At 44.1% G+C, this 508,511-nt stretch overlaps 2 protein-coding genes and 1 long non-coding RNA gene across 12 annotated transcripts; 1 reads left to right on the forward strand and 2 right to left on the reverse strand.

Annotated features, from left to right (window-relative positions):
- Positions 1 to 76,790: 76,790 nt before the first annotated feature.
- POC1B (POC1 centriolar protein B) lies at positions 76,791 to 469,772 on the reverse strand. Of its 10 annotated transcripts, none has more exons than XR_009461639.1 (13): positions 469,528 to 469,763; positions 469,286 to 469,370; positions 455,972 to 456,143; positions 455,024 to 455,203; positions 451,569 to 451,676; positions 446,725 to 446,840; positions 442,347 to 442,480; positions 440,272 to 440,340; positions 434,925 to 435,077; positions 422,482 to 422,568; positions 383,103 to 383,327; positions 373,857 to 373,981; positions 368,811 to 369,970 (listed from the first exon to the last, which is right to left on the reverse strand). XR_009461639.1 is itself a non-coding variant. In XM_059726154.1 (12 exons), the coding sequence occupies exons 1-12, from the start codon at positions 469,540 to 469,542 to the stop codon at positions 381,941 to 381,943; spliced, it is 1,449 nt and encodes a 482-aa protein (XP_059582137.1). In that variant the 5' UTR covers positions 469,543 to 469,755; the 3' UTR covers positions 379,987 to 381,940. The 10 variants fall into 10 exon arrangements, 6 of the variants coding, with proteins under 6 accessions (XP_059582140.1, XP_059582138.1, XP_059582137.1 ...); XR_009461637.1 differs by having other exon boundaries at positions 368,811 to 370,164; XR_009461638.1 differs by having other exon boundaries at positions 368,811 to 371,486.
- Positions 226,875 to 230,761, forward strand: LOC109281516 (uncharacterized). Its single transcript, XR_002088177.2, has 3 exons — positions 226,875 to 227,122; positions 228,473 to 228,839; positions 230,024 to 230,761. It is a non-coding gene; the product is annotated as an uncharacterized LOC109281516 (long non-coding RNA).
- Positions 314,347 to 319,555, reverse strand: DUSP6 (dual specificity phosphatase 6). Its single transcript, XM_006268625.4, has 3 exons — positions 318,875 to 319,555; positions 317,436 to 317,873; positions 314,347 to 315,911 (listed from the first exon to the last, which is right to left on the reverse strand). The coding sequence occupies exons 1-3, from the start codon at positions 319,275 to 319,277 to the stop codon at positions 315,604 to 315,606; spliced, it is 1,149 nt and encodes a 382-aa protein (XP_006268687.1). The 5' UTR covers positions 319,278 to 319,555; the 3' UTR covers positions 314,347 to 315,603.
- Positions 469,773 to 508,511: the final 38,739 nt, after the last annotated feature.

Raw genomic sequence — 508,511 nt, forward strand, 5'->3', positions numbered from 1 at the left:
CCCCACCCACAGCTCTCCACTCCTGCTGGTGCCCCTCACCCACAGTTCCCCCACCCTTTCTGGTGCCCCTCACTCCTCACCCACAGCCTTCTACCTCCAGCCCTGCCAAAGCGGGCATCCAGTTGCCAGAGCTACAGGGCCAAAGACCTGGGTCCACAGCTCACTCCCCCCACAGCAGCACCAGAGCCCTAGCTGCCACCCATGGGAGGCAGTGGCTACTGCAACGTAGCAGACCATGGAGCCCAACTCCCCACCCCCCACAGGTGGCATGACTGGAGTGGAGCCTGTAGGGGGTGGGGGTTTGGGTGCAGGTTGCCCTCTGCAGGCTTGGGCTCCCTGCCCTGCAGCCCTCCCCCTGGGCCCTGTATAGCTCAGCAAATGAGACCTGGCGCAGCAGGGCAGAACAGGGGGGGAAGCTTGCTGCCACTGCCATGATCAAAGCACTGCCATGGTGAGGAAATCCCTAATCACCCGGCAGCAGCAGGGTGGTGACATGGACTTATGCCTCCCACTGCTGCTGGGTGGGAAAGGGACACTTTGCCATGGCAGCACTTGGCTTGCAGTGGCAACATTGAGTTTCTCCACCTGGCACCTCTCTGTCCTGCCACGCCAGGTCCCACTTGCTGAGTTGCAGAGGCCCCTGGGGGAAAGCAGCCTGAGCCCGCAGTGGGTAGCCCTCACCCACGCCTGCTCTGCACACAAATCTAGTGGGTATATGACCCACATATCCTTCCAGGTGTGTGCACGGTGGCGGGGATCCAGCTCCTCCTCCCCACCACAACACCCATGGCTCCATCCCACTCCCTGTCTGGGCCCTGCAGCCACACATTGCAGCCCCAGGCCCCAAGCATTGCCTGAGCTGGGCAGCTGCCCCAGACCCAGCCCTGCCAACTCTCTCCCTCCCTCCAGCCCTTACTATGGGGGCCTCAATTCCCCCCCTCACTTACCCATAGGAGCTGCTCTCCAGGCTGACTGGCGGCCATGCACATGTGTGCGTGTGTGCATGCATGTGGCACCCCCTGCCTGACCACCCTCCTCCTGCTCCCCCTAGCCCCTCTGCCAGCAGTTTACTGAATTTTTCCATAGCAAATGGAAAACCCAGATCCCTGCTGATTATACTGGAGGTTACCATTGGGTACAAAATCTTATTGCTACCCGTGTGGCTTAGGGGTGTGCTGAGAAGGTCTACTAAATTGGGCTCAGAGGAAAGATAACTGGGGAAAGTCTAGTTTAAGAATCAAATCAGAATTTAAGCTCTAAGCCAGGGGTCTATGCACCTTAGTGACAGGTGCCTAAACAGAGGCCAGTTCTACAAATGTACTAGGTGGCTACATGTTGCCTAACTGCCTGTGTAGGTGCCAGAGTCCAAAATGTTGATCGTTAACTTCCACCCACTCACTTCTAACCTTGATAGACATCTTTAGATACCTGAAGTCTTTACCCTAAAGTCTTTAGGAGCTTTTATCAGGACATTTTCCTGGCACCTGAAGTCGGCTTATAAGTAGGCTCTGAACTCCCTTAGCCTTGACCATGTGGAGCAGCCTAGTGGCTGCATCTTATTTTAATCAACAAACAAGATGCTCCTCAGCCTCCTTCACCTTTACCTTCAGGGCCCATCTGAAGGGCAGAACTTGACCATACAATGGGCAATTTTAAAAAGAATAACCATGGGGAGTTTGTTGTTTGTCACATAAATTAAAACTTACCAAAAATAGAAAACCACTGGGGACAGAAATAGTTCAAACCTGTGTTATATAACCATGCAAAATAAGCTTTATAGCATGCATGGACTTTATAGAACTTAGAACCAAATCCAAGAGTTCATGCTTTATGATGCTCCTCAGCTGACTGCACAGAAAAAAAAATTGAAGGCAAAATAAATGGTATCCTTGAGAGGTTTGAGGAGATACTGAGCCCTGACGCAATACACTATACTTAGATAAAATCTGCCTGGAGGATGAGAAATTCAGGTGTGAAATGGGGTGGCAACAATTGCAAATGAACTAAGACATTTTTTTTTTCCTTTGGTGTGTTGTATTAACATGCAGGCTGTGGCTGCAGGCAAATGAGAGACTGAATATAAATGAGACTAGTCACATATTGGCAGCAGGCAGCAAGATACAGTAATGTAAATATTTATTAACAATGCAAACACCCTTTTCTGTGATTTTTTTTATTTGAAGTTTCTGGAAAAGTAGGAAATATTTATTTTGTTTTTATATTGTTTTGCATACAGCCTTCATCACTAGCCTCTCAGCACCTTCCATTAGTGCATTAAGTTCTGTAACTAATGTCCCATCATACCTAGTTTGTTTTCTTTTATCTTCCCTCCAAGACATGTGGCCTATACAGTATTTTGTTCAATCTGAGATTTGTTAAAATGCACAGACTGCATGTATGTGAAAGAAGGAAAAGTTGAAAAAGTCTTGTGCTTGAACCAGACAATCATGTTTTTGCAGTTGCTGTGGGATTTTCTCTCTCAGTTTTGGACTAATTATGGGAATTCACCATCTCCTGCACAAATTAATAGACTACCTTATGGCAGAAATTGTGCTGTGTCTGTGCAATGGGGTTGTCAACCATAGTTGTTATCAAAGAGCTCTAGGGAATCTTTTAGATATACTAGCCCTGGGTCAGTGAGGGCCTTGAAGATAGGGAATAAGAGCTAGATCCAAAAAGAAACTTAGGGCCAGATCCAGAAAAAGGATTTATCCACTAGTTAGGTAGATATACATGTGAACTGTGCAGAAGTTCAGGACTGTTAGATCAGTCTATAAATGGCCATCTCGATCTAAATTAAGTGGATCTCTGAGGTAGTCTAACTTAGCTGGTGTCCAGCCAGACGGATCTAACTGAACCTCTGTATAGTCCCAGCATAGGCCCAGGGCTGGGAAAGCTCAGTCACTAACCCCATCCCTGGGACTGCACTTTTCCTACCCTCTCCCTGGCACTGGGCTATTTTTTGCCCTCCTCCAACCACCCTTCTCCCCAACCCCAAGATGGACACCCCCATCTTATGTGCAATTATGGTGCCTAATTCCAATATTAGCACATAAATATAATTCAGATACTGCCTAACCCTAGAGGCCCTTTAAATTTTTACCTTTAAGGCTGCATCTACTCATGCATATTAATGCAATGCAATAAACTCCGGTGCTTATTGCACCGGAGTTTATTGCTCCCAGGCACTGCATTTACATGTGCACCTGGGATCACAGCACTGGTCTGGAGCAGCCCCAGATGGCAGAGGGTCCCAGGGGTCAGCCTGCCAGCCCAGGGTTGCTCTGACCCAGCTCAGTGTGCTGCAGAGGGGCTCACTGGGAAATGAGGGTGCTTCAGTATGGAGCTAGTAAGCAGACAGCCCCCTAACTGAAGCACCCTTGTGTCCCAGCCAGACGGGTCAGTACCTACATGTGTGCTGCTGTGGAATAACAAACTCAGAAGCAGGATAGTATTTGTATTTACAAGTACTACCCTGCTGCAGAGTTTAATAATTTACTCCAAACTAATAGCCCTGCACATGTAGATGCCAAGACATTTACGGTGGAACTAATTAGTCTACTCCACTGTAAACCTCTCGTGGAGATATGTCTACAGTTTTCCAGGTACATACTATTCTACCTGGGTGTCATATAAAAAATAATAGGCAGCAAGCCCAGTGCCACATTTTGATGGGGTACAGAGAAAAGAAATGTTTAAAAAGAGCTGGGAGAACGGATATGGTTTATTATGGAGTTTTATATTTGAATTAATCATACTTTTCCCTTTACAAGGCTATATAACTGTGTTGTGACAGGGCAGCAGTCATGCCCTGCCACAATTGGCCAGAAGACAGAGGAACAGCAGGAACAAGAACGTTTTACCTACATAGGGAAGGAGTCAATAAAGTGAGTGATGAGAAAACATGGCTTTATTGATTCTCGCTGGGGCTGGTGGGAAGAGCTGGCTGACGGAGATGACCAGATGGGCTCCAGAAGCTGACCTAGAAGTAGAAAAGCCCAGGGTCGGGTGGGTTGCTTTCCCAGAGATGGGAGGCTGGCAGGACCAGGAGCTTTTGCAGGTGTGTGGAGGTGCAGCAACTTCCTGACCCCAGCTGGGGGTCAATGGGTCTTGCAAAGGAGAATCAGAAAGCTGCGAGACTTACCTGAGGTGAGATCTGGCATAAGAGCATTGAACAGGAGGCTAGCCACTAATCTGACCAGTGAGGCATTTTGTGTCTGTAACCTAAAAAGGAAAAAGAAGAGAAGGGCTGACTAAGGATATCTGTCCTGAGGAAGCAAGGTTCTTCCCTGCCACAGAGGCAGAACATGGAGCTAAGCCAGGGGACTGAGTTAGACTCGCTATGGTTCCCAATAGTTACCCTGTGAATTAAGACAAAACAGGACTGAAATTTCAGTGCTTAATTGAACACTGGCTGGGAAAAATAATTACAAGTGTGTTCAGAGAAGGCATTCACCTGAGATCCCAAAGGCAAGTAAGTCTAAGGATGGACTTAAAGGGATAGCTGTAAGGGTGTAAGCCCAAGCTCTGAGAACGGTTCATGATACAGGCATCATACAATTTGTACGAACTCATAAGGCTGCGTTGGTGCATTGAGCACAGACTGTAATTAAGGCATCATACCTTGGAATGTCTGCTGTGGTAAGGGCAGGGTGCGAGGATAGAGGCGCCCTATGAAGAGGCCAGATGGCCAGATCTGTTGCAGTGAGAAACAATAGTTTACTTCCCAATATTTACTCTGTAGTTTTGGATTTTCTTTAACATCAAAGGTGTGGCAGGTGAGTATCCAAGAGGATTAGCATGTCCTGGGCAGATGGACTGCAACATATCTTTTTACAAGAGCCTCAAACTTCTACTTGCGTGATATTTACAGTTGCCCACACATTCTTGCTTCCTTCCATATTGTTAGTTATCAAACTCACTTGTTTTTTCTTATCTTTTAATTAGACCTGGATTCAGCAAAAATGCTGAAGAATGTGAGCAATACTATGGAAGGCAATGGCACTAATCATAATTAGACTTAAAGTTTGATTGATTCTTAAGGATTTTAGACTAAACTAAGGTTTTAGATTATAGGATCTTCAAGGGAAGAATGTTCTCCTCCTACATATTTATGCAATATCAAGCATGATAGTACCCTAGCTTCTGTAGACAGGCATCCAGTTGCTATTATAATATTAATAATAAAAATCATAATTATAACAAAATGGATTTGGGGCAGGATCTAAGACTGTCTACCTTGCTGCGCTGTGTGGGTGTAGTGCTTTGCTCATTGAGCCTTTGGTTCTAATAGGGGTCTTTGGACAACTCTGTCCACCAGTGGTAAAGGTAATAAAAAGATCAGTAAGAATAGTAGTAGTAGAAGAGGAAGAAGAAGAAGGACTTAGCACTGCATAGTAATGAGTTTGTCAGTAAGGATAAAGATAGGGCGTGGGAAGAGATCTGAGTTATTATAAAAGGCGGTTCTCCACAAAGGCTCCAGGAGTCGGAGCCAACTTGTAGTAATATCTCTCCTGTTGCTCCATGGAGGTATTAGCCACAAAGGAATGTAATTCCTCTATGTCCACAGAAGCCATAAAGCCTGGAGGGCTAGTGAAGGAGTACATTTATCTTCTAACACCTGCTGCACTTGTTCAACAAGGAGAGACTGAGCTGCCACAGGGCTGCTTTGCTACAGATTGGGGAGTGCCAAGGCACTGAGGAACAGCAACTGGATGCACTGGTTAGTTTCCTTCCCTGGAGTTACCCACTCCTATACAGCCAAATTATGGTGCCCCTGCTATGGAGAGGAAGAGTTTGACTTTTCACTCTTCCTTTTCATTCCCCAAAATTGGCTCTTTTCTTTTCTGGAGAGAAATCCTTTTTTATATCCATAACAATTGGCAATGCTTTCATTCTCACAGCAGACTCCTTCAGAGAGAGAGAAACCTAGAGAGAAACCTTCAGATTTCCAAACATACTAGAGTTGGCTGTTCTGGGAAATGCAGATGTTGGCGCCTTGGTGACTGGGACACTTTCCAATAAATACATCACATAGATTATATTGTGTGATTTTTCAATAAGTATATGGGTCAATGTTCCTCTGCATAAGAGAGAATGAAGGCAGATAATTTTAGAGGCACTGAAACATGGAATGTACCCTTAAATATTCTTTGGTAAATTCTTAAAACTTATAATGACTTTTCTTCCAATATTTAGCTAGATGTTATACCCAACATTCCTTGCTCTCTGTATCCCAGAGAATCCTGTGAATCTCTTCTCATTATATCTCTCACTCCCTATATCCAGGAGTGAAGCTGTCCTTCATGGTGTTTCCATGCTGTTTCATCTGTGTTTTTCAAGTGAAGATCCCAGGAGGAATCCAGAGGTTTTGACTTACTGCCACCCTTCTTGTTTGCCACCAGAGGTAGAGCATGAACACTGCATGGCAAAAAACTCCCAAACCCTCATTTGATTGCCTTTGGCACCCCGTCCAAACATTACAGGGTCACTGGGCAGACCTATTACTGCTACTCATTAGACACCCTGGTGTTATCATCTTGTGTGCCTGTTTCTTCATCCCCATTCTAAATTTAAATGAATGTATGAGGAATTTGGACTAATTTAATGCTCAAAATTTGGGTATTTTCTAAGGGTTGATGCGTGGGGGGGGGTTTCTGGCTGAATGAATCAGTCTGAAAGAGGTAATTAGCCATGTTAGTCTGAAGTTAAGCAGAAAGCAGCGTAGATATGCACCTTATAGAGTAACCAAATCAGAGGCATATAGCATAGGCTTTGGTGAACCCAAACTCACCTCATCATCTGTGGTTTATGATGTTTATCTCTGATTTAGTTATTCTACAAGGTCCATATCTACCCTAACTTTTTCTTGATTCAACTGTGCCATTTTCCTTCTGTCCACATTTTATCTTACTTTTGCCTAACTTAAATTACTCTACTCTTTTTTTTATCTCTTAGACCACATGAGCTCAGCTGACTTCCCTGAACTGAGCAGTTTGCAATCCTTTTCCAATCCTATCCTTTGAAACTGCTGCGGTGGGTGTGGGTTCTGGTGGGATGTGCTAAGAACAATTTACTTTAGGTAAATCTCTCTGAATCCCCTATGTCTGTTAAACGGGAGGAGAAGAGATAATTGAGCATCCATCCTTTTTATTATTAATTGCTATTAAGTGAAAAAATTTCATGCTACAGTTACTTGTAAATACTAATGCTCCCTGGCAATGTAATGTAAAATAGTGTAAAATGCTGCTTACCTTTTCTGCTGATTGTTTGAGAATGTTAAGCTTATATTTCCTCCAGTTCTTTTTAAAGCACTCCAGTAACTAAATTACTAACTTTGAAATCTAGGACTGGACCTTCAATTTAGCTGCAGTTTAATGCTGGAAGCCTAAATGTTTAGTGTAATGGTAGTAAATTAAATATCCACAAAAGAGTTGTACATCTTTGATAGTGAATGTCTGCATCTGATGGAGACAAAAACAATCTTTATAGAAAGGTAGTTTATCCAAATAAAACGTTTCAATGACAACCATAAGTAATAATTAGATGGCAGAGGGGGAAGAAAAATGGTTTCCTTTTGTTACACCACTTTTATTTATGTTACATTAAGTTTGAATTGGAACCTAATTTGGGCAAATAATTTGTCTCATTAAGTAGGAGAAGAGACCCTAAAACAGCTCTATGGCTTGCTAGAGGTTTTTATTTAATTGAAAAGCTCTATTGAGTGATCTGAGTTTACACTATTAAGCAGAGAAGGCATTTCAGAGCCTCTGCTATAAATGGCCCTTTATTACAAACAGACAACCCTGAAGATTCAGAAGACAGAGGAGACTTGCCTTGATCATTGACATCCTCCTTGAATCCAACTTTGGCAAATGTCATGCAAGATGAGTTAACTGTTGACTTTGTATATACAATCACCAACATATTAGTTACTGGTTTCTATATGAGTCAGATATTTTGAAGAAATTAAGGCAGAATTCATGGCAAGATAGAAGGACAAATCCCCTTACCTGGATTATATGCACCCTAGACCTCCCATATTCTGATATGTGAAGTCCAAAGAAAGGTGGGTGCATGAGATATATGACACTCACTGCTTTTCCACGCAGTTGCTGCATCTGTTCCTTGCTGTGTGGTAGTTTTCAAATGTACTATGCAAAAAGTCACTTGCCAAAGGGAAAATGCCAAGAAATGAAATATTTCTGTCTTCTTGAGCAATCCCAAGAATGAGACTTAGGCTGTGCTCCTTCAATGAACTTTGTGTGGGTAGCAAATAAGTGTGGCCTTGGTGACCACAGAAGTTGTGTTTCATCTACTGGTCTTACTTTTATGTCACTTCATTTCTCCATTCTTTTTCTTGCTTGTCTAGTACCCTAAGTTTTTTGACAATGACCCATGTGAACATCAGCTCTTTTTCTCTGTTTCCCAATTCCACATTTCCATCTGTCCCTTTTACCCCCACATTCTGTTTTAACTTTTCTAGTCTTCAATATCAATGTTATGTCCAATATTTTATCATTACTTTTATAAGATTCATTTAGTGGCATTCAAATTGAGGTTCATGCCAGATGTGAAGGATTTCACTGCACACTTCATAATCAATGAGGATATGAATGAGAGTTAAAGTATGTAATTTGTGCATTAATTGTGCATTTTAAAACCATAAGTAGTATAGTAGCCACGTATGATTTATTCAAAAGATAATTAATAAAAAACAAGTAACATCTTTCTCTTTATTTCCTTCAGAGATTATTTCTGCCTATCTGTATGATAAAATACATTAACACAAAAACAGAATGACTGCATTGCAAGTATAATGATATCTTATTTGATAACAGGCTTACTGGAGGTTTACTGGCACTTTGACAATCTTCTGCCATGGTTACTACTCCCTGCTGATAGAACTGCTGTTGCCACAAATTGGCCTTGACAAAAACAAGTTCATCTATTATTCTTGGTTTCAAACTTGACCTTGGTGGGTTTATTATAGTATCCACTGTACTAAGCACAAAATATGTAACACAAAGGTCAAATATTGAAAAAAGTCTCATCGCTTAAACTTTTGCTATCTTCTAAGTCGCTTATTTTCTTTTTTTGTATGGTTATTCTAAAATGACTTGTGGTGTGGCTAGAATCCAGATTCAACAATATTTCAGGAAAGCACATGAAACAAAATCCAACTTTGTCCATTCGAAATACTTACACAAGATTAGAATTTCTTCCCTTTCCAATCTGTGGCTGAAATAGCCTTGTGCCTATCTATTTGGGACTGGCTAATAGTGTGGGTTCGCTGGTATTGCTTTTCAAGGCAAGAGTCAAATGGGAATGGGAAAGGCAGGGTAAAAAGGTAAGAGCTAAGATCTGGCCATACACTAAGCTGTACCAAAATGAGATACCTTCCACTATAGACTAAATAGGCATTTGATACAAGACTGTGCTTGTCCCTTGGCTCCACTGGGTTACTTGACTGCAGCCTGCTCTTCCTGAGACTTTGATATACTTGTGGATTACTCTTCTGTCCTTGACTGGGTGGGAGTGGAGGGTTAGGGGAAACAACTGCTAGTATTGGAGCACATCAAGTTGTGCAGAATAAAGAGTGAACTAGTTAACACTGATATCAATTAGTCATCACTAGGCATCTGAATTAACACATCACTGAAATGAATGGAATAGTTTGTACCTTACTGTTGTACCCATGCTCTGAGAAGTCACCAGACATTTCTTTATGGATTCCACTCAGAATTGTTCAGAATGTCTTCATCACTGTAGCAGCAAGGCCTATTGTAGAACAGGGGACACTGCTTCTTCCTCCTTTAAAAAAGTAGAAGACACCACTTCATTTCCCTCCCATCCCCAGTTCCACTCCAATGAAATAAACCCCTTCTGTTAGCTCCCACTCAGGTACAATTTGATAGAAGCTTAGGAGGAGCCCCATCTGTCTTGGAGAGGACCTGAAGGCACTAATCAGTGCCACTCTCAAGGTCTCCTAAGACAGAGAGAGCCTGAAAAATGGCTCAGAGACCTGCACCAAGGGCTGTGAGCTGTCTGCTGTGCCTAACTGCTAGTTTCTGGGGTGCCCAAGTGGGAATGAATGCACAGGTCTTATTTTTTCAGTGACAGACTCGGGATCCAGAGGGAAGCTATGTAGAAGTGCCTTTGGAGACCTAGGTCTATCTCCATCAAAATGGGTATTGCCATTCCTAACTTTAAGTGCCTGGCTGCTGGAGCAGAATCTAAAACACAGTGTTAGGTGCCTGTGCAATGCATAGGGAGAGTCAGGTGCCTCAGAAGACGATCCATAACAGTTGCTATGTTGAGTGGGGATCTACCTAGAGTTAGAATATGGCAAACACTAAGGATAGCAGTGAGAGTCTAGGTAAGAGAGTCATGTTCCCTCTTCTGCTGAAGTGAAAAATATGTTTTCTTTTCTGTACAGCAAATCATCTTCAACTGGAGTGCTGCAGAGTATCCCCTACCATCTAACTCCAGTGCAGCTCATAACCTGGAGGCTTAGACATCCTCCAGTCAGAAGAAGAAAATGAACTCAAGTTTTTCTTCATCCTGCCAGATGCTCCAACTCCTAGAATGTTGTACAACAGGAGGCACCATTTCTGCTTCCTCCAGCATCTTAAAAGAGTAGAATCAACCACTGCATTTTGTGGAGGGCTGAATGAATAAGCATGCTCTATGAACTTCTATCAGACTGAGAGATCTAGGAATCCCTAATTTTGGGTCCTAATTGGGCTTAGGCATGAGCTAAGCACTGAGCTGCAGTGTCAAGGTAGAGAACACTCAGGGCATCTGGAGAAGCATATATTTAGACATCTGGGAACTTTAAGCTCAGAAACAGAGGTACCTACAAAGTTTAGGCTCCTGCAGTTTAAGGCAGCAGTTCAGTAAGGATTTTCAGTATTGCAGTATCAGTCTTAGGTGACTAATTTCTAGCCAAAGCACAATTTAAAGCACCAAAGTCCTTTTCTGGATGTGACCTTCTTGTCTATATTCTTTTTGATGAAAGTTGAAATTTTGGAGAACAAGATAGCAATTTCTGAGAGATGCTGGTATGCTATACCCACTGGCTCAATCCAAGCCCCAGTCCTATGGTTTCACTTTTGGGTCTGTCTGGGATCTTGTCTTCACATCGTCAAGGACTAGTGCAGGAAAGCAATGAGGAAGTGATCATGAAGGAGACTTCAGTTTCATATCTTCAACCTCTTAGAGTCATCAGGGGAGAAGCCAGGAGAAGGAAGAGGTAGAAATTACCACCAAGAATACCAAATAGGATAGTGCTTATTAAGGCTCTTGTAATAGGAAGGGGAGGGAAGTAGAGTGAAGTTTACAGCTGAAGACAGGAAGAAATTGGGGTTCACAGGGAGGGAATTGATGGGTATTCATATGAAGACATAGGAACCTGACCAACCTGACTGCCTTCCATGATGAGGTGACCAGCTCTGTGGCTGTGGGGAGACCAGTGATTGTGGTATACCTTGATTTTAGCAAGGTTTTTGATATGGCCTCCCACAACATTCTCTCAGGCAAGTCAAGGAAGTATGGGCTGGATGAATGGACTGTAAGGTGAATAGAAAAGTGGCTGCAGCATTGGGCTCAGAGAGTAGTAATCAATGGCTTGATGTCTAGTTGGCAGCTGGTATCAAGTGGAGTGCCCCAGGGTCAATCCCGGGACTGGTTTTGTTCAATGTCTTCATCAACAACCTGGAATATGGCTTAAAGTGCACCCTCAGCTAGTTTGCAGATGACACCAAGCTAGGGGGAATAGTAGATACACTGCAGGGTCGGGCTAAGGTTCAGAGTGACCTAGACAAATTGGAGGATTGGGCCAAAAGGAATCTTATGAGGTTCAACAAGGACAAATGCAAAGTATTGCCCTTAGGATGGAACAATCCCATGCACCAGTACAGGCTGGGGGCTGAACGGCTGGGCAGCAGCTCTGCAGAAAAGGACCTGGGGGTTACAGTGGACAGTAAGATAAATATGAGCCAATAGTGTGTCCTTGTTGCCAAGAAGGCTAATGGCATACTGGGGTTATTTAGTCTAGAAAAGAGAAGATTGAGAGGGAATTTAATAGCAGCCTTCAACTACCTGAAGAGGGATTTAGAAAAAGAATGGAGCTAGACTATTCTCAGTGGTGGCAGATGTCAGAACAAGGAGCAACAGTCCCAAGTTGCAGCAAGGGAAGTTTAGGTTAAATATTAGGAAGAATTTTCTTACAAGAAGTGTAGTAAAACACTGGAACAGGTTACCCAGAGAGGTGGTGGAAGCTTCATCCTTGGAGGTTTTTTAGACCCAGCTAAACAAAGCTTTGGCTGGAATGATCTAGTTGGGGCTGCTCCTGCTTTGAGCAGAGGGTTGGACTAGATGACCTCCTGAGGTCCTTTCCAATCCTAATTTGCTATGATTCTATGAAGGAAAAATTGTGGGTGTAGCTGGGAAGATATGGGAGGGATTGTTGCATAGGGATTAGAAAGAGGGAACAAAGAAAAAAATTGAGAGGGCCTAGAGATGTCAGTGGGGATATAACATCATTAGTAGAAGAGACTGAAGTTTTCAGGGAAGCTGGGAGAAAAACAGCATCCTGAGAGAGAGGAAGGAAACTAGAAATTGCAAAGGAAGGCACCCCTTCTGCACCCTCCAGGATATGGAAAGCAAAGTCTGTTCTCGTCTGCTATGCACTTTGCCTGCACTCCGAGAAGCATTCTGGAGGAGGCACCAACAACATAAGCTCCATTCTACCTAAGATGCCTCAGGTTTGGGGCAAACTTCCTATTATTTTAATTAGTTCTACTTTATCAATTTTTAGGGAATACTGCCAGGTGCATCTATTTTCAGGGTCTGCAGATAAGAGTAGGCTGCAAAGAAATGAGGGCTGAGTTGATTGTCTTTAGAGTTGTGGGGGCTGGAGAACAGCTGTCCACCATTTAATTTTTTTTTTGTTTGAACAATAAATGGCTGGGTGCCTAGAACCCCTGGAGTGGCTTGATTGTTGTCTGTTCCAATGCAAGTTTAAAAAAATCCCATAATTTAGTGTGATATTTAGTGTTGCTAAATGGACAGGAAGCAAGAATAGAGGTCCTTGATGGCAAAGCTGTTCGAGCTGAGGCTGAAGTCAGTGGGGTTAGTGCAGGGGTGGGCAATTATTTTGGGTGGAGGGCCGCTTCCTGAGTTTTGGCAAGCCATCAAGAGCTGCATGACAGGTAGCCATGGGCAGATAAATATAAATTTTCTAAATTTTTTTTAGGGGCCCCAAAGGCCGAACAGAATGACCTGGCAGGCTGCATCTGACCCATGGGCCGCATTTTGCCCACCCCTGGGTTCATGTGTAACTAATGGCTACATTGAGCCTAGTGTCTGTAGCTGACAGTCCCTTGCATCACTGTGGTGTATCATGAACCTAAGCTGTGAGTAAACCATCAAAAGGTGCATTTGCTGTTTTGGCTCCATCCATAAAAAGAATGACATAAGAAACAGCCTTAAATAACCTGTTTCAGTCAGGTACTATTACTGGAACAGATCAGAGCCTCTGGCTTAAATGTGCTTAGGCTTCCCGTTTAAACAATGCCTTGCTGTCACAGGACAAATGGTTTGATCATTTGCTATGGGAAAGTTAAAAATAACAGTTTCCTGTGACTCACTCAGAAAAGGGCTTTCTTCTGGTAGCCATCCTGAAGGTGTCTCTCCCTCTCTTTCAGTCCTCACACCAGCTGAAATTAGGAGCTGTTTGTTTGTTTTTTTTTACAGAGACAGCTAGTAAATAGATTTGTTGAAATTTAATAAATAAAAATCCCCTCTCCATACTTCTTACTTTCCGATATAAATCAATGAGACAATGATATTAACATATTTGTATTAGTGTGGGCAATGTTATTCACTTACCACATCAGTGCTTGAGCAAATGAGCATCTCATTCCATTAAAGATCCATTCAGTTGCCACAAAGAATGTGCCATTGTTCTTCCTTTAAATTGATTCCTTATTGAGGAACCAGTCAAGTGGTTGATCCATCTGAATCAGGTGGCTTTATGACAGAATGCTTTTCAGATGCTAAGTGACAGCCTAAACATTTTGTCTGCCTAAGGACAAGTCCTGCAAGTGCCTGAAATGAGATTCAACAATTCTCAGTGAAATCAACATCCATTCAACACTTTTGTAGGTGGGATTGGGCCTCAGGCCCTGCCTTGCTGATCCTGCAGCCTCCTTCATGTTTCTAATCTTTTCTTGTGCAGGTAGGATTCATTGAGGTTCACATTACTGCCATGCAAAAGTGTTGTTGCATGGGTCCTCTGTGTTTTTCTTTCTTTTCTTAGTATTGGTGCAAAACTCCCTTTGACCCACACTTTGGATCACTATTTCTTGAAATAATAGTCTTTGCATGTGGAATGTGGCACCTCATGTGGTATATGGCACCTTCCAATGCAGCATTTCAAATACTAATGAATAATACCTTTGAGCAGAGCTTCTCAAACTGTGCTCCATGGACCACCACTGGTCCGCGAGCTCCATTCAGCTGCAGAAAGGTTGCAGAAGAATAGAGAATATCTTTATTTGGCCCTGCACTTGATTTATTTTTTCTGACAATGGAGATTAAGTGGTCCACTGAGACCCTCAGCAATTTTCAAGTGGTCCACAAAAGAAAAGCTTGAGAACCACTGCCGTAGAGAAACAAAGGCAATGACAAATTATGTAAGATGATCAGGTTCACAGACAGCAATGATTATTGATGCAGTCACCAGATCATTTGCTTAGCCACTGGCTCGACCATCCATTCTCATATAATTCAGGTCTCAATTACATATTCTGTATAAAGAACTTTCTTTTGTCCTCATGTGCATTCCTCACAAGCAATATAAAACATATCTGGTGCTGATAAGAGGGGAGAACTTTGCCTTCAGTGGCAATTTCCCATTTATTTACACACCAAGAATTGGTTCTTGCAGATAATATGAAAACAATGGTCCTCAGGTGATGTATATTTTCTGATGCCAGGTACTTTTGAAGCACTGTCTCTTTAAGGAAAAATCACTGTAGCTATTGTACCCATTAAAATTCATTCAAATATTATCAGCTGAGAATTAGTAATCAGATGTGTTCATTGCTCATGAAAATATTGCAAAGAAAAATTTTCATGAGTCTTACTCTTTTCATCAGGTTGATCTTATATGTTATTCTTTAGATGTGTGATATTTTAAAAGCATTGCCTAATGAAGTGGATAATGAATGATCGCAAGGGCAGTTTGCTTATGTAGTTTTATTTGTGGGAGATAAATTATTTAGTTGGGAACTGGTTGCAGTAGTGGCTGTTTCCATCAAGGCTGAAAAGAGCCAGACTTGTTTTGCTTCCCTTTTATCATTAACTTTGTAGCGGTGTTTAACAACCTAACTCATATGAAATGCTCTCACATGGTTATGTTTGTTGAGTTGAATGGACTTTAAAGAAATACTTTGATTTTGTAAGACCTTCCCTATATTCTTGGGTGCCTATTCAGTTTGAAAAGGTTTTATCCGTTCTACTAAAATGTGTGAGCCAAAGGAAAGGGTGGGACTGCATTCAACATGCATGTTGTAAACAATCACATCCCCAAAACATTCTTTTAAACAATTCTTATCAACCCAAAATAAAATTGGTGACAAGATTTAAAAGAACAAGACTTTCTTTGGAACAGTCCACAAAGGAAATAGGAATTATAACAAATTCTAGACTTATTGCCACCCTATTGTATTTATTTATACATGTATTCAGCATGTATTTATTTACCCTGCATCTGATCATAAAATAGAATGCCATAACATTATAGCACATGGCAGGGATGTCACAAACTCTGACACAGTTCATTAATGCTTCCAATAGAAAATGAAAAGGCTCAGTATCAAGTGAAACATGAGCATCATTGAAAAGGAATTTTGAACTCATATTGTGCCTCTTTTTCAAGCAGGTTTTACATCATCCTTGTGGATTAACTTTTTTATTTAATAGTTGAGTAAAATAAAGCACAATACAAAGTCCCTGATTTTACATTCTTCAGTTTTGAGGCATCTAACTTCAGATATTTATTGGATACTTAAAAACAGAGACGCCCCTAATCAATGTATCCTTTTGAATATGTTAATGTTATTTTCCACATATCAATGGCAGAAGTAGTGATAGAGAATGGTGCCCCTTCCTTCTGCAGTGTGCTTTAACTTCAAGCTCGTAAGATGTTTGAGTGAGAAAGAGTGTGTTTGATAGAAAATTTAAAAAGCAGTGGAAGGAAAGTGATGATAAAAACAGTGAAACTTGTGAAAGGGCCGAAGAGGCCTACCAAGCTGCCAGTGTAGACAGAAGTTAATTTTGGCTAGATTTGGCCCTAATAGAGTTAAACAATGGATAAAAGTCTTAGCATGTCACATTTGCAACAAATTTTAAAAGTATTAACATTTGAGAACATTTGGGTAAGTCAGCCTCTTCAGCTGCAAATTCAAAGATTCATAGATGTTAGGGTCGGAAGGGACCTCAATAGATCATTGAGTCCGACCCCCTGCATGGGCAGGAAAGAGTGCTGGGTCTAGATGACCCCAGCTAGATGCATATCCAACCTCCTCTTAAAGACCCCCAGGGTAGGGGAGAGCACCACCTCCCTTGGGAGCCTGTTCCAGACCTTGGCCACTCTAACCACGAAGAAGTTCTTCCTAATGTCCAGTCTAAATCTGCTCTCTGCTAGCTTGTGGCCATTATTTCTTGTAACCCCTGGGGGCGCCTTGGTGAATAAAACCTCACCAATTCCCTTCTGTGCCCCCATGATGAACTTATAGGCAGCCACAAGGTTGCCTCTCAACCTTCTCTTGCATAGGCTGAAAAGGTACAGGTTCTCTAGTCTATCCTCGTAGGGCTTGGTCTGCAAGCCCTTAATCATACGAGTGGCCCTTCTCTGGACCCTCTCCAGGTTATCCGCATCCCTCTTGAAGTGCAGTGCCCAGAATTGCACGCAGTACTCCAACTGCGGTCTGACTAGCGCCCGATAGAGGGGAAGTATCACCTCTTTGGATCTATTCGTCATGCATCTGCTGATGCACGATAAAGTGCCATTAGCTTTTCTGATGGCTTCGTCACACTGCCGACTCATGTTCATTTCATAAGCTTTCAAACAATATAAAGGTGTTTCTTTCACACAACTGCCATATTAGCTATTTAATTTATTTTGTGCTGTGCTGCTTTGCATATCTACACTAGGACGAGATATGGTTTTCCAGCAAGGAGACAACAGATATGGCAAAGAAACAAAAGTTATCTGAGATTTATTTGCCAGTATAAAAGGTTATTAACATTACTCAAAGGCTAATCTATTGAAGCCTAAGCTATTTAAACATGTAGCACTGTTTTAAAATGCAGTAAAGTATAATAAAATAGGTGAGGTCCAGTCTTGCCGACCTCGCTTTATATTTAATGTCTGTGGTTTGGAGTTCCCTAAATGATATGGGGAAATTACTCTCATTCTCCTCCTCCTGCCTCCCTGAATTCTTGCTTTACTTGGGCATTGAAGTCATGGGAATTTTACCTGCATGGGACTCGCAAGATTTGGTTTCTGTTGAATATTTTTGTAGCAATTCTTTCAGCTTCTTCTGAGAGTGGTGTGGATTTCTTCATTAGCTTTAAAAAGAATTAACTGTACTTATTAAAACCCCTCACACACAAATAGCCAAGGAAAAACATGGAACAATTTGTAAAGCAGTATCTGAATTGCTTGTCACTATACATGCATCATTCTCAATTAGTTCCTTGGGGAGAAAAAGAATGATGAAGCATTAATCCCTGCCCAATTAGCCACCTCATTTAATTAGTTTCTGGTTTACATATGTGACTGTCATTAAATAAATTCCAGACTGAAGCTTTGTGCTGTCCCACAAAGGTATTCAAGGAATACCATCCAACGAAATGTATGGCATGACCTTATGAAACATGCCTACTGAAGATGATTAGCAATGTGGGAGGCTGACATCTGAAAAAAGGTTAGTCTGCCACTGCAATCATAAACTAACAATTAAAAGATGCACAATGGGAAGAAAGAATTATGGGGGAAGACATGTATATTAGAAATGTCACTTTTATATAACCTTTAAAATAAAGCATTAGCAACACAAAAGGAAAATTATATGAGCTAATTCAAAGAATTCAGTTCAGTCTACATTTTTGACATAATCAGTTGCAAAACACTCTAAAGGAAAAGCTAACTACTTTGTTAGAGCAGCTTCTTCTGTGTAAGACGGCCTTCTAGTGGTCATAGGAAGGTACTGTTCCTTTACTCCTTTACTTTTAAGAGTGTGTTGTTTATCAAAACTGTGTGTGACCCACAGATGGAATTTAGGTGCATGTAGGCTGAAATCTTGTCCACCTGTAAAGAAGGCCTATTTTGAGGACTTGTGTAGGAGTTAAGTGATTCACGGGGTGACTTTCATACTTTGAAAAGATTCTCATTGATTAAATGCCAAATGAATTCAGATTTTAATATGAAGAAAAATTCTGTAGTGAAAAAGATATTTTGATTCCAGTCAGGAAAACTCTGGATTTTATAATAATAAGAAAAAAAAAATCACTCAATAATACATAAAATATGTTAACACCAAAACTAAACTTAAAAAAAATAGTGAAAACCTGGACCAGTCACATTTCTCAGTTTTAACAGGGGGTTTTCCCCTTTATAGATTCACAGACCTGTTAGCTGTTTCCATTAAAATCAGACTGCAAAAATATCAGCGACTTTTCATGCCAGATGTATTCACTGATGTTGGATCAAATTATTATTGAAGCACTAAATTAAAACTCAGAACATCACATCAGATGCTATTATGGCAACACATCATTTCTCAACATTTTAATAGCCTGATTTTTCCCAGCACAGCATCCTTTCAAACTAATAATACGCATCAGATGCATATTGTTAAATTAATGCTAATGTTTTCAAAATTTAAAGAACACCAAATTTATATTTTTACCTGAATGTAGTTATGGATTTGTTAGTTTGGTTTTTTTACGTATGAAGTTGGAGCAATTAATTTATATACTAGATTTACTTTGTAATTTTTGAGCTATACAAATCAAACTATTCTTGAACAAATCATTTAGGAATAATATGGCTCCTTCTTAAAATGTATTTAATCACTTTGTTCTGATCTGAGGTTTCATCAATAGCAATTATTCAGTGCTCAAAAAAAAATCAAGGACAAACTTCTAAAAATACAGATAAAAGAAGAGAATGTTCTACTGAGGTGGCCTAAGTAACACTACCTGGGTGCATCTACATGAGACTCAACTGTGCAGTAGCACAGTTTAATGCACAGTAAACATGTGCTCATGTAGACGCACATGCTTACTGTGCAGTAAACAGCACTAATTGCAAGTAAATATGCTGCCTACAAATGCAATTAACTTTTGATTAGTAATGGCACAGTAGTGCTTGTATAGATGCATGACAAGGAGCAAATCTGCTCTAGATCATCTGTCCACCATGGGCAGGAGATTCTCTGCTGCCAGGGCAGGCTCTGCTCCCCTGTCCTGGCAGCAGGGAGCTCCCCACTCCGAGATCACAATCGGGAAGCAGGTCAAGTAGGTCAGCCATTCTGGCTGAGAAGAGCTTCTTCCCTTTCAGGGTGATGTGGAGGTCATCCCTTCCCAACTAGCCACTGCCTGTCTCTCTGAAGTGTGGACCACGGTCGAAGAAGCTGAACCTCTCATGATGGCAACACCGCTGGAGCCTTCTGTTAACCTCTTCGATGCACCTTTCCCACCAATGCCCATGACCCATGACCAGGAGGATAGAGGAAAAAACTACCTGTACCCCCAGACCCTACAGCCCAGCCCCCAGAGCCCTGTAGTCACTCATGACCTTGCTGGGATTGTTCTGAGCCATGCCATTCATGCCCACATGGATGAGTAGCATAGGATGGTGGTTGGAGGGCCAGATGAGTTTGGGGATCTTCTCAGTCACATACCAGAAACAAGCCCCCGGGAGGCAGCAGACCTCATGGGCTAAGGGATCAGGGCAACAGATTGCTCCTATTGTCCCCCTCAAGAGGGAGTCACCCACCACAATTACTCTGCGCGTTCTCCTGGCTGTGGTTGGTTGTTGCCTTCCATCCTTACATGCTGGAGCCAACAGCTTAGCTGGTTCTGCTGGTGTAAGGGGTTTGAAATGGCTGCACAGCTCCAGAAGAGCAGTAACCTTGGTACAGTGCTTCCTTGGGCTGGAGGCTGTCTTTGTCCAGGCAACCCCTGGCTGGACTTCATGGTGGCTCTTCATTTCTACCCTGGCATCACCAGCCATAGTTACTCTTTCCACTTCATTCTTTTGGCATCCAGTTCCTGTTCTATGTCCCTAATGGTGTGCAGCTTCTGCACCGCTGCCTGGAGCTCCCCAGTCTGGCACTCCAGGGCTTCCACCACTGAGCATACCCGACAAGGGGAGGTGTCAGTGCTCCTAAACCCAGCTGTCTGCATCTGTGCTAGGCAGCCATGGGCTCCATCTGGGTGGAGGCTGGGGCCATGGGTTCCACCCAGATGTGGGCAGGGACCGCAGGCTCTGTTTGGGTACACTGCCTAGAGCCTTGTGCCCCTCCTCCTCACCCTCCTGCATGAACTCCCATACTAACTTGCATGCCAGGCCAAGAGTGCACCTGTTTTAATCTGTTCATGCTCTCAGGTGCTTAACTTCCATTTAAGTTCTATTTAGGTACCCAGTTTTACAGCCTAGAACTGGCCCTTAAGGCCTAGCAAAGGACAAGTTTTAAAAGCCCTCTCTTTTCTCAGTGACTATTATTGGCTACGATAGGCAGCTGCCTACATGCTGGCTGCTACAGATCTCTAAGTTAAACATACAACTCTCCCTATATGCTGTACAGGGCATTTGGGCAAGTAGCTCATGGGTATGGAACCAAAAATGGTGAGCACTGTAGCACCCAAGAACCTATTCCACCTACTTATTTCCTAACTAGACTTAGGTGAGTGTGTCCTTGCCCTTCTCAGTGTTTTTTGTAACTTATTCCTAAGGTTAATATGCATTACAAATGTAGATAGGCTGGCATTTTTCAAGGGACTGAAGCAGGATCACACTTAGGTGCTTAGTAGGTAGAATAGGATCTGGCCTTTGTCTTTTGGATCTCTGGGCAATACAAGGAGAGTAGTGCCTATGAACACATGCACAAAAATCAGCAAGCTGAGCATGGACCTGTCAAGCTGGTCAGCAGGAAATCTGAGTCAAAGAAAGAGAGAGTGTAAGACTGACTGTCTAACCTAGGGGTTAAGACACTTGCTTGGGAGAGGAGGGAAGTAAATATCCACATTGTAGTCCCTCTTCAAATACATATTTAAAGTGAAACAACTTCATTAGAAGGGATGGAGGGAGGGAGCCCTAACAAAATACTCAATACCTTGATGCTCAGATTATTCTCCTAGAACAAGGGTGGGCAATTATTTTGGGTGGAGGGCTGCTTACTGAGTTTTGGCAAGCTATCGAGGGCTGCATGATAGGCAGCCAGGGGCAGATAAATACTAATTTTCTAAAATTTGTAGGGGCCCCGCAGGCCAGATAGAATGGCCTGGTGGGCCGCAGCTGGCCCCCAGGCCACATTTTGCCCACCCCTGTCCTAGAAGATGTATCCCCTCAAATCAGGTGGATTTGAACTCAGGTCTGACACTTCCTAGATGAGTATTCTAACTCACTGAAGATGGTTTCCTCTTCCTCTAAATCAGTTTTGTGCAAGGCCAGATCCAGAAGAACATTCTAATATTCTGAGAACTACCTATCTCACTCTTGGGGAGGCAGAGGGCAACTGAGTAGGCAAACACTTGTTGCAGATCCTAATTGGGATCTAAATTTTGGACTTGCTCAGCAAAGGCATTTTTACATGCATTTCAGGATATGGTGCTGGGCATGTTCATTAGTGAGCTGTGTTAATTAAAAACACCCGCACGTCATGTGTATCAGTATCCCCATGTTAAACAAATGGCAGCAGGGTGCTTTGAACTAAATCTCATTGAATGTGTTTTATTTCAAAGTGTGCCACCGCCTTTTTTTCAGTGAAGAAATGTACACATGGGATGCATACACAGGTGACATGGAAGGCTGCTGGAGCACATCAGTTTCAATTAATTAATTGAGTCTTCTCTGACATGCTGGATTTCCAGCATATCAGAGCAGGCTCCCTGCACATCTGTAGGAGCCCCTGAAGTGCCTAAATCTATTTGCAGATATTGTTATTCACATTTCTTGCAGAGACAGACAAATCAAGTAGATACATAAGACAAATAACAAATGTATTTTCTCTGCTGAATATTATCCATGTTCCTTGGATGTTCCTCTTTCATGCTGTAAGTATACTTACTAACTGCAACCAGAGTTTCAGACCCCACAAGTAGTGACTACTGTAAGCAAGATAGTCTTCTCAAAACTTATTAGGATGTAGAAAACCTTGATGATTGTGAAGTGTTTCTTGCATAGGATTTGAAATGCCACCTTCCTCTAACAGATGGTAAAATACACAGAACCAGTTCCTACACTATTTTTCTAGTCAGACAAGGCAGGGTAGGATGTCACCTTCTACACCAACTGATTCAGCAACGCATAATATAAGTGCCTGTAGAAGCTTATGACTCTTTGAACCAGTTTGCCCCTAAGGTGTCACTGCCAGTCCTTCTGCCTGATTTCAGACTAACATAGCTAACTACCTCTTTCTAGTTTACAAGCCATGCCACTGTGCTTTATGTGAGATGCTGCTTCTAAGCAGCATGACTGTCAACTTCCGGTGCTGTTTAATATTCAGTGAGCATGTATGATTATAATGCAAGGCACCTTTCTATGCTCACCTAGGCAGCATGACTGCATATTCATCTGCTAGTTGAAAAAAAAAAATGATTTAATTTCAGATTAAGGTGTTTAGATTCATTCAAATCCATTCAATTATAATTCTGTCCTAGGTCACTGCTTATGCCACAGTACAACTGGGATTCTAGTTATAACCCACTTAATTTCCTGAGGGTGCATGCAATGAAACCAGTGATCAGAGGGCAGCCACTGTTTCCACCCACCTTTCACAAAGTGCTAATCATCTACAGTGATGAATTCAAAGGATAGTTCAGGAAAATTCTCTCATGACAATACAGAAATAAACTTCAGAGCCAGATTACAAGAGCATTTTATTTTCAGCAGACACATCCCTGAACAAAAGTGACCATGATAAATCTGTACCCTGGCCGGAATAATATTTGGGGTGTTCTGGGTAGACAGGGACAGAGCAGGATATAAGCATTATTCAAAAAATCTAGGCTGATTTTTGAGAGTTCTGACTCCTGTATGCCTGTGTCTTCACCTATTTGTTAATGCCATAGTTCCAGTGGGACACTGCTATGAGAGGCCATGGTGTGGGAGGCCATGGCTGTGGTGGGAGGAGTCATCTCTTACCTAACTCAAGTTAATTTCATGCACGCCTTTGCATATAAAAGCATAGGTGTAGCAAGGTGGCCTCCTTGTCCAGTTTCCACCAGCCGCTCTGCTCCTGGGGTGCCTGCTTCACTTTCTAGCCACACCTTGATGGAAAAATATGAGAGTTGTTACTAAGCTGGGAGGTTACCCAATACTCACCCTGCTGACAAGGGCCTAATACCTGCTCCAACATCCCCTCTATGGGCCCCATGCCTTGCAGATGTTACTCTGGTGTTACTTCTCTGGCCTATTGCCAAAGCAAACTGAGAACACAGTTGTAGCTCTTCTCTACTGCCCTGAAGGACCACTCACATACCATCCCTCTCTCACCGGGGTCCCATTTACTCCACTGGCTCTCACCCAGCCTCTTTCATACTGCCCTCTCTCAGGGCCATGCTCATCCTGCCCGGCCTCACCCAGCTTCAGGTTTAGCTCTCATCACCTTGGTCAGCCCCAGCGCAGTCTGTTGGGTGTCTCCTACTATACTCACCCAAGCGTTTACTAAGCAGTTCTACAACTATAGGCCTATTTTATTCCTGGCCCCTTGCCAGGACACTATGCCTCCACTGGGTCTCCTCACTCGCCCACACTCATGAGCCGCTCTGCTCGTCGCCCCTCTCTCAGGGTCTCTCTTGCACCCCCATGCTTTCCCCTACCACCTGGGTGCAGCCCCAGGTCCCTCCTCCAGCCTGAGCTCTGCCTCAGGGACCCTTAATGAACCTGGACTCCCCCTGCTCATTAGAATACCACCAGGGATGTGGGGCTGGGGTTATAAGGCACCCCAACCTACCTCTCACCAGGAAGGTAACTGGCCTGGTATTTCCTGGGGGCTACCACATCCCTAGGAGCCCCACCAGACCAGCCTTCCCCAGCAGGGTACAGTTTTACATCTTACCCAGGACAAGTGGTCACCTCCACTTCATAGCACCTACCCTTACCTCCTGATATTCCCAGAGCAGCCTCTCAGCCTAATGTTACCTCTTTCCTTCCTGCAGCAAACTGCAGCCCAGCTTATATCACTGGACCAAAATGGCTGCCCTAATCAGGCACCTGGCTGTTACCGGTTTTCTGCCCATAAAGTGGCAGGCACCAAAAGTGCACTGCCATAATAGGCCATGGAAATTTAACTAACTACTTAATGGAAGCAGGGCTAAATATAACTAGACAGAGAGGTGGCCAGATTTTGTACTGGTGACATTTTTTTAAAGTGAAGAATCATTTTTGAGACATGTGTTGTAATAGTTAAACCTAGAAGTTATACATGAGTGGATCTCCCGATCTAGTCCTAGGGTTGTTTTAATGAGATACAGTCTATCATCTGACTGCAGATGGAAATGTTAGTTTTTCACACATCTGGGTCTTTTGGCAGCTGGTAGCAATAAGAAGTCTAATAAGATCTGTGGAATAATGTTTGTGTGGATAATGCCATCAGCAGCAGAGGATGTTATAAGGACGTCCAGTTATTTTAAGTGCTTCACACTAATCCTACAAGGTGTACCTCCTATTTTGTCTTGCTTCAGCTTCACCAAAGGCTGATCTCAGCTAAACAACAAGGAACCTGGCATCGCTTTCTGTCTGATATGAGGATGATGTAGATTGGATTTTGTGCACATATGTTTGGCATATGAGCCAATTTTGTGTCACTAGCCTCTCAGTTACTTAACATAGAAGATAAGTAAGATCTGGCAGGGAATAGGCCTAAGACCTATGATTAGGGACCTACTTAATTTGCAGTTTCATAGATTTCCTAGAAAGCACAAAATCTGAGATTGTCCATGAAATCTGTGAAATCAACAAAAAAACCCCAACAATAAAAATAAAATGCTGGCTCCTCTGTAGTCCACACTTCTGGGAAAGGAAGGCGCTGGCTGGAGGGGTGGCACGAAAGGCAGCAGACAAAATGGTGGCTTCCCCCTCAGCCCTCTGCCCCCCTGCTGAGGCCTTTCTACCAAGGGGTGGGACTTCATGAAGGGCAGCCAGCAATCAAGATGGCAGCTGCCCTCTCATCCCTCCTTCCCCCTGGCACCTCTATGCTAATCATCAGCAAGGGGCAGGATCACCGCAAAATGGCTGCAGAATTAGAACTACACTGCAATTGACCTGTGAAAATTGGTAAATTCTCCCATGATTTAGGTAGACCACTACCTATGACACTCCACAAACCAGAGATATGGCAGAGCCCCTTAGGTTTGATTTAAGAGTCAGAACCAGAGTGCTTCTGCTGCCTTTTTAGATTCAGTGGTATCCGACAATGTAGACATCCAACAGGATGAACAAAGCTGTACTTCCTAATTAATGATCTGGTCAGCAGGTGGTGACTTCATACCATGCCCTTGCCTGAATGGAGGGATTCAGTACACTAGCAGACGGATCTAGAATACTGGCAACAGACATTTTAGGTTTTTTGACTAGTTTCTTTATTAATCTGTTCAATAAAGGAAGAAACTGGCAAAATCGTCATCACTGAATGATGGTTTCTTTAGTTCTGATTGAGCTAAACATTAAGTTATGTTTCTCCTGTCCTCAAAGGTGGTATTTAAAGTATTTCTTAACAGGGCTTCCTTACCAGACAGAAATGGAGGCAGGCAGGCAATGGCCTTAACTGCTGTGACTGGTTTTGTGACTGCATCATGTTTGAAAGAGAAGGACTCCTGGCAGCACTCTGGGTGCATCTACACGTTCATTAATAACAAGTACTAACTTAATGAGCTGTAATTGGCGCTACTGTACAATAGTGCCGGTGCATGCTTTTTTGTAATCCTAATGCACAGTAGACTAATTCTGCTGTGCATTTGCATGGTTTTTGCCTGCTGCACTAATGCACAGTATAATTAGTCTAGTGCAAATTCAGGATCTCATGTAGATGCACCCTTTGAGTTGTATTTTCTCTCACGCACTTGCCTTGCTGTTCCTGCTGCCCCATCATATGCCAAGCAGAAGAGAGCTTCTCTGAGAGTGTCTCTACTCTCTGCCAAAATTAGAGGGACTAGCATTTTACAATCTTATTTAATTAAATAATTTTGGCCAAGATAATCAAAGTCACAAAAAAAAGAAAGATCCTTAACAGATTTTGAAAATACTTAAAAGTATGGCCTTCTCTGATGGCCACCTATAAGTTTATCAGGGGTGACCACCAGTATCTGGGGGAACGATTGTTCACCAGAGCGCCCCAAGGGATGACAAGGTCGAACAGTTATAAACTCCAGTAAGACCATTTCAAGCTGAACATAAGGAAGAATTTCTTTACTGTCCAAGCCCCCAAGGTCTGAAATAGCCTGCCATCAGAGGTGGTTCAAGCACCTACATTGAACACCTTCAAGAGTAAATTGGATGCTTATCTCGCTGGGATCCTATGACCCCAGCTGACTTCCTGCCCTTTGGGCAGGGGGCTGGACTCGATGATCTTCTGAGGTCCCTTCCAGCCCTAATGTCTGTGAAATCTATGAAATCTCTACATGCACAGATAATGGCGTGATTGGATCTAATGTGTTATCCACACAATTGCTCCTTTTGCTAGGCCACATGTATGGCAGGAGGCATGACTGTAGAATCAAACACTAGATCCGATCGTGCCTTATTGCCGATATAAGGGAAGTCCAATTCTAGCCTTCCTTTGCACTGACAAGAAGCAGGCTTCCGCAGCTGGGAGCCCCCAGGGGCTCTGAGGGGGCTCCCTGCCACAGGATCCACATGCAGCCAGGATGAAGAGCTTCTGCAACTAATAGGGTTCTCAGCCCCAGCAGTGCCTTATGTGAGCTGAGCCAATTGTGGCATCTCTTGGTCCCCATCAGGTGCAGGTCTCTCAGTCCAAGATGCATGTGTGGTGCAGCTAGGACTGAAAGCCCCATGTGGGCTGGGGGCTTCAGGCACCCCTAAGCCTTGGGGATCATGTCAGCTGGCATCCCCAGGTCTCAGGGGTTTCATGCTGGGCACAGCTTATCCCTATGGCTGGGAGCCCTGTGAGCTCAGGGCTCCCAGCTGCAGCAGAAATCCTGCTACACATGCAAATTAAAGCTCAGTAGCAGCCAGCTATTAAGTTAGTACACTTTTTTGGAGATCTAACGTTATAGCAGGCTGGAGCTTTCTATGGCAGGATAGTTACTTTGCACATGTAGCTGGTCTTAAAGTAATTGCACAATTAACCAGATAATTATATAATACCTGTAAGGTGTAGAGGGGGGCCTATAGCATTAGCTTAAATTGGTATTTTTGTTAGTTCAAATATTCTTCCAGATCCAGTTTTTTGTCACTAGGAAGCTTTTTAGAATAAGGTTACGACAAACTTAACCAACATGGCCCCATATCTAACCTTATAAATAAGTTGCCAGTCAGTTGAAGACACTAGGTGTTTCTACACATTCATTAATGTGCCATAGTTACTGCACATTAAATTTAGACTTGGATAACCAAGTAGTAAATGCATAGTAACTCATGCTACTGCACAGTAGTACCGGGGCATGGGTTTTTTTCAGATGCTAACTGCATACTAGCTTAATACTACTGTGCAGTAGCGTATTAGCACAAGTTTTGCCTGGCACGCTACTATGCACTGTTATTAGGCTACTGCACAGTTAACGTCTCGTATAGACACACTCAGTGTTTAGGTAAGAGCAGAATGTAACCTCATGTGTTTTGTTTTATTGAGCAAGGTTTGGAAAAATCAGAGTCAAATTACATATGTTCTTTTAACGTTATCCTCAATACTATTTTAAAGTCTAAATGCAACCAACAGATGGCAGTCTGGAATTAATTACAAGCAATTTCTCTATACCTATATAGAGAGTTTTTAGAAAGAGTTTAAATTGAAGAGGAACATAATAAGCATGGAAATGATATATTTTGCATCCAACTTTTCCAGTACATCCTGCAAAAGAGAAAACAAAATTACCTCAGAAAAGAAAATTAAATTACAGCTTTCACTCTTCCTTTAATTGATCTCTGTATCTTCTGTGCATTAAGGAACCACTTTTAGTTTATGTTTAAAGTTCCAGAAGCCATTGACTAAATCTTCAGGTCCAGCTGATCTTCATTTGGGATGAAAAAGGACAGCTCAGAAAAAATGACTGAGGAAGAAGTCTCCTAAATTCCATTAGGAGAAAGACTTTTGGCATTTGGACCAAGGTTTGGAACTTAACTAGAATATAATCAAGTATGTTATGGAGAAAACATAATTAAAATAATACATGTACTTGCAATAGCATGCGACTGTCAAGAGAGAATTGACTGTATGCACAAAGCAACTTGCTCTCATTCCCCCTCTGCCATTCAAGGAAGGCTATGAGTTTAGACCTCTTTGACCATGTCTTCATTGCCAATGGACTGTGCTAGAGAGTACTGGAGGAGATGTGCTGCACTTCAGGTGTACTACGCCCTGAAACAAATATAATGTAGGGGTCAGTACTGGGTACATGCTGATTAAGAAACACAAAATATAAAGCTTACTGTGGTGCACTCTGCATCACTCTGAGGCAGTCATATCACAACTATTCTGGGATATAGCCAGAGGCATAACTTGGCATGTGAGCAGCCTGTACAGGGCAACGTCAGTGGCCACATTGCTGGTGATGCAGCAGTGGCTGGGCTGACAGCACAACTGCTACTATTTTTGTACTCCCTATCCTCCCCAACCCAGGTGGGCACTTAGGGCTGGTGCCATGGTCATCCCCTTTTGTTTCACTACTGGGTGTAGCATGTGTGCTGTAAACTTCATTGCAACACTCCCTTCCACAGTCCAGAGGCAGTGTCCTTCCTAGCTAACTAGTTCTGCCTCCTAGTTCTACACATCAGGGGCAGGTTTCCAAAATGTGAGACATCTGGATTATCCTTGTGGGGCAATGGTATGCCTTTGGGATGTGGATATTTTGAATTTGATGCTCTAGCCATTAGATTGGTATATACCCATTCCAAGTTTGAGGAGTCTGAGTCTTGATGAGCCATCCACTCAGCCCTACCCAGGCATCTGACCTACTAAGAATGCATTTGGAAATGGAAAAAAGCCCCTTGAATATGTAGGGAATTGCCAGAATAAAACAAACAAAAAGAGTGGAGACAAAATGTATAGCTTTATATAAAAGATTAGCACAGAGATCCGTCAGTGATTGTTCTCCAGTCTGTAATTTTAATGGCCACTCTCCCCATTATTACTGCTTCGAAAGCCTTTGTACTTCCACATAAATAGCTCTTCACCCAGCCAGATTGGTTGCAACCCATTTTATATTTTCTGGAAGAATATTTAAATGCCTCAAATGGTTATGTTGGATGATGCAAGAATATGGCTAATTATAAACATTATTCATGCAAAATTCTCACAAGTGTTTATGATTAAAACACGTTTCCACTTTATTCTCTGAAAAATACATCTCTTAATAGATTGTAGTCAGTCAGTTTTCAGAACTTGGCAATTCTTCAGTGTGAATATGAAGGCAGGGCAGGGTGGCACCTTATAGACTAATTAATTTCAAGATGCATAAGCTTCGTAGGCAACTGATTCATGCTCAAATTCCCACCATCTTTGATGACTTCTTGTCCAGGTTCTCCATTAATTTTACTGTAATAGAAGCTGCATAGTGCTTTCCTCCCTTTGTAAAATTAAATTTTTGAAGGGTCTCACCGAGATCACCCCACCTTTGGAACCTTGAAGCGATTCTCTAAGGTGTTATAGGACCCATTAATGACTTCTTGGATACCTATCCTATATTTCATTTCCTATGAAAATATCCTTCTTGGTAACAATTGCATCATCCCAGAGTGCTGGTAAAATCCTGACAGGGCATCAAGAAAACCGCATTTCAGATTTTCCTGGTTGCACTAATGCCTGTTATGACACAGCTAATTTATCTCCTCCATCTCAAAGTATGACTTACTCAACTAGAGCTCAGACAGCTTCTATGCTTCTTTGTGAAAAATTTCCATTTGAAACATGTAAAGTACTTACCTGGGTGTTGTCCTATACTTTACAAAAACACTATAAGTAAATCTAATTTCCCCCAGTAGGTGAATAAAACTGCCCGCCACCCTCTGGCTTATGTGACCTAGATCCAGGGCTGATCCTATCTGACCTGGTTATCACATAGTACCCCAATCTAGAAATATGGCAGAATGTCTACATCTCCTATCTTACCCAAGCCTCTCCCATAATAGATAATAGGCAATTTGTGCATTTTTACCAAGTCTGTATGACTCTGGTCATACAGGATACAGGCAGCCCTTAGACACTGGCATCATCTTATGAAACATACTCTCACAGGAGCCCTGCACACTGCCGAGCAAGACAAGAAATGGGCTGCCTTGTGAGCGGGTCACAGAACATGCAGAGAGCTGCTGCTACAAATTGCACAAGGTCATCTGTGCCCTGGGTTGGCATGCAGTGAAAGGACATGTGGGCTCCCCCCCACCATCCCATCTGGGGAGACCACAGCATTCTTTCTGCAGCAGACAAAGGCAACTGCACAGTTCAGGGCACCAGGCACTGGCCACACTCACACAGCACACACAACCTGTTGTGCCAATTGCCTGGGCTGATAGCAGCCCCATATGACTGTTCATATAGCAGCCAAGGCAAAAGTGAGACACTGACAGGAAAGGGCGAGGGGTCCAGTTGGCATCATACAGCTTTTCCTCTCCCTTCCCCACAGGTGCTCTGAAACCAAAAATGCTACCTGCTGTGACTTTGGAGGAGATCCTGCTCAATCTTATCCCAAGGCCACATCAAAGATGACCTCTTCCTGATGGCTATTAGGGAACAGTGGTGCTGTGCTCTAGTGTGCTTCATAAGACTCATGGGGACCCTTCTCTTTGGGGAGTAGAAAGGCAGGGTCCCCTTTCACCAGGGGAAAAAACAAGGCTTCACTCACCTCCATGTTGGTCTTACTCTTACTGCTGAAGTGCTACCTCATCCTGCCAAAAGAAATTGAATTTTATTAGTAGATGTTTAGGATTGTGAATCCAAAAAAGATGACAAAAGCCAGTAGGGAAATACAAATTGCCCGAGCGAGGGACTAACATTAGAGGGATGGGGGTGATGAGGGGAACGCAACTCAGTTACAGAAAATACTAGAGATATATCTTAGCGGAGATCAGCAGATGGCTGTGCTGGGATACAGACCCCTTCTGCCAGGTGCAACAGACCTTTGCAGAGAGAGAGAGAGAGAGACTTTTGGCACCCCTCACCAGTTTCCCCCCAACCCCATTCCCATGCTGGCATCCTCCCAACACCCTAACGCTAAGCTTTGGAAATGAGAGCAGTACCTGGGCTATCCAGCCATTCCTACCAGAATTGTGTCTCGTCCTACAGGACATTCTAATAAAAGCTCCAGAAAGAGAGGGAGGCATTTGTGAGATGCTGCAAGTATGCTTGATGAGAGACAAGGATAAGGAACCCCTTGTACTGCAGCCACTCAGGCATGAACTTGCTGTGGTAGGACTGTCTGAGGATCAGTGGGGACCACATGGAGGAGCTGAGGCTGGACCTGAAGCACTTGGCCATGACAGCAATGATCTTGAGGACAGATTTGCTGACCATCATGTTCAAGGTGTATGTGTGACACTTATTCATAAACATGCAAGAATCCTGTGTGGGTTTCCTGATATTGCTATGGATGGCACCTATGTCATCCAGGACTTTGAGGAAGTTTATAACCTGGTGAAAGTCTAGCATCATCAGTCTCTGGCTGCTGGGGCCCATAGGGACTACATGGAAATACATGGGGTCCACTATGTAACCTGAGGTATGCAGGACGATGACTTATAGGAACTGGCTCAGGATCCTAGAGACTGTGGACGGCCCATGCCTGTAGTTTAGTAGTAACTCCCTGGAAAGACCTCAAGGCCAGGATGGCTAGAGGACTAGTGACCTGCTGATGCCTCCAGGCTACCCTATAGCATGTTGCAGATGTAGTTCATCGCCTCTGGCATGAGGCTGTATGCAGAAACTGATCTCTCAGCTCCTTGTAGGAGCAGTCACTGGAGCACAAGGACATTCAGGGTGCACGTGCAGTTCAGTGAACATGTCCTGCTAAGGACTCTATCTGTGAGTGCATGGGTGTGTGCCTACAAAGTGTGGAATACACACCTGGACAATACAACTTGAAGAATTTGATTATAATTATGTATATGGGTAAAGATACTGTCATTGACCCAAGATGTTCTTATTAGTGAAATCTAGAAACATTTGATTATGCCAATATTCCTTTAAAAATTATTATAGCCTGCAACCAGACCACCTGAGGTTTTGATTCTATTAAATCAAACTAATTAAATAGCACTGGACTATTTCTGCACTTGGATAGAAGACATATGAGAAAAACGAGGAAGCAAATATTAACGTTAATCCTTGACAAAATTTTACATGTACTCAAGAGGACTTCCCCATGAAAAAATGGTAGTACTCTGTAAGTGAAGTACCTGTCTTCCATGGCCTTCACTAGCCACCTATATTAATCTTCTGTACATATTGCAAAATCTTTATGTCCTTATGGTCTGCTGTATAGTTATGTACTAATACAAAGATAATTCTTTCCCCATCAAGATGGTAATGTTATCCTTAAATCTCTCCCTTCTCTGCTATGGCACAACCCTCACTGTTATTCTGCAAGGTAAGTAAGGCTATGACAAGTTGCCCTCTGCTGAACTATTTTGTTGAGCCTGGAGGGTTTTCTTGCTTTGCACTCTTGTTCTAAATTTAAATGGGTAAAAACTCTCCTCATGCTGTCACAAAAGCTATTTTTAAAGTTAATACAGCTCAGAGCCTCTAATACAGGTTTAGAGCCATATATAGTAGGATAGTGTGCATCCCATCTCTTCAGCAAGAGGTTCTCCCTGAATGACAGCAATGAAGCACTCATGACACCTGCACATTTCTTCTTAACTGTTGTTGACACTTGCATGTTACTGTATAGCTGGACAGTCAGAGGAGATATGAATTCTTGGCAGATGCTTCTGGCAGCCTACGTGTTCTATGCATCAGGGAAACCATGTGAACAAAGGGAGAATTAGATTTATTGTTTACTAATTATTATTATTGTGATATCCATATTTCACAAATCTGAAGGTGTTTTACAGAACTACATTCTAGCTGTGAATATGTGGGTGGAGTCTGCTTTTGAAGACTTCCTATACACACACACACACACGCTTGAACAGAGGCAGCAAGAATCTGCTTACCTGCTTTCCCCATGTGTGAGGGACTTGTAGCCCTACACAGCGTGAGACATCACAAAAAGCAGCATAGCTAGAGAAAGCATTACTTGGCCCCATTATTTCTGCATGCTGCTACAGTATAGCTGTTGCCACCCTCATATGAGCTTCTGCAATTCCCCAAGAAGCTTTCCACCTACCTTATCTTCAGCTGTGCTTGTCCCACTGCATCCCTTTCCAACCCCCTAAAAAAGCCACCATTCAATACCTGATTGATCCAATACACTTGATTCACTAATGAGAAGGGGTTGCCTATAGTTTGGGACATGGCAGCCACACTGAGTCCCTGGGCTACAACATAATATAAGTGGGTCAGGGTATACTCTGTCCCTTTAAAACATCAAACTCTGCCCAGCACTATGTACTTATAGGCCAGGGTCTCTGGTGAGCTCCTAGAGCCCCTTAATCCTACATGGGGTAGAACAAACAGCCAAGCCTCTCTGGTGAACTTCTTCTCTGAGAGCTCCTTCCCCCTAGGCTGCTGACAAGAGAACTAAACCTCTACTCCCAGCCCTGGGGTTTATATTTGCTCAGGGCACTGCCTCTTCCGGTCAGCTGACAAGGTGCAGGTGCAAGCTAATTTTCTCGTTAGCCTGTTGCCATAGTAAGCTGCACCTGTGGGCTTCTGTCTAGCTCTTAGGGCCCTCTCCCTAGGCAGTTTCTGCTCTTATAGGAGCAGGCACCTTAGTGCCCTGCAACACCTGGCCATACATTAATGCAATTAATGGTGTGATAAAGTAAGGAATAAGCCACAAAGTTATTACACCAAAAATATGTAATAACATTGTTGCTGTCTCCTATCATGCCATTAATTGAATTCAGCTGATGGGGCTCCCAGCTGTGGGAGTTTCCTACTTGCCAGTCCAGGAGGAACCCAGGATTGTGATCCCGGGCTTTTCCTGCAATGGCAGTAAGATGTGACAGGATGTGAGACTGGATCCCACAATCACACACATGTGGCATAGCAGGAAGAGTGATTGCAGGGATCCCACAGCAGATCCCATTGTGCCTTCACTTTGCACATCTGCTATGGGCACAAGGATCACAGTAGCCCTTTTGGCCACTACACTGCATTGCAACCTCATGCTTAACTAATTATCTACCATGACCCCCAACTTTTTTTAGACTTAATACTTCCAAAGACAAAATCCCCCAACCTAAAAACATGGCTAAGTGTGAAAATATGATCTTACATTTGGATGTATTTAAACACATAAGATTCAGCCCTATTTTACCTTTACACACGTAAGCAGCACTTATGTAGCTTCAGAAATTAAATTTATGAAACTTGTGGAGACTTTAAGTTATTTCTGCTTTTGACAGAATAGAATTATTCAGGTACATGTGAAAGTTCTGGGAGAGGAAAAGGAGCATTCCTATTTTTTGACTCAATAGCCTAGTAGTAGTCAGGGCACCTGCCCAGAATGTGGAAGACCTTGGGTCTAGGCCCACTTAGCCAGAAGGGATTTGAATGAGCCTCTCAGCTTTCCTAACAAAGTGCTTGAACTAAGTATTGCTGAGTAGTCTCCAACTTTCTTCTTGAAGTTGGCCCACTGGGCAGCCAAGAAAGAAAGAACAAGATGTGGGGCCAGGAGGGCATAAGCCAGAGAGTTTCACTGTCATAGACAGTAACCTGAAACCTTTCCATAATGGGGTAAGAACTATTCCATTTATCTTTACCCGATAAATATTACATGCAAGGTAAAGAAAAGCCACAAAGATTTCAACCTGGTTACAATTCAGGGCCCCTTCGCTTCTAGGGTAACATCCATCTCAATGATTCACAGTCTGTCTGGATTGTGGTCCTGTTGGTCCCCTCTTGGCTTCCTTTCTACCTGACCCCATATGTCTTTCCCTTTTGGCTGCTCAAAAAGTCAGTTTTAAGAAAAGGGCTGGAGGATTTTTTAAGTAATGGCCAGCCTGTGGCCCAGTAGTTATACCACTGTTCTGGGAAATAGAAGATACAGACTTAAACCTAGGTCTTTCACTCCCAAAGCAATGTACTAACCATTAGATTAGTGAGTTAAAAAGGCGTGGAGGGCCTTCCTCTTCTACCTATCCAGCAATTACATGCATATGCAGTTGATCCTATCTGCCATAGGTGGAAGTGGAACATAAAATCTGCTTAATTGTATGTAAGTAGCAGTTAGGCAGGAAAAGGCAAAAAAGAATTTGTACTATCTAGCTGTCCTCTTTAGTATTTACTATTCCGGTAATCTTCAAGTAACTGCAAACTTTATCAGTAATGATTTTATGCTTTCTCCCAGATAATTGATAAAATAGTAAATAATTAAATAATGTTGGGACATAATAATGTCTGACAGGCCCTACCAGAAACCCACCTACTCTGTGATGACTCCCTGTTTATAATTACATTTGGAGACCTGTCTGCAAGATAGTTTTTAATCCATTTAATGTGAGCTATTTTTTCATTGCGCTAGTTAACTAATTAGCTGTCATGCCATGACTTATGATGCCTTTCAGAATTCTATTACATCAACACTGGCACCTGTATCAACCAAACAACAGGTGATAAAATCCAGTGCCCATAGGTACTGTTTATGTGGGTGACAAAATTCTCCTGCCAGCTCTCCAACACAGAAACAGTTAAACAAGCCAGATTTGGCCCTGAAAGCACTCATGACAACAAGGATTGTACATATAATTACTTTGTAGGAGTGTGAAAAGATATAATCAATTTTAAACTGGTTTGCATCCATTGTTTTATTCATAGCCTTATTTTTCAACAAAAAGCCTTTACTACCCATCCGTTTTCTGTTCTTTCTCCCTTGCGACCAAATCCCTTTCTGTAGCTAGTCCTGAATATGAGTTACTCTTATCAGGGAAGATAAATGATACCATTTGCCTTTTATGACAAATCACAACTACTACTACAGTTCATCTCCAGTGAGGTACACCACACAGAATGAACCTAAACTGGATTTATGGGGTAGCGTGTCATTATTGTTTTCATATGACTTGCAGTATTCAAGGTTTCCTAACTCAACTAAATTTGATAAACTATATCTGTAAGTCTATGAATATGAACCAGATTCCCATGTTACACAGCCCTGCATGGCACCAACATGGATTGCTCAGTCTGCATGGATTGCAGAAGTTTTTCTTTGCTCTACCAACATCATATATGGTTCATCACCTGCTTACAATGCTATCAAATATGATTTGAACATTCAGACAGATGATGAGCTAGATCAGGATTTCATAGCTACTATGACATCCATGGTTAACGTAATTAGAGGTTCAACTGATACAGCTGGTTAAGTCCTGGATATCTTACTTGGATTGGCACTGGGGAATTGATGAACTGGAAATTATAGCACTGACATGGAAAAATATCATTTTCTAAGTTTAACACATGGTTGTCCAGTTAAAACAAGAAACCTGTTTAGATGATATACTCTCAGTGACTAAAGAGAAGAAGACTAAAGGGAAGTTTCAATAGGTTCTGGTGGAGATGATTCTTAATCTATTTTTTTCTATCCCACTAAAGCATTGGAATCTGAAAAGCTATCCCATGATCTAAGCATTGGCATCTGATTGACTATATCATCATCCGTGCCCAGGATTGCAAATATGGCCACATCGCCCAAGCTATGCTAGAAGCTGATGATTGCTGGACTGATCACTGATACATCCACTCAGTTATGTCACTCAGACTGTCTCTCAAATGATGGATACAGCAGAAGCAATGCCGATGGAAGATCAGTGTTGAAGGACTCAAGGACCCAAACAAGTGAGACCTCTTCCACCAGTGTCTCAACAAAAAATTGATGAATTCCAATCAACAACAGTGGGAGAATATCAGCAGCATGTGGGGTGCTCTCAAGACCACATCATTAGTGGTCTAATGATGAAGAAGAAAGGCTTGGATTTTGTACCAGGAAACATTGAGGCTGGTTTGATGATAATGACTGGGAGATCATCAAACAAGAGTTGATCAATTACAAGTGCAAGGTCTTTTGTACTTGGCAACATGACACCAACAGCAACCAAAATAAATTGAATCTCCAACAAGACAAGGCACAGGTCCAAAGATAGACACGTGATATGAGTCACAAATGGTGAGAAGACAAGCCTAAGGAGATTCAAAATCTCACTGACATCCCACAGTATGTGCAGTTTTTTCAGTGCCACCAAAGCCATCTATGGTCTGAGCACTCAGAGACCAACCCTGTTACGTCTCAGCTCTGTGTTCTTGGGCAACCCTGGCACAGGATGCAGTCTGTCTGACTCACAAAGGACTCACCCCCCCCTCCCCTCCTCTACCTAAATGAAACTGATTAAGATGCAGTGAGAGACACACCTAAAACTCTCCAGATAAGGGTGACAAGAGTGAACAACTGCCCTAGGTCTCATTTACATCTGAGATGAAACCAGATGACCATTCAGTTACATGAGAGATGGAGAACAGAAAGCCTGAAGCAGAGACTGCAGTGAATTCTGGGACCAGAGAAGCAGGGGAGCACTGCATGATGGGGAATCTGTGCTTCAAATGTTAATCAACCCATGTTCACACACACCCAGCTCAGCATTTATCAGATCAGTTCTAATCTGGATTTACTAAGGACTTTCCCCCCCCCAGACACACACACACAGCTCTAAGTTTAATAGGCATCTTGGGCCATACATTCCCTAGTCCCACTATGGGAGGCCTATTTAAACTTGATTGACTAAAACTCGGTTGCCGGGTTAGGGAATGCTGAGGCAAGAGACCGAGTCAGAGGGGGTATGGGCAACATTTGAACAATGGTTAAGGGTTCATCACAGCATCCAGCCTGCTGGAGCCCTAATCCCAGGTGTTGTCATATCTTTCCCGAGACGACTGGTGGGAGTCCTCTCCACAAAAGGTTATGAACACCCCAATAATTGTCTTAAGTCTGTTAAAAGACTATAGTAAGATCTGGAAAAGTCATGCTAAGCTGAGGCTTGTGCACAACAAGTAAAAATCCAAAATCCTGATGCTGCAAGGTATCTATTGTTCCTGAAGAAACCATGAGATATCCCATCAGTATATCTGCCATCCATAGGAATTTCAAGCTGGCTCCCAAGTATTTGGGTTACTCCCTAATCTTAAGTGTTTCCTGATTATCAATCAGTTTCCTGAGATGGTCCAAACCAGATAACCCCTTGTCAATAGAAAAGACAATGATTTACACTACTGAGGGTGCTTCGAAGCAGCTGAACTGAGGGTATAAAAATCTGTAAGTGTGTGTGCTGCAAAAAGAAGAAGAAGCAGGAGGAAAGAAGGAGAAAAGGAAAGAAGAAGAAAACTCCTGTGCTGACACCATCCCCTGTCGTTCTTGGGACGCTGGAAGAGCAGATCGTCTCTCTCTTCAAGGATTGTGCTACGGACCGTGCCTGTCAGCTTTGCAGCCTGAGTACCGTGGACTAGGTGAGATCCCAGCGCTCGCTCTCTCTCTCTTCTCTCTAGGCATAAACTTCTGACCCTGAACTGTATCAGTTAAGCTTGAGCTAAGTTTCCCCAAATACTTAGTGAAACCAGGGTAGTATTGTCATTGTTTGTGTTTGTTTTTCTTTTGCATGTCTATTACTACTAGTACTATTATATATTTCATATGCTTAGCAGTAAATAACTTTTATAGTCAAACTGGTAGTAATTGGGTATATTTTTCCTTCTCTGCTTCTTTTTCCTCCCGTGCTCTGCAGCAATGCTTCTTTTACCTAAGCTAAAGATCCCTGTGAAGCCCAAATTATTGTGGGGTCTGCTCATCAAGAGGCCAAAGATTGGGACGTGCTGAGTTTGAAACACATAAGGGGATCAGCTTGTACAGGCTGATTGACCCAGTTTGACTCAGACGTGCCCTTATGAACTGAATGCTGGCCCATGAGGGTGTCAGCTGGACACCCAGCCGGATTCAGAGGGATTCTGTTTACCTGTGTGCTTGTGTCTGACTGCATTTTATTGTTGCTCTTATGAACTGATTCTTGGCATTTGAGGGTGTCAGCCTGTCCATGCTGATCAGCCCGGCCAGGTCAGGCGTGTCACATTAATTTGTGTGTGTTTGTGTGTATGACTGATTTGGTGACTGGAGGAACCCAGTCCCATTGAGATTGAGTCCTGCAAGATAGCTCCACTGGGGGTGAGGGCTTGCAGAAGGGAGAAATACAGCTCCGTATAGTAACACAAGCAGCACATTGACAGAATCACCAAGACCCTAAAAACTATCCCTAATAAATGAGCACACCCCAAAGTAATGGGCAAATTTGGTAACAACCCACTGAGACCTAAGGATAGAGGAGACCTGATCAAGGAAAAGAGAGCCATCAGTGCCCACTGGAATTGCATTCTGAAGCCTTCTCTATAGAGACTACATTGTTGATGAGAGTGTTCACAACTCTATCCTACACCGCCCAGTCAGAGATGATCTTGGAATTCCTCCAGTCCTTGACGTGTGGAAAAAAGCCATCAAGCAGATGAAGAATAACAAGGCATCTGGAGCATATGGAATCCCCATGAAAATCTTCCAGCAGAGGAGAGAGGAGCTCACATAGCAGCTTCATGCCCTCATCTTAAGGATCTGGGATGATGAGGAAATCCCAGATGACCTCAGGAATGCCATGATTGTAACAACCTTCAGAAAAGAAGATAAGTTCAAATGTGGAAGCTACAGAGGGATAACCTTGCTGCCCACCAAAGGGAAGATCATTGTGAGAACCCTCCTGAATTGTCTCCTTCCACTTCCTGAAGAGCTCCTCCTAGAATCCCAATGTGGGTTTAGGGCATCAAGAAGCACAACTAACATGATCTTCACAGTTTGCCAGCTGCCTAAGAAATTTTGAGAACAACATACGCCTCGCTATATGGCCTTCTTTGACCTCAGGAAAGTTTTTGACTGTCAGCAGAGAAGTATTGTGGAGGATTCTTCTGAAGTACAGATGCCTGCTGAAATTTGTCACCATTCTCTGCCTGCTCCATGATCGTATGCATGAGGTGGCTCTCAATAATGGACGTATAACAGATCCCTTTGAGGTAAAAATGGGAGTTAAACAAGGCTGCATCATCACTCCAACACTCTTCTCAATATTCCTTGCAGCAATGCTATATCTGATCACCAACAAGTTCCCAGCTGGAGTGGAGCTAAACTACTGAATGGAGGGTAAACTGTTTAACCTCAGCTGACTCCAAACCAAAACCAAGACCACCTCAACCTCAGTCATCAAGCTCCAGTACACTAACAATGCTGTAGTGTGTGCTCACCTGGAAGCAGACTTTCAGGCAATCATTAACATCTTTACCAAGGCATACAAGAAAATGGAACTGATCCTTAACATTCAAAAGACTAAGGTCCTCCACCAACAAGCTCCTAATTAACAGCCCTCAGCTCCAGTAATCCAGATTCTGAAGAATGCTGGGTATTTCCCATACCTCAAAAGTCATCTCTCACAGAAGATTGACATCAATGAAGAAATCCAACATCACCTCAAATGTTGGCACAGCCTTTGGACACCTGAAGAAATGGGTGTTTGAAGATTGCAACATCAGATCCAAAACCAAGTTTATGGCTTAACAAGTAGTCATTACCCCACGTTGCTGTATGGAGCCAAGATATAGACAATATACAGGAAACTTCTAAAGTTATTAGAGAAGTAACATCAATGCTGCCTGCAGAAGATTCTCCAAATCCAATGGGAAGACAGATGCACCAATGTTAGCATTCTCCTGCAAGCGAACACCATGAGTACTGAGGCACTGATCATCCAACCTCAACTTAATTGGGCCAGCCGTGTCACCTGGATGTCCAACTCCAGACTCCTGAAGCAAGTTTTATTCTTCCAGATCAACCAAGGCACATGCTCAAGAAGACGGCAGAGAAAGCATTTCAGGGATGTCCTCAAGGCCATCTTAAAAAAATGCAACCTTGAGGTAAACTCCTGCATAGGGACCTACCAAATTCATGGCAGAAGTGGGGTTTGTTGCAGTTCCTTTAATTTTGCAGGTTCCCCCATGCACTCCCTTCACTGCTGATTGGTGGAGAAGCCTAGATTGCAGCTCACTCCTGATCAGCAGGGAGGTGAAAACTGTGGTTTTAAATATGGTGCCATATTTGACTCTTGCTACTGATTGGCTGAGGGGCCCCGGCAGCCCTGCTGCTTGCTGCTGATGGGGAAATAAAAACCAGACCATGTTTAAAACTGTTTTTTGCTTCCCTGCTGATCAGGAGGAAGTGATGGGGTCCCTCTGCCAATCAACGGTGGGAGGAGGGGCACACACATGAACACAAAAGATTAAAAGAGCCACCATGCACCCCACTTCTGCCACAAATTTGATAGGTTCTTACTCATGGAAGACTATTGCCCAGGACTGCCCCAAATGGAGGAAGAGTCTGCTGTAGGGATCTCAGTACTTTAAAATGTCATGACAACAACAGAAGATAGAAAAGCAAGAACAGCAGAAACAGCATGTTGCAGACCGAATCAAGAATCCTGTGCCATTGATGCAGTAGGACAGGACTAGATTGTTCTTCCTGGAGCCCAAAGGCAACTTAGGCAAAATGTTGGTGTTCCAGAACACGTCTACATGTGCTTGTGATAAATTTCCTTAACTTAATCAAATCAAATTTCCTTAATTTAAACTCTGGGGGGGTGTCTACACAAGTTGTTATGTCATTGTAGTGATGAGCTACGGTAATGTAGCATCAGCAGGCACAAACCATGATGCTAACACTACTGCATGGTAGAAACAAGCACCTGCTTAGTCTTTTACAAACCATGTAAACTACTATCTCATTTATTCTTGACTGTACAGTAGCTTGTTGCCACTGCACATGGGACTAAACAGTAACAGCAGTTACTATGCAGTCATTTAGTACTTGCTTTAGTACTTGCTTTTGTAAGTACTAAATGATTGTGCAGTAACCGCTGCTACTGTACAGTAGTATCAACATCATGGTTCATGCCTGCTGATGCTATGTTGCTGTAGCGATGAGCTACATCACCATAGCTTGTAGCTATGGTGACATAGTGTCTCATATAGACACTCCTCCAAATTATGTCTCTATTGCTTCCCCAGTGCTTTTGAGACTGTTTGAGAGATGTAGCCCTACCCAACTGTTCCCAGTCCACACACAACAAACCCAGAAATGGGGCAGCCAGGCTGCTCTAGGGATGCTTCTATCTCTCCTTGAGATCTTTGTCTCTGAAAAACTTGAGAGCAGCAATAGGAGGAAATCCAGGTGCAGCTTCACAGCTTCATTTCTAGGTTTGGGCCACACATAGCAAGAATAGGAGGGCAGTACATATTCCTTGGCAATGGTCTCAAGGGTACCATGGTAGAGTACAAACATCCCCTGATTTAGTGAAAGCAATCTAAATTGACCCTGCTCGGGAGCTGTAAAACCACTTTGACATCTAGATTCACATAGAAGTATGTACCTATACACAAGTATCAGTCAAAGACTAAGTGAGATAGTCTTTTACAAACCATGTAAACTACTAAGCAGGTAAAAGAAATGTTTAGTGATAGAAGGGTAAGTTAAGGAAGTTTCCCAAGGGATATAAAATACTTGTTACTTGGGACAATTATAGCTAAACTAACAAACTAAGGAGTATATCGTAATGACAATCATGTGTAGATGGAAGAATGGACTGAAGAACATAATAGGAATTTTCCTTCTCTATTTTTTTATTATTTTATGGTTCTTTTAATATTCCAAGTATGGCAGGCTTAGAGTATTTTTAAGCAATTTCCACTTTTTCCATTTTTAAGAAAGATATAATTTAAACATATTTAACTAAACAATCTAAATAGTCCTACTGAGGACTATGGCACTGCTCACTCCATGTATGGTTATGCATGTATCTAAACCCTTAAAGGATTATGGCCTACAACCATCAATTCAGTCTCACACAAACTGTGTTCAGACAGAGGGCAACCATTTCTACTCCCTGCTATGCTTGATTGCATTCAAACACAAAGCCCAAAGAAGAAAGTCTATGAATCTAATTATAAACAGGGGAGACTAGCTGGGGAGAGGGTAGCTGAAGCTGTGCTGAGCAGGGCTGCTACCAGGACAATTGCTTCTGAGAGGATAACTGGCAGAAGAATTGTTGCTGAGAGGACTCCACTGAATGGTGGCTCCCAGCCTATAGATGGAGTGGAAGTAGACTGAGACCTATTGGCACCCCAGGACCCCAAAAATGTAGACATGGCTGCAGGTAGCACCACCACCAGGATTAGAAGAATTGATAAAAATGTATTACTATCATTTAAAATAGCGAGTAAATTGATAAATTGTCCAAGAGACAGATGCATCAGATAAGAAATGGTGGATGTCCAGGAATGAAAATGCAGTTTGTTGGCCACCAAAGTAAACAGGACATAAACAAAACTGTAAGCAATTATGAGTAACTATAAATAATTATAAAGGTAACAATAAGTAATTATAATTGTAACAGTAAGATCATTTCAGCCACGGCTCAACAAAGCCCTGGCTAGAATGATCTCGTTGGGAATGGTCTTGCTTTGAGCAGGGGGTTGGACCAGATGGGGATGGCCCTGGAGTAGTTGGGGATGGTCCTACTTTAAGGAGGGGGTTGGACTAGAGCAATATACATCAACCCTCATCAAGACAGAATCCGAGGTTGAGGAAGTAGAAGGATTGTGGGTTAGGCTACATGGGGGGCAAGGAGAAAGGGATTTGGTGGTAGGGGTCTGCTACAGACCCCCACACCAAGGGGAAGAAATAGATGCAGGGCTCCTGAGGCAACTCTCGGAGACCATAAAAGCTAAAGAGGCGGTAGTCATGGGGGACCTAAACTACCCGGACATCTGCTGGGAGACGCAGACAGCAAGGTCCCATCGCTCACGCAGGTTTCTAACCTGTATACAGGACCTCCACCTGACACAGGAGGTGCATGGTCCCACTAGGGGGAATGCCATACTGGATCTGGTATTGGCAACAGGAGATGACATGATAGGGGACCTCCAGATTGGTAGCCATTTGGGAGACAGTGATCACCTTATAATAGAATTCAACATAAGACGGTGAGTGGGTAAGGTAACTAGTAGGGTGAAAGTGCTAGACTTTAGGAAAGCTGATCTCAATGCACTCAGGTGATTAGTCAAGGAAGCACTGCAGAGTAGGAGTTTTGAAGGGATGGGAGCCCAAGAAGGGTGGCTGTGCCTAAAGGAAACGATCCTTCGGGCACAAAGCAAGATGATCCCCGAGCGAGGCAAAAAAGGGAAAGGGGCCAGAAGGCTTCCATGGCTGACCAGAGAAATCCAGGGCAGCCTAAGGGCCAAAAGGGGAGCACATAAAAAGTGGAAACAGGGTGAGATCACTAAAGATGAATATACCTCCTCTGCTCATGCTTGTAGGGAGGCAGTTAGGCGGGCCAAAGCTACCATGGAGCTGAGGATGGCAACCCAAGTAAAAGACAACAAGCAATTGTTTTTTAGATATATTGGGAGTAAAAGGAAGGCCCAGGGAGGAATAGGACCCCTGCTAAATGGGCAGAAACAATTGGTGACGGACAGGGGGGACAAGGCTGAACTCCTCAACGAGTTCTTTGCCTCAGTGTTCCTAAGTGAGGGGCACGACAAGTCTCTCACTGGGGTTGTAGAGAGGCAGCAGCAAGGCGCCGGACTTCCATACGTAGATCCTGAGGTGGTGCAGAGTCATTTGGAAGAACTGGATGCCTTTAAATCGGCAGGCCCGGATGGGCTCCATCTGAGGGTGCTGAAGGCACTGGCCGACATCATTGCAGAGCCACTGGTGGGAATATTTGAACGATCGTGGCGCATGGGCCAAGTCCCGGAGGACTGGAAAAGGGCTAACGTGGTCCCCATTTTCAAAAAGGGGTGGAAGGAGGATCCGGGCAACTATAGGCCAGTCAGTCTCACCTCCATCCTTGGTAAAGTCTTTGAAAAAATTATCAAGGCTCACATTTGTGAGAGCCCGGCAGGGCAGATTATGCTGAGGGGAAACCAGCACGGGTTTGTGGCGGGCAGATCGTGCCTGACCAACCCAGTCTCTTTCTATGACCAGGTTACGAAATGCCTGGACACAGGAGGAGGGGTGGATGTCGTATACTTAGACTTCAGGAAGGCCTTCGATACGGTATCCCACCCCATACTGGTGAACAAGTTAAGAGGCTGTGACATGGATGACTGCACAGTCCGGTGGGTGGTGAATTGGCTGGAGGGTCGCACCCAGAGAGTCGTGGTAGATGGGTCGGTCTCAACCTGGAAGGGTGTGGGCAGTGGGGTCCCGCAGGGCTCGGTCCTTGGACTGATACTCTTTAATGTCTTCATCAGCGACTTGGACAAGGGAGTGAAATGTACTCTGTCCATGTTTGCAGATGACACAAAGCTATGGGGAGAAGTGGACACGCCGGAGGGCAGGGAACAGCTGCAGGCAGACCTGGATAGGTTGGACAAGTGGGCAGAAAACAACAGAATGCAGTTCAACAAGGAGAAATGCAAAGTGCTGCACCTAGGGAGGAAAAATGTCCAGCACACCTACAGCCTAGGGAATGACCTGCTGGGTGGCACAGAGGTGGAAAGGGATCTTGGAGTCCTGGTGGACTCCAAGATGAACATGAGCCGGCAGTGTGACGAAGCCATCAGAAAAGCCAATGGCACTTTATCATGCATCAGCAGATGCATGACGAATAGGTCCAAGGAGGTGATACTTCCCCTCTATAGGGCGCTGGTCAGACCGCAGTTGGAGTACTGCGTGCAATTCTGGGCGCCACACTTCAAGAAGGATGCGGATAACCTGGAGAGGGTCCAGAGAAGGGCAACTCGTATGGTCAAGGGCTTGCAGACCAAGCCCTACGAGGAGAGACTAGAGAAACTGGACCTTTTCAGCCTCCGCAGGAGAAGGTTGAGAGGCGACCTTGTGGCTACCTATAAGTTCATCACGGGGGCACAGAAGGGAATTGGTGAGTATTTATTCACCAAGGCGCCCCCGGGGGTTACAAGAAACAATGGCCAGAAGGTAGCAGACAGCAGATTTAGATTGGACATTAGGAAGAACTTCTTCACAGTTCGAGTGGCCAAGGTCTGGAACAGGCTCCCAAGGGAGGTGGTGCTCTCCCCTACCCTGGGGGTCTTCAAGAGGAGGTTAGATGAGTATATAGCTGGGGTCATCTAGACCCAGCACTCTTTCCTGCTTATGCGGGGGGTCGGACTCAATGATCTATTGAGGTCCCTTCCAACTAGAATTTTCTATGATCCTGTGTAAAGACATGGGGCTCATGTAAGAATGATTAAGGGCTGGAATATCTGGGGAGGTTGTGGAATCCTCATCCCAGGGGGGCTTTTGTAGCAGGTTAGACAACTGTCAGGAATAACTTAGATATAGCTGATCTTGCCTTGGGGTAGAGGGAAGGACTAGATGACCTCTCAAGGTCCCTAATTTTTGTGTCTCTATTGTTCTCTGATTATATGTTCTCTTCTATGCCTTCCATGGCCAGGTGATTTTATGTCTCATTCAAGCTTTTGAAATGGATCCATAATTGTTTCTTCCTATTTGATTTAAAAAAAGAATTTCACTTGAAAAATCTAAGTGGTAAACATGGTATACTTTCAGAACACAGCATCACAGGACCTTGTGTTACCATGGGCATGATTCTCTGCACCATTTTGCTGGCTGAACTCTGGTAAAACTCCAGTGATGTAATACAGTAGAGAATCAGGCTTCATCTGTGCTAAAAAACCTATCCTGTTTTAGAGGATTAGATTCACTTCCTGTCTACTGGTGTGAATCTTAAACATCTTACTTTGTCTGACCACAGCTTATGACAGTTTTTAATGAATGAACAAATGGCAAACAGAAAAGGTTTCCACCCAGTTAAGAGTCAGCTTCATTCATGATATTTGTATGAAGGGATTGAAAATTACTTAGCAACCACTTGCATAAAGGAGGGGGGAAACACAACAGGGAAGCCTCATAATTGTAATGAAGCCAATGTTATTAAAACTTTTCTCCTTGATCACACTTTTTGGTTCTCTGTGTTGTCTGAATAAACAGTACACACATTACATTAACAATGCATTCTCAAAACCCACTGACTTTCTCTTGCTTTGAGTAATGAGTTGGCAGACACCTCTGACTCCACTGGAGAATATTTCAACAGCAGTTATTTATTTGTTTTTCTAGTGAACGATAAAAATATCCATATAAATAAAACTGTAGGGATGGCTTAGAACTTAATGATAAAAAGTGGTAAGTTACAGGGACCAAATCTTTAGCAAATGCAAATCTATTTAGCTCTATTGAAATCAGTGACATGAGACCATTTAATATAAGCACAAGATCTGTCCCTCAGCATTTTTGCTTCTAATACAAATGAGTTGCCTTTTAAGAATTTGAAAAAAAGGTTAACAAGATATAACCAAGATGTTCTTCTGAATATTTAAAATATTTTTCACTCACTGTTTTTCACAAAAGCTTCAAACTGGCATCATCAGAACATTAATAAGACTACTTGCATACCAGTATACATACTCACTGGGTTTGCTTTTGTAGGGTTGTTCAAGAAGGCTGAACTTCTGGAAGCTTCATTGTCTTCACCAGTAAGATAAGAAAAGTATTTGCTAAGAAAAAACAAAGCACATTAAGGATATTTGTGAAAAGGTAACTTCCCACTGGGGCAGAAGCTCTCTGTATTAGTTGCACTTCAAACACTTTTTTTTCAATATTTTTCCCTTCCATCCACAGCTCCAGCTAACTGCAGAGTAAGGGAAGCCACAGTCCCCATGATAATTTTTTCACCTCTGATGTGCATGCCACCCTCCTCCCTCTCCCACCAAAGAGGAGGGATAGAATCCTAGCTCTTGGCCACACCCCTGCTTGCCAGTCCCCCTAGTAGCAAGTATGTTTGTGCAGGACTGAGATGGCATTAAGCCAGGCATTAAACTGGGCAAAATACAGCCCACAGGCCAAATCTGGCCTGCCAGGCCATTCTATCCAGCCCACAGGGCCCCTAAAAAATTTAGAAAATTAATATTTATCTGCCTCTGGCTGCTTGTCAAAAATGACAGGGAAATGGGGGCAGTAGGACCCAGAGGAAGCTTATGGCAGGACCCAGCAGCCACAGCAACAAGGCCCACTCAGCCCCACCCCACCTCCAGCCAGAAGCCTCTGCTAGGCAGGGCTTTATGGAGCTGGGCTTTATGGAGCTGGGCTTCCCTCCCTGCCCCCGCTGGCGCAGCCCAACCCGGTTCCATAGAGTCCCTGCCAGCCTGCGCCCTGCATTTCTGCCACCCTGCCTTGGGCCCCCACTGGCACCAGTGCACCAGCACGGGCCCTGCACTTTTACCTCACTGTCTCTGTGCTCACATGCACCCACTCACTGCCACACACCCCTGCCTGTCACCACCATTTCTCCACTTTCCTGCCCACTGCTGTTTCTCTCCACCCTCCCGCCACCTGCCACTCTGGCTCTGCATGGTTCCCAGCTGCAGGGCAGGGCTGCAGGACTCAGCAGGAGCTGGCCTGCCCTCTGCAATTCTCAGCTAGCTCCATGCAGTGCCAGCCAGGTCAGTCCAGCTCCTTCTGCGTCGTGCAATCACAGCCGTGCGGCTGGGACATGGTGCCGGAGTGGCAAGTGGTGGGGAATGGGGAAGAGGCAGGAAAGGGCAGCTATGGCAGACAGGGGGGAAGTGGCAGCAAGCAGGAGCACAGGGCTTGTGCTGGTGGCCTAGGGCTAGGAGTGGCAGAAGTGTGGAGCCCAAGCTTGGAGGAGCACTGGTAGGGGCTCTGCTGGCTGTAGCGGGGCTGCAGGCAAACCCTCACCCTCCACACATGCTACAACTCTCCCCTGCTACCCTTCCCTACCCAGCCCCCAAAAACCTCATACCCACCCACACCCCAAACATCCACACACACACACCTACATGTTCCCCCATCCCACACACGCACATACCCTCCCCCACACCCAATATACACGCATACCCACACCCCATGCCAATTAACGACCCCACAAACCCTCCACACACACACCCTCTCCCACACCCCTTATACACACCCCCGCACCTATCTACCCCCCACAAATCTCACACACATACCCACACCCTCCCACATAACACATATACCACACGCCTAGACCCCCCTACACCTATCCACCCCCCACAGACTCCCCCATCCCCAGACTCCCACACACACCCAACATGCTCCCCACCCAACATACACACGCACCCACAGCTATCCACCCCCTCAAAACCCCCATACATACACCCATACCCTCCTCCACATACCCACACACTCACAGCCCCTAACAAACCTATACCCATCCACCCATACCTCCCACATACCCCCACAATATACAAAAGTACAATTTCATTTTAAGCTATTATAAAATCACCTCTATGTAAACTACACAAATGCATCTAAATCAGGAAAAAAACATTTTTAAAATGAAATTAATGAATGTTGTAGTAGATGTTTGATTTTTAGAATATATTTTCATATTTTTCTGGTTCCCACATGGCAGACCCCCTTGCCAAAAGGAGTACTTCCGGTGGGCAAGGGGAGGGACTTCTGGTGGCAAAGGTCAGGGGTTAGGGGGTGGTACTTCCAGACATAAGATGGTAACTGGGGGCAAGGCACCTGCCAAGCAGCAGGGCTACCCATGCAATCCTCAACAACTTGTCAAAACTCAGTAAGCAGAGCTCCACTTGAAATAAATGCCCACCTCTGATATATAGATATAGATATAGATAATAAATCTCCTCTGAATTGAATCAGCTACAAAAGCTTCTCACAGCCCTACCGGAAAGATAACTGGGGGTCAGATGACCCCAGGAAAGTGACTGTCTAGTCTTCTCTTGAACATTTTTCAGGGTAGGTGATTGCATCACCTCTGGAGGGAGCTTATTCCACAATCTGGACACCCTGTGAAGAAGTTTTTCCTACTATTGAGTCTGAATTGATGTTCCAGGAGTTTGTGGCCATTACTCCTGGTTTTCTGCTCAGGTGCCCTGATGAACAGTTGCTCACTGAGCCCTTGATCTACTCCTCTAGTATAGTGGTAAGCTGCTACCATGTCTCCTCTTAGCCTCATTTTCCTCAGGCTGAAGAGTCCCAGATCCCTCAGCCTTTCCCTTGTATGGCTTGCCTTTTAAGACTCTGATCATTCAGGTGGCTCTCCTTTGGACTTTTTAAAGCTTGTCCACATCCTTGTTAAAGTGTGGTGCCCAGAACTGGATGCAGTACTTCAGCTACAGTCTCCCCAGTGCTAAGTAGAGTGGAAGAATCACCTCCTTGGCTTTTCTGGAGATGCATCGATTTATGTATGCCAGAGTATTATTTGCCCTACTGGCTACAGCATTGCACTTCTGGCTCATATTCATACTGTGGTCAGTTATTACCCCCAGGTCTCTTTCATTCATTGTGCTAGTCAGTTTGGTGCTACTAAGCCTGTTGTGCTGGAGGTTGCTCATCCCGAGGTGGAGCACTTTACATTTCTTGATGTTAAACTTCATCAGATTCAAATCTGCCCAACTTGCTAGCTTGTCTAGGGGTCCACCTGTAACTGTAGCCTACCTTCAAGCATGACCACGCTTCCCCATAAGTGAACTTGGCCAGTGAGCTCTTCACCCCCACATCCAAATCATTAATAAAGATGTTGAAAAGTACTGGACTGAACACTGACCCTTGCAGGACACTACTGCCCACTTCTCACCAGGATGACACAGATCTGTTCATTACAACTCTCTGGGTTCTATCCTGCAGCCAATTTCTCACCCACTTGACTGCCTTGGAGTTAAGCCCACAATCCTCCAATTTTTTCACGAGGGTATTGTGGGATACTAAATCAAAGGCCTTTTGGAAGTCTAGGTATACAATGTCAACCTGCTCTCTCATGTCCAGGTGGTAAGCTACCTGATCATAGAAGGAGATGAGCTTGGTAAGGCAAAACCTGCCCCTGACAAAGCCATGCTGGCTGTCATGCAGAATCTCACCTTCTGCAAGCTTATCGCAGATAGACTACTTGATGAACTTTTCTAGGATTTTCCCTAGGATGGAAGTTAGGCTGATTGTCCTATAGTTACCCAGGTCCTCCCTCCTACCTTCTTGGAAGAGTTTTGCCAGGGTTTCCACAATGACTTCAGTCAGCTACTTCAGCACTCTCAGATGAAGATCATCTAGTCCCGCTGACTTGTATACATCTAATTTTATTAATTCGTCATACACCAATTCTATGGCAGTAGTAGGAGGGTGATTATTCCTACTGTGCTCAACCTCTACTCTACCTGGTATTCCCTCAGCTCCCACAAAAGTGTCTCTCCCAGTGTCCCTATCTACAGGGCTTACTTGTATGTTGGTCCCTGGACATGTTTAAATTTGTGTATCCCCATACCCCAGCAATCTTAGTTTAAAGTCCTGTCCAGAAGATCAGCCATTCTAGCCATGAACAGGGACTTACCTTTCCTCATGAGGTGGATGCTATCCCTTCCCAGGAGTCCTTTCTCCCTGAAGTGCATGCCATGGTCAAGGAATCTGAAACCTTCTTGGTGGCACCAGCATTGGAGTTGCCGGTTCACTTCCTCGATGCATCCTTCCCTTGTGGCACCACAGCCTGAAACAGGGAGCACAGAAGAAAAGACTATCCAGGCCCCCAAACTCTTGATCTCAACTCCCCAGAGTCCAGTAGTCACTCATGACCTGATCTGGATTACTCCTGGCTGTGTCTTTAGTTCCCATATGGATGAGAAGCATGAGGTAGTAGTCAGAGGGCCGAACAAGCCTGGGGATCCTCTCTACTACATCTTGGATGCAAGCCCCTGGGAGGCAGCAGACCTCACAGGCTAGGGGATCCAGATGGCAGATGGGTCCCTCAGTGCCCCACAGAAGGGAGTCCCCCACCACCACCACCTTGCGCCTCCTCTTGGGGGTGGCAGCAAGCTGCTTACCTTCCTCCTCTCCCAGTGTCATCATCAAAGCCTCCTCATATGTGGGGAAGGGAGCATACCTGTTGTTCAGGGGCAGGGGAGGAGCAGCCCAAGCCTGCATTTCCTGGAGCATGAGGCAAACTATTTCTTCTCCACTGTCCCTTTGCTCCTTGTCCTCACTTCCAACAAACTAGCTTATATGTTATGAAAGGGGCAGGTGAGGTGGAGTTTGCCATGAGAAAAGAGAGCAGAGGTAGATTTGGGTGTGACAAAGGGTTTGGTTTTTTTTCTGGTAAAGAGCAGGATGTTTTGATGACCTTGCAGCCTGCAAACAAAGTGGTTAGCAAAAGGGATTACCACATCTTCTGCAAAGCAGAGTGGAGGATGGCTATCCATTTGTTGCCATGAATATCTGAAGTGGACATGAATGAAATGTGAATGAATGCTGCTGACCTTTCAGATGCATCCACCCAAAGTGGCCAAACGGGTCTAGGCCTGTCATTTATACATGAATTGCACTGGGGTAACATGGGGTTGGGGTAAGTTGTTACCCCATATGGAAAAACACATCCGTGCCTGGGGTAACATGTTTCCCTGGGCAGCTTTTCATCCACAGAGAGCAAATCGTTCATGTAAGATGGCTGTTCTTTGGGAATATTGTGCACTGTGGTGCCAGTGACAATGTCCTATTAAGAAAAAAAAATTAGAATTAATTAACTTTAAGATACTGAATAAAATATTCATCTGGGGTAGGAAATTACCCCATGGGAACATATGAAAGTAAACATCATTTTTTGGAATATGTATATAAATGTTCATATATTAGTATTATATGTTCGCATTTGTGTTAGCTGTAAGGATATTAGAATAAACATGTACATTGCATTAACACACTATTTCTATTCTTTTCAATAAATCGGAGTATTTTAAATTTGAATGTTTTGTCATGTATGTTGCCTCTATTTGGTGCAGTAAAAAAATATAAATTAACAAAGGTTTTGGGTATGTGAGACTAACATAACATGTTTCTCTTTCTGTACATCATTTTATTCTGTGGTGTAAAATGCCTGTGCTGTAGAAGTCCAGCTATTAATTAGTCTATTGAAGCAGCATATCTGCATCTGGGTAAAGGGACTATCAAAGGGATTCTTTGCTTTTAACTAGAGACAACTGGCACTAATTACTAAGCTGAGAAGTACATGGAAACAGTTAAATGAGACACCCTCAATGAGCACACAGGAAAATTTTTTGTAACACGTTAAAAAAATTGTCACTTTGTATAATATCCATGATACAGTTAGGAAGACAGTCCAGACCTCTTCCATTAACAATTCAGTAGGTACACACAGAGGGTGTTCTCCCAGGGAGTGCAGAACTTTGATCATATGCCCATAGGAAAGAAGGGCTAGAAAGGATCTCATGAAGGCCATCCTGTCCAGCCCCTTGAGCCGGGTAGGATCATCCCTGACTAAACCATCCCAGTTTACTGTCTGACCTATTTTTCAGCACTTCCAAGGTTGGAAATTCCACAACTTATCTAGGTAGCCTCTTCCAGTGCTTAACCACCCTCATAATCAGAAAGTTCCACCAAAACCAGAACAGCCCTCTGGGGAGTCCTGCTTGATATGTCTTCCCAACTAGATATTGAGTCATTAATGGTTACTCCTTGGGCACGTCTACACGAGATGTTTACTGTACAGATGACTAATTAACCACACAGTAAATGTCTCAATGTCTACATATGTGCCCCTATTAGGGTGCACAAAACTAATAAACTCCTGCTGTAGAGTTTTTTTGTGTGCAGCAGGACATGTGTAGACACTGCCCCAGGTGGCTGACTGGGGCACAGGGTGCTTCAGTGTGTGGCTAACCAGCAGGCAGCCCCTCAGCTAAAGCACCTTTGTGCCTCAGCCAGTCACTCCACAGCACATGGAGCAGCCCAGGCTGGCAGGGGACCCCAGGGATCACCCTGCCAGCCCAGGACTGCTCCGAGCAGGCTCCACTTGCTGTGCATAAATAAACTCTGGAGCAATAAGCTCCAGATTTTATTTGTGTGCATTAATTGCAGATGTAGATGCATCCATTGAGTATGATGACCCAGGTATGGAGAGGGGAATTGTGTGGGGGATGGAATTTTCCCTCTCCCTCCCTGCTTACTGCTGCCCAGGGGAGACCCCGGGGGCCTTGGGAGATTCCTTCTTGGCAGAGTCATCTAGTTATTTCAGGGTTCTGTTGACCAGTGAGAGCTCTCCAAGCTGGTCAGCAGCAGCAGTGCAAAGTGTTATTCCTTTTTTCCTCCTCCTGACAGCCTGCACTATGGCCCTATGGCACAATGTCTTCAGTGAGGAAGAAAAACTATGCTGCAATTGGAATAATGGCTAGGTTCGTGCAATTACAGTCTCCACTGATTTAACTCTACGCCTTCTGGCAGGGAGCAATGCTAACTTGAACAGGGAAGCTCATGCTTACACAATATTGATATAGGACAGAATAAGCATTTTTCCAGTGTGCCACAACAGAGGCCTTTCAGTCAACCATTTGTCTATTAAAGAGGTAGCTTGCTTCCATAAAGCCCCATATGAAGTCTTATGTACCAAACTTCAGGGAGGTCTTCTGGAAAGGGATGGTATCCACCTCACACCGAAGGGGAAGGCTTTTTTCTTGGGCAGAATGGTAGACCTCCTTGACAGTGCTTTTAACTAAGATTGCCAGGGGACGGGGGGGCAATGAGCAGAGCAAGCCCATGGGCCAGCAAACAAACAACCATTACAACAGGAAACAACAGGAAGGACACTACAGCGTTAGCTGAGGGAATGGAGCTCCCTCAACATGACATTGTGGTAGCTCTTGCTAAGGCCACAAAATCTGCCAATTTTCAAGAAGATTGGTGCAGGGGTTGGGGTGGGAACTGCACCCCAAGCTGCTGACAGGCAAAACTCATGACACAAATGACCGTGTATGTGTTAAGGCGCAGCAGGCTGAAAACTGCAGGGGTGGTAGCTCTTGCTGAGGCCACAAAGCCTGCCAGCTGTGTGTGTCCTAGAGCAGGCCTGAGTGAGTGCTGGGCCCTGCCAGGCCACAAAGCCTGCCTGCCAGCTGTGTGTCTCGCTGGGGAAGTCTGTCGTTTGGGGCCCTGCACCCCAAGCTGCTGACAGGTAAAACGCGTGATGTGGGTGGGTGACACTGTGTGTGTGTTAAGGTGCGCCCTTCCTGGTGCTGGGGCCTCTGCACAACACAGCAGTGTGCCCCACTGAGGTCTCCTCCTCCCCTACAGCCTCACACCTGGTCCTCTGCTTTATGTGACAATAGGTACAATAACTTAGCTGGTTCAACACCTGTAGCATCAGCAGCAGCATCAAAGGTACCCACACGGAACTGTCACAGCACCTTTCTTTGTATAAAGGAATTGACAGCAAGAAGTAAGGATGTGTTGTGTTGGACATATGATGTTACTCATGGTGTGTGATGGCTTATCTTGTGTTTTTATGTCTATGTGTGTATTATGAAAAAAAAAGAAGTAGTTTAAAAAAATGTATCTTTGGAAGCTTTAGGGTTGAAAACCCCTTTGTCAGGCTGAGGAAGTACCTGCAGTTGGTCCTGGATGGAAGGAATAGTAAAGAAGCCATAGGATGGCCTGGCTGACAATGCAGGCAAGAAAGCCAGTCAGCGAAAATGGAAATGGAGGCATCAGGGGGTGAGGGACAGGCTGGGGTGGGGGGCAGGGGGGAAAGGGGGATGTAGCAGAGCAGGTAAAAGTGCAGAGGTGCCTGAGGTGTCAGATGTCCAGCCCGTCGCAGTGTGCCAGAACTCCACTGTGTATATTGAGTCCATGAGTTTCTGTAGCTACTACCTAGGAGGCTGATGAAGTGCAGTTCATAGGCCCAAATCTGAAAAGTGGTTTGTACATTCAAACAAGTGCCTAACCTCATCACCAGAACTGAAGCCAACTTCCTACAGCTCAAAACACGAAACCTGCCAACTACCTCCAGTACCCCCCAAAACTGCACACCAGAATCTATCAAAGACAACAAAACCCAACTACTTGTGGGGGCACATTCCTCACCAAAAAACTCTCTGCCTCCAGTCTCTCAGGCCTGATCCTGAGAAGGAACAAATTACAACTCAAACTGCTTTTCAGTGGGGAGGCTTGCAGCTGCTTACAGAGAACAAGCTGCAAAAGGCACAGAAGGACTGGAAATAGGGGCTTTTTTACTATTTTTAGTCCCACCCCACAGATGCTGCCATTGGAAAAGTAGCCAGAGAGAAATCCTTCTCACTAGCTACCTACAGACGTCAGTCTTCCCCACCACCCCGCTCCCCCTTCCTCCCCCGCTCCCCTTCCCTCTTCTAATTCCCTCAAAATGGCTGAAGCAGCTCTAAAGCATCCGAAGCTGGTCTGAAGCACTTCAGATGCCCCCCGACCCACTCAGGACACCATTACTAGTATCCCACTTCAACCTGGAAGTGCCACTTTGGACACCGAAGCATCCGAAGCGGGTCTGGATCTGAAGCAGGATCCAAAGACTCACACAGCCCTACTACAGAGGTTTACACTCTGCATAGGAGGGATTTCATAGGGAAAAAGTGTGGGGGTGTAGCACTATATGTAAAAGAGCAGTACACCTCCTTGAAAACTGAAATTGGTACTAAGGAAGGGTGACTTGAGATCCTCTGGGGCCAGATATGGGGGGGAGGTGGCGAAAGGGACTTAATTATAAGAATTACAGACCTCCAAATCAAGATGAGGAGCTAGATCTGGAATTCTCCAGAAAATGAGAGAGGCTGTGAGAGCATGGGATATGGTCATCATGGGCAACTTTAACTACCCAGACATCTCCTGGGAAGAACACTAGGCCAGATCTGACCGGCCACATAGATTCCTGACTTGTATTGACAAGTTCTACCCATCTCAGAAAGTATATGGACCAACCAGAGGAAATGCCCTCCTAGATTTAGTCTTGGCCAAGGGGGATGACCTGGTGAGTCATTTGAAGATAGAGGGTAACCTAGGCGACAGTGACCATGACGCTATCACTTTCAATGTCCATCGTAGGGCTGGGAAATCTGTCAGTAAGGTACAAATTCTTGACTTTAAAAAAGCTGACTTCAATAAGCTAGGGGCTTTAGTGAGTAATGCCGTATGGGATAACGGACCACAGGGAAAGAGTGTTCATGAGCGGTGGTCTTTCCTCAAGGATACAATCCTCGGTGCACAGAAGTTGTCCATACCTGTACACAAAAAAAGGTGCCTCAGGGGCCAGGAGGCCATCTTGGCTCAGCAGGGAAGTCACAGATCTTCCGAAAAAGAAAAGGGAGGTTTATCAATGTTGGAAACTAGAAATAGGCCCCAAAGAGAACTACATAAGATTGGCCCACACCTGTAGGGGGCAGATTAGAAAAGCAAAGGTAGTGACCAAGTTCAGGTTAACAACTAAAATCCAGGACAATAAGAAGTCCTTTTATAGGTACATTGGTAACAGGAGGAAGACCAGTGGAAACATGGGATCACTGCTCAGTGCATCTGGACATCTGATCACCAACACTAAGGAGAAAACTGAACTCCTGAACGGGTACTTCACATCTGTATTTCACCAGTTTAAGAGTGATAGCCTGCTGAATGCAAATAAGATGCAGAATAGTCACAATAGGAATAATCACCTACCAACAGTCAATGTAGAGCTGGTGAAAGAACAGCTAGAGAGGCTGGATATTTAGAAGTCAGCAGGACTGGATGAACTCCATCCAAGAGCGCTGAAAGAACTAGCCAAAGTCATTGCAGGATTGCTGGTGAACCTCTTTGAAAATTTGCGGTGCTTAGGAGAGTTCCCAGAAGACTGGAAGAGGGCCAATGTTCAAGAAGGGGAGGAGAGAGGACCCAGGGAACTATAGGCCAATCAGCCTGACCTCAATCCCAGGACAAATTTATTGCACTAAATCTCTACCAGAACAGCAATGAGTATACATAGCCAGGCTTTATATTGGTGTATAGTATCTATGGTGGTTCAATGTATATATAACGTTAAGCTGAAAGCAAGAGCTCAGTACTTAGCTACTGGGGTAAATTTAACTCTGCAGGTTGATAATATTTCCTCTGAGCACAAGACACCCAAATGACATCACTGGGAATTATGCATCTGCAAATGATGAATCTGTTATTAAAACTGTAATTCAAATGATTCAATAGGGAACACACACATTCTGACTGACTTCAGTCCTGCTGGTGAGATTTTCAAGAGTACACATCAGAAATGAGCCCCCTCCACATTCTGACTTCCAATTATTTAATTTCAAAATTAGTGAAGTAATTTCTAATGGGGTTTGTTCTCCTTTTGAAAAACTTATTGGCAATTGAAGTAGAACTGATTCTTCAAGCATTATTCTTGTCTCCATTACACCACTTTTAAGTTGAGACTGACTGATGTTAGTGGAGTCAGCCCAATGTAAAAATCAGTGTAATGGAAAAGAGAATTGGGCCCTTCTATATGTTTAAAGTAGAACTATTTTAAGAAGACAGATTGTATCATTCAGTGGTAAAAGTTACAAAGTTTAGAGTAAAGATTACCACAACAACCTATCCATTATGATGAAAGTACTAGAAAGCAGTACATTTCCTTGGGGCATAGGAAATAAATGATAAATAAAATATATTAAATGGCCAACTGTGAACATGTACTGTTGATGTCTTTATTTTTGTAAATAATATTTAACCTTTATCCTTTATCCTTTGAAATTTTTTACTCAGCAAGATCTCAGCTTTACTGTTTGCTTTAGGCATCTGTCTGTGCTGAAACAAAATGCGTTTTAGATTTATTCATGCTGTTTTGTCAGCAACATTAACAAAGTTAATTGAGTACTGTGAAATGTACTGGGTTAACAATCTTGTTGACTAAAGTCCTCTATCTATAGGATGGATACAGCATTAATACCAGTAGAAGTTTCTGCCCATAAATGTGTATCAGTTCAGATTTAGGGGAACAAGCTTTTAGGATGAGAAAATATGCATCTTTGTTGGCCATCCAAATAGCATACCAGTTTGTTACCAGTTTCTTTTGACATTAACTCCTATCTCTTGAGGACTGTATCAAGATTAAACAGCTCTCAGATGGTATTAACTTTCAGGCATTACTGACCTGAATTGAATTGCAACCAGTGATTTCATGACATAAACTTTTATAGCCCAGTACCAGTACTCTGAGCCCAATAGTTTTTTTCTTTATATTTATGCCTGCTTTGTTGCGGGGTTTTGTATATAACATTGACAACTGACTATGCTGAAAACAATATTAAAATCAAATGCTTTTAGATCGTGCTTGGTTGACCCATCTCCAAGCTGTGTTGTAAGCATTAATTAGCTAAAGTTGGTACAGCATTGATATAAATGCTAAGTATTACTGTTGACAGAAAAAGTCCTCTGGGCAAAGACTGAGAGTATAAACTTGTCTTATTTATATCACTTCTAATTAGAAAACAATGCCTTTTAGGAGTAAAAAGGTAAATCAGGCCCTTTCAGCATATGTACAAATAAATTACAAGCAAAAGGACAACTTCTCCCTAGTATTTGTTCATGTGCCTGCCAGGATAGCCAACCCATGAATTTTTTTTTTACAGACAATCTGCAAACTTTTTACTAACAACCAAAATTTTTTATTGATGTATGTTTTACATAATGTAAATGTAACCCTTTTGCCAAGCCCAGGATGGCAGTAAAAAGGGTCATGTTCAAATATGGGGGTTTAACATGAACTTTCTAAGGTTTGTCTGGCACAGACCCTCACCTACTTCAACTTCCCAGCCCTTCCTTCCACTCCATCCCAGCTGCACCATTCCCACTCCCTGTCCTGCCTGGTGCCTTAGACATCTGGGGCCATTTAACCCTGCCTGCTTGAGGCAAGCAGCTGTTACAAGCAGGCAACAGTCTCCACAATCATGGCAGTGGCAGTCCCTCCATATGACAATGACAGCCTTCTAGTCAATAGGGAAATCACCAGTGAATTTGTGATGAATGGGGCCTATCCAAGATCAGCATGTTTGAATGCAGATGAGGCAAATAGTTCTGGAAGGAAGCAGTATATCCTAGTGATGTTGGTGATGTTGGGTGCCTTTGTTTCTTTCTTCTATCTGCCTCTACAGCAAGGTAGATTTGCTCAAAATGATTGATGCCTTGTCCTATATCATGAGGCCATAGGGAAAAAAATCAATTAAGTCTCCCAGGTACTGATGTTACCATTGCATTTCTTCAGATTTGTCTTCAAAGTGTCCTTGAACCCCTGCTTTTCCCTACCTCTAGAATTGTGAAGCAGTGAAATTGGTAGTGTCTTGGTTTTTGTGAAATTGACAGTGGGTGTGTCTATATGAGATGCTTTACCGCACAATAGACTAATCTACTGCACAGTAAAGTGTGACCAAGTAACCATGATAATAAGATACTTCCCAGTAAATTAGTATACTGCAAAATTACCTAGTACCTGTAAATACAAGTACTAAACTAACTAATGTAAAGGATGACCAGGAGCAAATTTGCTCCCGGTCAACAACATCAGCAGGGGGCCTGGTCCTGGCATTGCTCAGCTCCTGGCTAACCCCAGCTGGGAGCTGATTACCATGGGGACTGGGTCCCTCTCTGCCCTTGCCCCCATCCCAGCACTGTGGGGGTCCCAGATCCCCACAGAAGTGGGAAGCTGAGCAGCTGAGGACTAGGGAGCTCTTCCCTCCCTGCTTAACAAGGGGCAGGCTGGGAGCTGCCCCACCGGTGGGGCAGCTAGCAGAGAGCCCCCAGCTAAAAGCACAAAGCCCTGATGGAGAGCTGCCTGCTGAGTGCCAAGCTGCACTCCCATTTGGACACAAGGTGGCACTGCTCTGCTCTGCCTGCCCACCAACATTTTCATCCAATCTCATTTCAACAATGGATCTTCAATCAAGGTAAAGGTTTTTTAATTTTTCACAGATAGCTCAATTTGTACAGCCCTTACAGAGAAGTTTTTAACTCTTTGAACTCTTTTTAACCCTCTTACATAAATTTATGGATGGTTGCCAACCCTGGTGCTTGTTCTTATTCTGCAGTCAGGGAAAGCTAAACTGAGTCATGCTGTGTTTAAATGAAATATGCCTATGCTGCTCTGGTTTAGTTTTTCATTTTCTGAGAGGTAACAGCAGGCATATGGACAGATACTGTGAAGTAGCTGATGTGTGGTAAGTTCCTGCCCATGTTTAATTCATTGTAATTTGGTTGTTTGTACACACTTTCACTCTTTGATTCTTGATGAAATGACTAAAGAAAATGTGCCAGTTATGTTGGTGGATTTAGTAATCTGTATAGACACCTGTTCATAAGAATTATGATGAAGCTACCATTTCTTTTCTTTTCAGGGTGAAAATCTACCATATGTTAATGAATTTCAGTTACTACTGATATGTATTTTGGTGACCTACATGTTAGAAGCTCCAAATCCCTTTTCTCCATCTTCCTGAAGCTCACTGAGCTCTTTCTAAAAGAACTGAGCAACTCATTTAAGATTAAATGCTGAAAAGCTGTGCAAGGTAGTCACACTCAAACATATAAAGTATATCTACACCACAAAAGTAGTAAGTTCCAATGGAGAAGTTACTGCATAACATCCACAAACGCATCCACTGCTGCTCTTATGTTCCAACCCAGAAATATGCTAATGAAGCTTCTCCAGGCATCCCTCTGTGGCTGCTTTTGAGATTTTGATTTGTTTGACAGCATCTACTTGTAATGATCCTGAAGTGGCTTCATTGACATGTTTTCATGTTTGTAATATGAGGGTAAGTGTTGGTAGGTGAGGCCTGGTCAGTAGCATCCCAGGTGGGAGACACTGCTGTTTCAATGTAAACATAGCCCTAGATCCAACCTCTGAAAAAATCCAACACCAAATAAAAAACCAAAGGCTCACATGTTGATGTTGCAAATGGAAGTGTGATGTGCTAAATCTTAAGCAGGAGACTCTATTGATCATCCCCACTTTGCATAGGTAGTTTCTGGTGTTTTGAGAGCAGTGTTTTGATGGCACAGAATGTGTTGTGCCAGAATGGTTTCTAATCACTAAACATGATGGGTGGATTTGAAAAATAAAGAGATTAAAACCCATTATTATTTCAGCCAAAAACATTCAGCTGCTTGTGTACTATGGGCAGCCTTTCTGATATACAGAAGATGCCAAAACTTAATCATTTGAAAACTTTCTAATATGTAGTTAGGAAAAACTAGGGGACTGATTGATGATTGCATGGAATGCAAACTTGGCAAGTTGCTGTTCTCCCTTACTACAGGCATATCTTTTCAGCAGTCCTAATTTCATATTCCCCTTGCCCTGCTTTTGCCCTTTAACTAAGGGATAGAATTTGTAAACTGTATGACATATGCCACCACCTAATACCTAAACAATAACAGAATTTCCCTTTTCCAAAAGGGAGAGCTGCTTGGAAAAACTGCACAATAAAAACTCTAGTAAATTGGCGTGTCTGCACCTATATTTATGATGGCTTAAATTTCCTGCAGAGTAATTTACTGCACAGTAAGTGGGAATAGGCCAGTGTCTACATGTGCAGGAATTAAAGTGCATTAGTACTGTGCGTAGACTGACTTGGGACTAAAGTTAGTCCCAAGGCAGTCCATACGTGCAGTGTTACTGTGCAGTAAGGCATCTACACATGTGCTACTGCACAGTAGCTAATCGGGGGTAAATTTGATACCTGCATGATATCAAATTTATACTCAAGTCAGTGTAAATCATCATATTTACTGTCATGCACATGTAGACCTATGCTCATACTACGCAGTAAATTAGGTTACTACGCAATAATTGTGCACATGTAGATGCACCCAATGTTGCTATTTTGCTGATTGTATAATAATATCCTATTGTTGCTATTTCCTTTCCCAGGCCATAAATGAACATAAAACTTACCTACCAACCAAGTTAAAAGGAAAAGTGGTAAGTCAAAAAGTTAATTCCACTCGCTGAAGCCAAACCACATTTTGTAGGATGAACCCTCCATTAGGTTTACTCTCTTTTAGACTGCACAGGCAGGAGAACATAGCCAAGCACATCAAGCACAAGTGTTCAGAAAAATGCATAACATAAACTTTTGTGTAAAATTCACCAGGTCCCAGAATACTCAAACTAGGGGGTACCCACTGAAATTAATAGAAGAATGGTTTAAAACTAACAAGAGAAAGTACTTTTTCATGCAGCTTATAGTTATCTTATAGAACGTGTTGCCACAAGAGGCTGTAGAGACAAATAGCATAGCCAGGTTCAAAAAAGGGATGAGACAAATTCATGGATCGTCAGTCCATTAATAGCTATTAAACTGAAAGGTCATAGGTGTATCCTCTGGAATCCTTAAACTGATGATTGTCGATGCCAGAGATGGATCACTCTAGATATATCCTGTTCATATTCACTCCCTCTAAATCAGAGGTGCTCAACCTCTGGCCCACAGGCTAGATCCAGCCCCTGGTGTGATGTTGTCCAGCCTGCAGGGCTCCCTATAGATCTGTGGGAAGCCCTGTGGGCCATGGTTCTGTATGCTAAATTAGTCAAGCAGGGAAGTTAAGGGTCTGATTCTGGCACATGGTGGCTGGCTGGGGGTGGCAGGCACCCCAAGGCATGATCCCAGCATGCAGGGGTAGCACAGGGCCCAATCTGGCCTGTGGACTGACCCTGTGCCATTCATCTAACCCAGTGATTTTCAACCTGTGGTCTGCAGACCCCTAGGGGTATGCAGACTGTGTCTAAGAGGTCCATGAAAGATTACTATGATAAATCAAAACACCCACACTTACAACTCAAAGGGGTCTGCACCTCCACTGCACCTCCACATGAATGTAAAAAGGTTGAAAACCACTGATCTAATCCCTGGGGCCAAAACTGTGAACATCACTGCTCTAAAGTATCTAGATGCTTACTGCCCCTGTGGGAGACAAGATACTGAACAAGGTGGAACACTGGTCTGAACTAGTATGGCACCTTCTTATGTTCTTATGTTAGTATTGATTGCAATTGATTTCACTAAGGGATTTCATTTGCTTGGGTAAAGTATATCTTCAAGAAAGACTTCTAGTCTTGATTTGAAGACATCAAGAAATAGAGAATCCACCACTTTTTCAGTATTTTTTCAATGTTTGATCACTTTCACTCTTAAAAATTTGTGCTTTATTTCCTATTTGAATTTCTCTGGCTTCAGTTTCCAGCCATTGGTTCTTTATACTGTTCTCTTCTATATTATTAAAGAACCATACAGTGATTAATCTCCTTTATAGTCAATATGACCTTTCAATCTTCTTTTTGATACGATCGCTTGATGGTTTTCATGGGAAAGCATTTTCTCCACCATCTGAATCATACTTGTGGCTGTTTTCTGTGCCTTCTCCAATTTGTCAAGATGTGTCAAAGTGCTCACCAGAACTATATTTAGTACTCTCTGGACACATCTACACAAGATGTTTTACTGTGCACTAGATGAATTGACTGTGCAGTAAAGCATCACCGTCTACACGTGCAGATGCTTACTGTGCAATAAATTAATCTACTCCACAGTTAATTTGCTGCCTTCAAATGCAGGTAGCAAATTAACTGCAAAGTAGTTACTGCGCAGTAGCACATGTGTAGACACCAAGTGGGAACAAATTTGCTCCCAGTCAGCCCCATCACCAGGGTGCCATCTGTAGGCTAGCCCCAAGGCCATGGGGCTTGGAGCTTCTCCAGCCCCAGGGCTGTGGCAGGCTCTTTGCCTACCCCAGCCCCTGGCCCTTAAAATGCTGTGGTTACTCCAAGGCCATGGGCCACCTACAGCCAGCCTCTGACCACTGGGTACCATAACAGTGGCCCCTAGCCAGCTGCAGCAGCCTGCCCTGACCCCAGCACTGGCCCCTGTCATAGTCCCACCACCTGCCAGCCTTTCTCATGCTGTGCCCATGTACTGGGCACTGCAGGCACCTGCCCAGGCCTGGCAACACCCAGACTGTTGCATGTAGGTCCTCTGTACCATTGAGGGAGCCACCCTGGCCATGTCCCCAATGCCAAATACCATCTCCTGGGGTCAGAACTAGTCCCAGAAGGAGACCACAGACCTCATGGCACTATAAGGTGAAGCTTAGGTCTTGAGCAAGTTGGGCTGCATGTGGGAGCATGGGCATGACCAGCTGGTGTGCCAGTGCCAGATAAAGGTCAAGGCCTTGAGGGAACAGTGGGTCACCATCACTGACCACAATTACTGGTCAGGGACTGCCTGCAAGTCCATGCCCTTTATGCAGCAGATGGACCACATCTTCATGCCCCAGGACCCTGGCTAGAGCCATGGTGTGTGCTCCAGCATGGGTGGGCTGCCTGAGCCTCTGCTGTGACCTGGAAGCAGCAATGAGACATCAGTTGGAGGGGGAGGGGAGGTCAGGGTGTGAGGAGCCTGTCCCACTGTGGTCCCTGCCCTGGCAACATCCAGCACCTCCAGCAGCCTGGGCCAGCACCTGCCCTGCCCTCACCCAGGGCCCTCTGTATACTCCAGGTCCAGCAGTGGTGGATATCCAGGGGTCAAAAAACCCAAGCAAAAAAAAAGTGCAGGAGCACATGCAGGGGCAGCACGTGCCACTCAAAACTGGAGCCTGGATGGCCGGAGCCATGCTCTGGCTGCCAGCCAGGTTCTGAGCAGCAGGATTACTGTTACTGAAGCCTCAGGAGGCCCCGAAGATAGGCTGCTGGGGCCAGCACAGTGTTCACCCCAGCCTCCCCTACCCCACCTGGGGTAACCTGCTGAAATTCCAGAGGGCATGTGACACAGGCATTCCTTAGGGACTCGTAGCAGCAGCTTAAGGTGCCCCACTGCTAGTTATCCATGGGGAAACAAACATCGACACTCATGTAGATGTGGCCACAGAGATCAGGAGCAAGTGGGTGGGACTGTTGCCTTAGTAGCAGTCCAAAACACAGTGGGTAAACAGTAAATACAAGGCTTGTGAGCTTATTTTAGGTGGTTCCCTGATCAATGTCCTGTTTTTTTTAGATTCCATTCTCAGATACCTAACTCTGACCATGTTGTGAATAGGGAACTTATGCACCTAGGATTCTGGATATCCAACAACCAGGTACCTAAATGCTACAATGGCAAGATTTTCAACACATCAGTCCATTTTTACCCTCAAGTGACTTGTCCAGACAGAACCTAGGGCCCCATTATCCATGCTGTCTCTTTTATACCACCCAGTTAATTTCAGTTGAATTGCCTGGGTATAGCTGATAGTCATCCATTGTTTTTATTAGTAATAGTACAATTGCCAAACCTCTCCTTTGATGTACTGCCTTCTTATCTTTCCTTATCTGGGCACAGTCTTACAACTCCAGATCTATTCCTTCACTCATCTGGTACCTGCTTCCACTTAGTCCCCTCCTCCAGCTGCACCATCCTCTATAATTCTTCTTGTTTCTCCATTTCATAGATTCCTTGGGGCTTTTCAGATTCTTAACACAGATCTTTCCTCCCCTGCTTAGGGCCCTTAATTTATTTCTTTCTTATCTGCCTTGTGATTAGCTTTAATTTATTCAATGCAAAACCTGTCTATTCCATTGTTTCCTGTAATTTATGTGATCCATTGTGCACTCTTTTATTAATTTAATTTTATGAGTTATTTTAGGATAAAGTTGGTGGGAAGTTGCTATACAAAATAAAAGTTTCACCACATAGTGCAATGCAGCTGTTGCCCACTAGCTTTTACTCTGAGATGAGAAGAATTGTGTAGGCCCTTAGTGACACGTTGGCAGGAATATAAGGAGGGGATGCAGGGAAAATTTTTGAAGGTTAGCTGAGGTATACAATTTGTGGAATACTTTTGTGTCATTCACAGTTGGCAGTGTGTAGGCTGCTGCCAAAGGCTGGCTATTGTCTTCCTTCCTGAAGTATTACTGTTTTAACACTGCAGCACAATGCTATTTAAAGCTTCTTGACGAGATGATTATAATGTAAAGTCATGCTGCGTGACCAACATGCCAGGTGTTCGCTGTTCTAACTCCACTTTTATTACTTTTGGACTAAGAGAATTAAATGGGGAGGAATCAGAATGAGTGAGGAGAATTTCCAATAGCAGGTTATATTGGATTTGTTTTTCTTTTTCATGGGATAGGTGGTATAGGTAGTGTTTATTATCTATTCTGGCAATTTTATATGAGTAAAGTTAATTAATAGCATAATACAATCTGTCTGAGATTTTCAAAGTGGGGTTAGTGCTTGTAAAAGGTGCAAGCTGACAGTGCTGGACAGCACTGGACAGTCTACAGAAAAGGAAATAAATGGGTTATGGCAAAGTGAGGTCCCTACACTGCCTTCCCAACACTATATCATAGCATAGAAGGAAAGTGTAAATCAATTTCCATTCAGCCCTCTGCATTCCTGCCAAAAGTTTCAGAAGAATAAGAAACAATGATATTCAGTGCAATTCTGTTTGTGATGTGCTTCCTTTCCAAGAGAAATGAGACTTGTACTTGTGGCAGATAAACTTATACAAAATCCAAAAAGGGCAACTATAGGCCAGTCAGTCTCACCTCCATCCTTGGCAAAATTTTTGAAAAAACTATCAAGGTTCACATTTGCGAGAGCCTGGCAGGACAAATTATGCTGAGGGGAAACCAGCACGGGTTCATGGCAGGCAGATCGTGCCTGACCAACCTAGTCTCTTTCTATGACCAGGTTACAAAACGCCTGGACACAGGAGGAGGGGTGGATGTCGTATACTTAGACTTCAGGAAGGCCTTCGATACGGTATCCCACCCCATACTGGTGAACAAGTTAAGAGGCTGTGACTTGGATGACTACACAGTCCGGTGGGTGGCGAATTGGTTGGAGGGTCGCACCCAGAGAGTCGTGGTAGATAGGTCGGTTTCGACCTGGAAGGGTGTGGGCAGTGGGGTCCCGCAGGGCTCGGTCCTTGGACCGATACTCTTTAATGTCTTCATCAGTGACTTGGACGAGGGAGTGAAATGTACTCTGTCCAAGTTTGCAGATGACACAAAGCTATGGGGAGAAGTGGACACGCCAGAGGGCAGGGAACAGCTGCAGGCAGACATGGATAGGTTGGACAAGTGGGCAGAAAATAACAGAATGCAGTTCAACAAGGAGAAATGCAAAGTGCTGCACCTAGGGAGGAAAAATAACCAGCATACCTACTGCCTAGGGAATGACCTGCTCGGTGGAATGGAAGCAGAAAGGGATCTTGGAGTCCTGGTGGACTCCAAGATGAACATGAGTCGGCAGTGTAACAAAGCCATCAAAAAAGCCAATGGCACTTTATCATGCATCAGCAGATGCATGACAAATAGGTCCAAGGAGGTGATACTTCCCCTCTATCGGGCGCTGGTCAGACCGCAGTTGGAGTACTGCGTGCAATTCTGGGCGCCACGCTTCAAGAAGGATGCGGATAACCTGGAGAGAGTCTAGAGAAGGGCCACTCATATGGTTAAGGGCCTGAAGACCAAGCCCTACGAGGAGAGACTAGAGAAACTGGACCTTTTCAGCCTCCGCAAGAGAAGGTTGAGAGGCAACCTTGTGGCTGCCTATAAGTTCATCACGGGGGCACAGAAGGGAATTGGTGAGTATTTATTCACCAAGGCGCCCCCGAGGGTTACAAGAAACAATGGCCAGAAGCTAGCAGAGAGCAGATTTAGACTGGACATTAGGAAGAACTTCTTCACAGTTCGAGTGGCCAAGGTCTGGAACAGGCTCCCAAGGGAGGTGGTGCTCTCCCCTACCCTGGGGGTCTTCAAGAGGAGGTTAGATGAGTATCTAGCTGGGGTCATCTAGACCCAGCACTCTTTCCTGCTTATGCAGGGGGTCGGACTCAATGATCTATTGAAGTCCCTTCCGACCCTAACATCTATGAATCTATGAATCTATGAATGTGATATCATGCAGACATTTCAATTAGGAACTAACACAGATTATTTCTAAATGTAGGGTCCATATAACATGGGCAACTGGTGCCTCTTGTGTCTGTGGGGGCACCCATAGAAGCCACCTGTGGCACTGGTAGTGGGGATGGAGCTGGTGAGCATCTGCAGATGCCAGCAGTGGTGGCAGGGGCACAGCTGGTGAGCTCCTACAGATGCTGCCACCAGCATTGGCAGTGGGGACGGTCCTGTCAGAGGGGCACGTCGAGCTCCTGCAGATGCCACCAGCAGCAGAGATGGCCCTGGAGCATGTGCCCCCCCTACCAGTTGCCTATGCTATATACTACACCCAAGATTAGTGCATATTGAGAACAATATGTGAAAAGAACAGTATGACACCAAGACAATACCTGCTGTTTTATTTGCAAGAGGGGACAAATAATTAAAGCAAATGTTTTAAAATTATGCCAACCTATATCCTTTCTGATTCAGTGTCCTGATAATATCTTCTTTAGAAAGTTTTAATCATCCAGTCAGGGAACAGCAGCCACACCCTATGAGTTACCTGTCCATCACACATCAAAGAAATCAAAAGCTAACATTCCAAAGGGTTTTCACTACAGACAGCTCATGAATGACTCCTAGTTTCAAACATATTTCCTAAATTAATGATTTATAAAGCTGAAAATTACTACTTACATTATGTAGTCTGACCTCCTGTATAACACCTCTGTTCAACTCAATAGCTTGTGGTTAAACCAGGGAATATTTCTACAAACACTAAAAAATAATTAACACTTGTAGAAAGAATCCATTTAGCAAATAATAAACATTTTAAATAATTTATCAGGCTTGCCCCAAATATTTTGCATATCCTCAAGAATAGTTTCTAGGAAAGTGATCCTGTTATTTGGCAACACCGAAGTAGAAAATGTACATGGAAAAAATCTTGCACGTGTGGGGAAGTGGGATAGTGAATATAAGTCTGCATCGCCTCTAAAAACATATACAGTAAAAGCTCCAGTAACCGTCACCTTACAAGCCGGCATGCTCTGTCAACCAGCATGCCAGCTTGTAAGACAAAATGAAACCGGAAGTGCCCACCGTGGCACTTCCAGTTTCTCTGAGCCCCCATGGCTCGGGGCAAAGCAGCCCGCGCTGTTGAGCCCCCATGGCCTGGGGTCATAACAGGCTGCGCAGGGCTCCCCTCCCTGGCCCGCGGGAGGGGCGGCGACACCACCAACACGGCAGGAGAAGCAGCAGCCCAAACAGGCAAGGACGCCTATTCGGGCTGCTCAATTAACTAGAATATTTTGTTATCCAGCATCCCCCATTCCCATGGGAGATGCTGGATAACAGAGCTTTTACTGTAGTTCTAAAATATATAGCCCAAGATCAACAGCAGCATATGCCTCATCTTCATCTATATGATATGAAAGAGGTAGGACGTACCTGGTAGGCTAAAAATACTTTGTTTTCAAAAGGAATTACATGAACAAAATTACAGTCAAAAGGACTATTTCAGAGAGCAAAGCAGCTTATTAATTTGGTACATCTATATCCCACCTCAAATCCAACACCCTCTGCATACACAATATTCTTATCTTAACAAACAGAGCAATAAAACTCAGAGATGGTTTTCCAAGGGACTGTGAGAACCAAGCAGAAATTCACACAAGACCTGATGGAATTTGGACTGTTCTCCTAAGCAGCCCTGAATCCACCATCTATGGATCAGACCCATGCCACAACTGGTTAGTGAATATAAGAGAAGAACATCTGACTGACATTATCAATCCGTCCTTTCACAGAAGGCTCCCCGTCACCCATCATATGCATGCGATAAACCTGTCAATCTTGCAAAAGTCTGCATTTGCAGCAAGTGACCTATCAAGTAACTCCTCATTTTCAAAATATGGTTTCCCCTTCTAGCCTGAACACTAAACCAGCATTTGGGGCATTGCCACATTACTCCCACTGAGAGGGGGAAAAAATGTTGATATGAACCAGGTGCTTCTTTGATGCAACCCAGCTTATTTACAAGGAATGTACACAAAGTCTGAATACTTTGTATTCAGTGTATTTCCCTGAATACACTGGGAACAAACAAAATGAAGCAAGTTTCCTTTTTCAGGAATTCAACTCTGCCTTTTCAGTCAGTGCTCCATCCTAAAGAAGCTTAGCCTCTTGGCTTCCGCTCAGGACCACCCATACCGCCTGCCTCTCTCCATGTTTGTTTTCTCTTTTCTCTCTGGTTACTGGTACATACACATACAGCACAAGTCAAGCAGTGCTTCAGCCCCTGGATTTGTAATCATTTCTAAAGAAGAACGCTCTTATTCTCACCAGGTTATTTCTTGCTCAGGCCTGCTCATGTTGCTCAACACCATGAGTGGTGCCTTCTGTTGTTTCAGCCTGTTTATTCCATAAACCAGCTTAGTTGCTTGTTCTACTTAGCATGAATGAAGTTTGCCTAACACGGTGATCAGATGGGATTTCCAGCAGATGAAAGACAGGGTTGATGGCAATCATTATCATCTTCTGGCATAATACCATTCCTTAGTAAAGTCAAGGAGAATGTAATAACATGTGAACTGAAATAACACCTAATCTCCAATTTCTCCTGATGACTGTATTTTCTTCAGGGTAACCCACAAACTAAAAATTAGGAAATACACATGTAGACATGCCAATTTACTAGTGGCGGGGGAGGGGGTTGTGCATTTTCTCCAAGCAGCTCTCCCTTTTGGAAAAGGGAAACTCAGTTACTGCTTAGGTATTAGGTGGTGGCATGTATCACACAGTTTACAAAACAAGGAGCAAGAAGAATACAATGTCAGCTAAAAGAGAGGAGTAAAATCATAGAATTATATAAATATATGTATAATTCCATATCTTCATCTATATATATGTATACACAGGACTGTGCGAAATGTTTGCGTTTCATTTTGGTTTTGGATTCAGTTTCAGAAGGACAGTGTTTCATTTTGGTGTTTCACAGGGCTGTCCAAAACATCTGTGTTTCATTTCATTTCGGATTCGGTGTTTTGGAGAGACAATGATTCATTTCAGTGTTTTGAATCACTGTCCTGTCATTTTGGCCAAAACTGTTTCAGAGCTGTTTTGAAATGTCAATGGTGTTTTGGTGTTTGGGCCATAGGCTATAATGGGGAATCACAAAAATGCCTATAACTTTGTCATTTTGTGGCTGATTCAGATGAAACTTGCAGGGTTGCTAGTCCCTTCTGAGGCCATGAAGCCTGCCAAGCCTCAAGGAGAGAGGTGCAGGGGTTTCTGGCAAACTGCACCTCAAACTTTTCAAAGCAAAACTGATGATGTGTGTGAGTGTTAAGGCAGAGAAGGATAAAAACTGCAGGGACGGTAGCCCCTGATGAGGCCATGAAGCCTGCCAGGTTTTGAGGAGATAGGTTTAGGGGTTTCTGGGAAACTCCACCTCAAACTGTTCAAAGCAAAACTAGCATCTCTTGCTGGCAGTGGTAGCATGCTGTCATCCTGCACACAGATCTGGGGGCCTGCTCCACAGCCATCCCAGTGGGCACGGGCCCACAGATCTGCATGTGGGATGACAGCAGTCTTCTGCTTACAGCTGAGGCCAGCGCCAACACTGGGTTCTTCCCGGCGCTTGGTGAGGGCTGTGCCAGGCAGACTCAGGTGCTGGCTCTGGTCTCAGCCAGCAGCAGCAGCATGCCGTCATCCACATGCTCCACAGGCAGCTCTGGCAGCGACGACTGGGGCCTCTGAGGGCTCGTGGCAGAGCCCCCCCAGCACAAGGCAGCAGGGACCGCCCCCTCCCCTGGCACCCACATCGTTGCGTGGTTGCACCACAGCTCAACAGGGTGCTATACACTGCCTGGGAGCTGGGGTGGATCCTCCTATCATCCCAAGCTTCCGGTTCGATTCCCCGGCTCTCTGATCATTCCCCCAGCTCTTTCTGGGGGGTGCGGCCCCCAGATCTGTACACAGGATTTCAGCAGGCTGCTGCTGCCAGCTGGGGAAATAGCCCAGAGTCACTGCCATCACCAGCTGGCTGGCTGGCAGCAGCAGCCTGCTGTCATCCTGCATCATCTGGGGGCCCGTGCCCCCTAGGAAGGGCTAGCAGAAGCAATCAGAGAACTGGTGGAAAGATTGGGGAGCTGGGGAATTGAAACAAGAACTGAAGGAATGTACAGGGACCAACCTGAACAAACATTCCCGCAGCCCCCGGCTCGATCCCCCAGCACTGGGATTGGAAGGGACATCAGAAACGTTTTAAAAACATCCAAATTGTTTCTTAAAGTTTCTGAAACATTTTAGATGGCCTGTTTCATTTCAGAGCTGTTTCAGAGCCCTGCTTTTCATTTTGGGTTCCGTGGTTCAACCCTCGAACCATCTGGATCCAAACTAAATGAAACAGTCGCCGAAATTTTGCACAGCCCTAATAGAGATATGCAAAAGTTTTCCACTCACTAGGAAAGAGAGAGCAATAACAAAATTATAGATTTTTGAGTACATATTCTGCACTGTTTGATTTTTTAAACAATGACTAGTTTTCACAAGAAGAGACATTGTAGAAGTATCTCAGACAGACAGTTATGTCCCTTCCAAAACTATGAATAGAACATTACCCAAGGGAAAGAAATTAATTAATTATCTGCCATTTCTACTATTTCTGAGAGTCCAAAAGATGAGTAAAGAGAAATACAAACATATTTAAGAAGAAATTTGTGCTGTTTTAAAGGTGTACAATGGATTTCCACATGGAATAGAGAGCATTTTTCTTTAGACAGAACGCCCTTGTGCTCTGAGCCATGTTTTCCATGTCATTCAAACCAAAGGACTGTTGCTACAGTCTTGGGAGTATGAGTTGTCTGGTGCTGAGTTTCATAAGTATTGTCTTTTAGAAGCAGTACCATGAGGAATGACATCATATTACAGCATCAAAGCAGCAGCAGCATACTCACAAAACAGCATAGAGGTATTTTAAGGTATTTGTAGATAGATGTAAGCTGTCCCAGAAAGAGTACTTCTAGGAAGGACAACATTAGAAAGCCTAAACTGCTGTCCAGGGGTATTATTTCAATAAGTACTACCTCCCCAAAATGGACCTCACCAAAAGAGATGACAGCAGATTGGATCACCATAACCATAAATGAACTGGTAATCTGCCATTTCACATAAGTAGCAGTTATTTGAGTAATTGTGCCTTGCAGTTAAATAGTGAGCATCATAATTAGAGAGATATAGACACACACTCATTCTATTTGAAACAGCTTCACACAGCTTGTGTGTGCACATGCATGTAACATGCAAAAAAAGACTATGTTAAAAGAAAACAAAGGTTCCAAACACAGATGTTCAAGTTATGAAAAGTCAGAAGTAAGGTTGCCTGTGAAACCTCAGTTCACCTCTTTTGTCTGTGTGCAGTATGATACAGGTTTAATTACATGATCATACACCATTCTTTACTTGAGGAGCCTGGTTCCAGTCAATGCACAGGATGGATGATGCTTAATTAATAAACAGCTATTCAGTATTTTATTTTCTCTTCAAAGTTCAAAGTCAGCATTCATGTCAGAGGCCTGACTGAGCTGACCATTGTGGTTAGAAACAAGGCTGATGAACTGAATTCAACCCATGGATTCCATATGCTTGTAAGCCTGCTGATTTTGAGCAGGGTCCAGACATTGCCTTTCTGGGCTTTCCAAAGTACTACCAGGTACAGATTTCAACATGAGCATATTATAACAATTAAAGAAATGAACAAAAGGCTTCACAAGAGCATTTTCACTTTAGACCCTCAGTCTGTTGAGTCTCCAAAGTCAGCATCATTCAGGCAGTCCAAAATCTCTCAGGATCCCTGCTCCTCTTTTTCACTCTTTTCCTCAGGTTCTGGTCCGTGTTTTGTAGGAAGTGTTTTTTAATGGTTGATTCCACTTTGGTTTTCTCTGTCCTTCTTATGGGATTTTTCTATTTTCTAACCTCTAGGGCTGTAATCTCCAACACTTCTGTGGGGTTCTTCTTCAGCAAATAAATTAATATGTTTTCAAAATCTGTGTTTGAGATGAGCATTAGGGGGTTCATTTTTTCTGCCACACCTGAGGTCCAATTTCTTCATTTAAATGAAGAAGCTTCCTTCTCCACATTCCCTAGGAACTACCACTAGGCGCATGGCAAATACAAAAGAGTTTTCTGCCCTCAGTTTCTGGGTCTTGTACAAAAGCAGCCAGTGGCATCCCTGATCACCATCTGCAGCATGAAGCATGACGCGTGCTTTCTTGGAACTGGAACTCCTGGAGTTGGATTTGGGCAGGGGGGTAGCTGCCAAACTCTACTTAAGGTTTTTCAAAGGCTTTAGAATTTGGCAGATTTGGACACTATTCCCTGTGGACAGCAAAAGAGGAAAACCTCTGCTAAATGTCAACTCTCTGCTCCAAAGCCCAGTGGTCTGGCTTTCTCAACAAAATAACTATAATAATTTTAATGTGAACAAAACAATATATCACCCTTGGAGACAGCTGAAAAGCTTTGCCAAAGCTTTCCAAAGCTATTCAACTGCTTGTCTGATTCAGACAACCAACATGAATAATTTCATCCTGGGCAGTTAAATTTTTAAAAAGTTATAAAAACAAAGGTTTTCTGGTGCAAAATGTTGGGCAACATGAATTCCTAGTAATATTAAGCTCTGGATATAATAAATATCACAACGTGTGTGCATGGGCTTAGGAACTCATTAGATAGTTTTCACAAGTTTGTACAATGAGCACTGACTGAAAGTGGGACTAGCAACTGTACTAGGAAACATTATATGAATTATTCTACATAAGCAATCAAGTTTAAAGTTAAAGTCTTTTAGGAAATAGCAGCTTCAATAAATAGATATCTAGAGAGAATAAGCAAACAAGTGAGCACAAAATGGACACCTATCTAGTATCAGTGAAAACTTTGCAAGACTAATAAATACTTACAGCAAAGTACTGCTTGAAAACAAACAGAAGTCATGCTTAGACAACCACTGATTCTCGGATGAATGAAGTGCAGACCCATAACTAGACCTACCTTTTAAACTGTCTTTTAAGTGGGAATGACTCAAGACTAATGGTTCCTCTCAAATATACAGAGTCAACATTATACACGCTTCAGTACAAGTTGGATTCATCTAAAAGATAAGGGTAAAACAACTAAAGGGAATTTTAAACACAACAGCTAATAGGAGGGAGTGATAATATACTTTTGGAACATATTTTTGAACAGTGTGATATTACTTTTTGCATGCCAGTTGCATAAACTATTTTTCAACTATATTACATTACAAAATACTTCGTATTTGTGGATGCTACAAATATATGAACCTGGATGAAATAATCAAAACAAACATTTTATTAATAACATCATTACATCAAGTGCGGTTTTAAATTTTCCCTCTTTTCAGACTGTCAAATTTATCGTCATCAGCATTCCCTCACTGTCAAGGATGATCACTCCCATGGGTCAAGTAAAGGTTTGTAGGTGGGTCCATCAATGGCTAAGAAGGCCAATCCTAGAACCACAGACTCCCTGGCAGATGACACAGGTGGTGGTTAAAGGGAGGGCTGAACCATGGATTTCTCAGTCTTGTTTCCTTTCCTTCTGTTTCTGTCATTTTTCTGCCTCCAGGGCAAAACAGTTTTCCTTGAAAATGTACCTTTTCTCACGAGGTGTCACCAAGTAGCTCTGTCTTGGACTAGTTTTTCCCAATTTGTGGTGTCAATGCCACATTTCTTAATGTTTGTCTTGAGAGTGTTCTTGAAGCATTTCCTCTGGCCCCTGTGTGTCCTTTGTCCTTGGCTGAGTTGGGAGTAAAGCTGCTGTTTCGGTAAATGTACATCAGGTATGCGCACACAATGCTCTGTCCACCACAGCAGATGTTGAATAATCAATGTTTCCATAATCAACATTTCTACCAAAAGTGTTAACATTGGTGAGGACACCGGCATTTGTGCAACAATCCTCCCACTTTATGCCAAGGATTTTCCAGAGGTATTGATAGTGAAGGTGTTCCAGGTATTTCACGTGGTCCCTGAAATGTATATTTATAGTTATATTATTTTTTATATATTAAAATGTATATTTGATAAGATATATTCAATCATATATTAAGAAAATAATAAGTAAAATAATGACCAATAAATAAAAGGATAATCATAACTATAATAGAAATAATAAATGATAAAATAATAATACACGTAAAATGTTTTCAAATTTATATTCATGATGGGAACACTTCAAAGTATCAGCCTAAATTCTCTCAAGAAATGACTGAACTACTTCAGATTCAAATCAGAAACTATCCAAAGCTTTGCTACTTACAGCAAACTTTCCTTGTAACAAGTATAAAAGCAACTATTTTCTCATCAACTATTTCACATTTTTCTGCTTCCAGCAGAGATCTGAAGTAGTGTTGGTTGTAATTTTTCAAATGGGTTTTTACATTGAAAAATCATATTTTGGAACTGGAGTGCTATGATAAAAACTTAACTTATTAAAATATGTTCTATATTCACAATTCTCTTATGACATTTTTGATCAGACTTTTTTCAAAACTCTCTCAAAGCTATCATCAACCCACATTAAGAATTTTCAATAATGATTAGAAGAAAATTGCAATAAAATGTCATTAAAATTATGTTATATATAGGATACTGCATATTTTAAGCATAACATCAAGAATTAAACATAACAAAATGGGCCCAATTTGGATTTTCATAAATGGAAACACCTTTGCAGTTTTTTAAAATGTCAGCATTTACTGGCTCTAATGTGATGTGAGCTGTTTTAGTGGTATATCTAATCAATCCAGAAGCAAGCTTGAAAGAAAATTTTCTTATAAGATATACTGTTCTTGTAAGATCTCCAGTCTACTCTGAGACTCAGGAAGACTGAGACTGTAAAAAGTATGAAAAAGATTTGAGACTTTTCATTGCTGGTATATGAAAATCGTTTGAAGATTACACAGTAATGTGTAATCAGAGTGCAGGCTCAATGGTCTGGCAATACATTTGATTGCAGTTAGGATAGTATATAAGATATGGCCACAAAGATGACAGAGATGCATAATTTAGGAGGGAGTAATTGGTTGACTAACTAAATTAGCTTGGATTCATTCACAGATCAGTAATTGGTCAGTAATGACAATTTTATGGTCTTAACAACTGAGAGTTAGTCAGTGGCGGAAAGAATAATGCAGTCATGCTGGGAAGCAGGAAAAGCAGGAGACAACAAACCCCAGACCTGCTGTCTGAAGCAATAACACAGCAAGATCTATGCCTCTGGGCTTGTTCATGGGAGTATATCAACATTAGATAAGACTGAACCTTTTCAAGCAGGCACATAGTGCTTAGTTGGAGGGACAGCTGAGGACAAGGACTGGAGAGGCAACTAGGAGGAAAAGAAGGTACATAGTGAACAATTGGTGTTCTTTGGCAACCAAACTAAAAATCAGAAGAAATAAATTGGTTTGAATGGAAATTGAGTAATATTTTTATTTTTTCTTGCTAAAACAAATACCTAGCAAATGTTTCATGTTGACCATTGAGTATTTGACCCAAAAATAATGATTTCATTTTCAACAATATTCTGAGAGAAAGGCAAATGAAATGAAGTCTTCATCCAGGGAGGAACTGATGCTGCATTTTAGTTACCAAGTGGCTAGTGAATTCAGATTCCTTTCCCGCCACAGGGGATTTGAACCTTCCTTTACCATCTCCAAAGGTACTGTCTTAATCACTAAATTATAGGGTACTTGGGGTGGGAGATCATTTTCTCAATCTCTTCTAGTGAGGCTGTTCCACCTTGCCAGATTTTTTTAATATAGGCATTGAGCAATAAAGTAAGTGAGATTATGCAGTATATCTCTGAGGTGGGATATTTGGGTTCCAGTCAAATTTATGCAAAGGGAAACAGAATCAAAAGGAAAGACTCAGAACACCCTGCCATAGCACACACCAGACATCACTGGCTAGAGGGCTCTTGTGAAACATGTGGATCCAAACTGTCTCAGGTAGAATCATAGAATCAGAGGGCTGTAAGGGACCCCAAAGGATCATTGGGTCCAGCCCCCTGCATGAGCAGGTAAGACATCTGGGGTCAGGTGACCCCAGCCAGGTGACCATCCAGTCTTCTCTTGGAAGACATCTAGGGTAGATGAAGTGGGAGTTGAACCCACATCTCTCATATCCTGGATGTGTGGTCAACCACTGGACTATCAAACACAAGCAAAAGTTTCTTCTATAGTATTTTTGTACTTCTAGCTACCCCCCGCCCACGCCCCCCCCCCCCGCCCGACAGCACCTAAGCCCTGGCTTCCACCCATGGAGGCATCAGCTGCTGCAGCCAGAGCAGAATATGGAGACTGGCTCCCTGCCTTGCCCCTCCCCCCATGAGTAGCACAGACAGAGAGGAGCCCATGTTGGGGGTGGGGGCTTGGGTCTCCCCACCCAGCTGCCCTCCCCTGCAGGGCCTCAGCAGCCCAGCTGGTGGAACCTGGCATAGGAGGGTGGAGAGGCTCAGTGCTACCACTGAGACCACCACCAGGAGCCCAGGAGTAACATGCACCATAGTAGAGATGCCCCCTGCCCACCCTGGTAGAAGCAGTGGCAGTGGCGCACAATTGTGACCCCTGTTGCTGCTGCATGGGCAGGCAGGCAAAGACTCTCAGGTAACTGGCATATTTGGTTATCCGGCACCATTCCGCATGGGTGCTGGATAACAGAGCTTTTGCTGTATGTAGACTTGCTAACTAGTAACAAAGACTTTGAACTAGGTTTACTAGGGGATAGAGAAAAAAGCCCAGATGTAAATAAAGAAATAGAAAACTTGAATAAAAACCTAGTAAAGGCAGAGGATAGTACAGAATCATAAAAAATAAGAAATCAAGAGGTACTCTAGTCCAATCCCCTGCTCAAAGCAGGACCACTCCCAACTAGATCATCCCAGCCAAAGCTTTGTCCATTCGGGTCTTAAAAACCTCCAAGAATGGAAATTCCACCACCTCTCTAAGCCAGTTTTAACTACCTGGGCCAGTGGTTTACTACCCTCCTGGTGAGACAGTTTTTCCTAATATCTAACCTAAACTTCCCTTGCTGCAACTTGAGCCCATTGCTCTTTGTTCTGTCATCTGCCACCACTGAGAATAGTCTTGCTCCATCCTATTTGGAATTAATTATCTGACATTTCTGCTATTTCTGAGAGTTAAAAAGATGAGTAAAGAGAAATACAAACATATTTAAGAAGAAATATGTGCTGTTTCAGAGGTGTACAATGGATTTCAGGTAGCTGACGGCTGCTATTAAATCCCCTCTCAGACTAAATAAGCACAGTTCCCTCAGTCTCTCCTCAGAAGTCATGTCCTCCAGTCCCCTCACCATTTTCATTGCCCTCTGCTGGACTTTCTCCAACTTTTCCACATCCTTTCTGTAGTGGGGGACTCAAAACTGGACACGGTACTCCAGATATGGCCTCATCAGTGCTAGATAGAGGGGAATAATAATTTCCCTTGATCTGCTGGCGACACCCTTATCATTGCAGCTTAGTATGCCATTAGCCTTCTTGGCAACAAGGGCACACTGTTGGTACATATTAAGCTTATTGTCCACTGTAGCCCTTTTCTGCAGAGCTGCTTCCTAGCCACTCAGTCCCCAACCTGTACTGGTGCATGGGATTGTTCCACCCTAAGGGCCAGACATTGCACTTGTTCTTTTTGAACTTCATGAACTTTCTTTTGATCTCATCCTCCAATTTCTCTAGGTCTCTCTGAATCCTAACCCTATCTTCCACCAACCTACTATCCACCCCACCCCCCAACCTCAGCTTGGTGTCATTTGCATACTTGCTGAGGATGCACTCTATGCCATCTTCCATGTTATTGATGAAGATATTGAACAAAACTGGCCCCAGAACCAACTCTTGGGCCACTGCACTTGATATTAGCTGCCAACTAGACATCAAGCCATTGACTACTACCCTCTGAGCCCGATGATCCAGCTAGTTTTCTATCCACCTTACAGACCATTTATCCAATCCATACTTCCTTAGCTTGCCTGCAAGAATGTTGTGGGAGACCATATCAAAAGCCTTGCTTAGGTCAAGGTATACCACATCCATTGGTCTTGCCACATCCACAGAGCCAGTTAAGTCACCACAGGAGGCAATCAGGTTGGTCAGGCATGACTTGCCATTGGTGAATCCATACTGACTGCTCCTAATGATCTTCTTCTCCTCCAACCATGGGTGACTGGTGTCTCTTGAGTCTGGGGGGCACCAGATTGCTGATGGGGGTGGGGGTCTCCCAACAGCTGATCACTGAGCAAGGGAAGTGGGTCCCCCTGCGGCCAATCACTGAGCCAGCAATGAAACCAGAAGTGCACTTCAGGTAGCACTACCGGTTTCACAGCTGGCGCTTCCAGGGGTTGCACATGCACCCACATGCAGCCCCTATGCATCACCAATGCCTCCAACTACTTTGAAATGGATTCCTTGAGGATCTTCTCCATGATTTTTCCAGGGACTGAGGTCAGGCTGACTGGTCTGTAGTCCCCTGGATCCTCCTTTTTCCTTTTCTTAAATATGGGCACTATATTTGCCCTCCAATCATCCAGGACCTCTCCTGATCACCATGAGTTTTCAGAGATGATGGCCAGTGGCTCTGCAGTCACATCAGCCAACTCCCTCAGCACCCTTTGGTGCATCCCATCTGGCCCCATGGCCCCAGCTTTTCTAAATAGTCCCTAACTTTCTCTTTTGCCATAGTTGGCTTCTCACATCCTCCCCAAACTATGCTGCCAGGTGCAGAAGTCTGGGAGCTGACCTTGCTTGTGAAGACTGAGGTGAAAAAGGCATTGAGTACTTTAGCCTTTTCTGCATCCTCTGTCATTGGTTGCCTCCCCCATTCAGTAGGGGACCTACACTTTCCCTGATCCTCCTTTTGTTACTCACATACCTGTAGAAATCAGATGGTGCCACACCGAACAGTCAGCAGCTTGCTCCTCCTATCCATTGGTGCCAATGCCTCCATGCTTGAGGGCGACCTTGAGTGTCTTTGTAGTGTTTCCTTTGGCTGCCCTTTGAGCATGGGCCAACAGAGAGCTGAGGGAAGAGAATCTGGTGAGGGAAACGGCTCTTGGACATTTGGACATAGTGGCCCACCCTTCAGAGTTGATTCCTCAAGAGAAGGCTTCGATGCTCATGGATGCAGTTTCACAGAGGATGCTCACACTGGTCCAGTGGTCCTCCCATTCAATCCCCAGGATTTGACACAAGCACCACTGATGAAAGCTCTCAAGGGTCTTAATGTGGCATCAGTAGATGGTCCAGGTTTCACTGTAGTAGAGGAGGGTAGTCAGCATGACAGCCTTGTAAACCAGGACCTTTGCCAACTTCCAAAGGTCTCTATTTTTGAAGACACGCTGTCACAGCCTGAAGAAGGTGGCACTGGCGCGGCTGACCCAGTGGTGGACTTCTTCATCAATGGTAGCCCATTGAGAGAGGTGGCTGTTGAGATACTGAAAGTGCTCCACATACTCCAGAGCCTCCCTGTCTAACTAGATAGCATGAGGGATGTTTGACTGGCCTGGGGAGGGTTGGTGGAGAACTTTCATCTTGGTAATGTTCAAGGACAGGCCAAGTCTCTTATACAAAGCATTGAAGAGATATAAGGTTGCTTGCACATCCTGTGCAGAGTGAGCCATCATGCATCAGTTGTCCTCAAACTGAAGGTTGTGGATGTCCTTGGTGGTGAGTTTCACTTTTGCCCAGAAGCACCCAAGATTGAAAAGCTTCCTGTTCAGTCGACACAGGATACTGACGCTGGATGGTAGATCATCTCGGATGAGATGGATGATGATGGTCAGGTAGATGGTGGGAGCAATCATTGTCAGTTTCAGATCTTCCACTCAGGAGAGTGGTGGACATATTGTCATGCGCCTGGTCCACCAAGGTGCGCACCACTTCGAGGCCCAACAACTCGATACTGAGGTGGAACGGCAGTGGTGGAGGAACGAGGAGACCAACCCAGGGCTGCAAATCCCACTCCCCCATACAACAACATGCCCCCATTGCTGAAGAACGTGTGTATCCAGAATTGGGCTTCTCAGTCACCTAAGGACCCATCAAGCCTGACGGACATCATCCTCAACTCCGAGGGTCTGCCAACAACAACTTGTAGAAACCCTTCTTGTTACCCTTCTCATCCCTTGCTGTCTGCAACTCTAATTGTGCTTTGGCCTTTTAGACTTCATCCCTGCATGCCCGAGCAATAATCTTATACTCCTCCCTAGTTTTATCCAAGTTTTCAGTACTTATAAGCTTCCTTTTTGTGATTCAGCTTACTGAAGAGTCACCTGTTAAACCAAGCTGGTTTTCTGCCATACTGGCTAGTCTTTCTGCACTTTGGGATGGCTCATTACTCTCAGTGAGGTTTCTGTATAGCCAGTTCTCCTGGACTCCTCTCCCCCTCAGACTGGCTTCCCAGGAGATCCTGTCCATGAGTTCCCTGAGCAAGTCAACATCTGATTTTCTAAAGTCCAGGGTCCTAACTCTGCTGCTCTCCTTCCTTCCTTTCCTCAGGATCCTGAACTCAATCATCTTGTGGTCTCTGCTGCCCAAGTTGCCATCCACTACTACATTACCCACCAATTCTTCCCTCTTTGTGTGCAGCAGGTCAAGAAGAGCATGGCCCATAGGTGGCCACTCCAGCAATTTCACCAGGAAGTGTACCCAATATTCCTGTCCTCCCAGCAGATGTCAGGGTGATTTAAGTCCCCATTGAGCCTGTGAAACTTCTGCTAGCTGTTTCAATAAAGCCTCATCCATCACATCCTCCTGGTTTGGTGGTCTATAGCAGATACCCACCACGACATCACCCTTGTTGCTCTCCCCTCTGGCCCTAGCCCAGAGACTTTCAAGAGGCCTATCTCCAGTTTCACACTGGAGCTCTGAGGAATCATTTGGCTCTTTTACATAAAGTGCAACTCTTCCTCCTCTTCTCCCCTGCCTGCCCTTCCTGAACAGTTTATACCCATCCATGACAGTGCTCCAATCATGTGAGCTATCCCAACAAGTTTCTGTTATTTCAATCATAGTTCCATGACTATTTAAGGACTTCCAATTCTTCCTGTTTGTTTCTCAGGCTCTGTATATTTGTGTACAGGCACCTAAGGTAGTTACCAAGCTGATTGCCTTGATTTATCAGGAAGAATGAGAATGCTTCCCCTGTTGCCCATTCTTGCTTGTGCTTTCTCCAGGTCACTCACTTCCCTATTTACCTCAGGGCTTTGATTTTCATCCCCCAGGGACCCTAATTTAGAACCCTCCTTACAAGGTTAGTGAGCCTGTCTATGAAGATGCTCTTCCCACTCTTCCTCAGGTGGATCCCATCTCTTCCTAGCAATTCTTTTTCTTAGAACATCATCCTGTGGTCAAAGAATCCAAAGGCCCACTGACAACACCACCTGTGTGACCATGCATTGATCTGCAGGATGTGCCACCTCCTGTCTAGGCCCTTTACCTTGACCAGAAGGATTAAGGAGAACACCACCTGAGCTCCCATCCCCTTCACCCTTGCACCCAGAGCCCTGTAGTCACTTTTGATTTGCTCAGGGCCTCCACCTGCTGGTATCATTGGTGTCCACATGGATGAGCAGCATATGCTAGTAGTCAGAGGACCAGATGAGTTTTGGTAATCCCTCCATGACATCTTGGCAGTAGCAGCCCTCCTAGACAACAGCTGAGGCTGGCAGATGGATGCCTCTGTCCCTTGCAGAAAGGAGTCTCCAACCACCACTACCTGTTGCTGCTTCTTGGTGGTGGTGATGGTCTTGATCCTTCCTACCTTGGGCAGGCCTGTCCTGTTCTCCTCCCCCTCTGTTTCTAGGTCTCCATATCTGTTCTCCAGGTGAACTGCTGCAAGTACAGATGAAAATTTCTGCTTGCTGCCAGAGTAGTACCCTTAGCAGTGTTCTCAGAGAGAAAATACATCAAAATGCTTATATACTACTGTGAGAAGCATGGGGAGTAAACAGAAAGAATTGGAGGTCCTAATATAGTTCCAGAATTATATGTAATGACCATTATGGAGATATGGAAGATTGTTCCCATGACTGGAGCTGACCTTGCCTGTGAAGAGTGAAGTGGAAAACACATTGAGTCTTGAAAGTGTATAACTTGTTTAGGAAGGCATGGTATGAAGTGGCTAACAGATCTGTTGAAAGCCTCTGTACAAAGATCAGAGAGGACAGTAGCAGAGGAGCATCTCCTATAGACCACCATGCCAGGAGGAAGAGGTGGATTAATTTAAATAACTAGCAGAAGTTATCTTTAAACAACCAGCAGATGGTTCCAAATCACAGGATCTGGTTCTCATGGGGATTTTAATTTCCATGACATCTGCTAGGAGGAAAACACAGCAATGCATGGTCAGTCCAGCAAATGACTGAAGTTTGTTCGGGTTACCTTGTTGGTGGAGAGGTCAACCAGGGAGTAAGTTCTTCTCAGATTGCTACTCACAAAAAGTGATGACTGGGTTGAGAATCTAGAGGTGGAAGGTAATTTGGGGGGCAATGACCATGAAATGATGGAGTTCAAGATCCTAAGGGAAGGAAGGGAAGACATCAGCAGACACTGAGATGCAAACAATTAGCTTTTAACAAATGGAAGGAACTGATGAGCAGAATCCACTGGAAGGCAAAACTGAGGGGAAAAAGGAGTCCAGGAGAGCTGGATGTACTTTAAAGAATCCATATTAAAGACTTAGAAGTAAGCTATTCCAATGCAGCAGAAGAATGGGAAGTACAACAGGAAACTGGCCTGGCTAGACAGCAATCTCTTCAATGAGCTGAAACTCAAAAAAATGAATCCTATAAGAAGTGTAGACTTGATCATATTACTAGGCAAGAGGATAAAAGTATTGTACAGGAATACAGGGACAAAATCCAGAAGCACAGGCAGAATTTAATATGCAACCAGCAAAGGGTGTAAAAGGCAATAAATAAGGATTCTATAAGTATGATCAAAGACCAAAGAAAATGCAAGTCCCTTACTAAATGCAAGAGGCAACCTAGGCTGAAGGAATTTTTACTTCAGTCTTCATGAATCAAGTCAGCTACCAGATGATAAATGCAGTTGGCAACAAATATAGGGAAGGAGACAAACAGCCTAGAGTAGTAGAAGAAGAAGTTAGAAAATAAGGAAGGTAGATGCTGTCAAGTCAGCAGAGCTGGGTTGGATACACCCTAGGCTACAGAAGGAAATACCTGAGATAATTTGAAAGCCATTGGTTATCCTCTTTGAGAAATTATGGAGGTCAGGTGAATTCCCAGATAATTGAAAATGGGCAAATATAGTGCCCATCTATAAGAAAGGGATGAAGGAGAATCTGGGGAGTTACAAACCGGTCAGCCTGACCTTGATACCTGGAAAGATCATGGAGCAGGGTCTTCAAAGAACTTATTGTGAAGCACCTAGGGGAAAACAAGGTGATTGGGAATAACCAGCATGGATTCACCAACAGCAAGTCATGCCTGATCTGCTTGATTCCTTCTATGATAGGATGAAAGACTCTGTAGATTGGGAGAAAGGGAGCAGTGGATATACTTTGACACTGTCTCTCATGACATTTTTATTAATAAGCCAAGGAAGTATATCAAATGAAAAAACTGGGAGGTGGATACATAACTGGTTGGATCATCATGATCAATGAATAGTTATCAGTGGCTCAAATGGTTAGTTGGGAGGAGATATTCTTAGGGGTCTGCTTTTGATCCAGTATTGTTTAACATCTTCGTTAATGATTTGGACAATGGGATTGAGTGCACGTTTAGCAAATTTGTGGATAACAGCAAGTTGGGTGGAATCACAGACACAGGGCTAGGATCCATGATGAGCTGGATAGACTGAAGAAATGGTTCACAATTATTAAGTTGAGATTCTACATGTATAAATGGAAAGTCCTGCACTTGGATGGAATAATTGTATGCACAAACACAGAATGTTTGGTTAGACTAGAGTACTGAAGAGAGGGACCTGGGGGTTACAGTGGACCATAAGCTGAATATCAACTGACTCAAATATCAGTCTGCTCTTGTTGCAAAAATAGCCGAGAGCATAATGAGTTGTATTAAAAGGAGTCTTTCTTGAAAAATCAATGGAAGCGATTCTTCTGCTCTATTTCACACTGGTGAGGCCTACCTATACTACTGCATCCAGTTTTGGGCACACACTTCAGGAAAGATGTAGACATATTGGAAAAATAAATAGATGTAGACATATTGGAAAAATAAATAGAGGCCTGGAAAAGCCAAGACTTATAAGGAAAGCCTGAAAGTACTAGGATTATTTAGTCAGACAAGCAAAGACTAAGGGGATATGGAGATAGCCTTTTATCCATGTCAGCAGAAGACAAAAGTAGGAGCAATAGCCTCAAACAGCATCAGGGGAAATTTAGGCTGAAGATTAGGAAGAACTTTCTGTCTGTGATGGTGGTTAAACATTGGAACAGGTGACCTAGGGACACTGGAATCTCCATCCATGGACACTTTCAAGAACAGGTTACACAGATATTTGACTGGAATGGTTTTGTCAGAGACGATCCTGCCTTGAGCAGGGGGACTGGACTCAATGCTCTTATGAGGTTCCTTCCAGCCCTACTTTCCTCTGATTTAGGAATACCCCAATAAATTATAGAGGGTCAGATTCAGTCTCTATAGCTGACAAAGAGGCACAGAATCTAGCCCATATTCTTCATATATATGGATATTTTGTCAAATGAATTTAAACGTACGTTGCTACACAAGTGGAATGTAATAAAAGGAAAGGGATACTTTCCCATTCAGTTAATATGCTTTGGCAAACCGAATATTTAAACATGTATACTCTATTTTTACAGAGTTCATATAGAAGAAACACATAATTTTGCTTCAGGTGGGCAGAGCCGTAAAAGGAATCCTGGCAAGCAAACCTGTAACGATTGAAGCTGTAATCCTTTCATATTTCTACCATCCAATTTTATGCAAATCAGTGCTTATGCAGACATAAGGAGAGATTTTGAAAATTCTAATTAAAGGAAAAGGGAGTGAAGGAAAAGGGATGGTCTGTGAGGAGCAGCTGCTAGTAAAACTATTCAACCTGCTTAAGCTGAATATTGATTTTCTAAAACAACATTTGAACAAGATCTGCAGTTGGAATTGAACATGATATTTGTCTTCATTTTCTGCTCCAATATGTTTTACAGAGTTGTTTTTACCAGAAGGATAAAGTCTTACCACTTTTCTGTAGCAATAATTGTTTTAACTCTTCAGATACCAATCACTCTCAGGATTCAGTGTCATGTAATTCGTCACAAAGAGAGCAAAAGCAGGAAGACGATTATGGATTGTACTCTATTTCAAATAAATAGAGAGACATGTTTGATCAACAAGGAGGAAAATTAATGAATGTACAAGCATGCATCAGAGAAACCCGTGGAGTTTTTGCATCCAATGCTTGATCCCAGGCTATTATCTCGCTAGACTTCTAGAAATTTTTCAGACAGGGATAAAATTTTCAAGTGTGCCTAGTGACTTAGCAACCTAAGTCTCATTTTTCAAAAGAGATTTAAACAATTAAGGTCAGATCCACAAAAGAATGTAGACATCTAAAGTAAAACTTTGGAACCAAACTCCAAATTTTAGATGGTCAAATCCCCAATCCCTAAGGTTTTAACTTTCAATTTTCCCAACTGACAAAACTTCTGCTTCTGAGCAGTCTCAAAAGTGCATCACTCTGGGCAATTCTGAGCAGCTTGGAACCTGTCTCACATCTAAGCCCCAGTGGGATCCACAGACTGGATGTTCTTCCCCTATCTCTTCCGAGTCTGAAAGGCTTTCTCAGAGCACTCCTAATGAATCAGGTTTAGCACAAAACACAGCAGAAGCAGTCAATGCTTTCTTTCACTGGAGGAGGTGGTGCTGCCTTTCCCTAACAGTTCAATGATTTAAGCACTCATCCAGAAAGTGTGAGTCTTGAGTTCCCTTCTCTTATGCCTGGCATGGCTTGAACCTACAATCCTATCTCTAAGGAAAGTGCTCCGATTACAAGAAAATAGGCTATTCTGATACAGGGCTCCCTTTTAGTCTCTCACTGGAGCTGTTCTACATTGCACTATTTCAGGAACAAAGTGAGCAAGAGAGCATGACTCTTTTGATGATGGGTTAGGGCATTTGGAAAGGGGTACTTGTAGATCCCTGCACTAAGTACTGTCTGTATATTTTACATTAGTCATTGAATAAAAAATATATGTAGTCTTCGGTGCAAGGGCTGAAATCCTCCCTGGTGAATACTCAGGTGAAGGTAGAGAATCAAGTTTATTCCAGCTCTCTGTGGTCTTATGACTCTTTAAACATTCCACAAAAAATTGAAGCATTTCAATAGGAGGGACTGAGATCACCACCCCAGGATACTACATAGGTTTGTGACTAGGGCATTCTTGTGTTCATGTGTTCAATTTGCCTCAGGTGAAGAGGGAATTAAACCTAGGTCTGCAAAATTCATAAACAGTTTAACCTCTGAGCTTTTGGAGGAGGTGAAATATGATGGCAGCACCATCTCTTGCTGTGTTTTTCACAATGCCTGGTGTGCTTTGAGAATGCCCACCAGATTGGGCTCCACAGGCGAGATAGGTGAAGGAAGTCCTCGCTTGTGAATCCCCATACAGTTCAGCACTATCAAGACTTAGGCCCTTGGCACATGTTACATTTGTGCCATGATTATTCTGTTGCTTGTGGCATAAATGGCAAGGGTGCTACATGTACACCCAATTTAAAGTGCCATAAAATGGCAAACCAACCATAAAAATGTTCCACATATATTGTAGAACATTTGTATAGCTGTTTTTATGATGCATTAAATTGAATGTGTTCTCTGTCCACAAACCAGGGATGTCCAGGGTGGATGCCTGACAATATTTTTGGCAATGGCCTGGGGCAGCCTCAGTTTCCAAGTGGCTGATGATTAATAGACAATCAACCCTTTGTCTCCCCACACCTGCAGCCTCTGATCCCCCATGACCAGCAGCCCCACCAAAGCTACTGGGCATGGGGTTTAAACTCCTGGAGAGAGAAAAACCCTCAAATCTGCCAGGGTTGCTAGTCAGCTGACTCTCATTCTGTATAGCCCCAGGACTATCTGGGGTTAGGGCTGACAATCAGCTGATTGTGAGACCCACAGGCAAGCTGCAGGAATCTGGCTTTCAATTTGCTGGTGCAGGGGGAGCCTAGGATCATGATCCCCAGCTTCCCCTGCACTGGCAAGTAAAAAGGGCATGATCTGGATTTGATCACTGATCCCAAAATTGCATCTCCTGCCATGTAACTATTAACTGTTAAATTGTGCCACTGAATGAATCTCTGCCAGAGGCCTTAGGCAGTTCTGGACACCTAGATACTAAGGAACATCACTGGCAAAACATATATATAGGGGAGTAGGAGTTTTACAGATTTAATTTTGTATTTAATCACCTCCTTTGGTAGGTAGGTAGCACATAGGCACCTATGTCTCTTTATGGATCTAGCCCCAGGCACTGAAATAACTTACGAGAATAAAAACTGGGATCTTACATCTCTTAGACACTTCTAAAAATGGTGTGATGCCTCCTAGCACCCTTATCTTCTGAGGCACAATCAGAAAACACAATAATCTGAGCCACTATTTTAAAGGAAGGTACATGGTGAAAAAACCTCAGTCAGATACTAAACCAGTGATTATCAACCAATGCGCCATGGGACCCTAGGTTGCCTTGATATCCTTTCAAGGGTGCCATGGGGTGCCATGCAATGTTAGCACTGTTAGTTGTGTTAAGATGATTCACAAGATAAACCCAGAGATTTCATAGTGTTAAAACTATTCTGCCCTGTCTTTCTGAGTTCTTTGCAACAGAAGAATAGCTCTATAATTTTTCTAAGTTGAAAAAGGAATGAAAACTACTTGGTACATGTCTAAATGAAACTATCAAATGGTTTATGATTCTTTGTAACTTACCAGCTCTGATTAGGGTTTCATGAAAGCTGCTTGAGGGCAACGACTGTATCTTCTATTGTAGGGCAGTGAGCAGATAGTTGGCACTTAGTAACTATTAACCAAAAATAATGATAGGCAATTAAGTCTTAAACCAGGCACACCTGTTAGTCAATAAACTCTGAACTACCAGATAGTTGACAGCTGGCATAATATGAAGTTAAAATCCTTGTTTTCTATATTCATTGGTTGGTTTTTATCCTTTGTTTGTTGGTTAGTGTCACAGCAGAACTGGCTCTTTTGCAAGTAACCAGATTCCATCAGGCAGAAAGCAGGCTTTCCATTTGTATCATGGGGACATGAATATAGCCAGCAGGAAATGAGTGACTCAAGAGACGTTGTTTCAGTTGAAATCAATACCAGTGTGAGGCAAAAAATGCCTGGAATGAGAAAGTTATCCTTTGACAGAATATTTTCACATGTCCTGCCAGTTTTCAAGCTATTGCAACAGAGTAAACCACTGCTTTTAATTGATGACTCATAAAGCTTCCGTGGGAGAGGGAAGGTTACAACTTCTGACACGATCTTTCAAACAGTCTGAAATTTCGTAACAACGGAATGGAAAAATCAATTTAAACGTTTTTTGTAATACTTCAGAAACATTAGATGGATCTTTACCATAGGCTAAAACAGATGCAGCTCGTTGGGGAGAAGATATATGCCTGGCAGTGAGTTCTAGTATAAAGTAGGTATATTGTTAGTACAAAACTGTGACGTACTAAAACTTTTATCAGTATAAAATGAAAAAAAAATTAATAGCAAATGAATATGGGCCACTATTCATTGATTATTTACATCACAATAGTACCTGGTTCCAAAAGGGATGAAGGCCATCATAGTGCTAGATGCAGTGCTAACACACAATGTGAAACAATCCCTACCCCAAGGAGACTTAAATGAGCCAGATAGATGATAGAAAGAAAAAAGTTACAGAGGAGAGAGGTTATATCAAAAGGTCAAAGATGTCACATCATATCCATAACACCAGATCATATTCAGTATTCAGAAATTCATCAAAATGTCCAGCCCCTGCACCAGCTGTCACAGAAAGCAGGATTTGCCCTAGAATGTGTGTCTATATTGCTGCAAGATAATTAGGGCTTTAAATACAGCACACACTGACCATCCATCTCAAAGTCTCTCAAACTTTTTTTTAGACTTAGTGCACCCCTTGTTAGAGTTAATGCACCCTTTGGAAAATGCCAACTTTTCACTAATTTTTTTACTACAGAAATATAAAGCAATTCTTCTGTTGCAAAGAGCTCAGAAAGACCACAACAGGGCGAAATGGTTCTCATGCAATAATTCCTGTTTGAAATCTGTGGGTTCATCTTCTGAATCAACTTTGCACACCTAAAAATGCTAACATTGTGTGTTACCCTGCACTACCCTTGACAGCATCTCAAGGTGCACTGTGGTGCGTTCAGCTTGAGAATCACTGATCTCTCTAATGATAAATAAATCCAAAAAAGACAGACAGCAGCAGAAGCATATTGGCACCAGGGGCAGAGATAGGTGTTTGGGGAGGAATTATGCTGACCAGAGGAGAGTCCAGTTCTCACTCCTGCAAAATCTGCTATGTCAGTAGCTGCTGATGCAGGAGCATGGGCTTGGATGCTGACATTGGGGTACAAACAGCAGCATGGGCTCCCCAAGGGAGTGACCCATTCACTCTCCTCTGCCCCCAGCACAGGACTGTGCCTTTCATGGGAAAGCCTCCTGGAAGGCTTCCCTCTCCCCCAGATACACTACATGGGGCTGTGCCTCCCCAGCTCCTATGGCAAGTAGCACAGGTAAAAACTCCTGGAGGAGAGGAGGCCATACTGTTGCATGTGGACTTAATTAGCTCCTTATTAGTTAGGATCATTTAATGGTCAGCTTCCCCCTACAGTTGGATAGCAAATGAGGAGGTGGTCTTTGACCCCTGAGTTAGTTAACAGATGGACCAGGGCGTATCTATCACCACCCAATCCACCTGGTGATTAGTTATGATTTGATTAATTAGGACTCACACCAAGATATTAACATGAATCAATGGTTTATTAACTAATGAACAACAGATAAGTAACAGTAACAAATAACAAGTACACCACTTAAATCTCTGCACACTATCTAATACCAATGTCCTTAAGGGACTAATTACTATCCTAGATCCTATAGCCATCCTAAACATTAATAAACACACTATTACTAATAACCCAACAAGGACAGGTGGGTGGAACTTTATAAAGGGAAGAACTGGGAGTAATTTATTGTACTCTGGCCACTGTTGTTGGTCCTCAAGTGGCCACCTGCCTTCAAGCCACTCCGGCACTGATGACAGGGGAGAAAAGTAGGGGTGCGGGGCAGGTAGGATTGGGTAATCCTTATGCAAAGGAAGGCAAAAGGTGTCAGAGACACACACCTGGAGGGAAAGGTTCTGAGGAGACAACCCTGTTTGTCTTCGCTATGAAGTCTTGCTGAAAGGGGAGCAAACGCTGGAGACCCTCGAGTCACTGGCGTGTCCCAGGCAGCACACCTCCACGGAGCACTGCACACTCCAATCCGCTATTGCTCTTTCTCTCTCTCTCCGCCAGTGTCTGAGCCCATGCCCTCACACCTTCTCACTAGCTCTCTTTCTCAACCCTTCATCCAGCCACCACATGCTCTCAATCCACTCACACACCCAACGCACCCCAGACGTGCACACAGCTCCACCCACACACCCCCTTTATACTAGGTGTGGGCACGGCTCTCACCCATGCTCTGAACACATCTCAAAATCTGTATCTGACACCCTCCTCAGATGCCTTACATCATCCTTAACAGGGTAAGGTCATCTGGAGTTCACATAGTGACCTACTTAGCACTGGACCAGATGACATGACCTCACTGACACAGACCCGAATTTTTGCTGCAACAATATAGGCACCCAGTGGCAATGCATAGGGGGCACATGGGGGTGCACATGCACCCCAAGAGTGCTGGTGCATCCCCTGACTGGCTGCACTCCCCGCTTAGGTGATGGGTGGAGGGGGCAGCAGGAGTGCTGGTACCCCCCTGCGAGCACCAGCCAGGAAGTGGGAGCACCGCAACCACTTCTGGGAGCCAGTGAGTGAGATCAGCCACTGGGGGCCCCCCCATTTGGCAATATTGGCCAGGGGGGGATCCTCCCATCACTGACTCGTCACTGGGAGGGCATATGCCCCCCCTGAGTAAGGTGACACCAGTCATCCATGCTGGCACCCTCTCTATAAGTCTGCACCCAAGGCTAGTGCTCAGCTCACACCCATCCTCCAGCTGTGCTACTGGATAACTGTCTTTAACCAGTGGATACTTCAACTTATGAGCTACTAAAATTATAGCATTTTTACTTATGCTAAACATATGTGCTCTCACTTACCTCAGGGTAAAACCCCATTAACATCATTGAAATCACTATTGTTACACTGCTGTAAAATCACTGTGTGGGAGAACAGAACTCCTTTTTTAATGAATATTTTTACTGGGTTCTACACATAAGGAGAAGTACAGTAAAGCATGGCAAATAATTTCAGAGAAGTCCAGAAACAATATCACTTAATTTGTTTTAGGAGAAACAACACACACTGGAATGAGGTTACATAGGCAGAGATAAAGAATGTAGCATGATCTCAATCTACTCTTCATCATATTTTTCTCTTCTCTGTACATTTGAAAACAATAGAAAACCAGAGTGGGAAAACACTCAGGATATGGGCAGAATACTTTTTTTACATTTATTTTTAAAGAAAATCCACTTTGTGACACACTTCTGCCAAAATATTTGGTCAAGGAATGCCTCGGAGGCATTTGAACATCCGAAGCTTCTCAGTAACAAAATCACATCATTTTAAAATGACATTCATTCCAGAGGTTCCTAGCATGCATTACTGGGTCTGTTTGGTACGTCTGTTATGTGAAGCACTGTCCAGAAGAAAAGACTTCCAAGGAATTCTAATCTCTAAATCTAAACTGGGATTTCCTCACTGAGTCAACCAAGCTTAATCCATTAAAATAGCCCTTTTGCAGTCTTTTCAGTCATGATGCAACCAGCAGATGGTGGCATTTTCACTACATTCTAAATTGGCGTGTAATTAATATGCTTCACACAACCAATATAGGAGGTGGTAAATTTTTCACAATAAAAGGTAGTGGTGCTTTAAAAGGATCTATGAATTTAAAAAAAATACCTTTGTAAAATGGAACAAAAATGTTGCCTTTTTTTTTTTTTTTTTTTTACAGCAGCTTGCAATTTAACTAGAACATCAGTTACTAACTGAGCAGGATTCTTTTAGTTCCTGGAATTGCAAATTAAAGAACTGGCTTAGAGATAGAAAGTAGAATATTTTGCTTCTGGGTCACTGGTTCACATCTGGTTCAAGTCCGTGGTAACAATGGCTCATCTTTTCCACTTGCTTAAGTGGAAAGTATCTGGCTCATAAAGGACTCCCCTGTGGGAGCCATGAAAAAAACCCAGAGTGCAGAAGTGAGGTTGGGAAAGAATTCAGTGTCTGGGGTATCATTTTCCCTCTGACACACCCTGGGAGCCCCTCCGTGTAATGTAGCAGAGAACTGGGCTCCATGTAATTTTGGAGAACAGAGTCATCAAGCTGGAAACTAGTTGCTCTCTAACTCCAAGCAAGTCTGCACAGATTTCCCATTAGAAGTTAATTCCTCAGGCAGCGTTCACTCAGGCTGAGTCCCTACCACAGCAGTTACAGCACAGTTACGCAGAGGTATAGCATGGAAAAAATGAGCCCTGGGCAGCCCCTTCCTCCTGCTTTCTCCATGTACAGGAACAGAGCAGAGTGTCAGCTGTTCTGGGAACCACATTTCTCTAGACTGGCTATGAGTTTGCTGCTGCTGGAGGCAGAATTTTCACTCCATTTTTTCCCCAATGAAGCCCATGTCCAGAGGACAAAAAAAAAAAGGCTGAATTCCATGGGAAAAAAATTGGGGTCAGTTCTCCTGCATCAACAGCTACTCCATTGCTGCTCTGCTGTTCCCAGAGTACTTGTGCCAGGTTGCTGCTTCTTGGAGCTGGAAAGTGTCAGCAGAGCAAAACTAAGTGGCAGGCAGACAGCAGAAAGGTAGGCTGCAGTGAGTAGCCCTTGGATGCAACTTACAAGCTCAGGTCACCCACCCCATGTTATGCTACTACAGTTACATTAACCCTGACAGCAGTAGTATAGCTCAAGCCAGGACAGGCACAGTAATAATGTAGAAAGTCATTCATCCAAACAGACACTTCCTGCACTGGTAACACATATATCCCTTTACTGCTGAACTCCAGGGAATGGTGCCCTCTTGTCTACTCCTCTAACCTGGAAACTCTTGTGAATTCCATAAGGCTTACTGAGAGCACAGCATATCCATCTTCATCTTAAAACTAGTGTTTCCCCCCACTCCTATTCAAAAGTTGTCCTGGAACCTGCTTTAGTGACTAAAAAAACTCTTCTAACATCCAGTCTAAATTTCTTCATAGCTAATTTATTCAAGCTAACATTTGGCTTCCCCTCCTCTCCCACTCTTCCACTTTCTTTTTGCCAGACTGTCCACTTTTCAAAGGAGTTTTTGTTACACTACTTTCAGACCACTTCCAAAAAAAAAAAAAAAATTTTCCCCCTGAGGCCCTATTTGGAAAATTTGGGAATTTGGAGAATTTTATGGTAATGTTACATCTCTAGTCTTGACAGAACGGAGCACAACTCCAGACTTCCCCCTCTAATTTCAATTGCAAAAAAGGGGAAGTTCCTAAAATAAGATTTTATAAAACCAGGGCTTAGTTATACCAGTACCAAAATCTTCCACAGTCTTTCTATGGAGATTATTTATTGTCTGTAATATTAAAGTTCTGCAAAATTTATCTGCAGAATTAAGAAAGAACCAGTATTGCACTTACAGACTTGTTCTTTGGGGAAGCTTGGAAATTTGATTTCTTTTTGTTTCTGCATCTTCCGTGAATTTCCTGTGGATGCATTGAGGGCATATGCTCCATTGGGACTGTCCAGCTGTCAGCAAATTGTTTTCGGCAGATGAAAGTCTTCCATTTGGGGTCACCCATAAGGGCACATATTTTTAGAATGTCATGATCTATAGTGAGATCAGTATTGCATGTTCACATGGGAGTGCAATAGACTCAGGAGAGTACAAAAAGATCATTCCAGATATGCTACATTCCAGTCCAACAACCACAGAGAAAGATAACATATTTTGACTGGCACCTTTCAGTTCTTGTTCTCTGGAAATTTGGATACTATAATGTTCCAAAATAATATGAGTGGAAAGCATGGCTCCATTGAAGCCAATAATAAAACTTGCATGGATTTGTTGGGGCTAGGATTTCTTTGAACAGCTTGTACGGTATCACTGTAGGGTTTTAGACCATTAGCATAGAGCAGGGGTCAGCAATGTTTTCTGGCCAAGGGCTGAAACAACCCAGCTGGAGTCTGAGACAGGCAGGCACTAGGACCCAGCTGCTTCTGCTGCTTCAATTTCAGTAGTGTGGGCAGAACCCACCTCTGCCAGACCCTGCATGCCTGACTGCAGCATGGCACAAGGAAAGCTTCGCCTTCCTTAAAGCCCTTGGCGCCCAAAGGCGATGTGCTGTGGACAAAGCCCCTGATGCTGAATGTCACCTAAGTTACGGCTCCTGAGACCAGATCCAAAGGTTCCATATGCTGAGTCCAGCCCACTGGCCTTACATCGCCAACATAGAGTCCTATAACAACAATGCGGACCTTAAGACTGAATTTCAGATATATTCCAAACCTTCACTCAGACTTTTGTCACAAATCCACAATATACTTTCTGTTTCCCAAATGGCAGTGTCTTATCAAGTCCTACATAACATATTCACAGAATTATAGAAAATAGGGCTGAAAGGGACCTTAGGAGATCATCTTATGAAACCTCTTTTTCATCAGTGTCTAAACAATGCTTACCTAATCTGCACTTAAAAACTTCAGTGATGGAGATAATACAGCCTATCTGGGCAAGCTGTTTAGTGCTTAGTCAGCTGTGTAGTTTGAAAGTTCTTCCTAGTTTCCCTTGTTGCAATATAAGACAAGTTTGTGTGTTGTCCCTTGTAGACACAGGAATAATTGTTTGCTACCCTCCTTAGAACTACCTTTTAATTTTTGAAGTCTATTATTAAATCATCTTTCAAACTTCTCCAGACCAAATAATCCTGTCCAGCTGCACACTAAATAATTCTAATTCCCCCAATCTTTGCTAATATCATGTATTCTGGATATTCAGTTTTTATTTGTTAATGGTTTTCTCCTTTGGACTCTATTTTGTTCATGTCCATGTCCGTCTTCAAACTAGACAAATCTAAAACTAGACAAATTACTCCAGTCACAAGTGTTGAATACAACAAAAGAATCACTTCTTGTAACTCACATCTGACAAATTCCAGTACACTTTTGGCTTTTTTTTGTAACAGTATCACTCTTTTGCCCCAGATTCAGATTCCTATTCATGAAGTCCTGGTCCTTTTCTGTCATGCAGTATCTTAGCCAGCCATTCCCATTTTGTATTTGTGAACTTAATTTGTTCCTTTCTTAGTATAGTGTTTTGCATTTATCTTCATTGAATGTAATCTATTTCAGATCATTTTTTAAATTTATCAAAATAATTTTGTATCCTAAATCTGTCCTCTACAGCAGGAGTGGGCAATTATTTTGGATGGTGGGCCACTTAACAAGTTTTGATGAGCTTATGCACATATGTATTCAAGTTTAAAAACAAATCATTTACTAAAAAAAAAATCAAACATCTACTATAACACATTTTACTTCTTTTTCAAAATATAATTTTTGTCCTGATTTGTTATTTTTAGTAGTGCATATAGAGTGCATATTTTATGGTGACTGCATAATACCTCAAAATGAAGTCTTACAATTCTATATTGCATGTGTGGTGGTGGGTGAGATGTGTGTGTTGGGGGGGCATGTGTGTGTGGGGGGCTGCCAATGTGCTAGGTCCTGGGAGTTGGCTGGGGATGGGAAGAGGGAGGATGGTGCTGGGGGTGGATGCAGCAGAATTTTCCTGGGACATATGGTACAAATGCAAGGTGCAGGTACAATCTTTCCACTCCCTGGACTGTGGCTGCCCCCGTGGCACCCCACGTGGGGCCAATTCCCACCTGCTCCTGCCCAAGGCAACCCACACTATATTCCTGACAGCACCTGCCCTGCACCCACTGATGGCATTGTCACACTTGGCCCCCGCCACTGCACACAGCTTCCCAGTGGAACTGCCTTCCACCCACTCAGCTGCTTACAGGGGGCTGCTCATTGCACTGGGCAGCTGAGTGAGTAGAGGGAAGCTGCGAGCTCAAACTGGAGCTAAAGCCCCATGTGCTGGGAGAGAAGCTGCTCAGCTGCAGCTTCCCCTCTGCTTGGCTGGGTATGTAGAGCCTGGCACATGACCACATGGCTGCTGCCACTTGCCTGAACTACCTGGTGCCAAGAGCAAGGACAGGAGGAGGGGCCACTGGAGGCAGGGAGAGGTGAGCAGTACCTGAGTGACAGCAGCAGCAGTGGAAACAGCCCCACTAGGAAGCTGCATGTGCTGGCCAGGGTGGGAGCCAGAGCTGGAGCAAGGGTGTTGGCAGGAGCATGGCACAGGCTGCCCCAAGTGGAAACAGGTGGGGCTTGGCCCCATAAAGAGTACTGCGGGGGCAACCATAGGCCAGATACGGTGAATTAGCATGCCAGATTTGGCCTGTGAGCCATGTTTTGCTCACCCCTGCTCTATAGTGTCTGCCTAGCAAATTCACTGGTGTATACTCAATTTCCTCCTTCCTATCATTAAGAAAATATTGAACCAGACTACATTTTGATGTTGAGTCGACATTTGACCATTATTCAACCAGTTACACACCTACCTAGCTTCATCTAGACCATATTTACTTCTGGTTTCTTATGGGAATGCAATGGGGGCCTTGCTGGAGTCAATGTATATCACATCCATTTCTCTCTCTCCATCCACAAAGCCAGTCCCTTGTTATTGAAGGAAATTGGGTTGGTTAGCCATGACTTACTCTTACCATGATCTAAACGATCGATGGATGGTTGCCTACTACTCTTGACGAATCTATATTAGCAGTTACCTGGTTTATTAGCTTGCCACCTGGTTATCCTCCAGGTCTTCACATAAGCAAAGCTACTCGCCCCAGATTTTTATTTTGCCATACTATATAGCATACCAAAGCACATGGGAGAGAATGGCCCATTTTACACTGTTTATTTCATTCAAATACTGGCAATGAGCAATGATACTGGGGCTGGAGTAGCCACCCTCTCTCAGATAATTCCTCTTAGATAATTCCTATAATTAACTAACTATACATACAATATTTGCAGAGCATATAACTTAACTTGTAAAGGGGAGCTAGCAAAGGGAGGAAAACAGCTTGTATATCATGATGAATAAATAGTATCTGTTCTCAGAACTGGAAAAAGACTGTGCCAAAAACAAATGGCATGAAGTATGAATTCTAGTAAATGTCTTTTTTTTATAACGAACGTGAAGAGTTGAAAATCCTTTCAGTTTCTGAAATAAATATTGGTTTCAATGATTTTTCTCTTCTAATCCTGTAACTGAATTTCAATCAACTTGTACATGTCATGCCCTGGACAGACTTATTTTGCCTTATCTCACGTATATAATCTCTTAATCACAGAAATACTTTTTTTAAATGTATTTGGTGTTAAAATCAAGTCTCTGCTTTGTTTGCAGAGACTTGAACTTGTGTGGGATGAAAACCTGGCACCATTCAAGTCAATGGGAACTTTGCCACTCTTCAAGAACCAGGTTTTCATCCATGATATTTAATTCCTTAAAAGGTTTGCCTTGGACATGTATCTTAGACCTCTCAACTTAAAAATAAAGTTAAAAATGAGAATTACAGTAATTCCTACTGGCTAAACAAATTACAGTAAGAATAGTCTCATGATATTTTGAGAATCCCATTTATGGTCTAAGCAAGAACAAGAAAATGTAATTGTATGTGAAAATGCTAATGACTAATTAAGTACTCATGAGCCAGGCATGAACAATTTGATTTCAATTTGTTGAAGTTCTAAATGAAAGTTCAGATTAGCTTTTACTCTGTCATTTTCAGCTGATTAATCCCTACAGAACTCTTAGTTATTATGTCTAAACATATAGACAATCCAGAGGATAAAGAAAATTACCTCAAAGGAAGTGTAAGTCCAGGTTTAATTAAGATTTCCACTATTATGACACAGTCAACCTGTCTGCATACCATTCATGACATACAGCTGAAGTTATGAAGTCATTATCTTGAATTATTTAATTATAAAGTGGCAGTATATGTGGAATCCACTGCCAACAAAGGCACTGTCAAACCAGGGAAAGTAGGTTGTCAGACCATAATGATCACACTTTCAGGTGAAAACACTCAGAAAAAATGGGCTGAAGTAGGAGAAGCTAGTTCTTCCCCCTTCTCTGCAGAGAGGAGAAAATTCCTAGAAGTGAATAAGGAAAGCAAGACAAGAAGGTGAGGAAGACTCATAGGATACCTTGGGAATTTTGGGGACAGGAGACAGGAAGAAAGAACAATGCTGGAGCTGGGAGACAAGGTTCTATTTAAATGTGGGAACAGCCAAGGTTGAAGCAGGCTAATGTGGACAAGAACATGAAGGAGTCCATAATTTTAAAGAAAGATTGCAAGCTTCAGAGGAAGAATCATGGACACCCCCAGAAGTTCCTGAGCAAAACCCAAAGAATACTTCAGAGTGATGAGAAGAGTAAGGGAGGGAAATGTTTGTAAGGTTTATTAGTTCTCTTTCTGTGTGCGTCTCCCAGAGGATCAATATAAAAAGTATATTTTTTAATCGTATGTAAACTCTGGGTGTGTTACAGACGATACCAATCAAGTTAAACTGTAGACCAAGAGCATCCCGATAGGTGGGGTTCTGGTAAAGGGTATGTTTAAGCCACCAGTAGTCAGTATTAGTCCTAGGAGTTCTGCAGCAGCTGGACCATGAGGTGTCTTTTGTATGAAGTCCCTTTGCTAAACAAGCCAAGGTAAGCGAGAGTACTGTAGCTTACTTCTATGAATCGATGCTTATGAACACAGCAGTTTGATGAATGGTGGAGATGATGAGGACAGGCGGAGGGGCTGTGCTAAGGCTAGATCCTCAGTTGATATAATTCAGCATTGTCCCATTTACTTAAATGGAGCTATACTAATGCACGCCAGCTGAGGATGGGGCCCATTTTCTTCCTATATCTATTGTTCTTACATATGGACTGCATGAAATGTATCTTAATTATACTGCTCAGTATTCAGGCATGTAGGATGATACACAGTCTCCTATATTCTGTATTCTTTCTCTTTTAACACTGTGTTTTTAATTGCTCCCAAATAAGCATGTAATACAGAGCCTGCAATCATGTCTCTCCATTACCACCTATGTGCATTGTCCTCTTATTCTGCCCCTAAAATAGCACAGTAAGGCAGTAAGTAAAATCTATTTTACTTGAATGAACTGAAGTTATAATTCAAAAAAAGGGAAGAATAAAAAAAAAGCAGGGAGCTTGCATTAACACAGCAGTGAGTCACCCTATCAATTGTACCCTGCATAAATGTGAGCTGCATCTGTTGAAATGGAATGTGTGCTCTCTTAGTGGCCTAGATACCTCCAAGGACAGCCTGATGGGAAGAAGCAATCCCGCTCTTCAGACTACCACGCTCTTGTCCTCCAATACAATTGGGTGAGCAGCTGAAACAAAGTGTCTGCTCACACAGAAACAGAGGCATGTGCACATTGAAAAAAACAGACATGAAACAACAGATTCTAATACTAGTTGTTAACACAAAGGCCTGCATCCTGTCTGGTCTGATACACGGAAAGCTACTAAAATCACTCCCAATACAGATTAATGTATTAACCCTCCTGTCACTGGTTTTATTAATTTGTTGCAATAATGTCCATCATCCCTGATCAGGATTAAGTACAGTATTACTATACAGGAAGAGCCCCCCTGTGCCCTAAAGCAACAATTTCCAACCAGGGGCCACAAAAGGTGCAGTGGGTAGATTACAAAGGTAGATGCCCTCTCAGAACTCCACCCTCACTCAGAAACTCCCACTGCTAAGCTGCTCAAAGCATGCTATCTCCTGAACAGGAAGCAGAGCAGCTTCATCACCGCACTGGGCTAATTAACTTAGGCACATCCAAAGATGGCCATGCAGCTTCCATTAAGATACAGAACATGGAGAGCTATCTTCTATGTTTTTTAGGCATGCATTGCAAGAGGACCAAAAGCAAGATTGGTTGTGTATGGAATTGAGGGTAGGACGGCTGCATGGCAGCAGGTGGAGTTAAGAAGGTGAGAAAGACAGGAGGCTGTCCTAGCACGTACAAGCTACAGACTATAAAGAGAAGAAGAGGAGAAAGAATACAAGATACAAGCAAAGGGCCAGATCCTCCTAGCCTTGCTCACCTTACTCTTTGAATATTGATCCTGCAAGTATTTGAGGTGCACAGTATCACTCAGTGTGACTAAGGGATTAGAATGTGTTTCAAAGGACTCACTGGAATAAGAGCAAGGTGGTACAACAATGATCTGTATTGGCTGCCCCAGTTACCTGCCTGTGATCAAGGTTACAAAGGTGAATCAGTGGCATAAGTGCAAGAGGCAGTAGTAGCAACCTCCCCAGGAACGACTTGGGGTGGGGCAAAAAAAAAAAAAAAAAAAAGCAGCAGCTGTGCATTTGCAATCACTATCTGGGCAACAACCAGAAGTTGCTGCTTCTGCTTTGACCCGGGCACCCAGCCATGTCCCTACACAGCTGAATACACAAGTAATGTGACTTCCTCAGCTCAAATGGCTGTTATTTCATCATCTTTTCTTGGAAGTCAAATGCAAATTTATCACACGATCAAAGGGTAATGTCTAGGGTGGAGGTCCGAGCAGATGGTCAAAGCAAGGTGAAAATTAAAAACTTATTTTTAATTTCAATAGGCATCTGTCTCAATAAAAATTCTGTCCTTGAACCTCAATAGTCCCCTTATCACACAGCTGCTACTCGGACAATCACCACTGGTTACTCCCATCAGCATATAATGACTGTCAGTAGTGTTCTAGGTGTTTTTAAGACATAGATAGTTGGTGTCATCCTTGGTTTTATTTGGCTAGGGACAGACATTCAAAAAGCCTGAGCTTGAATTGATTCAGTCTTTGCAGATTAGTCTAACCTGCATAGATTGAACCAATTTGCAAGTGAATACACATTCACTTTTGATTGCAGAAATACATGCACATGCCTACAGTGGCTCAGGCTAGAAGCCTGGGAGGTGCTAAAGTGAGTCTTCCCTTCCACTCTGCAGCAGCCGTAAGCCTGAAGGGAAGCTGACCTGGGAGGGCATGGCCAGCCCTCCTGCCCCCAGGCTGCTAAGTATGATTGGAAAAGGGTTTAAACCCTGACCCTGGCCTGCAAGGACCCCAGCCAGGGTTTGGCTGGAGGCAAGGGAGCAGCCCTTGCCAGGCTTGTCCCTAGGGGGAGAGGGGGGCGGAGAAGGCAGCCGTGGCCAGGTACCAGCCTGGGCAGCACCTCAGGTGAAGAGGGAAAGGGATAGAAATTAAACTCTCCTGTCTCCCCTCTCAGGCACAGGCACAGGGACAGCAGCTGGGGTCTGCCTGGCTTTCCCCACTGCTCATGCATTGGGGATCCTGGCCAGAGCTGGCCTGCATGGCCCCACCACCTGCCCAGGGCTGAGGCTGGGGCTGAAACAGGCTGGCCCACAAGTGATGCTAAGGGCAGATACAGAGAGGCCCACCTGGGCTGGGCTGCAGGCCTCAGGCCCTTCACAGTCAACTGTGGCTTGGGCTGAGGCCACAGGAGCCATGTGCCTGGATTGCTCCCAGCTACCCGTACCCAGGCCATGCGGGGCCATCATAGAGCCACAGCCAGATGGGAAGGGCCCAGTGGGGCCCAGGTGGGCAGTGAGGGCAGGGCCCTTCCGAGCCAGTTGCAGCTCTATGACAGCCCAGCTCAGCAACACAGGTGGTGACTAGCCAGCCAGCAGTGCAAAGTTGACACCATTACAGCTGCAGGTGGGCACATTAGCAGCTGGATTGGCCATGTGAAATGTGTTAATCATGCCCATGGCTGCCCAGGCTGGCTCAGAGATGCTGGTGGGTCCAAAGCCTAGCAGCCACCCACCACGGGGGCTCAGGTGCCCACAGCCACCACTGCACCCCCTGTCCATCACTGTGCAGCACCTGGCAAGCTGCAGCTGCACCAGAAGCTGCACACTGGCCAGGAGGGGCCAGTGTGGCTATTCTGCCACCCTCACCTCCAGCTGCCACTGCTGCTGCCACCCCTGCTTCTGCCATGCCACTATGGGTAGGTGAGCAGGAAGTTTCACACATGGAGCTCTGGCTCTAGCTCCCAGGTGTCTTCCATTTGCTTTGCCTGCCCAGCACAATGAGCAGCCTCTGTGGGCAGGCAGAGCGGTGGAAGGCAGCTTGGAGCTAGAGCCAGATCTCCATGCGCTGGGCAGAAGCCACTGGGTTGAAGCTCCCTCCCCCACCGCTGCCTGGAATGGTGCAGCAGAGGCAGGAGTGGGAGGAGAAGGGGGTGCTGGAGACAAAGGGAGCACAGCAGTACCCAGCTGGCTGCAGCTGCATTGGGAATGGTCCCACCAAAGCTGCATGCTGGCTGGGGCTGGTAGGGCTGTTCTGTTTCCCCACCACCTCCAGCTGTGGCTCCTGGTTCTGCCATGCCGCACCACTCCAGGTGGTAGAAGCTTCAGCTCAGTGGCTTCTGCCCAGCGCATGGAGATCCATCTCCATCTCCCAGCTACCTTCCCCTAGCTCTGCCTACCCATCCACCTCCATCCAGTTCATTGCACTGGGTGGGCAGAGTGGATAGAAGGTGGCCAGAGGCTGGAGCCAGAGCTCTATGCACTGGGCAGAAGCTGCTGGGCTGAAGCTTCCCACCTGCCCACCCAGAGCAGTGTGGATATGGGCAGGGGTGGCGGCATTAGCAGCAGTCACACCTGGAGGCAAGGGAGGCAGAAGATCCCCACCAGCTCCAGCCAGTGCGCAGCTTCTGGTGTGGCTGCAGATGGCTGGGTGATGTACAATGACAAACAAGGGGCATGGTGGCAGCGGCTGCAGGGACCTGAGCCCCTGAAGTGGGCAGTTGCTGGGATCTGGGCCCACTGGCACCTTCGAGCTGGTCTGGGCAGCCACAGGCACAATTAACATGTCCTGCACAACCAGTCCAGCTGCCAAGGTGCCCACCCACAGCTGCAGAGGCATTGCCTCCACGTCACTGCCCAGCCAGCCACTGCTGGGCTGGGCTGTCATGGCACCACAGCTGTCTGGGAAGGGCCCTGCCCCCACAGCCCTCCCCAGCTAGCTGCAGCTCCATGATAGCCCCACCTGGCCTGGGCAAGAGAAGCCTGGAGCAATCCAGGCACACAGCTCTCGTGGCCCCAGACCGAGCCACAGCTGGCTGGGAAGGGCCATACCCCCATGGCCCATCTTGGGCTGGCCCCTCAGCACCCATCCACCCTTCCACGGACCAGCCCAGGTCAGCCCCACAGCCACAGCCGCAGGTGAGGCAGGCAGATGGCGGGGCTATGCTGGTTGGCTCTGGCCACACCTCTGTCCCTGCCACTATAGTTGCAGGGGTTGGGGGGGGCAGAGTTTACTCTGACAGGCACTGCTTCACCTGGCCAGGCAGACCCCAGCTGTGGTCCCCAGGGGGAGAGGGGATGGAGGGAAGAATAAATACTCCCTTCCTGCCCCCTTAGTCTTAGCAGGCCATGCTGGGCCAGTGTCTGGCCATACCCCCACCCCTGCTCCAGCTAGAGAGCAGGGGGCGGGGCCAGCTCTGCTGTCTGGAGCAGACAGCTGAGCTTAGCCCAGGGCTGAAAAGCATGCTGGGATGCTGGGGGCCTCTGGTTTAACTTAAACCAGGAAGGGGTCTGAGACAGAAGTTCCATAAACTGGTTTGACTCAAATCAGTTAAGTCTGATACTACATTCAACCAGGTATATCTTAATCCAGTTTTGGCCATTTTGAAACTGGTTTATCTATGTGCACTGAACTTATGTTCAGTTACAGGTTTAAACCAGTTTCTGATCACTTAAACTGGTTTATGTGTATTTTCTTTCCCTAACCTTTGTGTGTCCCCACTTTGAGACTAAACCTCAGGGTTGAGGTGGGTTGTGTATGTGATCTTGGCATAGGTTAACTAGATGCTGTTACCTTAGTAGGTTGCCAATAACTTTGTTTAAAATCCAACTTTCTCTTTTACCTGTACTCAGAGCATGCTTATCATAGTAATTTCCATTGCTCTAGTTTATTTTGTAAGTAATCCCTGATTAAATTGTTTTAGTAAGAGATTGTTAGATTCTGGCACTTAAGTTTTTGTCCATTTTCCATGAGCCTCTATAAACTTAATACTGTGGGACTAGAGAGGTTCTGCTGGTCTTAACTATGGACTCTTTGAATTTGCCAAGTATTTTTTAATGACGTTCTATGATGGTTTTACTGAATTTTGTATTAATGCATTTGACTATCCCTAGTAAGGACTTGAACTGAAAAAATTGCCAAAATTACAGTTATGGTTCATTATTTATTAAATCCTTTGGAATTTAATGGCTAGTAAAATGCAATTTACAATTTATTATTATATTACTACTTGATGCATTCCACACAATATCCCAGTTTAAAACAAAGATGCTCAATAGTCATAAGATGCACACTTTCACTTGATTTGACTGCATCTGTGCTAACCTTAGAATATGGAATCTCTAATCTCTGGAATATCTGGACTCTCATGTGCTTTTAGTGATTCCTTTGCATGGTTTTTTATGTAATATCTTGTAGGTGTTGTGTTTAGATCCTGCTATCAGTGGCTGCAGTTCAATGGTCTGGCTAAAGCAGGAAGTCTCCAGCTTTTTCTTTATTCTTACATTTCACAAGATCTGGATGGGCACTGTGAATTATGCTTAATATTCCGATCTCATCCTCTCTGATGTATTAAAAGTGACCTGCCCACACAAAGAATCTTTTCGACAATCATTTCATCACTGTAGTCCCAATAACTATTGGAAATTCCTGTGATGTTTTTATTGGCCATCTACTTAAATTACTAATTCAAGAACTTGTACAGTTGTTTAAGTTTCTCAAATGAGCTTGCCCAATTTTGTTGTGAAAATGCATAAAACCTGTCAGACTTACTCCCTTACATATCCAGAAGCTCCTTATTTTTACTATTTGTATGCATGCTTGTAAGTATATCTACTGTAAGAAGCACGGCTAGTCACTAGGTGATCTATCTGGTTCTTGACAGTCTGCACAAGTTAGGCACCTAGGAATTTGCTCTAATTTATTCCAGGAGACTACTATGGCAAGCAGCTGTCTGTTCTTTATTTATATTAAGGTAGTTTAAAGTCACCGTGCATCACGCCTTGTGAGTCTAGCCCTACAGTTCCTCTGGAAGAGACATTCCCTGTAGTATTGAATTGTTCCCAACTGTATTTTATCTGGTTCGTTCTGCAGTCTATAGTTATAAATAACTTGAACAATGAGTCTTCTACTATTTCCTGTGGGAAATTAGCCTACCATCTAATAAGGTACCAGTGTTAAAGAACTTTCTTTTATAATTTTTCCTTTGCTCAATTTTATCCTAAGCAGTTTCTAATTATGAGCCTTTGGGTGTCCCCAAACAATTTCTCTCTCTCTTTGCAAGCCTTCAGTTACTACATGCATCTTAGGTATTCTAAAGCATCCATCAACACAGCATCTGAACACTGAAGCTTCCTATATGTATAAATAGTTGTCATTCCCCTATGCAGACACGTATATGGGTACATCAAGGCCCATATGTGCACAATTTGAATACCTCAGGTTTATGAACAGTCAACTGGATATACCTCAGATTTGATTTTCAGAATTGCTATGCACCAAATCACCGAGTAAAGCCATGACTACATATCACTTTCAAAAGTCAGATACTTTCTCAAGTTAGACAGTTATAAACTGAGACACCCAAACTCTACAGAGACATTTAAACATTAAAGATGGTGTCAGATGTTTAACTTCACACTTATTAAGTGCACTTAGAACACAAGCAGATGCACATAGAAACAGTTTAGCACGTGTTAAGTAACTTCACGGCATTACAAAGTTGTTTCCTTTTAGGAGAAGGCCACCTCCTAACAGGTACTAACTTTAATAGTGATTTGCAAATGTTGCAATGGAACTGTGTGACAAGCCTTAATTCTGTTGCTCCCTTGCCATAGGTCATTTTGTTACTCTCCTGTGAATTCCCCCTAATCTTCTAAGGGTCTGTGGTACAAATGGCTCAGATCTGAGTGAAACAATTAATTGACATTGACAAATAAATTGTAATTGTTTTAAGCTAAATCTTGCCCTTGGGTGTACACATACAAGCCCTCTGAAACGGGGAAGCTGAAAGTCAATATTCTGAGTAGCTGACAGAAGGAAATGGATATATCCAGCTTCTTAATGCAATTTACTAAGGATGATTATATTCATCTTTTGTGCCCTAAGGATTAAACAGTATCTTCTTCCATTTCAAAATTACTCTTTATACTGTCTACTAATCATATATCCCATCACAATCCAAATTGCATCAATGAACTATAGTAAAAGAATTGGAAAATTTGGGCTCTCCATTTTGAGTTCCAGCTCAAAAACTCACTTAACATATTTATTAGTGACATTTCACAGCACCTTACCTCATTTGTGACTGCAAGCCAAGACATGATGTGAATAGCTGAAAAGGGAAATCATGCATAATGAGATAGAGCTGTGTAAGTATAAGTACCCAACTCATTTTGAAGAGAAAAAAAAGGCAGGGGGAGGGAGGAGATTCTCTGTAATAGAAATTTTTAGACAGATTCATGAAAAAGCCATTTTTGGAATCATTTTGATTACTTGGTTTAGTCACTCAGAGCTTCAAGTATATCATTACAAGCTGCTTCCATCTGTCAAACCAGTTATGGGTTTTTCTAAATGTTACAGAGATTTATGCAAGAGGAAGATACAGGCTGTAGATTTTCCTTAAGAAGCTAGAAAGACAAAGTTGATTTTCTTTAAAATAAAAAGGGGGGGGGTGTTATTTTTTTTGGTCAGCTACAGACATTGGAGTTAACTCTTTGTATAGACAGACAAAGGGAAGAGAAGTGGTTCGGGCAGGGCTCTGTTTTGCACATACAGCATGTAAGCCACCTGTAAGTCACCTCTTCTCTCTCTATCATCCTGTCCATCTCCCTCACTTGAGCTGACAAACAAGGTATCTTTATGGTGGTCATTAGAAAGTAAACAACTATTAAAATGATGGAAAACAGAAAAAAAAGAGGTGACCTTAGGTCACCCCGCATTATGGAAAATCGATTTCTTTTTAAGTCTGAGTATGTGCTTCCTGTGTCTTGCAGTGTAATTTTTTTAAAGGATCAATAGAATAGAAATATTTTTCTAAGCAGTATTGAATTTTCTTTTAATATCTGCTTTCAGGCTCTCTGCTCTGCATTGATTTCTGCACAGTATGTAAAAATGGAAGACAATAAAGGAAAAAAAGAATTCTGGAGACTCTCTAAAAGCCCCCATTCTCCTCCTTCCTGTTTATGCCACTAATGTTTTGAACATATTTGCAGGCTTCTGTTATGTCCTTTTTGAAGCATGGGACCAGAATACAATGTGCACCAAAAACCTGCAGTAAGCTGGGCCATTGCTAATGAGCATCTTTGAATTTCATGAATCACCAATAATATTCGGATGTCCTCTAAAAATAACAGGGTGAGGTCATGCTACAAAGGTATTTAACTTGAATCTGAAAATGTGAAACATCTTATACCAACTACAGACGCTCCTTTCTTACCATTCAACAAATGTGGGGCTATAACATTCAAATCCCACTGGGGGGGCCGAGAAAAGAAACTGCTTATGTTTCTTTCCTTTCTTTCTTTGAAGCTACTCAAGCATCTCAAAAAGCTGCATTGCCTTGTCTCTAAAATAACTGCAAGAAGTCAAAGCAGCCATTCTTAATACTTTCAAGAATCCTATAGCAGCCCCTCAATTGCATAAAAGCATCTCAGCATACACTAAATGGTATTGATCTGTCAGAGGCTCCACTTGCTCACACAAAATACTTTTGAAAATCAGCATGTCTAGTGCAGATGATCTTTCACAAGTAAAGCAGCCTCCTTATTCAATTCCACCAGAAAACTGACAGCGTCAGAAATAGCATTCAGCCCCACATTGCAGCACTGTGTGTGCTAAAGTTAGCATTTAGCCTTAGGTAGAAAATAGCAAGGAGTCGGAGAACGACGGAGAAGGATGGATTCAGGGAAGGCATTAGGGGTTGTCCCTCTCTGGGGCTGGAATGTGTTTCCCCATGGGTCTGCAATGCAACATCATACATCTGCCACAGTCTCAAACCTTTCTCATACAGACCAAATCATGGGTGGGAATCTCTGCTCAGTGTATTGTCTGTACCTGAAATGTATAAAAGCTTTCAGCATTCTGTTCTACCAAACACTGGAACTCTATCCCATGTTTATGAGCTAAGAATTTATTGTCATGAAAATATAGTGAAAATACAAATTTATTAGCATGATTAGCAGCATCAACAGGGAGCAAAAGATACGCCTTTTTTGTAAGGGAAAAAAAAAATCCCTTCTATCAGGGTCTATCCTGAAAGCTGATGAGTGCCTCAGCTCCCACAGATGGCTGATACCCAGCAAATCATAAAAGACTCTAAACTACTAACAGCTTGGTAGTGAACAAAACACATGGTGAAAGATAATGAAGACCATGAAGGCCAGTGGATAAAAGAGAAAGTTTCCTTTACCTTAAAGTCTCCCTCATACATGAAGACTTGTGATTTGCCCACTTGCAGTTTATGTTAACCTTTATGTGCAGAGTTGGTACAGTTTTCATGTCTCCCACTGAATAGTTCTGAAACTGCTATTATTCCTTGTGTGCATTTCAACCATTTGTGATACCCACATCTATCACTCCAAGCATTTGTAACAGACCTTTGTGAAATACCAATACACAGCTCATAGGGCTCACATTTTCCTTAGGAGAAATTAGAAATATATAGACCAAATTAATCCCTAGCGTAATTATAGTGCAACCAGCTGTGTTACACCAGCAGTGAATTTGATTCACTGCTGTATATTTAGTCTGAAAAGCTGCTTGCAGTGGCATTGCATATGACTATAACCTGATATATATTTGCAGAAAAACACAGCTCAAAAAGTAGCAGTTGGCACAATGCAGATGCTAATAATTCTGTTGCTTTGTGTCCTATCATTATGTATGCATTGCACAGTGGTTCAGATTAAAAGGGTTAAGGAAAGGGCCTCCTCCTTCTCCCCCTCCCCTTTGCAGAAAGATAATTCAAAACCATCTGATATTCAGACAGTTGGACAGCAGCTGAGGTTTCATTAAGAATCCCACGTATGGCCAGAAGCAGCATACACCTCAGCGTTTCCGGGAGCTGCAGGCAGCCAGAACAGATGGTAGAAATCATCATCCACAGACAGTCATCAGGGGAACCTCAGGCCACATGCTTGAATTTTCTCAATGAACCGCATACAAGCAAGGCATTCGATCCATGTGACTGCAGCTGCTCAGTCCTCGGGGAAGGAGGCGGCCTCTGATTGGAGGAACTCTTTCACAGGTTATTAACAGGTCATGCTGTGACATTAACAGTCCGGAAACATCCCATCTCCCAGGGGGCTAAAACAAAAGAAGAGAGAGGTTCCTCATAATTCAAACACAGTTCAGTGTTTACAGATTATGGCAGATAATCTGCTTGGCAACAGCACAGCTCACAGAGACATTCTGCTATCTGATTTCTTTCATTCTTTCTGTTTCCATTAGAAATGCCTGGAGGAATCCTTTCTACAGCGAACGGCCTATGCGTATCTCAGAGGAAAAAACAATGTGGCTTACCTACAATTTCCAAAAATCAAATCCAGATGCAAAAATTATTCTGGCTGCTGCGCTGCCTCATTCAAGTGTTCTTAACCTCCTTGTTCCATTCATAATATGTTATATTCCATTTTGCTCATTGATTGCTGCAGCCAGCATGAATTGCCAAACCAGTTCTGGCAGCAATGGCACTTATGCCATTCCTGTCTCTCTTTTTAGGCAGAAATTTTAGTTGGTAAAGTAGTGGAAACATGGGATTGTAGCAGTGTCACAATCTAGACTATCATGTTTGGTGCTTATAAAAAAATATTATAAAAAATTCCAAGTGACCTAGAACTTTGTTGTTGTCAACACACTTCAGAACATAGCCACTGACAAATTTATAGCATAGGCTCCTTCCATCTGAACTAAATAATGCTGTCCATTAGTCATTGGCTCTGCAGAGACATATACAGCCAACAGAGGCATAATGATACAGTCAAGCACTTGGGGCAGCCATCACACATATGGGCAGCAGCGACTTCTGGTTGCGATTGTGCCACCAGCATGATCGCACTGCTGCAGCGACAGATGTATTTTTCTACCTTCCCCCACTAAAGTCAGTGACTGGAGCAACTGCCTCAGTCACCCCTCCCTAGTTATACCACTAACAGCCAAGCAGTTCTCAAGTCCATTCAGTAGAAACCAATATTGTCTATGTACATACACATAAACACCAGTACAAAACTGAGACTTCAATGAGAGGTCTTTGAGGTATCTGAATGTTATAGACCAGTATGGATTAATTTATAGATTTAAATGATGCACAATACAGTCATTTCAACACGTGCCATATATAGAGGCCAATCATTTCTTTTGTTTCTATATACTGTCAATATTATGGAAAAATAACAAGGAATTGAAATTGGCACTTTCCAATCGAGGTAGCTTTATAATGTTTCTTATGTTAGGTGACTTTTTCACAATCCACCCATCCATGGAGGGAAGAATTGTTTTCCTTTCTTTTAGCCCTCATCTGTGTCATTTTAGTTCCCTCTTTTTTACTGCATTACTCTCTCATCACATTAAGAGTCTCCTTCCCTTCCACTGTTGCAGGCCTTTGTACTTCTCTGCTCTGTTACTAACAGACTCAATGTCTTTTCACAGCCAAGTCCCAGATCCTGCCAGACCAACTTGATTGCCTTCTATGATCAGGTCACAAAAGTATTGGATGCATGTGTCGTGGTGGATGTAGTCGTTATGGACTTCAGCAAGGCCTTTGACACTGTCTCCTACCCCATCCTCATTAAAAACTAGGCGACTGTGGCATTGATGCCTACACAGTCAGATGGATTGCAAATTGGCTGAAGGGTTGTACTCAGAGGGTAGTGGTGGATGAGTCTTTTTTGACCTGGAGGGAAGTGGGCAGCAGAGTCCCCCAGGGCTTGGTCTTTGGGCTCACACTGTTCAATTTCTTTATTAGTGATTGGACAATGGGGTAAAAAGCAGCCTGTTTAAATTTGCTGATGATACCAAGATTTGGGGTGAGGTGGGCACGCTAGTAGGGAAGGACAGATTACAGCAGGACCTGGACAGGTTACAGGGGTGGGCTAACGAAAATAGGATGGGTTTCAGTACTGACAAGTGCAGGTTGCTGCACTTGGGCAGTAGGAACCAGCAGCACACTTATAAGATGGGAAACTCCCCAGAAAGAGATCTTGGATCATTATTGACTCCAAGATGAACATGGGTCAACAATGCAAGGTCACGGTCAGTAGGGCCAACCGTAACTTGTGCATCCACAGATGCATCTCAAGTAGGTCCAAGGAGGTGATCCTCCCCCTCTACGTGACACTGGTCAGGCTGCAGCTGGAGTACTGTGTACAGTTCTGGGCACTGCACTTCAGGAGGGATGTGGACATCATTGAGAGGGTCCAGAGGAGGGCCCCCCACATGATCCGGGGACAGTAGGGCAGACCCTACGAAGAGAGGCTACGGGACTTTAACCTGTTCAGCCTTCACAAGAGAAGACTGAGGGGGGACCTGGTGGCCATCTATAAAAACACCAGGGGGGACCAGCAGGGTTTGGGAGAGACCCTGTTCCCCCTAGTGCCCCCCGGGGTAACAAGGAATAACAGCCACAAATTATTAGAGAGTTGGTTTAGACTAGACATCTGAAGGCACTACTTCACAGTCAGGGTGGCTAGGATCTGGAACCGACTTCCAAGGGAAGTGGTGATGGCTCCTACCCTGGGGGTCTTTAAGAGGAGGCTTGATGTCTACCTGGCTGTGGTCATTTGAGCCCGGTTTTCTCTCCTGCCCAGGCAGGGGGTCGGACTTGATGATCTACAAGGTCCCTTCTGACCCTACTTCTATGAATCTATGAATCTTTATCCCAATTGCTCTTCCTCTACCAGATTGTCCAGGCCTCACCAGCACAATTCACTGCTTGCAAGACTAAAGTTTGCATGTTCATAGCTCACCATACCTCTATAACATTTCTCACCATACCTCTATGTTTTGTGTGGTATTACCTCCAGCCTGACACGCAATACTACTACGTTCATCAAACAAGAGATAAGCAGACTAGCAATAGCCAAAATACCCTGGCACAGAACAAACATTTTAGTACACAAAAAAGTAAGGTCTTTTACTTTGTCATAGTAGGGTACAAATTTTAAGCCACCCATGCATCTGTACTAGGCTGATTTTGGAAATGCTTATTTTGATGTTCAGATTTCTCTCCCTGGCCCCTTCAGGGCATTTACATTTGATTTTAAATAGTAGAATTGGATGGCAAGTTCTGGGTGTTCTACTAATGTGCTGATACAATTAGTGGAAGATTCCTTCCAAAGATCATATAGAGCCACATTACAGAGCAGTCAGCCTCACCACAGATCCTGGAGAGCAGGTCCTCAAGGAATCAATTTCTAAGCACTTGGAGGAAAAGAAGGTGATTTGGAACAGTCAACATGGATTCACCAAGGGCAAGTCATGCCTGACCAACCTGATTGCTTTATATGATAAGATGACTGGCTTTGTGTATACAGGGAAAGCAGTGGATGTGAACACCTCCATGTTAAGGCTTTTGATACAGTATCCCACATCATTCTTTAAAGCAAGCTAAGGAAGTATGGGTTGGATGAATGGACTGTAAGGTGGACAGAAAACTGGATGGATCATTGGGTTCAGTGGGTAGTGATCAATGGCTACTTGGCAGCTGGTATCAAGTGGAGTGCCCCAGGGGTCAGTGCTGGGCTTGGTTTTGTTCAGTATCTTCACCAATGATCTAGACGATGGGATGGACTGCATCCTCACCCAAGCTGGGTGGAGTAATAGATATAACTGCAGGGTAGGGGTAGGGTCCAGAAAGATCTAAACAAATTGGAGGATTGGACCAAAAGAAATCTCAGACGTTCAATAAGGACAAGTGCAAAGGCCTGCATTTGGGAAAGAACAATCCCATACATCAGTACAGACTGGGGACTAACAGGCTAAGTAGCTCTGCAGAAAAGGACCTGGGGGTTACAATGGACAATAAGTTGAATATGAGCCAACAGTGTGTCCTTGTTGCCAAAAAGGCTAACAGCATACTGGGCTGCATTGTTAGGAGTGTTACCAGCAGACTGAACAGTAAGTATTCTTGTCAGTATAGCAGATTAATAGAATGCAAAATGAGGTATATTTGTATCTGAAGATGCAAAAAGTAGCATGTAAAATTCAACCATCCCAACATATGACTAAATTAATCATCCCATTTTAACAGAGAGTCCTATTAAAATATTTCTTCTTTAAAATGGAAATCTCTTTTATCCTAAGAGCTGTAAGTCTAGACATTTTCTGATTTATGACAAAGAATACTTTTCACATGATTTGTTGTCAAGAAAAGCCTTTGTGTTCTAGCAAATGGCAAGTGCTAAATACAGTGCAAAGAATAGGATTATTTTTGGAAAAAAAGTATTAATGATTTTGTGTGAAGTTACGACTTGTGAAAGATGCTAGGCTGACAAGCCTACCAACTGAAGCCCCTATTTATCCCAAAAGAAAACAAAGACAGCAGCTTCCCTACGCTCTCCCGCCAACACAGGAATTACTATGGTGAAACAGATCAAAGGAGAATCAAGTCCAATATCCTTTCTCTTCATACCAAATGCTTTAGAGGAAAAGCTAAACTTAGCAGTGGGCATAAACATTATAACATGCTCATTTGCCTGCCTATGCAAATTTTGCATATGCAACAGGAATTAACTGTTAGTTTATATTTGGAAACATGCTGATAATGTCCCCCATAACTTTTTATCCTAGATCAGGGGTCGGCAACATAGAGCCCATGGGCCAAATTTGGCCCACAAAGCTACTACATCCAGCCCGTGGAGTTGAAGGGCTTTGCTTGTGCCCACACCACAGATGCTTATCCCAGCCCCTCTCCTCTCCCTGGCTGTGTGCAAACTCAGCTTCCAGCTAGTGAAGAGCTGTGCTGCAGCTGGGGAGCTGCAAACTGCATCCATGCTGCCTCTGGCTCTTCATACTCCCTCTCTCCCACCCCCCACCTTCCAGCTGCAACAGGGGCACAGCTGGAAGCTGTCCAGCCCCAGCACAGCTCCCCAGGGGCTGGAAGTGCTGCAGCCAAGAGAAGGGGGAGAGCCAGGGCCAAGCAGAGAGGAGCTGTGTTGGAGACATCCATCTTCCAGCTGTGCCCACACTGCAGCTGGGAGGCAGAGGGGAGGGAAAGTGGGAAGTGGAGAGAAGCAGTCATAATTCGGATGATGTTTGCAGCTAGAAGGCGAGCTGGCAAAACAGCCAGGATGGGGGAGGAGAGGCAGGAGTGAGGGCTGGCAAAAGTGGCCACAGGCACAGCTTCCAATTGTTTGGGCTCTGCATGAGTGCAAGGAAAGCCCCCAGTCACTGGTGTGTCAACAAAACTACATGGTCAACATCCAAGTGGAGGCAGGTTGCTCCATCTTCTTAAGGCTAGGCTCCTTGCTAAGCAGGCATTCCCTGTTCCCCTCTGCCTTCATGAGAGGTGTCTTTGTATTAGCCAACCACATGCTGGCTAAGATCCATGCTGAGTCAACAGGTAGAATCAACAGGCAGAATCAACAAGTAGCTGGTAATGTCCCTCTGTTGTTTTCTTAATGGGGTAATAAACACTGAGTTAGTGGGGATAAACACTTTGTTATCTCAATTCCCTGCTGAGCTAATCAGAGTGTCCTGCTGGGGCCTGGCCATGCCCCCCTCAGCTCAATACTGTTGAAGTGAAGGGAGAGGAGGGCTGCCCTAGTGCTCCCCGGCTTCTAGCCTGAGCTACTGCAGGCATGCGCCTGCATTTCTGGGATGTCTGTTCAGTTACAGATTTAGCCTAGCCAGGTTAGACTAACCTGCAAGGATTGAATCAATTCAGGCTCAGGCTTTTTAAATGTCTATCGCTAGCCTAAAGGCTGCCAGCCACTATCCCAGATAGTTTAACTCAGAATATGCCCATTATAGTTCATAATTAGTTATACTAATCAGGAGTGCAGGGACAGAGCCAGGTGCCTGCAACACAAGGGCAGTAGTGACTTCTCATTACTGCCACAATCACAATTGTGATTACATGGCTGCCAAAAGCAGCTGAGTTTTTTATGCCCCCCTCACCAAGTCAACACCCAGGGCAGTTGCCCCATTTGCCCTACCCTAGTTATGCTACTGATATTAATCCTTTTTAAAATCCAACTAAATTATACTAAACGATATGCGGGGAAGAGTCCCAGAAGTTAACTTCTTCTTGTATCCTCAAATCAATTTTAAATGTGTGACCTTTAGATTTAATTAAGCAACACCTTGCTCTTGCATTCTGGTCAGATATGAACAGGAATGCGCGGCTGACCTCATCTTCACTTATTTGAGATCATTCAATTCCTGTCACCTTGCATTTGCCGCCTTTCTAAATTACACCTTGTCATATTTGGAAGCATTTTTATATCTCTAATCTAGTGGTTCTTAACCCATTTTAGACTCAAGGCATCCCTCAAAAATGTTAGTTCTTAGTTTTCATTCATTGTTTTTACAGAAAAAAAGCAATTCTTCTGTTGCAAAGAACTCAAACCATAACAGATAGGAATGTTTTTGACACTGTGGATCCCTATTTGAAATCTCTGGGTTTATATTGTGACTCATGTGTAAGAGTTGGCACAACAACCAGTGCTAATATTGAGCAGCAGCCCCTGACTCCTTTAAAAGGATCTCAAGGCACCTCTGGATGTCACAGCTGTCCTGACTGAGAATGACTGTTTTAATCATTTCTGTTGCCTCACTCCTAACACTGACTAGATCAATTTTAAGATAGGGTGATTAAGAAATGAGCACATTTTCCTAGGGGAGGCTGCATCACTGATTTGTGCAATTTGAGGTTGCACAATTTTATAGTATTTTCAGCTTAATTTTCCAGTGGCAAGATGATAATACAGTCACATAACCATCTCTTTCAAGGCTTCTCTATTGAGACTACCAACAAAATTCCCTGTGGTTGCTGTAGTTTTGGTGACAATTGGATCAATTGGAACTGCACTCAGACTAGCAACTCTTTTCACTGGTCATCACTTCACATCCCATGTTCACCCTCAGCCAGGAAGCTCCCTCCAATAATACAGTACATCGTCATCCTCTCCACACCAGTCTGAGCAGGATACCCATAGGCAGCCTATTCTCTAAACTGAAAAAGGTTATCGTGCAAACCAAGACATGGATGAACACAAGTTTAACATAATGTTGAAATATATTCTTCTGCTTTGCTATGAGGTTACAAAGCATTTCAGGAGAGCAAGACAAGGCTGAAACATTGTGAAGAACAACATGAGGGGACATTTTAAAAGATTCTGAAATATTGTGGAGCCAGTGGTGATACGTAGGTGGTTTACGGGGGTGCACATGCACCCCCTGAGAGTGTTGGCGCACCTCTTGACTGGCCGCACTCCCTGCTTAGGCAATGGGGGTCGGCAAGCAGGAGCACCAGTGCCCCCCGTGCAAGGGCCGGCCAGGGAGTGGGTGCGCTGGATGTAGTGCCACGGCCAATTCTGGAAGCGCCACGACCACTTCCAGGAGCGCTATGGCCGCTTCCCAGTTGGTGAGTTTTGCTGCAGGGAGACCCCCCGCCCTGGTTGGCAAGATAGGCCACAGGGGGACCGCCCCCCCCGGTGGTTGATTGCTCACTGTAGGGGCATGTGCCCCCCCGACTAAGGTGGCACCAGTCGCTCATGTGTGGAGCCATTGCCTTTTCTGTGACGGATCAGCACATTCACTTTTACCAATTAAACTGAACAAAAAATAATGAGGATTCAGCAAAACATATTTGCTGTTTTGCAGACAAAGTTGGGAGTATATTACAGCTACTGGCAAGACAATGAAGTATGCAAAACCATGGGAGAGAATACAGTAGATCAAATAATGAAGGAGGCACTCTGGACAACATTATCTTTTATTCTCTTATGTTTCTTAGTAGTTCAGCAAATGCTGGAATCATCATAAACAAGCAGGCTGAGCAAGGTGAAGGAAGGATACCAGCAATGTAGCACTGATTCAGTCTGAGTGATCAGTGACTCAGTGCTCAGTCACCAGAGTTACTGATTGCCAGACACAACCCTGTGCCTTCTGAGAACAGGACCACACAGAAATGTTTTAGAAAAATGAGAGTAAATTTAAAAGCATGTGTAAGAAAGACAAATACATAGAGAACAGGAAGGGCAGAGAATGGCAAACACAGAAAAAGAAGCAAGAGAAATACAAGTAAATATGTACAAATAGAATAATGGACATAGAGAAAGGTGAATACATAAAAAGCAGAGACTAGAAAAAAGTGTATATAACAAATCTTGCAGGAGCTTTTTAAATCCATAAAGGTGGTACATGGGCATTGGGATATTTTTGCAACATAAAGCCCGAGATTAAAAATGACTGCTTTAATAAATACTTATAAAAATACAGTATCTAGGAAGTAATTACAGTTTTCATTGCAAAATGTTTCTGTCCTTTGTAGTTGCAGAGAAAAGCTTGAAAATGTTAACCATGAAAGGGCAAAATCTATAATTACTTTTTTAAAGAAAACTCTATTATTTTTACCCCATCCACATGATTGTTTGAACACAACATTATTTCAAAATCCTTGAGGTCAGGGTGGATCCCGAGGGACTGTGGTGTTGTTGTCACACTCCACTTTCCACAGTGTAGCTTGGTAGCTGCAGGTCCCTGCAGACAGAGATGCCTGGATCCCCCGTGCAGTCTGGACCACACAGCAGGAGCACCCCCCCTAGGGACTTTTTTTTAAGTCTTCAAAGCAAGTAAGACTCTCCCACCACCCCTCCTCTCCGCATCTCCTCCTCTCCTCTCCATGCCCAGTAGGACCTCCCCTCCCATTCTTCCCTTCACCCTCTCTGCTTATGCACAAGAAGGGGAGACCCACTTGCTATCACCACAGTCCCCAGCAGACCAGGGGCCAGGGCCAGAGCTGTTCCTGCCCCACTCCAGCTGGTGTAGTTGTATGAGGAACTGGGCTCAGCCAGGGATAGCAGTAACAGCAGTTGCAGGTGGCTTTCCCCCTCCCTGCTGAGTCCTACCAGGTGTGCTCTGCTAACCCAGGAGTAGGGGCTGGAAAAGGAAACCCACCCATTGTCCCTGGCTGAGCTTGGATCCATAGAGCCACCCCCTGCAGTCCAAGTGGAGAAGGAGTGGCTGGGACAGTGCTGGTGGTAAGTGGCTCTCCCCTTCTTGTGTGCAGAGGTGTGGGTAGAGAGGAGAGTGGAGAAAGGAGAGGAAGTGTCTCCAAGCACAGAGGAGAGGGTGATAAGAGCTGGGGGTGGGGATTCTTCACTGCTTCAAGGACTTAAAAAAAAAAAAAAAAGTCCCCAGCTGCTGCTTCTGTGGTGTGGTCGGCCCTCTCCAGGGGTGCAGACAATGCAGCCATCCTCAAATCATCAACTTCTGCTCCCACACCCCACTTTTCAAAATCCTGAATCCACCTATGCTTGAGGTTGGCAATTCTGAAAATGTCACCATTGTGTTTTGTTGCAGTTTACACCCACATGGTAAACTGCTACATAAAGTGCAAGTGGGTTGGCAAAGCAAGTGTTCATGTTCACATAAGGAGAAGAGGAACGTTTTCATTTTTTTTTTTTTTGGAAATGCTGTTGCATCCCAGCAGCACGGTTTTTTTAAAGGAGGTTAGAACCTTGCCTGCTCAATTTCTGAAGCAGATGTCATCAAGAGGTGCAATCTCTGGAATAAATATCAGCAAGAGAAGATTTCGCATCAGACTGGAAAACAGTTTTTGTATGTATCCCAAACACACTGCTAACCTGTTACATTTACATTTTTTGAAAGTAAAATGATATAGTGAGTTGCTTGAAAAATGAAGCTATTTTCTATCACCCTGAAGTATCTTAAAGTAACAGCCAAAGTCGTACCAGCAAATTGATGTTGGTACCAAAATAATCAGCTGAAAAAGTGTTCCAGCTCTCTTGTTGGTCCTCTCAAAATTATGAACATCTGCCAGTGGCCAGCTGTCCAAGCAGTCTAGGTTGGCTCTGGAATCAGTGATAGCGGTCTCATTTAGGGGGTCTCATCCAAAGTCCCTAAGAACCTTTCTGCTGAGTAAAGGTAGCTTTGATGAGGACCTTGGTGCCCTGCACCCTGACTTTGTGATCCACTAAAGGCTGGGGGAAGAAAACAACAATCCGCTGTTGCTGCCATGTTATATAACCTGTTTCATGAACTCTTGTAAGGACAAAGGTAGGAGGGATTTCTACTGAAATAGATCGTTTATACTGAAGCATGTGGTAGTTTAAAAATACAAAACTATATAAATACCCGCATGCAAAGTAGTGTGGATTTCCTCAGCTCTTATGAAATCAGAAAGGTGCCTATTGCCCTATACATTTTTCTAGGAACTAGGCTAAGACATGCTATGCTACCAAAAAATGATGCAATTAAAATTGCTCAATAGGTAGAACTAAATAAATCCCCTATTCTCTCCTCAAGGTTAAAGCCAAAGCCTTGGAGATAGCAAATTAAAATATAATCCAGCATACGTATTACATTGTAGTGTTTGATAGATATAAGTTTCAGGTACATCCTACTAAGCAGTGCCCACCACAAATCCAATTGGCTCACCCTGTAGGAGATGTCTGTTTATCACACCTGGCAGACCAACTGCCTACAAAATACAGTACGGTAATCATAACTGGTTTGGTAACAACAGACAGGTTCCAGCAAGAATGGGGTTTTACTAAGTGAACCTGGAGCAACGGAAGGAACTTGGAACATTTCAAGCTATTGCAGAAGCAAAATAGTGCTATTAATTGGAATCCAAATGCTCAGCACCTGCCAATATTTGTAATAGTCCTTCTTTAGCCTGAACAATACAGAACAAGGTAAGGGGGGCCAGACTATATAATTTTGGCCCTCTATCAGTGAAACAAGTAAAATCCAATAGTAGCTGATCTTTTGTTTTAGCAAATGAGAAACACATCACTCTAAGCAACTGAAAGCAAAATTCCTTTTCTTTGGGGTCTGCCACAGGCCACCAGATATTGGAACAATTTCCAACTTTTCCTAACAGGCATACAGGAAATTTTTCATTGAGAAATCCCAATTAGCATGTTTTACAGCAGGTGTTCAAGTGAAATCATACACATCTGAGTAAAGGCTTAAAGGCCCGGGATTATCTTTTAACACCAAAACAGGATTTAATTTAATCAGGTCCGCACATGCTGGGCAAATCTACATGTGCCCCTGCTGCGGTACAGAGTACAGGCCTTGGGGCCCACAGCCTTGCCCAACGAGTAGTTATTTATACCAATGCACTGAATTAGTAGCATTTTATACCCAGTTATCACAGATACAAATTATATAAACAGGGACTCTTGAGAAGCAGGGCCTAGATCAGGGCTGGGCAAAATGGTGGATCCAGCTGGCGGTCAGACTCCATTTCCCAGCAGCCCCTGCCCACATCGCTGTGGCAGGGCTGTGACAGCATGGGGCCAAGGTTTCCAAGGGAGACCAACCCCAGCTGGTCTCCCTTGGGCAGTGAGTTGCTTCAAGTCCAAGGCCGGGATCTTGCAGCAGCGACAGTGTGATCTGGAGCCAGGGCAGGACTGCAATCCTCTGCCCACACGTCCTGGGTGCTGCTGGGGCTGCTCTCCATGGAAAACTTGGGCCTGAGTTGTCATGGCCCCACCACTGCTGGGGTATTCATGGAAACTGGCCTCAGTGATGCAGGCAGAGGCTGCTGGGAAATAGAGTCCACTGCAGGCCTGATCCATCCCGTGGGCCAGATTTTTCCCACCCCTGCCCTAGATGTTTCAATCTGGTTTCTCTATTTGTACACACTGTAATACCCTTAGAGTTTGTGAAAGCCTGCCTCTGCCTAATCTTGTGTCTGTGTTTAAGGGACACCAATAAAAGGGGTAGAAAGCACAGTACCACCACTGGCCAGTTATTCAAGCCATACCAGCATCCCAAGAGAGGAAGGTCAAGATGCATCAACCATCATGGCTCTTCTACAAACATCCCCTGCAAGAGTAGCGGAGATTCTTTTAGAGCACTCATTTGACCACTCTTCCCAAAAGTGGTGGGAACTCCCTAAATCCATCGAAGTTATTTGAAAGTTTGGGTTGCAGTCTGGCACTTCCTCAAGATAAACTTCCTCAGATAACAGCTGAAAACTGCAACCTGATTCTTAAATACTTAGGGTTGAGATTGATCCTCACTGACACCTGTGAAATTTGTTGAATTTAATATCTGAGGGCTAAATACCACTTTAAATTTCTCCTATTGAAACATAATTTTGTTCTTATCTGTGCATCCCAGCTGGTCTTGGATTTATTTCTCAACCTTTTTATTTCTTTCCAGTTGTACAACAAATATAAAAACAGAATATAAGCAATGTCTAAAGAATGAGACTGCTGAGAGGGGAAGAAATAAAGACCAGGAGATTCTGAACTAAAGACACCATTCTATCCTGAATTGAAGCCACCTGAATCAGAGATTAGATAGATGCACTATTAAATATAAATTGGGTGCATCTACATGAGATGTCACGGTACGGTAGCAATGAGCTACTGCACTGTAGCTCATTGCTACGACACAGTAGTGTTGCTGGGCACTAACCATGTAGCAGTAATACTGCACAATAGTAATGAGCTATAGTGCAGTAGCTCATTGCTACAGTGCAGTAGCATCTGGCAAAAACCATGTAGCAACGGTACTGCTCAGTAACGCCAGTTACTGCACAGTCATTTAGTACTTGCATATTCATTCTGCTTGTTGGTTGATAGTGGTCTTTTGGCAGGGAAGAGAGAAATAAACCTTATAGGAAGCCAATTAATTTTACACGATATCCAAACACAGCTAGCTGATAAACACTTGCCTTATGGTGTTTCTATTTGTACAGTTTTAAAATGTATTGGTGAATTTATTACATTGATTTTCTATATGTATCATATGCATTATATAATCAATTACGTGGCCCACAATAGGGTTGTCAAGTTATCAGAGTCTGTGCATAAGTATGAATTTATAGCAAGCTTTTTGCTCAGTTTTCCTCTTTATTACACCTTTTATCCCACTTTTCTTTGCTTCAAGTAAACGAAGTTGTACCAGCATTAAATTTGTTTAATGGATTGAAGTAACAAGCTCCCTAGAACAGGGATGCTCAAATCCCAGCCCACAGACCTAGTGAGTCCTAAAATTTGGCAGCAGGGGAGCAGTACCAGCATCAATTTCTGCTCCCCTGCTACAAAATTTCCAGACCTGTGAAAAGGCCAATAGCTTGACCCTGGATGCTAAATTGGGTGCACAGAACTGAGGTATGCAATGCCACCTCAAGCCCAAGGTGGCATTGGATGTCAATCAGGTAATGTGGGGCCCAGGAGGAACAGGGGCTGATCCTGGTCTGTAGGGCTGGATCCAGCTTTTGGAGCAGCCCCATCTGGCCCATGGGACCAAAACATTATGCCTCTACCCTAACATATTTGTAATAGTTCTTCTTTATAGAAGAACTATATAATTTTGGCACTCTGAGTGAAACGGAAGTGAAAAGGCTGTATCCAATAGCGGCATACATTATGGGCCATTGCTGTCTTGTGTAATCCCTTCTACCACATGGAGTGCCACTTCATTCAAGTGGAAAGAAAAGCACAGAATGCAGGAATGATGAATCAGTCCCACTGTTGTGAAATCATCATTACTCTAAAAAGCCCTACCCTAAGATGCATGTTCTCCACTCCTTGATTTATTGCCATTTGGGATTTATGGTCTAATTCCAAACCTTTGCTTAGGCAAAACTTCCTTTGCTTGAGTACAGACTGCAGAATTGTTCTCTCAAGTTACAGATTATTGACCTGGCAGATCATATTAGGTGCTTATAACTAGAAATATTAATCCAACCTCCAATAAATCAATTTGTGGTATATTCATGCATTGACCAGTCATAACCCTTAAGTGAAATAACTTAATTTGTCTTTTAGCGAAAATACCCACTGGTAGAAGTTACGTTGGACAGTAACGGCCCACAAACTTCCTGATTAAAAAACACTCTTTAGCACAGGGGTATGATAAAAAAGAGCACCAAAATAACACTACGGGGCTTGGGTCTTTTGAAAGCTATTTTTGCACTGAGAATTTGGCCCCCTAAAGAAAACATTCAGCTGTAGGCCACTGAAAGTGATTTCACTTTGGAATGAATTTATGACCCAGTTATAAATGCCTGAAGAAAACAGAGATTTCAAAAGGGAAGGCCTGGCAATGCAAATGGTTGCATGTTTGAGTCTTATAATAGTGTCGTGGCCCTGACGTTAAAAGAAGAAAAAAAAAAAGAGTATGTCAGCAACTCACTGGAGGCAATGGTAGTTATCAATCAGTAATGTGCAGTAGGTTTAAGCAGCTTAATAGAGGGCAAAATTCACATTGATTAATGACTAGGGAAGTATTCACTGAATGGGAGGTTTCAAGGAATTACAATCCGATTAAAATTCCATTTTAGAAATGAAGGGATATAGGATGCTAATCAGTCTAAACCAGAGATTATTAGTGCTGAGTATTTGTAACAGCTGGGGCTATTGTGACAAAAAACAAAACTTGACTCATTTTATGTATGTATGTATTTATTAATTTCAGGAACTAAAAGATGACAATCCTTGTCATTCAGTGGCTGGCATTTATACCAAGGATAACCAGAGACCATATGGTCAGTTCTCATGGCAAACGGCAAATGATGAGATTGCAGGGTTGTCTGCAATAAAATAAACGATGTGTGGCACAAGTACCTCAGGAAAATCCCTGCGTCCTCTAAAGCCTTTAAAACTTGAGTGATTCATAAAGAGGATTTTGAGCAACTCAAGTTAGGGAAGACTGGCAAGCAGGCGGGAAGGTTCTGTGTAGACAAGTTACCATAAACCAGACTCGAATTCATCATGGGATCTTTTTAGAAATTTTCAGAGAGTTTTGCCAAAAAATGCAGACTTGTTGAGCCCAAAACATTTTTTGAAAACATCACTGGATCAAAAAACTGAATTGCTCCAACTGGAAACATGCAGGGATCCAGTGTCTGTGACAAGTCCACCCATGTTAAGACTTCAGGGGCGTGCAAGCCTGCTGCTGGGGAGCCAAGAACCTGCAAGCCCCCGTTCTAACTGAAGCTCAGATCCAGGCTCTGCAGCCAAGAGTGTCACCTTGTGTTAGGCTTCCCAGGCCTCCCAGGCTCGTGTTTAGTCCCGCACCACTCTCAGGGTTCCCTGGTGCTACCTTTTCACTGTAACTGCCTGTTCCTGTGAAATCAATAGCCATCACGAAGTCCCTAGTGGACTCCATGGATACTCTGGCACGTCTCCTTTTTCAGGGTCAAAGCTCTGCTTGGAGCAGGGACTCAGTTTACAAACTCAGGGAAACGTTTCAATAGGAGAAGGGTGAAATATGCGTCGCTGCACATAAATCTCTGTGAAGTGGCAGGCTCAGGGGCTTGTTTGTAAGAGAAGATTTAAGGCAGTCCTTCTCATCAGCTTTAAATTTAAATTAAATCGGCCATCTCTGAGCTTCAGTATTTATATCAAGACATTAACGGTCTCTAGTCTGAGCCATCCCAATCAACATTTGTACAGTTTCCCTGTGCTTCCTTTCAGCTTCATTATCTACAGTATTGTTTGGCTCTGGTACAACTGCTAAATACAAGAACAAAGATCCGGCCATTTCAGACAGAGCTGTGCAAAGCAACAGTTAAGATTTAAATCCTTTAATTGGAGCGAACATCTGTTATCGATTGAAGTAGTGAGCACTGATCCAAACTTGGAGTCATTCTGGCAAATTAAACCTTTTCTAACGATTTCTCAAGATAACCACTAGCTAAGGAAATCTGATGGATGCAATCTGGGTATAACTCATTATCTGCATGTTTGATTTCATATCCATCCCCCTATTTTCCAGAAGGAACATCCTTATAAAAACATGTGCTTGATCCTGGGCAAGGACAACATTAAATATGTCTGGATATATACCGACAGCATTACAAAAAGTATTTATTTTATTTGTACTTTAAGTATAATGATTTAAGACACACTTATCCCATACGCGTCTAATGCTTAATGGCTACAAGTTATTTTTCTTTGTGATTTCTGTACATGTAGAAAACTTAAAAATAATTCCAATCTACAATTGACTAGACCACTTCATCATATGAGGTCCTCTGCATTGTCCAAAAGCATAAAAAACGGCCGAGGAAAACGAAGCAAATGGTAGATGTCAGCAGGCCTCACAAAAATGTGACAATGAATGTGAAACAAAGGGCTAGACCTGACTTCCCTACAACTAATGAGAGAGAGAAAATCTACAAGACTTTTCACTGTTACTATCCTTGCAATTCACAATTATGGCTACTGTTTCTTTTATCCAAGGAGCATCTCACATTTACTTTTGCCCATTTGATAGCTCAGAAACACAATGGAGTGCACTCCAGACATGTATTTTTTTGTCAGTCAGCCTTGATAAGTAACTGCTGGCAGAGCTGGCCTTAAGAAAATAGTGCCCTGGGCAAACTTGTATTTTGGTGCCCCCCGCCAGCATGTCCCCGCATGCCTCTGCAGATAGAGGTGGGCAGGCAGGGGCACAAGTCTAGAGCAGGCACCACCCCACCCACACTGCCAAGCCTGGCTCCTCTTGAGCGGTGGCTTCAGGGACAGCAGCTGTAAAGCCATGGGCAGATGGCAGTGTCCCTGCCTCGTGTTCCTCCCAGTGGACTGTCAGAGCAGGCCATGCCCAGGGGGCTGCCATGGCATGGCAGGGCCATGTCCTGATTCCTCCTGAGCCTGATGCAGGGCTGGAGCTACCCAGGTGGGGAGTGGCATGGTGGGGGGGGGGGGGAGAGCATAGTGGGGCACTTACCCACTCCATGCTCTGGAGGGCACAGGGCAGGCTAGGGCTGGCCAGGACAGGTGCACCAATTGGAGTGGAGCCAGCAGCCAGGGAGAGTTAGTGTGAGGGAGAAATGGAAAGTTTGGAGTCAACCAGGAGGCAGCAGGGCTAGCATCTGGCCTCCTACATCATTCCCTGCTTCCCTCTGCCTGCCCCCTCCCTGGACCAGGATCGTGGGGCAGTGGGAGGGTGGGGGCAGTGCCCTGCACAGGTGAGCCAGGGGTTTATGGGGGCAGGTGGTGGCAGCTGGGTTCAGCTGGCCCCTACTGGGCAGAGCTGGGCACCGCTCCTCCTGCCTGGGGTGAGGAATCAGGCAGGGTGGGGCAGGGCAGCTGGGTGCTTGGCACCCCCAACCATGGCACCCTGGGCGGTCATCCACATCACCCAACCGTAAGGCTGGCTCTGATGGCTGTTTGACAGAGAAATCCGTGGTAGCAGAGAAAGGGTGAAAGCCTGGTTTAGCGAACATGACTCATTGTCACTGGGTGGCAGAAGGGTTGTGTCTTGGGCTAGTAAAAAATATACTCTTTTGGTGGGCTAAAATTATTTTATTGGTGATATTATAATTTCATATGTTATATACCTAACATGGTTTAGATTTTAATCTGCATCTATTTAAGAGATTGCAACTTTAAGCATAAATGAATGAAACTACATTTCCTATACTATTCTCAGGGTGCAAGAAGGGTAGGAAAGTGGAATTGAAAGGACTGCCCAGCAGCCATTTAAGTGCATGAGCTGAATCTCTCCTTCTTCTCCAAAGTTGGCTATAAAACATTTGGAAGCTTGAGGCTAGGAGAAACTGCAAAATACAGGAAATGGACATTAATATGAGAAAGCACAGGAAGCAGCAGAACCATTTTAAAGGCTGGGGACTGGACCTGAGCTTCACTGTGCTGTTTTGATGTAGGGAAAATATCATCTATTGTTTTCCTGAGACCTGAGACTGTAATTATTGGCACTGTTCAGTGTCAGCCAGCAGAGTTTATGAGACATGTGCATAATCCAATGCACTTCAAAGCAAAGTGGAACCTCCATGTGGAACTAAAAAGGTTTATGAAAAGCAAATTACAAAAAAGTTACCTGTGTATTTGTGAAACCCATTTGTAGCATGGTCACCTCACAGCTGTCAAGATACTGCTTTTCAATCCAAAATAACTGCAGGGCAAAGTGTGCAGCCACTCCTTCTCCTGACTCCAGCATAAACCTTCCCAGCTGTACCCACTCTCCCAGCATAACCCAATTATCATGGGGGTTATAGAGGAGATCAGTGAAGGGTTGCCTTCACTAGGGCATAAGCCCCAGTTGTCCTGAGGGTATTTTTGAGGGGCTGTTCCCACTCCTTCCTGCTTCCTGAGTAGCACACTATTTGTTAGGAGTGACTAACTCCTTACATAACATTGTTTAATGTTCCACTTACTGTAACTGCAAATTCAGTTGCTTGCATAAGAGTCACATTACAATTAACCCTCACATCATTTCCCGAAATTCCTATATACTTTTTAAACTGATCACTTGCTCTATAGGACATACAAATATACATGTTAAATATAATAATATTTCACTCAAAAACAACGTTTTCCATCCAAACATCTTGAAGTGATTTACAAACAGGGGTATGTGTTGTGTCCATATTCCTGTTACACAGATAAAGAAACCAAGGAGAGGTTAAGGTTCAGCAGGAGAACAAGGAAGAGAAATCTAGAAGTATGCCTGACTTTCAGGTCATTGTCCTACCCAATAGGCCACGCTACCCAGTCATTGCTTTGCAAGTTGCACCCAAAATTGGGCCTATGGCTTTTAAAATGTATTCCTTAGAGTTACAAGACAGAAAAAGGAATCTCTACAGGGATATGCTATCTGAACTTCTACCTCATTGTCTTAAGTTGGGCCAGTTGCAAATGATCAAGCAAGCTGGATGAATAGATATTCATTCACTTCAACCCAGTTCAGCAAGGTACACATCCATTTTGTGTTCCCTTCCCACCAGCAGTCAAGTGATACTACTGTATTTTAATGACACAAATGTTTGCAGAACACTTATGTCAACAACGTATGTGTATGTGTATGTGTAAGTCATTATGAAAACAGTATATTATAGGCAAGATAGTGATGTGTCCTTAAAATGCTACATACTAGGACAAGAATAGCAGGACCCTTCCATAAAGAGCCACCAAGTAAGTACATGGGGGCCTGAGGGCTCTGGCCTCCCCCAGAGAAAGGGCTGCCTTCTGAAATGCATAAAACTTTTCACATGTTCATCATCTTAGGCCTCTTCCCCCAACAAAAATAGAAGTCAGCACCTATGCTGCCCTATTACACTGTGCACCTGTATCAGGTGTGGCCAGCCTGTGGAATGAGTCCCACAACTGACATGGGCAGCCTTTGTGTGTGGCGTGTGGTAGATCAGGAAGGGGACAAGCAGCACAGCAGTAAACAGGGCCAGGACCAGAAAGCAGAGCAAGAGATCAGATAGGGAGCACAAAGCAGGAAGAAGAAAGCAAAGCAGCAAATCTGGCAGAGGAGTAGCCCTCAAGGAGAGCGTGAGGCTAATGTCCGCCAAAAAGATTGGCCCCCCACTGATCTAAAGCACAGGTCACTGCAACTGGGGAAAGCAGCTTCTAGAGGACTGATGCCCTCCTTTCTTCTGCAGAGAGGTGGGATCAGGTTCCCTACCCTTTTTGCACACCAACAATGCTCTCTGGGAGTTAAGGTTGGAGGATGCACTTTGCTACCAGTATGGACCACAGAGTGCATCAGCTTATCCCATAAAGCCCACAAAAGTACTGAAAGGGTTAATTACCAAATTCAGAAAGAGCTTCAGGATTCTCGGGTGAAAGTTGCTATGGAAGCATGAATAAATATTTTTAGATTTCTTTACATCACTTATTCTCCTACACAGTAGCTCCCGTTGCCTCAAATTACTTGCAAGGAAGAAATGAACATTCCTCCCCTCCCCCCCACCTTCCACCATTTCATTATGCATTTTACATGCTTTCTGAGACATCTGAGATGTTTGTGCGCCCACCATTAACAGGGTAAAGACTTACCCTGTCTCATCTGCTCTGTGGTACCTATCTGCCTCCAACCCAATTTGCTGCACTTAAAGGGGGAGTTCACCACTGTTCTAGCCTCCTGGTCTAGTCCAAGCCAGTCAGCACTTCCTGCTGCTGCTATGGATTTAATGCTTGTGGGAACCTGAAGTCTTGCAGGACCATAGGGGTATGTAGGTATAGGCAGCAGAGCTGAATTAGATGAAACTTTCTTAGCAGAGCAAACTGGCTATTTGCAGTGGTGTACTAATGTGATTACCCTACTTCTCCCAGCAGCTAGATTATTTCCAGTTCTGGAGAGCCATAATGGGCCTTGGATCTCTGGAGCCTCCTAGATTTTGGATCCCCAAAGCTGTTCACTTTACTGCAACCTTGCTTTGGGGTTGTACTATATTCTCATGAGAACTGAAAGGGTTAATGAGACACATCAGGACATGTGACCGCTCTGTATGTACAAGGGGTAAAAGTTGTCAGGAAGTCTAAGTCAATGTGTGACTTCCATGGATCCATGTAAAGGTCTCTGCTTAGCTGCTTTCTACTGACATTTCTGGAAGTACTGTCACAATAACATTATCTTAGAATGACATAAAAATTTTTTGAGAAGGAAATAATATGCTGGTTACATTATATGCATTATGCAGAAGATGTAACATTGTGCAAAAAAGATACATGTTTATGCATAAGCACATAATTCTCTAGGGAGTAATTAGTGTTTTGGCAGAGATTCTTACAAATACTATTTCTGCTTTTCTGCCAGAGAATTTTGATAAGGGGGTTTCTGTTTTGGTTACAGAAAATCTGTTTAGTATAGAAATTATTTTGAATGCAGCACACACTTTGGGATAGATAAGACGGGCAAAAACAGTCTTTGAATTTTGTCTATCCACAGCATGTGTCTTAGGGTCTCCACAATCCCGTTTCAGATCAGAATATAGGTAGCAGCAGCCAGAATGGCTTTTATGGATACACTATTACCACAGTAGACAAGGGGTAAATGTCAGTTGTCATTCTACTATAGTGGTCCATAATATTTAGCCAATATTTCATAGATTTATATATTCATATTTCATAGATTTCATAGACATTAGGGCTGGAAGGGATCTCACGAGATCATTGGGTCCAGCCCCCTGCCCAGGGGGCAGGAAGTCAGCTGTGGTCAAATGATCCCAGCAAGATAAGCATCCAAGTGTTTCTTGAAAGTGTCCAGAGTAGGTGCTTGCATCACCTCTGGGGGGAGTCTATTTCAGGCCCTGGGGACTCAGACAGTAAAAACATTTTTCCTTACATCCAGCCTCAAATGGTCTTCCAGGAGTTTGTGACCATTGGACTTTGTCTTCCCTTGGGGTGCCCTGGTGAATAGACGTTCTCCCAGGTCCTGATGTACTTATAGGCTGCCACCAAGTCACACTTGAACTTATGCTTTTCCAGGCTGAAGAGCCCCATGGATCTCAGCCTCTGCTCATAAGACTTGTTCTCTTGTCCTCTATCATGCATGTGGATCTCCTTTGGACTCTTTCAAGCTTCTCCACATCCTTTCTGAATTTCAGAGCCCAGAATTGGATACAGTATTCCAGCTGTGGCCTCACCAAGGTCGAGTAAAGTGGGAGGATAGCTTCCTGGGTCTTGCTTAAGATGCCTCGGTAGATGCAAGCCAGAGTTTTGCTAGCTTTACCTGCTGCAGCATCATATTGGTGGCTCATGTTCATCTTGTGGTCAATCATCACCCCCAAGTCTCTTTTGGTCATAATGCTAGTAAATGTAGCACTGCTAAACCCATAAGTATGATGCAGGTCCCCCCCAGGTGGAGCACCTTGCATTTCCGTGAGTTGAATGCCATCAGGTTTTGATCCACCCACCTTGTAAGCCTGTCCAGGTCAGCCTGAATCACCAGCCTATCCTCTAGCATGACCACAGTTCCCCACAGTTTGGGGTCGTCAGCAAACTTAGCCAATCAGCTTCTGACACCAGAGTCAAAATCATTTATAAATACATTAAAGAGTACAGATCCAAGAACGGAGCCCTGGGGGATGCCAATGGGCAGTGTGTGCCACGTTGATTCGGTTCTATCGACTATCACTCTCTGGGTCCGACCACAGAGCCAGTTCCCAGCCATCAGACTATAAGGTGGCCAAAGCCACAGTTCCCCAATTTTACCTTAAGGACATCATGGGACACCAGGGCAAAGGCTTTTTTGAAGTCCAAATATATGATATCAACCTCTTTTCCTTTGTCTAGGTGATGTTTCACCTGGTCATAGAAGGAAATGAGATTGGTCAGGCAAGACCTACCTGCAATGAAGCCATGTTGGCTCTCTCTCAGAATATTGCCTTCTGTTAGCCTGTTGTTAATGGTTTCTTTGATGATTTTTTTCCAAGATCTTTCCAGGGATTGAGGTCAAACTGGTTGGCCTGTAGTTCCCTGGATCTTCCTTTCTTGAAGATAGGCACCACATTAGCCCTCTTCTGATCTTCAGGTACCTCGCCCAAGTGCCACGAGTTCTCAAATATCTTCCATTGGCCATGCTATGATGTCAACTGGTTCCTTTAGCACTCTTGGGTGCATTCTATCTGGACCAGCTGATTTGTGGATGTCCAGCCTCTCAGGGTGTTCCCTCACAAGATCTATGCCAGTGATGGGCATATGTTCACCCTCACCCTGGTAATCCTACATCTTGTCAGGCAGGGTGATCCCCTTGGGCTGGTGGAAGACTGAAGCAAAGTAATCGTTAAGGAGATTGGCTTTTTCCTGGGTGTCAGTTATCAGCTGCCCCATTTGGTTTAGCAAGGGCCCAGTGTTGCCCTTGTTTTTTTTCTGACTTTCCATGTATCTGAAGAAGGACTTCTAATTGTCCTTGATTCCTGTAGCCAGTTGTTTGTTTGGTTTCAGCCTTGACTTTCCTAGTTCACTCCCTACAGGAGTGAACCAGTGCTGAATACTCCTCCTTAGTGGTGTTACCCGACTTCCATCCTTTATAATCTTATCTATTTAGGTACAGGAGGTCCATGAGATCCCTATTGAGCCAAAGAGGGCACCCAGTCCTTTTGCTACCTTTCCTATGGGCTGGAATGGACTTCCTTTGTGTTTCAAGGATTGCATCCTTAAAGAGCCACCACTCATCGTGGACTCCCCTGCCTGTTATATCATGTCCTCTCAGGGTCTCAACAACTAGCCTCCTGTGCTTGTGAAAGTACACTTTCCTAAAGGCAAGGATTTCTGCATTCCTGACTGATTTGCCAGCTTTGCAATGGGTAGAGAAAGTGATCGATCAACTCATGGTCACCGTCTCCCAGCTTCCCTTCGATTCTCAGGTTGCTCACTAGATCATCCCCTTTGGCCAGTACCAGGTCCAGCAGCACCTTGCCTCTTGTCAGCTCATAGACTTCTTGAAACAAGTACAGCTCATCAAAGCATGTGAGAAAGCTTTGCAACTGATCAGATTTGGCTGAGCACTCTTCCGATGAGATGTCAGGCTAGCTGAAGTCGCCCATGAAAACCATACACTGAGAGCTTGCAGCCTCTGCCCTTTCCCTAGTGAATTTATGGTCAAGCTCTTCCACCTGATTAGGTCTGTTGTAGACTCTGACTTTTATATCCCCTTCACCACATTCCCCCAGTATTCTAACACAGAGGGTCTCAAGTCACCCTCCTTGGGTGCCAATCTCCACTTGTAGGGAAGTGTACTGCTCCTTCACATAGAGAGCTACACCCCCACCATTTCTTGCAACACTATCCCTCCTGTACAAGGTATAGCCATCTATACCTGTGTTCCAGTCATAGGTAGAATCCCACCAGGTCTCCATTATCCCTATGAAATCATAGTCATTTCTGTTTAGCAGAAGGGCCAGTTCTTCCATTTATTCCCCAGGCTCCTGGCATTTGTGTACAGGCAAGTAAGCCTGCCACCAGAAGCCCTAGGCTTCCCTGCACTCCTAGCAAAGTCCTGTCCCTGGGCTGGGGTAGGAGTGAGTTCCCTTGTGCAGCCTGACATGGTGATTTTGTGGTTGATGCTTAGTGAGCTTGCATCCATGGTTGTCTGTCCATCCCCTGGAGAACTTAGTTTAAAGCCCAGAGAAGCAGGTCAGTCATTCTGGCTGAGAAGAGCTTCTTCCCCATTGGAGTCAGGTGGAGGCTGTCCCTTCCCAACAAACAGCTGCCTCTGAAGTGCGGACTATGGTCAAAGAAGCCAAAGCCTTTACAATGGCACCAGCGCTGCAGTCTTTTGTTTACTTCTTCAATTCATCTCTCCCTCCTATGCCCGTGACCCGTAACCAGAAGGATTGAAGAAAAAAACTACCTGTGCCTCCAACCCTCTGAGTCCCATGCTCCCAGAGCCTTGTGGTCATTCATAACCCAGCTGGGATTGCTGCAAGCCATGCCATTCATTCCCACATGGATAAGGATCATGGGGTAGTGGTCAGAGGGCTGCATAAGTTTTGGGATCCTCTCAGGTACATCCCGGATATGGGCCCCTGGGAGGCAGCAGACTACATGGGCTAAGGGGTCAGGGTGGTAGATTGCTTCCTCTATCCCCCTCAAGAGGGAGTCTTCCATGACAGCCACTCTGCATTTCTTCTTAGGGATGGCTGTTGGTTGCCTTTCTCTCTCAGGTGCAGGAGCTGGTGGCTCTGCTGGCTCCACTGGTACTGGGAGGAGTTCATACTTGTTGTGAAGATCCAGAGGGGTGGTGACCCTGATGCAGTGTGCCTTGGGGCTGGAGTCAACCTTCATTCAAGCGACCCCTGGCCGGACATTATGGGAGCTCCTCTTGTTCACCCTTGTCCTGCCAGACAACCTTGCTCTTCCCTCTTCTTTCTTCAGGCAAAACGCCTGGCACTAAGAGTCTATCTCCTCTTTGCCATCCTTGATGGCATGCAACCTGGAACTCCCCTATCCAGCACTCCAGAGACTCTAATGAAGAGCAAACCTCACAAGTGGGAGGTGTCATTACTCCTGATCCCATGTGCCTGCAGCCATGCAAGGCAGCTCCCACAGCTGAGAGCCAGGGACCCCATCTGAGTGAAAGCAGGAACCATGGGTTCTTTCTGGGTAGAGGCCTCAGAGGTACCTGGGGAGGGGGGAGCCCAGTCATGGAAGGGATCTTCAGGGTGCAGCATGCCCCCACCATGGTGCAGGTAGTAGTCTGGACTATTGCTGTCACAACCCTTCTTTTCAGGCTTGCCACCTAGAGCTTTGTGCCCCTCCTACTTGCTCTCCTGCACAAACTCCCATGCTAACTCATGTGCCAGGCACAGAGCATGCCTGTTTGCACACACTGTTCATGCAGCTCCAGTGTGTTGCTCCCTGGGGACCTGGGCTAAGTAGGAGGCAGGTGGGGGCCTGACCCTCCTCAGCTCCTCTCAGCTGCCTTCCACAGCTGTCTAGCACCCACCCACCATGGGCTCCACCTACCTCCCGGCTGTACTGGGGATCAAGGTTGGGGTTCGCTGAGTGTCCACCAGGGGTCCTGGGCTTATCAGGGTGCAACAGGCTTCCGCCCATGTCTCACACTGGAGCTGGACCCAAACTGCGGTTTCTGCCATTGGTGGGCCCTTTTAAAACCTGCACATGCACAATGGGCTGGTGCCATGCCAAGCCATTTTTGGGGGGCTGGGGATCCCTGTCCCACCAACGAAGGGGGCAGGTAAGTGCCCCACCCCTTCCCTTAGTCCCCACACACTACCTCACGCACTAGGCGGCACTGGCTGCGTGGCTCCCTGAGGGGCTGAGCTAAGTAGGAGTCGGGGGTGGGGGGCAGATATTTGGCTATCTCACTTAGAGGAGACCTATTAGAATGGTTTGAATGCTTCCTCCGTAGCTCCATCCAGAAGGTAGTGCTGTTGGTTTTTTGCTATGAAATTCCTCATCTGTAGAATCTCACAAGAATCCATTCCATCTCACATCACATTTGCATGAAGCCACCAGAAGCAATGAGAAAGCTTTACAACTGCCAGCCACATGCAGATAATACTCACCTCAATCTTTCCTTCACAATCTATCATGTCACTATGGACACACAATTGCACAAGGCCTGTCAGAAATATGTGCATCAATAAAGTTAAAATAAAACATAGCAAAGTAAAAAGATTACACTGTTTGGCCATGGAAGACCTCTCAACTAGCTTACCACTACAGTGCAGTGAGGGATGACCACCCACATATAATCAAAACACTATCTCATTTTGAGACTGCCAAGGGTGGCCTTACATCAAGTGGCAAAGTGTTTGCCTCAAATGTGACATTTTGTGGCAGTACACATGCTTCTTGGACAAGTTCAACTGATGGAGAGCGTCTCTGTACAAAACTCTGGGAATTGATTCCCTACAATTCATAATACAGAAGAGGGGAGGTTGCCTAGAAAACTGATGAGATGAAGAAGGATGATATACTGGGAGGATTTCAGAGAAGGAATGATGCAAGAAAGATGAAAGACTTCCAGGAGAAAGAATGAAGGAAACACACTTCACTGACTAAAAGTGAAGGCAGCAAAAAAACAAAACCAAAAAAATCCCCAACCCACTCTCCATTTAATATGGTGGTAAATGTGGGCCTGGTTCTGGAGACTAGGAATGAAATTCTAGCTTCACTAAAGATAACAGTAATTGTCCCTTTCTTTTCCCTTCATCCCTCATTGCCTCCCTCCAACCTTAGTGGAGACAGAATTTGAACCAGGCATGCTGGATTCAACTAGTGTACCCCTTTTTCTGTAGCCTTGAAGAGAATATTTACAGTCTTTACTCAAACCTGGATAAATATTATGCTGGACCTCCTTTCTTTACCTCATTCTGGAGCTATGTAATGTAGACACTATACTGAATCAGTAGCCATTTTGCTCTTGATTTCTTATCTTATAAGGACAATCTGTATCTCATGAAGTCTTGATAATGATACAAAACTAAATAGTAATAAGCTTGGTAGAAGAATGTCCCTGTTGATTTCTGTGGCACCATTCATATGTAAGGATCCAAAGATTCCCACTTTTTGCATTAAGATCACTCACTTTAAATTATAAACTGCTCTATGCATGCCCTTTTAACAGAATCTGATGAAGCAAGCTCAAGTTCATGAAACTCTTCCTATAAACATCTTATTCAGTTATGATCCCCACCTTGCTGTACAGAGCCGACACGAACAATGTACACGAGACATCTAAAGCTGTTGGAGAAGTACCATCAATGCCGCCTGTGAAAGATCCTCCAAATCCAAGGAAGACAGGAAGACAGACAAACCAATGTTAGTGTTCTCCTGCAAGCAAATACTATAACTATTGAGGCAATGATAATCCAACATCAACTTTGTTGGACTGGCCATGTCATCCAGATGTCCAATTCCAGACTCCCAAAGTAAGTTTTATTTTCCTAACTCAGCCAAGGAGGGAAGAAGAAGTGCTTCAGGGATGTCCTCAAGGTCAACTTAAAAAAAAAATGCAACATCAATATCAACCAGTGGGAGACTATCACCCAAGACCACCCCAAATGGAGGAAGAGCCTGCTGCAGATATCTCAGTACTTTGAAACCTCATAAAAATAACAGGAGATGGAAAAGCAGGAGTGGCAGAAACAGTGTCACGGATCCAGCACCACACACCCCACATGGAAACACAAGTCCAAGCTGCAGTAGAGTCTGTTGATCTTGGATAGGACTCATTAGCCATCTTTGGACACAGCAAAACTTTCCAAACTTGCATGCTCTAACAACAACCTTGCAATTCACAGCAATGTCTTCAGTCTATCCAACCAGACTCTAAGCCTGACTGAGGTATCTGTACTATCCTATGGTCTTTTCTTTCTGTCACACAACACAACTCAATCTGAGACAGTTGTATGGAGACGGTGAAAATTTTTTTCCCCACAGCCTAAGAATAAGGGAACATTTCCATGAAAAGGACCCATGGACCAGACCTGTACACAGTCTCCTGGACTGTGAAGCTCCTGGACTTCATCTGAGGGCACAGCCCAAGTCTGCATCTCTATATAAACTAGAGCTGTGAAAAATGTCACCAGGTGTTTCATTCCAAAGCTGTTTGAACATATTTTGAGCTTGAAATGATGAAAGTGAGATGAAACAAAAGGATTTGAAACAGCTTTGAAATGAAACAAGGGCATTTGAAACATTTTGAAAGTTTCAAAATATTTTGAGTTTTGAAGCTGGACTTACTTGGCTTCAGCGCCGGTCCCAGGTGGCAGTGGCAGTGGCAGCCTCCTCTCATCCAGTGTGCAAATCCAGGGGCTCGCACTCCCGGGAGAAGTCCAATACAGCCCAGAAACCCTCCTGGAGGTGCGAGCCCCCCGGATCTGCACCCCAGATGAGAGGAGGCTGCCCTGTCACCTGGGACCAGTGCTGGGCACTGGCTGTGCCCACCACCAAGAGAAGTCCAGCAGAACCCAGCAGCCTTCTCGGGGTGCGAGCCCCCAGATCTGCACCCCAGATGAGAGGAGGCTGCCTGGGACTGGCATTGGGCGTGGGCTGCTCCCAGCACTGGAGATATTTGCTCCTGCTGCCTGTCCCAGGCAGCATCTGCAGCCTCCCCTCATCAAGAGCGCAGGTCCAGGGGCTCACAACCCCAGGAGGAGTCTGGCACAGCCTGGCAGCCCTCCCAGGGATGTGAGCTCCTGGATCTGCACCCTGGATGACATGAGGCTGCCCTGTTGCCTGGGACTGGTGCTGGATGTAGGCTGCGCCCAGCACGAGAGATAATTGCTCCTGCAACCTGTCCCAGGCAGCAGTGGCAGCCTCCTCTCGTCTGGGATGCAAATCCGAGGACTCACACCCCCAGGAGGGCTTCTGGGCTGTGCTGGACTCCTCCCAGGGGTGCGAGCCCCTGGATCTGCATGCCAGATGAGGGGAGGCTGCAGCTGCTGCCTGGGACAGGCAGCAGGAGCAAATATCTCCAGTGTTGGGAGCAGCTCGCGCCCAGCACCAGTCCCAGGCAGACTCCTCTCATCTGGGGGCTCCCTGCCTAACAGGTTGCAACCCCTGGGGTGGCCATAATGCCTCTCTGTGAAACTACAACCATTTGGCTTGAACTCTATGGCCCCTCCCTCTAGTTCATTCGTCCGCCATGCCTTGATTCTGTTACTGAAGAGAGCTTAGGGGAGGCTACCAACAGGCCTCAGAGTGAGCCTCAATCCTACTAGTTTTTTTCCTGGGTCTTGTTTCAGTTCTCCATCCTAATAGGTCACTCCCAGCTTGACTAGGCTCCTGTAGGACACCTGTAGCCTTAGGGACAAATTGCATGGCTCCTTTTCCTTCCCTACACTATGCCCCAAGCCTCAAGGGTGTTACAGTAATGTTGTTCCCCTACTGAGGTCTTGGCTTCCTCAGCCTCCACCCCTTTCAATCTCACTAGGCTGGTTTGCTTAGGCCCACTACATCAGGCCTGGTTTTGAGTCACTAGCTTCACCCTAATCACCTTCAATCTCCAAGGCCCTGGCTTCTGTCCATCAGGCCCTTGACCCTGTAGGGTTGCACTCTTCTGGCACCAGGCTCTTGGCCCCTATCTCATGCCCCTCCCAGGCACTGGGCTCCTGGCCCTTGTCTCAGTATGTCCCTCTCAGGCAGTGGGCCCCTGGCCTCCTGCTTCTGTTCAGTAGCCTTATACCACTCCTCACTGGGATCAATAATAGCTCCGTCCTTGAGCCCCTTCCCCCAGCAGCTGTCAGGGAGGAAGTCCTCTGCCAGCCCCAGACTTTAGCATATATGCTCCCCAGGTCCCCTTCACTTTCCCACTCCAGCCCATGTTCCTTGTGCAGTGAAAAGTCAGACCAAGCAGCCCTGCACTGCAAATCCTGGCTGCAGCAGTCAAGAGGCTGGGGAGGAGGAAGGGAGCCCCCATGCCATAAAGACCTGGCCTTCCCTTCAGAGACTCCAGCCAGCAAGCTATGGGGGGGACCCTCATGATGTGAGCATGGGGCTTGGTGGGAACCAGGTCTGTGCAGAAGAGTAGTTCCATGCCCCTGCCCGGCTGCACAAGTCAGAGACAGAGCCTTTTCTCTCTTCTCTCTGTAATACCCTGGGGACAGGGCTGGGCCACTGCTTGCCTGGAGCAAATGAGCACTGGCCAAGGCTAGCAAGCCACTCAGCAAGAGGTCCCTGGGATGACAGAAGAATGTGACCTACAATGAAGTGTGATGGATGTGGTACAGATGATCAATAAAGCACTCTAACCTAAAGTGTTTTAGTCTAATACCACATCCATTGAGGGTTAACTTACAGTGGGATCCACCATTTTTTAATTATTTTAAAGACTGTGACCATTTGTTCTGTTACGGCTTTAAAGTGCTTTCTGTGCACTTAACTCAAATTAAGTGTAATGTCTCTATCTAGCCTTGACAAACAGGCAACACCTCCATTTCATGGGCTCAAAAGGAATCACCCTTTTGCAAGGACACTGAGAAAGTTACGTCTGTCAGGAAGAACGAATGAACTTCAAATTTTTGTAAGGAACAAAATGACCCTGTAATCATCAAATGTTACACAAAAAAGAACCATCCAGCTTGCTGGTCAAGTGCTGATTTGTCCTTTCTAAATCCACTTTACTGTGTATGTCTCACTCCTGCGATGCACCCTGACCTTACCAACCTGTTTCTGCATTTCATACCTTTTAAAAATAAAGTGTTTCACCTCACATATAAACAGTAAGGTCACAGCACCAAGTCTCGAATTGCACTACAGATTTAACAACTGCAACAACATGCAGAAGCACCATCTGCACAGCTCTAGGACTGGCTCTGGACAGTAGCACAATTGAGGAGGGTTGCCTGGTGCAATGGCCACAGGTGCTGCCTTTAGGGAGTCTTTGAGAGTGGGGGAAGATGCTGGAAGGCAAAATTAGCTGCTGGTGGTAGCACAGCAACCAGCACAGCCCTGTGCACTGCCAATGCCCAGCAAATGGAGCTGCCCTATTACTCCTCTGGTGCTCTACAGCAAATACTCTCCCATCCAACATATATCACCAGCTTCCTTGCTACCTTGAGGTAGAGAGAATCATGTAAAAAAAATAGAAGTTATACTGTTATACTGTATACAGCACGGGTTCGTAGCAGGTAGATCATGCCTGACTAATCTAGTCTTTTTTTATGACCAGGTTACGAAACGCCTGGACACAGGAGGAGGGGTGGATGTCGTATACTTAGACTTCAGGAAGGCCTTCGATACGGTATCCCACACCATACTGGTGAACAAGTTAAGAGGCTGTAACTTGGATGACTACATGGTCCGGTGGGTGGCGAATTGGCTAGAGGGTTGCACCCAGAGAGTCGTAGTGGATGGGTCGGTATCGACCTGGAAGGGTGTGGGCAGTGGGGTCCCGCAGGGCTCGGTCCTTGGACTGATACTCTTCAATACCTTCATCAGCGACTTGGGCGAGGGAGTGAAGTGTACTCTGTCCAAGTTTGCGGATGACACAAAACTGTGGGGAGAAGTGGACACGCCGGAGGGCAGGGAACAACTACAAGCAGACATGGACAGGTTGGACATATGAGCAGAAAACAACAGAATGCAATTCAACAAGGAGAAATGCAAAGTGCTGCACCTAGGGAGGAAAAATAACCAGCATACCTACTGCCTAGGAAATGACCTGCTCAGTGGAATGGAAGCGGAAAGGGATCTTGGAGTCCTGGTGGACTCCAAGATGAACATGAGTCGGCAGTGTGACGAAGCCATCAGAAAAGCTAATGGCACTTTATCGTGCATCAGCAGATGCATGATGAACAGATCCAAGGAGGTGATACTTCCCCTCTATCGGGCGCTGGTCAGACCGCAGTTGGACTACTGTGTGCAATTTTGGGCGCCACACTTCAAGAGGGATGTGGATAACCTGGAGAGGGTCCAGAAAAGGGCCACTCATATGGTTAAGGGCTTGCAGGCCAAGCCCTATGAGGAGAGACTGGGGCACCTGGACCTCTTCAGCCTCCGCAAGAGAAGGTTGAGAGGCGACCTTGTGGCTGCCTATAAGTTCATCACGGGGGCACAGAAGGGAATTGGTGAGGTTTTATTCACCAAGGCGCCCCCGGGGGTTACAAGAAATAATGGCCACAAGCTAGCAGAGAGCAGATTTAGACTAGACATTAGGAAGAACTTCACAGTTAGAGTGGCCAAGGTCTGGAACGGGCTCCCAAGGGAGATGATGCTCTCCCCTACCCTGGGGGTCTTCAAGAGGAGGTTGGATATGCATCTAGCTGGGGTCATCTGAACCCAGCACTCTTTCCTGCCTATGCAGGGGGTCGGACTCGATGATCTATTGAGGTCCCTTCCGACCCTAGCATCTATGAATCTATGTTATAAAAACAGCTTTCTAGTTTGGGAATCACTGAAAGCTACAAAAAATGCATCTCCTGAGAAAAAGCAGACCAGAAGACAAAAAAAGGCGATCAGGAGACTAATTCTCAAGTTACCAAATCTGTGTGTGTGTGTGTGTGTGTGTGTGTGTGTGTATGTGTGTGTGTGTGTGGACCCCCCCCCCCCACACACACAAACACAGATAGATATATACTCTGAGAAAGACAGAGAGAGACAGCATGAAAGAAACAGACAGAGATACATCTGCAAATACTGCTTAATCTATACAGGCAGATTCCTAAATCAGCAAAATCAGTTCCTTCACCAACAAAAATGAACAAGCCCCCCCATCCTTCTACCATCAAATTGGTTCACTATAAACTTGTGATGACAAGGTGATTTATTATAAACTTTTTCTTTACTATGGCAGAATACATATTTTATCGTCTTCATCCATATACTTAGGAGGACTTAATTACCTCCAGGGATTCAATTTCTCAAACTTAATTTTCATAGTCTGCTGCATCACCAATGCCTTGATAGAATTTTTTCTTTGAATGAAAGCCACTGCAATGCCTCAATTATTCTACTGAATATATAGAGAGAGACTGAGTGAAGGAAGATAGGTTTTGCCAGATCAAGTCATCTGCCTGGTCTTCTGCCAGCATCCACAATAACACTTTGGTTCAGCTTGCACCTGAAAGCATTACACTTGCCAAATTTTAAATATAAAAATACAAGCAGTATTAATAGCTACTAGCATTTCCGGTGTCACACTTGACTGCTGGAAGGGGATCCCCTGCCACATTCCAGAACTGACGTCTGCTGGGAACAGCCATCACTGCAAGTGCCAACTGAGTTCCTGCAGGGAAGAGCCCTCATCCCATCTATCAACATACAGGCATGCAGAATTAGCACTAGGGACACAGAATAGAAGTTAAAAAATCCAGAAACTGGGCTGACATTCTATTGATGAAAAAGAAAGAGACAAACAAACCCCTCAGGTTTATAATACTCTTTTCTCAATTTTGCTGAATGGTAATTTAGTATGTGATTATGTTACAGTTTATAAAATATCCAGAGAGCCTGCCAATTACAAACTTAAAAAAAAAGTCCTTTTAATATATTTTAGGCATCTTCTGATCTTGCTACCCTTCTTTTATATATGCTTAGTTAATTATTCTATCTTTCCATGTCTTGCACATCTGTTTCATTTTTACACACAGAACCTCTGTTTATGGTTAGAGTATTCTACCAAGCTATTAAGAGAATTAATATTATCTCTACTAGGAACACCTGCCAAATAAATTCTGAATTGTCCACCGATCATGTAGAATTCTGCAGACATAGCAATTTCTTTCTTACTGAACATGACCCCATGTAAAAGTTCAAAGAAGACAATTTCTCTTCCTCATCTGTCCCTATCCAAACCCCACATTTGCTTCCAGGCCTACAATTCAAAGACGTAACCATCTCATGACATCCTGTGACTTACCTAACACAAGTTGATAAATTCATTCCTGTTCCTCCTGGACATTTAACCTTCTAACAAAAGCTACTACTACAGTGAGCACATTACTAGCATTCGTAGCCAACAGGGCACTTCAACTGGCCATGAAGAATAAGCAGGCTTCTTGCTCCTACACAGAACTGAGCCACATGAAGACTGTAATGTGAATCAAACTAACACAGCAAATTGTAATGCCATAACTGTAGGCAAGGTACACCGAGGACTTAAATTATATCATTCTAGCACTTCTCATAAGCATTAAACTCACATACAATAAAGAAGGAAAAGTTTCTCCAATCTTTAACTTTGGGAAGAGTTTCTATGACAAAATACATTCCAATAAGTAGATATTCTGGTCTGGATCCTAAACTAGAGTTGGTCAGTGTGGTTGCACTGAAAGCAACAACTTATGCCAAAGGAGATTCAATTTTTTGTTGTTTGAAGTACATCAGACAAAAGCTTTCATATTTCAAAATGATCTGAAATTTCAAAAATGTTCATGTTCCACATCAGAATCAACCTGTGACCTTTTGAAGTTTCTTGAGGGGAAAAAAAAACATGGAAAGGCCTCTCTATAGAGCCAATTTGTTAGGAGATTCTCTTGGGATATGGACGACCTATGTAATTACTACTCTTCTTGGTTCAGACGAGGAACTTGAATGTGGGTATCCGACATCCCATTTGTGCATGTACCATAATTACTGAGCTACTAACTATTCTATATTGGGTGTCTCTCTGACGCTCATTAGAAATTCCAACCTGGACCTGAAAAAGTCCTCTCCAATTAGTTTCATCATCAAGTATATTTCCACAAAATGTTTCAACGTTGATGAATCTATAGTTTCACTGAACAATTGTTTCATTGGCACATTCCCAACCGGCTCTAGCTTTAAGCAACATGCTTGAACAGTTGAATTTATACTCCAAACCAAACTCCTAATGATTTTAAGGCCACATCCACATGAGCGTGGACCTCCAGTATGTGACATCACAGATCCATCTGTGGCGCCACACACTGCACATGTAAGTGTTCCCTGTGCTGCTACTTTGCAACGCATGGAATTTTCTTGACCCTGGGAAATCCTGGGGTCATAAAAGCCCATGCCAAAAAAAAAAGAGGGTGGTGCATGTGGTGGCAGCGCGTGCCACCAAAACCCAGAGCCTGGCCGGCTGGAGCCACACACTGGCTGCTGGCCAGGCTCCCTACTGCAGGATCACTGTGGCTGCAGCTCCCTGAAGACCCCAGATAAGGCTGTTGGGGCCAACACAGTTACTGGCCTCAGCCTCCACTACCCCACCTGGGGTAACCTGCTTTGCACCAGATCACAGGTGGCACAGGCATTCCCCCGAGACACGTTGCAGGGGCACAAGGTGAGCTGCTGCTACTTGTCTCCAGGGAAGCACACATTCCCACTCATGGGGACATGGCCTATGTATTCAGATACAGTGCTCCAGGATATTTCCAGGATTTCCACATTCCTGACAACTGAGCTGTAAATTCACAGAATACAAAATGGAGGACACAAGCACTTTCTCCTCTTCTCTTTAATCTTTTAATCCCTTTCAGTCCTTTTGTTTCTTATTGTAGTCCACCTGTTTTCATCATCCACCTTTTCCAAATAAAATGTTGAAAAAGCCACATTTTATCAGATGTTTGAAAATATTTTATAGATGGATGTTCAAGTTCCCCCCCCCTTGAATGCCATCTGAATTTGTTCAGTACCCGGTAGCATTAGGCCCCTTGTTTCTAAATGAAAATGTTTATGGCCTCATTTTCAAATAACATTCAGAAGACTGCAAAATCTTTGTAGAAATCTCCATATTGGTGCATACTCACAGGTACTTTTTCAAGAAAATTAAAAAGTGGATTCATAAAGACATACTGTACTTACATGTGCAAATAAACATAAGCAAAAATCTACATTAATAAAGCCTTACATTTGTGATTTACAAGTAAGTGCATAGGCAGATAAATGTGCAGAGATTCTGGTTTGGTATTCAAATACACAAATGAGTTTACTGGAAGAAATAGTTTCTTAGAATATTGTTTGTATTCAGTACATATGCTGTATGCAATTAAGTGAAGCATCTTTTTGAGGCACTATAAACAAATAATGTTAAACTTATGCTGCATCGTTTCAAAAATTATATTCTTTTCTTGCAGTTAATACAGAAATCTAGATTTATTTATTTATTTATTTGTACAGAAATAAACTGAACAGTTGCATTACACACGAGGGGAAGGATCAAAAGGATACACTATTTAGCTTTCCTGGAGCATTTCCTATATTTCAGGAGTAGTTGGCACTGTTAGTTGCATGTAAGTGAAGCAAAGATTTGTTTCTGTAGATGACCAAGATGCTTGCTTCTAGGAATAGTCCAGGTGAATGCATGTGATGTACCACTTACACAAATACTTGTGATTTTAATAGCATAATCCCATCATCATCCCTTTCCCAAAAAATCAGCTTCCTGTACAAGCCTAAATCCTACTGTACAACAGGGATGTTTGGTATTTGATCACAGAACAGAGCATATTCAGTAGAACAAGATTATTATGCATCCTAAGCAGGGAAAAACCAATATATTTTAAGCCTTCCCATCAGCTTTCAGCAAAACAGGTTAAATAAATTACTGATTTTGAAATTTAGATCTTTATTTTAAATTCAGTTTCATGACAGAAAAAAATTATAATTTGGGTGTAGTGTATTGCATATCAAGGCAAATACTTGCACACAAGTCATCACACAAAGGGCAATTAAACAACTTGTACACAAAAGTGTTTGCAAGACTGGAGCTGGTGTGAGTGTCCCCATGTGTGCATCCTGACTTCCTAGTAGAGGGGGCAATGAGAAGCATATACATACCCCATCGCATTCTGGCATGCTTGATCCTGCCTTATGATAAATAATTAATAACACTTAAGTTACTGTTCATATATATCTGAACACGGTGGCTAATTCTACCATCTGTGTAGATTATAGCAAGGTCCGGCTGTCTGCGCATCACAGAAGGAATGAGGCAAGGCATAATGGATCAGTTGAAAAGGTGAAATTTCTCAGCATGTGCTTGATGCATTTAGGTAGGTAATATAATTCCACATACATAATGAAGTCAATAGAACTATACCCACGATGAATTAGTCCTCATAACTTTAGTGATTCATTTCCTACAATTCCCTCAAGTATTCTGTTGCTTCCTGCTAATTATTTTTGAATTATTTTATTGAAGGCTGGTATGTGCCATGTGGGACTTTTGTAAAAAAAAAAAAATTTAATCATTATCACTCAAAGTAATTTAAGTTTCCAAATGAGTTTATACTGTCATAAAGGAGTTGCTAAACAGGACAGCTATGGCATTATGGGTATTACAGCAATACTTTTAGCATTTTCTTTATGACATTTATGCCAGTACTTCCAGTATTGGCATAGTACTTTTTAATAATCTGTTCTAACAAGTACTCCATGTTGAGTTTTGTCAGAAACATGTCAAGAGAAGAGTGCATTACCCCACTTTCAAATTATTTAAAGAAGCTGGAATATAATATTACAAGAAAAAAATAGAGCAAGTTTCCTGTGCTTATCTTGATCCATGTTTTAAAATCTAAAACGTTTATTTTTAAAAGTGAAATTTTGGTATGTCTGAAAAAAATTAGAAGTGAACAAATAGATATTCCTTAAAAAGAAAATCAAGGGAAAAATGTTTATTTGGGAAAAAACATAGTGCTCCTTAACAGATCATAAAATGAACATTATGTGTTTCCACATTCCCCACATAAACAGTATTTTAGGTATGAAATTACTTATAGTCTAGTAGCATCAAGATAAAAAAAATTCTATCTATTCTATACAATATGACCCCATGGAAGTATTATGGCTTATCAGATCAGTTTCTGCACTTTCTATAAATACTTCCCCTCCATGTTGTTTTCCATTTCTACTAATGAACAGTGTTTTGAAAGGCCACTAAGAAAGGTGAAGAGAGTTCACATGCAAAATAAAAATAAGGAACTCGGGCTTTAACGTATTTCTTTTTTTCTGCCACTTGCTCAGCTGTCTAACCCTAACTTGTAGTGATCTTCTAATATACTGCACATGGACCTTGCATTTGAATTAAGAAAACAAGCTGGTTTTTAACATCACAGAAGGCAGAACAAACTGATAGGTACAGCCTGCAGCTACCAGTTCTCCCCTTCAGACACATCTACAGCCTCCTACAAGGACAGTGACCTTGATGAACTCTGTTGGGAAGCCTCTTCCTTAAGAATAATAGCAGATGCTCCACACACCTAGCTTCCAGGATCTCATCAGTATAAAATAGACTGAAGAACGGTTTTGGAAACAGAGAGCATAATTCATTTTATTGATTAACCAGAAATCTTGTGTGTATTATCACTAGCAGATCTAGGAGGACAGACTGTCTAAGGTCAGACTTTAAATTTAAAGCTCCTTTTGTCCATTTCTTTCATTGTAAAAACACTTGTTAGCTAGAGGTCTGCACCTGGATCTGAAGTGCCAAACCCTTGTACATGTGTGTGGGGGGGGAGGTGTCTGCGTTCCCTATACAACTGCTGCCTGGTGCAACTTCTAAGGCACACTGCAGCCTAAAGGAATCCATAAAATCTTAGTACTCCAATTGCTGCTAAAAATACTCTTCCACCTTTGTATGCATCTTCTCCAAAACACTGGGTAATAACTTTTACAAAAATGTTAAAAACTCACCTAACAATTGCTCTGCCGAAGGATCCTCATCCCTGTGTTCTTAAAAATGAAAATCCTCAAATAAATGATGGATACAACGTCTTTCCAACATATAAACCTTAAGATTTTAACTATACACAAAATGGGAGAGAATAAAGTGACCAAACAGAAGGTCTGTTCCCTCTCTTTCCTTTCTTTTACCTCATTAGTGTCATCATTCATTAAATGAAAGATGTATGAACTCAATGGGACTACTCATTTACTTAAAAGTTAATTGTGTGTTTAAGTGCTTAACTACATTGAGGCCTAATATATTTATATAGGGCGGTTTTTGGAAGATGACCAAGGCAACCTCCCCATCCCTAAAACAGATTCTTGTTATATCCATTTCCAGCTATGAGATCACAGTCATTAAAAGTAATGCATTTACAGAAGGTATTTCTCCATCAGCTTAGCTGTATTCTGAATAATAATCCTCTGACCTTCTAGTTTCTTTCCAAGGGGCTACATTACCCTGCATATGAAGCTAAATAACATTCTACATTTGATCTTTACATTTAATTTAAATGATTACATACAGCTCACATGATTATTTCTCCATCTGTCACTTATTCTATTCAACCATTCTAAACTATCCCCTACTGGGCACATCTACATGTGCAATTAATGTGCAGAAAGCTTACTGCGCAGTAAAATTTGCTCCAAACCAGAACACTTCAGGGCAGGGATGCTCCTGTCCTTCTCTACTACCATATGGCAGCCAGGGGGAGCTCTAGGCTCCTGCAGGGTGACCCCTGGGCTGGCAGGGGGTCCTGGGCTCTGGAGGGGCAGCTGTCCCTCCTCCCCCTGCCTGCTGCCCAGCCCCCTACTCTGATCTTGGGGGGGGGGGGGGTGAGGCTGGGCAATGTCCCCTGCCCCTGCAACAAGCTGCTCCAAGCCAGTCTTGGAGATAGCCCCCAGCAGCTGCCTGGGGCAGGGGGCAATGTCCCAGCCTTGGCTCCAATCTCAGAGCTGGGGCTGGGAGCTGCTTGCTGTGGGGGCAGGGGATATTGTTCCTGCCCCAGCCAGCCCTGGCAGCAGGCAGTTGTGCTGACTAGGAGAAGTTAACTCCCCATCAGCTATATAATAATGCACTACTGGCACAGTAGCTACTGCATGATAAATCTACTACCTGAAAACCATGTAGTAGACTAATTTAGTGTGCAGTAGCTCCTGCACACAATTACATACTGACACTTTACTGTGCAGTAGATTAATCTACTGCACAGTAAAGCAACTTGTGTAGACACATCCAGTGTTACCTAACATAAGGGCAAGAGTTGGTAACACATACCCTATGTTACATTCATGCAGCTGAGATAAATAACTCACTTAACCAAAATGAATTTGTTTTTTGGGGTTTGCTGTGTTAGTAGATGTTTGGAGGAAGCTGACACTATTTCCTTTTTACTGATGCTTCTTATATTTTTCTGTTCTTGACACTGAGCAGCTTTAAAGGATGTTGCTGGTGTGTACTGTTATCTCATCTGATCACTCCTCCTCTTCCTTCCTCCCTTTATTAACTAGATGTTACCATCCTGACTTTTCTGTGGTACACTGTGAAATGACATTGACAACCCTGAAACTTTAATTGCCAAGTATGTACAAAACATTTTGATCTCCAATAGGGACATTAAAATATTCGAAGGCAAAATGAACACCCACATGTTTCCTAAGTTATCGCTGTACAGCTAGTCCACATCTGTACTTCAAAATTGCTTTTTTATTAATTCCAGCCTTGATGTTTGAATTTTCAACATGACTTCAGGAAAAAATAGGCAAAAGGCATTTGACATTACCATATTGCTATATTTATTTATTTATGTTTTATTGATTGGGCATCCGGTATTTTATTTTATCTTTGTATTTACTCTGCACAACCCTCCAATTCACATTTTGCCCCGCTGCATCTCCCTCTGGTGCCAACAAACAAAAGGTGGGGAATTATAGAATGATATGAAAATGGATTTGAACTACTTCCTTCACTCTTGAAATTGGGGTTCTAGGGCAAGGGCTCTGCTAGATCTGTGGCACCAAATGTTGAGTTTTTGTGATTTTACAGCAACGCCTCAAAAAAAACATGCCACAATGTCATGCTGTTATGTTGCTATTTCTGATGGAGCCTGTTAGTATTTAGATTCAATTTAGCAGGTCTGAACATGGCTAGCTCAAAAGAGCTCTCCCTTGGTAACAATTGAACACTGCTGCAGCAGTTTCTTTTTTCAGTCCAGGTACAGCAGCTATATTTAAGGGCAAACAATTACTGCTCCAACTGAGACCTCAATAGGAAGGAAAAAACTTCAGGTTCAATGAGTCCCTTTGTAGGTAGAGATAGAGTTGGTAGACTGGTACAATAAATTCCTATCATACCAGCAGGCTGCATGACACTGGGATTTTAGTAGATTTCAAAAGCAAGAGTTCAATCACCAAAAGATTTTTAAAAAATTATGTAGGATTCAAAACTCCATTTCTAGCAAGTGTCACTAAGCATTAGTCTGGAGATTAAAGACTTTTGGTGTCATGGCAAGGGTTTTAATATATATGTGGAACAAAGAAAACACCTGTTGCAGTTTTCTCCCTCAACACTGGAGAAAAATTGTTACAAAAAGTATTTTTAGAAGAAAAAAAAATTATTAAGAAGGGGGGAGGGGGAGAGAGAGAGAGAGGAGAGAAGTGCTGCTTGTAGACACCTTTATTTTCCTTATGGCTTTTTAAGTATGTTCTGTTTCACAGCTCAGGATCTACAGATGCCACACACACTTATGCACATAGGCTATTGTTATTTCCTCAGTTTCTCTGTGCAAGACTCAGAAAGATTCTATTCATGATTCATAAAGAAAAATATGGTTGTTACTATCCAGTATATGGAGGTTGCATGTAGAGTTCATATAAGGAAATAAGGATTTTCCATCTTTTCCATCATAGCACAGCTATGGAGAACATGTGCAACAATCACAAATGTAACCATTCTGCTTCCACCTCATTAATTATCTCTCCCACTTGCAAAAGATACAAGCAGATGTGTGGATGCCAAAACCGCAAAGTATCAGGATGTTCCATTAATGTTCTTAAATTATGACAGAGGCCAGTTTACAAGGTCATTGAGATATGGAGCTTTTGGCCTCTTTCCTATACATAGTGCTAAACTTTGGTTGTAGGTTTTGTGATATGGGCATTCATTTAATTCTTGTGTTAGAGACTGCAATAATTATTTCACACTGGACATGTCCACATATGCACCGTTACTGCGCAGTAACCAAAAAGTACTATTCAGTATAGGCACGCATCTACATGTGTGTGCGCCTGTCAGAGGCGACCCAAGTAGGGTGCGGGGCCTGGGGCAAAAAAGGCCATGTGGGGCCCCGCCCCTGCTCCGATTGCGGACCCGAAGACAATGACAGCATTCGCAGCAGTGAGCAGCTGGACGCAGAGTCGCCATTCCGCCCAACTCTGCGGAGCCCCCCAAAGCACGGGGCCTGGAGCAGTTGCCCCGATTCAACCCCCCGTAGGGACAGCCCTGGTGCCTGTACTGCACACCAACTATGGTGACTCACACTGACTTGGGCCTTGTTACTGCACAGTAAAGCACATGTAGACGATTTACTGCACAGTAACCCCGTTTGCATGGATTGACTTGGGACTAACTTTAGTCCCAAGTCAGTCCGCACACAGCGTTACTGCATTGTAACGCCTGCACATGTTGATACCAGTGTAGAGCTGCTTACTGCACAGTTACTTACTGCAAAGTAAATACCCAAGTAGACACGCCCACTGAGCACCAAACAGAAACCAGACAGTAACAACCTTTATTAACAACTGTCGTGGACTAGATTTGACCCAGTAATAAAAGACCTGAAGAGTATTCAAACGTTATTAGCCAAATAGCCAACTGTCCATCAAGAATGACGGGGGGGTGGGGGGTGGTGGGGGCTGGGATGGAGTGCCACCACCTAATCCCCCATGCTGCTGCTGTTCTGCCTCTTACAGGGAGCGGGGTGGGGAAGCTAACTTAAGCTTTTATAATATTAGAATACTCTAGAATCTTTTTGTCCAATCAGTTAAAATATGCAGAAGGGGCTTGTCCCCCACATTTGCAGACAACTATTTATCCAGAGTGCTAAAAAAATGTCCGCTCAGTCCTTCATTTTGGACAATAAAACGTGTTCATAAAACAAAATCAAAGATACTTTATAACATGCAGAAGGCGAGGTAATTTGCACCTTGGGGCTTTGTTACACAGGACACTTAATACATGTTAAATCTCTGTGGTATTAAAGTTAGAACCTGCTATGAGCAGTTGCACAGTAATATTTACTACAATTTCTTGAGGCCCTTGATAGACATTACACTTAAGACATGATTAACTGGTTAATCATGTCCTAGGCAGTGACCTGGCCACACATTCAATCAATTAATGGTATGATAACAAACAGGAATAAGCTAGAAAATTATTATACAAAATGAATGTAGTATCTTTGTGGCTTGCTCTGATCATGCCTTTAATTGAACAGGTGGCCAATGCTACGCCTCTGGAGTACACAGGACCCTTTCAGGATTCCCATGTGCCCCAGAGGCTGGAAGGCCCTGTCAGCTGACTGGGGCTCCCAGCCAGAGAGCATACCATGCAATCCCACAGCTGGGAGCCCTGGTCAACTGATCAGAGCTCCCAGCTAGGGAAATGTGCCATGTGCTCCTGAGGCTGAAAACTTAGATCATCTGACCAGGGCTTCCAGATAAGTGAATGCATGGTACACTCCCCTGGCTGGAAGTCAAGCTTGCTTCTTACCAGTGAAGGCATTGCAGGAAGCGTGATTGTCATCAGATCCCATCACACCTTTAATGTCTGTTAGGGGCCTAACATGTGCCATTCAATGATTGTCTGTCACTGGATGGGAGTTTTGAATTGGCCTGGGGCAATGGTGGGACTAGGACTGACAATCAGATGAGTGTCAGTCCCAGTCCCAGAACCCTCCAGGGGTGTGGGCACCTGGCTTTCTACTTGAATCTGGAGGAACATAGCAAATAAAAGGATATTTCCTCCTGATATGTGGCTTTCCTCAACCCACCTGCAGGCTGAGTACAGCAGAGGAGTCCCTGCCTGATGTCATGGCTGTGAGGACAACAAATTGCTTTTATCATCTTCATGTAGCAGTCCAAAAATAGCTGAACATGTGTTATTTACCATGATCTGCAGATACACCTTGCATGAGAAGCCATAATTTTGCTACAATATGAGCGTGCTAAGTTTGTGTTCTGCTTGAACACTTGGTTGCTTGCATTTTAAATATGTTTAACACATGCTAAATGTAACATGCCACATGGTCCTTATTAACCAACTAAATGTATAGATTGATTGCAGTCCATTTCATTCAGCTGGACTTGGTGCCATTCATGATCAGAGAAGTAGTTAGCTGTGTTAGTCTGAAGTTAGGCAGAAAGTAGGGTAGACAGTCTCAACAGGCTAGCTATGAAATAGATTGCAATCAATTTACACATTTATTTGGTCTATATGCTGCAAATCTACCCTGACTTCTGCCTGACTTCAGGATAATACAGCTAACTACCTCTCAAATTTTACCATGCCACAGATAGAAAACAGGGCAAACAAAGATTATACCAATGCCCTACCACTGCAATGGAATGGAAGTTATTAGGTTAACACAGGCTTAAATGTTCCAAAGAAGAGGGCCACACCCCGTATTAGAGGAAAACAAACCTGACAGTCCTTGGCAGTCTAACTTGGAAGAAAAATCTAGATGATCAATTCAGCTCTGGGCAGAAATCCAAGTCTCTGAGAGGTTCCCTGGTACCAACAGGAACACCAGAACACCCCAGTTAAAAACTCTAGCTGTGGCCAATGTCTAGTGCTTCATGGAAGGAAAATAAAATCCCAAATTCCAATAAAGTATGAGAAAAATAAAATGCTTCCTGGCTTCTATAAAAGCGAAAGGCAAAAGCCCTGAAAGCACACTTCTTACACAAATACCTTTTAACATTAACATGGGGAGAAAAATACCATCTAATAATAAAAGCATTTCTACCAGCCCTGTCATCAAAGATTTCAGTGATAGAGATGTTTCTCTCTAACAGCACTGGCCATATTGACATTGCAATCTATTTAGACAACTGGTGACTTTCACTCCACTTCATTATGAGCCAAATATAATCAATGAGCTTTGTAGGAGCTAAACATTTGAAGGCTTTATTTTGTAAAGGGGTTTCACTCTGAATTCTCTATTCCCTTTGGCATCAATTGTTCCTCACTGTGAAGAATCAGCATAAAAACCAACTATCAGCTACCATGATGACCACCTACCAGCTCTGTATGTATATAAAAGGAACCTAACACATCCACAATTGAACATGCAATATACAAAACACAAAAAGAAGAAACTGCTCTGAGGAAGGAAATGTTCACATTTTTATTGTTGATCTTTCAGGATAATGATTGTTTATCCTCCGGCCTTGGGAAGATAAATTAACTCTTACCCTCTCCAGGATTAAAACCTGTCATTCACTCTGCTTGACCTAACATTTCATATTCTTCATGGCCTGCCAGGAGTCTCCAGTGGAGCAAAATTTCAAGACAACTCTATGAACTGAACTCCAAGCCCTTAGTCTAGATCAGAAGTGGCGAAATGGTGGATCCGACTGCCATCCAGTCTCCATTTCCCAGTAGCCCCTAACAGTGTGGCTTCAGCTGGTCTTCATGGAGAACCTGAGAGTGACAGGGCCATGACAGCATGGAGCAGTGGTAGCATGGGGCCGCAGAACCAGGGCTTTGCCACTCCCCAAGGCCTCCATGAAAACCTGTTGGGAGCCATGTGGGCAGGGTGTGTGGCTGGGCAGGGATCTTGGGGTGGTGACAGTGTGGGGCCACAGCAGAGCCATGATCACCTCCCTGCATGACCTTGCCTTCATAGTTTCATAGTTGGTAGGGTCGGAAGGGACCTGAGCAGATCATCAAGTCCGACCCTCTGCCATGGCAGGAAAGAGTACTGAGGTCAAACGTCCCCAACAAGATGTACATCTAACCTCCTCTTAAAGACCCCCACAGTAGGAGCCAGCATCACTTCACTTGGAAGTTGGTTCCAGATCCTAGCCGCCCTGACAGTGAAGTAGCACCTCCTGATGTCTAGTCTGAATCTACCCTCTGTCAGCTTGTGACCATTATTTCTAGTCACTCCTGGTAGTGCTCGGGGGAATAGGGACTCTCCCAATGCCTGCTGGTCCCCTCTGACTTGTTTGTAACAGGCCACCAGATTCCCCCCTCAGCCTTCTCTTGTGGAGGCTGAACAGGTCCAGGTCCCTTAGCCTCTACTCGTAGAGCCTGCACTGCTGCCCCCTGATCATGCGAGTGGCCCTCCTCTGGACCCTCTCCATGTTGTCTACACCCCTTCTGAAGTGCAGCACCCAGAACTGGACGCAGTACTCCAACTGTGGCCTGACCAGTGCCGCATAGAGGGGGAGGATCACATCCTTGGACCTGATTGAGATGTATCCATAGATGCATGACAAGGTGTGGTTGGCCTTCCTGACCGCATCCCCACACTGTCAGCCCATGTTCATTTTGGCATCAATAATGACTCCAAGATCCTTTTCTGCCTCTGCACTGATGAGAAGGGAGTTCCCCAGCCTGTAGGTATGCTGCTGGTTCTTCCTCCCCGGGTGCAGCACCTTGCACTTGTCAGTGTTGAAACCCATCCTGTTCTCATCTGCCCACCCCTGTAACCTGTTTAGGTCTAATTGCAGTCTATTCCTCCCTTCTAGCATGCTCGCATCCCCCACATCTTAGTGTCATCAGCAAATTTGAATAGGGTGCTTTTTACCCCCTTGTCCAAGTCACTGATGAAGATGTTGAACAGTGCAGGCCTGAGGACCAAGCCCTGGGGGACACCACTGCCCACATCCCTCCAGGTCGAAAATGACCCATCCACCACCACTCTCTGGGTGCAGCCCTCCAGCCAGTTAGCGATTCATTTGACTGTGTAGGTGTCGACGCCACAGTCCCCTACTTTTTAATGAGAATGGGGTGAGAGACAGTGTCAAAGGCCTTCCTGAAGTCCAGAAAGACTACATCCACTGCTACCCCTGTGTCTAAGGATTTTGTGACCTGGTCATAGAAGGCCACCAGGTTGGTCGGATAGGACTTGCCCCTAATGAAGCCATGTTGGTTGCCCCTAAGCATAACCTCCCCTTCTGGCCCCTTGTGGACATGCGCCAGGATAATTCTCTCAAAAAGTTTACCCAGGATCGAGGTAAGACTAACTGGCCTGTAGTTTCCTGCATCCTCCTTTTTTTGAAAATGGGAACCACATTGGCCCTTTTCCAGTGCTCTGGCACTACACCAGAACACCACGAGTGCTCGTAAAGCTGTGCCAGGGGTCCCACAATGACCTCTGCTAATTCCCTCAGCACTCATGATCATTGTAGGGGCATGCAGGCAGATCGTGGCTCTGTCCCAGCCCTGTGATGTCACTGCCCCAAGATCCCAGGGTCTCCCTGGCCCTGCCCACCTATCTTGCTCCTGGCTGCGGTCCCATCCCAGCAACCCAGCTGTGCACCTTCCTACAAGGGTACCACCCCCTGCAGTGGGTGCGAGGCGGATGGGCCAGGCTGCCCAGGCAGCAAGAATGGCCCAACAGTGGCAGCTGGGAAATGGAGTCCACCATGGGCTGGGTTACTTTGCCCACCCCTAGCCTAGATGATAACCCTTAATACCTCCAACACCATGCTCAGGAGAAATACTGTACTGCAAGCACTTCTTAAAATCCCTCCAGTCCTATGCAACTAGGCAATCCTTTAAGAATGCTCCAAGTACACTTTGGGAAGACACCTTGTAGCATACTCATGGTCTATGAAACATAGAAAAATAAGCCCATTCTGTATGTGTTATTAGTGCTTCAAGGCATTCATAGGCAGACAAGGTTTTTTGGGTGAAAAAAAATCTAATATCTTTTATTAGATCAACTTAAATAGTTGGAAAACAATTATTAAGCAAGCTTTTGGGTTCAAAATCCCTTCGTCAGGCTAAGGAAGTTTCAGCAGTGGGTATGTGCTCTTTCTGGATAGAATGAAAAGTAAAGAAGCCAGAGGCTGGTCTGGTATGCATATAAGACAGGTAGTCAGTGAAAATGTAGACTGAGAAGTCAATGGGTGAGAGACAGGCTGCGGGGGGGGGGGGGGAAGAAGGGGAGTAAATAGTGGAGAGATACCTGGGGAGACAGGTGTCAGGCAGGTTATAATGTGTCATAAATCTGATGTCTATATTTAGTCCATGATTTTTAGTATCCAGGAGGCTGATGAAGTAGAGTTCATAGGTTCATCCTTGAGAAGTGTTTTGTAAGTTTCCTTTGAGGATTAGGACTGAGAGATTGGCAAGAGAGTGGTTTTCTTGTGAGAAATGCCCTCCCCCCCCCCCACAGGTTATTGGGTATTCCTGTCTTTAATAGATTTCCAGTGTGCATTCAATTCAATCTATCAAAGATTCTCGATCCAAAACTGAATCAAACAACCCAGTTGGCCTGTGATAAAATTGATACACTCACAGTGCCCAGCTGGCCTGTAACACCAGGAGAAAGGTGAATTCCTGAATAACTACTTCGCCTCGGTCTTTCACAGGACCAAGGGGAAAACCACACCAGGTAGAGTAGAGGATGAGTATGGTAGGAATAATTGGCTCCCTATATTGCCATAGAATTGGTGCATGATTAGTTAATAAAATTAGTTGTATACAAGTCAGCAGGACCAAATGATCTTCATCCAAGAGTGCTGAAGGAGCTGGCCAAAGTCATTACGGAACCCCTGGCAAAACTCTTCCACAACTCGTGGCACTCTGGAGAAGCTCTTGAGGGGAAGAGGGCCAATGTTGTGCCCATCCACAAGAAGGGCAGGAGGGAGGGCCCAGATAACTATAAGTCAATCAGCCTCACTTCCATCCTAGGGAAAATCCTAGAAAAGTTCATCAAGGAGTCTATCTGCAGAAGGGAAGATTCTGAATGACAGCCAGCATGGCTTTATTGTGGGCAGGTCTTGCCTTACCAACTTCATCTCCTTCTATGACCAGATAACTCACCACCTGGACATGAGAGAACAGGTTGACATTGTATACCTAGACTTCCAAAAGGCCTTTGCTCTAGTATCCCATGATGTCCTTGCAAGAAAATTGGAGGATTGTGGGCTTAACTCCAAAACAGTCAGGTAGGTGAGAAACTGACTGCACGATAGGACCCTGAGAGTCATAGTGAACAGATCTGTGTCATCCTGGCAAGAAGTCGGCAGCGATGTCCCACAGGGCTCAGTGCTCCATCTAGTACTTTTCAACATCTTTATTAACAATTTGGATGTGGGGGTGAATTGCTCACTGGCCAGGTTCACAGATGACACCAAGTTATTGGGAAGTGTGGTCACGCTTGAAGATAGGCTACAGTTACAGGCAGACGTAGACAGGCTAGCAGGTTGAGAAGAATGGAACCTGATGAAGTTCAACATCGAGAAATGTAAAATGCTCCACCTCAGGATGAGCAGCCCCCAAAACACCTACAGGCTCAGCGGCACCAAACTGACTAGCAACATGAATGAAAGGGACCTGGGAGTAATTAGAGACCACAGTATGAATATGAGCCAGCAGTGCGATGGTGTAGCCAGTAGGGTAAATAATACTCTGGTGTGCATCAATTGATGCATCTCCAGCAAAACCAAGGAGGTGATTCTCTCATTCTATTCAGCACTGGTGAGACCACAGCTGGAGTACTGCATCCAGTTCTGAGCACTACACTTTAACAAGGACATAGACAAGCTTGAGAGAGTCCAAAAAAGAGCCACCCGTATGATCAGAATCATAAAAGGCAAGCCATACAAGGAAAGGCTGAGGGATCTGGGACTCTTCAGCCTGAGGAAAAGAAGGCTGAGGGGGGACCTGGTAGCAGCTTACCGCTATGCCAGGGGAGTACATCAAGGGTTTGGTGAGCAACTGTTCACCAGGGCACCCAAGGGGAAAACTAGGAGTAATGAGCACAAACACCTGGAAGACCAATTCAGGCTCAACATTAAGAAAAACTTCTTCACAGTCAGGGTGTCCAGACTGTGGAATAAGCTCCCTCCAGAGGTGGTGTGATCACCTACCCTGGAAATCTTCAAGAGGAGACTAGACAGTCACCTTGCTGGGGTTACCTGACCCCTAGTCATCTTTCCTGCCTGGTGCAGGGGGCTGGACCCGATGATCTTCTGAGGTCCCTTGTGGCTTTACAATCTATTAATCTATGAACCCTCCCCAGCCACCCTCCCCCACAAAACCCATATGCACACAGAGCCCACACACCCACACCTATCCACCCCCCACAAATCACACACACATATGCATCACTATACCCACCCTCCCACAATATACAAGAGTAAAACTTCATTTTAAGCTATTATACTAGCACCTCTATGTACACTACACAAACACATGTAAAGCAGGACAAAAAAAATTTTTTTGAAATGAAATTAATGAACGTGTACTACATTTTTTATTTTTTTAGAATATAATTTGGTATTTTTCTGGTTCAGAGATGGCAAAACCCCTTGCTGAAGGTAGTCATTTGGGGCAGGGGGCAAGGGAAGGGACTTCTGGTGGCAAAGGTCAGGGTTAGGTGGTTGGACTTCCAGTCCCAAGAGGGCAACCAGGAGGCGGGGCACCTGTCAAGGGGTGGGGCTACCCACGCGGCCCTTGATGGTTTGCCAAAACCCAGTAAGCGGCCCTCTGCTTGAAATAATTGCCCGCCCCTGCCTTAGATGCTGTAACAACCCTCCTCCACTCTGCCCTGTGTTTGGCTACCTTGTGCACTCTTGTCAGTTGAAGCCCCGTCCAGTCCTTAATGTTGGTCCCTCAGCTCTTCTTGGGTCTACCTCTTTTTCTCTTTCCCTCCACTGTACCCTGCATTAGGGTGTTGGCAAGGGTGTCCAGCCTTCTTGTGATGTGTCCAAACCACTGCAGCTTCCTTCATCACTCAACCTCCAACAATAGTTTGCAGGTTCCAATTTCTTGACTGATTTGCTGTTTGACAGACTCATTGGTCTGGTGCTCAGTGTACGAGACACAGCAGACTCCTAAAGCAGTGCATTTCAAATGCCTCCATTCTGTTCTCTTAATTTCTTATTAAACATTCATGCCTGACAGGAGCATTTTAGGCCCCCCAAAATATAGTAAACTTTTTAATTAAGTCACATGAACAAACTGGAAGAAGGTAAAGCCAGGCTCAGCCAGACACCTAATGCAACAGTGGCAAGGTCACAACTCCATTAATCACACCTCAAATGCAGCATGCAAGACAAAAACCAAAATGAAACACATGAAAAAAGTTATCTACCCAAGAAGAACATTTGCTGTGGGATTCAGCTCTTAAGTAAGAGACACTTCTCTCTCTACTATTTCTGGAGCCTCAGGTTCATAATCCTTTATTTCTGATATAAATTATTTTTAATAATAAAAGTGAGCACTGAGCAGACACTGTGTGTAAGGAACTCGGGTAAGTTTGGGAATAAAATAAGTGCCACTCCTTGAAATGACAGAAGTTGTGTTCTCCTGCTTCTAGTCCTCATACCAGAGTAGAAGGAATATGCCACGAGAGCAAATCAACTTAAAAACCCTTGTTCAAACAGTCCTGTTACCCAGCCATAAATGCTAAAGGAAGGATAAATAGAAATGTCAAGGTTTGAGCAAGTCATCAATGGCAGAAATTCCTTCTTACCCTCTTCCTGCACCAAGCTTGACCCAATGGTAATGGTAGGTTAGGGCCTTGAGAAAAAGGATTGTTGCCTACACAACATCAACTCCTGGGCCCAGTAGTAATAGTAGTAGTAATAATAATAATAATAATAATAATAATAGTATTATGTTTGCACTCAAAAGGATCAGCACTGTACTTTGAATACCTCAGTATTCTGCTAACCATGGAGGTGGCATTTCAAGAGCCTGGTCAGCCTTTATTGTCATGTACTGAAGTCTCACAAAAGCCCTGGGCCTGCTTTAAACTGCTTGTGCAACATTATCAAACCCCTCCGTTGTTACATAAGAAAGTCATTTTCAGTTCCCTTTGGCAGGCATTTTACAGCATGAAAGTCCAAATGTAAAGCAGATTCCTTCTGGGTTCCTCTAATTCTTTTCATATACCTTTTCCCTAGAGTTCCATCCCCTCCCCACATCTAAATTTCCTTTCCTCTTTTGCCAGTGTTAATGTTATCCATTAAAATATTTGGCACAGCTATAATAGATATTTCCTTCCTCTTAATTTCAGCATGCTTTTTGTTTCTAAATGAAAGCAGATCTCACAGCACCAGCAGTCTATCGTTGGTCGCCGTATGCTGCACCTGCCTTTGCCCGATTCAAAAACCTAAGATTTGTGAACAAAACGTTTCTAAACACTCAAGCTCATGAGTTCAAGTTGCCCTCTAGCACATGGAAGTTTCGTGATAAAGTACAAAAGTGAGGCACTGGTAGGGGGCACCCTCCAGTTACTTAAGTTTTTCTGTACCTATGTACAGGCATAAACACATGCCTTGCAGATGAACATCATGCAAATCTACTGGGAGAAAAAGTTAATATGGTTAATATTGTGAAATCTGATCCACACTGGAAAACTCCTGCTGACAGCAAAGAACTTCGGCAACAGACCAGATACTTGCTCAAACTGCAATAGCAGGACTTATTAGATACATTGCATCAGGCAACAACATGGTGAAAATGGAGAGCAGGGCTATAAAGATGGGCTTTTTGTGCTTCATGGTAAATTATCAACAGCAGTTCCGTGGGAAAGAGTTAACGCTAATTGGTTTCACAGGAAAAATATTCTGAGGGAGGGATTTTTAAGAGGAGAAAATTATTAATTTTCCTCCCAGATTCTATTGCAGTTGTTAGCAGATGAGCAGAGCAGCTGTGTAAGAGACAAATCAGTTTTCAAAATGTTTGTAAGTTAATAAGAATTCCTTGGGTGTGCTTGAACTTCCCTGTTAGTGTCTGGATGTTTGCACTGGATATATACAAATCTTGCAGATCTACAGCCAAAAATTATCTGTATGAAATCTTTGTCTCAGTACTACATCCTTCCTTACAACATCATTCACATGTAGTTGTTTTGTTGCCAAAGACTTCAAAATGCTAAGTAACATCCCTTTCACTGACTCCCAGCCAAGGCAAATACATGAATGCATGTAGTGTTTCTTGAATTTGGGTCATAAGCTGCTGCACAGTGCTACTGATTGCATTTACTTCAGTTCATCTACTTCCCCTTACCTCCCAAACCTTCTGGTCAAACATCCCCTGTTTCCCACCTCAGGGGAGAAGTGAAAAACACTGGAGAACTTTGTTCAGCCTGTATTAGGCAAATACAAATCCACCTGTTTTTACCAACTCTATATCAATTGATCCCTAATGGGAAGAAACAGTTATTGACAAGAACAGTTCATATGAGACTGATTTAAAAAACAGGAGGAAGAGGATAAAAGTGACAAATTCCAATAGCATGGGAGGTGAAGAGAGACAAAAGGCCACTAAAGTCGATAGGGGGTTCTTCATTGACTTGACTAACCACTGGACCATAAGGGAGAGAGAGAGAAACATGAAGACAGACAGAAAGATAGAACTGAACTCCTTTTGAAAAAAGAGGTAATGAAGGGGTGATTTAATGCGAACAGCAAGCTAGGAAGTGCTTTGCAGTGCTAAAGATAAAATAACATTCTGGCTTCTCTGGTATTATTTACTGCACAGTTATTGGAGAGGCCACTGTACTTCCCTGGGTAGATGAAGTTTGTGCCACTGTGTCTTTTCTGCCTTGTTGCCAGATCTATGAGATAAATCTAAGTCAGGTAAACCTACCGGTACCAGTACTACTACAACCACGTCTCCCACCGCTGTGTAGACATATGTCGCCAAAACCTTTCTGATTCATTATATTTTTGAAGAAAAAGTTTCAAACACTGCACAGAGCAAATAACATGATTCACCATTTTGAGACCAATTATAAGAAAGCTTAGTTTAAAAAAAAAAATGGTCCGTTCGAGGGAGCATCAGTGAGATGGCTCTTATTAAAGATACTGCTAACCACCTGAAACAGCAACCTGAAGCAGCTCACAGAATTAGGTGAGAAAGGAATGAATATGTAAACAATTTATGCAGAATTGTTTTACAGAAAGGAATAGAAGTCAAGATCCCAGTTTCTAAGATGGGCAGTTTCTGTCTTTTTAGGCAAATGTTCCCAATATTACCATTCACTCAGGGGTAGGGGGAAATCCAGCTCAACTTTAAATTGGAGAAAGTAGTTCAGCACATGCAGCACTGTTTTCTCTCCTTAAGTACCCTTATTTAAATCAATGTTGGCACAACAAGCTGGCAATGGCAAAAATAGAAGCAAGTCAAGTGAATTTGTTCAAGACAAAACTGAATACATTTTTAGAAGCCGAACTGCCCAAGGGTGTATCAGACAGAAACTAGATTTCTGGGTTAGATAGATTGTGCTATTGCATGATTTGTATATTTTGGGACTCTAAATACAATGAACCTCATACTCTTCATAAGTTCCTAATTTTCTATTTGCTTGTTTCCTACCTTTTATGCAAAATAATCAAGACAGAGGCTATAATCTTTTATTTGTAGAGCATAACTGTACAGTATAATGCAAAAGGGGTCTGATCTTCCTCCACTTGGCCCCTGTAAATGTCTAAACAAGGGGCAAAGGGTGTGTTAATCTAAACAAGTAAGGTAATGGAGAATTCTGGTCAGACAACATTTCAAACTCGCTTTGAATTGATTTGAACAACTACATACAAATGAAAGGTGGAACACCCGTCAATATAATGCAAGGTAAGCTTAGACAGTGCATTTGCATATTGAATGCATGGTCCACTGCGTGAGTTGGCAACATTTTTTATTAAATATGACCCAAGTTCTAAGCTTTGCATAAGCCCATTAGAAAAACAATCTTGAGATGCACTGATAAAAGTAGTGTGCAGGTTTTGTGTTATTCTCTTGACAAAGTACATTTTCCACTGAAAGCTTTGAGTTCAGGAATGCCTAACTCAAACTTTGCTGAAATTAATTTTAACTCAAACTTATCCAGATTCATTTGGCTCTGAAAACTTACAGTGTCTGAACTGAATCTCAGGTCCTGACAACATTTTGCTCTTCAGACTCTAAACCAAGTTTAGGAGGAACGTCTCTTCATTTTGCTCACTTCTGCACAAAATGAAAGAGCTGGCAAATCACTGGATTTATCACAAATAATTCATTAATTACTTGAGCACTTCTTTTTTCTAGGTTGTAAGTCATTTGTCATAAGATCTTGATTTTATAACTGTAAATATTCACTGACAGATTGACATCAACAAATTTTACTTCGTGCATTGTCTGCAAGCAGTTCATCTCTTATTGTTCATTTATTACTAGTAAGTGCCTTATTAGTGGTTAGTGACTTGTAATTTAAAATTACATGGAATTGTTTACATGTGTCTAATTAAATTACTGAAAAAAATTACCATTAAAGTAATAAGTTGTGAACACACTTCTGAAATTTCAGATGAAAAAGTATTCATACCAACACCCATAACACTTTTGTGAGTCGCCAACATTTTTCGTGAATAACCTGTGGTCATCTGAACAATTCACATAAGGAACAGTAGAATAAACTTGATAGTCATGAAAACAGATTCAAATTGTTGTTATTTTTTTGAACCAACCCAAGAATCTACAGATTAGTCTTGGGATTCAAAGCCTTAACAGAGTCTATATCAATGTTCTGGTACTAATTTAGGATTTCAAAAGTCCTAATATCAGCATTTCTTTCATTTTGTCTATGGCAGATTATTGTACAAAATGTTCAAAACAGTCTAATTTTTTCTCCTTGTTATTGCATTAGGGAGGTTTGTTCTGCATGCAGAACTCAGATATGGTTATTCCTGGGGCTAAGGATAGATGTAATTAGGCTTGACACAATTTGATTTTTCATTTTTATATATTTTTGACAGATAATATCAATGTTTATTTTTAAGCATTTATTTTCTTTTTTATTTATCTAAAGTTTTAGGACTGCATGAAATTAAAAGGTGTGGGGCAGACAATTTCACAGTGACAAATGTAGGACTGTTGCCAGCTGAGCGGCTCTGCTCACCCACAGCAAAGGAGGGGGGGGGGGGGGGGTTTGGCAATGACCTGCACAAGATGGTGGCAGCCAAATCTCAGGGGGTGCCTGTGCCACCCTGTGTCTTCCCCCTACATGTCACCTATGGGCAGTCCAAACTACAGTCAGCACAGTTCTCCATCAGCCATCATTTTTATTACATCCCCTTTCTATACTTTTTGATCATGATGGAAATATTTGTCTCTGTCCAAACATATTTCTAACAATGGACTTCTGCAGTTTTGGGTCCACTATTTATTATGAGTCACTAAAATAAACTTACTGGAGTACAACAAATAATTGACAAGAAAGAAAAAAGAAGCCTCTTTCTTTTTGTGTAGTATCCATGATCAAATTGTGACTTGCTCACAATTACTCTTTATTCTAAATGTCTCAATTTATTTTCTGATTTTCTTAAGCTATAGATTAAGTGCAGCAGAGCCTCTAAAGCAATTTGTGGCCCAAGGTGTTATATAACCACAAGTCATTCATTACAAAGTGAATGAACTTTTGTTCAAGTGTATTTCAGCATACATATCATATGACAGGATTTAAAGAGCACTTGTTTATTCAACAAACCAAAGTAGTATCCATCTTAATAAAGCAATAACATTGTCCACTTATCTTTTGAGCTCCAACCTGATCTGTCTGACAGTTAAGATTTAGGGCCAGATTTTTCAACCCTTGCTCATCTCATTGAGCATTTATTCATGCAAGCAGTCTCACTGATCATTATACAATCAGGGCTATGGTTCTGCAGCAGAAGACATGCACAAGATGGAAAAGTCACTGAGGACACCGAGATAGAAAAACAACAAGAGATTATTATAAAAACAAAACTGAAATCATTAATCCAAACCTTGATGATTAGTATACCACAAGGCAAAAGGATGATGGTAGAACCACAAAGCAAAGGAAACTTGGATTGATTATTCTAATTTATGAGAAGAGTTAAGAAAGTTTAGTTTCTTGCTGATATAAAAAGAGGATTATGAAGGTGACTTAATAAAGGTTTTCATAAGAGTGGGTAAAATAAGACATTTTTACACTGTTGAGAGAGAGATTTAGGAGCTTTCTAAATATTTAAAAAGTGTGAAATTAAGAATTTAAAGTTGTTGAGTGAGCTGAGTGATATGTTGTATGCAAGTGGAAGACATCGGAATGGGTTATAACCTGTTTATTGCTTGATGATATAAATAGATGCTAGCAAATGAAATGGATCAGCTGTGCCAGAACATGTCCCAACACAACTGATCAGCTTCATTGGGTATAACACATCGCCCACCATCCCACCCATTGATCATGCAGGAACTGGATGATCTGTTCCCCACTTAGGGATGCACCCTCAGGAATTTCCAGGGCATGTCTCTGTAAGCAGGTAAAGCCAGGGCTTGAGGGGCCTGATCCTGCATGGGAATTCCTGGGACATGCAGGACAGGGCCCCTCAAGCCTCAGGAGTCCCTGCCTGGGCTGCCTGGAGAATGCACACAGCTCTGGGCTTCCTGCACTATCCCACCATAAAGCAAATAAATGTCTGCTGCAAAAAAAAAGACACAAATTATTCCCATCTTTTCTTGTGGCATTTGTGGCATGCCAATGGGCACAGATGACTATTTGCTTTCACTTTGTGCCATCGTGAAAGTTACGACAACGCAAAGGTAACATCTGTTTCCAGTTTAAGTGTAATCATTTCTCCCTTGTGCAAGAGAAGACTGGAAAGTTATCTTAACATTTTACAAATTTGTCTCTAATCAAATACCTCTGGAGTACTGATGGTCAATGGCACACCTACATGAGAAAAAAAACAAAACCTTCCGTTTATTGTAGCACTGGAATGTTATTGTAGGTGCGATGGTCCAAGCAAGGCTTTTTTGGTGATAACTTTTATTGGACCAACTGTCCAGTTGAGAGAGATGTTAGACAAACTTTCAGGAAAAAAGAGCCCTACTTCAACCTTGTTTGCATTTATTGAGCATTTTATATGACCTGCCAATAAATTGTTGAATAGTGCAGGAAGTTATTCCTGGAATATTGCAGTCATCCAAAACCAGAAACATGTCAAATTTATTCAGCAAATATTGACTGTTCTAATGTTTTCACAGGGCAAGATGATGACCACAGAGGCAATAAATGATTTTTCTCAAAGATACGGCTTGCCACAATTGATTACCACAGTGAAAAGGGGTTGTTTTTCTACCTTTCTCTGAATGATCAGCAATTAACCAGTGCTAGAGGCAGCACACGGAACTAGACAGGCCAGTGAACTGATCCCCTATGGCAGATCCAGTACTCTCTACTGCTGCAGTGTTTTCTCTGTATGCAAACTGCCAACGGGAGTGAAATGAAAACCCTCCTCCTCCTACTCAGTTTGTATTATTTAGATTTCATGAAAGCCTACATTGTACCAGGTGCTTCCCAGTCCTGAGGATGAAATCTAATAAAACCAACAAAAACTCATATGTATGGAGAGAAAAAAAAAAACATAAAAGCAAAACTGAGAACAGAAATGAGAATTCATATCACAAGTAGCACAGTGCTTTTTTGTTGTACATTCCCAGCTTCTGCCCTACCTTCACAATCCTCTACTCTCTCTTGGACACAAATTAGAAGATTTTCAACAAATATTTTATATCCTTCTTTCCATGTACAGTCTGAGTGGATCATTTATTAGAAAAAAATGATCTGTGCTTACCTAGGAATTTCATTAATTGATTGACTTAGTGCTTAGATGTATTACAACATTTACTGTAGCCTGCTTACAGCTGGGGGGAGAAATAACCTTGTCAGCCACTAACAGTAAAAAAAATGCCCAGCTTCCTGAAATTCTCCCCAATTGAGAATATTGGAAATATTCTTTTAAGTTACAGATTGCTTTCTCTGTACCTTTCTCCCTTCAAAGTCTAATAAGTTCTCCTATAGCAGAGCATCGTAAACTGCAACAAGTGGTAAACCTAAGTCCTTAGGGTATACGCAGACAAAACGCGGGTTTACTTCACCCTAAATTGAACCAGTGGCTTTTTAAAACACCGCTTCAATTTAGGGTGAAGTAAACCCCTGTGTTGTGTACACCAGTGTCTTACCTGCCTCTCCAGTGGCAGGGAGGGGAGGGCAAGCTGCCAGCAGGTGGAACGGTCCCTGGGCTGCAGGAATGTGGGGGGGAGGGCTAGTGCTTCCCTCCACAGCAGTGGTAGCACCCCCCAGGCTGCACCCGCCCACAGGCACCTGGCTCGGGTGGTCCCGGGAGGGGGCCCACAGCCACAAAGGGAAGGACTGAGTCCCCATGCAGCTCATGCAGGCAGGCTGGCTCCAGGGAAAGAAAAAAAAAAAAAAAAATCAGGCTCGCCACTTTTTTTTTTTTTTTTTTTCCTCCATTTGATGGAGCCTGCCTTCCCAGGCTGCTGCCGGGCTGGCTGCACAGTCCCTGAGCTGCTCGGAGCCCAGTGCTTCACTCTGTGGCTGTAGGGCAAAAAACTAAAGCCCCTTGGAGGTGTTTTAGTTTGCTGCGCCCCAAAGTCATTTAAGACACATTACGCTGCCGAATGTGCTGCAATGGCTGGAATTAATACGCAATACGCCGCCAACATGTGCAAACACCAATGCCATTAAAGTGGTGCAAAAGCATTTAACTCGCTTTAAAGTGTCATGCACACATGCCCCTCGTTTTATCTATACATGCCCCTAGATGTGAAATTCCATCTGTTCAAGATGATCCATTTGTCTATAAGTTGGGATGTGTCTGTTACTAACAGAAAAATCCTATTCTTCTTCATAAAAAAGATTTTTACAGAAGTGTGCATCCAAACTAGCAATCTGGATCTCCCTTCAAGACTGGATCACCAATAAGCACAGTTTGTTGAATTTCTATATTGCAGGCAGGTGGCAATCAATAGAAAAAACATGGCTACTCTGCCCAGAGATTGTCATAACTCTTGAGGACTGAGCTATGATGCTTAACTAAAGAAAGAATATTTCTTTAGTTTATTTAGGTAATGATTGCTATGGCAATTGAGAGGACTGTCTGAATTCAAAATACAATATTGGGTCTCACTATAGAAAGCTTCTAAACTCAGATAGAACCACTAATCTCTTTTGAGAGTGTAGCCATCAAGCGGCCTTTTCTGACGTATGGGAAAGTTGCAGTCAGGGTAGTACAGTGAGGTGCCAAAGTTATTTTGGAATAAGGCTAATACCTGATGGCAGCATTTAATGTTGCGATTTGGATAAAACTTCATTTTCTTGAAAATTCTGAAAAGATGATACTACTTATTTATACATGGTCTTTGTTCTTGGATACTAACGCACTATGACAGGGGTGCTCAACCTCCAGCTCATGGGACCATCACAACTAGCCCACAGGGCTTCCCATGGTGCAGGAAATTTGGTGGCAGGGTAGTGGTGGCCATTAATATGATCCCTGCCCCTGCCCAATTCCCAAACCCCAAGTCCTGCACTGCCAGATGCCACGCCTCCTCCTCTGCACCTGGATTGGAAATGGGTTGCACCCCCTTCCCCCTTTCTCCACAGTGTGGCCATCTCACACTGCCTTTTCCCCACAAGGCCAGACTGGAGCTGAGCCATGCCCTTGCCTCCTCCCATAGGGCTAAGCCATACCCCCATGCCCCCCATAGGGAGGTTGCAGCTGGGATGCCCTGCAACCCCCTCCAGGTGGCCAGATGATACTGACCATGCTGGCCCCAGTGCCAGATCAGGACCACCGGCAGGATCCAGCCCACTGACAGTTGCATACTGCTTACCTGGCCTGGCATCATGACTTTTCCATTTGCTGTTGACACTAAGAACAGGACGAAGCTGTTATTTTAATTCTTACACACCTCCTTATCCAGTGTCCAACAGTATTGGTCAACTTTTGCATCCAAAATAAAACAAACAAATAAAAAACCAAAAATCAATCAATCAATCAATCAATCAAAGCTTCTGTCACCAGTTGGGGATCTAGCTCCAGGATTATGCAGGGAACTGATCTTTTTGATCCCAACAATCTAATCCTTTTATAAAACAATTTTTTTAATCCAGAACCTTTCATTAAACAGATTTGAATCCTACCTTACCAAGCTTCCCCTAGGGAGAAGACTTTAGGCTGTACCATTTTTTCACTGAAAGGGATTATATATACAGTACTGTTAGTATTTCCTGGGAAAGCGCGTGGGGCACATAGAGTATAAAAGGACAGCTCAAATTTGCTCGCTATTTTTGTTTGCCAGATACCATCTGTGGAAGCGCCTAAGGTGAGGGGGTATGTTGGGTGCTGTACTTTTGTCCAGTGCAGGGCCCCACCCCTCAACTCGCCTGCCATGACTTGGTGTTATTGAATTAAAGGAGGGGTTCATTGGAGATCCTCTTCCTGGGGGACCCCAGGGACGGTAGTACTCACTGTCTTGACATGATGTTCCACAGGGCTCCGCCTCCCCTACACCCCGTTCACATGCCAACCGATGATGTAGCCTGTGCTGTTTGGCCATGCCCTGGAGCCACACGCCACCAGGCAGCAGCACCATGAGTGCCCTGATGGCCCCAGTTTGCTGCTGCTGCAGCCAGCGGCAGGGCTGTGCTCCATAGGGAGTAGTGTGTGGGGGGTCCCCACACCCCCTCCACCCTCTCCAACACCCACACCCTGCCCCCTGAGCGCTGCACTCCCACCACCTCCCTGGACATGGGCTCTGCACTCCCACCAAACCTAGCCCCATGCTTCCTGCTGCCACCCACCTGCAACTCCTCCTCTTGCCCCCACAGCAGCTCCCCCTACCCCCACCGCTTCCCTACCTGCTGCCCGGAGTGAGCACTACAGCAGGGAAACAAGGAGGCAGGAAAAACCTAGGATGTTGCTCAACTGGACTTGACTGCCTGTGAAGGCCCTATATAGTATTGAGACTACTCCTGAAGGTAAAAACCTTTCCTAGTGTAGCAGGATGGGGTCCCTAGGGGTAGTCGTATTACCCCTATATACCCTAACCATGCCAGTCTTGCCCTACAGGCACCCTCTATCTTGCCCGCCATGTCTTGTTGGAATAATTGATATAGGGAGGCTGCCCTTGATCTTTAGGTTTAGACACAGTCTGGCTAGATCTTACAGAACCCTATGGTTCATAGACCCCTTGGCATCCCATGCTATGGTGGATGGTTCCTGAGTCTCCCAGCCTTATGGGCTATATGCATGGCTCCAACCACCCCTTTACCATGCCCCAAGCCTCACAGATGGTACTGGCATTGTCTTGCCTAGGCCTCATTATAATTCAGCCCCTTGTCCTCACTGGGCTCTCCGCAGACCTGTCTCTGTGCCCCTTGGCACTGGGCTGTCCACAGCCCTTGTCACTGTGCACCTCCACGCTGGGGACTGTGCACCCCAAATGCCGTGCCCTCTCTGGCACCAGGGTCCCCATGCTGTAGTGGGCCCCCCAAAGAGGCCTCCTCCTTCCCCAAATAGCCTCACCCAAACCACTGGTGTTATCAGACAGCAAACAAACAGCAATCAAACCTGTGCCCTGGGGCTATAACATAACACAAAGTTCGAGGCATTTTCTCTGCCCTTTTAAAAGAATAAAACCTCTTCTCTAATACTGGGTGCCTGTAGGTGAGGGTACCTTATGGGCTCCTGGTGCCCCATTAGCCCTAAGGGTGGCATATCTGATGGTTATAGCACCTCTGAGCCCTTCCTTCCTGAAAGCTCCTTCCCCTCTGGCTGCTGGCAGGGAACTGAACTGCCTGGTCCCAGCCCTAGGGTTTATATGGGCCCAGGGCCCTGCCTCTTCCGGTCAGCTAACCAGGTGCAGGTGCGGCCAATTCCCTCATTAGCCAGTTGTCATGGCAACCTGCACCTAGGCTCTTATCTGGCCCTTTGTGTTCCCTCCCCGGGCAATCTCTGCTCTAAGAGGAGAAGGCACCTTAGTGCCCTGCGACATCGTCATAAATGCCAAGTCTCTAATTAAGGATGGAAGCAGCCATTTGGGCAGGGAAACACGTTATCACCACCACCCTCTAATATATAAAAAAGGTATGATCTTTGCAACCCTCTCAGCATGGGATGAATTTGTTTTTCCTGTACCAACTTTTTAGATAAGCTAATGACCTGACTACAATAGAAGAGAGAGAAAAATATGGCATAAAAGAGACTTGAAGGAAACAACAAGAAAGATGAGACTTAAGTCCCATAAAAATACAACTTCACATATGGTTGAAAGCGGATGAGACATTCTTGGACAAACTTACCTAGTAGTCCACAGCCATAGGCATCTGTAAGTTAAACAGCTTTTAAATATAAGAAAATTAATTCTTAACAATAATTTTATGGGGTGGGAAATAAAGGCAAATATGCTTTTCTCTGAAGAGAAATTTTCAGTTTCAAACAGCTACTGAGAAAAACCAAACTTCAGGAAATTAGATTATTATATGTTGTTGCGGATTAATGTGAAACCTGGACACTTACTAAGAAGACAACAAACTAAATAGATTACAATAGAGACTAAATATGGAGGGAGTAAGGAATAATTAAACAGAGAAAAGAAAATCTAAGAAGTTATTGTATGAGACCAATGAGGAGTTAAATAATGCACTCAAATTCCAGTGATTTTTATGGGCAAAGTATATACCTAGACTGATGGAAGACAGACTAACTAAGCCTTTCTGAATGCCACCCTCATGGGATACCACCAAAGAAAAGATGGAGGAGCAAGACTGAACAAAAAATAAGGACCTCTAAATGTGAATTGCCAACAATACAAGAAAAAAATATCCTTAACAGAAGGAGGCAGAGGTAAAATTGCGAGAGTGCCAAGAACCACTTACGTGATAAAAGTGGGGAAGAATAATATCAGGCTCAATTTTTGCTGGTACACATTAAAGAATTTATAAAATGGAGGCTCAGAGAATGGAAGAATAGTAAGAAATAACTGGTGGACCAAGGACTCCTTGCTGCCCATTGTTGTCTCTTTCGTCACTTCAAAACCATGCACCGGGGAAAGAAGGTGGAAGCAAGTCACACAAACCCATCATGTGGATATAGTAGGTTATAGTTATAGTATTAGGTCGTAGTAATCTACGCAGCAGCTGGGAATGTCAGCTTTATAGTTAGGACATAACAATCCACAGCCGCATCTGTGGACATAAGCCTTTACTTTCTCCACCTTTTTAAGATGCAGCAGGAAATGCTTGTCCCACTATAACACTTTCCTGTGGTGCATTACTATGTGACACTAACTGTGATCTGGACTGTTAGTTTCTCTTTCTCTTCTAAGAACAATGAATTCCTTTGTGCTCATCTAGAAGAATCAGAAAGATATACTTTCTGCAGAGGCAGATCCAGGAGGATGCAGTGAGCCAGAGAGAGTGCTGAGCATATTACTCATTTACTTCCTTTTAACTGGAATGTGTACCCCAATCTTGTTTCAAAAGTGGGAGCAAAATTAGGCTCAAAGGTTGCTTGGGAAAAATTTCAGGGGCTAGTTTCATAGTTTGTAGGGTCAGACAGGACCTGAGCAGATCATCAAGTCCGACCCCCTGCCATGGCAGGAAAGAGTACTGGGTTCAAACGTCCCCAGCAAGGTGTTCATCTAGCCTCCTCTTAAAGACCCCCAGGGTAGGAGCCAGCACCACTTCTCTTGCAAGTTGGTTCCAGATCCTACCCACCCTGACTGTGAAGTAGTGCCTTCGGATGTCTAGTCTGAATCTACCCTCTGCCAGCTTGTGACTGTTATTTCATGTCATGCCTGGGAGTGCTTGGAGGAATAGAGACACACCCAATGCCTGCTGGTCTCCTCTGACTAGTTTGTAAATGGCCACTAGATCCCCCCTCAGCCTTCTCTTGTGGAGGCTGAACAGGTTCAGGTCCCTTAGCCTCTCCTCATAGGGCCTACCCTGCTGCCCCCTGATCATGCAAGTGGCCCTCCTCTGGACCCTCTCCATGTTGTCCACATCCCTCCTGAAGTGCAGCACCCAGAACTGGACGCAGTACTCCAACTGCGGCCTGACCAGTGTTGCATAGAGTGGGAGGATCACCTCCTTGGACCTGACTGAGATGCATCCGTGGATGCATGACAAGGTACGGTTGGCCTTGCTGACTGCGTCCCCACACTGTCAGCCCATGTTCATTTTGGCATCAATAATGACTCCAAGATCCTTTTCTGCCTCTGCACTGATGAGAAGGGAGTTCCCCAGCCTGTAGGTATGCTGCTGGTTCTTCCTCCCCAGGTGCAGCACCTTGCACTTGTCAGTGTTGAAACCCATCCCGTTCTCATCTGCCCACCCCTGTAACCTGTCTAGGTCCAATTGCAGCCTATTCCTCCCTTCTAGTGTTCCCACTTCCCTCCAGATCTTAGTGTCGTCTGTGAATTTGAACAGGGTGCTTTTTACCCCCTCATCCAAGTTGCTGATGAAAATGAGTGTGGGCCTGAGGACTGAGCCCTGCGGAACCCCACTGCCCACATCCCTCCAGGTAAAAAATGACCCGTGTTTGACTGTATAGTCAAAGAGATGGTGTTTGTTTGTCTCACTTCCCCAACATGATCTCTTGCTGGGTGTCTTAAGGAAGGGACTGGAGTGAGATTCAATATCAGTTCCCAAGAAACTCTCTTCCCCGTCTACCAGATGGTACTCACTTGAACTAAACAGTCTCACTTGGAAGTCTCAGCTTGAAATTTTAGATAGGACTTCCCAAGTTGAGAAGAAGGAGAAAGAACAGTTACAGAGGTAGGAGCAATGAAAGGGACCTGAATCTAAAGAACTTTGTCTGCCAGTTGAATCTAAAGGCATTTATTGCAGTCTGCTTTTGGCAGAGTCCATGCTCTGTCTAGTATCCTCCATCTATACTTTGTGGGGAACTGGAGCAGGAACAGGCAGCTGAGCTCTACAGTCCCCCATTAGAATGGATCTGAGGAATACAAAAGATTAAATACATCTGATGATTTAGCTAGTTTCTTATACCCCCAGATGCTTAAAGGTTGGTTAGTCCTTGTCTAAATGATCTTCATTCCTATAGAAATGTTCTGTCAAGGCAACATACTGTCTCAGCTTCCCTAATGAAATAAAGTATTCTGGCAGGAGGTACTTACTAAACAGTTAGTACTATGTTAATTAATTTTAAATCTGAATAATTTATAATGCTCTTGCCACTTGTTCCTTAAAAAGAAGCTGCATGCTGCTCTAACCTACTGTTGAGTGTACATTTTCAGGTCTCCAACTGTGCCAAAACCAGAGTTTTACAGTGCCCAACATAACAGCATTGTTGAAACCTGGTCTCATGACAACTCCTAGAAAAGAATGGGGCACTGAAGATATGGCTTAAGTAGTTAAAAGATCAGGAGACAAATAATTTTGGGGCACAGTACACAATATTGTGCTGACCTGAACTCTGGAATTAGGGCACTCAAGCTGCCCATTCAGACAACCTTCACACCTAGCAGATCGAACATTACAGACCAGCAGCAAGGAAATGGCTACTCAAGTGCTTTCGCAGAAGTTCTGTGATGTTTAAAGTGCCCAAGCTCTGATGGCAAGTGCATGCTATGGCAACCCCAAAGCCAGAGCCAAAGAGCTTCAGGTCCATATCACTCTATCATCTTCACAAACTATGTGTGCACCTCGTTTGAAGTGATCATTGTGTTCAGTGAAGACAGTCAGACATGAATGAGAAGAATTAAACAAGTTTTAATGTGGAGCCATAGGCAAACTTCTGAGGTCTTTTAGTTCAACTACTCTGAGGGACCATCTCCCAATTCCCAACTTCTAAATAAGGGGGTCTCTCTAAATTATATCTTCTATCAGTGCGTGATTCAAAAGTTCCTACCACCATTCATGGAAAGGCACCTAATCCCAAAACAAGCTGTATGCTATCTAGGTAAATTGCATTGCCTGAATCTCATTCAGCCTAGCAAAGATGGCATTGAAACGTGCCTGGTAATATGTACCAGGTTTATTGACCTGTCAGCAGCATACAATCAAGTAAAAGAAGTTCATCACCAAAATATACATGACAGATCACCACCATGTAGAACTGATAAATCTCTAGTGGATAACTGAAAATTTTACATTGAACTGTGTGAGGAACAGACCTGATGGCGGTGACTGAGAAACAGCCAACTGCAAGGGAGGGTATTTGAGCCAATAATCTTCAAATGTCTATGTACAGTCCATCCAGGCACAAGTTTAATCTATATCAATGATTTATGCATTGCTGCCAGAATGAGATTTTGCCCAGATTAAAACTACAGTAACACCAATACTGCCTGGGCTCTCTGTCTATAACCATAAAAATCAATGAAAAGCCAGCCCAGCTAAAACACAAGAAAGTCTCTTCTGTACTCAGAAATATGAAGCCAGACAAGTTAGTATTGTTTGAAATACACTAAGAACCACTGCACTAACATCTTGCTATTCTGTAGCCAAATATGCATGTCCTATGTGGGAAAGATCACCTCACACAACGAAACTGGACCCTGTGGTGGATGACAGCTGCTGTTGCTCTTTAGGATGTCTAAAACCAATGTGAACAGTCTATATGTGCTTTCTGGAATTGTTCCACCCAACAAAAAGAGAATGGTTGCAAGAAAAAAATGACACCACACATCAAAGACATGAGACATCTGCTATAAGGCCTCATTGCAACTATTGGTTGCCTGAAATTACAGGAAAGCTTCCTAGCCACAGCAGAACCTCTTGGGGGGGACCCCACCAATGGACAGATACAAGCAAATGTAGCACACATGGCCCAGAATGCTTAAAGAGAACAAAAGAAGCAATGCTCAATGCCTCCCCAGAGATGCAGAGTACTCAACCTGAGAATGCTTAAGATGCCTTTAAACAAAAGTTAGCTGATCAAATGAAAATGTGCAGAGGTGGAGTTAGTGTAAACATCCCAGATGCATGCAACTGCAGTGAAACAAAAAGCGTGAAACATCTAGTTGGTGACTCCTGGAGAAACCATGCACCATTGAAGACCTTGCCATGAATACAGACTGGCAGGGAAGGTCCGCAATTTTTTGGACCCCCACTGCAAGGCATAGCTGTGGGGCCCCCTGATGCAAAGAAAGCATCGGCAGTGGCGGGGGGGGGGGGTGAATGCAGAGGCGGATTAAGGTGTACTGGGGCCCTGGGCAGCTACAAAATTGGAGGCCCCCGCCCCGCATGGGAGTTGGGCTTTGGGGAGGGGGAAGGGTCCCCTTCCCCTCCTAGTGCTGGCAGGGGAGGCTGGGTGGACCCTGCCAAGCTGGGGGGGCACATGCCCAACACTTCTCCCTGCTCCCCACCCACATTACCGCCAAATGTACACATGCATATAACAGACAAGGCTCTTTAGGCAAATCTAATATATTTTATTAGACCAACTAAATTGTTGGAAACATTTTTCTAGCAAGCTTTTGGGTTTAAATACCCTTGATCATACTGAGGAAGCATCTGCAATTGGTTTGTGCGCTTCCTGTATGGAATGAACCATAAAAAAGCCAGAGGCTGGTCTGCATGCAAGCCAGTCAGTGAAAATGTAAATTGAGGAGTCAGTGGGCTTTGTGGAATCAATACTTAAACCACTTGTTACTGAAAGAGCGAGTTTTGTCCAAAACACTACAGACTTTCTATGAAAACTTAAAAACATAGACCACCTTCCCAGCAACACCCTCCTAGCCACCATGGATGTTACCAGCTTATATACCAACCTCCCACACCAGGATGGCATCCAAGACTTCCTACAAGAGCAAGATGACAACTCTGAGTACAGACCCAAATATATTACTGAAATTATATGCTTCATCCTCACACATAACAATTTCACTTTTAATAACCAACACTTCCTTCAGACCATGGGCACAGCTATGGACACCAAAATGGCCCCACAGTATGCCAACCTTTTTAAGAGCCACCTGGAAGAAGAATTCCTCAAAGACTACACCATCAAACCCTTGCTATACTTAAGATATATCAATGAATCTTCATGATTTGCACTGAAAACCTGCAATCGCATCCAAAATTCAGCAATCAGCACCCATCCATCCGACTATCTCTTGAGTACTCCAACACCAACATCTCCTTTTTAGACATGATGAGCATCCAGAATGATAAAATACAGATCATGTTGTACAAGAACCCCACAGACCAACATACATATCTGCACAGAACCAGAAATCAACCTAAACACACCAAGAAACCTGTTTTACACAGCCAAGCCCTTAGTCCCACCAAATTTGCACTAAGGAGAACACCAGGGATTGCCACCTCACAAATCTTAAAAAGGCTTTCATATAACAAGGACATTACTCCAGAGAGAGAGATTCACATTTGAAAGAGCCATCTGGATACCACGTGAAGAATTACTGCAGTGCAGAAGGAAAACCTTTATGAATTTCACGCTGCTGGTTATGACGTATCATCCCTCCCTTGAACCTATATGGAAAATCCTCAAACAATTGCAACCCATACCAGAAGGAGACCTAATTCTTTAAGAAATCTTTCCAGATCCACCCATCCTAGCCTTCAAACAAGCACTGAACCTTGCTAACCTCATCACCAGAAGCAAACTATCTACAGCGCAAAACACACTGAATGGATCCAGGCCATGCCATGAAAGCAAAGTAAAACCTGCCAACACATCTCCACCACCCCCACAACTACTACACCCCACAACAGACCCATCACCATTCCTGGATCTTACACCTGCACCTCCAGGAACATCTCATCCAGTGCACCAAATGACCTCATGGAAAATACGTAGGAGAGACCAAACAACAACAACCGTGCATCAGAATTAACACACACCGGAAATGTATTAAAAATTAGAATCCCTAATTACTGGTAGGGATTCTCTACATTTCTCACAAAAAAAAAACACTCTCTCTCCAGTCTCTTAGTATTAATCCTCAAAGGGAATTCACAAAACACTTTTCACAGACGAGCCTATGAACTTCACTTCATCAGCCTCCTGGATACAAAAAATCATGGACTAAACATAGAAGACATACAAAAATCTAGAACTCTTGGTTCCAAAATGACACCTTTTATTAGACCAACTGAGAAATAACAAGAAAAATGTCTTTTTTTGCAAGCTTTCAGGCTCAAAGGCCCTTGATCAGGTTCTGAGAAAAATATAGGTGCTAAAAAGTCCCCATAGGTAGGAAGTAAACTTCATTTTTGCACACAGAGAGCTGGAGATGGAAAACTGTCCCTCTGGGTCCAGCTTTTTCTTGTGATTTCCCAATTGGTCTAATAAAAGGTATCATTTTGGAAGCAAGAGTTCTACATTTTTTTATTTCTTCTCGTCTCAGACCAACACGGCTACCAAGTACATCCCTGAAATATGGAAGATGCCGAATTTTAGCCAATTTTGGATTTTAAACTTCATTTCAGAACACCAAGAAAGATTTTTTACCTCCCCACCTGTCACCTGCCACCTCCAGGGAAGGAATTTTACCTAATCTACATACCAAAAATCAACTCAGCACAACTCTCAAGATACAGCTACTAAGTATATCCCTGGACTAAACATAGACATTGGATTTATGACCCACTATCTGCTGCCTACCACATGACTCCTCAGGTACCTCTTAACTTTTCCCTGCTACAGTCATCCCCCACTCACAGCCTACCTCTCACCCACTGACTCCTCAATTTACATCTTCACTGACTGCCCTTCTTGCATGCATACCAGCCTCTGACCTCTTTACTATTCATTCCATCCAGGAAGAGCTCACACCAACTGCAGATGCTTCCTTAGCCTGACCAAGTGCTCTTAAGCCCAAAAGCTTGCTAGAAAAATGTTTCTAACTATTTAGTTGGTCTACTAATAAAAGACACCACACACACACACAGACCCTCCCTGCCACAGACAGCCCTCTCCCTCCTCACCCCCACCCCTACCACACCTCCCGCAGCTGCCCGCGGCTCAGTCTCACTCCCCCCAGCACCCGTTATACTCACATGCAGGGAGTTGCTGTCCCAAGCAGATGCAGAGGGGAGGGCTGGGCTGGGCTGGCCCCAGCAGGAAGCAGGTAAGGCAGGGCTCTCCCAGCCCAGCTCAGCCACCTCCCTCGCAAGTGTGGCAGGGCTGTTCAGGCAAGACCCCAGCCCTGCCCCACCTCCCCCAGCCCCATCAGTTGGGGAGGGGGTTGTGCATCCAGCTGCCAGGGAAGCAAATGTGAAAGCTGCAGTTTTAAACTTGGCACCGAAAATGGGTGTGGAATTTAAAACTGCGGCTTTTTCTTTCCTTCTGGGGAAGATGTCACCCACACAGGCCCCTTGGCTCCAGGGCCCCCTGTGGCCACAGGTTTTGCAGGCATGGACAGGCTGGCCCTGCAGACTGGGAATTATTTTGTGCTTAATATTGGAAATATTTGTCATTGTGTCAGGATAAAGTGCAAAACTACTGACTTGATTCTCTCTTCCCCCTCCCTTCTCTGCTTTACCTTTCATCTTTCTTATTTCTACCTATTTACATTCTCACTGACATCCTGCCACACTTTTAGCTTCTCTCATTTCTTGGAGTCTAAAAACACCAGAGACTCCCTTATGCCTGAAGAAGGGTGACTGCACCTGAAAGCTTGCTAAGAACTTTTTTCCAACTATTCAGTTGGTCTAATAAAAGATAATCACATCTACTCAAAGAACCTTGCCTATCTATGTCCTTAAACCAACACAGCTACAGCCAAAAACCCAGCAACTACCAACCTTTCATTCTTTAGTTCAGGTTATGAGGAACTCATGTTGTTGGCTTTGGAAGTCCCCGTATACTAGCCACCCCTGGGTGATTCTCACTTTACTGTAGAATCACAAGAAAGTTATGGCCCTGTAGTTCTGAGTCTGAATTCTCTGAGTAATTCTCTGAGTAGGACAGTTTTCCTGACTGTTGCATTTTTAACGTCTGAACAAATCAAGATTATTCAAATTGCTTCAATGGTTTAAGATATTTATGCCACTATGGAAGTCTTAAGGTCATAAAGGAATTGCTACTAATAAAAGCAATGTACTACAGCAATCAGCATTCATGATTCTTTAACTCTTGGCTGCTGCATGAGTCACCCTGCTCAGTTATGTAGCTCTGGATAGTTTATAGAACAGAATTCCTTGTTAAAAGGATCCCTTTCTTAATCCTAACACACACATTATATATAGGGGAAAAAGATGATTTTTTTTCCAAACACCGCCAAGAGATTGAGAGAATTAGAGAAAAGCCCCCTAAACAATTGATTCCTTTGTTGTTTTTAGGTTCCCAGTATCTTGTTATATGATCTGACAGGAAGCAGTGAGAAGAAAATGAAAAACCCTTTACGTTACAAAAAGTATGGCCATGATGTGATCTGGCAATTAGTTTTCAGGTTTGGTCACATTTCTACCCTTGGGGAATAAGTAAAATGGGACTCTGTACAGAAGAATACCGTCAGTTCACCCCAGTGTTATCCATTTAAATGGAACAGAAGTAGCAATCTGAATCTTATCCCAGATTAAATGTTTTAGGGGCCCTCTAGTTTTAAAACGGGATCAAACTAAAACCTCACATGTCAATAAATAAGAATTTTTTTAAGAACATAAGAACATAAGAATTTTGAGAAGAGAAACGCAGTTAGCCATGTCAGTCTGAAGTCAGGTAGAAAGCAGGGCAGAGTAGTACATTAAAGACTAACTGCCTCAGAGAAACATAAGCTTTCATAGGCAACAGCCTACTTTGTCAGAAGCAGTACCCCTGCTTCTGCAAATCCATTCATAGCATATGATGAAGAAGGCTGTCGCCTATCAAAGCTTATCTTCTGTGTACAACTTAGTCTTCAAAAATACTGAGGTGCTAAAATCCAGATCTGGATGTGAAATTTGCAATTCCTAATCCCAGGAGAGAATGAAAGACTGAGCCTTGACTTAGAACTTAAATAATAATACTATAAAAATTATAAACTTGCTGGCTCATTCCTAGGCACCCCACTTCCCCCATCCCCAGCTCAGCTAAAGGAAGGATCTAGCCAGTGGAGGGCACTATTAACTAGTCCACCATGCAGGAACTAGAAGGTGCTAATGCCAACCAGATAGGAAAAGGAAATACATCCTGAAGTCAGATGACAACACACAGCAGAGATCTACACCCTGTGAGAAGGAGAAAGAAGTCAGAGGCAACAACCTGGGAGCCTATGGTGTAGAGAGAAGGCTGGGCAGCAGGCAGTCATCAGGACCAGATACTAGAGAGCTGAGAAATTGCCAAGGAAGCAGAGTGAGACCTGAAGAAAATCAGGAAGTCAGCTCTAGTCTACCAGCACAAACAATGCCATGCTTCAGTGAACAGAGTTTACCCCACTAATAGATTTATGTTTGTACCTTCGTTCTAGTCCACTGCTTCCTCTTGCCCCTCTCCCTTCTTCCCTCCTGCCGCCCCAGTCCAAATGAGTAGATATTTCATTCATACAGTTCAATTCAGGTCAAACTGTTTTTGGCAGCTCTAGGAAAGGCATTCCATGTCCCATGAAATATAAGAGGGTTATGGGAAGCTACCAAGGTGCCTAGAGTACTTACAGAGCTTGCCTCTAAGCTTGTACTATCCAGAGAACACCAAGGAACATCTAAAAGGGAGCGGTGTCCACATGATGCACAGTGACCCTCTACAGCAGGAGTAGTTAACAGAAGAGAACAGCTGTCAGAAGCTATGACCATTCTGTAACATCAACCCAACATGATTTAGAAAGGCACGCTTCTGCCAGCACAATCATGCAGTGCAATGTCCTGGAAAAACCCAGTCCCAATTACTGATGAGGATCATGGCTGCTACTCAACATCCATCCTGGGCTGTCTACTGGGCCCACTGTGTGCTAGGAGCAGTCTTTGTTGTTAGGTTAGTTAGTACTATGATAGCGCCAATTCTAAGTATAGGGAAAGTAGCAGTAATGATAAAGGCAAATACCTACTGTGGTATATATACCTAAAGGCAAATAACTAAGCATCTGAACCTGACATCTAATCAGGGTAACCAATGACTAATCATCCTAGCATTTAAGTATATTACCTGCCAGAAGAAACAAGTGACCAATAAAGAGAACAATTTCACCAATAGCCACCATAAAAGCTGCAATGTTAAGATCAAGGGTGGATTAATAGTTAGAGAGAGAGGTTCCTTTGCTATGAGAACTCTGCTAGTAATTTCAGAAATGGGTTTTCCAGCAGCAGCAGCGGTTTCCTGCCAAGTATCTGACAATACTGTCACCATCTCCATGTGCCCTTGATCATCAGCTGTGGGTAATACCACTAATCTCATTCCTAACCAGTGCTGTCCTGCTCAGATGGCAGATGCAGATTCAAACAATTCTGTGCTAGATATGCACAGCTGCATATGAGCCACTGCCGATCCATCCGCAAAACACTTCAGGTGACAGTTTTATTTAGGGTAGGCTGGAAATCTACAGAGCAGAATTAATCATCAAACAGCATGTTTCATTGCTGTCCTATTTTTCTTTCTTCTTAACTTAAATCTCTCCCTTCTCCCCTCCCCGACCCTATACACACTTTGTGGCCACCTGCAGAAGCTGTCTTCAAACACATTCTTGAAATCTCATGCTAGATGGATCATTTCTTTCACATTAATCTCTCTTTATGATTGAACTCATCACCATCTTTACATCATTTGTTTCCTGCACTTTGTACCATATGCTCTCTATTGCCTTATAACATAATACTTCAGAATTTGTTGGGGTTATTTTGCCTGAGACAAGCTTTGTGTGATACAGCTAAATCTAAGTCTGCCTCATCTTGAGTGTGTAAAGACTTTCAACATTTATTTATTTAAGAATAAGATCACATACTCAGAAGATTTCACACATTTATGTTGTCTCTTCTTTCTGAAGTAACACACAGTAGCTCAGAAATAGTTTTCTAGACACAACAAGTCTGAACTCAGAACCAAGGACTTTAAAGAAGTGGGCATTTGGACCTAGTCTGGGACTTTCCTAAGCTGTGAGTCTTTACTTCAGCTCCATCTCAATTCCCAGATAGCTAGAACTATGCATTTTGAATCTCTTGATCCACCCCCAGGAACCATTACACAGGCAAAAATCAAAAAGTTTATCATAGATTTTAATCAACACTGGGTTGGGAAAGAAAGTAAAATGTGAAATTTTGATTGTCTTTATATGCTTTCAAACTGAATATAGATATAAAAGCTACAGTTCTCATAATTTGGAATTATTTTTTATTAAGGTTTCTGAAAGGAAAAGGTGTCAGGACAGTACATCAGGTGGGTCTCTGAAGCTGTCACAACCAGCAGCATTCTCAGTATGGATGTAGGCCACATGAATAGCCACTGTTAGTATGTCAGGCTCTGTTCATTTTCATTTTAAATTAAAGGCCAAAATATATTTGCACAAAGATGTCCTTGGATTTTTTTTAATGCTTTGCTATAAGGCCTTTCACAGTATAATCTCTTTTTCTCTAGCCCCATTTTTTCATTAATACGTATTTCTGATGCAAAGAGCCTGATCAGAGTATCTTAATTTGGCATGAAATTTTCATCCTGATAGAACATAAAAGTAGCTTCAAATACAGTGTGCATCTAGCTGCTGCAAGCTGGGCTACCACTTAAAGGTCTGACATACAAGACCTGCAAATAAACCACACATAAACTACGCTTCCTTCCTCACCTTGTGGAATATGCAATATTTATGATTAAGCTTTCTAAATCAATGTCAGAGAAGCTTCTGTGCTTGTTAGAACTGCACAGTCTTATTCTGGGTGATTCATTCATTGAGTCAGTCAGTCATGCATATATTCATTCATAAGTAATACTGTACTTTGCTTCAACATGCAATAAAGATTTACTTCCCTGGTGCCTTTTAGTGTTTATTCAGCAAACATGCTACACTGAAGAGTTCCTATTTCCGTCTCTCCCATTATTTTTAAAGAAATGGTGTTTCTACAGCAGCAGCAAACAGCAATGCTAAGAAAATACATGTTAGTCCTGTAGCAAGCTTTTTTTATTTTTATTTTTTAACAAACAATTTCATGGATGACAACTTGTGATACCAGGTCTTCTGGTACCTACAGATGACCGTGAAATGGAATAGATGGCTAGAGATTCTGATGGAAGCTAAAATAAATATGTTTTGTCCAAAGATAAACTGAGATTTGCACAAAACTACTGTAGCTGTACACCCTTATCTATGGCTCTCTAAGCATAAAAATGAAGACAGCCCTATACAGAAATTCATGCTAAAAAGTAATAAATGAAGCCTACAGTAGGAGACTTGGCAAGAAACTCCTATCCATAATAACATTGCAAAAATGTTCAGCCTGCAATTTAACTTCTTTGGGTTAGCCAAATCCATGTTTACGGGCCATCTTCATCCCCTTTTATCATTATCATCATCTCCATTGGCAGTGTTCAAGCAATTGGATAAGCATTTGTCAGGGTGACCTAGGAGTAGCTAGGCCTATGTTCTACAATGGGTAACTCCCATGCTTCTGGGCTTTACTGGTTGCCATATAGGGCTGGGAAGGAATTTTGCCTCTCTCCTACTGCTATGTGTCAGGTTCTGGTTGGGAAGGAGGGTGCTTGTTTGGTTTGGTTTGGTTTGGTTTAGTTTGGTTTTGTTGGGGGTGTTTCCAACCAATGCTTGGGATTTTGACTGAGTGCAAATCCTCCTGCTAAGACTTAAAACCTGAGGTTCCTGGCCAGAGGGTCTTGCCCCTTCACATAGGGGCAAGATCATATTTGGGATCAGGAAGGAATTTTACTCTATGGTTGGATTGATACAGATTGTAAGGGGTTTTGCCTTCCGCTGTAGGAGGAGTGGTGGCCCTCTTCCTCAAGCTTATTTTAACAACCCTCATAGCAACAGGGTGTTGGCCACCATGGTCCTCCTCCTTTACCTGTGATTAGTTAAGGATCTTGTGGTTCTGTTTATGTTAGAGTTGACTGTGTAGTTTTACTAATAAAAGTTAGACAATGGACTTGGATAAGATGGTTTGGATCATGAATGACACATGCCCCTGGAGGCTGGGGGGGCACAGAGGTGGCAGGAGCGTGGCAGCGGAAGCACAGCAGTAGCAAGCGGCAAGCTCCCACAGACGCCACCGATGGTGTTGGTGGCGTGGAGGAGGGGGGCAGATGATGAACGCCAACCAGGGGTCAGCAACCAGACGCTGCCGGCAGTGTTGACAGTGGCCAGTGGCGATCACTGACCAACTGCAGATGCTGCTGGCGGTGACGGTGGCGGGGGGGCTGGTTACCACCTGCCAGGGGGTGCACACATACATCTGTGTGCACCCTCTACACATCACCAGTGGTTAGGATAGGGATAATCCTGCCTCTGGCAGGGTGGGTAGAACTAGAAAGTCCCTTCCAGCCCTACTTTTCTGTGATTCTATCATGTCTTGACTACAAAGACAGCCAGAATATAACTTTTCCTCTCTGAGGGAGGAGACGTCACAGCTAACCATACTTTAAGAGCTCCTACCCATAATGCACAAGTGGCAGTATGGGTTTCCATCTTATCACCACATATATAATTTGGGCATGTCTAACCTGCATCCAACCACCCTAGGGAGCATTGCAATAAAGTGTAGCACACCTACCCACACATGCAACATCCCAAAAATGTTAAATATAACCATGCTTAGACATGTGCCAGATGTGTACTATAAAATCTATCTCAGATGTGCCTCATGGTGGCAACGTTACATTCACTTCAGCTATATTACATTCATACAGAGTGATCATGATAGGCTTTATGCAGCACCCACTAGTGCAGTCCAGAGGTAGTACTGACATGTCCTTCTAGTGAAGGACACAGGAGTTGCTACAACGGTTCCTCATCCCTCCCCATTTCTGGAGATGAAGTAGACTTACCGAAAAAACTGTAAAGTGAGGGAGGGAATCTCCTACCATTTCGAACATTTCTAGATGGGGGTACTGAGATTGGACGTGCTCCAGCTAGGAGAACCAACCTCAAACATCTGAGCCAGCATTCTCAGAGGCTGCATGTTACACAAGTCAACAAGAAAAGAGGAACTGAGAACTGAAACAGAAGGCTGGAAATTACAAGTTCTCATATATCAGACATCTGGGGTATCACAACTAAAAACCTTCTGTAGACATTTTCATTAGTCACCAATAAGACAACTCAGTGTTTTTTCCTGTTTTCTCAAGATTTCAAAGCCACACACCATAGCCTTATTAAAATAAGACATTTAATCAAGTTGAAAGCTTAAAGAATTTCATGGCTTTGAATTTACTTTGAAGTTGGCAGACAGTATATATTTTTTCTATTTTGCTTTTTTATATCACTGTTCTCTCATTTATACTCTGTTAGAGATCACCTTTAAAAAAAAGATGAATGTATACTTGTTATGTAAAAATGTTTTAATAAAGCATGTTGTGTTTTCAAAGACATAGGATCATGATTAGATATTTAAGCAGAGATTTTTTACTACTTTTCTTCTCTTTAATTAGAATTAGCAGGATAATTTCAACCCTTTCCTCTTTATTTTCTTTTGTTCCATCATCTTTTATTTCTCTTTGAGGGTTTACTCCAGGGGAACATGTATATTTCCCTTATTTTCCTGCTGGTTTGTTAGTTTTGATAACATATGAAAATTTACACTAATTAAAAGATACTGTGTGATCATTTTTAAGTTTATTGCTGCTCATTAATTGCTTGTGTAGCTGTACCCACTATGTTATGAACATGGATATTTCCAGAAGATAAGCTCCTAAACTGAACCATTGGGAATGGGATACAGTGACACAGCAAAGTCAGAAAAGGTTGAGAACAGGTAAAGAGAAAGATAACCTTCCAGTAGGTCCTAAGGGCCACAAGTATGGGATTCTGCTAGGAGCCTTGAAATGTCCCTCTGCAGTCAAGCATGTCCACCACAAAAAAGGGGACTCTATCCTTTGTCTAGTCCTGGCTGTTTCTTGAGACCAACATCAAATTATTCCTAGTTAGCTCCTCCCCTGCCCTGCCCTGCCCTGCCCTGCCCTGCAAGGACATGGTCCAGGTAGGGTCCATGGTAGGGGGAGGGAGGAATCAGGCAGGAAGCTAGGAATAGAGTATTTCAGTCAGTGGAACTACAATTCAAGTGGTTGAAATGTCATGCACCCTGGTATGGCATGTAGCAGATTGGGGAGGGGACAGTTAGCTCAGGGGGAGGTAAGGCAGGAAGTAGAAGGCAAAGCATCAGATCAAGTAATGAAAAGGGATCTGAAAGGCACTTGGGAAGGGTGCAGGGCTAATTTGCGGTCTGTCTGCCAAAAAAGGTTGGCTCCCTCTAGTATAGAACACAGTCAACCTAGTCAACTCTACACAGCAAGAATATTATATAATATGTCAGGTGTGTCAAACTCATCTGGCCCCACAGGCCAAAATGAGGGGCACAGGGCTGGTCTGCAGGCCAAACTGAGCCCACAGACTGGCCCCATGTCCTTGAGCCAGTGCACAGGGCCATGTCGGCTCAAGTGCCACTGCAACGCATGCTCTGCACCAGCCCCACATGCTGCTCAAAGCCTGTGTACTGGCGCCAGCCCTGTCCTCAACATCTAACATGCACTGGCCCTGGCTCCACACTACACAAAGAGCATGGAGGAGATCCAGGGCACGTGTCGTATGCAGCATCACGCTAGACTGGCCTTGTGCACTGGATCCGGCACATGGGGCTGATCTATCAGCCCAATTCAGACTTGCCCCAGATCCAATGTGCAGGACTGGTCCTGTGTGGGTGCTACATGCAGCACACACCCTGGACTGACCCCATGCTGTGTACAGCCCCTGCCAGATGAGCTCTGCACACTTCATGCAGTGCACAAGCTGGTTTGAGACCTGTAGGCAGTACCACTGATCAGATAAGACTCTGCAGGTTGGAGCCCATGGGTCTTTGACACTCTGCAGCACAGAATAAAATGTTCATACTAGAAAATATCTATTAGAAGCCCTCTGTAAACAGTGTGACTGTTCAACATCATGCAAGGAATGCCTCTTTGGCTTATATTCTGAAATGTTTTCTCTTGTCTCCACAAACCACATTTACAGCTTGAACACAGAAAATACATAGAGCTGCTTTTTGACTAAACAATAAATATTAACCTAACAGTATGCCACTGTACTGTCTTATCTAACTACACAATCAAAGATTTTACATGCTCTTGTCTGTTCTCTGTGCTCAAGGAAGTAGTGCGGAAAGTGTAATGGGTGTAGTCAACTCTGAATGCCTTGCCTTTTGTGGTCATTAACAATGTAACTCAATAACAGCAATTATTATTTATTTATATTCTAATGCAGTCCAGAGGCCCCACTAAGATTGGAGTTCGCTGGGCTAAGCAATGCATGGTAACTGATAGGCACCCCTCCGCTGCCCAACAGCTTAAAATCAAATCAGACAAGGGCTGGGGGAAAAATCATATTAACCCTATTTTATCAATATGGAACTGAGACAAAGTGAATCAGAGGGACTTGTCCAGGGTGACATAGGAAATAAGTGCCAAAACCAGGAACTGAATTCAGAGCTTCTGCCTCCCACTACAGCAGCTCTACTACTACCTCATTTTTTTCCTACACTATAATGTACCAAGCCCAAACAGTTTGTGTAACTTGGGACAGTGAATCTTGCTATTAACTTTTCCTTTTCAGCTTTCGTTTTTATTTGTTCACTGACATGGAATACCATGCAGGGCATTAGAAATGACCACTCTTTGTGGCCTGACCTTGAGTTCTTTGTAGCATAGTTTGCTGAGGAGACATAATAGCTGAAGTAACTCAAGGCAAATCTGCTTGTCTTTTTGACAAGAAATAAAAGGCCCAAGGTAACTGAGGATCAGATCCAAAGTGATCTCATAGAAGGTTCCACTTAAACAATGGCTAAAATTTAACTGCCTTGCTCCAAGATGATCCAAATCAATAGTGGTAGATGCTAAGGTTCCCCTATCCAGGCAAAGGGTTTTCCCACTTCCAGGGGCCAATATCATTTATGTAGATACTCAGAGAGGCACTTGCAGACAGCCAGGAGACAATAAAGCCTCATACTTGGCATGCTTGGAGAGCAGACATACAGAAGAGACCCCTTCACAGTAGTGCTCAGCTAAAATGTTGCTGCAGCAGTACTTCCACTGAAAACACGAGGGCACTCTGTCTACTAAAATTCAGAACAAGGACTTAGAGGCAGTACCTTCCACCTCCAGAGACCTTCACATCATGTGCATATATGTGCTGTTTGGACAGCACTTCTCCAGGCACACACAGACACACACCTTGAAGAATATGTTAAACAAGGCCTCAGGACATGTCTGTATGTTCAAGGACGTGCAATCAGACAGTGGAGAAGGTAGAGTAGCGACAACACCCAGAAAGAGAGCTGGAGAAAGGAAGCAGGAACTTTCAGATCTACACATGGTACTCTTGCCTGGTTCTCCTCTCCCCTGTGCTCAGTGTGCTTCCAGATCTCAGCCACAGGATATTCGCTCAGGAGATACCCTCAACTACATCTCAGAGAACATATAAAAGAATGGTCATGGGAGACACCTGGGTCTATGCCCTAGAGATTTTCAAGCAACTAGGGTTCCCATAGCTCCTGCAAGCATAGAAAGACAGGATCTCTTTCCACAGGGGAGGAAACTGGTCTGCCCTACCATTGGTTCTAGTACAGATCTCACAAAATCTACTGATCAGGATGTATCCCAGCTCATGGGAGAAAGACAGTAGCCATCACAAACATGTTTCTGCACAGATACACACATCTCCTTGGCATAGCATTCAGAACTGCTGCTGACCCATTCCTAGATGACCTCTGTCTCTTACTATTTTCTCATCCTGCCAACTGTCTCAAGCTGCAGAGACATGAGACTCTCTCACATACCATGTACTACATGCAGGGTCTGCACTCACACAGTCATCTTTTACCAGACAGCAGCCAGGGTAATTGGGTTTTAGTTATGCTGACCTGACAGCCTTCTCAGTTGATGTCTCTGAGCAATAAATGAGCATGCCATCCCACTGTTACAACCATGGATGTAGTTACCCTGTGGGATTGGCTGCTACAAGTAGTCGTTTTGGTATGTAGGGCAACATCTACAGTTGCTCCATGGGTGACCAATATTGAAGCCTGCATTTGGTGCCCCAAGCCCCTCTCTAGTCCTCTTGCTCCTGACCCTCGGCTTTCATTCTAGATGCTGACTTTGACTCCTGACAATTGGTTGGTGTTTCAGTTCATGATCCTCAGTTTGTATCCTGGTTCCAAACCTTGATCCTAACCATTGTGCTGAACTTCAGGAGTAGTAGTGCATGGTATGGCAGTTATCTTATAGCCTCTAGGCTGGAATCACATCAGTAGGCACCAGGCAACTAGACCCAAATGTGGTCCTTGTAAGTTGGTCACTCCTCCAGTTCAATCTCAAGGCCAGTCATCTATGTGTCCCGAGTTCCAGCTAATTTATTTTTCATGGGATAAACCTGTCCCAACAGAAATAAACAAGTATACAAAACAACAAATAGACTCACAGACAAACCAAAACCTGCAATCTTTCTTCAGACCCCAAAAGGGCTCTGTGCTTTTTCCCCTCAGCACTAAAACCTTCCCTTCCCCCCTTTCACCTTGCTCCAGATCTTTAACCCTTTCTGTGGCTCTACCCTCATTCAACCCATCACTTGCATCTGACTCCCAGCCTTCCATCCAGGCAGACTATGAACTGCTGCCTACCTACAGCTGGGGTGTCAGCCCCTGAAGGCTGTACATCCTACTTGTTGTAGAAGGGGGACTGTAAGAAGTGTGTGTGGGGGGGGGGGCAGGTGAACTAGTTTATATCAGATGCCCCCAGGGAGAGGGTAACATGAACATTGCTTTTAGCAATACACACAATCTAGTCTTGATATATCGGACCACATACAGACTACATATGAGAAAACCTCAACCTCCTGGTGCAGAGCCACGTATGTGTAGAAAAACAAGGGCTGCACAGAAAATGAGTACTGTTTATGTCACTGTGAGTGGGTGTTGGTTACCCGCCCCTCTTCTCCTCAGGACTCTCCGGCCACGACTAAGGAGATGGAAAAATAATAAGATGTTAATCCCTGAAGGAGAAGGTGATAAGTAATATACCATCCAGGTGTTAGCTTTACCAAGTTCGGCCTTTATTAGACATGATACAATGTAAATAACCACGCTAATTGCCTTATTGGCATGGAAGCGGCTGTTCTGCAGCTTATTTGATTGCTGTTCTGCTTTGTTCTTTGCCAATTGCAGCGATCTCCCCCCCATCCTGATCAGGGATACAATTGTCTCCGGATCCTCTCGCTGGAGCATGTGCCCACCCTCTGTGGGGGTGCCCCCAGTCTCACCAATCAAACATCAGTCTCCTGCATTGCTGCTTGCCGAGTCACCTGTTACGCAGCCATCTCTGTGCCGTCCTCCGCTTCTTCTCCAATGCCCAGAAGGCAACTGTGAGAACCCCAGCACCATCTTTTATGCGCAGTGACAGCCATGATTATCCTTATGCTTCCCCAGTGTGTTAACCCCCACTGCTGTACTCGGGCTCTCCCCTTACCGGTGTATTGGGTACTACTTAGTAACAGGGCTTCTGCTCAAGCCCCTGTTACACACCTCCCCACTTTGTTAAAAAAAAACTTAAAGCTGCCTGCTCTTCGCGATCCTCAACCAGGCTGGCTGTGTATATTGCTCTCCCGGCAGTGTCTGTTGTGTCTTTGGTACATGACAAGAAGTCGACGTTCTCGTTCTTCTTCCCCGCCCGGTGTCTTACTGTAAAATAAAAGGATTGTAAAGCGAGAGACCACCTCATTAGCCGTGTGTTATCTAGTTTGGCAGTTTGCAGCCAGCGTAGGGGGTGCATGGTCCATGATCAGCATAAACCTTCAGCCCAGCAAGTAATAACAAAAGTGTTCCACTCCCCACTGGATAGCCAGGCACTCCCTCTTGATCGTGGAGTATAGTGCCTTTGTAGACATCATTTTTTTTGCTGGAAAAGGCTATCGGCCTTTCTTCTCCCCCCTCCTCTTGAAAGGGAATTGCTCCCAGTGCAGTGCCGGAGGTGTCAGTTTGCAAAAAGAACGTCTTCTCAAAGTCCAGTGTGTAGAGTACCGGGTGTTGGCATAAGGCAGTCTTCACTAGTTCAAAGGCTTGGATAGCCCTGGGGTTCCACTGGACTGGGTTCCTTCGTCCTTTTGTTAGTTGTGTCAGAGGTGCCGCTTTCTAGACACTTCCAGTCCACTCCCAGGTTCACTGCTGAGCATGTGGAGGGGCCCTCCCATGCTCCTGTGGGACGCTCCATGTGCCCCAGGATCGCAGTAGTCACGAGCCACGCCTGCTACCTTAAGGTATGTAGAAAAAACTTTTAAAGCTCTGTCTATATATCTGAATTGCTGATTTTCCAAATCAGCATCGAATCTTCAGATTCGGATTTGGCCGACTCGAATCAGGGACAGTGATCTGAATCAACTAATTGAATCACTGTCCCTGATTTGAGCTGAATCTGAATCCAATAGGGCCCACTTCACACACACCTACTAACTTTGACCCCATGTTCTTCTAAAAGACCCTGTAATCTATACTTCTTTGGCGCACACCTGACCCATATCAGCTAACCATCCTACACCTACCTGAAACTACCATACTTGCTTCCCTGCCTCATTTATCTGTAAATTGACAATGCATGCCCTTAAGAGGGATGGGAGTATGCTCTTCAGCATGCTCCAATTGGAGGCTCGATGCCTAGAGAACTTAAATGTAATGAACTTAAATGTAAGTAGGGAGGGGACACCTTGAATTACTCTTTTGTAATCCAGGCATCCAATTTGTGCCTAAAATCCTGGTTAGGCAACTACAAGACCCATTTGGATTTGGTGTCTAGACAGACAAACAGACAGTATTTCCTTCCTTGCAGAGACTCTAGAAAGTTGCTCCCAACCTCAGTGGGACCAGGAGCAGCCCAAAGATAGGCATATAAGAAAATCTTTTAGTTTCCCCTATACTTTCCCCTCTAAATACTTGATAAGCCCAGGAAGCTTCAGTTTTGTCTGCCAGGATGCAAAGTAGAAGTTTTTGGTACACATTACCCAAGACTCCTGAGACCACAATGACTTGTTATCTTGTCTTTGTTATTTCACCGCTTATCCACTTATTAATCTATTGCATGGTGTCTATATCTTGAGCTGTGAGCACTCTGAGGCAAGAATTGCATGCATTACTCATCTAAACTGTACAAGGTTGCCACAGGAAAAGGAAAAAAACAAAAGTAGTGACAGTCTCGAGAATAAACATGCTACAAAAGAAAGCTCCCTTGAGAAGAAGGCCCTACACATGTTCATTCATCAATCCTTCATGAAAAGCAAGACAAATCAGAAAGCAGCACAGCAGAGGAATGATCCAGGCAAAAATTAATCGGGACATTTTCAAATCATTCACAATAAGCCCCCTTTTTAAGAGATAGTATACTATGCATTGTATGGCAGTATGGCTCTGCTTTCCTCTTTCACCTTGAATCCACTCGTGTCCCCTGAGGTCACAGACAGAACTTGCAGTGACTTACTGAAGAGGGTTGAGTTGATTAATTTCTGCTCCATGTGTTGCTGAAACTCCAGGCATCAGGTTCTTTATGGTTTTGATGTCTCTTGCATTTTAGCCCATTAGGCACTGTGGATCTGCTGAGCTATCTAACTTTTCTTCAGAAAGCTTAAAAACCTATGCCATGATCCAGCACTCTGCATATGCCCCAGTTATTACAGCAAGACCAGTATTTAAAGTAGTTTGTTCCTGTCTCGGTGAATTATGGGGTGTCACATCATGGTACCTATTGCCATAATAGAACATAACACAACCTGACATGATATAATGGAAGCCAGTTGGTGAAGGGTGGAAAACAGTTGGGCCCATGTGCAATGAAGAGTCAGTAAATTTTCAGGCGTAGTCATTTGTATTTCGCCAACTTGTTTAACTTTGATCTCACTTTATAGCGACATAAAAGCAGGGTAGTTCCAGATCTTGTTAAAGAAAATAAGGCACAGAGTTGTTTTTTTTCCATTTGAAGAAAGCTTTTTTTAAGGTTTATTTGAAAAAACCTTTTATTTAAAGAAACTTTACTGAGGGCACAGGAACGAACCATCCTGATGCATGGGAAGACTAGAAAGTATGACAGAAGATTGGCTTGGCTTAGCAGGGAACCCTTCAGTGAGTTAAAGCACAAAAAAAGAAGCTTACAAGAAGTGGAAACTTGGACAAATGACTAGGGAGGAGTAGTATAAAAGTATTGCTTGGGCATGCAGGGATGAAATCAGGCAGGCCAAAGCGCGATTGCAGTTGCAGCTAGCAGGAGACATGAAGGGTAACAAGAAGAATTTCTACAAGTAATAAGAAGAAGAAGATCAGGGAATGTGTGGGTCCCTTACTGAATGGGGGAGACAACCTAGGGACAGATGATGCAGAAAAAGCTGAAGTACTCAATACCTTTTTAGCTCAGTCTTCACAGGCATGGTCATTTCCAAGACTACTGCACCTGGCAGAACAGTTTGGGGAGAAGATGTGCAGCCAACAATGGCAAAAGAACAGGTTAGGGACTATTTAGAAAAACTAGACATGCACAAATTCATGGAGCTGGATGCCACGCACCTGAGGGTACTGAAGGAGTTGGCTGATGTGATTGCAGAGCTACTATTATCTTTGAAAACTCATGGTGGTTGGGAGAGGTCTTGGACAACTGGAAAAGAGCAAATATAGTGCCTATCTGTAAGAAAGGAAAGAAGGAGCATCTGGGAAACTACAGACCAGTCAGCCTTACCACAGTCCCTGGAAAAATCATGGACCACGTCCTAAAGGAATACATTTCTAAGCACTTGGAGAAGGTGATTAGGAAGAGTATGCATGAATTCAACAAGGGCAAGTCATGACTGACCAATCCGATTGCCTTCTATGATGTGATGACTTGCTCTGTGGATGCTGGGCGAGCAGTGGTCATGATATACCTTGACTTTAGCAAAAGAAATGAGAACTTGTGGTAGAGGTGATATCTTTTATTAGACCAACTAGATTTTTGAAAAAAAAAGATGTGGTAAAATCTCCTGTTCGGAGATCTCTGCCAAACAGGAGATTTTACCACACCTTTAACTCTCCTATGAAATATGAACTTTCATTTCATAGATTCATAGATTGTAGAGCTGGAAGGGCCCAAAATGGATCATCGTGTCCAACCCCCTGCCCCTGGCAGGAAAGAGGACTGAGGTCTGGTGACCCCAGCCATTTCTACCTGGGAGAACTTTTACAATCTTTTCTTCTATGCCTGAAGAAGGGTGCTTGTGCCCAAAAGATTGCAATTATAGAATTTTTTTGCAAAATACTAGTTGGTCTATTAAAAGATATCACCTCTACCACAAGTTCCGATTCCTTTTGCCTCGAGATCAATACAGCTACAACCTGGACACTTGACTTTAGCAAGGCTTTTGATACAGTCTCCCACAGCATTCTTGCAAGCAAACTAAGGAGGTATGGGTTGAATGAACAGACTACAAGGTGGATAGAAAACTAGCTGGATTGTCAGGCTCAAAGGGTAATAATCAATGGCTCAATGTCTAGCTGGCAGCTGACGTCAAGTAGAATGCCCCAAGTTTTGTTCAATATCTCCATCAATGACCTGGAAGATTGGATGGACTGTACCCTCAACAAGTTTGCAGATGATACCAAGCTGGGAGGGATAGGAGGTTCAAAAAGGACAAGTCCTTAGGACAGAACAATCTCATGCACTGCTACAGACTGGGGACTGACTGGATAAGCAGCAGCTCTGCAAGAAATAACCTGGGAGTTACAGCAGACACGAAGCTGAATATGTGCCAACAGTGTGCTCTTGTTGCAAAGAAGACTAATGGTATACTGGGTTGCATTAGTAGGAGTGCTGCTAGCAGATTGAGAGAAGTGATTCTTCCCCTCTCTTTGGCAGTGGTGAGGACACACCTGGAGTACTGTGTTCAGTTTTGGACCCCCCGCTACAGAAAGAATGCAGACATATTTGACAGAGTCCAGTGGAGGGCAACAGAAATGGTTAGGGGGCTGTGGAACATAATTTATGAGGAGAGGCTGTGGAAAACAGGGCTTATTTAGTCTGGAAAAGAGAAGACAGGGAGGGGATTTAATGACAGCCTTCAACTACATGAAGAGTGGTTCCAAAGAGGGTGGAGCTGGACTGTTCTCAGTGGTGGAAGATGGCAGAACAAGAAGCAGTGGTCTCAAGTTGCAGCAAGGGAAGTTTATATTAGGAAAAACTCTCACAAAGTGGGTAGTAGAGCACTGGAACAGGTTACCCAGAGAGGTAATGGACTCTCCACCCTTGGAGTTTAAGACCTGGCTAGACAAAGCCTTTGCACGGATGATCTAGTTGGGGGTGGTCCTGCTCTGAGCAGGAGGTTGGACTAGATGACTTCCTGAGGTCCCTTCAAACCCTAATTATCTATGATTCTATGATTTGCATCTTGAGTATCCCACAATGGCTGCTGGCCAGAAAAAATCCAATAAAACCTTTATCAGAACTTCCTGATAAACTGTTTGATTGCAAAGTCTAGATGCGAACCCAGACACATTCCAAAACCTGTAAGGTTTCCATCAGGAACTTGCATTGTGGTTCCTGCCAGTTCACTCAAAGGACCTAACAAATTCCTGGAGAGTTCTAGGTCTCCAGTCTTGTGGCTTCTCTGAAGCCTGGGCTGCCAGGCTCCACCAGGAAGACTGCTATCGGGGCTAGGATCCTGCTTCTTCTCTTGGTGGATTTCAAAATTTGGGGCTTTGTTCCACATCAGATCAAGCACCAAAGTTTGAAAAAAGAAATCATAAGAGAGAAGTGGGATCACCTGTTTTCTCCACATAGCTGTACTCACAATATCACAGAAAGAACCATGGTTCATCACTTCTCAGGTCACACTAGCTACAACACGGGTCTCAACATTTTTGGGCAGAGTGCCAAAAGCACTCACAACCTCAACTTGGAAGATGTTGGCGTGCCAGGGAGGATGGCAGGGGAGCCATGAGAGGGCTGATCCTTGTTGTGGCAGCGCAGCCCCAGCCCCATCCCCTTCATCCACCCCAAGGCATGTGTGCCAAGCAAAATGTCTTTGTGTGTCATGCTCTAGCACCCATGCTGGGGGTTGCCTATCCCTGAGCTACCAGTAGCATAACTAAGGGTGAGTGAGTGGGGCATCAGCCCTGGGCACCAATTGAGAGGAGGAGCTAGAATATGTGATTGGGGAGGGGGCTGCCTCCTTATGAAAAACTAGATGGTATCTTCTAGGGATATCTGAGAATCTCAGAGAATCAGCTCCCTGTCAGTGCAGTATGGGAGCCTCAGGTATTGATGGCATCTTCTTCTCTGCCTGTGACAGAATTTTTTGATGGCTAGAAAATCTGTTCCAACCAAAGCCTTTAGCCTTAATACAGGATATTTGGGTGAAATATAATGGTCTGAGAGTTAAAGAAGGTCACACTAGACAATATTAGGGTCCTTTCTAGCCTTAACAATCTGCAAAGCTCCATGGTCCTTCCATTAACCTGTCTATCAGCTTCCTCTCTACCATCAGAAATGAAAAATTCATAATAGCTTTTGACAAAACAAATTACAGTCCATGGTGCTTTAAGAAATGGCAAAGGCTTCTGGATTTGTTTCCTCCTAAATAACATAGAACACCCTAATCCAACTTAAGTGTTTTATGAACCTCTGCATACAAAGCGGTTGTTGACTTGCCTCTCAAGCATACACAGCCTATTTATTTGTTGCCTTTCACATTCTCATTTAATTATATAATCCAATCTGTCCTCTTATTTTGGTCATATGCGATTCCAACTGGACTCTTTCTGGGTAGCTTGAAGTAAACTCTTATTAAACAGGATATGCCTCTTCCTTTGTGTGATAGGTTATACACAGAAATTTTTCATCAGAATGAAAACTGCTTCATTTGCTGCCAAACATATGTAAAGCAAGAAGGGAAGGCACAGCTCACCAACTCCTGAGAGACTGAAAGAGGAGAATAGCCAGAAAGTATACACATTATAAAAGAGCTATTTAAACAATAGCTTTACAAGAGTACCTTGTAATCTGGAAAGTCACAAAATATCATTTTAAACAACACATTTAACAGTGCCAGTGCCTGCTGTTTGAGGACAGCAATGTATAAATTAAAGATTTTAAAGCCAGAAGGGACTAGAGCGACTTTCTGCATAGCATAGGAATGAGTTAATTCCTGCTTTGTATCCAACAATTGTGATTGTAGTAGAGTATGTCTTTAAGAAAACATCTAATCTTGATTTAAAGATTATGGTTAAGGGGGAATCTATCACAACCTTTGGTAGTTGTTACAAGGGCCTGTTATACTTTCTGTTAATTATGCTTTCAGAACCAGATCCGCAAAAGACCTTGATATGGCAACCCTGAGTCTCATCAGGCACCTCTGCAGTGAATGAGTAAAGATAGATGCCTACAAAGAAGATCCAGAACAACCAGCACATGGAGATGGGAGGGTTGGGGGAGGATACCAAAAGCATTCATAGGGAAAAGCTGAAGACAGTAGGTTTCTGAACTCCCACATCACTCTTAGTCCTGAGTTTGGCAACCACATGAGAATGGGATTCAAGCATGAAACCACTTAAATGGGAGATCTGAGTTCTAAGAGCACCATGGCTCAAGTGGACTCCCAAGAGATGGTTGTGCTCTAACCATTAGATTGGCGGTTGAGCTGGCATAGTGGTGGGCACCTTCCATGTGTACAACCAAGACTGCAAGATTCATTCGGGTAAACAAGCGAGTATGCAAGGAAGAGGGAGAAGAATTCTATAGTCCAGTGGTTAGGATACTCACAGGGAAGACCTGGACTTCAGTCCCTCCTCCTAGAACTACTTGTGCATTTTGCATTCAAAAAAAAATCTTTGGATAAAATACATAAACAGTGTTCAGAGCAGTGATTAATACCTAGGACCGTGCCCTCCCACAGTTGTGCCCTCTTCACCGGGCTACATAGCAAGGCTCCCTCTTGCTTGATCTCTTTCTTTGGCCCCATAAAGCTTGCATTCTTGGCTGTCCCACGGGAACAGCTCCCTAGCCTAGCCTGTAGCTTGGGATGCCCTCTCCTAGGAGGCAGATGTGTATTTGAACCCCACCTGTGAAAAGGGCACAACTTCAGGTTTCTCATTTCCTTGGCATCCTTCTTTAAGCAGTGATGCCAAAACTGCACATAGTGTTGCAGTAGTGATTGCACCAGTGCCAAATATAGAAGGAAAATAACCTCTCTGCTCTTACTCATTACTATCCTGTTTATATATCCAAAGATTACATTAGTCTTTTTTGGCTGCAGTATGACATGGGGAGCTTGCCTTCAGCCAGTTATAAGGAATGACCCCCAAATTCTTCTCAAAGTCACTGCTGCCCAAAATAGAGCCTCTCATCCCACGGGAAAGGCCTTCATTCTTTGTTCCTAGATGTATCATCTTACATTTGATTGTGTTGAAAGGCTGTTTAACAGCACAGGAAATGAAGTGAAGTATGCTGTATCTACATGGAACTTAAAATGTTCATGAGTTCATGTGTATGAGGTTTTAAGATATAGCTTTACACCGCTGGGTAGGGACTGGAGGGAAATGTTTTGCTGAAAACACAGTGAAAAGTACAGTGAAAAGTACAGTTTTTTAAAGTTATTTAAACATCTCCTTTCATGTGGATTTTCCAGTATTATCGACCAGTTTGTATATTGATCAACTTCCTCTCTCAAGAAGCTGCTCTGTCATGTGGCACTACCATCTTCCTAAAGTGCTTCTGACAGTAGATTCTGAAAGCAAACACCTGCAGGCTGTTATACCAGACAGGTCACTGCAGGGGAAAATGGGAGAATGACTTGGCTTTTTCAGTCTTATTACAAGGCATCTGACTGTGATAACACCACAGGATTTAAAATATGATGCCAACAACTAGAGCCAGCTAGGCGACTCTCAAGGAAGTGAGGGATCCATTTAGGAAGCCAAAGTTCCCTTTAATTCTCTCTTTTGTTCTGTTGTTTATGATGTCTGTATGTTTGGGAGAAATGGATTTGTTCAATATCCAGTTATCAGAAATTCACAGGTTTCATACACTATATTGCCCTTTACCTGAAAAACGTTGACATCATACAGTGGTTTTATTTCTCCTCCGGCAGTGAACAAGGCCATGATTTGACCAATGCTATAATCATACCACAATCAATCTGATCTGTAATTGACACTTTTTTTTCATTTGTCTTCTGCATAATATTCTGTTGAAATGTGTAATAAAATCAAGAAGGTGGGGCTGGAAATCTAGGTAGTCTAAAATGTACCAGTTCTTATGCATTACGATTCCTTTTGCATACTGATCACTGAAGATAGCTGCCTCTCATTCTGCCTTTGTTTTTAAAAAAATATTGTTTATGGAATTTTCATTTCAGAAACATTTGCAAAGTTTATGAATTTTCACAAAAGCATTCTCTTAATAGAGCTCTTAAAATATTATATTTAGAGGTGTAAGCTCCAACTTAAGACTTCTTAGGCCTCTAAATATCGGAAGCTGTAAGGGAGGAAAGTCAGGGAGAGATCGCTCTGGATAGCTCGTTACTCTTCCCCTTATACAGGGATGGGCAAAAATATGGCCTGCCAGCTGGATCATGCCTACCAAAGGATTTTATCCAGCAGAGGGGGGAACCAAAGCCATGGCATACGAGGCTGGTCCCATCGCCCCTGGGTGCACAGTGGGGCTGCAGTGGTGCAGCAGTGGCTGAACTCAGCTTCCCAGCAGCCCTGGTGGTGGTGGTGGCTCCTTCCAGCTGCCACTGCCAATGTCACTGCTGCCACTGGACCCAGCTCATCTATCTCGCACCCACCTCTGGGGTGCCGGATAGAGCGGGTGAGGAGGGTCTTCATGGAGATGGGGCCCAGGACCTCCACAGGCAGGGTGCACTCAACAGGTTGGATGGAATGGGGCCACAGGATGGGGAGAGGGGCATCTGGGAGCAGGACCCAGGGCAGAGCTGCAATCCTCTCCCTGCATGCCCCTGCCTGGGGCCCTAGCCCCATGTTGTCACCACCCACAATCCCAACCCTGGTCCCAGCCCCAGCTCCAGCCACCCATCCCACCCCAAGACACTGCTCCCCACCAGCCCAAGCACACTCTGCCTGCAGGGGTCCTGAGCCAGTTTCCAAGGAAACCACGCCCACCTGCCCATCTGCTCCATCCAGCACCCCCAGCAGTGCGTACAGGGTGAACAGGCTCAGGATGGGATAGGATCAGTTGCCCCCCGTAATCCCCATACCATGTCAGGTCAGCACCACCCCCTACCATGCCAGGCTGGGTTAGCACCCTCCAGCTCCCAGCCCACACCAGCTCACCAAAACTCCTTAAATAGCCCTCCAGCCCAAATAATTGCCCACCCTCCCCTTAGCATCTGCTCTGTGCCATTGTGAAATGCAGCATACTTGGCTACATGGACCTGTGATCTGACCCAGTAGAGCATCTCTTAAGTTCTTCTTTCATGGTTTTGTTCTTTCATTTTCAATGATGTAACCATTAATGGGTTAAGGATTTTCATTTCAGAATCCAATCTGTTCACTGCGGTGTATGAGCATTAATTATATGGATTAGTATTGCGGAGGAAGGGTGGAAAAAGAGCTTAGTTTGGTATACTTTACTTTGGATTTAAATGTGCCCAATGGTTGCCTGGATAAATGTTAGAGATTCATAAAAAAGGAAAACATAACATTGTCAGGGAGAGATAGGGTTGGAGATGTACTATTTACTTTTCTTCCTTTCTTCCCTTTTCTGGTCAAGACTCTTTTGCTTTGCTTTGATGCAAATTGTAGCAGTTCTGAAATATGCATGCCTTAAGTTGAAGTGGGGAAGATGCAGAGATCAGACCATACATTAGATCAGATATTTTTCCAGTACTCTCTGTTTAATCTTTAATATAAAGTGAAATTTCATATAAAAACTTTTCCTGATGGTACAAGGAAATAATCCCAGCCTCTCAGAAATACAAAAAAGTTGCTATGCTTAAGAATCTTTTTCGTTTGAAACTTAACATAGAAAGCAAGATTGTTATAAGGGAAAAAAACCCAACTGATCCTGACTTTTTCAGCTTCCCTTGCCTCAGTTCACCTTTTGTGGGGGTTGTCTGTCTTATTAAATTGTATGGTCAGTGAATATTGGTCCTCATGAAGGATGCTGTGCTAACACGTTTGGAAAGCAAAATCCCTACGCTACCTGTAGGAAAGGGTCACCTAAGGCAGTGCAAGTTACCCTACAAAACCTGAGTGCTTCCACTTTGTTAAAAAGTGATTGATTTAGCGGTTGAATGGTTATTCAGGTTAAAACTCTGCTATTCTTACATGGTGCTGTATTTTTCTCAACTAGTATTCCCATTGGGAAAAAAAAATCATTGGGCCTCCTAGCAAGTAAGGTTCTGCTCATCATGGATGAAGGAGGTGCTCTATTATTAGCTTACTGCAAATTTGCATGAAGTGATTATGGTAGGTTTGCATATTACAAGGATGCTTTGGATATGTCTACACTACATCCCAGCATGTCCCAGCAGGGATGCCCCTCGAGAATGTCCCACCCACCCACTCCTGTATACACATGCCAGACCTGGAAGTATAGCAGTAAAGACATTTTAGGAGCAGTGCTGCTGGAAACCTCAGTCTCCAGGGAGGTTTCGCTGCCAAATTCCTAGGTTTCACATGAGTAGGTGGGTAGGGCACACCTCCTGGGATGCAATGTAGACAACTTGTATTCACAAGGCATCAGAAAGAATCCTCCAAATGATTTCACACTGGCCCAAGCAGTAAGACCTTTCAGGAATCAAAGCTTCATTCTCAAAGGTACTGAACGTACATTTCTCCCGCAACTTACACTCCCACAGCTACACCTCATTAGTGTCCAAGGGTTAGATCTGAACCAGAGGCAAAAAACATTATATCTTCTTTCCAAAACTTGACCCATACTACCCTCTCTCTAATTATTTCACACTTAGAATGACAGGCTTGCTTCCTTGTGTGTATTACGAAGTCTAAAAATATGATCAAAACATGTAATGGCATGTTAAGAGCAAATACAAACACTAGTCTGTAACACAAAGATTGTCTTAAAAAACATCACTGTAGTGCTTTTAAAAGACTAAGCAAAGAAATGGAAAGCAGCCTTCCCTCTAGAATTATAGAATACCAAAGATTGGAAAAGAAAGAGTAGGGATGGGAATATGCTTCTGCCTAGAGCCAAATGTTTGAAGTTTCCTGGCAAATTTGTCAAGGTAAGAGGTGGCTTGAAGAACATCTCTGCAGAGTTAAATGCTATGTCATGACATTCTGAAAAGCCAGGTGAACATTATTAAGAGTTCCACTCTTGCTAAGGTCAACAGCTAACCTGCGAGACCGTGGCATAACTGCTTTTAGAAATGTATTTTTCTTAACATTTGTCTAAGCAGCATTTACTATTTAAGAAAAAGAAAAGAAAAGGTCAAAATACTTAAGGTTATAGCAGCTGTAAATCACTCCCAATGGAAAGCTAAATGGCTAGTTACAGGCACGTTTCTTCTACTTTTATTCACCATGCAAATGTTAGCATGGAGGAGTGTCCTGTGGCATTTGAAGACTATAATAATTTGCAGAATAAAGATCGTCTCAACTTGAGGAATCTCAAGAAATTAAAACTGAATTGACTTGAATAGGAATCCTGATAGGGTTCATCACTGTAATCAGCACCATTTAACCTGGTAGTTTTATTTTTTTTAACATAAATTCCATCTTAAAACCAAGGCTCACAGCACACTCCTAGATCTATGCATGGGGGTCCCCCTGCACACAAAAGGAGAATTGCCAGTTAGACGCGGCAGAGGCGAGAGACGCGCGGGTGAAAGCTCGCTGCGCCCCCGCTCCCCTGAAGCCCCCCAGAAACCCTCCAGCAGCCGCGGAGCCCCCCGCTGACCCCCAGCGCGGCCGGGGTAAGAGGGGCCCGTGGAGAGAAGGGGCTAACCCCCTTAGTGTGTGTGTGGGAGGCGGCAGCTGAGTGGAGCCAGGCCGGGTCAAGCCCCGCCCAGGCCCCTACTTCACCCAGCCCCCCAGGGAGCCACGCGACCGGAGCCACACGAACAGGCTGCACAAACAGGCGCGCTTCTCTGCCGGCGCGTGAGTTAGCGCGGAGTTCGCGCGGGAGGTAGTGCGGGAGGGCGCCAGACCCTGCCTGCGCACCCCCCAGGTAGACAGTCCCAGCCGTAGCCAGCCTACCTGAGGCATGACACGGATGGGCATGCGCCGCACCCCGAGGGTCCCCTTGGGCTCCATGGCCCCCCCCCTCTGGCACCTCAGAGACGGCCACCCAGATGGAGCCCCTGGTTCCAGGCTCCACGCAGACGGAGCCCCTGGCTCTCGGCTGCGGGGGCTGCCTGTCCCTTTTTCAGGCTCTGGGGCCTGGGAGCATGGCGACCTCCCCTTGCGGGGTCTGCTCCCTTTTGGGGTCTCTGGCGCGCCAGCTGGAGGAGCTCCAGGCCACAGTCCACAGACTGCGTGCCATCAGGGACTGCGAGCAGGAGATAGACTCCTACTGCCAGGCCCTTCTGCCCCGGGAGGCAGAGGGTAGATCACAGTCTCCCTCCAGGCCAGAGGAGGACTCTGGGACCTCCTGCTGTGTCCAGCCAGGGGCATGGACCAAGGTGGTCAAGGGCCCTAAGGCCCGCCGCACCAAGGCCCCTCCCCTGCCAGAACTGAGCAACAGGTATGCACCTCTTGCTGCCCCAGCAGAGCCTGCTGAGTTGCCGGCCCCCACAGGCAACATGGGCCTAACTGCAACTCCTGCCCCTGCTCTCCCCAAGACAAAACGTAAGGTGTTTGTTGTGGGAGACTCCCTCCTGAGGGGGACGGAGGGGCCAATCTGCCACCCTGACCCCTTAGCCCGGCAAGTCTGCTGCTTCCCAGGGGCCCGCATCCGGGACATTGCAGAGAGGATCCCCAAGCTCCTCAAACCCGCAGACCACTATCCCATGCTCCTTATTCATGTGGGCACCAATGACACGGCTCGGAGCACTCCCAGCCAGGTCATGAGGCGCTACAGGGATTTGGGAGCGGGGCTTAAGGGTCTGGGGGCACAGGTGGTGTTCTCGTTGATCCTCCCAGTCTCAGGCTATGGGCTGAGAAGGGACAGGAGGATCTATGTGGTCAACCAAAGACTGCGGCACTGGTGTCGTCAGGAAGGCTTTGGCTTTCATGACCACAGCCCGCTCTTTGGTGAGAGAGGCAGCGAGCTGCTGGGAAGAGATGGTCTCCACCTCTCTCCCCTAGGGAGGAGGCTCTTCTCAGCCAGACTGGCTGACCTGCTCCACCGGGCTTTAAACTAAGCCCGCTGGGGGACGGGGGGACTACCGCCACTGCTGGCCCGCTGAACAATCCTTGCAAAGCCAGTGGATCACGGCACTCAAGGGAGCCCACCCCAGCCCCAGCCCTGGTAAAATCTGTGGGCAAGGAAGGAGCCCCCCAGGGGGCACTTGCCTGCCTGTACACAAATGCCAGGAGCTTGGGGAATAAGCAGGAGGAGCTCATCCTCCTGCTCAGTGCAAACAATTACGATGTCATAGGGATCACGGAGACCTGGTGGGACTCCACCTATGACTGGACCACGGGGATAGATGGCTATACCCTGTACAGGAGGGATCGTGTAGAGAAAAGGGGCGGGGGTGTAGCTCTCTATGTTAAGGAAAGCTACGCATCCCTGCAAGCCGATATTGGCGACCAGGGTGGACGGCTGGAGACCCTCTGGGTTAAAATCCATGGGGAACACGGCACAGGGGACACAATGGTGGGAGTCTATTACAGACCTCCCACCCAAAGTCCTGAGCTAGACCAGGAGTTTGCCCAGGAACTGGCTGAGGCAGCTTGCTCCAGGACCATGGTTGTCATGGGTGACTTCAATTACCCAGACATCTCGTGGGAGGATTGCTCAGCAAAATCTGAGCGGTCGCAGAGCTTCCTCTCGTGCGTGGATGACCTCTACCTGACTCAAGAAGTCTATGGGCCAACGAGAGGCAAAGCGCTGCTCGACCTGGTGCTGGCTACTGGGGAGGACCTAGTCGGCGACCTAGTGATCGATGGGAAGCTGGGTGACAGCGACCACGAGCTGATCACCTTCACCATCCGCCGAAAAGCTGGCAAGTCGGTCAGCAACACGCAAGTCCTTGACTTCAGGAAAGCCGACTTTGACAAGCTCAGGAGGCTTGTCAGTGAGGCCCTAAGGGACTGTGACCACAGGGAGAGGGGAGTTCAAGAAGAGTGGTTGCTCCTCAAGGGAGTGATCCTCAATGCACAAACTAAGTCTATTCCATCTCGGAGGAAAGGCAGCAAGAGGGCACAGCAGCCCCCCTGGCTCTCCAGGGTCCTAGCAGACCTCCTGAGGCTGAAAAGAAAGGCCTACAAAGGATGGAGGATGGGAGTCACCTCCAAGGAGGATTATTCTGCACTGGTCCGGTCCTGTAGGGAGCAGACCAGGAAAGCCAAGGCTGCAACTGAACTCCAGCTAGCTTTGAGCATCAAGGACAATAAAAAGTCCTTTTTCAGATATGTGGGGAGCCGGAGGAAAAGCAGGGGCAACGTTGGACCCCTGCTGAACCAGATGGGGCAACTGACAACTGACGCCCAGGAAAAAGCCAACCTATTAAATAGGTACTTTGCGTCGGTCTTTCATCAGCCCCATGGGACGCCCGTGCCCGCTACAGGGCCGGGAAGTCCGGGTGAGGGTGATCCCCTGCCCTCCATTAATGCTGACTTTGTGAAGGAACATCTTGAGAAGCTGGATACCTTCAAGTCAGCCGGCCCTGACAATCTTCACCCCAGGGTACTCAAGGAGCTGGCGAGCATCATAGCCCAGCCTCTAGCGCGGATCTTTGAAAACTCTTGGCGCTCTGGTGTAGTGCCCGAAGACTGGAAGAAGGCCAACGTGGTGCCTATCTTCAAGAAAGGGAGGAAAGTGGATCCGGCTAACTATAGGCCCATCAGCCTGACTTCTATCCCGGGGAAGATCTTAGAAAAGTTTATTAAGGAGGCCATCCTTAATGGACTGGCCGACTCCAACATCTTAAGGGATAGCCAGCACGGGTTTGTTGCGGGTAGGTCTTGCTTGATCAATCTCATTTCCTTCTACGACCAGGTGACCTATCACCTGGACAAGGGAGATGAGATTGATGTCATATATCTTGACTTCAAAAAAGCCTTCGATCTGGTGTCCCATGATCGTCTCTTGGAGAAACTGGCCAATTGTCGCCTTGGGTCCCCCACGATCCACTGGCTGGAAAATTGGCTCCGGGGTCGGACCCAGAGGGTAGTAATTGATGGAAGTCACTCATCGTGGTGTCCTGTGACCAGTGGGGTCCCCCAGGGCTCTGTCCTTGGACCCATACTGTTCAACATCTTCATTAATGATGTGGACACTGGAGTCAGAAGCGGACTGGCCAAGTTCGCCGATGACACCAAACTTTGGGGCAAAGCATCCACACCAGAAGACAGGCGGATGATCCAGGCTGACCTGGACAGGCTCAGCAAGTGGGCGGATGAGAATCTGATGGTGTTCAACGCCGATAAATGCAAGGTTCTCCACCTTGGGAAAAAAAACCCGCAGCATCCTTATAGGCTCGGCAGTGCTATGTTGGTTAGCACTATGGAAGAAAGAGACTTGGGGGTCATCATTGACCACAAGATGAACATGAGCTTGCAATGCGATGCTGCGGCTAGTAAAGCGACCAAAACGCTGGCTTGCATCCATAGATGCTTCTCAAGCAAATCCCGGGACGTCATTCTCCCCCTGTACTCGGCCTTAGTGAGGCCGCAGCTGGAGTACTGCGTCCAGTTTTGGGCTCCACAATTCAAAAAGGATGTGGAGAAGCTTGAGAGAGTCCAGAGAAGAGCCACGCGCATGATCAGAGGTCAGGGAAGCAGACCCTACGATGACAGGCTGAGAGCCCTGGGGCTCTTTAGCCTGGAAAAGCGCAGGCTCAGGGGTGATCTGATGGCCACCTACAAGTTTATCAGGGGTGGCCACCAGTATCTAGGGGAACGTTTGTTCACCAGAGCGCCCCAAGGGATGACGAGGACGAATGGTCACAAACTACTACAAGATCGTTTCAGACTGGACATAAGGAAGAATTTCTTTCCTGTCCGAGCCCCCAAGGTCTGGAACAGCCTGCCACCGGAGGTTGTTCAAGCGCCTTCATTGAACACCTTCAAGATGAAACTGGATGCTTATCTTGCTGGGATCCTATGACCCCAGCTGACGTCCTGCCCTTTGGGCGGGGGGCTGGACTCGATGATCTTCCGAGGTCCCTTCCAGCCCTAATGTCTATGAAATCTATGAATTACTGCTCAGCATGGCCATACCAGGGAAAGGAGTGGGAGGGATGCTTAAGGTCAGTCAGTCGGAAAAATAGAATGCATTTTCTCTTCTGACAGACTACACCACCCAGCTTTTTAAGATCCTAGGGGCAGCTGTGGCCACAGTGAGTCACTGGTACTGCAGTTTCACTGGAGTTGGTAGTTCTGTAACTGAAGGGGAGCACTTGAACTAGGAGTAGTATGGACACACAGGACCTCTACTTGCATAGCATGAGAGAAGCTGAGGCTCCCTGTCGGAATCAACCAGATTGAGGAGCAGACCCAGTGATCTCTCTCACAGGGGATGTGTGGCATGCCTGTACCCCATATTCACTGTGCTGCCAGCATCCAGGTAGCTGGTTTACAAGTGGCCGGGCTGGCACTATGCGGCCAGACGAGAGACTGTGGATTGGTCTGGACTCCCAAAGCTCCCAAGATAAGAGGAGCTTGGTGGCCATACCCTGGGGGAGCAAGAAGAAGGGAGCACCTGCTGCACCTCTGGAAGTCCTCTCCACAGCCAGTCTTTGGTATTCCACTGACCCAATGGGACCACATGCAGCTGGATCACTGGGCAGCACAGCAGCTCGGACCACGGCTGGGACTTCTCCGTAGCATCTGAGCCAACACTTACTGGCATTAAGGACATCAGAAACCCGTCCTGGAGCAAGAAGTGCCGACTAACTGGACAACATTGTCCAAGACTGGATGCCTGGGAAAGGGAGCCTGGGCCTCAGCAGAGGAGCAGCCACTGACAGACCTAGGGGCTCAGACCTCACCTAGACCCCACATGAGCAGGACGTTGTCAGCAGGCATACACAGAGTAACTGAGGTGGGATGAAGGCAGCTCAGGAGGTGCCAGCAGGACCCGTCGGATGGAAAAACCCACCTGAGAGCTTGGTGGCACAGCCCGCCACACTTGAATGGCTTCAGACACTAAAATCCACAGCTGGCTAGTGTCAGGACCCCGAGGGTCATGGAGGTGTGAGGAAATGCCCCACAGGACATATTAAGACATGGCCAGGTGCCAACTGACCTAGGGCCCAATGCTCTTGGGGGTATAATCCCAGCAAGGGAATACAAAGTGAGGGATGTGGCAGGGCACTGGTAGTGCCTGCCACCTTAAGGACTGGGCCAGGGAGGGGCAGGTACCCAAGTAGGGTGGCCATTTTAAAGCCCAGCTCCCTGAGCTGAGGGCAGTCCATGATCAGCAGCAGAGGAGAAACACCTCTCTGGTGAACTCTGCCAGGAACACTTTAGAGGTAAGGGTGAGGCAATGGGGATGCCTTGGCAGCCTCATTGGTCCTAGGCATGACCAAAAACTGCACCCTGCCAGGCAGGAAGACCTGGTGGGGCTGCTGGTGGTGTGGGAGCCCCCATGTAAATGCCAGGAGTGATCACTCCCCTGGTGGAAGGCATGTCAGGGCACCTTAAGCTCAGCCCCTACCTTCAGGTGGGTTATATAATTCAGTGAAGGCCAGGTAAGCTTCTTGGCATGCCTGAGCCTGCTGGGGTGAGTGATCCTGTGGGGCCAGGCATGCTTTGCAAAGCATCTGAGCTGGGAATGGGGGAATCCCTGAACCCTGTGGGTAGGAAAGCAACTTAGACCTGACCTGAGGTACTCTACTGGTCCATGCTGGAGCTAGGACCCCAGAAAGGGGTCAAAAGGGCCAGGGGCCCACTGCAAGGAACACCCACAGAGCAAAGACACTTGGGGTCCTGACTGGCCTGAAATGGGGTCAGAACCTAAAGGGGAGCCGAAGGTCCCAGAGAGAGGACCACAGTTATTGAGCAAAGGAAACGGCCGAGTTTAGCTGCCTGGGATGCTATCTGCAAGGCTTGGGCCACAGTGTAGGGGTGGAACGGAGCTACAGATACCCCCTAAACATCGGGGTCCAAACTGGGCAGCTTCCTGCCTAATTAACACCTTGATACTATTACATCAAGGCATGGCAGGTGAGTGAGGTGGGCAGCTGGCCCATAGATAGGAACCAGGCCAGTGCTTGCACTGGGCATGAAAGCTCGTCCCTGTCACAAGGCAATACAACCCATGGTGGCCATACAAGGTGCACCACACGTAGGTGGGGGTGCCAAGAAGAGGTCCTAGACACAGCGAGCATCATTGCCCTGCTCACTCATGTCTTGCAAGGCATTTCAGTTGATGTATTGTTAAGTTGCCAGTTTTTCAGTTGGAGATACCTGGACCCCCGGCCTGTTAAGAGGCACAGAGGCAACTCTCCCAGGAGGAACTGACAGTGCCTGTGGCACACCTAGATCCAACTGAGACCAAACCAGATGACCCATGCAGAAAGGGATGGGGTGCAGGGAGGTAAGGAGCCCCCAAAAAACACCAGCCAAGGCATCCAGGGTCATCAAGAACCACTGAACAACAGCCTCCAGTGAAACCTCAAGTAACATCAGGTCATGGCAGGCAGGTAGACCCTGCCTGACAGCATGCTTAGGTGGGCAGAGCATGTCAGCAGCAGCACTGTGAGCATAAGCCTACCACAGGATGACATGGAAGAATATTTATGTTGAAGTCCTCAGAAATGTCTTTCAGAGCTGTTTCCTGCTGACTTGAACAGAGGAGAGGGGGAAGGGATGAAAATAGGGGCTCAGAATTAAACTACTTTCCACATTGTGACCAGTTTCCTTTGTCTGGTCTCATAATTATAGTCTCTGTCTCACAGACTCAGTGCCCTGTTACAACTGTTGGGGAAAACAATACATAAGCTGAAAACTGATCTTATGTAAGGGTATGTGTGAAAAGCGGGCACAGGTGTTGACCCAAAAGAGAAAAGCAGGCTCATGGAGTTATTAATGAAAGGTTCACTCTAACAGACATCATACTACCTGAGCAGTGGTTCAAAAGGCAGAGGACATGCTGCTCCAATAGTCAGCATGCTCCCTCATGGAACAGAGGAGCAGTGAAAAATGAAAGCAGCACACGAAAAAATTCACAGCGGTATCCTTTTCCAAAACCTTCATTCCAGGTCCACATTCTGACGATTTTTCTAGTCCCTCCAATTTAACTCTGGCAAGAAAACTCTCTCTCCATCTTCCTTTCCTCCCCTCAACAGCAATGAAACACACAGCGCATAATTTTCCTTTGCCAGTCCCTCCAGTTTCACAGCACTCAGGTGTTCAACCTCATAAACATGATCCTGACTGGACACAACAGATTGCTGCTGAAGTTACACTTAACATTTATTTGTGAACAGGCAAATTTACTGCATGTGTTTTGCTTCAGATAAAACTTTCAAAAAACCTCTGAAATGCAGTTATTAAAGATCACTAAAATAGTGACTGTAATAGCCTTAAATCCTATTTTATATGTGCGTGTACATTTTAGAGTTCAGCACTAGTGAAAATCAAGGATATATATCTTGGCTGGGGGGGGTGGGGAAGGAAGGACACTAGGGTGCCTTGCCTTCAGGAGGATTTACAGCAGGATGGCTAATGCACATTCATTATGATGTGGTAAAACCGCACCTTTTCTTAGCACTGAAGACAAAGCTGGAGATTTCACATCCAAGTCTGAAACCCAGTGAGTTTGTCCAGGGCTGGGTCTTGATAAGAGATGTAAACACCTTTCATGACTATTGACTGTGCTGTTGACACTGGGAGCAAACTTAGTGTCATGGCCTGCCCTATAATTGTTGCATAGATTCTATGCAACAGTTATAGGGCAGGCCATGACACTGTAAGTTTGCTCCCCACCTCAAACCAAGTTAAATTGGGAGTGGTCAGTAGATTCAAGGTTATACTGCATTTGTTATATGTGGGTAAAAAGATACTTTTTCTTAGCTCTGAAAACAAAGCCTTAACTGCTCAAGTTGTATGTAAGGCTAGAGCTGAGGCTTAGTTTCCTAACTCCCCTCCATCCTAAGTACCTCCTTTTCCCCAGAAGGATCAGATTCACCTCTTACTTCTCAGACCTACAAGGGGCAGATGCATTGGTGATGCATAGGGAGTGCACGCAGATGCACATGCACCCCATCAGATTGGCGGTGCACCCTCTGCGAAAAGCGCTTCCAGCAGTGCCTGCGGGTGGTCACTGCTTGCCACCCCCCCTTCATTGCTGACACCACCAGTGGTGCCACCAATGGTGTCAGTGGGCAATCGCCGCTGGCCGCTGCTGGTCTGCAGGTGGTTGCCAGTCGGCGCTCCCCCACGCCACTGCCACTGACACCTCTGCGGCCACCTGTGGGAGCTCCCCACTTGGCCCGCCGCTGCTGCCGACACCACCACGGCTGCCTGTGGGAGCTCCCCACTCACCACTGCCACGCCCCCGCCACCACCTGTGGGTGGTCACCGTGCCCCCCCCAGCCTCCAGGGGCACATGGTGTCTAATAACCTTCCTATTCTTTATTTTACAAATCATAAAAAGTAGGAACAGAAGTCATCTAGTCAACCCATTGCTCAAGGCAAGATGATCCCTATCTAAACCCTCCCAGACACGTGCTTGACTAACCAGCACTTAAAGACTTCCAGTGACAGAAATTTCACAGGGTTTCTTACTTAGACAATTACTTTCTAGTAGGGGTGTTTGCAAAATATCCCCTCGCAAGGTCCCTCCCTTTATGTCATTAAAGTGTCCCTGCAACACAGCATAGAGGCTTTTGAAATATATCTTCAGTAGGATGCTGGAGGAATGGGTGTTAGCAGCACCTTCAAAGTAGATAGGAAAGGGCTCAAGATAAAGGCATTTATGGTGAAGAAAGCATTTTAAGTTAAGTGCACTACAGCCTGAGATGGGTCCTCAAGCCACACTTTTCTCCAGTGTTCTGATCTACCTACAGAAATACAATCCTATCACTTATTCTACCTTTTTATAGCACACTCACCACGTAGTATGAAGTCTGCCTTACTAGTTTTAATGAGATTTCCACTGAAGTTACCCAGTGGACAGAAGTATTTCTATCTAGGTGCGAGGAGAATTAGCAGTGGGCGAAATACTGGGGAATGGGAGGATGGGGCCCTATCTGCACTATAGTATGTAGGTACAGTTATCTGAATGGCATTTTCAAAACAGCACCTCTGCTATTAGCCATGAGACTCCTGTCAAATTCAATGGCCATTATACAGACACATTGAACACACACACCTAGGTTTCAATATGCTGCTGTGAACAAATCAAACCATGGCTGGAGCAACTTATGTAGTACATTTACTGCAGGGTAGCTTCTGCAACCTTTTAATGTGTAAATCCCTGCATCCATCTGATTAAAAACTGCTGCAGGTTTATGTTTTTGTCATTTAGAGGAAACACTGGGTGTGTAAATTATACAGCATCTCTTCCTGTCATACAATTTGACGTTTGATCACTGGTCCGTGACTAAGCAGTGATGTTAACCCCCATGCCCCTGTGTTCTTTCCTGCTCATGCATGATTCTCACTCATAGAGCGTCACAGACTTCCAGAATGAAAATTCCTTCCAGGGACAAAAAATACTATGAAGCTTTAGTAGTTGAATTGTCTTTATAAGGGAATACAACTAATGAACCTAGCAGTATTTTTCAAAATTTATAATCTTAATTTGGCCACAAGGCTCATTGAATGATTTCAAATGGTTTAGATCATGCATTCTGGGTTTTAGTTATCTGCATATGAATGATTAGCTTGCTATTGATAATGAATACCTTCCACTGCTTTATTAATTTTTTGTTTAACTATCTGTTGTCTCAGTGTTAAATGCAGACAACAACAGAGCAAAATCACAGGAGGTAGTGTGTTCCAGAAGCATAGATCACTGGTCTGGGACTCAAACAACCTAGGTTCTATTCCCAGACCTACCACTGCAAAAGTTTGAGCCAGCTATTTCACCTGCACATCAGCCCACAAATTAGGCAGTTCTCAGGACTACTAGGGAAGCAGTAGACATACTTTATATCACTGGTCTCCTGAGACCAATGCCTAGTATATTAACCAGTATGTTAATTTGTTTCCTTGTCCTTCCCTGTTGATCTCTCGAGAAACCCATGGACCAACATACATATCTACACAGAAACAGCAATCAGCCTAAACACACCAAAAAAGCTGTAATATACAGCCAAGTTCTCCGATACCACCAAATTTGCACTAAGGAGAATACCCGCGATAGCCCTTTTGAGATATGTGAGGTGACTTTCACCCACCAAGCCAGGAAGAGCACACACCAACTGCAGATGCTTCCTCAGCCTGACAAAGGGTATTTAAGAAGAATATTCTAAGAAGAATTTTTCCAACTGTTTGAGTTGGTCTAATAAAAGATATCAAATTTACCCCAAAAACCCTGTCTGCCTTCACCCAACAAGGACACTCTTCCAGAGAGATAGATCCCACTTTTGAAAGAGCCACCCGGATACTATGTGAAGAATTGCTGCAACAAAAAAAGAAAATCCCAATGAAATGCACACCATTACTTATGATATAACATCCTTCCCTGGAACCTATATGGAAAATCCTCAAACAATTTCAACCCATAGTAAAAGAAGACCCAATTCTTAAAGAGATCATTCCAGAACCACCCATCCTAGCCTTCAAACAAGTACTGAAATTCATCACCCTCATCACCAAAAGCAAACTTCCTATGGCTGAAAGCACACCAAATGGATCCAGACCACGCTGAGACAAAAAATGTAAAACCTTCCAACACATCTCCATCACTCCCGCAATAACTACACCCCACAACAAAACCGTCCCCATTCCTGGATCTTACACCTACACCTCCAGAAATGTAATATATCTCATCCAGTGCACCAAACCCCCTGATGGAAAATATGTAGGAGAAACCAAACAACAACTGTGTACCAGAATGAACGCACACTGAAAATCCATCAAAGACAAAAACCTGCAATTACTGTGGGGGCACACTTCTCACAAGACAATCACCCCCTTTCTGATCTCTGAGTTCTAATCCTCAAAGGGAATTTACGAAACACCTTTTGTAGGTGAGCCTACAAACTTCACTTCATAAATCTACTGGATACAAAAAATCATGGACTTAATTTAGATATTGGATTTATGACACCTTACAACCTGCCTGACATCTGATACCCTCTAGGTGACCTGCCTCCAGCTGACCACGTGCATTCCTTCATACATTTCCCTCCCTTCCCCCTTCCCGTCCTGTTTCTACCCATTGTCTTCCAAACTTCCACTCATTTACATTTTGATAAATCAGCTTATTTTCAACCTTGGAGAACACATAATCCCAGCAGTCTCCCTATGCCTGACGAAGGGTGTTTGTGCTGAAAAGCTTGCAAATAACTTTTTTCCAACTATTTAGTTGGTCCAATAAAAGATATCACATCTACCCAAAGAACCTTGCCAGTTGATCTCCATATCCACCTATTTCCTTTTTACTATACAAGCTCTTAAACAAACTGTAAGCTCTTTGGAAAAGTCCATCCCTTTTTTTGCTGTTGTTTGTCAAACACCTATTATGATGGACCCACAGGAGCTCCTGAATCCTTATGGGTCAATAGTGCAATGTCCTAAGGGCTGTACACTACAGCCTCATGGAGGAGTTACACAGCCTACTCAAAAGCCCATGCCCTGCATCTTCACTGGACTATTTAGCTAACTAAAGGAAAGCTAACCCTGGTATCCCTACCCTTGCTACAGTCATATCTCTGACTACAAACAGACATGCAGCAAAACATTTAAACATTGCTCACTTTCTACTGACCCTGCCCCCTATCCCCCTCCCCGCCCACCACACACACACACACACACACACACACACACACTTATGTAGAATTGATGATTCATGGACAATTTAATTCGAGCAAATTTGGCTTCATTATTGGATTGGAATTTTTTTTAAACCTCTTGCACTCCTGTTGTATTCTGTAAGTTGGGCTGCTTTCCTTTCCTCCCAAGAATTTGTCATAAGGAAAATGCAATATGGGCTTTCCAACAGGAAGTGCTAAGAATATTTACCTTATGCCTCAGTCTCAGTTGCACCAAAATGATAAATTAGCAAACAGGAGGAACGCCCGAGCAAAAAGCATGTCTTTGAAAGTGCATGATATCATGCCAAAAGCAGTTATGTATTATTTACTGATGGCTCAGAAACATTTCACACCTCTGTCTAAATCCAGCACATTTGAAGTAATAAAAGAGGAAGTCCTTCACATACAGGAAATATTAAATAGTCACTTAGTTTTTCTCTTGGCACAACTGGTACAGCCCCAAGCTTTCGATAATGCATTAAATAAAGTACACTTATCATCCCTTGAATGAACACAAAACCAGGACATACAAAAATTAAACACATCTTGCTACAAATGGTCTTGGTTTCAAATTTGAAGTTATATTTGTAGCAGATAGCCATGCAACAAGACAAGGAATCACAGGTCTATTTTTAATAGGTGGGTTTCAGTTTCTGTATTGTGTCCCAGTTGTATCAATAGGATTTTGCTGCAGGGATTATGCACTAGAGATAGGAGAATTGATATAGCTGAAATAAAAATAGACCTGGGGTCCAGTAGCTAAATCTGTAGTTGAAGGGTAATATTTGACAGTTAGAAATAATTATATAGAGCAGGGGTTTTCAACCTTTTTAAACAAGTCTACCCATTCAGTCACAAAGTTTTAGCTCAGGTACCCCTTTATATTTGTTCTTACTTTTAACTGGGGGGAGGGGGGGGACAGACTGAGGACCCTGCAGTGAGGGAGGGAGTGGAGCAGAGACAGGAGTAGGGGGTGGGGTGGGGTGGGGTGAGTGAGGTGGCTGGGCTAGGCAGCTGGGCTGGATGGTGGGACAAGCAGAGGCCTAGGGGCACCTCCGGGCCTCTGCCTGTCCCACCACCCAGCCTGACCAGTGCCCCACTCACCCCAACCCCTGCTCCTACCTCCCTCACTGCAGGGGCCTTGATCTGCACCCTCCCATGGCAGTGAGGGAGGGAGTGAGGGTGGGGCTGGGGAATCAAGACTCCCACAGTGTGGGAGGGAGTGGAGCAGGGGTGAACCATTCAGCCCTGCCCCTGCCCCACTCCCTCCCGCACTGTGGGGGGAGGTCTCGATTTGACCCCCCCCAACCCCAGTCACAAAGAGAGGGAGGGAGGGAGTGATGAGCTGAGGGAGGGGCTGGGGCCAGGGCAAGCACTGCACAGCCAGAGCAGGGCATGGGACTGGGCTGTGCAGTGGGGCTGTGGCTCCCGCTGCTATATGCCTCCCCTGGAGGGCATGGGGGGCATGTGCCCCTAAAGATCTGCATGGGGGCGGATAGGCTGTGGCTGCGGGCAGGCTGCAGCTGTGGACTGGCGCCGGGGCTGTGCTGGGCTTTTACTGGCAGGGACTGGGCTGAGCTGTGCTTGGGGCAGGCAGTGGTGGCACTGGGAGCAGGCTATGGGAGGGGCTGGCATCATCCCAAAATTCACTGTAGGTCCCCCAGACCCTTTCCAGCATAGCCTGGCCCCACGCTGCCACCAGGAACAGCCTAGCCCCAGCCAGCTCACAGCAGCCCACATCCTGTCCTGCCCTGCCCCACGTACTGAGCCAGAGGCATGCACATCCTCAAGCCATCCCAGGGGTTGTGTAGCAGCGGCACTGGGGGAGGGGGGTGGGGAGCACTAAACAGAGAGGACTCACACATGGCAGCCACCACCGTTGCCACCCCACTTGGCCACACCACTTTCCCATGTCTGGCCATGGCTCCACGGGCTGTCAATGGGCTTCACACCCAGCCAACTACACACCACCAGGCTCTGGCACAAAACACACTCCCCCTCCCCCACCATTCAGGCCCTCACAGTTCTGCTGTAAGTGGGTAGTGGCCAATCAGGAGAGCAAACTAGGGTGGGAGGCGGAGAGGCACTGTGGTGTGCTGCGTGGGGCTGGCAGTGCCCAGCGCATCTGCATTCTTCTCCCTCTCCCTCCCACTCAGGTAAGAAGCGAATGCACCAGGGGAGATGCCACTACGCCCTGGGACACACTCTGTCCCCTCCTGCCCACCCACACGTACCCCCTACAACATTTCTAAGTACCCCTGGGGGTGCACCTATCCCTGTTTGACAACCCCTGATATAGAGCATTTGGCTGAGAGTTAGGAGACCTAGGTTCTATTCCTGGGTCTGCCACTGACCTGCTGTGTGAGTTTGGCCAAATCAGTTCTCTTCTCTGTGTTTGTTTCTCTTTTCACCCTTTCATTCCCTTGTCTATTTAGCATACAGTCTTTGAGGTAGGAACTTTCTTTCATAGAAGAGTTTGGTTAACATAACTGACTACCACCATCTCCAGTTAATCAGTCTCCAAGCTTCTCCTCTTACACAAGTAGTAAATATCAACACAAAACAAACTTTGAAGCACAAAAAAGTTCCTCAGCATATTTTTCTGCAGTTCTACCTACGTAACTGAAATACAAATATCATAGTATTAATAGAAAAGCTGTTTTTCTGCTTCAATCCCACAGGCCAGCCTGCTGTTCTAAGCTCAACTCCTAGTTTTGTCAAATCAGAATATTTGGAGAATTTGGATAAAGTTCAGGCACATAATCAAGCTTCAGATATATAGGAGCCAGTAAGATCCATGGCTTTTGAGATTCCCTCATCACTGTTTTCTTCCTAGACTTTATTCCTGGAAAGAACTAAGCTTGTTATTTTAGCCCATTATATGAGTAAAACATGAACAGATGGCCTGGGCAGTCAGTGGCTGGAGAAGACAATAGGAGGTAATATCAAATGTAATAAGAAAGGACCTCATTAGGCAATAAGCTTGTGGACAAGAGAGCAGGTGAACACAGTAACTATAAACAAATACCAAGGAGAAGTCAGAAAGCTAACAATGCAGTAGAAAGCGAAAGATAAACAATGTAGCAGGAAAGTAATAGGGACCTGACAGCTAGATAGCATGGGGTTGAAGGAAAGGACAGCAACACTTGTTAAGCTACTTAACATAACAGTTTTCCCACCCCAACCACAGTTTTGAGTATCCATGCTTAATATTCTATATACCATTTAGGCTACCAGGGTATACAGTTTTGAGTAACCACGGTTTTCCATGGCTGCGCATCACTCTGGCTTTTTTCCCCATAAGCCTTTTGTCTTGCCAGCCACAGTTTTGCCAACCACAGGGACTTTCAGGAACCTGACCCCAGCTGTTGGCAAGGGAAACCTGTAATTAAACTTAAAAAAACCCCAACAATATGTTTCAGGTAGGTATAATAGCAGGCTGGGCCTCTGAAGGTTTGGGATCATGTTCCATCATACACAGAGTGATCTTGTGCAACTCAGAGTTAGATTTTTAAAGGAATTCAGAGACCAAGTTGGATTTTCAAAGGCACCAAGGCACCCAATTGAAATTAGTAGAAATGAAGTGCTTAGGTATTAGTAGTGGGATTTTTCAGTTTCTGGATCTTTAAGCACTTCAAATCTTTACAGATCTGTCCCTTTGCAATTCATCTGTCCCTCATGGGGTACTTCATGGAGGGGCTGAGAGGGTAAAGACTGAGGAACACATCAGGGTAAACCTTTCTACTCATTTTTATGCTGTTCATAATTAGCTACCATCAGCTCCATCACTTACAGTCAATATTAATATTAAACATCTATCAAAGTTCAATAAAAATATTATCAATGTCCTCCTAATGTTGTTCTTGCAAGACAGGAAGGTACTATCCCCAGTTAACTTATAGGGACACAGAAAGACTAAGAGACACAAACTAATTCAAGATCAGACATCAGTCCATCCTAGTTCTTGGATTCCTGTCCCATACTCAGACTAATACCTCTGGCATCACTAATTGCTACAAAAAGCAAACAATGAGATAGTGTTACAAAAGGTAATATTAATTAAAAAAAAAAAAGAGAGGGAGAGTATATTAAAAGCATGTGGTGTTATAAAGCACAATGTTTAGCCCCCTAAGGCTAAGTACAGCCACTCAAAAAGCTTGAGGCTGAATTGATTCAGTCTTTGCAGGTTAGTCTACACTGCACAGATTAAATTGAAACAGAAGTGAACAGACATTTACCTTTGATTCAGGAAAAGCAGCTACATGCTTGCAGTGACTCAGGGCAGAAACACTAGAGCACATCTCACTATCTGTGTTCACTTCCTCTTCCTGCTGCCCCCAAGGTCTCTGACTTACAGCAACAGGACTCTGCAGCGTTACTCATCATTTCCTCTCCCTGCTTCTAGGTGCTTCTGGGTTTGTAGCCAGCAGTAAGTTTGAGCTGGGGAAGGGATGTTTAACCCCCACTCCTGGCCCCAGACCCCAGGTGGGATTTGCCGGGGGGGCAGTCTCCCCCCCCCCCCGCACTGTAGACAGGGCTGCATCCCCAGGCAGGTTTGCCCCCCTCATCCTCTTGTCAGCCAGCCTTCACTGCTGCAGCTAGGAAGCAGAGGGGTGGAACCAGCCCTGCTCTCTGGACAAGACAGCCCAGCCCAGCCTAGGGCTGGAAAGCATCCTGGGGGACTGATTTAACTTGAACTAGGAAGGAGTCTGGGACAGAAACTTCATAAACTGGTTTGACATGTAACCACTGCAAAGGCTTGCTTGGCTGCAAGCTGAGTGGGTGAGCTGTGCCTAAGAACTTTGCAAGAAAGGCAGCACAAAGCTTGCAGAGGGTGCAATAACTTTTTCCAAATGGAGGGTATGCTGTGCAACGTGCATGCTTTTTACTGGAAGATTTGAACCGTAACCAGAGCCCACATTGCAAACCCCGGACTCTGATTGGCTACTATGGAGCCATAAAAGCTTCATAGTAGCTAGGGTCAGAAGGGACCTGAACAGATCATCTAGCCTGACCCCCTGCCACAGGCAGGAATGAATGCTGGGTTCACAAGACCCCAGACAGGTGATCATCTAACCTCTTTTTGAATTTGCCCAAGGTAGGGGTGAGGATCACTTCCCTGGGAAGTTGGTTCCAGATTCTGGCCACCCTAACTGTAAAATATTGCCTCCTGATCTCTAACCTAAACCTATTCTCCATCAGCTTATTACCATTATTCCTCGTCATCCCAGGTGGTGCTGGGGAGAAAAGGATCTTCCTATTTGCTGATGATCTCCCCTGATGAGTTTCTAGGCAGCCACCAGGTCACCCCTCAGCCTCCTCTTGCTTAGGCTGAACAGGTTCAGATCCCTCCTCATAGGGCCTGTCCTGCTGCCATTACACCAAACAGACGGCCCTCCTTTGAACTCTCTCCAGGCAGGCCACATCCTTTTTAAAGTGCGGCACCCAAAACTGGATGCAGTACTCCAACTGCAGCCTGACCAATGTTGCATAGAGGGGGAGGATCACCTCTCTGGACCAGCTTGAAATGCATCTTTGGATGCATGACAAGGTATGGCTGGCCTTGATGGCTGTGGTCTGGCATTGGCAGCTCATGTTCATCTTGGAATTGATAATGACTCCAAGATCCCTTTCTGCCTCTGTGCATTCAAGAATGGAACTCCCCAGCCTGTATGTATGCTGTGGATTCCTTCTCCCAAGGTGCAGCACTCTGCATTTACCTATGTTGGACCCCATCCTATTTTCATCTGCCCACTTTCTAGTTGCAGCCTCTCTCTCCTTTCAAGTGTGCCCACCTTGCCCCACATCTTAGCGTCTTCAGCAACTGTGTAGGCATCAATGCCACAGTCACTTAATTTATTAATGAGAATGGTGTGAGAGACAGTGTCAAAGGCCTTCTTAAAGTCTAGAAAGACTACGTCCATGGTGATACCATCATCCAAGGATTTATTTACCTGGTCATAAAAGGCGATCAGGTTGGTCAGGCAGGACCTGCCTTTGATGAACCCATGCTGGTTGCCCCGGAGCATGATCTCCCCTGCTGGCCCCCCACAAATGTGCTCCTTGATGATTTTCTCCAAGATCTTCCCAAGTACCGAGGTGAGGCTTACAGGCCTATAGTTACTTGGGTCCTCCTTCCTCCCTTTCTTAAAAATGGGGACCACATTAGCTAGTTTCCAGTCCCCCAGCACCTGGCCAGATGACCACAAATGCTCATACAGCTGGGTCAAGGGCTTTGCTGAGGAAGGGAGGGAAAAGCAGCTACAGAGTGAAGCTGTAGCAGAGCTGTACCAGCCTGGAGAAAGGGGCAGAGACTTGGCCCCTCCTTCCCACCAGGCAGAGGGAATGAAGCTGAGGCTTGCTGGGGAGCAGACTTCAGGACAGAGGAGAAGCTAAGTCATCCCAGGAGAAGCTGATTCCCCACCCAGGCTCAGAACTGTGTAATCAGGGACGCAGGTACCCAGGGAAAGAGTGGGGAAGGGTTGGTAAGCTAGCTGGGAGAAGCTGCCTGGTCAGGGACCTGAAGAGGGAAGTCCTCTGTTTGGGCTTGAAAGGCTTATACTACAGGGACAGAGGCCTGCAGCGGGAATCCCCTGACTACACTTGGAGGTACTGGGGGAGAGAGAGAGAGCCCAGAGAGGGAGCAGGCTGTGAGACTCCTAAAGCTGCATGTGTGTGTGAGGGGACACTTAACCCTTAGTGTTTGCAGGAGGTGTAGTTTTCAGAAGGAAACTATAGAAAAGAAGCCTATTACCTGCAGTGGCTGATCAGAGACTTGTGTTTTTGCTGAGTTACCAAGAAAGAGCAAAGAGTCCACCTTCCCCAGAGCAGCAAAAGCCTCACCTCTGCCACCTAATAGTGGATTATAGTTAAAGCTGTGTTGCCATTTATTGGTCACACTCCCCTTCCCATAACAGAGGGAAATCAACCTGAGTTATGGGGGGGAAACTGTTTTAAAGTGTTATGACCAGGTGAATGGAATCATTGAGGTTGTTTGATGCATGTGGGACCACCCAGTGTGGTGGAATTGTTAATCTATTGTTGCAGTTGTAAATTCTATTCAAATTGTTGGTTTTATTATTAACACATATATATAAACTTTCTTCTCTTGATTAATCATTTATTTTCTGTCTGTAGTTGTGTATAATAAAGAAACCCATTTGTTTTATTGGACTTAAAGTAAATTTTTGGGCAGTGAGGTTAAGGGACACACCTCTCCAAGGGACTCCTCAGTCAGCAGACTTGCCTGAGGGGGTTCCCAGGGCTACTGGCTCCCTGAGGATCCAGAATCTGGCATATCACCCGGCCTAGCGTGCAGGTGGAGGTTACACACAAATCAGTTAAATCTGATACTACATTCAACCACTTAAACCAGTTTCAGCCATTTTGGACCTGGTTTATGTGTACTGAGCTTCTGTTCTGTTACAGGTTTAAACTAGTTTCTGATCACTTAAACCAGTTTATGTGTAACTTCTGTCCCTAGCCTAAGATTTGGACTGTCTTATGCAGCTGAAAGAATCTCCCTCTGTCTAGTATAAGCAGTAAAAGGCTGGGGCTAACGGGACTTAACTTCTCCCCCCACAAACTGAGCTGGAGACAGTGGCTTCAGTGCCACTGCAGTGCCATGCTCAGCACCCTCATCGTGCGCTTCTCCACTGCCACGCTCACAGCACTGGCACACAATGGGCCCAGAATGACCCTGTGGGAGAGAGGAGCTGGGTCAGGCAGGCATACTCCACACCCCACAGACCTCCCCAAATAATATTTTTCTAGTGTTACTTATACTCTCTAATATTCACTATTCAGGCAAACTCCAGTGCATTTTTGGAAGAAGAAAGAAGCCTGCTTGATTTGAGGAAGGATTTCCATAACCTGGAGCCTTTGACAGGATGGGATAAGGGAGAATCAAATTGAGGGGAAAAAAAAAAGGAGAACCCTGGTGGAATCAGTGTTCCACCTCCCTCCAAAAAATAAAAAAATAAAAAGGGAGAATCATTATAGTAGTGAACAGGGTTGTACCTAAGTTCTCAAGCCACATGGGGAAATACGCAAGATGGAGGACTGTCAGAAGCTGTATCCCATGAAGCCCATTGTCCAGACCCCTACAGACCGCTAACAGCAAGCATTGTCACTCGACCAGAAAAAAGAAATGCAGAGATATGAAGAGGAAAATGTAAGCTTGGCAAAGCTGCTGAATATTACAGCTAGGAAAAATCAGGGAGTTCTGCTTAGAAAAGCATTTGGGAAATAAATGCAGCCTAGAAATACTTGCTTGCAAAAGAAATTTGACTTCTATTTTTTCTAGAAACCAAGGGATCCTTCTCTAACCCCTCAAGGGTCCCCTCTCTATCCCTCTTATTACTTAGGCACCTCATCTAAACTGGGATCACTTAACATTTTTCATTTGTGCTTGTCCAGTTGTTGTTTTAGCTAGATGAGATTTTCTTGATCCCTCCCTTTCCTCAGCTGTATTCTGCTGCTTCTCTTTTATTTATCTCTGTCTTCCTTCCTTCTTCCCCTTGTGTTTTTCTTCCCCTTTTCTCTTCTATTTTTTCCCAGTCTATTCCTCTCCACTAACATCCTTTTTCTTTTGCACCCGCAGCATGTATATGCTGCTCCTATGCTTTTCACATCAGGTGGCCTTTCCCTCCCTGCTCAGATCTGGCAGCAATCTCCACAGGAGGGTGAAGCCTGCGGCTGAGTAGTGGGAGTGACTTAGGAGGACGGCAGTAGTTTGACAGAATAGGATGAGGACAGAGGGGTTATGAGAGGATTCACAGTGGTGTTTAAAAAAGATTGGAGCATTTTTCAAAACTACTCTAGACTGACTATGCATGTTATATATTGTTCTTTTTGGGAGAACAATGAGGTTCAGAGTGAGACGTTCTAGAGCAAAGGTTCCCAAACTTTTTCTTATTGCCTACCCCCTTCCAGATTTACCAGCTGCCCATGTACCCCTACCAGCATGCATTGTATATTTTTATCCCTTAAATGCCAATTAGTATTATAATGAAAATTAAATGCTCCATTATACAGTTTCTCCCACGTACTCCCCAGGGGTAAGCATAACAAAGTTTGGGAACCTCTGATTTAGAGTAAGTTTTCTGTGTGCCCCACTGGCACTATTAGCCACCAACAGTCTCACAATTTCCTTGTCATCCCACATATCTGCCTGTATCCCTCTGTTGCCCTTGTTTTGGACTGTAAGCTCTTTGGGGAAGGCCTAGTCTTTCTTCTTGGTTGGTACACGACCAAGCAAAATGGGGTTTGTGACTAGGGCTGTGCTATTACTATACAAATAAGCAAATTCTATAAAGACTGACACATCGCACATCTGTTCCCCCTATTTCTTAACAGGAATGGACACAGGAGTGAGTCATGATACTGAAATCAGCAGAATCGTCTCTATTGTTGAATTTCTTAATCCCACCAGCCAGACATGCGATCTTCGCTTCTTGCTGCTACTGGAAGCATCACAATGGATTGTCTTGCGCTGCAGTGGCTCCTTCATTCTTGCATAATCCCACACTTCAGCAGTGGTGTAAATTAAACGGGGAGAACATGCACTGAAACTCCAGGCACCCCAGGCAAGAGTGAAAAGCAATGCAATTGAATTAATCCACTCTCCATTTGTGCAGTCACACAATTTGAAAGGAGAATTGAATTCCTCAGCAAGTAGGCAGAGCAGGCTCAGTAAAATGTTTGGGGAGTATTTTTTTTTTTTTTTTTAATTCTAGTGCAGGAAGCAAAGGGACACTGGTCTGTTAGTTTATCAAATCTGTCAATTACTCCTGCTCAACTGATCCGTTTATAGCTGCAAAACCACTCAGCATTTCCTGCCCTTTCCTCTCCCTGTTGTATCTCTCCAAAATGTTTTCATCCTTTGACGGGTACTGAAAGACCTCTCTTAGGAACAGGAAAGTAGTGAGCAATAGAGTCACTGATAAGTACCTCAGTGGTACCCAGTTCTCAGCACAGCTGAGAATCCAATAAAGCTGAAACTGGTTACAGATTCCTTTTCACTATGGACACATGATTAATGTAATTTTATATCCATGCTAGTTCTTTGTGGGGAAACTAAGTACTACAATATTTTGGGGGTGTAGGTTGTAGCCATGTTGGTCTAAGGACATAGGCAAACAAGGTTCTTTGGGTGAATCTGGTAAGTTTTATTAGACCAACTTAAATGGTTGGAAAAAAATTCCATCCAGGAAGAGCACACACCAACTGCAGAGACTTCCTCAGCCTGATGAAGGGTTTTTTTAACCCGAAAGCTTGCTAAAAATTTTTTTTCCCCAACTATTTAAATTGGCCTAATAAAAGATATCAGATTCACTCAAAGAACAATATTTTCATGTATACTTTAGCCAGATGCACAGACACACGCACACAGCTGGTTTCAAAACCTGCATGGCCGACAGTATTTGACAGGCAGTCAAATCCTGCGCTGCCAAGATTTCTTAATTGTGTAATCAAGTGACAGGGTTTGGGGGCAGGGGAAAAATTAGATGATCTATTAGAGCACTCTAGCATTAGAGAGATATGGAGCAAATGTGTGAGGTTTCTGTTGACTTTTCCCTACTATTAGGGGTGATGTCAAGCACAAGTGCAAATACGGCTGTTCCATTAAGCGGGCCTTTGAACTTTTGTTCATTACTAAGGCATTCCAAAGTGTCAATTCTATTTCCAGAGCACTCCGAACCATGAGCGCGTAAAGACCTTAAGTTGCAGGAAAACCAAAAAAACTGGTCTGAAGCAGGATCAAATAAGAATGGCTTAAAAGAGCACCGCACACCAGAACAGGGTTTTGCATCAGCGTGTTTCCATGGTCACAATCAGACAGGTAATAGGGAACAGTTTTGTAAAAGCATTTCAATGCTGCTCATGTTCTCTCCTGACATCCCCCTTCTGGGATTGCAGCTCAAATCTACAACTTTATATGGTTTGTTTAATCCCATTTCTGTTCACTCTGAAGCACATTCCATCCTGCACAGCATATTGCACCTAGTGAAGAGAAGGCCTGTGCACCCTGTATGAGAGTTAAAAGGACTTTTATTTTCAGAACATGCTGGCAATATTTCAGAAGGACTAGACTAATTCTGTGAGCTTAGCACTGAGCATCCCTGAATAATGGGTAGTCTGTTTAAAAACCACTTGTGTTTGTCTCTGAAATAGTCATTTGTTAAAGTGGCACCACTGTGTGCCAGGTCACTAAAAGTCAGATCCAATAAAGGACTTAGAGACACTGACCTAAAAGTTAGATGCTGCTGCACCTGTGGATCCTGCTGGTTAGGGCACACACTTTGGAAAAGGTCCTGGTTCTGGTCTCTACTCTAGGGATTGTTTAGACATTTCACACTCAACAAATTAATGGATAATAAAGGGAGACAAAACCCTAGTACCTAGGACTTTCCCTTCTAGCTGAATACCCCAACCACTGGGCTACAGTCAGGCTCTTGCACTCTCTCTCATTCTGGTCCTATGAATCTTTCATTCCTTCCCACACAGTGGATTGGCTCCAACAGGAGGAGTACTGGAACAACTAAGCTATTTTATAAAGAGGAGGGTGAAGACTGTTTAAAAAAGAAAGTACATTTTATGCATTGTAATGGATCCAGGATGGTGAAAAAGGGAATGTGGCAGTGACAGAGAGCACACTGCATGCATCTGGCAGCTGAGACCAGAGCTTTTGGCAGAGAAGGGGGGTGTAACTATATCCTCACCTCAGACCTTATGGATCTGTCCCTACCTATGCAATTTTATTAAGTGAATGCAGTTTACTACCTGCAGTCATGACTCAAGCACATGAAGCCCCAGAAATGAATAGGAGTTCAGACATAGTCCTGTGATCAGCATTTGCTATTAGGTAACTCTAAGCAGCTCCCTATTGAGCCTGCAGTGAAGGGCATTTAAGGTTGGTTTAAATGTTTATTACATATACAAACGGCCAGATTCTCAAAAGAGTTCCAACTTTATTAAAGCACCTAAATGACCTGGCCAATTTTTAATAGTATAAGCTCAAGTAGCAGTAACTCCTACTGTTTGAGGTGGTAGGTGCTAGATGTTGAGGATTTTAAAGTTCCTGAATGCAGATGTGCAACAACACTGGTGTGTAGAAACTCATTAGGGATACCAAAGCTTAGATTCTGTTTTCAGTAAGAGTCATAAAACATGCTCACAAATTGTAGAGTAAGCAACGTGCATCCTAGCATACAATGGGCTCTGAAAAAAAAAAAAAAGCCCCCAACCTTAGAACTAGTTAACAAACAAATCACTTGTTAATCTATAAAATGCATCTTTACCCTGCCTTTGAACAAAGCACTTATACAACTCTCACAGTAATTTCTTTTGTCCCCAGCTAATTTGGCTATTTCTGTTTGTTTTAAACTTTTCAACATAAAATTTAAAGAAACCTAGTATGGAAATTACAGAAGGATGCCTCCTTATTCTGGTAGCAAGCATACAGGTATGGAAAAAAAGGATGGATTTTTCTCCTAAAAAAGTAATGAGCCACACAAAGCTTAATCTTGGGGTCCATTATGAACACTCCAGGAGAACGGATTTCTCATTCTATCCTTCAATACAAACCCTAATAATTATTGCTACCAATTGTTACATTTTGTTACAGCACACTTTAAATCACCAACACATTAACATTCTCTAATAAAGTAAGAAAATAACATATGTTCCTAGTCACCTGCTGAACACATGGCATAAGGTGTAAATTCATTTATTTGATTTCTTTCATTGCTAAGGGCCTCCTTAAATTTAAAGAATCAGATTCAAAGCAGTAACCTCAATCTGGAACACTTATGCCTTGGAGAGAGTCAGGATCTTTTTTCAAAGGAAAAGAAGGGCTTTAATAAGCAGCATGCAATTAGCCACAACATGCTACTAGGGATTGTTTAATTGAGGCTGCCATACTAAATTAACCAGATGCATACCAGTGAAATCACTAGTAAACCAGAATTAGATACATGTGTTATCAATTATTTCCATTAGGGGTTATAATGAAAGCATGGGCTTTGCTTTGATTTTTTTTTTCCTTTACTCTTCAGTGCCAAACAAAATTAAATTGAAAGGGGGGGGGGACAAGAGCTCACAAACTACCTCCCTCTAGATGATAAGGCCTTCACAATCATTATGTGTTACAATTGCCAAAATACCTCAGAGCTTCAACATTAATTAGTCCATGGATCCCAAAAACCCTGGTGATTGACAGTTCTTGTCTGACCTTAGTGCCTGGGCAATCAAGTTAATTCAGGCCTTAAAGAATAATTATGGCTACTTAGCTCTATGTATTTTACAGATGGTTTGTTCTGGGAAACTTCTAGGCAATTGTATGTTGTTTCATAATGGCATTAGGAAAAATACCCCTATTGTTATATTAAAATCAGGTCCAGAATATGAAGAGACGTTATTTACCATCATTGAGCCAAAAGTCCTTTAACTCCTAGTAAACTGAGTAATCTGAAAAGCTTCAGCCTTGTCACTGGATTTCCTTGCTTTTATTTACTTTATGGTAAGTAGATATCATTTTAAGGCAGTTATATTTTGCCAGACTTAAAAACAAGATGAATTAAATGTCAGGAGTGGACACAAATACTCCATCCTAAAGACGTAACTGGAAATAACTCTCATATATAATATACATTACACCAAATCTTTAGTTATAATTCCAGAGCTATGCATGAAGTCTGTTTTTATGGTATCAAATTTTTCTTTGGATGCTAGAAAAATTATATTGCTAAACAAATTAAAAAACATCAGTATCAACTGTGCCACATAGAATGAAATAAATGGAACGGAGGTATTATCCTTCAATAAATAAAAGTAGTGATTTCAGTTGCAACCTTGGTTGAAAAGGTTTGGTCTCTACTATACAACAAGAAGGATGATCTGGAGGTTATACCACTAGCCTGGGAGGTACATGCAGACATTCCCAGGACCAGATCTACCATCACATGGCTTACATTAAGCAGCATGATCATAGCTCTGATCCCACTTGTGCAGATGTTTGCTGGTGCCAGGAGCTATGCTGGGAATGTGATCCAAGTAAATTAACATGGGGGGAGGGTTGGGATTGGGTGCGGGGTTAGCAGGTCTGAAAGGAGATTTGGAAGGGGGGGTTGGTGGAAAGGGGGGCTGGCAGATCTCTGGGGGTGTTGGTGGGTCTGTAGGGGGTTGTCTGTCTGGAGGGTGAGGGGGGATAAAAATAGCCAGTTGGACTGGGGATGAGGGGAGGTAAAAAAAGGGCTCAAGCAAGCAGTTGGGTTTTCCCAGCCCTGGGGCTGCACTCCCCTATAAGTACTTTGATTGAACTAATCCTAACTAGTTCAACTGCACCCATATTGTCTATATCCTACTCTGCTACAGATTTTCTTTGTGACTCTGGGCAAGTCACTTAGAGCTAGTTCCAAGAAGAGGTATGTATACCTAAAATAGGTTTCAGGTGCTTAAATCCAAAATTATAATCCAAACAAATCCCCTGCTCAGCTGGTACTTAGACCTGGTACTTAGAATTGCCCTGGTCTATGCAGCTCAGTGTCTAGCTTCCATCTACACTTGGTCAAGATCAAATAACTATGCCCTCTCAAGTCCCCAAAGGGTCTTAGGAGGCATTCTTAGGATACACATAGCATGCCCTGACAGTATCAAGGCTTTACAAAACACAATGGTGGCTACTTTCTTTTAAAATGCAGGCAGAGGAGGTGGTGTCCACTTTTTCTACAACAGTCTGATGTAATTAGAGCACTTGCCCGGAAAGTGGGTAGTCTAAGTTCAATGTTCTCCACAGTCTAAAGCAGTTTTGCCTCCTAGGACAGTACCCTAACCACCAGGCTAAAGTCTCTATGGGTGTGGGGATGCTCCTCCCCTTCCTGTTGAAACTGTGGCAGTGCAATAAAGACAGAGAGAAAGTACAGAATGGCCCCTCACTCAGTAACTTTGTAGTTAGAGCGCTTATCTAGGTTCTCATCCTAGCTCACAGCACTCTTTTGTATTTTGTCCTGTAATTCTTGAAAATAAATATAGGAGCAGTGCTAGGAACAGAGATCAAAGAACATGGCTCTCATCTTGCAGCTGAACAGTCACTAGCCAAAAGAGTTATCTGTCTTTGCGTGCTCACTCTCTTTCTGGCCCCATGAATCTTGCATATCTTTATGCACCAGAGTGGTGGAGAATGCCAACTTTCTCAACCTAGCCTATTTCTTAGAGATTAGGGCACTCCCCTGACAGGTAGAAATGGTGGAATTTAACCCTTAGGCTGAAGACAACATGGTATCTATCTATGTTTTCTAGACAGAGGGTGCCTCTACATGTGTGCTTTACTGTGAAGTAGACAGATTAGCTCCACAGTAACGTGTCACCATCTACATGTGCTGGTATTAGGGTGCTGTAAACTAATTAACTCTGTCGTTAGATTGAACTGTTCTCCCACTTTGTTATAACAGAGTAATTAATTGCACTGAAATGCACATGTAGATGCTGACTGGGGGCATAAATTGCACCCAGTCAGCCCAGCCAGCCCAGGGCCTGCTACACCCCAGCTCAAATTGCTGCTGTCCTGGGTGCACATGTAGATGCTCCACCCAGGAGCAGTTCACTCCGGCTCAAACTGCTCTGTAGTTTATTGTATTAATTGCATATGTAGATGCACCCAAAATGTATAAAAATTTAAGCATATAGGTAAGAATGCAGAAAAGAATAATTCAGTACTTTGCATTCCATGGATCAAGAATTATATCCTGTATCTTTAAAACAAAAACATATAGGCTGCATTTTCAATTTAGTCCCACTCCAGAATCTTATTGCTGATGCAGATTAAGGATTGTGAACAGTAATGTCCAGAGATTTTTTTAACATTACAGATAATAATTCCTTAATATGTACTTGCCTACAAGCAGCATGTAGGTATTAAGAAGGCATTTCCTGTAGCTTTATAAAAGCAATGCATCTTATTACACGACAGGATCCTGGCACAAAAGTACAATTTAAGAATATATTGTAAGTCCAGGTTTTTAGATTTAACCCATAATTTCCTGAATTCTGTAGGCTGATCCCCTAATGTTATTTTAATATACTTTTGTGAAACTTTATTTCCTCTGAGGATTTTTATAGTAGGAAAAGAATCACCTAAAGTATTAACATTTTCAGACCGTGGGCTGCTTCCTGCAGAGTCTGAAAAAGAGGAAACCATTAATTGCCATGAACAGTACATAACTATTGTAGGATTATTTGTTCTTTAATGACAGCTTGTAGCAGAAATAGAGTAATTTGAGAGTGACTCTGGTTTCTAAATCATTGTCATTATGCTACAACTTCGTAAGCTTAATCATTGAGACTGTAGCAGTAGGATAGCCATTAGCATGCAAGACTGAAAAGGGAGGAAATCTAATCAGTAGGCCTAATACAAAGAATATAGGGTGCAGACAGAAGTGCAGCTCCCGGCTGTAACTCAGAATGATTTTTGCAAAGTGTTACCCCAGACCAAACAGAAGTTTACTGTTGGTTTTAGGGGAGAGGGGAATCTGGCTTTTTTTTTTCCAAGGAAAAGCTTTTGTGTCCCAAGTCAAATCAGCCAAATCAATTCCAAATCTGTGAGTCATTCAAGAATCATATGTGGCCCTGCTACCGGCAAGCATCCTCCAACCCCACCTGGGGCTTCAGATGCTTCCAAATCCTTGGGTGGGCACCCTGCATGCAGGCCCAAGCCTGGAGGCTTGGAGTTCAGATGCCCCTGAGTTTCATTTGCCCTCCGCAGTATAGCTGCAGCAGCAAGCTAGGGAGGAGTCTCACATTTCCATAAAGTTGGCATATAGCCAAGATCGTTCCACTGGAAGTAAAAGTGGAAAGCTAACTTATGCATTGCCTTTGTCAGGGTACTACCCTCTGCCATGTTGATGCTTTTTCCCCAGCCAATAGGAAAACAACCTTGATGGTCGTGGTATTTCGCCTGCCAGGGCTGTGCTAACCTATCCTTGTCTTAGGTTTCCATCAGCATGCTTGTCCAATATGGGCCATGTGTTTTATAGTCATGCTCAGTGTGGGCTCTATCCCATCAGTTTCATAACTGGTTTCTATTACAGACCATATGCTCCTTTTGGAAGTAGTTTAATGCTAGACAATGTTTTTAATTATGTTTCCTTGTATATTAATATATGACAAAGGGCTTTCCCACCATGCTGATTGGGGAAAAACTACATCTTATGTTTGAGTAAATATGGTATATTAAGCACTGTTGGTAAAAATAGTATATGCATGGATCTGGACAGACAGACAAGTTATAGCAAATTATAGGGAAAATTTTAGCAAATGTTTTGTGTTTTCTCTGTCCCAGAGAAAGTAGGAGCTAAACTGTCGTAATTTAGAAGTTGTTCCGTTCAAGGGTAAGCTGCCCCCATTTTGCTTCCATTATCTGTGGGATAGAGTGGACACAGAGCAGCTGAAGTGAGGTAATTAACTTGATATAATGATATAATTTGTTTATCTATCTATTCTCCTTGTTCTCTTTTCTCAGAAATAGAAGTGTGCAGAACAGTTTTTGTTATAAAATTTACTGTTAATACTATTACCAGCCCCAGGCTGATACCACTATATATTAAAGTTGCCCAACACTTTCCACTGTAAGAACTGAATTGAGTTGAAAATTTGCATGTAAAGTACCTACCACAGGCTGGATGATTTTTTTTTTTTTTCTGAGAGGATGGAAAATCTCAGCCAAATGGTTCACCTGTTTCTAGAAATATTTGTATTACAAAATCCAGATGCCTTTTTCTCTGAACATTTCTGTGTTTTGCAGTAGGAGGGGAACACTGAAATCAGATGAGAACCTGCTACAGGAAAATGGGACAAGGAATTGGGAAGGGGAAGAGGGAGACTGGGAGACAGCTGAAGGGGTGGAAGAGACAAATGGGAAAGGAGATGGAAGGGACAGGAATCAGAAATCTGAGAAGTGGAGATTGAGACTGAATAGGCAAGGGGAATGGGACTGAAACACGGCGTCAGTACAAGAGAACAGACAGGGATAGGTTGAAAAGGACAAACAGAAGTCTGTGACCACTACATGGAGCCTGAATGGAACCCAAGCATTTTGAGTCTTGTCATTCTTGTGCTGTCACACGTCCCATTGGCAAAGTGTATGTCCCCTCTCCCATACTGTTGATCCACAAAGAGGATGATAACTTTCTAATGCTATCTGTTACTCATTTGGCTTAGGAGGCAGAGAATCTGTGTGGTTTCTAGCAAAATGAAAGCTAAGAGGGGAAATGATTGATATCTTTAAATACATCAATGGTAAATAGCAGGGAGAGAAAAGAACTATTTAATTTAAAGGACAACATTATCAACAGAACCAATAGAAACTGGCCATGTTTAACCTTAGGCTGGAAATTAAAGCAGAGATTATTCTGGAACAGCCTTCCAGTAATAGCAGTGGTAGACAAATATTAAGAACACCCACTTCAAAGATCAATAAAATCCTTATTAAGTCCACAATAAATACCAGCTGCCATATACTAAGATCTTTGAGTTCTATTGGCCCTGGTTAGTAACAATGTGTCCCGACTCAAGAATATTAAAAATGTGATGTGTTATAGCTGCTCGAAGGTTACCCAGTCACTGAAACCAAAGGATATAGATCTTTTTTCATGTTATGTAAAGTCAACTAAAGACACAAAATAAGATGCACCTAACAGGGGGCATAAAAGGCAATAAAAAGGTTCTACAGATATGGCAAAAGAAAGAGGAAGACCAGAGAAACCATAGGTCCCTTACAGAATGCAGAAGGCTATCTAGTTACAGAGGATGCAGAGAAGAATGAAGCATTTAATACCTACACCATTTAATACCTTAAAACATCAGTTTTCACAAATAGGGGCAGCTACCAAATGATTATTGCACTTAGCAGCAGAGGTAGGGAAGGAGACAAACCATTTAGAGTAATGGCAGAACAGGTTAGGGATTACTTTGAGAAGCTAAATGCTTTCAAATTGGTAAACATTTACTCCAAGGGTACTGAAGGAGTTGGCTGAGGAATCCGGGAATGGATTGTGAAGCACCTATAGGAGAACAAAGGGATCAGGAACAGCCAGCATGGATTCACCAAGAGCAAGTCATGCCTGACCAACCTGATTTCCTTCTATGATAAAATAACAGGCTCCATGGATGATGGTAGAGCAGTATATGTGACATGCCTTGACTTTAGCAAGCCTATTGAGACCATCTCCCACAACTTGGATGTATAACTGGATCATCATACTCAGCAAGTAGTCCTCAATGGCTCTAAGTCTAGTTGGGAGGAGGTGTCCAATGGTATTCCCCCTAGGGCAGGAGCAGGCAAAGTCCAGCCTGCAGGCCAGATCAGGACTGTGGTGGAATCCATTTCCCAGGATCCCCTGCCTGCATCACTGCAGCTGGTTTTCATGGAGACCCCAGAAGCAGCAGAGCTGTGACAGCACAGGGCCAAGGTTTACATGGAGACTGGCCCCAGCAACACTGGCAAGGCACACAGCTGGGTGGGGAGCTGCTCCAGGCCTGGAATCTTGTGGCAGTGACAGTGTGGTCTGGGACTGGGGCAGAGCTGTGATCTGCTGCCTGCATGCCCCGGGCAGGGATATGGAGGCAGATGATAGCAGCTCTGCCCTGGCTCTGGACCAGGCTGTCACTGCTGCAAGATCCCAGTCCCAGAGTAGCTCTTTGCCCAGCCACATGCCCTGCCAGTACTTCTGGGACCAGTCTCCATGAAAACCGTGGCCCTGCACAGTCACTGTGCCACTGCTCCTGGGGTCTCCATGGAAACCAGCTGCAATGATGCCGCCGGCCAAATCTGCCATTTTGCCCATCCCTATTCTAATGTCTGTCCTGAGTTCAGTAATGTTTAATATCTTCATTAATGGATGATGGGATCAAGTGCACACTTAGCAAAATTGTGGATGACATTATGTTGGGTGGAATTGTGGTCACTCCAGAGGGAGGGCTGGGATAAAGAATGACATGCATAGACTGAAGAAGTGGTCCATAATCAATCAGATGAGATTCAACAAGGAAATGTGCACAGTCCTGCACTTGGAACAGAATAACTGCATGCACAAATTTATTTTGGCATCCATTCATCAGCAAGTAATGGTGGATATTGCAGCTATTCTACTGACAGGTGGTACATTTTCTCTTGTGGCTGTAAAGGACAATGGTAGACTTGCAGGTCCTGCCACAGTGTCACAGGTGTACATGGCATTATGGGCTACTGTACTGACAAGCTGTTTCCCTCAGTCACATTTCTGTTGTAATTTGAGTGACCATTTCTCGACGTGGTGTTGGATTACATGGGTGCATCCAGACAATCATGGCCATACGGTATGCGGTGCCACAAACACATCTGCAGCGCCACATACCACACAGTCAGGCATTCTCTGCTCTGCAAGTGTTCACTGCCCATGTGTGCACTGCTCCATTTATGTTTTTTTCCACAGGTTTTTTTGACCATTGGATTCATAGATTCATAGACTGTAAGGGGCTGGAAGGGACCTTGCAAGATCAGCGAGTCCTACCCCCTGCACTAGGCAGAAAAGACAACTTGGGTCAGGTGACTCCAGTGAGGTGACTGTCCAATTTCCTCTTGAAGATTTCCAGGGTAGGTGATTGCACCACCTCTGGAGGGAGTTTATTCCACAGTCTTGACACCCTAACTGTGAAGAAGTTTTTCCTAATGTTGAGTCTGAATCGGTCTTCCAGGAGTTTGTGGCCATTACTCCTGGTTTTCCCCAAGGGTTCCCTGGTGAACTGTTGTTCGCTGAGCCCTTGATGTATTCCCCCTGATATAGTGGTAAGCTGCTACTAAGACCAAGGCTTTCTCTTTTTCAGGCTGAAGAGACCCAGGTCCCTCAGCCTTTCCTTGTATGGCTTGCCTTGAAAGTCTCTGATCATACAGGTAGCTCTTCTCTGGACTCTCTCAAGCTTTTCTAGGTCCTTATTGAAGTGCAACACCCAGAACTGTATGCAGTATTGCAGCTGTGGTCTCACCAATGCTGAGTAAAGCAGAAGAATCACTTCCCTGGTTTTGGTTGAGAATGCATCGGTTGATGCATGCCGAAGTATTATTTGCCCTGCTGGCTACAGCATTGCACTGACGGCTCACATTCATACTGTGGTCTATTATTACCCCTAGGTCCCTTTCAGCCGCGGTGCCATCGACTCTGTAAGTGTATTGGGGATTGTTCATTCCCAGATGGAGCACTTTACACTTCTCAATGTTGAACTTCATTTGGTTCTGATCCACCCAGCTTGCCAGCCTGTCTAGGTCTGCCTGTATCTGCAGCCTATTTTCAAGTGTGACCATGCTCCCCCATAACTTGGTGTCATCCAGGAACTTGGCCAGTGAGCTCTTTACCCCCATATCCAAATCATTAATAAAGATATTGAAAAGCACAGGACCAAGCAAGGACCCCTGAGGGACACCACTGGCCACTTCTTGTCATGATGAAACAGATCTGTTCATTAGAACTCTCTGGGTACTATCCCACAACCAGCTTCCTACCTACCCAGCTGTCAAGCACTTAAGCCCACAATTCTACCATTTTCCTGTGAGAACATCATGGGATACCAGATCAAAGGTCTTTTGGAAGTCTAGGTATACAATGTTGACCTTCTCTCTCTTATCCAAGTGGCTAGTTACCTGGTCATAGAAGGAGATGAGATTGGTAAGATAAGACCTGCCCATGATGAAGCCATGCTGGCTGTCATTCAGAATCCTACCCCCTGCGAACATATCACACATAGACTCCTTGATAAGTTTTTCTAGGATTTTCTCTGGGATAGAAATTAGGCTAATTAGCCTACAGTTGCCCAGGTTCTCTCTCCTCCCCTTCTTGAAGGTGGGCATAACATTGTCCCTCTTCCAGTCTTCAGGGACCTCTCCTGAGTGCCATGAGTTTTGGAAGAGTTTTGCCAGAGGTTCTGCAATGACTTTGGCTGGCTCCTTCAGTACTCTCAGATGAAGTTCATCCGGTCCTGCTGACTTATAAATGTCTAACTTTTCTAACTGATCATGCACCAGCTCAACGTCAACAGTAGGAACGTGGTGATTCCCACCATGCCCATTCTGAACCATATCTAGCATGATTTTCCCTTTAGGCCAGTGAAATACTGAAGCAGTAGTCATTCAGGAGTTCAGTTTTCTCCTGATTGTCAGTAATCAACTGTCCTGAGTTCTTAAGCAATGGCCCCATGCTTCCATTTGTTTTCTTCCTGTTCCCTACATAGCTAAAGAAGGACTTCTTATTGATATCCAGGAGTCAAAAAAGCATATCCAAGAGTCTTAAGGATATCCAGGAGTAAAAAATACCCACAGACAAAAAATCCGGAACAGCTCATGCTTGGGCAGCACACCCTGCTGAAAAGCAGAGCTGGGCCACCTAAAGCCGCACTGCAGTTGCCAGTCAGGCTCTGCCCAACAGGATTGCCACAGATGCAGCCCCAAGAGGCCCCTAGGACCTCAGGTAAGGCTGCTGGGGCCAGCACAGAGTTGGTGATTTTGTCTTGCCACTTGATGTCAAGGATGTGCTGTAAACAGAGTACGTAGAAGCTGTTCAGCTTCTTTTCTTGATATGCAGATGTTGATCGTGTTTCACTTTTATACATAAGGACACTGAGCATGCACAAATAGACTGGGGAATGGTAGGCTGCAGTACTACAGAGAAGGACCTGGAGGTTACAGTGGACCGTAAGCTGAATATGACCCAACAGTGTGCTCCTGTTGCAAAAAAAGACCAACAGCATACTGTGTTGTATCAACAGGAGTATCACTTGCAAATCAAGGGAAGTGATTCTTCCACTCTACTGAGCAGTGGTGAGACCTCACCTGAAACACTGTGTCCAGTTTTGGGCCCCACACTTCAAAAAGCATGTGGACAGTTTGGAAAGAGTCCAGCACAGAGCAACAAAAATTATTAGGGGCCTTGGACACAAGACTTACGAGGAAAGACTGCAAAAAGTAGGGTTATTTAGTGTGGAGAAGAGAAGACTGAGGGGAGAGCTGATAATAGACTTAAAAAATGTGAAGGGTGATTACAGAGAGGATGGAGATAGTCTTTTTTCTGTAGCTATAGGGAACAGAACTAAGAGCAACAGCCTCAAACTGCAGCAAGGGAAATTTAGGCTGGAAATTAGGAAGAACTTTCTGTCCAGTGAGGGTGGTCAAGCATTGGAACAGTCTACCCAGAGAAGTTCTGGAATCTCCATACTTGGAAACTTTCAGAAACAGGTTAGACAAAAATTTAGCTGGGATGGTTTAGTCAGGGGTGATCGTGCTTTGAGCAGGGGGCTGGACAAGATGACTTTGTGAGGTCCCTTCCTACCTTACTTTCCTATGGTCCTAAAATGTAACATGGGATAAATACAGACATTCAGAGAGGTTAACTGGGTTCAAAATTGCTTCCCAATTTAAATTTACCTTGTCCCAGTGTCAACCTTAAACTTACAAACCTGGTCTCAGTGACTGGAAATCAATCTAAACCTGTAGCTATACAGAAGATCCAAGTACAAGTTTCCCCCAGACCTTGGAAAACCAAGCTGCCAGCCCCAGCTCCAGGGCTGTGCTTTCCACTCCCCCCCCCCCTCACTTTCCTCTCCCCCAAACCTGCACTGGGCTATTTTTTGCCCCTGGCTCTTTACCCTCCCCTCCCCAACTTTATCCAATAAGCCACTCCAGGTGTCACCACTGCCAGAGTAAGTCCCAATATGGGGAGAGTGGAAGGGATGGGGGTGTAGGTTCATTTTGCTGGGGGAGCGGGTAGGTCAGGGTGCTAAAAATAGCCTCTGGTCCCCCCAAGGCACCCCTGCAGACCCTGCAAGCCCCCTGATCCCACCAGACCCTAACAGACCCCAGCAACACCCTGCAGCTTGCACGTTCCCTGCCATCCCCCAATCTCTCCTGTGGGTCACACCTGCCCTCCACAGCCTCACCTGCAGGTCATGCCTGCCTCCCACTCCTCCCACAGCTCATGCCTGCTCCCCCATCCCTTGGTAGACCCCTGAGCCCCCTCAGCCTTCTTGCCCCCCCAATCCCAACTTACTTGATATTGGGCAGCCATTTTGAACCAATTTAACTTCCCCCCAATGCCCCCAAAAGTCTGTACATAGCTATGATGTTACTTCACTTTAGGTCTCACATTATGTAATAGCACTCTATTATAGAGTACCACATCAGATATACAAATTTAGAATATATTTCTCTATGTCCATTTTACAGCTGTTCCAAACACATTTACATGTAGGAAATTAATTTCATTCATGTCTCATTTACATCTATCCAATGTGGGTGTTAAATGTTACCACTGGGTTAAATAAAGAATTCAGGTTTGGTAGGGGTTGAACAACCACTTTCTTCAGGTATAAATGATTCCAGCATAAACAAGTCAGTGGAAAATCTGGGTCTGTATCATTTACACTACTGTCTTAAATGTGAATTATTTAATTGCCTTCTGGGAAAGATATAAGCAGATTCCTTTATTTCTGGAAGGAATGTTAAGAGAGAGTACTCTTGTGCTGTGCCTCAATGGTGCCAAGATTTAAGCTCATTGAGATTCGCAGTGTTCAAGAACTTTCCAGACCAGCCAAAGTCTCATCACCAAGAATACTGTGTCTCAGCTCTCAAGAAAATTGACTCTCAGCTCTGTCAACCTATAATATCACCATTAACTGCAACTGCCCACAGGGATTGCAAAGTGCAAGTCCTCCCTCTATGCCCAAGTTACCCTTCTCAGGTTGAAGGTATTAAAGACCCTAAAAAAGGCTCAGGAAGATATTACATTCAAATCTGAAAGAACACAGCACATATTGCTTGGAAACCAAAAATGAAAAAGGCATAGCTAAAGGCAGCAATGAATCCAACAGGACCCCACAACAGCAAGCTACCTCAGTAATTGGAGGGCAGAAGGCTTCAGAAAATAATAACCTACGAGCTCTTCTTTCTAGACAGATGCATCCATTTAACATGCAAGTGTAGTTTCAAATAGGTTGAATGTAACAACAGCATAAATAGTAGTAGCAAAATCTGTCTCCACAGAAAAAGCTGCAAACCTCACACCAAACTCACATAAACAAATGTTCTTCACTTCTTGTACAATGCAGGTATCCAGAAGCAGTTGATGAGCTAACAAGATACCTCCCTTGAATATATGCATTGCAAATGGTGGGCAAATCAAAAGGGATAAATAAGCCTTCACAATTTTCCATTTGATTTCCCAAACAAATATCCTCTCAGTTTTGTGAGACTGGACCACATAGCTATGCCTGTGAATTTCTATGAATTGCCATGAGTTACACCCAAGAGCTGCACTTCTGTCTGCGCCCTAAATGAGCTAACTTAGGTACCAGAAGTAATATAGTTGCATTGAATGCCCAGCACTCTTCCTGGATTAATCAGCCATACAGAGAAGAACCAACTTGGGTATCTCTACATTGAACTGAAGTTTTGTGTAGACATATCCTTACAGTCAGTCACTCCAGTTCTCTTTACATTGGTTTCCCTTTCATGTATTGGCTGCTCCATTCTGAAGATCTATAAAACTTCCCTTACCGATTCCTGCTCAGAGTGTTCTTGAAAACCTTCAGTGAGGTTAGCTGGACAATTTTCTATACGTGCACTTAGTCTTAAATACTCTGGTAAAGTATACCATTTTTTCCCTTAAAAATGTGAACGGGAAGAAACAGAGGGATCCTTTTAGAAGACAACCTTCTCTGTCTTTTCTAACAATGCCCTTCAGGTCATTTCTCTGGAATAAGGAAGCTCAGAAAACCTTTTGAGAAAAAATCATCTTCATCTCTTTAGGCACTTTCACCTATTGCTGCTCCTCATTTTTATTTGATTTCTGTAATTGCTCTCCCTCTGCCACCATTACTTACATGTACAGCATTTCTCTTGTTCTTATTATTGAGTGACAAGCTTAACAGACAAGGTCACCACAAGATGTGAAGATGTATGTCAAGCCATGAAATGCTCTCTTAGCCCCAACTTTTATTTATTTATTTATTGTTCTGGGCTTTTGTGCAGTGCTTAGGTACCAGGGCAATGAACAGATGCTATAAAAGCCTGGCAGAGATTACTGATAGTGTGTTTCCTAAAAGGGTTTTTCCCCCCTTTCTGTATATCTTTGGTTTTGCTTCTTAGTCGGCCTTGTCCTTTAAGACATTAACAGGATCAGGAAAATTACTGTAGATCTAGATAGAACCCAATTATACAAGAGTTAGACATAAGGATAATATAACATAGCTCATGGTTTTTTCTTTTTTGGTAGGATTTCCATTAACCAGTTATTTTTATATCATCATCAAATGTGCTCACCTAACTTTCACTAGATAATTTCTACTTTTATTTTTTTTACTAATTCAATCCCCTCCTCTATTCAGGCATTAACAGTTTCAGTAGCTGTCCCTGAAAAGTACCTCCTGTATGCTAAAGCTCTCAGTTACTGTACTAGACCTCAGTATAACTCATCCATTCATTACAACAACTAAGATGATTCACTTTTCTTGCTGATTTACCGGATTCTTGTTTTAGTGGAAAACAAACATTTTCCTTGTAGGCTAAATTAATTTTACTTGGTGATGAATGACTCACTGAGGAATCATTTTTGACAATGGACCCAGCCAGTTTAAAACTACGATCATCTAAGGGAGGAATGCTTTGTTTGGTAGTTTTTTTCTGTTTCTTTCTTTCTGTGTAATGTTGCACATTAGAACCAGACTAAGTAATAATAACATTCTGGATACTGCAGAAGAGAAGTGAACTACTGCTGAAGAAGAGACGCAAACTGGTAGGACAAACTTGAGTGGGTCTCAGACACTGTGGAGTGGAGAGATTTGTTACTGGGGAGAGAAACTGCACTCCCAGGGTGAACTCACATGAGATCAGAAAAAAATAAAAGACTTCTGTTGAAGCTGGTAATAGATTCTACGTGCTGAAAAGAGTGCTACATGCTTTACACGCAGATAAAGAGAATGTTTCTTCCTTGAAGACATTATAACCTAAAGCCCCATCCTGAAACACTTATTTTCATGCATCACTAAGGGTCTATTCAAGAATAGAACAGAAAACCCAATGGGTACACAACAAGATTGTGCAGCTATGTTGGGATGGTATGTTCACATCTTAGTGGTTTCTGTAAGTATTTGCCCATCATTTCCTAGAGTCACTGCTGATTTTAGATGTCTCGATTTTGAATTGCCCACCTTCAGGCACTTTACAGGGCTGAGTCATAGACAATGGGTGCTTAGCACTTTGTGAAAATCTGGCACTATTCAAGTGGCCAAAATTGAAGCATCCAAAGTCCAGACTTATCCAGTCACCAGTCAGCTCTGAGCATTTATAATCCTAGCATATTATGAGTGGGGCTTGTGCCACCTACTATTAAGGTTGCCCAACACTTCCCATTTTTACACCCTGTTGTATAATAACTTTCTTATATGTTATAGATGTCTTATAACTTGACCAGCTAGCTACCTCAGGCTTATTTATTTTTTCTTTTTAAACCAAAACAATTTTCACATTTCTCAGAAGACCACAAGAAAATGTGGATGGTCAGACGACTGGGACAAGGAGCTGCCCTCACTCTCCCCACAGGGCTTTTCTCTAGGGAGGCACCCCAAGGCCAGCCCCCCTGATACCAGCATTGTACCCCAAGCATGCCCCTGCCGCGTGTGCCCTGAGCAGTGCGCAAGGAGTTGTTTGTGCAGACCAAGGAGTGCCCAACCCACTACGCCCAGCTGCTGCTGATAGCTATGGTGACCCGGGCATATCTGCACAGCTGGCATGGGACCCTGAGCTACAACTGTGTAGAGGGTGAACCCAGGCTGCCCCATAAAATCTGCCACCACCTGGAGGGCTATCTGTAGCTGCACTATATGTTCCTGCCCACCACTGCTGAGGAGGATAATGCTGCTGGCATCAATGTGCTCCTCAGCATGTGTGCAGCACATACCCCTGAAGCTAGGTGGGCCTGGGCTACTCAGTACGTTTTTGCACTGTCTCCCACCTCTGTGCATGCTTGGGGAGGGGGGAACGACTCAGGGCTAGGGGAGCACAGACAGGTTGGGCAGGAAAGAGGGGTGGGGCAGGGGCAGGGGAAGGGGCTGGGGCTGGGCCTAGGGCAGGCCCTCCTCCCAGTACAAGGCTTACCACATAGCCAGGGCTGGTGTGGCTGCTGGCTCCACAGTCAAGGCTGTCAGCAACAGCGTGCAGCTCCAGATGGTGTCCTTAGCCAGTAGGGTGTGGAAAGTGGGTGTCTGGCCAGGGACTGCCCCAGGGAGGAGCTGGCACTGCTAGCAGCCAGTGGTATCATGGTTAGCCATGCCTCATAGCAGGGGCTGGGGCTGTGGAGCTGGCATGGCAGGCCCTGGCCAGGGCCCCCCGAGCTGCTGGTGGAGACTGCAGCTAGGGAGCTTGGTGGGACAGACTGCTAGATGCCTGAGGGGCCCTTCCCTACTGACATGTCACCATGGGTGCAGGCTGGGGTTGGGGTCCAGCAGGCCACCTGTGCTGCTTTAGAGAGCATGACTGCAGCCTGGGTTCTGGGGCACAAGAATGTCCATCAGTTGGCACATAAAGGGCATGATAGACCTATGGGCACTCCCTCACTGATGACTGTGGTTGGTGGTGGCAACCCACTGTGCCCACAAGGCCTTGACCTTTATGTGGCACTGCTGTGCCAGCTGGGTTTGCCCATGCTCCCACATCTGGCCTGACAGATTCTCATAGACATGGTCAATGGAGCACCTGCCCCTGTCAAACTGGTGCTGCACCTCCACCTGACCCCACAATGCCACAAAGTCACCAATCTCCTCCTGTGACCAGTTGGGGCCCTAGGTGGCAGGCATGAGCATGGGCATAGGCATGAGAATGGGTGCCAGTGATGAGGAAGCCATCATGGGTCCCACACTGGCTTTCCAGGCCTCTGCATGGCTATCTTTGTGCTGCTGAGCCTGGGCAGCTGCCTGCAGCACCCAGCTCAGGGGTCTGGCATGGGAGAGACATCCATGTGGCTGAGGCAATGTCCTACAGCACCTGCAGGCTCAGGGCAAGCTGCTAGGGGTGGGATGCAGGCAGGTGGAGTTGGCCTCAGCAGCCAGAAACTGCTTGCAGCTGGGCCTGGATGCTGGCAGGCCTGGCTAGAACCTGCAGCAGCCTACAGGCCTGGACAGCACAGGCCTGGAAGGCATGTAGCACTGCAATGCCAGGAGGTGGTAAGGCTGACGAACACAAGGCTGGAGTCACCTACAGCTGCCTGCTGTTGTGCCCCAGGGCTCAAAATGCCTGCAGACTTTAAAAGGCCTGAGGCAGGGGCTGCCATAGAGGCAGCCCAGCCCTGGAGCAGGAGAGGCTCCCAGCCTAGAGCCCTGGGGCTAGCCTCAGGCAAGCCCTCTAGTGGCAGGGCTGACTGGGAGCAAATTTGCTCCCAAGTCACATCTACACATGCATTATTGTGCAGTAAATAATTGCAAGTAAATTTGATACTGCATTTGCAGGTATCAAATTCACTTGTGATTAGGGGTTTTTGCTATGCAGTAAGTGTGCACATGTATGCACCCCTGTGTACTGAATGGGCAAGGTTCCTGAGGAAAAAAGGGGTTAATGTAATTAAAGACTATCATAATGCAAACACACAGGGGGCCAAAATTAAGGATGTGCAGACTGCCTTAGTTATGACATTTTCTGACTTTGAGTGATTGGTTCTCAACCTTAATGATGTTCTTTTAACATAACTGTATTGCACAGGAAAAGCTATATAGATATGAACATATTTGTGTTTCTTTAAATTATGCATGCATTCCAGTTTGCTTTTTTATTACTTAACAGTGTATTATTGCTTAATATTTCAAAAGTGTGTTAGCATTTTTACATTTACTAGTAAGATGATTTGTACCTACTCTACAGCATTGGTGTAATCTATACCCAGTGCTTCCCTCTGTGCTTCTTTCTTTATCTTTATCGTCCTTTATCTTGTTGCCCTTATATCCAGTACCTTTCTCTCTTCAATCAAAGCACATTCCTGCAACCTATCCTTTCCATAAAGCATCCCAGCTGTCATGCCCAATAGTCTCTGTCTCCTTGCCACATCATATCCCTTCATACTTTTACCAATAATGGTGTGCGGCAAAAATATCTCTTGAGCACAATCTATGGACTGTAGACTCCTGTGTACATTTATAAAACTATATAAAAATTGTTGCATTATTTATAGCAAACAGACTAATTTGTATATTGAAATTAATAAATAATGGGCCATATCATGAGGCAAACTGAGCACCTACAACTCCAGTTAATTTAATGGGGGCTTTAGAGGGTACATCTACACAAGACGCTTACTGTGGAACTGACTAATTTGCTACACAGGAAAACATCACTGTCTATATGTGCAGTGCTATTAGGGTGGAATAAACTAATTAACTCTGCTGTAGGATAGTATTACCAGACACAAGTACTATCCTATGGTGGAGTTATTTCTCCACCACAACGCACACATAGATGCTGGCAGGGCTGGCTGGGGCACGAGGGTGCTTCCGTGCAGGGGCTGCCTGACAGCTAGCCCCACACTGAAGCACCCTTCTGCCCCAGCCAATCCCTCCACAGCATGCTTAGCCAGGTCAGAGCAGCCCCAGGCTGGCAGACTGACCCCCAAGGTACTGCCAGCCAGGGATGCTCCACCCTGGCTCAACCTGCTGCAGTCCTGGGTGCATGTGCAAACATGGCACCCGGGAGCAATAAACTCTAGTACAAACTGTGCCAGAGTTCATTCAGTTGCATCAATTGCATGTGTAGATACACCTAAAGGCATTAACTTTACACTATTTTTAAAGTTAAAAGAACAACCACCACAACTAGTAACAGATCCCAGATTGATCAATTTGAACATTGCTTCAGTGAAATTGCACTGGCCTCTATAAAATCAAAGCCCATGGAATTTAGAAAGGAGATTTTATTTTTGTAATATTTTACCTCCTTGCTGTAGTACAATACCCAGAAGTCAGTCGATCATATACTGTCTCTGGCACCGTTTCCTAAGTGGAGAACATCCAAAGTTCATCCTGTATGATCTCATTACTGAATGTGAAAAGAAAAGGAAACAGATGGGGTCATAGGTAAAAGCCAATACACATATATCCAAGGCCATGATATTAGATTTTTCAAAAATATCCAGTTTTAACTAGAATATGTGCGTCCTTGCTTTATCATCTGAATCCACGGACCTCTCATGTATGCTTGTACACCTAAACTGATGAGGACAGCCTTTGTGTGGGAGTATTGTGGGGGTTTTGAATTAAATTGTTTGAATTCTTTTTTTTCCATATTATTTTTATTTTCCAGAAGAGTAGGTGGGAAAACAGTGAAGTTGGATGGGAAAGGTGCTACTGACTCATAAGGAAAAGACATATGCAGCCTAAAGAAGGCATTCTGGATCTATGCTTGCTGATTCATAACTGCCTACATACATAAGGGGGAAAAAGTGTGGATTCTGCCATGAGCTATAAACTGCAGGAAGCAAAAAAAAAAGTAAGGTGGTAGTTTCAGAACCGTGGGAGGAGTTTGGCTGTAATTCACAGAATGATGCTCCCACAAAATAATTTTAGAAAATGGTTTGTAAAAAATGGACACTTCCACTGGTTTTACAGAAAACTCCATAGTCTTCAACTCTAGCTGAAGACTAGATTGCCTAATTACAGCTTCAAGTGATGTAAAAGTACAAAACAGAAAAACACTGCACAGGACAACTGAAGGGGACAAGGATAAGGAATCAACAATTGCATTGTTTCTATATAGAAATGTTTTCCTTTTCATGTGGCAATGTTGTGTCAGATTCTTTCCCTACACAGAAGCAAACTCAGTGTTTTAAACTAAACTTTGCAGCTATAACTAAACAGATTTGCCCACTCTTCTAATAAATGGACTTAGTTGCTTATAGGCTATTAAATCCTCTTGTACAATATAAACCATTTTTTAAATATTCTGGGACCATAAAGCAAATTCTGAAGTTTATTGCTCTTGGGTGCCATGTTTGCACATGCACCCAGGACCACAACACATTGAGCCATGGTATAGAAGCCCTAGCTGGCAGAGACTCCATTGAAGTGTATCCCTTGGATTGATCTGATCCCTAATTTTTAAAGTGATTGAAGATATTTTCTTTTTATTTTCAGTTTTTGAGTACTGTGTTTATTCCAGCCAGGTTTTGTTATTAAATAACCAAAACCAAAGTCTATTAAATGAGCTGTATTCACGCGTGACAAATGTGCATACCACCACCATAAAGCCCCAGATATTCCTGAACTAGAATTAAAATTCCAAAATTCCCTAGGTTCCAAGCCCATGCTCAAACAAGTAGATGAGTCTACAAACATGTTACAAACATGTCCAAAGAAACAGAAGTACTTTTATATCCCTGCATTTTTCCTGAAAGTATCAATTCAGGAAAGATTACATCTAGGCAGTTAAATTTAAATTTAATTTTAGTTTTTCTCTCACAATCTGCACACACAGTAGTGGAAAAGGGCAGACCTCAAAAGGTTCAAATAAGCACTCAAAAGTGAGTGCACCTTCTCCAAATCTCTTACATTTGCAGAACTGGACTCATAAAATGGCCTTTCACATGGTATCTCAGAACTTCTGCTTCTGGTACAGGCCAACACTAGAAATTGGAAAATAGTTTTTTTCAAAAATACTATTAATAGAAGATCAAATAGTGGGAAGATTTGGCTCATCTCAGTTTTAGGTTATAGTTCTTTAATTCAACCTTAATAATGGAAACTCCATCAAATAACTGCTTACAAATGATGTGATTATTGGAAATCATCATTGACTCTGATGAAATTACACCCGGAATAAACTAAGCAGTATGTAGTTAAAATAACTATTTTAAAATAAAAATATAATTCATTCCATAACAGCTTTGTAAATAGACAGCTTAGTTTGTAAGTTTGTAAAGCACAGCCCTACTCTGAAAAGTGACTATAAATGGTATTGTAGAACTCTACAGTGAGAGTCACAATCTTCCATATCAACTCCATTTAACTAGAGAAAATATTGTTATTGTAATAGTAATTCCTGGTAATCACCTCCTTGGCCACTAAAAATCATCATCAGTAGTAAAGATTTTTAAGGTAAAATTCTGCTGTTACAGACAGGTATGCAGAACTATTACATATAAAGTTTACCCTTAGTTACTGAAACTAAAGGCCACATTTGTCCCATGGAAATTGGAATTTCAAGTAATTTTTTGTCTAATTTACCTAAGAGTAAATCCAGTGAATGGTTCTGTGGATGATTTGCAGCTCAGCAGAAATCACTAGTTGGATCTACCACATTTCAATAGTACTTTAATAAGCTAAGTATAGAAAAGCTTGAACCAAAAAGGGTGAAAATTTTATTTTAGTAACTGCAGGCAGTAGGTGAGATGGACTGAATAGGGGAAGATCGGTAGATAAGAAGGTAACATGTTTATACCATAACTTTTTAGACCAGTATTGTCCTTTAATCTAGATGTGGCTTCAAACCACAAGGTCTGGTTACAGATGAGGGCTGAAATGCCCCACAAAATCTATGATTGTTAAGAAGCAGGGTTTTGCTTCTGGCCCTTCTCTAGATAAAGAATTATCTTGTTCATTTTCATTACACCAGATGTCACTGGAGCAATATTGTTGTTTGTTGGATAACACGAAAGATTTACTGTGTAAAGCAGCACAGAGAACACATTAGAAGAACAGAAAAACTGCATCAAATATAGATAAGGACCCACAGTAGCCGAATTCATGAAAATGGCAATATCTTTACCATGTTAAGAAAAGACACATTAGTTTCATTAGTAAAAGAGGAAAGGCTTTCTTAGACTTTAAGATAATCTGTGCAGGTATTTATACTCTTTGTAAGGAATTGATATTTAGGCGTCTCTTAACTAGTTGCTAGGTAACAGAAATGCCTGTGACCTGCTAATCTTTAAAAATGTAGATATAAGAAAATAATATCCAACATGTAAATGCACAAATGGTCATTCTTCCTTTACCCCTACTCCAGGAGGAAAGAGTGGGGAAAAGGGAAAGGGACATTATTACAGCTAAGAGGAGCTCAATCATCTCTCTCCCACCACTCATGGTTAATATGACCACCCCAGAATAAACAATATCAAAACCTTTCTTTCCCTTTTTAATTGAAAAAGCAAGGAGATCCTAATTCAGCACAAAGATAAAGCGCAGATCAGTTTTGCATTGTTTGTTATGTGTGCCAGGCCTCATGTGTCTGACTGTTCTCCCAAGGCCTTTCGAACAGTGAATGCCAGTCACTTCCTGCTTAAAGGCATCCTATAGGTTTGATCCGGCTGCCCAATTACATTATAGTTCTGCTTGCTCGCAGAAAGAACATTACACAGGCAATCAAAGTTCTCAGGGAAACTTCTGACTTGAGTGTTATTCTTTAGCATTTGATTTGAGGGTTATGGACAGAAGTTACACATAAACCAGTTTAAGTGATCAGAAACTGGTTTAAACCAGTAACAGAACATAAGTTCAGTGCACATAAACCAGTTTCAAAATGGCCAAAACCGGTTTGAGATAAACCTGGTTGGATGTAGTATAGGACTTAAATGATTGAGGTCAAACCGGTTTATGGAACTTCCTGTCCCAGACCCCATCCTGATTTAAGTTAAATCAGAGTTCCCCAGCATCCCAGCATGCTCTGCAGCCCTGGCCTGGGCTGTTTGTTCCAGATAAATAGGGTTGACCCCACCCCTCTCCTCCCTAGCTAAAGCATTATCACTGCTCTGCTTGTGTATCCGGGGCCGCAGCAGCCAGATGCTGGCAGCCTGAGGGGAAGGGGGGGCAGGGGAGTTAATCCCCCCATTGCAGGCAGCAGTGGCACGGGTACTGACACGGCGCTGCCGCCATCCCATGCTAAAGATCCCCTTAGGCAGGGCCCTCACTGCAGTGCCTGGGCCGAGTCCCTCAGAGAAGCAGTGAGCGACATTTGATGCCAAGGCAAGTCCAGCCACAGGGAGGGGGTAGGGGAAGGGGGATGTGACCTGGATGCAGGCACAGAGTGGGGTGGAGGGAGCCGGAGCTAATTATGGAGCCTAACTCACCACTGCCTCCTGCATGGGGGGGCGAGGGGGGGAGGGAGGCATGCTTTCCAGGTAGACTGCAGCTGGAGCCTGTCTCCACACCCGCCTGCCTCTCCCAGTGGCAGAGCGAACCAGCGTGGCAGGTGGAGGTTAGACACCTGTCACCCACTGCCTGCTCGCAGCAGCACTGGGTGCTCAGGGTGGGCTGCTGCGGTCCTCTCACTGCCCATGCCCCTGGGGCGGGGAGCCAGACCATACTGGGATATGGCAGTCCATTGCCTCCCCCTGCTGCCACCCATGCTCCTGGCCTGTGGCAGCCCACCCCGAGTGCCCAGTGCTGCCATGAGCAGGCTACGGGTGACAGGTGCCTCACCTCTGCCTGCTGTGATGATTTGTTGTACCACTGCCATCGCTGGAAGAGGAAGGAGCACCAGCTACAGTGCACCTGCAAACCACAGCCCCCATATGGGACTAGATGCAGGGGATGGTAGGCACTGACCCCCACCCCCAGGGTCACCCCAGCCCAGGCTGCGCTACCACAGCTGGAGGCAGTGGTGAGGCAGGCCCCATGATTGGCCCCGGCTCCCCCCCCACACACACACACTCCTCCTGTGCCTTCAGCCAAATCACATCCCCCCTCTCCTGCCCCCTCCCTATGGCTAGACCCTCCTCTGCATTGGAAGCCATTCACTGTTCCTCTAAGAGACTCAGCCCAGATGCTGTGGCGTGGGCCCTGCCTGAGGGGATCTTCAGCATGGTACAGAGCCAGTGCCATGTCAGTGCCTGCACCACTTCCCCCTTCCCCTCAGGCTACCGGCATCTGGCCACTGCATCTGGCCACTGCAACCCCGGGTGCATGAGCAGAGACTATTAGTGCCCATGCCACATACCCCCCACTCCCTGCAATGAGAAGATTAACCCCCCTGCTTCCTCTCAAGCTACTGTGGTCTAGCCATGCTCCCATTCCTGGTTCTGGAGCAGCAAATGAGTAAGTGGGAGTGGGGAGACTGGGGATTCCCCCCTCCCCCTCCAGGCACACCCAGGCTGGATTCTCTGCAGGCCAGGATGGGGGTTTAAAGCCCTCCCCAATTATACTTAGGCCTGCCAGGGCCAGGCCACACCCCACCCCTCAGCAAAGTTTCCCTTTAGCCAAGGACTCACTCCAGCACCCCCTGGCTTCTAGCCTGAGCCATTGCAGGTGTATTCCTGCATTTCTGGGATCAAAAGTGAATGTTTTTTCACTTGCAAATTGGTTCAATCTATGCAGGTTAGACTAACCTGCAAAGATTGACTTAATTCAGGCTCAGGCTTTTTGAATATCTGCCCCTAGCTGAAGAGTTCAACTTTCTGAGTTAACAGTTTAGGAAGAATATAATTGAATTCCCCTTCTCCCACATGCCCCAGCTTACTGTCAGTCATTCATCAAAACAGATGAAACAATGACAGACATGAGTTTTATACCATTACCCTGGACCAATACCATTAGCATTAAATAGGTAAAAGGAAAACCCTTCAGAGATTCACTGTTATTTCTGAATGAGACAGAGAGAATCTGAAATGTGATGCGCTCACCAAGCAGCCTGTATATCCCTATGGGCTTTCTTTTGAAATTTGAAATCCAACATTTTTTCAGTTTCAATTCTCCTGCCAGCATAATTCTCTTAATGCCTTTTATTCATGTACCAATAGAATGATCTGCTTTATTATCAGGTGTTTCTCACATCCTTCTCCCCATGTACTAACACCTGCTTACATGTATCAGTCACGCACCTGTTTAGTTGGAATGCTGTGACAGTGCATAAGGAATAATTTACAACTTCGGCTTTTTCCAGGCTGCAGAGAGCATGGGGCTTTTCTAGATAAAGGTAGGATCACAGAATTGTGTTGTGTAATTCTTGTTCTATACATTGCTGGAGTTGATTCTACTGATGTTGCAGAGGTTGTTTTGCAAAGCCTCTCACTGCTATGTCGAGAAAAAGCAAACTGATTTCCAGGGATCTGCTCACAAACTAAAATGCAAGAGCCAGGGTCAAAAGTGTCAGAATCCATTTCCATTTGAACAGCTGATTGAGAATGCTCAATATCTGAAATTTGTATTGGTTAGTTCTGATTTGACATACAGGTCACACAATATTGTGTGTTCCATGGCAGTACAAATACAAGGTATGGTAGATTTTCACCTTCTAGACTAACCCAGGGGTGTCAAACTAACCTGGAGGCCATGGGCCAGATCTGGACCACAGAGTTCCCTGAGCACCTATACATGTGCTGGACATCTGTTCCAATGTGTGCTAATTAGCACGCTTTGAAGCAGACCTGACTAATTGATTAATCAAGTCTGCTTGAGCATGCTAGTTAGCATGCTCTAGCAGCCTCTGAGTCGCATGTATTCAGCATCCCCACACTTCAAAAATACAGTGGGAATGCTTTACCTAGAGCTCATTACATGGTAAAGCGCCCCCACCCCACCATTTTGAAGCGTGGGATACTAAATACACGTGACACTGTAGACGCTTTAATTAGAGTGGCACTCCCACTGCAAGAGAGCTCCTAGTGTAAAATGCCCCTTTTAGGCCAGATCCAACCCAGAGCATGCGGACTGCTGCAGTGGCTACCATGGTGGTGGCTTGGGGTCCTACAGCAGTAGGGGCTATGTGGAGTCTGGCAGGGGTAGGGATCGCAGGAACATGGGATCCAGCAGTGGCAAACTTGGCAATTCCCAATGGGAGCCCAACTTCAGGTGCCTTCTAGTAGCCCAGTGGGCCAGGTTAAAAGGCTCCATGGGCTGCAAGTTTGAAGCCATGCAGAAGTGCACATGGTGTGGTCTGTCCCATACTAATGAATCTGTGAATTCTGCTAAATACCTTGTCACAAGGACACAAAGAAGGAAGTGAGATGATGTTTTCTGGTGGCCCTTCTGAGGTGCACATTTCTCTCCTTCCACGGTATAGCAAGGCTAAGCCCATAATTCTAGGATGTCAACTCCCTACTAGGGGTTAAGTACCTACAGTTTAGGAGTTGTGATGCTTAAGCTATAGGCATCTAGGTCCTTATTGGATTTAGTTTCAGATTCTTACTTATTTACTTTAAAAATCTGAATTAGCTTCAGCTTCTTTCCTCCCCCTTTTGTTTTCTTTATCTGTAAATGACCTAAGCCAATCCTACAGGGTACATCTACATGAGACATTTACTGTGGAGTTGACTAATTATCTCCACAGTATAGTCTCAAAACATCAAAACTTCACACCCACTTGGGTCAGAAGTAAAAGGTTGTGCAAGATAAACAGTAGGGGAGGTTTAAACTATTCACTGTAGAAGTAAGGTGAGCAGGATTTTGCCAATTAGATCTGGTGAAGAAAAATTAGCTGAATATATTCAGTCCCCACAACTGTAGGTGCTGATTGGCTAGTGAATCAATGGAAACTCTCTGTGTCAACATACATTATCACTATCAGACTGCACAGTGGTTAAAAGAAATTGTCTGTTGAAGTTTCCTAAAATTGTAGAATAGGAGATAGTACCCTCCTGTAAGGACTTTAAGGACTGATTACACAAAGCATTTTCATTTGTTTCAAAGATGGCTCCTCAGTTACTATTAGGTAAAACATCCCTGAAACCCATACAATTAAACTGTATGTTAACCACATATGGATAGGCTTTTCTTATAATTTTACCATCTCTCCTGTCAATATTTTTTTTTTCAAATCTCTTAATAAAAGAGAAAGATTAACTATAAAAGCTAATGTAACAATAGGAGTAAGAAATCAAAATCTCAAAAAAGCAGAACATTTCAGTCTAGGTTTTCTCCTGCATCTTTAAGTTTCACTTTAATGCGTAACTCTTATTTAATCAATACTATAAAATACTCAGGATGTGCAACATGGCTGAGCTCCTGCTGCAGTAGAAGCGGTATTTTCACCATCTCCTGACCTTGGAGTGCTGTAATCTAAAATTTAAGATGTCAATACATCCAACTTTTGTTTAAAATAATGAATATCTATTGATGCTTACTGAAAGGCATCTGGTTAAATGGTAATCAGTAACCATGCCTAAAACAGCAGCCTCAGGTTATCATTGGCCATTATCTGCCATTTTTTCAACATAGAAGGCAACAACTTTCCCTAAAAACTAACATTTAGTTTTCTAGTCAATCTGTATTTTATTTTTCCCTTTATTATTACTATTTACAGCCCCACAGCTACAGGGTGATACGTACAAGGTGACTAACTAGGCTGGTCTCACCGCATCGTGCCTGTTTTTGATAAAAGTGATGAGACACTTCTTACCTTAGAGGAGCTGTTTTACTATTCTGTGTTTCTTCTGAATTTAGACCAAAAAAACCCTCCCAGCAATACAAGCTGGTTGATACCGTTCTGTATCCTATAAGGGGCTTGATGAACATGGTTACTAATATCCTCACATTCACCAGATACTGCTGAGAATGCAACATTGCCGTTTCCCATTGAAGTCAATGGGGAATTGATCAAAACGTGATTTTCTGCTAAATTCTTGATTGACATCTTTGTGTTTTCATGAGTATCAGGTACTTGTGACATCATGCTTCTTCCATGACTTCACTGGAGCCAGGCTTTCACGAAAACTGCTCACATATGCAAAGTCACTTGTGTGTTTAAGTACTGTGGGATAGCAGCCATAGTGATAAAGCCTCAGCTTAGATTATCAGATGTTTGGCAATACAACAATATAGTAATTGTAATATAATTTATATTTATCCTTATAACATATCATCAGCAAAACAACTTAAAATTTCTATCCATGACTCCTCAACTATTTTATTTTCCTTGTATTTTTAGGAGAATTTAAAAATTATAAAGCTGATAATTTATAATTATCCCAAAATAGAATTTATGTTCTAAAGACTGGGTTATTAGTGCTCTCTGCTCTTTAAATCATCTTTGAAATTTTAATTATAGGTTAAAGCTTAGGAATATTTGTGTTTTGACTTGTTTGCTGACTACTACCAAAACTAAATATTTTAAGATGCACAAACTAAAAACATGATAGCATGCCTTTATTGCATGTACTGCCATTAATGAGAAAACCTATTAGTTTGGGGTTAAGTAAGACAGTAGCTCTTTGCTGCCTAAGGTCCTAATAGGACCTGCATTAGCATATCCTTAATTCTCACCCAGACCCTCACTGACTTCAGTTGGGTACTGCATAGATGTGCGGGGGCAGGGGGGAGGTCAGTGTTAACAGATTTTGTTGAGAGCTTGGTTCAAAGATGATATTCTATCAGTCACTGGAGAGTGTCGCAAGGCAATACCACCTACCCTACAACTAGGATACTAAGACTGAACTTTGAACTATGCTCCCAAACTCAAATTCTCTATTTGTAAACCTGACATGCTAAAGTTTCTTCCTTCTTTTTTTAACCTCCCAAATATCTTCCTCAACAAGATATACTTGTTACTTAATAAAGGAAATCAAGGAAAATTCAAAGACTAAAGACAGAAAGACACAGCTTGAAAAATAAAGTGACTGGTTATGATAAAATGGGACATATTTGCATTATTCTATTTTAATATTGTAAATTCTCTGTAATAGTGTTAGATTGAAAGTAGTTATTACAAGATTCAAGCAGAACAATGAATGCATTGACTTTAATAAGGAGTATCCCAACAAACACTGAAAACCGGTTTAAGCCATATGACAGCCATGGAGAAGTAACTCCATGTAGAACAAGGACTGCACCTATATCAGAAATTGACTACTCCAGAGCATCACCAAAGTGTTAGAGGAGGGCTAATTAGCACAGCCAAAACACCATTGCCCTCTGTTTAAGAAATAGCCCTCCTGGAAGATGCAGTATGCTTGAAGACACGACGCCAGAGCCTGGGATATCTGCTATGTAGAAATGGCCAGAGAGAGCTTGCTTTCATCAGGACAGTCTATTTTTCCCCAGCCAGAGACTGGGTGTGCTGATAGGGACTTACAAAAGCTGGCAAGAGAAAATGAAGGTGTAAGACCCAGGCATATGGGACTTTTAATGCTATTATTCTTTTTTCTACATTCTTTGTACCTTTGGGCTAGGGACAGAAATTACATGTAAACTGGTATAAGTGATCAGAAATTGGTTCAAATGAACACAACTGAAGTTCAGTTCACAAAAACCACTTTCAAAATAGCCGAAACTGATTTAAGATAAACCTGAATCCAGGTAGTATCAGGCTTAACTGATTTAGGTTAAATCCATTTCAAGATTCAAGTTAATTCACAGTCCCCCAGCATCCCAAGATGCTTTGCATTTCCCCCACAAGCTCCCCCTCCCCCCCCCACAGGGTGGGTAGGCTAGCCTTGGCCCAAGCTGTCTGCTCCAGCTAAGCAGGGAGGTTTGCTCTAGTGGCCCTAGCTTCTGGCCTGGGCCACTGCAGGCACATGGTTGCATTTCTGGAATCAAAAATGAATGCTCATTTGCTTATTAGTTCAATATGCACAGCTTAGACTAAGCTGCGAAGATTGAATTGATTCAGCCTCAGGCTTCTTGACTCTCTTTACCTAGCCTTAGGGGAATGACTGAACAATGCTTTGTTTTGAAGAAGGTTTTCTGAGTCTCTATAATCAATTCACTGTTTACACGTCATGGAGTCAAAAAGTCCTACGGAGAACTGGATATGCCAATCTCACACCAGGGTCTCCAACCTAAAGAACAAGAGTAAGTGATTGAACTCTATGGTACCATCCAGAGACTAGAGAACCTGGACCTTTTTAGCCTCCGCAAGAGAAGGTTGAGAGGCGACTTGTGGCTGCCTATAAGTTCATCATGGGGGCACAGAAGGGAATTGGTGAGGTTTTATTCACCAAGGTGCCCCTGGGGGTTACAAGAAATAATGGCCACAAGCTAGCAGAGAGCAGATTTAGACTGGACATTAGGAAGAACTTCTTCACAGTTCGAGTGGCCAAGGTCTGGAATGGGCTCCCAAGGGAGGTGGTGCTCTCCCCTACCCTGGGGGTCTTCAAGAGGAGGTTAGATAGGCATCTAGCTGGGGTCATCCAGACCCAGCACTCTTTCCTGCCTATGCAGGGGGTCAGACTCAATGATCTATTGAGGTCCCTTCCAACCCTAACATCTATGAATCTATGAGTGAGGTGTGGCAGTTTGGGCCTGTTGCATATGATCTGCACTTGGGAAGGATTTAACAAGATCTAAGATGTAAAATCACTCTGTAACTGAGACACTGGCTGATAAAACAGTGTCAAACATGCTGAAAGATGGCACATTTGCAAACTCTGATATGTGTTATGTAACTGAAAGGGCAGAGGGAAAGCCTGAAAGAGGTCTTGAAAGGCCTTTAGAACTATGAAAATAACAGAAAATAAATAGCAAAAAGGAAGGATGTTCTTGTAGTTAGAGCAGTAGACCAGGACTCAGAAAATCTTAAATCTATCTCAGATTAGCTGTGTGAATTTGGGCAGGATGTTTAGTCTGTCTGGAACTCACTTCCTCGTAATAATGCTTCATTTGTCTGTCTTGTCTACCTGCGGAATGAAAGCTCTCTTGGGGGAGAATGAGGTTCTCACTCCGTGTTTGCATAGCGCACAAACTAAAGCGCCCATGATCATGATAAAGATCTGCAGCCGCAACTGTAATATAAGGGGCTCTAAATGTTTGAGTGAGAAAGCAAGGTTTACACAAGAATAAATGACAAGCCAGTCATTCTCAATGCATGAAAATATTATTATACCTCTTTATAAATCTATGATGTGTGCGATCCGGGGCCCTTTTTTCGCGCCGCGGGCTGTGGCCAGCAGCCCGGACACACTGGGTTGGAGAAAGCAGGCAACACGCTAGAATTAGGCACGGATGCTTAGTGGTTGATTCAAGATTATTTACTTACACCGTAGATGGTCACGGTGTAGGCTGGACAGTTTCCCAGGTAAAGCTCCGCTTAAATCCCTATGTTAAGGACTCGGACAAAACTCTGACTCGCACGAAGTTGTCGAGGCTCCGTGGAACTTTTTTGCGCGCAGGGACGAGGGATACGTCGAGGATTGCACTCGGCGATGGGGAGAAGAATCAATAGGTGATCAGTCTATCGATCAGCCAGCCGCAGGTCAAATCTCCGTAGAGGTACTCTGCAGCGTGCTCGAAGTTCTCCAACTTGGGCGGAAACCACCCAAGCCTCTTATACGGCCAGCAAGCCAATCACTAGCCACCACGTGGGAATAATTTAGAAACAACCAATAGTGGGGGGTCGACTTTAAATACAAATGGCGGGAACTCCTTGCAATGTGCATTTCTATGCTGCAAAGAAGAAATGCACCCTGCAAAGAGAGCTTCAAACGGCAGGAAAATAATTCAGCAGTGCCAAAGCACACACAAACAAAATCACACCCTTGGGTTGTGACATCCCCCCTTGCTGAAGGCACAGCTGAATTATGCTACACGCTCGTCATTCAAGGAGTCAGGAATTCTATCACAAGTCGCTAACTCAACAAACAAACACAAAATTTACCAACACAAATACACATAATCAGATTTATAACAAAAACTACACGATCAGGGCTTCAGTGGGCATTACGGCGAAGTCGCGTGTCAAGCCCTCACTTCTCGATGATGTTATGCTTCTCGGGGCTTCTCTTCGCCATGCACTCTGAACTTTGGATCTGTAAACAAAACTCTCAAAAAGAAATAGATTCACGTATCTCAACATATTTACAAAATTTCCATGGAACCATACTAGTGTTTGCTATTCTAAACTACCCTCTCTTGCACACTTAACTAGATGAAATCATCGAGGAGCCATCATCTAACTCTTCTAGGTAACGGAAACCTAACTCATAGGCCAGTTGCCATTGGCCTGCGTCCCCTAAAATGCGAAGTTGTCGCTTATTGAGTCCAGAATGCTGTAGGAGAAATCCAAACATGTATCGCTCTTCTGGTGTTCTCTGTGGCAATGATGGAAGATCGGATTCATGATGTTTTATGCCTTGAATTCCGGTCGGGTGTCGACGGTCCCGATCACCGGATAATCTTGGCTCCATCAGGATATGCAGTCGTGACAGTTGACGAAGGAGGTTACTCACGGGTTGGTTCACCATTGGGTTGAGCAGAATTCTGAGGACGACAATGTTCTTTCATCCATAAACCTCAAGACAACTATCTATGCTGTGAATGGTCACTGGAACGGTTCCAGGGTCTCGTAGATGACGGTGAGGCCATGGTCTTATTCGCTGGAGTGATGTCAGTCCCAGCGCACATGCTCTAGGGTTCCAGGCACAGTACGAGACTCCGATGATTGCTAGCATGAGATGTTCTGCGCCGGTATATTCTGGCCATCCGTCATGCCATACATGGGCTTTCTGACCGATCAGTCCTGCAACAAGCGCTGGCAGTAGAATAGGCCAGTGAACGTTAATCGCTATCATGTCGATGTCAGTGACATGTCCTCTACTCCACGAAGCTTGTCTGACTAAGAAGCTTGCTTCTTCCTGGTTCAGCAGATCGGATCCAAGTTCCACGACCAAACGTCCCAACCATACAGCTAGAGTTTCTTCAGGTTGGATTTTTGATTCTCTGCATAAATTCTGTAGTTCAGTTCTGGTGCGAGCATAGTAGGCAGTAGCAACTCGGTTAATTGTTGTTACAGGCTGAACTACTGCTGCGGGAGTTACTGCTGCTGTTATTGTTTCAGGTAGGAGGGGCGGATGCACTCCTCCGCTCGATTTTCCCTTTCGTCGGCAAGAAGGCGTGGTCGTCAGAAGCGACACTGCATCGATGGGCGGAGTCGCTGACTGAACTCTCGCGGGTTCCTCCGAAGCTCCACCCTTCTTTTCCGGTTCTTCCACATGGTCTCCCTCTTGCTCGGCGCCATCTTGGACTGGCGTTTCAGGATCCTTTTTCTCAGCCGCTTCTTTGACCGCCTGAACAGCCATATGCAGCTGGGCCTTTAAACTTAAATTCTTGTTCATTAAATCAGTTATCGTACGGAAAGTTGCAGTTAACACTCCCACCTTGTCGTACTGTGGGGCCACCCTCTCATCCGTGGCACGTTCTTCCATCTCCAGATCTTCGCGGAGCTCGGATGGAAGCTCGCGACCCCTTAATCTAGAAGCCACCATAAAAGGGGAGAACCGGCCCATTGGCACTGGTTCTTCACTCTCCTGAGCACATCTTAGGCAACGGGCACACTCCCTGGTAAGGGTCGGGTTCACTGCGCCCGCCGGGTTGACTCTGGCGAGGGACACAGTATCGAGGGGCCTGAACAGGACCCGCTCGTCGCTCATCATACACCCGAATGCCGTGGGGTGCAAATACACTTCCCTCTCTCTTGGGGCTCCGTCTTTGGAAGCTCCCTCTTCTCCCTTCAGCGAAAGACGTCCGCTGATAAATCTCTCACCCGTTCCGCCCGCCTGGTGGTAAGCGATATGCGCCTCCAGTTCCATAAAACTTTTCACTTGGCGTTTTTCACCACGCCAAGGGCAGTTCTTAACTAATTCTAGCTCCAGCATGCTTTCTCCTGATCCCATCCTCGTCGCCATGTGCGGGCCGGGAGCGACCCGGGGCCCTTTTTTCGCGCCGTGGGCTGTGGCCAGCAGCCCGGACACACTGGGTTGGAGAAAGCAGGCAACACGCTAGAATTAGGCATGGACGCTTAGTGGTTGATTCAAGATTGTTTACTTACACTGTAGATGGTCGCGGTGTAGGCTGGACAGTTTCCCAGGTAAAGCTCCGCTTAAATCCCTATGTTAAGGACTCGGACAAAACTCTGACTCGCACGAAGTTGTCAAGGCTCCGTGGAACTTTTTTGCGAGCAGGGAAGAGGGATACGTTGAGGATTGTGCTCGGCGACGGGGAGAAGAATCGATAGGTGATCAGTCTATCGATCAGCCAGCCGCAGGTCAAATCTCCGTAGAGGCACTCTGCAGCGTGCTCGAAATTCTCCAACTTAGGCGGAAACCACCCAAGCCTCTTATACGGCCAGCAAACCAATCACTAGCCGCCACATGGGAATAATTTAGAAACAACCAATAGTGGGGGGTCGACTTTAAATACAAATGGTGGGAACTCCTTGCAACGTGCATTTCTATGCTGCAAAGAAGAAATGCACCCTGCAAAGAAAGCTTCAAACGGCGGGAAAATAATTCAGCGGTGCCAAAGCACACACAAACAAAAATCACACCCTTGGGTTGTGACATGATGCATCCACACTGTGCAGTTTTGGTGTTCAAAAAGTATTTTAAAATGATGCAGAAGAAATTAAAAAGGTACAGGGAAGGGCAACAATGATGGTCAGAGGTATGGAGGGGCTTCCAAATGAGGAGAGAGGAAATATGCTAGGACTTTTCTGCTTAGAATAGAGATGATTGAAGGGGGACATAGCAGAGGTTTACAAAGTATTAAATGGTACAGAGAAAATAAATATGGATGTCTCATTTGCTATCTCTCACAGTACTAGACATGAAACTATTAGATGGCAGGTTTAAAACTAAACTTCAAATTTTGGGGGGAATACAGATTACTGGTGTCCCTAAAAGGGGCCATGAAGTCTGTCCATACCACACACTGCCCGAGGCCTTTCATTTTTAAAACTGAGTTAGTGCCACTGAACTAGAAAAACCTGATTGAAAACCTCACTTATCACCTGTCTGGGCACAGTTTACAATCTTTAGCTCCATGCTGGCGCACTGAGAAACTCATCTGGAAAGGAACGTTTTTTCTTGGTATTGACAAGGCCTTTGTGGCCTTGCTGCTTGCTATGCCACCCTGTGGGCTGACACTTCAGGTGTTCATTTCCAATCCCCAACAACATTCAGATGAATGACCAGCTGGGACAATGGGGTAAGTTACACTCAGGGAAGATAGAAGGATGTATAGAAGGAGAGATGAAAGAATGAATTAATGAACAAACCAATGAACAGAATGGGTTGTGCTGACCAGAAGACAGAATAAAAAAGGTGGGCAGTTACAGGAATCCCAGCAATAGCTTGCAAGCTTTTGTATTTTGGAGTTTGCTGTTGGCAAAGCTGCCTTGAAAACATGTGGCTCAGGAGTTTTTTTGTTACCACTTTGTATTGATCTAGGTCTTTTGCTACAAACCTCTATCTGGAACAGCTGACTTTGTGTTAAAACATAAACTCCTTGTGAATTTTTCTTTCCTACTGTGTTCTGCCCCGCCAGTCACAATGACCCATTCAGGCTAAATGAAGTTTTCCACCTACACATATCCTAGAATTTCAAAGCGGCTCATGTGGAAGCTTTGTGAAAATAATATACTCGACTTATATATTCAGTTTTTTTATGTCAGAAAGTCAGTATGGCTAACATAAGGTGTGATTCTGCAACTGTTAGTCAGGCTGAGTTGTACCTTACCCCTCATGAAAGGGCTGAAATCCAGACTCATGTAAAAAATAAGTTGCTACATAGCCTTAGTGAGTGTAAAGAAATCTGGTTCATAGATTAAAAACCCTTGAGACTATGTTCTCTCCAATGTATTGTCATCAGTAGCACTCCATAAGCAACACAGTAATTGCTTGATGTCTTTCACTTTTAAATCAAGCCCATTTTTAAATTATAAAATCATATAACTATATTCTAGTTCATAAACAGCTTCTCTTTTTTTTAACCTTGCATGACTCAAATGTCATTGTGGAGACAAGACTATGTTTACTAAAACATTTTCCACCGACAGGATGTAAACCCTGATGGGCTTAAAATGGAAGGGCTGACACAATTAATTAAAGTAGAAGCAGTAATGATATACCTGCAGGAACAGAGAAAGTTCAATGGGGAGAAACTAGAATGACACAGGAAAGCTTAGATATTCATAAAGAGCATAGAAACTAGGTCTATATTCTCCAGGGAAGTAAAAGAAAGGATGAACAACAAAAGTATATATACTTCTAAGTGAAAAAGGAAAGGAAGATGTTGCAAGGCTATCTGACTGGACATCAGAAAGAAACAAAAGAGATGCAAATTACAGTGATGAGGAGGCATTTCTTTAAAACAGGGAATTTTTAATGCGCTACATTAATGCAGCAATCTACTGAGAGGAATAATTACTCTGCATATGGGATAACAGAAGATAAAAAAATCTGGGAAGATAAGTATAGTAGGCTATAAAATCTCGTATAAAAAAAAAAAGAATCTAATTGGACTCTCAGGTCATACTGGTGTAAAATATCCTAAAGTCTTCTATGGTTTCCTGATACCTTTTTTGAGGGAAAAGCCAAATGGAGCTACCTATATAAGGGAAATAATCTCTTAATCAGTGTTTGATATGCTAGCAACATTAAGAAGTTGACAAAATGTTATCTCATGTTTTTAAAAAGTCATGATGTCATTTTTTCATTACCAATTTCCAAAGATAATTTCCATTTTTATTTGCCACAGACCTATAGCTTCAGGCTACTAAGGGCAAAGCCAAATCATATTGGTTGGTGAAACTGAAGGTGTTACACTTTGACACGTGTCATAATTTGAATGTGTCATGATACTGGTTTCCTGGCACCCCGGGTATTGGATTTGTTACAACATGAATTTGTCCTCAGACACTACTGTACTGGTTATCTCTTGTCATGCCATACAGCAGAGATGAAGAGAAAAGGAATTTCAGGTTTTACTTTGCCTTCTGTTTCCATGGACACAGTTTTCTAATTCTGTATGGAATCAAAATCTGCCACCCTCGTTAATTCTGTTCTTGGAGCTACTTCCCTAACAGCTTGTGCTAATGCACTGAAATAATCTGGAATCAGCAAAGAAAACAAATAAAAAATGGAAAATAAACCACATCTTTAAAATATGAATGTGTGGGAAGTTGGGAAGTAAGGATGAATAAATGACATGGAAGCATTTAGTAAATCCTGTCATTAGATGGTATTTTACGGAGATACAAACATTGCCATTTAAGATGAAAACCCAGTGCTGATTTCCTTTTTAAGAACAGCTCTTCTTAGTCTTTACGCCTTTCTTCCTCTCACAGACACACCCAATGTTATATATAATACACCCAGCCTTTCCTTTCCAGACTCTGCTTCAGTCTATATGGCAATAAAACAGTCATGTTTGTAAAAAGAAATGATGTTCAGACATCCCTAATCTGGAAATCTCCTGCCCACTATGTTGTTAAAAAGAACTCAGTAACTATTTCCCATTACTTTATTGTTTCTACCTTATGCTTCTTTGTACATTCAAAAGTTACTGGTCCTCTCTAAGGACTAATGGTCAGATACAGATGGGTCACCCAGGTGCCTCCACTTAGAAAACCTAAAAATGAGGTGCCTCACTGTGATCCAGACAGATAGGATTAGGCATCTATGCTCTCTGTAAAGAGAATGGGGAGTCTTGGGCACCTACCAGGAAGATTCAAAGAGCCCTGAGATGTGGAGAGGTAGCCAACAGGAAATGCTAAGCTATTCAAATTCCCACCCTCTCCAGATGTTAGGCACATTAGACATCTCTGTTCACTCAAAATCCACCTAGTTGGTGCGTGGTATTACCTCTATATTGCACAGTAGCCAATGGTCAAAGCATTTGTTCTGGAAACAGTACTGGACACAACTGGAATTTAGGCCCTTCTCATGAAAGTGCTCTAACAGTTAGGGTGGCCAAAATCTGTAACCAACTTCCCAGGGAAGTGGTCCTCACCCCTACCTTGGGCATATTCAAGAGGCGGTTGGACAATCACCTGCCTGGGGTCTTGTGAACCCAGCATTCATTCCTGCCTGTGGCAGGGGTTCAGGCTAGATGATCTGTTCAGGTCCCTCCTGACCCTAGATACTATAAAACTATGAACACTGGGGCATAAAGTAGGTTTTATGGTCGTACTCTCCACCCTCCTGCTAGAGAAGCTAGGACACTGAAGCAAGAGTCAATCCTATGAGCAATCCTATGAGCACAGAAGGAGACAATCCCTTTGCACAGGAAGGGGGGCAAAGGGGCCAAGAAACCCTCTTGGCTGAACAGGAAAGTCTGGGAAAGCTTAAGGGCTAAAAAAGCATATAGGCTGTGGAAACAGGGAATAGCTACCAAGACAGAGTATACCCACTTGGCTCACACTTGTAGGGTGGCAGTTACAATGGAAGTGAGCTGTGCAGCAGCTTCTTTAAACTTGCAGGTTCCCCCATACACCCCTCCTCCCCCACCACCACCATTGTCCAGGAGGCAAAATGTGGCCAGGAGGCAAAAGTGGCGCCACATTTAAAACCATGGTTTTCTCCTCCCTGTTGATCAGGATCTAGTGGCAGGGCCCCTCCACCAAATGAAAGGGGAGGGCATGGAGGAACCTGCAAGATCAAAGGAGCTGCCATGCAGCCCACTTCCACCATGAATTTGGTAGGTCCCTAGTCATGGTACCAGAAAGGAGGAGAGAGACTGAGCGAGCGAGCAAGCAAGTATACAAGCAAGCAAGCAAGCGAGATCCAGGTATGAGCTGGATGAAGACATGGGGAAACCAGGGTTCTGTTCCCTGTTTCCAGGGCTATTTCTGTATTTTAATCAATAAGTGCCTAATGTAAAATGTGTCTACATTCCTGGGAGCAAAACAGGGACCAGAATCCAGAAGGCTTCTCTCCCATAGGAGTAGCTTTATCACTAGGCCTCAGAATTATTCTCCTTTTTGTTCATTTTCCTTACGGCCTCATGGGAAAAGGGAGTTGATAGTGGGGGTCTACTACAGGCTGCCACATCAGGAGGAGGAGTTGGACCTGGAATTCTCCAGACAGCTCTCAGAAGCCATACGGTCAAGGGACGTGGGTGTCATGGGTGACCTAAACTATCCTAACATCTTCTGGGGGAGCATTCAACTAGATCCAACCATTCATGTAGGTTCTTAACCTGCATACAGGACTTTAAGGGCAGAAAACAGGTAACAGCCAGGTGCCTGATGAAGGCTGCAGTTTCCTGCAGGAAGGAAGAAGGTAACATTAGCCTGAGAGGCTGCTCCAGCCGTAGCCAGGAGGTAAGGGCATGGGCTATGGGGTGGAGGTGACCCCTTGTCCTGGGTAAGATGTAAAACTGCACCCTGCCAGGGAAGGGTGGCCTGGTGGGGCTCCTAGTAGCATGGGAGCCCCCAGGAAATGCCAGGCCAGTTACCTCTTCAGTGAGAAGTAGGTTGGGGCACATTATAACCTCAGCCTCACATCCCTGGTGGTGTTCTAATGAACAGGGGGAGCCAAGGGCTTGTTAAGGAGCCCTGAGAAGGAGCTCAGGCTGGAGGAGGGACCTGGGGCTGCACCCAGGCAGCAGAGGAAAGCATGGGGGTGCAAGAGAGACCCTGAGACAGAGGGGCAATGATTAAAGAGACCCTGAGAGACAGGTGATGAGCAGAGTGGCCCCGTGAGTATGTGTGAGTGAGGAGGCCCAGTGGAGGCACAGTGGCCTGGCAAGGGGCCAGGAGTGAAATGGGATGATAGTTGTAGAATTGTCAGTTAACGCTCAGGTGAAGGTAGTGGGAGACACCCAAAAGACTGCACAGGGGCTGACCAGGGCAAAGAACGCTAAGCCCAAACCCGGGTGAGGCCAGGCAGGATGAGTCTGGCCCCAAGAGAGGGCAGTGTGAAAGAGGCTGGGTGAGAACCAGCAGAGTAAATGGGACCCTGGTGATATGTGAGTGGCCCTCCAGGGCTGTAGATAAGAGCTACAACTGTGTCCCCACTTTGGTCTGGCCACAGCCCAGAGAAGTAACACCAGAGTAACATGTGAGAGGCATGGAACCCATGGAGGGGAGGTCAGAGTGGGTATTAGGCCCTTGTCATCAGGGCGAGTAATAGGTAGCCTCCCGCCTTAGTAACAACTCTCATATTTTTTCATCAAGGCATAGCAGGTGAGCAAAGCAGGTGGTTACCCCAGGAGCAGGGCTGCCAGCAGAGACCTGATGAGGAAACCAGCCTGTTACGTGGATCGTCACCTAATGCAGGAGACATATGGTCCCACTAAGGGAAATGCCTTACTGGACTTGGTCCTGGCTACAGGAGATTTGGTGGGAGATCTACTGACACAAGGTAACCTAGAGGACAGTGACCATCACCTGCTTGAATTCACTATCTGGCATAGGGTGGGAAAGATAACCAGTAGGATGGAAGTGCTTGACTTCAGAAAGGCTAACTTCAGTATGCTCAGAAGAGTAGTTAGCGAGGCACTGAAGAACAGGAGAATTGGTGAGAGAGGAGTCCAGGAAGGGTGGTCATTTCTAAAGGGAGCAATCCTATGAGCACAGAAGGAGACAATCCCTTTGCACAGGAAGGGGGGCAAAGGTGCCAAGAAACCCTCTTGGCTGAACAGGAAAGTCCGGGAAAGACTAGGGGCTAAAAAAGAAGCATATCAGCTGTGGAAACAGGGGGTAGCTACCAAGACAGAGTATACCCACTTGGCCCACACTTGCAGGGAGGCAGTCAGAAAGGCCAAAGTTTACATGGAATTTAGGCTGGCAACAAAAATTAAAGACAACAAAAAGTCCTTCTTCAGGTATATAGGCAAAAAGGTGCAGGGTAGCATAGGCCACCTACAGGACAAACTAAGGCAATTAGTGACAGATAGGGGGGACAAAGTAGAGCTCTTCAACCAGTTTTTTTGCCTCTGTATTCCTGAACTCAGATCAGGACAAAGCTCCCAATTGCATCATAGACAGGCATAAAGGGGAAACCAGCCTACCAACTGTTAGCACCAACTTAGTGAAGAGACACTTGAAGGGGCTGGATGTGTCAGCAGGCCCAGATGATCTTCATCCAAGAGTGCTGAAGGAATTAGCCAGTGTCATACCAGAGCCACTGGCCTGGCTGTTTGAGCACTCTTGGCACTCAGTCCAGGTCCCAGATGACTGGAAAAGGGCCAATGTGGTCCCTATTTTCAAGAAGGGGAGGAAGGAGGATCCAGGTAAGTATAGACTGATTAGTCTCACCTCTATCCTTGGGAAAATCCTTGAAAAAATTATTAAGGATCACATTTGTGAGAGTCCAGTGAGGAAAGCAATGCTAATGGGCAACCAGCATGGATTCATAGCAGGTAGATCCTGCCGGACTAATCTTGTTTCTTTTTTATGACCAGGTCACAAAATGGTTAGATGCAGGAATCAAGGTGGATGCCATCTACTTGAATTTTAAAAAGGCCTTTGATATGGTATCTCATTATATTTTCATAGATAAACTGAACAACTGCAACATAGATGACTACATGGTTAGGTGGGCTCCAAATTGGCTTTTGGGTTGCACCCAGAGAGTGGTGGTGGGTGGGTTGGTATCGACCTGGAAAGATGTGGGCGGTGGAGTCCCACAGGGCTCGGTCCTTGGAACTGTGCAGTTCAATGTCTTCATTAGTGACTTGGATGAGGGTGTAGAAAGCACTCTGTCCAAATTCGTTGATGATACCAAATTATGGGGTAAAGTTAACACACCAGAGGGTAGGAAACAAATCCAGGCAGATCTGGCAGGCAGTTTAATAAGAACAAATACAAGGTGCTGCACCTAGGGAGAAGAATCACCAGCATGCTTGCAGGCTGGGGGAAGACCTTCTCAGAAGTACAGCAGCAGAAAGGGATCTTGGAGTCACCGTCACTGACAAAGTGATCAGTAAGCCAACCGCACTTTATCATGCATTAGCAGGTGCATGACAAACAGGTCCAAGGAGGCGATACTTCCCCTTTATGCAGCACTGGTCAGGGCACAGTTGGAGTACTGTGTTCAGTTTTGGGCGCCACACTTCAAGCAGGATGTGGACTGGAAAACTTTGAGAGGGTCCAGAGGAAGGCCATTCATATGGTTGGTGGCCTGCAGGCAAAGCCCTATAGGGAGAGATTGAGAATCCTGGATCTCTTCAGCCTCTGAAAAAGAAGGTTGAGAGGGGTCTTGTGGCCACCTACAAACTCATCAAGTGGATGTAGCAAGGAATAGGAGATGCTCTGTTTACCAGGACACCCCTTGGAGTCACTAGGAACAATGGCCACAAACTAACAGAGAGCAGATTTAGGCTAGACATCACACCAGAAAGAACTTCTTTACAGTAAAGGTTGCCAAAATCTGGAATGGCCTTCCAAGGGAAGTGGTACTCTCCCCTACCTTGGGGGTCTTTAAGAGGAGGTTAGATAGGCACCTAGCTGGGGCCATGTGACCCCAGTAGTCTTTCCTATCTAGGGCAGGGGTTTGAACACAATGATCTACTGAGGTCCCTTCCAACCCTAACATCTATGAATCTGTGAGTCTTGTATTTCTTTCTTTCCACTGCCCCAAACTCAACAGGGATACAGAGGGTGACCTTAGTCCAAGGTATTCTAATCCTGATGAGAAGTGGGAGATGTGCATTTGAATCCCCTTAAGGCAAGCAGGTCACAGAATGCCTTGTTTTCTGATCAAGCATTCTAACCACTAGGTTGCTATGCAAAAGCCAGATGGGTATGACCGCCAGGATATTTTTGAGGAAATCCTACCATCAGTGCCACGCTGTATACTGAATTCAGTGTTGTTGGCGTAAGTTGGCAGTATGCTGAAACCAGACCTCTTCCGAGCATTCACAGAAGCCCAAGCGTAGGTGTCTAGGGAACTCTGGCCACATCTACATGTGGCAGACTTCAGTTGTCACTGTGCAGTCATTTAGTACTTGCATAAATAAGTACTAAATGACTGCACAGTAACCAGCATTACTGTGCAGTACCAATGCCAAACAGTATTTTCCTGACGTTACCGCACAGTATTGTCGCTGTATGGTTAGTGCCTGGCAATGCTACTGCACCGTAGTGTCTCGTATAGACACACACTCTGTAAGCAAAATGGAGGTGCAAAGAGTACTAAGAAGAAGTTCACTTGTAGGGCTGTACTGCTGAAGCCAGTTAGGAGTTACATGAATATTTATTTTTAAAAAAGTGATGCTGGAGTTACAGAGAATATGCAAGCCAAATACATACTGGGCTGCATTAGAGCAACTTTATGCTGCTTAGTCAGTGTAGATGTTGCCTGACTGCTGGAGGATTCCTTCTGCGCAAAAAGCAGCTTGCATGGCATGGAGCTGGCATCTCGGCCACCCATCCTTGCAGCTAGTGAAGGGGAGATAGTTTTGCAGATATTCCTTTTCCTGCATGCTGTATAAATGGCAATATGTAATCAAATACATGACATAGCTTCCCTTTTCAAGACTGGTGAATCTCTGCAGAGGTAAAATTCCTCTTCTTCACATTTATGTAACTCAGTAACAATCAGATTAAACCTTCAGCCTGCCTAGAAATTTTTGCTTTTGAGTTGAGAATAATATGAATTATTTTGCAGCCCAGAGGGCAATTTCTCAGAGTGCAGAGAACCTCATATCATGCTCTTAAATTAAAGTTTCTCTCAACTGCACCTATATTCATTGTTCCTGCAACCCCATATACCAAACCAAATCAGCACATTTCCACCACATCCATATCCAGTTAACTGAAGTTTATTAACAGTGTCCCACAAGGGTATGCCTCATTCTTCAGTTAATTTCTGATACTAAAAGGGAAAAGACAGCACCCAGGGGACTACGTAGGGCATAAGAAATAGCATGACACTAGTTGATTTGCCCAGACTTCAGAGCTGCTCTATGACTGTCTAAACTTGGAGTACAGAGAAGATACATGGAACCATTCTTGCAGATTGACTGTCTTCACATGGCTATTAATGAGGAAGTAGAGACAAAAATGTCTCATAATAATCTAGTGTATAGTCAATCCATATATATGCTATTCCCTTACACACCTTACTTGATACTTCTGTGGCATCATTCTTTCACCAGCCAGAAAATTTATATGTCACTACTTCTTTTGGCATTTCCTTCTGCTTTCCAACCTTTGTCCCACAGGAATGGGTCAACCACTGGTATCTTCCAGGAGTTTTCTCAAGACCTACACTGACATTCTCTTCTCTATACTCTTTACCCAAAATTCCTTTGTTCCAGAACTACTGTCTTATTTCCAGTCTTAGAAAATCTTGGGAAAATTCAAAGTTTCTCGGCTATCTACACTTCCCAAAATAACATCCCTGATCATTACAGTCATTTACTAAATCATCCTTTGTATTCTTCCAAACTTGTTTCCTTCATTTTCTTCCTGCCTCCTTACCTATGTACATTTGATGCTATTCTATTCATTTTTTTCTCCAAATGCAATATAATGTCTCTCTATATGTGCTTGTATTAAGTTTATATCATTTTAATGTAAATATAACCTTATTGGATACTTTCTAGTCTAACAGATGTATTTACAGAAAAAAACAACATGAGCTATGTCTTTTCAAACTCTTGGGTACTCAGGACTGTGCATAAATCTACCTATGCAGTCAACATAACTTAGAATGTATACAGACAAACAAATTATACTGATTTAAAATTTTACTGATTTAAAATTTTGGGAAAGGACTTATATCAGTTTCTTTCTGGTCACTTTACGTGCATACTGTATTCCAAAATAAGTGGAAACTAAACCGGAGTAATTTAGCAATTGCCACATTCAGGGGCAAATTACTTTAGCTTCCATATATTGTGGCACACAAAAGAGTTACTAAAGATTAGCTGACACACAATGAAACCCCTCTCCTTTAACCTGGAGCAATTTGTCATCTGTCCACACTCTGAGTTAAGAAACTGGGTACTGGCACACACATATAAACAGTTAAGCATCCAAACGACTTTTACATACGTAACTACAGTAACATTTTGAACATATGCAATACAAACCAAGGTTTTGAAAAACTGGGCTTATAACTCAATATGGGGTTTTTAACTGGATTGAGGCACTGCTGAAGTGTACACATTTTTATTAGAGGTAGCCATGGTAACTAGAAAAAAAGTATTGCACTTCTTATGCAATTCTTATAAATATAGTATTCCATTGCTCCAAAGGTATTTAAATGTATCTGACTATTCCAAGCACTGCCTCAACTATTCAGACTATGTATCAAATGTATTGGCTGGAATATAGTTTTAAGAAATTCGCAAAAGGGTTAAACAGCTTTCAAAATTGCTGGAGTGCAAGGAGCAATTTAGTCTCTGTTATTCAGAGGATGGGAATTATCTCACTCTCCATGTGAAAATGATAACTACAGTTAAGAGCATTACAGGCATGTTAGAACAATGTTCCCAGGTTTGGTTTCTCTTGGAGTTATAATATTTATTTCCCTTCAGGCCAGAATTTTTTATCCACAGGGAACAATAGTCTGAATTAAATTTGCACCGAGACAGTCCTTCAGTGATCTATGCATTCGGATCTGTTAATGAAGTCACACCAACACACACCAGGAAAACTGCCTGTAGATAAAGAACTGAGTATTTACTATGGAACTTTAACTAACAGACAATACAAATAAAAAGTTTGTGTAGAAAACCACACAAATGTACAATTTCCAGAAAACAGTCTTTTTGATTCATTCTCTCTCTAATCAGCAGAACCTACTCTGTTTGATATGAGAATCTCCTGTCATCCTATCTTGCTCATGACTGCTGCTACGAGGATGGAAACTTCAAAATCAGCCAATGCAAATTAAAAAGAAATTGTCAAAATATTTTCCAGAATGCTGAAATTTTCCAGAATGTTTAAATTCCTTGGGAATACAAAACAAAACTCTGTTTCCTTGCTGGATTCTGTTTTGTCTCATACTATATATGAATACTGGTTTATTTGCTGCCAAGTTGTTAAAAAAGCAAGCCAATAAAGTCAATATTACAGTAGAAAAAATAAAGTTCTCAAGCACTTTCTTTCTGAGAACCACCTCCCCCCCCACCTTCCAATAAAAACAAGTCACTTTTCTAAACAGGTACCAGGAGAAAAAGTCAATTTCAACTCTACCAAGTGTAACCTTATCCTTTTAATAGTTTAAGTCTAAAATTAGACCTACTGGATGTGTTTTGGCATGTGGGTGGGTTTGTGCATATCAAGACATCCTTCTAATCTTCTCTTTCTCTTGCCTCAGATCTTGTAAACAATCAGAACATGGCCCCTTCCCCTCAAATGAATCAGATGCTAGAATTCTTAGGAATATCAATATCCAGCCTGCTTACAAAATAAGAAGCAGAGCACAGTGGTAGATGTACGGCACAGTTCATGTTTCTACAATGATCCAGGCACCTGGGCTAGGGACAGACAGTCAAAAAGCCTGAGACTGAATTGATTCAATATTTGCAGGTTAGTCTAACCTGACTATGCTAAACTGGCTTGTAACCCAACAGACATACTCTCTGGACTGAAAAAATACAGGCACATGCCTGCAGTGGCTCAGGCTAGAAGCCAAGGGGTGCTAGAGCAGCCCTCCCTTCCCTTCCACAGTGCTGAGTTGAGGGGGGGCATGACCAGGCCCTAGCAGGATGCTTTGATTAGGGAGGAATCCCCCACGTCCTCCTGAGCATCCCAGCAGGGCTAACATTATTTATCACCCCTAACTCAGTGTTTATCAGCCCATTAAGAAAACAAAAGCCTCACTCCATTAGTTCAAGCTCTTCTTATACAGCTTTTCCAAGGAAGGAATGGATGGAGATTACCAGCTACCCATTGATTAGCTCCAAAAAGCCCTAAACTGACATAGTCCTACCTGCCTTTGTCCCGTCTCCCACAGCATAGACCATAGCCAGCATGTGATGTGCTAGCTATTAGCTAATGCTGAGAGGTGTCTGTGTAAGGCAGAGGGGAGGGGGAATCGGGAGGTGAGTGGGGTGGGGGAAGTGCTGAGAGGGAGGGAGCAAGCAGGAGAAAGTCAGGCAGACCCTGGTGTATGTGCAGTCTCTGCCAGAGCTGCAGCCAGGGAGCAGAGGGGAGGTGCCAGCCCAGCTCTCTGCAGCAGAGCCCCACCCAGCCCAGAGAGCATGCAGGGATGCTGGGGGACTCTGATTTAACTTAAACCAGGAATCTGGTATCTGAAGATCATCATCAGGGCACCTAAAGTGGCAACTGAAAAGTTATCCATCTTGTCTTCCTGGCTTTACCTGACAAACCTTAATATTCATGAAGGTGAGAAGGAGAGACAAAGTGGAGGGGTGGTTACAGAGAAATACTTGGAGTTGGAAGTCAGGAAGACCATTATGTAGCCAAACCCTTATGGATTTGAGTAGGAAAGAGGACCACAGGATTTGTACAAGAGACAGGTGCAAAGGGGACACTATGACTGGAACACTTTTGATAGGAACAGGGATGTTTGGTCAAAACTGTGTGAAAGACATCTAGAAGGAGGAAGTGGCAAGAAGAGAAATCTTCAGGTTCATAGATAGGTGAATAGTTGGTAATTTGTGAAAGTATAGGATACAATATTCCATGTGAAAATACTTACAATGACCTTAAGTATTAACATAGCTCCTGAAAAAAGTTATCCTCACTTTGCCAAAGTGGCAAGTAATTCTCTTCTCCTCATGTGCGCAGTAATTGGTGGTGTCTTTGCCTCCAGAAAAAAGAGGGCTACCAAGATGTCGATCCATAACTGGTACATGCAAAGTAAGGGTGAAAATAACGTCATCCCTTCTGACTTACTACAAGGATAAAACTGAGCTACCCTTTTTTCCTCTCCCCATAATGCCTTGATATGTAAGATAACTGAAAGGAGCAGTAGGTGGCCAGTAGGGAAGCAGCAACATTCAAGATCTAACACAGAGTTATTCTAGATTATAAAAAACTCATTTCTGAGTGATTCTGGTTCACAGAAAAATAACTCCATATGTATCTAAGCTCCTGTTTCAGTATGAAAAGAGCAAATAAGGCCAAGGAGTAACATTACATTTGTAATGACAAATACATCCTTTGAGTGCTGCAAGAAATTAGTATACAGGTGTTCAGGTACTTTGCCATGAAAAAACAGCAGTTCTGTGATTCAGTGTTACCTCTTTCCAGCAGCAGCTTCTCAGCAACACAACACTTTCTAGTACCACGTGTAACATCTGCACAGATGCATGTAACACCACAGGGCATCTCCAGCATCTCAGGAGGCTTTGCTTCTTGCCCACTCTCCAAAAGCTCTAGAGAGTCTGTCATGCTGAACTCTACTGCCCCACAGATGTAGACCTGAACTCACTGTTTGCCATGAAGACTTGCTGCTCAGTGCTGTCTTTCTTTGTGAACAGGATAAAACCCTTCCTGCCTAAAAATCATGGTAGTGTTGCTGGCTTTACCTACAAGCCAAGAAAGGGCACAGAGCAAGAAATCAAGCGTGACTGAGCTTATGTGGATCTTGACTTTGGTGAATGCCATGACTGGAAAGAAAGGGAGACTTGTCAACACTGCCCTTGAAGTAGAGGGAGCCTCAGAGCCTTGTTAGGCATCCCTTTCCTCTGCACTCAGCTGTCCTTAGGAACCTCTGGAGAAGGAGAGCCCTTCAAACACATTGGGATCACTGCACTACAGAACAACAACAGTACCTGATCTTGCCATGCTCTGTAGTGCTATGGACAACTGGGTACACAAACAGTTACATGCGTATTTTACACTATGTATTTGTGGTGCTGATAATTTCCCAGAAATTCTTAGCACTTCAAATGAATGTCTGGCCATACCCCAAGAGTGATTTCACAACTTAGGACATTGTGGACCATTCCAGCTTCTAGAAAGAGTGTAATGAACAGTTATCCAACTATTTTCGGGTCAGGGAAACAAAAATAATTTTTTTCTGGGTGTTTTCAATATCCCATAAAAATATATCCAGTTTAAGGAATAGTCTTTACTGACTCATTCTGGAACCAAGTCCTTTCTGGCAATCTTCAGTTCCTGGTAAATTACTGTTACTTGATTAAAATGTACCACCTACAGTTTCTTACTTGTGTGAAGCAGTAATTGAGAATTATGTCACTGCAGGAAACAACCAGGCCTAAGGGAGTCCCCTTTGGGACTGATGTCATACAGTAGGGTGATGATGACCAACTGACTCTTGCATGACTTTGGGAAGTGGTCCCATTTATAATAGGACAATGTCAGAGCATGTCAGGTTCACTGAGTTTCAGCACATCTCTGAGTGAACTGGGATACCGGAATGTGAGGGTAAGCAGGGAGGCAAATCATATTTTAGTACTCATCCATCTCTCTGTATTACCATATTGTTAAAGACAAATGACTAATTACTCTAGCAAGCAGTTTCACATGATATGTAGGCAGACTGTCTGTGCTACACTTTAACAGCCTCTAGCTATAAATAACGTTATTAGGAAAACACATTGCCTTAGATGGAGTGAACAGAGATAATCACCTTTCTGACTGTCTAGAAATAAATTTAGATTTCATGTTTAAAGCTTAAAAATAGACTCAACAAATGCCTTGAATTTTAGTAGTTGAGTTAAGCTTCTTAACCGAATCATTCAATTGACACAATAATGCCAAGAGTTTATTAAAAGTTTTAGAATTCATTAAGCGGTTGGTCAAATTCTGAGACCTTGAAAGGCTCTGTAATTAAAGGGTGGAAATTAATCTAAAAATAAAATATATGCTGCTGCTCTTCCATTGCAGTATGTAAAGACATCATATTCTTCTAGATAACTGAGCATAGCACTGGGGTTAGGAGTTCTGAGCTTACCAGTTAATATACAGCCCTGGGTGATTCATAACTTCCCCATGTATCTTCCCCATCTACCAGAAAGGGGGTGAGAATACTTACAGTGCTTGCCACAGTATTTCACAGGAATGTTACATTAGTACAGATCCCTGCCCTGCAAGCTGCTGAGTACCCTCAAATTACATTGAATTCTGTGGGGAGCCTGCAATTATCAGCTGTGATGTTCAATGCTCCATTTAAACACAAATAATACAATCAGAGCTGCTAGTAATGCTAAATACCGGCAGTTCTGTGGCAGCCTAAACCAAAATTCAATGGCCACTGACTTAATGGTGCACAGACAAAATACGTTTTTCATTGATATAGGTGTTCATTCCACAACACCACTGGAGCATGTTATTAGGATAAAGTAGGAAGTTACGCCCTGCCAAATCTAGTAGAAAATACATTACGCTCCACTATAATCCTTTTGTTTTTCTCTCTTGATTTCTACTCTGGAGACCAACAGCCCTACAAATCAGCAGGTCTGTTCCAAAACACAGTTGCCTACTGGAAACCAGCAGAAATCCACAAAAAATTTCAAGAGCAATTCCCCCAAGGCTGTGACTGGCTTTACTGTGAAAAAATTCAGTCTCTTACGTGATCAACCTACTATCTTGCCCTAGGATGGCATTTCAAAATGGAAAATAAATACAAAACACATCAATAAGGAGTTACTCAACAAACAGAACCGGACACTTGAGACACGGTTGGCCCTGCAAAGCTTAGTTACACAAGATACTTGCCCACAACATTATCAGCTGAAATGCTTTGCTGACATAATGGCAACCCTGCCCCAAGACACTCCCCATCTGTTCTCAGAAAAGTTGTAAAACCAGCTCTGAGTCAAACGTTGCTCACTATGGGTAAATACAACCTGTAGAACACAAGCCACCTAAGGGCCTATTTACTGTATAAATACTGTGTGGCACTTAATCAATATGCATGGCCTTGTATGAGCTCTCTGCACTTGAATGAATTTTACTGGATGGGATAATGACATGTGCATCTGAATAGATAGCATAAATAAAGGTATTAAATTTAGACCATGGTCCTCCTATGTTTGCTTGTGGACATTTGAATGGTCGTATCTTCTGTTGCTTCTTTTGATCTCTCTTTTCCACCGCCTTCACTTGTCACTTCCCTCCAGTTCTCCTAACCCGAGTCTTGATCTTATCAGAGCTCTTGTATTTACCTGCCTCTATTGCTTCTCCTCTCTCTGTTTCTCTTTCTTTTCATTTCTTTTTTAACAGTACTTAAAATGGAGAGTCACTGAAAATTAGGCCACTGAATACACAACTATGAAAGCACAGATAATTAGCAAACCACTATATATAGAAATAAATTCACATTTTAAAATGTGCTTTTGTTTTAATGGTGATAGCACATTTAAGCAATAAGTAACTGTGAGAGCATACATGATGTTCACATTAAAAGCAAGTATCTTCACTAAGAATGCTATTTATGCAGATACTTGATTCTAAGGACAATTCATTCCCTTCTCCTTTCTACATATATAATAATTCATTTTAAATCCAGGAGGTTAACTGTAACCCTGACAATCATGTGATCTTCTAACTAGACTGCATATCCCACTGATTAGTGAGTGTTACAAAGCTCCCTTTGTACCAGTGCATATAGGATGCGAGTTGTCCTGGCTCCCTGCTACATGGGTTGGCTCTTTAGCTCAAGCAGCACATGTTGTATTGCAGGAGTAGGCAACCCACGACATGCTTGCCAGAGTGAAGACACTTTGCACATAAAGACATTTTGCTTGACACTCGCGCCTCGGGGAAGGGGCTGGAGCTGAGCTATCACAACAAGAATCGGGCCCCTCATGGCTTCCCCGCTGTCTGTCCCTGACACGCCAACATCTTACAAGTCAAGGCTGCAGGGTTTTTTGGCACTCTACCCAAAAACATTGCCGACCCCTGTTCTATTATGTTGGCAGAGAAAGCAGTCATTGCCATTGCTCACATATAACATTCAGCCACTGGATGATATTTCTCATGTGCAGTACTTTTGTTCACTTGATTCACAATGCATTAGCTTTTGGACTGCAAAACAATGAGATCATAAATGCCTCACAATGGGACCTTTTCTTCACTAACCCACTTTCCCCTCCAGAAGATCTGCCTCTGCTTAACAGCAACATGAACATAACATAAACAAGGTGCTTAACATCAACATGAATTATACCATCTTTTTGTGCATACATTTTCTATAGATTATTATAGCAGACATTTGCTTGCCTTAGTTGCCTACAACTCTCTGGCAATTGCCAGATTATTCTTGTTCTAATCCTCTTCCTTTCTAGGGGGCCTGATCCATCCCTCAAAGTCAATGGGAGACTGTCTGATGATTTGAACGGGAGCTGGATTAGCCCCAATATTTTTAGTTATATGCTCCAGACAAGGACCAGTAATTACTAATTTTACAAGTATTTTGTAGAAGTGAAAATGGAAAGTTTCCTTCATAGCATCACAGGCCAATGCAGTAGATTATATTAAATATACTACTGGCAGCACAAGCAGCAATATCCATACAGATACCTCATTTATTCACTGTTGTCAGAACTCCTGAAAAGAACATCCGATGAATTTTTAATGCTGTACCTAAAATAAGTGTCACAGAGATAATGCAAACTGGATCAGAGGGGTAAACAAACAAGTTATCTTTTGAGATTTTCTTCAATTTACTAAATTATTACAATTGAGAAGGGTGCAGTCCTTTTAAAATGACCTGGTTTAAAGGAAGTAATTCTCCACCTCAAGCTTTTACAAAGATTTTAGCTATTGTTTCCTAATTAGACCATATAGAAAAATAACAATATACATGAAGAAAATGCCTCCCTGCTTATTTTTCTATTATGTAAAAGAAGGGATTTAAAGATACCAAATGTACTTCTTCATACAAAATACCCTCTTTCATAAACACTTCTATATATACACAAGGTTTAGTTGCAAAATGCTACTTTCACATCCCTAAGAATGAGAAGGAAAGCATTTCTGCATAGTAACTGAATCAGAAACAAAATACAAATTGCATTCTGAAGGATAAATAAGACATGGAGGTAAATGGAAAATCAGATGGAATGCACCATTGGGTTTATGAAACATAGATGGTGTCAGACTAACCTGCTATCTTTCTTTGATAAAATAACTGATTTTCTAAACAAATGGAATGTACTAGATTTAATCTCTCTGGCTGTAAAGCATTTGGTATAGTGCCACATTGGGAAATTATTAATTAAACTGGAGAAAATAGAGTTTAGTATAAGAATTACGAGGAACTACCTAAAGGGTTTTCAACAGTGGCTAGTGTTGAAAGGGACACGATCTGGCGGGAAGAAAGTTACTGGCAGAATTCTTAAAGCATCAGTATAGGAACCAGTTTTATATAATATTTTCATAAATGACCTTCTCATACTAAGGAGCATACTAATTAAATTTGTTGATAACATGAATTTGGGAGCCATTGTTGATAGATATTATATAGGAAAACCTGGCTAACCTAGAGGACTGAAGTAACAGAAACAGGCAAAATGCAACAGTATTAGAGTACAAAAGTGCATGATTAGGGGACTGAAAAGAATCTCCTAAAGAGAAAAAACTTAGCTGAGCAAGATAAAGGCACAGAAAGCATACAACTGTGCAGGGTGCAAATACCAGGGATGAAGAACTATTTAAGCTATAGGACAATGTGGGAACAAATAAATGGGAATAAAGTGGCTATGCATCTGTTCAGGCTAGATATTAAAAGTTTTCTAACCATCAGGGCAGGGTAGTGAGGTCAGGAACAGCCTTCTGATGGTTATGGTAAAGGCAAAAGTTTTAAGATGGGATCAGACAAGTTTATGAACAAAATCTTATCATATAGGATGCTGACACACATTCAGGGCCTCGTTCTAACTCATGGCACTTTACATAAAGCATTGTGAGTTAGAGTACTCCCCTGACCCAACATACATTTGCCTGTTGGGTAAGGGAGAAATCAAGCCTGCCTGCACCAGCCCTCCTGGCCATCAGGTTGTAGGACTGGCCAGGACCACCCCTCTCCCCAGCCCTCCCCCCAACTCCGCGGTTGTCAGTGAAAAGGGAGTGAAGGGAGCAGCAGCAGCAGACAATCTGCTATACGCAGCCTCAGCTGGAGACAGGGTGTGGAAAGGAGCCCCTTGTCTCGTAGCCCCACCAGCTACCCCAGCTGGGATATTAGAGGGAGCTGGGCTGGGCCCCCAGGCGAGGGAGCTCCATTTCAGCCACCCCCAGCTCAGGCCAGGCTTGCCCAGAAGCTGCTACTGACACTCATAAGATGCCTGGCTGGAGCTGGGTAGAGGGGAGGTACAGAATAAAACAGAGCCCCCTCACCTCAGAGGCCTGGCCCAGATCCCCCCAGTACCCCAGCCAGGGTAGCTGGTGGGGACCACAAGGCAAGAGGCACCATTTCACCCTCTCTTCCTACAGCTCAGGCCAGGCATAGCAGCCTGGCAGCTCCTGCTGTTCCTTTTATTCCCTCTCCACTGATAGCCCCATCCCTGCATGAAAAATTAACCCGCAAGAGAACACAAGCTCCCTAAAGTGCTTAAAAGCCTTTTTGCACAATCTGTTACCTGATTAGATGAGGGTTAATTTTTTGCATGATCAACCATTTTAAAAGTGCTCTGCAGCTGTGCACATGTGTCAGGTCATGGCTATAGAGTACTTTCAGGGGCCAGATTGTACAAAAAAAAAAAAGTCACTTCTGTCTGTGTCCACAATGGCTTGTGATAAAAAGGGACTAGACTCTGAAAAGTATCTTCCATTCTGATGCCACAAGTTCCTAGATATTTAACAATAAGATTTTGTTTCTTTGCTTATTCTAAAATCTGTTCCGGAATGATAAATATAATTCCAACAGTCTCTTTCTATGATGAACACGCTGAACATGCTGAACATGCAAGATATGTGAACGTTGGTCAGTAAGGGCTCAAATGTAGCTTTGCCACAAGCTGAATAAGGGACAGCAGGTAGATGCAGTGATTTAGGAGCAGATTAATGATTATACCATCTATCTGGGCACTCCTTGGAGGAAGTAATCTTTGCCAATGCTTTGACCCCTTCACCGACCCCTCACCTGAATTAGTTGATTCATTGAGAGCAGAGACACAATTATTTGTCCACAATTATTTGTCCTTACCCTGTCCTCACTTACCTGGATGAAAGGGAGTAAAACACCCTTATACATTGACAGATGATAGAAGTAGCCCTTTTGTTCCTTTATTCCCTTGTAGCAACAAAACCCAAAGATTCTTAGATCGGAGTACATGTGGAATCTCAATCTATAGATAGGGTGAAAATAGCTCTTTGGAAAGTATTCTGATAATTCTGAGATTTCTGTTTAAATCAATAGTTCTGCTAAGCAACTGTACTTTTTAATTATATGAGCAAAAACTTTCTTTGTTTGTAGTTTTCTTTTGTTTGTTTGTTTGTTTGGTTTTTTTTTAAAAACACAGCTGCATGTGTAATCCTCATGTGCCATACCTTCTTCAGTGGTCTCCCAGACTATCTAGGGTAATGATATGTCTTCTATTACCAGAATAGGCATCTCAAAATCTTCAGTGCATTTGCCCTCACAAGACCCCCCATGAAGCACAATTGTCTGCATTTTGTGAATGGAGATGGAAGGATTAAAGGCCAAATCCTATTCTACATCTAAGACATCTAAATAGGAAGATAGGTGGTAAAAAAGAACAATCCAAGATTAAACCTAGATTTAGTAAATGCCTCCATTTTGGTCTGAAAAAATCCCCAAGTGCCTGGATTTGGGCTACTGTGCCTTGCTTCCATCTGAGATCTGTTTCATTTAACCTTCCCCTCCTTGATTCCTTGGGTGAGGTCAGAGAACATTAAATGACATGAATGCAGCCCAAAAAACAAAACAAAAACAAAAACCCCCACAGGTGGTGTTCACTTTTTTTTCCACAATAGCCTAGTGACAACAGCACTTTCCCAGGAAATAAGAGACTTGGATTCTCTCTCATCCCAACATATAGGTCTGGATTCCCATAGAAGGACCTGAGCCTATAATACATATCTCCCACTTCTTGAACAATTCCTCTTGCCACTAGACTATTCCAGAGAAGGGGGCTACCACCTGCCACTGTGTTCAAGAGTGACCATGGGGTGCTGTGGTTTATAGTGAGTTCACTACTGCTATCTATGAAGAAATGTTACTTCAGGAGGGGTTTTTCTCCTCTGAGTGATATAGACACCAGGATGATACAAACCTTCCTTGAGGGGAACATGCACTGAGGAGAAGTGGCAATTCAGACCCACTCATGTGCCTCATTTGCCTAATAACTATTTGTAGGCATCCCCTTGCTGAGCGACTATGATCTATGAACTATGATCACCCCTGAGGAAGTACCCTTTCGCTCTAAAGGAAGCATAGGTCAACTTGAATCATGCTTTTGGGCAAGGCCCCACACAAGTCAAATAGAATCTGGCCCCAAATATTTTGCCCAATATGACTTAGAAAGTCTGAGTCTCGCAAAGCTTAGACTAGTTTTTTACCAGCTCCATCCTCTGCAGTCTTTCCCTATCTTCAGTTTAGGTTAGTGGGGATTCCTCCCTATAAAAGGGCTGCAGCCTACTGCCTGAAAGAGAAAATACACAATAAAGAAGGAAATTATTTTCACACACACTGCAACAACTGCTGTAATGACAGCTACAAAGCCATCAATACTTCCTACAACATAAGAGATGTGGCTTTACAAGGAAACTTTGCACTCAAACCTGTTCAACTGAGCACACCGAATAAATGTGTTGTACCCAGATGAAAAAAGGCAGTCAAAGTAACTGTGGTAATAGATGCCATGTAAGTACAAATGCAGGCAGATATAACAGAGCTCAAGGAAGGGAACTTTTACCACACTCTGGCTAGGTACGGAAATTACAGATAGGGTGCATGTACATGTCTCCATACGACAACATTGCTATGGTGCCATGCTTTACTCCTTCCTTTTGGGATGGACTAAAGCATGGCACAGTATGGGTGGTTCTGTGCTGTGCATGTGGTGCAGTTAGATTTCATCACCTTGTCGCCATAGTGGTACACTATACTGGAGGAGATGTTTGTAAACATACCCATAAACTAGTATAAGTAATTGGAAACCAGTTCAAATCTGTAACACAACAGAAGTTCAGTGCATATAAACCACTTTCAAAATGGCCAAAACTGATTCAAGATAACCCTGATGATGTAGTATTAGACTTAACTGATTTAGGTTAAAACAGTTTATTGAACTTCTGTCTCAGATCCCCTCCAAATTCAAGTGAACTCACAGTCCCACAGCATCCCAGGATTCTTTGCACCTCCCCTGCAAACTCCTTTCCCCTTGCAAGATGCACAGCCTAGCCTTGGGCCAAGCTGTCTGCTCAAGGTGAGCAGGGTGGCATACTTTAGCACTCCTACCAGCTTCTGACCTGGGCCATTGCAAGCATGCGACTGTATTTCCAGAATCAAAAGTGAATGTCTGTTCACTTGCTTATCAGTTCAAGTTACGCAACTTAGACTAACCTGTGCAGATTGAATTGACTCAGCATTGGGCTTTTTGATTGTCTGTACTTAGCCCCTGTGTTTCAAATCTTTATCACATACTGCATTTGTTCATACCAAGGAACTGCTGTCTATGAACTGCTTCTCTTTGATGGGAAAATTTGGGCTCCATGAATCTATACTGTGAGTGAAGTGATTGGCCTTGCCTTTGTGAATGATTTCCCTCCCTCCTCTGCCCACCCCCACCCCCCTCCACATTGCTCTGAAGAGACAACTAAAGATATATCTTCTTCATCATAGAAGGTGCAGAATGTGTCTCCATTCTCCATTGCTATTGTTTGGGCAATCACCGTGTTACCTTTTGTTTGGGATTAGCACACCTGCATTAAGGCAGTCAGGAATTTGGGGTTGGGTCCTGAAACTGACTTAATCTCCATAATAAACTAACTTTTAGACACCTGGTTCCCAAAGTAGAATGCAGATCCCTGGACAGTGTATGGGGAGTAAAGTGCCTCAGAATAATGACCCGTGCCACATACTGAGCTGGGAGTAACCTAGAACTGGCCAACAGGAAATACAGGGCAGCTACACATGAGGGCCAAGGCTTCTCTGATGTGGTGGAGTAGCAGCGTGTTGGACCAGCCTTGATTGCCATGCTTCAGCAGCCTCCTGCATCTCATGCATCAGTGTCCCCATGCTTAAAAATGGTCGCAAGGGTGCTTGAACTGAAGCTTGTCAAACAAGCTTTAGTTCAAGTGCCCCCACTGCCATTTTCAAGCACAGAGGCTAGGGACAGACATTACACATAAACTGATTAAGTGATCAAAAACTAGTTTAAACCTGTAACAGAACAGATGTTTAGTGCACATAAACCAGTTTTAAAATGGCTGAAACTGGTCTGAGATAAACCTGATTGAATGTAGTATCAGACTTAACCTATTTGGCTTACTCCAGTTTATGCAATGTCTGTCCCAGACCCCTTGCTGGTTTAAAATACTCCCCCAGCATCCTGGCATGCTCTCTGGGCTGGGTAGGGCACTCTGTGCCATAGCAGGGCTGGCTTCTCACCTCTTCTCCCTGGCTGGAGCTCCAGCAGAGACTTGCAGGCACAGCAGGGTCTGCCTGGCTTCCTCCCCGCCCTACCCCTCCTTGCTGGACAAGCAAGGATCCCCCCTCCCTCCCATCTCCCACAGCACAGACCCCAGTCCCGAACCCTAGGCATGTGGTATGCTAGCTAATGCTATAAGGTGTCTCCAATTTCACTGGGACAGGCAGACAGAACAGTGACCACTTAGGGCTGTTTGGAGCTAATCAACAGGTCAGCTGGTAAGCTGTTTCAGAAGAGTTTGAACTAATGGAGAGAGGCTGTTGTTTTGCTAATGAGGTGATAAACACTGTTTCAGCCCCAGCTAGCTTGCTGCCTGTCAGTTTGCTGCAGACAGTATAAAGGAGGGAGAAAGATTGAAAAGCTCTGTATCATCAACAGATGCATGCACTCTGAGGCAAGGAGGGAAGAATGTGTGGACTCCCAGGATACACCCTCCTTCCTCCTTGCCTCAGAGTGATAGCTGGGGGCTGGCAACGCTCCCACAACCTTGAGTAGCCAGGAGATGAAAGCCTGGGATGGTGCAGGCAGACCTCCCTAATCAGAGCATCCTGGCCATGCCCTCCCTCAGCTCAACACTATGGAAGGAAGGGAGGGCTGCTGTAGCACCCCCCAGCTTCTAGCCTGAGCCACTGTAGGCATGTGCTGTGCCTGAATTTTCTCAGTCCAGAGAAAATGTCTATCCAGTTACAAACCAGTTCAGACTAGTCATGTTGGATTAACCAGTGTAGCCCAGATAACTCGGGTGTATACTCCCCTTCTCCAATTCAAGGGGATTGTTAGCTGGTAGGTGCACTGTGGGGGAACTGCAGACTGCTCAGTTTCCCTCTGTCCCTATAGAACCGGGCCAGGGGACTTAACTATATACACATTTATTTACATTAACTTATCACAAGGAAAAGAAACATGGATATAAACATATGTACAATATATATATTTATAAGATAGCTAAATAAATAACTGCTCCCCCACACCCCAGCCCTAGAGCACACGTAAAAGTGCCCACTGAACATAGGGATGTTCAAAATTCTTCTTCCCTTCTTCATGTCAGGGTGAGACATCTGATTCAGGGCTGCAAACAAGCATGTTCTTTTACTTGTTCTCATGAGCTCTCTTGAAAGTTGGCAGCTACAGCTGCTCTTTCAATGAACTGAGTAAGACTTTTCGTTTACAACACAGCCAAAGAGGGAGGTTTGAAGGTAAAAGGTGGCACCTTTTATATAATAGCCTAATGGTTAGAGCATGCAACAAGTGGGAAGTCTGGGTTCCAAGGCGTCCTTACCCTGAGAGCTTTAAAACTACATCCCCCAACTCCCAAGACAATTCTCTAATCAGGTAAAATACTAGGCTGGCAGTGTTAGGTGGCACCCTCGATCCCTCCTTTTGAGGGCATTCCATCCTGCAGCATAGAATTCAAGATTAACTGGGCCACAGAGAAAGGAAGCATGATTTTGTGGCCTACAGATTTGGGCACTCATTCAAGAGTGAGTAATTCTGGGCAATAATCCCTGCAGAAAGGTCTAGGACTTTTTTATGTAATTATCCAGTAAGTGCTTAATGTAAAATACAGAAATAGTCCTGAGAGCAGCCACTTCCAAGTCTCTCTGGCTCAGTGAATCTTGCTGCCTTTGTTGCACAGTGGTGCAGCTTCAAAAGGTAGACAGTGACTAATCTGTAGTCTGATGGTTAGAACAGTCTCCAACAAGATACGAGATATGAGTTTGAACCCCTCAGCCTGAGGAGGGCATTAATTCTAGGTCTCTCACTTTTAGGGTGAGTGCCCTGATCATTAGGTTATTATAGAAAAGATGAATACCATGTCCTTTGGCTTTGTTTTAAAAGAAAACAGCCACCACTATGTCTTACAAGGAACCTGATCCTTTTGGTGTTTCCTTTGAGAATATCTAGTCTTGAGCACCCTTTGAGGACTCTGGAAAAGAAGCATAAGGGTGTCTTAACATGTGCTCTGGGGTGTGGAGGGGGGACACTTTAGAGGGCTCTTGGGAGCTATTCTAATTAAAGCACCTAAAGTGTCTCGTGTATTAAGTATCCTGCACTTCAAAATAGTGACAGGGGCACATTCATTAAAGCTTGTTCAATAAGCTTTAGTTAAAGCACCACTGCTGCCATTTTGAAGCACAGGGACGACCGAATACACATGGCAATTAATCGAGTCTGCTCTAACACATTCTAATTAGAATGCATTGGAGCGGGCATCAGGCCCATGTACAGGTGTGCCCCTAGTTCTTAGATCCTGACCAGGATCAGACGGTAGGTAGGCTCAGACAGGAGCAGCTCTGTACATGCCCAGAAACAGAACGTCAAGAGAACCTGAAAGTCCAACAGGGAGGTTCCTAGTGAGTTTAGGGGCGCTTTTACACATGCTCCGGGCGTGGGGGGGGGGGAACGGCAACACTTTAATTAGGGCAGCTCTAGAGCCACTGTAATTAAAGCGCTGCTGCTTCTCCTGTATCAACATCCCCAAACTTCAAAATGGTGGTGGGGGTGCTTGAACTAAAGCTCATTGAACGAGCTTTAGTTCAAGCACCCCTGCTGCCATTTTTAAGCACCAGGACACTGATACACAAGATGGAGTACGGGAATCGGCATGCTCCCGGAGACTCAATTAATGGAGTCCATTCTGATGTGCTGGAATGCCAGCACACTGGAGCAGCCTTGGCGCTTGTGTATAGGCGCCATAGGTGTCTCCGGGATTAGAAAGCAGCTGAGTGAGAGGTTTAGTACTGTTTAGTTTAGGACTGTGAGAGGTTCAGTACTACATTGTGTTTTAGGTTCCTAAATCCTTTATCAAATCTACCCCTTGGTCTACAAAGTACCACAGTTGTATTCAAATCTCAACTAAGCCTGCAAAAAAGTATTCAATGCCACAAGTCCAAAAGGTCTTTGGGAATAGTTATTTGACTTGGATATACTCTTGAGCCATGGAACCCTATTGACTTCATAGGCCTTACAGTGTTTATAAGTAATAGACAGGATCAAATTCTGCTAACTAAATGTTTTTTATTATGCATTTTATAGTCAACTATATACCGGAGTTGAGTTTTGGGTAGTAATGGGACTGCAGAGGGTGTAATGCAAGGTAGAATGGTAAATGATCATTAATGATAAATTGTTAAATATCCGAGGGATGTGACTCTTGGTTAAAGTGTGCTAACCCCGATTACTGTGTGCAGAATATCAATATTCTCAAAGACTGCAAAGACATTTTCTATTAATCTGTTAACTTGAGGCAACTGCATAAAAATCCCATTTTATATGAGTTCCCTCCAGGCCCTGATCACATCGAGTCTTGAATTAAGTTGGAAACAAGGCAGCATTCAAGCATAATTTTGCCACACTTAGCAGCTATTTTCCAGCACCGTTGTTGCTAGCACAGTTCCAGGGTGATTTCCCTGCCCAGTTCCTTTTTGTGTTTTTTAAAACTGTCAGTGGAAACTCTAAAGTACAGACCTATTTACTAGGGCCAAGATTCCCAAAGATTCAAATACAGCAATGGTGTGTCCCCATCCAAAATGTAGCTATATGCGGAATTCAAAACACTGAGATGCCTGTTCTTGATCTCTATACTTTGAATGGACACACGCAAGTCCTTATGTGTCAGGATTCCTATAAGTTCAGCTGCCTATAAGTTCATCACGGGGGCACAGAAGGGAATTGGTGAGTATTTATTCACCAAGGCGCCCCCGAGGGTTACAAGAAACAATGGCCACAAGCTAGCAGAGAGCAGATTTAGACTGGACATTAGGAAGAACTTCTTCACAGTTAGAGTGGCCAAGGTCTGGAACAGGCTCCCAAGGGAGGTGGTGCTCTCCCCTACCCTGTGGGTCTTCAAGAGGTGGTTAGATAAGCATCTAGCTGGGGTCATCTAGACCCAGCACTCTTTCCTGCCTATGCAGGGGGTCGGACTCGATGATCTATTGAGGTCCCTTCCAACCCTAACATCTATGAATCTATGAATCTATTCACAGCAGCCAGCACTCGAAGCAGGGCGATGCCTAGGCTAGCCAATGGGAAATATAGAGGAGGATGTGTGAGCCTCAATCTTTCCCTGTCCATGAACAGGGAAGTATTTATATAATTTCCTGCAATCCCAAGTTAGTTGCTTCTGCTACTGGAGGAAATTCAGTGTCTAAAACCCCTGCCTGAGACCCTGGCCATGGCCAAGAGAAGGGCAACCCAATAGCCTAGGCCCTAGCGGGTAGGGTATTCGTTCAGGAAGTAGAAGACCCAATGAGGTGGTAGACCCCATTCAGCTGGAGTTGATTCAAACCCACATCTTTCATTTCCCCCAAAATGACCTAACTACAGGCTTTGAGCTGACTAGGCTCAGGCAGGCTCCATCTCTCTGCAGAGCTGGCCCTGTGGCAGCCAAGAGTGTCAGACTCATGAGGTCCAAAGAACAGCAAGGAGAAGGAAGCCTGACGCTATGGCCCAATGAGGAAGGCAGTCCAAGAAAGACGGAGAGCCTACACTCTGGGTTCTTGTCCCTGATCCCAGTGCAATTTCTGCATTTTTCCATTAACTGTTTAATGCAAAATGAATAAGAAGTCCCAGGTCTAAGAGAGCAGGAGCTCTTTTCTAGGGGAGTGAAAGTTTCACTGGGCTACAGTCAGGTTCTCTCTCTCTTGGGCCTCTCTTTTTCCTCTTCCATTGTCAGGCCTAGTCTGAGCATGCCCAGCAGGTCAGGTCTCTTAGAGGATTTAGGCACAGGAATTACTAGTTTGTGAAATCCAAATGGACTTGGGGATTCATAAGCACATCTCATTCAAAATGGTAGGTGTATCTAGCACATGCAAAATCTGTGTTTTCAACTGCCTAGGTCCATTCTCACCTAAGCACTTTGTTCTGTTTTGCATTGTGCTGTGCTGAAATGCCCAGGACTACATGCAAATGAGCACTACAGTAGGACATTGCTGAATCACACATCAGAGGAAAAGCACAAAAATACTGGCTAAAAACAACCAGTATACACAGATCCTTTTTTCTAATCTGGGCCCTGGCTCTTTATTGTAGAGGTAGATTGTAACTGCATTAAATTGCATCTTCATGTGGAATTAACTCAGAATTGATACTGAATAGAATGACAAGGTTCCTTGGGTGAATCTGATATCTTTTATTAGACCAACCCAAATAGTTGGAGAATAGTTATTAAGCAAGCTTTCAGGTTCAAAAACCCTTCTTCTTTCTTTTTCATGTTGTACAATTTCCATTTCAGACGGCTGAATTTGATATCTTCCATGTTGGAGGGGTGTAGGTTGTAGCCGTGTTGGTCTAAGGACATAGGCAGACAAGATTCCTTGAGCAAATTTGATTTCTTTTATTAGACCAACCCAAATAGTTGGAGTTGGAGAAGGGTTTTTGAACCTGAAAGCTTGCTTAATAACTATTCTCCAACGATTTGGGCTGCTCTAATAAAAGATATCAAATTCACCCAAGGAACCTTGTCTGCCTATGTCCTTAGACCAACATGGCTACAACCTACACCCCTACTGAACAGAATTGCACTTTTGCTGACTTCTCAGAATAGAGAAGGATGCACAAGGATAAACAGCAACAGAGCTCAAAGTAAAGGTAAACCTGTTGCAAACTCCTGGATGTCCTTATTTAAACATAAGGGGGTTGTTGTAAGTGCAGTTGCAGTGAAGGCTGAACTAGGACTATTCCTGAACCTAGACATGACCTTAGATATGTTGGAGCATTGTTTTCATCCTCTTGGTAGGCTTAAACTGGAACTGAAGTCTATTGAAGAGGTGGGTACAAGCTGTGATCTGAATAGGGCTGTCTATATTTCTCTTCCCCACCTCCCACATTTCACATTAATCCAGCTAACAGTAAAATATGAAACAAGGTTTTACCAAAGAGCCATAGAAACTCAGGAACAGGATCCTCAGCTCTGAAAAGAATGACTGAGTTAAGCTTGACTTAGGCTCCAGGCATGGAATTCAAACTATTTTCACTGATAGGCACATTTCCTTATAATGGTCCTTCACACAAGAGGATTACATGGCTATTGGAGTCCTTCTCTTCAGAAGTTAAGTAGTTCTTTCAAAATAGATAATGAGGTAATAAATTTGTTTTGCCTAGTTATTCCAGGAAGGTGTTGGAAGATTTAGTCCAGAGATCAAAAGGTCCCTGTTTCAGAAAGTCTTTTGAATTCCACGCATGGTAGTCACAAAAATAACATGGAAGATTTACAGATCTGAGGTTGATGGATTCCATTAGCACTTGAGAATGAATGAATGAAGGCTATTTCTAATAAGAATTTAGAATATTTTAAAGATATACTTTGTCATTTATACATAACTTTTTGAAGAATTTTCTGTTTGGCATACATTTATGTGAATGAATTTCCCTAAGAACCACTAACTGCGGTAAAGAATATAGTTATTTGTAGATTTACTTTACCATCTGGTTGGAAGAAAACATCACAGTCAATAACTCTCTAGCAGACTGGTATTTAACAAAAATAGAACACCAAAACAAAAGTCTTAGATTAAAAAAAAAAAAGTTCTTAGATATACCAAACCTTTGAGTCAAAGCATCCCTTTAAAAATGTACTTGTGAAACATTTGTTAGCCAGATAGCATTACAATCTTGTTTACACACGAATGACCTCATGGAATGGGGACTTTAACCAAAGACTAAACAGAATATAAAAAAAATCGTTACTGCGGCAAAAGAACAAAACAAGAAATAAAGCCTTTTTACTGACTGCTTTAAATTCCTTGTTTTCTGTGATGTTCAGAAAGGATGCATGGAAGCACTAAAAAGAGGTATTTTTGTGTGTGTGCTGATCTAAAGCATGACTTGTTCAGGGATTGACTTGAAAGAATTTCAGCGTGTAGCTTAATTTTAAAAAATTCTAAACTTTACATTCTTTGCAAAGCCTTTTGACCTCTGGGTGACATTCAATACTTGAAGGTTGAGGAGATGACTGACTGCTTCACACTTAATCAAAGGAACCCCTGCTCCTATCCCGCTGAAACAACTCCCCTTTCCCTCACTAATTACTAATCAGAGATCGTTACAATTAACTAAAAATCGCCAACTAGAAAAGTGTCAGATTATTTCATTGTAGATACTTTATACATTCAATGCGCCTCTTTTGAAACGTGCCTATGTAAGAGTGGCTAGTCTATTCATAAGTCCCAAGAACAGAGGGCAGAAGAAAAAGCTGGTAGTGTTAGAGGCAGGACAAAGTCAGGCATTCACACAGAAGGGGAAATCAAATGCAGCTATCCATTAACAAGTCAGGGAGGAGTCATTAGAACTCCTCTGACCCCCTCTGTTTCTAGTGACTGATGGCCTGCTGTCATTTCCTAGGACAGGGCCTCTCAAAATGTAGGCTGTTTGCATTCAGTCAACACTTTGCTTTTATAGGCCTGTGGAGCCAGAGATTGATAGACTTTTGAACCCCAGGCTACCCTTCTGTCTGGCTACAGCCTCATTTTCTGGAGCCAAAATCTTTTTTAACAGCTACACAATAACAGGTAATTAGGGTAAAGTCTGTCAATCTTCTCCTCCAGGCCTTGAGGTTAGGTATTCAGAATCAACTGGGGTGAAGGTTGAATTACCATGACCAGAGCTTGAGGTTACTTTGTAAAGGGTTGAACTGTGGGTCAAGGAAATGTTAACTGGACAAAGAAAAATCAGGGCAGATAGTGTTAAAATTAAAATTGCTCCACTGAGACAATGCAGAATTGGTTATGAAATTAAGTGAAATACATGGTAGACTTTCAAATCCAGGGAAAGTTAGATAATTCCCATTTTTTAAAGTAAGAGCACAGTTAGGAGTACAATATCTATTGACATTTCTGTGATGTTATTCATTTTTATTTAATAAGATAAAAGGAAGCTTTGTTTAAAATTGTAGGGACCATTTTTTGCTTTGGACACCCTGATAAAAGTTAAACTGAACAACATTAAGTCATTGTATGTCAGAAACCATAAAATGCTATTTCCATTTTAAGGAAATAAATGGCTACATGCCACTCCCCAAAAGCCAATATATCATTATACTTATCATCATCATCGTCATCATACCTTCAAACAATGCCTACAGCCCTGGTTCAAAATAATTTCACTGACTTCATTTGGGCTTGGAATCAGTCCCTAAACATCCAGAAGAAATGAGTCTTTTAAATCTAATCCAAAGGCCCCCAAATCTTGGTTCAGGTGGCCTATGGAGGGAGCACATTTCAGAGCAAAGTGGCATCTAAGGCCAAATGAAATATTAGCAGCTTCCTCATGTTTTTAACAAAGCAACTTCAGCCTGGCCATCTCCACTGATGGACAGCAGGGTAGATATGCACTTTATACACCAACTACTAGCATCTATGCATGAGGAGAGAGGAAATTTTATTTTCTGAAGTAATTAGGACTTTATAGGTTGAAAGTCAGACCACGACTTTTGCCTGAAAATTCACAAGTGCCACCTTCATACTATGAATGCAGTTTGTTCAGTTTGTTCAGCAAATGGACTGCCACATTTTGCAGCTTCTGAGTAGCCTTAACTTGTACACTCATACGCCGATCCTCACAAAAGTTTATTCCCAAAGTGACAAAAGGATACATCAGTGCAGCTACCGGTCTGCTGGCCACCTGGCATGCCAACAAAACAGTCAGGCTCATTTCACCAGACACAGCTGGGAAATGCCCTCTTGTCTTTGTCCTCTGCTTACACACCCAGTAGAAATAGTGGTTCTAATTAATCCCCCAACATGAAAACCTACCAGACAAGTGGCAGATGAACTCTCTCACTCAGGATATTTAACAGATACTCTAGCTGCTTTCCTCTTCCAATCAACACCATCTCCATTTTATCAGATTGAGCTTCAGCCCACTAGCTCACATCCTGCCTTAGTCTCTACCAGAGAGCAGAACATCTGTTCTGCTGACATAGCAAGATTAGCTGAGGGGGAGCTACACATCATTCATATACCGAACACAAGCTCACTTTTTATTTCCTTAATAAAATTCCTTGAAGCTTCGTAAGCAGGCCAGAGAGATGGAGGAACAAATGAAACTGTGCAGCCCCTTCACACAAAAGACTTCTCTATTCTGGCGAAGTTACCCAGAATTACCTCTCTGGCTTCTTTCAAAAAAGGAATGAGGTCATCCCAACGCAATGCCATTCACTCTCACTGGGCACAACAGACATGACACCAGCACCTCAAGGTCACTGGTATCAAAGGCAACCAATCTAAAAGAATCAGCCACACCTTGTTCTCAAAAACTGCTACAAGGAGGCTGCCGGCTTCTGCCACTGACATTTTTGCTCTATACACCCCTGAATGGGAGTTGAGGGTTTTTATAGGCTTTGAAACCTAGGCCTGCTCTAGGTGGTTGCATATGGAATGAAATATCTAACTTCAGGTACACACACTAGAAAACGTTGGTATTTAAGTCTATATTTTTCAAGAGAAGCAGGCAACTTGATTGTTTCTTGGACTTTTGTGTTATCTTTGCACTTCATAAGCAGGACACCACTCTTCTTAAAGGATTTGCTATGGAAGGGATGCACTTTGTCCCAGCAGCACTGGCTGAGGAGGCCTATTACCCTGTGAAAGGGGTGAAACCCGTGTTAAGGGGTCTCAACCCACAAAGGGAATTTGCCCGGTGATGGCTGGTGACAGGCGTGACTTACCCATAGGTACAGAATCCCACAAAACAGAGCAATGTACACAGCTGCAGCCACATTTTAAGAGTAAGTGCTTCCTGCGCAGGGAATGACACCATAAGACCGCACCAGGAGCAGAGTGAGGAGGCATCCTCGAGAGCCCTGAAGCTTCACTAGATCAGCAAACCAGGAGCAGGGAAAAACTCGCTCAGAACCACAGATGGAGAACCCAGAAGGGTTCTCAGCCCTGGAGGCCCTAGGCAGGGAAGACCGAGGAGGCGGCTGGACTCTGCATGCAGACTGGAGTGGATAAGGGGCAAGTGAGCTGAGCACCCTGACATCACAGGACTGAGAGCGCTAGGGTTGCACCTTTTTTTTTTCTTCTTTCAGCTTGTCTCTCCTTTCAAAGGTTTCAGGTGACTAATCACACACTACAATAGTCTGAGGATTTAGAGGATTATGTGTACATATATTAATTTAAGAGCCTGGCTTTGTCATAAGTGGCTGCCATATTGATTTACTTATATGTATAAAATTAACTGAAGACATAATTGATATTAGGAAAATTTGGGAAGAAATTAGCAGTCTGGATTTGGTCCTTCCACTCACAATTAATTACCCTTAGAATTGAAAAGATTAGGGTCCAAGAAATGGGATCTGTGAATGAATTAAAAATATTTCATTTGGACTTGACCAAGGACTTTCATGGCTTATAAATTAAGTTAGGAAGTTTATTTGATTTGAAAAATTATTTTGGAAGTCTATCTGATTAAACCCTTGAGGGTGTCAAAGGCAACCACATGTGACCCTCTCATCAGGACAACCTTGCCTCATTGAATGGGTAGCAATCCTGAAGGTTCTGGTTTCACGTACCTGTAACACCACACACCATAACATTGATTAGACTTGGCTGGCAAGTGGATAAAGGTGTAGGGGAAGAGGAGTCCCAAGGAACATTCATAGTGAGAGCCTACCTAAGGGCAGTGCATCACCTAGTTTGGAACCTCCTTTTTCTTTTCATTAAAATCAAGACATGGCAGGTGAGTAGAGGGAGATCTCCCTAGGGAAAACACTTGAGGTACCAGGCTGCTAGTACAGTCAGATGGTCGAGCTTGCATGGAGCAGTCATGACCGGCATGTCACCTACTGTGCTGGCATAAGCAGTACACACTTACTACCTGATGTCAACATTACTGAACGCAGTTAGAATAGAACTTAAACACAAACAAATTTCTGGTCTTCTGGAACTGCCTTATTAGGAAGCTCAGGTAGGAGAAAAGATGGCGTGAAGTGAGATTTGCAAAAAAGGTGCATGGGACAAAACAAATGTAAACATGCTGCTTTGATTCCGCTTAAACAAATCATTTGAGCGTATTTTAAGATCCCGTTTAAGTCAAAGAGAATTAAGTGTGTGCTTAAAGCTGAGGACATGCTGAAAAACTTCTGAATTTTGGTCCTTTAAACATAAAGCTGTTGCCAGCATTGCCATAAGCATACCCAACCAGACATCTCTGCAAAAAAGAAACAGCATTCTCCTTTTTCATGTACTTTTTTTAAAGTTAGTTCCTTTTCAATCATCGCTTAACTTACTTTACTGGGAAACTTGAAATTCTTTTGCACATGAAGTTAATTGAAAAGTTCTTTCAAAGTCGCATTTTTCTTTTGCATTGGTCAGGTTTAAAACGTATTCTCTGCTAGTTATGCTGCCCTAAAGGAAATAATTTGTGATGACTAATCATAAACACAAAGCAATTTCTCTTTTGAGACAACTTCTGAAGCAGAGATTGAAAATTACAAATGCATTTTGTGATAATTACTGCATTGCTAGCTATCCTACACAGATGGAGCAGGAAAAATACAGAGTCCCTTGGATGCAAAGACCTCTGTTTGAGACATCATTCACTTAAGGCAGATAAGGTACAGCTGTTGGTGTTATATGGTTTAATCATGGATCAGTGTTCATCTGCAAACATTTGCTGAATAAATAACAACATGGATTCTAGTTAATATATCTTTCCTTTGGCCCTAGTATAAACTCCTTATAGATTATGAAGTCATTTAGATGGCGAAAATTTATATCCGAATGCATAGTAGTCAGAATTAATTTAGTCAGATGCCCATCTAATAACACCTTTATGCTGGATTCTAAAGCTGATCAGGTGAAATAGGAACCTAAGGAAAACACCTATGACGAATGGGAGAAATAACACTTTCCTACTTTAAAAAAAATTATACACAAATGCCTCATTCTTTTGTAGTAGTCTGTTCAAAGTGAAAATTTGTTCCCATTAAAACAGTGAACAATATACCTCCAAAGCAGAGTTACAGCAGCTTTTATTTTTGGGTTTAATTTTATGAATCACAAAAGCCTCCTATGGCTGTTGTATAAAGAGTTATGTATAAACAAACAAAAAAAATGTGGATAGAAAATGACAGTGGGGAGTAAATTTTGTGTTACTCTGTATCCTTGACATTAAAGCCATACCTCTTTTAGCCCAAACAATTCAGCAATATTCAGTGTGTGCAATTCGTTGTGTGTTTGGAGGAGATATTGTTTAGATGAGTCAGACTAGTTCTTGGTGCGAGCTTGTTTGTATATGAAGTCTTGTCTCCCTGAACCCAGTAGAAACAAACATCAGCAGACAAAATTCTGTACTTGGAAATCTCCATTCCTATCACTCCTGCTAGTTCTGTGCCCAAGGAGTATCGTCTCTGTTCTCTCTTAGGGGCACGCTTTCAGCTGCTTCTCTAGGCTAAGTACAGACAAAAAACACAACACTGGATCAATTCTGTCTTTGCAGGTTAGTCTAAGCTGCATAGATTGAATTGATAAGCAAGTGAACATACATTCACTTTTGATTTTGGAAATACAGCCACATGCTTGCAGTGGCCCAGACCAGAAGCTGAAGGGTGCTAGAGCATGTCCTCTACTCAGCGGGAGCAGACAACTTAGGCCAAGGCTAGGCTACCCACTCTGCGAGGAGGGGTTTGTGGGTGAGGTGCAAAGTACCTGGGATGCTGGGGGACTGAGTTCACTTGAATCTGGAGGGGATCTGGGACAGAAGTTCAATATACTGATTTAATATAAAACAGTTAAGTCTGATACTATATCCATCCAGGCTTACCTTAAACTAGTTTTGGCCATTTCAAAAGCAGTTTATGGATGCAGGCAGAAATGCAGCTCCCCGCTGTAACTGAGAACACTTTGCAGGAACCATTCTGAGTTACAACAATCCCCTGGACCAAACGGAAGCTGTGTACACTGCTGATTCCAGAGGGGAGGGGAATCTGTGAGCCTACAGCTGGCTTCTCCTAGCAACAGCCCCTCCTGTTCCCCAACCTATCCCTGTTTCAGAATGGGAGAGGAGAAAGGGAAGCACATTCTAGGGTTCCCCAGCCAGCGCTGGAAGGTTCCAATACCTTGGGGGGAAGGAGGCTCCAGTACACCCACCCCACACCCTCCAGTGGGGACTGAAAAGACCCCAGGCTGAACTCCCCCCACTTCCTTTCCCCACTCCCGTTCTGAGAACAGCAACAGGCTGGGAGGCAGTGCAGACGGAAGTTACAGAATACGCTCCATTTTTAAATGTCTTCATCTGACCCCTCATGCAAGTTTTCATCTGATTGGCCCTTTTTGAAGCTATCTGAAGCCATGAGCTTATGTTTGGTCATGGCTATAAAACTGCTTTCTGTGGCCGGATCAAGGGAAAATTGTCACTTCTCTCTGTTCCCTAGGGCTAGCGACAGAAGTTGCACATAAACCTGTTTAAGTGATCAGAAACTGGTTTAGACCTGTAACAGAAGTTCAATGCACATAAACCAGTTCCACAATGGCTGAAACTGGTTTAAGATAAACTCGGTTGAATGTAGTATCAGACTTAACAGATTTTGGTCAAACCAGCTTATGAAACTGCTGCTCTAGACCTCTTCCTAGTTCAAGTTAAATCAGAGTCCCCCAGCATCCCAGGATGCTTTCCAGCCCTGAGCAGTGCTGTCAGCTCCAGAGAGCAGGGTTGGTGCTGGCCCTCCGCTCCCTAGCTGGAGCAGTGAGGGCTGGCTGACAAGGGGATGGGGGTAGGAAACACAGCTGGGGACCACAGCTGGATCTGCTTGGAGTGGGGCAGCCCCTGCCAGACTCTTCCCCACTGGAGTTGAGGGGGCAGGGAAGAGCATTAGCCTGAGGGGGACTGCCCCTCCAGGCAAATGCCAGCTAGGGTCTGGAAGGGGCTTTAATCCCCTCTTCCCCAGCTCAGTATGCTGGCCATGCCCCCTGCTCAAGAAGGGCACCTTGGGCTTTTTAATGGTCTGTACTTAGCCTATGTATACTGAACTTGTGTTGTATTACATAGATTTGAACTGGTTTCTAATCCCTAAAACCAGTTTGTGTGTAATTTCTGTCCTTAGCCTTACTGTCTAGTGAGCTTTCAGTTGGCTTTCTTCCTTTCACACACCCTTTGCCAACCAATCCCCTCACTCCTGCATTTGCAGCCAGTTCCAGGGAAAGCCCTCAAACCTTGTGGCTTAGTATTGCTCATTTGTTGTGTAGTGCCTTGAGCAGTAGCCTTCCATTGTTTCCAGTTATTGCTGCAAAAAAAAGGGCACCATTTAATTGCTTCTTCCCTTCCAGTTAGTCTGAAAGAAGGGTGCTTAATAAACCTCACTGGCTTCAACCAGGTTGGCAAATTAAAGACCCGCTTGATTAACAACTTCCAGAGTACCATACGGAATCCAAAAATAGCTGGAATCTTGGCGAAGCAAGAATTGTTTCCTGAAACAACAATGGGTAAACTATAGCAGGCCAAAGCAGCAATATCATATCGTATTCCTTTCTAAAATAATATGCAAGCTTTTCTTCTACGTTCATGAAAATAGTAACTCTTGTTTAAAAGTGTACATTGTAAGAGCTGTCTTTTCAAGTATACACAGAGGAAAGGTACTTGTCTGCATAACTGTGGGGCCTGATTTAGCACAGAATCACTTCAGTTCTCTGCCAGTGTAACTCCATTTATTTAGGTGGACATAAAGCTGTAGCTACACAAGTGTGAGCTAAGTTATTATGACCAATAAATACTCAGAGTCTGGCTGAAAACAACAACAGTCAGGAAATAGGCTGCAGCTCTCAAAGGGGACTAGTAATTTTGGATTGAATGTCTGGTACGGCACAAAAATCTTGAGATACACTCCGAAGTCTGGAGGAGATTGTGTCCCAGTGGCACAGGCTCCTCAATCTATCCCATCCCCCTTCAGGCTTGACACTACCTGCCCTCTCCCCTCAAATCTTTCCATTTCCTAGTACTGCTTTCTCCACCCTAGGCTCCTTGTCCCAATTCTAGCCTTCTTGCATACCTATTTTCCACCTGTCATGCCTCTCTGCAGAACCCCAATGTCTTTACCTGGTCAATCTCCTTTTCTGTGTGTAATGTCTGAGTTTCAAGCTCTCTACCTATTCCTAGTCAGTCCATCCCTTCCTGTCCATTCCTCACAGCCTGCCCATTATCCCAGCCTTACAAAAGGACTTAGCAGAGAGGTCTGCTCTGCCTATAATTTGTAAATACAAGGGGCTTAGTACATAGCTACAGACCATAACATTTCATTTTGGACAAAAAAGCCAAGTTTGGAATTGAAAAATGTATTTGAAGACAGTAATGCACTATAGTTGTTTGGCATGCTCTTCAACATAGGCCATATTTTGCTTGCATTTGTAACTAACACATCTTCACAGACGGAGAACTTCACCCAGAGTGAGAATTGTCACGCTAAATCTCTTCCAGAGTGAGTTTTAGGGTTCCCATATGAATCCCCTCAAGAAGAAGGGCTCTACAAGAAACACTGGCAGGGTGAGCATCATTTATATTGTCATTAACATTGATTACCATAATCAGTAAAACAATACTGGACCTCTCATTGGTTAGATGTTTTTGCCTTTATGCTTTAACAAGTTCCAGTAACACATCCTATAACTAGGGATCAATTTAATTCCTGCAGAGGGAAGGGAAAAAAAAAATTGCAAATTTCTTGTGGTGCATGGTGCTATTTTCCATGGTGGTCCCCCTCCCTCCCACCACTGATTGGCCCCGATGGCCCCACTCCTCATCACTGACTGGCCAAGAGAGTTGCCAATCAAGTGGCCCCACCCCTCTCCACTGACTGACGGAGGAGCTGGGTCGCACAACAGGCAACCCTTTTGGCCAATCAGCAGTGAGGAGCAGGGGTGGCTGCCATCTTTATTGCTCCCCTTCATGCCTTCAGATTCCCCCAACCCTGGCAGGCTGTGAGGCCAAGCCTCAGAGGCTGTGAGGACTGACAGCTCTCACTGAGGAGCCAACATTTTTTTCCTGGTGATTCCACACCAAAATCATGGGGATTGATTGCCGTTATCACAGGGTTCATGGAAACTGCTTTTTTTCATGGTTTCCATGAAAAACATGAAATCATGAATACCTAGAAGTAAGAACATCATTCTTAACAGTAACAAGAAAAAGCTCTCACTGGTGTTTGACATTTTGACCTGCATAAGTTTTGTATCTTTTTTAAAATCAAGTAATAATCTTAAAACAAGTATTTTGCAACTGAATGCAATGTGCTGCACCTGCTAATATCATTGAAGAGATTCTGAGTTTAAATTTCAACTCTTTCCCAAATATTCAAAAGACTATCCATGTCAAAGGGTAAGAGATCAGACTCTATGGCTAAGTATAGATGTTCAAAAAAACCTGAGGTGCAAGCAGCCTAAGTTTCATGCTTTAAGTACCCTAGGTTAGGTCAGGTGTGAACAGAACAGAAGTTTGCTCTTCAGTGAAGAGGGGACACACAGGCTGCCTGCACTGGCCAAGGCCAGCAGGTTGGGGGTGCTCCCTCATGCCTCCCAGCAGACTGCCGGAGAGTGTCAAGCCCAGCCAAGCAGCGGACCACTCCAGACTGGCCAGCACTGCCCCTCTCTTCAGCCCCACTCCCCTCGCCCATGGTTGGCTGTCAGCAGTAGCGGGGGGGAAGAGCAAGTCTCCACCCTGGCCCCAGCCCTCCCAGACACAAGCCAAGCAGGGGGGAGCCTACACTGTGGCAGCTTTCTTCATCCCTCTGCCCAACCCCAGGCCTGCCCCCCTACCAATGACCAGCTATTAGCAGCAGTGAGGGGGAAGCAGAGGCCCACCATCAAGCACCCCCCCAGCTGTGGTGGCTTGGGTCTGGGGGGGCCAGGATCACATAGATGGGGCCTCTGCTCCCCCTCCCCCACTAACAGCCAGCTGTGCTGGGGAGAGAAGCCATGCCACCCTCCCTTCCCTGCCCCCCGCCAGGCTCTGCTGGCTCAGGCCAGGGCCAGGGCCAGGGCCAGGGCCAGGCAGGTCTGGCCCCCCACCTCCCACCGGCGTCCACCCGCTGCTGACAGCTGCAACAGCCCCCAGCCCCACCTCCTGCCTGCAGCTGGCTCTGTGCAAGCCCACTCAACCACAGCAGATGAGCACAGCCGAGGCTAGCACGCCACCCTTGAAAAAGGGGATTATCCGGGGCCCACAAAGTATCCTGGGATGCCAGGGGCCAGCAACCTAACTTGAGTCGGGAGGGAATCTGGTACAGAAGTTTAATAAATCTTTCTACGTCTAAATTGCTTAAATCTGATACTAAATCCATCCGGGTTTACCCTAGACCAGTTTCTGCCATTTTTAAACTGGTCTATGTGCACTGGACTTCTGTACTGTTATGCACTGATACTGGTTTTCGGTCAATTGTACAAGTTTGTGTATAATGTCTGTACCTGGCCTATGTTAAACACTAGCAACTGTGGGCCAGATCTTCAGACAGAGGAATGGTTCCCACAGCTCTGCAGATTTAGCTTAGAAAGCGGCTCACTGACTGAACTATAAGCATGTTTTTCCAAATACCAAGCCCGCAATAGAAATTCTGTCCTACTTTTTTTTTTTTTTTTTTTTAAAGGTGATGTTTCATCAACTAACAAGCTCAGCACTGTGAAAAGGAAGCAAGTGTCACCTCTAAACAACAAGCAAGTATTTTTGCCATGGCAAACCAAGTCAGCAGTGCTCAAGTCTGTTTTTCAGATCAATGTGTGTCCAAATGAGAATTTATCTTCTACGCAGCTAAGATCAGCAAAGGGAAACAATAAGTGGAGGGGAGGAGGGAAGCAAAGAAGTTCAATAATATCCCCAGAGAGTGTCCATAACAGAAGACGGGGAAACCTCATTTAAATAAACAAAAGGTTGTGGTTATTCAAGAATGTTACCCATTTGGAAAAGGAGGAGATGTATTTAGCAAACCTCTGTGACAGAAATTTCCAAAGCACTTGTGCCTCTGGCTCTCTGACTGAAGTGCTTCACCGTGGTCTCCATGCTAAAGTAAACAGACCTCCCACATAGTATCATTTTTATGTCTTTGGTATCTGTAGTGCTGGAAGAGTTTAGGGATGGGATGGTGCCAGCATTCAGTGCTTTTTCTGAGTCCTGCGGAACACAGTTGTGAAATAGATCAGCATGCATTTCCCCCGCATCCCTCAAATACAGCCCTGCATTTCAACTTCTGTCCTTAGGAACTGTTTCCTAAACACAATCTACACCCACACTTTATAATTATCTAGACTTGTTTCTGGTCATTTTCTTTCACCATCTTTGCCATTGCTTCCGGGGGAGAAAGCCATGGTTGAGACCACTCCAAAACAGCTCAATGCTTTCAGATTCCTGAGAAAATAAACAACAGGAAACCGCTAAATTTGATTCATCCTCTTCCTTATGGGGACAATCACTACACTGGGATGAGGGAAACTCCCACACCAGCTGTCTGCCTAGAAGTCTAGCCAGTAATAGCACAAAATTCAGATACCAAGGAAAGGTGCAACATGATGCAGCACCCACAGCTCCAGACTTCTTTGGGGAGCACAGATTCCCTTGGATCACAACTGCTATTGAAAAATGCCAAAATACTTTGTGTGTCCCAAGAGCAAAGCCTGAAAAACAGAGCCTACGACTGTACCGTATTTAAATGTTTTAAAAACCTCAGCTCTTTTTCTTACAGTTCTGAACAAACAAACACGGTTACACCTTTTTACTCAGAAAAAAAAAAAATTCCAGCACTCAAGAGACTTGAGGAGATTTTGCTTAAACTATGACAAAATGAATAAAACAGTCAGACAGAGATTGCAGAAGATTTCACTAAGTGGTAGATTATTCAGACCGTCGTGAGAATGAAAGCAGGAGGGTTACAATGAGGTGTACAAGCTTATCTGCAAACTTCAATAGCAAGCTAATTCTATAATACATCTTCTTACCATTGCATTTTATTTACTCTCTAGGAGTTAGTTTTGCCATTAGAAATTTTCCAAGCACACTGTGGATAACTAAGAATCCAGTTCAGCTCTAATTGAAAGCAAGGGTAAAATTCCCACTGATTTCTATTAGCCAGATCCACAAACTCCATGAACCACATAAGGGAATTTGCTTACAGAAGTAAAGAACTGTTCCCTAACAGGAGTCTCAGTGGTGATGCATAGACGGTGCATGGGGGTGCACGTGCACCCCCTCAAAGCACTGGTGCACCCCCTGACCAGCCATGCTTGCTTCTTAGGCGACCGGCTGGGGGGCAGGTGGGAGCGCTGGTCCCTGCCCTGCAAGCGCCGGCTAGGAAGTTGAAGGCTGTTTTGCTCCCAGAAGCAGCCGCAGACACTTCCAGAAGTGGCCGCAGTGATTGACCATGGGTTGGGGGGGGGGGATCCTTCCCTCCCCCCACCCCGGTCAGTGAGATCAGCCCCTGTTGCTGACTGCTCCCATTGCTGACTGGTTGCTGAGAGGGCATGTGTCCCCCCCTGACTAAGGTAGCACCAGTCACCCATGAGGAGTCTGATGTTCACAAACTAGCCAGTGAAATTAGTATAAGGTCCTAGGGTAGGGTCTGTTCCAGCACAGGTTCTCTGACTTACGTAATTGTGGGCAGAAAAAAAATATACGTGTCTTATAAGGTCCAGAAGTCTTAGCTTCCAGTGATCTGTGATAATCCCAAAGGAACATGCTTCCTTCTAAGAAAAAAAGCCAAATAGAGGTGCTAATTCAATTATGCAGTTTCCTGTAACTATACATGAAAGAGAGCGATGGCCTGCTTTGTGCAATTTGGAGAGCTTTTAAGGGAGAAATGAGAACCTTCTCACAATAAGACTAGAGAAATGACTTGATGGGAATCTTATCACTTACCTCAGGGGTGGGCAAAATGCAGCCCGGGGGCTGGATGTAGCCCACCAGGCCACTGTATCCAGCCCGCGGGGCCCATAAAAAATTTAGAAAAATCAATATTTATCTGCCCTGGGCTGCCTGTCATGCGGCCCTCGATGACTTGCCAATACTCAGTAAGCGGCCCTCTGCCCAAAACAATTGCCTGCCCCTGACTTAACTCATTTAAGATCAGACTGGACAAAACCAGTATGTGACCTTGGCTGTCTAGCTTGGGGCTGCCCCATCCCACTTCTTGCCAGGCATAGAAGAGAAGAGGAGCTGAAGGCTAGCCTGACCCTAGCACCATTCCCCTCAATAGGAAAAGAAGAGTTTGGAGCTAATACTTGCTCCCACTGTTTGGCAGTTACATTTCCATGGTCCTCACCTGCAGTAAGCCAGCAAGCACTAACTCTGTTATATGAGGAAGGAGCAGAGGGACTGGCAACAAGCAGTGAAGAACTAGAACTGGGAAGCAAAAAGAATTAAGGTGACTAGATATTGCTGAATACCTGGTCTGGTCTTGTTTTAGGGTCCCTGTTGGTTGTACAGTAAAACAGCGCTTTGTCCCAGTTTCTGAAAAACTTGGCACTTGGCCCCCCTGAAGAAGCTGTACTGGTGAAACTGATAGTATCAAACCAGCGTATCAGTATCTCAAGAACATTCCTCAGAAAGCCTGTACACGATGGCAGTCTGCCCTCTCTAGTGGCCTTCCAGTGAGCCCCTCCATCCATATGATTCCTCAAGCAATTGCAGTGAAGCAAATCCACATAGTGGGGAAAGAAATAGGGGCAAACTGCTTGACTATGCTCAGGGATAAGCGGGCATTCTTCTCTCTCTTCAACCTCCATCAAAACTATCCGAGTCAAAAATCCCACATGCTGGGTGAACTGCCTTGATTTTCCATTGCAAAACCTAGAAGGGAGAAGGAGAGAGGAGAGGCCTGATGTTATATTAGGAGTTTGGACTAGATTTGAGAATTAGGAAAACAGAAAAAAAACACTAACAAGAAAAAAAAAAAAGAGAAGGTAGGAGATTTTTTGGACTTGGAAAACAGACACAGGACAAAGAGGCTGAGATGCATGAAAAGAAACTGGAAGGATGTGGGGTACAAGGAAGAAAACAGCACAAGAAAAGTGACCAAGGAGATTCAGGAATGAGCAAACTGACCAACACAGAAAAGGGAAAGGAGGTTCAAAAGGTTGTAAAGAAGTAAGGAAAAGTGGTTTGGAAGAATGTAGATAAGACAAGAAGAGAGCCTAAGCCTAGGAGTAGGAGCACCAGGTCCCTACTTGATATCATTAAATCGAAAGCAAAATTGTTAATCTACATTACCCAATAACAAACTGAAGTTGAGGGAAGTGCCAGAAGCATGGATAGGATGGCAGAGATTTCTCCCTGATTGTGGAATTCAATCCCAGCAGGTGCAGCTTTCATTAATAAAGTCTTAGAAATTTCTCAACAGCAATTCTCCCCTCCCCCCCAAATTTATCACAACAGCAACAAGCAGGGCTGAGATGCTTTAACTCCCAGTGAAGAATTCCCCTCCTCCCTACCCCCTTGGGTCTCCCTACAAATACAAAGGATTTTCTCTCCCATACCAATTACTTTATTAACCCAACTACTGCAGCAGCTGCCAAACTCCCCCTGCAGCCCCATGAGCCTAAAGACCTCTGCCGAACTCCAGCAAAGACTGAAGCAGGGGTGGAGGAACACATTGATTTTGAGTTTCAGGCAAGGGGAGCATAGAGAGGAACTACTAAACAGATCTGAGAAGTTTGAGAAGTGCTAGCATGGAAACAGATCTTCTCTCCCCTGGTCCACAAGCTGCAGTGGCTATGCTGGAGAGTAGGGTAGATAGAACTCCTTACCCCTTGACTTGAACATTCACAACCAATCAGGGCTTGCAGCTCAGCTGGTATAATTATTGCTATCAGTATCAAGGTTTTTTGCAACAGCTGAAGAACTAACCCTTGCTGTTTGCTAGTCCTGAAAAAAAGTTAATGAATTGCAGAACCACCAATTTAGTGTTAGTCATTTGGTGAAACAGGAAGGAAGCAGGAAACCCTTGTGAATACTGAGTTTTCAGAGCACAGTTTGCAAAGAAAGCAAAACCTTTAGAAAAAAAAAAAAAAAAAAGCGCTAAACCTTGTCCAGCACTTCTGTCCTCCCCACCGCCTGGGTACCTAGCCACAGTTAGCATTTGCAACTAATTTAGCAGCAACCTTTCACAGCATGAATTGCTTAGATGCAGGGATTTTAGTTAAGTTTTTTTTCCAAAAGGAAGCCATACACTTGCTGAATGGGAGAGGCTCAATTATGCTCAACAGGTTCAGTTCACACTGTGACCCTGCCTGGCTTCCTGCTATTCAGATGTGTTACTTCCCCTTTGTGGTAATGGCCTGTGGCACTCAGCCAGAAAACATTATTAATTTCAGAAGTGGCCTGACAACAAACCCACAGTGAAACAAGAGGAAGTGGCAGGGAGGCCATCTGTTGGCTTCAGCAGAACAGCAGGAACACAGCTATGTACGTTCTACAAGGAAAGCAGATTAATAATCCACAAAGAAGAAACTGGCTAAAATTATCCACAGACCATATTAAAAAAAAGTCACTTGAGCTGCAGCTGGACAGGAAATTGCTAGAGCTGCTTGCAAATCTCCACTTTGAACGGCACAGTACAGGGAATGCCAAGAGCGGAAACCGTTCAAAACTGGATTAACACAAGCCAAGTTTAACTGCAACCCACTTCTACTTTCACAGTTTATGCACTCAATCAAGGCCACTACTGCATGAGACACTGACTCATTCCCCCCCACCCCCCCCACCCCACGTACACACACACACACACATTTTGTTCGCTTTTCATTTTACACCCTTGCAGTTGCTAAAATTACATGAAATATTTTGGTTGCCAGGAATTTCAGAATCCCAGCCCACCACTTATTCTCCATCCTGACCTTGAAATGTGCCCTGCCATCATTCCTAATTAAAAGTCCCATAACAATCAGGAAGTTTTGGTACAAAGTGTTACCAGCACCATAGCCCAGTTTGCTCCTTCTACAGTCATAACTGCTTCAGTGTGCCTGAAGGAAAAGCAAGATGGTTCAAAGGTAGTTAACAGGTTTTCCTCTTCTTGTTCTCACCTTGTTTAATTCCAGAACAAGTCAGTGGTGATGGAGAGTCATTTGCTGCCTGCAGACTGCTTATGGATCTCTAAAACCCATTCCTGGTAGATAAATATCTACACCACTGAAAGAACCAACTCCTGGCATTCTCAGCAGAAAGACCACAACTTTAACTATACATAGAAATCAGTGTCTCCTGCCATGAAAATTAACCCTTACTGTAGAATTTCAGGACCGTGATGGACAGAGTGAAAGAGCCTGGACCATTCTGTAGTTATCTTTTCTGGTAATTAAGCAGAAGATCTCTGAACTAATCTCTTGTGCGCACAGTGATAGTGCTGTGTGTGCACTACTCATTAATTTAGATACCTGTGGGCACAAAGAGGGACCTGGACTTTCTGTGCTAGAGGCTATATGGGATATTGCCCATCCAATATTCAGATGCACGTGCAATTAAAAAAAAAAAAAAAAAAATCACACCCAAGTGGGGGAAAATGGGAATTAGTCATGTTTTCAATAGCCAAAAATAGTTATTTATTAATAATTTAAGGTTTTACATTCTTATAATAAATTCCATCTTTAAACTTTTACACCATGAATTAGAGACTCTCCCTTATTGGCAACCTTGTGCAAGTTCACCTTGCATACACACAGGTACACATGCTCACACATACTTCCAGTTTTATACAAAAAAAAAAAAAAAAGACACAAAATATTGCATTTGAGGTGAAGCTCCCTGAAGAGTTTGTACAGAGGTAATGCACTGTTTAGCACATCTGAAAATTCTTAAAAAGTGGAAAAAAAAAAAAATCTGTTTGAAGACAAACTTGTTCCAAGATGACTTATTTACAAAAGGTAAGGCCAAAAAAAAAAAAAAAAAGAGAGACTTTAAAAAGAATGAGAGGAAAAAAATATTAAGTGGAGTAAAGAAGAAAAATCATCATGGGGGGGGAGAAAAAGTGGGGCGGGGGGAAAGAGGGGAAAAAAGAAGACTGCACCTGTTTGGAAAATCCGAGTTGCAAACTTCTGACCATAGATAGCCATTTTCTGTCAAAGAAAGTTTACTTCAATTGAACAATCAAATTAAGCATGCTGCAAATGTATTCTTTGCAATAGAAAAGAAAAGAAAAACCCACAAAAATGCATAAAGAGAACAAAACTGCAGATGTCCCTTAGGCCAATTTCTTTTATGTATGTGAAAATTAAAAAAGAATAAAAACTTTGCCAATCGATTTAAGATTAAATATTTACATTGATCGAGTAAAACACTACAGAGTCCTGGCAAACAAGTACTCCAAATACATCGAGCTGAAACCTCTCTCTTTGGCTCCTCTAAATTCAGAAAAAAGAAACAGTCTTCACTGAAGACAATGATGTATGTTACAGATCCAGATCCGAAAGCAAAGAAAAAAGTAGGACGTTTCCAGTCACTAGAGAACATGTGCTCATCACGCTGCCTGGGCTCCCCCGAAGCGCTGGAAGTCCTCAGTTCCAAGTCACTGCATAGGCGGGGGTGCGGGCACTGAGCGGTTTGCTGCCTCCCTTCCGGCAACAGGACGCGTTTCTTCTTGGAGAACTCTGGCAAGTTGCCACCCTTGGCGATCGCCCATCCCAGCACTGCGTAACCTTGCCTAGCAGGCATTGGCAGCTACTTGCCCACCCTGGGGACCACAAAAGAGAAAGCTGCATTTCTTTGCCGCTGTCAAAGAGAAACCACTGAGGATTGATGGCACGAGCCAGCCAATCGAGGGGCGCAGGCCCGGGGGCTCACGTGGACTGCAGGGAGTCCACTTGGAAGACGTTCTGGTTGGAAGGGGTGGTGAAGTACAGCTGCTGGTTGGACGCGCGATTGTCACAGGGGCTGCTGAGGCCCAGAGTCCGCTCAAAGTCCAGCAGCTGGCCCATGAAGTTGAAGTTGGGCGAGATGTTGGATTTCTTCATCTTGACAATGTCGTAGGCATCATTCATGGACAAGTTGAGCTTCTGCATGAGGTATGCCACTGTCACGGTGACCGAGCGGCTGATCCCTGCCAAGCAGTGTACTAGGACCCCGCAGTTCTTGCCCCGAGCTTCATCTGCACAGAGGGAAAGAGAGAAAGCACATGAGACAACAGCTATGAACTGCTCCAACTGGGGCCAAGTCTGGTCCCAGTGACTGCTAGTGTAAATCAGGAGAAACCCCTTGGAGATGAGGGGAGCTGTACCAGGTCACAGTCATTGGGAGATGAGGCAGACACCCCAAGTGCTTGCAGAAAACTGGGGAAAAATGAATCAGGGTTGAAAGGAAACAAGATGTAGTGAAGAGTATCCCTGGAACAGTGCAGACTTGTATTAGCAGTGGGATCTAAAGACCCTATTTGTATTACATTTCTAACAAAAAAAAAATTCTTTCTAGGTAGATTTGCCCCAGCGGGTGAATGCAGGAAACCCAGCAATATGTCACTGAATGCTTTTGATACAGACAAGCAGACTGCAAAGGTCTATTAAATTATTCTCCAACTGTTGTGCTGCTAACAATGGAGGTATTCAGGCATTTTAAAAGAATGAGGGAAGTCACAGGGGACAGCCCATTAGGAGGAACAGGATGTCAACATTGCTTGAAAATGGGTTCCTTTGTAATAGGAAATGCATTACAATGCCTGGAGATTAGTTTCTTTGTGGCTCCCAGCCCACATTTCTTCCTGCTGTGCTCAGATTACCTACATTCTGCACTATTACCGGTATCACTCAACCGGATTACAACACAGCTTTCCAACAGATAATATGATGCCCACAGCCCCCCCTTAGAAAAAAAACCATCAATTAATGATAATTCCACAAGAAAGGAGACATGGGTTACCATGGAAGTTGAGCAAGAAAAAACAATGCTGAGCTGAATAAAGTAATACAACAGTTTGGAGGTGTGTTAGGGACAGTAGGTATGATCTACTAGAAAAGGTATAGCCCCAGCTATTTTCACTCCAATTTCAGCAGGAGCTTATATTGCAAAACCAACAGGTACTATTATTTGAAGCAGTGTTATTTCAGATCTAGCAGAAGCATTAGGGCTGAATGGGGTGCAGTTATTTACAGGAAATTTAAATTAAAAGAGCACACGTTTGAAAGTGGTGCAATTATCTACAGCAAGGCCATAAATCTGAAGTTTCTTTTAATCCTACTTCTCACTTGGCAACAAAGGAGAACATTAAAGCATTGACTCAGAGGGTGGGATTTTTTTTTCTTCCCCAACTTCTGTGAAATAGGGGAAAGAAAAAAAAAAAAAGAAAAGTATTTTATATTTATATATGGCCAGGGCAGACTGTTCATAATTCCCTAAATGGGACACCCTGGGTTGGCAAGCTACTCCCTGTCTGCTCAAAGTCCGAACACATCTTTAACATTCTCGTGACCGGTGAATGCGACTGATAATTCACCAGGCCTCTGCTAAACCTGGAAAGACATACTCTCCCCGCCCTTGCAAAGGGAAAGGCAGCTCAGAAAGTAAGAGAGCTGTGCAACAGCTGGGCCTCTGCTGAGAGATGAAAGAGATGGAGGGTTTTAAACTGTGCAGAGTGGAAGCAACTGGTGGGGATGGAGTGCCAAGGAGAAGCAGGTCTCACCTATGAAAGAGATGGCCTCGGGGAAGAACTGGGACAAGTTTTGGCTCCAGTGATCGGAGATGGGGATCTGCTTATACTTAAACTCCCCAGCGTTCTCGAAGAGATTGGGCAGGTTGGGGGTCACGTTCAAGATGTACTTGATGCCAAACTCCTCCAAAACGTCCAGGTTGGTGGAATCCTTGGCGCAGCCCAGGTAGAGGTAGGGTAAAATCTCCACCGGGAAGGATGGCTGGTTGTTGGCCAGGGGGCTGCCATCCGAGTCGGTGGCGCTGTTGGGGTCCCTGTCGAGGTCGGACTCGATGTCAGAGGAGGAGTCGGAGCTGATGCGGAGCCCCCCCAGGCCCAGCACGGGCAGCGGTGGGGAGCTGCTGCTGCAGGAGCTGTCGAGGTTGGTCTCGCAGTGCAGGGCAAACTCTGCCTGGAACTTACTGAAGCCGCCTGGAGGAGAGCAGCAGGGCAAAAAACAAGACAAAAAACCAATGCAACCAGTGCAGCCGCTGCCCCCAGATGGGCCTCTCAACCACACTCCAGCTCTGCAAGGAAGCCACAGAGCCCCTTTTCCCCACTCCCTGCCTCCATGAGAGCCTCAGCCCTACAGAAACCCCCCTTCTGATCTCCCCACCCTCCAGCTCTGCAAGAAGGCCACAGCCCCTTCCCCCCATGAGAGCCTCAGCCCTACAGATCCCCCCCATACTCCAGCTCTGCAAGGAGGCTGCTGAGCTTGTTCCTCTCCCCATGAGGGCCTCAGCCCTACAGATCTCCCCCACTTCAGATCCCCCATACTCCTGCAAGGAGGCCCCTAAGCCCCCCCCCCGCCAAGGAGAGCCTCAGCTCTACAGATCCCCCCACATTCCAGCTCTGTAAGAAAGCCACTGAGCCCCTTCTCCTGCCCCATGAGAGCCTTGGCCCTACGGATCCCCCCCATGCTCCATCTCTGCAAGGAGGCTGCTGAGCTCTTATCCACTCTTGACAGCCCCGGCCCTACAAATCTCCCCCCACCCCCCCGAATCCCTCCCCATGCTCCTGCAAGGCCACTGAGCTCCTTACCCCCTCCTCCATGTGAGTCTCAGCCCAACGGATCCCCCCACACTTCAGCTTTGCAAGGAAGCTGCTGAGTCCCTTGCCCCCCCATGACAGCCCTGGCCCTACAAATGCCCCCCGCTTGCAGATCCCCCCATGCTCCTGCAAGGGGGCAACGAGCTCCTTCCTTCCATGACAGCCCCGGCACTACAAATGTCTCTGGCTTCAGATGCCCCCATGCTCCTGCAAGGAGGCCACCGAGCCTCTTCCCCCATGCGAGCCTCAGCACTACAAATGCCCCCCGTCCCCCCCTTCAGGTCCCCTCTATGCTCCTGCAAGAAGGGCACCGAGCTCCTTGCCCCCATGCGAGCCTCAGCCTTCCAGATCCCGCTCCCTTCCCCAGCCCGGGGGGCCCTCACCTTCCAGGTAGTAGGCTTTGCAGCCCTCGTCCTTGAGGCGCTTGAGCAGCAGCCCCAGCACGGTCTCGCCGCTCGTGTTCTCGTTCCAGTCGCTGCTGCTCTCGTCGTAGAGCACGACGGTGTCGGTGCCGCAGCGCCGCGCGAAGCGCTCGCGGTCCTCCTCGCTGCTGGAGAAGAGCGAGCGGAGCGGCAGGTTGCCCTTCTGCAGGCGCCGCAGCATGATGCCCGGCAGGGCCACGCTGATGGCCGACTCGATGTGGGACGACTCGTAGAGCTCCTGCGCGCGGCAGTCCATGAGCAGCAGCCGCTCGCTGCCCCGCTCCAGCTGCTCGTTGAGCCACGCCACGGTCTTGCTGATCGCCATGTCCGACGCGCCGGGCGCGGGCCTGAGCGTCTCTAGCATGGGGAAGGCGGGCTCGGCGCAGCGCCCCTCCGGCTGCGGAGCACGAGGCTGGGGCCGCGCTGCGCGGCGCGGCGGCTCCCTCCACCCGGGGCGGCTGAATCACGCGGCCCTCCCCCGCCGAGCTCACGGGGAGGCCGGGCCAGCCACGCTCCCCGCGGGCATGTGGGCGCCGCGCGGCTTTTCTCAATGGAGCCGGCGGACGACTGCCGCTCCGCTAGCGCGCTGCCCCGCCGCTCTGGCTCCGTCGCGTGCAGCCCGGCAGCCCCGCTCCCTCCTTCCCGCACATGATTCCCCCACCCCCTTCCTCCCCCCGCTCCTCCTCCTCCTCCTCTTCGCTGCGATCAATGTCCCTTTTAATCAGCCCCGCGCACCCCCCGCGCCAGCAGCTCCTCAATGGATACAAGCATGAAACGTCTCAATGGATACATTCTCTCGGCCAGCCAATGGGGGCGCGCGGAAGGGCCGGTTGCCGTGGCGACGGGCCGGCTGGAACAGGTTGTGTTGATGAGTTTGTCATTCACAAAAACGGAAAGGAATTTCCGCTCCGGATAAGCCGAGTGCAAACAAGCGGCTCAGCGGGGGGAAGGAGAAAGAGGAGGAGCGGCCCGGGGGGGAAGGGGCAGGTGAGGGGGGGACACAGCCGGCCGCGGCTCAGGTTTCCTCCTGCCGAAGCTGGGCTGAGCGCGGACGCAGCCAGCGGTGCAGTTATGCGAGGAACAAAAGGCACCTTCTTCCCCCTCCAGATCCTCTCGTAATCCTTAAAAGAACCGATGCCACGAAGGCGGATTCCCCCCCTCCCTTCCCCCGCCTCTTCCTAACTCGTTGGCGTTGATCTCAGCCGGGCTTTTCATTAAAACACCCTTGAAAGCCTGCTCTGCGCCAGGCGACTCGGCGGCGCTAGCTCTGTCCCTGATTGATCTTTGCAGCGGAGAAGGAGTTAACGCCCGATTCATAGAAAACGGGGGTCGGAAGGGGCCTCGGGGAGGGCATAACCCCCTGCAGGACCAACTAGTGCAGCACCCTCCCCATCTGCTCCAGCCCCCCTGCTACACGCAACTGGATCCCCCGACTAGATCACCCCCAGTCAGGGCTTTGTCTACCCAGGGCTCAAAAATCTCCAAGAATGGGGAGGCCACCACCTCTCGGGGTAACTTCTTCCCCATTCTGCCCGACCCCCTCCGCCGCTCGGATTTGATTTCTGAAATCAGACCCCCCCCAAAAAAAAGAAAAGGAAAGGGCCCCGCGATCTGGGGGGCAGGAGCAGCACAGGACGGGGGGCTCCGAGCCCGCCCGCGCCGGTCCTGGCACACCCGGGCGGGAGAGGGTGGTGCTCGGGCCAGTCACGTGGCGCTTTGCCTCGGTGGCAGCTTCCAGCCAGCTCGCCCATAGCTCAGGAAGCCTGCCCGCTACGAGCCCTCGGGATCCTGCCTGGGGCATCCTCCCCGCCGCGGGCAGTGGAGAGGAAGATGGGCCCCCTTGTCTTAGAGGCTTCTCCCGCGTGGCAGTGATCCCGGGAAGAAAGACTTTATTGGATGGATCGCGGCGGGACGAGTGTAGGGCAAGGCTTTTCAAAGCAGGGGGTGGCCAAGTCACGCTTCATTTGGGAAGAGATTTATCCCCCCCACAGCCCAAGAATTGATGGGGTGGTAACAAGTCCTAGTCCGTCGTGCCTCTCTGTAGCGGCGGATGTCCTCGGCTTGCCTCTCCAGGAGGAAGGGGGAGCCCGAGCCCCAGCCCGAGCCGGGGGTGGGTTTCAGAGGAAAGGATCGGGCGCAGGGAACCCGCCGCCCCCCTGATCCGAGCTCCCTCCCTCCCGGGCCGGGGAGCGAGACGCCGCTATTGGCTCCTGTGCGCCGAGTCGTGACTGCCGGCTCCCCCCCCGGCGATCAGTGCGCGGCGGGGAGGCAGCAGGTGCCGGGGCAGCCCAGCTCTCCCCTCGCCCACGAACAGGAGGATCTGCGGGATCCCGCTGGAGGATCGATCCTGTGCTGCCTGCAGGAAGGCGGCAAAGCAAAGGGCCCTGCTGAGCCGCAGGGATTCCGGGGCAGGGGAAAAAGCCGAAGCCCTGGGGCTTGGGCCTGTGCTCCCTCTGCATTTCAGCAGGTCCTCTTGGTTACTGCCGGCCAACGGCCCTTCAGGGGTCTGATCAGCCCCTGCACTCTAAGGATCTGCAGGGGGTGCCTGATCCCTGCGGGTTTTCTGGCCTCGCTGCTTTGAATGAAACACATCCTGGTCTACATTGCTAAGTCTGCTGTTAGTCCCTGCCTGGCTCTGCGATCCTTTCTGTGACACTGCTCCCATCCTCTGAAGTGATGAATGGCCTTATCCCAGACAGGAGGAGGGCCCCTGAGAGTTAGATCTCTGCAGTAATAAGGCAGAGATTATTTGGTTTTATTATTTGCTTTTTCTAGGTCAGTGATTTCTGCCCTTCTAAGTCAGTGGTTCCCTCCTGCTCCTAGGTCAGTGGTTTGCCACCTTTTTGGACCAGGACCTGTTTGTAAATATTGATGGTCAGTCCTGACCCGGTAAATAGTTCAAGTAGAAAACTGTCCCCCGCCCCCCTTCCCCCCCCCCCCCCCAGGCCCCTCACTCTTGACCCCAACTCCTGGGAGAGTGTGTGGGGTATGGGGGCCCCTTGCAGGCTAAAACTCTCATATGTGAGTTCCCATGTTTCCCATGTTTTTCTCCTTGAAAGGAGAATCCATTTTTAAAGTTTGTTGATCCATTTTTTAAGTTTGTTCATGACCCTTTTATATGTTCTTGCACCCCATTTTGGGGTCACAACCCACAGGTTAAGAAATGCTGTTCTAGGTAACTTGGTGTTATGAATTTTCCTTGTATTTTCTGCACCAAAAATCTATGTTAAAAGACGGATGCAGCATTAGTCACTCAAGATGTAGGAAATGGCTATCTTAAGGTTGCAAGTGATACAGTAGTATCTTTAATTACATGTTCTCCTCTGCCATTTCAGAGGCGGCTGCTTCCAAAATGGGGCATATATGTGTTATGGAGAATGCGCTGTCCTTCAGTGCAGTGTTCAGCCCAAATGAGGCGAGCCCACTGTTTTAACACTGGCAATGCTCTGCTAAGGACCAGTCACTCAACTCTCTTTCTAAACTGTTGCTGGACTGTTGTTATAAAAGACTATCATTACCAAACTGTGTGGATCCGTTACAATTTTTGCATGCTCAGAATGTGGGCCGAGCCAAACAGATGTTCATAGGCACAGCCATCCTCTTACTCCCTGCCAAACTTTAACTTCTTAATTTCACCCACTGTAGTGCTGAAGTAAACCTGTAGGCTCTTTGGGGCTGAGACTGTCTTTTGGCTGTCTGTTAGTACAAGGCCTCACATGACAGTTCCTGACCTATGATTAGGGCTATTAGCCTCTATGGTAAATCATATAATAAAATAGTAATCAAAGTTCAACTCTTTTTTTTTTTTAATAACAGCGAAGTGTTTTCTGGCAGCAATCTCAAACATGCCCAAAGTCTTTTTCTTAAAATTCTATAAGGCTTTCTGTAAGGACAGACAGTTGGCTTAGAAAATATCAGCTGGAAAAGTGAAACTTATGCAAGACAAGAGAAACTACAGACAAGGTCTCAGAATGAAAACTCTTTGATAACCTTAATTGTAGTTCTCTCTTAGAGTCATAGCCCAGGTACAGACATTACACTTTTACTAGTATAAGAGATCAAAAACCAGTCTATACCTGTAACAGAACAAAATTCAGCACACATAGACTGGCTTAAAAATGGTGGAACTTGATTTAAAATCCCCCCCTTCCCCCAAGGGCGAATGTACGTTCTGTTCGCTACTGAACTAAACGACGCCACTTATAAAAAAACACGTAATTAAGATCGATTCTGCCTCAGGCTTTTTGAGTGTCTGTATCTAGCCACAGTCATAGAGGAGTAAAGCTGGAAGGGATCTTCAGAGGTCATCTAGTCCAACCCCCTGCCTGAGGCAGGATCACCTCTAGCCAAATCATCCTATATAAACCATAAGCTCTATGTAAGACTACAGTCAGCCCAAAAGCAATACAATTTTTTGCCAGGCATATGGAAAGTATAACTTTCTGATCACAACATGTTTTTAGGAAGAAATAATATATTCAGATTATCACTACAGAGCATTTTTATGGCAGTTTATGACGATGTAAAATAAAATTATAGTAATTAAACAGTTAAGTGAAAATTTCATTTTGTGAAAGCTATCAATCCTAATGAAATATTTTCCTCATACTGTGATAACAACTATTAGTAGGAAACACTTAATACATATCTTTTATCTATAGATTTGACCATGTTGAACAAAGGTGAATAAGCATTGCTATTGCCATACATGACTGGAATTTTATAAATAAGTGAGAACGGAGCCCAAAATGACAGCAAAAACTAAAATGAAGGGGTCCCATTCATTGGATGGAATAGGTATTTCCTAAATGGAGAAAGGTATGCACGTAGTTATACAATGTCATGATGCAATTTTCCCAGTACTACATCTTGATATTGCAGAGTTGCAACGCCAAGTTTGCAAATGCTGCATCACTGCAGAATTAAGCAGACTGATGACTACTGAGTGATAACTTATGGTAACAGCCAGAGTCTCTTCCAGCATGTTCTAGTGCTTAATCACTTGATGAAAATTTAAATTAAACAGTAAATTACAAATTAAGTCTTGCTTTCCATTCCCATTCCCCTTCCTCCTTCCTTTCAATAGATATGCATGCTCTGTTAATAGCTGGCAGCATGGGGCAGACTTGGTCACTTAGGTAAACTCCCATCTGATGTTGGTTCTAGGGGAGATCTACACTTGAGTTTCAGCTGGGTGTCAGTGGGAAAGGAAATTGCTCTTCATATATCTTTTAATTCACCTGACCTTCTACAGCCACTAGTTAAAAGGAGGATAGTAGGAACTGCCTTGCCACTTGGCTTTTTCACCCTCTCTCAAATTTAACATTTCATTTGGTGGCAGGCAGAGCTGGCCTTTGGACTTTGAAAAGGTTTTTGTTTTGTTTTGTTTTTGCAGCTTTCATCCTCCCCCAGTTTGGGACTATGAATGAAATCCTCTCTTGGGCAGAGGCCCAGGAAAGGCTTATACATCACTACAGTCCTGTGTTGATGGCTTTAATTGCACAGGCTTTCTGATTAGCCTCTGCGCCCCCTGTGTAAAGGCCTACAAAGTCCTTGGAACATTTAAGGGCTGAGATTTTCTGAACTGTTTTGCAGGATCTAGGCATATTGGGCTGATCCACAAAGGAGACGTACACTCAGAGTTACAATCCTTAACTTGTATGTGCTCTGCCATTTGGTGGAATCCAGGGCCCTGTTTAGATGTTCAGGCTCCTTATATAATATAGAGGAGAATTAGGCACCTAACAAAGGCATGCAGAAAGCCAGCATGGTGTGTCAACTAACTTGATAAGAAATAGGAGGACATGCTCAGAGAGTCAGTCACCTAGTTCCAGCAGAGGGCTTGTGGTTGAGGATGCCAAACTGAGAAAGGCAGCTAAGCCAGGTTAGTTCTTTCTCATGTAGAAACAGTAGGAGCGCACTACGGCTGTTTCTCCCCAGACCGGATGGACCAGTAAATAGAGCACTTAGCTGGGATGTAGCAGACTGAGGCTTAAATCCCTTGTCAATCTAATTTGGAACAAGGATTTTTGCCCAGACCTCCTACTTCACAAGAGTGATCTCAGGAGAGGCCTATACAGTGTTCTGAGATATAAATCTCTCAATCTCCCTGCTGCACTTTGTATAAATAATTAAATAACACTGCAGCAAGAACTTGAACCTTGGTCCTCTGTATCACAGGAAAATCCCTGTGAGCTCTCTTGGCTGTGTTTTATGCAAGGCCCGATTTTGCTAGCATATTCTGAGAATGCCTCCCAAACTGGACCATACAAGCAAGACATGGAGGGACAGCTGCTTTATGAAACCAGCCTGGGCTTAGGCACCAAGCTGCTCACTAGTACCATGATTTGGGTGGCTCAGCAGCAGAAAATCAGGTACCTCAAGAGTTAGGCAGCAACTGAGGGGCTAAATTTTGGATTTAGACATATTAAGGGACAGTTAGATATGTCCTTTTGTGACTCTGGCACCAAATTCCTGTTCATTTCAGTGGAATTGTGCATCTAAATACTTCAGCCTGTGTCAAACAAATCTCAGCCTAGCTATCTGGTGGTAGATTTGCTATACTGAATGAACAGCACCCTAAAAGGGGGAAAAATTGCATTTTAGACATAAGAACATAGGATTTGTCATATTAGACCACAGCATTTGTCCATGAAATCCTGTACCTTGCTATTAGAATTCTTTTGTACAGTTCCTTCAGAAGAAAGTGAAAGGGCTTCATAATACATTTTACTTGTTTCATGTAAAACACAAACAATTTAGGGAAGTGAGATATAAATGATTATCCAAAGCGCAATTAGCTTAAATAATTCCTGCAGTTGGAGAAATAATACACTGAATAACTCCATTTAGGAAATCCTTCTGACTCAAGTACTTTCCTTGAAACTGGAAATAGCTGAGTGACCTCAAGTACATTTTTAACCGTGCCTCATACTGAGGTAATGTAATTAGCAATTACTTAGCAGCAGTACTTTAAAAAATACTTAATGGGTGCTAGAGAAATGCATTTGTTTGTCAATTTCTAAAAATATATATATAAACAGAGTTCATGTGAATTTAGTTTCCCAATTGCCATCAATAGAGGAAAATGAAGTTTTAATTGTTACCAATCTGGAATCTGATGAGAAAGGCCTATTAAAGAGGAAGAAAGTGAAGACCAGTGATTTTGGAAGTGATACCAAAAGGTACAGTAGCTACACACATACATGAAGGACAGTTGTATTTAGAGGACTAGTTCCTCTATTCTCCTTTCCCAAGATCTTGATTAAATAAAGCTGGTGATATTCATACATGCTACCCCAAGCAGCCCATCAACATATCAAAGAGCAGGGGTTTTATTTGGCAGCAAGTTTTACATGAGCCAAGGCGTCTCAGTGGGCAAAATTCATTCATCTGCAGACAGACAGTACAAGACTTAGGCTTAAATGAGGTTCAGATAGTGTGATGGTCCTTTGCACAGGGATGAATGGGTATAGGATGTTCACACTGAATTCTATTAAGCATTCATGTGAAGCAGGGATAAGTAAATCCATTGCCCATCACTAAAACAAGATCCTAAACATAGGCAGCCAAATTAAAGTAAAAAAAAAAAAAAAAATCTTCTCTAGTAATAAATTACATATCTTAAATTAAAAAAATGGAGATGAAAGCTTTTCTTACCACGGCAAACGGACTGTGTTCTTGTATTATATGCAGTGGAACACCCTTGTTCAAAGAAGTTTCAAGAAATTGATGAGACAATAGCAGCAGTCATCACACTAACTGTCTATTCATGACACAGGAATACCATGCTCCTTGGTACATTGCTCAAATTACACTTTGCAAAATTGTATATGTACCTATGATAGTCCCAATTATATTTTGAAAGGTTTTGAGGGCATGAAGTAGCAGAAGCAGCATAATTGAAGTGTCTCACTTCAGCGAAGTTATGCCAATTAACACTGTCTGAAAATCTGTCCCAACATGACGTGTTAGATGTATTAATCCTACTAGGAAATAACCTAACACATTTAGCATTCCTTTCCCCTAGCAATAGTGAGAAACTGTTGGAAACAAGTCTTTTCCCTGTGCTAAAGAGTTGTTTTCTTCTGGGTTTCTAGGCTCCTTCTCTCTAGTTCAGGGGTTGTCAACTGGAGGTAGGTGTACCCCTGGGGGTACTTGAGAAGGCTGTAGGGAGTATGCATGGGCAGGCAGGGACAGAGTGCTGCCATGCATTATCCCGCTCTGCTGTGCAGGTGCCGCCCGCTCAGCTGGACACAAGGGTGGGGGAAGCTCTCACACAGTGGCCGTCACTGCTCCACGTTCAGCCGTGTGCTACCCCCAGCTCTGCATCTGGCCGTGCACCAGCACCTCCTCTCCCCCCTGCAAATCCACATCCAGCTGCTGGGGGTACACTGATCCAAAAAGGTTGAAAACCCCATCTCTAGTTAGCTGCTCTGCCCCTTGGGAATAAAGTCTATGGAGGGCTGACAGGTACTAGAGTATGGGAAGAGTAAACAAGCACCAAATTTGCCCAGCACAGGTTAACAGATTTGTTCAGAGGGCAGAAAAAGAAATGAAAATTAATACCCACAAAAGGTTCTCATACTGGGATTGGTCTGTTTAGGAAAACAAATGCACTCTAGCTATCTTGCATCATGGGTCTAGAGCCATGGTTCTCAAATTCCTTAGTCTCAAGGTACCCCTTGGAAAATTCCAGCTATAGCTTGCACTCATTTTTTGACCGTGGAGAAACAACAGAGCAAATCTTCTATTGCAAAGAACTAAGATAGACTACAACATGTCAGAATGTTTTTTACACTATGGATTCCTATTTGAAATCTCAAATTGTGTAGGTATTTTTACACCTAACAGTGCTAATATTGTGCAGCACTCCATGGAACCCTTCAAAGGATCTCACGGCACCCAATGGTACCTCAGCAGCCTAGTTGAGAATCATTGGCTTAAAGGGAAGGCAGAGAGGAATCCAATCCAGGTATTCACCACCCAATTTTCAGAGCACACTTTCACATGATGGTTAGAACAAGCACTCTGATTTTGAGGAAGACCAGCATGTTATTCAACATCAGGATATCACAGAAGTAGGGATATGCGGAGGCAACTGAAACTTACAATCAAAACTTCCCTTTGTTTCACAGCTGAAGTTATTAAATAAACCTAAATAAGGGCCCATTTCAGCAACCATACCCAAGTCCATTGTCTTCAATGGGACAACAAGTGTGCTGAAAGATTTACATGTACTTAAATACACCTGTGACTTGGGGCGTAGATTCTATTTCATCTGCTTCATTTCCAAAAATTGGAGGTATAGGAGACAGACCAGAAGCGCAAAGAAAACTGCCAAACTTCAGCTGTGCAAAAATCCAATGCACTTCTTGTGTCCTATAAATCATCTTAATACTCCCCCTTTATCTGGAAGTTTAGAAGTGCTTGCTTTTCAAAGGAAAAATAATAAGAGGCAATGTAGCATGAATCAAACAGGAGGAAAAAAGGATAATGCCCTAAAAGGTGAGTGACTTATTAAAAATACATTGGACAATGCTGAGTCATGTAGTTTCCTAGGCAATTATAAAGGAATTATAGACTTCTGGTATAAGGGCTTTTAAAAAATGTATCTTGGAGACGCACGAGTTTAGGTACTTTACTGCATACTCCATGCATTGGAAGAGACATGCTTGCTAGTCTCATTACTTGTTGCTCTAGCCTGGTTTTCCTACACTACGTCCCCTGGCAGATGTTCAACTAAAGGCACCATGGGATCTGATACATGATCCCAACAATCATGCTTTCTGCCATGCTACCCTTGCATGACAGGAGGTGCAATTGCAGGATCAAGGATCTGATTCCCATTGAGCCATATTGCTGGTGGAGGGGTGCCTGGTTTCATGCTCCCTCTGCACTGGCAATTAGGAAGTCAATCATTTGATCCATGCTCCCAGACTCAGGAAAATATCGGTGTCAAGGGCTCCAACAGGCCCCCAGGGCTGAGAGCACAGATCAGCTGATTGCTGTTCCCATCCTCCAGGGTGCAGCAGACTCCAGCTGCACTTCAGAGGCTGGGAGCTCTGATCAGGTGCCTTTCCCAGTCACTGGTGTACAGCAAAGTCAAGGGCTCCAATGCCCTGCTGTGGCTGGGAGCAGAAGCTGATGGGTGCTCCCAGCCTCAGGGGCACATCAGAGCCCTCGATTCCTACTGGCTGTGGAGGCTGGGAAGGGCAATCAGCTCATCAGCCCTCCCAAGGTGGGAGCCCTGATCATCCTAGCAACGTGCAATTTGAGGCATGATGGAGACCAGCCACGAAGTTACGTTTCTTATGTAATAACTTAGTGGCTTATTCCTTATTTTATCATGCCATTAATTGCATTAAAATGTGCCTTAAATTAATCAGGGTTAATCATATCTTAAGTGTAATGTCTGCCAGGGGCCTTTGTTCTTAAGAGGAATGAGCAGTAACAACTATTCTCTCCAATATTTCTAGTCACCATTCAGTATATTACAGTGCGTGCGGTATGGTGATAACAGTGTGGTTCCTTGTCTCAGCTCACATTATTTATTCAGTGAATAGGTACTACAATCATATCAAAAGAGGTAAATTAGATTAGATATTATTTTCTGAGAGTAATTTGATAATCCCAATCTAATTGCAATACAAAAAAGTATAACTCCTCCCTCCTACATACGCTGTAATCCTTTCTCTCACAATTGGTGTGTGCACCTACACCCTTTTCATGGGTCCTTATGCCTGCTCTACTACTTCTGTATTAGAGCTATCCATGGTCATATGTTCATAGATTGTAGAGTTGGAAGGGACCACAATGGATCATCATGTCTGACCCCCTGCCCCTAGCAGGAAAGAGGACTGAAGTCAGATGACCCCAGCCAAGTGACTGTCAAGCCTCTTCTTGAAGACCTCCAAGTTAAGTGATAGTACCACTTCTCTTGCAAGCCCATTCCAGCTTCTGGCCACCCTTACTGTAAAAAAATTCTTCCTAACGTCTAACCTAAATCTCCTCTCCATTATTTTGCACCCATTGTTCCTAGTTACTCCCTGGGGGCTCTTTGGTAAATAGCGCATCACCAGTTCCCTGTTGTCCTCCCTTGATAAACTTGTAGGCGGCTACAAGGTCTCCCCTCAGACGTCTCTTGTGAAGGCTGAAGAGATCCAGATCTCGCAACCTCCTTCGTAGGGTCTTTCACGGAAGCCACTAATCCCTCCAGGAGGGAGTAAGAGTCCCTGTGAGATCCTGGAACACAGGTCACAGTGAGGCACTATGCCCGATGGATGCCATCTGTGAGGCATGGGACACAGTAATGGAAGCTCAGAGCTGTGTGTAAATCCCTTGGCATCGGGGCATTAAAATGGGCAGCCTTCTGCTTATTACATCAGGTTGATCCCAACAAGTCATGGCAGGAAACACAGGGCAGACTGCCCTAGACTAAGTGACGAGCCAGTATGGTGACTGGCCACGAGTAGGTGCCTTCATCACACCTAGCAACATGCTGAAGTTATCATGTAGACTACATATTGTACTACATGTACCTCTTTTAAAATTATGCAGGACAGATGGGAAAGGGAAATGTCATCAGTAAGACATTTGAATCTGTCGTTCAGATCTGTTTATCCAACTCAAACTCAGGTGGCTACTACATGCAGTATGGGTCATTCCCAGGGGCGATAAGGGAACCTTGGGTTTCACATCATATAATTTCCTTGGAAGTCTTCACAGAGATGGAGCTTGTTCCACTAAGGAGGAGGAAGGAAATTCACCTGCTATCCCCAATATATTTTGGGAATCTAGTTCAGACGTCTGCATAGAGAACCCTCCCCCCTGCACTGCTGTCTGGTCCCCAAGGCTGCTTGCAGCCCACCAACACTTCAGCTGTACAGAAATAGTAACTGTAACTGCATTACTTGCCTGTCCATGGAGTCCCACACTGGAAGAGGAGAAGGGGGGGAAAAAGGGAGGCAAGATGATGTTCTATAACACAAGGGGCAAAAAACATATGATGGAAGTCAGACTCAGTTGAAGAGGAGAATCTCTTTTTTTCTACTGACATTAATTTTATCACAATGGGGCATATTCTGTGGTCTGTTACCTTGGTCCCAAATGTGGACTAACTCAATGGAGTCAATTTTTGTTACCTTGGATTTTCCTGACATAACAGTTTGGAATGTGGCCCTATATTTACTTCAGGTGCTTTCTGATTTTTAAAGTGAATAATTTTACAGCACTGCAAAATGGGTGAAGATTACCTTTACAAACTCTGTGAGTTTTGCCTTGCATTTGAGTTGGGATGATCATGGCCATTTCCTAGGCCTACTCTTTTGTGGAGCTAGGATCCTGCACAAGACCCTTTTGGAGGGGCTTTTGAGAGACCTGGGAGTAGAGCTGGTTGTCTCTCAAAAATACCCACCCCTTCCCCACTCATGTTTTTGGCATTTGCATGAGACCCTAGAGACACGATACAGTTCACTCAGTTAAAAGAGAATAGAAATATCCTCTTGAATTGCAGAAATTGTTTTAAAGTGACACATATTATGTTCATTATGTTATTTATGATGTATCCTGGTTGGATAGAATTTTTAATACGTATAGAAACAGTCAATGACAAAGACGTGCAGCTTTTGGTGGAGTAGGTCTATTCCGGTGAGTGAGTGTTCACAGAACAATTACATAAGTGTCAGAGTAGTGAGGAACTTCTGACATTCATGGCAGATTAACTTTTTGCAGTCAGAAATGTCGTAACTGCTGTTCCCTGGCATTTAGCATATACCACCGCTGAAGCATCTTTAAATTGATTCTTGGGTATTTTACAAAGTATAATTTGTTAGCACAAGATATTGGAGCAGTTTTTATGCTAGAGAAAACAGGAGATTTTCACAGTTGCAGTGAGGAGAACATTTGTGAGGACTGTCTTAAATCATAAAAGAGGGTGTGAAAGTTATTATCCCATATGCCTGGAATTTACTATAGTAGAGCTAATTACTACCCCTGAATTTAAAGGCCTGTCAGTATTTTCATTATCACACCCACCATCATCACCATTTTTCAAGTTTTAGTTTTCCTATATATATATATATATATATATATATATATATATATTTTTTTTTTAAATCTTATTTTCACTCCATAATAATAATGAAATATTGAAGGAAAGCTGATCTCAATGAACTCAGGCGATTAGTCAAGGACACACTGCAGAGTAGGAGTTTTGAAGGGATGGGAGCCCAAGAAGGGTGGCTGTGCCTTAAGGAAACGATCCTTCGGGCACAAAGCAAGACGATCCCCGAGCGAGGCAAAAGAGGGAAAGGGGCCAGGAGGCTTCCCTGGCTGACCACAGAAATCCAGGGCAGCCTAAGGGCCAAAAGGGGAGCACATAAAAAGTGAAAACAGGGAGAGATCACCAAAGATGAATATACCTCCTTTGCTCGTGCTTGTAGGGAGGCAGTTAGACGGGCCAAAGCTACCATGGAGCTGAGGATGGCAACCCAAGGAAAAGACAACAAGAAATTGTTTTTTAGATATATAGGGAGTAAAAGGAAGGCCCAGGGAGGAATAGGACCCCTGCTAAATGGGCAGAAACAATTGGTTATGGACAGGGGGGACAAGGCTGAACTCCTCAACGAGTTCTTTGCCTCAGTGTTCCTAAGTGAGGGGCACGACAAGTCTCTCACTGGGGTTGTAGAGAGGCAGCAGCAAGGCGCCAGACTTCCATGTGTAGACCCTGAAATGGTGCAGAGTCATTTGGAAGAACTGGATGCCTTTAAGTCAGCAGGCCCGGATGAGCTCCATCCGAGGGTGCTGAAGGCACTGGCCGACATCATTGCAGAGCCACTGGCAGGAATATTTGAACGCTTGTGGCGCACGGGCCAAGTCCCGGAGGACTGGAAAAGGGCCAACGTGGTCCCCATTTTCAAAAAGGGGAGGAAGGAGGACCTGGGCAACTATAGGCCAGTCAGTCTCACCTCCATCCTTGGCAAAGTCTTTGAAAAATTATCAAGGCTGACATTTGTGAGAGCCCGGCAGGACAAATTATGCTGAGGGGAAACCAGCACGGGTTTGTAGCAGGCAGATCATGCCTGACCAATCTAGTCTCTTTTTATGACCAGGTTACGAAACGCCTGGACACAGGAGGAGGGGTGGATGTCGTATACTTAGACTTCAGGAAGGCCTTCGATACGGTATCCCACCCCATACTGGTGAACAAGTTAAGAGGCTGTGACTTGGATGACTACACAGTCCGGTGGGTGGCGAAATTGGCTGGAGGGTCGCACCCAGAGAGTCGTGGTAGATGGGTCGGTTTCGACCTGGAAGGGTGTGGGCAGTGGGGTCCCGCAGGGCTCGGTCCTTGGACCGATACTCTTTAATGTCTTCATCAGTGACTTGGACGAGGGAGTCAAATGTACTCTGTTGAAGTTTGCAGATGACACAAAGCTATGGGGAGATGTAGACACACCGGAGGGCAGGGAACAGCTGCAGGCAGACCTGGATAGGTTGCACAAGTGGGCAGAAAACAACAGGATGCAGTTCAACAAGGAGAAATACAAAGTGCTGCACCTAGGGAGGAAAAATGTCCAGCACACCTACAGCCTAGGGAATGACCTGCTGGGTGGCACAGAGGTGGAAAGGGATCTTGGAGTCCTAGTGGACTCTAAGATGAACATGAGCCGGCAGTGTGACAAAGCCATCAAAAAAGCCAATGGCACTTTATCGTGCATCAGCAGATGCATGACGAATAGGTTCAAGGAGGTGATACTTCCCCTCTATCGGGCGCTGGTCAGACCGCAGTTGGAGTACTGCGTGCAATTCTGGGCGCCACACTTCAAGAAGGATGCGGATAACCTGGAGAGGGTCCAGAGAAGGGCCACTCGTATGGTTAAGGGCCTGCAGACCAAGCCCTACGAGGAGAGACTAGAGAAACTGGACCTTTTCAGCCTCCGCAAGAGAAGGTTGAGAGGAGACCTTGTGGCTGCCTATAAGCTCATCACGGGGGCACAGAAGGGAATTGGTGAGTATTTATTCACCAAGGCGCCCCCGGGGGTTACAAGAAACAATGGCCACAAGGTAGCAGAGAGCAGATTTAGATTGGACATTAGGAAGAACTTCTTCACAGTTAGAGTGGCCAAGGTCTGGAACAGGCTCCCAAGGGAGGTGGTGCTCTCCCCTACCCTGGGGGTCTTCAAGAGGAGGTTAGATGAGTATCTAGCTGGGGTCATCTAGACCCAGCACTCTTTCCTGCTTATGCAGGGGGTCGGACTGGATGATCTATTGAGGTCCCTTCCGACCCTAACATCTATGAATCTATGAATCTAAGAAGCTGAAACTTGTGTGGGCACCATTGGGGGGGGGAAAACAGTGTACTAAAATGACAGCATTGTCAGAGAAGATCTCTAAAGGCAAAATAGATTAGTGCTGTGGAAGCAAAACAGGCAAATTTTAATTTTAGTCCATGGAGACAAAAACTAAGAACTACTAGACTATAATGGACCATATAGCCATGACAGTCCTGTACTTAGAAGTTGCTCTATTATGTGCTGATTGCTTAGGATCTTTAGGGGGCATCAAATAACTAGGATTGATCAATAGTCTGGAGTTCTGTTATACCTGGTAACAGCTCTGGGATACCTATAAGGTGCCTCACTATGCTGGGGCTTCAGGGGCCAGGTTCAGGAACCGCTGTGCCAATTTTACATCAGTTGGAGACTTCTTTATGGCAAAGAAATTAATGCTGCAGACATTCAGCTGCCTTCAAGTCAATACTTTCAACCTGTCCCTTCTGCTGTCCTTCCAGCATATAGGCAGACATCAGCATATTGTGCCGATATAGCTCACCACTGCACCATTTAAATAAGAATGTTTTGCACTTTTTCCTCGTCCATTTCTTGGGGTCACTAGCTCTTGTTTTTTATCCCCAGATTGTTCCCAATAAGACATCTTTCAAGCTGATACCAGTATTCTTCACATGAAGGAAGAGGAGAGGGGGGGGAAGTAATAATAAAGTATATCCAAGATCAGGAAAAAAAAAAAAAAGAACTGAGGACTGTGAAGTACACCAAAGATGGAAACGGGATAGGTGGATGACTGTGGAACTATACTAGGAAATGGAAGTTTTATTAGAAACTACTCAGTGGGCATGTCTACACGAGATGCTACTGTGCAGTAGCAATGAGCTACGGTGCAGTAGCATTTGCAGGCACTAACTGTGATGCGATGCTACTGTGCAGTAGTAATGAGCTACTGTGCAGTAGCTCATTTCTACTGTGGAGTAGTGTCTGAAAAAAACCGTGTGGAGACGCTGCAACACAGTAATGCCAGATACTGCACAGTCATTTTAGTACTTGTTTATGCAAGTACTAAATAACTGTGCAGCAACAACTGCGCAGTCTGCCACTCATGTAGATGTGGGCAGTGAAGAGCATCTGAGGAAACTACTAAGGGAAGTATTTACAGGCAGCCACCTCATAAGACCTATCACCATGGTGGAAACTTAAGATGATGACATGTGAGAAGGCAGTGGAAATGTACATCTGAGCAGTAGGATGGACTAACTGAGCCTTGAGGTCTCTTCCAGCCCTATGAGTTTATAACTGGATGGAGTACCGATCAAAGCACTGGGCCATGAGAGAAGTGATGACAACCTTCTTTGAGTTTCTCCTCTGAGCTGCAAAAGCATGCATGAGAAGAGGGTGAGAGCACTGATCTAGGTTTTCAAGAATAAAGGGTATGCACAAGGAAGTAATGATCAACCCATCAAATTAATGAGTCTACACAATGAAATGTCTGGATAGAATTATCAGGAAAAGTCTTCTGTAGGAACCGGAACATCAAATAAACAACAGTGCACTGAACAGGACCAACATTGGAAATAGGGGGCTGTAATCTCTTCACTGTCTTCTGCATATCATCCTGTTCCTTACCTTCCAATCTGAGAAAAATGTAATTTTGGTATTAATTTAAAAATGTTTTGTTTTTTTTCCTTCCTGGGCAAATACTAACTCTTTTACATCTTTATGTATTCTTGTTAAGCTGAACACTCTCCTCAGAGGACTCATGTAGTCAGCAAGGTTTTAATATCTACCCTTTGGACCAGATATACTGTTCTAGCATCTTCCAAGCAGAGATACAGTTGACTATCTGATAGCAGCCTTCTGGGCAATGATGAGTATCCAGGCTGAATGTGATATGTCCAGCAAAGCAAGTTACAAGCATTTTAAATTGCCTGTGGCTTCTGCATGGCCAGAGAAAACCCATGCAGTAAATTATTACTAATTAAGAGGGTATTCAGGTATCTATACATAACAACCACTTGTCTCCTAGATTCCGTTGTTGTCCAGTGAAAGCAGATGTCTCCCCAAATGAAAGCAGATCTCACTTTGGAAAGCCTTGACTCCTTCCCAGTAATGCACTGACCCAGCATTACTAATTACTGATCAACAATGCCAGAAAACCTTATGTCACAGAGGGAAAATATCAGATTGGCATGTTGCAGACTGGAAGGAATAAGATCTCAGTTCTGCCAGCAAAAACAGGCCCATATGCACCAGAAATCATGCCTGCATTCAAAACTCACTAGCTTTCAGCCCTGTTACTCACCTACAACGTGACACTAGCCACACATTGCAGTACCCCAAACCACATGTATCAGTTTTCCCTTCCTGCTCCTCTTTTGCTGGCACTCAGATTCAGTCTCCTCACCATCCACACGATCCACAGGTTCTATGGGTGAGCAGCCTTTCCAGAGCCTTCAAAACTAGACAGTTTGTTCCCTGTTTGTCAGATACCCTATAAGTCTTTCACTTTATTGCATGGCTTCTTTATGGAATATATTGTCTCGGAAGTGCAGGGCAAATTCTGGTTCCTGCCATCAGAAAGGCCATCAAAGATTCACTAAGGACCTTGAAATCATATTGCTTGCAGTCCAAATCAACTTGGATGCTCTTCTCACTTATGATAAATAGCAAAGTCTCGAGCTGCCCTGGCTCAGCTTCTTTGTTGTACAGATTTAGCAGATTAGTGAGGTTCCAGCCCTTTGGACAGTGAAAAGTATCCAAGTGGCATGGCTGAGTGGTATGTGTAGCAGAACAAGTTTTGTTCATTTTAAGCTTGCCTATGGCTTCCGGATGGCCAAAAAAGGCCTATGGATTATTTTACTGGGTAAGTTCCAAAGACTTATTTACAAATAATGGAATTCAGAACACGTTCTGTGGGATCTAATGACATAGTTATGGAAGGAGGGAAGACTGGATGTACTAGCAACAGTAGTATCGATTGGGTGTGCTTGTCCACAAAGCAAATTAACCATGATTAGTGACTTACAGACACCACAAAATGTATAACTAGGCTTCTGACAATGAAAGCGATCAGGATTCAATTATTAACCTTGTGTCTTTTGGGTAAAAACCTATTCTTTAGTCAGGTACGCTCCGAACTAATTAATGTGGGTTACTGGTCGCTGACTGGTATTGGGGAAGGGGGGGGGGGCACATGCCTCCCCCCTGACTCAAGAGGCACCAGATACCCATGAATATGTGCAAGAGAAATTGCTTAAATCCAATGAGCTAAACAAAGGGACACTCAGTGCCTCATTTTCCTGTTCCTCTCCTGGATTCATCTAAAGTCTCAAGTAGCAGGGTGCACACCACAATATAAAAATCAACACTATAAACTGTTAGCTGAGCTGTCACATATGCAAATGTTAAGGTGAAATAAGCATGAGATCACACACACCCAGGAGCTCTATATGATCACTTATATAAACTCAGTCTCTCTCATATTCAGACATCGGCTAATTATTTAAACACAACTGGTTTCATTTTATAAAGACTCATTAACAACACATGCATTGCCTCTGCTATACCTGGTGTGGAAGCAGAATGTATATTCTGTGGGAAGTAACTTATCTCAGTGGTTCATTTAGGCCTTATAAATGTAAAAACCTGGTTCTATTCTGTTTATTATCAGATACTAGTCTATCGGGGTACAGATGGACGTAACTAACAATTGTACTGATATCAAAGAACGCTGTTATAAGCTGTTATGAGGTGACTGTTACGTCTGCATGATGCTGTAGCAAAACAAGTATAGCAAAGCTATTGGATCTTTAAACATGCTTCATTCAGGGTCAAAGTTAGTGTGATTTTCCTGATGTGTATTGCTACAGGATCATGTAGATGTAATAGTCAGCTCATAATGCTCTCAAGTGGCAACTCTCCCAGCTTTTTAAAGCCATTAAAATATATATTTTTCCATATCTTCACTCTCTTTGGAAGAAGACTAGTTTGATACACCAGTTTGATACTTTTGGGACGATTTGGGTAATATGACCAGCTTCCTCAGGTCACAGGAGACTCTGAATAGGACTATTTGTGTTTCTGGTAAAATTGGAAGACAACTCTGTATGTATTGCATCAGTATCCTTTGATAGCCACACAACTGCTATATATGTCTATATCTTATGTAAACTAACCTGGTTCCGGATGCAATAAATACTGTTTGCAAAAGCATTACTTAATAAGTAAAATATCAATAAAATTAATAGTTTTCTCACACACACACGCATAGCATCCAGTGATATGTAAGTCATGTTTTAGCATTAAGCTTCACAACATCCCTGTGAATGTGGCTATACCATTTTGTTTTACTTAAGTTAGGTGATGTAGCAAGGAAATGTCAATGTCAGGAATAGGACCAAAGAGTGCTGATTTCCAGCGCAGTACTCTAACCAGAGTCCATAAGTGTTTCCAAGAAAGGCACTGCAAAAATATATTCTATATTACTATAGAAGAAAACAAGTGAACTTAGAAAGACATGAATCTAGAGACTGTTACCCACAACCTCTGGTTAATTAATTTGGTGCTTAAAACTGATTGCATGCCCTGGTCATTTATCAAGCTGCATGTAGCATTACTGCCTTTAAAAAAGTAGAGATGAAAAAACGAACTTCTAACCTTTGTTTAGAAGAGATTAAATAAGTAAGAGATGAAATACCTAAGAGCTGTAGGAACTGACTGTTCATAGTGGGGGAGAAGCCATTTCATCAGGTGTCACTGAACTCTGGCTTTGGTTAGATTGGAGCAAAGCCAAGCAGGAAGTGGAGATTGCCATATCAGAGGTAAAAGTCTAATATAAAGCTTAGTCAGTATCTGTATCTGAGAACAGCCTGTCCTTCTCAGCAGCAGTTCTGTTCTTGATTTCAGTTACAGAATGGAGAAGAAAAGCTTGCACAAAAGTTTTTCCACTGACCATTTACATTTAGTTCTCTGTAATCTATGTACAGCAAGGCCACATTCTGGTGTGGCAGGCTGGTTGTTTTGGTTTTACCTCTGGGTGAGAGGGCACTAAAAACCTTGTTGTCTCTCTAATGCACAGAGCCCAGGCCCTCTTCAAGCCTGAAGAGTTCTGGATTGAACTAATTGGTGCTATGGCTTCAGCTGAAAGAGTAGCAGCAAGACTTCCTCACACACCTGCCAGTTATGAGATAGCTACAGTGGGGGAAGCACTGGCTATGCTTGCTGAACAGCAACAGTGTCTCTAGCTAGGCACAGACATTCAAAAAGCTTGAGGCAGAATTGATCTAAGTAATATGGTTTTCTGTAAGAGGTATACTTTAGATTGGTAGCAAACAGAACACACACTCGCCTTTTGGTGGGGAGTAAATCTTAGACTAGCTTCTGCCATTTTTAAACCAGTCTATGTGTGCCAAACTTTTGCGATGGGTATAGACTGGTTTACAATCACTTATACTCATAAAAGTGTAATGTCTATACCTGGCCTCTGTCTCCTTTTCTGCCCTCAGTCTTTAGAAGTAGCATGCTTTTAAAGACAAAATGATTCTAGGGCTAAGTGCAGACAGTCAAAGGAAAAGTACAGACAGCCAAAAAGCCCAAGGCTGAATTGATTCAATCTTCACAGGTTAGTCTAAGCTGCGGAGACTGAACTGATAAACAAGTGAACATTCACTTTTGATTCTGGAAATGCAGCCACATGCCTGCAGTGGCCCAGGCCAGAAGCCGGGGGGAACTACAGTATGCCTCCCTGTTTGGCTGGAGCAGACAGCTTGGGCCTACACTAGCCCATCCACCCTGTGAGAGGGGAGTTTGCGGGGGAGGTGCAAAGCATCCTGGGATGCTGGGAGACTATGAGTTAACTTGTATCTGGGGCGGGATCTGGGACAGAAGTTCAATAAACGGTTTTAACCTAAATTAGTTAAGTCTGATTCTACATCCATCCAGATGTATCTTAAACCAGTTTTGGCCATTTTGAAAGCAGTTTATGTGTACTGAACTGCTGCTGTGTTACAGATTTGAACAGGTTTCTAATCACTTATGCCAGTTTATGTGTAATTTCTGTCCCTACCAAAAAGCCTGAGGCTGAATTGATTCAATTTTCAATAGGTTAGACTAAGCTGTGTAGCTTGAACTGATAAGCAAGTTACCAGACGTTCACTTTTTATTGTGGAAATGCAGCCACGTGCCTGCAGTGACCCAGGTCAGAAGCCAGGGGGTGCTAGAGCATGCCTCCTTGCTCTGCTGGAGTAGATAGCTTGGGCTAAGGCTAGGCCACCCACCTTGGTGGGGAGCAGGGGGGTTTTGCCAGGAGGCGCAACATATCCTGGGATGCAGGGGGACTGTGAGTTAATTTTAATCTGGAGAGGATCTGGGACAGAAGTTGAATAAACTAATTTAAAACAAATTAGTTAAATTTGGTACTACATCATCCAGGTTTATCTTAAACTAGTTTTGGCCATTTTGAAAGAGTTTTATGTGCACTGAACTTTTATTGTGTCATGGATTTGAACCAGTTTCTAATCACTTACATTGGTTTATGTGTAATTTCTGTCCCTAGCCAGAAGTCTCCAGCCAGTGCAGGTCTTCTTCTCCCCAACCAGTGCAGTTTTGTAGGAGCCATAATTTAGCTTTAATTTTCTATGTCTGAGGACATAGATCAATCATCTTTAAGGGCAAACTTATAAAAAATGTGCCACTGAAGTCCCAATTATGACACTGAGGGCTTAACTGGCATATGCCATGTGCTGGTCCTTTTAACAGAAGAGAATGTTGCCCTTGAAGAATTAAGGAGAAAGTGCAACTTTCAGTTCCCAAAAATTACACCAAAAAGTTTTGTCATGCAAAAAATGACATTTGTAGGAAAGAAAAAATCATCCATATGGTTATACAGATTATCTCTACTCCCCCGCAAGGAATGACTTAGATGATGATAATAATATTCATCCTGATCATCTGTTTTGTAACAGGATATTTGTCTCAGGCTTAAGAGTGTCATTATTTTTTTCGAGGAGAAAAAAAAACTATGAGCCAGGAAGTCAGCCATTGTAACAGGATGTTGATGCTGTTGCAGAGGGTCTGAGAGCATATCTTTGAATGCTGACAAGCCATTAGGATTTCTGGAAAATAAAATAGTGGGACAAACCTTCAGTGGGTGTAAATCAGTGGAGTTTTACTTGCGTCAGTGAAATCTTCTGAGTCACACTAGCCAAGGACCTACTTATACCACCTCAAATCACCTTGCTGAAACTCCAATCCTAAATAAATAAGCATGACAATATCAAAGCTCTCTGCTTCAAAGATCAGTATTAATAGCTTCAGTGAGCTTAACACCATTGATTTAAAGCACCTGTGCTTCTGAAAGTTAGGTCATTATCCATTTTTTATCACTTGCACAGGAAGCAGTTTTGGGCTTAATGTTATTTATCCAGCTGGACATATTGACTTTGACTTAGAAGATCAAAGCAGTTGGTCTGGGGATTGCATAACATCTTTTTAAAGTGAGGACTGTCAGGGGTAAATTTCCCAAATCCTAACACTATGATTTATGATCATTTTGCAGTCATGTTCAGCACCAGGAATCATGCAAAAAACACTTTCTCTTAACAGACTGGAAGGCAGCAGTACTGTTAAACATATATACAGTATTAAGAATGACACTTTCTAGAGTGTAACAGTGCACAAAGTACCAAAGACCAGCTTGTAATTTAGCTTTTTCCCATGAGTGAGCTCAAAAAAGTAGCTGCAGATTTGTTTAAGATGCAGCTTTTAGCAGTTCCTTTGAGATCTATCAAGAAAAGTGAATAACTTAATTTTAAAAATACATACATACTATGATTTTCTATGATCTTATGACCTAAAAATCACAGCATGTCACTGTGCCTCAATTTTCCTAACTATGAAATAGGTCTAAGGGTCCTGAAAAGTTTTATAAAGTGCTATTTGAAGTGTTCATATAAAAAACTGTCCTGTAAGAGTAGGATGATAATATTAGTCACTTATACTCTATGCCCCTCTTCTCTATGTCCCTATCTGTAAAATAAGGATAATGGCCCCTCCTGACTTCACAGGGATGCTGTTAAGAAAAATACATTAATGTTTCTGAGGCTACCAATAGTGGAGGACTTGGAAGGCTCTAAAGCAGATATATAAAATCAGTTATAACAAAGGGGTGCCTGAGCTTCACTATATTTCCTCTATGAGTAGATCAGCAAACATATGTAGTACTGCATACAATTATGTAGTAAGTCTTGTTACTGTGAGGCTCTGATTTTCAAGGCCAGACCAGGGCTTTTGAAGCCAAGTTTTATATTTTGACTTCCGAAGCTGTGAGGTGGCTTTGAAAATTATAGTGTCTATACAAGTAAGGAACTTTTGGCAGGGGTCCTGAAAGCAGGATAAAATCAAGCACTTGAGCAGACCAGTCTTTGACTTTTGACCCACGTTCCCACTGATGCCCTTCATCTGTATCTGTAAGCAGTTAGCTGGAATTCTGTTGTACTTGACTCACTCAAGAAGTCAGTCCCTAAGGAGCAAGGTTGCCAATTCCTCCAAGGTAAATAATGCTACCAGCAGCACTCCGGGAATCTGTGGTAGTTTCAGGGTTTTGTTATTCTGTTTTCAAACTAGCAGCCTTCCTTCTGAATGCACAAAACTCCCAAAGCAGATGCTCCATATTGCTGGGCTGCATGGATATGATCTTTTCCCCACAAAGTTCAGTACTGTAAAGATGTTCCATGGGGTTTCCCTTTCTTTTATTTCTGATGGACCCGTTTGTGTGTGTGGGGGAGGGTGCCAGCAAACAAACAAACAAAAATATTCTAGGTTTTGACTGCATGGCTCAAGGATTCAGGATGATTAAACAGGAGCTGGGCACAGACATCCAGAAATGATTGGTTTTTTAACAAGACAGGAACTTTGCTCTGAAAACAGGATGACCTGCCACAAAAGACGCCAACAAATCCGCGTAGAGCTTTAGCGAAAACCAAGCAGGGTGCCTCAGTGTGCTTTAAAACAACACAAAACTAAACAATGCCCAACAATAGAAGGTCACGTAAGGTAAACAGGAGAAGAACACTTGACACTGTGAGCAGTCGGGAAGTGTTCTGATCTGACAACGTGATATGGAAACTGAAAGGAAAGATTTCTTAATGTTCCAGAGTACAAACCGGCTGCACAAATCCAGCGTCAATTCAGCTTGGAGTGGCAGATTTCAACGTGTTTTTATAACGGTAACAGAACTGAGTCTGTTGGAACATAGTGTGGGCTCCATAGATTTCATCGGCTTACATGTGCAACACACACACATACATACACCGGCTGTGGATATTTTGAATTAGCTTCAAATGAAGGTTTAAAAGACATTTTGAATTGAAAAGTGCATTGCCTGAAGACAACATGATTAGTACTCTGTAATTAATTTGGTGTCTTCTGACTACTGATCACTCTGAGTACTGTTTGTATTGCAATGTTGCCAGCTTTTCTGTAATATTAGTGTGTATTTCACAATAGTTCCTATTTTACTTAAAGCCCCAGCTCCCAGACTCATGTGATCTCATGAGACTTTCTTCCACTTAAAAAAGAAAGCAACTATCTAGCCTGCATGGTTATGGAGAGAAGCCTGAAAACATGACACCAATATACCCTAAAACCTAAGAAAATAACAGAAATAAACTGAATCCAAAATGCATTATTATATATATTTTTAATCTTGTAGGGGGGAGGGGAGGGTTGGATTTTTTTTTGCAAGTTGCACACTTTTTTGAGAGCTGATGCAGGATTTTTGAATGTGGGGGCTTGCAATAATTGTCTTTTTGTTTGTCAGTGATTCTACAAATAATCTCAGGCTGCCCACAAGCATACAGTTATCTTCATCAATCCATCAAGTACACTACACTTGCTGCGTCTATATGATACGCTGACTGAGCACTTGTTAACGTGCAGTCATTTAGTACTTGTATAAACAAATAACTGAGTTACTGCATAGGAGCGCCAATGAACGTCTTTTTTGTGACACTACTGCACAGTAGCCTAATACTAATAGTAGCGGCTAATAGTAGCATCGCATCATGGTTTTTGCCACTCGAAGCTACTACGAATAAGTATTGGACTACTGCACAGTCAGCGTCTCGTGTAGACACAGCCACTGAGCGGTGCCTTCAGGATCAGGCCCTTAAATTTCAAGTTCCTTTAGTGTAGTCCCCTGCCCTTCTCCTTGTCTTCTTAGGGCTGAACATAGTCCCAGTATGTCTTAACAAATAATTGTAAGCTACCTTCGGTGTGCCCAGCTGTGGGTTCAGCAAGACTTTATATGACCTGGCGTGAACATTAGCTTAGAAATTCAGCTTCTGTGAACAAGAGAGCAATTTATAAGGTGAAGAATATTTTAAATAAATATTGTAGGGGTTATACTATTATAAATGAAGGAGAAGAGTAGATAAGAATGGATAATAGGTTATCAGCAAGTTCTTGTCTCTTAACTATTTTAATCAGAATACATTTTCAAATTTATCAGATAAGTAGTTCAAATACACGCACGCCTGCATATATATAGGTATGTTTACATCAATACCTAAATGTTAAACTCTTACAGGCTACAGTCTCTGTTTCCAGGATTAGAATTAGATGGGTTTTGTGTCATCATGCTGCTTCCCGGAGATGCTCCAACTTATTAGAGGTTGCTTTTGAGTTACTTAATAATAAAAACCCACATTTTCCCCCTACTAAGTCCTGCTTATTGACCAAATGCTATGCAGTTGACAAACAGCAGTTTCATTTCAGGTGCTAAAGACACAGGAATTTGTAGGACATACATACTAATGAACATATTTCAGTGCATGACACCCTGTCCATTCAAATATAGAAGTTCCTTTATTTGGAGATTATGTCTTAACACAAATCTCATGTTAAGTGTTCCACTGCTACTTCCATTTGCAAACATAGATGTTTCCACACAGAAAACATTTTTGCTTACTCTCATATACATAATAGAGAACACTTTCCCACACCAAAACCATTTGCTCTTAGCTTTGCATGTTTGGTGGGGTTTGGTGTGTATTAATTGAATTATTTGAGGACCAGGGGTCATTCAATATTTGTGTGCCCAAATGGTTTATGTGGGTAAAGTTGTGTATGCACAAACTGGGAGGTCTAGGGGCTCTAGTTTTGTCTTTTTTAAATGTTGCCTTTCTGTAACAGAGAGTCTGGGGGCTCCTTATTCCTTTATGATAGGGGTGGGCAATTATTTCAGCTAGAGGGCCACTTAGCAAGTTTTGGTGAGCTGTCAAGGGCTGCAAGGGTAACCCTGCCCCTTGACAGGTGCCTCAACCCTGGTCACCAAAATCAAACATTGACAATACAATATTTTAACTTTATTTTTAAAAATTGTCTTGATTTATGTGTGTTTGTGTCGTGTATATAGAGGTGATTGCTTAATAGCTCAAAATGAAGTCTTACTCTTGTATATTTCAGGGCGCGGGAGTGTGGAATGGTGTGGGGGTATGGGTGGGTGGGTGTGGAGTTTGTGGAGGGAGCTGAAGGTGTGTGTGTGGATTTGTGTGTATGGGGGTGTGGGGGAGGGTGTGGGGTATGTGTGGATGTAGGTGGGTGGATGTAGAGGATTTGTGGGTGGATGTTTGTGGGGATGTGTGAGTGTGTATATGGGTGGGTATGCGGGGCTGTGAGGTGTGTGGAGGGGAAGGGTGGCTGGAGTTGTTTGTGGGGGGGGTGTGGATGCATTTGCATGGTGGGGTATGTGCACATAGCAGTGAGCAGGGCTCTCACAGAAGTGCACAGGTGGGCGTGTGGTGGGGGGTGCATGTGGAGGGAGGTGTGGGGTTGTGGGAGGTGTGGGAGAGGGTGTGGGTGGGTGTGGGGTTTGTGGGGTGCATGATTGTGTGTGGGGGAGGGTGTGATTGTGGGGTTTGAAGGGGAGGGTTTATGGGTATGGCAAGGTGTTCATGGGAACCCCCACTTCCCCCACATGTCCCCCTGAGCCGGTTAGCACCTACTCCTGCCCTGCAAAAGCCTGGAGCCTATGTGCCCTGCAGTGCCTCCCCACCACTGCCAACAGCGTGCAGCCCAAGCCCCACCACCAGCCCATTCTGGTCTCACCACCACAGGCGCGGACCAACCAGAACCCGCATGCACAGCCCTGACCTCAGCCCACTCTGTGCCTGCTTTGCACTGCCCCCCATGGCACGTCCTGCAACCTCTGGGCATGCAGCAGAGCTAGGGCAGCTCTGTGGCTGAACTGCCTTTCTAGGCAGCCTAAACAATGGCAGCTCCTTCCCACTGCCACCACCACTGGCCCCAGTCCAATCATACCAGTAGGGACATGCATACACACCCCTGACCTGACCCGTCCCGCACCCACTCCAGATTTGCCTGTGCTGAGCAGCGGCAGCAGCCAGGCAGAAACTGTTGCTCAAAGGGCAGGCTCAAGGCTCTAGTGAGTATTGAGCCCAGAGCAGGCATAGTGCAAGGCAGCAGCCACACAGGGGCCAGGAGCCCAGTACCTGAGGAGGCACTGTGAGAGACAGGGGCCAGGGGCCTAGCACCAGAGAGAGTTGCAGCCACATGGGGGCCAGGGGCCCAGTTGACAGGGGGCAGGGGCCCGGTGACTGAAAACAACAAGCAAGAGCTAGTGCCTCAGAGCCAGGTCTGATACAGTGGGCCCAGGCCAGAAGGCCTAGCAAGATTAAAGGGGCAGAGGCTGAGGAGGCTATGGCCCCAACAGAGGGAACAACATTACAGTACCACCTACAAGGTATGGGGCATGGTGTAGGGAAGGATTTGGAGCCATGCAAGTAGCCCTTAAAGCTTTGGGTGCCCTGCAGAGTACAGTTAACCAATGAGGTCCAGTGATGGGTCTGAGGACCAATGAGGACCAGTATGGTGCCGGGGACTTTAGTGGGAGTTCCAGTGGAACTGGGGCCATGCAAAGGTTTGTGGGCAGCCTCCCAATTTATCATTATATTATCCAGGTGCAGCAGGTGAGATGGGAAGGCGCCCTAAGGATGGAGCGGGGCACGGTTGCAGAGCCACCAATGGGCATCACGGCCACCTTTAAACTCTGATGCGCTACACTTACATAATAGTGACATAAAATTACTGCCCCCTGGCCTCCAGCATTAGCAAATATTTTAAGCCTTGTCGATTTGTTTCCATTGAGATGAGATACTGAGGACACGTCAGGTATTTCTTTTAGTGCAATCTTGTTTCATTACAAAGAATGCACACAAATGGTAGAATCTTATTTCACTTTACACAAAAAAATTACAATTTTCCAGCTAGTATTTTTGGCACTGGTACACAGTTTGAAGCCCTATTCCATATGCAATGTGGACATGCAAGTGTTTGGACAGGTATGCAGCTCCATATGTGCCTGAGGATAAATCCCAAAGCTGTTGCTTGCAAAAATGAGAAAAAGAGGACCCCTCCATGTTTTTAACCCAATTACTGTGTGGCTAGAGCACTTGCTAAGTGGAAGACAGGTTCTAGACACCCCTCACTCACAGACGGTTTGAACACACTTTTCTCTGACTTCCTTAGTAGTGCTCTAACAGGCCATAGGTCAGGCATTATTTAATTCCCTCTCCAGGCCTCCTCTCAAAGCAGAGTAACTGCATCTTGCATTTAATAATTATGGGATAAAAAAGACAGAGAGTAGTGCAGCAGGGAAATTTCTGTCTCATTAGGAGCAAGGGTGCAGGCTAGAACTCATGACATGTCCCCTTCCAGGGCAGCAGCTATCCCACTGATGGCTCTAACTTGTGTATTTGTGAATGTAATGTGTGTAACAGCAGTTGAAGAAAGGGCAGTCTGCAGAGCTCTGATGTCTGATCATTTGGACTGCAACTCCCAGATACCCGCAGGGTCTGGGGAGAGGGTGGGGCAAAGGAAAAAGGAAGAGGAAGCTTGAGTCTGGAGTAAGGAGAACAGAGAGCAGCGTGCATGGTCAGCCCTACACAAAGGAGTGCATAGTGGAGCTGAAGATCTCACTGGCTTGGTCAGCCAGGACCGGGGACTGAAGGAGCTGGACTCAGACCTGGGGGCACCTGTAGGCTGCTGTTTGAGTGCTCTAGGAACTAAAGGCTTATTTGGGGACACCTCTGGAGATGTGGCAGGAAATTAAAGTGCTGACTACATGTTACCATAGTGCTGATATTTCTTTACCTTTTACCTGTTCCCTCCCTTTGGCCCACTGGCTTGTGACAAACCTCTATAATTTTTGGTATAACACTTGGACCTCCCCCTTGCTTGTTGTGTCAGTTTTTAGGGCTGCAGGGTTGGCTCACTTGTTTCCTTCCTTCTGGCCCTGTATAGCTCCCAGGGGGGAAGTTTCAAAGAGAAGGCTGGAGACAGACTGTTTAGCACCTAACCTGTGACTTGGTAGTTAGCGTAGGCGACTCGTAGGGGAAATATGGGTTTCTCATACTCTCCCCTTTCTCATACGCCGCTGGCTTCTGCAGATGGTTGCCGCTTGCCACCTGCCTCCCTCTCCCCACCCCGCCCCAATGCTGCCACTGCCATCTGAGGGTGGTCCCCACTTGCCACTCATTGCCCCCCCCCACCACTGATCACCACCCCCACCCCTTGCTAAAGGGGAGCTTTGTGTTGGGGAACAGTGGCTCATATTTTGCATTGGGATTTAAGCTTGAAACTAGATGACTGAGTTGTAGCTACAGGGGAGATCTGGAGGCCCCAGAAGGGGGTCTGGTAAGGCAGCCTAGCCTGGGTCAAGGACCAGAGGGCTGAGGATGGGAGAAGCAAGTAGCCCAGCCTGGAGTAAGGCCTGAGACCTCTACCAGGGACGGGATGATATACAGAGTAATATCTGCATGGCATGGGATAGCTGTAGGGGTGAACAGGGGCCACAAATGTAGCCCCTAAGGTGAGTAAAATGTAAGGAACTAGACGAGAGAGAGAGAGAGCACCTTAGGGTCACCAGCCTCTGAAGGCAGTTTCCCCTCCTCATTTTTAATAACAAGACATGGCAGGAGAGGAACCAGGGTGGGACCCTGGGAGGCAAGGGCAAGAGCCAGACAAGGTTGAGGCAAACACTAGGGGGCATCACTGCAACTCTAGGGGCCTCACCTGTTACAATACATCTCAGGACCATTGTTTTTTCTAGCTCCTTTCTGCTTTTGCCATGTACAAACACCCATAGCTTTACCAATCCAGGCTGCAGTCCTTGCATTTTCAGTCAGCCTCCAGCAAAACTCTTCTCATTCTCCTTGAGTTAATTCTGAATCACATTTGTCCATACCAACTTGCACCTGGGCAGTAGATTTTATTGTTTCAGCTGTCTGATTCCATAAAGGAGTTTAATTGCTTGTTTCATTTAGCTTCAATGAAAGGTTAGCCCTAGCATTTTCTTTGAGGTTTATGATTACGCAAGGACACATGTGCTGGCAACCCAACTCCTTCCAGAACAACACAATTATTAACCATTACCCACTTTTTTTTTTTCCAGCATGAAGAAATCCAGTGATTTTTTTTCAACACTAGTATTAGTATGTTTGATGGTAATATCCCCTTTTTAGTTCATAATTCCTGTAATTTTCTGACATTCTCACCTCCTCAAAAAAAATCCTTCTAGAGGCATAAGTTCATATTATACCATGCATCTTCCACTGAAGAACTAAACATAAATCATGAAAGCTGGGGGAGGGGGGGGGGGCGAGGAGTTGGGTGAGAGGGCACAAGGGAATGTGTTTGATGGGGAAGCTGGGAAATTCTTTTCTAATGTGTATTTCTAGATGTTTTGTTTGCCTGATTATTGCAAGAAAGGATAGTCTATCATTTGACATTGGTCTAAGAAAATTTTAAGCTGTAAATTGAACAGTCAAAAACATGACAGTTTGATTAAAAAAGGTCCCAAAATAAACCTGTATGAGATTTTAAATATCTCATTGAGAAAACAAAGTAAAATTCTTCTAGAGGAGAGACATGCTTTCAAAACAACCTTAAAATGAATGTAAAAAGAGAGTTCACAGCTCTATTCATAATGTACATTTGCCAAAGGAGCAGAGCAGAAACAGTGGGATTGACAACAGAGGTAAAATAGTAGAAGTATCAGAGGCCGAAACGTTAAAATTGAATTTTAAAATGAATAGTTCAGGAAAGTAGTTTGCCTAAAATTTCATGTTATTCTTTTCAATAGCTCTGTTGCAAGTATAAAATAGTGCCATTTTAGTTTGTCCTTCTTTATTTAGGAAGATTTGCTCATTTCTTCAACATGTAGTGGAAGAGGGCTGGAGGTTCAATGCTCTCAGTGCAGGTCATTGTTCAATTCATCTGCTCTTAACCAGGTTCCTAAGTACTTTGGGCCAGATCCCAATTGATCAACATGGCTTTTAAATACCACCTAGCATTTAGACACCTAGGCCACTTTAGACACCTAGGGTGTTTTTAGTTAAATCACCCTCAGTGCCATTTTGAAATGCCAGGTGCTGAATGTGCTGAATACACAAGACGCTGCAGGCCACTCTAATTACAATGCCCCCGCGCGCGCGCACACACACGCACTGCAGAGCATGTGTAAAAGTGCTTCTAAGTTCCAAAATGCAATACAGTGGCTGCTTTTATGCTCCAGTGGCCACACAACTCATTAGGTTCATCCTATATTTTGGACTGCCAAATTCCCTAAGCATATGATACTTGCAATTTTCAGACTTCGCACCACATACCTGGAAGTACCTAGCTGACCACTCTGGATCTGACTTTTTGATATTTCAGATGCTTCCTACAAGTCTCAGCCAGTTCCAGCTTTGGTGTCTTTTCACCTGGGCATATGGCTGTATCTTCACTGTCACACCAATGACTCATTAACTACTGTGTTGTGAAAACACAATTTTTTTGGCAGTAAAGACAACATCATCGATCCAGCACCATTTAAGTAACTTTCATGTAATACTACTTATTTATATCTCCTCTCTTTCATATCTGTTAAGCACAACATGTATGTTCCTTCCAGCTGTATTAGTCTTGTTAATTCCTGGTCCTGGTAGATCTCAGTGCAGGGAGAAAAAAAAAGCCTGAAGGCTGTGTACAAGAAAGCCAAGGATCTTGTCACATCCAGCAAACCACCAAAAATGACTGTTTTATAGTAAGGTCAGTTGAGGTTCTGTGGGGTTTTTTTGGTAAGTCTTTTGAAATTGCTAGTTTGCTGAAGGGGTGTTGCAGGTAGAACAGGGGCGGGCAATTATTTTGGGTGGAGGGCCGCTTACTGAGTTTTGGCAAGCTATCGAGGGCCACATAACAGGCAGCCAGGGGCAGCTAAATATTAATTTTCTAAATTTTTTAGGGGCCCCATGGACTGGATAGAACGGCCTGGCAGGCTGCATCCAGCCCGCGGGCTGCATTTTGCCCACCCCTGTGGTAGAAGGTGGTGTAGAAGGTTCTACAAAGGTACATCTATGGTTCTTTTAAACATCTGCATCCTAGTTTAGCCTCCTTCTGTCTGCCAAAATATCACTCCATTCTTTGGATACACTGCATGAGATCTTCACAGAGAATGAACTTTAAGGGCATGTCCAGATAAGTGAGCAGGATCCATCTGCAGCACCATAAGCCATATGCGCCGCACGTGCAGGCATTCACTGCGCTGCTGATTTACAGCGCGGCAGGATTTTTGTGCCAGGAAACCTAATTGTTTCCTGTCAAAAAAAACATGCACCTGAAAAAAGCAGGACAGCACGTGTGGTGGCAGCATGTGCTGCCTAAAACCAGAGCCTGGCTGGCCAGAGCCATAGTCCAGCTGTCAGCCAGGCTCTGTGCGCTGGATTGCTGCCCCTGGAGCTCCTGGAAGCCCCCAAACATCCCAGATGTTCACCCCAGCCTCCAGTACTGCACCTGGAGCAACTTGCCACATGCCAGAGCACACAGACACAGACATTCCCTGGGGACGAACAGCAACAGCACCACTATATGTTGCTGCTACTTGTCCCCAGGGAAACGTACATGCGCACTTGTCTGGACATGCTCTATAGAGACAATTAGGTTTACTGGCAGAGAAAACTTGCTGTGACTAATTTAAAGCTCATTAGACATTAAACTATCCATTTCAATCACCCTGGTAATGAAAGATCTCAATGGCATTCATGATTCGAAATCTGGAACAGGTGCATATCTTTCCATCCAGAATTTCCAGTAAATTGATATTTTCTATTGCCACCATTTTCCTGAAGTATTGCAAAGACCATCACTAGTACAATGTCTTTAGCCTACCCAACACACAAACCTATAAAAGCCAGATTCAGGTTTCTAGTTTCATTCCTCTGGTGTGGGGAAAATGGTCTCAGCAGCCTTGGAGCACAGAAATGAAGAAAACTGAAATGTTTCTATGGCACAGATAAATATTGTAACTTCTTGCAGAATACAACTTTAAAGGGAATTTTCTTTAGCATAGTGTATCATTGCTTTCCAGACACTGACAGGATGCCACTGGTTGTCAGCAAGAGATGCAAGAGCCGCCAGGGGAAAAGAGAACTAGACCAAAACAAGTTGCTGCACGAGGTACAGAGAGAGTCTGCCAGCAGGTTGAAAAGCAGTTTCTGAATCAAGACTGGCAGACCCAGGCTGAAAGGATGTTGGACAGAGATGAAATGGTGTCAGTACATTCTTTCCCTCCGATTCTGACATGAGGCAAGACTAACTGTGGGACTGACAATGGCCCAGTCCATCCTTTCCTCTAATCTACCCCTTCCTGCAGTCAATGAGCTGTTCTTGGTGGAGAAAGAACTAGTGCATTTGATTCTTAAATAGGGTAACCATACATCCCAGTTTGGCCTCAGCAGCCTCAGAGCACAGAAAAACGGGGCCTTTTATGGTGTCTCCAAATAGGCACTCAAAATCCCTACTAAATTTTTAAATATCTCAATCAAGAATATCAGCAATTATTGGAGTCTCAATGTGAGTTATAGATTCCTAGACTATAAGTATAGAGGCAGCCATTAAGTCATATAATCTGACTACCTGCATACTGAAAGAAATGGAATTTACCCCATAGGCCCTATACTTTGGTAGTATGTTTGAATGTATCTTCCAGAAAGACATCAAACTTGAGTCTTGATTTAAAGATTCAAAGTAATGGAGAATCCATTGTGCTCTAAGTCAGATCATTCTATGGGTTACTCTCACCATTAAAAATAATACCTTATTTCTTGACTGAAATGTCTATGTTTCGTGTAAACTACAGGAGCTTATTCAGCCCTTGCCTGCTACGTTAGAGTTCTCTGTCACCAGAACCGTAAGCACCATGCAGCACAATGCATCTGGGACAATCCCAGATTTTAGAAGCCAGTCCCAGCCAGCTGGTGAACATTAAAATGAGCATCCTGGGTATGGGGCATGGGGTGGGAGGTGGGTGGAGTAGCACAGTAGTGAAATAGGAAGCCCTAGCAGACAGCAAAACTGCCCTAAAATAGGTTAGTTTGATTAGTGAAACAGAGCTGGAAGGGACCCTGAAGGATCATCAGGTCCAGCCCCGTGCATGAGCAGGAAAGACATCTGGGGTCAGACGATTCCAGCCAGGTGACCGTCCAGTCTTCTTTTGAAGACCTCTAGGGTAGATAATTGCACCACCTTTGGGGGGAGCTTGTTCCATAGTCTGAACACCCTAGTTGTAAAGAAGTTTTTCCTAATGTTCAGCCTGAAATGATCTTCCAGGAGTTTGTGGCCGTTGTTTCTAGTTTTCCCCCAGGGCACCCTGGTGAACAGCTGCTCACCGAGCCCCTGATGTACGCCTCTGATATAGCAGTAAGCCGCAATCAGGTCGCCTCTCAGCCTTCTTTTCTTTAGGCTGAAGAGTCTGAGATCCCTCAGCCCCCCCTAATATGGCTTGCTATGCAAGTCTCTGATCATGTGGGTGGCCCTTCTCTGGCCCATCTCCCATTAAAAAGGGGAGATGATTAGCACTTGTGAAGTTAAAAAACAATGGGTCATTAATGGGCCATTGACTCCCTTAGCTGCCTGAATAGTAATAGCAGAGCTGCACCATGCCACCTCACCCCCACCTCTGCCTGCAGCAGCATCACTGATTTGAGAGGCGGAGGAGGTAGAGGGGGCAGTATCCTGGATTTCACACTGTCCCATATAGTCACCCTATTCTTAGATGGAAATGTACATGAGGGGATTGCACTCCACTGCTGTGTGTTCCTCAATGGGGGAAGGAGAGCAGGTAGACTAGTGGGTTCCAGTCTTTTTTTAATTTTAATGTATTTTATTTGGGGGGTTGGTTTTATTATGCTTCTTTACTCTGTAGTAGCTGGTCTGCTTATGCTGTTAAACTATAGTAAGTTATCACTGCTCCTCGGTTTCTAGCTATATGAGTGGCAAACTAAGAGAGACAAGGACTGGAAAGCAAGTCTTGTAATAGTCTTTGATTAACAACCCAACTAACTGACAAATAAGATTGATGAATCACTGAAGTACTTTTGATACAACATGGTTATGTTGTGCTCACATTCTCGAAGGTAGTAATTTCCCAGCAAACATATAGGTGTACAAGCCACTTATATTCTTTGCTGTCCTGATCTCAGCTGTACAACTTTTGGCTAAATGTATTGGACCATATATCGGGAAGCTTAGTGCTCTTGTTACTTTAAGAGAAGCAAGGCTGCAGACAAGGCTCAGATGGCACTCAAGGGAAGGCACCTGGGCTTAGAGAGTATATATATCGGACAGGGCCTGGGCTTAGAGAGTATATATATAAGCCTAGAGCCTGAGCTGGAGCAGGCATTCTGGCCCTGGAGGCTGTAGAAGGAAGAGCTCCTGAGCAGGAGGGCTGCAGAGGAACTCCTGATGGGCTCTTTCATACCCTGGCCTGGTGTCTCCAATAAGCTTGCCATCTGCCTAACCCTCTACCCTGCACTCATTGTCAGTGTCCTCCTAACAGGGGTAGAAGTTCCCTATTACAGCTGGTAAACCAGCAAAGCACTGACCCACTACTAGGAAAAAGTTTTCCTCCACAGATCATGCAGTGCATAGCATGCTCCAGTAACATGAAAGGCATTGTGTGTACACAGACACACAGAGACGCATACAGTTTTGTCAGGAGTCCCATCTTCCCTTTTGTTGGCCAAAGCATGTTCCATCACTATTCTGTAACTGTTCCTCATGTAATTAAACCTTCTTCTCTTAGGTGTCGGAACAGGAGTGGGTAAGTTGTGCCTCCCAAAGTGACACTCAGAAACACCCACTCCAGAAACTGGAAGTAAGCTACTTGGAGAGGAATAAAGTCTGGGCTTGCCACAATCTGAACATACCAGAGGTCTGAAATACTTTGATGTCATGCACTTTTATAGTGTTCAGGAACTGCTCTCTGTGGTTAAGACTTGAATAAAAATTAAGAAGTATCCTTCCTGAGTTAACTAGTCACATGCGTCATCAAGGAGGTACATTTTGGTATATGTTTGCTACTGGTGGCACCTGCATACTTGGGGCACTCATTTGTTAAACACCCACAATTATTTTGAAGGACTTCAGCAAGTTCTCCACACCTGCCTAAACCACTGTGATGACTTCCTTGCAAATGTCTTTCACTGCAGCACCAGCAGTTAATTTACCAACACGCAATTGTTAGTCACCAACCTCTAGCAAACATAAGCCTGTAGATAGCATCAACAAGCTTATAGACAGCAAAAGAAACTTGTTTCCAGATGAGTAAGACCTCACTCCTCTGCACATCCTGGAACTAAAATGCTAGGATGATCCCTATCACTTCTCATGCCCTGAATCTGCCTCCATTCTCCTTTTCCCAAAATGTGATTAGCTGAAACAGTTCATCATCCAAAGCAGGACCCAGGTCTTCCCATTTTACTGAGTTTGCAGACTAAGAGCTCTTCCTAAAAGGGAGTGAAGGCGGCAAGACAAGGTCTGCCACAACACACAACAAACAGTTTCATTGAGTGATACAACCGGAACTTTAGTATGTCCCACCAAAAGGCCATGGTAGTATAGAAGCAATGCGGATGTAGTGTAAGTAGAACTGCTGTAGGTACCTTCCACCTGGGCTAGGCTGGCTTGTGCTGCCTCTACCTTGAAGAGTTTCCCTTTCTGAAGTACAGGAGGGGGAAAGGATAGGTGTAAAGAACAGTGATTTCATTGTAATGCAAAAAGCCCATCTAAACTAGGGCATCTGAAAGCCAAGTCCTTTCAGCCTAAATTATTGGTGTGAAATAAATCCTATTGCCACTTAATAAAAAATAAACCCAGGAACTTTCCCAATGAGAAACAAAAGAAAAAAAAAGATCAATTTTAATTAGGCATTTGACAAGTTTTCAGCTATTTGTTACTTTTAATCTTTCAATTTGGAGGGCGGATGGAGGCAGAGGGATAGTGATCTGAGCAAATAGATTACTTTTGCTAGCCTGGCGGTCCCCATAGGCAACACCTGTTTCCCACCCCTGCCTTGCTGCCACTCTGTCTGGTGCAACACGCTCTTAACAATAGTTTATGGTGAAAAGGTACAATGTGTACTGCATGGCTCATTTCCTCTTCCGGAGAGTGTGATTGTTATTGCAGAACTCCAGACCAAGAAGGGCTCTGCTGAACCACAAGAAACTGCTACTGTAATAATAAAGGCTCTGATTTAAATATGCAAAAGAAACAAACATTGAATTCAGGCAAAAACTACCACAAATAAACATGGGAGGACTGCCTCCTGTTTGATGTGTTATGTCTGTACCCACACAGTGTCTTTGTTTATATACATATCCATGCATTGAGTGGGAGAATCCTGCCTCTGCCAAAGCTACCATCCAAACTCCCACTGGCCTCAATGGGGCCAGGATGTCATCCTACATGTGGATTTTGGGGGGTGTTGCATGAATAGACAAACACGTGAATTTTTCGCTTGCTGATTCCTTTTGGGGGTTGTGTCCTAATCCTGGCAGAACTCCTGCTGGTGGACGCTTGGGAGGCTGCTGTGTTTGGGTTCCACTATACTGGATCTGTGAAGCTTCTTGTAGTCTGACATGGCTTACCTTCTCTGGCACACTTCCTGGGCACAGGCACGCTCTCTCTCTCTCATCCCTCTGCAGAAGTTGGACCTCAATATTCATCTCTAGTGTTAAGAGCCAAAGCAGGAGGTAGGCTAAATACCTCCAGTTGGCCCCACTTGCCTGAATGAGCATGTCTACCGGCTTATACACTCCCCCGTCTCAAGGCACCCTGGGTCCCAGCTACCCAGGGAGCATACAGAGCCATCTGCACCATGCGGAGATGGGGGAACAGGCAACCCTGGGCTGCCTGCTCCGTTATCCCCACATGCCACTCCCCCACTGGTTGGGGCACAAGGTACCTCAGCGTGAGGGCTGCCTGTTGGCTAACTCCCACTGAGGCACCCTGTGCCCCCTGCCAGACCCCCTGCAGCTAATGGAGCAGCGGGATAGTGTGTCCTGTTGCAAAGCATATGGGCAGGGGCCCAAAGCTCCACTTTGTAGATGATGTCTTATGTTTTGCCTCATCATCAGAGAAATACAAACACGGAAACACAGAAGTGGAGTCCTTTCAAAGGGTTCCAAGCCCTACTTCCTCTTTAAAATAGAAAGCACAAGAAACACACAGATCTAGGTCAAATTAAATAAAGCAAACAAAAGCAGTATTTCCTGACTTGGTTTCCAATATAGAACATTTTTAGGGATCAGATCAGATTTTCCAAAAGATTCCATCATTCTTACTCCTGCATGTGGTTTCCCTTCCAAAATATACAAAAACCTGGGGTCTGGCAAAATCTTCATTAATGATTTAGATCAGGCTTGTCCAACATACGGCCCACGGTCCACCATGCGGCCCGCCAAGCCGTTTTCTGCAGCCCACAGTGCTGCAATGGGAAACGAAAGTAAACACAGTTTACTTTCTTTCCCACCCGTTGTCCATCCCCCAGCCCCTCAGCAGCTTCCTAATGGCTGCTGAAGGGCTGGGGAAGGGACAAGGTTCCCACACGCACCGCATCAGCTTGAGGTTGCCGACACAGTGCGTGTGGGAAGAGGAGTAGCCATGTGCCTCTTGGGACAGGACGAGCCCGGCTGGAGCAGCAGGGGCTCAGCTGCACTTTCCCCCTACCTGCACTGGTCAGTCCCGAGTGGCACACGGCTCCGCCGCCGCCTCTGCTGGCTGGTGCTGACCCGGGGGATCTGTCCCATCCAGAACAGCATGCAGCTGAAGCCAGATTCCCATGTGCTGCTGGGGATGGGAGGAGCCTGGCCAGGTTGGCACTGGCCAGCAGAAGCGGCAGCGGAGCCATTTGCTGCTTGGGACTGACCGGTGCAGGCAGGGGGAAAATGCAGCTCAGCCCCTGCTGCTCTGGCTGGGCTTGTCCTGTCTCAAGCAGCACATGGCTCTGCCACCGCTTCTGCTGGCCGGTGCAGACCCAGCCAGGCTCCTCCCGTCCCCAGCAGCTTGTGGGAAGCTGGCTTCAGCTGCATGCTGCTCTGGATGGGACAGAACCAGCCAGATCAGCAACAACCAGGAAAAGCGGCATGCAGCTGAAGCTGGCTTCCCACATGCTTCTGGGGATGGGAGGAGCCCAGCTGGGTCTGCACTGGCCAGCAGATTGGTATAATGTGACCAGCCTATGGCTGGGGAGGGGTCAGGCTCCCTAGATCTGAGACCTGATGTAGGCTATGGCACAGAGACTCACTCTGGAACAACATGCTAATAAACCCATGTCTGTACCTGCCAGGAACCCCAGTAGCAGGTGGTTGATACCTGGTAAGCTCATGTGAGTAAAGACTGCTTATTGCTTTCTGTGTGGCCTTCAAAATGTTTTTATCCTACTAAAATATGCCATACTTTATGAGAGTTGTTGCCTCTGTATGAGAAAGCAGAATCATAGCCACTGAACTAAATTCATGCCCCGTGGGAATAATCACAATTTAGCAAAATGGGCAGGAAGGAAAAGATGGAGTTCTAAGTGTGCACCCTAAAAGAGGCCATGAAAGAGTCAGAAGCACAACCTTAGAACCAGGACAGCTACCCGGTGACAGTAGTCCGGTAGGCATGATGGGAATCCTCTACTCTCATGAGATTTAGGAAAGCAAGAGGACATGAGAACAACATGTAGGCAGAGACAGTGCAGGGCCTTGGAGCCATGTTATAAGTGAGGACAACTGTGTTCCCACTCTGGTCAGTGACTAATTGTGGGTACATCTTCACTAGCTTCAAGCCACTCAAACCTGCTGCCAAAAAATAAGCCCTTCCTACCCACTTACACTTTTACCTGCTTTGTACTAGAAATGAAGCAGTGAGGGCCCTTCTAGGGTGGTCCAAGGACAGTAGAAGCAGATCACACACAGAGAGCGAGAGATGTTCCCAGCATGTCCTCACCACCACATTTCTTCTGAAAAGCAGGGATTGTCCTGAGGTTCATTTATTTTTTGTAAAATGCTTGGAGACCCCCACAGATACAGTGCATAGAAATGCAAAATATATTTTGACTTATTTGGTCGGCACCTTGGGCTGAGATTTTCAAAGCTGAGTCAAAAGGCCAACTTCCATTAAAATGAATGGGATTTAGAGAGCTCCAAATCTTTTATGACAACTTTGTAACATGCCTATCTACCCCTTTTTGCAAATCTCAGTCATAGTTTGGAAGCTCAGCCAAAGAACATAAGAGCATAAAAAGTGCCATGCTTGGTCAGCCCAATGGTCCATCTAGCTCAGTATTCTGTCCCGAACAGTGGCAGAGGTGGATGCTATAGAGGGAGAGTTTTGAACTGATTAGACCCATTTCATTGTCACTTCCTGCAACTTCATTGGTGTCAAAGGTCACATGACATCACTTCCTGATGTGATACCGCTTCCTATGAGGTGTTTGAATATGGTTCGCTGGCCCACTGTGTGTTAAAAAGTTCATGATCTGGCCCCACATTCAAAAAGGTTGGACACCCCTGATTTAGATGATGGGATTGAGTGCATGCTTAGCAAGTTTACAGATGGAACCAAGTTGATATAGTTGCAGACACTCTGGAGCGTAGAGCTAGGATCTAGAATGGCCTGGATAGATTGGCAGCATGGTCCACAATCAATCAGAGAGATTCAACAAGGAAAAGTGCAAAGTCCTGCACTTGGGACAGAATAATTCTATGTACAAATACACACTTGGGAACGATGGGCTACGTTGCAGTACTGCAGAGAAGGACCTTGAGGTTAAAGCAGACCATAAGCTGAATATGAGTTTATGAATATGAACAGTGTGCTCTTGCTGCAAAAAAGGACAACAGCATACTGGATTGTATTAATAGGAGTGTCACTTGCAAATCAAGGGAAGTGATTCTTCCACTTTATTCAGCATCAGTGAAGCCTCACCTGCAGTACTGTGTCCAGTTTTGGGCCCCACACTTCAAGCGTGTGGACAGATTGGAAAGAGTCCAGCACAAAATGATTAGGGGCCTGGGAGGCAAGACTTACGAGGAAAGGCTGAAAGAACTAAAGGTACTTTGTGTGGGGAAGAAAGGACTGATGTGGAATTTGATAACAATCTTCAAATACTTAAAGGACAATTATAGAGAGAATGAAGATGGGCTTTTCTCTGTGACTACAGGGGACAGGACTAGGAGCAATAGCCTGAAGCTGCAACAGAAGAAATTTGGGTTGGAAATTAGGGCCTCAGATGAATATTTTGGAAACTGCTTATTAGTTAAACTGCCATTTCAGTTTATCTTTAAATAATGTTTCTGAGCCATGTCTTGAAGTCAATGGGTTTACATTGGTTTATACAAGCTGAAGATCTGGACCACAGTATTATAATGTCTTTCTGAAAGTAGTTATCTTCCTTCCCAGAGTGGCTGTTTAGAGCAAACAAACTGGGCGGGGGGGTGATCTTTGCCAACAAATGCTGAACAACACTGCTGTAACAATTTTTAAAAATATTAGATGGTAGCCTGTTCCCATCCACATGACAGGCATCCTAAGAGGTTGGGTGAGGTAGGTGAGGGAGAAACTTGAAAAAGCTTTTGCATGGACATTAGACATAATTAGAGAATTATATCTAAATCTTACAACTAACAAATGACAGCACAACTGGAGGAACAGCTCCTATAATGTTAAATATACCATAATAACAGTAAAAGCTAACTGTCCAGCTATTGGTGGATTATGTGCATGTTGTATGATAGACATCACCCACATATCCAGTGCTATTACATTCCCTAAGCTGCTGCTATGAAATGGCAAACACCTCCAAAGAACAGCAGAAAAGAACAAAAGGCTGCTAAATCTCCGTTTTGGGATTTGGTCTCATTCATGTGAAAATGGTAAAATGCAGGGTAAAATTATGTACTGTTAGAATAGTCCTGAATGCATGAAAATGTCTGATCACCTCCCTTGCTAACCACCATAAATAGAGAAAACCATGCAAAGGTATTAGAGCCCAATTATAGAGACAGGATGGGAAAAACAAACTGCACTGCACCATATGCTGCTTATCCCAACTGAAATGTGTTTGAGCTCATTTCTCTTCTCCTAAGCTTCCATTTTACACTCCAGTGAGCAAGCATGTTTGACAACACAGTATGGGGGATTTGTAGTTCATTGAACGGATATCTTTTGTCCTTGCAAACATCCACCTGAGGCAGATGTTCTGAATTTCCACTGACAAATATTTCGTGCACTTTCATAAACAGATTCCAATTTTCTTTTGTCACATCTTGAAATAGGAAAGGTGACACTGAGTAGGTTTTAATGGGAAAACAAACATACAAGCAACAGACTCATTGGGTTCAGTCTGATGTAAAACATTCTTTTCCTAGATGGCAATTCTGTTTTGTAGAACTATCAAATGTTTCATCCTCCCGCATTTCTCTCTGATCCTGTGGGATGAAGCCTATCAACTACCCTCCTCAGGGAAAAGCTTCTGCTATCTGGAGGAAAGAGTTATAAGACACCAGGAAAAATTCCTGCTCATCACAGGCATTGAACCAGCAGGCAAGTCAGGGGCAGCAGGTCAGTCAGGCTTAACACTAATAATGTTGGCTGGAATGGAACAGGGGGAACCATCTTCTGACACGAAGGACATTCAGAGTGCCCTGAAGTCAGCAGACCTTTGAAAGCACAAGTAAGAAGGAGCTGGGAAAGGGGTTCTGGATAACAATTAGAGGCTGGGAAAACTAAGGAAAGGAATTGTGGGTAACCAGGTGACCAAAATGATTTTTAAAACATGTAAAAAAAAATCCACTAGCAAAAGTAAATTCTCATGCAAAGAATTACAAATAGCAACAATGCCTGTGAGTAGGAGTGAAGTTCAAAAAGGCACAGACCTAAAACCAGGCAGTTAAATGTATAATTAAGGGCATGGACAGATAAATAAATTACCCAGGGTTAAAAGGAAGAAATTTACTGCTCATCTACTGATTTGCAGTAACTGTTCTGTAGACTCTATCCCATGATAAGTGAAAGTGAAGCCACGGTAATTTAATAGTTGTTTCATACAGAGGCAAAACTGCACTGGTTTAGTTTCTACGTGCTATGGACCCATGAAAGAATTACCACATTGAATTGGACTGAAAGAACTGGATGCACAGAATGGTCCTCCATTACTCTTGTAATCTGAATTGGTTCATCTGTTCACACCCTACATACACCTACAAACCCAGAGAACAGGCATCATATCCTGCATGTCTCACTTGCAACTTACCTTTTATATTGACAATATGAAACTAAGTATTTTTCCTTTAAAGTCCACCTGCCTCTCAGTAGGGTGACCACCTTTTCAAAAGGGAAAGGAGGGACACATGCCCACCTCTGCCTCCCCCCATGGCCAACAGTGGCATGGCTGGACCAGAGCTGAGCAGAGCAGGGACAGATATGGGCTGCCCACTGTGGGCTTGGGGCTCCCTGCCCTGCTACCCTTCCCCTGGGAGTCCTCCACTGGCCACGTGCCCCCTGCCTGTGCAGCAGCAGTAGGGGCACAACTCCATGCCACTGCCATTCCCGTTGCTGCCGGGCTAGCAGGGGGCACCTTACTAGAGTGGCATGGCCACATGATCCCAGGGGAAGAGCAGCAGGGCGGGAAGCACTAAGCCCACAGCAGGAAGCCCATATGCACTCCCACCCGGCACATAAATCTGGGGGGACACATGACCCCCATGCCACCCACCCGCTGGACCAGTCACCTGTGGCTCCATCTCACTCCACACCTCATCCCTATGCACTGCCCTAGCTGGGAAGCAACCCCCACCCCCTGCTCCACTCCCTCCCTCACAGTGGGGGCCTCAATCTGTGCCTCCTGTCCCTCTATGCCTCCTCCCCCCATAGACTTACCTGCAGGGAGCTGCTCTGCATGTTGCCTGGCTGTATTCCCAGCCATGTGCATATGTGTGGGTGCACACATGCATGTGGCACCCATGTCCCATTCCCAGCAGCCCCTTGCAGGCTGGAATGCTGCTAGCTTGCCAGGGGAAACCCATTGTTTCCCGTGGATCCGTGCATGACACTGAATCTGGGACAAATGCTGTCCCAGAGTCATGCAGCCTGGGACCAGGACTTGAGGTTCCCATTCTGGGACTGTCCTGACCAGTTAGGTACAGGTGATCATCTTATCTCTCAGCTCTTTCACTTGCTGGCAGAGCCACTATCCTAAACACCTAATATCACATTTGTTTTTTACTCCCATTTCATTTCTACCATATGACTAGATGCAATGAAATCCTGCCAGAATTAACCTCTTTTGTCTCATCTCCCCCAGCTTCTTGCTCTTCCCATCCCACTTCTCAACTCAGGCTCCCCATACCAACTTTGTTCTCACATCACTATTCCCTGGTCCCTACTCCTCTGGCTGTTCATCCCAATTCCAAGCTCCCTGTCTAGCAGCTCTTGGTTTCCTCCTTGGCTTCCAGTCCATTTCCCTCTTCTTTTCTTCTCCCAGGCTTCTTGTACAACCTACTCTCTTCCACCCTTTCTGGGATGTTCTTGTACTCTCTGCAACTGAATCAGTTAGCTTCCTCCTTCAGGATGCTTGGCAACAGCAGAAGAAACCCTGGGAGCACAGGAGAGAAGGCATTCCAGCTTTTGGTTCCACAGCTTGGCCTTGGTCTCAACACAAGCCTGAACATAGCCTTAGACTGGAGCTGCCTTAGCGTAGATAAAATCATGAGAGTTTTTTGCTATGAAGGTCCAAGTCTCCTGAGCATGTACAAATGGTTGTGACTTAGTTAATTTGAGTAGAATTTCATGGAAATTGCAAAATATACCATTCTGACCCAAAGTCAAATTTAAAGCCCTTCATTCAGAGCATGGAATCACTACAGCTTCTACAAAAAGTTGAGAGAATTTTTTAGCATGGATAAACTAAAGCTCACCTTTGAAAGATATGTTATTTGATGAATTCTATTCAGGAAGAATTAAGCCTGAGGCAGACATGGAAAATTCCAGACCAAATGTTAAAGTTTGGAACTGAAAACAGTGTCTCATTTCATAGAGAACACTGAGCAACCTTACTAGTAGGTGGTGCTACCAGCTATTTCTATAATAATCATACTTACGTAGAGATTTTGTTCAAATATTACTTAGAGTTCATACCATCCCTTTTTCTTTTCTTTTTCAGGGAAAAACTCCAAAATGAGTCAAATAATTCTGTATGTCAGACTTAAACTGTGCTATATGATCTTTAATTTTTGCTCAAAATCCTTCAGCAGACACAATGTACTGATTCAAACTCAAGCCCAGAACTGCGAACTGCTTCATTATTACACACTGCATTATCTCACGACAGCAAGGAGGACCTAGTTCAGTAACTGGCACACGCTTTTGAAAATGTGACTATGCTTTGCTTCTTTGAGCTATTGATTAAGAATTCTCAAATAACTAATTAATCTAATTATTAATTAACATTATGTTATAAAACTGAGGCTGTAGGTTGACCCAAAACAAGTAATTAACACCATAAAAGCCAGGTTCTTCTCTGTAGTAATTTCATAGAATGGAGTTATACCAATCCTGATTTTTTCTGGGAGAATGTGAACATTAAAATTGATACCTCATACTAGGCAATATCCATATCAAGGAGAAGGAAGCATAATATTTTGAAGCGGCCTCTCACTTTTCATAGTTCGGCAGCCCCATAATTTGTACATTGGTACTGAATGAATGCTTTGGGAAACTCTATCCATGAAGGATCAAGAAAGCTTCCTGATTCACCCAATGAAGCAGCATCCAATTGTGCTACTGTAGGCTCCAAAATATTTTGAGAAGAAAGGGATGGGAGAGAAGGGTGATTGAACGAGAGAAGAAGAAATACAAGCTAATAGACTGTGAATAGTGCAGAGAACAAGGAAAGGGATAAGAGCTTGGTAGGAAAGAAAACAAATAGTGTTCTTATACTTAGGATGAATATTGCAGGTAGCACCTACCTGTGATCTGATGACCATATATTCTAATCCTCTTGGTTGGGCCAACATGTTGGGTATTATTATTCACCATCATCCCGTGGGGATTATTATTATCACCATCATCACCATCAACAGCACAAGTTGAAAAATTGAAACATGATGGTAGATAAATACACAAATAAAAATAATACTGTCTGAATACTTCTATTTTATTTGGGAGCTTCTACTAAAAAAAGCAGCAAAGGTTAAAATGGCACTGTCCCTTAGCATTGGCCAAATGGCTTCTACTTGCATGCTTTTAAAGAATCAAACTTTGTAAATGGGCAAGCCTGACACCTTGTGGGGCACAGATGGTTGACTGAAGCAGGGGAAAGAACCAACAGGAAGTTGTTACAAGTGGTGCCAGCAAATGGCCAGATTATCATGGCTGCCTCAAGCTGAGTCTCAAAATGACAGCAAAATAATCTGTCTCCATTGATTTCCTTCACCTGCTAAGCCCCTCACAGCAGAGTGCAAGGTGCAACCCTCAGATAATCCATTTTTAAGTACCTCTTTAAGAAGAATTTTGAGGGCTTACAGGAGGGAGTGCCTTCGATCCCAAGTGAAGACATCACAGCCAAAACAGGAGCAAATGGCCAAGATTCTAGCAGTAAAGAATGAAACTTTTGACTTGAAAGATCAAACCACTGTGGGAGGAATGGTCAAGGAGAAACAACTGAGACACGGAGCTGCAAAACCATATGACCGTTCTGGATCAGATGTGGTGTGGGATGGGAGGGGTGAGGGAGAGAGAGCAAGAGATGCAGTTTCAATTGGCTAATTTAGACAATAGAGGAAGAAGAACGCATGAAAGCATCTGACCACCTCCCTTGCTGACTAACATAAATAGAGAAAATCACGTAAAGGTATTACAGCCCAATTATAGAGAGAGGATGGGGAAAACAAACTGCACTGTAACATAGAATCATAGAAAATGAGGGTTGGAAGGGACCTCAGGAGGTCATCTAGTCCAACACCCCTGCTCAAAGCAGGGCCATCCCCAACTAGATCATCCATGCCAAGGTTTTGTGTAGCTGGGTCTTAAAAACCTCCAAGGATGGAGACTCGACAACCTCTCTGGATAATCTGTTCCAGTATTGTACTACTCTCCTACTAAGAAAGATTTTCCTCATATCTAACCTAAAAACTTTTCTTGCTGCAACTTGAGACAGTTGCTCCTTGTTCCGTCATCTGTCACCACTGTGAACAGTCTCGCTCCATCCTCTTTGGAACACCCCTTCAGGTAGTTGAAGGCTGCTATTAAATACTCTCTCAGTCTTTTCTTCTCTAGCCTAAATAAGCCCAGTTCCCTCAGACTCTCTGCATAAATCATGTCTCCCAGCCCCCTCACCATTTTCAGTGCCCTCCACTGGACTCTCTCTAATTTGTCCACATCCTTTCTGTAGTGGGGGGTCCAAAACTGAACACAGTACTCGAGACGTGGTCTCACCAGTGCTGAAAAGAGGGGAAGAATCACTTCCCTTGATCTGCTGGCAACACACCTACCAATGCAGCCCAGTATGCTGTTAGCCTTCTTGGAAACAAGGACACACTGCTGGTTCATATTCAGCTTATTGTCCACTGTAACCCCAAGGTCCTTTTCTGCAGAGCTGCTCCCCAGCCATTCAGCCCCCAGCTTGTACCAGTGCATGGGATTGTTCTGTCCTAAGTGCAGGACTTTGCACTTGTCCTTGTTGAACCTCATGGGATTCTTTTGGTCCAGTCCTCCAATTTGTCTAGGTCTCTGTGAATCCCAGCCTTACTACTCCCCCCCAACTTGGTGTCATATGCAAACTTGCTGAGGGTGCACTCCATGCCATCTTCCAGGCTGTCGATGAAGACATTCAACAAAACTGGCTGCAGGACCAACCCCTGGGACACTCTACTCAATACCGGCTGCCAACTAGACAGTGAGCTATTGATTACTACCCTCTGAGCTCAATGATCCAGCCAGTTTTCTATCTACCTTATAGTTAATTTATCCAGCCCATACATCCTTAGCTTGCCTGCGAGAATGTTGTGGGAGACTTATCAAAAGCCTTGCTAAAAATCAAGATACTCCACATCCACCAGTCTCCCCACATCCACAGAGCCAGTCATCTCATCACAGAAGGCAATCAGGTTGGTCAGGCATGACTTGCCTTTGGTGAATCCATGCTGGCTGTTCTTTAATCACCTTCTTCTCTTCCAAGTGCTTAGAAATAGATTCCTGGAGGATCTGCTCCATGATTTTTTCAGGGATTGAGGTGAGGCTGACCAGTCTATAGTTCCCTGGATCCTCCTTTTTCCTTTTCTTAAACCTGGGCACTATATTTTCTCTTTTCCAATTATCCAGGACCTCTACTGATCACCAAATGTGTTTGAGCTTGTTTTCCTTCTCCTAAGCCCATCAGAAGTAACGGACATCCAGAGAAATGTTGAAGGAGGAAAACACAATTAGGTACAAAATCTTTTAACTGCAGAGCTGCTGATCAGAGCTCTCTGGCAAGAACGAGAGTTGATAGAGCACAGAGAGTACCAATGGTCTCCCTCCTATATAACAAAATGAGAGATTTGATTGTGAAAGTGCATTATTAGCAACAGAAGGGTTTAATTATAGGAAAAAGCCCAAGAGCTCATATTCAGTGACACCAGGTTTCAGCTCCTTCAAGAATTTTCTTCCCTAGCTACAGAAAAGGAAATTGAGCTGGGGAAAATCACAGGGCTGCTCAGGATCTGTGGATGTTGGATGTCGGCCAGGTAAGTTGGCAGGAAACCAGACCGACTTCCAGTGGAAGCCTGCCTGTGTTTCATCGGAAGTTCATCAAAACAGACACATTTCTGCAAAACATTTTGATTACAATAAATCAGCATTTTCTGATAAAACTTGTTTTGCTGGAAAATTCTGAGCCAGCTCTAATTATTGTAGGATGGTTCTTTAAACAAAATGATATCATCACTATGGTACTGGTTTACTTTCTCTTTATCCTGGAAGTTTACTTGGTAATATTTTGTAAATTTGTTAATATGTCCTAATTATTATATATAAAAGATACTGTAATAGAGTTGGAAGGGAAATAGTTGCTTTATCTTAAACATCAGTATTTGGTCCTAATGGGACTCTTTCAAATCCTACAGATTATTAGATTTATATTCTTCTTTTCTGTTCCTCCCAAATCTGTTCAACAGAAATACAAACACATTCATGGATATTTCCCACCCTACTACCCAGATTATGGAATAAACACACAAAGCTCCCACTTTGAAATTTCCAACATTTATGCCACATAATAATTTATACATATTCATTCATGTTTATAGTAATAATATAATCAACAATCTAGACTTGTGCACATATATAAACACCTTATAATTGTATGTAGGAAACTTTAAACATGGGTAATCCCACTGATTTCAATGACTCCCCCTACGCTTAAAGTTAAGCATGCGCTTCAGAACCCTGCCACATCATAATATGTTAGCATTCACTAAATGAAGCAAAGCAAGCATTAGTCAAGCTTTTTAAATGACTGGCACTGCTATCCTCCGATACTGTGGCTATCAGTACCTTTTCTGATAGCATGGGTCATATCCAAGTGTAGGTTATTGTAGCAATGTAAATATTAGGCATTCCTACTGGACTGAGACAATCAAGTGAGGTTAATGGAGATGAAATACTATATTCCAGTATGCTTTACTTGTCTACATTTAACTAAAAATTAACAATCCCTTACTGAAATTACAAAACACTCTTGTGAATGAAAGCAGGTATTATGAATGAATAAAAATTAAGCGCTAAATTCTGCTCTCAGCTATAACACCATTAATTTGGTGCAGCTCCTTTTAACTGAACTACCTCCAAGTGTAAACGACTGCAGAATTTGGCTCTAAATTAAGAATTTATTCATCTTTCATTGGTTTTCCTTCTCTTTCAAATCATGCTTTTTAACACAAGCAGCACAACCTCCGAGCTTTGCACTCACAATAGAGATCATAGGGTAAAAATAATAAAGAGAGATTAAAAAGCTCCTGAAGTATTAAGCAGGTGCTGTCATGAGGAACAAATGCTGCCTGGAGCATTCTGTCCTTTTCACCACCTAAGTATTGCATCTTTAACGTTTGATTTTCAGAGAGGTGCAAGATGAAGGTAACAGGAAGCAGCAGGCCTTTTGCACATGCTCTTCTGGATTTTACCTACTTTGAAAAAATTATCTGACAGGGTTTTACAACTTTGAACTTCACAGAATTCTCTCTGAGACAGTTGTTCAGAGAGTTCTAATAAACAATAGCCCACTGCAAGTGTGCCCTGCTTCTAAATAATTAATCTTACCACAGACTTTGATATTCAATACAGGTGTTGGAGTAAATACTATAAGACTTTAGGTTCCGTCATCAGGGTCTGGAAAGGCTTCAGTGAAATTCTGTAGTACAGAGACCAACAGTTCCTGTTAGTTTCCCTTTGTTCTAATGTTTTATCTCTCTGAAAGGAATCAGGATTTCCTCTGGGGATTAGAAGGCAACAACCTGATATAAGTTTCAATACAACACAAAACACAAAAGGATGAGGATGACTATATAATAGAAGTCTTTCTTCCTATTCTGGCAATTTCTGTCCCTTTGAGAAAAGAGAGGGAAAAGTTGGGTTAATTTATTTTAGGCACATCTATAAGAGCTAGATCTAAAAAGAGACTTAGGCACCTACCAGTTATGGCACCTGAAGCTAACATGTAGCCAGCACTGAGATCCTCAAAGTTCCTGCTTATCTCCTTCAAACCTTGGAAGGGCCAAAAGACCATGAATGCCTAACTTTCTTCTGGCAGACAACGTTCTTTGGGTAAATCCGATATCTTTTTTTAGACCAACTCAAATAGTTGGAAAAAATTTTCTTAGCAAGATTTCAGGTTTAAAAACCCTTCATCAGGCTGAGGAAGCATCTGCAGTTGGTAGGTGCTCTTCCTGGATGGAATGAATAGTAAAGAGGCCAGAGGCTGGTATGCATGCAAGAAAGCCAGTCAGTGAAGATGTAAATTGAGGAGTCAGTGGCTGAGAGAGAGGCAGGGAGGAGGGGAATGAATGTAGCAGGTAAATAGTGGAGAGGTATCTGGGGAGTCAGATGTTAGGATTGTTATGTGTCATAAATCCAATGTCTATATTTAGTCCATGATTTTTTGTATCCAGGAGGTTGATGAAGTGAAGTTCATAGGCTCATCTGTGAAAAGTGTTTTGTAAATTATCTTTGAGGATTAGAACTAAGAGATTGGAGAGAGAGGGTTTTTCTTGTAAAGAATGTGCCTCCACCTGTAATTGGGTATTTTGTCTTTAATAGATTTCCACTGTTTACCTCTCCACTATTTACATAGATTTCTTAGACATTAGGACTGGAAGGGACCTCAGAAGATCATTGGGTCCAGCCCCCTACCCCAGGGGCAGGAAGTCAGCTAGGGTCAAAGGATTGCAGCAAGTTAAGCATCCAAACATTTCTTAAGAGTCCAGAGTTGGTACTTGCACCACCTCTGGAGGGACTCTATTCCAGACCTTGTGGGGCTCAGACCGTAAAGAAGTTTTTCCTTATGTCCAGCCTAAAATGGTGTTGAAGGAGCTGGTAACCATTGGACCTTGTCATCCCTTGGGGTGCTTTGGTGAACAGGTGTTCCCCCAGATGCTGATGTACACCCCTTATGTACAGATAGGCTGCTACCAGGTCACCCCTGAGCCTGCGCTTCTCCAGACTGAAGAGTCCCATGGCTTTCAGCCTCTCAACATAAGGCCTATTCTTTTGCCTTCTGATCATGCATGTGGCTCACCTCGACTCTCTCAAGCTTCTCCACATCCTTCTTGAATTGTGGAGCCCAGAACTGGATACAGTACTCCAGCTGCGGCCTCACCAAGGCCGAGTACAGTGGGAGGATGACATCCTGAGATTTCCTTGAGAAGCATCTATGGATGCAAGCCAGAGTTTTATTTACTTTACCAGCTGAGACATCGCACTGGTGGCTCATGTTCAGCTTGTGCTCAGTTATGACCTCCACGTCTCTTTCAGCCATGGTGCTAGCGAGCATAGCACCGTCGAGCCTCTAAGCGTGCTGCGGGTCCTCTCCCCCCCTCCCCAAGGTGGAGTACCTTGTATTTTTCCGTATTGAAGGTCATCAGTTTTGTATCCACCCACTTTCTAAGCCTATCCAGTTCAGCCTGGATCATCAGCCTATCCTCGGGTGTGGATGCTCTTCTCCAAAGTTTAGTGTCATTGGCAAACTTGGCCAGTCCACATCATTAATAAAGATGTTGAAGAGAACAGGTCCAAGGACAGGACCTTGGGGGACACCACTGGTCACAGAGTGCCATGTTGGTTCACTTCCATTGACTACCACTCTCTGGGTCTGGCTTCAGAGCCAATTCCCAAACCATTGGACTGTGATGTAGCCGAGGCCACACTTGGCCAATTTTTCCATTTTACCTGCTACATGCATTCCCCCGCACCGGGCTCTCTCTCACCCACCGACTTCTCAATTTACATCTTCACTGACTGCCTTTCCTATATGTATACCAGCCTCTGGCTACTCTACTATTCATTCCATCCAGGAAGGGCACACACCAGCTGCAGCTGCTTCCTTAGCCTGATGAAGGGTTTTTAAACCCGAAAGCTTGCTAAGAAATGTTTTTTCCAACTATTTGAGCTGGTCTAATAAAAGATACCAGATTTACCCAAAGAACCTTGTCTGCCTATGTCCTTAGACCAAGACAGCTACAACCTACACCCTGGTAACTTTCTTCTGGTGACTCCAAATCTTAGCATAACCAAGCTGCTCACTGCCCTCAGGCTAAATGCCTGGTGAGATGCTTAAGCTAAGGGATGGCTCACCTGTCTGAGGCCTGGTCTGATAAGACAGTCTCTGAGCATGGAAATACTATGACCACTAAAGCGGTTTTCCTAGTCACTGGGGATAAACACTTTTCTGGCATGGGGTAGTACCCGCAGAGGTAATGTACAGTTAACCTTCCACTTGCTGCTCGAGTGGGAAGATCTTGACTTTATGTCCACCTTCTGGAAATGGGAGACTCCTCCCTAGTTTGCTCCTATGGCCTTACGGCTGAGGGCAAGCAAAACTCAGGGGCATCTGAACCCTGAGCTTTTGAGCATGGGCCTGTACGTAGGATGCCTGCCAAATAATTTGGAAACACATGAAGCCTCAGGTAGGGGTGGAGGATGTTGGCCAGTAGCAGGGCCATTTATGGTTCTTCACAGACTCATGGATGTGGAATTGATTTGGCTTGGAACACAAACATTTTTCATTAAAAAAAGACACTCTCTGAGCACGTTTATGAAATCTCTCCTCAAACAAGAGATGACCAGGGACAGTATTTTTGGGGATTGCATATGTATGATCCATTCCACCCAATAGCTGCAGCACTCAGTTTGAAGGTAGGATACCAATTTACAAATCCCTATTTTACCTGATCTGGAGCATGAACCTGAACCCAGCTATTTCACAATCCAGAAGTGCCCTTAACCAAGCCTTCTGAAACGAGTCTTGATTAATGGGTGCATCTATATGTGCAATTAATGCTATTTGGCTTTACTGCGCAGTAAATTTATTATCTGCATAAGCAGGTTGTAAATTTAATGCACAGTAGACTAAGTTACTGTGCAGTGAGTGCCTGCACATGTAGACAGTGATGCTTTATTGTACAGTAGATTAGTCTACTGTGCAGTGAGGTGTCTTGTGTAGTCACAGCCACTATCTCCTATTGAAACTGCTCCACGGCATTTAAAAAAATTATTCACTGGGCCAGAGAGAGTAAGACGCAATGACTGACTAAGCCTAGTGGTTAGGGCACTTGTAGATGTGGGAGACGAAAGTTCAAATTCCTCCTCTAAAGAAATGATTTATGGCTAGGACTCAAGTGAAGACTGCCATATACCTGCTTTGGAGGCATTTGACCCAAGTCCTACTCCTCTTCTTAGTATTTTCTAAGAGGAAAATGTTAGTTTTAGTGACTCTATACTCTGATTGATGGCTTCTGTGAATCCCATTCTTAAGTGCATAACTCTCCCCATGAACTTAATTCAGGCATCTAATTCAGAACTGAGGATGCCAATAGATGACATAACACCTGAAAGTGTGGTTATAACAACTTAGGCTCCAATCCACAGGGGAATTTAAGTCATTCTCTATAAGATTTCTATTAAACATCTAAATACCACTGTGCATCTAGACTTAAGTTCTTTTGTGGATTTAGCCCTAAATTCATGCATTAAGGACTTCTTTTGGTTTTATTAAGTGAACTGATGTGAAGAACTTGGCATACCTGAGAACATTTTGTTGTATAAAGGCCAGACCCAATGGGAATCTTTCTGCTTACTTCAGTGGGATCTGGGTAAGGGCCCCTCCTCCAAACTGTTGCAGTTTCATTCCCCCGCACCCATACCTTTGCTGTTAAAGGAAAAGAAATTAAAGACAACAGAAAGTTAGAGTTTCCATTATACTAAATCTTATAGCTTTGGGACAGTGAAACAGAAATGAAAACAAATAATTTTCTGTTTATTTATACTACTACTTTAATGTGCATAAATATTTTAGTGGTATCTTATGAAGTACTGGCCAGGGCACTGTTAACTTTTCTTACAAAATAATCCAATAGGAAAGGTAAAAATATGTCATGTTCTGTCAGCTTGCACAATAAACACTAGTATATTCCATCAACCTACAACTTAATGAAGGTTATGGCATCCATTCAACAGTTAGTGAAAGTGGATATTGCACTATTCTACTGAATGATGGTACATTATCTTACGTGGCTGTAAAGACTGATGTTAGACCCACAGGTCCTGCCACAGTGGTCACAAGTGTACTTAGCGCTAGGGGTTACTGTACTGACAGGCTGTTTCCTTCTGTCACATTTCTGTTGTAATTTGAGCGACCATTTCTCGTTGTGATGTTGGACTCCATGATTGAGAAGGAAGTGTCACTTTGTCTGGTCTGCTAAGTCCTCCCAAAGGTCTGGGTCAATTCCAAAAGCCTTCAGATCCTGCCTGTAGATATCTTTGAAGCACAGTTTTGGGTACCTTACTCTTCTCTCCCCACCTGCAATTTGCCCATACAGGATGTCCTTCATGATATGCCCACCTTCCGTCCTACAAAAAGCCAGTGTAGGTGTTGATGTTTAAGTAGTGCAGTGATAATTGGCATGTTGGCTTTGAGGATGACCTCTGTGTTGGTGATTCTGTCTTGCTACTTGATGCCAGGGATCTGCTGTAAACAGCATACGTAGAAACTGTTCAGCTTCTTTTCTTGACACACATATGTTGACTATGTTTCACTGCTATACATAAGGACACTGAAGGTGCAGTCTTTTTATACAATCAGCTTAGTTTTGATTATGAGTTTTGCATTGTACCAGACTTGTTTGGAGGGCTTACTGAAAGTGGTAGTTGCCTTTCCAATGTGCACATTTAGCTCTTCATCCAGTGATAGGTTGTTGCTCATGGTGGATCCAAGGTAGCAGAATTTGTTCACTGCCTTGAGAGGTGTGTTATCAACGCTGACAGATGGTGACTGGCAAACACCCTGTCCTAGTTTTTTTGATGCTAATGGCCAAGGCAAACATCCTGCAAGCATGGGAGAGGTGATTCATGAGTATCTGTAGTTGGCCTTCTTCATTGGTGGTGAGTGCAGCCTCGTCAGCAAAAAGGAGCTCCCTAATAAGGATGTGTCTCACTTTTGTCTTGGCCTCTAGACGCGGTAGATTGTAGTTTGCCATCTGATCTTGCATGAAGTATATGCTTTCCTCCAAGCCATCATAAGTGTAGTGCAGCAGCATAGAATAGAAGATCCCAAAGAGTGTGGGTGCCAGAACACAACCATGCTTCACTCCACTCTTCATCTCAAACCTGTCAGAGATTGATCCATCAAACTGAATTGTGGCCTGCATGTTTTCATGGAAGGAGCGCATCATGCTGAGTAATGCTGGGGGACATCCAATCTTTACCAGGACCTTGAACAAAGCTGCTCTGCTGACAGTGTCAAAATTTTCATCAGGTCAATAAATGCTATGTACTTAATTTGTTTTCTTCGTTTTTCTTGCAGTTGGCATAAGGATATTATCTTGTCCACTGTTCATGTCCCTGTTCTGAATCCAAACCATGATTCTGGGTAGACATGGTCAGCAAGTTGTTGCAAGTGTTTCAAGATGACTCTGGAAAAAGCCGTGCCTGTGATGCTGAGGAGAGAGATACCCCTATAGTTGTTGCAATCACCCTTGTTCTTGTAGAGAGTGATAGTGATGATGTTAGCGTCACGCATGTCCTAGGGTACTTGACCTTCCTTCCAGCAGCATGCTAGTCGTTGAAGATGTGATAGCAGGCTAGCCTTGCCGTACTTCAGAACTTCAACTGGGATGCCATCCTCCCTTGGTGGTTTTCTGCTTGCTAGAGAGTCTATAGCTTTGCTACATTCTTTGGCTGTAGGTTCTTTTTCTAGCTGTGCCAATACACTTAGAGTTGGAAGTTGATCCAGTGCCTCTTCTGAAATATCTGTTTCTTGGGATTAAAGCTCTTAAGTAATGTTCAACTCAGCATGACATCTTCTTGTTCTTATCAGTGATTCTTACTCTGCCATCTCCAGACTTAAGGGGGGCTTTAGGGACAGTTGGGCAAGGACTTTCTTCAGGCCATCATACACAAGTCGCAGGTTGACTGTGTCTGAGGCAAACTGTATATCTTGACATAGTTCAGTCTAGTACTGGTTAGCATAGCATCTGGTTGTTTTTGTACCATTTACTTGGCATGCTTCAGCTTAGCCTTGGAACTTTCTGCTGGATTCTGGCTGTATTTCAAGTTGGCTGTGTTCTTGGCTTCAACAAGTGGTAGCATCTCTTCTAAGTGTGCCTCAAATAAGTCTTTATTTGACAATTTCTTTCCCCCAAATATTTCTGTAGCTGTTTCCTGAATGACTGCTCTTAGTTCACTCCAAGTTCCTTCAGCATTTGCACTTGTTGCTTTTGTAGCTATAGCTAGCTCAAAAGGTCCTTTGAAAGTTGAATAATTTGTTTTGGATTTTTGTGCTGTATATGTAATGAAGGAGGGCCTTGTATTTTAAGCCATTCAACCATAAATATAACTACCTTAACAAGTCACAAACTTGTTTGTAACATTGAATAAAAAGACAGCTCATATCAGTCATGGAATGGCTTGGGAAGTAACATTTTTCAGTTTGATTTTAAAAAGCGCATTAAGAATGTTCCATATTGTACTTGGAGAGCATCTTTTGTTACTTGGATAGTCAGCAAGTGTGGCACCTGTTCTAGGGCACCAGTCATAACAAATGCAACCTATAAACATTGCAAAGAAAAATACTTGTATGCACTTTTTCAACAACAGCTGTCTTTTGACAATTCATTAACCTATTTTCTCACAAAGCAAAGGCTTCTATTGCATTATGCATCTGAAGCATACAGAAGTCCCTTAGGGAACACTGACAAATACACAGTGTTCCTGGGTCCAATGCATATATAGATATTAATTAATTAGTTGGAGCATGGAGTTCTACATTTCTAAATTCCAACAAGCTTGCAAGGTAATCAGGATGCATATGAACTACTGCCTTGAAACCAGATTCTGATCTATTATATCACTGTAAATTCAGTAAGGAATTCAAAGACAGGTATGTGTGATAGGATCAGATTGATAGCAAGGAAGGTAATGTAAGATATCTGCAACAGGACCTTTAGGAAGAAAGTTTTATCTGTTTCTATGGACATTAAGTCCTATACATATATAAATAAATGCAGGCATTTGCCCAAATGTCCATTAACAAATTTTTCCTGACTTCATACTACTTCTTATCCCTGGGGAAACAAATGCCCATGCTTGTGTGGACATGGCCCATGTTAGCAAAGAGGTGGAGGTTGTTGAGACCTACAAAGGAGTAAGGAAACCAGAATTTATCTTTAGTGGTTGTACTGAACCAAGAGAAGTTCTATCAGGATTTCTCTCTGTAATTTTTCAGCTTTTAAGCTTGCACTACAAGTTTCAATTCTGAAGACTGCTAACAGGAAATAATGCAGCATTGTCTTAGGTGGTCTGCAAAGAACAGAAGCAATTAGCAAGAGGTAGGGAGAACTCAGGTACGATCATCTCAGTGAATGTAATCCTGAAGCCCAAGGTTGATAATAGATTCTTTGACAACACTCAAGTTCTCTGGAGTCTCAGAGAAGGTAACTTCTCAGGCTCAGAACACATCTAACGCCATTAGCATTTCACAAATGAGGTTCGTCAAGAGACAACATAAATTAACAGCATGAACACTTATCTCAGTCTGAGCTTACTTAGGTATCTGGAAACAGAACAAACCAGATCCAGTGCTGCAATGTTGAACATTGCAGCGTCTCAATTTTAAATGGCTGGCCCCTGGAGCAGAATCTAAAACCCTGAATAAGGTGGTGAGTCTTACAACAGGGCTATCCAGCTTCTAATCACACAAGGGCTGCATGCTAGAGAGGCCACCCCTCCTCCCATGCTAAGCCTCCCTCCTTGTTGCAAATACAGTCCAGCTCTCCCCAGCTGCGTAAGCAGCACCTACCTGATGACCGCACATGCTGCAAGGGCAGCCCACCCTGCAGCATGGGCAACCTGGTTCCTTCCTGCCATGCCACTCCCAGGAGCAGGGGCAGGACCCAGGAGCCAGAAGGAAGAGCTTTGAGACCCTGGCCCTCTGCCATAAGAGGAATGGGCAGAGTGGCAGCCAGGCTGGAGGTGACAGGCCAAAAGTTAACCACACCAGTTGGGCAGCCCAGCCTTATGCTATATATGGAAAGAATAAGGCAACTCAGAATGGGATCCACAAAAACCAGAACACAGGGTAAGCTGCCCATAATAGCTAGTAGAGAAATAATGATACAAGCATACCTTAAATTCTGCTTCTTTCTGAGGTTAAGGTGCCTTACTCATTACTATTGGGAAAGGCTCCCTTCACGTAGCAGTTACAGTTCAGAACCATGTCCTAAAGTTATTTGTTTCTTTTGAGAGAGAGGAATGGCACTAGCCCTATCACTAATACAGTGGCTCTGCGATTAGAGCACTAGCCCAGGATACATGACACCTGGATTCAAGTTCGTTCTCTGCCTAAAAAGATTCAAACCCAGATTTCCTGTGTGCCAGGCAATGCCCTAAGCACCAAGTACCAGTCCTTTTGAAACAGCTGTCTCTGCATAGGAATCACTACCAGGCAGAAAGAGGGAACATTCTGTAGCTCAGTGATTAAGACACTCACTTGTGATGAGAGAGCACCTTGTTCTTGGTTTCAGCACCTGCTTCAAGAACTATTTCAGTTTTATCCAATTATTGCTTTAAAAAAAAAGCAAAACAAAACAAACAAAAAACACCTACAGAGTACTTGCATCAGGGATTGGACTAAAGGATTTGCCCTCTCCCATGGGAGTGCTCTAACCTGTATGCTGAATTAACAGCAGTCTAACTACAGTAGCACAGAGATCTGTGTAGCCTAATTTATCTTGCTGGGAAAGGTAACTTGCATGAAGCTAGTGTGGCTAGAAGGCTAGTCAGCTCAGACATCTGCATATTAAACTGCAGCATGTAGTGTAGATGTACCTTTAGTGATCCCATACAGATCGCTACAAACATTTTGGAACATCACAGAAGTAGAACTAATGCTGAACAATAGCCACTCAAATTGATACCCGAATAGTTTATTTAAAAAATATCTTACTGCTTGCTTATTTTAACTTTTTTTGTTATTGCACATTCCTTGCATCTCCTATTGATATTTGCTTCTGAGCATATATCAGTCAGGTCAGCTGTTTTAAATCAAATAATTTGTGCACTTTGTGACCTTATTTAAATCACGTGTAGCAGACTTGCCTTTTGGAGCTTGGGTCGAGTGCCAGGCTTGAAATCTTGCTGTTTTGATTGGTGGAGCCCATCAATAGGGACGGAGGGAAACTGAGAGGTCTGCAGTTGCTCCACAGCACACCTGCCAACTAACAATCCCCTTCAATTGGAGAAGGGGAGCATATACCTGAGTTACCTGGGCTACACATGGATCAAGGGAATCAAGAGAATTATCCCATGGTACGTCTCCTCTGAAAGGCACAATATGCCATAATTATTTAGGACTGTAGGCGGAGCCTGAGGAAAAATGCCACCAGTATTTGTTCTGATCCACCTCTGTGCATATATCCTGGGTGCTCATAGGATTTCCACATAATTTCATTGGGAGGCTTCATTGAGCCTTTCAGTCCTTACCATGACCTTATATCATGAACCTTTCTTAGAGTATACTTCAATTGTGGTAACATTATCATCTCACAGACTTAAGAGTGAAACAAAGTGGGGTAATTTAGTACAGGCTTCAAATAAGTAACTACTTATAAGTACAAATATTGAAGATGGGAGGAAAAACAGAAACAAGAGAAATGTTAGTCCGTGTGTAATATTGTATGCATTTTTTATTTACAGCATTCTCTATCAAATATTTCAACTGCTTTTTATACTGAAAAAAAATACAGCAGTAAAAAAATACTGGTTGATTCTTGAGTCAAATCTGGGAAGAGCCAAAACACAAATTCTATAAATCCTTCTTGTGTAAACAGGATTGTTCACTTGGAGAAAAGAGAAATTGACATGAGATTTAAATGGTTACACTTTTTACTGGCCCCAATCAAGTAATAAAAACTCAGTATTACGCAAGATTGCAAGATTATTACAAAATATAAAAAGCTAAGTACATCCGATAGCATTTACACAGCCACATATTATAAGTCCCACAAAGTTTAAACAATTGTATAATCAAAGGTCATATCTTATAGATACGACTGCAGCAATGATGACATTATGCAAGAAATTCTGCTATACTATTGCATAGAAATATGTGGGCATGCTGAAAACCAAAGTGAAAAGCCAGTTCTCTGCTATATTCCTTCCTCCACCCACAGATACAGTACAAAAATCAAACAGTAAATATCTGATTAGTTTAGTCAACAAATATAAAAAAATTACCAATTAATTTTGTTTAGTCAGCAGTGTGTGATCATGACAAGAGTTTACTAGCTCTTTATCACTATGGACCCAATTCTGAAATCAGATCTGCATGAGTTGACTCATATCCAAGCAAAGCTGCACTAACTTCAACGGGGCCTCAATATGAGAAAAAGAGCTTCATCTGCATAGCTTTAATTGCAGGGCTGGGACCTTACTTTGTATTATTTATAGGATCTCCACTTTGTCTTACTTTTCAAAATGCAAAATAAGAACTCACACTCTAATAAGGAAGGTGCAGAAAGTAAGTGTTGCTTAGTTTGGATTGTAACCCTTGGAAGAGATGCTCTGCAGTAACATAACTAGGGGTGGCTGACTGGGGAACCAGCCCTCAGCGCTGATTTTTAAGGGGCACTTGAACGTCAGTGGTGGCTATCAGCCCAACCACCACTGCTGTTGCCCAGGGCACAGTAACTGCTTGTTTATACCTCTAGTGTTCTGTAATTGCCGTTTAATGAAAACATAAAGATACAAAAAAACAAAACTAGAGAGTTCCTATCAGAGAATGACTGGGTAATCCATATTTACAGCTGTAAATCTCCTTTCTACTACTGTAAAAATGTTAGAGACCATAACAATTACAATTGTTGCTACAATTGCACCAAGAACTACAAATATGTATATCCACCCCTAAAAATGCAAACCCTTACTTGCTTAGGGTATGGTTATACATACCTTTTAGCCGCTTTAAAAAGGGATGTGGAGCCATTACTCAGGAGTGCACATCAGCTGTTACCATCTAACTTATGTCTGTATGAGGCTGTTGCAATATAAGAGAGCTATAGCACCCTAAGTTTGAACCTGAATTAGGAAAGGTTAAAGCTGGAGCAGTTTTGCTTCACTTGCATCACTACAGGATTGTGCAGATGTAACACCTTGATCATAAACACTTGTATCAATACCTTTTGATATCAATATAATTGTTAAATCCATCTACAGCTTTAGGCTCTAATCCTGAGCTGACTTAAAGAGCTGTTTAATTTATGTCATTTTAACGGAGAACAATGTTTAAGTACAGGCTGCAAATTAGTAGAGCATGAGGATGAAGGGCTGTAAAATAACAAAGGGTGAAATCCTAGCCTAGTGACTGTCAGTGAAAATCACCCAAAAAAGGGTAATGATCCTTAAACTACATTAAATTAAATATATTAACAAAAATGTTGACTTGTGATCTTTAACATATATTGTATAGGCTAATTTCATTTTTCTTCTCATAGTTTTAGGTTAAAATGAGAGACTAATCTGCTTTGCAGTTTGTGAGATTAAATGAGACAACATTTATTATTCCCTGAGAATATGTGAAATATATTCATCGGTACATAACAACCACATTTACTTTTTATTCTCCTTGCCTACTTTGTAGTAATATTTTTTGTTGATTTTCTAGGCACTCTTTCAATTTATCTTCAGTCAAAGTTAGTCGCTGTTCCAGGATTGAAATAGTCTGCATGAAGAGGACAGTTCTTTTAAATACATTATTCACACAGTGCCAAAAAGGTGCACAACACTGCGCACAAAAATAATAGCTTTTAAAGAACAATGAAAAATACTAGGAAAGCCATACTGGTTACAGGTTTTTTGCTATTTAAAACTAAAATGAAAACATACATTGCCTTTCTAGCTAAGAAAACTGTCAAAAGGTTTATACTGCCACTACAAACTTGACATTTTACTGGAATATACTGTAAGCTCCATGCTTTGTATGTTTAATTATCCAGACATGTATACGTATTTTAATACAATAAAATTCATTAACAGAATCCTCAGCAAGGTGGTTCCAACTAAAACACTGCTGAGGCACTGAGAAGAGCCTTTAAAAAAAGTACCAATTAGAATACAGTTACTGAAAGGAAATACTGAGTATTTTCAATTAAGAGAGAGTCATAAGTCATTGGCAAAGGCTGGTGTTTACCCTGTGATCCATGGACATCTAAAGCTACACCAAATGTCCAGACTCCTCCTTAATACCTAACACTGAAGCATTAAGGTTTGAAAATGGCTAAGGTACCAAAAGAGGAGATGCACTTCTCTTAGCCATTCTTCCATTATCTATTTTGTATAACCCCTGCTAATGCATGATTGTTTAAAGCTGGAGTCCAACAGAGTCAGGAAGCAGTGGTTCTGGTAAATCTATATTAGAACTTACTAATAAAAATCCCAAGTGTTCCATGTAAATTATTACAATCATCTTCAAAGTTTTAAAATGCTAGTGGCAGTTGCATAAAAGGAAATAACTCCTTAATGTCTTTAAAGTTGACTTTACTAGTCATATAACCCATATTTAATGAGTGATATATTAATAATAATAAATAGTAATAATAATAATATTAAATAATATAACAATAGTATTAAATACTATTAATATGTAAAATATTTAAGAATTCAGGGGACATCTGACTATATGACCATCCATAAAGTAAACTCCCATATTTTAATATCTTAGGTTATGAGAATGGTGTTGCCATATTCCTCACCTACTTATGAGCTCACTCAATACTCACCAGAGTCAAAACATCCAGTTGCTCCACTATATGCTCCAAAGCATTACCCACAGCTGGGGAGATGCCAGTTTGCTTGTCTGTACTACACACAGCTGATTCATTCTCATCCTCCAGCTTCCTTCTTGAGCTAGTTGGAGAGAATGAGGCTGGAGGATACTGGGAATCTTCACTGTTCACATCATCCTTGAACGTGGAAATGCTATTTGAAGATCCAGCTGTCCTTGTCTTCATTTAATTGAAATCACAGGGAAAGGAAAGCACAAAGTTCCATTTTTTTATGCTTTAAAAATTGATTTGCACACCCATAATTAAATACAAAAGGTTTCAGCTTTGCTTCATGTACAAGGTTCAATTTTATACCACATCAGATCACTCTCATCAAGAAGAGTTGTGACTGTGACATGAGGATGTTAAAGATCACAGTGTGTGAGAAATCCTCACAGATTACTTCAGTACAAACCACTATACTGCAGGTACTTGTGATTAAGGCATTGGATGTTTTGCTACTGGGCACTAAATTAAAGCAAAAGTAAGATCATACTAGAGTAGATATTTTTCCCTAAAAAACAGGCTATAGTTGAGGTAGAAATGAATTCAAGCAAGTCCTATGACCTGTATTATACAAACCAGAGTAGATGATCACAAATGGTTCCTCCTGGCTTTATACTAAACTCTTTCTCTAATAAATACAGACAGCTATCTCATAGAACAGAAAAAGCTCTAAGCAATTTTAGGTATTTATTCAGCTATACTTTTCTAAGACGCAGATTTTTTTCCAAGAGCATGAGAAGGAAAAGGGTGACTAGGTACACACAACCCGAAGTCAATGCAAAGATAAAAGTTATCAAGCAACTCTCATATATGAGCATTGTTGAAAGACCACAGTAACAGATGCAGTTCCTTTCATTTTCCTTTAGTTCTGTGTTGGCTTGCTATATAGTCGCATCCATCAGTTTTACATGTCTCTGTCAAAGTAATATGGGTAACATTCTTTAAAGGTTTCAATAACATCTTTCCACAAAACAGAGCAACCGTATTAGTCACTTTTTAAAATTTAAAGTAGGCCTTGTAGTTTACAAAGCAACAACAGAACAGATAGGAAGATATATTTGAACCATTCCACTAAAGGATCTTTAAGTTTGCTGAAACTCTCTTAGAAAAAAACACTTATTTACAGAAAGAAAGAATTCTGAAATCTTATCCATGGTCTTCAAATATTTATAATTTTAAACTAAATTGATTTCCAAAATTAGAGAACTGTAAAATTCATCCAAATGCATATAAACATTCTTCTCACTCCAAAATAACATTCTAGAAATTAATTTAAAGGATGGGAAATTGGGTTCTAAAACAAAGTTAGGGGGCTGCCTGACTAAAAAGTTAGTGCCTGGCTAACAATTTAGGCAAATAAATCAACCTGAAGAACAGTAAAGCCTAGCTCCCAATGGAACCAATGTGAGTCTTTATTCTTCCATATGAGCTATGTCATACCAGTACAAAGATATTTAGGTGTTTAAACACAGATTTGATCAGCCAGATGTGAGGCAACCAAGCCCTAATATTTGCTTCTTGAAAAATAATCTATTTTTAAAAATTACTGACCAATCGTTGGAATAATCCAACAAAGAATTTAGTCAGAATTGAGGCACCTTAAACTAGTCAATTAGGGGGGAAATGACACTTAGCTACCACTTACCACTGGGGTTGCACAAAGACAGTTGATGGAAGACCAAAAAAGGAAGAAAAAAAATGAATCAAGGGGAGTGTGAGAGCATTCTTGAGGCAAGTGCTAGAAGGGAGAAAAAAGTAAAACAATAATGATAGGGGTAAAAGACTTCAAACATGCTGTAGGTCAAGTTTAGTCTGAGCAGATGGGAGAGAGCAGTCCATTGGGAGCCAAAGTAATTGAGAAAAACAGAAAAACAGGAAACTTGCAATGCCCTGTATGCCCTTGGAATGGAACATGAGGGGAGGCAGGGTATATGTCTGTTATGCGAGTAATGCTAGGAAAAAGTCTCCCAGCATGAATGCTTTAAGTACATGCATATGGACAGGTATTTAAGAGAAACCAAAGGTCTCCAGCTTCCTGGGTAAATGCTGTAACCACTGCACAGAGTAGGTACCTACAAGCATTCCTTGAATGAACAATGAAATCAGACATCACTCTTCTCTTAAAACACAAACGGTGGGAGATAGGGTGATGATGCCATTGAGACAGAACAGGCATCACCACCAGCACCTCAGTCTAGACCCTTGACTATTAAGGTTAAAACTCGTGCAAATTCCTACAAGTAAATATTTAGAAACATAATAAAGTGTAAAATAGATGCACAGAACAATATTTTCAAAATAATAAAGTTGCTGGCAAGCACTACCAAATAATTCGTACCATTTACAGGTATTGGATGTTAAAAATATATTGTGACTTTAGATTGGAGATCTCAAAAATAAAAAGTTAGTTAACAGCTATCTATTCTTCCTTCTCCCTTTTCCTTCATAATCTCTTAACTTCCTCTTGTTCCAGGGCTAACTATAAACACTAGATGGCAGCTATGAATGAAGCAAATTTACCACCATTTGAGGAATGTTACAGGTCTGCAGTCATCTCTGGTCATTTGATAACTGTGAGGCATGCTTCTGTGACATCAAATTCAAAGTACTCCAATTAGTTTTATTTTGGGAAGAAGCTGTTCTTCAGCTTGCAACCATAAAAGAATGAAGTGGCTCGATATTTGTTAAGGGCAGTGTATTTCCCATTTCTTTGTTCCTTGCATCAGTTGCCTCTTTGGGCATGAACCAATTTAAAGCTTTAATACCTCACTGTCATATGGGTCCCCACGTACCTTCATGCATTTTTAGATATATACATGTGACTGCTGCTGCTTGAGAATCGCTATGTTTGCATCTCCTTGCTACATCTCTGAATATTTGGAATACCCTTACTTTAAACCCTGTGAAGGGCCTCAGAGTCACTGATATATTTCTAGCTTTTTATGGCCCTGAGAGGTAGAGTTAATGAAGCATTCCTGTATACATGCTAACCCACAAAATGGAAATGTTCTTCAACACTAAGAACATTGAGCACAGACACACATACGTCAGTAGGAACATATTTCTCACAGAATGAACGCTCCCTCTCTGATCTCACTATACCCATGCTCAAGGGAAATATAACAAATACCTTTCAAAGGTGAACTCGGGAACAAAAATACATAAGCTGCCTGGACACTAAGGAACAATGGCTGAATATGTATGTTGATTATTTGATACACTTCAGTCTACCCGATTCCTGAATTTCTTTCTACACACATGTATTAATGACCCCCCACCCTAATTTTGATAGGTCTTAATGTCCCAGTAATAAGCTTCTATACTTCTGTAAACTGTTTGTGTGATACTCCTGAAAATTTTCCTCCCCATGTCAAATTTCACCTCTAATCTATGCTCTGAACATTCAGAGTATATAGAAACATTCAGGGAGGTTAGGGGGAGTTAGATGGACTTAAAAATGGCCACCCAATGTAAAGTAAGTTGGGATGGGAGGGAATAGCAGGAGGAGGCCTTGGTAGGTATGGGGGGTGGAAACTGGAGGGGCAAGCAGGCTTGGGAGGGGTCGGGGGAGCAGGCAGGGTCTGTAGGGGAATCTGGGGTCTGTAAGGGTTTGGCAGGATCAGGGGGCCTCACAAGCTCCATGGGGCAACTTGAGGGGTGATGGGAGTCTCTCTCCTCCCCCCCCCCCCGCACCCCAGGACTTGGGGCTATTTTTAGGCCCCTGATCTCTCCCAGCACCAGAAGAACCATCCCCTCCACCCCAACTTAGTTTCTTCGCTCCCAGCACTGACAAATGCTGGTAAAACTGGCAGAGAGTGGTTTGTGGGATGCCGGGGGGGGGGGGGGGGGGTTGAAGGGCTTGGGAAGGGGCATTGGCTGACCTTTGGAGGAGGGCTGTCCATCTGGGGGTGGGGGGAGGGGCCATGGGCTAAAAACAGGCCAGTGCTAGGGAGAAGGTAGGAAAAATACAGCCCCTGGGCTGGGGCTAGCAACTGGGCTTTCCCAGACCTGGGGCTGTGCTGCAAGCTGTACAAAAGTTCAGGACAGTTAGATCAGTCTAAAAATGCCCAACCTGATCTACGTTAGACTACTTTGAAGGCTTAAGTTGGAACACAGATCCCTAGTTAGGTTAATCTAAGCATAAGGGCCGCACCTGGGCAAACTAAGTTAGATCAGGTGGCCATTTTTAATATGATCTAACCTCTCTAAACATCTGTATGCATCCTCACTGTGCTTGCTTCCCTCTTCAGACCTGATTAAGAATGTCTTGCATTTGAAAGCTTGTCTAACTTTATTCTAGCCATGCAGTCAGTCCCATAAGAGATAGCAGCCCTAAAAAATCCTTGCCTTCAAACCTAATTAAGAGGGAGAACATTAAAGTTCATGATTTTAGTGCCAAATGAGCTGCTTTTGTACAACCAAAACAAATTATTTTCTATTACCAATAGTTTGTAAAATGAGAAAGGGATTCTTATATTTAACACATGCAGGAAATCCTAGGAGAATATTTTTTCGGTAATATTTTTAGATGCAATTTAATTTTCTTGCTGTTTGGGCTGTTCAGTTTGTTAGGTGATAAAAACAAAAGACTGGTTAATGTGGTTAAAACATATAAGGACTGTTGCTTTTTCTTAATCCTTACTAATTTGTAAAATTAACCTTTTTGTGAAAAATTGTCAAATAATTTGTATAGTAAAATAATTTAACATTAACAGTGTTAATCTTCAGAAAACAGATAACCAATACTTAAATATATACATGGCATATTTGGGGAGGTGGGACAAAAATAATTTTTGCATTATTATATATTTAAAATTTAAGTTTAAGCCTATCCTTAGCCCACAAATCAAGATTAATGCTTCATAGTTACTATTAAGTGTACAAGTTGCATATTTAACTGTGTGCAAATTGAATGTAAATCAGAACATTTCAATCTAAACTTTCAATGATTCTTTATTGATGTTTGTAGGAGCTGGGGTGATTTTTTAGCCATTATAGTACAAAAAATGTGAGAGGCAAGGATTTGCGTGGGAGATATCTTTTATTGGACCAACTGTATAATTGGGTGGGATACAGACAAGCTTTCAGGTATGAAGACATGTCCTTCAGTCTGTTAAAAATTAGAGCCAACACCAATTGAAAACACCAATGAAAAAAGCAGTCACCCTGAGAAAAAAAAAACAAATTAGTACTCCTTCCCTTCCCAAAGTATTTTTCTAGTGTGACTGCATGATCCTTCAATATCTAATATAGTGATTCTCAACTCATAGGGCATGTCTACACAAGACACGTTAATGAGCATTAGCTTAACTTAATGTGCATTACAGGCGCACAGCTACACATGCACAGCCTTAATGAGTATTAAAAATGGCAAAATTAGGCTAATCGCACTGTAACAGTGGGCCAAGCCAGGTTTGCCGGTTCTAGCAAGGGAGAGGCCTCAGAGGCACTACAAGCCACCAGTGGAGAGCCACCAGAGGCCCAGGAGATAGACAGTGCTTACCTCCAGGTGCACAGCTAATGACAATGGAGCAGCAAGTGAAACTACCACAGCAGTTTATCAGCACCCGCTCCGTGCGGGTTAGGTAGTGCATCATGAGTGACATCATGCCCCTGTGACCCGGCACAAGCAGAAAAGGAGAAGTAGAGCTGCACGGAAGGGGGGAGCCGAGCTCTGCCAAGGAAAAGCCCCTGGAGGCTCCAGACTCAGAGGGGAGCAGAGCTGTCTCCACAGCCCAGAGGGGTCTTCAACCAGCCCCCGATACTGAACCACACTGCAAGACACACCCTGTGGACCAAGCATGTGAGTTGGTAGACGTAGGAGTGAGGAGACCCCAGGCGTGGCAGAACCCAGCCATTTTGTTTTTTTCTTTAAGAGTTAATTGTCTTTTGCTAAGAGTCTGGCACTCATAAAGAGGCGTGGACTTAAAGACCCCAAATTGAAGGTATGCTCAAGAATTGACTGAGCAAGGGAAATAGATAATGTTTGCTTTTCTTTATTCTGTTACTTGACTATCAGAGGAATGGAAGGACCTCACAACTTAATCATGGCCTGGTTAGCCTGGGAGACACTGGTGTTAATTAATTGGTGCTGTGACTCGGACAAAGACATGAACTTTGTTGATTTGCATAAATATATGAATTGATTTAGTTTTCCAGAAGGCAGATCAGTAGGGCTATGCGAAGCTTCAGTTGCCGATTCAATTTGGAGGAGATTCGGCCCAATTCAGCAGCTGAATCTCCAAATTCGAATCTAATCAGGAGACCCATTAATCTCTCCAAATCAATTTGGAAGCCTCCAAATCATTTTGGAGAGATTCAATGATTCAGCCATAGACACAGCTTTATATGTTTTTTCTACATACCTTGAGGTACCAGGAACGACTTGTGAACACTGAGATGGTGGGGCAGATGGAGCATCCCACAGGAGCACGGGGGGGCCCCTGCATGCTTGGCAACTGATGACTCCTGAGTTTGGGGGGCACCTGGGGTGCCCCCTCGGCTGATCGCTGAGCCAAGGGGCGCCGGGGGGGGGGGGGTCCCCATGTGCTTGGCAACAGACCGGAAGTGCTTCCAGTCCATCACCAAGCATGCGTGCCCCCGCCGCCTGGCACTCCTGTGGGCACTCCATCCACCCTACCATCTCAGTGTTCACGAGCCACACCTAGTACCTTGAAGAATGTAGAAAAACATATAAAAGCTGTGTTTATGGCTGAATCGCTGATTCTCCAAATCAGAATCGAATCTTCAGATTCAGATATGCTGAAATGAATTGGGACAGTGATCTGAATCAGAGAATTGAATCACTGTTCCCTGAATCAGGCCAAATCCAAATTGAATACTGCCCGCTTCGCACACCCCTAAAGATTAGAGCCCTACAGCATATATAAACATGGCCTTGAGCACTTACCACTTAAGTCTGCCTGAAGTACAGGAATCATCAGAATTCAGGAGCACATCCTTAGAATCCAATCTTGTTAGCCCAGCAGCAGAGCTCCCATCACTGTCAAGATCTTGGCAAGTGTGTGGATGGGGTGTAGGGGAAGAGGAACCCCAAGAGTCTCTACAATGTGTGCACACAAAGGTACCCATAACATCATAGGACCCTCCCCTTACTATTTCAAATCAAGGCATGGCAGGAAAGTTGGGGGAGGTACCCCATGTGCAGACCATGTTGGCACCTTCCCATTACAGGTATGACCTCACACTCACCTAAATCTGATACCTGCAGATGCAGGTATCAAATTTGGCGCAATTAGTTAAAGCGCATTAACTAAGGCGTGATTAGTTAAAGCACATTGACTTTAGTACAGGTCTGCCCAGCCAGAAGGGGGGCACATGGCAGGACTGCAGGGACTTGGCACTAACTTTGGTGCTAAGTCCCTGCACATATAGACACTGGACAAAAAAATTGATGATTGTGCATTAAATTTAACTGTTCTTAAATGCATGTGTAGATATGCTCATGGTATCCAAAACTACCTGACCTATTGTGGTCTTTCTGAGTTCTTTGCAACAGAAGAATTACTCTTTATTTTTCCATGGTCAAAAAACACAAGTGAAAACTAAGTTCGCATTTTCCAGGGGGGTGCCTGGAATCTAAAAACGTTGAAAACTTCTGATATAGTATATCAGCAGGTAAGGGAAGCAGTAAAGAATGCTTTGAAGCTTAATGCACTGACACCTCTGATCAATTCAGTGTGTACTGCTTCCTCGGGATAAGGACATGCCTATATGGAGCAAGACAGCACCATGCAGAGATTGTCCACATTAGCTTCAGAACTGTAAGCACTTTATTAATGTTACACAGTGCATAGGCTAAGGTAACATTTTCTCTGGATAACTGCATATAGACAAATCCTTAAAATCTTATTTTAATTTGCTACTCATGTTAAAGCCCCAGGAAGATAACACGGTTGAACAGTGCTACAAAAGTAAGAGGAAGAGACAATATCTATAGGGGAAGAACCACCAAAAGTGTGATTAAGCAAATAAATCAATATGCCAACCTTTATCATTGGAGGAAAAAAACAAAACAAAAAGGAAAACAAGTTTTCTAGGGCTTTTTTTTTTTTTAAACTTTGCCTAAAGAATTCATGAATTAGTTATAACAAGATAAAAGCATTAGAAAAAAGTTTATGACCAAGTTTGTTAAATCATGAATATAACCATATATAACATTAAAATACCTGTATCTGTATAGTATTAAATTCACAATAAAAGCAGCAGTCCCCTTCATGCCAGGGAAGAGTTGTGAATTGAAATATGCACTCAGGTGAGGTTTAGTGTAAAGAAATGATATTGATAGCATCCAAAGCAGCACAGTAATACTATTAACAATTATGTACCCATCACTTCCAATGACTGCTAAACTGATCTTTTAAGGACCAGTTTTTCTAACTTTTTCTCTTAAGTGTCCCTTTCCCCTTCTAATGGTCTCTTTCCTAAAACACCTAAAATATTGTCATTCATAAACAAACACTGATGTGAATTATCTTTACTGCAAACAAGGTAGTACAATTAACTTACTCTTTAAAACAAATATGAAAGACTGAAAAACTGGTTTGAATGAATAAAAGTAGGCTACAAAATACATTTCACATTTTGAATGGTTACTTATAAGCCAAGCTAGAATGCAATTTAAAACTGAAAAACATGCCCACCCACAACTTCTAAAAAGTAACAGCATCTTGCCAATTGCAAATCAGAAAGACAAGGAGTAGATTCAAAGCATGCTCAGGAAGCTATGATTATGGCATTACAAAGAGGATATTTAGTGGGAATTAAATTTAAACTATGAATGGTCATAGTCAGCACACTATAATTGCTCATCTTTGCTTTCTGTCAAGCTAACTGGCCAAAACTCTGTGAATCTATGAAAGGAACTTACACACAACCTTATCACACTGGCATATTCCTGAATGTATCCCCAAGTAGTTAGAAACAAACACTGGAAAAGAAACTCACTTTTGATACATTTACCAGCATTTTAACAAAATGTATTCTGTTTAATTGAAGAAGAAACTGGTTGACTTAGCTTTATCCAAAAGAAATAAAAAACACAAGTCCATATCACACAACTGCAGTCTTTAATCTTCTGCAACCTTCACGTACAGAAAACACTTGCAGTGGAATATCTTAATGGTCTTCAGAAAGAGATGGACTTTAAGGAAAGAAATTACACTGGCAAGCTTTCTAATGAATCATAAAGTTGGCAAGGCACTTAAAAAATTATTTCGGTTTCGAGCATATGGTACATTTGCCTGTTAATACTAAAATATTGTTGATACCATGGTTAAAACAGTTAAAAACAATCACAAATAATGCATCAAGCCCAAGTAAGTCCAAGATCAAAACCACTAACAATGTAGTTTCCTACTTCCAATACAATCAGCCACTCAACAATAAGGTTTTTTACAACTCAGAATTTCAATACCAATACTATATTTGGTAATTTATTAAACACCCTCATTTACTGTTTTACAATATCTAAACTACTGCCCACTCTTCTTTGCCTGGCAAGCTTGATGTTTGAAATACTGTATGTCACATTCTAGCACTTCAGTTTAGCAAAAAATGTTTATAAGCAAAAGGATGGGACTTAAACTGTGTGAGCTAAATAAGAACTAACTGACTGAAGTGTAGGTGAGAAGGAAGTGGAAGGGAGCATTGAGGGAAGAGGGGGCAGATGGGAAAATATGGCTACCTTTTGTAGAAAGCATTTGTAGTAAACTTGAATTCATTAAAGCTTATGATCACTCTCTATATCTTAGGGAGGTATTTGGTAGCCATGTTGGTCTGAGACAAGAAATGAAAAAATCTAGAACTCTTGGTTCAGAAATGATACCTTTTATTAGACCAACTGAGAAATTGCAAAAAAATTATCTTTTTCTGCTAGCTTTTGGGCTCACACGACCTTTATCAGGCTCAGGGAAAGTTCAAGATGGTAAAAAGTCCTCATATGTAGGAAATAATCTTCATTTTTGCACATAGGAAGCAGAAGCTAGAAATCTGTACCTCTGGGTCATGAGACTGATCCATGAGAATTTTTCTACACCCCCCTGCCTCCCATCTGACACCAGCAGGGAAGAAATCCTGTTTCATCTGCACAACAAAGAGCAACCTCACAAAGACACTCATGGACCCAGAGGGAAAGATTTCCAGCTTCTGCTTCCTCTGTGCAAAAATCAAGTTTATTTCCTACATATGGAGGCTTCTTACCATCTTGAACTTTCCCTGAGCCTGATTGATAGCTTGCAGAAAAAGATAATTTTTTGCAGTTTCTCAGTAGGTCTACTAAAAGGTATCATTTCTGAACCAAGAGTTCTAGACTGAAGAGTTTAGAAGGGATCAGACAGATTTTGTGCCATGAATTCAACCAAGTCCCTCAGCACTGCCTGACTAGAAATGCTGCTACCATTGCCAGAAAAGTTGGTTTTAAAAACTACGAGTGGACAACGAATCAAAGCAGGGTGCAAGAGCAGGGTGCCCCCCAGGCAGCACCCACCTGCAGGCACCTGGCTCAGGTGGTCCCAGGGGTCACTGCAGCCGTGGAGGGAGGCACCAGGCTCCCGTGAAGCTCAGGCAGGCAAGCAGGCATGCTCTGGGGGGGGGGGGGGGGAAATCGGGCTCACCGCTTTTCTTCGGCAGAGCCTGCTTTCCCAGGCTGCTGTCAGGCTGCCTGCAGGGCTTCCTGCAGAGCCCGGTGCTTCGCTCCGCGCCTGTAGAGGCAGCAAAGTTTTAGTTTGCTGCGCCCCAAGTCTTTTAAGGCACATTACACCACCGAATGTCCTACAGCAGCTGGAATTAATGTGCAATACGCTGCCGAGGCTTGCAAACACCGACACCATTAAAGCAGTGCAAAAGCATTTAGCCCACTTCAAAGTGTCGTGCACACACACCTCTCATTTAGTCTACACACAGCCTATGCTCATGGCTGGAGACAGAGCACTCTCAGCAGATAGCCTTTCCATTAGAAACTTGCTCCTAACATTCATCTGACAAAGAGAAAGACTATGTTAACCTTCAAAAGACGCGATTCAAGGAATCAATTTATATCATAGAATCACAGAAGTAGGGTCAGAAGGGACCTTGTAGATCTTCAGGTCTGACCCCCTGCCTGGGCAGGAAGAAAACTGGGCTCAAATGACCCCAGCCAGGTAGGCATCAAGCCGCTTCTTAAAGACCCCCAGGGTAGGAGCCAGCACCACTTCCCTTGGAAGTTGGTTCCAGATCCTAGCCACCCTGACTGTGAAGTAGTTCTTACAGATGTCTAGTCTAAACCTACTCTCCAACAACTTGTGGCCGCTATTCCTTGTTATCCCAGTGGGGCACTAGGGGAAACAAGGTCTCCCCCAAACCCTTCTGGTCCCCCCTAGTGAGTTTGTAGACTGTCACCAGGTCCTCCCTCAGCCTTCTCTTGTGAAGGCTGAACAGGTTCAGGTCCTGTAGCCTCCCACTGTACAGTCTGCCCTGCTGTCCATGGATCATGCGGGTGGCCCTCCTCTGGACCCTCTCAATGTTGTCCACATCCCTCTTGAAGTGGGGTGCCCAGAACTAGACACAGTACTCCAGCTGTGGCCTGACCAGTGTCATGTAGAGGGGGAGGATCACCTCCTTGGACCTAATTGAGATGCATCTTTGGATGCACAATAAGGTCCGGTTAGCCCTGTCGACCATGACCTCGCATTGTCGGCCCATGTTTATCTTGGAGTCAATGACGACTCCAAGATCCCTTTCTGCCTCTGTGCTCTCAAGAAGGGAGTTTCCCATCTTATAAGTGTGCTGCTGGTTACTACTGCCCAAGTGCAGCACCCTGCACTTGTCAGTATTAAAATGCATCCTGTTTTTGTTAGCCCACCCCTTCTGTTACACAACCCAGCCCAGTAGGAATCTGAGTTAGGAACCAAGGACCTGGATTAATTTTTTCCACACTGGATCAGTTTTGTAAAGTTATGTGATTTTAGTAATTATATATATACAGTTTGAGAATGCAGCACACCAATTTATTTTAAAAATGATAAAGAATTTTAAAAGATGTGGGAACATTTTAATATTGTCTTGTAATAATTAAATCATTGCACTTGCATGATGTACACAGCTATGAACCAGAGCTGTGTGAAAAATCAATTTCTGAAGTCAGTGGTTGAACTGAAAAATTAAAATAAAAACATTTCAGGTGGACCCAAATTTTTTTTTAATTTTATTTACAGCACATCAAAAAACTCAGGCATCTTTAATAAAGAAATCTGCAAAGAAAGGTTTGGAATTAAAAAAGGGGCTGGCACTATCAACAGAACAGTGAAAATGGTGCTGCCTCACACCCTTCCTCTAATATAGTGGTTAGGAGACTCACCTGAGATGTGGGTGGCTTGAGTTGAGATCCTTCCTGCAGAATTCAGAGAAGGTATCTGAACCCATGTCTCCCCTTCCTTGGGAGTGTGCACTCTAACCACTGGGCTACAGGAAAAATAGCATCCATGCTACTGCAACCACCTTCCCCATTTTTTAAATCTATCCAACAGAACACTTTGGGCTTTTATTTAGCCAAACTATTTGCCAAATTTACAAATAGTTCTTGCTGCTTTGAAACTACATTTTCAAGATAATATTCACCAAAAAGAAAATGAAAAGCCCTCTCCATTCAATTTAGAGTTAACCCAATTATACTAATCAGAACAAGCTTTATAAATTTTCTGTTGTCCTGAATTTCCATGAAGTTTCAACTGACTTCTATTCTTCTCCTCCACTGTTCTACAGTACTGCTGTGGACTGAAAAAGATTGCCAGATTACAATCTATTTGTTCCTGAACTTCATGGTTGAAGAAGTAATTTTCGGGTATCTAATACAATTAAATCTGTTACTAAGACTTGCAGTCAACCAATAAGCTACAGGTAGGCTAAGAAGTTGTCCTAACATTTCGTTGTGCGCTCTAGTTTCTTCCAACAAATACAATACAGAAATTCAGGCCTTAAAATTTCACTCAAAATCTTCTTTAATTCTAAAAAAGAGCACATGAATTTAAAAAGAAAATGCATATGAATTAGAAGTATAACATATATCTCATCCAATCAAGAATACTCTTCAACCCTCCAGCAAGGCAGCCAAAATTGAAAATAGTACATACATATTTTAATTTAGAGCTCATACTAAGTAGCAATACCAGGGCACTCATTCCAGGGCCAACAAAATGAGCAGGATAAGTGAACTATTTTACTTAATAAAATAGACATTTTCACACAAAACATCAGTGTACTTTCTGATTGTTTGAAACCACAAATTCAGCCAGAGCTTGCAGATGTCACTGGGCACTATAGAATACAAAGAATTGGTAGTTTGTTTTTCCAAAAATATCTGTGCAAATTTAACTTTAAGCAATCACAGCCATCCTCCAGTACGTCAAGTTTAGTTATTTTTCTTTTTCTTTCTTGGGAGTGGAGTTTGGGAGCAGGATATGTAGTGGCATCAAATAGCAAACTTCTCTGCTCACAGGTATGGTTAGATCTGATGGTATTGTGAATATATTAACTCTGGGACAGGGATTAACCCCTTATTGGTTGCCTGGAAAATACAGAGCACTTTTAATGTGCTGTTCCAAACACGTATAAAACAACAATTTTCCATATGTTGCTGATTTCTCCTCTACCAGTTGCACCTGTATTTACTACTTATGTACTGAAAGTATAGAAAACACTTGCCTATCTATAATCAGTGCACTATATATTCCATGATGAAGGAATTTAGTGAAGAATCCAGCAAATGTCAGTTTTGCTCCAGATTCCAAGTTTTAATTAAAAAAATCCAGTGTTTCTGATTGTGAAACTTTCTAAAATGTGAACCTAAATGTAAACTGAATATATTGTTTTTTCCCCAAACTGACAGCATTTTTCCTTTGAAGACAATGTGAAAAAATATGAACAGTTAGGTATCCCACAGAGAAAAACATTAAGGTGTGCTTACTCAACAATGCTGACGTAGCTCTTACATTTTTTTTATATGAGAGAATTCCCAAGCACTCCCTAGCCATCTATTAAAACCTCCTTCTGACAACTTTATGATGCAATTTTGCTTCAAAAAGGGCAGCATAATAAATATCAAAATATTTGAGTAAATAAAGTGCCTTTAAAAATCAAGATAAGCCAAGTATAACTTTATTTTCATATTTAATTTTGTATTTTTTAACTTATAATAAAACTGGTGGAGATACCAGTAAGTCTTTGTAAAATATTTACCATTCAGCTCATTGTACAGCACCCAAAGTACAGGTTGCACTGGACACATTAATCCAGTACAGTTAATCTGGAATACATAATGTATTTACCAAATCATGAGAAATTTGGTTTCTTTACAAAAAACTATAGTCCTTGTATTTTGTAATGTACTGGTATATAAAATAATATATAGAAATGGTATACAGAAAGCAAATTTTAGGGAACAACATCAATTTAAGAGAAATCACTTAAATCTATTTTTTTTAAACACAGCTCCTAGGTTATTAGTCAAATTTATGATTTCTCTAACAAAAAAACAGAGATAAAACTTTTCTCTGTTTTTTCCCCTCAGTTTGTTTATTTCATGCAGTTGACAGTGTTTTATAGAGCAACTATTTCTATTATCTCTGGATTCCCAGAGTCTGATCCAAAAAAGAATCCACAAGCATGGGGGGGGGAGGTAGGTGTGTGTGTGTGTGTGTGTGTGTGTGTGTGTGTGTGTGTGTGTGCGCGCGTAAAATGATTGGGGGGGGAGGTAGGTGTGTGTGTGTGTGTGTGTGTGTGTGTGTGTGTGTGTGTGTGTGTGTGTGGCGCGCGCGCGCGTAAAATGATACATGCCAATATGAATTTCTGGATCCATATAGTTTATACATTTAAATCCTGATGGCAGGATAAAAGCCCTAGTTATTATCCGGTTTTTTGACTGCATTGACTCAGGTGTTGAGCATCTTGATTCTTCTTACATTTTGGTAAAATTACCAAGTATGTGTAAATCAACTATATATGAAATATGTAATAGAAAACCATTATTTTAATCACATTTCCTCGTTTACATATGGTTATAAGCATTTAGGGGAAAAATCCCAAACAACAAGCTGAATAAAGGCTCAGCTTTTCCATGAGCTTACACCACCGCTTACATACACAGGTACCACAATCTCAGAGACTGAAACCATTTAGGCTCTGGATTTCCAAAAGGTGAGAAATTCCCTGCCAGGCAGTCAAGTCTAAATATAACGCTTCAGGAAGGCCATATTTGAACACTTTCATAAACTGCAAAAATACCATTGCAGAATATAGGTGCTAAAAATAACAATATGTACCCCATGGTAAAAGAGGTTAAGGAATGTAATAAAGGCTGGTTTTCAACTTATCTGCAAATAGCTGCAGCAGGAAGCTCTTTAAACTGAGAAGGACAGATGACATGAAACCATAGAAACATTCCCACTATTCACAAGTAAAATAAAGCAGCCAATTTTAATTTACAGCAAATCACTTCAGACTATATATGCACACATTCAAGGGAACATTTTACAGCTACAATTAATAGAACAGCTTTGAATCATAACTTGGCCTTGTCCATATACTAAGCTCTGACCTGAAAGTGTTGTCTAATATAAAATACTCAGCTTACAAAATTTCCTCTTAGCCTTCTTAGGGGACAAATGTGCTTTTATGAGTAAACAGAAACACAATAATACATAGAAAGTTAGATATTCAGCCAAAAACCAAAATCTTTATTTGGCCAGATCCTGATTTCCAGTGCTGTATGGCATAGTTCCATCTATGTTCTATTGCAGGGGTCAGCAACCTCAACTTGCAAGATGTTGGTATACCGAGGCAGATGTCAGGGGGAGCCATGAGGGGCCCAATCCTTGGTGTGGCAGTACAGCCCCAGCCCCTTCCCCAAGGCATGCATGCCAAGCAAAATACAGGTTTCCGTCAATTTATGTGGGTTCTTCATATGCAAATTCGCTCTTATGAAATATATATATTTAGACCTGTAATTCATTATATGCGAGGTAAATTCGCTCTTACGCAATCAGCATGGATGTCCCCCTGCTCAAGCAGGTAGGTCTGTGGGGGGGAGGAGAAAGACCTGTGGCCCCACTCATCCCAGTCCCACCAGCAGCGGCCCCAGAAGCGACCAGCACCAGCTCCCTGCAGCTGCTGGGCTGCCCTGTGTCCTGCCTGGGGCTCACCCCAGCCCCTGGGCTGCACCATGCCGTGGTGCAGGCAGGTGGTGTCGGCTGCTCCTGGGGCCGCTCCAGCACGGGCTGGGGTGAGTGTGGATAAGAGGAACCCCGGGTGGCGCAGGAGCGCAGCACTCACCCCAGCCCCAGCTGCAGCAGCCCCAGGAGCAACTGACACCAGCTGCCTGCACCAGGGCACGGTGTGGCCCAGGAGCAAAGGTGAGTGGGGACAGGCGGACCATGGTGCAGCCCAGCAGCTGCAGGCAGCTGGCACCAGCCATACCTGGGGCTGCTGCAGCTGGGGCTGGGGTAAGTGCCGCTCTGTTCCCTCTGATTTGCTGCCTTGTGCAGCTCCAGGAGTGGCACCCCGCTCCCTGCCCCTTCCCTAGTCCCAGCCTTACTCTCTCCCTCACCACTATGGGAACCTATCCCTATTTGTTACATTGTAAAGTGGGTTCACTTAATGCAAATTTAATTTATGCGCTGTTCTCCGGGAACACACATACAGCATAAATTGAGGGGAACCTGTACTTTCACATGCTGAGCTCTGGGACATGTGCTGGGGGTTGCCTACCCCTGTTCTACAGTTCTATTAGAACTGTTAAGGTATAAAGTTAAAAATAGAATTTGGAAGAACTACCATATAACCTTACCTATATGCTGCAAGAAAACAGTGGCTATTAATTCAGTGATTCACTGTAGAGATACAGTTGATTCCTTCACTATGTGATCTTTACCTCTTTCAGGCAGCCAGCAGATAAAGCCACCTAATGTATTTAGATCAGTCATTATTGAAGAGTGTCTATAATAGGAAAGTCTATGTATTACATTCAAACAATAGAAGAGTATTTTTCTGAGAATTACTTAATACGAAGGAAGTCAGGCCAGAACCATTTAATCTGAATTTATTAGTCAAAACCAAATCACACAATTAAAAGTATTCTAAATTACTGCATTTACCCAAATACAAGATGGTCCTGAATTTAAGATGACCCCCCCCAATAATTATATACATGGAAACTACAATTTTACATGTATAGAATCTAATTATTGGAGGATCGTCTTAAAATTCACCCCACCCCTACTGCAGGCAGTGAAGGGACAGGTGATGAGGGGAGCAGTAATGGGGAAGGTGTGGTTCAGGTAGTGTGGGGGAGCAGTAACAGGGCAAGCAGTGGGAGGTGGTGGGGGAGGCAATGAAGGGAGCAGTGTGGCACAATCAATAGGGAGGCAAACAATGGGGGCCATGCAGTTTTCCCTCTGCCACCTGCCCCCCACCACCACACTTACTCCCCCTTGTGCCTGCCTCCTGCAGTCTGAAGCCCTACCTCCCCTTTCCCTGTCTTCTCTTCTATGCCACTTCTCCCTCCTGCAGGACCCCGCCCCCCAAAGTCTCTCCCCCGCCACCTGCACTCCATCTCTCTCTCACCTTTTCTTCTGTGCCAGTAGGGTCTATCCCTGCTGCAGCCTGGGGGCACTGAGTACAGCTCCAGGCCAGCCTGTAACAGCGGCATGGACTCAACACCACTGCCACAGGGCCAGGCTAGAGCCATGCTCAGTGCTCCAGGCTGCAGTGAGGATGGAGGCTGACAGCATGAACCAAAAATAAGGGGGCATGCAGCAATAGGGAGAGAAGGGTGGGGAAAGAAGGGGAGAAGCAGTGCAGGAGTGAGGCAGGGGCAGCAGGGGCTTGAGGTTGTGGGGGGTAGGCAGCAGCTGCTGCCCTGTTTTCTCTGTATTTGGGGATTTTATATTTCTCTCTTCTCTGTCTTTCTGAGGGACAGCTTTTTAGAAACCTGGAGTTTGAGGCTGGAACTGGAGCCAGAGCCACAGCAGCTGCCTGGCCCCCCCACTGCCTCCTACTCGATTCTAAAATGAGGGCCCCCGCATGTTAAATGGAGAAAAACCCCATATCTTTTAATCAAGTAAATATGGCAATTTTACTTGTACTTTAATCAGCTCTCTGGTTATCAGTGACATCAGCAAAGCAATCTGTTTAAGACTGATTTAACTTTGATAAGCAGAGAGCTGATTAAAGTACAAGTAAAATTGCCATATTTACTCGATTAAAATGGGAGGAGCTCAGGAAGCATGCACATATTTTGTGCATCAAATCCTGTCAAGAAAAGTATTTGTATGAAAAAAAATAAAAATCACAGGAGACCAGATTCTGCCTGGAAGGAAATAGATGGAGGAGCACAGGATGCATGGTACTACAAAAGGGATGGTAAAGAATTGCAAACATAACTCCAGTCCTTATGCACCCATCTGACCAGGAGAGGGCTAAGTTGAACCCTAACAGTTAGCAGATGTAATATGCCTGCAAAGCCACTCCATTGAGCTACTATACCTTAAGGCAAAATGCTTCTTGGTGACTCTTTTGCACTGTCCCAAGATAGGACTAAACCTAAATGGTATAAGGAGTATATGTCCAGTACTGTGCACATCCAGTACACAATTTTCTCTTTACACTTTGCAGTTCTAAGGACATTGCCTTAGATCAGAGATTTGCAGCCAGGATGACTTGAGATTCTTTTAAGGGTGCCACAAAACTTTAGCATTATTAGATATGCAAACATGATTTACAAGATAACCCAGAGATTTCATATAGGAATCCATAATTCAAAACATTTTGACCCCTTGTGGTCTTTCTGAGTTTTCTGTAACAGAAGAATTGCTCTACTAATTTTCTGTAGCCAAAAAAGAGTGAAAAGTATGAGCTGGCATTTTTCAAAAATTGCCTTAAATATAACAGTGGACACCTTGAATCTAAAAAGGTTGAGAACAACTGCCTTAGATCACAGCAAGTATAACTCATTTTGTTAACCTTCAGCTTCCCTGAACCATCAATTGGACAAATGCCTCTCAAGTCAGTTTCTTTCTCTCTAGATTACCTGTCAGCAACAGCTCCCAAGCTATTTAGGCATAGGCTAATGAACAAATTAAATAAATTAAAAAGAAGAGGAGACTTTCCATGCATTAGCTGTTCTGTGGCTTAGTAAGCTGTTCAGTGTCCACATACACACACTGGTCTTCTGGATTCAGCACCAAACTGGGATTCAGGAGAGTTCTGCTTCTGATATGGCATGGACTTCCTGTTCTGTTGCTATTTGCCTGTTCCTATATTGTGCAAATTTATAAATTTTACAATCCAGCCTGAGTAAGCAGCACAGCTGCAGTGCCCTAGTACCAGACCAGAAACTAATCGTGACTCAAGAGTTACAATTTGGTCATTGCCTCCCACTCTGTGCTGGCTCAGCTATGTTGCCTGAGGCACTGTGGCTTGGGGGAGAGCAGATGAGGTTTGCCTGCACTCTTCCTTGTAAGTACCTGCTGACTCTCCCTCCATCTGCACAAGAAAAAGAAAGAGCAGAGTTAGGGCTGCTGCTGTCTCCCTCGGGTGCAACTGGGCATAAGGCAGGGACAGGTAGCACCTTACTTCTCTTTTCCATTTGGCTGAGCATGGTGCCATCTATGCATACAGAGTAGTAGTTAGCAGGGTTATGTGAAACAGGCTGTATTCAATTCGGATTCGGCCCAAATCGGAGACAGTGATTCTATTCATTGATTCGGATCACTGTCCCTGATTTGATTCGGCCAAATCTGAATCTGAAGATTTGATGATGATTCGGAGAATCAGTGACTTGGCCATAGACAGCTTTTAAATGTTTCATGGGGTTTTTTTTTTTTTACATACCTTGAGGAACCAGGCGCAGCTTGTGAATGCTGTGATACTGGGGGGGATGGGAAGCCCCCATGTGCTCAACGGTGAACTCAGAAATGGACTAGAAGTACTTCTGGTCCACTTATGGGTCCCCCGCGCCCCCCTAGCTCAGCAATCAGCCACGGGGGGACCCCAGGTCCTCCCCCCACCCCCAAGGCACCAGATGCCAACCCGGGGGTTGCAGCCCGCACGCTCCCCGGCAGATCCGGAAGTGGTCCAATATTGCAGGGTTTTCAACTTTTTTTAGTCCAGCCCTGCGGCCGGACTTGAGCGGGGACGGAGCACCACCACCTCCCAGGAGCAGGGCCAGGGCAGGGTGGGGAAGCTCACCAGGCTGGCGTGGTGGTAGCAGCTGCTGCGTGTGAGCTTTCCGGACCCAGAGGGGCACCGCTGCCCTCGCCCCGCCCCTGATCCTGGGAGGCAGCAGCACTCTGTCCCTGCCTGCCTGCACATACCCCTTAGGACCAGTCCAAGTACCCCCAGGGGTATGCATACCCCCAGTTGACAACTCCTGTGCTATTGGATCGGCACCAATATAAAGAAAATTGACAACATCAGAAATCCTCCTGATATGGCTGATTATTTGGCTGATAAATGCCAATGTGTGCGTGTAGCCACAGCATAGCACACAGGCAGCGAGGAGCACATCCCGGCAGCATGGAGAGCTGCGTGCAGCTGGTAAGTCTGTTGTGTTGAAAGGGGAGGGGGGAGACGACAGAAGGGGTGTGGGGGGCAGACCAACGTCCCCTGAGGTGAGGGAAGGAGTGGGATTAGGGTAGATGATGCCCAGCCGGGGGGGGGGGGGGGAAACGACACAGAGCTGCAGTTCATCCGGGGCACGGGGCGGGGTGGGCAGCTCCCACCACTGCATGCCACTCATCCAGGAGGGCGGGGGGGGCGGCAAGTCCCCCAGATCCGCATGGGGCGGGGCGAACTGGGCAGGCAGCAGCTGCAGGCTGAGGCCAGGGACCATGATGCGCTCGAGGTGGGCAGTGGCAGCATTGGGAAGAGGGCTACAGGGGGGCTAAGTTTTGAGGTGGCTGCACCCCGCCTCCGAGCTCCCCTCCCAGTGCTGCCACCACCACCTGTCCCAAGAGCAGCACTGCAGCCTGCCCAGCCCACCCAGTGCAGATCTGGAGGCGCGTGCTCTCCTGGACAAGTGGCAAGAGCTGCCCGCCCCTGCATCCTGCAGATGAGCCGCAGGTCCGTCCCGCATCCGCCCTGGCTGAGCAGTGCCTACCCCAGCGCCCCCCCAACCCCTTCCCTCCCCTTTCACCATAACAGACTCTCCAACTGCATGCAGCTGTATCAGAAATCAGATTGGTATCAGCCAATAGGCCTCCTTAAAAATTGGCTACCAGTATTGGCCCCCAAAATCTCTACTGGTGCAACTCTAATGACATCAACAACTCCCCTACCCCCCCAGTTCAATTAATTTATAATTACCATTCCTTATATTATCAGATGTCAGGAAGGATCCTGGAATTCTAATTCCCACTTTATTAGAAAGTTTATTCTTAAAAGCTTGACTTGCAAATTTAATTGTGAGGGATCTGTCACATTCAAGTTTACTTCCCTTTTAAGTAAGAGGGAGAGAATCTGATAGGTCGCTACCTACAACAGCATGAGATGTTTAGTTCCTCTTCTGTTGAAAAAGGCAAATCCTTCCATATCAAGCCATTTATAGGAAGATGTTATGGTGCACAGAAGAACAGAAACCAATCCCAGAGAAACTCTGAGACAACTCCAGAGTGGCCAGCCTAACTACTTGTACAGTTTGCCAACAAGCCAGATGCTGGTGCTAGAAAAAATACACAGTGGGCATGTCTACATGAGACGCCAGCAGCGCAGTAGCCTAACACCACACAGTAGGATGCTGAGCAAAAACTGTGCTAATACGCTACTGCGCAATAGTGTTAGGATACTGCGCACTGTCACTAAAAAACCCGTATGCTGGTGCTACTGCACAGTAGCGTAAGTTACTGCACATTGATTTAGCTCAGTGCGCAGTAACTATGTCTCAGTGAACGTGTACACACGCCCAGTATTTCCCAGTTTGGCATCTAAATCCCCTGACTGCCAGGGAGGGGGAAAAGAAAGAAAAAAGAAAAAAAGAAACAGTACTGTGTAATGATGATAAACAGTACTTCAGCACCTGACCAAAACTTTATTAATAAACCATTACACTTAAAATGGCTGATAAAGCAAGGTTTAAGAAAGGACAAAATGGTCTTTAACTGTACTGTCAGTATTATCCTAAGTGAAAGAAATTTTAAAATTTACTTTGAAAAACTAAACAGAAATGCTTTTATAAGGTTTTATTTAATAACTGGAATATGGAGGGAAAGACCACATTAGTTCACAGAAGTACTTAGCTTTAGTAATACATAGAAGACGTAGATCAGGCTGCAAAGCATAATCCTCAGTGCAGCCTCATATAACACCAGCACAGAATTTTCAGAAGTGTTTAGCACGACTTTACTAACTGGCTTAACTAGTGAAAAAGTGGACAGGAGTTTTTACAATGGGCTGCAGTGGGCACAGAATTAGGCTACAACAAAGACCTTTTGTGAATTACATTTAATATCCAAGAAACTTCTCTCTAGAGTGGTCTGACATAACTGATGTTCTCAAAATCTCTTCCTTTAATTAGTAGTCTATTAAAAAATTCTGTCAAAACTGTCGCAACCAAATTAGGTAGTGCCCCTGTCACAAACAAGTAATAACCATTTAAAACAGTTTTTTCTGCACTAGGTTAACAATAATGATAGTAACCGTTTTTTTCTGCGCATGTCAAAAAGAAATTTATTGCTGCGCCACTAACAGAGATAAAAACTTTTGCCTTCTTTGCTTTATATAAATCATTATAATTGGTCAAAGAAAACAGGGAGTAACCCTATGATAACACCCTAGCGACCGCCAGATAATTGGCAATTCTAATTAGATTTATGACGTGGCGAAAAACAATTGGCTATCATACAAACAAAACCCGCTTACATTTTTCGCAAAGTCGAAGACAACTCTGCCCACACCTTGGAGTAAATCTGACAATTTGATCAGTTGTCAGCATCTTCCCGCCGCGACCTCCCTGGCGTACCCTTGCCCTGCATGCCCGATAAGCCGACCGCCGGCCCGTATATATATATCCGCAGAATAACTGAACGACGATCTCTAAGCTGTAACTAACTAAGTATCTCTGACCTCCGTCTTACACCACCTTGACGTGAGTAAACAATCTTGCTTTGCAACCGATAAGCGTCTGCCTAATTAATTCCACTCCACGCGTCACAAGTACCCGCCTGACGGCCTTCTAAGGCCCCGGACCCTTATCTGCCCGGGTGGGAGTCAGGGAGAGCTGCTGGCCGGCTGCCCTGGGTCCGGACAAAAACATGCATGTTGCTCAGCAGCAATTAAGATGCTTAATGTGTCGGCACATTAGATCAGTAAATTGGAAGATATAAGCTCTGTTTGGCTGCATTAGGAATAGGAAATTCAGCACTGGTACTCCTCTGGACATATTTTTTTCAAATTTCTTACAATAGTGCTATTTTTATGTATTTTGATAGCTTCCTGTGACTTTCTGGGCTGCTACTGTGAAAGTCTGAAGAACAAAGCAACCCCCCCGTCCAATCACCAAAACTGATGTACATACCTATATCAGGAAAGGTGTCCTGGATTAAACAGTCCTTCAAAGACTACTAGGCTACAATTCAAAGTCCCAACTTTGACAGACCAGCAAATGGGGTCAATTGGGATTCACTGGTTACCAGAGTTAGAAAATAAAACATATCCCAAACTGATCCTTGATATTAATATTTTAGACAAACTTTCGCTTAATTGATGTGGCAACCAACAATGAAAAATCATTAAACCAACCACGAAAGTGTAATTAAAACCAACAGTATTCCAACTTGAATTTAGAAATTTGAAAAGCATTCAAATGGACAAATGCCAAGTACTAGAACTCAATTATTCTTAATAACCACATGATTCATTTGTGTCTTGCTCACATGTATCCTATAGCAAACAGATAGTGGCTTTTGGCATCTATCTAGAAGCAAGTATACAACACTGTTTCTGTCTCCGCCTTTCTATACAGGGAACCCTCTCACTGGGCAGACTATTTTATTTTGGAATTGGAAAGGCCTAAAGAAAATAAACAGAAATGCTGAAAAGAATATTTATTTAAAGCTAGTAGTGTATCTAATGAAACATAACTGGCTTGTCTTATTCATACCATCTACCAAACTCTTGGAAATGTTGCCTCATCTCCTCTCCAGATGTTTTACAAAAATCACATTTAAAAGACAGATGAACAATGTTTATGATGATTTAATATTTTATAGTTAGAGTTTCGGTAAACACACAGATACACACTAAAAAGGAGAGAAAAGAAGAGAAAGCCAATCTTGGATTATCATTCCCTTTGTGCTTTCAAGGAGAATAAAAATTGAGATTTAAACATTACCATATACACAAGCATTGCTCAGTTTTTTTGTTTGCTGTCCTATTGTTCTACATAGTACCATGACATCTTACATACATAGCAGCAATGTCCAGATGAGCACCTATCCACACTTCACGTATTCCTCTATATCAAATTTACTAGGTAGACCTACACACTTTGGAACAGACCCCTTCGAATGTTCCCTCAGAGCCCTGGCCCAAAAAAGAGATAACACTAGCCCCGTTTTTCCCCCAGGCTAACGAACATCCTTTTATTATGATGAATTTACACTGGCAGCTCTAGCAGAAATATCTTTTTCTAAAAAGCCGTCCCTCAGAAATAGAGAACAGAGCAATATTAAATCCCCAGATCCCAAACACAGAAAAAGCAGGGACAGTCTGTAATATTACATGCTATTCATATGGTCCATGGAAAGTAAAAAACACTAAAGCAGGGGTCATCAATGTTTGCCGGCAGTGGGCTGGAATGACCCAGCTCAGGTCACAGGCAGGCCAGTACTAAGACCTGATGTAGGCAAAGCTCCCCTGCCATCAAAGCCCTGGTGCCTGGCTCCAGAGCAGTGCAGGCAAAGCCCGCTTCCACAGAAGCCACAGTCCCATAGGCTGGATTTGGCCTGTGGGCTGTAAATTGCTAACCCCTGCACTAAAGCATTTTTAATAAAGAGGAGTGAAGCTCCCTCACAGAGCTTCTAGAAATGTCAATCACACTGAATGCATGAGTTGTCTACACACAAGATACTGATATTACAAACATTAGTTTAGGTTGTGTTGTTTGGTTTTTGGTCTTAAGAGTCCACCTATGGTACAGTCCTTTGGGATAGGCAACTTTGGTATAGGCAAAATGTTCCACTTAATGTAAATTAGAATAAAATTAGGTGCTTAATTAAAACCTTAAAAGATGTTTTAAATAGAGATCACTGAAAAAACAATGCATCAAAATGCAATTCCAATAATATTAAATTATGTGCTTTATAAAGTAAATATATTAACAATGCATTAGACATACGTTTTATCCTAGTTACCAGGGTAGAACCAAGATAAAATCTTAAAATCAACTATGGTAGAGGCTGGCGGACACAAAAAAGAACAGTGTATTGTTGCTACCTCATTATTTTTTTTAATTTGTTGAATGCTCATAGTGTGCATTGAAGATGGATAGAAGACCTAAGCCAAATATGTAATCTGCATATCCAGATTTAGCTAATGTATATTTATTTTACAGCAGTAGATACTGACTTTTTCCTATAAAAATATTACAGTAACATGATCATGTGGGGGGTGTAGGATTGTTTTTAATTAGGAATACAGGTTTCCCTTGCTTTATGCGGGTTCTGTATGTGTGAATTTGCTCTTATGTGATGACCCTCTTTATACCAAAAGTTCGTTATGTGTGAGATAAATTCACTCTTATGTGATCAGTGTGGTGGAAGCCTGCAATCAGCTGCTTTGTGTGGTGCATTGTGGGAATGATGTGCAATCAAATAGTCTCCTGTGTGGATCTGTGCTCCTTGCTGGTTGTCTGCGACACGTGTTTCTGTAGCTGCAATCCCCATTATGGTAACATTCACCACCACCCTGTGCTTGTGTGTACTGTCTGCTGTTGGTGAGTACCAAAATTATCTTGTAAAAGTGGTAGAAATGGGCCTGGGGGACAGTACAGTTGAGGTCTTGGAACATATCCCTATTTGATACATTGTAAAGTGGGTACCCTTTATGCGAATTTGACTTATGCACCTTTTTCCAGGAATGCACGTACAGCATAAACCGAGGGAAACCTGTACAGGGACAGAATTTTCATTGTTGGATCAGCTCTTCTAGCCTAATAATCCATTTCTCACAGTATTCAAAACCTGGTCCTTTAAAAGAATGTGAAAATTACATATTGCATTTGATGAAGATGTAAGAAGTGCCATATTGGGGCCCACCAAGCCCAGCATCCTGTCTCCAACAGCGGCAATAGTGGATACTTTAGAGCAGGGGTGCTCAACCGCTGGCCCACGGGTCAGATCCAGAGCTAGACTGGGCATGCAGAGCAACACAGGGCTCAGTCTCAATGTGCAATCCCTGCATGCGGAGCCAGGCAGCAGTGGTCTCTAGCCTGCAGACTGCCCTACATTTCTCACCTAGCCTGCAGGGCCAAAAGGTTCAGCATCACTACTTTCTGACAGGCATGTCACAAATTAGCTTCAAACCCTTCCTGAGTGCCACTTTGATCCCTTCTCCTTTACCTGATCTGCTGTTCAGTTTTCTTCTCCCTGCCCTGTGCTCCCTGCCTTATCTTCCACTGTACAGCCTGCTCGCTCCCCAATATAACATGTGCCACATGCTGTGCCACCAGCTAGCCATCCCTGCTTTAGAAGGTGAGCATAAAAATAAGGTACAGCTAAAATGATCTATCACCTGCCATACCTGCCCTAGCATCCATCATCACTGGTTTAGAGATGCCAGAGGAAACATCTTCAACTGTTCTGTTTAAGAGCTATTATCATAATCATCCATGAATTTGTCTAGTCCCTTTTGGAACCTGGGGTAACGAATTCCACAAGTTAGCTTCTCACTGGGAGCATCTACATGTGCAATTAATTCAGAGCAATAAACTCCGGAGCAGTTAGAGCCAAAAGAAACTACTCCCAGGTGCAGCATTGTCACTAGTAGATGTTGTAGGGCTTTGATCCCTTTTTGGTAGGTGCCTTGCCCCCTAGCGACGTCAGGGTAAGATCAGGCTCTGGTGCCACCTACATGATTCACGTGCTGCTCCTACTCGCCTGACATGTCTTTGATGTTTGCTATCGGGGAGGCAGTTCCCTGTAGGTGACCCCAAAGTAAAGGGGTCGCGACCCTGGTCTTTTTTTGTGGGGCTCCAACCTCCCTTTCACCCCACCCTTACCAAATTCACGGCCTGGGCAAACACCGCTCACCACAGGTCTTCCCCTGGATGATCTTGCCTCATCCATACCGGTCGCCTCAAAATGGGTCGTGTCTTCTCGACCAGCAATCTTTCCTGTGTTGGTCCGTTGTCTTCGGGCTGGCTCTCGGGCAACTTAACCTGCCCCAGCTGGGGTTAACTGCGACTGAGAACTTAACTGAAAGTGTCCAGCATCTGCCAGGACCCACTTGGTCAGTTGGGTGGGGGGGGGGGAAAGAGGGGGGCACGACTCGTCTGCCCCTTCCCTCCTAGTAGGCATGGGGACAGGCAGCTGCTCCCTGCCCAGCCTCTGTCAGTCTTCCCAGTGTGACCTCCCTGGGGTCCGGTGACCTGCAGCTGACTTTTCCTGATCCCACCAGCTGGTGGTGCTTGTCACAGGGCTTCGTAGCCTCCTGCACCTTCCTTCCTGCCATGCTGTCTGAGAGTGCTGGCAGTTCCCTGCTGCCACTCCCTGCCACAGTACCTGGGCTCCCTAATGTGGCTGCAGCTCTGCGCTGCCAGGCGTTCCTCTGCTCCCCAGGCTTGTAATCTTTGTTCTGTCTGCCGGAGTCCTCTGGCAGACGTTCAGCTCCTGATCACAGCTCTCAGGGCTGGTGCTCCACAGCCGGCGTCTCCCAGCTGGCATCCTGCTCTCCTCTGCCCGGCAAGTCAGCTGTATTCCTGGCTGCTTTTTGAGCAGCCCGCGCATCTCCGGAACCCTGCCCCTGGAGCTCGCCGATTTACAGGCTCAGGCAGCTCCAGAACTGCAGAGCCTGCGTCGGCATTTCTTCCTGGCTGCCACTTATCTTGACCCTTGCGGTAAGTATTGGGGTCCATTGGGTGGGGTTTTGGGATGTGCTAGAGGGGCTTTTGCTTCCCCTCTCACAAGCATCTACACATGCTCCCAGGACAGCAACAAGTTGAGCCAGGGTGCAGCAGTTTACACCAGGGCCGCCGCTCAGCCCTCGGCTCTGCATGGCAGCATCAGGTGGTGGGGCACGAGAGTACTGACCAACTTAAAATAAAGTATTTAAGTCAAGATTAGACATCTTTTTAAACTGTTCTCTAACTGCTCAACCGGACATCATGGGCTTGATTGCAGGAATTATGGGGTGAAATTCCATGTTTTTTCTTATGGAGGAGGGTCAGACTAGATGATCAAAATATGTCCCTTTTGCCCTCAAAGATATTTAACTGACTAACTGGAGTCAGAAGCGGACTGGCCAAGTTCGCAGATGACACCAAACTTTGGGGCAAAGCATCCACACCAGAAGACAGGCGGATGATCCAGGCTGACCTGGACAGGCTCAGCAAGTGGGCGGACGAGAATCTGATGGTGTTCAACGCCGATAAATGCAAGGTTCTCTACCTTGGGAAAAAAACCCCGCAGCATCCTTATAGGCTCGGCAGTGCTATGTTGGCTAGCACTAAGGAAGAAAGAGACTTGGGGGTCATCATTGACCACAAGATGAACATGAGCCTGCAATGTGATGCTGCGGCTAGTAAAGCAACCAAAACGCTGGCTTGCATCCATAGATGCTTCTCAAGCAAATCCCGGGACATCATTCTCCCCCTGTACTCGGCCTTAGTGAGGCCGCAGCTGGAGTACTGCGTCCAGTTTTGGGCTCTACAATTCAAAAAGGATGTGGAGAAGCTTGAGAGGGTCCAGAGAAGAGCCACGCGCATGATCAGAGGTCAGGGAAGCAGACCCTACGATGACAGGCTGAGAGCCCTGGGGCTCTTTAGCCTGGAAAAGCGCAGGCTCAGGGGCGATCTGATGGTCACCTACAAGTTTATCGGGGTGACCACCAGTATCTGGGGGAACATTTGTTCACCAGAGCGCCCCAAGGGATGACGAGGTCGAATGGTCACAAACTACTACAAGATCGTTTCAGGCTGGACATAAGGAAGAATTTCTTTACTGTCCGAGCCCCCAAGGTCTGGAACAGCCTGCCACCGGAGGTTGTTCAAGCGCCTTCATTGAACACCTTCAAGATGAAACTGAATGCTTATCTTGCTGGGATCCTATGACCCCAGCTGACTTCCTGCCCTTTGGGCGGGGGGCTGGACTCGATGATCTTCCGAGGTCCCTTCCAGCCCTAATGTCTATGAAATCTATTATTTTTTCCACATGCATGGAAATACATTATAGCTAGTCAGTAGGCATACTTGTAACAGCAGAAAGGAAAGCCACTGTTACAAACGGATGCACTTATTTCCCTCATCACCTGGAGCATGTGGCTGTATGGCTTACAGGAGGTTAAGTGACAGAAGTTTAATCAATAAAAAAAATCCTATGGCCTTCACTTTAATATTGTCAAGAAATAAAAGGAAGAACAACATTTTAAGTAAATTTACAGCTAAATCTATTTCTCATTATAACCAAGTATTGTGTTAGTCATTTGGAATCAAATAAAATGTTTATTTAACAATATATATTTCACATTCAAATAGTGCAGAGAATGGTTGTTAGCATCTTGCATTCATCTCAGACTCCTGCAAGGGCAGTATTCCAGCCTCAGTGTTGATTCCCAGTTTGGCTCCACAGCTTCTCAAAGGAAAAATAAAATCCTGTACCTTTTGTAAGTTACATTATACACCGTAAACTTAAATATTTTCATCATGCCTAACCTCATAAACTTATTATCTACCAGTTTTTAAATAATTAAATACTAAAAATCTTCAGCTACATGTACTTGTGCTGCTAGTTTCAAAAGTCTAAAATGGGGGGCGGGGGGGCAGAGGGGGTACGGATTTGCAGAAATGCTGAATGCTAACTTCATTATTTTCCATTAAACTAAACAGGCTCACAAATGGCATTTAGATCAGGAGTAAATCATCTTCTAGGTCAGCAGGAAGCTCATTATGGGATGACAGTCCAAGTGACAGAAGCACTTTTCTGTGAGTGCTAAAGTAGTAATTTCCTGTGTGAGAGACTTGCTGCTGTTCTTGCATTCCTCAGGGTACAGTTCTTCTCAGAGGATGTTACTCTTCCACAGGAAGAGGAAGGAACCAGTTGTTATTGGATGTGTGGGCTGATAGCTGTCGGGCATTTTCTACATGCCTCGGAATTAGCTGTGAGAACTGTGGATATGACTTAGATTCCCAGCCTCAGTTAAAAAAAAAAATCTTTGGCTGGCACAAAGTCACAGTTTACAAATACAGTATCTCAGGAAGTTGAGACAGAAATAATACCTGGAACTTCTAAGCCTCTAGTTCCCAGAAACATGCTGATTGCTAAACAAACCACAAAATGAAACAGATGAACTTAAATATTCTTTAAATATTTCACCAAAAACTATGCTTTGTTGATTGAAGATGATTTCTGTAACAATATTCTGGCAGATCTAAATCACCTACATAGCTATTGGAAAATATTTTCCAATAGCTATTGGAATTTATTTTTAAAAATATTAAGAATTAATTTAGTATGGCTATGGCAATAGTTAATAAGCTATGTCATTATTGAAAAAGAGGCTACTTTTTTTTTTTTTTAAATGAGGAAGCCTGACTTTACAAAGATATCAGAGAGGAAGAAATCACAAGTCAGAATTCAGTCTCCAGTGAAAACCTGACATTATCTCAAGCTTCATTTGACTCCAAGCATATAATGAAACTTATTATTAATGTACAGCACGGCATGTATTATTACTTAATTACATAACGGTGCAATGCACATTCCCAATTCTTTTCTAGTTATATGCCATATTAGAGTATTATCATGGCAAAACAGCATTAAGATCTCATTCTTCTCTTAAGGGTCCCAAGTCTTCTATGCATCTAATTTTAAACTCTAAATCATCATCATGTGCTCTAGCATACCTCTCAGAGATGCACTGCACACTGAAGATTTTGATACATGCATCTTTGGCATTGGAATCCAACTCAAACCCCATCCTTAAAAAACCCTTAGCTGCTACTCAAGTTTTGGCTCTGGTTTGACCCCTAATGCTGGTATACCATTTTCAAACAGCAGCTCGCTCTGATGACTATTTTCTATCTACATCTATCCAGGAAGTTAAGTCTTTTCTTTTCAATGGCCTCCTTGAGATTAGTTTACTGTAAAATGCTCTGTATGAGGACATATGTTACATTTTGCACCCAAGTACTCTCTGGAAAATAGGAAGAAGCAGTTGATGCAAAAAAGGTTGATGAAGGGAGACTGGGACCAAGTAATTGCTCTACTGAAGTTCTTCCTATACAGAAAATCATTCTTCCAACTGGAGGCATTCCAGCTCAGACTGCTTGCCAATTCATTTTCACAGTCAAACACATGAAGTGCAATGGTCCCCAGGTTGTTGTCCCCCCACCCCTAGTAGATGGCTTTGGATTTCCTTCTGAAGGGAATGTGCCAAGGCTTGTATTGAAAAATATGACCTGTTATAATGTCTTATCTGATTGGGAGGTGGCAAACAGCTGAATCTTCATGGTCTCAAGGGCAAGCTTGATGGTTATGAGATGCAAATGGTTATTGTGCAATCTTTGTTACAAGGACACTGTGTTTCTGGGATAAATGGATTAACAATAGCCATTCTGCATGAATAGACACACTTGCAAGGGGCTGGCTATGATGCAAGTTGAAAACAAACAATAAAAATCTTTCTGCTTTTAGCATTCAGAAACCCAGACACCTACCATTAAGAGTATGGACTGTTTTGCATCATTTCACCTCTGAATAATAACTTCTGTGCATTAACTTTTGTTTCTAACCTTTTCAAGATCATCATGCTGCCTCTGTAAATACATCAGTTCGATCACTTAAACATATTTTTTTTTAAATCTTCCAAATTAATCCATTTCTTTCTTTTGAAAGGCAATGATCCTTATCATTCTACAGAGACCAAAAAAAAGTCCTTACCAACTTCTACTTTTTGGTAACTTTGAAAAGTAAAGACAATACTGAGCTGTTCAGGATTCTTACTGGGCACATCTACACATGCCCCTGACTGAGCAGTTGTTACTGCACAGTCAATTAGTACTTGCTAAGTTACTGCGTTACTGTGCAGTCCTGGCAGCACACGGGTCATTTCCAAACTTACTGCATAGTAGCACTGGCGTCCGTTTGCAACCGCTGCCAGTACATCATCATAGCAATGAGCTATGGCACTGTATCTTGTTGCTACAGCGACATAGCGTCTTGTGTAGATACACACACTGAGTAGGAAAGACAGGAGAAGATGAGCAGCATTTTGAAATGGGCTTGAATAAGGCTGTTTTATCTTTCTTCCGTGTTAGTGAATTAATCATCTTTATAGTGAAAACCAGACTAATTTTTTTCAGATTCTTTTATTTTTAAAAGTGTAATTTATAAAAAAATATTACGAACCAAAATGCTAATGGATTTTTTACAAACATATTTTAAATTTAAAAGTCAACAGATATACATGAAATCATGGGCATTATTTGGGAGAACAACAGGTGAATTATTTTTTTCACATTTATTTTCTAAGTTATACAATTCAGTTTCTGACCTCTTAATTTTCATACATTGTATTCTTTCATGTATTTTCTTTTTCAAATCTCTGCTTTGAATCACATTTATGAGACAGCTATGAATTGGTTTTGCAATAAAATCTACTAATTTGGATATTTCATTGCTGCAGCACTGCTATCCTCCCATATTATCTCTATTTCTCCATAAACATCTTGTCTATAAATTAATATTATGTACTACTACAGATCTTCAGGGAGAAAAATGTTCAAAGACAACAGTCTCTTTTCTATCAATGTTAGAAATGTGAATTATTCTATATATCCTATGTGTACCAAAACAAATCATGAAGTGATTGCTATACTTACTTCAGTAACACAAGGCAGAAACCAGGGGTGGATCCAAAGGGAGTACAGCCCCACTGCACTCCTATTTCACACTGGACCACATTGCAGGAGCCTCTGAGAAACTCTCTCAAGTCCCAAAAGAAGGTGAGAATACCTGCTCCCTTCACTTCTGTGCTCAGAGCCACATTCTTTCCCCTCCAATCTCACCCCCAGCTGCTTTCACTGCTATCCCAGAGATAGGGGAAGCTTCAGAGCTGCTACTGCCTGCTGCAGCTGGGCTACACAAGGGCTGGGCTCAGCTGGGACAGTAACAGTAACAATGGAGGTGGGGTTCCCATGTCTTGCATCTGATCCTGAGGGACCAGGCAGGGTGGGGGTACCCACTCCTCCACCCATCACCATTGCTGCTGTCTTGTCACATTCCCAGCTGAGCCCAGCCCCCGTGCAGCCCAACTGGAGCAAGTGGAAGCAGATTTGAAGCTTCCCCCATCCCTGGGATAGCGGGGAAAGCAGAAATGGCAGGTGGGAAAAGAGGTGGGGAGGGAACATGACATGGACCACAAAGAGGAAGGGGGAATTCTCACCTGCTTTCAGAACTTTAAAAAGTACCTGGAAGCTTCCCCGTGTGATCTGCCTGCACCAGCTGGAAGGGGGGAGGCAGCCATGCCTGCAGCACAAGGTTGCTGCTCCTGAATCCCACTTTGCCAAATCCTAGATCCACCCTTGGGCACGACAAAACTAGTAAATCAATTGTCCATGTTCAAGAACAGGCTCCATGACTAAATTCAAACACATAGTTCAAGAATTCATAATGCTTTCACAACTAAAAAAAAGTTAGGAAGCAACTGCCTACTGAAGGTTATAAGTAGGTTCTTCATTAGGACTCTGACTTTTGCCCCTACCTCTAAATCACCAGAGAAGTGTTACCAAGTTAGATTTTGTATCAGGGTGAAAATCATTTTTTTTTCACCCAATTTAAAAACATGGATATGGAGTTCATAAAATAGGGCACCATAAGCAGGCTAGTACTCAGAACAGTTTTGACTCTTTATAGAAAAGCCCCCAAAAGACAATACACAACAACATTCTTTTGGACTGTAGCTTATTTTATAGTAGTTAATTTAAATTAAATAAACTTGAAAATGTAATTAATTAAAGGTAAATTGGCTTTGGTGAGTTTACCACATAGGAGGGAATACCTCTTGGCTCTGTTAGAACTTCCCTTCAGAATGGTACCATAATACTTTCCCAAACACATGAACAGCTAACGTCTCTAGGAAAGGAACTCAACAAGGAACCTGGAGATAAGGAGGAAAGGGTCTAGAAAGAGAAGTGAGGGCAGCCCTCCCATTTCTTGTGAACCATGTCCAATTAAATTTAGGGAGATTTGATGATATCCCCTCCCTCCCAAGTGGTACAATGATTCTTGGTTGAGGAAGACCATACCCCATATACTTTGGTGGTCACAACAATCCATTTTTCAAATGCCAGGGCCAGTGCAGTGAGGCTAGGGCCTACACAGTTTATACAGCTACCCCTAAATAAAATCTTTAAAGGTTTAGATCAGGTCTAACTTCAAAACAGCCAGGGGGCACACATCTCACAGGCCACAAGAACAGGGGCTGCACAAATACAGGGGCTGCACTACTGGGGGCCATGGGCCCCCTAAGCTGCATGCTCCATGTATGCACACAGGCCCTAAACCCTGGCTGCTGCTACAGCCAAAGCAACAGCAGCAATGGCAGCCATGTGGGAACCTAGAGCCACATGTTAACCCCTGCATGGACTGCATGCAGCCCATGGGTTGCCAAATGGAGCACCCTGGTTTAGACAATATGGAACTTGAGTGAGCTTGCTGACTAGCCAACAAAGTTACTCAAAGTTACTTGGTTAGTCATTCACAGTGGAGTGAGCTATGGAAAGGGATGTTAAACAGTGAAGAGGGGTTCTACAAATGTCAGACTAAAAAAATAAATCAGGGAAATTGTTGGCCCATTGTTTAACAGTGAGGGTGGATGATCTATTAACAGAAGCTGCAGGGACTGAAGTGGCCTACTGACTACCATATTTTCATGCATATAACCCACCCATGGGTATAAGCCACATCCACAAATAACCCGTGGAAAATTATATTTTCATAAATTAATCCGTGTATATGCCGCACCCGTGTATTCCCCGCAGCGGTATATTCACAGGGAGGCGGCGCAGCCCGGCCTGCCCCAGCTCCCGCGGCGGCACAGCCCGGCTCGCCCTGGCCCCCGTGGCAGCGGCGGCGCAGCCCAGCCTGCCTGGGCCCAGCAGGGAGGCAGTGCAGCCCGCGGCAGCGCAGCCTGTCCCAGACCCCACGGCAGCGGTGATGCAGCCCAGCCTGCCCGGGCCCAGCGGGGAGGCAGCACAGCCCGTGGCAGCATAGCCTTTCCCAGCCCCCACGGCAGCGGCGGTGCAGCCTGACCTGCCCGGGACCAGCGGGGAGGCGGCGCAGCCCACCCTGGCCCTGACCCCCGCGAAAGTGGTAGCGCAGCCCACCCTGACCCTGGCCCTGGCCCCCACGGCAGCAGCGGTGCAGCCTGGCCTGCCCGGGCCCAGTGGGGAGGCAGCGCAGCCCACCCCAGCCCCAGCCCCCACGGCAGCACAGCCCAGCCTGCCCGGCCCCGGCCGAAAAAAAGTCCGTCAATAGCCCGCACCCCCATATAGCCTGCACCCATCCATTTTTTTTGGTAAAATTGCGTATACCCCACGGGATATATGCACAAAAATACAGAACTTACCCTCAATCTTTGCTTAAAAAAAAACAACACCTGAAAACAACAAACAATAAAACAAAGAATGGGAAAGGCTGAGAATCAGTGTAAGTAGATGTCAGAGAGCTTTTAACAAATTTGAATGAATTTAAGTCAGCAGGGCCTGATGAAAATCATTGCAGAGTGCTGAAAAAAAATCACAGAGCCTCTGGCAAAGTCATAGATGACAGGCAAATTCCTAGAGGACTGAAGGAAGACTAAAATAGTGTCCATCTTTAAAAAATAAAAAAAAGGAGGAGGACCTGGGAAAATTATAGATTAGTTGGCCTGACTTCAATAACCAAACAATATTGAAGCAAATTATAAAACAGTTAATTTGTAAACACCTGAAAGAGAAAGGAGTGATCAGTAGCAGCCAACATGGATTTGATGAGAACAAATCAATACCAAATCAACTGCATTTCCTTCTCTGACAGGGTAATTAGTTTATGGATAAGAGGAACACAGTGGATACAATATACCTGGACTTGAGCAGGGGCCTGTTCTTGGTCCAGTATTGTTTAACATTTTTAGGACTTGAATACAGAGCCTAATGATCAAGTCTGTAGATGACAGAATGAAGAGGGGGCTTGCACAGAAGTATTAGAATTCAAAGGATTTTAGCAGAACTAGAAAACAAGAATGCAGGCAGACAACAAATGAAATACAAAGGCAAAATATAAGATGCTGCACCTAAGGATGGGAAATAAAATAGGTGGACACCAACTAGGCAGTGGCATCGTTGAGAAAAATCTAAGGGTTATGGTGCATTAGAAGTTCAACATGAGTCAGCAATGCAATCCTCTCATGAAAAAGCTTTGGGCTGAATTAAGAGAAGATTTATATGCAAGATGTGGGAGGCGACCTTACCATTTATTCTACTTGGAGCCTGTTGGGCCTCAGCTGGATGGCTTAGGAATACAGCATGCTGCATCTGTACAAAAGATTGCACTAGACTATCTTTGAGGTCCTTTCACATCCTATGACTATGACATGACTCCTTGCTTTCCCCAGAATAAAGTTAAATTACTTCAAAGAAAACACACATTGTCTACACCCCAAGACAAGTGAACATCTCATGACAAGTTGGAAATTTGAACAAAAGCTATAGAACATGTGAAGCTGCGGGACAAGACAAGCCATAAACACAGAAAATTAAGTCACTAAGAGTGACCATTAGGAGAGGAAAAGTGAGAGCCAGGAGATTAAGCCAGAAGGGAAAACTGATAGGGAAGAGATGGGTAGACAATAGATGACAGCAACCTGGAAGAAGGACAGTTGCATGTAGTGCTCTCCAAAATAAGGAAAAATGGGGAGGGGGAAGAGAACCTGGAGCAGAAGTAGGAAAGGGAAAACGCAAAATACTCACACCTTCAGGTCTGATTCAGTCTAGTGAGAATGGAGAAGTAATCGCTAGCTACAGAATGAAAGCCAGATGTGAAGACAATGCAGATGGTGGATTTTTTTAGAAACAGGAGGAATTACGGAGCCAGAAAGAATAAAGATGGAAGGCCATAGGCATGCATTTGGGGACTGTGGCACAAAAGGAACAGAGGGTGAACAGATGGTGACTGAAGGAAAGCTGAGGTTGAGGCAAATGTTATTACAGATGAGAAGGCCATAGCAAAGGAGGATGGAAGTGTGGACTCTGGATTTGTGCCAATGGAAAAAGAGAAAAGATTGGCATATAGAGAGGAGGAGGAGAAGCAGGCAGACAATTAGGAACTGTGAAGCGGTGCAAGTAATAAGGATAGGGGAATAGGCCAAGAAAGAGAAAGTTTGAAAATGGATGGTATAGTATGATAGAGTGGTACAGTAAGAGCCATAGGCAAGCAGCAGAGGGACAAGATAATATCAAGGAAGTTCACTATCGATAAAGTCAAAAGGGCAGTGTTTTGCAGTTATTTCTCTTCTAGTAAGTCTAATAAAAGGCTGTAAAGTGAAAGATGCAGTCCAAAAAAAATACAACGAAGGGGATACTATAAGTGGCACATTAGCTTTTCATTTAATCATTAAAGCCCTATTATGAAATCTGTGCCTAAATGTTCCATAAAGCAGTATTAGACCACTTAAGAAAAAGAACAAGATGAAGCTGATACAATAAAATGACTGGGGATCTTTATAATGTCATTTTTATTACCTTTAACTAAGAGAATTTAACCCCAAGATCAGCGTTGACTGTGTGTGAAGTAGGGAATGCAACATGCTTCGAAAAATTATACATGGAATTCATTAGTTATCCTACCCATTCAGTAACCCTTAAGCTGTCAAAACTACTTATGATACTTATAAAAAAAAGTATGCAATAAAGTGGTTTATTTTGATCCCGGTTACGCTAAAGAGCTATTTCCGTATTGGAACTGAAAACACACTACCAATATTGCTAGTAAGTATCAAAGCATGCAAAGTTACAGCAATCTTTGCCAAATATTAAGACTTTATGTGGGTATTTCAGTTTGACAGGGAATTGGAGAGGGAGGTAAATAATCCAAGCTTTTACAGTGCTTTGCATCCAGAAATCTTAGAGTGCTTAATAAATATTGAATTATCCTCACAACCCATCTGTGCATAGGTGTTACTATCACTATTTAGTCTATGGAAATAGAACACATCAAATGATCTATCACAAAGCCTGTAGCAGAGCAGAGTGCAGAATTCTCATCCATTCCCTAGTCCAGCTTCTATCCATAAAATCATTCTTTCAGTCTTACCATAAGTCTTGATGTGCTTAACATTGCCCAAGACATATTCTTTACAAACCATGTAATCAAAATTATTAAATTCAGTGGAACTATTTCAGAGCTATGTTTAAGGGAAAAAAAAAGTTTCCATCCTAGAAAAAGAACTCATTTTAACCTATCTCCAGAACAGTTCATCTTTTATTACCCAACACTGAGTGCATTTTTCTCCTCCTACGAAAGCACCATTTAAACATTGCCTTTCTTTCCTCCCACACTTCAGTGTTACATGAAAAGTTAATACCAAGAGGAGTTAATCCTACCATTCTTTCTTAGCACACTTTTTTTTTTCTGGAAAGCTAGCAGACACCGTAAAAGGACAAAAATTAAAACATTAGTGGCCCTCTGTCAACAACATTATACATTATGTTTTCCATTACTTATCTGTAACTCAGCTTAGAAAAATCAAATGCTTTGTAACTTAAATGTATAAATATATAGGACACTGTAATATCTTAGTAGCTAGTAATTAGCTTCTCCTCAATACCATGACAGAAAACTTATGCCAAATTAAAACTTCAGTACTGTACCATTTTATCATTAACTGAAAATTGTGAAAGGAAATGTTAGCATCAGGGCTAAGATATTTAACACTCTGAACAATAAAACTGTTTTTTGGACTGGGACTATATTTTATCCAGTAAGCAAATATAGCTATAGATATCTATCTACATCTATATCTATAGATATATATATTGCCACTAATATGTTAATTTACACTATGCTCTGTCCTTTTTCCCCAGGAAACTTACCGGAGAACTGAAAGATGAGGAAGAACCGATATCTATGACAGGTGGATCAAGCGTTTGTAAATCAGTCACATCAAAGTTAGGATTGATCTGTTGAAAATGAAATTGGAAAATGGAAAGTCATTTTCTTACAATAGCAAAAAACAGAATCAAAGCTAAACCCTTTAAGATAATCTGTTATACAAGTCCACCACTATTAGCAATATAAAATAAACTGTTTCTAGTCATCTTTCTTTAACTCTGAAGGATGCAGACATAAGTGACAATTTTTATCTGATCTGGCCACAGAAAGTAGTTTATAGCTGTGACCAAACAAGTGCACAGCTGCAGACAGCTTAAAAAAAATGGCCAATTGGGTGAAAAGCTAACTCCACATTGCATGAGGTACCAGATAAAGACCTTTCAAAATGTAGCATCTTCTGTTAACGTGTGTCTACAGAGCTGCCAAGCCTGTTACTGTTTTCAGAATGGGAGGGGGTAAGGGAGTGGAAGGAGTTCAGTGCAGGGTTTTTTCACCTCCCTTGGAGGGTGGGGTGGGTGTATTGGAGCCCCCCCCCCCCCCCCCCCCAGGGTGGGGGAGCTCCAATTCATCCACCCTATCCTTCAGCACCTGCTGAGGAACCCCAAGAATAAGTTCCTTTCACTGGCTCCCCCCCCCCCCCTTCTGAAAACAGCAAGCACTGGCAGAGAACCTGGCTATTGCTATGGGAACCTAGCTACAGGCTCCCAGCCCGCAACTAGATTCCCCTCTGCCCTGGAACCAGCAGTGAATTTCTGTTTGGTCTGGGGTAATGTAACTCAGAATGTTTTTCAGAAATTGTTCTGAATTACAGCTGGGAGCTGCACTTCTGTCTGCACCCAAAGGTATAACTATGCAGTACAAAAACAAACACATTATACAAAGACAAATTATAAGTGAATCATATACATTTTTATTATGAATTTCAAATACCTGAAAACTGAGTCAAGGGCTCGCTCATATGTTTAGTGTAGCAGTTAGGAATCAAGCAGCTCAGTTTTACAATAAATTATGAAAATGAATTGAAAATAGTGATTATAAAATTAATTTTAGCTGTTACATCATTATAAACATCATCATAACTGTATGATGTTCACAATTCAAAGCAGCCACCAATCACCAATGGATAACTAATGATTTCTGAAGATATGAAATCCAGGAAGATTTTTCCTGCTCCCGATCTTTCACATGGGTTTCTATATTTTGTCTCAGGTAACCTGAAAACAGTAATAAAAAGGGAAGCATGTTGTTTTGTAGTCTGTTCTACAAAAGATTCCTTGTAAAATTTCTGGTACAATAATCTCATCATCTTTCTTTTTTGATGTGTGTTCCCACTATATGCAATAGTATGTAAAGATTTTAAAAGAACCTAGAGTGAAACTTAAGTCTAATGCTACAGCCTCTGAAGCAATACTACAAAAATGACAAAAACAAACCCCATTTACTTACACCTCTCCATGAGTACCCAAGCCTCCCAAGTTCTCTATCTGCAGAGCCCAAGAATGACAAAACATGGCATGCTCAGGACTCAAGCTATCTCCTCTGCCAATTCAGGTATTCATAAAGCAAGCATGAGAGAGCGGGGCTACTCTCTCAACATCTAAGTCCATAAAAACATATCTGTCCACAACCTTAAAGTAACTTTCAACTACTTTCGAAAGGGAGGAGTTACCATTTCGGAATGTGTATTAGCTGTTACAATACAATTGTTAGGTTGCTCCAGTAACAGCGCAAATGATCTAAATCACTGTAATTTTAATGAATGAAACAGGATTACAATTACAAGTTTTACTCCATGTATCTCTCTAGTATACCATACAGATGGGCTACTTACATCCTAACAGTTTGCACTGGTTTCATTCCATACTGATAACTGTTAACATCCATCCATAACCTAAGCTCCATTCTCCAAAATTATTTAGACATTTAAGAAACAAAGATCTAGCCACACTGTAGCATACTATATAGTGTAGTAGTAAGATACCCAAGGTAGCTTAGGTACTAGAAAGAGGCTAGCTGTGGCAGTGTGGAGGAGGCATGGTAGGACAAGCATAGCTTCATGTTGTTGTGACGCCAGATAAATGGGCTATCTTAGGTATCTATACTATGCATACTTAAGTGTAAACTTAGCTTAAAACTCTTTGAAAAGTAAATTTTTTCAGACGAATATTTTTTTCAAGTCATGAAGCAACATTAGTTTCTGTAGTAACTGAACTGTGTGTATGGAAGTCGTGATGTCTGACAAATATGCAAAAACTGTTTCAAGCTGAAATACTGTAAGCTGATTGATACAAAATGCTATACGCTGTCTGAAATCCACACAACAAACTATTGGAGATTGATCCTCTCAAGCTACTAATTTAAAAAATAATTCAGCAAGTCATTAGTTATGCAGCTTGGCAAATAAGATAGAACAGCTTAGTCTGTAATTTAAAAAAAATCACTTTCGTTCATTAAAAAGGAAACTGTCACGGCGGGGTCCTCACAGAGGGCCGTGATCTCCTTGAGGTCCCTCGCTCCGTGTCAGGCCGGCCCAAGACACCCTCTAACTCTCGCCCGCCACGTCTTTGATGGTAAATATAATGATGGGAGGCTGCCTTGTGTTTTCCCTGGGCACGGCTACTCGGGACCTCTGTCCCCGCAGTTCTTCTGGACCCCCTGGGGGTCTCCCGATATGGTGGGTGTTCCCCGGACACCCTAGCCTTGTGGGCTATGCGTGGCTCCTATCTCCCCTGATATCACGCCCCAAGCCTCGCAGATGTAATGGACGTTGTCCAGTCTGTCTCTCGTGCCCAGCCTCCCGCTGGGCCTCCCCTGATGGTACAGTCCCGCTCAGGGACTCCCTAGCGGGCCCCGGTCCTATGGGCCAACCGCACGGGCACCCTCTCTGACCCTGGCTCTCTGCGCTGCTACTCCCTGTCTTCTCGGGGCAACCGCAGCGCCCTGCCTCGGTCTGAGGGGTGTTACCGCACTAGCCTGCGGCCGGGCTCTCTATGCCTGTCTCGGGCTCCTTGGTATGGCGCTCCCCCTCTCTGGGGCTCACTGTGCCCACACTGGGCTACTCAATAACGTACAATGGCGCTCCCGCTCTTTGGGGGTTCGCCGTGCCCACACTGGGCTACTCAATAATACCGCCCCTTTCCTGGGGCCAGGGTCTATGTTTCCCCACACGCAATCCGGGGTCTAGGTCCCCGTCCGCAACCTACGGGTTGCGCCCGCAACCCACTGGCCGCGCTCTTCGCCGCCAGTTGCTCACACCCTGGCGTGCGAGCTGCGCCTTCCCTGGCGCTATGAAAATAATGCGCCCTCTTGGCGCTAGGGCACCCCACACTCTCTGGGGTCCCTCTGATTGAGGCCTCCTCCAACCCCTACAGCCTCACCCAAGCCTCTGGGTGTAATATACAGAGCCAAACGTAAACTACAGCCTCCTGGCTATAACACAAACCTAAAGCCCCCTGGCTAAACCATAGTGCCTATCCTCTCAGGGCTATCACGAGCTGTACTTGCGAGTCATGCTCCTTTCCATATCTCAGCTGAGGGAGCTCCTGCCTCTCCGGCTGCTGGCAGAGAACTGCCAGCCTGGCCTCAGCCCTGAGCTTTGTAAGGGCCAGGCCCTGCCTCCTACAGGCAGCTGGTTCCCCTTGGTTGCTCCGGCAACCCGCAGCTGCGCTCATTACCTGAGCAACCCTCAGCTGGGCTTGTTATGTCAGGCCAGGACGCGCTCCCTTGCTCCCTGGCAGTTTCTCCTCTATAGGAGCAGGGGCACCGAGGTGCCCTGCGACAGAAACTACAGAAAACATTAACATGGAGACTGTAAATGTAATGTAAAAAAACTCATCTTTCATTAACCTCAGGGTTTTATATATGGCTAACTTTCAATTGCCTGCTCCATAAAATCAACAGCAAAGTCTGTCTATATGAGTACTTTTATGGCCCCCATCACCACAATCTCTTTCACTATCATCACAATCTTTGACGTGTTTGTCCTCTTAACATCGATGAAATAGGGAAGTACTATAATACTCATTTTACAGATATGAAACTGAAGCATAGAAAGGTTAAATGAGTTTGCACAAGCCCATACAGGAACTCTGTGGTGAGGCAGGAAAATGAACCAAAAACTCCCAATTCCTGCTAATGCATTAGTCACTGATCTCTCACAGTTAGCTTTGAGTAAGAGTTCTTCTGCAGGATTCTTGATTTTTATTGTTTTATATGTTATTGCTTGTTTGGGTTAAGGATGTATTGGGTAGAAAGGGGATCTTTGTATTGCAAAGATTTTTTTATTTATTTTTTTTTTAATAAAAAGGTCTTTTCAAAGATAGGTAGATTTTGCACCAAGTCCTTAAAATGGTCAGACTCTAGATTAGCCTATTGATATATAAAAGTTTGTTCCATGCTCAGGTTCCTTCAATCAAAATGCTTTATCCCAGTTCACACAATTTTTTCCTGATGTTTTGTGATGGTCTTGGGTAGGTGGGAAGGTGGTAACTGTCAATTTAATCTTTAATCTTTTGTGTACTTTAATTAAGCCAAAACTTTAAACTCACATTAGAAGCTGACTGAGAAATAACTGGAAGGGCTAAAATCTGCAGAAAATGGGCAGCACTGTTTATACTGCCATAATAAAACATGATTATGCATCATATAGTTGAATTTCACCATCTTGCAGTTAAAGCTCAGACTATGGCATCTCTCTGCAGTAGTGGGTACTGATGAGAAGAAGGTAGAGTACAGGTGCTCCTGTGGAATTCTGCCTTTGGTGAGAAACAGTCCTTACCCATCACCATACTATAAGTGATGTCAGAGAGGACTGATTGGAGCCAAAGTAATTCTGAGCCATCTACCATGACAAGGAATCTAGAATCTTAGGCCTTATGGTGTCTTCAACATCAAAAATACTGTAAAATCAGCCATCTCCTCCTATTCAGCTTAAAAAAGAGAGAGAGAAGGGAAAAGACACTTATTCAAGCTTTAGTTGTATTAAATGTAAAAGAAAAAAAGAGAAGAAAAAGTAGAAAAATGTGCCTTCAAGCAGGACTTTTTGTAGAGTGCCAAGCTTATTAAAAACTTACAGAATAGATCTAACTAATCATTAGTGACTTTAGTCAAGTTCAGCTATTTTGATGAAAAAACCTCAAAGCGTTGCTCTGAATTTACACCAACGTACAAGTCATAATTTGGCCTCTGGATTGTAACCCATGTAATCTTTCACTTCACAGTTGCTTATAGCATCTCAACTCTTTGCTCATTTACTCTCAAAAGCCTCCCTTACATACCACTTTGCTAACTGAATGCCACTCTTAGAACAGATATAGAACAATACTAAGCATATTTAAGCAGTTTTCTCCATTGTGACAGGGTTTTATAATGGAGGGCTATGTTCTGCATTTCATTTAGGAGTTTTACCACCAAACCATCAGAACCGTCATTTCGATAAGCTGCCACAGAGCTATTTAACAGAAACTACAACAGAACTAAACTATTTTTCCAGTTCATTCATAAAACTAAATGTGTTTAGCATATTATTAAGCAAAGAAAATGAATCAAGCACATAAGCCCTCATTTTAATTAAACTGAAATTTGAACTCACGTTCAAGTGATTTTTGTTTTAAACATCTTGTTTTTGTTGGGTTACAATATTGTTGCACAATTGTATTTTAACTGAATATATTGACATAATCAACCAAAGGTTTATTTTCAATCTTTTTATAGTAAAGATAATTAGCCCATATTTAGATGAACCGGTTTACTTGAAAATAAGATACAGTAATAATTTAGTTTAAAATGGATACAATTATGGAAGTATAAAACTCTTACAACATACAAAATTTATTTTACAATAGCTTCCAACTGTTGAAAGCCAGATTTAAGACAATGTGGAATGTTCACACACAAGATTGCATAAGCTTAAACCAAATCAATGCAATACTGGAGGAACAGCTTGTCTACATTACAAGGATAATTCAGATTAATGTACAATGTAGACTTAAATCAAATAGATGCTCCCTAACAATTCCACATATGGAGACCCTCACTCCTGAATAAGAATGCTTATTTTTGGTTAGCCAAGTTCACTGATATCATGGACATAAAAACAGGTTAAGCTGTGGAAACCTAGCTACATAGATTCATGTCATTTCAAACTTTGTAGCCTGCCACATCGTGATGTTCTGTTGACTGGTTGCATTACTCTGGTATTCTTTTGCTCTGAACACAACCAGCCATGATGCAATTTGCTCCAGTTTGATGCCATAAGTTCTCATTCAGTTTACCCATTCCTGGATCTATGGCCCTAGAATTTAAATGTGTAACTTTCCTCCTACTTCCTTGCAAATGTTCCACCACGTGAAGTGGTAAGTTTCGCCACAACCATGGAGAAGGCTATATTGCAAAGAACCATGCGATTCCTTCACCCGACTCAAGGCAGGCCCTTCCCTCTTTACACATTTTCATTCATGGTAACAAAGACCTGCTTATGAGCAGGTTGTCATAATACAGTTTGCTCAAGGTTTGCTTCAAACTTGTTTAGCCCATTCACATGTCTATGGCCTAAACTTAACAGGAATGAGGGGTTCTTATTCTGCAGTACGGTTTTCTGTGTAGGTATTCTAGTTAGTTAACTGAAACAGTTAACTAGTACAACTGTATGTGAAGACCTGCCCTAGATACAAATAAGAATAGAAAATGTAGGCATCACTTCCTGTTCCTTTCCACAAACAAAGTCCTCAGTAATCTGAATATACTTTATTTTCATCCAATTTGTAAAACGGAATCAAGTGCTCAGAGTCTTTCACATTCTGACTTTTTATCCTTGCTCTGTTCTGTCAATATCTGTGCTGAATATCCTTGATATGTTGTTGAAAAAGACACCTAGCCATGTGTAAAGTAAGGCAAAACATGAGCAACAGGCAGGAAAAGTTAGACAGGGGGAATATAATATATGGATTTTCTAAAAAAATTTAGTATTTCTTCATAAACCTTAAAAAAGTCACTTATTTAAGTCAATTTTAGTATCATCCAGTGATCAAAAAAGGACCTGAAAACTATAATTGCCTCTTGTTTACAAAACAAACATTTTGAGCTGCATGGGAAGTCTCTTGCAGTTTATTTATGGATTGTCATTGGGGTAGCTTTATTTATCATTTTCATTAGTGATATGGATAAGGTACTGAACATGAGCACCTTGTGCCTCCTGAGGCTGGGAGGGCATGCCGACTATCCCCAGGTGGCAGCAGCGGGGGCATGGTGGTGGCAAGCAGGGATCACCTGCAGGTGGCCAGGGTGACATCGGCGGCGATGGCAAGCGGGGACAACCCGCAGGTGGCCGCAGCACTATCGGCGGCGGAGGTAGGGGGGTGAGCGGCAACCACCCACAGACCTGGCAGCGGCCCATCTGGTACGCATTGCCAATGGTACTAAACATTACACTAATAAAGTTCACATAATGATATTTATTAAATGAGGATGAACTGCAAAACACAAGGTGAGATAATACACAAGGACAAGGAAGCCATGCAAGCTGGCACATCTAACAAGAGAGAAAGAAAGAGAGAGAGAGAGAGATGCAACAGAAGGAAAATATGAGAAGGGAACATCCTGAAAGAAACCTTAGGGTGGTATTAGCCAAACAGACATGTGTTATGACTACATAACTAAATCAGTATGGATTTTGTGCTATTTATGCAAAAGTACCGTATATTAGAGCAGGAAAGCAGAGACTCTTTGTATATCAGTCTGGAACATGGTTTCAGTTGAGGAAAACACTTTATCAGAAAGATACCAGAAAGGTGAAGAAAATTCAGAGCACCATGACCTAGAGATGCAGAAGCAAGTTTCAAAAAAGCTAAAAAGATGCTAAGCAACAAGAATAAGTTGGACATGGAAACATTCTACAAATATCTGAAAATTATGTATACCAAGGTTGATTTGGCATAATATTAAAATTTAGTCTGAAGAAACAGGATAGAAATGTTATGGTGAAAACTCAGAATATTGAGAGAAAGAGAGAGACTGACTGAAATACAATACTCAGCTGTGAAACAGGCTCTAGCTCTACAAGTTAAATTGTGGAAATAACATTTAACTTAATAAAATCTATCAAAAATCATACTGTATTGCACAATCCTGCATTGCCACAGGGTGACTGACTAGATCGTCTCTTAGTTAAAACCATACCTGGTCAACAAGGTTTAAAACATTTTACTGTACTTCTGTATATCAATTACACTATAAGTGAACACTAAAAATCATTTTAATTAGTACATTTTGATCCACATATTTAAAAAGCATTCTATACTTCTATAAACCTTTTAGTCAAAATATTAACTATTATCAATGGGATTATTTTAAAGCAGTGGATAATATGAAAATACTCATATGTAATAATGAAAGAAAATTAGGCACTGTGAGCAGAGAACTTGCTCAAGATCACAGAGAAAGGGTATAGTAGAAAGGATACCATACCAAGAACTACCAACTCCTAGCCTTACAACTGCATGACAGTAATTCTCCTTCTGGCCTCCATTAACTGTACTAAGGAGATTAAACATAAGAAAATACTGTTATGTACAATGATTTTATAGCGCATTTCCCATGAACGTCCCTTTTTTCCTGGGCTGAAATCCACAATATAAAACAAAAAACAATAGGAGCATATTCCTTTATTTTTACTGCCACCTAGTGTAGCATAGTTGTTTATTCACCCAATAAAAAATGCTTACACACAAAAAAAATCATACTGAAAAAACAAACACGCAACTAAATAGGTAGAACAGATTCATGGTCCTAATACAAAACACTACGCACCTGAATGTAATATGTTTTTTAAAAACAAAAGTACTAGGTCAACTTTCCAGGCACTGAAGGATATCTACTCTACAATGAAGAGTAAATGGAGTAGAAATATATGGAGTTCAAAATGAAAAACACTTACGCTTTCCAATACTACAGTACATCATCATAATCATCATTGTATATTACAACTGCACACTTAAAACACCCTGAAAACTAAAGCTATACTTGTTTCCAAATAGAAAAGACTACTTTGATTTGTAGAGAAAAGTTATTAAAAACATATGGAATAAAAGGCAAGAAAACCTTGATTCCTTGTGCAGATGATGATCATCTTCTAAAATTTTCTTGTAACTAGCTTTGCACTGCAGTTTATAATCCATTCTTGCTTTTTAACGTTTCCCACTATAGGTCTGCATTCTATCATGCCCTATGCAGTTTTAGTTCCTCCCAGGTCCCCATAAGTCCCAGCACAAAGAAGGATCAAATGCCATGACAAGAACCCTGAAGTTCCCTCATACCCTTAAAAAAAGCAAAGAACCAAACTCCCCTCCTCCCCCCCAAAAAACCCCAGATACCCAAGCATCCCCCCTGCCACCTCCACATGCAAGATTCAAAATAAGTCAACTTTATTTTCAAGGTATCACCTTCTCAGAACCTATAGGCAGGGGTGGGCAATTATTTTGGCTGGAGGGCTGCTTAATGAGTTTTGGTGAGCTGTCAAGGGCTGCAAGGGTAGTCCTGCCCCTTGACAGGTGCCCTGCCCCCTTGTTGCCACCTTGGGAACAGAATTCCTGCCCCCTAACCACTGGCCTTTGCTACCGGAAGTCCTTCCCCTTGCCCCTGGAAGTATTCCTTTTGGGAAGGGGGTTTGCCATTTTGGAACTGGAAAAAAAACCAAGTTATATGATAAAGATCAAACATCTACAATAAAGTATTTCAATTTTATTTAAAAAAATATTTTTATCCCGATGTGTGTGTGTGTTTGCGTAGTGTATCTAGAGGTGATTGCATAATAGCTCAAAATGAAGTCTTATTCTTGTATATTGGGGGGGGGGGGTGAGTGAGTGGGTACAGGGTTTCTGGGGGGCTGTGGGTGTATGAGGGGTTTGTGGAGGGAGTGTGGGTGTGGGTGGGTATGGAGTTTGTGTGGGGGTGTGTGGATGCGTGGGAAGCAGGGCTCGCCCCCACGAGAGCACAGCAGGGGCAGGATGAGGCTGGGCCAGATACAGTGAAATGGTAGGCACTCGCTCACAGGTCAGATGAAAAATCACCTGGTGGGTCAGACAAGGCCTGCAAATATTTTGCCTGGCAACAGTAGCTCTAATTAAAATGCTGCCCCATCTCCCATATCAGCATCCGGGCACTTAAATATGGCAACAGGAGTGCTTAAACTAAAGCTCACTGAACACACTTTAGTTCAAGCACCCCCGCTACCATTTTTAAGCATGAGGACGCTGATACACGAGACACAGGAGGCTGTGTGAAAATTGCCATACTCCAGCAGATTCCACTAATAGAGTCTGCTCCGATGCACTGGCATTCCAGCATGTCAGAGCACCCTCACTGCTTGTGTATAAGCACCCCAAAAAACCTGACAAAACCTTCTTGAAACCATTAATTCAAGGCTTCAGCAGCAACTTTTCCTAGGCCTTGTGTTCTGCAGGCAGTTCAGCCTGCACTTCTAATTTCCTCTGCTCCCTGGATTTAGATTGGAGTCCAACTTTGGTTCCCCACTTCACTGCTGCCTATGTCTATGAAGCAAGTCTAATCTGCCAAGTCCAAAAGCACAGCCAAGGAAACCCTAACCACTTGCTCCTGCTCTGTGTATGCTGAAGACCAGTAATTAGGGAGCACAGCTGGGGTAGAAAAGTTCCAAATGCATGCTCCAGTGCTGGCCTCAGATTCCTTGATCCTTGCTTCCAAATATATTATTAGATATAATATATTAGTCATTGGATTAAATACATAAACCACACTGGAAACAGAACCCAAAGCTCCCTCTCTCAGCACTGTTCTCTTCCAACAGCTAGAATCAAGCTCCCCCTCAGAAACTATGCTTTCGCCCCATGAGTTTGCATTCCTTTCTACCCTGTGGCCCAGCTTCAACAAAAGGGGTGGAGGGTGGCCTCATGGGGATAAGAAAGTTGCCCACAGTGAAATTTCCTGAGAAGCAGGAAGTAAGACCTAGAAGTCAGGTCCCCTGCTTCCTGCACAAGTATCCCAAGCATCATGTAACTGACCAAGAGATGAGTAAGCCCTTCTCCTACTCTCTTGATGTTTAGGGTAAAGATGGAGAAAAGTTACATGTGCTAAATAATTTTCCACCCAAGCAGAACCTGCTGCTTACACTGGATTATTCTACTTGTGGTCAAACCTGTACTGCTTCTATAGCTTTCTAATGCAGTGGTCTTCAACCTTTTTATATTTGTGGACCCCTAAACAATTTTGAATGGAAATGCAGACTCCTTTGAATTGTAAGTGTGGGTATTCACATATTTTGATTGATCTTAGTCATCTTTCTCAGACCCCATGGACACAGTCTGCGGACCCTCAGGTATCTGCAGACCACATTTTGAAAAGCACTTTTCTAATGCAGTGGTGCTCAACCCTTCTGACCAATGGGATGGATAGGCAGGGCCAGGCTCCTCCAGGTGCAGGGGCAGGGGACAGATCCACTGGTGGTCCCAATCTGGTGCCCGGAGTGGTTGTTGTGGGGGGCCCCATTCAGCCATGCAAAGGGGGAGGGAGGGGGGACAGTCTGGTCCCAATCCAGCCATGTTGGGGAATGGCGCTTGGCTCTGCCCCAAACCAACCCCATGGAGGGGGTGGTGAGAGAATAATGGCCCACCCACAACTCAGCCCCATGGGGGAAGGGGCTTGGCCTTGGCCATGATGCTTATTCTTCCTAGCAATCCATGCCTCTGGCTTGCAAGTCAAAGGAGGAATTGTCAAAATACAACTTATACAATAGAATTGCACTCTTTGGTCTTTTAAAAAAGTGACCCAAAATGGCATAACATGGTACAGGATATTGCGTCTTCCAGGTTAAGTGTATTCTGGAAGTGTCCCAAGTTTAGTGCTGCTCAATCTCATATGCAACACAACTATCAAATACTAAAGAAAAAGAACATTAACAGAACTGATCCATCAAAAAACTCCCAGGAATACTAGGGACTGCAATCTGCATTTTACTTTGCCAACAAAACACACTGTACTTTGATGACTTTCGTCTCTATCCAAAATAGAGTGCCTCTATCCAAATCTTCCTCACCCTAATCAGTAGATTTACAGTAGGGAGGGGAACAAATCAATCAAGCAAATACAATTGATGGTTTATATTAAACAACTCTAATTTTACATTACATTATTGTTTCAAACTGTTAGAACACCAAATACAGTATTTGAAGTTACTGTAATCAATAACTTTTGCAATAACTTTTATGAAACAATACATTTTAATACTGTCAATGCTGCTTTTTCTCCAAAACTTTATATTTTCATAATAAATTACACAAATATTTATACAAGTATTTCTCAGCTGCCACAGATTACATTTAAATATAAATAGTAAATTGATTAACATTACTATTTACTATTTGTTTCTCTGCAGGTATGTTATTGTAGAATTTACCTCAATTGACTGAGATTTCACATTGTGGCGATGAGGTGATCTTGGATAAATATCAAGAAGGTGGGGTGGATCATCAGTATGTGTTCTTCTAAGGTGGTGTTTAAGAACTTCCTTGCGATTGAATGCATCAAAATTTGTGTTCCACAGCAAGACCTGTATAAAACCATCACTATAATTAAAACCAAATAAGTATTTTTCTTAGAAAAAAATAACTATTCAATATAAAAAACAACCTTAATTTCTAAGAATAAATGATGCAAAGCTACAGTTCTTCAAAGGTAATACGATAGCTAGCAGCAATTTCTATAAAGAACTTACATTATCATTATGAAGATAAGCATTATAAATAAAAGGATTTTGCTTTTATGTCAGGGATTTCATTTTAAGACTACTCTAACATCCAGAAGATCACTATTTAATGATATCCCATTTATTATTAGTTACAGATTTTAGTCTCAAGCAGGAATGCTACAATCATCTAGTCCAGTGATTCACAACCAGGGTGCTGCAGCACTCTAAAATGCCATGAAAACTCTCACTAGGAATTTTCTTAGCATATGTCTTTGACAGAGGCAAATGGATACAGAGAGAATACTTGCACAGCCTCTTGATTCTTCTAAGACAGGCAAAAGTAAGTGAGAAACAGTTTCATTCTGAAATAACTGGATAGTTATAAGCTACTTCCGGGTGTTAAAAGTTTGTCCAACAGAACTATTTCAAGTCCTACAACTTTCACTTTACTGCTACTTAGCCTATCTACATCAAAATCATACCTTGACTGCAGCGGAGCTCCGCCTAAAATTAATGTAGAAAGTTTTTGACCCAACTCTTTAGAAAAACAGATCTTCTATAGCAAAACCCCCAGTTTTTCTTCTTTTTTCTTTTTTAATTTTAAAATACATTCCCTCCCTTCCCCAACTATTTCTGACTTTTTCTCTCCCTCTCTATTCCCTATAGATAAGCTAAGACATAGGATAAGCTTTAGCATTTTATTATGGTAGCAATTTTTTTCCCCCCCTCTCCTTTGCACATAAGTGCCCCGTTATGGATATCCACTGTTTTATACTGTATAATTATTATGTGTATATTGATTTTTACTGTTTTGTATCAGTTTTACTGATTTTTAGTGTTTTTTTCTATCGATACTATATGATTTAGGCCTACATGTTTAAGTTAGCATAAGTAAGGTCAAGTTATGTCAAGCCTCCATCTTGTCTCCTCCGCCTGGGTGTAACTTATGATTTATGTCTAACCAGTCTCATGTAAATAGGTTTCTGAATGAATGGAGGTGAATGAGGGTGCTTGAGATACAACGGTAGTAGGCCTCTACTGAATAATCAATTCAACGACTGGAGCATCAGCTCAATGACTGGACCATTGCCTTCCATCGACTCATCCAGGAACCACAGACCCAGCATTCGAAACACAAAGACCCTACAGAAATCAGCCAATCCATTATTGCAACACAGACACCTGAAACTGCACATCCTTGCCTGGAGTGCACATGCTCAGTACACCAGGGCTGACCCTTGCCTGGGCATGCCTCCTGTCACTAGGGTCATAGAAGATCTGCCCCTATAAACAGGGGTAGTGAAGACAGACCCAGTGGGATGTCCTCTCCACCATACCACACCACCTATCTATCCACCCAGAGGCCCTGCCAGCAACCCCCTCTGGACAACACCTTGCTGGAGAAGACCCCGACTGGCCATCGAGGATCAACTCACAGCCCAGGATAGGTAGCTATCACCCAGCTTCCTTCTCCAAGCAAAGGACCTGGACTCTGTCCCTATACATCTTGACTTCAATCCCTCCACCAAGCCTTTTTCTCTACTGCTACCATTGTGTGGGTGTGTATGGGAGTGCTTGTGTGAGTGTGTAGGAACCAATAACTTTGTGGGGCTGTGTAGTGTGTCTGTTTAATAAACCTGTTCTTTTGAAACCCCAAGTTGGGTTTTTGTCTTATTGACCTCCCGACCCTCCTCCTTGATTTCCCAGCTATCTCCCAGCTTTCTGCTTCTCAGTTTCCCTGGATGTCTCTTCGCCACCGGGTTTTTTGCCTTGCTTCCACCCCAGCACCAGGTGACCCCAAGTAACCCCAGGGTACATTAACCCTAAGTAACCCCAAGCCCCAGTGACCCTGGGGCCACCTGACCTTCAGTAACCCCAGCTCCTCCCCAGTCTGCCGGTTCTAATCCCAGCCCTGGCAATTTTCACTCCTGGCACTTTCACTCTCATTTTTCCTTCTCTCATCTTAAACCCCATCCATCTCCCTCTTTCCTCTCCTTCTGGAAATCTTTGACACTTGATTCCTCCTCCCATAGTCACCAAGCACCCTAGGTACTCCAAGCACACATATACACACCACACCACCCAAGTCAGGAACTCACCTGTGTGTATGTGTAGGTGTGTGTGTGTGAACTGGCAAGTATATATATCTATATATATCATCATGTGCGTGGTATACGAATTGGTAATCCGTGTATGTGTATTGGGTGTGCAGGTATTGACAATTTATTTTTGTCTAACTTTTGGTGTATATCCTGTGTAGGTGCTTGAATTGGTGATAGGTGTGCATGTGCTTAGACTAGTAATCTTGGATGTGTATGCACCTAGTGTGTGTGTGCCTAGTCATTTGTGTGTGTGTATATATGTGCAATTGTGTCACACCCTCCCGTCTAACAGTGCAATTTTGAAATCCTGAGAGTTGGCCTGGCCCTACAGGACAACACTTCCATATGGAACGCCTCATCTTTTCATGGGAAAAGAATCATCCAACAGGCACAAGTGTAACTATTCAGGAATTTAAACTATAAACACAGGAAGGACTTTGAGCACTGTATACGATACCAGAGAAACAGGCAAAGGGAAGCAAAAAAGTGAAGGTCACAGTTTCTTACATAATAGCAAGTTACGAGTTTGAAAAAAAAAAAAGTGTTGTGGGTAACTGAGAGTATACTGTATAGCAGAATAAGACACAGGCCCCTTTAAAGTTTACTAATTTAAAAATATTAGCATATTAATATTATCAATCATACCCTTCTTTTGCAATGTATATAAAACATTGCTATTAGCTGAATGCTCAAATAGCTTTTAAGAAAAAATGTTTCTGTTCATTTGGGCTGAAAACAAATTTGAAAGTGTGAACTGTGTGTAAACAGATGTAGTCTAATCTTCTGGAATTTGGAGACAGCTTTAAAATCTAAAAGAAAAAAAAAACCCAAAACAACCCAAAAAATCCCTGTAATATAGGCCAACTGGCAGAGGCACAGGAAGGCAGCTTTGTGCAAGGGGCAGGATGAAGGGCTAGTAAACAAATGAATACTAAGAGAGAGCAGTCTAATCCTTTAGGGTAACATTCAGTGGAAATGAGGGAAGGTAAAAAAAAATGTTAGCTGTACAATGTAAATATAAATCATTATAAATTAAACATATATAAGTAAAACTTACACAAACACATCATCTTAAAAGTCTTTAACTTAAGGCATCTATTTTTTCACAGTAGCAAGAGTTTTGATACTGGCATATTTTGCTTGAGTTTGAATATTTCGCCCCAGTATTTGCTAACCTTCCAATTATTTGTTACAGATTCCTTGTGAAGTCAACCAGCTAAGTCATTTCTACAAACATTGACATGATCTCTAGTTCTACCTGAGGCCTAAGAAAGTAGTTTCTTCTTTTTAATACTATTTAGGTCTTTATTTTAACTTTTAGTTGAAACATTTATTATAATCTTAAGTTGTACTATTATTTATGAGTAAAATGCAAAATCTATCCTATATTACCATATATTAATAAAATGCAAAATGTGTTTGTGCTAAATTCCACAGAGCACATTTTTAGATGGTGATCCCTGTGTTTCTATCATGCAACTCCACTGACATTTATCTTCACATAGTGCTTTTGTACTTCCTTGTTGCCACAGAATGCTGAGGACAGACCTTAGATAGTATTAAACCCTGGTCCTTATGATATTTATTTTCTTTCTTTCATAAAATGCGTCTATATCATTGCCTTAAAATTAAATCAACTGCTATTCCTTATTGTCATGACCCAAAGGGTATGACTGTGTGTGCGCTTCGGCACTGCAGAATTATTTCCCACCACATGGAGCTTTCTTTGCACGGTGCAATTCTCAGTTGCATAGAGAAAACCCCGGTGCAAAGGAGTTCCCGCCACCCGTATGTAAATTTGTTTTCCACTATTGGCTGTTTCTAAATTATTCCCACGTGGTGGCTAGCGATTGGCTTGCTAGCCGTATAAGAGGCTTGAGCAGTTTCTGCCCAAGTTGGAGGAGGAGGACTTCACATCCATCTCGTGAAGAACTCTAAGCGCGCTGTGGAGCCTAACAAACTCCGCGTGTGCCTTAAAGGAGGATACAGGGGCCTGATCAACCTCTAGCCTCTCCCCGTCGCCGCACAATCCCTCGACGTACCCCACCCTGCGCGCTCGTGGAGAGAGTCACCTTTCGGACTCTCATTTCGGACAGTCCACGGGGCCTAGCAAACTCCGTGAGTGGTATCCAGAGCTCTGCTCATGTTTGTTTAGCGGAGCCTAGCAAACTCCGCTCGTGTGTCTTCAGTGGAGCCTAGCAAACTCCACGTGTGTGGGTTTTTTTTGTAACTGCAACTCAAGAAAGTTTTCCTGCCTGCACCGCGACCACCTACGGTGCAAGTAAAATAATCTTTAATCAACCTCTACGCGTCAGTGCCTAATTCTAGTTCGCCGTGCCGACCTTTTCCCTGGCCCACGTGCCCGGGTTGCTGGCCACAGCCCCTTGGCCCCGACACTTATATGAAGGCTACTGCTGCAAATAATTACATTGACAAAAACTAGCAAACAGTCTGAGCAATATCTCTTCCCTATACCTGCCAACATTTTTTTACTATGTATTATTAGTTCTTCTACTAAATAAGTTCTTCTTACTTAAAGGATAAGCCGAGAAAACTGAGTATATGTACAGGTGCACATAATCATCACATCATCTTTCGCTAAGGCACGGTAACATCGATAAATAAAAAATGATGGCATTATGTTGATTAAGCTCCCTGAACTTGGATCGTTATTTTGTTGCTTTTTATAATACGAGAAACATTTGTTTTCTATTATAGTTTAATATCTGACTTGCTTTTACAAGTTATTTTGTCTCTTATTTTAAGTTGCCCTAAGCCTTTGCTGGAAATGGTAACAAAGCCAATAAACACAAAGTTAAGTCAGTGTAGTATGTCAGTATTATAATCACCACCCTATGAAAAAGGAATATATTTACCTCATTTATTCTCTGGAATAGAGGAAAAAAATAATGTCTTTATACTGATTATTATAATATATAATTATTTTATCAAACCTGAGAATCAGCTCCGCCTGATGCAAATTTTTCTCCACCTTTTGAAAAGGCCACGGAAAGGACAGGTCCCTGTAGCAATTAAAAATTAGTTTAGCTCATTGTTAAACTATTTTTATTACAGTAATTGCATGTTTGCCTCTATGTTGAAATAAATAACAATAATAACCATCATCATCTATCTATTCAATGGTACTCAGCTGAACAATAGATTTCAAATGCTAATAAATAAGGAACTGCAATATCAATGAAAATTTATGCTTAAAAAGTCATCTAAAAATGTAAAAGGTTTATTGAGAAGAAGTTAAAATTATAGTTATATTACATGCCCTGGTAGAGTGGAAGACAATACAGGACTCCACACGTTAGCTACATAGTAGATATATATTAATACAATCTAAGTCATGCAATTGATCATGCAGCCTAAAGCCAAGAAGCTACTACACAAGGCAGGAATATATTGATTACTGTCATGTTGTCACTGTTCAACTAGCACTATTTGCCATAAATGTGTAAGATAAGCCTCATATTTTGAATTATCGATGATAAAAATAGGATTTCTTGTATACCTTAGAGAAGAAAATATGAATAATACTGGCATTCTTGCAGGAAATTCCTGCCATGCTCCATTAATTAGAGAAGGTTTCAGAGCATAGAATTTCCCAGCTAAAGGAGTAATGTGCCAATTAACAAAGACCATAAACTTCTTGATTTCAGATACTGATTCACTATGAAAAACTATTACCCAGAGTTAAACACACATGTAGCATTGATAGGTTAACTCAAGGATGTCCAATTCATCTGGCCCCACAGACCAGACGAGAGTCGTTGGGCTGGTCTGCAGGCCAGACAGGACCAATCCCCTGGGCAACTTCCTTACCTGATTCCATTTCACCCCTGCCTGTCCCAACCTCAGGGTCCCTGCAGGTTCATTCCCTCATTGTTTCTTGCCTAGCCTCCAAGGCCTGGGCTGCTATCCCCGCACAGGGTGCTCAAAGGGCTGAAGAGTAAAACACATCAGGGCATATTGCTGTGCTGCCCCTAGCCTAGCCTGCACTTCTGACAAGCACCAGGGCCAGCGCCTAGCGGAGTGAATGCCACGCCTGGGAGCTGCCATCACACCCTGGGCTGGAACCGCAGATGCTCAAACTTCCCCACAAGTTCCTGCTACTCCCCCCACCCCCGCCGCTGCAGGCACTTGGGCTGCAAAGCCACACACGGTGGCCCAGCTGCAGATGCCTGACCCAAACCCCATGCACATCTCCTATGCCAGCCTCTGCTTCCCGCCATGAAGGTATTCGCTCTCCTAGGCACCCAGACCCAGCAATGCCCACACTAGCCTGCAGCCCCCAGCCACCAAGGAAGCCCCAGCATGTGGCCTGTCCCTTAACCCTGGGAAGCTGCAGCAGAGCCCAGGCACCTGGGCAGCAGGTGGGTACAGCTGGGCCTCCTGATGGATCCACTCTCCCTTTCCTCTAGATGGCACCAGAAAAAAAATCTGCCCCAGGAAGGGCTGTAGGGCTTCCACACACTGCAGGCAGCATGGGAGGCAAACAAGGAGCGTCACATGCAACCCACACCCCAGACCCCTTGTGCCGGAGGTGGCACTGGGTTCAGCCTGCATTCCACAGGCAGAGCATACCCTGTGCTGGCCCTGGGAGGATCACATGCACAACAAGCCCCAGGGCCAGCACATGCTGCCCACAGCACAAGGAGTCCAGTGCACTGGCATCTTGCAGCACCCCATGCCTGCCCCTTGTGCTGCATACAGTGCACTGGCACTGGGACCCGCAAATGGGGGCAGTTTAGCAACCCATGGGCCAGATCATATGGCTCCATGGACAAAATCCAGCCTGCAAGCCATGTGACACCCCTAAGTTAATTTTCCGACTGCCACTACAAACCATGTAATTTATCAACTTGTGAGAAGCTCTATTATTGCAAGACTGTTCTCCATTGGAAATGTCATGTAATTGTGGAACAAAGGTCATTCATCTTCTAACGGAGCTATGAAATGTATATAGGGTAAAATTCGCTATCACCCTGGTTTAAAAAGCATAACTGCACTATAGTTGTACCTTGTGTCCATGGAGTGTATATATGAGTCTTCCCTCCAAAAGGTCCAGAATCTTAAGGGTGCCATCAGAAGCAGCAGTGATGATATAGTTACCAGAAGGATGAAATGATACACAATTCACTTCTGCTCTGTGAACTGATTTACAAAAGACAAAATTCAGGCACTGATATTAGATCTTGGAAATATTATAAGACAATTTAAAATATATATGGTATTTGGGGCACTGGAAATGATCAGTTCCACTTATTACTATGAAAAAACATGATGAGCAAACCCACACTTCATTCCAATCTACTGAAAAGAAAAGTTTCAAAATTAAGGAAAAATAACGCAATAAATGTTTTTATTTTATCCAGGGTACAAGGAGTTTTTTTGCAGTAAACATAAGGAACTCAAGGATACTAATTGGACAAAGAAACATCCTTCTAATATACCTTCAAGTAAATTTTCACCAATTCACTTAGCAACAACACCAATTTATAATGCACAAAAAAGTTGAGTTCTACTGAAACTTAAGTCAGTTGAAAATGAGAAAAAAATCAGGTGTTAAAGGAGGAGCAGCAGCACTATGAATGTAGCTCATCTTTATACTTAAAAAAATGTTGGTCAAGATATGTGCACATATACAAAAAGTAGCAGCAGCCAACAGGTTAAGACTCCATTGCCCAAGAATCACAATGACAGAGTACATTAATGTTTTAATTTGGTTATTTGAGGGGAAAAATGGGTTTTGCTATAAAGCTAGAGGCTTAGAAAATTTAAAATTTTCAACAGTCATAAACATTTAAAAAATCCCTTCCAATAAGCCTCTGTATAATGTCATAAAACTATAAAAACCGAAATGATTGCTCCCAATGAAGACATGTTTTTTTGGAAAAGTAGATAGATTCATAGATGTTAGGGTCGGAAGGGACCTCAATAGATCATCGAGTCCGACCCCCTACATAAGCAGGAAAGAGTGCTGGGTCTAGATGACCCCAGCTAGATACTCATCTAACCTCCTCTTGAAGACCCCCAGGGTAGGGGAGAGCACCACCTCCCTTGGGAGCCCGTTCCAGACCTTGGCCACTCGAACTGTGAAGAAGTTCTTCCTAATGTCCAATCTAAATCTGCTCTCTGCTACCTTGTGGCCATTGTTTCTTGTAACCCCCGGGGGCACCTTGGTGAATAAAACCTCACCAATTCCCTTCTGTGCCCCCGTGATGAACTTATAGGCAGCCACAAGGTCGCCTCTCAAGCTTCTCTTGCGGAGGCTGAAAAGGTCCAGTTTCTCTAGTCTCTCCTCGTAGGGCTTGGTCTGCAGGCCCTTAATCATACGAGTGGCCCTTCTCTGGACCCTCTCCAGGTTATCCGCATCCTTCTTGAAGTATGGCGCCCAGAATTGCACGCAGTACTCCAACTGCAGTCTGACCAGAGCCCGAAAGAGGGGAAGTATCACCTCTTTGGAGCTATTCGTCATGCATCTGCTGATGCACGATAAATTGCCACTGGCTTTTTTGATGGCTTCGTCACACTGCCAACTCATGTTCATCTTAGAGTCCACTAGGACTCCAAGATCCCTTTCCACCTCTGTGCCACCCAGCAGGTCATTTCCTAGGCAGTAGGTGTGCTGGACATTTTTCCTCCCTAGGTGCAGCACTTTGCATTTCTCCTTGTTGAACTGCATCCTGTTGTTTTCTGCCCACTTGTCCAACCTATCCAGGTCTGCCTGCAGCTGTTCCCTGCCCTCCGGCGTGTCCACATCTCCCCATAGCTTTGTGTCATCTGCAAACTTGGACAGAGTACATTTCACTCCCTCGTCTAAGTCACTGATGAAGACATTAAAGAGTATCGGTCCAAGGACCAAGCCCTGCAGGACCCCATTGCCCACACCCTTCCAGGTCGAAACCAACCCATCTACCACGACTCTCTGGGTGCGACCCTCCAGCCAATTCGCCACCCACCAGACTGTGTAGTCATCCAAGTCACAGCCTCTTAACTTGTTCACCAATATGGGATGGGATACCGTATCGAAGGCCTTCCTGAAGTCTAAGTATACGGCATCCACCCCACCTCCTGTGTCCAGGCGTTTTGTAACCTGGTCATAAAAAGAGACTAGATTGGCCAGGCACGATCTGCCTGCCACGAACCTGTGCTGGTTTCCCCTCAGCATAATTTGTCCTGCCGGGCTCTCACAAATGTGAGCCTTGATCATTTTTTCAAAGACTTTGCCAAGGATGGAGGTGAGACTGACTGGCCTATAGTTGCCCGGGTCCTCCTTCCTCCCCTTCTTGAAAATGGGGACCACATTGGCCCTTTTCCAGTCCTCTGGGACTTGGCCCGTGTGCCACGAGTGCTCGAATATTCCCGCCAGTGGCTCTGCAATGATGTCGGCCAGTGCCTTCAGCACCCTCGGATGGAGCTCATCCGGGCCTGCCAACTTAAAGGCATCCAGTTCCTCCAAGTGACTCTGCACCATCTCAGGCTCTACGCATGGCAGTCTGGCGCCTTGCTGCTGCCTCTCTACAACCCCAGTGAGAGACTTGTCGTGTCCCTCGCTTAGGAACACTGAGGCAAAGAACTCGTTGAGGAGTTCAGCCTTGTCCCCCCTGTCTGTCACCAATTGTTTCAGCCCATTTAGCAGGGGTCCTATTCCTCCCTGGGTCTTCCTTTTACTCCCTATATATCTAAAAAACAATTTCTTGTTGTCTTTTCCTTGGGTTGCCATCCTCAGCTCCATGGTAGCTTTGGCCCGTCTAACTGCCTCCCTACAAGCACGAGCAGAGGAGGTATATTCGTCTTTGGTGATCTCTCCCTGTTTCCACTTTTTATGTGCTCATATCGTATGGTAGATAAAGCCTTGTATTTTTAGCTGCACTCTAAACCACAATGTGCATTTTCAATAGAAAAATTGACATACTGTAAAAATACTGAATTACGCAATTAACCACAGATGTGCATTTAAAAAGGTCTTTCATAGTATGATGCACATTTGATTGCACAGTACAAAGACAAAATGGGAATAACATTCTTAATGAAAAGTCTAAATCTTAAATATGCTCCCTTCCATTCATAGGCCTTCTGCCCATATAGGTTGTAACAGGGCAGTTTTACACCCTAGAAAGTGGTGATGACACCAAGCCACCTGTGGCATTGGCTACAATTAGTGTGTCTCCCTACTTAAGCCAAGACCTATGGCTAGTGCCACATAGTTCTGCTACTATTCCCATATCTCCAGTTTTTCCTAGATGACCTACTAATGGCCTGAAACTTAAAATTCAGAAGTTGTATCCCAAATTAATAAAACAGCCTATTCAACCTCAGAATTTTGAAGAAACAAAAAATACAAAATCAATTTTAATATATAATTTTCTTTCCATAATATATGGAATGAGCTCTAAAAATATTTATCTATTACTTGCAACACTGATGCTGAGTGGGAGAAGACCATGAGAGGACTAAAGAAAGGTGGACCACACCAGGCAACTGATCAGTGGTACAGGAAGAATATGATGCTTCCAGACTTTGGGGGCTTATGCTCTAACCACTAAATTACACCATCTCAGGGTAACTCCTTATAAGCAACACTGGATATTTCTTACAGACATTTACTACAGTATACAGTAAAACCTGGATTATTCTTAGCCACCTGATTTTCAGATCACTTAATTTTTAATTCTTAATTTGACAGCCTGTTGTGAAATTAACTGCTTAGCTGTTTGCGGGCGGTTTTCACTTCAGAACAAAAACCGCTTCTCCATGCAACTGGAGCTCATCAATGATCCCATGAAGCTAATCAAACAAATACCACCCTTAGAAATAAAGGCTGCAACATGCAGCTGGTACACCTCAGAGATCCACACAGCTGTTTGCTGTAGTTCTGTCTACCCTTGAACACTTCACAAACCCTCATCTTCACAGGAGGGTCCCATTTTTGGTTCTACATGCTACTCTACAACACTTCTATCTACACCACTTCTATAATGGCCACGCAGTAGACTGTGCTCTAAACCTAATAGAACATTTGTCTTCATATACAAATAGTAGTGGGATTCTCTTCCAAGATGGCCAAATAACTGTGCTGTTAAATTCAGTGAAATCAACATTTTCTGGCCAAGTTACAATTCCATTAGGCCAGGGTATAATTCTGTCTTCTCTCAAGAATTAGCATACAAAAGAGAAAAAAAATTGAGATTATTATTCTCAGCAAAACAGAATTAATTATGGCTTGCTACCACTACAAATGGATGAAGATACAAATAAAGAATAGTTAAAAGTATATTCTTTCAAGATTTTTTACTTATTTTGATTATGCATTCTTGAAAAATTAGTTCTCTTTTAAAGAAAGTAAAACTTAAAAGTAGAAAGATTATATATCTCCTTGTAATTAAAGCTTTTACCTTTGTAATGCTGCAGTAACTTGTTCATTCGAATATCCCAGAGTTTCACCGTATGATTAGCACCCGCAGAAACTACACACGTACCACTTGGATTGAAATCCACAAAATTGGCAAATCTAAATGGAAATAATGAAAAGAGATTGAATTAGTCCCCGTTTTAGCCAAAACGCATTAATCTGAATAAATTAACATTACTTGCCATATGCTAATTTGGATTCTCCATTCTTCTAGCTATAAGACCTAAAATTATTTTAATCAGGAGGAAACAGGAAAAGAAAAACAGCTCTACTAAATGCAGACAGCTGACCCTACTCATTTAGAGAAGTTAGTCTATTTGCTGTGGCATGTTGGAATGACCCAGCTAGGATCCTAGGCAGGTTGGTCCCAAGACAGGAGCAGGCAAAATATGGCCCGTGGGCCGGATGCAGCCTGCCAGGCACTTTGATCCAGCCCGCAGAGCTGACCAACGAATTGTACCCCTCCCAGCCCTTCTGCCCACGAGGATGGGAGGGAGGAACCCACATTATATATATACACATATATACATGCCCCCAACATATCCTATTGCACTTCATTCCCACCCTCATGTGTGGAAGTGCCCAGCCCAACCAGCAGGCAGCTTCCAGGTGGTGCTGCTGCTGCTGTCGCTGCCGGAGACATGTTTAGCTTCCCCAGCGTCCCGCTCCCTCCAGGCAACAGGTAGGGAAATGGTGGGAGCAGGGGCAAAGCTACAGCTTGGTGGGAGTGCAGAGCATAGGGCTGGCAACAGCATAGAGCCCATGCCCGGGGAGGCGGTGGCAGCGCAGAGCTCAGGTGGGCAGGGTGTGGGTGTGAGGGAGGGTGGGGACGTGGAGACTCACCATATACTCCCCCCATGATGCGCAGCCCCTGCAGACAGCAGCAGCAGGTGGGGGCACTCAGGACACTCGTGCCCAGCAACATGCACCTCCGGCTAGTGCTGCCCATCACGGCGAGGAGCGCAGCCCCCGCCGAGCCGTCTCTATTGCCAGCGCTCAGCGCAGCCCCCCACACTTGCACGACATAGGAGGGAAGCCCCACGCACCGGAGCCAGCTGCCTTCCCCACACCTGCCACAGGACCTGCGTGGCGGGAGATGGAGAAGGAAGCTGGCTCCAGCGCGTGGGGCTTCCCTCCTCTTCTGCGTAAGTGCAGGGGCTGCGTGTGCATGGCAGGGAGCACTGGGGAGAGAGATGGCCCAGCAGGGGCTGTGCTTCTCAATGCAACGTGCAATACTGGCCACAGCTGTGCACAGCCAGGCACCAACTCCACCACCTGCTGTTGCACCATCGGGGCAGGGGAAGTATGGGGAGGGACCCCACGCCCCCCCACCCTCCCTCTCACCCCACAGACACCACACACCCACTCTACCCCCACATATACATGCTCCCCAACTTAGCCTATGCCCCTCCCACACACAGCCACACCTCCTCACAACCTTCCCCACCATACACACACACACACCCCACCACACTTTATACAAGACTAAGAAGTTATTTTTTAATTATTATGCCATCACCTCTATATGCAGTACACAAACACAAGTCATGACAAAAATATTTTTTGTAATAAAATTAAAATATGTTATAGTAGGTGTTTGAGTTTTAGTGTATGATTTGGGGTTTTTTTTCTGGTTCTAAGATGGCAATCCCCCTCCCCCAAAAAGAAGTATTTCTGGGGCCAAGGATTTCCAGTAGCAAAGGTCATAGGTTAAGGGTGGGACTTCCAGTCCCAAGATGATGACCAGGGGGCCGGACAACTCTAAAGGGGCAGGGCTACCTGTGCAGCTCTCTAAAGCTCACCAAGCCTTGTTAAGCAGCCCTCCACCCAAAATAATTGCCTGCCCCTGTGCCAAGACCTGGCTGTTTCTGCTGCTGCTTCTCCCTACCACCTGGCCTTAGCTACAGCACAGGTAAAACCACCCACCAGCGAAACTCCCAGCCACCTGGCTGTGGCAGCAGCACAGGCAAAGCCCCCCCTGCTGCCCAGGTGTGGTGTGGAATAGGTCATAAATTGCTGATCCCTGGTTTGCATCAAAGATAGATACAATGAACTCTTATTTAAGTGCATACATTTCACAGATTCAGTCAGGTACCTCAATACCTTTGCGGGCTTGGACCTTCTGAACAATATAAATTGCCTTCACTCTACAGAAAACATGTATATACAAAATTTTCCCTAATCCACCAACAGAATCAGAGGACTTGGTTGGCACAAAAAACAAACAAAAAAAAAATGAAATTGTAGGTAAGGAATTATTTTAAAATATCCCTTTGGGTAATTCATACGGAGGGAACATGGAAACAATAGCAACAGATCAGGCATAGGGTTTGAATTCTAAAAAACAATATTGTTTACAACTATTTGTTCAATGCAGCATGTATGTGGATAAGTCTACCTAGCATACTCCTCCCTTTTAGCAAAGAAAGAAAACCCTTTAGGACAAGAGACTCCACTCCTGGATTTATTCACAGATTCTAAACCTCATCTGGTTACCTTGAAGAAAAGCTCCTCCATCCAACCCCTCGCTCTAAATCCATTTCCTTGTTATTAGCATGCTAGATATAATACTTGGGAGCACATCATACTTATGCCACTACTTGAACCACTTCACAACAAAGCTGAAGGGAAACCTGGCGTTTTTTTGAAAGCCACAACACACTCTTCTACAGCTCTCATTACCCTCATCTCAGGGGTGCTCTACTCTTAGGCTATAGGCAAAATGAAGCCCACAGAGCTGTTGCATCTGGCTCACAAGGCTCCCCACAGGTCAGGGAATTTGACAGGAGGGAAGCAGTGGCCATTAATATGGCCTCACCCCCCCAAAAAAATCCTCAAACCCCCAAGGATCCATGCACCTGCCTGGAGCCAAACCATGACCCCTTCCCCCTTTGAGGCTGGGCCATACCCCCTTTTTCCCATGGGGCAGGTTTGGAGCTGGACCACGCGTCTTTCTCCCCTGTAGGGCCAGGCCATACCTCCTTCCCCATGGGGCCAGGTGGAGGCAGAGTCATGCTGCCTCCCCCTCACCCAGCAGGGCCAGCCTCTCCCACAGGACTGGGCTTAAGCCAGGCTGCCCTTATCCCCCTCTGCATGCCCACATGATGGTCACTGTGCCAGGTTGTGGATCAGAAACTCTATCCAGCATGTGGTCAGACCACACACAGGCTTTCTGGCCTGCTGGAGAAAAAGGTTTATGGGAAATGTAGGATTAAAGAAAACCAAATCTTTTCTATGGGTAAAAGATGACCTGACAAGTTGCAATATCAGGAAACCATCCTTACCGCTTTGATAAGCATAAAAGGCAACAGTTAGAAATTATTCAATATCAAACCATCCTATTCTAAATTATAACGAACCAAACAGAAAGGACTAGGAAAACAAGTAATCAGGAGACCAAAAAGGGGGAGGGAGGATTATTCTCATCTCCTGGAGATGGGAAAAAAACCACCTAAACAGCTGGGCAGGTACAACCAGACAGCTGATCTTTAAAATAAAGCCACAAGAACTTCACTTAAGAACTTCACTTTTTTCCCCCCACCATTTATTTGGTAGTAGGAAAACGTGCATCTATTCTCAGGCATAGCTTAGGGATACTAGTGAAATGTTGTTTAAGACCTGTGATATTGTATTAAAGCCATATATTTCTGTGGGCTCACCAATAAAAATTTTCTGGGCTGATACCAATAGCCAATTATATATTCACCAGGCATATCAGACAATACTGAAACAATAGCTGATTTACAGAAATGCAGCCAGGTAGCATGGAGAGCAGTGCCCTTCAGGTAAGTGGTGGAGGGGAAGTGGCATGGGAGGGGCAGATTGAGGCCCTCATGGTGAGGGAGGGAGTAGGGCACGGACTAGCAGGGCAGTGAATGAGACCGAGCTGATGGCAGCTAGTCCAAGGGATCAGCATCCCAGTGCTTAAAAATGGCTGTGGGGGCACTTCAACTAAAACTTATTAAATGAGCTTTAGTTCAAGTGCCTCCGCCACCATTTTTAAGCATCGGCACATTTTTAACCAGAGCAAAGCCAAGCTGGACAAGGGCAGAGGCAGGCTGCCCACTGCGGACTCGGGGCTCTTCATCCTGCTGCCGTTGCCCCAGGAGCCACGTGCTGGCCATGCTGTGCACCCTGCCCATCTGGCAGCAGTGGCAGCGGCAAGCTGTGCCTCCAACTGCTGGACAGGCCGGGGGGGGGGGGGGGGGGGGGGGGGGGGGGGGGGGGGCAGCGCAGCTAGCACACGACTCCGGGGGTAAGGGCAGCAGGGAGGAGAGCCCCAAGCCCACAGTGGGCAGCCTGCCTCTGCCCTCGCCCCACTCAGCTCCACTTCAGTTAAAAAAGCGTCCTGGCGCTTAAAAATGGTGGTGGAGGCACTTGAACTAAAGCTCATTTGATGATTTTTAATTCAAGCGCCCCTGCTACCATTTTTAAGAGCTGGGGTGCTGATCCCCAGGACAAGCCACCAACCGCTCCATCCTGCTCCTCCAGGGTCCCACTCACCGCCCTGCCTCAGCCCCAGCCCCTGACCCACTCCCTCACCATGGGGGCCTCAAGCTACTCCCCCCATTTTCCCCACAATCTTACCTGCAGGACACTGCTCTCCGCGCTGCCCAGCTGCGTTCCTGGCTGGTGCATGCATGTGGCGTCCGGACGCTCCAGCCAGAAGGCATATTAAATTTAAATTTATTGGTACATTATTGGCTACACCAGCCAAAAAAGCCGATAATGTTAATTTTCCTGTTATTGGTATCGATCCGATATGACGCCAATATATTTGTGCATCTCTATATACTTCTACTCAACTTTCTCTTCCATAACACTTACCCTTCATAGTCTGTGAAACTATCGACACACACTTTATTTGTTGTATCCCAGATTCTAACAGTTTTATCTTCACTGCAAGATGCTATTAATCTTCCATCTGGTGAAAATCTGGAAAGTAAAAAAGTTTCAGTGAAATAGTATCAGATGTTTAGTATTACAGGGAGGAGAAAGAAACACCTAACCACAACCTAACTACACTGAGGTAAGTTACCTAATTGTGGAAGTTGTGTATCCACAGCTTTGGACAATTTCACTTGACCATCTCAAATGCAGCTACGGCTGTTATGTGGTCCCCCTGAACCTGGGTGTGTCCCAGGTTCAGAAAATTATGAGTCAGGGGAAATGGGAGGTCATAATGGAGTTCTGTTTTTAATTTTAACTACTGCTCTCTCAATTGTGAATATTTAAAAAGTATTAACACACACAAACCCTTTGCCATAACTTTTCAAGCAATCATGGAACTACTACTATTTAAGTTTTCCTAAACTAGCTAATCAGGTTTTGCCGCAGGCTTTATAAATCACCAAACTAGTTTGCCTCCAATTTCACCATCCCTATTATTTGAATAGAGAAGCAACACTGTATTCTGTAGTCCTGTAACAGTTTTCAGATATAAGTACTTGTATTCGTCATCTTACTAGTTAAATCTTTTAACCATCTAAAATTTCATGAGATTTTATTCATTTGAATGCATTCACAATTTTTCCAACAGCTTTAAAAATGTGTATTTAATAATGTTCCATGTACCACCCAGCAACAGGAATTTCATTAATAACCAAGTTAAGTAGCAATGAGCAATTCGCTCTCTCCTTTTCTTCAGAAATCTACTCTGCTTATGTGGGGCCACCCTTGCCTTTTATTTTAAAGGACATCTCTTTGTGCCATTTCCATTTTTATAACATGACTATAGTCTACTTGGTATTTTCTTGTGATCATCTCTATATGCCCTTCCAATCTTAACAAGTATGGAAGAATTTTTTTTTTAAAGAAACATCTTTTAAAAACTAAAGATTCACATATGATGATTCATTCATATTTAACACCTTTCCACTAGTGACAGATTTTTCTCCATGCTTGCTCAGCCTTTGGAAAAAGAAAACCTTTGGTAGGGGACCTATAGATCGGTAGCCATCTGGGGGACAGTGATCACCTAATAATAGAATTCTTCATAAGACGTCGAGTGGGTAAGGTAACTAGTAGGGTGAAAGTGCTAAGTCTTTAGGAAAGCTGATTTCAATGAACTCAGGCGATTAGTCAAAGACGCACTGCAGAGTAGGAGTTTTGAAGTGATGGGAGCCCAAGAAGAGTGGTTGTGCCTTAAGGAAATGATCCTTCGGGCACAAAGGGAGACAATCCCAATGCGAGGAAAAAGCGGGAAAGGGGCCAGGAGGCTTCCTTGGCTGACCAGAGAAATCCAGGGCAGCCTACGGGCCAAAAGGGGGGCACATAAAAAGTGGAAACAGGGAGAGATCACCAAAGACCAATATACCTCCTCTGCTCGCGCTTGTAGGGAGGCAGTTAGACGGGCCAAAGCTACCATGGAGCTGAGGATGGCATCCCAAGTAAAGGACAACAAGAAATTGTTTTTTAGATATATAGGGAATAAAAGGAAAGCCCAGGGAGGAATAGGACCCCTGCTAAATGGGCAGAAGCAATTGGATACGGACGGGGGGGACAAGGCTGAACTCCTCAACAAGTTCTTTGCCTCAGTGTTCCTAAGTGAGGGGCACGACAAGTCTCTCACTGGGGTTGTAGAGAGGCAGCAGCAAGGCGCCAGACTACCATGTGTAGACCCTGAGATGGTCCAGAGTCACTTGGAAGAACTGGATGCCTTTAAGTCGGCAGGCCCGGATGAGCTCCATCCAAGGGTGCTGAAGGCACTGGCCGACATCATTGCAGAGCCACTGGCGAGAATATTTGAACGCTTGTGGCACACGGGCCAAGTCCTGGAGGACTGGAAAAGGGCCAACGTGGTCCCCATTTTCAAGAAGGGGAGGAAGGAGGACCTGGGCAACTATAGGCCAGTCAGTCTCACCTCCATCCTTGGCAAAGTTTTTGAAAAAATTATCAAGGCTCACATTTGCGAGAGCCCGGCAGGACAAATTATGCTGAGGGGAAACCAGCACGGGTTCGTAGCAGGCAGATCATGCCTGACTAATCTAGTCTCTTTTTATGACCAAGTTACGAAATGCCTGGACACAGGAGGAGGGTTGGATGTCGTATACTTAGACTTCAGGAAGGCCTTCGATACGGTATCCCACCCCATACTGGTGAACAAGTCAAGAGGCTGTGACTTGGATGACTACATAGTCTGGTGGGGGGTGAATTGGCTAGAGGGTCGCACCCAGAGAGTCGTGGTGGATGGGTTGGTTTCGACCTGGAAGGGTGTGGGCAGTGGGGTCCCGCAGGGCTCGGTCCTTGGAATGATTCTGTTTAATGTCTTCATCAGCAACTTGGACGAGGGAGTGAAATGTACTCTGTCCAAGTTTGCGGATGACACAAAGCTATGGGGAGAAGTGGACACGCCGGAGGGCAGGGAACAGCTGCAAGCAGACCTGGATAGGTTGGACAAGTGGGCAGAAAACAACAGGATGCAGTTCAACAAGGAGAAATGCAAAGTGCTGCACCTAGGGAGGAAAAATGTCCAGCACACCTACTGCCTAGGAAATGACCTGCTGGGTGGCACAGAGGTGGAAAGGGATCTTGGAGTCCTAGTGGACTCCAAGATGAACGTGAGTCGGCAGTGTGACGAAGCCACCAGGAAAGCCAATGGCACTTTATCGTGCATCAGCAGATGCATGACGAATAGCTCCAAAGAGGTGATACTTCCCCTCTATCGGGCGCTGATCAGACCGCAGTTGGAGTACTGCGTGCAATTCTGGGCGCTGCAATTTAAGAGGGATGCGGATAACCTGGAGAGGGTCCAGAGAAGGATCACTCATATGGTTAAGGGCTTGCAGACCAAGCCCTATGAGGAGAGACTAGAGAACCTGGACCTCTTCAGCCTCCACAAGAGAAGGTTGAGAGGCGACCTTGTGGCTGCCTATAAGTTCATCACGGGGGCACAGAAGGGAATTGGTGAGGTTTTATTCACCAAGGCACCCCCGGGGTTTACAAGAAATAATGGCCACAAGCTAGCAGAGAGCAGATTTAGACTGGACATTAGGAAGAACTTCTTCACAGTCAGAGTGGCCAAGGTCTGGAACGGGCTCCCAAGGGAGGTGGTGCTCTCCCCTACCCTGGGGATCTTCAAGAGGAGGTTGGATATGCATCTAGCTGGGGTCATCTAGACCCAGCACTCTTTCCTGCCTATGCAGGGGGTCGGACTCAATGATCTATTGAGGTCCCTTCCGACCCTAACATCTATGAATCTATGAAAACTTTGTTAGGAGTTATAAACAAAGAAACTTACACATTACTCTAATAAAAGCTGATTAAGAAAGGGCAACACTCACTTGGCACAGCGAACCCAGTGCGTATGCTGGGACAAAGAAAACAAAAGCCGCTGACGGTGAACACTCCATATTTTTATTGACTTGTCGTTGGATGCTGTAACTAGAAAGCGGCCATCATGTGAGAAGTTCACACTACGGACAGCTGCAGTATGGGCTTTTAGGACTGAAGATTCTCCATGACTGAAACACATTAACATAACATTAACCTTGTTGAAGATATACAAAACTCAAACTCAAAACAGTAAAAAGAATAAATTTGCTGTATTCCTTCCTGAATGTGCCTAGTCTAAAAAACCCAATGAGTGCTTATGTTGGTTAATCCCGATTACTGATCCAGTTCTAATTCAGGGGTGTCAAACAGATGGCCATGAGCCACAAAGCCCCATAATCCAGCTTCCAGTGCTGGCCCATTGACCCACATGCTCCACTGGACTGGCCGCACATGCAGTGCACAGGAAGCGACAAATGGTACTTGCTGTATCCTGGGCTGCACTGCCCATAGTGCTTACTAGGGCTGGGTCCCAGATCAGCACAGGCAGGTGCCATATGCACTGGATCAGCCACACAAGCAGGGGGGAGAGGGTGGGCCCATAGTCCTGACCAACTCCACAACACCTATCAGGCCCACAGGGCCAGATGGAGTTTAACACCCCTCGTCTGATTTATAAATGGATGTTTAAGAGCCCACATTCTAGCCTTTGAGAGATTTACCTGCAGAACCTGAAAACACCAATGGGGGGGGTATGCTCAGGAGCACTCTATGCCTAGTTGTCTAGCTTGGGCAAGTGCAAACTGGAGCAAGTCAGTAGGGTAGCAGTACAGGCATGAATCAAAACTTGATACTGCAGAATAAAGATGGGCAGTAATGTTCTACAGACCCCACATTCCTCTATCAATACTGCATTGTCTAAACATAAATAGTTTAGGGATTTTTTAATTTATACTTACATACACGGAACCCACAGTCTAACTGTACGGTCTTGAGAAGCTGAGGCCAGTAGTTGTCCATCTGGTGAAAACTGTACGCTATTCACTGCTTCCACATGACCCACAAATCTAAAAGCTCTGGACTGTGGCTTCAAATTCCATATCATAAGAAACTTATCCAAAGAAGAGGAAGCTGGCAAAAAATAGTTTGAAGGCTATTGTGTTAAAAGCAAACCATCAATTCAAAATCATAGGAATACTTATCCAGATTTCTTATGTAAAAAAAACCCTGTATGACTAATTATTAAATATAGCATCCTAGGACACTGTAGACCAGGCCTAATTGTTACAAAGCATGTTAATAGTCACCTTATATCACTAAAGCTTACTGTAGTGTTATGCTCAGAGATGTGGGTTTTCTGGAAAATTTTGAATTGGAAAACTTTCCGGAAAAATTTCCAATGCCCTAAATAGAGTGTGAGCTGATTTAGCATGATTATTTGACTTATATTTAGTAAACAAAACTTTAAACTTACCCCCATGTTAATTTTATGTCCCAATAGCCACAAGTATTTGAACTGGATTTTTTTTTATTAGGAAAACAACTAAATACAGCATACTTAATGTAGTTTAAATGTTATATTCAAACAAATTCAAAGCTTTATGTGGAAATAAATTATTTTTTATTGGAATACTTGTAAAAATGTAAAGATAATACACAATGGCATGTGTCACAACCCAAAGTTGTGATTTTTTGTGTGTGCGCGCGCTTCTGCACCGCTAAATTATTTCCCGCCAAATCTGTCGCTTTCTTTGCACGGTAGAGTTCTCTGCTGCTAGAGAACTCTGGTGCAACGGGGGATTTCCCGCCAGATTGCAGCTTCTTTGCAGTGTGCATCTCTTTCTTGCACCGTAGTGATACACATTGCAAAGAAGTTCCTGCCATTTGTACTAGGATCCGCGCCATGTTATTGGCCGATTTCCAATTTAGGCACACGTGGCGGCTAGCAATTGGCTTGCTAGCCGTACAAAAGGATTGGGTAGTTTCCGCCCAAGCCGGAGGAGGGAGGAAGAGAGAGAGATTCTGTGTGAAGATCTCCAAGCGTTGTGGACCCTCGCGGACCCGACATGCCTCCCCTAAGCAGGCAAGAGAGGCAATAGAACCGAGCCTATGGAGCTTTCGCTTCTCGCCTCTCCCCGTCACCGAGCGCAATCCTAGACGTATCCCTTTCTTGTAATTTCAGACCCCGCGGAGCCTAGCAAACCCTGGGGAAAACATATCGGACCCGCGGAGCCTGAATAACTCCGAGGAAACTTTCGAACCCAACTTAACGGGACCCGCGGAGCCTAGCAAACTCAATGGGAGCAATCGATTTGTCAGAATCCTCCAATGAGGGTTCAAGCGGGAGCTGTGCCTGGAAACTTGTCCAGCCTACACCGATACCATCTTTGGGTGTAAGTAAACAATCTTTTCAATCAACCATTACGCCTCCGTGACTAATTCTAACTCATGTGCGCAAAACCGCTTTGCGGCTCTCTCCCACCCCGCGTGTCCGGGCTGCCGGCCACAGCCCGCATGCACCGGAGACGGGTCCGGTACGACCCCGGTTCGCTCCCGGCTTGCCCATGGCAGCCGGAATGGGATCGGAATCACCGCCACGCATGGAGACGAGGGCGGGCTCGGGGCCCGGCCCGCACAGCATGTACTTCCCTTACATTGTTTGCATTTAAGAAAAAAACCCAAGGCACTTAAAACTGCTGACACACTAATTTTAGCACCCAAAGAGCTGTGCATGATAGGCCATGGTTGTCCGCTTATCTACTTCAACAGAGTTTAACTTCCACTAAGGTCACTGCGGCACCTCCAGTTTCACTGTCACTGTCTGTTGAATCACACTACTTATTACTTCCATTTACATTCACAAGAAGCTGCTGTTGGTGCAATGGCTTAGGATCCTTACAGCAATCCTGGACAACAATTGGGTGTTACAGTATCCCTTCCACCATGTGAGAGGAGAAATTCTCTGCTGTCTACTAAATGATGTCTTTGCTCCAAAGTTTTTCTTTTGTGTGGTACTCAGCAAAGTCTGTCATCACAGCTATTTCATTAATGTTAGGCACATTCTTAGCTACTTCCATAATTGTAATCGAGAGCAGTAGATCATTCATCTTCTGATAAATGTTGTACTCTGTGTTGAGGATCCAAAAGGTTTGCTGCCAGATGAACTAGATGAGAGCAAAACTCAGATCTCTTAGTAAACATTTGTTTTACTACTACTACTTTTTTGGATAGAGGTGAAGAAGGCAAAAGCTCAGATAGATTTTCATTCAGTTGTCTGAATATCTCTGGAATATTTAAAAGGATTGGTGTATCTCCTTCAAGTTTCTTGACAGCCACTGAAACTGGTAGTAGCAAATTCAATGCTCCTTGAACTCGAACCCAGAACACATCATTGTCTGCTTCCCAGTGTTCACAAGAATAATCTGGGATACCGTGTCATCTATTGGAGCACACTGCAAACAGTTCTTTGCACGCAGCAAACTATGTACACACTTTGTAGCCAAGCCCTAATCTAGTTTCTCCTGGCAATAAAAGTGCACTTTCCTTCCCCTGCTTCTCTTTCTGCAAGTTCTTCGAAGTCTGATTAGCAACATGTTTGTTAAATACCTTCACAATCGCTTTACAGTTTGCCAGTATTGACATCATTGTATTCACACTTACTATGTCCTTTGCCAGAAGATTCAACCCATGAGCAAGACAGCCAAACACTATTAAATGAGGATACTTTGCATTTAATATTTGCCATGCAGCTTTCATGTTACTCACATTATCAGTTACAAGGGCTTGTACCCTGGAGGGACCTGCACTTTCAATCTCTTCACTCAGTAATTTGGCTATGTATTCACATGTATGATGAGAAGATTTGGTAGCAACTGCTTTCAGGAATATTGGTTCAGGTGTTGCTAATATAATGTTTAATAAAGGATTTCCTTGTATATCAGTCCATCCATCTGACAACCGAGTCGGTGATTTTGCTTGACCAATTCTTTGAATAACCATTGTTTGAACTCTGTCATACTCTCTATCTAAGAGAGAATGTAATAAGCGATAGCATGACAATACCTTACATGATGGGTAAATTAGTTTGTAATGTTCCTTCCAGTATTGATTGTCAATTATGGGAAGAGGTGTACCACTTGCAACTACAGCTCGAGCTAATGTCTCATCTGCTTTTGACATTTTGTCCACAAACCTTGATAAAAAGCTTGACTGTTTTGAACAGATGCTCGTGGTGGATTGCATATCTGGTGACAGTGTACTTGAAAGCGAAGATCTTTCTTTTTCTTCCCCCAGGCCTGGCAGCTCAACGTTTTCATTTTCCATTTTTTGCAAATCTGCTATTTCACTTGAGCTACCAAGTTCCAGCAACAAAAGGGGAAAAGATTTTTATTTTAGCCTACTCTAGTCTGGCCTCATCCATCAGAAGGAGAAGCGGCAGGGAGCTTGCTTCCCCCCTTCCTGCCAGAAAGAACACTGCTGCTCAACTTGTTGCTCAGTTGCCCTGGGACTGCAGAGCCAAAGGAAAGTACTGTCAGACCTCTGCCAACAGCCAGAGGATTAAGCTCACTCTGCTGGGTTGAAATAGTTAACTATTTATATATTATGTAATTTAATAATATATATATATAGTTAAGCCTAAGCCACTTTGGGTGCTTAGTGCAAGCAGAAAAGCAGGATACAAATATTTTAAATAAATAAATAAATAAATAAATAAATAATAGTCCAGAGTTGCATTAACAACTTTTAAAATTATAACTTTTTAAAACAATATAGATGTTAGTCTATGCTGGATGTTGTTTAACATATTAATTTGTTTACTTATATAGGATTCCTGAAGTAGACTTTTCTCAGATGATGTTGTTCCACCACTTGGTTGTATTAGCTTTCTATATATGGCTTGTACTCTTCCAGGACATTTCCTACAAGTTATTAAATGTTTCTTCATTCTTGTTGTGTTGTTAGTGTACTCCTGCCCACAATATTTACACCTACCAACTTTCTTCCTTCCTGCAATGGCTTGAACTTCACTATAATGATGCCACACACTAGGTTTTTTTCTGATCAGGCATTATTATGATGACTACAAACCAAAAGCACTAAAAAACTAGCAGATCTTATGCAAACACTTACAACTTCCCTAACGCAAGAAAACAAATGAGATACTGCTCTGTGTGTTTGCTGAACTAAAAGTGAAACAAAAATTAATGACAGTTTTAGTTTGGATTTTGCTTATACTTGCAGTCTGAAATGAAATAAAAATTTTAGCTTTGGTTTTGATTTGATCTGCATGGCCAATTAGGTGAATTAATAACTTGATTTTTGGTTTGGATTATTATCTGATTACAAATCAATAAAACATTTATGTACTCTCTCTCACACTTCCTTGGGATAATCGCCTGAAAAACATTAATTACAACTCTGAAACTGCCAAGCTTGCCTAATATTGTATTGGCATCCATTCATTGTTCCTAATGAATTTTATGAAACAATGAATTTTTAGAAATGGAGAATTCCCCACGGAAAAATAAAGCACTGGAAAAATTTTCCACTCCACATCTCTGGTTACGCTATCTGCTTTTCAAATAACCAGGATCTGTTGTCATATTAGAACCTCTAAGAATAGTAGATGGGTTCAAAGAATAGGTTTTGGATAGAGCTAATGTTCACATTACTCACAGAAAACACTGAAAGCATCCCATATTCGAACAAGATTCTGGTTAAAGGACTGAACTACACTAAAGCAGCGTTTTAAAATAGTTCTTAAACTTAACCTTCCATAAACCTGTCATAATACAATTGATAATAATAAAAATAAAGAAAAATAAAATGCAAGCAACAGCAATAATTACAGGCCATTAACAATAGGTATTTTACCTCTATACTCTTCTTTTCTGGATATCATTGACAAGAGAACCGCATACTTAAGAACAGAAGGATATTTCCAGCAAAGGATAAGATGCTGCAATACATTGTGGTCCTGCATGTGTTTGTAAAAGGATTTGTAAAAACAGAGATAGTTTCTTGGTAACAAAGGCTTCCAGACTTGCTTATAGAAGTATATATGTTTTTCCCTATTTCTTTGCTTTTCATACAACTGATTTTGGTAGCAGTCAGTCAGGTCTGTCTGTTCACACAGGTTCCTAACCTGCATCCAGGACCTGCACCTAACACAGGAGGTGTTATGCAGTCCCACTTGGGGAAACACCTTACTTGACTTGGTGCTGGCGACAGGGGAAGACTTGGTTGGGGATCTGCAGGTACAGGGATAGTGACCACCTTTTGATAGGATTCACTACCTGGAATAAGGTGGGAAAGATAACTAGTACGGCAGAAGTGCCAGACTTCCGGAAGTCCAACTTCAACGAGCTTAGGAGAGTAGTTAAGAGTGGGACTGAGGGGTAATAACATTGGTGAGTTGGGAGTCCAGGAAGGGTGGGAGTTGCTCAAGGGACTGATGCTGCAGGCACAAAAGGGTACCATCCCAGTACACACAAAGGGAGGCAAAAGAGCCAGAAACCCTGAGCAGGGAAATCGAGGAGAGCCTTCAGGGGAAAAGAGAGGCTTACAGGAAGTGGAAGCAGGGGGCAGCCACCAACAAGGAGTATATCTGCTTGGCTCACGCTTGCAGGGAAGCAGCAAGGAAGGTCAAAGCAGATATGGAATTCAGGCTGGCAACAAAGATTAAGGGTAACAAAAAGTCCTTCTTTAAGTACATAGGGAGCAAGGAGGTGGCGCAGGGTAGCATAGGGCCGCTACAGAACAGACTAGGGCAACTCGTAACAATAGGATGGACAAAGCTGAGCTCTTAAATGATTTCTTGGCATCTGTTTCTGGACACAGATACCAACACACCTCCCAATGAGACTTTAGTCTGGTTTGAGAGAGATACCAATCCACCAATGGTTAGTGCTGACCTGGTGAAGGGGCACTTGGAGAGGTTGGATGTATTTAAGTCAATCTATGAAGTCGGCAGGCCCCAATGATCTTCACCCACGGATACTAAAGGAATTAGCTGGTGTTACAGCGAAATCACTGGCACAACTGTTTGAGAGCTCATGACACTCAGGGCAAGTCCCAGATAACTGGAAAGGGGCCAGTGTGGTCCCTATTTTCAAGAAGGGGAGGAAGGAGGTCCTGGGTAATTATAGGCCTGTTAGCCTCACCTCTATTCTTGGCAAGACCTTAGAAAAAATCATTAAGGAACACATTTGTGGGGGGCCAGCAGGCAATACAATGTTAAGCGGCAACCAGCATGGGTTTATAGCAGGCAGATCCTGCCTGACTAACCTGGTCTCCTTTTATGACCAGGTCATAAAGTGCTTAGACGCAGGAGTAGAGGTAGATGTTATTTACTTGGATTTTAAAAAGGCTCTTGATACAGTGTTGCACCCAATTCTTACAAGTAAATCAAGTAGCTGCGACGTGGATTTTTTCAGTCTGGTGGGTGGGAAACTGGCTCATGGAACACACCCAGAGAGTGGTGGTGGATGGGTTGGTTTCTGCCTGGAGAGATGTAGGCAGTGGTGTCCCCCAAGGCTTGGTCCTTGGACCAGTACTGTTCAATATCTTCATCAGTGATCTGGAGGAGCGTGTACAAAGCACTCTGTCCAAATTCGCAGACAACACCAAACTATGGGGTAAAGACACTAGAGGGTAGGGAGCGAATTAAGACAGATTTGGATAGACTGGGTAAGTGGGCTGATCAGAATAAGATGCAATTTAACAAAGATAAGTGCAAAGTGCTGCACCTGAGGAGAAAGAATCACCAATACACCTACAGACTGGGAAGTACCATTCTATGTAGTACCACAGTGGAAAAGGATCTCAGAGTCATAGTCGACACAAAAATGAACATGAGTCGTCAATGTGACAAGGTAATAAGTAAGGCTAACACTGTCTTGCATCAGCAGGTGCATCACGAGCAGGTCTAGGGAGGCGATTCTTCCCCACTACGCGGCATTGGTGAGGCTGCAACTGGAGTACTACATCCAGTTTTGGGCACCTCACTTCAAGATGGCTGTGGATAACCTGGAAAGGGTTCAGAAGGGGCTACTTGTACGACTGAGGGCCTGCAAGTAAGACCCTATGAAGACAGACTGAGGGACCTGAATCTCTTCAGCCTCTGCAAGAGAAGGCTGAGAGGTGATCTTGTGGCTGTCTACAAACTCATTGCGGGGGGTCAGCAGGGAATAGGGGATATTCTGTTTACCTGGGCACCCCTTGGGATTACTAGAAACAACGGCCATAAACTGAAGGAGACTAGATTTAGATTGGACATCAGGAAGAAATTCTTTACGGTAAGGGTTGCCAAAATATGGAAAGGGGTTCCAAGGGAGGTGGTGCTTTCCCCAACCCTAGAGGTATTCAAAAGGAGGTTAGACAAGCACCTGACTGGGGTCACTTGACCCCAGCGCTCTTTCCTGCCCAGAGCAGGGGGTCAGACTTAATGATCTAATAGGTCCCTTCGGACCCTAGAAATCTATGAAAGCTATTTCCGAAATATTAACATATTGGCCATATTTATCACATGTAAAATTCCTTCTAAAGTAAGACACTAGAATACTTCTATGCCAAAGATACTACAACAACAGTGTTATATGATTACAAGGCCAGGTGGGAATTAATAGTTAACCTCATCATTCGGTCCCATCTACTCAATGCTAAAATATATCCAAAAGTCTACCACATTGTAGCTGTATCATCTGTAACAGTAGGAATTGCAGTGTAAATGAAATACACTGGCATTAAAAATAAATGGGTACATTTTAAACAACCACATCTATCCAGAGTCTTGGTAGCGTAGCAACGTGGCCAGGCACATGAGGCTAAGGAGCAGTGCCATTTTCTAGTTGGTCCTGCACCACAGGTGTGATTATGATTGGCTGGTCCCTCCAAAACAGGAATTCTTATAAAACTTTAATAGTATTACCCTCAAGTTATGGCACATGTGCCAGATCCAGCCCATGGAGCTGCACAAGCTCCCTACAAGTCCAGAAATTTGGTGGTAGAAAACCAGTAGAAATTAATGCTGCCAAATTTCCGAGCCCTATGGGTCCGATGACATGGCCCCGTGTGCTGGTTCAGACCAGCAGGCCCAATTTGGCACAGACACGGGGCCAGGCTAGGTCATGCACCAGATCATACCCATGCACTGGACCCCACGTTGAGTCTGGCCCATAGACTGATCCCATGCACCGGTTCTAGCCAGAGAATGGACCCCACACCACTCACTGGGCATTTATACACATACATTTGTCTGCTCCAACGCACCAGAAATCCAGTGTGTTGGAGCAAACTATTAATCGAGTCTGCGGAGCATGCAAACCAACACACCTGGTGCTGCATCACATGCATCTGTATAAATGGTGAAATGCACAACAGCACTGAAAAAATGGTGGTGATGCATTTTTGAACTAAAACACCTTCGATGTGTTTTAATTCAAAAGCGCACCGCTGCCATTTTCTCAGGCCATTTATACAAATGTCCATAGAGTCCACAGGGCTGGAAATGTTTGGCACCATTGCATTATACCATACCTAAGCAAAATAAAGTGAAGAACCAAAAGGCCAGGCAACTAAACGTTCAGTTGTCTTTAATTTCTATTTTTCAGAAAACAGATTATATTTATTCAATGTTAAAATGTACAGTTTATTTTAAAATAGTAATTTAAAAATCAGTAGTATAAAATCCATATACAGTAATTCCCCCCACACCGTCATAAAACTATAAGAGATTGAAAAAATATATACCTATTTTTTTTTATAATAGAGTACCAGATTTTCCAGAAACCTGTGCCCAGTGGAATTTTATTTTCTAAAATTAATTAAAACAGTGCTGTAGCATTGCTACAATTAAAGTTGAGATTGCCATTCCAAGTCCCTATTGCAGTATCGGATACTTATTTTCTTAAAGACTGTTCCCTTTGGGAAAAAACATTCCAGTCTTGCTCTTAGCCCATAGTGATTTAAAAAGAAAAGAAAACTAAGAAACTCAACCGAGCCCATTTTTAGTTAAGTGCGTTGAAAAAAGTTCATATTTTAAGTCTGTTTACTCTATTTTTTTGTACAAAAAGCTAACCAACTTACTTTTAAAACTTTAAAATTTGGCATGCAAATATTCATCCATAAGGAAAATAATATTTGCTAAGTAGAAAATGCTGGTATTAAATAAAACTTGCATAGTCTGTATTCACAGTATTGCATTACTCCCTATAAAGGCAAGTATGCACAGCATACAGGGTAGATGCCTATAGGATTCCATTTGGAATGATATGTACTGAAAAGTTTAGCAACTGCCAGCGAGGCTTTCACAAGGGCCAGAACACACACAACTTGTTTCCCCAGTTTATCAGGGACCACTGTCTCACGGAGTAGGGTCAATAAGGCACAACTCTTAGATCTATAAATGAATCCGTATTCAATTCCCTTATTTTAGAATCTGTTTATACAAATCAAATCCCAAACTAACCTGTTTTGAAATAAATCAACTTATAAATGCCCAGGGCTACATGGTGGCAAAGAGTTTTCAATATGGTTCAACATAAGGCCCCAGACTCAGAATCTTCTCTTGTTCCCTTTTCCTACCCAACTCCACAAACTCCTGTCTAATTTGTTGCTAGCTGTCTCCCTCCAACTTTTCATATCCAAACTTTTGGGTTTTTTGCCTCTTTCTTTCTAGTTAAGTCTCTACTCCATTGATGTCTCACTTTTCCCCACCCAGTGGTCATCTTTCCTTCCCACCCAACCCCGGCTGCAGAGAACCCACCCCTTTCTTATTGCTCTCTAGCTCAAAAATAAAACTTATCAGCAAAGATCAAAATTTAGTTTGGGATGGCTAAACAAACATCCATTGTAAGATGAATACAGAACAACAACAAAATCTTGTATGCATCAAATGCATAGAAGAATGCCTCAAACAATCACGCTAAGGACTCAAACACATTTGGAAACTGGCACCATACCTTTTTAAGGTTTTAAAGTATAAACGATCACCCACCTGTTATCTATAATCGCATCAGCGTTATTTTTCAAAGAACCAACACAGGACCCCTTGCATTCACAATCTAGTATATTGGTCTGTAAAACATTACCTAGTCCTTAAACAGGAAGAATGTAGAAAACTACATAAACATAACGATAAACTGAACATAAAGCATCACAAAACACTGTAGCAGCTCATTCTTGGGGCGCTAAGGAAGTGCATATGAGTCCTAAGCATTCTAAACCTGGAGCCAGAAGTCAGTATGTCAACCTCTCTCTCAGGCAAATTAAGCATATCATTTTCTCTCCACTACTATGCTCTCAATATCTTAATGAGTCTGTTTAAGACTAACAACCATCACCTTCTTCGTACCCCCACCACCTGGTCAATATCTTCTTGTTGCTGGAAGATCTCGTCTCCATTACCTTTAGTGGATCACTGCCAATTCCATCACGGTTCTTTGCTATCTATCCCTCTGAAAACTTTCTACAACTAAGCCAGACTGAAAGGGTGTTTATGTCAAAAGTAAAGCATCCGGGGCAAACCCTAATGTTTCCTCCTTCCCACTAGCAAGAAGCCTTCCTTCCTGCCCCTGCCTCCCCAGCAAAGCAAAAGTAAACACCTGGAGGGTTAGACAATGTTGTAAGGGTTAAGGTTCCACTTTGCACAACAATGTTAACTCAGGCACTTACTACTGTGGAGCCTTTATACCATTAACTTACGCATTAGACTATATCTGCAAGACAGCAGACAATATGGCTGTGTGAGAGCATTAGCCTTTACTTCTGCAGATTTACACTTTTACCCTTAATATTAAATGTAATAGACATTTTAATATTCAAACATAAGAACTGCTCAGTCTAAAACAATGGAGGCCAACCTTTTTGGAAGATGTGCCATATATTAGCCCCACATCCTCCCCAAGTAGCATTTCCATCCCTTTCCTCTGCCCAATCTGCTGTTCTGCTCTCCACCTTGTTTTCTTCGCCCGATCTGCTAGTCTGCTTTCTGTTTTATCTGCTGCTGTGCTACTTTCTCCCCTCCCTAATCTGTTGTATGCGATACCTGAAGGCTGCTGGTGCCATTTGTGGCATGTGTACCACACGCTGGTCATTCCCAGTCTGAAACATACTATTCTCTCCACCCCAACACCAATGAAAGATATGAACTAGAAGAAGAAACAAGGAGTCAAAATGCTACATAAATAATACAAACTTAAATCATAACTAAAGGGTTCATGTCCCAGTAATTGCCACCCATATTTTGTACACTTCAATAAAGGAAATGCAGATATTTAACTCATATAAGGAAAACTCTTCAGAAGATATTCATATGGTGCAAGGTAAGTTATTGCCATCTGCAGGCATACTCTAACGCTCTGCAAGTTATTGTCCAGGTACTGAGATTGCGCCTGTGATGATCATTTTATTTCTCAAACTTCCAAACTTGATTTTTATCTGAAGCATTACAAGTTCTCATCTGTACGTCAGGCCGACCCCCAGAAGTACGATAAGCACTAAGGCACTTTCCTGAATGAGGATGATAAACAGTCCCATCTTCTCTGAAATGCCATTCAATATTTTCTGGAATAAGGGATCCATCCTTTGGGCAGTTCTTCATACCAACAAAATCCTGTCGATCAGGGACTTCAGCGCACAGTTCAGTCACAGAGTTAAACCTAATTTCTTTGTTTGATGTATATTCAAAGAATTGGTTACCTCCTTGACCGTGACATCCAAAGAGAGAGACATGAGCCCCAGTAGGATTATGCTCGGGTGAATTGTAATCTAGACATTCAGAAGATATACCCATGCTGTGGATGGCCCCATGCCAGCCTGGACGATCCTCTGGCACATGTAAATTAGAAAATACGTTTTTCAAATACCAGTCAAAGTTCTTACATTTCAGACGTTTTCTTAGTAGCTTTCTTTCAGAAAGGTCTCCATAGCTCTCTTTCCTGGCGGGAGGGTTTCTGTTATAAAAATGCTCCTTGTACTCATCCATCCATACCTCAGCAGCACGCGCTGTGTTTTGAAGGAAATTTGGTCTGGCGTATGGAGCACGCTTTGGAAACACATGGCCTACATGGGAACAGGGGTGGATCTCCAACACGCCTCCGCACTGCCACACCCGAAATGACAGCTCCAAGTTTTCCCCACCCCAGACATCCATTCCCATGTCATAGGTACCAAGGTACTCAAAATACTTCTTACTGACCGCAAACAACCCGCCAGCCATGGTCGGCGATCTAATCGGGTCGGTTTTTGATTTCCGCCTCTGCCGTTCGCGCTCGGGCACCGAGTGCCACTGAAACGTCAACCGCCAGTCGAAGCCCCCGATCATTGGCTCCCCCGTTTGCATGTAGAACTCGAACGTGTTCCAGTCGATGGTATCAATGACGGGACAAATGACCACGGTCTCGTTCTCAGCGATCCTCTGCAACAGCGGCTCCAGCCAGCCGGAGACGCACTCGCAGTGACAGTCGAGGAAGGTGAGGACGTCGCCAGTTGCAAAGGTGGCGCCAATTAGGCGGGCACGAACCAGCCCTTCCCGCTTGTTGGTGCGGATCAGGCGCACCCTCTGCAGGGTGCTGATGTACTTCTCCAGGTCGGCCTTCAGGTACACTTTGTCGCTCAGGTCGTCCACCAGGATGATCTCCTTGAGCAGCACGGCGGGGGAGGTCTCCAGCACACTGTGCACGGTGCGCAGCAGGGTGGACCAGGCCTCGTTGTAGAAAGCGATGACCACAGAGGTGGTGGGGAGGCTCCGGTAGGCAAAGGTTTGGGCCCTGCACTCCGCCATGCGCCCGTCCTGGATGTGGCGGTGCAGCGAGATCCTGTCGCTGGTGTGGATGTTGATGGCGTACTTCTCCACCAGCTCCTCCTCCCGCTTCTTCTCCGCCGCGCTCAGCTGCAGGCGCGCTGCCTTGCCCCACTCCCCGGGCGCCCGCGACTCCGGCGGCGGCTTCTCGTACAGCGGCCGCGCCAGCTCCTCCGCCGCCTCCGCGCGGGCCGAAAAGCGCCGCGGGCCCCGCGAGCCTGGCCCGGCCCCCGCCGCCTGGAAGGCGGAGGCCGACAGCTCCACCGCCAAGTACCCGGCCAGCACCAGCAGCCCCGCGCACAGGCAGCCCCGGCCCAGCCAGGGCCCGCGCCGCGCCGCCCGCAGCCTCATGGCCCCCGGCCCGGCCCGGCCGCTCCGCAACTCCGCGCTGCCGCTCCGCCCCGCCCCGCCCCGCCCCGCGCGGACGTCCAGCCAGGCCGGGGCAGCACCCGCCCCGCTCCGCCCCGCTTACCCAGCGCTCCGCTGCTCGGGCTGAAGTGCAGCGCGGTCACGGCGGCGCGGTGCCCTCGGAGCGGCCGCTCGAAGCCGGGGTCCTCCTGCGGGGGTAGCGCGCGATCGTCAACGGCTGCCAGGGCCGCCACGCTCCCCACCCCCCCCCGCCCGCTTGGTTCCCTCCACGACCCCCGCCCCGCTTCGCTTTTTTCCCCTGGTCCCCCCCCCACGCCCCCCACTTGGTTCCCCCCGCCCCCTTACCAGGACAGACGCCATGGGCCAGGCCGGTCCCGCCCACCCGCGCGGCTCCGGGCGCTGAGGCTGCCCGCCGGCCTGATCAAACGCCCCGCGCTCCAGCCCGGAGCAGCCGAGCCCCGAGCGCCGTCGGCAGGGGCAGGTCCTCCCTTGTCATCCCCCAACAGGGCCGAGTGTGGAATTGGACGAGCTCCGCGCGCCCATCCGTGAGATCGACGCTCGACTCCTCCGTAAAGAGACAGCGCCCCCCAGGCGGCCTGGGTCCCGCGGCGGATGAGGAAAGGGGAACAGCCGCGCTGCAGCCCCCCCCCCCGTCCGGGGGGTAATGCTCTGCCCCAGCCGAAAGTTAGCACCAAGTGCCTGGCGGGGGCAGGTGCTTGCTGTCCAGGGAGCAGTCTCTGCACTTCAGGACCCAGCAGCATCTCAGCTCCGGCTCCTAACCTCTGCATGCCCCCGGGTACAGACAGAAGTGGCAGTTCCCTCCCCCCACCCCCGATCTGGCCACAGAAAGCCTCCTACAGCCATGGCCAAACACAAGTGCATGCTGCAGACGATCTGGTGCAAATCTGACCCCTCGTTGCATGAGGTACAGGCAACCCCTGCTTAGTAACCTGATTCTACCAGCATGTTGCTGCTTTCAGAAAGGGGGGGGGGTACAAGGAGTTTAGTTGGGGGGCGTTTAGCCCTGCACCCCAAAGGGGGAGGCAGGTATATTGGAGGCTCCCCAGGACACCAGGGCTCTAATTCCCTTCAGCACCAGCTGGGGAATCCCCAAAATGAGCTCCCTCCCATTCTGAAAATTGTGAACACTGGCAGAGAGCCCTAGCCATTGCTACAAGAACCTGGCTGCACGCTCCCAGCTCCAGCTAGATTCCCCTCCACCCTGGAACCAGCATTGAACTTCTGTGTGGTCCGGGGTAACCCTGTAACTCAGAACACTTTGCAAAATTTACTTTGAGTTACAGCTGGGAGCTGCACTTCTGTTTGCACCCACAGGTGTAAGCCACCCTCTCTCCTGTCTAAGGGTCTGGCTGTTACACTACTCAGCCAGCCTTCCTTCTGCAACTCTGCTGCATGACAGCTACCCCTGCTCCTCACCACCCTGCATACTAGGGCTGTGCGAAATTTTGCTGGCCATTTCGTTTCGACACTGTTTCAACTCATTTCGAGGTTGAAACGGCAAAATTGAAATGAAACAAAGGCCATTGAAATAGCCTCGAAACAAAACAAAGTTAGGCAAAACATTTTCACCATAGCACTGGGGGTAGGAAGTCAGTCGAGCTGGGCTGACTTCCCATCCCCTACACAAGATCCAGCATGGAACAGGGAGTCAGCCCAGCTGGGTTGACTTCCCATCCCCCTCGCCCCAGGGGCAGGAGGGGTGGGGTGGCAGCACTTTCAAGTGTTTCTGTCCAGTGTTTAGTGGTGATGTGTAGGGGGTGCACCCCCTGCCTCGTGCACAGGGCAGGCAACACCCAGCTGGGGAGTTAGCAGCATAGGCAGCTCTAGGATTTTGAAAAGTGGGGATAGCGAGTGGTATGGTGTATACCTGGAGAACAATGTGTGTTGCATACAAAGAAATCAGAGGCTTTGCTATGGGGCTAGAGCTCTATCCTTCAGCTCAAGATGGAACCAAAGAGAAATATAAGCATGCAGGAACATGCATTAATTCGCTTCATCACATGCTATGTATAAAAACGGCACCAAAAAGGTAATGTGGTAATCCAGTGCCCAGCCCTTTCCCATTCGTTCAAGATGGAAGCAAAGAAAATATAACATGCAGAAATCTGCATTAATTTGCTCCACCACATTTATCGGTGTCACAGGTGAACCCTGAGAGTGCCGGTGCACTCCCTGACGGCCGCATTCGCCACTTGGGCAATGGGCAGGGTGGGCAGGCAGGAGCACCAGTGCCCCCCCCCTGCAAGCACCAGCTGATCACCGCGATCACTGCAGCTGCTTCCAGAAGTGGCTGTGGGTGCTTCTGGGAGTGGCTGCAACCATTGGCCAGCACTTGCTTCCAGAAGCAGCTGTAGTCAGTCCTGGAAGCGGCTGCAGCAAGCGCAGCGATCGGACTTCCTCCCCCGCCCGATCGCAAAATCGCCCATGGGGGACACCCCCTCCAGTCAGTGGGACTGATTGCAGGGTGGGGCATGTGCCCCGCCTGACTAAAGCAGCACCAGTCAGCCATCCCAACGTTGATGCTGCTGTTCCCTGGGGCATGAGATGGGAGCAGCCACTCAACAGACAGAGCAGCTGCTAACAGTGCCCTGGAAGTGGTTGGGATCCAGTCCCCAGCTGGGAACAGCATTGCCCATGCATGCCCCATCCCTTCAGGCTCAGACAAAGGGGGAGTGCAACCAGGCCAGTTGAAACCATCCTGCACACACTGGTGTCTACTGGCTCAGAGCTTCTGTGACATTCCTTGCAGTGTGGTGCCCTATATGGGAGCAGGGGAATTTAAGCCACTCCTAGGTTCACCTGTGACATGTCTTAACCCTCCCAATAGGACTGCAAACACTGGCTCTGGGAAGCTTATGCACCTCTGATCCTTTTACTCCATCTCTGCCCTGCTTGCTGCCAGACCTCAGGCTAAAGCAATTAAATGCCTTCCTCTGCTCAGGAAGGAAAGGGCAAAGCAAGTGTCCTCAGGGAGGAGGTGCCCAGTGATCTTGACCAGAGAAAGAGAAATAGGCCACAGGATAAGACAGTGGAGTGCAGTGTCATATACTTCACTTTGCTGTCCTGTTTTTTGTAAAAACTTAGGCCATTTAGAGGCTCTACCAGAGAGGAAGCAGCCTGACTCCAAAAGGAGGTGATTCTATTGGGCAGCCTGAGAACTTTTTTTCACAATAAAAACATACAAAATCTTACATGAGTTTAGACAGCTGTTTCAGGGCTCTTTGGATTCATAATTTTAGTCAGAGGCTTGCTAAAAAAGGCTTTTATTCTGCTCAAATATGTTGGTAGAGGCAAAGGTAAAGAAAAACCTATTCTAGTCTGGCACTAGGAGCCGTGTAGGTGAAAGTAGCCTCCCATTATAAGCTTGCCAACCCTCCTCTCACCTGCTTCCCTTTCTCAGAAAAAAAAAGTTACTCCTGAAAGTTTGCACACATTACATCCTGATTTAGAGGTTTCCTCAGAGATATCTCCTGACTAACGTGCCTCACCCATGGCATATTTGGTTCAGTTTGTTGACCTTTGTTGGGGCCTCAGCAGGGAGAGGAAAAAGAATTAGGTTGGAGTGAATGCTTGTTTAAATTACTAGATTTAATCTCTATTCTTCGTTTAAGAATCTGGAAAGTAGGTGTGTCTGTCCAAAACAAACAAATGCAAAGCTTTGCAGCTGTTCAAGTACTCCAGACAGAAAGTCTTTGGCTGGGTGTTACCTAAGAAAGGCAAATACAAGTGGGTGAAAGAAAATGCACAAGTGGAGGACTAAGAGAGCACACAGAAGGAGGGCCATGTTACAGGTTACCTTTAAACCATCTTAAAGGCACTTAAAACAAGACAATTCACCTGTTAAAGGGTCTTAACCTCGTGTTGGGCCAGTAGCGAGCGCCCCTGCACTGAGCTATCCACCTCACTGTACCCGACCACCGACTGAGCTCCAAGTGTCTCCCCAAGGCCACCAATTTCTGGCTAGCCCCCTTCCTGGAGCACACCTGCAAGACTGGGGTAACCACAGCCACCACCTGGGGTCTGGTTGTTGCTCAGGCCCTATCCCTGCTGTGGTACACAGGCCTTGTAGACCTTAAGGGCGCTTGACCCCCTCTGAAATCTTGGGGTGCTTCCTTTAACCTGAAGCACAGGAAGTAGCCTCCCTTAGTCAGCTGAGGAAAGGGAATGCAAAGGTGTGCCCATTCCCTCTCAAACGCATACCACAAAGCTTGTTATAGTGGACAGCTTTATTGGGTAGAGAGGGTAGGTTTGGGGCAGAGTACGAGTCAGAGAAGTTTCAAAAGAATATCCAGAGCAAACAGAGCTGGCCTGATAGCCATTTCAAACACTTCTAAATGACTAAACGCTACCTTTCTACTTAGGTTTCTGGTAATTTACTCACTTCAGCATCCCAGAAGTGAGTGAGGATTGCAGAGGTTCAATCTGCTGTGTAAAAGTCCCAGCATGACTCTCCTTCTTTCTGGAGAGCCTCTCTTAAATAGTGCCCCACCCCCTGACCTAACCTGCTCAAACCAGTCAAGGCCAGGTGTTGTTTTATGCTGACTAACCAATTTGAAAAGCATCACAGCTTAACCAGAACTCAAGCCACTGCCCCCATGCCATGAGATGTTACCAGATTTGCCCATCACTTTGGGGTGTGCTCATTTATTAGGGGTATATTTCTAGGGTCTTTGTAATTTTATTAATGTGCTGCTTGTGTTACTTGTGTTTCTATATGGAGCTGTATCTCTCCCTTCTGCAAGTCTTCACCCCCAATGGGCACGTCCATACGAGTGCGCATGTGCCTCTTGCCCCGTCTCAGACCCCTTTGTGGCGGGGTAAAAGGCACGTGTGGGAACGAAAAAATGTTCCCCACACTGCAGGTTTGCAGTGTAGGAAGAAAATTAGACCCCTGGATATCCAGGGGTCTAAAAAAACCACTCCACAGAACTGCGGAGCAAGCCATGGTCCCAGACCATGCCAGGAGGTCAGTCCTCAAAAACAGATGCTCTGGTGTCAGCCAGAGCATCTCTTTTGTTCTCCTGCTGGCTCCCAGCGCTGTCCAAGGTAAGGGGGAGGGGGAGTTCATGGGTGTGGGTGGGTGAGGGCTGGCAGGGGGATGTGGTGGGGGTTGGGGAGTGGCAGAGGGGATGTCCCTGGGGCTGCAGGGGGTATGGACCTGGCTCAGTCCCGTGCTTTCCACTGGAACAGATTGCAGGGCACCAGAAGGCGTGCACAGGACCTGTGCCTCCTGGAGCCCTGTGACCCACTCCGGTGCAAAGCCAGACTAGCAAACTACAAGGGGCTGGCCCAGGTCCCATCACACGCCACCCCCCAACAGGGACAGCAGAGGCAGGACCTGGCATGGTGTGCGGGGACCGCACGCCCCACCCAGCCAGGTCCTGCTGGCCCTGGGGCCCCTCTGCCGCCCAGCCGGGCTGGGCCCTTGGTGGCAGGACCCAGCATGGCACATGGGGACCACGTGCCAGGCCCAGCTGGGTCCTGCCTCCCTTGGGGCCCCTCTGCCACCTGGCTGGGCCATTCCCATAGTGGCAGAACCTGGTGCGGTGTGTGGGGCCCACACGCTGGGCCCACTGGGTCCTGCCAGCCCTGGGGCGGGTCCTGCCACCCGGCCAGACCAGCCAGGTGGCAGGAGCAGCCCCAGGGCCAGCAGGACCCATCTGGGTGCAGTGTGCGGTCCCCACACACTGCACTGGGTCCGGCTGCCATGGCCAGCAGGACCCAGCTGCGCCTGGCATGTGGTCCCCGCATGCCACGCCGGGTCCTGCCACCATGACTTGGCCCAGCTGGGCAGCAGAGAGGCCCCAGGGCCGGCAGGACCTGGCTGGGTCCAGTGCACAGTCCCTGCATGCTGCACTGGGTTCTGCCGCCATGGCTCAGAGCGCCCCACTTGCGCTGCTGCTGTTAAAGGTTAGTTATAGGCCCTGGGAAAGGGGGCTGTGGCCCTCCAGGGGGAGCTGGGACTCTGGGTGGGGAGTCTGGGGCCCTGTGGGGGATAGGGGCTGTGGCCTTCCAGGGGGGAGCTGGGGCCCTGTGGGGGGGTGGCATTCCATGTGCTGGGGGGGGGGGCTGCACCCTGTGGAGGCCAGGGGACCCAGCCCTCCTAAGCAGCCTCCCCACAAGGTCCCCCACACCCACAGTCCCCCCAGCAATTGCCCACCTACCCACATCCCTCCACACACACACCCCCACCTTTTCCCATACCCCTTCCTGCAAACACTACATCCCCCCATCACACACCCATCATGTGTGAAGAAAACCAAAAGCACACATCAACACATATAGGTATTTAGAATGTACTTTATCATGATGATAGAGACACTGGTAGACTTCCACATTGCTTTAATATTGTAAATATACCAATAAAGCATTGCCCAACTGATCAGTGTCTCTCTCTGTCTCTCTAGAGATGTTTGTGTGTGTGTGTGTGTGTGTATAGAGTGGTCTTTTGTTTTAATTGTGGAAAAACATGGATTTTGGGGTATTTTTAAAAATGGATTTGGGATGCTGCTGCAGCAGTCTAGCTGACACAAGGGGTAGTGTCCCCAGGTACCAATTGGCTGGGCCCCAGAAGCTCCTGAGAGGGAGTAGCTCCAAGCTGCTTGCCAGGGCAGCTTTTTGTACAGATGGGGCCAGGACAGGGCAGCTTTTTATACTGCTGGGGACAGCACAGGAGTTGGCCCCAGGCTCTAGTCCCCCCGGCTGCAAATCCAGGAGGAGCCAGGCAGGGTTATTTTCCCCACAACAAAGTATTTGCTCCACAACGAAGTGCACGTCCAAACATGTGTGCTGAGGCAAAAAGCACTGGCTCAAATTTGCACTGCTTCTATTTGAGCTGCTGCAAGCATGCATGCCTGTATGTGTGGACGCACCCAATGGAGCTATCTTGCAGGACTCAGTTTCAATGGGGCTGGGTTCCTCCAGCCATCAAATCAGTCAAACACACACACACACACACACACACACACACACACACACAGATTAACGTGACATGCCTGACCCGGCCCGGTTGATCAGCATGTACAGGCTGACATCCTCATATGCTAGGAATCAGTTCATTAAGGTAACAATAAAATGCATTTCAGACACAAGCACACAGGTGAACAGAATACCTCTGAATCCGGCTGGGTGTCCAGCTGACACCCTCATGGGCCAGCATTCAGTTCATTAAGGCATGTCTAAACCAGACTGGGTCAGTCAGCCTATACAAGCTGATCCCCTTATGTGTTTTAAACTCAGCACATCCCAGTCTTTTGCCCTAACTGTGCTAGCAGTGGTAGCCTCTTGATGAGTGGACCCAACAGTATTTTTGGGCTTCACAAGGATCTTTGGCTTAGGTAAAAGAAGCGTTGCTGCAGAGCAAGTGGGGAAGGGAAGTAGAGAAGGAAAAATACACCCGGTTACCACCAGTTTGACTATACAACTTATTTATTGCTAAGTATTTGAAATTTATAATGGTAGTAGTAGTAATAGACATACAAGGACAAACAAACAAAACAATTACAATATTACCTCGGTTTAATTGAGTATTTGGGGAAACCTAGCTCAAGCTTAACTAATACAATTCAGGTTCAGAAAGCTATGCCTAGGGAGAAAAAGAGAGAAAGGGGAGGGGAACAGAAAAAGTCCTTTGTAAGTCCAGCAAGCTGGGTGCCAGGGCTCCCTCAGGAACACAGAGCTGATAGGTAACAGAGGTCAGTGCTTAAAACAATAGAGACAAGATTCACTCACTCTGTACCTGCTTGAGGTCACATAGTAGCTGTAACCCAGGGCAACCAGGTTGATTGACACATGAGACAGAAGGGAAAAACCAACCTGGAAGAGGATTCTTCCACAAACCTATCATCTTCTAAATCAGAGGTCAGCAACATTTTTGGCCAGAGTGCCAGAAAAACCCCAACCTCGACCCACCCCTTGATTTGGCATGCCAGGGGCAGACAGGGGAGCCATGATGAGCCCGATCCTCGTTGCTGCTGATGGGTGCACACACACCTCTGGGTGGATGGTGGGAGAGGGGCTGGGGTTATACTGCCCCAGCCCCTTCCGCACCATGTGGGCTGAAGCAAATATGCAGCTGCCACACAGCCCGGGTTGCTCACAGCAGGCAGTGGGCAGGCTGCAAACAGCTGCACTGGGGTCCGGAGCCCCAGCCTGGCTCCATGGTCACTGGTGGTTGCACATGTGCCTCAGGACACACAGCAGGGAAAGGGCCAGGGCAGCACATCCCCAGCCCCTCCCACGCTATCCACCCGTGGGCACGTGTGCACCCGCCACCAGCAACAAGCTGAGCCAGGGCTCTGCAGACCTTGGTGAAGTGGCTTTCAGCCTCCCCGTCACCTAGCCTGGGCTCCATGGCAGGCAGCAGGAGCCTGCCCAGAGCCCAGGCCAGCTGTGTTAGGTGGCTGGGAGGCTGCAAGCTGCTGCACCAAGGTCTGCAGAGTCCTGGCCCAGCTCATTGCTGGAGGTGGGTACACACGTACCTTTGGGCAGATGGCAGGGGAAGGGCCAGGGATGCACTGCAGCCAGGCAAAACATCCTCATATGCCACGCTCTGGCACGCATACTGGGGAGTTGCCAATTCCTGCCCTAAACATTCTAAAGATAAGCCACTCAGAACAAGGCTTACCTTTCCAACAGTTTACCCATGCCATCTCAGGGTATTAGTTGAATGATCAGGGAGGGAAAATGCTTTACTTCCTTCTTCCCAGGATGCACATCTCCCAGCCATTCTACCCCTTCCCACCTTCCCAAACTAGTGGTCTCCCTGCCCTCCTTACCCATTCCATGCTGCGAGCTGCTACTCTGAACAGCTTAATTTCAGAAAGACCATAGAGCTGGGGGAAGTGTGCTTCTCCTGGCCACATGTTCTTGCTTTTGAGCAATTCAGCTGCTCTCAGTGTGGAACCCAAGGGTTAATTTCAGCGAGATCAGGAAGCCCCAGGAAAAATGCTCTCCTAGGCTTCCTGCTCTCACTGAAATTAAGGCTATGGCTCCATGCTGAGAGCAGAGCCACCAGGGATTAACTCCTGGCAGCTATACTGTCAGTGGGAATCTGCCATCATAATCAGAGCCAGCCCAGGGAAGAACTTGGTTTGGCACTTTTGTGCTGAGAGTGGAGCCACCAGGGCTTAATCCCCAGTGGCTCTGCACTTAATGAGGAGCTGCTGTGTCAGTTTTAGTGAGACCAGCAACCATGCATCCTTGCTGAACCTGAAGGGAACTGCTGGGGGTTAACTGTTAAGTTTATAAACATGATTCACAAAAGAATTCCGGAGGTTTCAAATTGGAATCTATGGATGTCTGTAGATGTGTGGGGACGCTGCTCTGATGTGCTGAAATTACAGCATGTCAGAGCAGACCCGATTAATCGAGTCTGTTGGAACATGCTACACCTCCATGTCTCCTGTATTCAGGGTCCCTGATTTTCAAAATGGGGCCAGAGGAACTTTAAAGCTTACTTGACAAACTTTATTTAGTTAACGTGCCCGCACCACCATTTTGAAGCATGGGATGCTGAATACATGAGATGCTCCAAGCACTCTAATTAAAGCATCCCACTCCCACCCCTGGAGCACACGTAAAGATGCCTTACAGTATTAAAACCTTCTTCCTGTTGGGGTCCAATTTCCTTGCACCAGAACTGCTCTATTATTTTTCTATGGAAAAAAGGTTGAGTGAAAATTAAGAACTAGCATTTAATGAGGGGTGCCTTGAGTCTATTGAGGGGTGCCTCAAGTAGCACCTTGTCAAGGACACTTAAATGCATCCAGTTCACTGGAGCTAGAGGGGGAGGGACAAACAGCTGCTGGGAAGGCATGGCTGGGTAGTGCCCAGACAGATAGCAAGGATATACCAGACAGACGTCATGTACCTACCAAAGCCATTCTTAGCTCTTATTTGGAACTTGTCATCCAGGTATTCCAAAGCACTTTGTAAAGGAAGCTCAAAATCATCTCTCACATTGGGAAACAGAAAAAGTACCAGCAGAACTGAGGCTAGAACTTAGCTCTCCTGACTGACTGATCCAAGCACGAGCCAGACAACACTGTTTCTTGCCTGTTTGGGCCCCATATAAGAATATCAAAGATGGGATGATGGCATGGAGACCTCTTTCATTCCCTCCAGGCCACAGGTGAGACACATAGGTAGAGGTATGCCCTGTTTCTGCCTATGCTATACTGACTGGGTGCATCTACACTTTAAATGAGCATGCCTGAATAAACTCCAGTGCAATTTTCTTCAGAGTTTATTGCTCCTGGGTGCAGCGTTTACACATGCGCCTCAGAACGCAGCACATTAAGCTGGGGCAGTGCAGCCCCAGCCAGCAGGGAGTCCAGGGGGGTTAGCCTGCCAGCCCAGAGCTGCTCTGCCCTGGCTCAACATACTGTGGAAGGGCTGGTTGGGGCATGATGATACTGCAGTGCAGAGCTAGCCAGCAGGCAGCCACACTGTAGCACCCTTGTGCCCCAGCCAACCCCAGTCACTGCCCACACATACATTGTGGTACACTAAACTCCGCTGTAGAGTAGTATTTGTGTCAGTCAGAACTATCCTATGGCGGAGTTAGTTTACTTAGGCCTAATAGCGGCCCTTCTGTGCATGCGTGCAGTTTAAAGAAGGCCCGGCAATAGGAGAAGCTGCAATAGGGTCCTGGCTCCAGAGCAAGATGCGCAGGTGAAAGCCCACTGTGCCCTCATGAGCCCAGGGACCCCCAGGAGAGACCCCAGGACCCCCAATGAGCCCTGACCTGCCCACAGGTAAACTGGGGCCCATGGTGGGAGAGACGTAGCCAGCTGGGAGGCGCGTGAGTGGAGACCAGGAGGGTCACGCCCCCCCAGCTTCTACTTGGCTCAGTCCCCCAGGGAGCCACGCGACCAAGCTGCAGGCACACAAGTCAGGTAAGGGGGGGGCATTCACCTGCCCCTCCTTCAGTGGGGGGGAGGGACTCCCCCTTAGTCCCCGAGAACAGCGCAGCACCAGCCGGCCCTTCTGTGCATGCACGCAGTTTAAAAAGGGCCCGGCAACGGCAGAAGCCACAATAGGGTCCCAGCTCTAGAGCAAGATGTGTGGGTGAAAGCCTGCTGCACCCCGAGAGCCCAGGGACCCCCAGGAGAGACCCCAGGATCGCCAACGAGCCCTGGCCTTCCCACAAGTAAGCAGGGGCCCGTGGTGAGAGGGACATAGCCAGCTGGGAGGTGGGTAAGTGGAGATGAGGAGGGTCATGCCTTGCCCAGTTCCTACTTTGCCCAGCCCCTCAGGGAGCCACGCAACCGGAGCCTCGCAAACAGGCCACACAAACAGATGCGCTTCTGGGCCTGGCACGTGAGTGCGGGAGTTTGCGCAGGAGGGTGAGTGGGAGGGCCCGCAGCCCTGCCAGTGAGTCCCCTAGGGCAGGCAGTCCCAGCTGCAGTCGGCCTACCAGCGGCACCATGCAGATGGGCATGTGCCACACCCAGAGGGACCCTTGGGGTCTGCAGCCCCTGCGCCCCCGACACCTCAGAGGCCTCCACCCAGACAGGACCCATGGTTCCGGGCTCCACGCACACGGAGACTCTAGCTCTCAGGTGCGTGGGCTGCCTGACACTTTCAGGCTCTGGGGTCCAGGAGCATGGTCACCTCCCCTTGTGAGGTCCGCTCCCTTTTGGGCTCCCTGGCATGCCCGCTAGAGGAGCTCTAGGCCACAGTCCAGAGACTGTGTGTCATCAAGGATGGTGAGCGGGAGATAGACTCCTACTGCCAGGCCCTTCTCCCCCTGGAAGCAGAGGGTAGACCAGTCACCCTCCAGGACAAGGGAGGACTTGGGGACCTCCCATGTTGTCCAGCCAAGGGGTTGGACCAAGATGGTCAAGGGCCCCACGGCCTGCCACACCAAGGTCCCCGCCCCACTGGAGCTTTGTAACAGGTAAGAACCTCTTACAGCCCCAGCAGAGCCTACTAAGTTGCCAGTTCCTGCAGGCAACACAGGATCAACTGTAGCTACTGCCCCCGCTCTCCCTAAGACAAAACGCAAAGTGTTTGTCATGGGAGACTCCATCCTGAGGGAGACTGAGGGGGCCATCTGCCGCCCTGACCCCTTAGCCCAGGAAGTCTGCTGCTTCCCGGGAGCCCGTATCTGAGACATTGCAGAGAAGATCCCTGAGCTCCTCTGGCCCACTGACCACTACCCTATGCTCCTTATCCATGTGGGCATGAATGACAGCTTGGTGCACTCCCAGCCGGGTCATGAAGCGCTACAGGGATTTGGGAATGGGGCTAAAGGGGTTCGGGGTGCAGGTAGTGTTTTCATCAACCCTCCCAGTTTCAGGCTATGGGCTGATGAGGAACAGGAGGATCAAGGTGGTGAACCAAAGACTGCGGTACTGGTGTCATCAGGAAGGATTTGGCTTTCATGACCACTCTGTCTTTGAAGAGAGAGAGTCAGTGAGCTGTTGGGAAGGGATGGCTTCCACCTCTCTCCGCTGGGGAGGAGGCTCTTCTCAGCCAGACTGGCTGACCTGCTCCACCGGGCTTTAAACTAAGCCCGCCAGGGGATGGAGGGCCTACCGCCACTGCTGGCCCACGGAGCAACCCTTGCAAAGCCACAGGCCAAGGCACTTAAGGGAGCCCACCCCTGCCCCAGCCCTGGAGCGAGCTGTGGGCAAGGCAAGGGCCCCCAAAGGGACAGTTGCCTGCCTGTACACAAATGCCAGGAGCTTGGGGAATAAACAGGAGGAATGTGTCCTCCTGCTTAACACAAAAAATTATGATGTCATAGGGATAACGGAGACCTGGTGGGACTCCACCCATGACTGAACCACAGGTACAGATGGATATACCTCATATAGGAGGGACTGAGTGGACAAAAGGGGCAGGGATGTACCTCTCAATGTCAAGGAAAGATATGCATCCCTGCAAGCTGACATTGGCACCCAGGGTAGACAACTGGAGACTCTCTGGGTCAAAATCCATAGGGAACATGGCACAGGGGACACAATGGTGGGAGTCTACTACAGACCTCTGACCCAGGATCAAGAGCTTGACCAGGAGTTCACCAAGGAATTGGCTGAGGTTGCACGCTCCCGGTGCGTGGTTGTCATAGGAGACTTCAGTTACCCAGACATCTCATGGGAAGAGCGCTAGGCCAAATCTGAGTGGTCGCAAAGCTCTCTCTCATGTGTGGATGAGCTGTATCTGATGCAGGAATTCTACGGGCTGACAAGAGGTAAAGCTCTGCTCAACCTGGTTCTGGCAATGGGGGATGACCTAATCAGTGACCTAATGATTGAAGGGAAGCTGGGTGACAGTGACCACGAGCTGATCACCTTCACCATCCACCGTAAAACTGGCATGTCAGTCAGCAATACAAAAGTCCTTGACTTCAGGAAAGCTGACTTCGACAAGCTAAGGAGGCTTGTCAGTGAGGCCCTAAAGGGCCACAACCCAAAGGGGAGGAGAGTTCAGGACAAGTGGTTGCTCTTCAAAGGAGCGATCCTGGATGCACAAGCAAAGTCTATCCCATCTCAGAGGAAAAGCAGCAAAAGGGCACAGCAGCCCCCTTGGCTCTCCAGGAAACTGTACATGAACAGGGACCTGTGTCTAAAAAGAAAGACCTACAAAGGATGGAGGATTGGATCCACCTCCAAGGAAGAATACTCTGCACTGGTCTGGACCTGCAGGGAGCAAGCTAGGAAAGCCAAGGCCACGACGGAACTCCAACCATCTTCAAGCATAAAGGACAATAAAAAGTCCTTTTTTAGATATGTGGGGAGCTGGAGGAAAAGCAAAGGCAACATTGGGCCCCTGCTAAACCAGATGGGACAACTGACAACCAAGGCCCAGGAAAAAGCCAACTTGCTAAATGGGCACTTTGTGTCAGTCTTTCACCAGTCCCATGGGACACCCCTGCCCATTAAGGGACAGGGAGGCCCAGGTAAGGGAGATTCCTTACCCTCCATCAATGCTGACCTCGTGAAGGAACACCTTGAGAGGCTGGATACCTTCAAGTCAGCCAGCCCTGACAGTTTACACCCCAGGGTACTCAAGGAGCTGGCAAGTATCATAGCTCAGCCCCTGGCATAGATCTTCAAGAACTTCTGGTACTCTGGTGAAGTGCCCGAAGATTGGAGGAAGGCCAGTGCAGTGCCTATCTTCAAGAAAGGGAGGAAAGTGGATCCAGCAAACTACAGGCCCATCAGCCTGACCTCTATCCCAGGAAAGGTCTTAGAAAAGAATATCAAAGAGGCCATTCTTAGCAGACTGGCTGATGGCAACATCCTGAGGGATAGCCAGCATGGGTTTGTTGCGGGTGGGTCTTGCTTGACCAATCTCATTTCCTTTTACAACCAGGTGACCTATCCCCTGGACATGGGGGAAGAGATTTATGTCATATATCTTGACTTTTTTAAAGTCTGGTATCCTATGAGCACCTCTTGGCAAAACTGGCTAACTGCAGCCTCAGCCTCACCACAATCTGCTGGCTGGGGAACTGGCTCCGTCATAGGACCCAGAGGGTGGGGGTTGATGGAAGTCAATCATCGTGGTGCACTATGACCAGTGGGGTCCCTCAAGGCTCTGTCCTTGGACCCATATTGTTCAACATCTTTATTAATGGTGTGGACATTGGTATCAGAAGCAGACTGGCCAAGTTAGCTGACGACACCAAACTCTGGGGTAAAGCGTCCACACCTGAGGACAGGAAGGTGATCCAGGCTGACTTTGACAGGCTCAGAAAATGGGCGGACGAGAACCTGGATGGTGTTTTAACACCGAAAAATGCAAGGTTCTCCACCTTGGGAAGAAAAACCTGCAGCATGCTTGTAGGCTCAGCAGTGCTACACTGGCTAGCACTACAGACGAAAGGGACTTGGGGGACCACAAGATGAACATGAGCCTTCAATGTGATGCTGCAGCTAGTAAAGCGAGCAAAATGCTGGCCTGCATCCATAGATGCCTCTCAAGCAAATCCCAGGATGTCATTCTTCTGTTGTACTCGGCCTTGGTGAGGCCACAGCTGGAATACTGCGTCCAGTTTTGGGCTCCACAATTCAAAAAGGATGTGGACAAGCTTGAGAGAATGCAGAGGAGAGCCACATGCATGATCAGAGGTCAGGAAAACAGATCTTATGAAGAGAGGCTGAGAGCCATGGGACTCTTCAGCCTGTGAAAGCGCAGGCTCAGGGCTGACCTGGTGACCACCTGTAAGTTTATCAGGGATGCTCACAAGATCTAGGGGAATATCTGTTCACCAGAGCACCCCAAGGGATGACAAGATCAAACAGTCACAAACTCCTCCAGGACCATTTCAGGCTGGACATAAGGAAGAACTTCATTACTGTCCGAGCCCCCAAAGTTTGGAATACACTGCTGCCGGAGGTGGTTCAAGCACCTACTTTGAATGCCTTCAAGAGATATTTGGATGTTTATCTTGCTGGGATCCTATGATCCCTGCTGACTTCCTGCCCCTGGGGCAGGGGGCTGGACTCGATGATCTTCCAAGGTCCCTTCCAGCCCTAATGTCTATGAATCTATGAATAGTGCCGCATGCATAGATGGCAACACTTTACTGCAGAGCTAATTAGTCAACTCCACAGTAAAGTGCATATGTAGATGCCCCCATTGTGGGGATACATTCAGGATTACATTCTCTAAGGCACCTTTAACCAGCACTAAATCAACCAGAGAAAAAACACACATTCTCCTTGCTGAGTTTCCCTTCTCCCTTTACCTCCCTCTGTTCTGCCTCTAAGTTATATGCCATCCTCTCACTCCCATCCTAAAAGAGCAAGAGTCCTGGCCATGCCTCTGCTTGACAGCCATCTAGTAGCAAGTCAGTTATGCAGATCTGAGAAGGCATTAAGCCTTAACCTGTAACTGCTCTTAGACTGTTATAACTTTTTGATGGCGTGACATTCCACAGCATTAAAACATTATAAAGGTAACCTGTAACAGCACCCTCATGGGAGATGAAGGTTCAGTACATCCTGAACACCACATCCCACTGTTTTCCAAATCTTACGCCAGGGCCTGGACTAAAGTACCCAGTGGCTCAACTATGCTTGCCCACTGGATGAAACTGAGTTGAGGTATCTGCCATTCATTACTTTAGGAGTCGTATCACTGAGTATATAGGGACCAGTCAGACTCCTTAAAAACAAACTGTTGGTTTTTAATAGTAGGAATGTAACAGGAAAAAAGCATTTTCACATGTCTTACCAAAAAGGGCTAGGGACAGACATTACACACAAACCGGTTTAAGTGATCAGAAACTGGTTTAAACCTGTAACAGAACAAACGTTCAGTGCACATGAAACCAGTTTGAAAATGACTGAAACCTGTTTGAGATAAACCTGGTTGAATGTAGTATCTGACTTAACTGATTTGGGTCAAACCAGTTTATGCAATGTCTGTTCCAGACCCCTTTCTGGTTTAATTTAAACCAGAGCCCCCCAGCATCCCAGATGCTTTGCAGCCCTGGGTTGGGCTCTCTGCTCCCTAGCTGGAGCTCCAGAAGAGGCTGCAGGCACAGCAGCATCTGCATTGCCTCCTCTTGCCCCCGCCCCTCCCCCAATCAGTCCTCACTCAAGCAGGGTCCCCCCCATTCCCCCCCATCCCAGAGCACAGACTGTAGCCAATATGTGGTATGCTAGCTAATGCTGAAAGGTGTCTGTGTAAGGCAGACAAGACAAAGACAGACAGGACAGTGTCCGCTTAGGGCTTTTTGGAGCTAATCAACAGGTCAGCTGGTAATGTCCCTCCATTCCTTCCTTGGAAAAAGTTGTTTAAGAAGAGTTTTAACTAATAAGAGAGGCTTTTGGTTTCTTGATGGGCTGATAAATGTTCAGTTATCAACTCCCCCTGGGGCTTCCTTGCTGGTCAGGAACAGTGAGAGAAGTGGGGAACCCCTTCCTAATCAAAGCATCCTGCTGGGGCCTGGCCACACCCACCCTCAGCTCAGCACTGTAGAAGGGAAGGAAGGGCTGCTTTAGCACCCCCCTGCTTCTAGCCTGAACCACTACAGGCATGTGCCTGCATTTCTTCAGTTCAGAGGGAATGTCTGCATGCTTACAAACCAGTTCAGCCCAGCCAGGTTAAACTAACTTGCAAAAGATTTAATCAATTCAGGCTCAGGGTTTTTGAATGTCTGTCCTTAGTCTTTAACAGTAGTCTGCATGCATATGTCTTACCAAAAGGCTTGCCATCCTTCAAGAATTAGCTAGGCTTATCTTCTTCAGGAACCCAAAGCTGGTAGTATATGTCTCAGTTTGGTTCCCTTTCAAAACCTGTAGACCTCGTGATCTCTTGAGCTCATAGGCAACACATAGGGGGGCATGTGCCCCACCTGAGATTGGCTGCCACCAAAACTGCTGCTGGCTTCTGCAGGCAGTCACCACTTGCCCCCCCCAGTGTCTGTGGGCCGTTCCCACTCACCACCACCAACACAGCCACTGGCGTCTGCTGGCGGTCCCTGCTCGCCGCCGATGCTGCCACCTACAAATGGTGCCCCCCTCAGTCTCTGGAGGCACCAGTTGTTCATGCTTGAGCTTGAGTGCCTTTTCTTGTCTTAATCCAAACTAGAGAGAGGAAAGCAAAAATCTTCAAAGTTTATAGTCCCAGCACTGCCCTTTAGCATCTCAAGCTTTTCCAGAGAGATGATTATTTTAAGCCATTCTCTTTGACTTCATCTGTTCTTGCAAAAAGTCACTTGTCATGTTCAAGTGCTAATCAACAGAAAATACCTTAATAACCAGAACAAGATGCAATATTCTTAAGTTGCAGAACAGCTCCAAATCTAGCACAATATTAAAAAGCAGCTTGACAATATAAACCCCTCTTTATGGGGTAAACAGGGATAGGGTTAACTAATTAGGGGAGGGATACGTAGAAGTGATGGTCTTGCAGGCAGAGAGAAACAGCAAAAATCCTTAAAGTTTATAGTCCCAGCACCTTATCTTTATTGCATTTCTCCTTGGGATAGCTCATTTATTTCACTTACTCCAAAGTAAAAATAAATAATTCCTCCCCCCTTTTTTTAAAGGTATGAAAACACTTAAGTGGCAGATAGTCCACAAATAGTGCCCAATTTTAGCTCATGCTCAACAGAAGCAACCCATTCCTTCTTTCTTTGAGGTTGTTTAAAGCCAGAAATGAAGTGAGGTATGGAGAGGAACATATTTTGCTTGGTTAGAACTGGATTCTCTCAGCCTCCAAATGCAAATGAAAGTGGAATGGAAGAAAAAACTTCACAGCTTACTGCCCAGAACTGAGAGAAAGAGAAGCAGAGTTTCTGTTGCACTCTCTGTAGCATCATAGTATAGATCAGAGTTTCCCCAACCACCAGGACATGGCAGGCTGAATGCCGGGTCGTGACATAAACCCCACGCTTGGACCCCGGTCTGTCTGCCTGGGTGAGTGGTTTCTGGGATTAAAGCTGGGCAGCAGGGCAGCCCCAGGAGGGAGGCAGGCAGCTCTGCGAGTCCCATTCCGCTCCTGCTGGTCCAAGGTATGAAAAAGGTTCGGAACCACTAGTATAGATGACTTGGGAAAGAAGTGGTTCCCTCCTTGTTAGCTCCCCACTTACTGACAACCAGAGATGTTCTTGGAACCAAGGCTGGTTCAGGGAGTTTGTCCCACCAAAATCAAATACTCAAGAGAATAAGTTTAAATAAATGTTAATAGTGGAATGAATACTGAAATATATATGGCATATGGATGATCAGAAAATGTAAGTATTTCAAACCAACTATTAAATATATATTACTGACAGCATTTTTAATATTTGAAATAAAAAAAGATTACTTTTAAATATACTAAGTCCTAAAATTTAAAAACCTCTAAAGTGGCCAAGGGTTAAACAACTTCTTATTTAGGTTTTAAAAAAACAAGTTTTAAAGCAGCGTTCATCTCAGTTCATCTGCAGATAGGTTATTCAGCAAGAACTGTAATTCAGGGCTGAAGAACAAAGGTTCTGAGGTGAACCAAGCTCAGTTTCTAAAGATTTACAGCTTTATCAAATACAGAAATGTACCTAATAGTTTATATCCTGATTAATATTAATAGGCTTATTCTTTTTATCCCTTGTATATAGTATGCCACATCCTAAACCAGATCTAAGTGGCATAATAGCCACTAAACGAACTCACAACCTTTAGCTGACTTTCGATCTGCCTTTGTCACACCTACTATACCCTTCTCTCTTCTGACATCCTTTCACTTGCTAATTTCCTTTTCCTCCTTACCTTACCCAAACTCTAGTCAAGCGGATGCAAGCAAATGCTGTAGTATAGGATCACTAGAAAACTTGGCACTACTAAAGTTTACATCAGGGGTGGGCAAAATATGGCCCATGGGCTGGATCTGGCCCATCAACTGATTGTATCCAGTCTGCAGGTAGGTCCTCACAAAGTCATAGAATCCAACCCACACGGAGCCACTGGCTCTGGCTTCTGCATCATGCCCAATGGGTGGGCATGTCCCAGCCCTGTCCACATTTTTCATTAGCTCCCATCCATGTACCAGAAGTAGCACCAGGCATACATCAGCACCAGCTGTGGATGCCACCAGCAGGTTACCACTGGAGACTGGGGCATCCACCTGAGCCCCTCCTCAGGGTAGAAGGGCAGCCAGGAGACAGCATTGGTGGCAGTGAGGGTCCCAGCTAGCCGCCCTTGCTGAAGCTGCTGCTTGCACGCATGCCAGCTCCCTACGTGCCTGTGGCCCGATTCCACAAAGGGAGGCTTGATGAGCTGTTGTGAGGGCTGGGGTGGGGGTGGGGGGGCGATGGAGTGCCAACCCAGCCTGTGACCGCTCCCCAAAAGTCTCTATGTGGCCCGTTGACCCAAATAATTGCCCAGCCCAGTCTATACACTCTTGCATTAATGTCCAAGAAAGAAGAGAGACAGCGGGCCCACAACTCAGACTCAGTAAAGAGCCCTGTCTTCTAGTGGGAAACATCTTCTGAAAAGTTCTAGGGCAGATTATGCATAAGAAAGGTAGGTAAACATTTAGATAGACAGGAACCAGTTTTCTCATCCTTTGAAAGGCTGAGACTTTTCAAAATAGGAGACAGATGTAGTTAGTATCTTGGTGGTCAGGGCAGTCATCTGGTACAAAGAAAATCCAAGCATGAATCTCTGCACCACCTGATCTAATAAAGGACTTTACAAATTGAACTGGTCTTTTCCAATGAAAAGATATTTTGTCATATCTAGGTAGGACTGGACAGGACTGGGAAGAGCAGGCAAATACACATCATGAAAAGAGGGTAACAAAGGTATAACCCGGGTGGTACTCCAAGAGGTACCCCCTCTCCATTTGAAGGGATCAAAGCAGGTACACAAGCGCTGTGGGAGGTGTAGGGACTCTCCTCTCCCTATAGAGCAGAGCCAGACCACCACTGGGGCCTTAACCATATACCTTTTAATGAGAGAACAGTACTGGGAACATGACAGGCATAAACCAGGGGTATAGGGGACACTATAATGCCGCAAGAGGGCAGGATTCAACAAAGGTTAGACGCTTACAATCACTGACAAGAGACAGGGTTAACAAAATATAAAACACAAACAGCAGAACAAACAATACTGGTTGGTGAAATATAAAAGGCACAAAATACAAAATGTCAAATGACAAGGAATATAGGGCCTAGGTATCTGGAGGTGGGGGGAAAGAGGGAAAACACAATGATTCCTTTCCACTGCAACAAGAATTTCTCTGTTACTTTACTCTCCCTAAGTCACCCCAGCTGGGGCTTGAACTCAGATCTCCCACATGGTGGGCAGAAACTCTACCACACAGCCATTAGTATTAGTACTACTTTAAGCTGCATGAGGTCTTGACCTTTCAGGACCCTGGCCTCATGTCAAGCTGCCTGACCTCATATTGGAGGAGCTGGAAGCAGAGCTGGGAACCTCCCAGGTCACTGCTCAGATCCTTGCTGGAGCTGGGAAACCTCTCCTGCTGGCCACAGCCTCTCGTAGGGGATCCTGGAGCCCAGCAGGGAGCCTCTCCTGCTGGCCATGCACCATGCTGCTGAGGGTCCAACTGCTGCCTACAGGTCCCACTCCTTCAGGTGCTTCTGGGGCAACTGCTCCCACCCCACGGGCCCAGCTCTTGCCAGCTCTTTGAAGCTCCTTCCTTGTGGTCCCCTGCTGGTCTCCCCTGAGTCAGCCATGCTACCCCTATTGTCCCCCTCCAGGTGACCCAAGTGGCCAATCAGGGGACACAGAGGGTGAGTCTCTGGGGCCTGGGTGGTGAGTAAAGGGAATCCCAAGTCCTCCAATCATCTTTTGCCCTTTCGAAACTCCTGGGCTAAGTTACTGCCGGCTAGCCCATCACAAAGGTTTTTGCAGGTTAAGTGCATGGAGATTTTTAAAAGAGATGTTACAAATAACCCAGTTATTGTAATAATTCAAACACAATTTGAATTGATATTTTCCTTTAAAGGTTCACAATAGCTGTTCTGTGACACAAAAGTGCCATCTACTGTATCAAGTTATGTATGCATTGTGTTAATAGTGAGAAATGATTAATCAGAACATAGCAAAGTACTATGTAGTTGCTTCAATAACTGAGGTTTTTTCCACAGGTACTGAGCAAAAATGACACTTGTTTGCTAGAAGTTTAATGTAACATAAAAATCCTCAATAATGCATATGAAAAAGTCAGCAAGTTTGTTTTCCCAAATGTATTATTTTATTGCCCAACAGCTTAAAGAGAATCAAAAATTTCTGCTAGAAGAACACCAGCGTTGCACGGGCAAGGACTCAGATTAAGATGGAACAGAAATGAACACTGCACAGAAAGCTTTAGTTTACTTTATTGTGCATGTGTGTTATAAAGCAGTCAAATTATGGGACTGCTTGCTATTTTTTTCATAGAGTTAAAGACTATCATGATGTGCACGCAGGAAATGTTTTCCAATTTGAGTCCTTGACTTTGCAACCTTACTGCTCTTTTAATGTGTAGATTCTAAAATGTTATGTCATTTTAGAAAGTGAACCTCTCCCTCCTCCCAACCTTCCCCCACATCAGGCTCTATTATGAGGAACCAGATAAGCTCCACATTTAAGTCATCAGCAAGGTTCAGATTTTTAGATCACAGTCCTGACCTCTATCACTTAAGTTAATGAAGCCCATGGGGGCAGTAGTGGATCAGACACTAGAAGGACAACCTGATATGTACTTAGCCAAAATGCTTGTTACGTGGCATGGATCAAGCCTCCTGAGTTCATTGTCAAGTTCTGGAAAAGTGTTCTCTTAGAGTTATAGCTTTTATTCAGCTCCCTATACTGCTTCTTACCTGTACTTGAAAAGAGGTGTGGAAGCAAGTGTTAAAATTGCAGATTACTTTTGTTGATGGATAGTTGCTGCTGTGGAGGTTAGTATATGATCCGTCACCCCTTGCAAAAGGCCATGCTAGCAAAAAACAGTAGGAAGGCTAAGAAACAGCATGTAGGTGCGTGCAAAAATGAAGTACAGGGAAGATTTTGAAGGTTTTTCCATGGTGTGCTTGGGTCTGCCTGAAGGACTCCCTTCTGACTACTTAGGAGGAAGAGGAAGAATAAAATTTAAGGTCAGCACCTACTACTTAGGAGAAGCTTTTACAAAAGATTGAATTTTTGGAGGTTTACATTGTTGATAACGACCAAGTAGATAATCCTGTTTGATGTTTTATAGTAACAATATCACCACATTGTTATACACCCATTAAATTCTAAGTTTTGGCTTAAGCATTTTCAGTAGGAAATCCTGGATTTAGGCAACACTCTCCCCCTCCTACATAAAAATAGTTATAGTACATTGCTCTTCAACCTTGTCATTTAAAATCAGTTTAGTTTACTCTGAGACAAGAGCTGAGCTACTGAAGGCACCCATTTTTGTACTAATCCCCGTGAAGTGACAAATACCAGTATAAAAAGGAGGAAGAGGGGGTAAGAGGTCAGACCTGATGATCCGTTTAGGTCCCTTCCAACCCTAAGCACTATGATATCAGGAGCACAGAGGAGAGAGAGGGTCTAACAGTCAGCTCTTGTAAAGAAAGCTATTTTCTCTCATAATCACTTTCTTAAAGTTGCCTGGGGTGATATGCAAAGGTGAAGTTGAATATAGATTAGCTACAAGTTAGAAAAAGGCCTTTCAGTCAAGATATAGGTGCAGTTTTTAAAAAGCATATTACAATGCCACTGGAAATGTAATTGTAGGGTAATTTGTTTTCCACTCCTCCCGCCCTCAGTTGCAGATTTTGTATTCTCCATAGTAAATATAGTCTATGATTTTGCTTTTTGATTTAAACATATTTATGAGCAAAACCAACCAGCACCAAGGATATCATTTTGTGTTAAAACTGTTTCTGGAGTTTAGACAAAAAGAGGAGAAAAGTTGTGGAAGGGCCAAATTACTTTTATGGCAACATCGAAGTGACAAATGTAGCCAAGTGGGTCCAGGAAACATGAGAGGCAAGGATTTTTGTGGGTGATAATTTTTTGGACCAGCTAGAGTGGGAAGAGATTTAGACAAGCTTTCAGTACAAGGCACCCTCCTTCCTTGATATTCATACTAGTGAACTCCACAGCCTATTTTGCAGGTTGACCATGCGGTAAAAAATATTGCAATATTAGACATCACTGAGGAATACAGAAGCCACTGATTTATTTAGCATATGAAAGACTGACCACTATTTCATCATTACCAGTTGATATCTGATCATTAAAGGACCAGTTTTGAAATCTGGTTTTAGCTACAGTGAGATTTAGAAATAGTGTTAGTGAATTTAAACCTACTTAAGAACTATATGTTCTTAAAATAAATGGCATGGATACAAGACGATGTATCACTGTGTAGTGTACTTTTAAAATGAAAGAACAGAACCTTCCACACCAGTTTCTGTAAGTTGCTTTTTTTAAAGTTTCATCTTGATTTATTATAGTTCCATTCTACTTCCCCAAAATAGCATTAGGACTTATTTAACAGTCAGACAAAATGATTAGATAAGGCAGATTACTCTGTGCAGTGAGCGATTCAGAACTGAACTTTATATAAAGTCTCAAGATGTGCCTTGGATACATCAGGTAAGAAGCTTTGCCTCCTTAAATATCAATTTTCTTCTGAAGAACATTAGCAAAAGCTGGCAAATTTCTCTTTAGTCATCTGAGTTCACACAAGTCAGGGATCCTCGATATGAAAATTGATGAGCAAAAAAAATACAATAAATCTGCTGAAGTGTGATGCAGCAATATAGAAATCTAATTGTAGTTTATATGGCAAGTTAAGCTGATAGCTAAGGGATATTTTGATTTTTTCCTATAAAAGAAGTATGTTATTTCTCATCTGAATGTGAAACAGAAGAAGTCTTCACAATGCCTCAAGCCGAGTACAAACAAGACAAAATGCATTAGTTGAAAGTCAGCACTATCCTCCAAAAGCAGCTTTGAAAAAGTTAGAAACTGACAGCATCCATTATACTCTAAAACAATATATTTTAAAGTATTTAAATTTGTGTAGTAGAAATGGATGGTATCCAAATTTGATTAGTTTTTTTTTAAATCAGACATCTTGCGAGTCTTGAGCATCTTTTTGGGGCCTTCACAGATCAGATTCTTTAGTTGCTGTTTTGCCACTGACTAAGCTAGACTAGTAGAAATGTCTTGTATACCAACATATAATCAAAAGCATACAAAAGGCTATAAATAAACCTATGTTTATATTAGCATGAATACCAGACTAAGATTTAAAGTCTGCATACTGTACATGCACTTTCTAAACTTGTTATTTACTACCAACTGATTATTTTCTGATAATGGGATTTTGGTTCGACTAATGGAATTTTCCATGGATAATCCTATTATGATGTTTTATAGCAGTGACATCACCCCACAACTGTATCCACATGTAATTCTACTAAATGTAAAAGCCTCTTGCTCCTTCCATTAGAAAAATACAAGGACCTGTATATCTAGGAAACAATAAACAGTAATATTTACAGTAGGATACATATACCTTGTGCACTATTCATCAATAAATCAATTCTTATTTCAACAATTTTAGCTCTTAGTCTTCAAATCAGGAACTTTATTTTTGTGTACTTAAGTAACTGAATGGTCTGTTATTTTTTAATTCTGTGCTGTGTGGATTTTGTAGCTATTTCCTATTGCATATGATACCCAAGAAACGCAGCTTATATTTAGTTGATTAGGCATGCTTATTACAGAATTGCATATGTGGAATTTACACATTGGAGTTAACAGAATTCTGACTTTAGATGCCTCTTACATAGGCACAGGAAAGCCAAGTGTTGGAGCAAACCTATTCATGTTATAACAGATAAAAGACAATGGTCTTGACTTTTGGACTTTGACACTTTACTACAGTATAACAGTAGTATCAACCTGTGTTGACATGAATATTGATTTAAAGATCAATCTATGAAACGAGAAACAAAGTGACAGGGTATATCTACACTGCACAATACAGGACTTTATAGGGATAACCAAGCTATATGCAATGCCTAAGGCAGGCAGTAGTACATTCAATGCCCAAGAAAGGCAGCTCTAATTTGAAAAGCCAGGGAGACTAGCTTGGGTATCTATATCTCACTATTGTACCATTTGAATATATAGGACGTTATACTTTGAATAATATAGGAGTAGAGAAGGGAGAGGTAAGGTAAAAGGGTGAAGAAAGATTAAATCAGGAAGGAAAAAAAAATTTTTGATTTGTCCTTGTTCAGTGATCAGGTCTTTGCGAAATCAACTTTTGGCTTTATGATAAAGTGAGCAAATGGAGGCAGCAGCTAACTTTAAAAAGCAGTGGTTGTAGAAATAGCATCATTTTGCCAAAGCACCTCCGCTTCACTCAATTTTCACTTAGTAAGGTTTGACATAGCTTATTAATGAGAATGGTGTGGGAGACTAAGAAAACACATACTAGATAGAAGTACCATTAAGGTTGATCATTAGCTGGTTGGATCATTCTGCTCAAGGAATATTAAGTCAATGGCTCAATTCTTACTGGGAGAAGGTATCAAGTGGGGTCTCTACTGGGTTTGTTATAGGGATGTGCAAAGCAGGCAGTATTAGATGCAGATTTGGCCCAATTTGGAGGCCAGTGATTCAATTTGCTGATTCAAATCACTGTCCTGATTCAATTCAGCTGAACCTGAATTAGATTCCAATTCAGAGAATCGGCAATTCTCCCATAGACACAGCTTTAGATGTTTTTTCTACATACCTCAAGATACCAGGCACAGCTTGTGAACACCGAGATGGTGGGGTGAATGGAGCACCCCAGAGGAGCGTAGGGCCCCTCCCCACATGCTCGGCGGTAGACTTGGAAGTGGACCAGAAGTACTTCCACCACTGAGTGTATGGGGCAGCCACCCTCCTCATCCCCCTGGTTTGGCAATCACTCCAGGTGCCCCCCCCCCCCCCCCCCCCCCAGACCCAGGAGGCACCAGGTACTGAGCTGGGGGGCAGGAAGGGGTCCCTCCCATGCTCTGCAGCATTTCCAGAAGTACTTCTGGTCCACTTCTGGGTTTGCTGCCAAATGTGTGGTGGACCCCTGCCCCCTTCCCACACTCCCATGGGACACTCCATCTGTCCCACCATCTCAGTGTTCACGAGCCGCGCCTGGCACCTTGAGGTATGTGGGGGGGGGGGGAAAAACAAAACACACACCACCACCACCACACAAAAAACACTACATAAAGCTGTGTCTATGGCCAAATCATTGAATCTCTCCGAATCTAAATCGGAGGCTTCTAATTCGATTTGGAGAGATTAATGGGTCTCCCAATTCGATTTGGATTTGGAGATTCAGCTGCCAAATCTCCTCCAAATTGAATCAGTAACCAAAGCTTTGCCCAGCCCTAGTCTGTTGTTATTATTTTCATTAAGACTTTGGATGATGGGATTGAGCGTATGCTTAGCAAATTTTGGATAACACTACTTTTGAAGGGTAGTGCTAAAGGTTCAGAATGACCTGGATAAACTGGAGGTAGTGTCCACAATCCATCAACTGATATTCAAAACACAGACAAGTAAAGAGTCCTGCCCTTGGGATGGAACCATGTACAAATATAGACTGGGGAATGGCTGGTTAGGATTCTCTCTTTCTCCTGCTGAGAATGACCTAGGAGTTACAGTAGATCAAGAAGCTAAATTTGAGCCAACAGCATAGGTAACTCTTGTTGCAAGAAATAAAAAAAGCCAATGGCACATTATGTTCTGTCAACAGGAGTGTCACTTGCAGACCAAGGGAAGTGATTCTTCCACTTTACTCGGTGCTGGTGAGCCATTACCTGGAATACTGTGTCCAATTTTGAGGCTACATTTCAAGAAAGATGTGGAGAGATTGCAAAAAAGTCCAGCAGAGAGACAAAGAGATTGGGGGCCTGGGAGGTAAGACTCATGAAGAACAGCTGAAAGAACAAGGGTTATTTAGTTTGGAGAAGAGAAGATAGGGAGATTTGGTAATAGTCTTCAATTAAATGAAGGGTGATTAGAGAGAAGGGAGATGTGCTTTTTTCTATGGCTGAAGTGGACAGGACCAGGAAACATTGCCTCAAGCTTCAGCAGGGGGAATCAGGAGGAAGTTCAACTATAAAAGTGGTCAAGCATTGTAATGTGCTAACTAAAGTTATGCAATCTCCATTCTTGAAAATTTTCAACTAGGTTAGATAGACACTCAGCCAGGATGGTTTAGTGAGGGATGATCCTGCCTTGAGCAGGGTGCTGGACAAGATGACCATAAGAAATCCCTCCCAGGCCTATTTTTCTATGAGCCTATGACAACTCTGAACTAGGGGTATTGAACTCAACTTGTGCCCTGAACTGGATCTAGACTGTAGGGCTCCTTGCAGGTCAGATATGTCCAAGTCAAGGGGTGACAGGAGCAGTAGGGCAAGCAACAAGTGGTGACAGGCCAGGTGCTATACAGTCTTAATTCTTCCTTCCATCAACAGCAATGTCCACCATGGCCCCAGGACTTAAGATTCTGCAGTAGGTCACTCTCCCCAATAGCCATGCCCTTCAAGTAGCTCAGCAAGCTGGATAGAACAGTGCAGGTGGGTGGATCCAGCCACATGGGCCTTGTTTGATATCCCTCCTCTAAGCCACAGAAGTTTCACAGGGCTCAACCCTGTCACCAAGTCTCTAAATGAAACTGCAAAGCCAAGAGATCCTAAAATTAGTGATATGGTAGCTGATAACATGGTACAAAGAGCTCTTTCACCAAGTATAAGTAGTACTTGTCAGATGTCCACATCTTAAAAAAAAAAACAACTTAAGAATAAAATAAGCAGAAGAACCTGGCTGAGAGTCAGTATTAGCAAGTAGTGGATAAAAGTATACTTAAAATTGCTTTATTTAAATCAGATTTGTGTTTGGGTTGTGCCAGTTGTTACTTTCATCCCATTAGATTTTTGGTAAAAGTCAATGTTTTATTTTGCATTTCACAAAGGCTTCTTCTCAAGATTCACAGCAAGGTGTTCAAGTTTCCCAGCTGTGACAGGTTCAGCTCTGGAGGAGGGTAGAGACTGAGGACTTGGACTCTATTCCAGTTCTGGAGGTAGTGTGCTCTAGCACTTGGTCCTTTCTACCCACATCCCCACCCCCTTTGCCCCTACCCAACCCTTCATCTTATCTCCCTTATGTGCAGGAGCCCACTCAGTCTTTAGAGCCCCTGTACAATAGCCCTAGTGGTCTTTTTTCTGTACTTCTTCCCCACCAAACTTCTGTTTTAGACAGTCTGCTTCATTTTCTTTGTTGTTTGGGGACCAGCAAGAGCACTAGAGCAAAGGGGGAACTTACTTGCTCTTGGTTTTGTTATTTGTCATAACTAGCCTCTGGGGAGATGTTACAAATTCCCTACATCTCTTGGAAGGGGCTTGCTTAGCACAGATGGAGGCAGAGAGTTTAGCCACCAGACCATAATGAGACTGTGATGCAGATACAAGATGTTGCTCCAATGTTTGAGGTACTCTTTTCTATATCATAGTTGTCAGCACAATTCACTCTTAGACCTGAAAAGGAAAGTAGATAGGTATATTTTTTTTCTGCAAAACAAACATATTCCATTCCCCTACAAGAGGAAATCATACCAGAGCTGAGATGTTCTGTTAAAGTCGACACTAAATACAATTCTTTTTCAGCAAAGGATTGGTTTCTATACGAATGGCTCTCAAACTTTTCTGGAGGGGTGCCTTTAAGGCTAAAAGATGTGGGAGAAAATGCTAAAAGAAAAATTGAGATTCATTGATCTAGCTGGTACCACTTACAAACCAGAGTTCAGGAGGCAGCCTCCATCTCAAAGAACAAGGGCAGCCCCAGCTACTGAGGCTGTGCCTGCAGGGTACTGCATGCTGACAACAACCTCTGTGGGGCCAGGGACACAGGGGTGGAGGGAACAAGCCAGGCTGCAAAGCATGGGTTATAAACTGTGAATCCACCTGCAGCAGAGTGCTTTTAGGAGTGTGTTGGTAGGGGCCAGTAGAAGCAGTTTCCAGTGAAGCAGCTGCAGAAGTAATTGGAGTAGGTACAAGAAAGCATTTGCCTCCCCAGCCCAGGGAATCTTGCAGCATATTTCTGTCACACTTACAGTATAACCTCTGGGAACCACAGGCATTGAAACTGGTAATTTTTCAAGTATTTGGAACTTAGCCAGCTTTGGAAAAAATTTTTGGAGGCAGAGCTAGAAAAATCCTGAAGTCCTGTTCCAAAGCAGAAAGATACTAGAGCTTCAACAAAATGGTAGGGCTTCTTCACTGTAAGACAATGTATTCCCACCCTCTCATTTCTTGGAAATGGCTGAATCGTGTTACCTGAAAACTGCATTATAGCTAAAAGCAGAGCACCAACGCTGAAACTTCTGAACACTAATAATCCCAAATCCTTAATAGCTAGTGATTACAGACATTCCTTTCCCCTGGTAAGATGTCTGCTGTTGGAAACTAAAGTTTCCACCAGCAGACATCTTACCAGGGGAAAGCATATGAATGTTTAGCATGCAGCTGCCTTCTCTCCCCTTCACTCCCTACCTTTGCCAAACTGGGGTTCCTCAAGTGAGTGGAGCAGGGAAATACCCCCACACATTCCCTACATCAGCATTTCTCAACCCGTGGGTCACGACCCAAAAGTGGTTTGCAAGAATATTTCAAAAAGTTGTGAGCTGCAGCAGGGAAGAGGGAGGGCACCTGCCCCTTCCAGTAGGGAAAGGGGGTGGGGGGAGAGCTGGTGGCATTGGGGCCAGTGCCCATGCTCATGAGGGTAGAGCAGCCAGGAGACAAATGCTGGCAGGGGGGGGGGGGGGCATGGCTTTCTGACACTGCACAGCAGTGTTAACCCAGAGCAGGGGGGGCAGGAGGGTGCCATAGGCCTCCTTCCTTCTCCCCATGTTGCCGGTAGTCTGGCTCTGCTGCCATCTGCATGAGCCAGAGCCACCACAGCAACCGCACTCCAGCCCAAAGCAAAACACAGGCAGCTGAGGGCCCCTTTCAACAGGGCTGGAGGGGCATGGGGCTGCGGTTCAGGAGTGAGGCACACCAGCATAGCTTGGGGGGGGGGGGGGGGGAGGGGGGGGCGCGGCGGTCAGGACAGGCCATAGTTCTTTTCGAATGGATCTCAGTAGGAAAAAAAAAGGATGAGAACCACTGCCCTACATTATGGCCCAGGGAAAACGAGCAAAAAGCAGCCTCCTCCACTCTGTTCCCAGCTTCAGGGAGCAGAGTGGACAGAAAGGAGACAGCACTGGGACCAAGCCCCCAGCCCAGGTCCCTAGCCAGGTAGTGCCCAGTTTGGGAGAGGCAGGGAGTGAGGAGAGCAGCCACCACTGCTTCTTGCCTTTTCCCTGAACCAGGAACTGTTGAACTTGACAAAGGAACTGGGGGCTTTTCCTTATTGTTTTCCTCTCACCTCCTGGACTGGTCTGGGAGGGAATGGCAGAGTCCTCTGCTCCTTCCCTAGGACCCTGGTGCAAAGGATGCCAGCAAGAGAAGGTAGGGGTGGTGCTTTTCCCTCCTGTCAGATTACAGACACATGGAGCTGAGTGGACTGAACCCTGCCGCAAAGTTTCCATCTGGTCTATACACTTGGGACCCTAGTGTGGAGTGTGCAGATGCTTTGCCCTACTACCCCAAAAGATCCTTCCCAAGCCTGATCCCTGTTCCTGCTCACTTCCCCTTGAGACTATCCTAAAAGCCAGTGGGGCTGGGAACCAGGCTTTAAAGTACTACCCCTACTGCCAAGCACCAGAAGCAAAGGGAAGTCTGTAGGGCTGGCAGAGCTCCCCCATCTCTTCCCAAAACCAGAGACTGGAGGAAGCAGTGACTGTTGCCCCTCTTGTCTACTGGACCAGTTGGGAAGGAAGGAGAGGGGAGCAGTGGGGCAGGGCCCCAATCCACTTCTCACTCCCCAGTCTGTTGCGAGAAGCAGGCAAGGGGCTTACAGTGCTGCTGCCTCTGCTTGGCTACCAGTGCCCAAGCACAGGTAAGCCCTCTGCCTGCTTCTCACACTGGAGTCCCCAGAGTGAAGAGCTGGCAAGGAATAGCTAGTGGCTGCTCTTCTCCCCCTCCCCTCTCAATCTAAGCCCTCATGCCTTCTTGAAAGCAGGGTCATCTTGGGCTGCAGAAGACATGGGAGCCTTTCCCTTGGTCCCCAGGAGGAATTAAGCCAGAAAAAAAAAAAGTGTACAAATGTTCATTCTCCTGGGAATAACTCTGCCAGGATTAGCTTCTCCCTGCTTGGAGTCTGCTTATTTTTGTCTCTTACTACTGTTCGTACACTTTTGGTTTCTACCAGGAAAATGGCAATTCTGTCAGGAGAAACTAAACATTTGTTGGCCAGTGCTACTGTCTCTGGGTACAAGAGGACCTTACTACTACTTCAATTGGCACATTAAAAAAAGGATTGCAATACAGTTCTCAAACAGTTTTGATTTAGCTCTTTGCCAGGTATACTTTAACACCTACATTAACATGCCCATGACATTAATATTCCATACAAGTATGGAACCAGTGTTATTTTGTGCATATTGTAACTGCAGAGTAGTGTGGAGAATTGTAACAAACTCCCTTATTAAGAATAACTGCAGCTTAGTTACAGAAACTACCAGTCCAAGTGCTTTTAAACAGCAGGAAATTTCCTGTAACATTAGTCTGATTTTTGACTCCATGGTGTTTAGTCCTGGGTCCAACTGTTGGAGTCCCTCCACTATACACTTGAACACCACAATCCAACTATTGAAAGCCTTGAATAACCAGCCTGCACCAAGGTATTTTCCTAGTACACAGATGACAAAAGAATTAATCTTGCATGCATTTAATATGAATGCATCTTAAAACAGGAAGTATTGTTCTCAAAAGTTCTGAGTATTTAAGGTCCTTTTCAAAAAGACAAATAGAATAACCCCCAGTATATTCCCTTCCCTAAAGGAAAGGAGAATGCCCTGAACAGCAAAAAAAAAAAAACCCATTTCCTTGACTGACTTTCTCCCTTTCAAAAAGCTTTTGAACAGGTTGCCAACACAGTTACATAAACATATGGCACAAAATCAACTTGACCATCTTTCCAGTTTTAGTTTGATTTTATGCTACAGATCAAAGATCAAACCTTTGCATCTGGCTGATATTGAAGTAAGATAAGGAAGCCATAAGAATATTTACCTTACTTCTGGCAATATGCCAGATTGACAGTTCAGGAGCAACTCCTGTGGCCTAACCATTTAATTTATGGTGATTTGACAGCTGAAGTACAGTACTTTAGCATAAAGTTTATGAACACATCCAGCAGCAGTTCATACATTTTCCAGCCTTACTGAAGATTATGCTGGTTGGAAAGTGGAAAAATATGCACCCTTTATAAATAGGAACAGAAGAGGCTACTACAACCTTAAGAAATCATATATAAGTCTAATGCAAGTGGCTTCTTATCCTTGACCAAGGAAAATGAAAAACTAGTAGACCTACCATCTTCAAGCATGAAAAGTTGTCAACTGCATTCATGAGTGTCAAGCTTTCATGCGATAATTTAGTTGCTAATCAGATTTGGGGAGAGAAACTCAGTTGAAAAACCATGCAAAAGTAAATGAAATGCACCCATAGTCATACATCAGGTCATATTTCTGCAAAGCTACAAGTACTTATCATAGGCATGGCAGTTACTAACATGCATGAGATCTTTCATGATGAAAAGCATTCTAAAGTATTAAGATTTCTGTAATATTTACTGGATCCTTTAAAGAAATCCTGACACCTTTAAAAAAGTGAATGAAACACAGAACAGTACTCTGACAGCACATGAAATTTAGATTTATAGAACGGTGATATTGGTACCTTTGGGCAGACTGAATGATCGAGAAGTGGTATGTAGCCAGGACACAGTAATCAGTTATTTTGTTGTGTAGGAATTCACCCAATTTTCAAACCTAGTAGAATAATTGAGTTTCTCAGTTGAAAAAAGCTTTCTATAAATAAATCACCATGACAACCGTTTCCCAGATATTCTGTTCGTATGTTTTTCAGATGCATCACACTTGTTTGCATTATCACATATTACTTTGTCTTTTCCCTATCCAGTAATGCTCATCATCTCACCTAGTCATTTTGGAGCATAGTTCAAATACCTAGGATATATGACAATTATGACATGACTGAATACTTAGGAAGTGACAGGATGTACACCAGAATCTTAATGTTGCAACATTAAGGACGGAATAACAGCTGCACAAGGTTGGGCTCTACCTAATTTACTGTCTGGAAGTTCTATTAGAGGAGGAGCGTACACAATTTTAACAGAGTATGTACCTGATCCTGCCAAGGAATTTTGCACCTGTGGCTTAGAAGGATGACTGTCCTACAGGGCATTTCTACTGCTTGAGACAGTGAAAAGAAACAGCCAACACCCCTGCTTTGATATAAGTGTTCTATAAAATTGTAGCGACCACCCTGAAGCCTTCATCAAAAGAAAAGTTGCTTCTCAGCCCAGTTTCATTACAGTCTTCCTGACATTTGTTGAGAGGCACTGTATATTTCCGAACAATGTAGTGTGGCTATTACACGTGATAGATTTTATGCACTTCATATATTTCACATGATTGCAGAAGACTTTTAGAATAATCGAGCTCTGTACATAGCTGTGAAGGGCTTCAAAACTATAGCAATATTCACACTGGCGTGACTATTGAACTAATCCCAAGAATCACATCCTTTAGACGCAAGTAGTTGTCAAAGACCGTCTGACAGTATGTGTTTATTTTAAAACCACCAAACAACTCCTTACCTTGTCATGGTATTTGATATGGAATTTTTGCCAAATGCTTTATGGGGAAAAAAAAGAAACCACTAACTGTATTTCCTACTTTTTCAATAGCAGTAGAAACTTTGAAGAACTTTAATGCAATGCATTGAATTTCTTTTATAAAAGTTGTATCTAATAAAATACTCTTTGCTCTGTAAGTCCTGCATTCTGCACCTTAGCCATAAAACGGTGAACAGAGGTGCCATGGATGCAACATTATTCAAAAAGTTTCTTATAGCCCTTCTTGAAGATTTGGTGTTAACAGTTACCTGGATTCTAAATTTGTCAAATATTTTTCCAAGACAATCAAAGTAGGTTCAAGATACATTTTGTTTTCGTGTTCGAGGAGCTGCAGGCATTCACTAAAAATAAATAAATAAATAAATAAATAAATAAAAACAAAAAACACAAGACTCCCCTCCCCCCCTCTAAACCACACACTAGCAAACAAAACTTCCAGGGTGTGGTGAAAAAGGAGAGAAGCTGTTAGCAGAAAGAGAATAAAGGTAATCAAATTGGTATTAAACAAAATAGTTTCCCAGAACAAGTGGGAAGTAGGGAATAGTGATCACAAAAGCAGCATAGAAGGGGGAAAATGCTGTAGTAAGTGCAAGGAAACAGGAGAAAAGGGGAGAGGTCCTAAAGGCAGAACTTATTTAAACTTACAAGTTAACAGAATCAATTCTTTAGTACCTTTCTGTCCAAAAATGCGTATTTGTAGGCATGGAAATGCCCTCTGTAGATTGAGGTTCGTTTATTTCTTCTCACTCTGCTGATATCACTAAACACTTTGTAGGCAGTCTGGATTCTTTCCCTGTAAAAGTTCCCCTAGTCACCCATGTTTTTATATCTTTCCTATAGTGGACTTGAGGCCCTAGCTTTGATATTCTGGATGGAATCAGGTGAGCTGGGTACAACTTATACTTCATATGCTTGATATATATACTTTTAGTGCATATTTCTAGAGATGTTGCAGTCTTCCAAAAGGATCATTAAAGTTCAGCAACTGATAAGAGCTTCTCTCTTCACAATTCTTAAGGAAATAACTTGATTTGAACTGAAAAAATACCTGCAGGTATGTGAATAAACTTTCACCATAGCATCAGCAGCATGACTTAAAGAAAAAAATTCTGAAGCCCATTTTTCTGATTTTGGAGCAAGTAGAAAGGTCAACTACAGGCTTGTTTAATCTTTCATTTTTAACACCTAATGAAACACACTGTACCTGCCTGAGTGTTGGCATCCACATAACTGAGCTCACCAGAACTTTGATTACTGTTACTACTACCACAACATGTAGAAACCCTGTGTCTTTGTGCTGGATATTGTACAAACAGGCAAGTCCCTGAGAATTCTTTCACAAAGTTCTAAATGGATATCAAGATGGCAGAGGCCAGAGAATTCCTCCCGAATTATAGTTTTCTTTCAAAACACAGTTTTGAATTTTGGAAGACAGCTTTGGATACTGGGTCAGAAAAAGCAGCTGTTTATTAGGGCTTTGTTACACCTTATGCTGTGAGTTGCACAAGTGTTAGCTTGGAGTGTGGTGCAGTTGCACTTTTACCCAGAAGCCTTATCTGCCCGTCTCCCATCTGCACAGTTGTGACTTGCCACTATATAGTCCTTGTGAGCAAAAGGCAGGACTAGGAGCTGTAGCTGTGAGTTGCCACTGGAGGGCTGGTGAGCTAGGACAGGCTCCTATCCCTGCCCTATGGGCAGGGGTGCAAAATCCTTGAATACTGGGGAACTTCAGCTTGTGTGGCATATTTGTGGAGAGTAGGTACACCTTAATGGAACAGGAGCTGGGTACTGCAGACCAGAGATCATACTGTCCTGTAATGATACAACTAAGCTGCACAATGAAGTTGAGAAGCCAGTGGTAGTTTTTAAAACCACCACTTCAATTTAGGGAGAATTAAACTAAACCAAACCAAACCCCTGTGGCATCTACACAAAAGGTGGAGGCCCGATCCTTACCTGCCTCTTTGGCAGCAGGGAGGGAGGGAGGGAGGGTGAGCTGCCAGTGGGCTGAGCAGTTCTCAAGCTATGCCAGGCAGCTGTCCCCTACCCGCAGCCACAGAGGGAAGCACTGGGGCCCCCACTGCACAGCTCAGGCCAGGAGGCAGGCAGGCAGGCTCTGGGAAGGAAAAAAAGCTGGGGGGGGTCCCCTTCAGTGAAGCCTGCCTGCACAGGCTGCCACTGGGTCCCACAACCCCCAAGCTGCGTGGGGCCTGCCAAGCCCTGAGCATGTCAGGTTCCAGCACCCCACACACTGTTGCACTTTAAATAGCAAACTAAAACACCTTGGAAGTATTTCATCTTGCTACACACCACAGTCATTTAAAGTCATTATCTGCCACTGAACATGCAAACAGCAATACAATTAAAGCAGTGCAAAAGGGCATTTAAGCTGCTTTAAAAAGCCAATTTGTGGTGTGTATAAAGGCCCTGAGTGCTTAAAACCACTTTAAGGTGCTAACATGCAGACAACCCAGGAGTTAAGAGCTCCACAAGCCACCCAAAATTACCATGTGACAAGGCCCTTAGTGTCTGAATAACTTTTTACTTGAATCCACTGGTCTTTGATCATACTTGGTGTTCAAAGTCAAGTCTGAGAGATTAAATCTTTACCATTAGCAAAAAGTAGGCACCTAAGCTGTGAGACTTTGTATACAAAGTCAGTTGCCATGCAAACTCCCAGAAAGGGGAACAGATACAGCTAATACAAATTTGCAGGAATGTTATTTTCTTGAGCTTAGGTATGGTTCTACAGAACATACGACATAAGAAAGAGGAAACAGCTGTTGTAGCCTGCCTCAGATGCAGCATATTTTCTCATCAAATCTTTCTCCTTTCATGTGCAGTAGAAGCTGGCAGACATACTGAAACAGGCAAATCTGGAAGTACAGATTGTACAGCATTTGAGGGGTAGATTTCTTGGACAAATCAGAAATTATTACCACAAATGGTTGGAAGGGAAGGAAAAGCAATACTGGAACTTAAGAGAGAAACTGATGAATTAGCGACCAATAGGGGAAGAGAATTACCAAGTAACAGAACAGGAAGTTGTGTGAAATGCATCTTGTGGCATGAAACAAGATATCAAGAGAAGAGATTATCCATCCTAAGGTGGCAAACAAATGCTAGTAACCCAGCATTAAGAATGGAGAGAATTCAAAGAACAAGAACAATAGGACAATTTATTGTTTCCTTACAGCTGTAAAAACAAGTCACTTAACATCACTGGTTGCTCTGTGCATTTCATCAGGGGAATAAAGGTATTGTGGAAGACTTGAGAGCACTTAACCTTGAAAAGCCCAGTTGATCTTTTTCCAAGATCCCTATGGTCCCTTAAACAAGAAAAATGCAGAATAGACTGGTGGTTAACTACTGACTGTACAATGCACCTAGTAGCCACAGGGGTATAAGAAAAACAGCAAGTCCTTCAATCGTCTAGCATATTTGGGGGAGGGAGGGGAGCAGGAGAAGAGAGAGGGAGCCCTAGCTGTTTATAACACTTACTGCTCAAAGCGGTTGAAGTATGAACTTAAATAAAACACTGTCCAAATTTGAGGAGTACTGCATACCAAAGAGGAACCCTTGAAAGACCCAGATTTAAAGTGCAAACCGCAGAACAAAAGCATAGATCAGTATGTTACCAAAACAAAAGAGAACTGTGCCTTTGGAAACCTGACAATCTCCCACTAGAATTCTGTGGCATTGTTAACCCTGCATTTCAAGACAGTATTGTGTTCAGGAGATTTTTCCCTAGGAAAGACTATGCAAAAGTACAGGGCAGCAGACACTGTGAAACTCCAGACTGAATACAGTTGTCATGAAAGAACATGGCCAGAAGAAGCCACCTCACAGAGTCAAGTTTTCTATTGGCAAGAAGAATGCTAAAGGCAAGTGAATAAAACAAGCAGATGTACCAAGTGTGGACAATAATATGGCCCCAAACATGCTGCATTTGGAAAGCTCTGTTTTAATTGTACTAAGAGGAACCATTTTGCCAGGTGCTGCAGATCCAAACACAACACCCTCAGGTACATACTAGTTGAGAGGATACTAAAAGCATTTTATATAGCTATGGTAGAATCAAGACAACTCAAGGAGAGGAATTAGATTTTTGAACTGGACACCGGAGCTCTGGTTAATTTTACCAGAATATGAATATAGAAAATTAAAATGGAGACCAAAAGTGAGTCTAAACAAACATCAAAATACCTGGCTATTCACAAACTAACATAATGCACATCCTTTCCACTAGTATTATAAAAAACTTCTATTCATTGTGGTACCTGGGGAGATGACACCAAATTGAGTCTGGCAGCTTGTGAGAAACTGAATCTTAAGTGTGTGCTTGAAGTACAAAACAACATTTGTGCTTCCCGATGATCCTCTTGGCCATGACGGCCCAACTGTGCCCAACCTATTTTTAAAGAAGCCTCCATTTCTTCCAGAACACAAGTTCTTACGGGAAGAAATGTACCTATGGACACAAATGCAAATATATGCAAATGCAAGGACTGGGGGGGGGAAAACATCCCACTAAAACTAAGTTAGGGAGTGGTTCTTGCACTTCATCAGTTTAAGAAAGTGAAGCCTCCTGAAAAGACTCAGATACCTGCTAGGAGAGCCACAGAAAAGGGAACATAGGGAAGTGAACAGTAGACTCGTTTCAGGGTGAAGTGCTAGTAACCTGTTCTCTGTACGTGGGTGTCAATTGCTGCATGTTAATTGACTCTTTAGTTACTGTTAAAAGGGAATTTGTAGGGATAAAACCTATAGTTTAGAGACACTTCCTTACTTAGAAAGTTATAGATATTGGGAGATAGTCCCTCAGTTAAGCTAGCTAGTTATAAACAAAGGATCTGCAGAGGTAGCATGCTCCACAATTTTTGGTTTTGGTTCGTTCTTTCCATTCATGTATGCCTGAATTTATTGAACCCAGTCACTACAGGCTGGAGGAAGAGCCAAAATTCCACAAGTGAGAAAAAAGGACAACCATAAACTTTTATCTACCAGGCTGGTTCAGTGATAACC

This window comes from Alligator mississippiensis, chromosome 4, assembly GCF_030867095.1.
Source record: "Alligator mississippiensis isolate rAllMis1 chromosome 4, rAllMis1, whole genome shotgun sequence".
Taxonomy (NCBI): domain Eukaryota; kingdom Metazoa; phylum Chordata; order Crocodylia; family Alligatoridae; genus Alligator; species Alligator mississippiensis.

Coding starts and splice junctions, on each gene's coding strand:
- DUSP6 (XM_006268625.4), bottom strand. CDS start 319,277: ATGCTAGAGACGCTCAGGCCCGCGCCCGGCGCGTCGGACATGGCGATC. Junction 317,874..318,874: donor CAAAGCCTACTACCTGGAAG/GTGAGGGCCCCC, acceptor GCTCTCCTCCAG/GCGGCTTCAGTAAGTTCCAG. Junction 315,912..317,435: donor CGAGGCCATCTCTTTCATAG/GTGAGACCTGCT, acceptor CCCTCTGTGCAG/ATGAAGCTCGGGGCAAGAAC.
- POC1B (XM_059726154.1), bottom strand. Junction 451,677..455,023: donor CACTGGGTTCGCTGTGCCAA/GTGAGTGTTGCC, acceptor TTTACTTTCCAG/ATTTTCACCAGATGGAAGAT. Junction 382,046..383,102: donor AACTGGATGTTTTGACTCTG/GTGAGTATTGAG, acceptor CTCTTCATGCAG/ACTATTTCAATCCTGGAACA.